Source organism: Lissotriton vulgaris, chromosome 7 (genome assembly GCF_964263255.1).
Source record: "Lissotriton vulgaris chromosome 7, aLisVul1.2, whole genome shotgun sequence".
NCBI lineage: Eukaryota > Metazoa > Chordata > Amphibia > Caudata > Salamandridae > Lissotriton > Lissotriton vulgaris.
Window position 1 is genome coordinate 154,804,765 of NC_141695.1, and position 576,716 is coordinate 155,381,480.

The 576,716-nt window shown below is 45.6% G+C and overlaps 1 protein-coding gene across 1 annotated transcript; it reads right to left on the reverse strand.

The window, feature by feature from the left end:
* Positions 1–150,700: 150,700 nt before the first annotated feature.
* On the reverse strand, positions 150,701–425,928 carry LOC147701040 (ly6/PLAUR domain-containing protein 5-like). The gene is made up of 5 exons (XM_086929842.1): positions 425,753–425,928; positions 373,847–373,978; positions 232,930–233,112; positions 223,019–223,165; positions 150,701–151,148 (listed from the first exon to the last, which is right to left on the reverse strand). Exons 1-5 carry the CDS (start codon positions 425,829–425,831, stop codon positions 150,910–150,912), a joined length of 780 nt encoding a protein of 259 aa, XP_086785968.1. The 5' UTR covers positions 425,832–425,928; the 3' UTR covers positions 150,701–150,909.
* Between the last annotated feature and the right edge of the window lie 150,788 nt (positions 425,929–576,716).

Sequence of the window (576,716 nt, forward strand, 5' to 3'; positions counted from 1 at the left end):
ACAAAAACAAACTTGTAAGTATTAATTAGGAGAAGCACCACCGCCTTTTAAAACCAGCAATTGTGTTTGGGTGTAACAAATGTTCATTGTTTGTACAATACAGCTATTTCAAAAATAACCAGTAATCAGATCAATCAAGCTTTTTCTTTGGCATATGATTTTGTGCATCTTCACCGTAAAAGGTGGACAGTGATATGAACGTGTGAAAAGTAAAGGCCAGCAAAATGTCATATAGTTTGTTTTTAAAAGCAGCCTTGCATCTTGCGGCGTTCATCAATACCAATAGGGTCTTGAATGTAAGGTACAGTTTAATATACTTTGTTTTTTTAACTTAGTGACATGCTGCTTGAAATAAAATGGACTCGAATGACGTATTGACACCGAATTTTATTTAAGTTAAAACACATACTTCACCCCACAGGAATCCAGGACACCATGCAAGACAATATTACAGATATGCAAAAATGAAGTAGTCAGTGAAAACAAGCAACATTGCTATAAGTTTTCAGGTTCAGCATTTTCTGTAGTTCGCCTCTGATAGCAATTTTATGTCAGGCTTTTTATTCGTAGATCTGTTGTTTGGAAATTGCCAGCTGTTGGGCCTTGTACGCAGGTTTCATAAACTCTGAAAATTGATAACAAAAGCATAGATAAGTAACGTTGCTTCAATTAGATGGCCTTCCTAAAAAAGAAAAATCAACAAATATATTTACAGCTAGCATGATAAGATAGTATTGGATTTCGGGTTCATGAGTGAACTATTGGTGCAAAAGGAGCACATGCATAATTAAGTCATTTATAGGATTATAGGTAACAAAAGAAAATATCTCCCTCTGAACTAAACGAGTGATAGGCCATAATGTGGCAGTTGCTACACAAACACTGGCAAAGCCAATAGGTCTCTCCTATGCAAGAGCTATTTACTTTTCCAATATGTTTTAGCAATGTTGAACACCAGGCTTACTGATGTTCGGCATGGCTAAAGGTTAGTAGAGTAAAGGAGAGGGGGTTGGAATGGAGTGTCGTAAAGTGCAGTGGAGTAGAGTGTTATGGAGTGGCGTAGAAAATAGTTAAGTGTCATGGAGAGGAGTGGAGTAGAGTTCAGTGTTGTGGAGTGTCGTAGAGTGGCTGGGCGTATAGTTGAGTTGAGAACAGTGTCAGAGCTCAGTAGAGTTTCATAAAGTGGAGTGAGAGAGTGTCGTGGAGGGATGTAGAGCAGTGTGAAGCGGCATAAAGTGCATTGTATAGAGTGGAGTAGAGTGTTGTAGAGTAAAGTGGCATACAGACGAGTAGAGTGTCATCGAGTGGAGTCGATTGTCATAGAATCGAGTTGAGTAAACTGGCAAAGAGGAAATTGCTTAGAGCGTCATAGAATTACACTGAGAAGAGTGCTGTGGAGTAGCATAGAGTAGAGTGTCAGAGGCGCAGAGTGTAATGAGGTAGAACATCACAGAGTGGAGTGTCTGAGATTGGCATGCAGTGAAGTGGCATAAAATACAGTGGTGCAGAGTAGATTGGCATAGAGTGCATTGATTTTGAATAAAGTTGTGTAAAGTGCATTGCCGTAGAGTAGTGTAGAGTGGAGTGGCATAGAGTAGAGCAGTGCAGAGTAAATTACAGTGGCGTAAAATGCAGAGTGATTCAGAGTTGAGTAGAGTGGTAATGATTGAAGTGGCATAGAGCTGAGTGGTGCACAGTGGAGTGCAGTGGCGTAGAGTGCAGTCATGCAGAGTCAAGTTCTAGAGTACAGGTTCGTACAGTACAAGATCTTAGAGTGGTGCAGAGAGCAGTTACGTAGAGTACAGTAGTGCAGAGTAGAATGGGGGGTATAAGTGCAGTGACAGTAGAATGTTGTAGAATATAGTGGCGTCAAGTGCAGTAGTTCAAAGCAGTTGGCGTAGGCCCAGTGGTGTAAGGAGCACTGACTGAGTAGAATGATGTAGAATGCAGTGGTGTAGAGTGCAGCAGGGTGGTGCAGAATACAGTGGCGTAGAGTGCAGTGATGTAAAGTGCAGTGATGCAACGTAGTTGGCATAGTTACTGGCTTAGGGTGCATTGGTTTTGAGTAAAGTGGTATTGAGTTAATTGGCGTAGAATGCCTTTGTTTAGACTAAAGTGGCATAAGGTTGAGTGCAGTGGAGTTGAGTGCCACAGAGTGCAGTGGCATAGAGTGTATTGCTTTTGAGTAAAGTGGTGTAGAGTACACTGAGATAGAGTGTAGTGGAGTGGCGAACAGTGGAATAGAGTGCAGTAGACAGCATTGGCAAAATAGATTGTTTCAGAGTAGAGTGAAGTGGCGTAGAGTGCGGTGGAGGCTAGAGTGGACTGGAGTAGATTGAAGTGGAGCAGAGTAGCAGAGAGTGCAGTGTTGCAGAACATACTGTTGTTTAGTGCAGTGGTGTATATTATAGTGGCGTGGAGTGCATTGGCACATAGAGCTGTGGCGTAGAATACAGTTGTGCAGAGTAGAACGGAGTGGCTCAAAGTGCAGTGATGCAAAGTGGAACAGAGTGTCGAGGAGTGCAGTGATGCAGAACAGAGTGGCATAGAGTGTAATGACGTAGAGTGATTTGGTGCAGAGTAGATTGGCGGAGAGTGCTTTGGTTTTAAGTAAAGTGGTGTGGAGTGCTTTGGCCTAGAGTGCAGTGGTACAGAGTGCAGTGTTGTAGAGTAGGGTGACAGAATGAAGTGGCGCGGAGTAGGGTGTAGTGCAGTGGCGAAGAGTGCAGTGGTGCATAGTAGAGTAATATGGAGTAGACTGCATTGGCATAGAGTGGAGTAGTATAGAGTAGAGAGGAGAAATGCAGAGAAGAGTGCAATGACGCAGTGTGGAGTGGGTTGGCATAGTGTGAAGTAGTGCAGAGTAGAGTACAGTGGCCTGGAGTGGCGCAGAGTAGACAGGGGTAACGTTGAGAATGCATGGTATGTTAGCATACTGCCATTACAGGCAACGCATTTTCAATTTAAATTACCATTTAATTTGCACTCACATACAGTTTCACTGATAAACATATACAGAACACAAACAATAATGTGTGGAAATGTAATCACCCATTGTGTTGCTTTGATTGTCGGCACAGTTCATTTACAGACCTTTCAATTTTTGTGTATAAAAAAAAGAACGAAAATCATACAGCCTTCCTCGAAGAAACGCCAGTAGCCAGGATGATTGTCGCTGGATTCTGAACGATAGAGCTCATAGCATAAAAGAAAAAAGACGGGCTCAGGTACAGAGGTAGATAAGCGAAACCCAATAAAATGTTTTTCCAGTACCAGCAATTTAGATCAACAGATGGCACCTGTGCATACAGAGGATATGCATCCATCATTCGTTTGCTTTCCTAAGGCTAGGGCGACAGAGGTTTTGTGCTCTCCATCGCGGATCGCTCCAAAAGGTGAGCATTATATGGTACTGAGTGTTGCGAGGGCACTCGGTGCAGCGATTGCTCGGATATTCTCTCTGAGGCCCCATAGTTGAATCACTCCTTCTTGTCTCTGTCGCATCGAATGACCTTGGGACCCAGGGTTATAGCCTCAAAGGATGGCTGTTGGGGTGCTTGTTGACTCATGAACTAACCTCCTAGCCATGGTTTGCTATGGAGGATGGCTGTTGGTTTAGTGTGGGTTCCCGCATTGGGCAACGGTAAGGCAGGCAAGGACTTTTGTTTGTAGGTCATCTCCTTGGGGGGGGGGCTATGGTTAGGTAATAATGTGCAGCAGTTGTTCGTGTTGACCTGGATTGCGAAGCGGGGGGTTTGGTTGCGTGGGAGCTCCCACAGTTTGAGGCCAGTGCAGCCAGCATCATGTGTCTTGCGGTTTTGATGCCCAGTCGCAGTTTCGGCACAGGGTTGGCAACCACACCAAGACATTTATCTGTTGCATGACCAAGGCGTCCTGCCTGAGAAGCTGCCCCAAGGACCTATCGAATAGTAAATTAGCCCCATCCCCCCACCCCCGGTTCTGGGTCGCTAGGGTTGATCGCCGCCAGTTTAATGAAAGTTCCAATCCTATCACGGCAGGAATGCAGCTGAATGCATTCGTTTAGGGGGCATCTCTTTAAGGCTACGGTCCGATTGCGATGCACAGCAGTCGGGGTGGCAATAGGGGAATTTTGGTCAATAGTACAGCCACCCGCAATACTTGGAGGCTTGACTCTAGCTCCTCTGATTGGCCACTTCCTTGTTCCGGTCAATGACAGCAACACATACAAATCGTTGCACCTGCCAATCTCAGCACTGTGATGACCAAGCATGGTCTGAAGCACTAGGTAAAACACGATTGAAGTATTTGAAAACTGGCAATTTAACAGCATCACCGACGTGTGCACACCGCTCCCCCACCACACATACTGAAGTACTTCCTGGGGAGGGGATTACTGGCCTCTCTCTGAGGGCATAAAGCAGGAACCCTCTGTGTTGTTATGATAGATGAACAACCTTATAGTTTAATAATTCAAATACAAGAGAAGTTTTATAAAGTGGATATATCGTGTCTACATGTTAACTGCCTTTGACGATTGTGAGTTGAACAGCACAGCATTCAACAGCATGTGGTGAAAAATATGTTGCATCCCTGGGGCAATTAGCTCAAATAACGGCCTTCACAATATGAACAATTGCGGACAAAGCCAATTGGTTTGGTATTTGCATGGCTGCAGGACCTCATGTCATTATTAGATGCCCCTCTAGAGTCAAGTATCTGCAGAAAACCTCTAACTAGGCTGTGGCCATCCAAACATCTCTGGAGGTCTCCGCAGAGTCAGGGGCAACAGACTGGAATCTTCAGAAAACAACAGGGCACCAAGTTGTTGCTAGGTGTCTTTGAGTGACATACAAGTGCGTCAAGTGAGCTGTTCAAGTACCTAGGTTTACTTACAGTGAGAAAGGGGTCCCGAAAAGACCTACAATTAAGGAGGGCTTAATTAAAAAATATACTGGAACCGTACAGTTTCACTGCATATGGGGACATTTCTTGAAGGAATAACGGTCACATTGCAATTAAATGAGACTTTCATTGCCCAAGACCCCATGTTTCTAACCTCAGCGTAGCCTCCACAGTGATAAAATGCAGAAAAACACTTTTCACTCTGAGCTGTCAACCAACACCGGTTTTACCGGCAGCCTATCTGACCCAACTGCTGGGTCTGATGGCTTAGTGGACTAAAGCTTCCACTTTGGGGGCCTGGGGATTACCTCATGTTCACGGAGCAACCCCATTATGTTTACTCAGCCTTTCATCCTTTTGAGATTGTGAAAATGAGTATCATCGAGTGGGGTATCAATAAACATCTGTTCCCCAACACCAACATGCCTGCAAGTGTATCCACCAGGCTTAGCCTACGGACTAGTTGAGCAAGAAGTATAGATTGTGATTTCAAGGGACATTGGACGGGTGATGGCAATGGTATCTCACGACTGTCTGCTATCCTTAGTAAATATGTTTTGTACCATTAATTAAAACTAGGAATGTCTTTGATTCTGGTGGAGGGCAATAGATTCCGGGGATAAACCAATTGAACCATGTCTATTTCCTGGATTAAACATAAGGGGTAACAACTGGTTAGCACATAGTGTGGGATATCCCTCCATGGGGGTCCAAGTGCCATGCATGTTGAATATTCTTACACAGTCCAGCAACGGCCCTGCTATTGACAACGTCTTTGATTCATGACAAAGTACCATAGTAGTTTAGCAGGTGCAACAGTTAGCGGAGGACTGCCACAAGATGGAACATGCTACACATGATTTGCTGAGGCCTTCATTGACGCATAATAATAGCAGTTCATTTCGCACCACAGAGGGCGAAGAGAAGGCCATGTCCCCTGACAGAATATGTTATAATGTTTTTTATTTACACCGGGATAGGTACTTGCAATCTCCTCTATTTGGCAGTCAGAATTCGATGATGTAATGAACTATCTGCGAATAGCCTGGGCACACACAGCAGTCAAGAAAGCAAAAGATGAAGCAGTTATCGTGTAATGTGTGTGGCATGTCCTGATGGTGAATTACAGCCATTTTCGGTTTTCACTACTTCAAGGCTACCTGTTCCCAATAGGCCATAATGGGCAGTTTGATTATAACATCTTATAGTCCTAACTGACTCAGGGAACTAGGTAGACATTCGAGTTTAGTATGCCTGAACTCAGAATTGTAAAATACATCTTTTAGTGAAGTTGGTTTTAACATTCTGTGTTTTAAAATATCACTTTTAGAAAGTAGGTATTTTCTTGCCAAACTATCTAAGCCTGCCTCTGCTAGGTTGTGTATTCCTTGCCTGGAGTTTGAGTGACACAGGCTGGGGGATTCCAGGAGACAGGATGAGTCAGCACAGGGCTGAATAGAGCTATCTGCATGCAGATGGGTGGGAGGAGTTGCACCGGGGACCTGAATAGGGGTGTGCCTGCCTTCGACAATGCTGGTTCCACCTCCTCTGGTGCGTTTGATGTCCCTGGCCCACACTGTCAAAGGAAAGGAGTCTTGTCAACATAGTGCTCCAGGATTGAACAGAACTGGTTTGGACTAGGCACTGACACTCTCTGCCTTCAGAGATAAAAGATTTTTGGTGTATAAAAGGGGGGACCCAGATCCCAGAAATTTAGATCACTTTGGGAAACAAGAAGAAACCTTTGTTGAGCAGAGGAACTGATGAAGAGACTATCCCTAAGGTGAATGCTGTCTGGGGGATTGGCCTGCAGGGGTTGCCCGACTGCCAAAGAAAGGAGAAAGGACTTTGCGCTTAAGATAGAGCTTGCCTCCTGCTGAAGTCTCAGGGACAACAGACTTCACCCACCAGCTCCCCAAGAGTTATTTTGGAAGGGCCTGCAGTTGTGTGGGGCTGTCTGAGGGACTGCGTGTCGCAAGGAGCTGGTAGCACGACTCACGAAGAAGAAGCCTGTCGCAGCCGCTGTCGTCGCATCACTGAAGAAGGGTGTTGCCACTGTTTCTTCACCTCGCAGAAGCGCCTCGCATTGCTGGAGAAGTGTGTCGCCATCGGAACAGACGCTGTCGCATCATTGGGAAGCGTGTCGCCGCTGCAGCCGCTGTTGTCGCATCACTGCAGCTTTCGCATTGTATCGATCGCCGAAGCGTCTCGCATCAACGGAGAAGAGTGTTGTCGTCGCATCAGACACCGTTGCATCACCGGAGAAGCTTGTCGCAGGGCCTGTTGCGGCTCAGAAGAATTGCTGAGTGGCCCTACGGCAGTCGGGTGTGCACGCATCGTGTTGCATCAAGGAGAAGATGCCATTTTTGTTTCATTGCACCTGATCTTCATCGCATCACGGCTCAGCTGGTCACATCGCCACGGAAGCACAGTAAGAAACCGACGCATCACCTCCCAACGTTGAGAAGAACCGGCGCATCCCCTAAGCTTCAGTAGGAACCCGACGCATCACCGTTCTTGAGTGTAATGAACCAAGGGATCACCTTCCCTGCAACACTTTCGTTGTATAGAATTAAGCATCCTAAGGTACATTGAACTCAAAGCGTCGCATTTTACCTCTAAAGAGAACTAAGCTACTTCTACCATTTTTAAAGTACAGTATTGTGGATTTTTGTTGTTTGTGGTCTTGTGTTAAGTCTATATAAAAATACCTATTTTTATAGTACAACTTGTGTGGTGTCCATCTGTAGTGTTGTCACTGGGTTACTCTATGTGTTCACAAATGCTTAACACACTTCCTCTGAGATAAGCCTGTCTGCTCGTGCCAAGCTACCAAGGGGGTGAGCAGGGTTATTTTAGAAGTGTAACCCCTTACCCTGATTATATGCAAGGGTTCCTATTTGGTCAAAGATACCTACCTCAGCCAACTAGAGACCCCAAATCTAAATCTTTGTCTTGGTTTATGTGAGGAAGCTCACCTGGTGCTCCAGTAAGGGCATCGTACATCTTACATTCAATACATGTCATATGACTCCTATGGATGAGAGGGACATGCCTAAGGTGGTAGCTCTGGTAGGGGGGGTGCCATCAGCACAAGACGCCACCCTGCCCCTGCCCAAAGACCCTCTCATGGGGGTCCATATTTCACTTGCTGGTGCGACACATGGTTATCAGTGTCAAATGTGGGGCCTGCCAAGTAGGGGGGTAAACAAGGGCTTAGTCAACCCCCAAATGTATCTGCACATATTTGTACACAATGCACAATGGATTATATCACATGGAACTATGGTTACAAATACAGCAGTAGTTTTACATTCTCTATGGGGTAATATTTCTTGCCGGCGCTATCCTCCCATAGAATTGGAATTTAGAAGGTAGAGATAAGGGTATTGTATTAGCGGCAAGCAATAGCTTGTTAACAAATATACTGCTGGCCTTGGTGGTTAAATCCACTGTGATAACCAGCGAATCTGGAAATCAGGGTCTGGGCAGTGAGGGGCAAATAAAGGCTCAGCCAACCCCTAATCAAAAGGCATTAGACTTGGAGTGATACATGTGAACACCCTGGGTTATTTGGAGGAGGATGAGGTTCACCGGCCAAAGGTGGGCATGGACTTGTTCTTGTTGGATCTGGGTGAAGCTCTGATAACAGCGGGTTGTAAGTGAAGAAAGTTGCCTGCCTTGGTGGGGGTGGCTCTGGATGTGGGGGCTGCCACATCCAGAGCATTGGCGGAGTTATAGGGTGATCCGGAGGCTGAATGGTACATAGGGGTACCCCCTTCAGGAGTACAATAGAGGTGCCTATGCCAAATCTCAGGAGTCTTTACTGCAGAACCCTTGATGAAAACGATCTGCCCCGCTAGTCCTTCGGGGGGTTGTAAGCCTGAGCAACTAGGGGCTTGCCTTGCAATGCTGCACCCCTAAAAAGGCGTGAGTAATGTGATGGACTGGTGGTCCACAGTATTTAAGGTGCAGTGCATGCTATGTTCAATATACAGGGGGTTGCCTAAATCAGCACTATGAGGCTGCCCGTGGCGCACCCAGTTTGCCCATTCAAAGGGCGGCCACCTTAGGGCTACATTAGGCAAATCCCCACATTCTAGTTGTGGGGACTCCCAGGAGTCCCCAAAGTTTGGTGCCTCGTCACTTCCAGCACCCAGAAGGTCGGGGTGAGGTACTTATACCTGCCCCGCCCATCTGGCCTTCCTTTTTATTCCTCCTGGTCACACTGTCTCCCTCCGGTAAACAATGTTTACCACAAATCTTTCTCCCCGCTGGGACTCACAACGCGGTCGTTACAACGACCGTGTTGTGATTCCGCATACCATTACTCTGCAACTTAGAACAACGACTTTCGTAGGGGGGGTAGGTGTTGGATTTAAAATCCAACACCTTCCCTATTGTCAGCACAGACTGGAGTTGGAATAGTAAATTATACTATTCCAACATCCAGCGCCCTCCTCCGCAAGTCGATGTTCCGACTTGCGGAGTAATGATATGCGGAATCACAACACGTTTGTTGTAACCACCGCGTTGTGATTCCCTGCGGGAAGAAATACAGCGGGATAATGTCATACATTCTCTCCCTCCTTACCGCAATCCCGGCATGTTGGCTGGAGGGTGCGGCCAGGTAGGGAACATGTTAACTTGTAAATTTTATGCTGCAATAGGGGTGCCTGTGCCAAATTCCAGGAGTCTTTACTGCAGGACCCTAGATGAAAACGATGGTGCTCCACTAGTCCTACGAGCAGTTGTAAGCCTGAGCAACCGGGGGCTTGCCTTGCAAAGCTCCGCCACAAAAAAGGTGTGAGTGAAGTGATGGACTGGTGGCCCACGGTATTTAAGGGGAATAATCCCCACATAAATGGTCGCACCAATTGGGTTGGCCATGGTGTAGTTTGGCCTTTTAAGAGGGCAGGGCACCTTGGGTGAGTCACCACTGCCTGCCCTTGGTCACCCACATTGGCATGCTTCGTGTGTGAAATTAACCTGAAGCAGACTGTTTTCCAGCAAACCTGTTTTGTGTGAGTATTTAGTGCAGTGCATACTATGTTCATCATGGAGGGGGAGGTTGCCTATATATCGCCACTAGGGCACTCATAACATTTTCCATTACCCCCAGGTCCCTCTTGTCTTCGTCCCATTCATTACTCATTGAGCTATAACTACCTCACAGACAGAAAAAGAACAAAAGAAATACTGGAACCCAAACCCCACTCCCTCTCACTGGGAGTAATTAAAGTGTACTTACCCATCATTCCTTCTGGTCTTTTCTGCTGACAAAATGAGATGAAGAATACGAGGACGGCTCCTCCATGGCTGGAGTGGTGGCAGCTGCTGCTGTGGGCCAGCTGGCAGTGAATTTGCCTCCCAGGCTGCTGGGCCGGCACGGAGATGTGTGTGCTAGAAGTCAAGGTTTTTGCTGACGGGAAGGACTTCCAGTTCACATCGCAGCTATGATGTGCGTCTCACTGGCTGCCGGACAGACCGGGGGATGCTCACCTAGGCATACTGGGTCCAGGGAGCATGGGGTAGGGAAAACACTACCTGGGTATCCTGGCTTCTACTTGGGACATGTTGTTGGAGCACAGGGGCATCAGGGAAAAGTTTACATCCTGTTATTCATGTTTTTGGTTGGCAGGAGGTGAAGGAAGCCTTCAGATGGTGGTCCAGAGGGTGAGTGCTGCAATTATGAATTTTGTTGAGTTCTTTTTGCTGGCCACTGTTGCGCTTGTGACCATGAGACTCCATCATCCTTGTGGTATGGTAAAGTCCTGATGCGGCACAGAAAGGGTTCGGGTGTGGCACCCAGCGCTGCAGCCTTTGGGACCAAGACCACTGGGCTGGCCCAAGGACAGATGGAGGACTCACTCACCCCAAGCGCAAGCATCTTTGAGACTTCCTCTTTGATGCAAGCCCTTACCCTGTCAGTTACCCTTTAAGACTTGTGCTTCACAGGTAAGCTGTCTCCTGTGTCCACTCCTTGGACGCACCAATCTGTGACACCAGGAACCAGGGAGAACAGATCAGAAAACTGTCCCAGTAACTGGCGGCAGTCATTCTGTTGCTCATGGGTCAAGGTGGAAGAGAGGTTAACACCATCCACTGACCCATCTTGCTCTGAGGCTGACAGGAGGCTCAGACTCCTCCTCCATCCCAGCATCGGTTGCCAAGAGCATGCCCACTTCAGACCTCTCCAAGTGGGGCTTAAGGCGGTTGGCATGTAGGGCGCTCAAGGAGTTGCTAGGAGACCGCAAGTCCACCAAGTAGGTAACTGGACTCTTGAGCTCCACAACCTCAAATGGTCTGGTCCACTTATCTTTTAGCGCTCAGGGCTCCACTGGGGCCATGACCCACACTTTCTGGCCAGGTTGAAGCTCCACCAGAGTGGCATTCTGGTCAAACCAGCGCTTCATCTCCTCGTTGCTGGTTTCCAGATTTGCCTCAGCGAGTTGCCTGAAACGCCTAGTCTGGTTCCTGAAGGCCAGCATGTAGCTATATACATCCTGGGGAGGTTTCTTGGGAGATTGCTCCCAGCCTTCTTTAATCAGACTTAGAGGTCTTCTGATCGGGTGTGCCTAGAGAAGTTCAAAGGGACTGAACCCTAGAGATTTCTGTGGCACCTCCCGGTATGCAAACAAAAGGCACGGTAAGAGGATATCCCACTTACGCCTCATGGGTTTCTCAAGACCCATTATCATGCCCTTCAGGGTTAGGTTGAACCTTTCAACCAGCCCATTACCTTGGGGGTGGTAAGGAGTGGTGAACTTGTAGGTTACACCACACTCCTGCCACAGGGACTTCATATACTTAGAAATGAAGTTGGGTCCCTGGTCAGACACTACCTCGCGAGGGAATCCCACTCGGGAGAAAATTCCCATCAGTGCTCGTCCCACCACGAGGGCCGTCAATGCCCTCAGAGGTATGGCTTCCGAGTACCGGGTGTCATGGTCCACCAAGACCAGGATGAACCTGCTGCCCATGGCTGTCTAGGGGTCCAGTGGCCCCACAATGTCAATCCCCACCCGCTCAAAGAGGGTACTGACCACAGGGAATGGCTGGGGAGGAGCCTTGTGCTTCCTCCTACTCTTTCCACTTGCCTGGCGAGTCTGACAAGTCCTGCAATGAGTATCAGAACTCTTGTGCATTTGGGGCAAATGAAAGTGGGTGACAATCCTCTCAAAGGTCTTGTCCTGCCCCAAATGTCCTGCTAATGGCACATCATGAGCCAGCCCCATTAAGAAGGCTCTGAACTTCTGGGGTACCACCAGCACACGGGCTGACCCAGGTTCAGCAACCTTAGGCTCACTATACTGGAGACCATTCTCCCAGTAAATAAAGTGTGACCCTGACTGATCACCTGCTGCCTGGCTTGTAGCCTGTTGCTGCAAGCCCACAAGAGAAGGGCACTCTCTCTGCTACTTGAAAAATTCCTCCCTGGAAGGGCCTCCTTCTTGCTGCCAATGGGTCAGGCCAGGCTAATAGCTCCCGGGTAGGCTCCAGGGCAGCCCCCTCAGGGTCTACCTCCTCCTGGGCCGTGGGAACTCCGGGGGCTGGTTTCCCGCACCCCTCGACACTTCTCTCTTCGGCAGGGTCCTGGTCCTCCCTCTCAGGCTCCAGGTCCTCTTGAGAACCTCTACTGGCTGACATTGACCGGGTGGTCACGCACGCCCAGTCAGGCAGTCTAACCATCTTCAAGGGAGTTGTTTACTCCACCTTTTCCCAAGGGGAGCTCTCCAAATCATTTCATTCAACAGGCATGGCGGGCCTCACAGCTACCTAAAGAGTACCAGAGACCCCCCACTCAAAGGGAACCTGAGCCATTGGACAATGACTCTCTGTGTTGTCGGCGTTAACAACTCTGCAAAATGCATGAGGGACAATCTGCTCTTGAGACACCAGGGGACACCTGACAGCTGTCACAGGCTCCTCTATCTCTAAGAGAGCCTCCACCTTTTGGCCATTGACGGTCACTCGCTGCCCATACCTCTTAGTGTTCCTGGGCAGCTGAGCCTCTGAGACCATCTCACTCTCTCCTAAAGAGACTAAGGGCATCTGTGCGGGACCCCACCCACCTTGGACAACAATCTCCTCTCCCAAGGCTACACTAGCTATCTGCCGGGGTGGAGAACCAGTGGGTACTTGTTTACCAAACAGGCGGCACCTGGTATCATTCGCCTTATGACCCAGGTCGTCACACTTGTAACACTTCAGGGGCCCCTGGGGAACAGGACTACCTGTTGGGGCCCCTTGCTTTCTCTCAGGGGGAGGCTGGGGACCTTTCACGGGGTTCCCTTGGGGACTACTTTGGCGCCCTCTGCGGAACTCCTTCTGTTTACCCTTGTCCCCCCCACTCTTCTGCTGGGGATCCTGCCCACCTTTGGCTGAGTCTCCCACATGACCCCTGCTCACCCAGCGGTAGGCATGAGCGAATTTTGCGGATCTCGCGTTCGCGAATTTTGCGGATTTGCGGATTCGCAATCCGCAAAATCCGCGAATTCCCGCGAATTTGCGGATTTTTTTTTTTTGTGTTCGCCCGTGTTTCTGCCAGTTCGCGAGGGTTTTGTACACTTTCGCAAATTGCGAACTTACCTGTCGGGTCGCAAGTTTCGCGAACTTGTTGTTTCTACGTGTCCAGCCTGTTTGGGACACTCTTCTTCATCACTGCCACTCTCTGTCACCACTGCCACTCTCTGACTACTCATGCCACCCTCTGGCCCACCCATGCCACCCTCTGTTTCATCACCACACCCTCTGGTTGTCCAGTGTACATTATTTTCGGCAAAGCAAAGCACACCTTCCCTGCCTCAAGTGACCTGAATTAATTTGGGGCTGATTAATGTGTCACAGAATATTTTTTTAGCTGGCACCTGCTTCCTTAGTGCGCCCTGATTAGTGATCTTTTGCACTTGCTAAGTGCTTTCATTGTTGCAAAATTAGTTACAACACCTGCCCTGCCCCAACTGACAATAATGAATTAGGGGCTGATTAATGGATTTTAACTTCCAGCCTGGCTCCTGCTTGTCTCCCTTAGCTGTAATTCAGGACCTTTGTGGCATATGTGTAACTATTCTGAGGTTCAGAGCAGGGTCACATAATAGTTTCAACTGGCAACTGAACTCTGGAGGGGCCCTTCAGGAAGCACTACAGGAAATGGCTACTAATGATGAGCCTGAACTTTTGAACCTGGTAAGTAGTTACTTTCAGTTTTGCTAAGATCGTATTTCTGCAATTTTGCACTTATTCGCGGGGCGCGAACTCACGCGAACTCACGCGAACAGTGCGAGCAGTGCGAGCAAAATCCGCTGCTCGCGGATTTGCGGATTTTGCGGGAGATTCGCAAATCTCGCGGATTGCGGATTTCCCGAAAATCCGCAAAATCCGCGAGCGGAACGGATTTTCCGCCCACCCCTACCCAGCGGTCCGCCTCCTCAGAAATCTTCCTTGGGTTAGTCAGCTTGCTATCTATCAGATGCTGGCGCAGCTCTGCAAAACAGATATCAGAAAAGTGCTCCCATGCAATCAAATCAAAGAGACCTTGAAAATCATTAACCTTGCTGCCCTTTACCCAACCATCCAATGCTCTGCAAAAGAAAGTGACATATTCAACCCAAGTACTGTTGTCTAACTTTTTACATTTCCTGAACCTCAAGCTCAGGTGTCAAACCATATCTAGACATCAATGCATATTTCATGTGGCTGTATGAAGTGTGGACATCAGAAGGCAAGTCTAACAATGTATCCCGCCCCTCACTAAGGAACCTTCCCCACAACTACGCTCCCCAATCTCTCTCAGGGAGCCGGTGGGAAGACATGGCTACCTCATAGGCTCTGAACCACTGACCAATATCTTAATTTTTGTAAAACTCCTTCACCACATCCTTGGGAATATACACTCTACTTTCTGTATGTACTGACGGCGTGCTGCCACCAGAGGGAGTAACTTGTAAACTTTTGGTTTTGAACTCCAACTCCCTCAAAACGTTTTCATGCTCAAGCTGCATTTTCTTTTCCTTAATATCTAATCTTCTATTTTCTAATTCCAGTTGCCTATTCACCTTGTAGTTGGTCATCTCAGTTTCATGCCTACTTGATTTCTCTCTGTCCTCCAAATCCTCTGGAGACAGACTTTTGTTAGAACCAATGCTACCTGCAGGGGAAGTTACTTTCCTTCCTCTTGAGCCCAATGGCTCTTCCTGTTGTACTTCTGCATGGTCAACCCCTTTTTCAATTTCAGGGGTTTTCCTAGCTTCTACCCAGGCCCTCAGCGCCTTGTAGAATTCTTCTTTCTTGGTACACCCAACAGTGGAAACCTTGAATTTCTTGCAAAAATACTTCAGCTACTTTAATTTGTAGCTTTCTAGCCTTTCTTCTTCCCATTCACACTCAATGGAGACTATGGATTCCTTATCTCTCATGACAACTGAATCAGGCATCTTTCAAAATAGAACAAAAATCCAAAAAGAAATCTACCAAAAAGTATGTGGTATCGTTATGGTCTGCACTCACTAAGTAGTGTTCACCAGTCACTGTACATGAGTCAGAAATGCAAATCCAGAATCCTCACTGGACTGCACCGGCGACACCCTGACAATACGACGGCAGCAGCTCAAGCGGCGACACTTTTCTCCCACGATGCGTGAAGCTTCCGCTCGATGCGACAACTACACCAGCGGCATCTACGATGCAACGGTAGCAGTTCCGACGGCGGAACGCTTCTCGGGGATGCGGGGTGCTCTTCCTCGATGCGTTGCAGTGCGACAGTTCCAGCGGCGACACCCTCCTTCGGAGTTGCGATGGCAGGCACAGCAACACACTCCGACCTCGTTGCAAGACTCTTCTCTCGATGCGATGCAGTGTGACTACTACAGCGGCGACACCCTCCTTCATAGTTGCTAAGGCAGCAGCAGCGACGACGACATGCTTCCCCTTCCTTGCGGCACACTTCTCTCCGATGCGGTGCAGTGCAACAATTCCAGCGGTGACATCCTCTTTTGGAGTTGCGACGGCTAGCCCTGCGACGGCGACACGCTTCTTCTTGTTTAGTTGTGCTTCCAGCTGCTTGCGACACGCAGTTCCTCGGAAGCCCAAAAGCAACAGCAGGCACTTCCAAAAGAACTCGGGGGAGCTGGTGGTTGATGTCTGTTGTCCCTGAGACTTCAGCAGGAGGCAAGCTCTTTTCCAAGCCCTTGGTGATCGTTCACAAGGTGAAAGCAAAGTACACAAAGTTCCTTTCTCCTTCCTTTGGCAGTAAGGCAACCACTGCAGGCCAATCCCCCAAGCAGCACTTCAGCTTGGGAATTGTCTGTCCGCAGTTTCTACAGGTTCCTCTTCTCAGTAAAGGTTTCTTCTTGTAGTCCAAAAGTGATCTAATTTCATGGGATCAGGGTAGGTCCCAATATATATACCCCAACATCCTTTGTTCTCTGAGGGGAGAGGGGCCTGTGCCCAGTCCAAACCAGTTCTGAAGCACTCTGTTTACCAGACTTCTCCTTTCTTTTCACAGTGCAGGGCAGGCACATCAGACACCCCACAGGAGGTGGATCAAGTATTGTGGAAGGCAAGTACAATCCAGGAGCACTTTGTTTACAGGACTCCATATCTTTTTTCAGTGTACAAGGCAGAGACATCAGCCGCTTCCCAGGGGGTGGAGCCAGCATAGTGGAAGGCAGGCACAACCCTATTCAAGGTTCAGGTGCAACTCCTTCCTCCCATCTAGATGCAGATCTCTCTCTTCACCACCGGGTGACTCATCTTGTCTCCTGGAATTCCCCAGCCCTGTCACTCACAAAACCAGACATAGGAATACTCAACCTAACACAGGCAGGTTTGAATGGTTAGACAAGCAAATACCTACTTTCTAAAAGTGGTATTTGCAAACACAGAATATTAAAACCAACTTCACTAAAAGATGTATTTTTCAGGCATACTAAACTCGAATTTCTACCATGTTCTCTGAGACAGTTAGGATTATAAAATGTAATAACTTTAACAGCCCATTCTGGCCTATGGAGAACAGGTATGCTTGCAATAGTGATAAACGAAAATGGTTGTAATTCACTACTAGGACATGCCACACATACCAGGGCTTGCCCTACCTTGTACTTACAATGCACCCTGCCCCTGGGCCTACCATAGGGGGGACTGATATGAAGAAAAGGGAAGGTTTAGGGACTGGCAAGTGGGTGCACTTGCCCAATCAGCATGACTGTACCAGACTGCACACAGGCTCTGTAATGGCAGACTTTAGACACGTTTTACATGGCTGCTTCTGTGGGTGGCACAACCAGTGCTGCAAGCCCACCAGCAAACACACAAGATGATGGACGGAATGTTGCACAATGGCAAAACATTCACCTCCAGTCACAGATCGGGGCTTAATCCATCATTATTTTGTCACATCAAGCCACCCCAGTTCAGACATGGCCATATGCAAATCAGTCTTTACCCTGTCCCTCATGGGAACAGTCCAGACCGAACTGCCACGCCATGTCTTCCCTGGACCGTAATCAAGCATCCTAGGACTGGTTTCTGGCTATCAGCGTCTTCAGCCAGGATAGGTTGACTCCAGTGGGGTAGTGAGCACAGGACCCACGTCTGGGCATACCCTTCGCACATAGGGTGAACAGCAAAACACACAAGATGATAGACGGAATGTTGCACAATGGCAAAACATTCACCCCCAGTCACGGATCTAGGTTTAATCCATTGATATTTTGCTCACCAAGCCACCGCAGTTCAGACATGGCCATATCAAATCAGTCTTGGCCCTGTGCCTCATGGGAACAGTCCAGACTGAACTGTCAAGCCTTGTCTTCCCTGGACCGGAATCAAGCATCCTAGGACCGGTTTCTGGCTATCAGCCGTCTTCAGCCAGGAATCGCTTGACTCCAGTCGCGCAGTGAGCACCGGGCCCACGTTTTGGGCACACCCTTCCCACATAGGGTGAACAGCAAAGCACACACGATTATGGACGGAATGTTGCACAATGGCAAAATATTCACCCCCAGTCACAGATCTGGATTTAATGCATCATTATTTTTCTCACCAAGCCACCCCAGTTCAGACATGGCCATATGCAAATCAGTCTTGACCCTGTGCCTCATGGGAACAGTCCAGACCGAACTGCCAAGCCATGTCTTCCCTGGACCCGAATCAAGCATCCTAGGACCGGTTTCTGGCTATCAACCTTCTTCAGCCAGGATAGCTTGACTCCAGTGGGGTAGTGAGCACGGGACCCACGTCTGGGCATACCCTTCCCACATAGGGTTACCAGCAAAACACACAAGATGATGGACGAAATGTTGCACAATGGCAAAACATTCACCCCCAGTCACAGATCTGGGATTAATCCATCGCTATTTTGCTCATCAAGCTACCCCAGTTCAGACCTGGCCATATGCAAATCAGTCTTGACCCTGTGCCTCATGGGAACAGTCCAGACCGAACTGCCAAGCCATATATTCCCTGGACCATAATCAAGCATCGTAGGACCCCGTTCTGGCTATCAGCCATCTTCAGCCAGTATAGCTTGACTCCAGTGGCGTAGTGAGCACGGGACCCACGTCTGGGCATACCCTTCCCACATAGGGTGAACAGCAAAACACACAAGATGATGGACGGAATGTTGCACAATGGCAAAACATTCACCCCCCAGTTACAGATCTGGGTTTAATCCATCATTATTTTGCTCACCAAGCCACCCCAGTTCAGTCATGGCCATATGCAAATCAGTCTTTACCCTGTGCCTCATGGGAACAGTCCAGACTGAACTGCCAAGCCATGTCTTCCCTGGACCGGAATAAAGCATCCTAGGACCGGTTTCTGGCTATCAGCCGTCTTCAGCCAGGAATCGCTTGACTCCAGTCGCGTAGTGATCACGGGACCCACGTCTGGGCATACCCTTACCACATATGGTGAACACAAAACACACAAGATGATGAACAGAATGTTGCACACTGGCAAAACATTCACCCCCAGTCACAGATCTGGGTTTAATCCATCGTTATTTTGCTGACCAAGCCACCCCTGTTCAGACATGGCCATATGCAAATCAGTCTTGACCCTGTGCCTCATGGGAACAGTCCAGACCGAACTGCCAAGTCATGTCTTCCCTGGACCGGAATCAAGCATCCTAGGACCGGTTTCTGGCTATCAGCCATCTTCAGCCAGGATAGCTTGACTCCAGTGGCGTAGTGAGCACGGGACCCACGTCTGGGCATACCCTTCCCACATAGGGTGAAAAGCGAAACACACACGATGATCGACGGTATGTTGCACAAAGGCAAAACATTGACGCCCAGTCACAGATCTGGGTTTAATCCATCGTTATTTTGCTCACCAAGCCACCCCAGTTCAGACATGGCCATATGCAAATTAGTTTTGACCCTGTGCCTCATGGGAACAGTCCAGTCCAGACCGAACTAGCAGCATTTGGATTTACACGCCCTGGGCACACTCAGTGCACTAGACAAGGGTCTGACAAACATGGAACCACTGAATAATATATCAATTTACAATAGGGAGCACTTGCACTGTGGCACTCTATAGCAGTGGCACAGTGCCCAAAGCATATAACACCAGCAAAAATACATGAGGCAACAGCAGAAAATTGTATGATTTCTCCCTGCCTCTGTGTTCCAAGCTGAGCTATTACTGAGCTTCCTTTTTTCCTTTTTACCTGGGTTACACAGTTATCATTAGTATATGTAGTATTACTCTTCACATTCATCAATATCAGGCATTTTTGTCATGTTCATAGATTCATGTTTGAAATTCACACATTATCTATCCTAAGTCTGTCTTCTTTTCTTACTCGCACTTTGTTCACCTGGACTTTTTCAGTCGCACGTCACTTTCTGTTCTTTCCATTTTTTATTGTTAGATAATTTCGTCTACATAGCATTTTCTTTGGTTACTTGTATTTTCTTCGGTTATAAGTAATTCCACATTCTCTATCTTTATTTAGCTCACTGATACACACAGCGCGACACTCCAAGGCGACGCGCGAACCTTCCCCCTTTCCATCATCATGATTCTCAATCTGTAATAATAGCCCGAGTCTTCCGGGCGTTCACTAAGAAAACGCCGATTTCACCTGCACAAAGCTGGTTGTGGTAAATTAAATATTACCCTGTCATAATTTCTATACTTAAACAAAAGGTCATGCATATAATGAGAGGCAGAGTCCGTGGTGTCCGATTCAAAAGGGCTTTATTTCAGTAACTCGAGTAAAGGGAGAATAAGGTTCCATCACCACTAAGGTTCATGAAGGGTCTTCTAAACTTTATTCACAGAGTACAATATTTATACATTGAATTGCATATAGAAGGAGGAGCGCTCCAGGCAGAGCAAGAGAAAGAGAGAGATAAGAGCATGTGGGCATTCACTTGAGGAGTCATAGATGATAGTCATAGGTGGGTGGATACCTGGAGGGGGTCACATGGCAAGCTGGAACCTTTGCCCTACTTGTGTGCGCAACTTGGTCATGACGTGCAATTGACGTGTAACTGGGGGAAGCTGGGGGGAAGCTGACTTTCGGTCTAGTAGAGAGGCCTTCAGTGTCAGGACGACCTGCACGTCTGGTATTATCTGATATCTTATTCCGGGGATGTATTATCTGAAGTAAAGGTCGCTCAAGCAAAGGTTGCTCATCACCAAGAGCCAGTGTGGGCATATATTTCTTCGTGCATTGCGTGAGGGCCGTGGGCTTTCTATGGATGCGAGCTCTGCAAATCACTTAAACGGAGACAAAAAGGCTAGGGCCTATCTCGGCAAACGGGTTCTGTTTACCTTCTTCACCAGGCAGGAATGTGATTCTGTAGAGCAAGCAGATAACTGTGTGCAAAATACTGTCTTGGCACCCCGGGCTGGGCCCCTCTCGGCTTAGCAGAAAGTATGCAAGAGGTCAGGGATACATAGCTGAGCTGCAGCTTTTCAGAGTGTCTGGAGGCCTGAAAACCCTAATTCGGAGACTGGCTCAGGCTGAGCCACAAAACGGGTTCATCTCGATATTAAACGTGCACAATGCAAACACATGGGCAACATAGGCCTCAATGCAGAATTAACGTTTCTTTCATGGAAGACTTGGTAACTGACATTCTAAAGTGGGACGGAAATGCAGAGGCATTATTATTGCAGGTCATAGAGGGAAAATGCATGGGAGACATGCACATACACTAAACGTGGGGTACAAGCAGGGGACACATTGACCATGTAAAATTTCATTTTCCTCATTCCCTCCTTGTCCCCTACTGTACCCTTCAGGACATATCTATATTCATGAGACCGTATATTTGATCATACAGCATCATTTGTTCATCTTTTCGCTTTTGTATACGTGGATGGGGAACACAGGCAGTGGCACACAGGCCGCAAATCGCCGGGCCACACTGCAGACAGAGACAGCAGCCGAATATCATAAGCAGTATCATTCCTAGGAACGACAACACTTTCCATCCCCATGCCAATATTACACCTCAGAGCCAACCGGACCAAGTCCATGTGCCTGGGTCTTGATGTATCTTGTGAGCTATCTTGTGGAGCCTTGTTATTGCTGCGTACACAGATGGCGCGTTATTTGGAATAAACACGCAACAACTGGAGCCGATCACTCTACAAGCCCCGACCCTATCTGCCAGGATGACGTCAAGAACAAGGCGGTTCTGAAGAACAACAAGTCTCATGGCGGACTGCTCCTGGGTCAAGTTAGCCAGGGCAGATGCAGTCTCATTCATTACTGCTTCTAGAGTTCTTGTTAACCTGCGTATGAGTTTACTGTTTTGGACGGGACCTATGAAGAAAAAGAATCCTCTATTGAAATCTGTATATTGCTCCCAAGCTGTCTCAGTCTGATCAATCACGGAGGAATCGGTCTCTCTCCTGTGTCTAACAGGCTCTAGTCGTGAATCTCGATGATAATGGGATGGGGCCAGGAAGACAGGGGGCAGCAGAAACACTATATAACATGTTCCACCCCAGTCTAAGGGCAGATGTGCATAGGCTGTCTGACCGCAAATGAAATAGGAATGGCGAGATGCTTTGAAAGAAGACTTTCCTTTATCATTAAACTCGACTACAGTATTACATTCACTGTGTCCCATACGTACTGATCCTTTCTTTCTAACGCACAAATCACCTTTTACTGGTAGGACTGTAATAAACGGTGGACCTGTATTTTGCTTGGGCTGAACATTCAGAATCATAAAGTTAAGGGAAGCATTTCCTTGCTCGTACTCTTCATTTTCTAGATCGGTTCCCTTCCTTTGGGGGAGTCCGTCTTCGTCTGGATAACATGCCTCATTCATTACTTTATTCAAATCTCCCAATATCCAGTCGCCCTGGACTTTCTGTCTAGTGATGTCATTAAGGCAAACCATGCTCCGCACGAACCATTGTGGGAGAACGGAAAAGGGAAGAAGGGCAGTACTCCCTTCGTCTTTTGAAAAGGTGGAAGTTGGCCACATACCCAGCAATCTGTCGCATTGCTGGTCTGGTGAGAACGGTGCAACATTCGAATAAAAGTATTGTTGCGCAAGGCTAGTCGATATGACAGTTCATGGGGTGGCAGATCACTAAATGTATGCTCTGCGGTGTCATTAATGAAAGAATGTATATGAGAAGAGATAGGAGGAAAGAAAACATGTAGTGTCAAGCTGATACATATTATAGTGATGCACAGAAGAGACATAAAAATCAGAGTTACTATACATCTACTGCGTAATATCTTGCAGTATTTCTCCTTCATTCTACTCTTTTTACTATTCTGGTCCGCGATCCTATACATGTCAGAAACTTGCCTAACCGATTCACCACCTAGTGGACTTAAACAATTAAATGCTGTCTGACTTTCTAGATCGTAACTTGGACATATACTCTTGCTGCAGAGTCTTTTCTAGCGAACGGGGGTCAAAGTCTGTACTGTCTTTTGTCTTTATCAAAGTTCCAGAATCTCCAAAGTACTTCTTACAATGGTGGGCATGAAGCCATCCTTTTCTTCCTTCGACCTTGATGGCTGTCCTCGTGGTGAGCAATACTAATTTCGGTGTCTTCCAGCGCGGCTCAAGGGGGCTTGATCGATCAAAGTTCCGCACGAAAACAAAGTCGCCAGGGACGATGGCGTGCTCCTTGACCTGGGTGTTGTCAGGGAAGGCGGCAGCAACCTGTGAACGACAAGAGAGTAGTGCAGACATCAAGGAAGCCAGGTAATCTGTCAGCATGTTACTGTCAACATCAGTTATTTTCTTAGGCATAGGCGTACCCCACATATTCGGCGGTCTACCGAAAACCACTTCATAAGGAGATAGGCCTGTTCTGGAATGGGCTACCATACGCATGTAAAAGAGGGCAACCGGCAAGGCTACCATCCAATCCACGCCTTTTTCTGCACAGATCTTTGCTAGTTTTGTCTTAATTGTCTGATTATGTCTTTCTACCAGGCCTGCTGCTTCAGGGTGTCGTACACAATGAAACTTCCAATTATATCCTAACAGAAGGGACACTTGTTTCATTAATTCAGAAGAAAAAGGCTGACCATTGTCTGAGTAAACGACACGGGGCAATCCGTATCTGGAGAAAAATTCACGCACCAATTGCCTGGCGGTTGTCACACCAGTGTAATCTGGGACGGGATACGCTTCTGTCCATCTAGATAGTGCACACACAACTACCAAGACATACTTGTAACCTCTACATCTGTCCATTTGGTTATAATCCATCTGGAGAACTTCAAAAGGATGGTCAGGAGGATGACATCCGCCTTGTTCCACCGGAATGCCTTTACCTGGATTGAACTGGCAACAGATCATACAGGTACGTACTTTCTGTTTCGCTGCTGCACGCAGGTGCTTGTTAAACCAGATGTTCTGTAAGCTGTCTAGCATTGCCTTTTCTCCCAAGTGTGCTGGACTATGTGCTGTGTTTATGATCACTTGTACCATGGAATCTGGGAGAAACCATGTAGCTTTGCCTTTAGTCATCCAACCTTGATCAGTCTGGACCCCTCCTTGTTCAGTCCATTTCTTTATTTCATCTGAAGTGGCATGTGTCTGTATGTCGAGTACATCTTGAGAAGGATCCCTGACTGTCATGCTTTTTGTCAGTAATGGTACCTCTGTCTTTGTCGTGTCTGTTGGTGTCTGGGCTGTAAGTTTAGCAGTTCGGTCTGCCAGGTCATTACCCTGGGAAATGGTGTCTGTAACTTTGGTGTGTGCTTTGCATTTCAGGATAGCTATGGATGCAGGTAAATGTATTGCTTCCAGCATGGCCTGAATAAGCGTACCGTGCTGAATTTTAGCACCATGAGAGGTCAAGAAACCTCTCTCCCTCCATAATACTCCGAAGTCATGAACAACGCCGAATGCATACTGTGAATCTGTATAAATGTTCACTTTCAAGTTCTTAGCTCTTATGCAGGCTTGTGTCAGAGCAATGAGCTCTGCTGCTTGTACTGACAATGTATCTATTCTTTGTGTCTCTATGACTTCAGTAGCAGTGGTCACGGCATATGCTGCCACTAACTCTCCTGTGCTTGTTCTCATGCATGATCCATCTACATAAAGTGTCAGGTCAGGGTCTGGCAGTGCAATATCTGTCAGGTCTTGTCTTGGTTTCGTCACTGTATTCATTACTTCCACACAGTCGTGTGGTGCGGTGTCTACTGTACTTGAGGGCAAAAGTGTAGCAGGGTTAAGAATGTTGCATCGTCTGATCTCTATGTGTGGCTGAAATAACGTCAGTTCATATCCTGTCAGTCTCGCTACAGTCAAGTGCTGTGTCTGTGTCCTGTTCAAGAGAACTTCCACTGCGTGCGGTACCTTTACTGTCAGGGGGTGTCCGAACACTATGGAGTCACTTTGTCTTATAGCTAGGGCTGTTGCTGCAACTGATTTCAGGCACGCAGGCAGAGCCTGTGCCACTGGATCCAGTGTACTAGAAAAATAAGCACACAGCTTGTGTTTTCCTGCTTGATCTTGTGTGAGGACAGATAATGCTGTTCCATCTCGTTCAGTTACAAAAAGCATAAAGGGTTTGCTGTAAGAAGGAGTCGCTAAAACTGGCGCTTGACATAAGGCTCTTTTTAATTCTTCAAATGCCAAGGTATGTTCTTGTGTCCAAGGGAAGACAGTCGAAGACGCTGCCTCCTGTGTTGTCAACTGTATGAGTGGTTTGGCTAGATAGGCATACTGGGGAATCCATTGTCTGCAGTATGAAGTGAGGCCAATGAAGGCCCGTACTTCCTTTTGTGTCTTAGGCTGTGAAAGGTTAGCAATTAACTGAATGCATTCTTGTGTCAGTTGTCTACCCCTCTTGGACAGCAAGTGTCCAAGGTACACCACTTGCTGTGCACAGAATTGCAACTTTGAAGGGGACACTTTGTGCCCCTTGTCTGCCAGAAAGTGTAAAACTGTCAGTGATGCATGTTCGCAGTCTGGTTCTGATCGTGCAGTAATTAGGATGTCGTCTACGTACTGGAGCAGCGCAGTGTTGGAAGGCATGTTAGTACTGTCTAGCTGTCTTTTTAATGCTTGACTGTAAATGCTAGGACTCTCTGTAAAACCTTGGGGAGCTCTCGTAAATTTAAAGCTGCGTCCATTTAAACTGAATCCGAAGAGATACTGGCTATCTGGATGAATTGGAACACTAAAGAAAGCATTCTTCAAGTCAATAACAGTAAAGAACGTTGCTTCAGAATCAATAGCAGTCAGTAATGAGGAAATGTCTGGGACCACTGGGTACTGAGGGACCACACATTTATTCAATTCTCGAAGGTCAACAACTAATCTGTAAACTGGTGGTGAATTAGGGTCTGATCGTTTAAGAATAGGAATGACAGGTGAGTTACACACATTCGAGTCAGTCTCCACTACCACCCCATGTGCAATGAGTTCGTCAACAATTTTCAATAAGGCTACTACGGCATCAGGTGGTAACTTGTATTGTCGGATACGTGGTAGTACTACTCCTACTTTGAGAGTGACACGGTGTGGTGTTATGTTCATGTAACCTACGTCAGTCGGACCTTGTGCCCATAGGTGCTGTGGTACATTCCGGAGTCTGTGGTCAAAATCTTTCAACACATAATGTCCCTTAAAATCACGTAAGAACAATCGCACTCCTTCCGGAGAACAACATATAACTGCTCCTAGTTCTTTCAATGTCTTTATACCAAGTAAGTTTTCTGGACATGACTTAGTAAGTAGCAAGTCTGTGGTACGTGACAATGGACCAACCCCTACGGAAACTGGTTTCGATACTTCATTAACAATAGGCTTTCCTGAAAATCCCAGGGAAACATTCTGTGAGCCTGAGAGGGGTGCCCCTGGAACCTCGTCATGGCTGATGGTAGTCCTGCTCGCCCCTGTGTCAATCAGAAATTTTCTGTCTTGTCCCAACACACGACTATGCACATAGGGACCCTCTTGATCTACAGGAACCTCAATAAGGGGCAAGCCAACTTCCCTCTCAAGGCTATTTCATGAGAACTGTTGGTATTCTGGATAGTCTGACTGCGTGTACTGTAACATTTGTTGTGTGGCATGAACAGGCGGTGGTGGGGGTGGAAAATTCGCTACTGTCTGTTGTGTGTTCTGTGGGGTGCTATTCTGCCTAGGAGGATGTGGTCGTTCTTTAGTCTTGCCTGTAGCTATATTGTGTTTCAGGACAGCACAATCCTTTACAAAGTGACCTGGTTGTTTGTAATAATTACAGTTCCCTTTGACAGGTATCATGCCATTTCTGTTCGTATTTGCTGGTACCGTTTGGGCAACCAGCACCTTCATTTTTGTCTCTTTCATGCGTCTCTTTTCATGATCCTGTTCTTCTCTAATCCTGTTCTGGTGATACTGTAGCATTTGCAACATTTGTGAAGGGCTATTTGCTTGCCAAGTACTCTCAACCTTCAGTACTCTATTCTTGATCTGGGGTAACGAATTCTCTACTAATTTGCTCACGAAAAGATGAGGATATGATTCGCTACTGGGCTTAAGGCCACTATTAATAGAAAAGCATTTCTCGAATCTAGAATAAAAATCACTTGTGTCCTCGTCTTGTTTCTGTTTACAGGCTGAAATAGCATCCCAATCTTCCTTTTTCGTAATCAATAGTCTTGGCAAAACCTGTATCAGGAGTTCAGGTAGTTCTTTAGCTTTGTCACCAAGACCAACCCCAGGGAGCCTGGCTTTATCCTCTGTTTCCAATTCTGTCCAACTTAACTTTTTCTCTCCCACCTCCCAGTCTTTTTCTTTAAGCTTTTCATAAATACCAGCAGGCAACAGTACTTTCAATAGTTTCAGAATGTCAGCGTACGTATAATCTCCAATGCGGAGAATGTCTTTTAATTCTCGGTGAAACCCCCCCGGGTCTTTATCATGGCAGGGCAGCATCTTTTTCATTTCCAGTATTTCTAATTTCGTTAAGGGGGTGTAAACATACACTCGTTGAAGCTCACCGGTTGCATTTTTGACGGGATGTACCTCTCGTAGGGGGTTCTGTCTATCTATGTATAGGTGCTTTCTGTCGTGGTGTGGGGCGGGAAGCATGCATGTGGTCAGAGAAGTCAAGTACTTATGTTGTTGATCCAGGATGACATTAATTAAATCAGTACCCAGGCCTGTCCATCTTTCTAGGAGGATGTCGTCCAGTAATTTATACAATGGACCGGGATCAGAATATTGACTCTCATACAACGTTATTAAATGTTGAACCATGTAAATACCAGCCAGACGCTGTTCGTTCGGTGGAAGGCTTAAGAAAGTCTGGGCCACTATATCATTGCTATATATGTTAGAATTGGACACCCACTGGACGGCTGACCGGGCCAATTCCTTTTTGTGTGGGGTGTGGGATCGCTCGCTCTCTATCCGTCGTTTCAGGGCTTTTTCAGTAGCTTGGAATAGATTTTCAAGGGAATATCTTTCTTTTATAGCTTGTCCCTGTTTGCGGTAGTCGAGGCACTTGGGCCTGTCAAACTGTCGTGCTTTGCCTACATAATTCATTTTGTCCTTTGCTTCGTTGTCCACTTCTACCTCTTCCGTTGATGACTCACTCTTCTCGTCAGACCATACTCTGTGTATTTCTAATATTTCTTTTCGTATTTTCTTGTACAAGCTATCTGTCTGTCCCTGTTTATCATGCCGACCGGCATCTATGTTATCGCTCCATTCTATCAAACCATGCTCTACATCCCCCTCTCCTTGGTCTTGTTCCCTGATCAGGCAGTTAATCATAAAACGGAGAATGTAGTTCTTAACCCCTACCTTTCTGTGTTCCATGGCCTGTTCTATACACTCGGGTCCCTCCCCCGTTCTAATGAAACGGTATATTTTATCTAGGTGTTCTTTCATGTCAGGTAGTGTGACCAAATAGTCGACGGCTTGTCTTAATCTTAGTGAAATCACGAGCATTGAACCCTTTCCTGGTACTGGATCGTATATACAACGTGGAATTGCTACATCTACAGAAAACTTAAATGGCGTTCTCGGCGTTTGTGGCGTTCGTGGCGTTGGCGGTGGCCCCCCTCCCCCTACAGCCCCGGGCCCTATGTCGTCTTTCACGACCTGCTGGAACTGAACCTGTTGGAGCTGATCCGCTGATAGGGGCGGAGGGAAATCTGCGTTTACGTAGTCCGGTGCGGACTCTTCTAGATAGGAGGAAATAAAAGCCTCCGATGCTGTCGGCTTTGTTCTACGTATTCTAAAGGGTACAGGTGGTGGCGTACGCGACCTATGGGGTGTTTCTGAGGGGGTCACTCTAGCTAGTTCTTCTGAGAGGACGGGATAAATACCGGCAATGATGGCATTTCTTTCTCTATCAGCCTGTTCTGCCTTGACCCGTTCCCCCTCCTCCCGCAGGTCCTTTTCTTCGGCTTTTTCCGCTGCTTGTTTACTTCTCTCTGCTTGGTGGAATTCTTTCTCTGCTCTCCTATGTGCTTCTTTACGCCATAACTCGATGGCATCTTTCTGTGAGGGTCTTGCTTTCCTTTTCCATAACGCTTCCTCTACTCTCATAATACATTCAGAATCCCATGTTCCTGACGCAGGCCATCTGTACTTTTCCTCTAAATCCTTCGTGTAATCTACCCATAAGTCCAAAAACAATACGGCATCTAGCCCGTGCTTATTATACATGTAATGACCAGGTGTGTCTCTAGGCGGGATGTTAACTGACTCTTCTAGAATGCCTTTCCTAGTCCCTATCTGACGTAATTTCGAAAACAGTGGCATGTTGAAGCTAACTTAACGAAAACACAATACACACAAAAATAGTCTGACTGAAACAATCATTCACACTACAACACTAAAACACTAAAACAGATACAGTTTAACTGATACATGGAGAAAAACATGAACTTGAAAACAGTTAACTCTATGCACTGGAATACAGTACAACCATACCTGTCTCATAAAGAGACACGTCTTTACAGTGCCCACCGAAATGGACCCGTCTTTACCGTGTCTGTGTGAACGGACAAGTCTTTACCGACCTCAAATAAATGAACCCGTCTTGAATCTTTATGCGTTCCCAATAGCGGTACTCACCGGGAAGCAGAACTTGAAGGCCTCGGAAACTTGATAATGCGGGAACTTGATACTGCGCATGTGCCTCGGAACAGGTGGGCCTCTGGAAACCTCAGACCTTGCTCTCTCACAGCTTGGGCTCTGGTTGGGATGATCGGCGGTCCTCACCGCCTCGTGTGGATGCCTGGTCGCAGTCCGTCTCCTCCGTGGGCCTGAGGGAGTAAGCAGGAAGTCCCGCTGGCGTGTACACTTTGAAGTCCGTCACGGCTATAGAAGGGGGCAAGGGCTGGACCTACATCACCGGCGCGTGGGGAAGGGGATTTGTCCCTATTCGGGCGCCAGATTTATGTGGTAAATTACCCTATCATAATTTCTATACTTAAACAAAAGGTCATGCATATAATGAGAGGCAGAGTCCGTGGTGTCCGATTCAAAAGGGCTTTATTTCAGTAACTCGAGTTAAGGGAGAATCAGGTTCCATCACCACTAAGGTTCAGGAAGGGTCTTCTAAACTTTATTCACAGAGTATAATATTTATACATAGAATTGCATATAGAAGGAGGAGGGCTCCAGGCAGAGCAAGAGAAAGAGAGAGATAAGAGCATGTGGGCGTTCACTTGAGGAGTCATAGATGATAGTCATAGGTGAGTGGATACCTGGAGGGGGTCACATGGCAAGCTGGAACCTTTGCCCTACTTGTGTGCGCAACTTGGTCATGACGTGCAATTGACGTGTAACTGGGGGAAGCTGGGGGGAAGCTGACTTTCGGTCTAGTAGAGAGGCCTTCAGTGTCAGGACGACCTGCACGTCTGGTATTATCTGATATCTTATTCCGGGGATGTATTATCTGAAGTAAAGGTCGCTCAAGCAAAGGTTGCTCATCACCAAGAGCCAGTGTGGGCATATATTTCTTCGTGCATTGCGTGGGGGCCGTGGGCTTTCTATGGATGCGAGCTCTGCAAATCACTTAAACGGAGACAGAAAGGCTAGGCCCTATCTCGGCAAACGGGTTCTGTTTACCTTCTTCACCAGGCAGGAATGTGATTCTGTAGAGCAAGCAGATAACTGTGTGCAAAATACTGTCTTGGCACCCCGGGCTGGGCCCCTCTCGGCTTAGCAGAAAGTATGCAAGAGGTCAGGGATACATAGCTGAGCTGCAGCTTTCAGAGTGTCTGGAGGCCTGAAAACCCTAATTCGGAGACTGGCTCAGGCTGAGCCACAAAACGGGTTCATCTCGATATTAAACGTGCACAATGCAAACACATGGGCAACATAGGCCTCAATGCAGAATTAACGTTTCTTTCATGGAAGACTTGGTAACTGACATTCTAAAGTGGGACGGAAATGCAGAGGCATTATTATTGCAGGTCATAGAGGGAAAATGCATGGGAGACATGCACATACACTAAACGTGGGGTACAAGCAGGGGACACATTGACCATGTAAAATTTCATTTTGCTCATGGTCGCACCTTTGTATCACGGCATTTCCTAACTGCTTCACGTTGAAGTAAGCGCCGTATCTTTGGTAGCTTTCACATCACATGCATTTGCTGCTTAGGCATGTTTTGTTACCTACATCGGCACCCGGTCACTTTTAGGCACTACGAGTTATAGATACTAGTAGAGACTTCGCAAAGACCATTTTGAGATTTTAAAATTCGAGCGCCAGCGTCTAGCACTCTCAGCTGACCAGTTTTTGCATGGACGAATTTGGCACGCTTTGCATTTGGCACAACACACGTTGTATCACTCGGTTACTCTCGCACGAGTCTGGCATGTTTCCCCCACTATTTATTAACACGCTTCTCAGCTACTGAGAGCTGCTTAACTTCCATTTTTAGTTCCTTTACATTTCGCATTTCAGGGCAGATTTATGTCGGACTTGCGCCACATTTAAGCCGCCGTTGCGTCACGCAATGGAGGCATTAACGTGGCGCATCCCTTTTGACCCATTTACAACGTGACGCATCTACGCATCTTCTGCAGTTAGTACAGAAGGCAGACGCTAGGATGATGTCAGGTACCCCGAAGTTTAAGCCCATCACCAATGTGGTGTAGCAGGTCCAGTCGCTGCCCGTAACAAGCAGAATGATGTTGAAGGCTCTCTTCACAATACAGGACCAGAATGCTTGAAGAAAACTTTCTTGGCTTACACACCCAGCAGATCTCTTCACTCAGTAGATACCAACCTTCTGATTATCCCCAGAAACAAGAAAAACAACTGGGGAGGACAGATGCTTCATAGTGGCCACATCTAATCTGTGGAACTCTCTCCCCTTGCCATTTAAGGCTAGTCCCACACTGCTATCATTTAGAAAACAAATAAAAACTTGGCTCTTTAAGCAATAGGCTTCCACCAGCGTTCTGCTTATCCTTCCAGTACATAGGGCTGAGACACCTACGGGTATTTGCGTGCTTTACAAGTTGTTAACCACTTGGATGCTATGCTTCTTCTGCAACTTCAATGTAATTTCCATTGAAATCAATGGAAACTCCATGACGAGTTACCCTTGTCATTAGCACTGAAGGGGTTAAAATAAATAAATATTGGAGAGGTTGGGTTGGTGGCCGCATGTCTGGTGTCCTTCCTGGAGCTCTTTTCCTTGTTGTTGTCTGGGCACTGCACTGTTGATGTACTGGTGCCCTCTGCTGCTTTATTTTGTTTAGCATGCAGCTTGGGGTGAGGCCTGGAGTTTTCTCCTCTGGGATCCACTTTAAGCTAGACTTGAGGTTTTATTTTTGGATCCATCTCTGTTTGGACAGGATGGCCTCATCTCCCCTGGACCTCACTTCAGCTGGAGGTTGGTTGGTCTGGGTTGTCCTGTGGATGGTCGATTTGATTAGTTTTCCATGTGTAGGGGTCATCTCTTTCGTCCACTTGTTTGGTCTTTATTTGCAGAGATTACCATTCTGCATAAAGTCCCAAGGTTTCCGGCAAGGGTGTTGTCCTCGATCTATTTTGTTTGTGGACAAGGTCTTCCCGGGAATTCCTGTTTTGTTGTTTGTTCCCCTTGCAACCAAAATGTTCTGGCTCAGCATAGCTCTGACCTTGGTATTCCTTGGTTATGGTTTTTCTTTTTTCCCCTGGTCTATTTGAGTATGATTCAGGCACTGCTGGGGTGTCCGGCCCTCAGGCTGCATTCTGCTTGGTCCTGGTGTTGGGTTCAGTAGGGTGCATCTCCTTTCGATGGACCCCGTCTTTTCCTCCAGCAGGAACATCAGCTACACCCACAACACAAACTCTCTGGGACCATGTATCTCACCTTACACCACCGTCATAATCACCCCATCACAGCTGGATCTAGGCCACCAAAGAACATCTCGTCAACTCCCTCAGCACTACCAGTGCCAACGGGCACCAGCTTCACAGCATGCAACCTCCACCGAGGGGTCTCCAACTGCACCGACACCCTGGCATCCCTCAAAAAAAAGACCAGGCAAGCAACAGGCCAAGAAGTTCAGCAGGTTCACTCCCACCGTCCACGATTTCAGACGCACCTGCAGACAACTAGAGAAGAGATGGAGTAACAACAAAACTCTGCTAACTCAGGCAACCTTCACATTCGCTGTCAACGCAAACCACCTCCTCCTGAAAACCACAAAGAAGAAAGCCCTCCAAGACATAATCAACGCCAATGCACACAACAGCAAACAACTCTTCAAGGAGTTTGCCAGGCCCACAGTTATTCCTCCCTTCCCAAACCTCTGCAACAAACTCGGCACCGTCTTCCACCACAAGATCAGGAAGATCTACGACAGCTTCGACAACCTGGACCCGGCCACCATGCTCGCCACCATCGCGCACAACCAAACCGCACCCCATCAGACCATGCTCTGCTGGATGCTCACAACAAAGGACACACTCAAGACCATGAAGAGCATCCACTCTGGAGCCCCAATGGATCCTTACCCATACCACATCTTCCACCATCGCCCCCCAGCTTCGCATACCATCTACTGCTCCATCGAAACTGCTGCCTTCCCCGATGACTGGAAACACGGTGAGATCAACCCCCTGCTGAAGAATCTGTCCTCGACCAACAGACCTCAAGAACTTCAGACCCATGTCCCTCCTACTTTTCCCAGCTAAGATCATTGAGAAGGCCATCAACACCCTGCTCTTCAAGTTAATCGAGAGGAACCACTCCCAATCCAGTTTCCGAAGCACGGAGACTGCACTCCTCACTGCCACCAGCAATATCCGCTCCCTCCTAGACTGGGTGCGAGACTGCAACCCTGATCCTATTAGACCTCTTTGCTGCCATCTACACCATCTCCCACCATACCCTAATCATGAGACTCCATAACACAGGCTTAATACAGCAGGACCACCATCTGCTGCCAAACGGGGAGATTGTTGTGGAGGACGAATTGAAACAGACTGCAAGAAACCCACTTCCAGCTGCACACTTATCGTCGCTTCTTGGGTGGCGATCTAGTGGTTTTGGGCTCCCACGACCCGGTATTTAACGGGACGGGAATTCCAGCTCCTTCTTAACACAGCAGGAGCATGATCTGCTGCCACGTGGGGAGATTGTAATTTTAACTATTTGGCTGTGACTGTTGTGTGGGAATTATTTGTTTTATCGGGGATTATGTTTTAAATTGTCGGCAATACACTGGGCTACTTACGTGATTTCTCATGCCTGGTTTCAAGCGCCACAGTCCACCGCAGCACAGAGGCTGTTTGTTGTGGAGGGGGAATTGAAACAGACTGCCGGAAACCCACTTTCGGCTGCACACTTATCGTCGCCATCTTGGGTGGCGGTCTAGTGGTTTTGCACTCCCTGTCACCTCTTTAAGTTAGATATGGTGCGCGAGCGCGGCGGACATGCGCAGCGGGCGTAGCGGCTGAAGGCGCGTCAGAGGCAAGCCCATCTGCGCCCGTCGGCGCCAGTACGTCACCTCTCGCCAGAAATGCTGGCCGCGGCATCTCTGAAGTTCATATCTTTTCTCGGGAAGTTCTACTGGCTTTAAATCCCATAGCTAATCAGAGTAAAGGCTCCCCATTTCACCCCCTGACTGGGCCTATCAGTTGCTCATGCTGTAGTGTTCTGCTTCCTACTCCCCGACCCCTTTCGCTACCTTATACCACTACTATTTCTTAGCAACGGCTGAAAATTTTGCAGCTCATTGTATGGTCACTAGTTAAACATCATGCTGAAATCTTTGACCTCATTACTGGTGAAACTCCGGATATATTCTTTTTAACTGAGACGTGGTTTAATGGGGAAACAATGACTGAGCCTAACTTAGCTCTCCCAGCGGAGTATTCCATCTGCATGCTAAATAGGGAGACGACGGGGGCGGTATTGCGTTGCGTTTTAAATCTTGCTACTCCTGTTTCTTTATTAAGGAAGTAGTGGAGGGCTAGGAATGTGCTCATTTTATTATTAGTGTGAGCACTCACTTGACTCTCTCAGGCCACCAGGGTTGCCACTGGTTTTATAAATGATTTTCTGGAACGGGTGGGTTCGCTTGCAGTGGGGACTGCTAATTTTAGTATTTTTGGTGACCTGAATTTGCCTTTTGAGCTTACGCTAGACAACACCATCAGAAGCCTGTTGGCATACCTTACCGCATTTCAACTTAACCAACTGGTCCCTGGTCCCACGCTTGTGGGTGGCCATCTGCTAGGCCCTATTTTTTCTAACTTTGAGTCTGCTACGGTGGCGACCCCTATTCACGTGGGCTAGTCAGACCATTTATTGTTAGAAATGTCCTTCCCTATATCAGAGCAACTTTGCAAGGCCGCTCCTCGACCTGTTTTTAAACGACCTTGGCGGAAATTGAGACTAAAGGATTTTCATGCACTCCTGAGTGCAGACCCTCTGGGTCCTTTTAATATTGCTGAGTTAGGCTATGAGATGTTTTGTTACTGGACCACCCGGGCGTTGGATTCTCTTATTCCGTCACGCTGGTGCCAGGGTCGCACCCATGAGTCTAGTCCTTGGTATAACGACGCCCTGTCCATGTTGAGGAAGGCTTGCAAAAGAACAGAGCATGCATCGAGGAAAGAGTATGACCCTAGAATAAAAGCCCAATACCTGGCCGAACTTAAATCGTATCATAGATCTGTTTGTAAAGCTCGGGCGGCCTATTACACCAATGAGATTAAGCTCAGCTCTAACCCTGCCAAATGTGTCTTCAAGATTTTGAAAGATCTCAGAGTCAGGAAAAATAAGTTGCATGCAATTACTTTGGAATTGCAGTGTGAAGAACTGGCCTCCTTCTTCGTAGAAAAGGTGCATGCTATTTATAGGTCTTTTCCTGCTACGACCTCTCCCGTTAGACTGATTCCCTCAAGATCAGGCCTGAGCTCTAGTCTCATGGTTATCCTTGAGATTTCTCAAGAGGAGCTGATTAGGTTAAGCACGAAAATTAAATCAGGTTCCCCTGCTGACCCTTTAAAGCCTGCTCTTTTTAAAGAGTCTCTTTTGCTTTTCTTAACCCCTCTTTGTCAGATAATTAACTCTTCCTTTTCCTCTGTTATGGTGCCGACACAGTGGAAACAGGCATGGGTGTCCCCTATCCTTACGAAACCAGCGTTGGACCCGGCCAAGCCTGAAAACTTTAGGCCCATATCTCTCCTTCCTTGGGTGGCAAAAGTGCCGGAGTCACATGTCAACACCACACTAACCAACTTTTTGCACTCCAATGACATTCTGGATAGGTCGTAAAATGGCTTCCGTTCCGGCCTCAGTACCGAGACTGCTCTCCTGGCCATGACTGAGCATCTGCGGACCATTCTTGATGTAGGTCAGACGCGGCATTGATCCTGCTGGACCTTAGTGCCGCCTTTGTCAAGGTCTCACATGGCATATTGATATAACGTCTAGAGGAAGCAGGTATTTCGGGCTTGGCTTTGGAATGATTCAGATCCTTTCTGTCCGGAAGATGTTTTTGAGTCACTACTCCCCCTTTTCTATCTCAGGCGCACTCCATCGAACAAAGGGTGCCTCAGGGCTCTGCTCTGAGTCCCACATTATTCAACTTGTATGTCCAGCCACTAGCTGCGGTTGCCAGGCAGTGGGACCTTTCTATTGTCTCATATGCGGACGACACGCAGCTGGTGGTGGCATTGACTAAAGGTTCCACCCTGAATGCCTCTAGGTTCAGAGATGGCCTGACGGCTGTGGTGGAATGGATGACTTCCAACTACCTACTGTTAAATGCAAGTAAGACTGAGGTTTTGTTAGTTGGTAAGAATGCTAACCTGTGGGGTGAACATTGGTGGCCGACAGTGTTAGGCAAGACTCCCGAACCTAAGGAGGAGGTTAAGAACTTGGGGGTGTGGATGCACTCCTCCCTCAGTTTTCAGGTCCATAACAAAAAAGTTGCAAGTACATGTTTCGTTCTCTCTTGCGAGGTCTTAAACCTCTTCTAAATTTTTTTTAACCCTGAATGCATCAGCTGATTTTCCAGTCAACTATTTTATCTCGACTGGACTACGCTAGCTGCCTGCTTTTGGGGGCAAATCAAGCTGAGATTGCTCGACTGCAACGTATCCAAAACTCGGCGGCTAGAACCTTGTTGGGGCGTCCTCGGTTCTGTCCCATTACCAACACCATTCGGAAACTCCACCGGCTCCCTTTAGCGGAGCGAATCAAGGTCAAAACTTTATGTCTTTCTTTTAAGATACTGAAACTTGCTTCGCCCATGCTGCTTTGCAATCTGCTGACCCCGTATGTTCCATCTCGAGCGCTGCGCTCCTTCGGGCAGCACCAGGTCACGGTTCCCCCTGTGAAGCGATGTCAAGCAGGAGGACGTTTTTTCCGTTGTTTGGCGGTCAAACTTTGGAACTCCCTGCCAGTTCAGATTTGTGGCCTGGAGGGTCTTTCGGACTTCAGGAGAGCTATTAAAACCTATCTCTTCCCATCACAGTAGTTTTTTTCACCGTCTGTTCTGTATTGGATGCCCTCTGCTGTGGCATCCAGGATTAGTCTCTGTTGTGGAAAGCGCCGGGACGCCCCTTTGCTGGGGCAGCCATGTGCTATATAAGAACAGTTAACTTAACATAACATCCGTGACAAGGCACTGGACTGGATCCACTCCTTCCTCATCGGCTGCACCCAGCGAGTCAGACTACCACCGTTCCTCTCTGAACCCACATAGATCAGCTGTGGAGTACCCCAGGGTTCTTCCTTGAGCCCCACCCTCTTCAATGTCTACATAACCCCCCTTGCAGCCATCGCCAAAAGCCACGGACTCAACATCGTCTACTATGTCGACGACACCCAACTGATACTATCCCTCACCAAAAAACCCACAACCACCAGGTTACAACTTCCAAAGGGGAATGAAGGCCGTAGCTATCTGGATGAAAGACAGCTGCCTCAAGTTCAACTCAGACAGGAACGCAGTACTCATCCTGGGACCCACCCTTTCAGCTTGGGATGACTCCTGGTGGTCAACCCCTCTGGGATCTCCCCCACACCGAAAGGCCATACATTCATCCTGGGCATCATACTGGACTCATCGCTCGCTATGAACCGCCAAATCAACACAGTTTCCTCAGCCTGCTTCCACACACTCCGCATGCTTCGAAAGACATTCAGATGGATCCCCCCATCATCCAGAAAGACAGTCATCCACGCAGACTCGACTATGGCAGCACACTTCATGCCGGCATCACCCAGAAACAGCTCAAAAAATTACAGAATGTCCAAAATGCCACAACCAGACCGGCCCTCGACTTTGCCGTCACAGCGACATCATGCAACAACTCCAACAACTCCACTGCCTCCCAGTCAACAAGAGAATCACTTTCAAGCTTCTCACTCATGCCTACAAAGCTCTACATAATGAAAGGGAAGCATACCTGAACCACCGCCTCACATTCCACGTACCCGCCAGACAACTTCGATCCTCCCAACTTGACATTGCCACCATCCAAAGGATGCTCAAAACCAAAGCCAAAGGTAGGTCGATCTCCTACCGCGCCACCAAGACATGGAACTCCCTGCCCCTCCACTTCAGGCAAGTTACCTCTCATCTTTTCTGGAGGATCACTCCATCCTGCACCCCACCCAAATGGGATCTAGGAGAGGATGCTGTATAGATACTCGCAGCAACATATGATCTGAGACCAATTCTGGATCGCAGGGGCACCGCAGCCATGATTCTTCTAGACCTGAGTGTGGCATTCAACGCTGTCTCCCACAGAGTACTAAGTCAAAGATTAAAAGAGGTAGGGGCTGTCGATGATGCCCTCTGATGGTGTAGAACCTTTCTAGAGAATAGAAGTATTATGGGAAGGACATGTCAGATTTGCCATATTTCCTTTAAATTGTGGAGTTCCCCAAGGTTCTGCTCTAAACTCAACCTTGTTTAATGTATACGTCTGCCCTTTGGAGGAAATAATGGAAGCCTGTGAATTAACACTAGTTTCCTACACAGATGAGACACAGATCATAATCTCTCTCAATGCAGATACTCTCAGAACCGCTACTCAATTAAAAACCTGTCTTATGCAACTCACCCAATGGATGTAAGCCGACTGTTTAAAGCTTAATGGTGTATAAAAAGAGATCCTGGTGGTAGGAAACAATCCAACACGGTGGCTGGAAGACAATTGGCCGTACAAACTTGCCCACTTCCTACACTCGCCTCAACAGTCAAAAGCCTAGAAGTTTGGATAGGTGCTAGGCTTAAGATAAATGTTCAAGCAAAAATACTGCTGTTTGCTGCTTCGGACTCCTACACACTCTAAGGAGACTGCTTAGTTGTCTTCCCAGCGCTCTTATGAGAATTTGAGTGCAGGGCATCGTCAAATCCCTCTTCGATTATGGGAACTCACTAAACAAAATATTTCATCAATAGATTACAGTTAATAGAGGATGCTGTGGGGCACATTCTTTATAATCTGCCCAGACATGAATCACCCGGGCCAGCATTGGCAGTCTTGCATTGGTTGCCAATAGGTGGCATTGGTGGTGCTAATGGTGGTGGTGGTATTGATGGTGGCGGTATTGGTGGGGGTGGTACTGGTGGTGGTGGTGGTTGTATAGGTTGTGGTGGTTGAATTGGGGGTGGTGGTATTGGTGGTGGCGGTTGTGGTATTGGTGGTGGTATTAGTGGTGGTGGTATTGGTAGTGGTGGTTGTGGTATTGGTGGTGGTTTTAGTGGTGGTGGTATTGGAGGTGGTGGTAGTATTGGTGGTGGTTGTGGTATTGGTGGTGTTTGTGGTATTGGTGGTGGTGCTGGTATTGGTGGTGGTGGTGGTATTGGTGGTGGTGGTCCTGTATTGGTGGTCGTGTTAATGGTGTTGGTGGTGTTGTTGTTAATGAAAAGGCTGTTGATAATAACCATGTCAGGTGGCTTTGTTGCAGATGGCATGTAACACAGATGTGCTGTTGTAAGCTTCAGCCCATTAGCACACGATTATGTGCTACCTAGAATTCACATGACTTAATTAGCTAATCGTTTCTAAATCCATTTTACTTGGGGGTTGAAACAGACCCGAGGTAGTGCTGGGTTAAAGTGCTTGAAAGCGTTGCACGTACTACGAGGGTGGCCGCGCTGCTTAAAAAACCACAAACGGTTTCAGCTGAAGCAGTGGAAGTCGGGCCTGCAGTAAGAGAAACTCAATAAAGTTAATAGTGCTTACAGACTAAATAACAGGTCCCGCCTGTGTAACAACCAAAGTAAAGGTGCCAGTAGCCAGGGGAGGTTACAGATCAAGACAAGGCTGTACTCAGGAGGGACTAACCAGCCTATTACCAAATCCGAAGGCAACATTTACCAAAGACAATGACACAAGCCAATTAAAAATAGGGGCGGAGATTAGGTGCTGGCTTCTCTCCCATTTTCTACTACAGCAGTCTCGCAAAGAAACTAAAATACAAACATAAAACAACATACATGCAAGTTGTTTAGCTCAGTAAAAGAACTCAGAATAATGTGTAGTTTACTTTTTTCTATGTTGTTGCCAAAAGCCAATATACATTTAGTGCACTTGGAATCAGGAATTCTGATGTAAGTAAATGTGCTCTATATACAGGGGCACCATGTTTTGAGGTTGATCTTCAATGTAACAAATCAATGTATGTAAATGTAAATGTATAGGCATTTATATAGCGCACTACTTACCCGGAGGGTCCCAAGGCGCTTCGACCGCTGCGAAACCCTTCCTGGCTTCCCTGAGAGATGGTCCCTTACTGGGTATCTCCAGGGTGAGACCAGGCATCCCCGGCGGTCTGGTGGGGCCGTTAGTGAAGATGAGGCAAGCTAATGCCCAGAGTTGCCGAGTGTGATCGCTGATCAGAGTGGGCACCAAGACGAGAGAATTATCGAGTCCGCTGACACTGGTCCAGAAACCTGCCGCGCCGGGATTCGAACCCTGGTCCCGGGCCGTCCTCTGCTCTCGGGTCTGCCGCCTACAGGTTCTAGGAGAACCTGTAGGGTTCGGGTGCTTCAGTTGAACCAATTTACAGCATAATATTGATTTGTAAACAGAAGTTAAGGCAAAATAATATGATCTTCTGACAAACAGCTTGTTTAGGGTTAATTAATTAATAAGCAAAAATAAATCCACACAAGTAATTGTCCCAGAATCACAGGATGTTTAAGCCACTGCCAGGACTCGAACCCTGTAGCCCGGCTTCATGGTCAGCCGCTTTAACCTTTAGGCCACTAAGAATGCAGAAGTCAATAGTAAAACAAAGCTGTAGACTTTGCACTGGAATGTTGCAGGGCGAGGAAATGCTGGGCAAGGCTGGGAGAGACGCTGGTGCTACGATGCTGGTGCTACTCCAGAGGTGTGATCACAAGCAACGCAGTCTGAGAGGAGGCGTGGAGGGCATATGATAGCTGGGTTCATGAAGGAAGAGCTGGCAGCGCAGCCTTAGCACCGTCATACCAGCAGCGACAGCGCATGCCTCAGGAGCAGCCCAAGCACCTGGCCTGCACCGTGGCCCCAAGACACCTGCATAATCAGCCTGGTAGGTGGCCCGGGGCACCCAAATGTTATGGTGCATATTCCCTGGTAGATGCCCCAGAGGCACGAGAGTGCAACATGGAAGTGCTAGTAGAAGGGTTGTCCAATACAGACTGAAATAAAAAAACAAGCTCTCACCAACTGCACTGCACGTGAGGTCTGCATGCATGTCGCTACTCGCTCCCACAGCAATACTCCATGGGGGTGACTTCCTAGGAAAGGTGGAACATGCACCCATCATTAGCTATTTTCAGGCTACCATTTTAAAATGACGCAAACAAAAGCCAATCCAAAGTGTGGGAGGAGTCAGACCCCACAAAACACTTACAACAGATTGCCTAACAGCGCAAGAGCTGTATAGGCTCAACCTAAAAAGGGTACAAATGTGATTTCGGAAAACATATCCGGTAGACCCTGGAGTTTGGCAGGTCAGATAATCCAAGTTCTTGTTTAGTAACCGGGAATTTAAAGAGTATTACGTATTGAAGTGAGCATTTTGGGTGGGCTGCTTTTATGTTTGAAAGTTGCTAGCTACAATCTCAACATTGAGCTAGATATACTCTGCTCTAGAGAAATATGCCTTGCCCCAGTGAAGATTACCGACATCAGTACACAATCAGCAGTGTACACTTGAGCTTTCCTTTCAGAGAAACAACCTGCATGGGTTGAGGTAAACCTTATTTCAGTACCATTTGCTCTCAACACAAAAGTCTGATGTAAAGGGCTACCACTCCTCTTGTTTAAGTATCAACCTGGCTGGGAGCTAGCTGAAGAATAACACCTGGATGCCAATGCCAGCTAGGAAGCCGTCATTGTGTTTCACTTTACCAGTACTTGAGAGAAACTAAAAGGTCGGTTTTGACCTTACTAGTGAAGTAAGTTAGAGATTTGCATTCACAGTAGAAACCCTGGACCTGACTATGAGGAGCTATATTATTCCCAATAACACAAAACATAATGGACAGAACACTTGTAATTTGTCTAACCACTGACAGTCGCTCAGAGTAGCACTGCGATTCTTTGTTTAGCTCACCATACCAGTGCAAGTTTGACCCAGCAATATGCAAATTAGCATTGGTCCTGCTCCAACAGAATAGTCCAGATCATCATGCCAAACCAGGTCCTTGCTCAACCTGAACACAAGCATACCCAAAATCATTTTCGACTTCACTGGGTCTCGTCAGTCAGGTGCATCTTGGTTTCAGTGGCTTGTGGAGAAGTGTGGCTCACCAGTTATAGGAGGCAGACCCGGACGCAGAGGTCAGACCCGGGACCAGGGTTCAATTCCCGACGCTGCAAGGTCTTGAGCTCAAAATGTCCACGGACTCGATAATTCTCGCCTCGGTGCCTACTCGAATCATGGGATCACACTCTGCAACTCTGGGCAATAGCTTGCTTAATCTCAACGATGGCCCCACCATGATGGGATGCCTGGCTTTCACCTTGGGGATGCTCAGTAGGGGTTATCTCGCAGGGAAAAGTCAGGACGGGTTCCCAAAGCAAGCGCCTTGAGACCTTACGGAGAAGGGCGCTATATAAGAAAGTATGATTTACGATTTACTGTAAGCAAGGGACCCACATCTAGATATACCCTTGGCCACTTGGTGCTTATGTCAAATAACAAAAGGAGATGGTTGGAGTACTTGAGATCTTACCACTGGCAGTCACTCAGGTTACATTCCAATCCACCATACTTGTTGCCACCATGCCTACCCAGCCATGTTTAAAATCAGCCTTTGTACTATTCCAAACGAACAGTCCAGCCCAAAATGCTAAGCCAGGTTTCTCTCTGGAACTGAAAACAAGCAACCCATGAACATTTTTATTGGACTTCCCTGAGGATCAAGTTTAGCTCTTTCCTGCATAAGGCAAGCCTTGGTCTAGGGCTCCGCAGTGGTCAAAATACGATGGTTAGAATGATGTTGCGACCGACTGCCGGTGGTTAGACTATTTGCAAGCATTCCTCCCATCATCTTTTGTGTGACTGAACTACATTAATAATCCTTAATAAGACACTTATATGGAAGTGTTAATTTCTACCCAAACCAAATCTTTTTAGCAGCTTCAGAACAAGGGACGAATTCAAGGAGGTGGATAAGGACACCAGTAAGGTTCTCAACTTACACCTTAGTTTCCATGCAAACTCCTTGATGCCTAATTGAAACTTACAAAGCAATAATACAGGGATCGTAACTTGTGAAATGCCAAGAAAAATATGCAAGGACCCATCGAATCAAATCGCTGAGCTCGAGGTGGCGTCAATTGAAGAAGGGCCTGAAGGGGCCCCGAAGGTGTGCAAGATACAAGCCCCACGAAAAATGATAAAAGGGAGGTGAAGAAATCACTACGAAACCCACCTCAGGGAATAAACCACAAGGTTGTGGGAAAGAAGGTGGCCTAGTGTCCAAATCAATAAAGGACTTTGTGGGGAAGCACTTTAATAGGGCACTTACACCGGGAAAAGGTCAAGCCCAAGAAAGAAATAAGAAGCCACAAAGTGCAGAGGAGGTCACAGAGATTGCTGATTCCTACCTTATTCTGAGCATTTTAAGCCTCATTGACCCTCCCACTGAACAAAGACTTTCATCTTCTCCTCGGATCTTTTCCTCGTTAGGGGTAGAGGATGAGGTATTGGTTGAGAATGGGTCCAAAGATGTGGGAGCCTGCATTAACCTGTCAAACTCTGCCCCAAGAACTACGTTTGATAGAAGTATGGATCATGCAGGAAACCAAAGCCCCAAGCTTATAGACTCATTAAATGAAATACTATGGAATGGTACGCTGGGCTTGGACATTACAACATCATCTTCTGCCTCTATGCTGGACATAATGCTGATGCTACAAAAATGTTGCAAGGGCTGTTAGAAGTCTCAGTGCGAAATAATACCCTGTTAAAAAATCATGAGATACAATTTAAAAGAATAATAGAAGAATTACAGGGGATAAGGGGGCAGATGCCAACAATGGTTAGGCCAGTACAAGATACTACAGTAGAAGGACATGTTGAAAGGAATACCGGAGTATCAGTGAAGGGTAGTACCCAGCATGAGTTATATATCTCCAAATGGCCGATGCTGGAAAGGAGGCGGGGAGAGTTCCCTTGGCCAAAAAATCTACATCTTAGGTATCCTCATAAAAGGCCATCTCGTATTTAAGGAAGAAAGAAGGACTTTATAAAAAAGAAGGGCAAGGATTTGAAGATTACAGTACAAACCCAAGATGATGGAATGCTGCAAAATAATAAAAGGGAACGAAGGCAAATAGAGAGGCAACCCGTCTCTGGAGGAGTGGAAGCCATCGTAGAAGGGAAAATGACATCCGTAAACCACACCCATAAATCTTGTAGGGAGGTGAAGCGTTTAAAAAACAATAGAAATGAGATAAGAGAGAAAGAACCACCCAGAAGTTTAGTAGTTGGAGGAAGTAGAGGGAACACACTACCTAGAAAGAACGAATGGCAGGGTAGAGGTGAGTGGGACGAAAAAAAACAGCTAAGAGCAATAAGAACAAATTGTGGATATTCTTTACACCTATTGTCCAAGAGTCTGGGAGGAAAAAACAAAGGAAGATAGTACCTCTAAATCGTTCCCAACTATTATTTTCCTTTGCAAAATGTCCAAGTTTAAAAGAAATTGGTACAAAGGATTTCAGACAGGTTGGGTTTAGTATCAACAACCAAGGTGCAGAATACACAAAGGTCCAAGTCTACTCAGGACTTGTTAAGGCTGCTATCAGGAAAGCAGAGATACTAAAAGAGGGTATAAGGATAATTTCTGAAGTAGAAATTGAGGAAGGGAAACAGCGAGAATGAGGGTTCCTGAGATTCCATGCAGGTTTGGGGAACCGACAGGTAAAGCTGGTAGCAGGGGATCGTGTGAAGAAGGCAAATATTACCTTAGTAGTATAGGATTTGGAGTCCTATAAAAATTGGGGCAGTTGGGGTCCGCATAATAGTACCCTAAGTTCAAGCTCATGGGGACTGAATGAGTCAGGGTATCTCAGTGAAATCGATTAGGAAACAGAGTTGCCTCATAGCCTAAGATTATTTTCATGGAATATAAACGGGATGGGAGGTCAAACAAAGGTGGATTGTTTAATCCACATGGCAAAGTATGCTGATATCATCTGCTTGCAGGAGACATGGCTATGCGGTAACACTACAGTAGTCAAAGGGTTTGTTTAATTTCACAAACCAGCTAGGAAGGTGAAAAAATGTGGACGCCCTTCGGGTGGGATCATGACTCTTACCTCAACCAGGCTAGTGAAAGAGGTTAAGTTACTTAGCACATTGTGTAAATGGTTATTGGTTTGTAAGGCATCTTACCCATGTATTGAATGAAATGGTGACCACTTGATTCTTATAAATGTATATATCCATTGGGGTTCCCAAAAAGAATATGATACAAAGATGGGGTACTTCAAAAAGGATATCATTAAATTAAATTAAATGTATGGGAAAGACACAATGGTGATAATGGGTGACTGTAATCATAAATTAAACTATGGAAAACTAGATCACTAGTTTAAGGAAATCCTGAGCTCCTATGATATTGGGTCAGCAGAATTTCCCACGTGTGTATCCACTAAGCAGGATGAAGCATTAGGGAAGTTTCTGGGTTCTATGGGATTAATATGCCTTAACGGTAGGATGAACCCAGATCAGCCAGCTACACAGACTTTTAGAGTAGGCAATGAACAGTGCCCTATAGATTATATTTTTATTCAGGCCTGGAACTATGGAATGGTAAAAAAGGTCCGGGTAATTAAACGCAGGGATAGTGATCATAACGCTCTGTACTGTGAATATTTAAGGGGCCAACAAGTCCTTGTGAAAGAGTGATTGTCCAAAATGTGGAATACTCAAAGCGCTTGACCACAAAATTGACAGAAGAATATGATGAAAAATTGGTAAGCTTTCAACAAACTTTAAAGATGGATAGCGTAGAAGGCCACCAGGTAGCTTGGTTCGTGGATAAAATAGCTCAGGCAGTGCAATGTCTTAGAGTGCACCTAAAAGATAAGAAACAGGTTAAGGTAAAGTCTCAGTATAACATTGGAAGGCCCAGGTGGTTTAACCTAGCATGTCAGAATAAAAAAGGGCCATTCAAAAAATAGAGTGACAACAGAGGATATGTTATGATTATGGCAATTTAGAGATCCTGCTTAATCTGAAGAAAGAATATAAATCATTAATAAAGAAGCAAAAATGGATTTTTAAAGAAAAATGTTGGGAAAACCTCCTTGAGACAATAGAAAACAAAAATATAAAAAGGTTCTGGAGGTTGATACAGGCTGCCGCAGGGAAGACCTTGGAAAATATGAGTTGTGTTGTGGAAGAGGTGGCATGGGTAAAATATTTAGGTGAGTTATATAAAGCCAGTAGGTTCCCGGTAATAAGTAAGGAAAAACTAAGTTGGACAACATGTGTAAAAGCACTAAAGCCAGCTTTTAATGTAGAGAAAGTAAAAGAAACAATTAAGAAGCTGAATTTATCGCGTGCAGCAGGCCCCGACAATCTTCCCGCCATCCTAATTAAAACTCAAAAAGATTGGTGGGCTGGTTTCTTATCTCATATGTTTGTTGCCATGTTAGATACAGGTTGTATCCCTAAGTCTTGGAGAGGGGCCATAATTAGACCCTTACATAAAAAGGGGGAAAGGAAGGATCCAATGAATTATAGACTAATCAATGTATTGGACATTGGAGAAAAGGTATTCTCAAGAATAATCCTTGGTAGACTAAAGGAGTGGGTAGAGCAGCAGTCGATAGTCCCAATTGAGCAGGGAGGTTTTAGGGAAGGCCATTCCACCGTCGATCACTACTTTGCTCTGTGGGTTGCGGTGCCGAAGTCCATGGAGCAGCAGGCCAAGTTATGCTGCTGCTTTGTGGACTTTCGCGCAGCTTTGATCTGGTGGATAGGGAGTGTTTGTGGGAGGCCTTAAGAAATTATGAGGTCCCTGCAGATCTTTTGTTTGTAATTCAGGAGTTGCATAGCCAAAATTGGGCGCAGGTGATTAAAGATACTTCTGGTGGCCTAACACCTGCAATAGCGATAAATAATGGATTGAGGCAAGGCTGTGTCCTGGCACCGCTCCTTTTTGAAATATTCCTCACAGATCTACCCCTTATTTTGGGGTCTGCTAGAGGCGCAAGCCCTAAGGTAAATGTAAGGCATTTGTCCTGTTTGCTGGATTGCGGGAACCAAGATCCAGCTGATGCAATATGCAGACGACTTGGTGCTCTTGGATCACACCAAAGTCGGCCTTCAAAAAGCCCTAACAGCACTCTCACATAATAGTGCTAAAAACAAGCTGGTTGCAAATCCAACAAAATCCAAGATAGTAATCTTTGGATGTCACCCGAAAAAAAACTGATGAAATGGAGCTTGGTCCCATTAACACTGCATAGTACACAAACATATAACTATCTTGGAATTTGGTTCAGCGAAACTGGGCGCTCACAGGTCAACCGCCACAAGCTTAAGCAGAAAGGAAAAATGGTCCACTTTGCCATCTGCAAACTTCATGCCGTTTTAGAAAGCCCAACAACTACTGTTATTCAGCGAGTCCTGAGGGCAAAACTATTACTGTCCCTTAATTATGCGATACAGGCGTTTCTGGGCAACTTTGCGCAGGATCTTGAAAAGATCCGCTGCGCAGCTCATAAAAAATTATTTAGTCTACCAGCATGCACTAGGAATACTTCAATTTGGCTGGAATTTAACCTCAATCGACAATCTCTGGAAGAACTGGCAAGCTTGGCAAAGCACTTTTACCTAACAACCGCAGGCCCAGAAAACTCAATGAAGAGTGTTGTAAACAACATTTATTTTATTTTTTTTATTTTTATTTATTGCATTTGTAGAGCTCTCTGTCACCTGACGGCTCTCGTATACTGGACATCGAAGCTCTGTCAGCCAGAGGCTTTCATGAGACCCAAAGCTCCCTTTATACATCACATGGCCTTAACCCCTTCGATGCGGCCGCTTTTTTTCCCGCCGGCCGAACACGGGCGGGCCATGACGAACCCCAGCCGTCATCAGCACACGAGCACCGTAGTGCATGACGGCTGGGGTTCGTCACCAGCATGGAAGGGGTTAAACCACATCTCAACACAGCCGGTGGGGAGGCAAGCCCTATATAGCATCCTAGCAGCCAGACTACACCCGCTCCCCATAAAATATCTGTATCCCTCCGCGAAAGTAAAGTCAGCCATTTCGGAGTATCGCCTCTGCTACTACAAGTGGGAATCGCTGGCCCACATCTTGCTATGCTGCCCCGCCCTGCTGCCAGCCCGATGTTGCTCCCTAAGGCCCATTCTTCTTCAACTAGGTTCACGGACAGCAAATGAGGCCGTTCAACAGTTATTTTTGCAGGACACAGTGAAACATATGGCCAATTTTGCCAAGTTTATATATCACACCCGCCAAGCTCTTATGGACAGGCCAATCTCGGCATTACCCGGGACCCATTCGGCGGAGGGTCTCGCACAGGCTGGATGGCACTGACACTTTGCTTTGCTGCATTAAAAGAAACTATATTAACTGCATTTAAATAAATAAATGGTGCCTTTATGAATCGAAGATATATCATTCTATTTTAAGTAATTCTTTTATACTGATTGTCTTTTTGTATTGGTTTTTATTAATCACACAAATAAAGTCATTGCTCATTGCTCATTGCTGTTTGCTGTATGCAGACGATTTAGTTATATTGGACCAAACCGGTCTACAAAGGAAGTTGAAAAATTCAGTGAATACTGTACAGCAAAACGACTTACAGTAAACAAGGACAAAACAAAAATATTATGTTTCGGGAAGAGAAATCTGAAGTTTAATTGGTACCTGGGCCAAACAAAACTAGACATCGTAAATGAATATAAATACCTCGGGATATGGTTTACAAATTCTTTGAAGTGGGGTATGCACCTGGAGGCGCATAAAGTAAAAACACACTTAGCGGTATGTAGGCTGAACAGATTTAATCACAGTTATGGTGATATGTCCCATAAACCTCTATTGACGGCCTATAAAGCAATGATTCCTCCGCAACTCCAATATGGTTCAGAAATCTTATGTATTGATGGTAAAAGTTCCTGGGATAAAGATGGGATAAAGATGAAGGGAAATGCTTAAAATCTTTACTCTCTCTCCCCAGCTCGGCAATGATCCAGGCAACTAGAACTCTGCCTGACTAAGTTGAACATTCAGGTGCAACTAAGTTTACTTAGGTTTTGGAATCGTTTGGGTCTTGGGGATGTCCCAAAGTTGTTGCAGTGGTGCATGAAAGAGATCCAATCTAGTGAGCGAAAGTGGGCTAAAGCCACAAGATGCAAACTTAAGACCATTTGTGATCACCTAAACATGGAAACAGATCCAAAGACATTGCAAATCAATGTAACAAAGAGTGTACTTAGAATGCAGGGTAAAGAATTGTCACGAGCAGTAGACAGAAACTATTTGAGCATGAAAGACTCTGTAAAATGTATGAGTAACAGCTGGGAGAAAGAGTTAAGCTATCCCTACCTAGACACATTACTGAATCGTTGGTTAAGAATGGATGTACTAAGGATTAGAATCGGTATTAACACAGCCATAATAAATAGTGCAATCAAATCTGGCCTAATTCAGCAAGATGGCAAATGTATGTGTAATATAGAGATGAAATGTAGCATTTTACATATTTTATTGGACTGTCGTAAATGTTTACGTTTACGTAAATTATTACTTCGTCCCATCTTTTTAAAGTATGATGTTAGGGCGCATTTACAAGCATGGCAGCTTCTCGCAGATATGGAACATTTAGATATCGCGATAGCCATTGGGAAATTTATGCAGGGTGTCTAGAGGTTCCCTGGTCCAATAGAGGCTTAAGAGAAGGGAGGTGCCTTGTAATCCTAAATGAAATTAGTGGTTTTAAAATTAGTAGGAATTTAGTTTTAAGGATATTATGGTTATTATTACTTAGGGAAATGGCTTTGTAATGTGTAGACTTTTTTAAATGATAATGTATGTGTTTTGGTTTAAAGACCATATGGTTTAAATAAACTTTATTTTGAAACTTGTGAAATGCAAGTGACATAGATCTCTGCAACTAAAGAATTAACCTACTGATCTATCTATATAAAATAGAAATCTTCAACCTTAATTGTACATGCTGTACATTGCAGTTGGCAGCTTACATCTTATGAGGCATATTAACAAGGGCATTATCTCTTCTTTTTTGGCTTTAAAAGCCAAAAAAGCGGAGATAATCTTTTCGTCCTATTTACAAGTGGGTGCTAACATGCATTAGCCCATGTTAGTACCCTTTTACCCGACACCTCCCTTTGCATCTCTAATGAGATGCAAAGTGAGCGTCACTGGGCAGTACAACCTTGTAAATATCGCTGATGTGCACATCTCGATATTTATAAGGCTGCCCCAGCATTTAAGCAGGCGTTATTTTTCAGAGAAAACCGCTGTTTTCTCCAAAAACTAACATCTGGTAAAATGCAGACTTGCCTATCCCTAACATTAGGGTGAATTATGCTTATACAACCACAGGGTCGTATCAGCAAGGTTATCGCCGTTTTGCAGGGAACATCTCTGGAAAACCAGCAATGTTCCCTCCAAAACGGCGATTTCCCCGTTATCGCTGGAATTTTTATCGCTCTGGAGAAACGCGTTGTTAATAATGCGTTACCAGGTCAATAAATTCCAGACATAGACGGCGATGAATAAAAAAACGCTAAGCGCTCTTTGCGTTATTTATCGCTGTCCCTTGATGATATGCTCCTTAGTGTTTTATTTAGAATAAGTCAAACCCGAAACTTGACTGCATACAGAACTCCCCAGCAAGTGCATTAGTTAAGCCACTAAAGTTATTTGACGGCTGCTATACTCTTAAACCTGCTGGTTGCATGGATCTTTGCAGCAGGTGCCTTAACTCAGAAAGATTTTTGTAAATGCAGACTGTGTACAATTAATAAGAGAACATATTCACTACCACATATGCCCTTGTTGTAAGTTTCTCGGGGGATGATGAGCTTTAAAAAAAAATGTACGAGCTGATCGCCAAACTCTGCTTCTAATCAGGGCCGGTATGGCCATAGCGCGCACCGGGCAATCCCCCGGTGCGCCGCATGGGTGGGGGACCGTTTTGGGCCCCTGGAGGCCGTTTTTGTTACAGGGGTCTGCTAGAGGCGCAAGCCCTAAGGTAAATGGAAGGCATGTGTCCTGTTTGCTGGATTGCGAGAACCAAGATCCAGCTGATGCAATATGCAGACGACTTGGTGCTCTTGGATCACACCAAAGTCGGCCATTTCAAATTTTGACGCTTTAAAGGATATAGCCTTGAGGAAGTCGCGGGATCACGCCCCTATAGCGACGAAACACCTGTTGGCTTTTGAAATTGAAATACTAGACAAAGAAAATAAAAGCTTGAAAATAAGAACCAAATGGAATTTTCCATATTCATGTTGCATGATGAAAAATTAACAATGTGTTTTGAACTACAGTAGGGAAACCGGTTGTACTACTTGACGTGTGCTGGGGAATGAAGTAGATGTGTGCGAAATGGATCGCTCATCTCCACACAACAGACTCAAACTATATGCAAAGGGGCAGATTTACAATAACTGGTGCAACCCTGCATTTCAACCGGGATGCGCCAGTTATTGTGCGCCGCGGCTCCGCCACCATGGATGCGCCGTATTTACAATGCGGCGCACCATGGGGCAAAAATGGACAGATGATGCATCTGTGCCGTAAAGGCGGCGCATTGCTGGAGTTGCGTCGCAAGCGCGACGCAGCTCCAGCAATGCTCTGGGGGGCCCTCTCTGTACAATGATGCGTCAATCCTTATGCCTGCTTCAAGCAGGCGCAGGGTTTTGACACAGTATGGGCTCAAAAGTGACTGAGTGAAATCTTGTAGATTTAACTCAGCCACTTTTGGACGGCGTTCCTGCGCCCAGATGCGTCACGTTGTAAATACCCCGCAGCATGGCGCATCTTTTGTGCCACCGCTTCGTCACAAAAGTGATGCAACGGCAGCGTAAAAGAGGTGCAAGGGGCTTGTAAATCTTCACAAAAGCCCTCTGTTCCCTTCATTACCGGAGCGCTGGGCTAAAGTGCAGGAAGTCAGCGACTGTCAAATTAATCAAAACAAGCATTTGCAATGGAATAGGACTCGCATTTACGCGAAACCTATTGCATTGCAAATGGTAGTCATCACGGACAACGGGAGGGAGGGTGGGGGAGGCAAGGACAACAGGAGTGAGGGGATACAACCAACTAGAGTGCGGGCGGGGGAGGGGGAGAAGGCACGGACAACAGGAGTGCAGGCAAAGGGAGGGGGGACAAGGAGCGAGAAGGCACGGACAAAGGAGTGAGGGCGGGAGAGGAGGTGAGAAGGCACGTACAATGGAGGTAGGTGGGAGAAAAGAAGGCAGTAGGAGAACCTCATTAAAGAAACTAGTGCTCACAGTCTAAATAACACGTACCGTGTAACACTCGAAGTAAAGGGGCCAGTAGCCATAGGAGGAAACAAATGACGACATGGCCGTAATAAGGAGGGACTACCAAGCCTATAAACGAATCCGAAGGCAGCATTTACGAAGGACAAAGACACAAGTCACTGAAAAATATGGGTGGGGGAGTGAGCGGGACTTCCCTCAAGTACTGAACTACAGCAGATCTTCACCTTAGCAGCGCTTGTCTGCTGACTCTAGGCTCGACCTAAAAAATGGCTTAGGTGGCAGGTATTAGTTGTATTTAATGTATACTGAATTATTTAACAATTGATGCTCTCTTCATATCTAAATTTGAAAAACAGCGCCACTATGTAGCAGCGGATATAAATACCGGATTTGACAAGTGCAGGTGCCGAGCACTGGAAACCACTGGCGTGTATCGGCATTCACCTTAAGGGTCAGAGGTTATAAATAAATGGGGTGTGGTTGCTCGTGGCCAAACCTGTGAGCCCAGTAACTGGTCTGTGTGTCCTGTACTCATAGCACAGGCCTGGCAGCGGCGTGTTCACACGGAGGTGAACAGAGCACTTTCCATCCTACTACTGCCCCTCCCACGAGGAGGTTGGGAATGCGATAGAGATAGTTCATATGTTTACCTTGACGCATGAACTTCCATCACTTTCAATGACAACGCTCTCCAAACTATAGGTGGGCCTTTTAATAGAAAGGCTTTCACTGAATGTGGGTGGTATGTTAGAAGGTGAGTGGAGCTGAGTGACTAGATACATGACAAAATGAAAGGGTGAGAGCATGGGTGAGCAAGCAGCAGAGTCAGGATTATAGACCTGCTTCCTGCTACCAACGCCTTTGGTCATTCATGCAACATCACACCATTTCCTCCACACAGAAACACAGTCGCCCATACATTTATCCATACAGTCATCTTTGCATCTACCCACCTGCTACTTTATTTGTTTACCCATTCATACTTCCATATACCTAAGTACTCATCATTCCACCCATTCAGGCAGTCAGTCATCAATCCATTCATCCCGCCTTTGCCTCATTTTCGCATTCACCCCCTCAACAATCGGTGCAGCCCCAGACAAAACATATTGTCAACCAATGAGGAAGAACTTTGGAAAATGCCTGCTGTTTTGGTTTTGACCACAGTGGTTGTCACTGTCGCCCATGAGCCAGTCAACACTGGAAATACACTGCCTCTTCTTTTTAGGCAAAATGAGAGCGTCTCAGTTGATACATGTTTAAGGGTATATTGTGTGGATAAGAGTATAGCTAAAACACGATCATGGCACTACTGATAAAATGTAAGTTCAGAGGACACTTTGAGGTTCACGACTCACGTGGCGAAGGCTGGATCCCCGAAGCACTTGGTGTGAGGCTCATGAAGCCTAGTGGTTTGATGATGTGGACCTCTCAGACGCCTCTCTGGACCTCCAGCTGAACCCTGAAGCTTAAGTACTCTCCAACCATGATGCCACGGTTTTCATTTCATCCGCAACTTAAATTGCAGATATGTATGTTGGAGATTTTCCTGCACTATATTTTTGTGCATCATAATTATCATGCAGAGTGCAATTTTGCATTTGATTTTATTCGTATACATTGAAATTAGGTAGATGCAGTTTAGAACGAATTTCCTATGATACCTAGAAGTGTGTTTTTCCGAATCTTGCCAACTATGAATCAATTTAGGCCTTGTTGCAATCGTTGGTAAAATGGATACGGCTGGCGTCTTCCCCTGCACATTTCCTTGTTCCTTATTTCTGCAGCACACAGTCAATCAGAGCTATATTTGTTTAGTTTTTTAATAAAGTTAATATAGCTATTCTTGAAGAAAAGACTTGTTAACAGTAATATTGCATATTCAAGGTCCCTTACACTAGATCACTGTACCTTATTCATTCACAATAGTTGATTGTTGTTTATGTATCTGGTTTGTCCTACCATCTACAGATGACAATAGCGTAGAGTGGGCAGATTTAATATTCATGAAGTAGGATAGTATTTGGGTGCAAAGGCAGTATGACAATTAATAAAACCGTGTTTTGATTTGCTAAGAATTGATACATTTTCTCACACCGTGATGATCTTGCCCCTTTTGTTCTATTTTATGAGAAGATTTCCTATATCCACACTAGATTTTGGAGGTGAGCCAGATGACTTTCTAATTCTACTAGGTATTCTTTCAGTTTTTACTTTTATTTTGTTGCTCCCTTGAGACTATATATTTTTGGTTTTGTACTTATGGCTTTAACTTTGAACTTCTACCTATCGACTTTTTGTAATAAAAACCTTTTAAATATTCCACTGAGCTAGAACTCTGTATTGAGTGGGCTCTTTTGCTTAACTGGCTATGTTCCCGATTTTTTTATGTTTATTTGAAGGTGTCTTACCACAGCAACACATTGGCCCACAAAATTGAGGTCAACACCATCTCCGATTTGTCAATCTATGGGAGTTTTGTTGATGTAAATGTTTGGGTTGCAAGAATTGTTGTGGTGCGGTGCCCTCATATTTTGGTAGCAGAGGACGGTTGAGGCTTAAGAGTACTTCCTTTCTGCTTAGAATTCATTTTTTGCCTCATCCATAGTGTTAGTGGATTTTTTCAGTTTTTCCTCAGTGGAATTTCTAAAGTGGATTTTCCTGCCAAGTCTCTGATTTGTGGTACTGCTCCTGAGTAAATCGAATGGTAAGTATTAATAGGGCAGAGTGGTACTGATGATTGTGTGTGTTCTAGAGTCTTATTAAAGTACTTTGAATTGTATTGTGGGATGGATAGCCATGCTGTGTGTGAAGCATTTGGTATTGCATTTTTGATTTTGGGCTCAATTGGTGGTTTGGTCACTGTGATTTTGATGTGCAAATCTTATTTGTGATTTCTGTTAAGGACTTATTGTTTTCATTGTCCGTTGGTTTGGTAAACGGATTAGAGAAAATTTAAGATAGATCTCAAGATATTATTGCTGAACTTGCCTGCAATAAAGGTGGTGTGTTTCAGAGGCCTACACACAGATAAGGGAGGAAATGCACTAGCAAGAGTTGAATTGCCACTGGACGGGAGTCTGGTTCAGTCTGATTGAGTTGAATAGTGCCATGAAGGTGATAGTCCTATTCTTGTTCTTGAGCAGACAACGTTTATTCTGCTTTATTGTGTATGCATTGAGAACGGCTGTGCAATTTGTTTTCTTATTCAATGAGAAATTGATTGGTTAGTCAGCCAAAGACTCATGCTGGGCTGGCAAGAAGGCCCCACAGAGTTGCGCTATCATTGGTTGGTTGGTGTCACAGCTGTCCTATGATTGGTTATTTTAAGTGGGAATAATTGGTTTTGTGTTGAAAAAGCCTGAAGCTTCTAGATTAGTTGCTACGGAGGGAAAGAGTATACCTGTAGAAGGTTAGCCTGCATATGAAATGATGACAAGAATTGGAGTTTATACGTATATGTGGATTTGTGACTGGCATGAATACACCTCTTCAGACAAGGATGTGCAGCTTTCTTTAGAGGGAAGTTTTAACATTAGGAAGCTATATTTTTAAAAATAAACAATGAATGAGAGGAAGTAGTTACCTAGACCTACACAGATTAAGGAATTGAACAAATGGGATCAAAATGACCATAGAGAAAAAGAGAAGGAAAATGATTAAGGGTTCATTGAGACAATGGTTTGAGAATAAGTGAGATCATCAAGACAGATGTTGAAGGCAGGATATAGTAAAAAAGAGTTCAAGTTTTTCCTGCAATAGTTGATGAAAAAACAGACAAAAAAACTGATGAGGGAGACAGAGAGAGGCAGCACCAAGGCCAGGATTAAGATGAGGAGAATAACATTTTAATGTTCTTTTGAATCCCTGATCTCCACTATATGTGGGTGGGACTTAGAGACAGATGTAGGTTTCCGTGGTACCTAACATGGGTGTCGTGGGAAAGGTAGCTAGTGTACAGGGAGTGCCTCTTCAGTTAGGACACTACTATTGTCTCTCCAGTTTCAAGTGGCATGTCAACGATTAGTCCAGTCAAGTTTCTGCTTGAAGAAAGAGAGATTAATATTGGACTTTTGAGGACTGAATTTGGAGAAAATATGCAAGGAACAATTGACTTAGGTAGATTATTAACATACAATGTGGATACAATCAGATATTTGATCAGCTGAAGTTATGGCGCAGTTGACGTGAACGCACGCACGTCACCATTGTGCTTCCTGTCTCTCCAAGCCCCGCCCATAGAGACGCCGACGTCGAAGTGGATGCTGCAGAGTCTCCGCCACCGTTTGCTCTAGCCCTCTGAAGTTGAATCGAGGCGAAAGACGGCAGCACCCCCCGCGACACACGGTCTTGGAGTACGAAGCCTGGGCGACTGACGCCCAACGCGGGACTGAGCGGAACCAAGTTTCACACACTCACTGGACATGCCGAGAAATGGCTCCTGCTTAGCTTCTGATCTAGCTGTTGCTGCTGTATATTCCTGGATTCAATTTGATTAGCCAAGCGGCGAGCTGCGAGCCGCTTCGACACCACTCACCTGCACAGCAGAGGCTCTGCTCTCTTGGGTCACAGGAGTTGAGCTATTCTCAGCGCGGAGCTCGCTAATTTCACAGCAGCGGTGGCACCTGGTCCATGAACTGCCAGACGGTGTGGAGCTAAGCTGAGGTGAGGTGAGCACGCAGAAGTTAGAAGCCAGACATCAGAGTATCTTTCTTAAATCTTGGCCCTTGACATTTCCTCCACAGTTCGCTAGCTGTAATATTGTAATTCTACTACTCATTAAGGGCCTCCTTCTGTTTGGTTTAATTCAAGCGGCTGGCACTTAATCTATATACCTGGGCTGCAACCATGGCAGCTAGGGCTAAGGGCAAGCAGAGCAAAACGGACATGGCGAGAGAACTGTTAAAATCACCACTTATATCCATACCTCAACCTGTGGTTAAAGGAGTAGACAAAAAAGAAGAAAGGCAAAACAGAGGAGCGCTTTAAAATGTAAGGCGGTGGAAGCAAGGGAAGCAAAAAAAGTGGCTGAGAATTACAGACAAAATTAAATACAGTGTATTAAAATAAACAAGCTGAGGAAGAGGACTTGGAGGATTTGGAGGAAGAGGAGGGGGACAAGGATGAAGATGAAGAAACTCTATCCGAGCTTTCAGCTGAGTTAAGTCTGTTGGCGGTTGGCGAAAAGAGAGTGGGATCCAGGGAGAATAAAGCAGATAAGGTGGAAAAGGCGGAAAAAGTGGATAAGTTGGGCAATACAGCTAACGCTGTTAATACCGTTAATATTGTCCAAAACGTAGCCAAGACGATTGAGAACCATTAACCCCCAAGCAATATCCTCTCTTCTCTAAACCGCTGCTCCAGCAGGGTCAGCTTACAAGTACACCTATGCGGGAAGAGAAAAGCCAAAGGGGGGCAAATGGAACAGCAGAGCAAGTGGTTCTCAATGAAAAAAGAAATATAACAACTACAACATCGCCAGTGGCAGAGACTCAGTCTGGTTCAGATGCAATTCCAGCGGCACCGCCAAATACCAGCCCACTCCCCTCTATTAATGCATCACAATCTATCCAAAACCGGTCCTCGCCGGCGCCCTCCATCGCCTTGCCACAGACCTCTCCGCAGTCCTCACCTCAGACCCTCACATGCTCCAATTTGTTACCCAAACCCCATCATCATAGCCCTGCTAAAATCGACAAATCAGCCAATTCTGTAGCAAAAGTACCGCCTGTGAATATCGACTCTCTACCATCTCCCACAGTTATTGTAGCTCCAGACCAAACTATATGTCCACACGTGACCCAAGAGACTCAAGAGGACGTTTTGCACATATCCTCCAAAGTCTCCAAAGTGAACTCTGTGGAGGACCAGCTTGCCACGATACTCCGCGAACTCAGGGACTTTAAAAGCTCTCAAGCCCACGAAATATCTCAGCTGCATAATAGGCTGACGAAAATGGAAGAGTGCTTTGGAAACCTCCCCATTAGGGTTTTCGAGGTTGAAGCTTGGATCTCGACCCTAGAAGATACTTTAACAACGATGCAGAAAGATCTTTATGTGGTAAACAGAGAGAAATCCCAATTAGCGGAAAAAATGCAGGATTTTGAAAATTACAACAGGCGGTCCAACCTACGGTTAGTGGGTGTCTCTGAGGGTCTCAAAAGATAAGGATGTGGTAAAATGGTCAGAGTCCCCCCTAAAAAAAAAGCCAGACCTGAGCTGCATGGTGACTTAACGATTACAAGGGCACACAGAGTCCCTGCGCACAAACCCAATAACTTGAAGTACCCTCGCACAATACTGCTTAACTTTGCGGACTTTAGGGTTAAAGAGAGAATCCTAAACATTGCCTTTTCAAAGAGATCATTTAATGTTGATGGAGTGAACAACTTTCAGATTTTCCTTAGATATGTCGGCGGCATCCGCCCATAGACGCAGGAACTTTGTGAAGATGATTGACTCTTTTAAGTCCAAGGGGGCTCAAGCCATGATTGTACAACAATTTAAATTGAAGGTGCTAGCAAAAAGGAGATTCTTTATCTTTACAGATCTACACGAAGCCCAGTTACTTCTTGATGGCCTTGGCGCATAATTATCTGTTGGATATCTAATTATTCGTTCCGTTGGAATAAGAAAGGGGTTGACCAGGAGGGGACGGGAAGCACACAAGGATGCAACAACATGGCATCAACAAAGAAGAAAAAGAAACAGAGAAGGACGGAAGTGGGCCACAGGGGACTACCGTCCACTCTAGGGAGGGGCAGGAAGGGGGGAGGTGAAGGGGGTGTTGCAGAGGGTAAACAAATAGAGTCCATGCACCAAAAATGTTACGTCCAACCTTTGACACTGTTATGGTATGGGAAAAACTTAGTAATATACTAGCAGCAGTAGTTTATGATATACCAACGGATTTTTCTTTCCCTAACATGGGAAGTTACTCTAGATTCAAGCTGTGGTGCCTTATTAAGTTGCTTCAAGGGCGATACCGTTTAAACCATGCTAACTTGTCTCAGAGTGGAAAAGGTTGTAAGGTTTGAGTTCCATTTCAGCTGCACTTTATTTGTTTTTTTGCACAATGGTTAGCTAAAGGAGGTCATAGACCAGTTCGCACTTGCACTTTAAGTATTGAAGTTGTGTATCTGCTTTCTGTGTTCAGAATTTGAGAATTGCGTATTTTGCACAAAAGGGCGTTATGTCCTCTAAATCACAGCTCCCTATTTTGCACTTTAAATGTTGCTCCTGCTCAACTATTCCTCAATTATCTGCTGCTTTTTGGATATTGTTCTGCGCATTTTGCACAAGGAAATGTTTAAATTTTTGCCCTCCAAATCCCAGCTTTCTATTTTGCACTTTAATGTTGTTCCTCCACAACCATTTCTCAATTATTTGCTGCTATTTGGATACTGTTCTGCGTATTTTGCACACGGATATGTTTAAATTCTTTCTTAACATATTTTATATTTACTTCTCTTTTTTTACATATTTTAACCAAGGAGTAATATGTTGAAATTGTTATCCTTTAATGCAAATGGTATGAACAACGTTCGCAAAAAGAATGCTACTGAGTGTTGGCTAAAATGCCTCAGCCCTGATGTTATTTACTTGCAAGAAACCGATCACAGAACCATGGCTGATTCTGATAAATCTTCAATGGTTGGGCGGGCCATAAAATCTCTTCAGTAGAAGGTTGGCACAGAGGGGAGTATGCATTTTAATAGGAAGGCATGTAGACTTTTCATTGGAAGGGGCAATTACAGACCCCAGTGGTAGATGGGCACTTGCACATGGCAAATTAAATCATGTTAATATAATACTAGCCACAATTTACGCACCAGTCTTAGATGACCCCCTTCCAATCCTGCAATTGAAACAGGCTTTAACAGGTTTACCCGGGCAAATAATATGGGGGGGGGGGGATTTTAACTTTTTACAAAATCCCTTAGTCGATTCATCTAAAAAAGAACGGCGCCAGAATAAACCCCAAGTTGCCATTGCCATACAAAGTTGCAAATTAGATCTTGATGTCATAGATCGCTGGCGTTCCTGTAATACTCTTAAACGTGAATACTCCTGTCACTCTGCAAAATATAATTCTGCATCCAGGTTAGATTTTTTTCTTATATCACATGAGTTTGTGGTACACAAATATGCTCATTTACCGAACGTGTTTTCAGATCACGCAGCACTCTTCATGGGGATAGGAATAGGGAGGCAAGCCAAAGGGTCACCTGGGAGATGGTATTTTAACAAATTAAACCTCTCGGATACTCAATGGTGTGCAGACATTGAGGAAGAGATTGACAAGTTTTTTGTACGAAATAGAGGCACAGCCCCATTAAATATAACCTGGGAGGCATTTATGGCCTGTCTACGGGGGATAATCACTTCCAAAGAAATACCAAAGCAGAAGGCAATAAGGGAGGTGAACGGCAAACTACAAACAAATCTTACGCAGGCAACCCGAGAACATTACAGGGTGAGATCCGCACTCTCGGGACAAAGCGTTTCCGAAGCAAAGAGAAAAATGAAGGATTTCTATTACGATTTAGGTGAGACTAACAGCAATCTCTATGCCCAAAACCTATATGAAGAGAGCGAATATACCGGTAAACTCCTGGCGAGGCAAGCAAAAGAAAACCAGGTCTGAAATAGGATAGAGCAACTAATTGACCCTATCACCAACGCCCAGGCAACGACTACTGCTTCCATTGGTGAGATGTTTTTAAAACATTATGAGGGAGTCTACCAAGCTACCGAAGGGGTCGCGCCTGAAATCATCGGGGAATTCTTAGCGACATTAGAAATACCCAAACTGGATTACGAGGATAAGAACTGGTTGATAGAGGACTTTACAAAATCAGCGCTCGATGAGGTAATCCGCTCTCTTCCCAATGGTAAGGCCAATGGCGACGATGGGCTCCCTGTAGAATAAAAAAAAGAATTGATGCTACTTTGCGTGAAGAATTCCTACTTCTAGCCAATTATTTAATTAAAGGGGGATCACCCCCTGACTCTTTTCATTCAGCAGTGGTGGTCAGCATTTTAAAAAAGGGAAAGGATAAGGAAAATACAAACTCATGTAGGCCCATAAGTCTTTTAAATACAGATTATACCATTTTTACGAAACTTTTAACTAACCGGCTGAATAAAATAGTAGGGCCTCTTATAGGCACCGATCAGTGCGGTTTTATAGCAAGAAGGCATCTCCACACAAATACAAAATTTTTATTGGAGGGACTGGATTATTTTAAGACCAACAAGGTGAAAGCGCAAGTCTGGCTTTTAGACACTGAAAAAGGCTTCGATCTGGTGTCTTGGGACTGCTTTTTTGCGATTTTGCACAGCTTCGATTTTCCAATAGTTTTTATCTCCCTAATTGAACTCTACATGAATTTGAGGGCACAGATTATTATCAATAATTTTATTTTAGGGACATGTCAGGTCAGCAGAGGCACGCGTCAAGGCTGCCCCCTGTCGCCAATTTTATTCGCCTTATTTATTGAACCTCTGGCAATTGCAATCAGGGGAATAATGACCGATACAGTACCCGTAGCCGGAATGTCATATATTAAACTATATGCTGAAGACATTGCCCTCTTCTTAGATTCAAAGCTCTCAAGTCAAGCAAAGATTTTAAAAATCTTTTCGGATTTTTAAAAGCTAGGGGGCTACAAGATATATGTTAACAAGTCAGAAATAATCTTAGCTAACTGCACTGTAGGCCCTTCAATGCCGGAATTTAGGCAGACTTATAACATCCGCCCAAAGAGATACCTGGGAATATTTATTTCAGATAATTTGGAAGATCTGTATTCGTTAAACTATATACCTCTGTTAAAAAAGGTTGGTTCATAATTAGATCGTTGGAATCTATTACCATTGTCTATAATGGGACGGGCTGCTCTAATACGTATGTCTATTTTACCTCTTTTTAGTGCAGCCCCATGCGCCATTCAAGTCTCTTTTTTTTAAAAAAGAGGATGCCATGTTTTCCTCTTTTCTTTGGGCAAAAAAAATCCCTAGACTCGCACCTTGCACTTTACACCTCCCATCTCCACAAGGAGGGTTGTCTCTCCCAAACATTAGAGAATATTACTTTGCTACTTTTGCACACCATAATTTTAAGTTTTTTTTCTTAGACGATCGCGAGGCAGACAATTTGTTTATGAGGAAGATGCTGTGAGAAGCTAAAATTACTGATCCCGCCAGAATGACGAAATACCCAAAGAAGGTCCGCTATAAGTCCCTACAGTGGTTAATCAAACAGAAAACCTAGTTCCTGAAATTTTATGGCATTCCTAGAATAAGCAGTTCAACTGATGTAATCAACTTTAGTTTCGGAGAGGGAGGTTGTCTGGATAAAAATATAGTGAGATTATGGAAGGAAAATGGTTTCGAGAAGCTCGAGGATTTCCTATTAGGGAACAGATGGAAATCATGGGAGGAAATCTCTAGACAGATACACCATTTGAATGTAATATTGAAATGGTCTTTTTTATGCTATATGCGGAGTTTAGAGAATTAGATATAGGTAACTCATCAGCGTTAAATAATCCAATGCAAAAGAAGATCAGTACTTGGATTAAAATCCTAAAAGAAGACAACGCAATCAAATCTTTTAATAAGGTTAGAGAACGATGGAAAAAGAGGGAAGATATTGAAATTAGCAAACCAATGTGGGATAAAATCAATAAATTTAACAAAACTATCTTCTGGGGTGCTAATTTTAAACGCATGCAGTTCTATAGTAAATGGCTAATTTACAGAACACCCTCATTTCTCCACAGTATATATCCCCAGGTCCCTGATAAGTGCTTCCGCTGTGAAGAAAAAGGCACATGGAAACACATTGTCTGGGAATGCCCTAAAGTTCAGGAACTCTGGAGGGAAATAGAAAAATATCTCTGTGCCATGATAAAAGTCAGCATTTCATTTAACAAATCAATTTCAGTTCTGGGTTGTTACCCGAGCTCCACTCCATATGATGAGTCCCTGTTTACAGCCTCTCTGATAGCTAAATCGCTTATTTTGCAGTGCTGGAAATCAGAGACAGTGCCAACACTGCAAAGATTGAAAGTAAAATTATTAAGGACTCAGGGTAGGGAAAGAAAATATGCATTGAGGACAGGGGCTCTTAGGAAATATGATAAATTTTGGAGCGTCTTGAATCCTAGATTGAATATGGTGGATATCGATTTCAAACCACTTCCTCGATTATTAGTCTGCTTGATCGATATGTCATTTGCACTATGCACATCGCACTTTATGAGTTGTTTTTTAAACTGTCTAAATTCGAACATGTTTTATTTGAATGAAGCCAGTCTAAGTTGATTTTGATTCTTGGTTATTGTTATGCACTCTACTCTGTACTGTATTTACTATGCTGCTAATGTGTCATGTACGGTTTATTCTGTGTGTATGAACTCTCAATAAAAAAATAATAAAATAAAAATAAAAATTAGATATTTGATCAGACTACTAGCAATGTGCACCATCGAATCACATGCTAACCTTGAAGAATTAGCTGATGAATTGGAGGCTAAAATCAGCAGAATGAGGAAATGTTAAATATGGGATTCCTGGTTAGCTGAGGTATGCACGAGGACCAGGCAGAAGCCACCACTCTAGTTAGAGTAAGGCAAGTACTCACTAAAATATAGCCTGTGTTCACCTTCTGGTAGCTTGGCACAGAGCAGTTAGGCTTATCTAGAGAGGCAATGTGTAAAGTATTTCTGCAAAATCACACAAACAGTAACACAATGAATATACCACAAAAATAGTACACACAGGGTTAAAAACATAGGTTTTATTTTTAGGAATAAAACAAGCCCAAAGTGAAAAAAATTCAAAAAGTAGAACTGGAGTCATGAATGTTTAAAGAATAAACCAAAAACAGTGCTTAGAAATCAATATCTCTAAAATGTTATTTTAAGTTGCGCTAGACAGATCCAAAGTTCAGGCCAACTGCAATGGAGTGCTGGTTGGATACAGTAGCAAAGAGATCCCAATTAAGTTGTACCTTCTCATGCTGAGCCAAGAGCACCAATCAAGGGGCAGACAGTCGCCTTGAGCAAGTAGACCTAACATTAGCCATGATCCAGCATCCGTGGAGAGTAAACCAGGCATCGGGGATAGCAGATACGGACTTGCTGTCACAGGTGGTGCTGGTTACTGTGTGATGAGACAATTCTATGGTGGCTCGCGCTGTCTCCTTTGTGTGAGTGGCACAGTCCTAAAGTGAACGGGCCAATTTGTAGTTACCAAGAGACAAAAAACTTGATTAAAGAGGTTCAAAAAACAACTTCCAAGGGACCAGGACTGCAAAGGTGCCTCTTGGGGCTTAGGACTTGAAAGTGGCCTAGCCCCCAATGGCTGCTAGGGCTCTGACATGCAACAACAAAAAGTGGTATTCCTTTATAACATTTTAATCATGTACAGGAATTCAAGCAATCAAATTCATAAATTATACACTTTCTACATTCCATTTCTCATTATTACAATAATGCAAGTACTTCATATATAACCAAATACATTTCAGATATTGACCCAATGCATTTCGGAACCTATTGTTCCTTCGTCAGGGGTTCTGTTGAAAATAAAATAAAATAAAGGGAACGTATTAAAACGATGCCATTGACTGTTCTTTGTTTACATACAATTGCTGGCTATTCAAACACTCATTTCAAAGATTACATTTTAGTAGTGTATGCATCACGAGACAATCACTCATGTGATGTTCAAGTGCGACTTTTGAATTAAAAAATGCCTAGTGAAGAGATCTTATGTTAACCTAATTTGTTTCTGAGAATTTCAAAAATAGTCGTCTTTCCTAATTATCAATTTAGGTTTTCAAAGACACGCAAAATGCCATATAATGAATCCAACACTATGAAAATCTGCATACGAATGAAAATATACAGCATTTTAGCACAGTGTCCGATATGTATTTATTTAGTAGTTTCCCAATGAACATGGGCGTACCTGTCGAAACAGTTATTTGAAGTGCGGGGATTATGATGGCAACCTGAGGGTTTGAATAGGATATATTCAAATGTCAAGTAATAAGATGTAGTTTTGAGTAAACCACAGTGGTTCACTGTACGTGACTCACCTGCGTAAACTGAAATGCTGTGTGGAATATTCAAATTCAAATAGCGTGGTCCCTTGGACACGACAGCTGAAATTAAAAGGCGATCAATTTAAACTTCTCAGTGTCGGATTCGCGAGCGACCAACTGAGTATGGCAGTTCAAATTCGGCATAACACAACTTACCCGTGGATACGGGAGTGTCAGCAGACAGCGTTGTCTCCTTCGAAATCAAATGAGGAAGTCCCTTGGACACGACAGCTGAAATCACAAGGCGATCGATTTTAACTTCTCAGAGTCGAATTCCTGAGCGAATTACTAAGTATAGCAGTTAAAGTTCGGCTTAACGCAACTTACCCGCGGATACGGGAATTTCGGGAGACAGCGTTGTCTTCTTCGTGTGCAACCACAAAAGGAGAGTCCTTTTTCTATGTTTATTTAACAAAGTATATATCAGTAAACACTGACAGAAGACTTCAATACAGTGTCGGGTTGCTAAAACTGACGATGGACTGAAAACTAGAACTCGAGGGGTAGTCACTGAAAAAGGACTACAGTATAAGTTGATATTATGCTGCTAGTATTGGCAAAAACTTTATTGTAACGAATATTTAGAAGGAGAATTGACGATGTTGATATTGAGACTATATAAGGATGGAAGCCACTGAAAAAGGACTGCAGTGATAGTTTTTTGTTTTGTGTTGACAAAAACTTTATAGTCCACTTATATTTTTGGAAAAGTAATGGCTATTTATAACGTGTGATTATATTGAAGTGTATTTGACCAAAAACCATGGCTGATTCTGATAAATCTTCAATGGTTGGGCGGGCCATAAAATCTCTTCAGTAGCAGGGTTGGCACAGAGGGGAGTATGCATTTTAATAGGAAGGCATGTAGACTTTTCATTGGAAGGGGCAATTACAGACCCCAGTGGTAGATGGGCACTTGCACATGGCAAATTAAATCATGTTAATATAATACTAGCCACAATTTACGCACCAGTCTTAGATGACCCCCTTCCAATCCTGCAATTGAAACAGGCTTTAACAGGTTTACCCGGGCAAATAATATGGGGGGGGGGGATTTTAACTTTTTACAAAATCCCTTAGTCGATTCATCTAAAAAAGAACGGCGCCAGAATAAACCCCAAGTTGCCATTGCCATACAAAGTTGCAAATTAGATCTTGATGTCATAGATCGCTGGCGTTCCTGTAATACTCTTAAACGTGAATACTCCTGTCACTCTGCACAATATAATTCTGCATCCAGGTTAGATTTTTTTCTTATATCACATGAGTTTGTGGTACACAAATATGCTCATTTACCGAACGTGTTTTCAGATCACGCAGCACTCTTCATGGCGATAGGAATAGGGAGGCAAGCCAAAGGGTCACCTGGGAGATGGTATTTTAACAAATTAAACCTCTCGGATACTCAATGGTGTGCAGACATTGAGGAAGAGATTGACAAGTTTTTTGTACGAAATAGAGGCACAGCCCCATTAAATATAACCTGGGAGGCATTTATGGCCTGTCTACGGGGGATAATCACTTCCAAAGAAATACCAAAGCAGAAGGCAAGAAGGGAGGTGAAAGGCAAACTACAAACAAATCTTACGCGGGCAACCCGAGAACATTACAGGGTGAGATCCGCACTCTCGGGACAAAGCGTTTCCGAAGCAAAGAGAAAAATGAAGGATTTCTATTACAATTTAGGTGAGACTAACAGCAATCTCTATGCCCAAAACCTATATGAAGAGAGCGAATATACCGGTAAACTCCTGGCGAGGCAAGCAAAAGAAAACCAGGTCTGAAATAGGATAGAGCAACTAATTGACCCTATCACCAACGCCCAGGCAACGACTACTGCTTCCATTGGTGAGATGTTTTTAAAACATTATGAGGGAGTCTACCAAGCTACCGAAGGGGTCGCGCCTGAAATCATCGGGGAATTCTTAGCGACATTAGAAATACCCAAACTGGATTACGAGGATAAGAACTGGTTGATAGAGGACTTTACAAAATCAGCGCTCGATGAGGTAATCCGCTCTCTTCCCAATGGTAAGGCCAATGGCGACGATGGGCTCCCTGTAGAATTAAAAAAAAAATTGATGGTACTTTGCGTGAAGAATTCCTACTTCTAGCCAATTATTTAATTAAAGGGGGATCACCCCCTGACTCTTTTCATTCAGCAGTGGTGGTCAGCATTTTAAAAAAGGGAAAGGATAAGGAAAATACAAACTCATGTAGGCCCATAAGTCTTTTAAATACAGATTATACCATTTTTACGAAACTTTTAACTAACCGGCTGAATAAAATAGTAGGGCCTCTTAGAGGCACCGATCAGTGCGGTTTTATAGCAGGAAGGCATCTCCACACAAATACAAAATTTTTATTGGAGGGACTGGATTATTTTAAGACCAACAAGGTGAAAGCGCAAGTCTGGCTTTTAGACACTGAAAAAGGCTTCGATCTGGTGTCTTGGGACTGCTTTTTTGCGATTTTGCACAGCTTCGATTTTCCAATAGTTTTTATCTCCCTAATTGAACTCTACATGAATTTGAGGGCACAGATTATTATCAATAATTTTATTTTAGGGACATGTCAGGTCAGCAGAGGCACGCGTCAAGGCTGCCCCCTGTCGCCAATTTTATTCGCCTTATTTATTGAACCCCTGGCAATTGCAATCAGGGGAATAATGACCGATACAGTACCCGTAGCCGGAATGTCATATATTAAACTATATGCTGAAGACATTGCCCTCTTCTTAGATTCAAAGCTCTCAAGTCAAGCAAAGATTTTAAAAATCTTTTCGGATTTTTAAAAGCTAGGGGGCTACAAGATATATGTTAACAAGTCAGAAATAATCTTAGCTAACTGCACTGTAGGCCCTTCAATGCCGGAATTTAGGCAGACTTATAACATCCGCCCAAAGAGATACCTGGGAATATTTATTTCTGATAATTTGGAAGATCTGTATTCGTTAAACTATATACCTCTGTTAAAAAAGGTTGGTTCATAATTAGATCGTTGGAATCTATTACCATTGTCTATAATGGGACGGGCTGCTCTAATACGTATGTCTATTTTACCTCTTTTTAGTGCAGCCCCATGCGCCATTCAAGTCTCTTTTTTTTAAAAAAGAGGATGCCATGTTTTCCTCTTTTCTTTGGGCAAAAAAAATCCCTAGACTCGCACATTGCACTTTACACCTCCCATCTCCACAAGGAGGGTTGTCTCTCCCAAACATTAGAGAATATTACTTTGCTACTTTTGCACACCATAGTTTTAAGTTTTTTTTCTTAGACGATCGCGAGGCAGACAATTTGTTTATGAGGAAGATGCTGTGAGAAGCTAAAATTACTGATCCCGCCAGAATGACGAAATACCCAAAGAAGGTCCGCTATAAGTCCCTACAGTGGTTAATCAAACAGAAAACCTAGTTCCTGAAATTTTATGGCATTCCTAGAATAAGCAGTTCAACTGATGTAATCAACTTTAGTTTCGGAGAGGGAGGTTGTCTGGATAAAAATATAGTGAGATTATGGAAAGAAAATGGTTTCGAGAAGCTCGAGGATTTCCTATTAGGGAACAGATGGAAATCATGGGAGGAAATCTCTAGACAGATACACCATTTGAATGTAATATTGAAATGGTCTTTTTTATGCTATATGCGGAGTTTAGAGAATTAGATATAGGTAACTCATCAGCGTTAAATAATCCAATGCAAAAGAAGATCAGTACTTGGATTAAAATCCTAAAAGAAGACAACGCAATCAAATCTTTTAATAAGGTTAGAGAACGATGGAAAAAGAGGGAAGATATTGAAATTAGCAAACCAATGTGGGATAAAATCAATAAATTTAACAAAACTATCTTCCGGGGTGCTAATTTTAAACGCATGCAGTTCTATAGTAAATGGCTAATTTACAAAACACCCTCATTTCTCCACAGTATATATCCCCAGGTCCCTGATAAGTGCTTCCGCTGTGAAGAAAAAGGCACTTGGAAACACATTGTCTGGGAATGTCCTAAAGTTCAGGAACTCTGGAGGGAAATAGAAAAATATCTCTGTGCCATGATAAAAGTCAGCATTTCATTTAACAAATCAATTTCAGTTCTGGGTTGTTACCCGAGCTCCACTCCATATGATGAGTCCCTGTTTACAGCCTCTCTGATAGCTAAATCGCTTATTTTGCAGTGCTGGAAATCAGAGACAGTGCCAACACTGCAAAGATTGAAAGTAAAATTATTAAGGACTCAGGGTAGGGAAAGAAAATATGCATTGAGGACAGGGGCTCTTAGGAAATATGATAAATTTTGGAGCGTCTTGAATCCTAGATTGAATATGGTGGATATCGATTTCAAACCACTTCCTCGATTATTAGTCTGCTTGATCGATATGTCATTTGCACTATGCACATCGCACTTTATGAGTTGTTTTTTAAACTGTCTAAATTCGAACATGTTTTATTTGAATGAAGCCAGTCTAAGTTGATTTTGATTCTTGGTTATTGTTATGCACTCTACTCTGTACTGTATTTACTATGCTGCTAATGTGTCATGTACGGTTTATTCTGTGTGTATGAACTCTCAATAAAAAAATAATAAAATAAAAAAAAAAATTAGATATTTGATCAGACTACTAGCAATGTGCACCATCGAATCACATGCTAACCTTGAAGAATTAGCTGATGAATTGGAGGCTAAAATCAGCAGAATGAGGAAATGTTAAATATGGGATTCCTGGTTAGCTGAGGTATGCACGAGGACCAGGCAGAAGCCACCACTCTAGTTAGAGTAAGGCAAGTACTCACTAAAATATAGCCTGTGTTCACCTTCTGGTAGCTTGGCACAGAGCAGTTAGGCTTATCTAGAGAGGCAATGTGTAAAGTATTTCTGCAAAATCACACAAACAGTAACACAATGAATATACCACAAAAATACTACACACAGGGTTAAAAACATAGGTTTTATTTTTAGGAATAAAACAAGCCCAAAGTGAAAAAAATTCAAAAAGTAGAACTGGAGTCATGAATGTTTAAAGAATAAACCAAAAACAGTGCTTAGAAATCAATATCTCTAAAATGTTATTTTAAGTTGCGCTAGACAGATCCAAAGTTCAGGCCAACTGCAATGGAGTGCTGGTTGGATACAGTAGCAAAGAGATCCCAATTAAGTTGTACCTTCTCATGCTGAGTCAAGAGCACCAATCAAGGGGCAGACAGTCGCCTTGAGCAAGTAGACCTAACATTAGCCATGATCCAGCATCCGTGGAGAGTCAACCAGGCATCGGGGATAGCAGATACGGACTTGCTGTCACAGGTGGTGCTGGTTACTGTGTGATGAGACAATTCTATGGTGGCTCGCGCTGTCTCCTTTGTGTGAGTGGCACAGTCCTAAAGTGAACGGGCCAATTTGTAGTTACCAAGAGACAAAAAACTTGATTAAAGAGGTTCAAAAAACAACTTCCAAGGGACCAGGACTGCAAAGGTGCCTCTTGGGGCTCAGGACTTGAAAGTGGCCTAGCCCCCAATGGCTGCTAGGGCTCTGACATGCAACAACAAAAAGTGGTATTCCTTTATAACATTTTAATCATGTACAGGAATTCAAGCAATCAAATTCATAAATTATACACTTTCTACATTCCATTTCTCATTATTACAATAATGCAAGTACTTCATATATAACCAAATACATTTCAGATATTGACCCAATGCATTTCGGAACCTATTGTTCCTTCGTCAGGGGTTCTGTTGAAAATAAAATAAAATAAAGGGAACGTATTAAAACGATGCCATTGACTGTTCTTTGTTTACATACAATTGCTGGCTATTCAAACACTCATTTCAAAGATTACATTTTAGTAGTGTATGCATCACGAGACAATCACTCATGTGATGTTCAAGTGCGACTTTTGAATTAAAAAATGCCTAGTGAAGAGATCTTATGTTAACCTAATTTGTTTCTGAGAATTTCAAAAATAGTCGTCTTTCCTAATTATCAATTTAGGTTTTCAAAGACACGCAAAATGCCATATAATGAATCCAACACTATGAAAATCTGCATACGAATGAAAATATACAGCATTTTAGCACAGTGTCCGATATGTATTTATTTAGTAGTTTCCCAATGAACATGGGCGTACCTGTCGAAACAGTTATTTGAAGTACGGGGATTATGATGGCAACCTGAGGGTTTGAATAGGATATATTCAAATGTCAAGTAATAAGATGTAGTTTTGAGTAAACCACAGTGGTTCACTGTACGTGACTCACCTACGTAAACTGAAATGCTGTGTGGAATATTCAAATTCAAATAGCGTGGTCCCTTGGACACGACAGCTGAAATTAAAAGGCGATCAATTTAAACTTCTCAGTGTCGGATTGGCGAGCGACCAACTGAGTATGGCAGTTCAAATTCGGCATAACACAACTTACCCGTGGATACGGGAGTGTCAGCAGATAGCGTTGTCTCCTTCGAAATCAAATGAGGAAGTCCCTTGGACACGACAGCTGAAATCACAAGGCGATCGATTTTAACTTCTCAGAGTCGAATTCCTGAGCGAATTACTAAGTATAGCAGTTAAAGTTCGGCTTAACGCAACTTACCCGCGGATACGGGAATTTCGGGAGACAGCGTTGTCTTCTTCGTGTGCAACCACAAAAGGAGAGTCCTTTTTCTATGTTTATTTAACAAAGTATATATCAGTAAACACTGACAGAAGACTTCAATACAGTGTCGGGTTGCTAAAACTGACGATGGACTGAAAACTAGAACTCGAGGTGTAGTCACTGAAAAAGGACTACAGTATAATTTGATATTATGCTGCTAGTATTGGCAAAAACTTTATTGTAACGAATATTTAGAAGGAGAATTGACGATGTTGATATTGAGACTATATAAGGATGGAAGCCACTGAAAAAGGACTGCAGTGATAGTTTTTTGTTTTGTGTTGACAAAAACTTTATAGTCCACTTATATTTTTGGAAAAGTAATGGCTATTTATAACGTGTGATTATATTGAAGTGTATTTGACCAAAAACCATCTCATAGAATTGATTTATCAGAAATAATTGATGAAGTTAGGTTATTTTATGAACAAATTATCATAACCCTGTCATTCGACAATGTAATTCCAGGTACAGTTGAAAAACATACATTAGAATGATTGCCATATCGCATTGTCTGACATTGTGACAAGTGTCCTGAAAGAATGCAATTTTATATGATGAAACAGTTCATGTGTCGTGTCAGATCTGATTTTAAGGGTTGAACACTTACGTGAAATAATGAACTAAAACTGCTTTTTGTGGTCTTTTGTGTGTCTCAGGCTTAAAGTTGTGTTATTCAGAGAAAACATACCATCTCTAATTTATCATTCTGTCCAAACGGGGCGAGGGTTTGCAATTTCTTTATCCAGAAAACTTCTCGTTGGAGAAGAATTTTAGAGTTGTCTAGCCCAAGTCTTTGTGGTACTTGTCAATTATTTGGAACTTTAGTTGCGCAATTGAATGTCGGTGTTCTATCCAGTGCATTGCTAGTGGTGATGTTGTGCTCTTATTTCGAATCCTACTTTTATGTTTAGAAAGTCTTATTTTCAATTTCCTCTCTGTCTTGCCCACATATAAAAGTCCACAGGGGCATTTTATCATGTAGACTAAATGCTCTGAATCACAGTTTGTTGTGTGTCTCAATTGAATTTTTTCTCCTGTCCTCGGATGTAAGAGGATGTTTTCGATAATGGCATTATTACAATTCTTACAGTTCCAACATTTGGTTGATCCTTTGTGCGCACTTTGTTTTGCAACATCAAGTTGCTTAATCCGTTTGGTAAGTAGTTCTTTAAGATTCTGTGCCTGTTTGGAGGCGAAAAGTGGATTGTCCTTGAATAGAGACCCAAAGTCATTTTTTAAGATGATCTTCTTAATATCTCTTGATGCTGATGAGTATTTCGAAACAAATACCATTCTTTTACTTGGTTCCTTTACTTTTTTTTCAAGGAGTCGAGATCTTGGCATTGCATTAACTTTTGATATTTGAATATCAAGTTGTTCTGGAGGGTACCCTCTTGCTATGTATCTTTGTTTTTGTTCTTCAAATGCTTTATCGCAAGTCATTTGTTCTGAGGAGATCCGTTTAATTCTCATAAATTGGAAAATCGGTAAGTTGTTGATCAAGGTCATAGGATAGAAACTCTCGTGAAGTAGTGCAGTCTTCTTCTCTGTGGGTTTCTTGAATACACTGGTGTGTATTTGATTGTCTTATAGTTCAACCATTACATCCAAAAATGGTATTGCATGTTTATCCATATGGTAAGTGAATTTAATTCTCGGTTCAACTTGATTTAAACTCTGGGGGCCTTATTTATGAAGGACTTGCGCCGCCGGTGCGTCACTTTTAACATGGGAAAAAGTGACGCACCGGCAGCGCAAGTCCTTCATAAATAAGGCCCCGGATATTTTGAATTAGTGATGTTTCTGTGTTCTTCCAAGTTAAAAATATGTCATCAATGTATCTTTTGTAGTATATCAAACCTTCTTGCCATGTTTGATCTGCCATGAAGTAGTTGCTTTCAAATTTGGCCATAAATGTATTTGCATATACACAGGCTTCCGGAAAGCCCATTGCTGTGCCATTGAGTTGAAGATAAAAGTCATCTTGCCACATGAAATAACTATTTGAGGCAGAAATCCAAAAGTTGAATAATAAAGCAATTCAATGTTTCAGGTTTGTTTTCTTGTAACAAGGCCCACTCAATTGCTTCTAGTCCTAGAGCATGAGGGATTGATGTGTATAAAGCTACGACATCTATGGAACATAGAGTGAAGTTATCAGTAGGATTCAAGTTGATAGTCATTAAATTCCTTAAGAAGTCAGATGTATCTTCTATGTAACTTGGCCATCGCTGAATGAATGATTGCAAATGACTGTCGATGAATCTTCCTGGGTTTTCAAAGATTGATTCACATCCTGACAGTATCGGTCTGAAAGGTGGATTTCTGAGATTTTTATGTATTTTAGGAAGAACATACATTTTTGGTCTTCTTGGGAAAGTTTGCCATAGGTAACGTTTGGTATTGGTGTTGATCCAATTGAGTCTCTCTGCTTGATCTAGGATAGTACTCAATGTGTTGGCTATGTCAGTTGTTGGAACTCTGTTGAGTTTAGTGTAGGTATTATGATCCATGACATGTTCTGTGCCTTTTGCTAAGTAGAAATCCGTATCCATCACTACGAGACCTCCACCTTTGTCTGCCTTCTGAATTGTGATTGCATCATTCTTGGCCAATGCTTGTAATACACTGTATTCTGCTCGTGAGATATTTTTAAGATTTCTTTTGTATTGTATCTTGCTCAGATCAGCTTTAACAAGAGTTTCAAAAGTATCCAGGCTTTTGTGTGATGTTGGGGCAATGAATGTACTTTTTGGTTTGAATTGGACAGTGGAATCCTCATTTGATTCCGTGGGATATACCATTGTGAAGAAATTCTTCAAGCGGAGGACTCTCATGAATTTAAAAAACTATATCTCTGTTTCCAATTCTGTGGTATGGTAGGTACTTACAAATGTAGTTCACTTGTTTAACAGATGTTCTTCAAATTGTGTTTAATGTTGTTTAGAGATGTTTACTATGAGATTTTCCCTTGGCTTCGTAAACCTTTCTTCTTGTTTTCTTTTTCCTTTTCCTTTTCCTCGTCTTGTCTTTTTTCGAGTTGTTTTGATCCGGTGGTCTGCTTTGTGCTCCCTCCTCTAAAAAAGAAGATGATGATGAGGATGCTATATTATTGGCTTCATAACCTGATGTTGGTAGATCTGCTGCCTTGTCAGATGGTTTAAGACTCGATGAGTGACTGGCTGGTTGTCTAGAGATATTTGTATCGCTATCCGAGATTACACTTTCTTCTGAAGAAGCTGGTTGTGTTTTTTTACCACTATATCTCCGTTGTGCATACACCTCAGCCCATGTATAATCAATGGTATCCCTTTTGAATTTGCGTAGCTTAGTTTCTTGTAGTTCCTTCCCATATTTATCAAGACGAGTGTTTAAATCTTCTAGAAATCTTTCCCATGGTTTAGCTTCCATTCGGGCAGAAAGTTCTTGCTTTGTATTGTAAATTTCTTCTTCAAGTTCACTTATTGTTTTTGAAAGTTCCTCTATTAAGAGTAGAATTAAATCTATTGAACATTTATTGAGGATACAATACCATTTTTCCATGAATTGTGGATTATTATTGAGTCTGAATAGCATTGGTCCTATTGCTAGCCTGAGACCGCGTGGGATCCTCTTCACGCGGTGATATTGTATTAAAGTAGAGGTATGTAAACGTTGGTTAAGTTTGCGTCTTGTAAGATATTCCAATTGGCGTAATTGCTGAGTGATTGATCCTCTTTGGGCATCGAATGTTTTAGTTTCCTTTATTAGTTTGTAGATTTCTGTGGCTTCATCAGCCGTATATAAAATAGAACAAGATTTACCCTGCCACACGGTTATAGGAGGTCCTATTACAGGATCCAATCAATAAACAAATGGGGTGAACATGAAAACCAGAGCCATAGACTTCACCATTCCTTTTTTTTAGTACATGATATTTTTATTTTTTTCTAAAAAATGATTTGTCTTTTCACAGTGATATTCTTAAATAGAAATACTGTTGATACATAATTTATGTTAAAATGATTACATCTGGGGAGAAGACATAATTCATCCAAGATAAAGGAGAAATTAGATATAATACACAGAAAAAGTTACTCACATTCCCAAGCACTCAAAAGAATTTTATATATATATCATCACTCAAGATACTCATTCACTTCCTCATTCATTCAAATTCACTCACAAACAATTACAACCGTGCCTGCAACAACAATGAAGAATGGTTGCATGGGTTAAAGGTGGAAGGAGCGGACAAAACTAATGGGAAAAGATTATGTAGGGACCCAGAAGTTGCCGTCCAATATATAGCGCCGACGCGCGTTTCGGTGTTGGCCCTATTAGGCAGCACCTTCTTCAGGGCGGGAGTGTACAATCAGGGAGGGGAACACATAGGCTGAGATGGGATCACTGTAATGTCCCTCTCGTCGTTCACGGACTCAATAAATCCCAAGTCATATATAATCTTAGGAAAAGAAGAATCTGAACCTCTAATGGGGTTCTGCGGCTGGGAAGAGCTTTGTTTAACGCTGCGTGGAGTCAATAGGTAACAGCAGACTCAACTTCGGTTTTTTAATCCATAGATGATGAGTTAAGTTTTGTCTGATTCAACGCGGTATGTAAGTCTGTCAGGGAGCCATCTCTACATATCAGATTTCTGAATGAGGTCCAGGGGTCTGGCTTTGGAATAGATGCTCCCTCGTGAAGCTCTAGGGAGTATAGGGTTTCTCAATCTCTGTCTGTATGGTTCCTTCCACGCAGCGGGGCAACGATACCGTCCTCGTACAGCCGGATCACGGGTGGCCGTATAAACTTTTGTAGACGCACGGTTGTCCGTGATATTTGCAATTGATTCAAAAGACATATTTCAATTGGTGGTGCTGATTTTCACTTTGGCAGAGTGAATAGATCAATGTATTTGTGTGGAAATCGCACTCAGATTTTTGTGGGAGTTGATCCGACTATTCTGGTATGTGTGCAATGTCAGATTAATGCCTGCTAACATTCATATGTATTTGAAAGTAGCCTAGCCCCCAAATGGATGCTAATAGTCGTCTTACCTAATTATCAATTTAGGTTTTCAAAGACACGCAAAATGCCGTATAATGAATCCAACACTATGAAAATCTGCATACGAATCAAAATATACAGCGTTTTAGCAGTGTCCGATATGTATTTATTTAGTAGTTTCCCAATGAACATGGGCTTACCTGTACAAACAGTTATTTGAAGTGCGGGGATTATGATGGCAACCTGAGGGTTTGAATAGGATACATTCAAATGTCAAGTATTAAGATGTAGTTTTGAGTAAACCACAGCGGTACACTGTACGTGACTCACCTGCGTAAACTGAAATGCTGTGTGGAATATTCAAATTCAAATAGCGTGGTCCCTTGGACACGACAGCTGAAGTTAAAATGCGATCAATTTAAACTTCTCAGTGTCGGATTCGCGAGCGACCAACTGAGTATGGCAGTTCTGTCAGTGATCCGAATTGAAGGAAGGTGGAAAATGTTTTAAGTGTGAGATTATGCATTTTTGCTTTTTGCCTGTTTGAGGGTCTTCTGCTTTTTTGCGGGTGGGTTGGCGGGTCTTGGGGCATTGCTGGGAAGGTCTAATATCGGAATCAAGTGGTTTGGGCAAAATCCATGGTGAAAATGTGTTTCCGTTTTTGCTACTTGCCTGCTTTTGGGGGGCTGTTTGGGGGGGTTCCAGGTCTTTGGGGGGGTTGGGGTGTCTTTGAGCAATGCTGGGCATGCCTAATTTTGGTTGCAAGTGGTTTGAAGAAAGTCCATGGTTGGAAAGGGGAGTTAGGGCCTAGCTGAAGAGCACGCATGGAGTGATTTGGGAACTAGGCCTAAATTTGTCTTTGTCCCCGTTTTTGCATTTTTGCTTTTTGCCTGTTTGGGCGTGTTCTGCTTTTTTGCGGGTGGCTACAGGGGTCTGGGGGCATAGCTGGGAAGTTCTAATATCGGAATCAAGTGGTTTGGACCAAATCCATGGCAAAAACGTTGTTCAGTTTTCAGACTTTTCGCTCACTTTCGTGTTTTCGGGGGGTCTGTTTGGTGGGTACCTGGCGTTTGGGGGCGGTTGGAGGGTCTTGGAGCAATGCTGGGCATGCCTAATTTTGGTTGCAAGTGGTTTGGAGAAAATCCTTGGTGTAAAAGAGGAGTTAGGGCCTAGCTGCAGAGAGAGCACGGAGTGATCTGGGAACTAGGCCTAAATTTGTCCCAGTTTTTGCATTTTTGCTTTTGCCTGTTTGGGGGTGTTCTGCTTTTTTTGCGGGTGGCTGCAGGGGTCTGGGAGCATAGCTGGGAAGGTCTAATATCGGAATCCAGTGGTTTGGACAAAATCCAAGGTGAAAAAGTTTTTCCGTTTTTGCTCACTTGCCTGTTTTTGGGGTGCTGTTTGGGGGGCTTCTAGGTTATTGGGGGTCGGTTTTGGGGTCAGGGAGCACTGCTGGCACAGTCTAATTTTGATTGCATTTGTTTTTCAGAAAATCCATGGTGGAAAAGGGGAGTTAGGGCCTAGCTGCAGAGCGCGCGTGGAGTGATTTTGGAAAGAGGCCTACATTTTTCTAAGTGTGAGTTTTTCCGGTTTTACTTTTTGGCTGTTTGGGGGTGTTAAACCTTTTTTCACCTGGGGGCATTGCTGGGAAGGTCTAATACCGGATAAAAGTGTTTGAAAAGTGAAAAACTTTTTCACCATGGATTTTCTCAGAGTTTTCGCTCACTTTCGTGTTTTCGGGGGCCTGCTTGGGGGGTCCTGGTGTTTGGGGGGCAGGGGGGGGGTGTTGGAGGGTCTTGGAGCAATGCTGGGCATGCCTAGTTTTGGCTGCGAGTGGTTTGAAGAAAATCCTTGGTGGGAAAGGGGCGATTTGGCCTAGTTGCAGAAAGCATTTGACACTATTTGTAACTTAGGGCTCGTTCGGGTTAGCATGTTTTTGGGGGTGTTCGAGATTTTGGCAACTGGGTTCTGGGGTCTACTCTTGGAGCACTTGTTGAGAAATGTCTAATTTTGGTTGCAAGTGGTTTGAAGAAAATCCATGGTGGAAAAGGGGAGATTTAGGCCTACCTTACTTTCAAAGTATGTTTTGTCACCATTTTCCACTAGGCCTCAGACAGGTAGTAGTATTGCATGTTTTTTGGGGTCTGATTGGGGGTCTTCTACATTTTTGTGACTGGGTTTAAGGGTCTGGGAACACTGCTGGGAAGGTCTAATTTTGTTCTAAAATCGCAGTTTACAGTACACCTAGCTTGAGGGGAAAGATCCGCAAAATTCGCCCATACTTATTTATCCTTCAAAAGGAAACTCAGAGTACGCCCTTTCAAAACTATTGTACTGTCGATTCTGAAACGGAAAGTGTGTTTTTTTGCACCACACAGCGTACGTACCTTATATTTTTTCTCAGTGGTATTTTAAGATCACTTCCTGTTTTTCCATCAACATTTACAGGGGGGCTTTCACCCTGTGCAATGGGAAAAAGGATGAAGTCAGGCTTCACATTAGCGAACCGCAATTCAGCATCCGCCAGGCAGGCAGTGGACATGGTGTCTTCTGGTCACCGACTTTGATCGACGGAGCGTCAGATGGAATGGAGGAGTACCGTAAAAAAGAGGAAAGGCTGGATGCATGCAACTTCCCAAATTCAACAGGACAACTACAACAACATACAGTAACAGTATCCATTCATTTCTACTTATCTTTTAAGTTATGTTATTGCTGTGAACTTCTATGAGTGTGACTCGGCATTTCTTTGCTCTCTGCTTTTAAATTCATCCCTCCAGCCATTATATAGGTTTTACTTTGCTATTTTTCAAACTAATTTAATGTACGAATTGTTTCTCTGAGTGCAGAGATAGGCAAGTGAAAACGCATAATTACTGTAGCCCTGTACTGTTGCATTCTTTCATTCATAGTTAGTACGTTGTAGAAAGTACTACTTATGTTTCAGTAACCTATCCATGTAGCAAACAACTTGATGCATGCAGTAGTGCATGCACTTCCTTTATATTACTTAAAAGATTTATGGATAGCTTTGTATCCAAAGATTTGTTTATCTTCATTTGTTGTTTGTCCATGCTGTGCTTTTTTTTTCTTCTCTCAACAAAACTTTCCCAAAAAACCCCAATCCCACCATCCAATTTCCAAACCCTAACCCTCTTCCCCCGGGCTTTGTGGTTTTCATTGATGTGTGAGTAAACTACAGCAATAATTCCACACACTTTGTGGGGAGGATAAGGTCATAGCAACAGAAAATGAATTACATTTCATGGCTGGTGAAGGAATCTGAGGATATATTCTTACTCAGCTGGACACAGACCCATGACTATTGGCAAATCAAAGCAGATTTTCATGGGCGCCATCAACTAGATTGATCATCAAGAACATCCTCCTCCTACATGTGGCAAATGATTACGCTGCTGTGTCCTTCACCTTCAGTACTATTTCTTGTAGTAGTAGCCAATGTCAAATTCCACGCAAGTAGTGGTTATACTTTAAATTCTTTAGCATTTGTAAGGCTACATTATGGCACTGTTCTAGTGTACTGTCACGTGCTATGGTATCTATTGTGCCATTCTAATGCTCCGCTCAGGCCAATCATATGCTGCAACTGTGTACCACCACTAGTACCACCGCAATAATGCCATTTCATCCGCACAGGATTGCTAACCTTAATCGCCATTTGCCATGCAGCCAGCCCTGTGCCTAGCCCTATTTTCAAACACAAATTACAGGTAAGATAAGCGTTTGTGGTGAGGAAGAATAATGGAATAGTAGGAGAGATGAGAGATTGACGGTAGTACTAGTAAAGTCCTAGGACAATTGAATTCACTAACTCTGTGAGAGGCACTTAGTTTTGTAAACTTTTGGGCAATTACTTACACAATTTGAATCAAGAAGCCACTTAAGTTTCAGGAAAACAAACTTACAGTTAATCCCCCCCCCCAGCCTCAACTGCAGTAAAAACATGTATGCTATGTTTAAGTGGAAAGTAATATTTATTTATATCTCTAACAAAAATAAACTATCCCGCAAGACCCGACCCACCCCCCTCCCTAATCCCAAAGAATGTCCGTGAAATAAAAAGTCCCCAAAGTCCAAAAAACCCAACTCCCAATTCCCACCCCCAAAAGTCTTTAAAAAAGGGGCTAGGGACAGTCTCTCCTCCTCTAATGCCGCCGGCGGTGTACTTTTTTGGCCAGGTGGTCATGCTCCTTGCGGAGGTTCTTGAGCAGGATTTTCATTTTTTTCTGCTCCTGCTCAAGGTAGGACACCCTGAGGGTTAGGCGGTGCATGCGTGCCTTTGAAGTGCTATGGGGGGCAGCTGATTGTTTGGCTGCTTAGCGGTGGCGGGTGGCTGCGGTACCACGGCTCCGTACCGCTGAAGGCTTGCGCTGACTGGCTGACCCAGGGAGTGTGAAGGAGGATGCAGCTGTCGCTGTGGATGTTGTGGAGGTCGACTGCGTGTCCTCCTCCTCCTGAGCTACCAGCCGCCGATATTCGGCGACAGTCGCCTCCAGCTTCCGTTGCTGGGCCCGTCTTGCCAGCTCCTTCTGTGACAGTTTTGAAGGAGCATCTATATGAAGAAAGAAAGACATAGTCTGTAACCACTGCTCTTTAAGATTAACACAAATAATTCAGCAGAAAGTTGTGTCACAGTAGAACTAGCAACTTGCAAGCACAGTACATAACATTTGTGGCCTGTATCTATCTAACCTCCCACTTCTTCAGCCTTGCTCTAACATTAGTTGGAGTTTCAGGAATCAATTCTACGAGCACTGTGGACTCACTGCATTAGAATTGACTATGACAGTACACCAGTCTTATTCGTATTCTTCTCTCTTGTTTAGTGAAATTGGTACGTAAACTTCTGGAAGCCGGCATAATGCCAGCGCAGTCAACTTGCACCCGAGAAAAACAGACGGACGCCATGATGACACAGGCTTGCGTTACTGTACCAGTCCAGTACATGCAGGTGGTGAAGCTCTTACTTTTCTATTACGGGTGGCACTGAGAATACTCTGTTACAAGGGCTACTGCTTAATTAATTTAACGTTCACCCTACAGTGCCAATGACTACTAGAAATGAAGAAGATAAATAATATGATTATCTATCCCTTCACAGGATATGTATTTGCTTACATATGGGATGACTTTAGGTGCTTTGTTTTTTATTGAGTGAACACTGATAGGCCACACATGAATGACAGAGTTGTACTAAAATTATTAACAGAGGTAGTGAGTGGCCCCCGTAATCGCCGGATATATGCTGTACTTGCAATACAAACTACTGCTACTATTCATGGTATTATTCGTAAAAATTACAACTTCTTTTCCTTGCCTTTCTTACACTGGAACGGCGTGCGGGTGCGGTGTTACATGCTCTTCAAAGTAACACTTAGTTCATCCAGTGACCGTCTACTCTCTCTACATACACATATGCTATCTATGAGTCAGATAGTACCATGATCTAGGCATCCATCCATTCAAAGTAAATGTCAATCATTCTTCTTAATGTCTCAACTGGACAAACCTTACTTTTTGTCACGGGAAAACAACATTTTCATTTTATTTTGGAAACCGCAAGCCATGCATCCGTGCTTGACTTGCATTTGAATTTCAACCAAAGGATATATTGCGCACACATACAGTTTCTGTTTCACCCACCCAGGCAGTCCTCCTCTCTTTCTCCTTCCACCCATCCTTGCTTCATCCTTCAACCGGCCATGCATCATATTCCCAGCCACCTCGGGCAGCAATCAAACACGTTTAATTCTTTGCCAGTCATCAACTCGCTCGTCCTTCCACACTTACTTACACCCTTCTTTCCCTTTTCGTTCATCCCATCCATCAAGTTCATCTCTGATTTGACTTGGATTCTCGAAAAAACGTTCACAGCTGAGTTGAAGTCAATTTAGAGGAGGCTACTACCTGGTTGATAAAAACTTAGTTCTAAATTTGTAAGTCTTCTTAACAGTCTTAACAGTATAGTATTCTTGTACTGTACAACATATATACCCGTGCAGAGAGCACACTCTGCAATCTCAATAACTAAGTAATATAATAGCTTACGACTGTCCGCCACTACCGTGGCATCCCCCACAGTAGTTTCCGCTGGCTGTTGCACCGCCTCCGCCTCAGGAGTGCCCACCTCCGCACTGGCCCCAGCACCGGTGGATGGTTGTGCCGATGTTCCACCTAGAAAATACATTTCAGATTCTTAGATGCCATATACTCCACTCCCTAGTATTTTGTCTAGGAATGAAAAAATGTCACTACCACTACACAAACAAATGTAATAATTTGTGACTGTCTAGTCAAAACTAAAAATTGCCCTTTTTTCAGGGAAGGGTGTTTACTTGCTACACTTTTTGGCACAACTGATGAATGCTTGCTTTTTAACACGCACCATTTTTCTCATAACAGACAGAATCTTCCCTTCTAAGAACAAGAGCAAGATCAGATCATCATCACTAGGACGGAGTCAGCAACGATTCAGCACCACAAAGAAGATTTGAAGTTCCAACCAGGTGAGGGCTCGCCCACAATTAATGTGTGAAATCACTAAGCACTAATAAATGTTTTTACTTTTAATAAAGCTTTAAAACTTACATAGACTCTGTGGTTTTTGGTCATGAGTGAGTGAGCGAAAGGGTTTGCAATTTGCAAGCATTAGTCCATAGCTCTTGACAGCTCTGGACTCTGACTCCGTAGTCTTATGTCCTGGGTTGGATAATCATCATTGGGGATCAATCATCGATGAATTAGGGAGATAAATGACTCTGCCACACTAGCTAGTCAGTAAGGAGATTGAGGGTTCAAATTCTGTTATGACTGTGGAAAGTCTAACTGTGCCTATTGTAATTGATAAACAATGCACTATATAGTGTCCATAGTTCTGTTGGTGCAGAATTGTCCCTGCAACAATAGTAGTATGGATTGTCCTCCTATCTAATCAAAAAGTAAACTAGTATCTTATTCTTTCTTGGTGGCCATTGACAAAGCATAAACATTTAGAAGACTTCAAAAGACATTATGGACAACCCAGAGGACTGCACTCAGTGCATAGAGCTATTGCTGAATAGAATGGGGGTTTCGTTTAACACCTTTTGCCAACTGTGCAAGCTTAATTAGCTACACAGACAGACTAATAATAATAATCTAGTAGTACCACAGGGAGTCATAGTAGAGGCAGGAGAAGAATTTAGAAACAGTGTACAAGAAGATCAAAGACAATTTAGGAAAAATCGAATAAGGAACGTTAGTAAAAAATAGGTACTCTAAAAGATAGGGAAGTATAATTATTAATATTAACATGAAAACTTACTGGAGCCAGCAGAGGAGCCCTTGCCGGACCAATCCTGGCCTTCCAGTTCCTGCTCCGCCGGTGCCGCTACCTCCTCCTCTGTCCTCTTGCCCCTGGGGGGAGCTGATGTACAACATGAAAGAAAGACTCAAACATGGATGATTGTTGTCAATCAAATCAAACATTTCAAAAGAACAATAACAAATTATTTAGGGGAAATAGCAAATAGACAACAATTGCCCAGAATTTATTGACCTATCTGATGTGGTCTACTAGAATATTAGTATTGCTGGATTCGCGGACCGTCAACTTGGAAAGTTATGTAACTCACTAAACCAACTACAAAAAGGTTCTACTAGATCTGGCAGGCAGCACTCTGCAGCACGCGAAGTGACAAACAAAGTCCATTGTGATTGCAGACCAGTGTGGACACTAAAAAGTAAGTTTCCTTCTACATAACCAGTCATTAAAATACTCAAACTATCAATCCACCACCACTATCTCTTCTTAGTGGCAGGTGTACAAAGGAAGGACTGGACTTAAGTCTCTAGGGGCATATTTACAAGCCCCTTGCGACTCTTTTGCTCTGTCGTTGCGTGACTTTTGTGACGCAGCAGCAGCGCAAAAGAGGCGCCATGGTGCGGGGTATATTAACAACGTGACGCATCTGGGAGATGCATCACATTGTAAAGCCCTGCGCCATCAGGGGGGTTCCAGCGCAAGGGAGGGCGTTCCTGCGCAGGAAAGCGTCCTAAAAGTGGCTGAGTGAAATCTACAAGATTTCACTCAGTCACTTTTAGGCCAATGCTGCGTCATTCAAAACCCTGCGCCAGCTTGAAGCAGACGTACGGCTTGACGCAGCATTGGGGAGATAGGGCACCCCAGAGCATTGCTGGAGCTGCGTCGTGGTTGCCACGCAACTCCAGCAATGAGCCGCCTTTAGGGCACAAATGCGTGACGCTTCTGTGTTGTTTTTGCCCCATGGTGCGCCGCATTGTAAATGTGGCGCACCATGGGTGGTGGAGGCGTGGCGCACAATTACTGGCGCATCCCTGCTAATTTGCAGGGACGCTCCAGTAATTGTAAATCTGCCCCTTAGTGTCTAGCATTACACAGTTCTGTAAAGTACACTCATACATAATTACTCAGCCCAATGAAATGAGCACAAAATCGAAAACAAACAGGCATAGTAGCACCGCCACTGAGCAGGAGAGCAGTGCACCTGAAATGCAATCACAGAAGATTTTGAAACATAATTTACCTACAATGTAATCGGCAGCATTATTGCTCTTCGGAAAAAACAAAAACTTGCAATATGATAACACATAGAGCAGGAGAAAACAGAGTAGTCATTAAATAGCTACTACTACTCACCAAGCCCGGGGATCTTGACACCTAGCAGGTCGAGCAGGTCGTGTTCACGGTCCAGGAGGTTGGACCCCCGGTGCGTGGCCTGGCTGTAGGTGCGCCGGACCCGAGAGTGTTTATACATGGCCCGGCACACCTTCTCCCACAGCTTCCAATGCTCCTGGAGCCCGTACCCGCTAGCGATCCTGCCGCCTGCCGCAATGGTCTTGGGGAGGCGGTGCTGCACATAATAAACCAGTGTGGCCACCTCCTCTGCGCTGAAGATCGCCCGGGCTGTGACTTGCTTCCCCCTCAATCGCCCGCATGGGAGCCGGGAACGGGGTGCGGGACCCTTCCCCTTGTCAGGCTGCTTCCCGGCTCCCTTTGCCATGGTCTGGACAGGAAGGTAAATAATAAATAGGAAAGAGAATAGGGAAAAAGTAAAGAATAGAAAAGAGTTTAAAAAAGTAGTTTAAAAATATAGAGCTAGAAAAATAGAGGAATAGATAATAAGTAAAATAGATTTAAAAAAACTTCAAACAAGCAAAGGATGGAAAAGATTGAAGCTGGATAGAGAAAGCATACCCAGAACCATAGCAATGAATGAAAAACAAGATGGCTGCACCCGTTGAGGACCGCGTGGGTAAGTTCGCGCGATATTTCCCCCGCGAGCACGCAAAAACACACGAAAACTTGTAATAGCGCGCCGCACACAATGCGAGATTGACAATAGCGCCCGTAAATGGAAATATACAACGCGCACAAGATGGCCGCGCCCATGTACGACTGCATGTGTAACTTCGCGGTTGTTGCGCTGCAAGCGGCCCGCAAAGACACAAAAAACCTTGCGAACACGCAAAAAAAAGGCCGCAAATTCGCAAGGTCGATTTTGCGCGAATTCGCAGAACGCAAATTCACAAATTTCGCTCATACTTACAAAATACGTGAACGCACGCAGGAAGAAGAGGACACCGACTTAGGTGACGGAAGTTCTTCTCTGTTAGCTGACCTACTCCTGTCTCAATTCATAGATTTTGAGGACGAGCTCTACTTCCCTGACACCGAGGCCTGAAAATGACTTTCTTTTATTTCGTCCTTATTCACTTTTATTCCTGTGTGTCTTTCTTTGTTTTGCAACTTTTACCACAACAAAACTCTCACAACAAGTCCATCAGCAGCATGGTCTTCATCTTATTTTCCATATTGATTTGAAGGTGCCGCAGTCTGCATTCCTGAGGTTCACAAGTTCACAACTCAATCATGCTCCTGTATCCTCCTCCTCCAGACACCACCTATCCATTTCCCTCAAGGCAGATGGATGGATTACGAAGAATAAAGAAACTTTGTTTTCATAGATGAGTCCCCTCAAGTGGGACTTAAATTACTGACTGACAACATGCTTGCTGATTGCTGACAGAGTTACTTCTGAAATTGACAGGAGAAGATGCGGACAAAAAGTAGAACAGGTAATGAATAATTGAGAAGATGGCATGCAGTGTAGAGCAATGGCTGTCTGGCTCTGATGAAACCTATTGTTGTTTGTTTTTTGTGCATGAAATGAATCATATGTCTTGTCTTAGTTATTATTTAATCTTTTACACAGTAATTGTAACTCATGTCTACTACTCTGTTTTTTACTTTGTTTAATTTAAATTGTACTTCAAATTCAGGGGCCACTATGTTGCATTTTACAATATGCAAAATGTCCTTGGAGTGGACTCACTTGCCAATATGCCATGATGATTGATTAAATAATATATCTTTTTTCTTTACAGTCACTCACTGGGATGGCTGGATCATCAGCGTCGGTTTACGGAAGAACTATGGTCAATTCATGAGTGTCAATCAGGTAAACCAGTCTACAACAACTACTACAGCAGAACTACATGTCTGTCTATTTGTGGTATGTAGTGGTCGAGGGCGAGGCAGTGTACTGTTGTTGTTATGCCAGGCAGAGTCCACTCCAGACAGCAGTTTATGTAAAATTGGGGCTATGTGGCTTGCTGCATACAATGTGATATGCTTTGTCTGTCTGACAAAGAGCCTAGGTATGTAACATCAGGTTGCTTCACTCAGTGGTGCCTGCCTTGACCGTCTGTATGGCACTGCCTCAAGCTTGGGCCAAACATCCAGTATGTTTGCGAATTTTGCTGTTTTCCGTTTTTTTCACAAATCTCGCGAAATTACCGAAAAGTCGCAAATTCTTGAGCGGAACTGATTTTTGGCCCATATTTGCAGCAGGGCCATGCAGACGGTCAAGGCAGGCACCACTGAGTGAAGCATCCTGATGTAGTATACCTAGGCTATTTGACACAGACAGACAAAGTCTAGGGCTCAGGGCCCCATGCAGGCTCGTTCATAATGATGTTGGCAAGGTTTTAGGGGAGTTTGGCGTTCTTTGGTCCAGAATTGGCAGAATTTTGGCCTTTTTTGGTGTTTTGCGGGCGAGTGTTTGGGTGAAAACTAGTCGTAGACCTTTTTCTTCTTCTCCTTCTTTTTCAAAGAGCGCAGTGGTTCGATTTTAGTTCTGCCTTGCTGAGATTCTTGGGAATCTCTGGAACAAGTGTCCAGATAAGTTTCAAGAGGATCGAAGTAGTGGAAGTGCTGAAAACAGCAATTTTTTGTGAACAGTGCAATTTGCCATCTTTTGAATATACCAGTATTGCATGAGTTTGGGGGGATGTTTGGGGGTGTTCTAGATTAGTGGGGGTGGGTCAGGGGGTCTTGGAGCCATGCTGGGAAGGTCTAATTTTGATTGCAAGTGGTTTCAAGAAAATCCATGGTGGAAAAGGGGGGTTGTGGGCCTAGTTGCAGACAGCGGTTTGGCACAATTTAAACTGAGGCCTAACAGTATTGCGTGTTTTTGGGGGGCTGTTTGGGGGGGTTCTAGGTTTTTGAGGCTGGGTTTGGGGGTCTGGGAACACTGCTGGGATAGTCTAATTTTGATTGCTAATAGTTTGAAGAAAATCCATGGTGAGAAAGGAGAGTTAGGGCCTAGCTGCAGAGCGAATTTGGAGTGATTTAACAGGTAGGCCGCACATTTTCTAAGTGTCACATTTTCCATTTTTGCTTTTGGGCTGTTTGGGAGTGTTCTACTTTTGGAGTCTGGGGGCAATGCTGGGAAGGTCTAATATCGGATGCAAGTGGTTTGGAGAAAATCCATGGTGAAAATGTTTTTCCGTTTTTGCTCACTTGCTTGTTTTTGAGGGGCTGTTTGGGGGGTTCTGGGTTTTTGGGGTTAGGTTTGGGGGTCTGGGAACAGTGCTGGGATAGTCTAATTTTGATTGCAAGTGGTTTGAAGAAAATCCATGGTGGGAAAGGGGAGTTAGGGCCTAGCTGCAGAAGGCATTTGGAGTGATTTAACTGGTAGGCCACACATTTTCTAAATGTCACATTTTCATTTTTGCTTTTGGGCTGTTTGGGGGAGTTCTTTTTTGAGGGTGGGTTGAGGGGTCTGGGGGCAATGCTGGGAAGGTTTAATATCGGATGCAAGTGGTTTGGAGAAAATCCATGGTGAAAAAGTTTTTCCATTTTTGCTCACTTGCTTGTTTTTGAAAGGCTGTTCTGGGTTTTTGGGGTGGGTTTGGGGGTCTGGGAACACTGCTGGGATAGACTAATTTTGATTGCAAGTGGTTTGAAGAAAATTCATGGTGGGAAAGGGGAGTTAGGGCCTAGCTGCAGAGCGCATTTAGAGTGACAGGAAGGCCGCACATTTTCTAAGAGTCACATTTTCCATCTTTGCTTTTGGGCTGTTTGGGGGTGTTCTTCTTTTTTACGGGTGGGTGGTTGGGTCTGGGGGAAATGCTGGGAAGGTCTAATATCAGATGCAAGTGGTTTGGAGAAAATCCATGGTGAAAAAGATTTTCCGTTTTTGCTCACTTGCTTGTTTTTGGGGGGCTATTTTGGGGGTTTGGGGTGGGTTTGGGGGTCTAGAAGCACTCTTGGGTAGTCTAATTTTGTTTGCAAGTGGTTTGAAGAAAATCCATTGTGGGAAAGGGGGGTTTGGGCCTAGCTGCAAACAGCGTTTTGGCACAATTTAAACTGTGGCCTAGCAGTATTGCGTGTTTTGGGGGGCTGTTTGGGGGGGTTCTAGGTTTTCGGGGGGGTCTGGGAGCACTGCTGGGATAGTCTAATTTTGATTGCAAGTCGTTTGAAGGAAATCCATGGTGGGAAAAGGGAGTTAGGGCCTAGCCGCAGAGCGCATTTGGAGTGATTTAACAGGTAGGCCGCAAATTTTCGGTCACATTTTCTATTTTTGCTTTTGGGCTGTTTAGGGGTGTTCTACTTTTTTGCGGGTGGATTGAGGAGTCTGGGGGCAATGCTGGGAAGGTCTAATATCGGATGCAAGTGGTTTGGAGAAAATCCTGGTGGAAAAGTTTTTCCGTTTTTGCTCACTTGCTTGTTTTTGAGGGGCTGTTTGGGGGGTTCTGGGCTTTTGTGGGTGGGTTTGGGGGTCTGGGAACACTGCTGGGATAGTCTAATTTGGATTGCAAGTAATTTGAAGAAAATCCATGGTGGGAAAGGGGAGTTAGGGCCTAGCTGCAGAGCGCATTTGGAGTGATCTAACAGGTAGACCGCAAAATGTTCTAATTGTCACATTTTCCATTTTTGGTTTTGGGCTGTTTGGGGGAGTTCTACTTTTTTGCCGGTGGGTTGAGGGGTCTGGGGGCAATGCTGCGAAGGTCTAATATCGGATGCAAGTGGTTTGGAGAAAATCCATGGTGAAAAAGTTTTTCCGTTTTTGCTCACTTGCTTGTTTTTGGGGAGCTGTTTGGGGGGGTTCTGGGTTTTTGGGAGTGGGTTTGGGGGTCTGGCAGCACTGCTGGGATCGTCTAATTTTGATTGCAAGTGGTTTGAAGAAAATCCATCGTGGGAAAGGGGAGTTAGGGCCCAGCTGCAGAGCACATTTGGAGTGATCTAACAGGTAGGCCGCAAATTTTCTGTCACATTTTCCATTTTTGCTTTTGGGCTGTTTGGGGGTGTTCTACTTTTTTTGCGGGTCGGTTGAGGGGTCTGGGGCACAGCTGGGAAGGTCTAACATCAGATGCAAGTGGTTTGGAGAAAATCCATGCTGAAAAAGTCTTTCCGTTTTTGCTAACTTGCTTGTTTTTGGGGGGCTATTTGAGGGGTTATGGGTTTTTGTGGGTCTGGGAGCACTGCTGGGATAGTCTAATTTTGTTTGCAAGTGGTTTGAAGAAAATCCATGGTTGGAAAGCTAGCTGCAGACAGCGTTTTGGCACAATTTAAACTGAGGCCTAGCAGTATTGCGTGTTTTTGAGGGGCTGTTTGGGGGGGTTCTAGGTTTTTGGGGGTGGGTCGGGGGTCTGGGAGCACTGCTGGGATAGTCTAATTTTGATTGCAAGTGGTTTGAAGAAAATCCATGGTGGGAAAGGGGAGTTAGGGCTCAGCTGCAGAGCGCATTTGGAGTGATTTATCAGATAGGCCTCAAATAATCTTCTAAGTGCCACATTTTGCATTTTTGCTTTTGGCCTGTTTGGGGGTGTTCTAATTTTTTGCGGGTGGGTTGAGGGGCCTGGGGGCAATGTTGGGAGGGTCTAATATCGGATGCAAGTGGTTTGGAGAAAATCCATGGTGGAAAAGGGGGGTTTGGGCCTAGCCCTAGTTGCAGAAAGCGTTTTGGCGTGGTTGAAATTTAGGCCTAGTAGTATCTCATGTTTTTGGGGGGCTGCTTGGGGGGGTTCTAGATGTTAGGGGGCGGGTTGAGGGGTCTGGGAGCACTGCTGGGAAGGTCTAATTTTGTTCTAAAATCGCAGTTTACACTTTACACCTAGGTTGAGGGGAAGATCCGCAAATTTCGCCCACACTTATTTGTCCTTGAAAAGGAGACTCAGAGTACGCACTTTCAAAATGATGCTTGTATGTACTGTAAATTTGTAATACTGTCGAATCTGAAACTGAAAGTGTTATTTTTGCACTACACAGCGTACCTTATATTTTTTTCTCTGTGGTGTTTTAATATCACTTCCTGTTTTTACATCAACAATTACAGGCCGGCTTTTACACTGTGCAATGGCAAAAAGTATGAACTCAGGCTTACAATTAGCGACCCGCAATTCAGCATCCGCCAGGCAGGCAGTGGACAAGGTGTCTTCTGGTCCCCAACATTGATCGACGGAGCGTCAGATGGAATGGAGGAAAAAGAGCAATGGCTGGATGCATGCAACTTCCCAAATTCAACAGGACAACTACAACAACATACAGTTACAGTATCCATCTTCATTTCTACTTATCTTTTAAGCAATTTTATTGCTCTGACCTTCTATAAGTGTGACTCTGCAATTGTTTGCTCTCTGCTTTAATTCATCCCTCCAGCCATTGTATACTTTTGTCTTTGCTATTTTTTAAACTAATTTAATGTACTAAGGTGTTCTTCTCTCTGAGGGCAGATTGGAAAGTCAAATAGCGTAATTACTGCAGCCCTGTACTGCCTGTCACATTGTTTCTTCATAGTTAGTACATTGTAGAAAGTACTACTTACTTTTCAGTAACCTATCCATTTAGCAAACAACTTCATGCATGCAGTAGTGCATACACTTTATTTTATGTCCCTTAAAAGATTTATGGATAGCTTTGTATCCAAAGATGTGTTTATCTTCATTTGTTGTTTATCCATGCTGTGTTTTTTTTCCTCTCTCCACAAAACTTTCCCCACAAACCCCATTCCCATCCAAGTTTCAAACCCTAACCGTCTTCCCCCGGGCTGTGTGGTTTTCATTGAGGTGTGAGTAAATTACAACAATAATTCCACACACTTGCTGGGGAGGATAAGATGCAAGCAACCTCTTCAAATCAATTTTAAGGCAGCTAGATGAATCCTAGGATATTGTAATTCTGGTGAAAAAAACAATGAGTATTTTAAAATAAATTCTGAATTTCATGCCCACCATCGATTGGATCCATCATCAACATCATCCTCCGAAATGTCAAGAAGACTTGTTGTTACGCTGCTGTGTCACCGTTCTTGTTGTAGCCATAATCATCCATGCAATTCTTTTTTCCCCTTACTTATCTTCTGCATTGCTTAGGTTACTGTTCCTTCTAATACTACTCTCAGGCCACTCAATGTCTCATTTTTTTACTTTGTTTTTCATATGCTGCTACTGCTAGTGTGGTACCACTCCTACTAATACCACAACAACGGAATTTCGGTCCGGGATGGCGAAATCACCATTTGCCATGCAGCCAGCGCTGTGCCTAGCTCTATTCTCAAACACGAATCACAGGTAAGTCAAGCATTTTGGGGAGGTAGAATAATGGGCTAGGACTCGGACGAGAGACTGACACTAGTACTAGTAAAGTACTAGTAGGCCAATTGAATTCACTAACTCTGTTAGTGGCACTTTTGAACATTTTTGGACGTTTTAGATAATTCATGCTGGTAAGTTTGAGGAAACCATACGTGCCGTAACCCCCGCCCACCACCCCACAAAATAACATCAACGCGTACACTATGTTGAAGTATGTATAATAAATAATTGTATTAACCCTAACAAAAATAAACTAGTCCCATCCCTCCCTAACCCAAACAATTGTCCATTTCAAATAACAAATAGTCCTCTGAAAAGTCCCAAATCCCCAACTGCCGATTCCCACCCCCCCCAACAGTCTTTAAAAAAGGGGCAAGGGACAGTCACTTCCTCCGGCGGTGTCCTATAGACAGGTGGTCTCACAGCTCTTTGTGGAGGTCCCGAAGCTCTTTGCGGAGGTCCCGCATCTGGCATTGTTGTTTCTCAGCCAAGCGCTCCAGGAAGTCCACTCTTTTTCTGAGACTGCGCACACGTGCCATCCAGGCTCTGGGGGGGAAGCAGTTGTTTTTGCTACTGCGCGGCGTGAAGGCTGTTGGGCCACGGCGCCGTTTAGCTGTAGGATGCTGGCTGGTGGACCCGGGGGCACTGGAGGAAGATGCAGTAGTTGCCGTCTCCTCGTCCTGCTCCGGAGCCCACAGCCGCCGATATTCAGCGCAAATGGCCTCCAGCTTACCGGCCCTGGCCCGGACAGCCATCTCCTTCCGGGTGAGCTTTTGTTGTGGAGCCTCTATATGAAGAAAGAAAGAAAAATACTGTAGCCAATAGTCTATAACATTAACTCAAAATAATTCATCAGAAAGTTGTCTCACAGTCAGTAACACTAGCAACTTGCAAGCACAGTATAACATTTTGGCATGTATCTCTCCGCCGTCTTTGTAGGCCTGTGACATTAGTGGGAGTTTCAGGAATTCTACTAGCAGCACTATGGACTCACTACTACATAGTCGGAGAGTCAGAGACTACACCAGTCTTCTTTTTTCTCTTGTTTTGCAAAATAAATTACTTGCACTTGAACTTGTGGTAGCCGGCATAATGCCAGCTCACTCAGCTTGCACCCAAGAAAAACAGACACAAGCCATGATGACGCAGACTCGCATTACTTTAAGCAGTACATGCAGGTGGTGATAGGGAAGCTCTTACTTTTCTATATGGGTGGCACTGGCCATACCCGGTTACATCAAGGGCTACTGCTCAATGTAATTTATATTTTGCACTGCCCCACGGACCTTGACTACAACAAAAGGAAAATGAAGATTATTCATTTCTGATGCTATATCCTGCCGATCACATGATCTTTGCTTATATGATGGATGGCTTTAGGTGCTTTGTTTTGATAGATTGAGTGAACAACAGCGATAGTCCACCCATGACACAACTGAAAGAAAATTATTAACACAGGGAGTGAGTGTGGTGCCCTTTGCCTGGCACACAGACTGCTTCAAAACAAAGGCCCCCCAAGCTTAAAAAAAATTATCAAACCATACAAAGCCCCCAGATCCCTCCGATCCGATCAGGAACATCTCATCGTCATTCCCAGAGTCAAGAAGGCCCGAACAGGTGGAAGGCGCTTTTCGGTCCACACTGCACGCCTTTGGAACGCCCTACCTCGCGACCTGAGAACTGAACCCAACTATCTACGGTTCAGAAAGCGACTGAAAACCCACCTCTTTCCTTAATCCTGTCCCCCTCCCTGCCCCCGCTGACCCGCAGTTGTACTGATCTCAGCGCTGGGATACTCACGGGTGACTACGCGCTCTATAAAATTAATTAATAATAATAATAATAATTGCCGGAGGAAGGGACTTTACTTGATATGTCAACTATACAAATCATTGACAATATATGCTGTGCTTGCAAAGTAAACTACTGTACTGTTAGTCAAGGGAATATTTCTGAACAATCACTACTTCTAGTATTTGGATTTCCTCAGCTTTGCTACTCTGGCACGGACATGCTGTTCAAAGTAACACTCTTCATCCACTGAGCGTCTGCTCTACTACATACACCTCTGCTATCTATGAGGAAGAAGAAGATACCATCCAGGCTCCCAAAGTAAATATCTATCATTCTTCTTAATGTCTCAACTGTACCAAGTTTACTTTTTCTCAACAACCAACTAACAGCCTTTTCATTTTATTTGGTAAACCACTGTCTTGACTTGCATTTGAGTTTGACCCAAATGATATATTGCAATGCACACCACACATGCATTTTCTCTGATTCACCCACACATGCAGTCATCTTTTCTTTCTCCTCCAACCATCCTTGCTTTAAACAGCCATGCATGTGATTCCTTCCTATCAGCCACCTCTGCCTGCATAACAAAAACACGTATCGTTCTTTACAGTCATAAATGTTACGACTCGCTCCTGCTTCCTTTCACCCTTCTTTCCCTTTTCGTTCTTCACATCCTTCAAGTTCATTTGGCTTCACGATAAAAGTTTCCCAGCTGAGTTGAAGTCATAGAGGGGGCCATTGGTTACCCGAGAACTACCGCCGCTAATGCTATAGCTAAGTCAAGGTTGACTGTCTTCTACGTGATTGGCGAAAATGTACTTCTAAATTAGTAACTGTTCTTAACAGTACAGTGTACTGTCTACTGTGAAGTATATCATATACAATTCCTTGCGAGCCTACTCAAAAATGTCAATAAGTAAGGAGTATAATAACTTACCACCGTCTGCCGCCGCTGAGCCTTCCCCCCAACTCCTCCTGGTGGGACTTGTTGTGGCACCGCCGCATCACCTGGAGTGGACCCCTCCGCACTGCTGGCCCCGGCACTGGTGTTAGGTGCCGCATCCTATGTTGTGACGTCTAGAAAAAACATGTCATATTTTCAGATGCCATACACCACCCCCTATGTCGTCTCGTAATGAAAGAAAATTTTAATACATAATCAATTTTTAATTATTGGGAATGAAAAAAAGTGACGTTTTGGGGAGGGTGATAACCTTTTATATGGTTAGCCATTAAATGCTACACTTTTTGGCACAACTGATGAATGCTTGCTTTTTATCGTGCACCATTTTTAGAATTACAGACAGAAGATTCCATTGCTGTTCTGCCAACAGGACAATTCACCACCTACTCCTCATCACCAGCAGTACTTTAAGTAAGCGTGGGCGTAAAATCTGTTTCGTTCTCGGAATTTGCGGATTTTTGGCAAATTTGTGGTCCGCGAATCGCACGAATTTGCCCCAAAATCTGCAATTTCGTAAGCTGCGGATTTTTTTGCTTGGTCGCGCTTGAAAAATACAATATCGTGCGAGCGGAGTTGGCTTACCGTGATTCTGAGTCCGCCGAGTTGTTTTTCTCCTGGTTTGCGTGTGCTGCGCCATTTTGGATCTTGCTGCGTGATCGCGCGAGAGTTTTTTGAACGCAATTACTTCATCGCGGCTCGCCATCCTGCACAGCGAGAGTTTGACAACGCGACTACGTCATAATGGTCCGCGACTACGCATTGCGGGAGTAAATAATGCCGAACACGTAGATGCGGCGCACAGATGACTTCTGGCGGGAGATTTGAACAGCTCACTTTCCCGAAATTGCAATTCTGCACAAGAAATCCACCGCAGGAAGCATAAACCTTCTGAAAATGATAATTTTGATCAGAATAACTCCTCAGATTGACATTTGGCTGCACTTTTTGGTGCAAGGAGTCCATTTTATTTTGGGGGGGAGGAAGGAAGTGCCTCAGAGTCTCCAACTACCTGTTCCTGTCCAGCAGGCTCCTCCCAGTGCTTTGTCCATGTCCTGGTCACTTTTGGTTTTGATCCGGAGCTGGAAGGATTACTTTTTGTGGCTGCTGCTGGATATTTGTATTTGAGGACTTTTTGGACTTTAGATCACTTTTGGATTTAAGATTTTATAAGTAAGTTGGTGTTGTTTGTTTGGGGCATTGCAATTTGCAGTTGCTGCAACTACAGTTGTAAGACTTTTTTCACAAGTTTAAAACAATATATATTGTGGGTAGCCACAGTATCCAGTAGGCCCAGGGTTAGTCATGGGTGCATGATACAACTGTTTCTGTGGTTTGTTTTTTAACTTAATTCTCATTTATGTCATGGAATTTTAGCTCACTGTTATATGTTGATTTTTTTATTTTATTTTGGGGTGCCTGTAAAGCCTCACTAGCCAGTAGGCCCAGGGGTAGTGAGTGGTGCTTGGACCAAGTCTTTCTGTGGGGTGTCTTGAATTTAAACATCATTGAGGGCATGGATGGCATTGGATTGTGGTAATTTTATGTGTTTTTTGACTTTTTGTGGTTGTGTTGGGGCCTGGCCATGTGGGTGGGGGCCATTTTGAGGCCTGGTCCAGGCAGGGCCTGGCCATGTAGCTGGGGGTCAAGCGGCCATTTTGAAGCCAGGCAGTGTGCTCAGGCCTGTACCCAGTTTGCCTTGATTTCTTCCATTAGGCCCAGGGGTAGTGAGTGGTGCATGGACCAAGTCTTTCTGTGGGGTGTTTTGAATTTAAACATCATTGAGGGCAAGGATGGCATTGGATTGTGGTGATTTTTGTGTGTTTTTCAACTTTTTGGGGTGGTGTTGGGGCCTGGCCATGTGGGTGGGGGCCAGAGCCTGGCCATGTGGGTGGGGGTCAAGGGGCCATTTTGAAGCCAGGCAGTGTGCTCAGGCCTGCACCCAGTTTGCCTTGCTTTCTTCCATTAGGCCCAGGGGTAGTGAGTGGTGCATGGACCAAGTCTTTCTGTGGGGTGTCTTGAATTTAAACAACATTGAGGGCATGGATGGCATTGGATTGTGGGGATTTTTGTGTGTTTTTTTACTTTCTGGGATGGTGTTGGGGCCTGGCCATGTTGGTGGGGGCCATTTTGAGGCCTGGAACAGGCAGGGTTCTGGCCATGTGGTGGGGGTTAAGGGTCCATTTTTGAAGCCAGGCAGTGTGCTCAGTCCTGCACCCAGTTTACCTTGCTTTCACCCATTATGCCCAGGGGTAGTGAGTGGTGCATGGACCTAGTCTTTCTGTGGGGTGTATTGAATTTAAACATCATTGAGGGCATGTATGGCATTGGATTGTGGTAATTTTTGTGTGTTTTTCGACTTTTTGGGGTGGTGTTGGGGCCTGGCCATGTGGGTGGGGGCCATTTTGAGGCCTAGTCCAGGCAGGGCCTGGCCATGTGGCTGGGGGTCAAGGGGCCATTTTGAAGCCAGGTAGTATGCTCAGGCCTGCACCCAGTTTACCTTGCTTTCACTCATTATGCCCAGGGGTAGTCAGTGGTGCATAGACCTAGCCTTTCTGTGTGGTGTCTTGAATTTAAACATCATTGAGGGCATGGATGGCATTGGATTGTGGTGATTTGTGTGTGTTTTTCGACTTTTTGGGGTGGTGTTGGGGCCTGGCCATGTGGATGGGGGCCATTTTCAGGCCTGGTCCAGGCAGGGCCTGGCCATGTGGCTGGGGGTCAAGGGCCAATTTTGAAGCCCGGCAGTGTGCTCAGGCCTGCACCCAGTTTGCCTTGCTTTCACCCATTATGCCCAGGGGTAGTCAGTGGTGCATGGACCTAGTCTTTCTGTGGGGTGTCTTGAATTTAAACATCATTGAGGGCATGGGTGGCATTGGATTGGGGTGATTTGTGTGTGTTTTTCAACTTTTTAGGGGGGTGTTGGGGCCTGGCCATGTGGGTGGGGGCCATTTTGAGGCCTGGTCCAGGCAGGGCCTGGCCATGTGGTGGGGGTCAAGGGGCCATTTTTTGAAGCCAGGCAGTATGCTCAGGCCTGCACCCTGCTTGCCTTGCTTTCACTCATTATGCTCAGGGGTAGTGAGTGGTGCATGTACCTAGTCTTTCTGTGGGGTGTCTTGAATTTAAACATCATTGAGGGCATAGATGGCATTGGATTGTGGTGGTTTTTGTGTGTATTTTGACTTGTTGGGGTGGTGTTGGGGCCTGGCCATGTGGGTGGGGGCCATTTAGAGGCCTGTTACAGGCAGTGCCTGGCCATGTGGTGGTGGTCAAGGGGCCATATTTTGAAGCCAGGCAGTGTGCTCAGGCCTGCACACAGTTTGCCTTGCTTTTACCCATTATGCCCAGGGGTAGTGAGTGGTGCATGGACCTAGTCTTTCTGTGGGGTGTCTTGAATTTAAACACCATTGAGGGCATGGATGGCATCGGATTGTGGTGATTTTTGTGTGTTTTTCGACTTTTTGGGGTGTTCCTCTGGCTTCCATTGCTTTTAGGTGCACAAGAGCACCACCAGTGCCAGGAGGAAGTCCTGCAGCGGTGTGTGCAGCACAACATCACGTGACGTCACGTGTGACCACAGACAAAACAACTCTGCAACTCGTGCAACTGCGGCCTGCTGTTCTGACATCTGAAGAAGATGGGCCCAAAGAAAGGTGGCCATAGCACCTCAGCGTAAAAAGTTGCCAGTGCCACTGCCAGTAAGAAGGAGCAGAAGAAGCAAGTGGCACCACCTACCAAGGAGACTGGTGTGCCCACTGACACCTTTTTTGTGAAATAAAACCTACGCTTGCAGTAGCAGCGGTGTCCGCCGGGGACCAAGCTGGAAGCAGCACCTCCGCTTCATTGGGCTCAGTGCCACCACGCCAAGTTAGGTCCAAGACCATGAGTGCTGCTGCGGCAGCCACTTTGGTTGTTCAATCACCATCGACCAGTGATGTTGGCTCATCACAAGAAAGTACCATCCAATCAACGCCGGGTGTAACTCAGTTGACGAGTGTTCAACAACCACAGCCGCAATGACAACCACAGGTGCAACTAGTACAAGCGCAAGTTCATGGACAAGGAGAGGCGCAAGGAGAGGTGCATGGAGAGGTGCATGGAGAGGTGCAACTAGAGATTCATGGAGCGGCACAACTGCCTACAATGCTTGTTCCTCCAGTAGTAGGGGCACATCAGGAAATTGATATTCGAGCGGAGGTATCATCTGAGGAAGGCACTCCTCCTGAGGATGATCCATTGTCCTCCAGATCCTCAGCAAGAAAAAGGTCAAGGAGGGCTACTACTACTACAAGTTCTTCTTCAAGCCCCCTTCATTCTGATGACCTTGATGCTGATTGGAACCCACAAATGCAGTCTGAGAGTGAGTCACGCCATGAGCCGACAAAGGTAGCTAAGCCTAAAAGGAAGGCTTTGACTGATGTGTGATGACGACGAACAAGAAGTGGTTTCTTCTGCTGCTGATGAACAGTCTGACGACGACCCAGTCATCACAGACGTTACTCCAGCCCCAGAGTGCATGCAGCAGACAGACATTTTCACCCTATCCCGAATGGCTGCTGAGCGGGATGTGGGCGGCGTGGCACTGGTACCACCACCATCGCAGTTAACTACAACACCAACACGACCTACAGCTTCCATCTTTTTTAGTCAGAAGGGCCGGCAGGGACCTCCATCCAGCTCGAGCTCCATTACCTCAAGTAGTGGTGCTGTAAGTGAACAACAGAAATGAATTCAGCCACGCCCATTCTCCACTTCACCTGGCATTGAAAGTCAAAGTAGCACCTCCACCACCAGCAGACATCGCCAGTCCCCAGTTTGGGACTTCTTTACTGTTAGCAAAAAGGTGGAAAACATGGTCGTTTGTTCGATTTGTAAACTGTTAGTTAGTTGGAGTAAGCTTGGTACCAACTATGGTACCGGAGGCCAGAGAGGCCATCTCAAAAAACACCACCCTGTCCAGTGGTATGGGCACCTAAGCAAGATCCAGGAAGTCCAAAGTAGAACTGATCCTAATGCATCCATTCACTTTGCATCTGATGCTGACGAGGGGCTGATTGTGCAGGGGGGAAGTCAAGAACCGACCGACATTTTTTCTGGTACACCCAGTACCTCTGGCAGCAGCACTGCAGTGGTAGCGCCCACGCCCTCTACCCCTGCAACATATATGAGTCACACTAAGAGTCTGGGAGAGACACCAATGCGAAAAACTACATCAATGAGCCTAACTGGTTTGAAGTCTGCATCATCATCATCATCATCACGTAAAACGGCCCAGCCCACCATTAGAAGCACGTTTTGGTCGGATGCTAACGCAACCACCCAAGGGTATGTCTGTATAATGCAAAGCTGGCTAAAATGCTAGCGCTGGACCTTCTACCTTGTTCTTTCGTGGAAGGGGTGGGTTTTCTAGAATTTGTGGCAAGTCTGCCCTAAATGGAAGGTTCCTAGCCGGTCCTATTTTGCCAGAGTTGCGGTTCCAGCACTACATCAAGATGTGCTGGAGGTGATTGGGGCAGCTTTGCAGAAGAGTGCTGTTCACACTATTCACTTGACAACAGAAATGTGGACCAGTTGCCAAGCCCTTGATTACATGTGCATCACTGCACACTGGGTCTCTTTTGCAGGGGTTAGAGACAAGACAAGTGCAGGTGTTGACCCGGACACAGTTTTTATAACTACTCGGAAACATGCAACATTAGCCATGTTTGCCATGGAGAAAACTCATACTGCACCTAACATTTTGGACGAGTTTGATAGGAAGTTCTCTGAATGGCTGCATCCAAGAAATCGCATAGTTGGTTATGTTACCACGGATAATGGCAGTAATATAGTTAAGTCCATGCAGGATGGTGGCTATTTCAGAGTGCCGTGTTTGGCGCACAGTATTAAAATCGTGGTGCAAGATTTCTTGAAAAACGAAAACACAGTCAGCAAGTTACTGACCACCTGCCGAAGAATCTGCACACATTTCAGCCATTCTTTTAAGGCCCGGAAGGCCTTAACATGAACGTAAACTGCCAGTCAAAGGACTAATCCAGAAGGTGGCAACACGTTGGAACTCAACCTTTTACATGCTTGAGCGTCTGTCTGAGCAGTGGGGGCTAATAAATGAGTATGTCTATAAACTGGGTTCTACTATGAATGACATGAGGCTAGAGTTGTAGGAATGGAAGCTAGTTGCAAGCCTGACAGACATGCTTCGTCCTTTTGAGGTCTTCACGCGTGAAGTCAGCAGGGAGGAGTGTTCTTTGGGCAAAGCTATCCCCATTGTTGTGCTTGCTAGAGCACCAACTGAAGGCGGTGTCTTCAACGCTCCGAGATGATGCGAAAAACAAGACGCATATCAGTTGGCGGAGAGGTTATTAAGCCGCCTAGTTGACAATGAAAGGATTAAAAACATACATACAGAACAACATTACATTTGTGCCACTATTCTGTATCCACGGTATAAAAAGGCAGTGGCCAACAAAGCATTCATTCCTTTTGATGAAGCAGATGTTTCAAAGTACAAACATTGGCTAGCTGTGTCAGCCAGTCAGTTCGAAAAAGAGCGGCAGAAAATTTAAGGAGATGGCAGAAGTACAACTGAATCAGCAGGCCATCCGGCATCAAGTTCCACTACTGAATCTGTGGCCGAAGGGAGTCACTTTCCCTCACAGCCGTTAACGACACCAGCAGCAACCGTATCATCGCCCTCACCTGCACCAGGCCGAGACATAATATTGTCGGAAGAGGATTGGCTAACTAATCAAGGGTTTGCTTGTTACAGTGCTGCAAAGGCCACAGATGGTACGCAAAGTGGAGCAACAGTGGAGAACCTTGAGTCGATGATGCAGGCCTATCTTGATGACCCAACAGAGGTCTTTGTTAATAAGAACCCATTGCTGTATTGGTATAGGAAAATGCCTCTATAGCCACTGATCACCAACCTGGCTATACATTATTGGTCTTGCCCACTCGCAAGCGTGTCTTCTGAACGTGTTTTCAGTGCTGCTGGTGCCATTGTAACTTCAAAAAGGACCCGCCTCTCGACCAAAAATGTGGAGATGTTAACACTGATCAAGATGAATCAGCACTTCATACCATCAGATTGCAAAATACGTGAATGCACGCAGGAAGAAGAGGACACCGACTTAGGTGATGGAAGTTCTTCTCAGTTAACTGACCTACTCCCATCTCATTTCAAAGAGTTTGAGGACGAGCTCTACTTCCCTGACACCGAGGCCTGAAAATGACTTCCTTTTGCCGTCCTTATTCACTTTTATTCCTGTGTGACTTTCTTTGTTTTGAAACTTTTACCACAACAAAACTCTAATCACCTAATCACAAGTTCATCAGCAGTACTGTCTTTATCTTATTTTCCTTATTGATTTGAAGGTGCTGCAGTCTGCATTTCTGAGGTTCACAAGTTCACAACTCAATCATGCTCCTCTATCCTCCTCCTCCAGACTCCTCCTATCCATTTCCCTCAAGACAGATGGATGGATTACGAAGAATAAAGAAAGTTTGTGTTCGTAGACGAGTCCCCTCAAGTGGGACTGAAATTACTGACTAAATGCTTGCTGATTAATGACAGAGTTACTTCTGATATTGACAGGAGAGGCTGCCCTGTGGGCCCTCACTTTCCGCAGAAGATGCAGACAAAAAGTAGAACAGGTAATGAATAATTGAGAAGATGGCATGCAGTGGACAGCAATGGCGGTCTGGCTCTGATGAAACCAATTGCTGTTTGTTTTTTGTGCATGAAATGATTAATCATTTGCTTGTTTAGGGTGCTCTACTTTTTTGCGGGTGGGTTGGCGGGTCTGGGGGCATTGCTGGGAAGGTCTAATATCGGGCGCAAGTGGTTTGGAGAAAATCCATGGTGAAAATGTTTTACAGTTTTTGCTCACTTCCTTGTTTTTGGGGGGCTGTTTGGGGGGCTTCTATGTGTTTTGGGGGGCTGGGAGCACTGCTGGGATAGTCTAATTTTGAGTGCATTTGTTTTTAAGGAAATCCATGGTGGAAAAGGGGAGTTATGGTCTAGCTGCAGAGCACTTTTGGACTGAATCGAAGGAAGGCTGAAAATATTCTAAGTGTGAGATTTTGCATTTTTGCTTTTTGCCTGTTTGGGGGTGTTCTACTTTTTTGCGGGTGGGTTGGTGGGTCTGGGGGCATTGTTGGGAAGGTCTAATATCGGGCGCAAGTGGTTTGGAGAAAATCCATGGTGAAAAAGTTCTTCAGTTTTTTGCTCACTTCCTTGTTTTTGGGGGGCTTCTAGGTTTTTGGGGGGTCTGGGAGTACTGCTGGAATAGTATAATTTTGATTGCAATTGATTTGAAGAAAATCCATGGTGGGAAAGTTTTTCCGTTTTTGCTCACTTCCTTGTTTTTGGGGGCTGTTTGGGGGACTTCTAGGTTTTTGGGGGTGGGATTTGGGGTCTGGGAGCACTGCTGGGATAGTATAATTTTGATTGCAAGTGATTTGAAGAAAATCCATGGTGGGAAAGGGGAGTTAGGGCCTAGCTGCAGAGTGCGTTTTGGCACGATTTGGAGTTAGGGTTCAACCTGGTAGCAGTATTGCATGTTTTTAGGGGGCTACTTGGGGGTATTCTAGATTTCTGAGAATGGGTTCAGGGGTCTGGGAGCACTACTGGTAATGTCTAATTTTGAATGCAAGTATTTTTAAGAAAATCCATGGTGGAAAAGGGGGGGTTGGGCCTAGTTGCAGAGTGAGTTTTGGCACGATTTGGAGTTAGGGTTTGCACTTTCGCATTTTTTCTTGGGGCTACTTGGGGGTGTTCTACATTTTTGCGACTGGGTTCAGTGGTCTAGGAGCACTCCTGGGAATGTGTAATTGTGATTGCAAGTGGTTTGAAGAAAATCCGAGGTGATTTTTTTTTTTCCAAAATTGCTTTTCTGCGGAGGGCTACTTGGGGGAGTTCTAGATTTCTGCAACTGGGTTTAGGGGTCTGGGAGCACTCCTGGGAATGTCAAACAATCATTGCAAGTATTTTGAAGAAAATCAATGGTGGAAAAGGGGTCTTTTGGGCCTAATTTCAAAGTGCGCTTTCTGCTTGATTTTCAACTGGCCTCATCCCTGTCGCAGATTTGCATGTTTTTGGGGGGCTACTGGGAGGGGGGTTCTACAGTTTTGCGCCTGGGTTACGGGGTCTAGGGGCACTCCTGGAAATGTCTAATTTTGATTGCAAGTATTTTGAAGAAAATCCACGGTGGAGAAGGGGGGTTTGGGCCTACTTGCAGAGTGCTTTTTGGCACGTTTTGAAGTTAGGGTTCAACCTGGTAGCAGTATCGCATGTTTTTAGGGGGCTACTTGTGGGTGTTCTACATTTTGCCGACTGGGTTCAGGGGTCTGGGAGCACTCCTGGGAATGTCTAATTTTGTTTGCAATTTTCTTAAAGGAAATCCATGGTGGATCAGCAGAATTCAACCATAGTTACTATTAGTATCCTTGTAAAGGTGAAACAGGTTTCGCACGTTTGAAGTGATGATTATATATAATAATAATGTCAGCTCTGAAAACTGAAAGTGTTATTTTTGCACTACACAGCGTACCTTATATTTTTTTAACTGGTTCACTTCCTGTTTTTTCCCATCAAAAATTACAGGACGGCTTTTACCATGTGCCATGGAACAAACGCTAAACTCAGACGCAATCCCCAATTACTCATCAGGCAGCCAGTGGACAGTGTGTCTGGTCACCAATATTGATCGACGGAGCGTAAGATGGAATGGAGGAGTATATCGCGAATAAGAGGAATGGCTGGATGCATGCAACTTCAACAATTCAACAGGACAACTACAACATAAAGTTACAGTATTCTCTCTTAACTTCTCCTTATCTTTTAAATGTTATTTTTGTGAAAAACGTGAACTTCTACGAATGTGACTAGGTGCGTTTCTTCTTTGTTCTCTGCTTCAAAGTCATCTCTCCAGCTATTTCATACGTGTCTTTGCTATTATTATAACTAACCTAATGTACTAATAATAAGTGTTTATTCTCTATGAGGGCAGAAAGGGAAGTGAAATTGCGTAATTAATGCAGCCCTGTAGTAGTGTCAATGTCAAATTGTTTCCTCATACTTACTAATAAGATGTAGTAAGTGCAACTTTTCAGTAACCTAACCATCCGTTTAGCAAACAACTTCATGCATGCAGTAGTGCACTACCTTTATGTCCCTTAAAGAATTATGGATATCTTTGAATCCAAAAATGTGTTTCTCTTCATTTGTTGTTTGTCATGCATTGTTTTTTTTTTTCTTCTCTCCACAAACATTTTCCCAAAAAACCCCATTCCCATCCAATCTTCAAAAACCCTAACCCTCTTCCCCCGGGCTGTGTGGTTTTTCATTGAGGTAGGACTATGACAACAAGAAATTCCACACACTTGCAGGGGAGGATAAGGTCTAAGCACCAGAAAAATGTTGGAAAATGGAATTTCATGTGCAGCATCGTGAATTGAGCATCAAACATCATGCTCGTACACATGACGAATCAAATGGTTATTTATTATGTTTAAGTATCCTTTGCCTTCATAATATTTCTTATAGTAGCCATAGTCCACGAAACTAGTACTTATATTTGAAATACTTTAGCACTGCTTAGGCTACAATTTATGGCACTGTTCTGTTGCGTACTATCTATCGTACTGTTTCTAATGCTACGCTCAGCCACTCAATGTTTCATTTTCTTTTTTTTCATATGCTGCTACTGCCAGTGTGTACCACTACTACTACCAGCACAAGCATGATATTTGATCCGTCGAGGATTCATGTCAACAACCAACCATTTTCCATGCAGGCAGCCCTGTGGCTACCCCTATTCTCAAACATGAATCACAGGTAAGATAAGCATTTTGGAGAGGTAGAATAATGGGCTAGGACTGGGAGGAGAGCAGAGACTGCCAGTACTACTAGTAAAGTACTAGTAGGGCTACTGAATTCACTAACTCGGTTACTGGCACTTTGGTACATTTCAGGACTAGTTGTTTCATTCATGCTGGTAAGTTGGAAGAAACCAAACGTCCAGTAACCACAGCCCACCCCCACACAAAATAATATGAACGCGTATACTATGTTTTGGTATGAAAAATAATTAAGAAATATATTCATGTAGTACAAAAATAAAATAAATTAACCCAACTCACCCCCCTACCTAACCCCAACCAATGTCCAAAAGTCCCCTTTCCCAAACACCCAATTCCCACCCCCCCCCAACAGTCTTTAAAAAAGGCGCAAGGGACAGTCACTTCCTCCGGTGGCGTAGTGTGGACAGCTGTTGCTGCACGCCCGCAGCTCTTTGCGGAGGTCCCGGAGCTGGCGCTGATGTTTTCCGGCCAGCCGCTCCAGGTACTCCATTCTTTTACGGAGGCGGCGCTGACGTACCATCCAGGCTCTGGGGGGGCAGCTGATTGTGTTGCTGCTGTGTGGTGGCGGTGGGAGGCTGTCGGGCCACGGCTCTGTTTGGCTGGAGGCTTCTGGCTGGTGGACACGGGGCCACTGGAGGAGGATGCAGTGGTTGCTGTCTCCTCCTCCTGCTCCCGAGCCCACAGCCGCCGATACTCGGCACAAATAGCCTCCAGCTTACGGGCCCTGGAGCCTGGACAGCCATCTCCTTTCGGGTGAGCTTTTTCGGAGTAGCATCTATATGAAGAAAGAAAGAAAAATACTGTAGCCAATATTCTTTAACATAAAGTCAAAATAATACCGGAAAGTTGACTCTCAGTAACACCAGCAAGTAGCAAACTCAGTATAACATTTTGGCATGTATCTTTCCGCCGTCTTTGTAGGCCTGTGACATTACTGGGAGTTTCAGGAATTCCACTAGCAGGACTAGGGATGGACTCACAAACACATACATAGTCAGAGAGTACTAAAAAAAGTCTTCTGTTTTTTTCTCTTGTTTTGCAAAAGAAATTACTGGTACGTGAACTTGTGGTAGCCGGCATGGCAGCTCACTCAGCTTGCACCCAGGAAAAACAGACACAAGCCATGATGACGCAGTACTTTAAGCAGTACATGCAGGTGGGGATAGGAAGCTCTTACTTTTCTATAGGGGTGGCTCTGCCACTGGCCATACTCGGTTACATCAAGAGCTACTGCTCAATGTAATGATATCTTTCGCACTGCCCCCCGGGCCTTTACTACAACAAAAGAAGAATGAAGATTATTCAATTCTGATCATATATCATTATCCTGCCAATCACATGATCTTTTGGTATGATGGATGCCTTTATTATTATTATTATTATTATTAAATTACACTTGTATAGCGCTATCTACCCGGAGGCCTCGTAGCGCTCATGACTGACACTTTATTAGCGCGGGGGCAGGGCAGATCAGCGTGCTTTTGCATACAAGTGTGTTTTAAGGGTTTTCCTGAAGGAAAGATGGTTAGGTGCTTTGTTTTGATAGATTGAGTGAACTACAGCGATAGTCCACCCATGACACAGCCGAAATAAAATTATTAACATAGGGAGTGAGTGTGGAACCCATAATTGGCGGAGGAAGGGACTTGATATAATGTTGTCAACTATACAATCCATACACAATAGATGCTGCGCTTGCAAAGTAAACAAGTACTGTAAGTCAAGGCAGGGAGTATTTGTGATCAATCACAAATTCTAGTTTTTGGATTTCCTCAGCTTTGCTACTCGGACACGCTGTTCAAAGTAACAATCTTTATCCACTCAGCGTCAGCTCTACTACATCATACACCTCTGCTATCGATGAGGAAAAAGAAGATAACATCCAGGCTTCCATAGTACGTCTATCATTCTTCTTAATGTCTCAAATGTACCAAGTTTTCTTTTTCTCAACAGCTAACACCCTTTTCATTATATTTTGGAAACCACAGTCTTCTTCTCTTGACTTGCATTCAAAAACACCATTCTTTACAGTCATAAATGTTGACTCGCTCGTCCTTCGTTTCACCCTTCTTTCAATTTTTGTTCTTCACATCCCTAAAGTACATCTGATCTGACTTGGCTTCACGATAAAAGTTTGCCAGCTGAGTTGAAGTCAAATAGAGGGGGCCATTACTTACCCCAGAAAAGTACCGCCGCTAATGCTATTACTAGTCAAGGTTGACTGTCTTCTCCGTGATAGCCAAAAAAGTGGTTCTAAATTAGTAACTGTTCTTAACAGTACAGTGTACTTGTACTAGTGTACTGTACAGTACATCATGCACTCCTTTGCAAGCCTACTCAAAAATTTCAGTAAGTAAGGAGTATAATAACTTACCACCGTCCGCCGCTGTTAAGCCTTCCCCCCTTCTCCTCCTGGTGGCGCCGCCGCATCCGCCCCTAGAGTGGAGCCCTCCGCAGTGCTGGCCCCACCACTGGTGGTCATCTGTGACGCATCAGATGTTGTGATGTCTAGAAAAAACATGTCATATTTTCAGATGCCATACACAACCCCCTATTTCGTCTTGTAATGGAAGGAAATGTTACATAACAAATTTTTTATTACAGGGATTGAAAAAAAGTAATGGTTTTGGGTAGGGTGTTAACTTTTTATATGCTTATTCCATTAAATGCTACACTTCTTAGGACAACTGATGAATGCTTGCTTAACGTGCACCATTGTTCTAATTACAGAAAGAAGATTACATTGCCCTTCTGCAAACAGGACGATTCACCAACTACTAGTAAGTCATCACCAGAAGTACTTTGAGTACTTTAAAGAAGGTGGTGGCTCCCGCACAGTTTTTCTAATAATTTCATGTGTCTGTTAACTATTACGTTAAAGTAATTTGATTCATGGGAATGTTGTTAAACTTTAACGTCATCTATCAGCAGTGCTCGCTCCGAATACTACGCTATTAATGGAAAATAAAACTTTACTGCACTTGGCAGTCATGTTTCAGTGACTCAGATAGGCCGGGACTCGGCGGTAGTCTTCTTTTGTTCTTCTGGGTCGTAAAATCATTGCTCAGACACACTACTTAGTCGGTCAGGGGATTGGGGGTTCAACTTCTGTTCTGGATCAGAGTTTTGTTTAACACCGTTTGCCGACTGGGCAAGCTTAGCTACCTACACAGACCGACTCATAATCGTAAATAGTAGTAGCACAGAGAGTGATGATAGAGGCAGGATAAGAATGTAGAAAGTAGTCTATATTAGAAGAAGATCAAAGACTATTTTGTAAAAAATAGAATTAGGAAACAGTTTGTAATGAACAGGAGCTGTAAAAGTTAGGGAAGTATAAGTATTAATATAACAATAGAACAACTTACTGAGGCCAGCACTAGAGCCTGCAAGGGACTGCTGTGACTGTCCACCTTCTTCCACCGGAGTCTCAATGGTGCTGCTAGTCGCCTTGCCCCTGGGAGGTGCCGATGATCATGAAATAAAGAAACACAACATGGATGATTGTTTTTTTTAAATATCTGATTTCTTTGACCACAATCTAAAATTATCTCGGGGAAACAAATTAGCAACAATTGCACTACATGTATTAACCTATCTGATCTGGTCAACTAGGAGGATACTACTAGTACAGTATTGCTGGATTCGCAGATCGTCTAATTGGAAAGTTATGTAAATCACCAACTAAACCAACAACAAAAAGGTTCTACTACGATTGCCAGCACTCAGCAGCACGCAACGTGACAGACACAGTCCGTCATCATGATTGCAGAGCACTAGAAAATGTCCTACTACTAATAATAACAAGTCATAATATACTCAACCTATCAATCCATCACTATCTCTTCTTCTTAGTGGCAGCAGGAGTACAAAGGAAGGACTAGACTTGAGTCTCTAGTCTCTCTAGCATTACGCAGTTCTGCTCAAATGAGCACAAAGTTGCAAACAAGTAAGCATTGGAGCAATGCCACTGAGCAGGCGAGCACCTGCAATCACAGAAGCTATTTAAACACTATTTGACCTGCAATGTAATCGAATAGGCAGCATTCTTGCTCTTCGAGAAAAACATACATTAGCAATATAACACAGAGAAGAAGAATACAAAAGTAGTTATTAAAAAGCTACTCACCAAGGCCAGGGATCTCCACACCTAGCAGGTGAAGCAGGTCCTTCTCCCGGTCGAGGAGGTCGGCTCACCGTTGCGTCGCTTGGTCGTAGGTGCGCCAGACCCCCGACTCCCTCTGCATGGCCGGCACACCTTATCCCACCGCTGCTGGCGCTCCCGGAGGCCATACACTTGACCGGGTCTGCCCCCTGCTACCACAGTCTTAGGGAGGTGGCGATGAACAAAAAATATTAGGGCGGCCACCACCACCGCGGTAAAAACCTCCCTGGCCACTACATCAACTCCCCTCAATCGCCCGCAAGGGAGCCGGCTACGGAGTGCAGGACCGTTCCCCTTTGACTTGCCGGCTCCCTTTGCCATGGTCCTGGCCGAAAGAAGAAAAGAATAGGGGAAAAAAAAAAATTAAAAGAGAGAGCTAAACAAAAAAAATAGTTATTAAAGTAACAAAAAATTGAGAAAAACACAAAATATAGATCTAGACAAATAGAGAGATAGATAATGAGCAAAAAAGAGCAAAGAAAGTTCAAAGAAACAAAGGATTGCAAAGATTAAAAGAGGATAGAAAAGCAAGGCCCAGAACCATAGCAATGAATGAAAAACAAGATGGCCGCGCCCATTGAGGACCGCGTGGGTAAGTCCGCGTAATATTTCACCCGCGAGCACGCAAAAACACGCGCAAACATGTAATAGCGCGCCGCACACAACGCGAGATTGCCAATAGCGCCCGGAAACGGAAATACGCAACGCGCACAAGATGGCCGCGCCCATGTACGACCGCATGGATAACTTCGCGGTCGGTGCGCTGCAAGCGGCCTACGAATACGCAAAAAACCCAGTGAATACACCAAAAAAAATCGCAAATTTGCACGAATTCGCAGATTATGCGGATCGCGAATTCGAATTTGTGCGAATTCGCGGACCGCAAATTCGCAAATTTCACCCATACTTAGTCCATACACTATAGCAAAATAGACCAACTCAACAGTTTTGCATTCTTATCCCTCATTTGCATGAGCAACATGAGGGGTATGTTGTCAGTCTGAAACAGAAAGTGAGTGCCAAACAGATATGGCCTCAACTTCTTCAGTGCCCAGACCACAGCATAAGCTTCTCTTCCTATAGCATTTGCCAACTGTAGGTTGCACCACGCAATCCAAGTATCCACAGAACCAAAATAATTTTATGAATGTCCATCCAGTATCGATAATGTTCAAATGTCTTTATTCTTCATTATATTTGAGACTAAGCACCAGGCAGCCAACGCGTTTTGTTCTTTTGGACAAGAAATTCGTCATGGTGTGTATTTTGTTATTGTCAACTTTGAACCGAAGAAAGAATCATCAGGTTTGCTCAACTAAGAACTCCCCAAACGGCGTCTCTTCCCTTTTTTGTAAGTGCAAGTGAAATATAGTGGCTTCTATGCCTATCATGCTGAGTTGCCAGATGATTATTCAGATCTGAAGGCAATACAATATTAAGCGGCTGTTGTGCCCGCAACGTGGAGTATCAAGCAGCAGGATATGTGTAACTTCAAACGCTCAAAGAAGTTACACATATCCTGCTGCTGGATGGACATTCATAACATTATTTTAGTTCTGTGGAAACTTGGATTGGGAAGTGCAACCTACATTTGGCAAAAGTTTATGTTGGTCGTCTTGATGGCCCCTTGGAAACGGCAGGGGCAGTGGTGTTGCACACCGTGGGAGCATATTGCTCAACAGTTAGTTTGACTATAGGAGGAATCAAAATTGAGGATCTGTGTCCTCGTTATTGAGGGAGGTGCGTCACATACACTATTTAGTGTCTGTATGGTTTTGCTGTTTCCTTTCTGTTTCAAATCTCTTTCTATAGCACTTCACATTCCATGGGGAGTAACCTGCTGGAGATGAAGGCTACAGTTTGTTCTAGGCCCTCACTTACAACAGTTCTGCCCCTACACCATGCGCTGAATCATTTGTTTACATGATAACACCCTCTCTGCACTTTTCTATGCTGGACTGTCTGACAAACAGGTCCTAATCAACCCTTACTGTGGCATTGGAACACTTAGCCCGTAGTGAGACAGTGCTATTGAACCATGACCCATGGAGGCTGACCATAACACCCTTAAATCCCCTCCCTTCCCATTACACCAAGAAACTGATCATAACCTGTTTGTTATCTTGGAAGGTGGCTGGGGTTAGATCTAAGCTCAACGACCATGCATGGGGATCCTTTATCAATCAATTCGACCTATGTCTGCTACAGGAAACCTGGTGCATTGACCCTGTCTGGTTTCATTACCTTTTTCATCCCTGCATGTCACACTGGGAAGGGACGTCCATTGGGCAGTCTTTTAATCTCCGTTTACATCTCCCTTAATGAGAAACTTTGCCCTCTTGATACTGCATCCCAGGCACATTCCAGGTATCATGGTCAAAGTAGAGGACTTTCATATATATTTTATCTATACTTTCTATAATCAAGGGTTTTTGGGGGTTGGAGAATCACAGACTATACACCAGCTTGCCACACAAAGAAAACATTTTGCCATAAACAATTCATTAATTATTGCAGGGACTTCAATACTAAATACGAGCATATAGACAGCAGTGGCTTTCCCGTCTATGAATCTGAGCATGAGGTATGCCTCTAGATGCTGCTCCCCTACAGTGCAGGACACACGCAGCATACCAGCTTCTATCCTTTACAGTCATGTTTGTGCTGAGGGCATGTAATGGCCATACTGCATCTGATCATAATGCAATTCACACTCCCCAGCTCCACTAGCAGGATAGATTATACATTGATCAACCTCTCTCTCTGGTCCGCTATAGTAGAAATTAGGTTACAGACTAGACTAGACAGTGACCACAATGCCCTGCAATGCTCCTTCAGTAATCTTTTTAGCCAGCCAGCAAATATTCCCCTCTCTCTCGCTGCAGACCTAACACGTTTCGATAATGGAAGCAAGGAAAAATGGACCAGAGTTGCAGTTCACCCCCTTCACGCTATCTTTGAGCTTAACAGCTCTTTTTCTACACAAGATAGGCTGATGGCAACCCCATTGATACATTAAACACTATTTACCAACTTGTGAGAGTGCTTCACATGGCACCTTACTCACACACGCAATATCTCTAAACCAGGTCGTACCTCGTTTATTAAAGATTGCAGTTGGGATAAATCTGAGCTGCAAGAGGAGCTCATAATAGGGAATTTCTCAGCTGTTAACGATGGAATGAAGAAGTACAAAGTGTTCCAAGCCCAAAGTGAATGTTGCACCCAACTCTGGCAAGACCTATATGAGGCATCAGCCAATCAAGACACTAGGCAATTCTGGCATTTGGTAGCAAATAAGAGGCAGAGATCTGTCAGCTGCTTGGCAGACTCCATTCACTCGGAGACCTGGAACAAACATTTCTCAGATCTCTACGGCCCCCCCCAGATAAGAGTGTGGATGAGAGATCCTGCTAAATTATCTTTCATAGTATCTCTCCCTCTACTATATAAACTATAGGAAAAAACCCGACCATGACCAGTCTGTAGCGGCCGGAAAGGCTGTGGGCTGAATGGAGTGCCGAGGAAATCTTTTCTTAACCAAAAAATAGAACTGGTCCCAATTTATAAATACTTTAGCCACCCTTCCTCTGGAGGAGATGGAAATTCCGTCTAGCCGGAGAGCTGCTGACATTGTTCCTGTTAACAAAAAAAGCCGAAGACAACCCTCCCTCCCAAAACTGCAGGCAAATTAGCCTTATTGATGTAACACAAAAAGTTTTCATTAGGCAGATACTGTTTCACCTTGACCATTCGATACAGGAGCTTGGAGCAGTCATATCTGCAAGCAGGCTTCAGAAGTCAGACCAGTACCATTGAGCAGGTCCTTAGGTTCATGATTATGTATTGGAAGACAGTCATAATTGAAAAATCGTGTTTATACCTTGAAGGTCCGCCTAAAAAAATGCTGTTTTGCAACTACTCTGTGTGCCTCATTAAGCAGCCCACCTAGAAGTTATATGGCGGCATGGACCTTCCTGCACATAAACAATCTTCCCCTGAACACAGACACCCTTGCACTATGGTCAAGGGTGCCTGCGTTGGCGCTAGGCTGCTAAACTTATCACCAGTGAAGCTGAAACGCAGGGCTGCACAATATTCTTGTAAATATGGTGCAGCGCTAAGTTTCAGAAGTGGAGGAGCGTGTCGTTAAGCCAAGATGGATAATGACAAACTCTGACACTTCTTTGTAAATATGCCCATTTATCGGATCTTAGGTTTGAGTGAATTCTGGTCTGAAAATTCCCCACCTCTTTCCGGAGAGGCACTTAATGAATTATTCTGGGGTTGGAAGTCAAAACAAAACATGAGGAAAGTGAATCATGGATCTCTCTCTAGTGCCTTACTGCAGATTAAACCCCACACCGAATTTGAGCCCTTTCTTGATTAACTGCTAACTCCGGTAGCCAGAAAATTGTTTCTTAAATTTTGATACAGTACCCTACCTCTCCTATTCTTTAGTACAAAGTGGAAATCAAATGTCGACAAAAATCCTGTGGGCCCAGTATGCTTGCAGATGGAGGAATCCTTATCACACATCTTTTTGTGTCTCAGCTACGGCCGGTCCCGGAAAAGCTGGATTATCCCGATCTGCAGGCAGCTGGGGTATAGATAGTATCTTCTGATGCTTAGGCTATTACTCACGGAAACAAGGGAGTCCGTTGTCTGAGCGGTGACTAAATACCTTCATTGGAGCTTTTTAACAGGGCAAAAGCAATGCAATAGCACCCGTTGGCTACTAGTCTCCGTTGGGCTCCCTTCTGCTCCATCTATACTTTCCTCTTGTTGGTGAACTTGCCACCCCATTACAGGACTACTGAGCAGGTCTAGCCCTTATTTACCATACGCGTGCTCTTCTTATAGGTTGATACTGAGGCTTCTATACTTTTAATACTGACATTTTAATATTCGTTTTAAGGTCTTTACACAACTGTAATAATCACAGTGTTGCAGGGATTCTGCTCAGAACAAAACTATGCTTGGGACCAAAAAACATTAGTAGATAGGAACTGGGTTATATACCATCTCAGCACCATGGGCCCCAGTCAAACTAGCTTTAGTGTCTCACTTGCCCTCCTCCCAATAGCCAGAGAGACAACTGAATGGACACCCCAGAACACAGGGATTGCGGTAACATGATACACCTTTTTGTGCACACACTCATACTCGTCCACAATAAGATATGTTTGAGATACGAAGGAAGTTTGAAACGTTTATTTAAACGATCATGCTTTAGGGTGCAGTCTACATGCCACAATCGAAAAACAACTACCTAGCAAAAATACCATCAGACTAGGCAGCAAACTGTATGTTATAAAAAACCCTGTCATTAAATAAAACATATTAGCCAAACCCCATCCCCTTCTACAGAGAAAAATTGATTATACAGCAACCGTCTCTGGGATTATTGAAGGACCCGTGCCTTAGCCTACACAGGTAAACATTCTACATCAGAGATACAGCTGTGACCTTCTCTCAGAAATCTCTTTCTCTCTCTCTGTCTGTTAGATTGCTGTGCGTACCTATATGACATGGTTTTCATAAAGAACAGCTACATTTCTGTGTTGTATCTAAGGATGAGTGCCTGACCAGAACAAAATAACTAGAGACATTGCTGTTTGACCTTGTTTGCTGTGTTCATACTAAACCCCAGGAAAGAACAGAACAAGAAAAGAACTGTGGGTTTCTGAGTGACAGTACAATGTGGCACAAAAGCAAATGTGTTTATATAGTAACATGTACCGACAGAACACATGACACCCTCCTCTTGGTCAGGAAGGTAGCACGTCCTAGGATAAGAAAGAAAAATAGAAGCAAACTCAAAGCCATTGTTCAATTTGGTTACGATGAAGGGTGTAGAAAAAACAATTTTCCAATAAAAAATATTTAATTTAATTTATGTTGGAGGAATCAAGTATAAAACTAGCCATTGTAAAGGCAAAGGACTCCACAGTGGGGTCCGACTTCAAGCGGATGGACAAGTCTATGGCCCAGTTCATAAGTTCCAAAGAACAGACATGATACGTAAATGACAGGGACCATACCTAATGGATGTAGCTGCTCCAAACAGGTGCATATCCACCTACTGGAAAATGTGTAATGAAAGCTGTAAACTCAAATGTTGATATGAGAAATGAGATAGCCCCATGTTTTAACCATACCGCTGAAGGCGTGCTGGCAATAGCAAATGGAATTTTTTTCAGTTTCTCTAAATGTAGCATGGTGTAAATTGCATCTTTCATAGCCATTATTTGCAGTATGTGTGTTGGATTGAAAGGCAGATACAATGCAGTAAAGTTCAGATAATTTTAAGGAGCGCGTGTTTGAAACGCCCGGCTAAATTGCATAATAGATTAGAGCTGATTGACCATGATCAACATATCATTATGTACACTGTCAATAACAGATGACACAATGCTATTTAAATTATAAGTACGGGATGATAACTGTTGTCCAGCAAGTACTTTATTCAAATTATCTTGATTAATTTGTCTCAAAAGCATAACAGCTTCAATATGTGAATATTTCCAAATTACATTGTAAGGCGCATTTAGGACTCTTTTAGAACGAGTGGACTTGACATAAACATAAGATAGATTCATGTCCTCTGACAGAAGAGATATATGCTGTTTTACTGCAGTCAGGGTAGAATTTTCCAACCATTGTTGGCATAGGTTTCCTACTGAATAGGTGGTTATAATATTAGAATGGGTAGACTGTGAGTACCGTGGATCTAGTCTACTTGATTTGAAACTGGGGGTGGAGTTACAATAACAAGCATGACAGCCATTTGTGTCCACAGGCCACACCAACTACCCACCTGGATTTGTAAATGACAAGGTATATGTGTCATTTTATATTATACTATTTAATTGGTCTTGTGTATAATTTGTGTAAGATTGCCAACCATTAAAGCGGGCAATTGAAGGAATGGTCAGGACATTTAGGTTTTGAACTTTTGCCAAACCCAGACAAGTAGTCTGTTGGATCATTTCGTTTAGGAAAATAACTTATGTGGGAATCAGACAAGCTGGAAATAAAGTTTCTCTTTCCTGGACCTGCCAGGCTTTTGTACCTCAATTTAATTTCAGGTCAATATTGCCTCTCCAATAATCATAACCCTAAAGGGCCAAGTGGTCAGCAAATGAAGTTGCATATACCAGCTTAGTCTGAGTAAGCATATATGTTTTGGACTGTGTTGGAATCAATTTACAATAGTATGATGTTGGGTCCGAAAGGTCATAACTTGTAAAATAGATGTTATTGTCTGTCTGTGTTTTTGAACTTCCCTGTGGTCCAGTTTGCCAATGTTCCCATTGCATGTAAGTTATAATGGGGATGCTGTCTACTTGCTTTATGCACACAAAGATGTCCATAATGATGGTAACAGAACATCTCAGCGAAATTAGCATAATTCAGATGTAAATCTTCAAATTCAAACACAGTATAATATTCTAATTCAGAATGCATTGAATTCACAGTGTCAACAGCCCAATCATCTGATTGTAATCAAAGTACTATTACATCACCCATGGAAATTATGAACACATATGGAATCTGCAGGGTTTCCATAGAACAAAGTATCAAAAGTAACTTTATCCCAAACATCATTCAGTCACTGGAACAGCCAAAATGTTTACTAGGGACACGTCTCTCTTCATTTATGTGAGGGGGAATGTGGAGCCACCACCCAGTCAACCAGTTTTGAAGCAGTACGTTCTGGAAGGTATTGGCCATTGATCAGAATGAAAAAAAACATAAATCCATCCATATGAATAACAGAACCAAAGAAAATAAGATCCAAATATATATCCAAGGAGGGACTAGAAAAGTGAACTTAAACCAGGAAATAAAAAATCAAATCTGTGCTTGAGGTGAATGACATCCACTGTAGAAGGTGGAGGAGTAGTGATAGGAACCAAGTCAACAAAGATTTAACCCCCCCCTTCCCCTCCCATCCCGGCCGCTAGGGAGAAGCAGCAAAGGTGAAGTTCGCCGGCTGCAAAGGACATTCTTGTGAAAGACCACTTCTGGGCATATTATGGAGAATTGGTCAAATGGTGTAGCTTGCCATGTTCAATGGAAACATAGTTATTTTCTTTATGTCCTGGAAGTGGTGGCAAAATCACAGTTTGTGTACCCTGGAAACCAAGGTCTGAAACAGGAGCACGGTATGTTGGGTTGAATTCTTTCTTGAGGGCCATTTTTTCACAAACAAGGTAACATCACTTTTGTACATCCTAAAAAACAGCACAGTGGTTATCTACATCAAAGTGTGGCTGCCACCGCAACGTAGGGACCCTAATTGTCTGGAACATAGATCTTGATGCCAAAAAGCATTTTGTACAGGGTCCACCCACCCAGAGATTCTTTTGGTAGAATACTTAATGATTGTTGAACCCCGTAGAGATGATTCAACTAACCCCACCCTGTACTTAATTCTCTAGCGGTTAAAGATTGCTTTAAGTCACGGTTCATTCTCTCCACAAAATAATAACCCTCATGCATATACAGAGAAGAAAAATGCACTTGTACACATATGGACTTTGAATACCGGTAAGCCTTAGAGGCAAAAGAAGGGCTTCTAAGGCATAAGTCTTGACAAAGACTTGTAAATCTTTAATAAATGTTTGTGGCCAAACCCAGAGGAACCTGGAGCATGAATCAATTGCAACCAAAATACATTTGAACGCAGTATCAGAAATGAATGTACCTATGAGCAATGATCTAGATAAACACAGCGGAAAGGATGATCAGAAATAAACACATGTGTCTGTGGTGGCCTAGACACAGTGACACTTTTAATCTGTTGGCATATATCACAATCAAATACATATTTTCTGGTTTGCTGCTACAATCCCTGCCACCAATACTGCTGTTGTAAAAGTGAAATAGTGGCAGCCATTTCCGCATGTGCAGAAGTGACACCCTCATATGCGGCAACTATTAAAGAATATCTGAGGTCAAGGTTTGGTATCACGTGGTCTCCAACTCCTGGTATAGTCACAAATGGTAACATGAATATTTAGAAGGAAAATCTTTAGGTAAAGTGGTGCCTGCTTGAAAAGCAGGGGTGGCAATCATGGTGTTATTATCAACATGAGTTTTAGAACACATATTTGCTGCTATCTTACATGGGGCTGCTGAAGATTTGGCTGCCTCACCAGCCAGAGAACTTCCTACTGTGTGTGTTCCTACATGCTGATGACCCAGTGCATGAATAGCATGAACTAGTGGTAACTTATCTTTAAAATCCACATCTTAACCCAAAGCATTGTATGCATGATTTTGCTACCTTTGGAAAACTTAGTCATTTTGACTCCGAAATATTATTGTCATTAAATGATTGTACACAATAGAACAAATCACACATTCTAAGTCTGGGTAAATCAGGATCCCTATGTTCAAGTGCGAGAAGCAAAGCCTTTAGTTCAGCCGACTGAGCTCAACAATCTCCTAGAGACCGAGTGTGATTAATGGTGGTTTGGAAAATGCCATCTGACATAGTGCCAAAAACGATGGCGCATGCTGCAGAGTATTGCTGTTTAGAACCTATAGCCGGTTGTCCTGTACCATCGGTGTATATAATAATTTTGCTTTCATCAAACGGAAGAACTGAAGAAAGCACAGGATAAGCATTTTCATATTGCAAAAATTCTTCCTTCTATAAAGAAGGGTCAAAGACAAAGTCAAAGTCAAAGGACTTTTGAATTAGGAACGCTAGCCTTAGTGAAAGCCTCTAAGGCAGGCACAGGAGAAACAAGAACAATGCGTTTACCGCGAGCCAAAGGCCATTCCTGGACGGCGGCTATCAGGACTGCTGTCAGTATTTTTTTCAACGGATGTAAAATGCATTTCCGCCAGGGAACATAAGTGCGACTTTTATACAATAGGAACTGTATCACCTTCATTAAATGTGATATAGGTAAAACCAATAGAACCAGTCTCTACCATGACAAAAGTTTCAGTTGGTCTTGACTCCAAAAGCTGGTGGAGTGCCCTGTGCACTATGGTGATTTTGCATAGCTTTTGAGGAGAGTCACCTCCCAAGCCTTGTCCGGGAGAAGGATTCTCACCATCTGGGTCATATTTAGGGGTTAAAATTGCAATTTTTTCTGAAAAGGGAGCTTATAAGGAGGCAGTTGATGCTCCTTCTTGATCTTAACGTCAAAAAAGCATTGTGTGACCTGTTCCAGCTGCATGTACTCTCCTTTTCTATGATCAGATTCCTTTCCTCTCTCATACTATTGATCAGTCCTGAAAGGAATAAGTAGAACATGGATCAGGTACCTCAAATCAATCCGGAGGTTTAATCTTAGATCAGTCATGAAAATCGTAACACCATTCAAAGTATTTCGGGGCCGGGGTACCACCACGAGGTCCACCTTTTTACTGTTGGAGTTTAGCTTTACCCCATGTTTTCTTCGGAAAATTACAGGCAGGGCAAGCATCCCTGTCAGGAGCTGGCTCTGTAAGTGTCTGGTCCCCAAATGATTACGTCCTGAGAAATGATAATAGGCAAACTCACGTTCACAGTCCACAATAGTCACTGAGCAAGTTGCTGGCATATAGTCAAAGAAGCGGTGTCACCTTTAACATCAGAAAGAATCATTTGGGAGACAACTTGAACATTTCCAACATGTTTCATTCCCAGAAAGAGGACAAGACCTACCCCATGTTCATTCGGTATCTGTTTGAGGACATTCGGCAAAACGTCCATCGAGGGAGTGCCGTAACAGAGAGTTTACAGCATGGTCAACACGGCCCCCTAGGTGTTGCAGTCAGCTAAAGCTGGAACAAGACCATTAGGCAAACACATGGTTAACACTCTATGTTTTTCTCGTTGTCCCATAAGGGGAAACACAACATTAAGTCAATCAATTTTCTGGACAATCAACAGGGTGTTTGCCCATAACTGAGTGCACAATAACCGGAACAATAACCAGTCCTACACCATGTTCTGTCTGAGCAGGTAGACCCGCCCCAGAAAGGCATGGGAAACAAATTGTGTTAAGTGTACGTATAATTGAACAATATAGGTATATAATACAAGTGTCTGTGGCCTGCAAGAGTATGCTAGGTGGCCCGTTAATACTTAATGGGCCCATACAAACAATGCCCGGGACATGGGGAAGGGCCCATTAAACCACGTCCGGTGTTCTAGATCATAAGAGGAATTTCAAGAAGTGCATATGAATGATAAGCGTTCGGTGCCGCAGCCAGAGTATAAGCAGAAAATAGATTGTCATTAGCGTCAAAAGCCAGGAAGGTGAACCAGTAACAAAAAGCCTCGAAGAGGTAGGCAGCCTTCACTTCACGAATAAATAAAAACTACAGGAGACCGGCATTAGGGACTCCATACAGAAGTGAGTGTTGAGTAACCACTGGGCGGCAATTTCTGGCAATGGCAACAGCTATTATCTATAAGCAATGGATTAAAAAAATGCAGAACAAAAAAGGGTATAAACCTTTATTATTCAAGCTTGAAAACCTGACAGAATTAGGTGGCCCCTAACAACTTTGGAGGATAGGCCCCATTCACCACAGATGTTTCCGCAAAATGGTCTGATGGTATTGTGGACAAGCACATACGCTACTCAGGGTTCTCACAAATAAGTACCTGACCAAATGTTGGTGGCGCCATGTTGCAGGGATTCTGCTCAGAAACAGAACTAGAATTAGGACCATAGAACATTAGTAGATAGGGATTGAGTAACCTTACCACCTCAGCACCATAAGCCCAAGTCCAACTAGTTATAGTGTCTCACTTGCCCATCTACCCATATCCAGAGATACAAGTGAATCGACACTCCCGACCTTCTCAGGGATCGCAGTCATAAGATACACCTTTTTGCTGGCATACTCATACTCATCCACAATAAGATATGACAGAGACACGAAGGGAGTTTGAAAGATGCATTTAAACTATCATGCTCTAGAGTGCAGTATACACACCACAGCAAGAAAAAAAACTGCCTAACAAAAATACCAAAAGCACAGTCAGTAAACCGTATACAATGAGAATCCCTGTCATGACAGACGATCTCATAATAAACACCTAGTTGAAAAGATAAAATAATGGATGGATATGAAGAAGTATGCAGGAAAGTGGAAGAAGAAGGTTGCTACTAAAAAGAATGCTATAGAGACTGAAAGGAAGGCAACGGGGTCAGCTACAGATTCAACGTTAAAAGCAATTTTATGTGCAAGTGCCCTGGATAAGAGGTAATACTTTTGCCCTTACAACACATTTTCCAAATGTTATATGTTATGTTATATTGGTATTTATAGCGCGCACAACTACTCTTGAGTATCCTGGCGCGAAGCAATAATACACACTTATGTCCTGAGTGTGACGCAGCACTATAGGTAAGGCATTCCAAAGAATGGCTGCTTTCACATAGAGAGATTGGCCGCCCAACCTAGCTCGGGAGAAGTAAGGAATTACCATCAGAAGCTGGGCAGCCGACCTTAAAGATAGTCGAGGGATGTAGAAGGCCACTCTCTTCTTAATGTAGGAGGGACCAGAGTCGTGTAAGGCTCTGTGTACTAAAACAAGGGCCTTAAATTGTACCCTCTGTACCACTGGCAGCCAGTGGAGTGAGGCCATTTTCGATCTTATACTAGTTGGCTTAGAGATGCCCAGGAGTCTCGCCGCAGCATTCTGGATAAGTTGAAGCTTATTGACCAGGAATGCTGGGATGCCAAGATAAAGTGCATTGGCATAGTCCAGGCGAGACAAGATGAGTGCTCGGGCAACCATCTCCTTGGCCTGTTGGGGAAGCAGAGGAAGAATCTGCCTAAGGACTTAAGGGTCCCAATGCAGACGCCCGTGAGTCTTTTTATGTGCTCTGTAAGCCTCAGATCTTCTCCAAACCAAATACCTAAGTTCTTGGCTAGGCCACCCTCGGAAAGAGGATGGGGAAAATCGGGGGGCCACAATGCTTCTGTAAACTGAGCGGGAAATTGCCCATATAGAATGATTTCCGATTTCACTCCTTACATTTTAATTTGGCCTGGGCAAGCCAAGTGAATACGGCGGCCAGACAACTTTGCGCCGTATCTACGTCTACGTTTGAGTTGTCCCAGTTAAACAGAACCTGGGTGTCGTCAGCGTAGGCCATAATCTTGGCGCCCAGTTCTTCAGCCAGGAAGATCAGAGGGGTCATGTAGATGTTAAAGAGAAGCGGGCTCAGCGTCGAGCCCTGAGGGACCCCTGTCTGAATTTCTCTGGCCGAGGACGAGTAGGGGGGCATCCAGACTTGCTGGGAGCGGGAACTCAAAAAGGATTCCAGCCATGACCACACTGCCCCGGAGAGGCCAATAGATGATAGGCGCGCAAGGAGAAGTTGGTGAGGTACCGTGTCAAAGGCGGCAGAGAGGTCCAATAAAATCAAGGCCGCTCTGCCGCCCTTATCCAAACATTCCCTGATTGCCTCCGTCACCTCAACCAGGGCCGTCTCCGTACTAAAAGATGATCTGAAGCCTGACTGCGCTGGGTGGAGAGCCCCCGAGTCTTCTACAAAAGCATTCAATTGGCGAAAGGCGACCTTCTCGCAGACTTTGGCCAGTGCTGGTAGCAGGGAGATGGGCCGATAGTTAGCTGTTATGAGTGGATCGGCCGAAGGTTTCTTTAGCAGTGGAAGGAGCTTGGCCTGCTTCCATTGTCTTGGCACCATGGCTGATTGCAACAACCTATTAACAATGACTGTGACTTCCATGCCTATAGTATCCACCACTCCGGACAGAACCCTGGCAGGGCAGGGATCTGAGGGAGATCCAGATTTTAGAGATTTGAGGATGGTAAGAATATCTGGCAGTTCTGCCATGTCAAACTGGGAGAGATGCCTACTGTGGGGGGGCAGATTGTACAGTCAGGAGGAGGGTGTGGGGGGACAGCAAACAGGGCTAGACCCTCTTCAATACATTTAATCTTATTGATGAAGAAAGACGAAAGCTCCCCACACCAGCCTGCCGAGACGAGGATGGCCTTTTGCTCAGCTCTAGGGGACATAAAGCTTTGGACAATGGCAAAGATCTCTTTGCCATTGTTATCGGCCTTCATAATTCTGGACGTATAGTACTCGCTTTTTGCATTCTTCACCGCAGTGTAGCTTTGGTTAGCCGGCAGTAGGCCGCCCCCCTAAGCCGTTCTAACTTATTACAATTCCGCTTCAGATCTTTTAACATGGGCGAGTACCATGGTTGTGAGGGCAGCTCACGCTGGTGGGCCATGGACACGGGCTTGCAGATGGATTTGACCCCATTGCTGACCCGGGCGTTAAACTGGTTAACTTGCCCTTCCAGATCATCTGCAGGAGCTACCTACGAATGAGACAAGGCCTCAACTAGTCCTGGAATGCTAATTTTACAGGCTAGAGACCCCGAAGAGAGAGGAGGTTGGCAAAACGGCTTGCCCATGGCCCAGGAAAAAATTATCACGGCATGGTCGGACCAAGATATCGGCAGAGGATCTTTCATATCTAGTGCAAAGTTACAACACACCAGATCTAACACGTGACCCTGTAGGTGGGTGGGTTTGACGACCCACTGGGTCAGGTGAGTTACATACAAGAGGTCCAGAAGGGCCAATGTGTCAGGTGCCCTAGGGGAGTCTAAATGGATATTGAAGTCTCCTAGAAGGAGAAATTTAGGGAAGCGAAGAACAAATGTGCATGAAGAAGTGGAAAAATGGTACGAGGAAGTTCTTAGATTAATGACAATTTCAAAAATGCTTTGGACAGATTCAAATATGCTATTCGAGACTCTGGTACCAAGTGCTTTCTAGGCAGGGTGCAAGGTTGCTATTGCTTGACCGACTGAGGAACCAGCTAGAGTTGTAGGTACTAATGTCCCAGCCGAAACCGTTGCTGGAAAATTTAGAACAATACTTAAGCATTAGAAAAAGCAGATGTCGGAAAATGTAATGGACAAACATTTTGAGAACTACATAAGACAAGAAGGCCAATGCATGCTAATTATGAGGGACTTATGCAGATTTTTAGGAAACTCTAGGACATGCACAAGGAAACGGAGGGAGCGTAGCGTGAAAGCAAGCTAGCGCAAGGTTGCACCCTGCATCTTCCCTAGCACTGGCACTAAATGTAGCTGCTTAGTGCCAATGCAGGTACCCTTTCATCATAATTCAAGGGTGCCTGTGTTGAGGTGTCTCATCCTGCACATGAACAATTAGTAATGGTGATTAGTAACTTCTATGTGTTGTTCTTTTTTCTGCAGCACACATAGAAGTTGCAATTAGTAATTTTTCGATGATTGTTGCTATGTAGGAAGGGACACCTTCCTGCACATGAACAATCATTAATGGTGATTTGCGGTTTCTATTAGTGCTGCAGAATGCAGCACACATGGAAAGAGCAAAAACGAGGAGAAATGTATAATTTCCCCTCGTTTTGCCAGGTTAAAACCAAGGGGCATTTTTACTAGGAAGTGGAGGAGCACGGCTCGTGTCATTTGTTTTTTTCTTTCTACAGCGTTCTGGCCCTGAGGAGAACCCCGTATTTGGAGGGGATCGAAAAGCTTCAACCTTTGTTTCGTGGCCAATTGTTTTGTGCATATTATCTAAGGAATCAAAAAATTTAGAATTTTTTGTAATGTGTTTGGTCTTAGGCCTGGGTTTTTTATCTGATATACGAAACTTGATTGAAAAAATTGTTCTGGGAAAGTGGGCTGGGTGTGGGTGTCTTGAATGTCTGGGAAATGTGATTTTGAGTATTGTTTGTAAAGTGTGGCGAAAAAGCAGGTGTGGATGGGTGCTGGAAGTGATATTAATGTAGTAAATATCGTGATGTAAGAAGAAGAGTTGTTTGTTGGTGATTTGAGGATGATGAATACATGCAAACGGTTTTTAATGATATGATATTGTATTTTTTTAATCTAAGTTTGTCTATGGCTAAAAAAAATGTTTTTTTAATTCAGATGGGAATTGATTTTCTGTGGTGACATTGTGTTTCGATTTTCCAGTTTTGAAAGGTGAATAACGGATCAGTACTGGCACTTGTTTGTTCATTTGTAAATTGGGGATCAGCCTTACTGATTAGGGTCCAAACCCTCTACAGTTATACACCCTTATAAATGGGGACAGGGTAAAAAAGCAATGGCGTTGCGGCGGACCTTCCACTACAACACCCATTGCTCGCCCCTTCAATGCCAAGTGGTGAGTGAAAGGGGTCCTTATTTACTAGGCAGCGTTAGGCCACATCAAGTGGCTTAACACCGCCTTGTAAATAAGGTGAGGGGTTTATCGCCACAGGAACCTCACTAAAAGTGACATTCCAGTGGCAATAAGCCCTTGTAAATATGCTCCTCAGTGTAGTTAAGGATCTTTAGAAAAATGATGTCAGTGGATTTGTGTCTGCTTTTGCTATGGGTTTTCATTTTAAGATTAGCATGCATATTCAACAGAGTGCAATCTTCAGACTAAAGGTATCAATGATATTTTGAAATACTCTTAGTACAATATTGATCGGTTTGTTGTGAAAAAGAAGAAGATTAAGGAAAAACTGATGGCTGCTCATACAATGCTGATTCAGATATCGAATTGCTTGAAGTTTTTGTAGGAAAATCGGCCATTGGAAGCAGGAGTGTAAACTGAAATTAGATAAAATCCAGAATGATTTTTTTTCCCAAGATGCAGCGGAATATGAAGTCCAAACACAGTCAGTAGCACAGCCTAACCATCTTCTGTGCAGCATGTGTTAAATCTGTAGCAATTTAGTATGAAAATGCCTGTAGCTCCTGTAATGCAACAAAATATGAAAAATAATATGCCATAAAAGCCTAGGTTGTCAACTGAAATATTTATTTCTTGAGATAATTACTTTTCAGAGAATAATTCCCAATCACGGTGCCTAATGGGGAGTAAGGATTGCTTACTTAGTGCAGTCCTTGAGGTAGACCCCTTTGTAGATGGTGAGGTGAATGGCCACCCTGTGTCTTTCTTGATGAGTGATTGATTGATTGATTGACACAGTAGCTACTGGATCTACAGTTCATTCAATGGAGATTCTAAGCCTATCCTTCTGGGCAATGGAAGATCATGTTGTAGGCATCAGCAATAAACAAATTGTTTATCAGGTTACAGCAGATGTTCCTGGTAAAAGAGGATCAATGGAAAAAACAACTCCAATTCATTTTGGGCCAGATGTAGGTAGCCAAATACCGGTCGGTAACGGCCGATTTCGGCCGTTACCAACCGGTATTTGGCTTTTGAGATGTAGGTGGGTCAGAATTTACAGAATCGGTATGTTTACCGATTCGGTAAATTTACCACTTCGGTATTTTACCGAATCGGTAAATATACCGATTCTGTAAATCCATATGTAGGTGGCACAGTTTCCAGTGCCACAGGCCCTTAGGATTTCTCATTTTACCACCCAATCCTATTGGATGGTAAAATACCGAATTCCAGTGTACAAGCACATCTGTGCATGTACACCTATGCCATGTGACACACAGTCATGCCCTTAGGCCATGTCTGTGTGCCACATTGCACACAAGCCTGCATTTGGGGTGCTACAGGGTGTCAAAGTGACACCCCGTTTCCCCTGCCAGGATTCAGTATTTACCGATTCTGTAAATACCGAATCTGTATTTCACATTGATTCTTATGGGCTTCAAGGCCCATTGGAATCAATGGGAAATACAGATTTGGTATTTACAGAATCTGTAATTTTTTTACCTACATCTGCCTCCTTCCAATTTACTGACTCTTAAATACTGATTCGGTATGAGTCGGTATTTAAGAGTCGGTAAATCGGAATTACCTACATCTGGCCCCTAGTGTGGTTCAAGTGCTATTAATTTGTGGGCTGTGATTTTCTTTGCCAGATGAATTGCGTGATTTAGTGCACACCAGAGGGTGTTCCAATTGAAACCCAATATGAAGATTCATTGATTAGGATTAAATCAAATGATTCAATAGTTCAGTTGTTCCCACATCTTACCAAACTGAACTCTCAATTCAAGACCCTCTCAAAGAAGAGGTATTGTATTTTACAATAAAAAAGAAAGCTTTGATCCAAAGCCCACCATTGTCATTGAGAAAATGATTGAACAATGTATTTTGCATCATGTGCTTGGTAGTCCTTGCTATTCTCACGTGATGGGCATTAAAAAAATTAGTGATAGATAATTACCAATTGGACACGTTTTCTGAGTGCGGGGCACATTTTACGAGCATCGTTGCCCTGAATACCTTTGCGGGAGTTTTTTTAAAGATCAGGGCGATGCAGTTCTGATGGCTTGTTACAGCAGGTCCTGTTAACTCTTGTCTCCAAGTTCACCAGCCTTGCCAAGACTCACCGTGGTGGGACTTCCAGTCCCAGGGGGGAGCACAATGCACTCCTGCCTTCTCCATCGCGTCACCACTGCCACAGGTGAGGGAGATGCGGTATGAGCGCGCTACAAAGCGCAGACTCACCCCCCGTGGCGTGGGACGCGTGCGGGCCACGCCCAGGCAAAGCCGGGGCCAAGGGGCGAAGCCCGGGGCAAGGGCTGGCCCGTCATCACCAGGAAGAGGCAGGGCATGGCCACCCCTTTTTCGACCTGGATCCTATTCCATTTCCTGTACTAAGAGTTGGAGTTGGCTGACAGGTACTGTGAGCCCCTTTCTCTATAGTCCCCATCATTTGCTTCTGCCTCTAGAAACTTTATTTTAATTTCAGAAGCAAAAATAATACGTATTACGATCTAACTGACTGGGTGAGATTAAACGTTCTAATTTGTACTGGGACTTACGGAAGTTCCCAGGTCCAGCTTTTCACTAACTAGGGTATTGTACTGTGTGATGCACTTTAGTGATACTATTTAATCAAATGTCTTTTTGCTAAAAATTGCATATGCCCGTTGTGTTTTTGCAGGCAAGGTTTTAAAAAAAATGATGTTTAGTAATATTGTTTTGTACTGTTCTTTTTAGCATATTTGTATTTTCGATTGGAAACTATAAGAATAATACGCTACGCTCTGCCTGTGGGACCAGTCAATTAATACCTGAAAGCACATTGCACTTTACTCGGAAAGAGGAATCTAGCGAACTAGATAACGAAATAAAAAATCCCCCAGTATAGAAGTATAAAACTAAGTAGTTGATTATTAAATATGGGAAAAAGGTTGTTAACATCAAGCCAGGTAGCAAAATCACTGAGAAAGCACAGAAAAGTCAACATGACTCTACTTAACTATCTAAAAGGGGCGATGAGAGATATAGAACTCCAGATAATTTCTGTTGAAGAAACATTAAATATGGAACCCACTAATTCATCAGGGCATAAACCAATGGATAAAACTAGTATGCCAGCATCAGGGACTGAGGTGACCGGAACAATGGAAAAAACACACTTGAGCAAACAAAAAACGGATGTATCCTGATACCGAACACTCACCCCCTTCAAAAATCCTGTAAATTGATAAGTATAGAAATATCGGATTTTCAGCCAGATGGTACATGCCTGTGGCAAACCACTTCTAGTCCAAGTAAGACCACATAAAGAAATCACAGGGAAAAATACAGTGTGCTAAAAATATAACCCAGACTAAAACGGGAAACCCAAATATAACACGGGCAAAAAACAGAGGCAATGTAACTTCCACAGAGATTGCAAACTTGTCTACGATGCTAAAAGAATTAACTGAGCTTGTCACCAAGTCCGTGAATAGTCTTAGTAGAGGGCTAGATAAAATAGAAGCAGGACTAGAGAAAGTTTTTGTATCCCAGAACATAGAAGTCGAAGAGAGGAAAACACAATTAGAGAAGCCACTAAGCACCACCACACTATGTGAGAGTGAAAACATGAAAGCTATTCCCTTAGGGAAAAAGGGACAGGAAACAGAAAGATGAAAGGGTGTGGGGCCCGGTATTTATCCAAGTGTAACAATAAACTCAAAAAACTCTATCCCAAGAGAGATCGATGCACAAAGGAAAAACAATATAGGAGATACGGATAACTCGGGGGGTGATAGATGGGATGGCCTGAATAACTTAAGAACAAATCTGGCAAATAGCAACTTTCCAGAGGACATACGCAGCCTGCAGACCTTAAATTTACCACCCGTAGCTAATCCATATACTGTAATCTTAGCCAATATTTCTTCCTGCTCACCAGTTGAAAAGGAAAACTGGGTGGCCTTAAGAAACAAAACCTTACATTGGCTTGGAAATAAAACAAGCCTGGCCAGTGCACTTTTCATAGAATTTAAAATGGTGAGGAGGATTAGCTGGGTGGGTAACAGCAAGAAACTTTATCATCGTGACTGTGTTGTTCTCTCATTGGGGTCACCCTCACTAGTAAAGGAAGTTTTACTGAGAATACAGGATCCTAATCTTAGTTATACAAATATACACGTCTTCCAATTAGCCTTTTTTTTTACCAACAAAAGTACCCACTAGGACAAAACAACCACCCTGCATCTAGACAGTTGAAATACACTTCCCTTTTTAACATACAGACAATAAATTGTTTTGGGCCCTTATCGACCCTGGTCACTAATGATTGACTATTTATAAATCAGAGCTTAGCAGAGATTCACAATAATAATTGTGTTGGGACCAAATGTGATTCAGCCCTAAATAGGTCAATTAGAACTGAACTAGTGGATTGGGGCGATAGTAAGTGCAAAGGTGAAGACCCATATGGGACTGATAACATTACCAGAGCGCCCACTGAAATGGATAACTAGGGGGTATCCAATCATGTCATGCAAAATGAGCACGGACCAATTGAGTCGCATATATCTATCCCTGTAACAACCCAGCCCAAAACAAAAAATATGAGAGTCTTGTTCTGGAATGTTGCAGGTCTAAAGAATAAAGTGAAAGACACACCTTGGAACGATTTTATGAATAACTTTGACCTTTTGTGTATTCAAGAAACCTGGGTGACTAACAAAGTACACATTAATGTCTTCCAGACATATACCAGCAACACATTCATCGAGTGGAAGACCTAAGGGCGGAATCTTTGTTTATGTTTCATATATGGTCGGGCCCAAAAGATTAAAACTGTTAATACTGAAATTTACTATCAGACTGTATTGATCCATATAGATGCAAAATTTATATTGGGCACTATTACGAAGAAACTAAGCCAGGTCATTAGTAATTTAACATCGAAAGGCAAGACTGATATAATCCCTATATGTGGTGGGGACTTTAATGTCCATTTATGCTTGATAGCGGGGCTAGGAAAATGTGAACTGATAACTGATGAGGCTTACCCAGTGATGCACTTCTCCCACTCAGATAGAGGAGAGATGTTTAATGAGATCTTGTACAAGCATGATTTTGGTTTTGCAAATCGTATCTGTTCACCGAAGGGGGACTTTGGACATACCTTTATAGGTAGAAGAGCTGAGTCCACAATAGACTTCATACTTATGCCAAACTGTTACGCAAGTTACGTTACCGATTACAATATCCATCAAAATGTAATGAGTGACCATTTGCCGCTAATCGTAAATATAACCATTCCAACTATTGCAGTAAGGAAAGACTGCAAACAAATAGAGGGGGCACAAAACGTAACACTAGGTAGACACAATGGCTATACATTACGATGGTCCAGCTTGGCCCTTCAGAGTAAAGTTAACAACTTGTTAGCAAGGCTTAAAATTCAATCTAAACTTGTCTAGATGATAGCCCATCGCACAATAACATCCTGAAAGCATTTACCAACATAACCAATACAGTTAAAAATCTGTTGTCAGTGGAGAACAAAGCTAACCCAGCGGCCAGAAAGGGATGGTTTGATAAAAACTGCATCAAAACATATAGGACTAGATGTAGGTAGCCCAATACCGGTCAGTAACGGCCAAAATTACCGTATTCTGGCCGTTATGACTGGTATTTAGGGTTTGAGATGTAGGAGGCAGGATTAAGGATTCAGTAATTTATCGAACGGTAATTTAAATACCGATTCGGTAAATTACCGAATCCTTAATGTAGGGAGCACTCAAGTGAGTGCATTTTACATTTAAGGATTCGTTATTTACCACCAACTAAAAGTTGGTGGTAAATATCGAAAACCTTTAAAAAAGCAATTTTGTTTTTTTTTAAAAGTGCCATGTGGCAGACATACAGGGCATGTATGTGTGCCACATGTACACCCATTGCACCAATCTGGTGGTGCAACCCGGTGTCAATGTTTTACCCTGCCACGCTTGTAAGTCTTACCCCTATTACCGATTTGGTATTTACCGAATCGGTAATTCCCATTAATTCCAATGGGCCTCCAGGCCCATAGGAATGAATGGGAAATACCGATTTGGTAAATACCGAATCGGTAAATACCGAATATTACCGATTCGGTAACATTTACAGTATCATTACCTACAGCACATTTACCGATTCCTAAATACCAAATCGGTAAAATTCGGTATTTAGAAATCGGTAATATGTGATTACCTTCACCTGGCCCATAATAAGCTAAAAGAAGCCCTGCACAGTCAAGTATGAGACAAGGAGGAAATTAGGAGTTGCAGGAAGCTTTTGTAATGAAGCCAGGAAAAGTAGAAAAAACTGTTTGAAAGAGAAGGCCTGGGAAAATCTTAAAAATGCCTCGGGTGTAAAGATAGCTCCCTATTCTGGCAGGCTGTAAATGAACCCTTCTTTTCCATTGATAACCGAGATGCACCTTCTATTGAAGTAGGAATACTTGGGTGGACTTCTTTGCAAATGTTTACTCCCTACAAAATGGTGCGGAGAGGGAAACAGACTGGGGAAAGAGCCTGTGAGGGACCACCAGGACCCTCAAGAATGTTGGACTCTTAATTTTCATATCACTCTTGAACAGGTAACCAGGGCAGTAAATGCCAGTAAGAGTGGTTAGGACCCACGCCCGATGGGGTGCCAATTGACCTTTTAAGTCATTCCCGCAGTTATGGTCCCCAATATTAATGCGGGTACTACAAGCATGTTGTGCAAAAGTGTTTATAGCTACATGGTCTGAATCCATAATTTTTCCAATCTTCAAGAAGGGAGATCAGGACAATCCGGCATTCTACTGTCCAATATTTTTATTACTTTCTTTTATGAAGGTGACGGGAAGGATTCTTTCAGACAGATTACAAACATGGGAAGAAGAAAAAAACATTTTAAGTGATGTACAGTGCTGTTTTAGATCTGGGTTAGGTGTCAACGAGCAGGCTCTTCATCTTAGTATTTTAATTGGAAAGTGCACGCAGGCCAAATCAGCGAAATTTTATTCGGCATTCGTCGATTTAACAGCCGCTTTTGACTGTGGTATACACAGTAAACTGTGGGACATTTTAAGCGACCTTAATGTTGACCCTATTATAATCCAGTTTTTGAGACAAGTATATTCTGGGGCTACAGCCAAAGTCCGACATGGGTCAAACGGAGAATGCACAGCTTCATTCAATGTGGAGAGGGGAGTGAGGCAAGGGTGAGTTTCGGCACCATTCCTGTTCACTCTTTACACTAATGCGTTGGAACAGGAGTTGATGTCTAATGCTAGGGACCCGCCATACGTACATAAGCATCCAATAGCCTCCCTTCTCTATGCTGATGAAGCTGTGCTTATGGCATGTACCCAGATTGGTTTACAGCGGGCTCTTACTTTTTATACTAGTTTTATGGACTTCCAGGGTCTAAAAATTAATACAAAGAAACGTTTTATAATGACCTGCGGGAGAGGTAAACAAAAATGGAGATGTTTCCAAGCTGGGGGCAGCAGGGTAGAATTTATAAAATCATTTACATAACTGGGTGTTTTATTTAATTATACCGGGACCTGGACACAAGCAATTAAAACCAGGAGTCTCCTGTTCATGCAGTCCATCGCAGCATTGACAAATTTTTCTAAAAAATTGGGAAAAAGGACCCCAGAAATCCTCTTGAAGATTTACAATGCCAAATGCGTGAGTATAGCGTGAGTATAGCTATCTTTGGGGCAGATATATGGGGACCCCACGATTGTACACCAAGCTGAAATCGCTTTTTTTAAGATTCATATAGGCAGTTCCTGTGAGTGTCTCAGTATTTAATTGCCATAGCACGTTAGGTCAGATCTAATTAAGGCACAACCTGTGCTGCTTTGGCAAAGAATTTGGACCTCTACGAGCGCAGGGTTAAATAAGGAAATCCTAACCGATGCGATAAGATTAGACCATGCAAACATGAATACATTGTTAAGATACATGAAAAACTTTATGCAAGACATAGGGAACCCAGAGTATTTCTCCCAACCAGAAACGATGAATTCAATAAACCGGAGGGAGTTCAAAAAAGTTTGCATGAATGTCTTGGAGGACAATAGGCAAGGCCTGGAAATGAACACGGTGGTCCAGCACTTAATAATCACAATAACATGTACTATTCAACCGTATCTTAACACGTTTTAGATTTGGGTCTTTTCATCGTTTGGTTATTTACCCTGACATGAACAACTGGTCAATGGATTTAGGCCTGTGTCCATGTGACAATGTTTCTTCGCAAACTACGATTCATGTAATCCTATTCTGCAAATTCTACGCAAATGAAATTTGTAGATGGACTGAACCCTTATTAAAAGAGGGAGGCTGGAGACAATGTCGTCTAGCTCTACTGTATCTACAGATGCTGGATAGTTACTAATGCATTGCAACGATAACAGGTTTCCTGAATAATGCTTTGAGAGTGAGGAAAACTATAAATGTCTAGAAGCTGTGGGGACACATACGAGCAGTTTATATATTGTGATGTACTGTCTCGGCACCGAGGCCATCTGCCAAAACTGTTTACAAAGTAGGAAAAACTGTAGCAAATCGAATGCATTTATGAATTTGTATATATTTTTTATGTTTTTTAGAATTGTAATGTGATGATTGCATTGTCTGCTTTTATGATTTGATATGCCTAAAATCGAATAAAGCTCGATTTTACTTTGAGTGGTAAATGGAGACTAGCACAGAACCTACAGAAAATTAACAAATAGTGATTCCATGTTGTCCGGTGGTACTGAAAGAACCTCAACAAATCTACTCGCCTACTCGCTATGGCAAGTCAGATTTTATAAGGGCATTTAGGGTCTACTAACCCCTGCTGGCTAGCTTACAAGCAACAGGTGTTCTGTTCATTCACACAGTGTAAGAGCAGGCAAGTTAAACAAATAATACTGCCTCAAAACTGCACCACTCAATCTCGCCTCCCCCAGAGACCACTGTTATTGCCAATTTAGGAATAAACTCTCCACCCAAGCAAGGGAAAACGATAGACACACTATCCTAACAGACGACGGGTCACGGGAAAAGACACAGAACCAGATGGAACTCATAATCCAGCTGTTTGAAGCACTACAAGCATCAACAGATAGTCTGATTTTCTAGTCAGATAAACTAGACATTCAAATTGACCTAACAACTTAACTAAGCTCATAACAAGAGTACAATCCACATACTCCTTGCAGACCTCTTCATGTGCATGCAGCCCAATACTAGATAAGTTAAGCTTTTTCCAAACTTTATTCTAACAGATTCTTTGTCTAAACAATTGAATGGTTATCTCTAACTTTCAGCCTGTGAGCATGGTCACAGATTATACTGGTTCAACCTCAAACAAGCAGCTTCCTCCGGGAGTGCCAGTCCCCGAGCTTGGAATCAATTACATTACCAGTCTACAGCTGTAGAATTGACTGATTATGCAAATGCTGAGCAAATAATGAAACCAGGTTTCTCTAGGTCAACCAGATACACTTGTGCAATCCTGAAGGCAAAAAAAGAGAGAAAGGAAAGCAAGGAATAGAACTAAGGAACACACCATAAAAAGCTTCACCAAAGTATATCTGATTTTTACTACATCATGCCAAACAAAAAACTTAAATAGAGCCCGTCGTCATCAACAAATGCCATTCCCCCGCTAATCCAATCCGACTTAAACAAAGGGTCTGCAGGAAAGAACACCGAAGCATCAGAGTTTCTTAAAAAACAACCCAGTGACTCCACTTTCTTTGTTTACGCTAATCTCCAAGAAAAATCAGAATCACACAAGCCGGTTGATAGAGTGGGTTTTCACGCACAAGAACTCAAGATGTGAACAGACAGACAAGGACCTAACAAAAGGGAAAATCAAGCTCCTTCAAGTTCACATCTCTCATCAGCATCACAATCACTGCTTCCAGCTCAGAAAAATTTATCTGGAATAACCGAAAGTCCTAAATCTGGCAACAATTTAATCACGTTCTCAGACATAACAGAATATTTATCCAGCCCTGATAAAACACCGGGCTCTCAGCAGCAGAAAATAAAAGAGATAAATTGATCAGATCCACCAGAGGTTTCCAGAAACAATTCCGCAAGACAGAAAATGGAGGTGGGAAACCAGCTATCACAAACACAACTACGAAATCACATTTTAAACCAGATAAACTCCATATCAAAGGAGCGCACACTTAAGGAAAGCTTAAGGGAAACAACTAAGCCAACTGCACACCACAGCAGATAATATGGACTCCGGAATACGAATCACAAGGCAGCCAAGATATATTGAACAAAAGTAATATATTAAGACTCATGGCGGTCATTCCGGATCTCAACCAGATACATACGGCCAACCTCCCAATTCCTCACAGTAGGCCAAAAAGACTCAACAAACATTAACCACATGGCAATCGGCAAAGGTTGCACAGCTAATTCTAAACAGCTTCCAACAATTTGCAGACTGGGGTATAAAACTATCTACAACAACAAGCCCTCTCCTCTGATTGATTATCACTCACATCAATCTAAACAAGACTTCAATAATCTTCTGGCTACTAAACAAGTATATTCCATTCTATAGAATGCTAGGGGAAGCAGCGGTTCACACACAACAGTGGATAGAAAAACAATAGACCGGCAAGTAGTAACTAACATAAGCTTAAATAAATGGAACTGGCTTCCGGGTACACTCGCCAACAGGAAGAGAGAATAACAAAGAACATCCAAAACTAGCAATTCTTTTGAAGATGAGATTCACATTCTATCCTGGAACATAGCTTGAGCAAAGAAAATTCTCGAAGAAGGTCTTCCACTTCAACATAATTGCCTTACAAGAGACATGGGCACTGGAAGATCTCCCCCAAGTTGGTTGTATCCACTACACAGTGGTGGCAGAAAAATGTAAACATTACAGGTGTGCAAAGGGTGGCCTGGAGTTTATGATGAATTAGCTCTAAACATCACTTCAGAACAGCTGAACTCTCCAGATCCTAGTATTCAACTTATTAAACTTACATATCATCATTTGGGAAAAAAGACATCAGTAATATTGGCTAACTATTACACGCAATTGACAATAAAAAAAAAGGACAACAACGCACTTTTATTCAAAACCATTTTGGACTTACACTGTGCTGAACCAGCTTGGAATATCGTTCTGACCGGAGATTTTAATATGAATTTGTTCCACACACCTGATGAAGATGAAATTTTGGCAGCTGACAATATTTTCTGGAGCTTTCAAATAGGCAGACTCAACAGGACCAAATTGACCAGCAGCCGGTAACAGCCTTAGAATATCTGGATATGCGTGTGATTAATGGAGATTGGAAGAAGATACTCGGCCCAAATAAACGTACCACGGCTGGAGGTCCCAATCAACACTTGATTACACAATAGTAATGCTACCAGTAATGCCATTCCATGCTCATTTCTAAATTGAATACACACACCGAGCCACCATTCTTTTCAACACTTTGGGGCTCATTTCATTTATATAGCGGGCGGATAGCCACCAACCGTATGGCGGTGGCGATCCACCTGCTAAAAACCACCGCCGGCTCCCAAATTCCTCCCGCCAGAGTACCATGGCGGGGGGACCCCGGGGGACGTAAAGACCGTCCGCCAGTTTTCCGCCCGGTCGCAGAGTCGACCGCGCAGAAAAGCAGCTAACATGGTGGCACAAATTAGCACGTGTGCGGGATGTGCCTTTCCGTGGCGGCAACACCACCACAGACAGGCAGGCCGTTTCTGCCATTGGGGGCCCGTTGCGGGCCCCCAGGGACTCTGGGGGGTGGGGGTGCACATGGGGGATGCCTATGGGCTAAGTGCACCGCCTGCCACAATGTCACTGACACTGTGGCGGGTGCATCCTAATGGCCCCCTCGGTACCCCCGCTCTTATGGCGGGCGGTCCCATTTCATTACAGGATATTAGGCGGACAGAATCCGCCCACCATTCTAATGGGGCCCCTTGTCTTTAAGTTGAACTTTTCAAGATTTCAAGCCACTACATCACAGGATGGCAACCTAAAATGACTCACCTGGTCAAGCAGAATCAATCAGCAGCACTTTACAACAATGAAAATGCAACTCGCTGAGTCTGTACTAGTGAACACCAACCGATACAAACATGGTCTCAATTTCAGATTGATCTACCAACCGTAAGGATAAAGCCTTGGCAGAAGGTATCATGCTCCAACCCATATAAATGATTGAAAAGTGACGTACAAAACTTGGGAAGAGACCTAAATAAAACATTGAGGAAATTACAAACAAATAATAATAAAGATGCTACACGGAAAGCATTTTGGCAGCAGAGAAAACTTTATAAAAAAGAAGCTATGGGAGAAAAAAAGAACATGTGCGTACAATTTCTGCGTCAAACTATTACACAACACAAGACTTCACAACTCAAATACAGTATGCCAAACAATAAATCAATTGAATTGACCAAAGACATCTTACCATCAAACATGCAGGAACAGGAATGGGCCAACTACATAAACCAGAAATTTAGAATACAGTATCATACTTCTCAACAGATACATCACAGGTACACCTAACTCTTCCCCAGCAAGCAGGTGTTGGTGCCCCTTCCACCCATGCCAAAGCCACAGATGAGATCTTTGGCCTAATAGGGGAATCCAACATAAACAACTCCTCTTGCACAGGGGATGCAATAAAAAGCATAATAAACCAAAGCAAAAGAGATGGTGCTCCAGCTCCCAACAGTGTCCAACAAGCCTTTTATAAACATGACCCAGCTTTCTGGAGGACTCCACTAGAGAACCTTTTTGCTGAAGTTGAGTTCCTAAGCAAAATTCCTGAGAGTTGGCAAGGATCTATTATAACACCAATATACAAAGGGGGAGAAAGAAAAAATCTCTCCAACTACAGACTGATAGCATCCCTGGATGTTGAATCGAAATACCTTGCATCCTTGATCCTGGAAGATCTGTTCAACTGGTCTAATGAACACAACCTGATTACTACAAACCAGACAGGCTTTAGAAAGGGAATAGGAACCCTATCTAATATCCGTCTCCCTAAATGCAGACAAAATATAAGGAAAACAGAGTTTGCATCTCTGTTTTATTGATCTAAAAGATACTTTCAATAGTGTGGACCAGAAAGGTTTGTGGTATAAATTGCGAGCATGGAACATTCCAGAAAGAATTCTAAAAGGATTCTTGTTATTTTACACCGATACATAGGTAAGAGTGAAACTTGGGGACTGCTCAGGAGTCTCAAGAAAATTATACACAAACAAGGGCCTGAAGCAGGGCGTGTTTTGGCCCCACATTTAATTAATCTTTTCATATCTGATCTGCAAGTAAATCTTAATACAAACAATTCCCATTTCGAACATCTTGGCACCTCAGTGCTATTGCACCTTGCCTATGCCGATGACATTGTTTTACTCAATTTAACCAACTTTGGTCTAACTAGATTAATAGCTGAACTTGTAGAATTTCTAACAGCAAACAAGTTAGAAATCAAAACAACAAAAACAAAAACAATGCTTATTAGTAATAGGGCAGCCCACCTGCATAACATCTGGCTAGAAGGAAAGTCTCTGGAAAATGTGTTTGGTAATGCATAAAACAGCATCTGGAGAACTCTAGCCTTAACGAAGCATTGCAGTTAGAGCTCGAGAAAGGGAAGAAATCAACATACACTGACATTTTGCACAACACACTTAAATCCACTTGCACTCTGGACTTTTGGAACGAAACCTGCCCTTTTAAACATTTAAGTTAGCACTAAACAAAGCCGGAAAACTCCTTTCTCTATTACTGGACTAAAGTATTTTTCAGCCAAAGATCTTATTCCTGGAAAGTACTCAACAACTATAAAGTCCTCAAACCGGCGGTCTACTTAGATCTAACTTTTTCGGTCCACTTAAAAAAACAGCTAATAGCACTGCACTTTGGAATGTATCCCTCAATTTGAGACGCTCCAAGGCTGAAAAACACTGGCTCAAAAATGTGTTTCCTGTGTGGTAGTCAAAAGGAAGATCTTATCCACCTGATATGTATCTGTCAGAAACTTTATCCAGCATGTGTCACTTTATTAAGGGAAGCCTTTAAGAATAGAGGAATACGGTCCTGCAGGTCCGGTCTTATTAAAGGGCTTGATCCATCTGACCCGCAGATGAACTGCAAACTGGTTAAGTTCCTTCACATACACGATCAGGCTGTGAAGTCTAACCCCTAAGGGAGGGTCTACTTTCTGAAGGAACCACGCCTGCCGTAACTTGATGACAGAATTGTGCTCAGCCTATTGCTTCACACTCCAGGCAGGAAACAAATATGACCCGCACAGGGTCTGTGATTGTGTAAATCTAGTTACATGAGACACTTTGGACTCCAATATTTAATTTACAATCTATTCCTACCGGAATCTAAACTAATAACTTTGCCACCTGTTATCTGATTGTTTTACGCATGTCTGTCCCAAAAGTATCAATCGTCTTGCATATTTTAGACACTATTTTACAGGATTTTAGAGAGTACTGACGATTGAAGATTTTTTATAACTGTGTGATATATCCGGTTGATGAATTAATTTTAAACGTCTGTTTTAAATCAAAGTTGACATACGCAGAAATATTGTTATGGTTTTAATTAACTAAACAATAAAGATTACTTACTCACACGTGTAAGACTGGTCAAGATTTATTTAAATCTTTTTTATCTTGTCACATTCATTCTATCTTCAGAGACAGATGTCAAAAGTCAGTTTACATCTACAATTACTTTTCTTTCTCTGACTGCAAAGTTCAAGGATTTTGTAAAGTGAACTGTCTGACAAACCATGCCTTACAGAACAAGTGACATGAAAGGATGTCATGTTTTAGTCACACACAATTAAATAGCTAAAAAGTGAACTGTACAAACATTTCAAAATACATTTCAGAAGATATTAAAGCCCTCGGTTTGTAATTGCGTGTTGAAAAAAAATATTTTAATAGGATGAAAACATATAAGAACACTTTACTTGGTGGTGTACAAATGATAAATCTGGTTGCTGAAAATCAATTTCCACATATTATTGTGTTTACCCTATATAGTTTTATAAGTAAACTGCATGTTCGTGGTAATATTTTTGACCACTTCAGTGGGAAAATGGGTTATGTAAATGACAGTGCACTACCACCTCGTATTTCAGTGATATATTTATTAAAAGTGACTTTTTAAAGAAGTGAGAAACATTCCTGCCCTTGCCCTGATGGCAATGCTATTAGTGAAATAAGAGGCAAATAAGAGGGTTAATGTGAACCCATGTGGGCTATATTCTTATTTTGCATGCAGCAAACAGTTAATTTATTAAATCAAAACAAATAGTTTATTTGTATAAAATGAAAGTTGAGTTTACATACTGGTACTGGTGCTCTGATATGTGATAAATGAAACGTTGGCTCTGCAGAACAAATGATTTGCTTGCAATGACATAATGAGTAAACTGTGGGTAGTGGGATGTGCACAGCCTGTTTCTTTGTGAGTTTAATCCGTGCTCCAGGGTATCTCCCTCCTCCTGGTGAGTGTCAGACAATTCCAAGTGTAGCAGGACTATTAATCCATAATCCTCTCACCCCGGGCACAAGTGGGCGCTGAACCTTCAGCAAACAATGTTCAAACGTATATTGTAGTACATAAATTTCTGTTTAAATGATTTCAACTTTGGTTCCAAATTTGGTTTTATTGCGCTTTTCCAAATAAATTTCTTATGTTTTTTTCACATGTTTATGTGCGAACATTTTCACCAAACTTAAAACTTTCCAATGCATTTCGGTGCCCCATGCACCTTCATCAGGGAAACCTGAAACCATACAAATAAAGCATCTTTCATACTGTTCAATTCATATTAACTGTTGCTGCATATCTATAATGTGTGAGTTAGTATCTTACACAACGTGATATCTAGCACGACCTTATCATGTGAGTTAAGTTTCACCTATTCCACACACTGTCTGCTCGTGATTTAAAATTGCTACAATTGAACATTTAAAGGTGGTTTCAAGCGGACTATAGAAAGAGGGTTGTTACGCGCTTAAAATCACAGTGCGGCTTTTCACGAGCTCTGTTTATGCTTGTAATGACGTAATTAATCAATGCCGCTGTTCGGCTTGCAATACATTCGGCTCCCATCGCGGTTCAGTTGTTTAAATGCGGTCATAAGCGCATAAAGCAACAAGCGTTTCCCGGACCTGCCGGTCCTTACCTTCTGTTCGGATGTCTTTCGCCTACGCATTTTTCACGGGAATTTCAGATACGGAAGCCTGAACTGGCCCTGTTTTTACGTAATGCCATTATCTGCGCATGCGCGCTACCTCTCATGTCGATTGTGCTTTTTTATCGAGTGTGGTGTAACTTTATGGATACAAAACGTACACAATGTTACAAAGCAACGTATACAAAACAACACAGCGCATAATTACTCACCAGCGTCACGGAAGGCGCTATATTAGCTTCAACCTAAGTTGATGCAAACACGGATTCTCATGTGAATGATCAAATACATAGATAATTCTCAAAACCAAGTTCGTTAAATTCTGGATACAAAATTCAGTCATAGACAGTTCTCAAGTTCAAAGGTAGCAAAGAAATTCAGTCCGATCATTTAACCCATGCGGTTTCAAACTGTTTAAATAGTAAATCCAATAATTCTCACGCTTAAGCAAGTTCTTTTTGTTGATGGGACCTTCTTTATGAGTCACTGTTTCAAGTATGCATGCTCGCAACTGACTTATATGATGATGCTTCTCTTTGAAGTGAGTCCCTACAGTAGATTTCACGGATTCCCTCCTAATATTACTTTTATGTTCTGTTAATCGCGTTTTCAATTTTCTCTCAGTGTGGCCAACATACACTGACCCACACGGGAATTTTAACAGATATACCATGTTCATTGTATCACATGTTCCATTGACTTTTAATGGGATCGTATGACCTTTCATAGGATGGGTTATTGAATTCCCCTTCATTATGCTATGACATCTACTGCAATTCATGCATGGAGCTGTTCCTCGATATTTTATCATTGGCTTACTTTCAGTGCGGTGTGTCAGCATTTCTCCCAAGTTTTTCCCTCTGGTGAAGGCGAATAACGGGTCTTGTGCGAAAATTCCTTTGAAATCCACTTCTGATTTGAGCATCTGCCAGTGTCGTCTTATTATTGCTTTAAATTGGCAACTTACATTTGAAAACTTGCTAACGCATGTAATCCTTTCAGTAGTCTTTTTGTCTTTGCTAGTCAGTAGATCTTCTCATGCTTGATTTAGTTTTCTTTTTAATGCTGCATCAATGGTGTTTTTAGGGTATCCTCTATCACGAAACCTTTGAACCATATCCTTTAGCTTTTCTTGAATGACATAATGAGACCAGTTTATGGGTCAAGTACATTACAGTTAGGTTGAGTAAATTATTCAGGTTGCGAGACCCGCAGGTCTAGTGAAATATGTATGTTTTTATAGGCCTGCAAATCCTGCAGTAATTCTGTATCCAATTCCAACAGATGTATAATGGTATACAGTCATCGACTTATGCCACACATTCTTCTCCATTCCTCTGCATGCGGAAAGCAAATATATCTTTGTGTTTCAATTCCAAAATAACATCCTGGTGTAGTGTCGAATTCCACAGGGTTATACTGAAAGTCCTTCGATTTTTAGTTCAATGCTAAAGAAAGATCTAGAAAGTTTGCCGTTGTCATGTACTTCATTCCATGTACAGTATGACCTATTGGTAGCATCTTAGGCAAAAGAAGATTGAATACTTTATAATATTGCACTTCTGAATCATTTAGCTGTCAATGGTCTTGCAGTTTCCCCTACAATGATGCAGCATTGAAGAAAGAAATTATTTATCTTGGTCATTACCTGGTTTGGAACGTAACTTCGGTGGAAGACGGTGTTTGTAATTCAAGTTGGAACTTATCATGGCGCCACATTGAAAACGAGGACAACTACAACCTCTTTTAGAGTGGTACTAGAATTGGATATTGGTGATTGGGCGGATGCCCTTCAAAGGAAGCATACTATACTCTAGTATTAGAAGACAAAGTATCGTAAAAATCGAAGATTTGCCTTGAGAAAGTCCATAGGGGCGAAACGTGCGTCGGCTGTCAAGAACTGTGTCTTAAAAAGAAATAAAGCTTGGATTTTGGATAAACACTACGTGATTCCTTTGGACAAAGAAATCGGGTTTATACGTGCTTACAGCAAATGACTGAAAGAGACTTTTTGTGATGTGCAATTGATGTGTTTGTATCGTATATGGATGTAACAACCTGCAACACAGCTGTGGGGCAGTTTGTACATGGGTAGTGCTTGAAGAGGAAAAGCACTTTACATCAAGGTTGCACTCAAAAACAAATGTACATCGATTATTACATGTTCTAGAATTACAAAGAGGCAAATGTTGATGTGCATATCGAATATAGCAAATTCCTCTTTCTTCTTGTGAAACATTAACAAAAGAGCAAGGAAAAATCCCAAAAGAACACATTTCTGCAATTCTGAAGATGTATCCACCAACCACGTAAAAGGAGATATGGATGTTACTGGGAATTGTTGGCTACTGTCGCCAGTCGATTCCAACCTTTTCTTTGATTGTGAAGCCTTGAATAAGGCTTACACACAGAAATATCAGTGACCAGTACAATTTGATGACAAATATTTAGAGGCCTTCCGAAAATCAAGAGAAAAAGTTTGCAATACAACTGCCCTCAGAATGCCAGGTTATGATACAGAGTTCTACCTTTATTATCATAATATAGGTGGTGTGCACTTTCCATACTTTCCCAGAATTATAGTGGAATTGAGGCCAATATCCTACTTGTCAGCTGTTTTGGATCGAGTAGCTGTTGCCCTTCCTGATTGTTTGAAATTGGTAGCAGCTGTTTGCACTCTAATAGAAAAAAGTGAAGGAGCTGTGATGGGACATGTTAATTGTGTTTGTTCCACATTCAGTTACGATTTTGCTGACCCATTAGCATATATTAAACAGTTGCCTGACTAGCTACGGACAAGTCAAATAGATAGCTGAAATATTTTCTGTGAGGAGATGTAATTTTTGGAGCCCTGCAATACTGCTGCCTGAACTCAAAGAGGACAAGGAAGAGAGTGCTTAAGATAAGCACGACTATGTGGTAGTCAGACTTATGTCCCAAATCAAGACCAGACATAAGAGAAGTTCCTTTTGATGAGCTGATCTGATTTTGATTGTGGATGGTTCTTGTTTGAGAAACCATCATGGAGCATTGAAGGCTGCCTATTAAGCATGCTCCAGTTCATAACCATCATGGAGTTGCTAGTTGCTTAAAGACCAGCAAGAGAAGAGGATTTTTAACTGAAAGGGCATACCACCTGAATTGGTGTATTTTGCATCTGTGTCTTGAAGACGAAGATAGAGAGACCTGGACTTCAGTAAATTGTTAACAATCTTCTATTAGGAGTGATCGTGAAGTAGAGAAAAACACCCTAAACTGTAAACTAAATGATTTGAAATTTTTTAGAATAATGTTTTGGACTTGATGGAAATAAAAAAGATAGGAAGACTTGATATTACTTAAAAAGAAAAAGGTTTTTCTTGAAGACTAATCCTTTTGAATCCAGATTTAGGTTTTCATTTGTGTTTTTTTATCCTAATGGAAGATGGCATACAGCAGGTGCTGTAAAATTACCAGTATGATTACACTAGCATGATTATATCTGTAGTGTTATTAGTATTCTGAGTAGGTTTAGTGTTGTGTCTCATTTCTCCAGTGAGATATGACTCATAAAAGTATGTCATTCTGTTGGATTTAATACATCGATACATAGGGAGAGGATCGTTAATGGATTTAGTGGCAATATTTATACAAATATCTATGTGGATATAATAGGTGTTAAGAATTGCTCTGTATGTATTATTCTACCTTGTTCTGCCGGTGAAGTAATGAGAAAATCACAGCTATCGTTGTAAGAAATTGGGTTACTGGCTGAGGGGGGTGAAAGCCTTCTGAGGCAACAACCACAGTTCTTGTCCAGGTGAAGCCACACACAAACCCTAAGTTAACCTGCACTCAACCCTCAAGCCAGGCCAGTCAGGCTTAACGTAGAGGTGATATGTAAAATATTTATGCAACACTTCAAACAGCAAGACAGTGATAGCACACCTCAAAATTAGCCCACAACAGAGTTAGAAGATAGGGTAATTTTTTTGTGTTAAATAAGCTTTATTAGCAATACATATTGCAAAGAATAAAAAACAATTGGTGAGAATAGTAAGAATGCAGCAGAAAAGACATTTTTTATTAGAATTATGGGAAGGAAAGAATAGAAAGAAAAATAAAATATACATCAAACAACTGAGGATCAAATGACATTGCATAATAATAGAAACTTACTTCAATGGTTGAAATACCTAGAAAACAAATATGCTGGCAAAAACTAATAAAAAAAGAGAGCAGTGATAGAACAATTCATGAAGATTTACAATTTTTGGAACGATTACGAAGCTCTGGTCATTTTACAACCTTATTCAAATAAGAAGTTAACAGCAGCCGTTTACAAGAAGAAGCAATTGCAGCATTTAATTTATGATAAAGACAATGTAATTTGTTGAAAGGCTAACATAAGGTAAAATAAACCATGTTTGCAAGAAATGAATACCAAAGTATTAAATAAACTACAGAGAAAAAGTAATACTTTGGACAAGGGGCATTGTAAACTGAAAATAAGCAAAATATGGGACCAAACAGTTTTCCAAAAGAAGGCCACAGGGGGCAAATAAAAAGAAGATGCAACAAATCTGCAAAAGAATGGCCACAAGACCAACACATTTATTTATTTGTGCTTGAAAAAGTGGCAATAGAAACCGACGTGTAATATAATCTGTGATATAAAAAGAACAAGGTTTGAGTAGTGGATGCAGATCTAGAGATTAATAATGATCTCGTCCAAATCCCGTCTTAGAGACCACTGCTCCAAACACTTCCCAAATCAGCCTCCCAAGCAAGTTCCAATTTATTTATAAGGTGCTCAGGATTTGGGGCTGACCGATATTTATAAATCAAAGTTGCTTTTGGGAAGAGAGTAGGTATATTGAGAAGGGAGAAAATAATCTTTAATAAATAAAACAAAACCAAAACAACAGAAATCCAATCAGTAGAACTGGAGATATCCAGTTTTAAAGATTTTAATAAAAGAAATGCCAAACGGCATAAAGAGACAACTGTTGATATCTGGTCATGCTAGACCAGGACAAAATCACGAGGTCAGTCTGAACCAGATGGAGCGGGGGCAGGCTACAGGGACTCAGTTAGACTGGCTGAAGGAGCATTGCGAGGATCTGAGTTGAAGATATGTCACCCAGCCGATGCGATGCATTGTTTCTGAGATGTGGCAAGGCTGTGGTGCGAGGTCTAGCTGCTTCGGCATTGAAGATGCTGCCTACAAGGGGTTGTGATGCAAAGACTGGAGTTGGGGATGCATAAAGTTCCAAGGAGCTGCGAAGCTGCGGTGCAGACTCCGACATCATCACATAGGCTGCCATTGATGAGGGATGCGAGGGCCTGCACCAAGGATGCATTGTGCAGTAGCTGTTCAAAGAAAGTGATCAGCTGCAATCCGATGTGGGTCTTTATTGCAGTTTCGATCCACACAGCAGCAGCGGTGTGTCAGTTCTGCTCATGGTTGCAAAATGCAGCAGAAGAGATGCGTCTGTTCTGCTTAATCATCAGAGTATGGTAGAGCACCACTGGCCCACTTCCAAGGACTAGGGTGGTACAACTTGGCTTGCTAGACACACAGATGGCTGAGCTCATGCGTAGGTACAAGGTTGCTGAAGCTTTCTGTCCCAGGGACTCAAGTCAGGAGGCCAGTCAACAAGCACTTGGAGTCACTCTGGGATTCGGGGTTCAAGAGATGTACGTTCAGTCCTTCTCACCCAGGCAGAGGGGCAGGAGGCAGTAGGTCAACACATCAAGGCAACAGCACCGCAAGGCAGTAGTCCAGCAAAGTGCAGTCCAGATGAGTGCCAGTCTTTCAGAAGCACAGCAGTCCTGCTCCCTAACAGACTATCCACAGGCCTGGAAATGTACAGAAAAGTTGACATCTGAGGTACAGTATTTATAGCTTCTAGTGGTTTCCCCTTGAAGTCCCAAGGCATACTGGCTCTCCTGGTTCCATGCTAACTATAAGGGATGTACAGCCCTTTGTTTGGAAGCAGGATGTTATTTTAAAAGGACAACAACATGTAACAGGTAATTATCAACGTTGTAGAAATGCTATGATTTCATAACAATTATTAAACATGAAATGATTAACTACAATGATTCAATACCACAAATATATTCATGCAAGCTTGAAAGTAATATTTGCAAGAACAGAACAATATGAAAAGTATGTGCAATTGATTTTACCATATGTATTCGCTTTTGACTCATCTATTAGTCCAAGTCATTCATGGAAGGTATGGCAGGTCATAAAGGGGAAGAAAAATCAAGATAATTATGGCAGGTCTACTAATCACAGACATGATCTGCTGCTTGAGTGTACCCCAACAGCTGCAAAAAACGTAGGGGCATATTAGCAAGAACCTCGTTAAAATGATCGCACCTTTAGCGTCAGGAAATTGCCTCTAAAACAGTGATAATGGGCTTGCTAATATGCGTTATAGAATTCTAATAGAAGCCCAGGTTAGATGTCCTGCACATCTAACCTGGGCTTCTAGTGGAATTCTAGAACACATATTAGCAAGCCAATTATCACCGTTTTAGCAGCAGTTTCCTGCCGCTAAAACAGCGATAATTTTAACGAGTTTCTTGCTCATATGCCACTAAATGCCTTACAGGCTTCCTCCTCTCAATCTTCTTTCTGCTAACTCTCAAAAACTAACTGCTTCTTGCAGGATACTCTCAATTGATAGACTTCAGACACGCCCACCCATCTACTTGATCAGTCACACACTCACTCATTTCAGATATGACAGCCATGTCATGCCCATGCGGTCCACCAGCCTTCCCTCCATTGCTAGTGGAAGCCTGCACTTTACCCACTAATGATTCTTATGGGAACTGTTCTGTAGGTTCATAGGTACAAATCATGAGTCAAAATTAAAGGGCTTTAAAACCTAGGGAACAATGGGAAATTACGTATTAGGTATCTGAATCATCTTTTGTAGGTGCAAATGCACTGCTCTGCTTTTCAGATAAGCCATCATGATCAAATCAAAAAACCAGATGAACTTAGATACACGCTTGATTTCAATGTTTATGGATAGGGAGACCCATACTATGCCAAAGCTGTGCCTCTGTATTAGGTAAAGTTACAGTACAAACCAATTTAATTACAACGGTATATATAAAACGTATAAATGCGGCTTACAGTAAAAATGGCTCATCTTCTTTAAGAGAATGATAATGCAATTTTTGGGTTAAGTACTTAATGCTTTCAGCTGCCCTTTATAAACTTATAATGGCCACCAGGGCAGCCACTATAAGTGAGGAAACATATGTGGCGCGCAGGCCACCATTTTTCTTTCCTTTTATTGTTGGCACCAAACCATTGCAGAGATTCTTACTACAGCAAGAGCCGCTTTCGCTGACATTCTCATAATCGCTGGCCCCCATGAACCGCGTAGTGCAGCTCCAGAAGGCGCATTTCTTCATAAAGTAGGGTAAGATGACTCTGTTTTCTTTACCTGTTAAAATGGAGCAGAAAGGAAACCAGTTTCAATATTCATTTAGGTCAGAAACATATATATTTGACATACAGTAAAGCACCCTTGGGTTTGGGCAGGGTAGCCCTCCCTTTTCCAGAGGGAGACTAGCAGCCTAAAATATACTGACTAATAGCACCCTGAGGTGTACCAGCTATTAGCACCTTGAGATGTACAGACTACAAGCAACCTGAGATGTACTGACTACTAGCACCCTAAGATGTACCGGCTACTAGCCCCCTGAGATGTACCAGCTACGAGCACCCTGAGATATACCAGCTACTAGCACTCTGAGATGGACCAGCTACAAGCACTCTGATATGTACAGGCTACTATCCCTCTGAGACGTACCGGCTACTAGCACCTTGAGATGAACCAGCTGCTAGCACCTTCAGGTGTACCAACTGCTGTCATTCTCAAATGTACCGACTACTATCATCCTGAGATGTACCGACTGCTAGCATCCTGAGATACACCAGTGTTGTGCCTTGTCTTATCTCCTTGCCTGCTGCTCAGCCAGTATGAATGTGATGTCTGTGTGGAATGTTGAATGCTGGATGACAGAGTGAGTAGAATGTTAGTGTGCCTGGTGTGGATGTGGAATGACAGTTGAAGAGAGAGGGCTGAGCAGTGACCATCCTGTTCCTGGTGGGGTTTCCTCCTGTTCATCTTACTTGAAATAAAGAGCTTCAAGAAACTACCTGACCATTCATCATTTCATTCACTACATTTTGGCGACGTTTGGAGAACTGACAGCGTGCAACATACTATTTACAAGCGAATTAAGGTACCTTCAAGCAATACAAATCTAAGGAGAAGAATTTAATTAAGGTAAAGGACTTTTACATTTCTAAACTTTTGTTATGCTACCTGGCACTCCGAAACCCCACCAGTGACCCCGAAATCGGTCGCCCTAAACTCTCATAAGTGCCAGATCTAGCTCAAGGTCACAAACCCAATAAGACTTGTTTGACCTTTAAATTTAAAGTACTGTTTACAAAATTCCTAACGAGCAAACTTGAAAAGACTATTTAAAATCAACTATTGTTATGACACTCGCTTTCTTGTTACCAAGAAGAGGGGAAAAACGAGTGGTTTTCATTTAAAATTCAGATTTCAAGAAGTTTCAGAGGAAGAAATTTTAAAAGTGTCCAAAATACAGTTTGCTGCAAAGAGGAAAAACGAGTCATTCCTATTGAAAAAACGGGTGATTTCCATTAATAATTCAATCGTGTGGAAGTCTGAAGTTAATTTGGTAACAATAGATGAGTGATCTTACTTTACTCCAACTGCCAACTGCCTTGCTCTTTGCACACTGACATCTCCGTGTGTTAAAACATACTTTTTAGACATCAGACTAAGTTGCTATTCATTGGTAAAAGTGGTTATTTCCAGCATTACCACGTACCAGCTGTGAATTAAAAAGGCTCGTTCACCTAACCTGGCTCGTCTGAGTGTTCAACTGATCTCTATTTATCCTTGGGAAAGTCCGTTACTTTGGAGCTATTTACTGTGCAGTCTCCAATTGATTCTGATGACGCTGTAGAACTTTCTTTGGGAGTCAGCGTTTGTGCTCCATGCGTCATCAGGGATACGAGCCAGTGATTCTTCTTGGACATGTCAGCACGTCATCTCAACGTGCGTGAGGAAGAGGTCTAGTTCAGAGGTCAGAGGTCCTCGGCAAGCCGTGACACAGCGTGCCGCTATATTAATATTGGCAGTGCATGCTGTTATTAATAAAGTTTCCTTTCTAAAAAAACGGAAGGGACTCACAAGCACTTTTATTCTTTTTGCATGACAACATGTGCGCTGTTGGGAGTTTCTTTGTGCTTCATCATTTGACGTTTGTTCACTGTTACAGTGCAGCTGCAATTCGGATTCAGTAAAGTAAGCTTGTCTTCAATCCTCATTGGAATCCTGTCGATCCAACATCAAGTTATGGGCCAATTTTACTTGCAAGAATTTTCGGAGCCCTTTTCCTCACGAGTGTGTAATCTTACTTTCACTGTGCTGTGCAATGCTGCCATTTTCTGGATTAAGTTGGTACTCAACTTGTATTCATTCCTTGAATGTCCATGTTTCATGGAGCTCACATTTATACATGGAGCTCATATTTATAACTACTTATATGTAATGTTTTAAAGTTTTCAGCAATTTAAATAAGTCTGTGAGGCTTTAGTAATTTGATACAGCTATATATCTAATACTGTAATGTTTTAATTATTTATACGGCAATTCATATAAGTCTGCTTTACGTGAAGTTATCCATTCAGCAATTTATGTAAGTAAGATTGCAGTGATGTTTAAATAATTCATACAGCAATCTAGTAAGTCTGCTGTTCTACATTTATGATTATTTATACTGATATTTAAGTTAGACTGTCTTGTTTTCATGATTTATACAGCTACTCAAATTAATCTGTATTACGTTTATGCTTCATACAGTAATTTAAATAAGTCCGTATTACGTTTAATGCTTCATACAGTAATTCTAGTATGTATTACTTTCAATGCCTTATACAGCAATTCAAATAAGTCTGTTTTACGTTTAATGCTTCATACAGCAATTTAAGTAAGTCTGTGTTACTTTCAATGCTTTATACAGCAGTAAGTCTGTTTTACCTTTATGATTTAATTAATTGTTGTTACTTACATGGTACATATTTAGTGGTGCAGATTTAGGTTCATGATTGGGTGCTTCTTGTATTTGCTGGTACTTTAAGATTAGAGATTATTTTCCTTAGGGTTGTTCAGAGCTGGTCTCTATACATATTCAGTGCGGGGTGTGTGCGCGCCCTTTCTACTGTTTTTACCCTACGTAATCTTTGTACTGTTAGCATCAGCTTTACTTTTTTTTATCCGTACTCACTTTTATTGTGCTGTGCCTACTCTGCAGTGGTTGTTCTATACATTTTGGTATTATTGCATTTTACAATTTTAATGTTCCCAACGGAAGGGGATGTGTTTAGCTATATTTGCTTAGTCTATTTTCTCAGTTTCTCTTTTGCACTCTTTCCTTGCTGCTTATCTTTTACTCAGTCTTCCTTTCTCTTATCTGTGATTTTCTGGTCTTATTTTGTAAATACATATATATTGCAAGTTTTATCTTTTGCTTCCTTTTAAATTGCTATGTATTATATTATTGTGTTATTTCCATTGAAGAAAAGGGGATATGTTGTGCCTTGTCTTATCTCCTTGCCTGCTGCTCAGCCAGTATGAATGTGATGTCTGTGTGGAATGTTGAATGCTGGATGACAGAGTGAGTAGAATGTTAGTGTGCCTGGTGTGGATGTGGAATGACAGTTGAAGAGAGAGGGCTGAGCAGTGACCATCCTGTTCCTGGTGGGGTTTCCTCCTGTTCATCTTACTTGAAATAAAGAGCTTCAAGAAACTACCTGACCATTCATCATTTCATTCACTACAACCAGCTACTATCATCCTGAGATGTAACGACTACTAGCACCCTGAGATGTACCGACTACTAGCACCCTGAGATGTACCGGCTACTAGCACCCTGAGATGTACCGGCAAATAGCACTCTAAGATGTACCAGCTATTAGAACCCTGAGATGTGTTGTCTACTAGCACTCTGAGCTGTACTGGCTGCTAGCACTTTCAGATGTACCAACTAATAGCACCCAGTGATGTACAAGCTACTAGCTCCCTGAAATGTACTGACAACTACCACCCTGAGATGTACCAGCTACTAGCACCCTGAGATGTGTTGGCTACTAGCACCCTGAGACGGACCAGCTACTAGCACTCTGAGATGTACCGACTGCTAGCACCCTAAAATGTACCGGCTGCTAGCACCCTGAGATATACTGGCTATTAGAAAATGGGATGTACCGGCTACAAGCACCCTGAGATGTATTGGCTACTAGCAGCCTGAGATGTACTGGCTACTAGCACCCTTAGATGTACCGGCTACTAACACCCTTAGATGTATCGGCAACTAGCACCCTGATCTGGGCTTGCTACACCCACCCTGAGATGGACCATCTACTAGCCCCCTGCGATGTACCGGCTATGAGCACCCTGAGATGTACCAGCTACTAGCACCCTGAGATGGACCAGATACAAGCACTCTGATTTTTACAGGCTACTATCACTCTGAGACGTATCGGCTACTAGCATCCTGAGATGTACCAGCTGCTAGCACCCTCTAGTTTAAGAACTGCTGTCATCCCAAGATATACTGACTACTAGCACCTGAGATGTACCGACTGCTAGCACCCTGAGATGTACCGACTGCTAGCACCCTGAGATGTACCAGCTACTATCACCCTGAGGTGTATCGAATACTAGTACCCTGAGATGGACTGTCTACTAGCACCCTGAGATGTACTGGCAAATAGCACCCTGATATGTACCAGCTACTAGCACTCTGAGATGTACCAACTACTAGCACCCAGAGATGTACTATCTACTAGCACCCTGAAATGTACTGACAACTAGCACCCTGAGATGTACCAGCTACTAGCACCTTGAGATGTACCAGCTACTAGCACCTTGAGATGTGTTGGCTACTAGCACCCTGAGATGGACCATCTACTGGCACTCTGAGATGGACCAGCTACTAGCACCCTGAGATGTACGGACAACTATCACCCTGCTATTAGCACAATGAGATGTACTGGCTACTAGCACCCTGAGATGCACAGGCTGCTAGCACCCTGAGATGTACTGGGTATTAGCACCCTGAGATGTACCGACCACAAGCACCCTTAGATGTATCGGCTACTAGCACCCTGGGATGAACTGGCTTCTTGCACCCTTAGATGTATCGGCTACTAGCACTCTGATATGGACTAGCTACACCCCTCATGAGATGGACCATCTACTAGCCCCCTGAGATGTACTGGCTACGAGCACCCTGAGATTTACTAGCTACTAGCACCTTTAGATGGAACAGATACTAGCTCTCTGAGATTGACCAGCTACAAGCACTCTGATATGTACTGGCTACTATCATCCTAAGATGAACTGATGACTAGCACCAAGAAATGTGCCCACTGCTATCACCCTGAGATGTCCTGACTGCTAGCACCCTGAGATGTACCAGCAACAAGCACCCTGAGATGTAGCCGCTGCTAGCACCCTGAGATGTACCGGCAAATAGCACCCTGAGATGTAGCAGCTACTAGCACTCTCAGATGTACTGGCTGCTAGCACTCTCAGATGTACCAACTACTAGCACCCAGAGATGTACCAGCTACTAGCTCTCTGAAAGGAACTGACACCTAGCACCCTGAGATGTACCGGCTGCCAGCACACTGAGATCTACCCGCTACCAGACGGACCAGCTACTAGCACCCTGAGATGGACTGTCTACTATCACTCTGAGATGGAACTACAACGAGTACCACGAGATGGACCAGATACTAGCACTCTAATATGTACCAACTACTAGCACCCTGAGATGTACTAGCTTCAAGCACCCTGAGATAGAGCATCTACTAGCACTCTGAGATGTACAAGCTACTTGCACTCTGGGATGTACCGGCTGCTAGTGCACTGAGATGGACTGGCTACTAGCACTCTGAGATTTACTGGCTTCAAGCACTCTCAGATGTACCACCTACTAGCACCCACAGATGTATTAGCTACTAGCACCCTGAAATGTACTGACAACTAGCACCCTGAGATGTACCAGCTACTTGCACCCTGAGATGGGCCCTCTACTGGCTCTCTGAGACAGATCAGCTTCTAGCACCCTGAGATGTACTGGCTTCTAGCACCTTGTGATGGACCGGCTGCTAGCACCCTGAGATGTTCTTGCTATTAGCACCCTGAGATGTTCTTGCTATTAGCACCCTGAGATGTACCGGCCGCTAGCACCCTCAGATGTACCAACTACTAGCACAACTAGATGTACCAGCTACTTGAACCCTGCGATGTACCAGCTACAAGCACCGTGAGATGTATCGGCTACTAGCACCCTGAGATGTATCGCCTACTAGCACCCTCATATGGACTGGCTACACCCACCCTGAGATAGACCATCTACTTGCCTCCTGAGATGTACCGGCTACAAGCATCCCAAGATAAACCAGCTACTAGCACCTTGAGATGGAACAGCTACTAGCTCTCTGAGATGGACCAGCTACAAGCACTGTGATATGTAATTATACAAGAAAATTTGAGAGGTGCACTCAATGAAGTCAATAGTACAAAAAGTTCATAGATTTCGTGACTCTTCCGTTCTTTCTTTAATGTGTTCTTTATTTTCCTTATTTTTTTAAATACACTGGCACAGCCAACGCGTTTCATTCCCTTTCGTGCCTTGGGAATTTCGTCAGGGCATACAAAGAATGATCATTGAACTTCAATGGTCCAGAGCGTGATTGCACTTGCACGGAGGGTGCTGAGGAATTGGTGTAGACGATGTGGCCCCCAAGTGCCTGACAGAATCTGTGGGCTGGAGGGCGAGTAGCCGCTAGTTGAAAGGTGACATTTAGACGGGCTGTAAGGTTGCTCTTAGAGTGCGAGACCTGTGATATGGTCTCAAGTGTCTCCTGCTCCTCCCCGTGGATAGCTACAAGCACTCTGATATGTACCTGCTACTACCACTCTGAGACGTACTGGCTACTAGCAACCTGAGATGTACCAGCTGCTAGCACCCTCAGGTGTACCAACTGATTTCATCCTAAGATGTACCGATTACTAGCACCCTGAGATGTACAGACTGCTAGCACCCTGAGTGTACCAACTGCTAGCACCCTGAGATGTACCAGTTACTATCATCCTGAGATGTATCGACTACTAGCACCCTGAGATGTACCGGCTACAAGCACCCTGAGATGTAGCCGCTGGTAGCACCCTGAGATGGACAGACTACTAGCACTCTGAGATGTACCGGCAACTAGCACCCTGAGATGCACCAGCTACTAGCACTCTGAGATGTACTGGCTGCTAGCACTCTCAGATGTACCAACTATAGCACCCAGAGATGCACCACCTACCAGCTCTCTGAGATGTACCCGCTACCAGCAACCTGAGACAGACCAGCTACTAGCTCTCAGAGATTGACCATCTACTAGCACTCTGAGATGGACCATCTACTAGCACTCTGAGATGGACCTACAACTAGTATCATGAGATGGACCGTCTAATAGCACTCTGAGTTAGACCTACAGCTAGTATCATGAGAGGGACCAGATACTAGCACTGTGATATGTACCGACTACTAGCACCCTGAGATGTACCAGCTACTGGCACTCTGAGATGTATCGGCTACTAGCATCCTGAGATATACCGGCTGCTAGTGCACTGAGATGGACCAGCTACTAGCATCCTGAGATGTACCACTACTAGCACTCTGAGATGTTCTGGCTACTAGCACCCTGAGATGTATTGACTTCTAGCATCCCTGAGATGTACTGGATACTAGAACGCTGAGATAGACTAGCTCCTAGCACCCTGATATGAACTGGCTCTTAGCACACTGACATGTACTGCTGCCAGTACCCAGAGATTTACAGACTACTAATACCCTGATAAGTACTGGCTACTAGCACCCTGAGGTGGAAAAGCTACTAGCACTCTCAGTTATACTGGTTACTAGCCCTCACAGAGGTTCCGGCTACTAGCACTCTGAGATGTACCTTCTACTAACACTCCGGGATGTTTCGGTTACCAGCAGTCTGAGATTGACTGACCCCTAGCACCCTAAGAAGTACCGCCTACTAGCACCCTGAGATACACTGGTTACTAGTAATGTAAGATCAAACCTCAAGACCAATTAAATAAGGACACTGTATAAAACGGAACACTTCCTATTGGTAGTACTGTTTATGTCCATCATTTTTGGTATATATGCAATTTATATCTTTATTTATAAAGTACCAGATTGGCATCAAGTTGTACATACCAGGAAAGGGAGAAAATAGAGGCATAAAAAGAGAATATCTGGAACTGATGACTAAGTATTCGGGTCTAGGGGCTCATTAGGCAACTGCATTCTCTACAGGTATCTGTGCTTGACTCCATGGTCGGATATTCAAATCCTAGCGGGTCCACTAAGTCGTTCAGGTTGATAAAAATAGCACTAGTGAGTTGGGAAACAATAAATATTTGTTGTGAGGATTGTGGTGTATTATATGTTGAGACTGTGAAACTTCATCTTGTAATACATTCTCAGAACCCTCTTGAGACCAATCAGGCTTCTTTGTACAACCTCTAGCTCAACTTTGGGTGGCCTTGGCTTCGAGCAGCGAGGCTTAACAAAGGAACTAGAGCAAAGCATTTAGATGCAACAAACAATGAAATAAGGAAGTCATACAACATGAAAGAAATCTGGCATAAAATGTGCTAATATTTTTATGAATTTGTAGACATCAAGGTGAGTAAAATGCACAAGAGGTTTCTAGAGTTACAGTTTTTTAAGTAAAATTCAAATCAAAGCTTTTTAGTTCAAAGAGCAAACAAGCACTAACAATCACAATGTTTGAAAGCTTTTGAAAATTTGGAACGGTTGTCTTTGACTACTAAGGCCTGGCTTGGGCAACCGCCTCAGACAGGAAGAAGGTCTGAGGGACCAGAGAATAGGTTTTGGACAGTTACCTGGTCACAACAGCATTCTGGAGTTTAGTTCCACTTGTTATGCAAGAATTGGCATAGACTTCACTGAAGTGGTAGTGATGATGGAGATGCAAGGTGCTGAAAGATGCTCTGGGTGCTGTGCGATCAATGGGGTTCTTCTTGCAGGGATTCATCAGTCCACGTGTAAGGTGAGGCACTTTGGCCACAGGAGTTGGGCCCCTCGAATTCCTCTTTGCGTCAATAGAAGGCTACCAATCTCTGGTCTCAGAGGTCCAGCTGCTACCTTTGGTGAGAGCTAGTGTCCATCTTTGGTGATCATTCCACACTCTGACAACTCTCCCGGATCCACCAGACACAGGTGCAACTACAGCATGTTGAGGGAAGGTCTTCTTGGCTGCAGATCAGCGGCCCCCAGCGATCCCTTGTAGATGGCTACTAACTAGCTAGAATGGGCTACTTCAGCTTTCATGGCACTGGTGCTGGAACAGGGGGGTCTGTCTACTGGCCCTTGAAGTTCTCTGTTTTTGTCTGGGGCTCTGAGCCTGGTACCACAGGCACATTTGTCTTTTCACTAGCCCAAGGAGCAGTAGGTGTGATCCACTAATTGGTTAAGTCTGTCTTGCTAGGTCTAGGGGTCAGCAGGGCAGTCTTCCGTCCTTTCTCCTGTCCAGATGTGATCCGAGGTTCAGGATGCCATATTTAAGCTCACAAATTTCGCCGGGGTGATGATGCGTCACTAGTTAATGATCTACCAGGATCCCTCCGATCCTGTGATGACGTTCAGCTGTTTGTGACATCTAGCATTCACAGAGTGCAGTATTCTGCCCACTCTCAAGATGTCGGAACTCTTCCTTGGCTGTTAGGAGCTTGGAATACCACACTAGAGGTGAGGCTACCTGTGGGCTACACACCCACGAAAAAAAACAGTTTTGCAACTGGGTTCCTCTCTCTATTTCAGCCTGTCTACCTGACCAAAGGGGTAGCCCTTCTCAAGTGGGATCGCCATTTGCCTACCAAATATGGCTCCTTCTTTGAAGCTCGCCTTTTGGGCCAACACTTTGTGTGACTCCCTGCCAGAGTGAGGTAACATTAATCTTCACTTACTCATCAAGTTGGGTTTAATGCTACAAATTATTTCATACCTTTAAGTACCCATTTTGGTAGCTTCATTCAGAAGTTAGCAGGGCTGAGATGTCAGCCTGTAACTCCGTACTAGCAAATGGGGCTACAAGCTTTTCCACAGTGAGATGGCAATTCAGACGTTTTACTATTAGGACATATAACAGTACATGAAGCATTTACTAATGTATAGCCCCCTGCCTTAAGGATCTACAGGTCTTCTTTAGGGTAGACATATATATTGTCAAACTAGCAGTTTAAAACTGCCCTTTTATGCTGAAGTGGCAGGCTGGGCATCATTTTGTATTTTTTACATATTTATCATTATCCACTGTACAAGTCCTTGTTGGGCCAAAGATACAATGAACAAGATAGTTGACAGTTTAGCCTGCAATGGGTCAGTGTGGTGGATGCTGCATCAAGTCACAAACTTATCCTAGCACCCAGCTTATAGTGATTTCATGGAAGGCCACCTAGTTGACAAGATCACATCAATGACTCTGGAAGAGAAATCAAAATACATCAACTGCCAGCGCTCAATCTCCATGCAAGTATTCACAGGCTTGGGTGCAAGGCCCTGCCATGCTGTTGCAACAATAGTTCCTCCTGTAGCAGCAGCTTGTTTGGAAGACAGATCCTCAGACTCAGAAGATCCGAGTACCACACTCCCCTGGCCCAATTCTTAACCACTAAGATGACTTGGACGTGGTAGCAAAAAGATACATCCCAGTCTTTCCCCATTGCTTGAGGACTTCCTGTGTCACCTTTGAGTGTAGCTACCATTACTTATCTGCTAGGTGTCGTTGGCTGAGCTTAGCCACACTGGCACTCAGAGATCCCTTCAAAATCTGGGTGATGCCCTGATGACTCAGCGACTTCCAGAGTCATACATCTTCCACACACAAAGCCCTGGACCCCCACCCCACCCTTCTTGTTGCAGCACCACAAAGCAGTCATGTTGTCAATGAGAACTTTCACAATTCTTCCCTTGAAGATTAATGGAAAGACCTTCAACACCAAGTAAACTGTGCAAGACTCCAGCAACCTGATGTGGAGGTGGGTCTACACTGGAGACCAGAGTCCTCTGATCTCTGAAACCTGCAAGGGGCAGCCACAAGCCTCACCTCAGCTCTCCAGTTCCAGACATCGCTGGGGCCCTAACGCTGTCAGTTTCCCCCGCCCCCGTGCTGGTTCCATCGCTCGGCCGCCGAGGGGGGAGACTACAGCTCCCAGCCTGCCACGGGAACACCACCGCCCACTTCCGCCAGAGCACGCCCGGAGGCGCTTAAACACTGGTAGCTCCCACAGAGGAGCGGGGGCATCTCTGAAACCTGCAAGGGGCAGCCACAAGCCTCACCTCAGCTCTCCAGTTCCAGACATCGCTGGGGCCCTAACGCTGTCAGTTTCACCGCCGCCGTGCTGGTTCCATCGCTCGGCCGTCGAGGGGGGAAGACTATAGCTCCCAGCCTGCCACGGGAACACCACCGCCCACTTCCGCCAGAGCGCGCCCGGAGGCGCTTAAACACCGGTAGCTTCCTCCGCCTCGCGGCCGCGCGCCAGCGGCGCCGGGCGGAGCCTGGGCAGAGGGCGGGCCGTCTGTGGCCATCCGGGGATGGAAGAGGACGGGACGGGCCTGGTCTCTAACCCCCGTGGTTCAGGAAGTGCCTGGGAACACTATTGGACAAGACTCGGGTCAGTACGTAAAATACCCTTTGTCATTTTATTAATGGGTGATTGTGTGAGTCACCATTGGAACTAGAGACGCTTGGGAGTAATAGCGGGCAAGGGTTACTGACTGGATATTTAGTGCGCAGAGCGTTGTGAACCTGGGTAACCCCTTGCTGTCCCACTTACCAAAACTGATTTGGACATGGACATGGCAAGCTCAGTGCAAACAAGGTCGTCAAAACTACCTAAATGTACCCCTCTGGTCCCCCTAAATGGTAGTAAATCTAAAGGTATGCCTATATTGATCTGCCATTGATAGAATGCTATGACAAGTACTAGGGAAAGTAGCATCTGAGATCGAGCGGACAAGGAGACGTCTCTCATTAACCCCCCAACCTGCCTTACTAACTCTGGAGCAGGATTCTGAAGTCCAAACATCCCTACTGGCTTCCCCTGACCTCGGGATATTTGATATCCCTTGCGCTCAAGATGGGACCTTAGTGGTACAGGAGACAACTTTAAGGAGGAAACCCCACAAAGGGGTGAGGTCAGGAAAACTAATAAGAAAACTAACAGGAAAAAGTCCAGGTGTAAGACAGTCACCCCGAATAAGGCCTCGTTAGATAGCTCCACAATAGAAATAAGGTCTCCTGGGGGGGCCGACTTAAACATACAAGTGCCCCCAGTGTAGGTAGCCCAAATAATATCCAATCTACAGAACCATTTAGAACAACTTATCGCCAACCAGACCAAATTGATCCTTAGTAGGCTGGATAAAGTAATAACCTTGGTTAAAACAAAAGGGCCATCCGGTGGCAGCAATCCTGCCCCCTCAGGCAATAAGCTAATGGGGGAGGACACTAGTAATAGCTCAGAAATATCACCTATAAACGGGCCCCGAAATGACCAAAGTAACACCATCACACAGTCCTTGACACCCCTGAATACACAACCAGTAGGCTTGATACAGGCTCCCACCAGCTTGCCCGCCACCAGTAGGGAAGTCCCCTAGGAGGTGCCAAAAGGCACACATCGAGTAATGGTTCAGAGACAAGCCCCGACCCCCCCGTAAACCAGAGCCTACCAGAGAATACCGCTACTAAGGGGCACTCCAATACGTCAGTAACCCTCAATCTACCTCCTGACGCAGCACCCTATGTAATTATCCTTACAGAAGTCCCAGTGTTGAGACCAGAACAGGTGGAGTCTTATGGCGAACTTAAAAACAAAACCATGTTCAGGCTAAATAAGTGTAGGCCATTGGTAGGCACAGAACAGGGGGAAATAATCATGGTTCGGCGGATGAACTGGGTGGGAACCAGGCCCAAGGATGACACCGGGGATTGTGTGGTGGTGAAACTTTATAAACACGCAGGTGGTGGACCAGATATTAAGTTGAGGCCCAATTACGGAGGCTAGCAACATCAGGTCTATGCCCCTTAGTTTCTTTTATCCTAAGGGGATCTATAACCAGGGGAGTGCCATGGCTGGCTCGAAGGGCAGGGAGTGGAACTTAGTTGGGAATAGCCGCAGATCTCACTATGTAGCCATGAGGAATCAGGGTGGGATTGACCTCCAGAATAGATTTGACCCTCTGTCGACCCTAGAAGGAGTGGACTGACTAGGGATAGATATAAACCCTAGACATATACAAGTGAGGGATAAGAACCACGAACAGATTAAGACACCCCTGATTGAAATACCTCAATGTGATCTAATACAGGGAGGGGACGACAAGGGGGTAAATAGGATTGAGAGTTCCCAACCATGTACTGTAGTGGAGATCGAGCTAACGGGGCCAGACATCACTGATTTAGGTACCCAATTAACACACATAGATAATGTAACTGACCCCAACGAAATCACCATACTTGAGGGAAATGTGTTTACCCACCTCCCCATAGTCAGGATAGGAAGAACAGATGGGCGGGATGGATTAAAAATATTATCCTGGAATGTAGCAGGACTTGCCGCCAAATACGAGGAACAGGAATGGAGGGAATACATTACTGGGTTCATTGGTATATGTCTTCAGGAGACCTGGATGATTGTTTGTAACCATTTCTCACTGGAAGGGTTTAAGTGTTTCTCAGTCCCCGCCCAAAGGTCAGCCTCAGGAAGAGCTATGGGAGGGCTGATCTTCGTATACAAGGGGCCTGGTTCAACTTCAACTGGGCATCACAGAACATGCAGGCGGTGGGTTTCCGCTCAAAAGGGTTAAACATCACCTTGGTCAATTGGTACAAGGCGGTGGGAGCAAATGGTAAGGGGAATACGATAAAAGAACTGGACTCCCGCCTAAACGTCCAATTAACGATGGGGCCAATGACAAAGTCGGCAGTAGCTCCATCTGTAGTCCTGGTAGGGGACTTTAATTGTCACCTGTGTGCAAATCTAAGACCATTTAACAAGGATTGGTCACGGTGCACTGTGGAGAAAGGGCCACACTTTTTGCATTCTTCGGAAGGGTTGGAGCTAGATAAGGTGCTGAAAGGCCACAATTTGGTCCACAAAATGGACCTGGTAGAAATGGGCAGCGGCAGGGAGCTCAATCCACCTTCAAGGGGAGAGGATGTCGGTCGTATATTGACTATATTATGTTCTCATCTATACTCAAAGCCTGGGTTAGTAGGGGGGACATAGAAATAAGCATATTTAGCGACCACAACCCCCTGGTGATAAAGCTAAAAGGCACAATTATCAAAAATGTATTTGTGGGGTAGGAATGGTGGAGATGATATCAGACCAAGGGAGAAGACTGAGATGGTCTAAAATAGAAGGGGATAGTTTTTACAAAAGTGTAATAATCAAAGGGGCAGACGCACTAAACGTTTGTCTCAACCCCAATATTGAGGGGGCTGCTGTAGTAGCGGCATTTGAAAAGATGGCGCACCTCATTGATGGACTATTAAAGACCAATAAGACCAGGATATCACCGGCCTCCACACCTAGATGGTTCCACAAAGAATGCTCAAAGGCACATAAGGACCTTAAATCTAGTTTAAAATCACTGCCAAGAAATAATATTTACGTAGCCCAATGTGGGCTTACATATAAGAAGGCATTAAAAGCCCGTAAAACTAGCCTACAAATGCAAGCCTGGGCGGACCTAAGGGAGGCGGCAGAAGGAAGAGACCTGACAGAGTTCTGGAAAATTATAAATAAACCTTGTTTCCAGGACTCAAATGCCCCACAAATTTTAAATACCATTTTACCGGAGCAGTGGCACTTCCACTTTAAAAATCTATATAACCACACGGGTGAAATGAACAACAATGAAGATCAGAGGTTAAAATTGACCGTATGGCCAGAGATTACCCTGGCCGAAGTGGAAGGGGCAATCCTGGGGTAACCAAAAACAAGGCGCCTGGCCCGGATGGATTCCCCCCGACCTATACCTTAGTAAAGTGGAGCTGTGGGCACCTATACTCACGAGGGTCCTGAACGCGGCAGTGGAGGCGGGTCTGCAGCGCTCTTGGTCCTCGGCCACCATTGTTCCAATATTTAAAAAAGGAAATCGGGATGACCCTAATTGTTACCGCCCGATATCCTTGATTGATGTTACGGCGAAGGTCCAGGGTCGGGTGGTTTCAAATCGCCTGACTGAATGGGCAGACACCCATCAGGTAATAACGGACACGCAATATGGGTTTAGGGAGGGAAGGTCTACCACGGAGCAATGCCTGAACCTCTACCTGTTTGTCGCCAAGTATACCATAGCAAGCAAGGGGGCAGTCTACCTGGGGTTCATGGATCTCTCCGCGGCATTTGATCACGTGAATAGGGAGAAGTTATGGGCCTTGATGATAGGCCTAGGAGTGAACCAGGATTTAGTTAATATCCTTAAGGCCCTGTACTGGAACACAACTGCGTCTGTCCGTTTTACCCAAGATGGAAGCAAGACTTCATCATTCCCATGTACTAGTGGAGTGCGGCAGCGCTGTATTGTAGCTCCTTTTTTGTTTTCACTTTATATTAATAATTTAGACAGGGAATTATGTAAACTTGGAGTGGATTCCCCTCAAGTAGGTACCCGCCCAGTCCCCGTCCTGCTTTATGCGGACGACGCGGTGTTGTTAGCCCGGACACCATGGGGGTTACAAAGGCTTATTGATGGATTTGTGAGTTTTATGTCCACTCTCAATTTGTCAGCAAATCTGGACAAATCATATGTCATGCTCGCGGGGGCCAGACCAGTTAAGAAATGTTCTTATAAGATAGGAACCTACAAAATTAGTCTGGTCCAGTCTTTTTCCTATCTAGGTGTACTATTTGACGGGCTCTTAAAGTTCAGATCTTTTGTGGAGAAACACTGCAAAACTGGTGGCCTCATCCGGGGCTATAATGGGTTATGGGAGAAGGCTGGGAAGATGGTCTCCCGAGCAGGTGCTGAATTTGTACAGATCAATATGCTGCGCTAAGGCAGCTTATGGGCCGGAAGTCTGGGGTTTTGTGAACATACACCAGGTCCAGGTGGAGGAAAACAAATTCTTCAGAAGGATATTAAAAGTTCCACATAGTACATCTGCCTACATTTTACATGAGGAACTGGGAGAACCTTATATTGAAGATCAGATTAAGATCAGGCCATTTTTGGCCTGGGTAAAAATCTGGTCCAACCCCGAGGCAGGCCTCAATAGACAAATTATCTTAGACTGTTTGAAACGAGACAAAGGGAGCTCTATCCCCTGGCTACAGTATGTAAAGTGCACTCTAGAGGCCATTGGTTGTAAGAAGTTTTTTACTGAGCCTGAAGCACTTACTGCCCAGAATAAAATGATTGTTAAAAAAATGTTTGGGGAATGGACAACTGCAAGTAGGGCGGCCACTGAGGAGTGTAAACCCACAGTCGCGGCTTATGGATTATTGGAAACAGAGAGTGGAAGGGAACCTTATCTTTTACTGATCCACAATGCACAGGATAGATTTTGTTGCGTGCTTATCTAGGTTCCTGATCGATACTGTGACCTTATGCCCCTATTCGGCTATAAATCCATTTATTCCCTATATTGGCATAACCGTTCAAGTGCGATTTTCTGAAAAGTCATCTCTGGCCTCACACGAACAGAGCCACATTCCAGCATGACTCTCTGCTACTTCCTTTGCGACCAATTAGTGCAATGACAGAGCAGCAGTCACTATCTGATATTCCTAGATAACACTCCGAGTTCTTCAACAAGATAAAAACTTAGCAAACCTGGAAATCCCCGCTTGCTATGTTTTGATTAGTAATGGAACTCTAATGAGCAACTGATAACTGTCACTTCCTAGTGACATCTTTAATTGACGTCTTATGTCCAGCAAACTTGCGTCAAACCCGGCACCTGTCAGGTATAAATATTACCCACGTTGCCTTAAGCAGAGAGAAAGATACGAGCTGTGAGTTCGTTCCCTGTTGCTGATGCCAGCTGCCTGCATGACCCTGTGTTGGTAAAAACTAGCACTCTGTCGCTGCAGCCTGCTATCCTGTGGTGGTGAAGCTGCTGATTACCATTATCAATGCTACAGCGCGAACTATGGTACAGTACGCTTGAGGAGCCGAGCAGCCGTCCTCTGCGAAGACATCCAGCCCAGCTGCCCGCGGACGCTGTCACCCCTCCTTCCTCGACGCGCTGAGAGAAGCCGCTGCCTTTCTCGTGCAGAGAAATCCAGTCCCGGCGCTTCCGGTTTACCCTCGCGGGTGACTGGGATATCGAGAGAGACCCCTGAAGGAGATACCAATCCTCCATCATTCTATTCAGAGGTATGGTGTTGACTAAACCCTTAGACGAGAATTCTTGAAACAAACCTTGGCAAAACCAACTTAACTTAAGCTACTTACTTGCTCCCCTTCTCACGTGTTAGGCTTAGGTCAGGCACACTGGGGTAGGCTTAGTTAGAAGCACCAGTTGAGTATGTTAGCCTAATGTATATATGACTGTATATATGTTTTATTACTTTTAAACCATTGTATGGCTAAGAAACCATATCAATGCTTTTACAGTTCTATTTCGCAATACTTATCTTACTGTACGTACTTTTTATAATAACAATTATTGCAATTGTGGCAATACATTTCTCTTGTACGAGAAGAAAGACTGTTCAATAAATGTTAACCCTTTATTGATAAACGCCCGTCTCTCTATTCTCTACATACTGTGAAAGTAAACTGCACTAGACTGACTGAGTGAAATCTATGTCTATTGTTTCACACGACCCTAGAGATCGACTCTTGATCTGAGGAGCAAAGTTGTCATGTTGCACGGTTGTTGGAAAGCTGAATCCCTTCTTGTCTGTGCCAAGGAAGCTGATCACTTCCTATGCAGAGAAGAAAGTTTCCAGTGACCTCTGAGCTAGTTGGTAACACAACCCAATTAAGTTTAGCATAGTCAGTGGAGGCCTGGAATATCCGCAGTTCCACGTCGATACTACTGTTTATGTTATTCCAATGCGCAGGGCCTAGTGGGAAACTAGGAACTACACTACATGGCGCCCTAACGTTTGGTAAGGCGATAAACTAACGCAAGACTTGTAGAGTAACTCAGTCGTGCATATTTCACACCCCTTTCTCCCGTAAATACTCCAATAGACGTCTGGAGTGGGTGAAAGGTTAAAATCCGCCCGACCTTAGTAGGAAGAGATTCCTATGTAAAGCTCTGGTTTATTCAACGTTGAAGGATACAGTGTTCCAAAATATTGTGCATCTAATCTTTGTCTCCTTGGAGACCTACTCTGCAAAGCCTGCATTTCTAAAAAATGACAGACAGTGAAGAAGAAAGGGAAGCAGTTAGACTGGCTTCCATACTAATAGAGGAGGACTCGAGTCTCCTACAGGCAGACCCGAGTGCTATTATCATCCCGGTCCAGTTAAGAAGATCTATAACTTTAAAACTTATAGAAAACGGACTGACACCTCAAGGTGGTACAGTAATTTTCGTGATAGAGGCTCACGAATATCGGCAGACAGAGGTATTCTATTCATGGATAAACTTTCCAGCGGTAAACGCTATAACACAAGAGTTTCACTATTACAAAATAGAGGAACCTCCGGGAGAGTACGCTCCTTTCGAGGAGATTGAAATCCCACTTAAATTTCAAGAGCACCTGCTCTGGTTTAATGGCGCCCTAAAACACAATGATCACATTACTAGGCTCGGTCCACTAGGTAGACCAGGAGCCACGTGGCCGGTTCTAGCCAGCTACACACCACATCCTGACATTGCAAAAATGTCTAAGGAAGAGCTGTTAGCACAGCTCAAAACACTAATTAAAATACATAGGCAATTAGTCCAATATGTAATGCGGACTGCAACAGTCCAGCCAGCTGTTAATGTACCACAGCTGACCCCTCATCAGGGGAACAAAAATAAAATTACACCACAGAACATACAGTCATGTCTTGGTAAAACACCCGTAAAACGGGAACAAATTCCTTTCTGGTTAGCCCAGAAAATCACTCAAATAGAGGCAGTATTTCCTGATACTACCCCTATTGAGAAACACAGAATCTTGACCATCTGCCTTCCTATGGGAATCGCACCACATGTGGAGGACTGTGACACTTGGGGTACAGTCTTTGCTTCCATTTACACAAAAACACACGGTGTTCCGTCTATGGCGGTAATACCAGAAGTGCTAAAACAGATTCAAAATGAATTCGGTCCAGAGCCCGCTTTAAATCTAGGTATGAAATTACTGAAAGATTTCAAGCAGGTCACGGCTATATTATTAGCCAACGTAAAGGGAGAAGCAGCATCTGTGGCGATTCGCCAGAAGTTGAGGGAAACAGATATAAAAGATCCTGTTGAGCTTGCAAAAATCATAGAAAATGCTATGAAGAATTAGGTAGAGACAGCTTGGGTGGGAAACCAGTTAAGCCCCAACTGCTCGAAAATCCTGAAAAATTATTTATTAAAAATAATTTAAACACTCCTAAAAAGAGCTGGGATGGAAATAAACAATCCACTCCCAAGGGAAAAGTTTTCCAGTCCAGAGGAAGGTCTCCTCGACGGAGGGAAAGAACTCCGACTCGAGAACGCCAGTCTCCCCAGCGGGAGCCCTCTGAGAAAAGATATAACCTTAGAAATAGGGATAATATAAAAAAACCTGATAGATATCAAAGTATTGATACACGTCCCTCTCGATCTTCTCCACCGAATTCGGAAAGAAGAGGACGGTCAGACCCAGGAGAGCACACCAAGTCCAAAGACAAGGAACCTGCTCAAAATAAGAAATCTCAATTTCAGAAAAAGAAGGTAGCCAGTATTAGAGTAATCAACCATGCCGAGAATACTGAGGACACAGTTGAAAAACGGGGAGTGGGCATTGACAATGTTGGACAGTGCAGCAGAAATCAGTATAGCGCGCAAGATCTTGATGAGTCATCTGGAGACAGTGGACACGAATGAATACATTCAGGTTGAAACTGCCGACGCCAGACTTAGCGAGCCCCATAAAATATACGAAATAACATTGCGTATAGAGGGTGATAAGACTAGGAAAATTAAGGGTCTATTTTGGGATAAGCTCTCAAAAGGCTATGATATTCTGTTAGCTGAAAAAGATTGGCCCCCGGAGTTTGTCAGGGAGTGCCCTCGTGGCAAAGAAGTGATTATGCCTGCCTTCTCGAATCACATACCGATTCACAAAAAATACACATATGCAAGGAAATGGGCAGTAGCCCAGGCACCTGCATTGTATAAAAATCATGTAGGATGGGATGAGGATTCACCGCCTCACAAAATCCAATTAAAAAGTGAACCAACTGCCCAACGGCAGTATCCCATAAAGCAAGAAGCTAAAAAACAGGTCAGGGAGATCTTAGATCAACTTGAGTACCAGGGGGTGATTGAAACATGCACCTCTCAAATGAACAATCCTTTGTTTCCTGTCTCCAAGCCAGACAATTCATATCGTCTAGTTTTGGACTACAGACACCTTAATACATGTTGCAAAACTTTTGCAGTACAAAACTCGCATAGTGCAGCCCTAATGAATAACATAGTTAGGAAAAAATACAAAACGACATTAGACATTTCTAATGGTTTCTTTTGTCAAAACATTGCACCAGAAAGCAGATATTTGACCGCTTTCTCCGCATTTGGGTCACAGAAAAAATTCTGTCGACTCCCACAGGGGTTCAAGAACAGCCCAGGACTATTCTCAGCTAGGGTAACAGAGTTACTACAAATCTATGATGATGAAGCATTATCTTACGTAGATGATATTTATCTCACAGACGACGACTTGGATACTCACTTGAAGAGAGTGAACACCATCATACTTGGGTTCGCAGCAGAGGGTTACAAATTCAACTTTAAAAAGTCCCGAATTGCCCATCTGACAGTACTATTCTTAGGGTACGAATTATCAAGTGAAGGGAAAAGCCTAGCGGACAACTTCTTAGAGAAGTGCGCTGTACTCCAAGCTCCAAAAACGCTGAAGAATTTACAATCAATACTAGGTTTTCTGAATTTCGGAAGAACTTACATCCTAAATTACGCAGAGAGGGTTAAACCTCTCTACGAACTAATAAAACCTGATTTAAAACAAATCAATTGGACTCAAAAACACACAGAAATTTTGAGATCACTGCAAACAGACATGTTAGCAAAAACAAAATTAGATACGCGTGACAACACGATCGATCTTGTAATCCGAGTCATCCCAGGAAGATGCGGATTCACGTACCTAACCTCTAATGAGGGAGAAAAGGTACCAATTTCAATTAAATCTCACTTGTACACACAAGCAGAAAAAGCATTCAGTCGCACAGAAAGAACTGTGAACGCAGTGCAAATCGCATTAGCAAATGAACGAGAACTAGCACACGGCAAACGGATTAATATCCTTACAGCGGAATCCGCCTTCGAGGCGCTATTCAGCCCGGTAAACCTGCCTACAGTGTCACTGGATCCGAAATGGATACAGTACATAGATTCTCTAGGAGCGGAAGACGTGAAATACTATTTCGCCCCGCAATTTGAAGAACTGAATGATTTAGAGTATGAAGAAGAATATCCTCTGCCAATCGAAATCCTGCCTCTCCCACAATACGCCTGTATAATCTATACAGATAGCTTTGTACAGCATTTTAATGTAGAGAGTAAATCCTACAATGCAGCACGTGCGATCATTAAAGGTCGTTGGCTGTGCGGTAAATTCAGACCGAAAGTAACAAAAACTGAATCTGTAAGAAACTGTTCGGTTCAAAGAACTGAAATCAGATCTTTAAAGATGGCGCTCGAAAATGCAGAACGCGAATTCCCCACACTTATCGTGTGCGATTCTCATTTTTGCGTCAACTCTTACAACAATAAACTGCAGAGTTGGATCGAAAACGACTACAAAGATGACACAGGTGCCACAATAAAGCATAAATTGCTCTGGAACGAGGTAGTTCTTTTACACAAAGAACTACAAAAGACTCACGTGATTCACGCACAGAGTCTTCAACGTGATGGCGTTCACGTTGCAGGGAATTCATTGGCTAATACAGCCACAGCGGAAGCAACTAACCCGGCTTCCGTAGCCACAAAAAAGCGTACAGATAAGTACATAGACGGGGAAACCATGCTAGCAGTAAAAACGACCGTAAAAGGCGACTGTGCAGCACTACCCGTAAACTATCCACTCAATTATGCATACATAATCGATGCAAACTCCGTTCCTTTTGCTCGAATCCCTGGAGTGGGGGACAGAGTAATTCCAAACAGGAGCAGGAGGGGCTTCCTCCTACTGGAAGCACACATGGGGTTGGGTCTGAAACACCAAACAATCAAAGCCTCTCTGAAAGAATTACAATCAGAGTACTGGTGGCCAGGAATGAGTATAGATATTCAATGTTTTGCTCAAAATTGTGAAAACTGCAACCGAGATCGCAGAAATGAACAGGCCAGTGTAGTTTCAGGATCCCTTCTAGACAGCATAAGGCGGTCTATCTGCGCAATCAAAGAAGAGAAGCGCGTCCCAGTGTACACCATTAAGACGAAAAGCACTTAAAAAATGAGGTCTCCAGCGCACGGCTGACGCTAGAACGGTTATAAAAGATTTGCGAGTCTATATCGACACATACGCAATTACCACGTTCCATTCTGACCAGGGTCCTGCTTTCAGCTCTCGAGCCTATAAGGAGGCCATGGCCAGCATGGGAATTGGGTTGCGGTATTCTTGTCCGTCATACCCCGGAAGGGAATAGTGTGATAGAAAGAAAAAACCGGGACATAAAGCAATCTATAACAGCGAAGGTATTAGGTTCAGGCGCTGGGTGGGTCAAACATTTAATAAGTGTCCAAACTAGTCTTAACAACATGCCAAGAAATTCTCTAAAAGGTTTCAGCCCATACGAACTATTGTTCGGAATTAGAATGAACGTTCAGGACCTCGATAGTCAGATGTCAGTGGTACAAGAAGAAAAAACGCAGTTTGATGTAAAAGACCGTTTGGCTGTTTTACAGGAACTGAATGAAACAAGAAAATCATTAAGCAACATAAAGTTAAAGCAACAGCCAAGTACCACTGACGAGGCACCACCCGCAACAGCCCCAGCAAGGCCTGTCTGGATTCCAAAGATTGGGGATCTAGTCAGAGAAAAGATCGCGGTTAAGAAGGAATTTGGGCCTTCTTACAGAAAAGCAGTACCTGTCTTAGCAGTCACCGGAACAAGATCAGTTGTGCTACCGCCCCTTGCTGGTAAAAAGGAGAACAGAGTTGTGTCCATCGATCTAGTAAAACCACAAGCATGTGGCCTATAATCAACAGTAGGCCCAGTGGACTCCCAAGAAACAACAGAATACCCAAACTTGCAACAATCCAAGAGGTTCAAACTGAAAGACTAATCACATTCGATCAGCCTGCAGTGCACAATGAAGGACTATGCAATACAGCCATAGAACTCGTGCCTCTTGAAACACAGATTGAAACAGTTCGTCAAGAAACAACACCAGTCTACAATGATGTGGCATCAGAAAGTGCTACCGATAGACAGATTGAAAGAACAATCCCATCAATTGACAGAACTGCCTCTGGTTATTTCATCAACTTCGACAACTTCTCTGAAGATCAAAACGACCCCGAAGTGATGCCAGAAACAAAAAAGTCTTTTAAAGAAAAAGCAACGGAACTCTTTCATCAACTGAAGGAAATCTACTTAATTTCCCCTTGGCTAGAGTTCTGGTTTGGTCTAGGTGTATTTTTCCTCCTGCTTTGGCTCATCATGGTACTTTGTTTGGGAAAATTCATTGAAGGAAAATATATTACAATGGACACAGCAAGTCAGAACATCAACCTAGTCCTGAAACCACACAGATCATCCCACGTGAAGAAAAGAGAACTGTCAACAGTAAATGTCACAGCAATTCCAATACCTGGTGGGGTAGTATGGGAGAAAACAGACTATGAGATCTATGGTCCGGTCGAAATCCTGAAGTATCCTCATCAACTAAAGGTTTCCTTAAGTGACTTTGTGACACCAAGTACATTCTCTGATGATTGGGACTTTAACAGTATTAATGACATGATGTCTGATTTAGTAATGTCAGCTAGATTCACAGATCATGATTATTTACAAGGTTCATCTAGTTATGAGCAGTTATTCTGTTATACCCACTATGGGAATCATTACTTGCATAAATCTGCACAGCCTAGAAATGTTTTTATGTATAATCAATGGGAACATTGTGCTACACCACCTAAAAGCAGTTCTAAAGCATTTTTTGAGAAATTCAAATACTTCTCAGGGTTTAACACCAGTGATGCAGAAACGTTTTATTACAAACTGTTAGATAAAACAGGCATGAAAACAATGCTGACAAATTCTAAATTGATATATTCAGAAGCATTTTATGACAAAATGATGACATTTGGTTTTGATTATTGGAAAAATAATATTGAAACGAAAACAATTTGGGGTACAAAAGATTGGCAGGTGCAAGGCATAGAAGCACTATTTAGAACCTGCATGATACCAGAACAAATTTTGTTTTTAAATGACACTGTACACCAAACATCTTGTCTTGGCCTAGCTAAGATCAAAGACCTTAAAACACCGTCTATACCAAAGCCAATACCAGAAAATATAACTGCAGATATTGAGTTAGACGTGTCACAAATTTTGCATTTCAACAGAACACATCCTGATTGGAAAAAGTGGTTAATCTGGCCTACAGACACAAATAGCTGTCAAGATAGATTCCTGAATAAAACACAGGGTTTAAAAATGACCAGATTAGACTCAAGATACTCCCAGAGACAACATCCAGGGATTATAACAACATACAGTGTAGGGAAACTCTGCCTAGAATGGCTAACTACATCCACACTAGCTGAAATTAAGCAACACTTGTCTTTATTAAAAGATGGTGCTGATTTGCGCGATTTCATTCTTGGACCACGCAAACAGCGTCAAAAGCGTTTCATAGCGACCAGTATCTATGCTGCTTACAACGAGGCTTGGAAAGTAAAGCAAATTGAAACTGCTGAAAAAATACGAGAAATTGATCGTATTAATTTGGAGAAATCACTTTCTGTGGTAGACAATGGGTTAATGACTCTGTCTTCCAGAATATATTCTTTGGACAATATTGTATCCTCTGCCTTTGATGTGATAGACAGAGATTTGCTTATGTTACAACATGGCCAGTCTCAATTACGCTCTATTATAGAATTAGGCTGGACGCTGCAAAATCTTCGTTCAGGCTACGTGCCTTGGCGTTTAATCAACACAACGTCATTATTTTCCAGTTTTAACCTTACTGATAAACAGATCAGTTTGGCACAGAAAGGAGCAGACTATACAATCCTGAGCATCGAAAAACTCGAGAGATTACCATTGACAATGTCAGAGAGTCCTGTCATTGAATGGATAATACACGGAATCATCACAATTCCGATAACAACTTTCCGATTTCATAAATGCCTTGAGTACATACCTGCTGGCCAATATGAACAATTGGGTAAGGGATATGTAAAATCCGAATGGAAATTACCATACACTCATTCTTGCTATAGTGACAGCGACAAAAATGTATTTCTTAGTGGTGACAACTGTAAACACTCACTAAGCGGTATACTTTTGTGTCAGGGTATTAATTTACACGGAGCATGTGATGGAAATTCAAACAACCTCTCATGCCACCAGCTAGTCACACCTGCAACTCAGATAGAGCCCTTCTTTATGCAACTTTCGAACGGGAGTTACATTCTTAGAACGGATCACAGGTGCTGTGGCCTCGCGCCAGGGAAAAGTTATCTAGTACAAGTAACGTCCATGGTCAAATGTTGTATGCAAGCATTGTTCCCGAGCGGGCCTCCAGACATAGTGACTCCCCTCTGGCCTCGTCTGAATCTCTATTCTATACGAATTGATACATTAAGCAAAATTAAATCTGTGCTTTTACAGACAACAGTGCCTATAACGTCATCTAAAGAGACGTATGATCTTCTAGTCGCAAGGACGGCTACTGAAGTCCATGACCTTTTATCAACAAATTGCCCCGTGCATTTCGTAGAAATGTTCAGCCAACTCCTTAACATGTCTAGTGCAACAAGCATCCCAGGCATATTTAAGACAGTCTTTACGGGACTGCTAACACCCTTCGAGGCAATTTTGGGAATCTTTCCTAATTTTGTGCACTCCATCTTTGGCGGCATTCCACTATTTTTGGGACTCATCGCAGGGATTCTATTTTTGACCATCCTGCTACGTTATGGCAAGCCTCGGCCCAGACACAGCTCCCATGGGAATGGAAGAGACAATCCTAGCAATGCGCTACAGGGACAGGATAACTAACGTCCTCGGATTGGCCAGGCTGAGAGATCTAAACATGACCTGTTTCCTTTCATTCAGACCGATATGGCAAAATTGCATTTTACCTGTGCTACGGTGTATGCTTTGCGGCGATGAATGCGTGTTGGACATCTGTCTTTCACTTCCATCAGCAGTACCAATGGACGTCGATACTTTGCTCAGTCCAATAACGGCTCACGCATTGTGTTGTCCCCAGCGGCTACCAATCCTGATGACGCATTCGTGGAGACTCCTGTACTACAGCCAAGTGGTAACAGTGGAGCGAGTGACAAAAGCAACATCATCCAGGTACAACGTTCTGTGAGCATTGCTGGTCCTGCCTTCGATGACAGCAATCATTCTCACACCTGCCAAGTTACAGCGCTATCTAATTTGGTTGAACTATCACCTGATTTTGTAGACCAATTCTTTGCGAGCCTGTCTGATACGATGTTCTCACCCATAGAGAAACAATAACTTTTGAGAAGCTTTCCGACACACAGCGTTCCCATGAACTCTGAATTCGGCCTTCAGTTTTGATCAACAAAAACTGCCAGGAGCTTTGGAAATCTATTTTCTTTGAATTGGACAATTTTTCTAATATTGACCTTTTTTGGCACGAACAATTCTTTGCTTAACGTAAAAACTATTCTTAGAGAACAGAAGCTTCACACTTCTATTTTTAAACACATCTAGAGACATAACATTACACCAGCCTCTAGCACACATGTTATTACAATGCATTTTTATGTGATGATTTATCTCGCATTTCTTCTGTCAGAGATACTTCATGTGTAATTCTTTACGCATAATCGTTCATTGATTTCATATGCAATAATTTTTTGAATGATTACTATGCTTTAAAAAAAACGTACAGTACCTAAATTCCATGTATTACAAGTACGCCTATTTCGAATGCATTTATGTATTTTGGGGTGGGCAATGTTACACATACATCTAATTGCTTTAGTTTTAGTGATTTTGAAGGACATGAAAACGTGGAGTGGGTGTTGCGTGCTTATCTAGGTTCCTGATCGATACTGTGACCTTATGCCCCTATTCGGCTATAAATCCATTTATTCCCTATATTGGCATAACCGTTCAAGTGCGATTTTCTGAAAAGTCATCTCTGGCCTCACACGAACAGAGCCACATTCCAGCATGACTCTCTGCTACTTCCTTTGCGACCAATTAGTGCAATGACAGAGCAGCAGTCACTATCTGATATTCCTAGATAACACTCCGAGTTCTTCAACAAGATAAAAACTTAGCAAACCTGGAAATCCCCGCTTGCTATGTTTTGATTAGTAATGGAACTCTAATGAGCAACTGATAACTGTCACTTCCTAGTGACATCTTTAATTGACGTCTTATGTCCAGCAAACTTGCGTCAAACCCGGCACCTGTCAGGTATAAATATTACCCACGTTGCCTTAAGCAGAGAGAAAGATACGAGCTGTGAGCTCGTTCCCTGTTGCTGATGCCAGCTGCCTGCATGACCCTGTGTTGGTAAAAACTAGCACTCTGTCGCTGCAGCCTGCTATCCTGTGGTGGTGAAGCTGCTGATTACCATTATCGCCGCTACAGCGCGAACTATGGTACAGTACGCTTGAGGAGCCGAGCAGCCGTCCTCTGCGAAGACATCCAGCCCAGCTGCCCGCGGACGCTGTCACCCCTCCTTCCTCGACGCGCTGAGAGAAGCCGCTGCCTTTCTCGTGCAGAGAAATCCAGTCCCGGCGCTTCCGGTTTACCCTCGCGGGTGACTGGGATATCGAGAGAGACCCCTGAAGGAGATACCAATCCTCCATCATTCTATTCAGAGGTATGGTGTTGACTAAACCCTTAGACGAGAATTCTTGAAACAAACCTTGGCAAAACCAACTTAACTTAAGCTACTTACTTGCTCCCCTTCTCACGTGTTAGGCTTAGGTCAGGCACACTGGGGTAGGCTTAGTTAGAAGCACCAGTTGAGTATGTTAGCCTAATGTATATATGACTGTATATATGTTTTATTACTTTTAAACCATTGTATGGCTAAGAAACCATATCAATGCTTTTACAGTTCTATTTCGCAATACTTATCTTACTGTACGTACTTTTTATAATAACAATTATTGCAATTGTGGCAATACATTTCTCTTGTACGAGAAGAAAGACTGTTCAATAAATGTTAACCCTTTATTGATAAACGCCCGTCTCTCTATTCTCTACATACTGTGAAAGTAAACTGCACTAGACTGACTGAGTGAAATCTATATCTATTGTTTCACACGACCCTAGAGATCGACTCTTGATCTGAGGAGCAAAGTTGTCATGTTGCACGGTTGTTGGAAAGCTGAATCCCTTCTTGACTGTGCCAAGGAAGCTGATCACTTCCTATGCAGAGAAGAAAGTTTCCAGTGACCTCTGAGCTAGTTGGTAACACAACCCAATTAAGTTTAGCATAGTCAGTGGAGGCCTGGAATATCCGCAGTTCCACGTCGATACTACTGTTTATGTTATTCCAATGCGCAGGGCCTAGTGGGAAACTAGGAACTACACTACAATTTTATATGACACAATTTAGATTTAACCTGTTGCACCACCTGTTGTCCGATCCCCCTGGTTTTACCTTAACGGTTGAGCAGAAGGGTACTTGCGGCTGCGACAATAGGTCTCTGCAGGATACCCTTCATTTTGTTTTGTTATGCTCATTTTATTTACTGCCTAGGCAAACGTTCCTGGTGGGATTACTGAAACAACTAAAGTTTAAACATGCCAAGGTAGCACCAATGTTTTTGCAGAAGGCTAATGATGCATATACTCTGACCTGTATTTTGAGCTTTATTAAGATGGTAGTGAGGCTAAGGAATTCAAGAGAGATGAGCGGAATATAATACCTGTATATAGAGACTCTGGACAAAATGAATTGGAATGTTAGGATTAAATGAATTGTTTATTTTTTAATGTATTTTTAACTGTACTTTTAACTGATTTTATGTGCTTTTATGGTATCTTTTCAAGTGCCGAATAAAGATATATTTGATTTGATTTGAGTCCTCTGATCTCCACCTCTACCAGATGGCAATACACAACCCAGTAGTGATAAATCCATCACCATCGTCAACTTTTGGTTGGGAAAGAAGAGAAGTCTGACACTGGTCCAGTTGCGATCGATCACAGACCGCTGCAGATCTTTTGCAGTATCTTCAAACATCTGGATGGAATCTAACATGTTTCTATGATGCTAGGCCCACTGACATGTCATATCCCACTGTACAGCTTGCATGTGCCTTCTGGCATGGTACTTTCTTCCAGAAAGTTTGTCCAGTCATTGATATGGACCTTATCAGGCTGCCTAGCCCAATCCCTAACCACTCAATTCCTTGCCTTCCTATATCTGAGTATTGGTTTCACCGCAGTTACCATACCTTTTCATTCAACCAGTACACATCAAAGTTCCTTCTTTCATTCTCAAACCAACGCCCTTTGCCTCTTTCTCAATGTGGAAAGTATCATCCAACCATTTTTTCATACCTGCAGTGTATTCACCAGTTGCTCTCTGCCCTCAAAAGACTGGCCATCCTTTTCATCACCAGTTCACTTTGTGCCTTCTCTATGATACTGTAGGCCTACTTCTGCCAGGTTATGGGGAGAAATGCCCCAGGTATGATGTAAGGTATGGTGAGTGTCCATAGTTCACAAACATAAAGTATATAATACAAAGGCAAATGGTGTGCAGGCTAGCCTGCCAGATCCCAGGTTCGAATGAAAGAAGGCAATTTGAGAACAGAACAATGGGAAAAGGAGTTTTAAGCAAAATTGCATCTATCCTGTATATTGCCTCGTTCTTTATGGTGCAACGGATCTAAAAAACATCCAAAGATTCTGCTACTGAATGATTTTCCATCTTTTGATTTATGAACTGTGACTACTATTGTACAGATTTTCAAAATATTAATTTGTGTGCTGGATCATTTTTGCAAAAAATCAAATGAAAGAAGGGAGAACATCTGGTGGAATGCAGTAACAAACTGTGTTTTTCAAACCCAAAATCAAACAGGCAACTGGGCTTCAAAAGAGACTTTGTTGAAGATCAAGGTTCAGCAAAGCTTAGACCCGGACATGCCAATATTCATGACCAACATGTTTGCACTTTGACAGATGATATCTTGCTTCACTTAGTCTTCAGACACTTGTGAAGCAGCTTTTTGAAAATCAGAAGAAAAAATATCTGTGATGATGTCAGGAGTCACAGTTGTCTAGGAGGAACAATTGTATGAATCTTCCTACAGTTGGCGCAGGACTACCACAGTCTAACGAGCAGCATGCTGGTTAACCGATATTCAGCAAATATGTCAGCAGCTTCCTCTGACCCTGGGCATTAAAAGTCATCCGGGACTTTATGCTCTCCAGAGTCAAGGAACTCTTTAATCCAAAATCTCCCTGGAGACCATGGCAGTACAGTGGCTTTTAATATTTTTAGAATATGGCACTGGAAGACTGGTATGAGCACTGGTGTAGAAACAACAACCTCACTGGAGTTCTAGTAGACAGCAGGGGTTTTTCTCAGCACATCAGCCACGTTTCTGAAAACACTACGGATGGCGGTGGAGCTGTTCTTGCAGTGTGTGAGCAAAGCAGGCCCAGGGCAGTCCCTGAATCATCTCCTGTTTTTGCATGTGTGTAAACCATTTGAAGCTCCAAGCTGGCAAATAGCTCACATTAAAAGAACTGCAGTGACACTGCTTTCTCCATGGATGGTTTACTCCCTACCATAGCTGTGTCAGTCTATGGGTTCATATTTTGTAACTACCAAAAGTAAAATAGGCATCTAATCTTACTACAGATTTAAAGCAGTATCATGAGTGGGTACACTGGCACACAAGAGAGGACTTGTTAGTGTACGAGCTGCAAGCATTGAAGCTTGAAAACAAGGAAAGGCAACAAAAGATTGCTACTGCTTCCTTGGCCACAGTAAGTAATCATTGATAATGTGGGTTCTGCTAAGTGTCTGACACGGCAACCTTGTCCACTGGTAGTAATATGTAGTTCGGCATCCATGCTTACTGTCAGTAAAACCCAGTACCCAGCTACAAATGTTTAAAGGTTGCTGATTTATCTGGACAACATGATATTCCTAGGTCAAAAAAGGGCCTTTTGCAGATGCAGGACCAATAAATCTAACCCAGAGGCTAGGGATTATTACTTAATAACATCTAAGAGAATAGATGGCAACTGGAGACCGCAATACCAGCCGCGTTTCCAGAATGCACCACATCAGGAGTACAACCAATTCCCGGAAAATCCACCGATGACGTACAACCAGTACTTGGAAACACGCAACAACCAGTACTGTAGAAATTAGACACCTTACCCATATTTAACCTCAGCAAATCGAATTTATCGGAGGATACTATTTCTGTCTTATCAAAAGGTTTGACGTTTGCTCCGCATTCTGATCCAAATAAATTTGACTTATTTAGAGATCTGCAGTACTTCTTCAGTAAAATTAGGTTAAAAATCTTTTTTCAGTGCCAGGAAGAAATAACACAAGAAGCTAATTTATCTGGCTTACAACCTAAATCACTATTTACTCCTATGGCAGATCAACTTCAACCTCAGGTGGCTATATTTGAACAAGTGCTGGTTGACAAACTGACAAATATTACATCCCATGTACTCAAGACTCCATTTAACTTAAATCAAATGGAATACAAAACCTTAAACCAAATTAAAGCTGATAAAGATCTAGTGGTAAAGGCATGTGATAAAGGTGGAGGAATTGTACTATATGACACTGCGAACTACATAACAAAAATGGAAGAAATGCTAGATGACACAAGGTTTTACTTACCCATTATCAGAGATACTACATCTCAAACGTTGACTAAAGTCAAGAAATTGACAGACAAGGTATTAAGAGATGGTGAAATTTGTAAAAAAAGAACATGAGTATCTAAATGTAAAAAATCCCAAGTTAGCGAGTACCTATGGGATACCCAAAGTTCATAAAAATGCCCAAAATCCACCTTTGAGGCCTATAGTCACAACAATAGGCTCTGTAACTGACCCTTTGGCAAAATATATAGATGCTATTCTTTGTCCACACATCTCACGCACACCAGGACATGTCAAAGATACCAGGCATATTATAAATCTAGTAGAAAATGTCAGTTTCTGTGCTACCTCACAGTTATTAGTGACAATGGACATAGAGGCCTTATATAGTAATATTCCAATCATGGGGGCCCTAGAGGCGGTCCATGAATACAACATAACATGTCCCTCAGTATTTATTCTTGAATGCCTAAAAATTGTTCTGTGTGATAATATATTTGAGTTCAACTGTAAATTATTTAAACAGCAACAGGGAGTAAGTATGGGAGCATCATGTGCACCTACCATTGCAAATATTTATATGTCCCAGTTTGAGAACTGTTTTGTTTTCAATGAAGTTGCACCGTTCTATGAATCAGTGACCAAATGGTCACGATACATAGACGATGTATTATTCATTTGGAATGACAACATGGACAACCTCCACCAATTTATTGAATGGATAAACTTATGTGATGTAAATATCAAATTTACTAATCACATTGATGACAAGCAAGTGGAGTATCTAGATGTCATTATCAAACATCAGAATGGTATCCTCGTAGTGGACTTATTAGTTAAGCCCACAGCGAGGAACACGTTGCTGCACTATGACAGCTTTCACCCCACAGTCCAGAAAAATAGTGTCCCATTCGGGGAGTTCTTGCGTCTCCAACGCAATTGCACGAGCATTTGTGACTATGATGAAAAATCAATGATGATGAAAGCAAAATTCCCTACACGAGGATATCCGAAAATTGTGCGCGACTCATACAAGCGGGCCCGCTTCTATGATCGGCAGCACCTTCTGCAACCCAATAATGACAAGAAAGATCCAGGTTTGGTTTTCATTACGAAACATTCAGTCCAAAATGAAAGAATTAGACAGACCGTATGCGCAAATTGGCACATACTTAATGTAAATACGCCCAGAGAAACCCGGTTGCCTAAGCCCATGTTTGCGTATCGGAGGAATAAATCTTTCAAAGATCATAATGTTAAATCTAAAATGACTCAAAAAATGATGTCTGTCCAACAAACGCTGACTAGTGCACACCCAGTGTTAGGCACATATAAATGTCTGAACTGTAAATCATGTGATACAGCAATACAAGGCCGGTCACTGGAATTTAATAATCAGACAAGTAAACCCAAGGACTTGAACAAGTACTAATGTTATATATTTGATCATTTGCCCTCGTCACAAAGGTTATGTAGGTCAAACAGGAAGGGCAATGAATGTCAGACTGACTGAACATCGTTCAGCCATTAGGACACGTAAAATGACAGCTCCCTTGGTCTGCCACTTTACAGAACTAAACCACGCACCAGAAGATATGACTTGGTATATTTTAGAACGGATACATCATAAAACAGGACTAGACCAAGAATAAATTAGAAAGATGCGTGAAGTTTACTGAATATTTGTTCTGGGTACAGCAGTCAGTGGCCTGAATATGGAAATTCCATGGAACCAGGCAATAATTTAACCAATAGATGCTTCCCCCTTTAGTCCGAGGGTATTTTAAATAAATATATGGTAAAATAGTAACCATGTAACACATTACAGCTATGTCCCTCCTTCATAGTAAAGCATTGTATAACTAATAATAGAACATAACAGGTAGTCAACAGTTGCCTTAATACATTATTTAACACAAGCAATGAGGCTCCAAGATACATGATATGACCCATTTGGGCTCCTGACACTTATTTTTCATATAACCATACCATTTTTAGATACGTAGCGCTAGTGAACGAGAGGAGATAACAATAGTCTTATTTTCCCAGAAATATGAATGATCCCCTTGAGATATGTTCTCCATGGAACAATCGAGGATACGAGGAAACAAAATAATCTGCACCAAATGTCTTAATTTAGACGTAAAGAATACACTAGATAAGAAATAAATAGGGAAACTATGGTTTAGTCTACTATGTATGCCCCTTCTTAAAATGGCGGAGCCATTAGTCTCATCCGCATTAAATCTTTAATAGGTATCATGGCTCCAGAAGATATCGCGAGATTTCAATGTAGTGGCGCGAAAATGATAGTCTTTAAAAAGATCGACCAGATAAGAACGCGATATTTGAGGCGGGATCACGCTGGGAAATAACGGGACGCATTTTGCTGAGAATGAAGTGAGTAGGTAAGATTTTCTCTGGAACTGAAGTGGTTAGAATTGCCAGGGCTTTTTACCGTCGGGGGTGGACGTGCATTTAAACTGTCGATCATGCATGCAATCAGTTCAGGTACTGCATTAGTTTACACACAAGTGTCTCCATGGGTCAATTAAATCAAGGACATTGGATTAAAGCGGCATTTCCAGCACTATTAGAGCCACCCTTATAGGAGTGTGGTACCTTATCTAGCGCACATTTAAGTAGCAGGCTACGCCGTAATCTGATACAATACAGTACGTAATCAGACATATATAGTAATAAACTACAAGAACGCATTGTGGCGTAGTGTTTTAGATAGGTAATAGGGAGCCAATAACGGGCGGGATCTCCTGTACTATTATAATTGTCCATGCAGGAGTCCGGGGCCTCTGATAAATAGATGTCAATAAGGGGTATACCTATGGGTACCATCGGGAGGATATACGCAGCTTTTCCCCTCCAAATAAAGAGTGTAGAGAAGATGAGCATGCGTTTAAGACATCGCCATTACAAAGAATTGGACAGAGGCTCTACAGCATGTGCATATTATATATTTTACAGGTGAAGGGCACAACTTTAAAGTGCCACGCTTTGACCTTAGGACAGCAACACCCTTTGGATTGCTGGCCCTTGCGCAAGATACTAACAGGTATGATGCAAAATCAACATGGGGGTGCAGGAAAGAGCTTAAATTATTAGGATGCCCCTGATAAATATTGCAATCTCCCTCGTCTCGTAGATAAAATAATGGATCAAAAGCAACAGGAGATTTGAGATATCTGTTCCTACACGACATTTCTTACGTCACGTAGATGCATCCACATTATCAAATAATAGGTATGTACAGAGGAGGTTATGGAAAGAACTCAATCTTTATGGCATTTTAAATTGTCACATTTAAATAGGACCTTTTGTACCTTACTTATTAGATCTTGGTATGGTTTTACCTTGTTTGTGGACCTAGATGGAAGAAGATTGAGCATTGCACAAAGACATATCACGTCTTTATATCAGCCAATTTTTGGGTCCGGTGTTCCGTAATCTCAAACAGGTAATCTAATGTGAAGTAATAAATAGGTTAAGCGATAATGATTTTACCAACAAACAACTCTAGTCTCACACAGTAATGGGCTCACCAATTGCAGTACCCTAGATCCATGAATATAAAGTCTAGGAATTTATATTAATTTATAGAAGAGCCAAGTATTGTGTTAAATAATAGGCAAAGATGAGAGAAGGACATACATAGCTCTCTAACCTGCAGGATCGATTATAAAAGGAAATAATTTCTCTATACTATATGTCTAGAAATTGGAAAACTCACAATAGGGAATACATGACAAGATCTAGGACATGGACAAAGGAAACAATAGTGGTTTAAAAACCCATATGAGTATATTACATACTAGCTAGCAACGATGTTGTATAAGCTTGTTTAGCGGTAACAATAGGCTCTCCGGAAGAATGTACAATGCCAATTCAGATGTTCAATTGTAAATATATACAGTGTTAGAAATGTTTGTATATAGTGTACAAAAGAAGGAAATAGAATGAATAGGAAAATGATTTGTGTGGGAATATATACTGTAAAATATTAAAAAATATGGTACTCTATCGCAAATATGAAAGGAAATGTAAATATAATGTGTAAATGTTTAGAATGTTGTTGTATAGTAATGAATGAGAAATACGGGTGCATTACCAATCAAGAAAAAGTGACCATTCCCAGCCCTAATAGTGTGGTTATTGGATAATGAAGTACAAATAGTATAGATATAAATGATAGCAATCTATTAGACGCTGATAACTTGTAAAAAGCAACAAAAAAAAAGCAATGAACTAATTGACACAATTTCTCATTTTATAGTCATCACTTATGAGAAATATACAGAATTCCTGAGGAAGGCATTGCCAAAACGCGTTGAATGGAATTTTTTCTGTATAAGATCATGGACAACAGTATTATATCCTATGAATTTTGTATTATCAATGAACCTGTATACGTAATTTAAAAATTTGTATATAAACCAATTCATTGTATATATATATGTTATAAAAGGAAGGAAGTGATTCCCTATTTAATGAAGAAAAAATAATATAAGTGAAAAAGAAAAAAATAATTTAATAAAAAGAAAGTTGAATCAGAAGTAAAAGTGTCATTTGAATTAAAGATATGCATCTATATGATGTCTAAAAATATGCACAAGGGGGTGGCCAAGATGGCGGAGTAGGTGGACGCAGCTTCGGCGACCTCCTCCGGCCCGGGCCCTTAAGCTGCTTTTTCGTCGCCAATCTCCCCCCACCGCTGCTAGCAATCGGCGGCGGAGGAGGTGGGAGGCCTGCGGACCTCGTTTGGCGAGATTTCTGAGAGCCGGGGGGCATTTGTGGCAAACCCTGGTAGCTGGACCGGGAGCCGCGTGAGCCGTGGCTCCGACCGGAAGTGCTGCTCGGCCCGCCCAGTGCCATCACTTGAGCCAGGGGCGCGGTGCGAGGCCGCTGGAGCTGCGGAGGAGGGACGAGGCCCTGACTGGACCCGGCCGCTGCTGTGGCGAAACGCAGCGGACTGCAACGCGGCACTGGGGTGCACGGAGCAGCGAGGGTGCCGGGACCTCGCCGCGGAGAGAGGCTGGAGTGGCGCGGGAGGGTCCCGGGGGTCTGCCTGGACTGAAGCGGAGTGCGGGGCCGCCCCACCCCCTCCAACCCTGGTAGCTGGACCGGGAGCAGCATGAGCCGCGGCTCCGACCGGAAGTGCTGCTCGGCCTGCCCAGTGCCATCACTTGAGCCCGGGGCTCAAGTGATGGTGGGTACTGAATGTGATCTTGTTCTCTTCATTCTATGGCCCTTGTGAGGACTCCACCTATATGCAGCATTCACCGGATAATATGCTTCACTGATACATACTTATAAAGATTCAAAGGCGAGACCTATTGGTTATGCCAATGCTTCTTTTTAGAAATGAATTCGTTGTCACTTAAGGCTGGGGCAGTATCTCAGCATTCAGCCCTGGCCTGAAACCTCCAGGCCACGGTGCCATTCATCTTACTGACAGGGGAAGAATGAGCGGTCGAGTGAGCCAATCACTATTACGGCCTGACTTGCAGTTCGCACACAGGTCTTATTAGCAGATGCCTAAACGACTAAGCTAGCAAACTTCTTAATCAATCGAAAAGTCATTAAGAGGGCATTACTAGAACGTTCTTCAGAGAACTTAACAAAATCTTTTTACACTGCATCCAGCACATATTGACAAGTAAATTCACATTCTTGTACGTCTCTAAAACATGCTAGCCAATCTGCGTACTTCTAAAACACAATCTAGCAGCTCACAGGTTGGCAAAACTCTGAAAACTTCTATGAGACAACAGAGTAACACAACCTTGCAAAACCTGCCTCGGATGCTTACTGCTTAACTCTGGTCCGACCTGCACACCCTGGGAAGGGATGTTAATGTTAATGTTATAAGATTTCTAAAGCGCATGGCTGCCCGTAAGCGTCCCAGCGCTGGCAGAAGAAACAGGCGAAAACCGATGAGGTAAGTTTCGGGTACAGCCACTTCTTTAAAAGTTTCCGGAATGGCAGGAGGTTGGGTTAGGCTCGTAGGTCAAGAGGGAGTGAGTTCCATAGTTTAGAAGCGTTATATGAAAAACGCCGGCCTCCAGAGCGCGACCTCTTGATCCTGGGTGGCAAGGTCAGATGGAGATTTGAGGATCTGAGGGTTCTGGAGGTAGTATAAGGGACAATGAGGTTTAAGGATGGGTGGAGCTTTTCCATGGAGAATTTTGTGGGTTAGGCAAAGGGCCTAGAAATGCACTCTTTCCAAGACGGGTAGCCAATGAAGTGCTCTGATGGCCGGTTTGGCCGAGCAGCGATTCTTGGTGTCAGTAAGAGTCCGGGTGGCAGCGTTTTGCACAACCTGGAGCTTGGTGGTCACTTTCTTCGGTGCGCCAAGATACAGGGCATTTCCGTAGTCCAGTCTGGACAGAATAAGGCCTTGGATAAGGAGCTTCCTTGACTGAAAGGGGAGCAACGGAAGGATCTTACGAGAAGTGCGCAGGAGGCCGTAGAAAGCTCCAGCCATTTTCCTAGCTTGGGTGTTCAAGGTGAGGTTTTGGTCTAGCCAAATCCCAAGGCTTTTGATGTCGGATTTGGGGGTTGGGGGCAGGCCCATACACGGGGGCCACAAGGATTCCGGACGGAAATGAGACTGGTTGCCCATCATCAGTATCTCTGTTTTTTCACTGTTGAGTTTCAAGTGGGACCTGTCCATCCAACTGGCTATATCTCTCAGACAGGAGTACAGATCGATGGTAGGATTTTCCTGATGACTGAGAGAAACCACCAGCTGGGTGTCATCCGCATATGTCAGAAGTTTAATCCCATATGGGGTGACAATTTTTTAGAGAGGAGACATGTACACGTGGAAGAGCGTAGGGCTCAACGAAGAGCCCTGTGGCACTCCGCAGCGTACAGAGGTCTCTTTGGAGAAGTAGTTGCCCTCCGCCGCCTGGAAGGAACGGCAGTGAAGAAAGGATTTTAACGAAGACAGGGCGAGCCCTGAAATACCAAGGTCCTTCAACCGCTGAGCCAATATATGGTGGTTGACGGTGTCGAAGGCCGCACTTAGATCCAGGAGGATCACTGCCACTGATCCTCCTGCATCGATGATCTTCCTGGCCTCTTCGACAACCGCCACCATCGCTGTTTCAGTGCCCTGGCCCGGGCGAAAACCTGTATGTGAAGGTTTAAGCAGTTCATTGGATTCCAGGTAATTGGACAACTGGCCGTTAATACATTTTTCAGCCATCTTACTGATGCATGGAAGGAGAGAGATCGGCCTGAAATTAGTCAGGTTTAGGGGGTCAAGGTTAGGTTTTTTAAGTAAGGCCTTGACCACCACCTTCTTCCAACTAGGGGGTACCGTTCCGTCTGTTAGCGAGGCATTGATCAAATTCACCATCGGAGCAAGGATGGTAGGTGCTACCTGTTTTAAGGTCTTAACTGGGGCTGGGTCAAGCGGGGAGCCACTCTTGAGTGATTGGAGGATGGGAGACAGGGTGTCCTCACTGATAGGGGTGAACATGTCTAGTCCTGTATTAAGGTTCTGGACCTGAATCGGGCCCAGATGTGGGGGGTCCGCGGAGGTGAGAGGGGGGAGTTGGTGGAGGATGTTTTGAATCTTTTGGTCAAAGTATGTCGCTAGCTCGTTGCTCGGATCCGAGTGATCGCCAGCTACAGACTGCTGATGGGGTGGGAGAGGGTAGAAAGATGGCTTGAATCACTGCTTTCAGCGGTGGTCAATGGCAGCTATGCAGGCAGAGAGGGGGAGGGAGTTCTGCATGTGACCCTCCCATGTGTCACCTGCTCCTTAATTGCAGCAAAAGAACCAGTTTGCAGGGAAAGCTGTCATGAAGCTCCTTTGTTGCTGGAGCTTCTTCAATGAGCTACCATCTTGAACTGGGGTGTAGCTCATTCCCCTCCAATTCTGATTCCTTACAGAGCTGGGGCTTACACAGTACGTCCTTACCACGTGAGAGATAAGCTTGGACGTCATTGGAATGATATATGAAGAATTGATATCACACTGTAAAGACACATACGTTTGCCTCTACAGTATCTTTGTCTCTCTATATCATGCCCAATTGGTGGCTCCGACATGATCCTAGGCTGATGTGGCCCCTTTCTGAACAACTGTGTAGTATTCTTCATTTTTTATGTAAGGAATATGCTACTTACCAGTATGTATCTGTTCTTGGCATGTAGGGCTGCTGACATTCATATCTGTGCATAGATCGCCGCCTAGTGTTGGGTCCGGATGATTGCACATTGTTGTCCTGGAAGAGTCTTCGAAGTATCACGAGATAGGTGGCTCCTCCCCTGGACTACAGTACGCAATGGGCATACTCTCCATCTTCAGATTGTTTTTCGCCATTTTGGCAGAGATGGAGCGTAATACAGTAAGTGATGACCATGCCTGAGAATGATTCTGAGTGCTGCAGCTGCGACATGCACCGGGGAGGAGGGCGGGCGATATGAATGTCAGCCCTACATGCCAAGAACAGATGCATACTGGTAAGTAGCATATTCCGTTCGAGGCATGTGAGCTGCTGAATTCATATCTGTGCATAGAATAAATAGCAGTTACCTCCTTAGCGGTGGTTGCCCGTGCCAGCTGCAGCAGTCTGAAAAAGGGTTTTGAGAACAGCCTGTCCTACAGCAGCTTGCTGTTTGGAGTGCACATCTACACAGTAGTGTTTGGTAAATGTATGTATGGTGGTCCATGTGGCTGCTCGACATATATCCTGTAGGGGAATGTTACCTAGGAAAGCCATGGATGCCCCAAACTTGCGTGTGGAATGCGCTCTTGGGGGAACGGTTAATGTGCGTTTAGCTTTTTGATAACAGATTTGTATGCACTTAACAATCTATCTGGCTATACCTGATTTGGAAATGGGGTTGCCTTTGTGTTGTGGAGAGAAGGCAACAAACAGTTGTTTAGTCTTTCTAAAATCTTTTGTCCTGTCGATGTAATACAGGAGAGATCTTTTAACATCTAAGGTGTGCAGTGCTCGGTCTGCCACAGAATCTGGATTTGGGAAGAAAACTGGCAGTTCTATGGTTTGATTAATGTGGAACTGCGACACCACCTTAGGCATGAATTTAGGGTTGGCACGTAGCACTACCCTATTAGCATGAATCTGTATGAATAGTTAGGGCTTGAAGCTCACTAACTCTTCTTAGCGATGTGATGGCTACCAGAAAAGCCACTTTCCATGTAAGAAACTGTAATTCACAAGAGTGAAGAGGTTCAAAGGGTGGTCCCATTAGTCTGGTGAGAACTATGTTTAGATTCCAGACAGGTGAAGGAGGGTGCCTGGAAGGGATCACTCTTTTGAGTCCTTCCAGAAAAGCTTTAATGGCAGGCATCCTGAAAAGGGAAAGATGTTGCCTGTTTTGAAGATATGCTGCAATGGCGGCCAGATGTATCCTGATGGAACTATATGCCAGATTACATCTGTATAGATGCAACAAATAACATATGATGTTTTGCGTGGACGCATCCAGCGGATTAATGTCATTATTGGAACAGTAAATGACAAATCGCTTCCATTTGGCTGCATAGCATGCCCTAGTTGTAGGTCTGAGGTTCCTTGACGATTTGAACCCGTGTTTTCAATATTGTCGGAAATACATAATATTGGTATCAGCGAACCGCAAATGATCCATTTAGCATATCCTGGTGTTTTCACTACGCTACGAGCAAGAGTACTCCTGTAACAAACACATTTGTGATCTACCCATGGCATCCATCTTAGATCATGGCAGCCATTTTGTGTTTCTTGCCCTCACATACGCAATAACCTCTGATCACTTCATTTCAATTAAGGACACGTAGCCTTAGCCGGAGATTCACCTCTCTAGTGACACGTGCACCGTAGACCAGAACACGCTGTAGCTGCATGACTCGACAAAGGCTGCCTCCTCTGCCCGAGGCCAGTCCTGCTAAACTGGTTCTTGTGGTCGTTGGCCTGATCACGATTAGGCGGCCGAAGCTGGTAGCCTTGCCCATTTACAACCCACAAACATCTCTTATCCTACTTTCCTATCTTCCACACCTGGCTCCGTTCCTTTCTTTCTGAATCTTTATTAGGGGGAGGTAACGAAATTTACAATGAGGCGGTCCGGCTCTTGAATGCAATATTGACAAGGGATTGTGATGAACTAGTGGGAACCCCTCTTCGTAATGTTTGGCATCAGATATTATCGACGGTTCCTGTGTAACGCCAAAATATTTATTGTTTAGGACACAAAGGTTCTGGGAATGTATTACATGTAAAGAATTTGCCCCAAGCTCAAATTTTAGTATATAAGGAGCAACCCTCTTTGTACAAATCGAACAGGCTCCTAGACACTGCCCATGCGTAGTTTCTGTGACTTCTGTGTCCCTGCAGTAATAAACCTTTGGTCTTTGACGCCACCATCGAGAAGCCCGTGTTTCTGTTTATTTGTGCACCAAGACAGGTGGAACTCCGGGGTCTTCGGGTGTTGTTCCCTGACACCTCTGGACGGAACCAAAAAGTCCAGAACTCCAATTGGTGCCCAACGTGGGGCGACGTCATTCGGTACCGGTCCAAAAGCCTGAAGAGTTCGAGAAGCTTCGTGTGAAGATTCCTGAGGGAGGCGCCCCACTTCATCGATCCCGGCATATCGCAAAAGTGGCCCGACGTTCTCTTCCACGAGGGTTCCCGTTCAAGACGGCTGCAGTGGGCCGTTGCCTTGACCGACGCCCTGTCTTGGACCCGAGGTGCAGTCCTTAGTACGGCGAAACGTGACGGGTTTCTCCTTGGTGACGTCTTCAGTACCTCAGTTAAGTATTTAGTGGTTGCTAGCTGGTTACTTCGTGAGGGTTGTTAAAATCCTTTTTGGTTCTTGGTTTGGTTTGGTTTCGTAAGATTATCACTGGTTGTTCTGGTTACGATAATCTATTTGGTTTAGTTTGGGTATCGATACATTTGTTCTCTTTTGGTAGGCCTAAGTTCTTGGTTCAGGTGCACATATCTGTTTCTTGTTTTGTTCGTTCTGTGTTCCGGATTGCAAAATGGTAAGTCGGAGAAATTGTATGTTGTCTTGTTTTGGTTGCAACAGTGATTCACGATTGGAGGACTCATGTCTGGTTCCTCCGATTGGGACTCCCTTATATGATCTTTACTGTAAGCATGGTGTGGGTCCTATATCTTATAATGAGGTGTGGGTCCGATACACTGAAAAGGACGGTGTCCTTAGTTGGCCACTGCATGGTAGTTTTGAACCCGAAATCCTTGACAATTTAGAAGCGAAACTGTTTAAGAAGAAAGCCCGGCCGGCAATGTTTGATTCTTTCCGTTACTGGCGAAAAGAATCTAAACAGAGAGAGATTAAAAGGTTGAAGAAAGAACAGAAAGAGCAAGAGTTGACTTTAGAACAAGCGGCTAAGCAGCTGCAAGTCAACGAGTCTGAGAAGGCCATAGAGGTGGCCATTAGAGAGCATAATTTAGCGATCGACAAGTGCTATCCTGCCTTCCCATCGAAAACAACTAAGATACTAGAGGATCCCGAAAACGATCCTCTGTTGTCTTACTTGTTACGGTCACCTCCACCGTATGCACAAGGTGCTACGGCTCCACCTGTACCAAATGTTCAATTGCCGGTTGCTGGACAACCTGGTATTCCTGCTCCTGCCCCTCAGAATCAAGCTCCTGTACATCCTATAGTTAATGTAAATGTTCCTACGGCACCTCCTCTTCCTGGGTTGCCGACTTCTCTACCTATACCTGTATCGCTTACACCTACTGTTCCACAAGCCATCTTCCTCGATACTCCTACTGTCCCGCTATCTGTTCCAACTGCTACTGTGTTCTCTGCATCTGGCAGTATGTTGACTCCGCTTTCTGTTCGTCGAAAAATCACTGATTCTGTCTCTAACATTCTGTCTCCTTTATATAAATCTTTAATTAAGACTCCTACTTCTGACTCTGTACAGAGACGTAGTCAGCTCCCAAGTACTGAGGAACGGGGAATATTAGATTCCACGGCTCTCAGATGGATTTCGAAAAGTAGAAGATATAGCACGAGAGATGTACTAGATACATTTATGCAGTGGAATGAACCAACGCAGCGATATGTCTTTGACGAGATGTGCTCTCTTTTACGTGAGGAACTAGAAGAAGATGACTCTGAATTGAATTTAGAAGAATTAATTAAGGTTCAGAAAGAGTTTGGTGCAGGAATGATAGTAGGTCAAAATATAAAAGAAGCGATGGAACTGATTTTAAGTTATAGGAATGATCCATCACTTCGTTCACCGAGAGACTTGGAGAAAGGTAGTACGAAGCAGACTCGCCAATATCCAATGAGGGAGGTTCCTCCGATTTGGCGTGATGCTGTGCAAGCTGATGCAGTCCGTGTTATTGCAGCCGCTCCGGCGCAATTCCAGAGAGTGTGGATACACATTCCATGGAAGCGAGCCGAAGTGTTAGCAGTGAAACAGGCCTTGCCAGATCTGCGTAAGAATCCTGCTGGATATTATAAGGAGTTAGCACAGACAGTTGAGGCCTGTGTAATGAATCTGGCGGACATTGACATGTTATTTGGCAATGTAGTACCACAACCAATTTGGGCTAAGATACGTAAAGAGAATCATCCAGTTGCCCTAGGTGGTGATTGGGCAGCTATCATTGCAGCAGATGGTCAGCAAATAGGTGGTTCCAAACCTGAACCTCTAATTGCTAATCTTCCAGGTAGGATAATCGACTTGATGAAGACTTGCGTGTTAATTGGGACAGTTGTCCGCATGCAGGCAAAAGAAAGACGAAAGTGTCTCCGACTTTTTCACGAGGTTCGAAGAGACTTTTGTAGATCATAGTGGTCAGGATATGAGCACAGAAGGAGGACAGAGACTGTTTGTCGATAAATTCGTACACAATTTGTTACCTGAGCTATGCAATAAATTAAAAGATTCCGAGAGTGCGTGGGCTGTTTCTACAACTGCGCAAATACTTGCAACTGCACAGTATTATGAAAATAGGGATAAAGAGGAGAAAGAGAAATCAGATAAGAAAACGAAAGATTTAAAAACTAAAGTTCTCTTGCAACAGGCGTATCCGCCTCGTATGAATCAGACTAATACGCAGCAAGGTTCGTATCAAAGGACAGATTATAGTTCACCAAGACCTCAATATCAGTGGAATCAGTGTGCCTATTGTAAGAAAGAAGGTCATTATAAAAATGAGTGTCCAGTCTTAGCGCAAAATAACGCAGCAGCAGCTCAGAGAGGTCGTGGTGGTTTTGTGCAGAATTCTAGAGGTCGAGGACGAGGTGCTATGCCTCCACAGACGAATGATCGCCCTTCCAATCACTTTGATCAACGAAATGGACAGTCTGCCCAGCAAAATAGATCTCAACAGTATCATGTTGAAGACTATTGTGAAAATGATGAGGGATTTCAGCAAAATGGGTACTAGGACAGCCATGGACAGAGAGAGGGAGTAGTATCAGTTCCAGTGGATCAGAGTGGGCCTTATGTCGCAGTAGCAACATCAGGTGTAGTCGAACCGTTTCTGTTGGATACTGGTGCAGCAAAAAGTTCTATCATTCATGCGAAACTCCCTGGCGCACCTTTGTCCGGTTTAACAAATGTTTCTGTAGGTTTTTCAGGCGCCCCTGGTTACAACCCCATATCTGGTCCTTTGTCTATTTCTGTTGGACCGTGTCAATTGAAAGCACCCCTGATTTTGACGACAGGTTGTAATGAAAATCTGCTTGGTTTAGACTTGTTAAAACGCCTATATGCGACATTGTACTGTTCTCCGGAAGGAGTACAGCTTACATTGGGTAAAAGAATCACCTCTCCGATGTACTTGTCTATGGATGCACTCCCGCCAGAGCTGCGTTCACTCCCTGATACTCTTTGGGCGACTGGTCCTAACAATGTAGGCCTTTTGGAAATACCACCCTATGTAGTCACTTTGAAAGCAAATGTCAAATTTCCACGAATTCCTCAATATAAGATCTCTAGTGAAGGTGAACGTGCACTTTTATTGATTGTACAGGATTTGATTAAGAAAGGTGTGGTTGAAGAAACTAGAGGAAATGTCTGTAACAGTCCTGTATTACCGATTTTGAAACGTACTGATCCGACAAAGTCTCCAGTATATAGGTTTGTCATGCTACAGCCACATGGTTTTCAGTCATTGACTTGAAAAATGCCTTTTTCAGCATTCCAATAGCCGAGGAAAGCAGAGATATCTTCGGCTTCTGTCTAGGACGTCGAAGCTTCAGGTTTAAACGCGCTCCACAAGGCTATTGTGAGAGCCCATCCATTTACAGTCAGGCATTGAAAAGTCAGTTAGATTCCTTTGTACTTCCTCAAGGTTCTGCTTTAGTGCAGTATGTAGATGACCTTCTAGTGACTGCCGATGACAAGGAAACTTGCAAAGCAGCTACAATTTCGTTATTGCATCATTTGTCCAATTTGAATCACAAGGTGTCACCTTCGAAAATGCAATATTGCTGCCAAGAAGTGACCTACCTAGGTCATCTCTTGTCAAAGGAGGGAAGGAAGTTGACCCCAGAAAGAATAAAAGCAATTACGCAAATGAGTGTTCCCCGCACGCAGAGAGAAGTACGTGCCTTTTTAGGTATTACCTCTTACTGTAGGCAGTGGATCCCAAATTTTTCTCTTTTAGCAAAACCGTTGGTAGCTTTGACTGGGAAAAATGTTCCGAGTCCGGTACCATGGTCTGCTGAATGTCAGGAGAGTTTTTCTGAGTTACGAAATGCACTTTGTTCAGCTCCTGTATTGGGTACACCCGATTACAGCAAACCATTCACGCTCTATGTTCACGAGAGAGAAGGTTGCGCGTTGAGTGTTCTGACACAGAAATTTGGTGATAAACAACGCCCTTGTGCGTATTTTTCATCAACATTAGATCCGGTAGCTAGAGCGCTACCTAGTTGTTTGAGAGCTACAGCGGCAGCTGCGGCTTCCATTCGACAATCTGCTGGCTTGGTGATGAATAACATGCTAGTGGTTATGGTTCCTCATGCTGTGGATACACTCATGAACAGAACCAAGACACAACACCTTACCAGTGCTAGATTATCTGGCTACGAGCTGACATTGCTAGCAAGTCATATTCAGATCAAAAGATGCAATGTATTGAATCCAGCAACATTGTTGCCGACTAATCAAGAGTCGAGTGATTCCGAGCCCCATGATTGCTGTTTTAGAACTGAGGAAGAGACAAAAGGACGAATTGATTTAAAAGACACTCCGTTGTCAGATCCAGGTGGCACGTTGTATGTTGATGGGTCATGCTTTAAATTGGAGAATGGTGATGTGACTGCTGCCTATGCGGTAACGACTTTGAGTACGATTGTGGAGACTGCAAGAGTGAGTCAGAATTCTGCCCAAGCTGCAGAATTAATAGCTCTAACAAGAGCGTGTGTTTTAGCTAAGGGAAAGAGAGTGAATGTGTTCACAGATAGTCAGTACGCGTTTGGCGTGGCCCATAATTTTGGCCGTTTGTGGAAAGAAAGAGGTTTCATTACGTCCCATGGGACTAAGATTCAACATGGTCAGCTAGTTAACGACTTGTTGGAATTTCTAACCTTGCCGACTGAAGTTGCGATTGTGAAATGCAGTGCGCATAAAGCAATCACGGATGATGTTGGTCGTGGGAATGCTTTTGCTGATGAGACCGCTAAACAGACAGCTAGAAATATGATGAGTAGAATGTATGTTGCAACATCTGCAAGATGGATTTCCGAGTCTGGAATGTGTGAGGATACAGTGGAAAGTGTGAAGGAGATTCAGAAAGAGGCAACTGAGGAGGAAAAACGTGCATGGAAAGAAAGTACGGGCAAGTTGGATTCGAGTGGGTGTTGGATTGACTTGACGGAACAACAGCGTTGGATGTTGCCTGATGCGTATGTGCTTGCAGTGGTGACAATGGCGCATGGAGTAGCGCATACAAGTTCGAAAGGAATCTGTAAAATGTTGGCTCCAGTCTGGAAGAATGATGGGATCAGTAAATGTGCAGAGAGAGTGGTGAAAAATTGTATGGTATGCCTGATCCATAATCCTGGCAAGGGAACTCCTACTCCTGCTGGTCACTTCGCTCCTCCTTCCTGCCCCTTTGAAGTGATTCAGCTAGATTTCATACACATGGATCGTTGTAATAATCTAAAATACGTCCTGGTGGTAGTTTGTGCTTTCTCCAGATGGATCGAAGCATATCCACTAAAGGACAATACTGCCTTATCTACTGCCAAAATTCTTCTCAAAGAATATTTCCCTAGGTTTGGAATGCCACGGATTGTATGGTCAGATAACGGAAGTGAGTTTATAGGGAAAGTTATGCAGAGTGTGTGTGCCGGTTTAGGTATTAAACAGAAGTTTCACAGTGCAAACCATCCCCAGTCTGCTGGTTTAGTTGAGGGTTACAATGGCACCCTCAAACTAAAACTTGCTAAAATACAGGCATCCACGGGTTTATCCTGGCCAGACGCACTACCCTTGGCTTTGTTATCGATGAGAGCGACTGTGCATTCTAGAGTAGGGCTTAGTTCATACGAAATTGTCTTCGGCCGTCCTGCTAATGTTTGGGGAGTGCCTAGGCCAAAGGAGTTTTGTTCTCTAGAATATCCTATGTTGATCGATTACCTTTACGACTTGACTGCTAAATTGAGTCTTATTCACCAACAGGTTTTCGATGCATTGCCAAAGCCTCCGGAGAGTCCAGGTCATCGGCTGAAACCCGGCGACCACGTTGTGGTACGAAATTTTGCGAGGACGAAGAACCTTCAACCCAAGTTTGTCGGCCCCTTCCAGGTGCTGCTTACAACGAGAACTGCTGTTCGTGTGGCTGGACGCAAGCACTGGATACACGCAACTCATGTCAAACGTGTACCTTTGCCACTTCCTTACGACGACTGGGTGAAGAAGGGAATTGGTGCCTCTGAATGCGAGCAAACACCCAAGTTTATCCCTTTCAGCGATGCCGAATTGATAATTGACACTCCGAACTCTGACTCTCCTCCTGAAAAGACTCCTTTGATCTCTGAAAATTTGTCCTCTGCATCAGAAAAAACTCTGTCATCTACGAACCTGAACTCTGCAACAGCTACTAATGATACGTTATTTTCCGATCAAACAGTTCCTGCAAAACTAAGATACAACTTACGATCTCGTAATATGGACAAATAAAGCAGGAAACTGCCTATTGTGATATTTGAAATTTTGAACTTTTGCCTTCAGCCAGGAAGTTTGCTATTGTTTTCTTGTTTTAAAATTGCCTTGCCGTCTGGGTAGCCGTAGGGTCGTGGCTGTGTGCCTAGTTGAATCTGCGGGGGTCTGACACAAGGTCGATCTTTCTGTTGGTTCTGGGAACTCCCAGGGCCGATAGAGGCATTTTCATCTACGTACACATCATCAGTGGTCGCGAGCGGATTGTAGAAGATGGAGCTTCCTGCGCTGCAACGAGAAAATGTGATTTATGTTCGCAGAAACAGACTGTACAGAATTCTTCACAGCAAATGCTTTCTGATACAATGTGCCATTACGTTTTTGATTATTTTGATAACGTTGGTGGGTGGAACCGTCTTTGGTATGAGTTTGATTTTTATGCCAGTAACTACAGTACCTCCCCTTGATCCTGCTACTTCTACTGTTTCTTCTATTCACTCTTTTCACTCGTTTCCTGAACATGAGCAAGCTCGACGCTCAGAGTTCATTAATAACACTTTTGTACAGCTCTTGCACCAACACCAACTGGTAGTTAACACTACAGACTGCTGGGTGTGTGGCTTGATACCCCACACTATGGATAAAGGCATTCCCTACCTGGTTTTGCCTTTTAGCTATAATGGATCATTTCAGGCCCTTCAAACCATCTTTGCTTATGCCCTTGAAACCTATCCTCCGTGTCCACCACGTTCCACTAAATATAACTCTGCCAACAAAGCTCTAGTCCAGGGTATTATTGACATGATTAAGGACGTCAATAATACTCCATCTTACCCTAGAGATGAATTACGAGTATATTTGAGTTGGAATTCTTCAGAGTATCGCCTTAGTTTGGGAGAAAGCAAGCGTAAAAGCTCAACTACAATCTGGGTCGTACCTCACCGAGGTCAGGTCTATTTGCAAGGTAATGGGAGAAATCCGAGAGCTCAGCTAGGGAGGAGTGAGTGCGTAGAGACTTACGTGTTTCCGTCTAACTCTTCCCCTGCTTTTCTTACTGCTAGGGGTACCTACTTCATCTGTCGAGACAGAGCGTATACATGGTTGCCTGCTGACTTTTCAGGATCATGTTATATTGCTCGATTATTGCCTCCAACATACACTGCTTCATCTGATTATCACAAGACCAGAGTAGCAAGAGGTGTTTTCAGCAAGGAAGATACCGCTAGTCAGGAAGCTGGAGACTTCTTCAAAGGTTTCCTTCCGTTCTGGGGGCCTATGGCCAATAGTAGAAACATACGTCAGCTAACACGGGTAGTTGAATCTACTATTACCGAAACTGCTGGTGCCCTTAGCAATTTGACAGCTGAGCTTCAGGCGGATAGACTCATGACGTTGCAGAACCGTATGGTTCTAGACGTAATACTTGCAGATCGAGGTGGGGTATGCAGAATGATCCAATCGAGCTGCTGTGTCTTTATTCCCAATAATGCTCCAACAGTCTATGAGGCGATCTCTAAGCTACACAAGATTTCCGACTCTATACACGTAGACAAGGGAAACTGGTCCTTCATGGAGTGGTTTTGGACTCTGATATCAGCGTGGGGATGGAAGGTTCTGATGGTCATTGGTGTCATCTTAGTATTCCTATTCTCATGCTGCCTGATTATCCAGTGTGGTCCGGCTCTGTGTAGTCTTTGTGCTGCAACCTGTTTTAGGAAACCACCTGCGTTTGGAGAAAAGGCGCGAGAAAGGATGATGATACAACAACATGTCACTGACCTGATGAGCATAGAATTAGACTCTGGCATAGACTGAGTAATTGCCTATGTAAGGGCAAAAGGAGGGTCTGAGGTTCCGTGACGATTCGAACCCGTGTTTTTAATATTGTCGGAAATACATAATATTGGTATCAGCGAACCGCAAATGATCCATTTAGCATATCCTGGTGTTTTCACTACGCTACGAGCAAGACTACTCCTGTAACAAACACATTTGTGATCTACCCATGGCATCCATCTTAGATCATGGCAGCCATTTTGTGTTTCTTGCCCACACATACGCAATAACCTCTGATCACTTCATTTCAATTAAGGACACGTAGCCTTAGCCGGAGATTCACCTCTCTAGTGACACGTGCACCGTAGACCAGAACACGCTGTAGCTGCATGACTTGACAAAGGCTGCCTCCTCTGCCCGAGGCCAGTCCTGCTAAACTGGTTCTTGTGGTCGTTGGCCTGATCACGATTAGGCGGCCGAAGCTGGTAGCCTTGCCCATTTACAACCCACAAACATCTCTTATCCTACTTTCCTATCTTCCACACCTGGCTCCGTTCCTTTCTTTCTGAATCTTTATTAGGGGGAGGTAACGAAATTTACGATGAGGCGGTCCGGCTCTTGAATGCAATATTGACAAGGGATTGTGATGAACTAGTGGGAACCCCTCTTCGTAATGTTTGGCATCAGATATTATCGACGGTTCCTGTGTAACGCCAAAATATTTATTGTTTAGGACACAAAGGTTCTGGGAATGTATTACATGTAAAGAATTTGCCCCAAGCTCAAATTTTAGTATATAAGGAGCAACCCTCTTTGTACAAATCGAACAGGCTCCTAGACACTGCCCATGCGTAGTTTCTGTGACTTCTGTGTCCCTGCAGTAATAAACCTTTGGTCTTTGACGCCACCATCGAGAAGCCCGTGTTTCTGTTTATTTGTGCACCAAGACAGGTGGAACTCCGGGGTCTTCGGGTGTTGTTCCCTGACACCTCTGGACGGAACCAAAAAGTCCAGAACTCCAGGTCGCCTTGCCTCCTTGATGATGTTCATACAGTCAGGGGGTAGGTAGAGGTAGCCAAACTCTATGACCTCAGGAGCCATATCGCAAGGCTCAACTGTTGTGGATCTGGGTGCTGAATGTCTCCATGGCTCTGAGTGAGGAGACTGGGCGTGAGGCGCAGCCGTTGGGGAGGCACCACTGAAAGTTCCAGGAACGTGGTGTACCAGGCCTGCCTTGCCCACATTGGAGCAACCAAGATGAGCGTCATGGAGTGCTGTCGCAGTTTGCGTGCCACTAGCGGTATGAGCGGTGCTGGAGAAAAAGCGTACGCAAATCTGCCTGACCAGTTCATCCATATCGCATTGCCCTGAGACTGCGGGTGTGGGACCCTGGCGGCGAAGGTTTGGCATTTTGCGTTTTCCTGTGTGGCGAATAGGTCGATCTCTGGATGACCCCACTGCTGGAAATATGGTTGGAGCACCGAGGGGTGTATTTCCCACTCGTGCATCTGATGGCTGTGCCTGCTGAGCAGGTCCGCCATCTGGTTGCCCTTGCCTGGGAGATGTTCCGCCATGAGGAACATGTTTCTCTGAATGGCCCACTTCCACATGCTCTGGGCTAGATGAGACAATTGTGGAGAGTGTGTGTCTCCCTGCTTCTGGATGTAATACATGGCAGTCATGTCAGGGGCGGCTCCTGGCTCATGGTGGCCCTAGGCAGGGAGCGTAGGTAGGGGGCCCTGGAAGAGGGGGGGTCAGGGTGTTTGGAAGTCGAACAGAGCCGGAGGCCGCCAAATCCCTGCCAAGGGCCACCACGCAAATATGTATCCATCCTCAGAGGATTATTATATTAAGGGTATATATTGGCGTGGTGGCCCCTGGGGTTTGGTGGCCCTGTGCAGGTGCACAGCTTGCACATGCCTAGGGCCACTCCTGGTCATGTTGTCCGTCCGGATGAGCACAACTTTGTTGCACAAATGCAATTTGAACGCCTTCATCGCCATGAAGATTGCCATCAGTTCCAGCAGGTTGATGTGCATCTTCTGCTGCTGCGTCGTCCATAGTCCCTGCACTGTATAATGGAGGACATGCGCTCCCCAGCCCTGGAGAGATGCGTCCGTTGTCAGCACTACTTGTGGTACAGGCTCTTGGAACGGTTGTCCCCTGCAAAGGTTTTGTGTGTTCCACCAATGCAGAGAGTTGTATGCACGACCGGTCACCAACACTAGGTCTTTTAGATGTCCACAAGCCTGGTTCCACTGTCGTGCTAAGCACTCTTGGAGGGGACTCATGTGCAGCCTTGCATGTGGGACTATGAAGATGCAGGAGGCCAACATATCTATCAGCTGCATGAACACCTGCGCTGGGAGTGATTGTTGGGGTCTGAATTTCTGAATTAGCAATTGCATTATGTTGACTCTGGATGAGTTTGGCTGCGCTGTTGCGGTCATAGTGTTTATCGACGCACCTAGGTACTGCTGTACATGTGCGGGCTGAAGGTGTGATTTTGGGTAATTTAGTGAAAATCCTAGACTGTGTAGGAGGTGAATTGTGCGGGACATGTGGCTGGCACATTGCTGGGCTGACTTTGCTTGGACAAGCCAGTCGTCCAGGTAAGTATAGACATGGATGTGTTGTCTCCGAAGGTGCGCAGCCACTGTTGCTAAGCACTTGGTGAACACCCTGGGGGCCGCAGTGACCCCGAAAGGCAGGACCTTGAACTGGTAATGCTGGTTGTTGACGGTGAACCTGAGATACTTCCTGTGACCTGGGTGAATGGGAATGTGGAAATATGCATCCTTCAGGTCTAGGGTTGCCAGGAAGTCCCCCTGACTGAGCAATGGTAGAACTTGTTGTAAAGTTAACATGTGAAAATGTTCTGACAAGATGCCCTGGTTTAGGGGTCTGAGGTCTAGAATGGGCCGTAGGGAACCGTCCTTTTTTGGGATCAAGAAGTACAGTGAGTACACCCCTGTACCTTGCTGTTCTAAAGGCACGAGTTCTATGGCCCCTTTTTGCAGCATGCAGATTACTTCTTGCTGCAATAAGTGCATGTGCTCTGCGGACATAGGACGGTGCCTTGGGGGTATGTTGGGAGGAGTGGGGGTTAGTTCCAGACAATGGCTGTATTGGATAAGTTGTCTCACCCACCTGTCTGTGGTAATGCCTTCCCAGACTGGCAGGAACTGATGGAGTCTTCCCCCGACCGGTGTTATATGATCCGGGGGCAGTGACAAGGCGTCACTGTTTATTGGTGGCGGAGGATCTGGCATTGTTATTTCCACGTCCTCTGCCTTTGGTGCTGTTCCCACGATATCCACCCCTGTTATTTCTGTTATAGGTGGTCTGCGTGCTCCCCTTGCTGTATTGGGCTTGCTGCAATGCTTGACCTCTAGAGGATCCCCTGTTACCGGAGCGACTAAAGGAACTGCCCCTGAACTGCTGTGACTGCAGAGCCCCCATGGATTTTGCTGTCTCAGTGTCTTTTTTAATCTTTTCAAGGGTCGTGTATACATCAGGACCAAAAAGAAAGTCAGGGTTAACTGGCTGACTAAGCAAAGTTGTCTGGATCTCTGGTTTGAAACCAGAGATGCGGAGCAAAGCATAACGTCTCAGCATTACACTAGTGTTGTTGGCCCTAGCTGCCGTGTCTGCTGCATCGAGTGCACACTTGATGGATGCATTTGAAATCAACTTTCCTTCCTGTATCAGCATTTCTGCTCCCTCCTTATAAACATCAGGCAGGTGTTGCATTAGCTGCTGTAACGTGCCGTAGTGAGCCCTATCATATCTGGCTAATAGGGCCTGTGTATTTGAGATCCTCCAAATATTAGCCGCCTGAGCTGCTACACGTTTGCCAGAAGCTTCCAAGATTTTGGATTCTTTGTCCGGAGGAGGAGCATCACCACTTGTTTGACAGTTTGCGAGCATTAGCCACTACTAAGGAGTCCAATGGGAGCTGGCCCTTGATGTACGTAGGGTCCACAGGCGCAGGCCGATATTTCCTTTCAATCCTTGGGTTTACAACACTTGCCCTTGTGGTCTCCTTGAAAATGTCAGAAGCATGTTTAAGGACACCCTTTAGCATAGGCAATGTCTTTACTGATCCTTCTGAGGTAGAGAAAGTATTGAACAGAAAGTCCTCCTCCACTGGGTCAGCATGCATTTCCACGTCATGGTTCATGGCCACCCTTTCAATTAAAGCGTTAACCACCACCTTGTCTTCAGTAGGCGAGGTTTTGACATTATAGGACTGAGTATCAGGCGTAGTGTGTGGCTCATCAGGGTCAGTCCAGGGTTGAGGTTCCTCCTGATCCATGTCAGCAGGATAAGTAAATTCATCCTCATTGTAACCCTCCCCCACATCCTCATTGGTGCGTGTGGGAGAATTGGTATAGTGTTGTGTATATGACTCCACAGGTTCAAAGAGAACAGGTGAGGTGGCAGAATCCCTTTTCCTTTTGTAAGGGATTTTGTATGACTCCAAAGGATGTTCTGGAGTGATTTTTCGTTTGTGAATGGTGAGCCTGCCAGAATCCGAGTCGATGAAGAGCTTCGACTGATTGTCATACGAGGGTGCCTGGAACACCACCTCCTCTGGAATGGACTGAGACCTGGAAAGTCCTGACACCTTCTTGGATGTTTTGGTGCTCTTTTGTGGCTCGAACGCTTTGGGTCGAGCGGTTGAAGGCAGTCCGTATTTAATTGGTGGAGGAAGCACCGGAGACGAACCGACCTTCTTTGAGATTGACGTCGTCTTCGATCCGATCGGCTTCGTTGGATCACCAGCTTGCTTGCGGCCTTGCGTCGACTCGAGCTCATGGTGCGCAGCAGGCACGGCCTTGGGCTTCGACGCGATATGCTCTTTCGGGTTGGGTTTGGTCTTCGACTCGAGGGCCTTGCTCAACATTGACTTGGAGGCTGTAAGCTTCAGTTCGACAGTCTTTTTAGCCTGGAGTCCTTTGCCAGTGTCGCCATGTTTGGACGTCGACGTCGTCAGAGTGACGTGCCTGACCGTAGAGACTGGCTTTGGCGCCCCGCTCTTCGGGCCGACGCCCCCTTGTGACCCCGAAGAGTCGATGACACTTTTGGACTTGATTGGAGCCGAGGAGTCCAAAGGCGTCGATCCGAGGACTGTTTTAATCAGTTTCGGTTTCGCCTCTGTTGGTTTCGGTTTCGATTTTGGTGGATCGACCAATGGCTCCTTAGAAGTATTCTTAGCCGGGCCTTGACGTGGGGCTATAGAATGTGGAGTAAGATCTCGGCTAAGGCCTTCCGGCGATGCCTCGACCTGAGCCTTAGAGAGCACAGTGTCAATATTAGGCCAAGGAGGAGAAGGCCCTACCACCCCATTTCGCTCTCCTGAAACGTGGGATAGATAGGAGGAGTCTGCCAGAGGAACGCAGATCCCTAGAAGGGGTGTAGCGGGACAGGATGGATCCTTCACCGGTGGAGCTGTTTTTGGCTAAGGCCCTATAGGTCATACATAGGGTCTTGAAATGAATGCGGTCTTCAACCGGAAGCCAATGCAACAGCTTTCTAGCTGCTGTGGCTGAGGTGCACCTAGGAAGATCTAGGACAAATCTGGCGGCGGCATTCTGGACTACCTGCAAGCGCTGCATACAGCGCATTGCAGTAGTCCAGCCTGGAGCAAATGAGGGCGACAGCAAGCTGTTTCCTTGCCTGCAGGGATAGATAATGCCTGATCCTCCTCAGAACGTGAATAATGCCCCAGCAGGTGGAGATGGTTCTGCTGACCTGTTTACCCATGCTGAGGGCAGGATCAATCATGACCCCGAGATTTTTTTGCAGATGAGGTAGGGGTGGGGCAGGCTCCTAAAGAGTCTGGCCACCAACAAGATGACCATACGTCATCTTTCCCTCCAAACACCATTACCTCCGTCTTCTCTCCATTTAGTTTTAGCGAATTGAGGATCATCCATTGACCGACTGCCTCCATACAAGATCTAAAATTAGAGGCAGTCGGGACGCTAGACTGGGAGAGAGAGACGAGTATCTGGGTGTCATCCGCATAGGAAACTATCTCCATCCCAAAAGATCTAATAAGCCTGGCAAGTGGGGTCACATAGATGTTGAATAGGGTCGGGCTAAGAGCCGACCCCTGGGGGACCCCACATTGCACAGGAAGGGATGGAGATAGATACTCCCCCAACTAAACTCTTTGCACTCGGTGGTTGAGGAAAGAAGTGAGTAGATCTAGAGCTGCACCTTGCACCCCAATCTCCCTCAGCCGAGATGTTAATACTGAGGGAGAGAGGGTATCAAAGGCCGCCGTCAGATCCAAAAGGATCAGAAGGGTGGTCTGGCCCTCATCAGCGCGAGTGCGGATGTTATCCAACACTATGGTGAGGGCCGACTCAGTGCTGTGTTCCCTCCTGAAGCCATGTTGAGAGGAGTCAAGACAGGCCGAGCTCTCTACAAAAGCAGCAAGATGCGTGTTAAGGTGCGCTTCTAACATCTTTGCTGGAGCAGGTAGTAATGAAATAGGCCAGAAGTTCTTTAAAACCGACGGATCTAGGGAGGCCTTTTTTAAAAGAGGTTTTACCACCGCGCTTTTCCACTGGGTGAGGAAGAGGCCAACTCTCATGGCTCTGTTCATGATATCGACCAGAGGGGGCAGGAGAGTTTCCCTGCACTGTTTGAGGATCCTGAGAGGGCACACATCCAGAGGAGAGCCCGATTTAGTTTTATTTAGAAGGCTATCCAAATCCTCTAATGAAAGTGGGGGAAAGGAGTCCAAAATTCCCAAGGGAGGTTTTCCAGCCGGGGCGTGGTCCAAAGCCCCTAACGCAGGGGGTCCACTCATAAGAGATTTTTGCAGCTCCAAGGCAGTGTAAATATACAGTATTTTTGCCTGAAAGAATGAGGCAATATTATTACAGAGCTCCTGGGATGCTACTACAGGATCAGGGGTTTGGAGGGTTATAAGTGAGTCTACAACCCTAAATAGCTCTCTAGGGGAGGAGAGTGAGGTTGTCAAGGCCGTAAAATGCTCTTGTTTGGCCTTTATAATTTCAGCCTTATACTTCCTCAGCAGGGTCTTATGAGCTTCCTTATCTTTTAAGTCCCAACCAGAGTCCTGTCTCAGGAGTCTGAGATGTTCAGAAAACCAGGGGGCTGAGGGCCTTTTTCTGGCACGGCGGCCGGGTTGAAGCGGGGCTAATTCATCTAGTGCCTCAGTCATGGTTCTTTCAAACTGCATGACAGCTGTAGAAACACTTTCTTCTTGAGGTAAACACAAGTTAGGTGCCCACGGGGAAAAGGAGCGGTTTGAAATTTTTTTGAGGTTCCTACGAAGTTCTTGTACGCTGGGTGTATTTATGGGTGCATAGGTGAGCGGGCAGATTAGCTCAAATAGAAAGGCCAGGTGATCAGACCATGACAGAGGAATAGAGTCCTTAATCGACAACCTCTCGTCATTTGAAAAAAATTCCATCGAGCGTGTGCCCAGCTCGGTGGGTAGCCCCTTTAACCAGCTGGTCAAAGCCGCAGGCTGAAAAGGCATCCAACAAGGAGAGGGTATCCCTGTTGTCGTGCCTCTCTAAATGAAAGTTAAAATCTCCTAGAATTGTGAAGTCTTTTTGACCAAAATAGGGTTCTAGGACGTGGAGCATCTGCTGCCCGAAATCGGTTTGTGGGCCTGGGGGGCGGTATGCCAGAATTCCATTAGGGAGGACTGTATGGCCACTTTTTATAGAAAAGGAAAGTGCTTGAAAGCTGTCCTTAGGGTCAGTGATAGCAACAATGTGGCAGTGAAAGTGATCTCTGTAGAGAATTGCAAGCCCTCCTCCCACCCGGCCCAGTCTATCCAGCCGAGCCAAGCAATATCCTTCCGGGATTGCTTCAGTGAGATCTGGGCCGGAAGAGTCCTTTGCCCAGGTTTCTGTAATAAAGACCAGGGAAGGCTTCCTATCTGATATAAATTCCCTAAACACAACGTTATTTTTAATGAGCGAACGGGCATTAAGAAGAATACAGTCTTCCTTCCCTGTCCTAACTTCAGGAGAGGTGAGTTGTTTGGGCCTGTGCCTGGATGGTAGGGGAGTAGACCTTACCGTGTCTGAATTCCAGCAACCACATGATGGAGGACATAAAAGGTCGTCGGTGAACAGGTATAGAAGCATGCACGCCTAGGGGGTTTAAACTTGAGCAGAGTCTGAAAGGTATATCTGAGATATGAAGAGTCGGTGTTGAAAAGCTCTTTGCTGTTGTGTGCGTTGTTATCTAGGCTGTCTTTGAAAGAGGCCCTTTTGGCGGATCTGATGAGGTGATGGTGTCTGCGGGTGGCATTATTGTGGGCTGCATAGCTGTTTGTTATTTGTTCACAGTGCCAATTCTTCTATAGTTTTCGGCAGGTTTGCTTGGAGTCCTGGAAGTCCCCGGTGAACCAGCTGGCTTTCTTGTTGGTGTGTCTGTTGGAGGGTTTCTTGGTCGGGGCGAGGGTGTTGGCGCAGTCGTCGATCCACTGTCTGAGGTTGCGGGTGGCGATGTCGGGGTCAGAGGGGTCGACCGGTTTGCTTCGGGCAAGGGTGGTGTTTAGCTGGTCTTCGGTGACTTTACTCCAGCAGCGGCAAGGGATCTGTTGGGTGCAGTGGTGTGTGGTGGGTTTTTAAAGGTGCAATGGATGCAGCGGTGATCGGTCCAGTGGAGTTTGGTGGTGTAGCTGAAGGAGACGTGGGAGCTTGTGGAGAAGATGGGGTCAAGCGTGTGGCCGGCATAGTGGTGTTGTCCAAGGTTGGCAATGTTGTCAATCAAGGTGGTGGAGTTGGTGGTGTTCTGGAGGTGGAAGTTTAGGTCCCCGAGTAGGACGTATACAAAGCCAAGCTCTCGCAACTACATTTAAGTACATATAAGCAAGGTACAATGACCCAAAGTTCAAAGGAAACGCGGAAGCAGGTTCTTTGATGTTATTCTTCTTGTCTCTGCAAGATGTTTAATTTTCTCCAGACTTGAAACAATACAAACGCCGACACGTGTTTCGTCGTGTACGGTTGAGTCACACGACTCTTCAGGGCTGGTGATACAAAATAGTGTATACACTTAATTGACTAAACATGTTCAATTGTGTACTGCATATGGTGACATTTGTGCAGCCAACATGCAGTTTGTGACGTGCGTGGATGTCGCACACGGTTGGTGAGAAAAGTGGTAATGACACTTGCATGGTCGTGCAAGTCTTTGGACTATTGTGCTAGTGTGTACGTCGTGAGTGAAGGAATTTAAGAAGACCCATGTGTGGTCATGTGTCACTCGTACACAGTGGTCCTAAAATTTCTGAGGGCATCTATAGTGATGGTGAGTTTAAAAGTGAGATGTCAGAAAGATTCAGTTTTAAATAAACACAACGTGAAGAGGTATGTGTGTTGCCTCATAACATGCTTGTGATAAGTGTGCCTATATGCGATAAAGATCCAGAGAGCATACATCATGCAATAGCTTTTGTAAAATGGATAATAGCTATTACCTTCCACTTTAATTTCAAAAAATGGAGGGAGTAAGTCTGGACCTCTAAAAACTCAGTATCAAGCTAGAGTAAAGTAAGGATTAAAAGGGGAAAAACAAAAAGGGAATTTAAGGAAGGCTTCTAGAAGACGGAATTGTAGGTACAAAAGAAACTGACAAGTTCAGGGCAACGGAGACAGCACAGCAGACTATCTCTTACCAATGGGTTTTCTGTAAGTCTAAACAACAGCCGGTGCTGTGTGCTGTAATGTTCTGTTGAAGTTAAGGTTAGTAATTGTCTTTGTCCACTGGTAATTTCCAAAAAACGGAATAGCACTATGTATGCACAAAAAGGAGGAAATAAGGGACTCATGAGTCATCTTAACAAAGTGCTATTAGATTACAATAAGCAGGTTCCCTATTTTCAATAGGTTAAGGTTATACGTTAGCCCAAAACTATGCGAGAGTAAAAACTATTCACAGGAATGTGAGAGGTTACCTGTTAATCGCTATGGTTTGAACTTCAAAGCCGGGAGGGGATTTCTGTATGGCGCCAGGTGAAGAAACGGGTGCGTTTCTTTCGCGGTGGTATTCTAGCAAAAAACGGGAATTCCATAATGAGAGACGTTCTTTTAAATATGCGTGTAAAGCAACGCGCGCCCAATTCCAAAGTGTTTAGACGCGGGTGCGCGGTATGTTGAGAAGCGGTAAGGAAAGTCAAACCTACCCGCTCACGGCAATCCCTCCTCTGTCAGTTCCCGGCGGTCGTCTCTCGTGTACGGACACGTGACCCCGGGAGAGGAGGGATTATAAAAGAAAATAGAGAGTGGAAATAGAAGACGTACCTCTAAACCTAAGTAAATCTCCGCGCCATTTTAGAAAGGGGAAGGTTCTTTGCGAAGAAGGCGATTTTTGGAGTTTATTTGTTAGGAATAGACGTCATGGTGTATTTTTGATTGCTAAAATAGGAACCAGTTCGAAGGGGTATGGTATCCTACTGGAATGCAAGTACTAAAGATATCCAGTATAATCCTATTCGCTGCTTCTTTAAAAATGATTAGTTTTGGATTATACAAAAATATATTTTATTGTTTTAAGGCGATTAGAACACCCTAATCTAGTTAATGTTTCAAAGTAGAAATAATCCTAAAATATAGGGCTACGGGCAAAAGGTGACGTTAGGGCATGCGGGGCAAGGCCTAAGTGTGGCCAGATTAGTTAGGTGTATAGTGCATGTGAGTAAAAGGGTGCACAGACTAGTTGATTGTGCATAGAGGTGAACGTGAAGTTGAAATACATCCTATCCATGTATATTCAGACATAAATACACTCTTTCACTTAAAAATGATTTTTTAAAAAAAATACGTATCCTGGACTATGTACATGTATGCGAACAGTAGATTAATGGCATAGTAGACAATGTCTGAACTGACACTCTTGATGTTCAGTGAATACCTAGCATAATACATAGGAACATTTGCCATTATTGGGCGTTACATTTTCTAAAATTACTTAATAAGTACATACATTGAAGTAGAATACCTTTGGCCCTTAAGGAGAGGGAAATCTTTGATGTTGTCATTAGCCAACCTCACCTAAGGGCTCAAAGTGTTTGTACAGTATATCTTCTTGTGTACACCAAGGATCCCCCCGGTAACTATATTAATCTCCAAGAAAATATTGCAGCTCAGAATCATAGTTCAGCCCATGTTCTACGCTGCGTAAGCGCATGATCCAAGTGGCCTCCCTACGCCTGAGCATCAATTCGCGGTTGCCCCCCCTGATATTGAGGGGAATTAGGTCAATCCCAAAGACACGTATCTTGATGTCATCCTCATTGGGTTGGCATTCTGCCACGTGAAGGGCCACTGGGTATCTTTGGTCCCTCTTTTGTATAGCTCTCATGTGTTCAGCTATTCTCTCTTTGAGAGCTCTTATGGTGCTCCCCACATATTTCTTGCCGCATTGGCATTCGATGACATATACTACAAATTTGCTAAGGCAAGTAATATTGTATTTGATCTGATGGACCATACCATCATGCCCTGTAAAGTTTTTTGTACCGTGTTTACCCCACATGCACATAGAACAGAATCCACATCTGTAGAAACCAATGCCACGTGTAGAGAGCCAGTTCTGAGCTGAGGCATTGGAGGGAACAGTAGGACTGAGTTTATTCCTCAAGGTAAAACCTTTTTTGTAGGTGATAGACGGTCTTTCTGGGATAAAGTCTTTTAATGTGGGGTCATCTAGTAACAATTTCCAATGCTTGTTGAGACTCTTTCTCGTAAGTTGGTTTAGTGCGTTGTACTCGGTGATGAATCTGACATGTTTGTCAGTGGATTTCATCTCAGTACGTGTCTTCAGACAATCAGGTCTGGTAGTGACTCTTGTTTTCGACTCTGCTTTTTTAAGGCAAGTTTTGGTATAGCCTCTGGTCTGAAATCTTTTCTTCATATTTGTAATGCAGTTATCTAGTTCACAGGCTTCACTACAATTACGTTTGGCCCTGAGAAATTCTCCATAGGGAATTGATCGTATCTGGTGTACAGGATGAAAACTTGAAGCATGCAAAATAGCATTACATGCAGTGGGTTTTCTGTAAAGTCTCGAGTGTAGTTGCTCATTTTTAACATAAAATTCCAAGTCTAAAAATTCTATGTGAGTCAAACTGTGTTTCATGGTAAAGCTGATCTCCCAAGTGTTGGTGTTCAGATAATCAGAAAAGGATTTGAGGAGTTCCTCAGACCCAGACCACAGGAGAAAGCAGTCGTCTATGTATCGACCCCAATACACTATGGAGTCAGTGTATTGTGTTCCTTTGGTGCCCCATAAGAGATCAGCTTCCAATGCTCCCATAAAGAGATTTGCAAAGGAGGGTGAAAACTTAGAGCCCATCGCTACTCCTTTCTTCTGTCTGTACCATTTTCGATCAAACATGAAGAAGTTGTTCTCCAATATGATCTTCATCAATTGTATTAGCATGTTTGTGTGTGCCCATAGTGAAGCCGGTCGATTGGAGAGGACTTTAGTAATTGCTTCAATTCCTAGATCTAAGTTTATACTGGTGTAAAGAGACACCACGTCCATAGTGACCAGTATGGTGTCTTTCTGCCAGTCTACGTCAGCCATGATATTGAGTATATGTTTAGAATCCTGTATGTATGAAGGAAGGTTTTTCACTAAAGGTCCCAAGAAGAGATCTACGTATTCTGCGACCCTTTCAGTGGGACCACCAATCCCTGACACTATAGGTCTGCCAGGTGGGAACGGTTGGTCCTTATGAATCTTGGGTAGGGTATACAGCCAAGGATGTGTTGGTTTATGTACCTTAAGATATAGGTATTCATTTTCATCTAAAAGACCTGATTGTTTCCAAAGTAACAATTGATCATTAATTAGCTTGGTGAGTGGACCAGTAGGGTTGTAGTTGAGTGACTCATAGCAAGAAAGGTCACTCAGTTGGCCATGGATCTCGTTGTTGTAGTCAACTAAATCCATGACCACTACATTCCCCCCTTTATCAGCCTCCCTGATGACAATGTCGGTATTCTTACTGAGAGTAGAGAGGGCCGATCGTTCTCCTCGATTCAGATTGTCTTTATACTTGAATTTGTTGTCTAAGTTTTTGGTATTAGTTCTATCTAGATCTTCTAAAACACGTTTGTAAAAACTGTCTATAGAATTGCAACCTGATAGTGTTGGTATCCATTTAGATTTACATTTCAGACCACTGGTTATATTGTAATCTGTTTCTATGTCTAGTTCCTCTAATAACTGCTCCATTTCCAAAGGACTGTCTTCCCTGTCCGTCAAAGAAAGAAGCAGATGTGTTGCTTGTATATCTTTAATCGTTATAGGTACATCGTCAAATACAGTTGGAACAAGGTTAGGTTGTCTTTGTGAATGTTGTGATCCCGCAAAATGTTTTTTAAGTTTAAGGTTACGAGTGAACTTAAACAGATCAATTTTAGTCTGACACAAATCACCTGTGGCATAAGGGTTAAAGTTAAGGCCTTTGCTTAGTAGGGAAATCATGTCTGGTGTCAATGGTAATGAAGACAGATTGATAACTTGGACAGTATCAAGTGATGTTGTTAGTTCCTCTGTGTACCTGACCTCAGTTTTCTGCGATATTCCTCGCTTGTTCCCCCGTTTGCCCCTGTGGGGTTTTGGTCTGCTGCGGCCTGTTGAGGTTGAGTCCTGTTGCCCTTCCGTACCCGCTCCACTTCTAAAAAAAAGGTTGGAATTGGTGGATTGTGCGTTGGCAAGGATTTCGTTCTCAATATCACTGAGTCCAGTAGAACTCAGGGAAGTGGTGCTTGAGTGGGCGGAATTAGAAGTGGTGGGTCTCGCAAGTTGTGAGCTGTTCTTAGGTTTGGGGATCAGTGAGTCGTATTTCCGATCAAAGGTATAAACCCTCCCATTCTTGTAATCTGCCTCGTCCCTCTTTATTTGACGTGCCTTTCTATTTTTAATTTCAGTCTGGTGTTTAAGCAGAATTTCATCCAGTAGGGTGTAATTCTTTACAGTAGCCTCAGGTTTGTTGAGATCTTTGATCTCTTGTTCAATATTAGAGATTTCAGACTGTAGTTTCACGGTCTTTCGGTCCGCACTCTCAATAAGAATGTCCATAAGTGTGGTAGAATTAAGGTTGAGTGAATCCTCCCATTTGACCATGAGATCTCGGTCGAGGTCATCATAGGTGGGGAAGATGTGGGACCGTAAACCCCTAGGAACTATTTTGAGTCTTAAATAGTGTTTGAGGGTGGCCCCATCCCACCATCTGGAATTTTCTTGTTTCTTCAGCTTTTCAAGTTTCATGAATTTGTCTCTAAGACCCTCTATTCGAGCAGGACCAGCTGCGGCCGATGCCTGGTGTGTGGGCATGCCTTTGGCAAGGTTCTCAAAAAGGTCTGCTGCCGCTTTGTCTCTGTCCATTCTGTAGTGGACAATAGCTTGCTTGTTATTGGTTATCGTGGTAGATATAGTAACGTGGAGGCACCCAGTCCTAAACCAGATCAGAATTTTGTAAGATGTGGGGTTTTTTAGAAGATAGGACTAGAGGGGCGCACTGCCTGGGTTGAGACGTTACAAAGTGTTTGAGAGGCAAGATGGTATTTGTATGTAGTGCGTGAAGAGCAGACGGAAAAACACCCTTAACCGTCTAGGTAAGTCAACAAGACCAAACAGTGATACAAAGCCAAGCTCTCGCAACTACATTTAAGTACATATAAGCAAGGTACAATGACCCAAAGTTCAAAGGAAACGCGGAAGCAGGTTCTTTGATGTTATTCTTCTTGTCTCTGCAAGATGTTTAATTTTCTCCAGACTTGAAACAATACAAACGCCGACACGTGTTTCGTCGTGTACGGTTGAGTCACACGACTCTTCAGGGCTGGTGATACAAAATAGTGTATACACTTAATTGACTAAACATGTTCAACACATCTGCTTCTTTCTTTGACGGACAGGGAAGACAGTCCTTTGGAAATGGAGCAGTTATTAGAGGAACTAGACATAGAAACAGATTACAATATAACCAGTGGTCTGAAATGTAAATCTAAATGGATACCAACACTATCAGGTTGCAATTCTATAGACAGTTTTTACAAACGTGTTTTAGAAGATCTAGATAGAACTAATACCAAAAACTTAGACAACAAATTCAAGTATAAAGACAATCTGAATCGAGGAGAACGATCGGCCCTCTCTACTCTCAGTAAGAATACCGACATTGTCATCAGGGAGGCTGATAAAGGGGGGAATGTAGTGGTCATGGATTTAGTTGACTACAACAACGAGATCCATGGCCAACTGAGTGACCTTTCTTGCTATGAGTCACTCAACTACAACCCTACTGGTCCACTCACCAAGCTAATTAATGATCAATTGTTACTTTGGAAACAATCAGGTCTTTTAGATGAAAATGAATACCTATATCTTAAGGTACATAAACCAACACATCCTTGGCTGTATACCCTACCCAAGATTCATAAGGACCAACCGTTCCCACCTGGCAGACCTATAGTGTCAGGGATTGGTGGTCCCACTGAAAGGGTCGCAGAATACGTAGATCTCTTCTTGGGACCTTTAGTGAAAAACCTTCCTTCATACATACAGGATTCTAAACATATACTCAATATCATGGCTGACGTAGACTGGCAGAAAGACACCATACTGGTCACTATGGACGTGGTGTCTCTTTACACCAGTATAAACTTAGATCTAGGAATTGAAGCAATTACTAAAGTCCTCTCCAATCGACCGGCTTCACTATGGGCACACACAAACATGCTAATACAATTGATGAAGATCATATTGGAGAACAACTTCTTCATGTTTGATCGAAAATGGTACAGACAGAAGAAAGGAGTAGCGATGGGCTCTAAGTTTTCACCCTCCTTTGCAAATCTCTTTATGGGAGCATTGGAAGCTGATCTCTTATGGGGCACCAAAGGAACACAATACACTGACTCCATAGTGTATTGGGGTCGATACATAGACGACTGCTTTCTCCTGTGGTCTGGGTCTGAGGAACTCCTCAAATCCTTTTCTGATTATCTGAACACCAACACTTGGGAGATCAGCTTTACCATGAAACACAGTTTGACTCACATAGAATTTTTAGACTTGGAATTTTATGTTAAAAATGAGCAACTACACTCGAGACTTTACAGAAAACCCACTGCATGTAATGCTATTTTGCATGCTTCAAGTTTTCATCCTGTACACCAGATACGATCAATTCCCTATGGAGAATTTCTCAGGGCCAAACGTAATTGTAGTGAAGCCTGTGAACTAGATAACTGCATTACAAATATGAAGAAAAGATTTCAGACCAGAGGCTATACCAAAACTTGCCTTAAAAAAGCAGAGTCGAAAACAAGAGTCACTACCAGACCTGATTGTCTGAAGACACGTACTGAGATGAAATCCACTGACAAACATGTCAGATTCATCACCGAGTACAACGCACTAAACCAACTTACGAGAAAGAGTCTCAACAAGCATTGGAAATTGTTACTAGATGACCCCACATTAAAAGACTTTATCCCAGAAAGACCGTCTATCACCTACAAAAAAGGTTTTACCTTGAGGAATAAACTCAGTCCTACTGTTCCCTCCAATGCCTCAGCTCAGAACTGGCTCTCTACACGTGGCATTGGTTTCTACAGATGTGGATTCTGTTCTATGTGCATGTGGGGTAAACACGGTACAAAAAACTTTACAGGGCATGATGGTATGGTCCATCAGATCAAATACAATATTACTTGCCTTAGCAAATTTGTAGTATATGTCATCGAATGCCAATGCGGCAAGAAATATGTGGGGAGCACCATAAGAGCTCTCAAAGAGAGAATAGCTGAACACATGAGAGCTATACAAAAGAGGGACCAAAGATACCCAGTGGCCCTTCACGTGGCAGAATGCCAACCCAATGAGGATGACATCAAGATACGTGTCTTTGGGATTGACCTAATTCCCCTCAATATCAGGGGGGGCAACCGCGAATTGATGCTCAGGCGTAGGGAGGCCACTTGGATCATGCGCTTACGCAGCGTAGAACATGGGCTGAACTATGATTCTGAGCTGCAATATTTTCTTGGAGATTAATATAGTTACCGGGGGGATCCTTGGTGTACACAAGAAGATATACTGTACAAACACTTTGAGCCCTTAGGTGAGGTTGGCTAATGACAACATCAAAGATTTCCCTCTCCTTAAGGGCCAAAGGTATTCTACTTCAATGTATGTACTTATTAAGTAATTTTAGAAAATGTAACGCCCAATAATGGCAAATGTTCCTATGTATTATGCTAGGTATTCACTGAACATCAAGAGTGTCAGTTCAGACATTGTCTACTATGCCATTAATCTACTGTTCGCATACATGTACATAGTCCAGGATACGTATTTTTTTTAAAAAATCATTTTTAAGTGAAAGAGTGTATTTATGTCTGAATATACATGGATAGGATGTATTTCAACTTCACGTTCACCTCTATGCACAATCAACTAGTCTGTGCACCCTTTTACTCACATGCACTATACACCTAACTAATCTGGCCACACTTAGGCCTTGCCCCGCATGCCCTAACGTCACCTTTTGCCCGTAGCCCTATATTTTAGGATTATTTCTACTTTGAAACATTAACTAGATTAGGGTGTTCTAATCGCCTTAAAACAATAAAATATATTTTTGTATAATCCAAAACTAATCATTTTTAAAGAAGCAGCGAATAGGATTATACTGGATATCTTTAGTACTTGCATTCCAGTAGGATACCATACCCCTTCGAACTGGTTCCTATTTTAGCAATCAAAAATACACCATGACGTCTATTCCTAACAAATAAACTCCAAAAATCGCCTTCTTCGCAAAGAACCTTCCCCTTTCTAAAATGGCGCGGAGATTTACTTAGGTTTAGAGGTACGTCTTCTATTTCCACTCTCTATTTTCTTTTATAATCCCTCCTCTCCCGGGGTCACGTGTCCGTACACGAGAGACGACCGCCGGGAACTGACAGAGGAGGGATTGCCGTGAGCGGGTAGGTTTGACTTTCCTTACCGCTTCTCAACATACCGCGCACCCGCGTCTAAACACTTTGGAATTGGGCGCGCGTTGCTTTACACGCATATTTAAAAGAACGTCTCTCATTATGGAATTCCCGTTTTTTGCTAGAATACCACCGCGAAAGAAACGCACCCGTTTCTTCACCTGGCGCCATACAGAAATCCCCTCCCGGCTTTGAAGTTCAAACCATAGCGATTAACAGGTAACCTCTCACATTCCTGTGAATAGTTTTTACTCTCGCATAGTTTTGGGCTAACGTATAACCTTAACCTATTGAAAATAGGGAACCTGCTTATTGTAATCTAATAGCACTTTGTTAAGATGACTCATGAGTCCCTTATTTCCTCCTTTTTGTGCATACATAGTGCTATTCCGTTTTTTGGAAATTACCAGTGGACAAAGACAATTACTAACCTTAACTTCAACAGAACATTACAGCACACAGCACCGGCTGTTGTTTAGACTTACAGAAAACCCATTGGTAAGAGATAGTCTGCTGTGCTGTCTCCGTTGCCCTGAACTTGTCAGTTTCTTTTGTACCTACAATTCCGTCTTCTAGAAGCCTTCCTTAAATTCCCTTTTTGTTTTTCCCCTTTTAATCCTTACTTTACTCTAGCTTGATACTGAGTTTTTAGAGGTCCAGACTTACTCCCTCCATTTTTTGAAATTAAAGTGGAAGGTAATAGCTATTATCCATTTTACAAAAGCTATTGCATGATGTATGCTCTCTGGATCTTTATCGCATATAGGCACACTTATCACAAGCATGTTATGAGGCAACACACATACCTCTTCACGTTGTGTTTATTTAAAACTGAATCTTTCTGACATCTCACTTTTAAACTCACCATCACTATAGATGCCCTCAGAAATTTTAGGACCACTGTGTACGAGTGACACATGACCACACATGGGTCTTCTTAAATTCCTTCACTCACGACGTACACACTAGCACAATAGTCCAAAGACTTGCACGACCATGCAAGTGTCATTACCACTTTTCTCACCAACCGTGTGCGACATCCACGCACGTCACAAACTGCATGTTGGCTGCACAAATGTCACCATATGCAGTACACAATTGAACATGTTTAGTCAATTAAGTGTATACACTATTTTGTATCACCAGCCCTGAAGAGTCGTGTGACTCAACCGTACACGACGAAACACGTGTCGGCGTTTGTATTGTTTCAAGTCTGGAGAAAATTAAACATCTTGCAGAGACAAGAAGAATAACATCAAAGAACCTGCTTCCGCGTTTCCTTTGAACTTTGGGTCATTGTACCTTGCTTATATGTACTTAAATGTAGTTGCGAGAGCTTGGCTTTGTATCACTGTTTGGTCTTGTTGACTTACCTAGACGGTTAAGGGTGTTTTTCCGTCTGCTCTTCACGCACTACATACAAATACCATCTTGCCTCTCAAACACTTTGTAACGTCTCAACCCAGGCAGTGCGCCCCTCTAGTCCTATCTTCTAAAAAACCCCACATCTTACAAAATCCCGAGTAGGACGTAGTCTGTGGAGGCGAGTGTGTGTGTACTGATGAAGTCAGCGATGGAGTCGCTGAACTGTGGCCGGGGTCTGGGGGGTCTGTAGATGAGGGTTCCTCTGAGGGTGGTGTTGGGATAGGTGAGGATCTGGATTGGGAAGGTGTTTGGTGGTGCTGAGGGTGTTGTCGGTGTTGGTCGACACTCTGAGAGTGTTCTTGTGGACAATGGCGATTCCTCCTCCTGTTCCGTTGGTGCAGTCCCTGCGGGTGATCTTGTAGCCATCAGGGATTGCTATGGCAATGTCGGGTGCCGAGGAGGGGTTCATCCAGGTCTCTGTCAGGAAGACGACATCTGGGGAGGTGGCGTCGAGTAGGTCCCAGAGTTTGACAGCGTGTTTGCGGGTGGAGAAGGTGTTGAGTAGAATGCATCTGAGGTGGTTGCGTTCTTTCTTGGTGGGTGGATTGGCGGCACGTATGCTGGTGAAGTTGTAGTCCTGCCAGGAGAAGGGTCCTTGGGTGTGCTTCGGGGTGGCCAGGAAACAGGTGTGTGATCGTCCGGTGTTAAGTACGTGGAGGGTGCTGGCATCGTAGCAGTGATGGGTGTTGTGGCGTTCGTTGGCGCCAGGGTGTTTGGCGCTGGCCGCGGTCCAGGCGCAGACGGGCTTGCCTTAGGAGCGGCCATGCAGCGGCCGCCATATAAAGGGAGGTGGGAGGAGGAGCAGCTGAGAGGCGGGAGCGGGGCAGCAAATAGGCGAGCAGGGGGGGGTCAGGCCGCAGGGGACGCAGCGGCGGGAACGGGAGGAAGAGCAGGGTACATACGGCAAAAGGGGACACAATCAGCAAAAAACAGTTCAAAAAAGATACGGGCAACAGAACAAAGGCGAATACAATAATATACAATACCAAGCACAGATAGAGACAGGCAGAACGAGCGCAAAAAGCAGTAAGCCTCGAACTACCAGCAGCCCCAGCAGTGGGGCTTGGGGGCACGACACACAGGTGGTGCTGTGCGGCATGGGGAGAGGCCAAACCTGAAAACAGGGTTCTGCCTTACTTTCAAAGCCCTGCACGATGAAGGCCCTTGCTATATAAAAATAATTATTTCCTGGTATGTTCATAATAGAGAACTTTGCTCTAAAAATGCCATGACGATGCCCTGCTCCAGGTACGAGAGACAAAAATGGGGAGGCAGTTGTTTTACCACCGAAACCCCTGCCCTGTCGAACAGTTTACCTATAAACATCAAGGCAGCTCCAACTCTATTGGGTTTCAGGAAGCTAATAAAAACCTGGCTTTTCAATTCTTAGGTGCATATTTACTCTCAGCACCAATTACCCTCACCTGACTGCCACTCAAACAGTGCCAAGACACCTATGGGTATTCAAGCGCTTTAGAAACATTTTAACATAACATAACATATACTAATGGACTGTAAAGCTAATCTCTGGGGCTCGGTAAGGATTCGGAGTACGAGCGAAGGAATTTACCTAGAATTATGGTGCCATTCCCTTCAAAGCAGCTTGGAGATTCATCTAGGCATCTCACAACAGCAGCGTTCTGTGGGGAGCACTGGTCCTTCGAGGTACTGAGGCAGGAATAACATTCAAGATTACTGAGGACTTGAGTTCTGTTTTCTGAAAGGAAAGAAATAGAAACATGTTGCTTATCATCCCAAGACAACATAGCATGTTTATATCAGCACTGTCCGAACACACAAGGCACTAGTAAGGACAACGCTGGGCAAACCAGTAGCTCCAGTGTTAGGAATTCATATAGCAATATATTACATCGGAGCAATGAGACTTATGCTCTCTTTGCTATAGGGTTTTACACCCCAATTAACCTTTGGAAAGACCTGAGCCACAAAACATTCTTTCACGATAGAGGTGACTTACCAAAGCTTTGTGAATCAGGTCCCAGGCAGGAAAATCTGGGTCACATTTAAGAAACATCAATTTATACTGCGGACCAATTTGATGCTTTTACATACATCTCGAGTAATTATGTCATTGCACCCCAATCATTATGCATTCTACCCTATTCAATCCCAATGCAACAGGTAGACATACTATCCTAGAATATGTGGTCCATATAGACAACTAGGCTAAAATATCTTGGTTCAAAGTTCTGATTGACTACCCTTTCTCATTAAGGCCTGATTACATGTTTGAGGGATCGGATACTCCGTTACAATCTGAATTTAAAAATATTTATATAGCGCGCTTTTACCACACGGTTTCATGGCGCTTTTCAGATTGCGAGGAGGCAGCAGGAGCAAGGGAAAATTAGACTGCGAAAGCTCGAGAGAAGAGTAGGGTTTTGAGGTTCTTTCGAAACACTGTGTACGAAGGTGTCATGCGGACAAACGTGACAGATATCCTGTCTGCCATATTTCGAGTTCCATAGGATATAATGGAATTGTAATACAGCTGACGGGATATCTATCATGTTTATGGAGTATCCCATCCATCAAACTCGTAATCAGGCCCAAAGTATTTTATCATAGGTTTTCTATCATCTTATTCTTTATCAACAAGAGCTCAAGATGTCTGAAGGACATGTTTCACCGCAGGGATTTGTTTGAAATACTTAGAATGTCAGGTCCATCTAAACATGTACAAAATGTTTCTCTGCGCTCCAAACAGTATCTGCTGATGATTCAAACTTTAAACATGAAGTGCTAACAAACTTTTGCATTGAGACACATCCGCTAGCAAGAAGTTGAATAGGTAGTCATCAATCAATCAGAGGAATTGTAAGCGCGCTACTCACCTGTGAGGGTCTCAAAGTGCTGAAAAAGGAGGGGGGGGGGGAATACAAATCCATCTAGAAGAAGAGCCAGGTCTTAAGGGTCTTCCTGGAGGTGTTCAGGGAGGGAGCGCGTCTGATGTCTGCCGGTAGCTCGTTCCAGGTTTTGGCTGCAATGTGAGAGAAGAGAAGGATCTTCTGCCTGCTCTGGCTCTGTGGATGCACGGGGCTTTGGCCAGTGTGGGTTTGGCAGATCAGAGGTTTCTTTTGGGTACGTGGAAGCTGATTCGGACGTAGAGATATTTGGTTCCGTTGTTGTGTAGGCATTTGTAGGCGTGAATGAGGATTTCAAAGGTGACTCTTTTCTCCACGTAGAGTCAGTGGCATACGGTGTGTTTCTGTAGTCCAGTCTTCTGGTGATGAGTGCGTGGGTGAATGTCTAGGTTGACTCAGGTGGGATCCATTTGAAGGTCTTTCGAAGTATGTGGAGGGTGTTGAAGCAGCTGGAAATAACAGTGTTGATCTGTCGGTTCATGGTGAGTGATGAGTCGAGTACTATGCAGAGGTTGTTGGCGTGATCTACGGGGGTAGGTGGGCTTCCGAGGGCGGTCGGTGACCAGGTGTTGTCCCAAGCTGAAGGGGTGGTTCCAAGGAGAAGGACTTCTGTCTGCTCAGTTTTGAGCTTCAGGCAGCTGTTGGTCATCCAGACTGCGATGTCTTGCATTCCTTTCTGAAAGTTGAGTTTGGCGGTGGTGGGGTCTCTAGTGAGGGAGAGGATGAGTTGGGTGTCGTCGGCGTAGGATACGATGTTGAGACCATGTTGTCGGACGATGGCTACGAGGGGGGCCATGTAGATGTTGAAGAGGGTCGGGCTCAGTTCGGGCTGGACTGTTCTCATGAGGCACAGGATCAGACTGATTTCCATATGGCCATGTCTGAACTGGGGTGGCAGAGTGGGCTAAACAACGGTGATGGATCAAACCCAGATCTGTTGACTGGGTGTGAGTGTTTCATTGGTTCAGATGCTCCGTCCATCACCACCCCCTTTTGTACCGCTTTGTTCGCCATAAGTTTACAGGGTATGCTCAGACGTGAGTCCCTTGCTCACTTTGCCACTGGATTCAAGCAAGCCTGGCTGAAGACTGCTGAAATGCCAGAAACCGGTCCTAGGAAGCTTGTTTCTGGTCCAGGGAAGGCATGGCTTGGCAGTTTGGGCTGGACTGGTCCCATGAGACTCAGGGTCAGACTGATTTGCATATGGCCATGTCTGAACTGGGGTGGCAGAGTGGGATAAACAACGGTGATGGATTAAACCCAGATCTGTTGACTGGGTGTGAGTGTTTGATTGGCTCAGATGCTGCGTCCATCACCACCCCCTTTTGTACCGCTTTGTTCGCCATAAGTTGGCAGGGTATGCTCAGACGTGAGCCCCTTGCTCACTTTGCCACTGGATTCAAGCAAGCCTGGCTGAAGACGGCTGTAATGCCAGAAACCGGTCCTAGGAAGCTTGTTTCCGGTCCAGGGAAGGCATGGCTTGGCAGTTTGGGCTGGACTGTTCCCATGAGGCACAGGGTCAGACTGATTTGCATTGGCCATGTCCGAACTCGGGTGGCAGAGTGGGCTAAACAACGGTGATGGATTAGACCCAGATCCGTTGACTGGGTGTGAGTGTTTGATTGGTTCAGATGCTCCGTCCAACACCACCCCCTTTTGTGCCAGTCTGGAGGAAAGACCTTTTCAGTGGCAGCAGCCAAATTCTTGAACTCACTCCCTCTCAGTCTACCAGTGGGTGCTGAAAGTAGGGATGATGGTGGTGCTTCAGTTGCGCCAAAATTACCATCATCATCATAATCTTTATTTTGGTTGTAAAACCATCAAAAACACACACATATTCTTCCTTAGCAGTGTAGCCCATGAAACCGCAAACACACGTAAAGTAGATATTTAATACACCAGGTTCAAATGGTCAAGTATCACGTAATGAGAATTGTAAACACCAAGGAAATCGCTAAGATGCAACATTTCTATGTGTGTACTCAATTAAAAATCAAGTAAAAAGGATATAACAGGAATAAAACAATAATGAATAACAATATCCACAATTTAAAAAGATTTTGATCAAAACTTTGATAAGGAAGTTGAAAACAGGATCCTGGGGATTAAAGCACCCTCGAGTCGGAAGATTTTTACTACAGCTGGTCCCTGCACAAGGAAAAGTGGAAAGGAGCCTTCGCCTAATAGCCCGGAACCGGAGAAGAAATGTTGCGATGGCACATACAAAGGATGGTCTTGTATCCGATCTTAAGATCCGTACTGCATCAAGATGGCTATGGGGCCCCAACTGTCTGCATAGTGGGACCAACCAATTCCTTCTTGGACTGTCATAGGCTGGACATGCAAAGAAAACATGGCCCACTGTTTAATTTATGTTCGGACAGGATTGGCATCCCTTGGGCTGGCTGGTGTTGTTTAGCCAAAGGTTGGTAAAGGCATTGATAGGTAAGCAGCCAAACCTAAACTGGGTATTCAATTTCCTGGTCCCAGGCACTTTGATGATATCAAGATATTTCTCAAGGTATTTTGAGGACTTTATGTCTAAAAAAATATCGGGTAAACAACTATGTTGTATCCCCAAATAGGTGGTCTGTTCTACCCATAGCCCATATTGACCCTTTAGCTGGTTCTTTGAGTACCGCGGTGGAGAGCTAGCAGGCTCATTAGGGAGGCCAATTTCTGCCCGAACGCTGTTAACATATTTTATCCACCCAATTTTTTTGTTCTTGTCTAGGGCGGACACTTCGTTAAAAGCAGCAACATAAGGGGACAGGTCAGGGGTAGTGACCAACCTATACCAAAAAAGCAAGGGGGCAGACTTACTTGATCATGTATAGAAAGTGTCGGCTGGTGACATTTAAGTAGATACAATAATAGAATTGGATAAATGCACAGCAACTTGTTAAATCTCAAAGTTCAACAATTAGTCGTTTTTATGGTGCACCGTAAGGTGGCGTCGAGGGTCCTGCGACGTCAAGATACATAACACAGACGTGGCACTAGAGGATCTCTAGTGTCATCCTTTCACGGGCACACAGGTGTTTATCTTCCCACACAAAGAAGACTTTCAATCCAATGTTTCAAATGTTCATAAAGTTTATTTTATATTTGTAGGAGAATTTATCATCATTATTTCATGTTGTTCATTCGATATCATTCATGTGTTTGTAGATCAGACATTGTCATAATAGGGCATCCAATGCATTTCGGGCATTATATAGCATGCCCTTCATCAGGGAAATAGACACTGTAAAGCAAGGGATAATAAAATCATATCATCAAAAATTGTATGAGTCTTATTAACATCAATCATAACATTAACTGTACAGGATCTGCATGATATGTACATGTAACTATATGTGAACTCCAGGGGTTCAGTGATTCACATGCTGTGGTTAGTAATAGTGAAAAAACAGAAAGAATTTCGCAAAGAAAAAGCTATCACTCATCATGTACTATCATGTACATATCATGCAGATCCTGTACAGTTAATGTTATGATTGATGTTAATAAGACTCATACAATTTTTGATGATATGATTTTATTATCCCTTGCTTTACAGTGTCTATTTCCCTGATGAAGGGCATGCTATATAATGCCCGAAATGCATTGGATGCCCTATTATGACAATGTCTGATCTACAAACACATGAATGATATCGAATGAACAACATGAAATAATGATGATAAATTCTCCTACAAATATAAAATAAACTTTATGAACATTTGAAACATTGGATTGAAAGTCTTCTTTGTGTGGGAAGATAAACACCTGTGTGCCCGTGAAGGGATGACACTAGAGATCCTCTAGTGCCACGTCTGTGGCTGGTGACATTTGACAGCAGTGGCTGCCTGAGGCTGCCCAAACAGACAGTATTAACAACAGTGGGCAGGCCACTCCCCCCTGCCTTCGAGTAACACCGCCCACTCTCAACCAGGAACTTCTGCTTTCTCGCTGTGCGAGAAGGCAGAAACAAATAGTTATTACGGTAATAACTACCATTTGTTTCTGCCTTCTCGCACGGTGAGAAAACATTGGGCCGGCGCCCAAACGCCCCCATAGAGGAGCCGCCACCATATATAGACCTAACTTCCAGGTCCAGTTTCAAAGGAAAGAGCGGGGGTGCTGTGGGGCAGGGCTACAAGACTCATAAGAAACTTGTTTTCAAATGTTGTTAATTTCCTTGCGTCCACCAGACCCCACAGTTCTGCTCTATAGAGTACACTACTCACAACCTTTGAGCTATAGAGTTTAAGAGCTGGGGCTACGGGCATCGTATATGATAAGCAAATCTCGCGCTGCAATGCCCCTGCTAGCTGAGAGAATCTTAGGGATGCCTTGTTCAACTGATTATTCCAGGTCATGCTATCAGAGACCACTATGCCCAAATATTCAATGGAGCTAACCCTTTCCAAATGAAACATTATCTAGGACCATGTTCCAATTAAAGGATTTACTGGGGTTCATTATCATCAACTTGGTTTTGAGGGTATTAATAACCAAGCCCCTCGCATCACAGAAAGCCTTAAATTTATCCAGGAGCTTCTGGAGACGCATAGGAGTTTTAGATACCAAAAGGGTATCATCAGCGAACAGCAAATTAGCTATCATCTGGTTCGCCAATGAAGGGGCATCAGCTGGAGATGATCCTAAAAAGTCGACAATCTGGTTAACGAAAAGGGAAAAAAGGGTAGGGGCAAAAACCCACCCTTGGCGTACCCCTCGCCGGATCTTAATTCGGTAGGTAAGTTGCCCCTGGTTGCCCCACCTCACACGTGCAAAGTTATCATCATGCAACCTGACCAAAGGTTCTAAAATTTCGAGGGGAATTTCCATATTCATGAGGGTTTGCCAGAGTTGGTCTCTGGGGACAAGGTCAAAGGCGGCTTTGAGGTCTATAAAGGCAAGATATATATAAGCTATCTTTGCCCAACACAACCACCTTCCAATATAGCAATAGAAGGCAAACAGACTTAAAATAACCATGATGGATTTCGTAAAGTGAATGAGCAATAAAATTGCCTTTAAATTTTGTTTTGATCTTGTCACATTTGCTGTCACCAAAATCAAGGGGAAAAGGTAGATCTCCGCCCCCCTGGTTTTTAGTCTGTAAGGGTTCCAGAGGCAATGCTGTAAGCAACAACACAAGTGGAGATTGTCCAGAAGAAAAGGACAAACACAAAAGGCAATTCTAAAATATAAGTATGACATTACAGAGGCAAAATCTGCATATTTCTCTCTCAAAATTAGATCTTCAATTAATGTACAGAAGGTATTGTTTAAGGAGGTTCGAGATCTTACAACACTGCTAGCTCAACAAGAGCTAGAAAATTCTTTAGATTTTACCACTATAATGGCCTTATTTTAAGGACATGATTTTGAACATTCTGTCTGAATAATCAGGTTGGTGAGGTTGGTCTGGTGCCCACATCTTCGGAAGTTGGCATCTCAGGATGGTCCTCTACTGCAGATGATTGACCACCTTCTCTAGTCTGCCTCCAGCAAAAATCTAAACTATTTTAGGACAAATTACTTCAGGTTCCCCTGATGATCCCTGTCCAACCATGGTGATGCAACCAGATCCAATTGCCACTTTTTTGGAGCAGGTTTTGTAATCTGGAGTGTATCCCCAGTTCTGGAAAGAAGCAATTGTTATACCTCTAAGAAAAGAAACCAAACACGGGCACAGGAGATTCGTAAAATCTTTGTCCTATCTCCCTGTTACCCATGCCTAAAATCCTCGAGAGGCATATAAATCAGGGACCAGCGCAGTTTTTTAAAGACGCAGAGCTCTTAGATTCCTCACAGAATGGTTTTAGTAGGAACCATAGCACAGAATCTTCAATGATTTCAGCAGTGGACTCTACACGCTGCCAAGTAGATCAGGGAGGTAAGGTTATTCTAGTCTTGTCGGATTTATCCTCAGCCTATGACTCAATCTCTCTCAGTGGATTGGTGCAAAGACTGTGCCAGGGAGGATTGAGGGGTTCTGTCCTCCATCTTCTTGAATCCTTCCTGACAAATAAGACACAAAAAGTGAGCTGTGGTGACTTCAGAGCGAAGGCTTTACAGCTCCCTTCTGGGATCCCGGAAGGGTGCTCCCTTAACCCCCATTGTTTAACCTCTTTATGGCCACTTTGGCTAAACTTGTCCATTCTTTCAGATTTCAGGTACTGTCCTACGCAGATGATACGCAGATCATTGCCGCCTTATCAGGTGAATAGGAAGGCATATCGGATTCATTCAGGTTGTGCATGGGGCAAGTCAGCACCTGGATGCCAGATAATTGGCTCAAGTTGAATGCCGATGAGAACTCGGTCTGGTCCAATCGCTGGTTGCCAGAGGCCTGTGGCTCTCTACCAATTCCTAGAATCTCTGCTAAAAACCTGGGTGTGCTTTTTGATAACACGGACATGCGAACCCCAGCTCAATATGATGGTGAGCTCTACAAGCCCCATGCCCCATGTGGGGCATGGGGCTTGTAAATCTGCCCCTATGTTTTTATCAGGCTCAGTTGCACGATCACAGATTTTACAATTGTGGAAATCGACAAAGTGCTCCTTGATTCTTCAATAGCAAACTAAGATGTGTAGAGTAAGACAACTTGAATATTCATGTGCTAAAAGGAATAATCACTCAGGAGATTCCAACACCCGTGGTGCCTTTTTACCATTGAACGAGGTTATGGGAGGTTGTCGTCTAAAGGGGATTGGTACACGCAGTGGCACTTTAGGATGTTTGTTTGCACAAGTCGATCATTATTACGCTTTATTTGCATGCTTGGCTGCACATGGCCAGAGTGTTTTGCTGCCCATCATTGGTTGGGGAGACAATAGGCATGATAAACTGTGGACGAATAGGTATAAATACGACTTTATTTGTTTGTGTTTCTCCACTAAGTATGTTTGCCTTCTTTTTTGAGTGTAAGTACTTTCTCTACTTGTATGGTGGTATTTGAAATGTTTTTTTTTCTCTTTTCAACATTATTGGAGTGAAGAACCGATTTGCCTGAGAGGAGCATCTGTATGCTGGTGACTATAGGGCCTCATTTATGAGGCCTTGGGTCAGTTTTGCGCTTCCGATGCGTCACTTTTTGTGATGCATCAGCGGTGTAAAACATGCCTCCTGTTACGCTCTATTTACAAAGTGACGCATTTAAGCAGATGCGTCACTTTGTAAACCCCTTCGCTACATTATAACTGCGTCCGGTATAATGTATGCAGAGGGGGGCGTTCCTCCGCATAAAGCCTCATAGAAGTGACGCTGTGATTTCACTGCGTCACTTCTAGGATGCCGTTGCGTCAAAATCTTGTGCCTGCCTCACAGCAGGAGTAAGACTGACGCAGGCCCTTTCACATGAGGCTTGCCCCATGTGAATGGACGCATTGCTGGAGTTGCGTCACTTTTGTGACACACTCCAGCAATGCATCACTTTTACGCTTAAAGATACGCCAGAAATACTGACGTATCTTTAACTCCTTGTGACATGATGTGTCATACATTAAATATGACGCATCAGGTATGTCGCAAGGGGTGTGCACTGAGAAGTGACGCATCGCTGCTTTCACGCAGCGATGTGTAATTTCTCCTAAATCAGGCCCTATAGTATTTTAATGTTTTGTGGTTCTTGTTTGTACTGTCTAGAAATGCTTTGTCCCCCATGCTTTACTTATGATCATATTTGTAACATCTATATCTCTGGCATGGGATTAGAGAGACCTGAGGTAGATTCAGGACAAGGGTGAATGTGCCTTAAATCTAGCCTTGATCTATTTTTCAAATATGCAAAATGTAAAGAACCTTGGGGCATATTAGCAAGAACCTTGTTAAAATTATCGCCGTTTTAGCAGAAGGAAACTGACACTAAAACAGCGATAATGGTCTTGCTGATATGAGTTATAGAATTCCAATAGAAGCATAGGTTAGATGTGCAGGACATCATTTCCTGCCGCTAAAACAGCGTTAATTTTAACGAGGTTCATGCTTATATGCCCCATCAAAAGATACTTGGTGTAGGCTACCAACGCCATGTTTTACAGTGACATTTTAGTTATTGTAATAATTTTTTTTTATTTTTATTGAGAATGTGTGGGGATTCTTCTAACAAACTAGAAGCAGTGGCTAGTTCTGTCGGACCTTTGAGTTGGAGTGAAATTCTCTCTGAGCTAGATCTCCGTGTGGATGAGAAACCAGGATGTGGTTCCTTAACTCAATTTTCTTCACCAACATAATTCCTATTAAGAGCCACGGTTAATGACCTTGTCACAAATGTTACCTTGTATTACAAACTTATTGGGATTGGGGGAGGTATGGTGCAGCGGCCAGAAAGGCTCCCTCCAGATCGCGTGCTCGCCGTTTGATTCCCGGCGCCGACAGCACAGCTCTACGTCATGTGACTCTGGGCAATAGCTCACGTAATCTCCCCGACAGCCCCCAGCTCCATGAAACCCCTTAATGGGTGAGACGTTCGCGCTTTACAACTGGGAAACTTTATATTATTATTGTATTTGTTTTTCAACCTACAGGGACACTGTTGTGAAATGTACCTTATATTTATCTTCTCAAAGAGAATATGTAGGAATTTAAACAGAATTACCATGTTGGACGGACGGAGTCTTGTTCACGAAGGCTTCAGTCACCAACGTGTTACAGAGGTCTTCAGAGCAGGCGTGAACTTTCTGTTTATTGTACGAGTACTCGGAGCTGAAGGCTGCGTTGTTCTGATTCTGGTGGACGCCAATGTCACACCCCTTTATTCCTGCTGACACTTTTTGTTTATCTGATAGAGAGAGATGGGGAGAAAAAACAAACCTAAAGGGAGTGGACAACAAAAACAGAGGCTGACATATTTATTAGCGAATAAGAAGATCAGATAGACATTTTTTTAAATGCAAAAACCAATGAGTAGGTGGTGCGATACGCTTTTACATACTGACAATAACACAGAAAGTAACATTACATAAGGGTTAAGGGTAAAAGACCCATAAAACTGATTTTTGCACACACACGCATGTGCGAGCACACACGCACACATGCACGCACCCACATACACACGCATGCATGTGCGCACGTGCACACATACACACACACGCATGCATGTGCGGTCACACACAGACACGCACCCACATACACATACATGCATGCGCGCATGTACGCGCACACAAATAAACACAAAGACACACGCGTGCACACACCCACACCCCAATGAAAGACCTCACAGTGAAACTAGGAACTCGTTCTTTTTTGAAAGGTATGTAAATTAGTATATCTAATATGCCAGCTACTCTAGAGGCAAGAGCACAAATTAAGAGAGGTCTGTTAGACGGAACCCTTGAGAGGACACACCGCCTTGACTAGCAGAACCTTCGCATGATTGAATCGCAGGGCGGTGTTTTGAGTTTCTCCCCTCTTCCTTGTCTCTCATTCCGTTCCATCAAGCGGAGTTATATCGGAAATTATTTTCCCTTGTGAGACTTCTTACTTAAGTCCATATATGAACCTTGAGACATAAATTTGGAATACTGTGGCACACCATTGAGGGATTGCCCAATTCATTGCTGGGGGCGTGTTTCTTTTCCCTGCAACCTAGGTCCCCGTCCTTCCTACCCCGTCCTGAAGAAGACCCATAGCTGAGGTGTTAATCCTCCCTTAACTGCGCCAGGGTTGAAACGTCGACGATCTCCCCCCATTCTGCGGCCTGCACTCTCGCTTCCCCCTCTTTGATCGTCTGCGCAGATGCAGTGACACTGTGACAGACAGCTGCAACACTTGATGATAAAAACTGTTTGGGGCAGGCCTCTTATTTTATTCCGCTAAGAGAATTGGACCTTAGCTGAATTTACGTAATTGGATTTTCTTTCTTGAATCTTTTCTGAATTCCGTTCCCTCTTCATGTGAGCACTTACCTTTGCACTTTCTTCCTACTGCATCTAGCAGTATCCCCCAGCTCTCATTGTTTCTATTTTTATATAATGTAAATAAATTGCTAATTGATTTGCCTAAGACTAGTTTGTGTCTTTAAAATCATTTGAGGTGCTGTGAGAAATGTACATGCACCTGGCTGTTGTTTTTTGTCTCCTCTTTCTTTGCAGGATTGAATCCTAAAAAAAAAATATTGACTCATGTATTGTTTTTGATCAAGTTATGTCTAGGACTACTCTGTTTTTCTATACCAGATACTTGAGAGGCAGCAAACCTAACAAGCATTGGCATAGCCAATAGGTCTCGCCTTTGGGACCTTATACGTGTTTAGCCATGCAACAGTTGATGTTGTTGCACCAAGGATATTGTACTGCATAGATAAATACGTATAAGGTTCAAAAGGCAAGACCTATTGGCTATGGCAATGCTTGTTTTTTAAGTGCCTATATTACATGCCATTAGTTAACACACTTATTAACCTTTTAACGGCCTCGCGCAAGAGAGTGCACGGTCCTTTAAACAAAAGGGCATCCATTTTCACTAATTACCAAACTTGCTGGGCTGTTCCTTAAGCTAGAGGAATGTACGTGTCCCTGTGGCGTGAAGGATGTTGTAGGGTCCCAAGGGATCCTACAGTTGGGCATCCATTATGTTGGATGTAATGCCCTCACACACCCTTTCAGGTGTCATGCTTCATCATCTGAGCTTGCTCCTCGTTGGGTCGGCGGTGAAATACCCAACGGGCGACACCTCAAAGAGGGGCTCTTTGGCGGATATCTTTTATCCAACTGCCGTTTAGATGAAGTGCGGGTGTGGGGTCAGATGTGCGTAGACGTGTGAGTTAAAATAAAGCTCGGGGTACCAAGAATGACCTTATTCTGGGGGACCCCTGCTCTAATTAAAATGAAAACTGTCCGGTACTTGCTGGAATATTATGCTTCCTGTTTACGAGTCACGGTTTAGTATGTGCTGTGGTCGGTCGACATGTTTCATCGCTCTAAAGCAAATGACTAGTGATTCTTCAGGACCTATCAGTAGAAAGTATATCTATGGTGTTAACTGTCTACGTCAGTGTGGTTAATGTCTAATATTCAGACAAACATTCAAGTGTGTGTAGCTCACAGAAAAATAGGTGTTTTCTGCGTGTTATCTCTGTCGGACTGCATGGTGTCGATTTGCTTAACTTGCCCCGAAGGTTTGGAACACTCTTCCTTTGACAATCAGGAGTTGTACAAACCTTATGGAGTTTCGGAGAGCCTTGAAGACCTGGCTATTTAAGCAAGCATCCGGATAGGTTATCTGTCATCAATTTTCCTCACTATCAGCGCCATGAAACCCTTGGGTGCCCGTGCGCTTAAAAATGTTTGATTAACATAACATAACATAACATAACTACATCTACCTGGATTGGGAGAAAAGGAGCAAATCACAACAGGTACAGATATAAACCAGAGGATGAAAAATGTACATTCCTGGTGCCATGCTAGATCAAGTGCTGCTAGCATGTGAGTTCAACTGAGATGAACTTGTGTTCGTGCAACTCCTTAGTGAGCACTGTGGTGGGCATGCTCATGTGGACAATTGTAAACAAACTGTAAAAACGTATTGGTTAAAATTAATACCAGTTACAGGCCTTAAATTATGGTTTCCTCCTATGACCCGCCAGATACTTGAAGGTACAACACGCTATATAACCCGCCGGATACTGTTGGGGTCTGTACACTTAACCAATTAGGTGAGTTAGAAGCCATACCACCCCAAATTGTTGGCGCTACACATGTGTGTCTTGTATTGTATTATTAATTTTAACCAATACGTTTTTCCAGTTTGTTTACAATTGTCCACATGAGCATACCTACCACAGTTGCACAAACACAAGTTCTTCTCAGTTGAACTCACATGCTAGCAGCACTTGATCTAGCATGGCACTAGGAATTTACATTTTTCACCCTCTAGTTTATATCTGTACCTGTTGCGATTTGCTCCTTTTCTCCCAATCCAGGTAGAAGCAGTCTGACAGAGATAACACGCAGGAAACACCTATTTTTCTGTGAGCTACACACACTTGAATGTTTGTCTGAATATTAGACATTAACCACACTGACGTAGACAGTTAACACCATAGATATACTTTCTACTGATAGGTCCTAAAGAATCGCTAGCCAGTTGCTTTAGAGCGAGAAACCTGTCGACCGACCACAGCACATACTAAACCGTGACTCGAAACAGGAAGCATAATATTCCAGCGAGTACCGGACAGTTTAATTAGAGCAGGCGACCCCCAGAATAAAGTCATTCTTGGTACCCCGAGCTTCATTTTAACTCACACTCACACGTCTACGCACTTCTGGTGCCACACCCACACTTCATATAAACGGCAGTTGGATAAAAGATCTCCCCTAAAGAGCCCTTCTTTGAGGTGTCGCCCATTGGGTATTGCACTGCCGACCCAACGAGGAGCAAGCCCAGACGATGAAGCATGACACCTGAAAGGGTGTGTGAGGGCATTACATCCAACATAATGGATGCCCAACTCTAGGATCCCTTGGGAGCCTACAACATCCTTCACACCACAGGGACACGTACATTCCTCTAGCTTAAGGAACAGCCCAGCAATTTTGGTAATTACTCATTAATTGAGGGCACGACTGAGGCTGGACCTACCACTTACTAGGAGTAATGAATGCCCTTCTTCAAACAGACTTCTCCCTCTTTTTGAAAATAATCATCCATTTTCACTAACAGAACCTGCAAAAGGTGAGAGAGGTGTTCCAGCAAGCGACAACTGCACGTCAATTTTTAAAAAATGTTTTTGATAGAACAAAAATCTACCACTCAGTAGTCCGAAAAAAAACTAAGCAGGCCGAAAATTGGAGTAAATGCATGCTTCTAGATAGTTACAAATTAAAGTGTCCTTCACTCAGTCCGTGTAAACAGCCAGTGAAAAAGAGAAAGAGAGTGTTTGTAAGATAGGTAAAGAGAGCAGAACAGGGGCGAACACTGGTAAGTAACAGAGTAAACATCTGTTTTTGGAAGTCACCCAAGCCAATCAGGGAAAATCAGTTTTTTTTTTTTTAACTGGACCAGGGAGACCAAAGAGGGCTTCAAAGAATAGCAGAAGATGATCTTGGAAGCTACGCTAGGCGCACATGCTTGCAATGCACACCTCTCCTGCAAATCATATGTTGATTACATAAATCTTACACCTTGCCATATTCACTGTCCAGATCGGCTACCCCAGTGTAACAGGCGGGAAGGAACATCTGCCTGTGGTAATGAGATTTCCCAGTTTTGGAGGAAGAAAAAAGATCAAACGATTAAGAAATGACACCAAATACAGAGTATAACCTGATTAGGGTCAGGGTAGGTTATACATCGAGCATTTCACAGTGCGTCAAAGCGGAGCTGGGACTTGCGCCCTAATGTTCCAGACACAAGAGAGTTTTTGAATGTTGGATACGCTGTGGGGCAGACTTGGGGGGGTGGGCGGCCTCTTGCTTCCGGGGCCTTTATATGTCGGGGCCCCAATCTTCCATGCTATCAAATCTAGCTTCTAGGTCCTCGGATCCCGACGCTAACCCCCAGAGCACAAGTCCTAAAAAAACAAGCATTTACAATGCAATGGTTTCGCCTTTGGAAAAGTTAGAGTTATTGGCATTGTAAATGACAAAATTTGTATTTAGGTGTTGGTTTTGAAAACAGATAAATAAATGGCATTGTCATTTACATTGCCATTAGCTTAATCTCTGCAGTCACTCTGCACTCTCTCGCACTCCCTAGCACTCCCTACTCACTCTGCACTCTCTAGCACTCCCTAGCACTCCCTAATCACTCTGCACTCTCTAGCACTCCCTAGCACTCCCTACTCACTCTGAACTATCTAGCACTCCCTAGCACTCCCTACTCACTCTGAACTCCCTAGCACTCCCTACTCACTCTGCACTCTCTAGCACTCCCTATGCACTCTGCACTCCCTATGCACTCTGCACTCCCTATGCACTCTGCACTCCCTATGCACTCTGCACTCCCTATGCACTCTGCACTCCCTATGCACTCTCCACTCCCTATGCACACTCCACTCCCTATGCACTCTCCACTCCCTATGCACTCTCCACTCCCTATGCACTCTGCACTCCCTATGCACTCCCTATGCACTCTGCACTCCCTATGCACTCTGCACTCTCCACTCCCTATGCACTCTCCACTCCCTATGCACGCTGCACTGCCTATGCACTCTCCACTCTGCACTTCCTATGCACTCTGCACTCCCTATGCACTCTCCACTCCCTATGCACTCTCCACTCCCTATGCACTCTCCACTCCCTATGCACTTCCTATGCACTCTCCACTCCCTATGCACTCTCCACTCCCTATGCACTCTCCACTCCCTATGCACTCTTCACTCTGCACTCCCTATGCACTCCCTATGCACTCTCCACTCCCTATGCACTCTCCACTCTCCACTCCCTATGCACTCTGCACTCCCTATGCACTCTCCACTCCCTATGCACTCTGCACTCCCTATGCACTCTACACTCCCTTTGCACTCCCTATCCAATCCCAGAGAGCAAACCTGATACAAATTCAGCTGGAGCCAAAAGGCAGAATTTACCAACATTGATTTCATTAGCAAAGTGTAAAGATTGCATGCAACCTTCCACACAAACAAAAAATACAAACTTTACGAAGGTTGCCAAGTTTTTTGCTTTGCCACACTCACATCAATATAGAAACTTTGACAATTAATGTTGCTTACATTCTTCTTTAAAACAAATTGTTCTGCAGAAGTCACAGAAACAGTGTTAATTTCCTGTGCAATGCCACGCTGCACATAAAAGCACTGCAAGAGGAAACCCTTAAGAGAAAACGTCTGCAATCTTCCAGCTCAGCGGAGTTCGATATGAGTAAAAATTGTCAAACAGTGAAAGCGCCTTGCAAAATGAAGACTTTTTTTGTACGAGCTTAGGAGAGTGTACCATGGGAAGTGTTGCTGACTCCCTGAAGGGCAATCGTGAGAAAGTTTGGAAAATGTGCTGGCGGGCCGGGTGGGGGGGTTGGCAAAGCTTTCAACGCCTCTTGCGTTTATGTACATTGTATAGAGAAAGGGGAGCAAGGAAGTGCCAGGAGTCCAGCCCCTGAAGGAAATCGGAGATAGACAGTCAAAGCATAGCTTTTAGAGAACTGCTCAATGCAGGCAGACACCTGAACTTCAGAAGGACAATGGACTATTCCGCCAAGGAAGTGAAACATCCACTACCTGAGCAGGACTAGTTTTATACCTAGCGAAAGGCTGCACGTGATCTTTCCTGGTCAGGTTAATTTCTGCAAAGATTATCAGTCGAGCAACTGGGTGCAATACATCCTGCCAACTGCAAGAATGGCATAGGAGAAAGGCTGCACCCAGAACAGCAAGATGGTCCTTGCACACACTGGGGTCTTTTCAGCATGCCGATGGTGGCCAGGTCAGGCCACCACCAGGAAGAAGACAGAAAAAGATGCTGAGGGAGTGAGGAATGGGAGCACACCTGAAGAGAGGATTAACTAGCAAGGGAATTGGAAGGCAGGTTCCAGTGAAGCCACAAGCAGGCTGCCAGGAGATTTACTCTGCAGTACTAACCATTACAAGATTATTCACCTTCCAATAATCTTGGGTCCCATTTTTTAGGTTTATTAATATATACAACTTTATATCGTTAATTCATTTTTTATCTCGATTTTTTTTCCCATTTTTTTTAAACATATTTCTTTATTTTTATTTAAAGAGGGGTTCTCCTGTCACCCATTTTATTATTTTGGACCTACTGGTGCCCTTCGCTTTTTCTAGTTAAGTGCGAACCCCTAACCTTCCTTTATTTTAGCCAATTCAGATTCTCTTTTTAAGTCAACCCTTCTCTTACGCTATGTTTCCCATTTATAACTCTAATCATTATCTTTTTTTAACCCACCTTGTTCTTTGCTGCAACGTTTTCATCAATTATTTATTGCTATTTCGATTTAATTACACTGCGATTTTTTAAACCCAGAGATCATTACATGGACCATAACTCGAGAGGCTTCCCTCTCTTAGAGAACTTGTCATGAGAGCAGTTAAAAAGGAGAGACGGCGGGTACTGTTACTGCACCCTTGGCCCTCAGGCCTGCAGTAACTCTTTCACGTGGACAGGCAGTGCCACGCCATCGCGTCTTCACCCTGCGCCTTTAAGGGCCTCACACTGCCTGGCTCCTTTAATAAGTGCCTCATTTGCATTGGTCAGGTGGGACACGCAGTTAAAAGCCGCCTTGTACGAAGAGGCGCTTCCCGAGGCTGGCAATACAAAGAGACAGTGTTCACCTTCCCCGTGGCCGGGCACTGAATGAACAGTAACCGAAGCCCCGCGGGCCCAGGCGCGGCCCACGCAGTCCACCGGGGGGGCACACCCCAGCTTGGAAGTTACTAGCTCCCCCGACTCTCAATAGACCATCGGGGGCGAGGCTGGTCGGTATTTCCGAGAGGGAGGGAAAGGCTGCGCATTTATACTCACTTGTAAATCCATTCCACAGAGGCTGCTGCTCTGTTCAAATGCAGAGATTCTTCCAGAAAGAGATAAGTTAAGTTTCACCCTTTACTCAAGATGGAAGAGGCTTTGAGAGAAAGCACGGGCCTAGCTATCAGTAGTACAGTAGGTACGGTGGCATCAAGGCCCAGAGTTGTGAGGGACCGGCTGCACGCAAAATGCAGCTACCGGACAAGTCGGAGTAGATTAGAAAACAGGCCCGGGCATCCTAATTAAAGTAGCTCCATTACCGAATCAGATAGATAAAAAAGCATTGCCTTATTTGCAAATCGGAGTAGTTACAGCATGTAGAGACGAATTAAAAAAAAAAAAAAAAAACTCCGCCCACCGCCGCGATGACGACATCGCAGAGGCGGAGAGCGAAAAAATCACGGGAACGCCCCCGAATCTGGTCCGGCCTTGACGGACAGATCCGGCTCCCAATGTGAAGTAGTGTGGTTCACTGGTTAGAGGCGGCAGACCCGAGAGCAGAGGACGGCCCGGGACCAGGGTTCGATTCCCGACGCGGCAGGTTTCTGGACCAGGGTCAGCGGACTCGATAATTCTCTCGCCTCGGTGCCCACTCTGATCAGCGATCACACTCGGCAACTCTGGGCACTAGCTTGCCTCATCTTCACTAACGGCCCCACCAGACTGCCGGGGATGCCTGGTCTCACCCTGGAGATACCCATTAAGGGACCATCTCTCAGGGAAGCCAGGAAGGGTTTCGCAGCGGTCAAAGCGCGGAGGTACCCCTTCGGGAGTGATTCCAGCGCTATATAAGCACACAATTAATTAATTAATTAAATGGCTAGCCTCCATTTATGGAGCTAGCCAATGGGAGCTGGGGGACGTTCTTGAAGCCCATATTGTAAACAAAAGATTTCACCTGCGCCAAAAAGCTGCGCACAAGTGCGCAGCCTTCGGCCAGACGAAACCTAAAAAAGAAGTGGGGGGACGCAGTCACCGGAAGTGACGTCACGACATTGAGTGACGTCACGAAAGGTGCCGAGCTCCTCGTCCCAGAAGGCCAAAGAGTGAAGTCCAGCTGTTTGGCAGGAGGGATGCCGTCCCCCGATAAAATAAGTGGTGGGACGCTGTCCACCCGCGTGGTACCCCGACTTGAGCCCTGCAGTAACCCCCTAGACCTGTGTACCCTTGGGCCTCTAACGCTGGTGGTCTAACAAGGCTCCATAATCCGACAGGCCATGCCGGGGCTTAGTGTGGCAGGCTCCAGACAGCACTGCCGGCGAGGTGCCAGCTCGGTCTCGAGACAGATACAGAGAAAAGAGAGAGAGGAGAAGAGAAGAGAGAAGAAGAGGAGAAAGAAGGGAAGGGAGAGAGAGAGATTAAAGAAGGAAGTGAAGAGAGAAGGAAGAGAAAGGAGAGAAGGGAGAAGGAAGAGAGGAAAGAGCTGAACCTGCTTCCTTTAACCCAAACCTCAGATGGTATGCTTAGCGCTTGGACGCCTCAGGGCAGCTACGTGCGCTCTACAAATCGGAATTCATTCAAAGAGAAGGAAGAGAGGAGAGAAGGAAGAAAAGAGAAGAAGGAAGAGAGGAGAGAAGGGGAGAAGGAAGAGAAGGGAGAAGGAAGAGAAGGGAAAGAAGTAAGAGGGGAAAGAAGTAAGAGGGGAGAGAAGTAAGAGAGGAGAGAAGGAAGAAAAGAGAGAAGGGAGAAGGAAGAAAGAAGGAAGATAAGTAAGAAACAAGGGAGAAGGGTTAGTGGAGAGAAGGGAGCGAATAGAGAAGGAAGAGAGAGGATAGAAAAGAGAAGGAAGAGAGAAGAGACAGGGGAGAGTGGAGAGAAGGAAGACGGAAGAGAAGGGAGAGAAAAGAGAAGGAAGAGAGAAGGGAGAGAAGCGAGAGAGAGAGAGAAGGAAGACAGGAGAGAAGAAGTGAAGAGAGAAGGAATAGAAGAGACAAGGAAGAGAGAACCTGGAGAACTAGAGATCTATGTACGGCAAAGTGCATTCTGGAACATGTAGTCTCGCTTTTCTCCTTTCAGCCATGGGCAACAAGTCCAAGCGTGCAGAGGGACAGTAGTTATAAGCCCCAACATGAAATCGTACTGGAAGCTCAGGGTGCGACATATGGCACGTGGTCGCATATCATCATGCCTGATATTTCACCCCTGACACCTGCGCCCGCTGTACCAGCCACCACCCCTTTTTGTACCGTACCAGCCAATGGGGCGGAGGTGTCAGGTCTGCGGCAAATCTGTCCTGTGCATTACTTAACAATAAGGGGCACAACAGTGACATGTTTCTATATAGTGTCTGTTATGTAAGCCTGTGTCTTTGCAGCGATGCGACTAAGGTGTGTGACAAACTCTATACCCGAGGATGCTCAAGCGGACACAATGAGGCATGCTATAGCGTCAATGAAGGCCGTAAGGAGCGGGGCACATCACCCAAGATCTGCTCTAGCTAGGGTGACCAACCGTCCGTAAATTTCACGGACAGTCCGTAATTTCGGCCGTCTGTCCGTTGTTCGTGAAGGAATCTCTAACGGACGCCATTTGTCCGTCATTTTAACAGGGCACTGGTTGCCTCACCCTAAAGCCGGCACAGCTTGCACCCACCTCCCTTCTTCACTCCGATGCTGCACCAAAGCTCCTCAGATACCCATCAGCATTGGAGAGGCACAGCGGGATGGCAACCCTCACACCTCCAGCCTTTGATGACCTGTTAAGAGGTGCTTCGAAGGTGACTGAGAGGGAGGGGCTGCAGCTTCAGGAGCAGGGCAGGGCATCCATTCAGATGCAAACAGCCCTGAATGTGTCATGTCTCTGCTATTTAGAAGGGGGCTCACACGTTCCATTTCTACCCAGGGCCCCAAACATCCGAGACTCGGCCCTGATTACACCCCTGATTACACCGAAGCAGCACGAGGTTCTCTTCACAGAGCTTAATTACTGTCACTAAATTGTAAGCAAACCTCGGTTCTTCAAACATGCACTCTATAATGTAAGAAAATAAAGAAATGGCACAATCGCACCCACACTGATTAACAAAGTATGGAGGACAATCAGTTCAATCAGTTCTCTTAGAGTATCTCCTGTAAGTACGGTACATCACAGTGGGGATGGCATTTTGGATAGAGAGCCTGTCTTCTCGTTGTCTTGTGCAGGAGGGGGCGAGGAGCCCAAGATGATACTAGAATACTGCATGCCCACCACTGTGCCCACCCTGGTGGATCCTGTTCCCCCTCTTGTGATGGCTCCTGTTCCCCCCTGTGGTAACCCCTGTCCCCCTCCCCCCACCCCCCCACCCAACCCCGCCTGTGATGGCTCCTCTCCCCCTACTCCCTCTCCCTCCCCACCGTCGTGCTGAGTGGTCGCTCCCCAGTCTCCCTGGCGAGACCTGGTATCGTTGCACTGCCTTTCATCTGCATTGTGCTGCCCTGCTCGCTGCTCCATTCTGATTAATTATTGTGATTTGCCTATTAGCATTGTGCTGCCCTGCTCGCTGCTCCGCTCTGATTAATTATTGTGATTTGCCTATTATCATTGTGCTGCCCTGCTCGCTGCTCCGCTCTGATTAATTATTGTGATTTGCCTATTATCATTGTGCTGCCCTGCTCGCTGCTCCGCTCTGATTAATTATTGTGATTTGCCTATTATCCTTGTGCTACCCTGCTCGCTGCTCCTCTCTACCTGCGCAAAACGTTACACATTTAGCGCGATAACTCCCGGCGCTGTTCTCCGCCCTCCCCTTCGCTGCCATTTTGGGTGTTGTTGTTGTGCTCGTGAGCCCGCCCCGCCTCCCAGCTGAGCCGCCCGCGCCCCTCCCCCTCCCCACCATCCATATATGACAGTAGCCCATGCGTGCAGCGTCCACGCGCAGCGACCGCGCCCAACCCGCGCCGAAGGTGCGCCAAAGGTAAGCCCGTCTACGCCCGTCCGCGCCCAGCGCCAGAGCCCCTGGTCCCCGTCATGCCCACCCCTCCCGCATTACTTACGATGCCGCCACCCTCCTAGCACTTAACCCCGGTCGCGCCCCCAACTGCGTCCAAGCCGCTCCTGGACACACCCATGGACCTTTCTCTTGCTACTCCTGCAAATTCATCGGCACCGACAACATCTCCGCTACAACCACACCACAGAGTCCCGACCCCAACCACCTACAATGCATCCTTCTCAACACCCGATCGGTCCACAGACACGCCATTGACCTATGGAATCTACTAGACACCATCTCCCCGGACGTCGCCTTCCTAACAGAAACATGGATGAACACCTCCTCAGCCCCAGACATCACCATTGCCATCCCTGAAGACTATAAGATCACACGCAAGGACCGTACCGGCCACACAGGAGGAGGAATCGCTATCGTCCATAAGAAATCCATCCACATCTCAACCAGCTCTGACGTCAACCTCGCCAACTCTGAACACCTTCACTTCCAGATCCACATCGACCCCAAGACCACACTCAGAGGCACCCTCCTTTACAGACCACCAGGACCCCGCTCAAAATTCTGTGAAGACATCACGGACTTCATCACTCCACACGCGCTCCCCTCCAAAGATTACATCCTTCTGGGAGACCTCAACTTTCACCTTGAAAAGAACAAGGACCGCAACACCACCACCCTCTTGGACAACCTCGCCAACCTCGGACTTAAACAACTGGTCACTTCCCCCACCCGCATCGCAGGTCACACACTCGACCCCATCTTCACCTCCAGCAATCATGTCTCCTTCAGCCACACTACGGATCTCCTCTGGACTGACCACAGCTGCGTTCACTTCACCTACAACAAGCCGAAACCCACCAACCAGCTCCAACCAACTCTGCAAAGAAACTGGAACAAAATCACCATCGACCAGATCTCCTCATCGCTCCTTCTAAACACCCCAGACCACTCTTCTAACCCAGACCAAGCCGCCGCCAACTTCACCCTATGGTTATCCAACACCGCCGACATCTTAGCACCACTGAAACAACGTCAAAACAAACCTGGCAGCAAGAAGGCCTCATGGTACAACGATGATCTTAAGAAGTCCAAGAAACTCTGCCGCTCCCTTGAAAAGGCCTGGAAAAAAGACCCAACCACTAGCACCAAGGACGCCTTCAAAAACGCCACCCGCACACACCACCAACTAATCCATAAGGCCAAAAAAACAGCATTCAAGGATCGACTAGACAACAACGCCCACAACAGCAAGGAACTTTTCAACATCGTCAAGAAATTTACCAACCCCTCGGCCAACTCCAACGACATCACCCCTTCTCAAGCCCTCTGCGACTCCCTGGCTTTATTCTTCCACAACAAAATTGCTGACATCCACAACAGCTTCGATAACCAACCCGGAGACCAACCCACCCGACCATATGCCGAACACTATCCCCCCTTGAACACCCTTAACGACTGGAACCCAATCTCCACTGAGGACACCATCCGCCTGATGAACTCCATTCACTCAGGATCCACCACAGACCCATGTCCTCACCACATCTTCAACAAAGCAGACTCTGTCATAGCACTGCACCTCCGAGAAGTCATCAACTGCTCCTTCAACTCCGCCACCTTCCCGGAAAGCTGGAAACACGCTGAACTCACCGCCCTTCTGAAAAAACCCACAGCGGACCCCACCGAACTCAAAAATTATCGCCCCATATCGCTCCTTCCTTTCCCAGCCAAAGTCATCGAGAAAGCTGTCAACAACCAACTCTCCGCTTTCCTCGAAGCCAACAAATCCCTCGACTCCTCACAATCTGGCTTCCGAGCAAAACACAGCACTGAGACCGCCCTCATCGCTGCAACAGACGACATTCGAACTCTACTGGACAATGGAGACACAGTCGCCCTCATCCTCCTCGACCTCTCTGCAGCCTTCGACACAGTCTGTCACAGCACCCTTTTACAACGCCTCAGAAACATCGGAATACAAGGAAAAGCACTTGAATGGATCACCTCGTTCCTCACCGGAAGAACCCAGAGAGTCCGCCTTCCACCATTCAAGTCCGAGGCCACTGAAGTCATCTGTGGCGTACCACAAGGATCCTCACTCAGTCCCACCCTCTTCAACGTATACATGAGCCCCCTTGCGACCATCGCTCGCCAACACAACCTCAACATCATCTCCTACGCGGATGACACTCAACTGATCCTTTCCCTCACCAATGACCCCAGCACCGCCAAAACCAACCTCCACGAAGGAATGAAAGAAGTTGCCGAATGGATGAAACAAAGCCGTCTGAAACTGAACTCAGATAAAACAGAAGTCCTCATCTTAGGTACATCCCCTTCTGCATGGGACGACTCCTGGTGGCCGGAAGCCCTTGGAAAAGCACCCATCCCGACAGACCACGCACGGAACCTAGGCGTTATCCTGGATTCTTCACTCTCAATGAACAGACAAGTCAACGCCGTATCCTCATCCTGCTTCAACATTCTTCGCATGCTCAAAAAAACATTTCGTTGGATCCCCACCGAAACTAGGAAAACGGTCACCCACGCTCTGGTCACGGGCCGACTGGACTACGGAAATACCCTCTACGCAGGCACTACCGCTAAACTCCAGAGGAAACTCCAGCGAATCCAAAACGCCTCAGCCAGGATCATATTAGACATCCCGCGTAACGAACACATCTCTGGCCACCTGAAAGACCTCCACCGGCTACCCGTCAATAAGAGGATCACTTTCCGACTGCTAACCCACGCACACAAATCACTCTACGACATCGGACCAGAATGCCTCAACTCACGACTGTCCTTCTACACCCCCTCCCGCCAACTACGCTCTTCCAGCCAAGCCCTCGCCACTGTACCCCGCATCAACAAGACCACCATGGGAGGCAAATCCTTCTCATACCTGGCAGCTAAATCATGGAACTCACTCCCCACCTACCTTCGCCTTACCCAGAACCACCTAGCATTTAGAAAGCAACTTAAAACGTGGATATTTGACAAGTAATCCTCCTCCCCTCCCTAAGCGCCTTGAGACCCTCTGGGTATGTAGTGCGCTATATAAATTCTTTGACTTGACTTGACTTGACTACGGTAGATCATGTCTCTGCCCTGTCCAAGTCCTGGAATGGCTCCTGCAGCGAGGGTGAAGTACTTGATGGGCATCTTCTTAAAAGGGCTCAGCTCAAAATTAATATGGAAAGGTGTGCAAGTAAGTAAGTGAAGGGATGGCTGGATGGCTGGATGAATTAGTGAAAGGGTGAATGGATGAATGAAAGATTGAATAAATGGATAATGAGAGAGGATTGATGAGTGAGGGGAAGGATGGATGAGAGAAAATGTAAATAGCGTGATGTATGGGTGGAAGGGTAGCTGGATGATGGATGAGGGGAAAGATGGATGAGGGGAAGGATGATGGATGAGGAGATGGATGGATGGATGGATGGATGGAGGGGAAGGATGGATGGATGAGGGGAATGATGGATGAATGGAGGGGAAGGATGGATGGATGGAGGGGAAGGATGGATGGATGGAGGGGAAGGATGGATGGAGGGGAAGGATGGATGGATGGATGGATGGATGGATGGATGGATGAGTAGAAGGATGGATGGATGGATGGATGGATGATGAGTGGGTGGGTGAAAGGATGGATGGATGATGAGTGGGTGGGTGAAAGGATGGATGGATGATGAGTGGGTGGGTGAAAGGATGGATGGATGATAAGTGGGTGGGTGAAAGGATGGATGGATGATGAGTGGGTGGGTGAAAGGATGGATGGATGGATGAGTGGGTGGGTGGATAGTGGGTGGGTGAAAAGATGGATCAGTGGATTGGATGGTGGGTGGGTGAAAGGATGGATGAGTGGCTGGGTGGATGGTGGGTGGGTGGATGGTTGGGTGGATGATGGGTGGGTAGGTGGATGAGTGAAATGACGGATGGATTGATGGATTGATAAGTGCAAGGGTGAATGAATGGACGTATGAGTGAAAGGGTGGATGTAAGGATGGATGAGTGAGTGAAAGGGAGGATAGATGGACAAAAGGATGAATAGATCTTTGGAGGAGTGAAATGAAGATGGGTGAGTGATAGGATCAATGGATGGATTCATGAGTGGATGAGTAGATGGATGGATGGGTGGGTGGGTGGATGGATGGAAGATTGGCTAAGTGAAAGGGTCGATGGAGAGAGAAAGGGAGGATGGATGGATGACTAAAATAGTGGATGGGTGGAAGGATTAGTAAGTGAAAGGATGGCTGGATTGGTGAAAGGGTAAATGGCTGAATGGATGAGTGAATGGATGGATGGGATGAAGAGTGGATGGATAAGTATACAGATGGATAGGGTGAAAGGATGGATGGATGGATGGATGGATAATGGAGGATGAGTGAAAGGATGGATGAGGGGATGGATGAAGGGATGGATGAGTGAAATGATAGATGGAAGGATACATGATGGATAGGTTTGCAAATGGTTGAATATGTTTGGAAATGGCTGGGCTTACTTATATACTATTGCGCGACCTCTGATGTGTCTGTAAAACGTACCTATTGTCCTGAATTTTGACCTCCTGTCCTGAATTTGTGTCCTGAATTTTGACCCTATGTCCTGAATTTTTACACTCGCCGTCCTGAATTTGCACCAATGCCAGTGGGTCACCCTAGCTCTAGCGCCTTGACACAACTTAGCCCTCCAGACCTAGCGCGCCCGATCAGGGGTGGCTCTAGGCTCATGGTGGCCCTGGGCAGGGAGGGTAGGTAGGGGGCCCTGAAAGAGGGGGTCGGAGCGGGGCGGAACGCGGAGGCCATTGAAGAGGGGGGGGTCAGGGTGTTTGGAAGTCGAACAGAGCCGGAGGCCGCCAAATCCCTGCCATGGGCCACCACGCAAATATGTATCCATCCTCAGAGGATTATTATATTAAGGGTATATATTGGCGTGGTGGCCCTAGGGTTCGGTGGCCCTGTGCAGGTGCACAGCTTGCACATGCCTAAGACCGCCCCTGGCCCGATACACCTCTGAGTTACACATGGCATCCGTTGCCACGTGCCCCCTCCCCCCCCCCCCCCCACTCCCCTAACTACTCTCGCAGGGCTCCGTGGCCACTCGAAACGCACATAAAAGTGACACCGACCAAGATACGGGTAAAGGAATGCCCCCGAGCCGTACTGCTTTTAAAAGCACGAGAAACAGCATGTGCCGTGTACTGCACTCTCTTACTTAACACTGCGATTGAGTAATCCCTCCTGATTGCGAATATATCCAGTTTTGTGCAATAAAGCGCTCAATACTGACTCTAAGCGCTCTGTGTGGGCAGATAAAGGAAGCGAGCCACAATGGATGAAGAGATTTGCCCACGATCACTCAATGTGGCCAAGTGAAAATGCTGGTCGAGCCTCCTGGGTCCACAGTAGACATTTAAGTCACTGTGCACCGTATTAGTACAATAAGGTTTTTCTTTTTAATTTAGCGCTTTTTGCCACCCGATGTCGCCTTGTAACGCGGTACATTACAAATAGACTCATGCCTCACCTCAGAAGTATCCCATACAAGTATCTGGATTGTAAGTCTCATATCCTATAATCAATGCTGCGAGAATATTATCCCCCTCCCCACCTACTCCGTATTTATATGGTAATGACCCAAAGCCACCCTGCTGCATCCATGCAGTGGGATGGACCAGGTATACCATCATGTTAGACCCCCACTACCTTGAGCCACAAACTAATTCAACAAGAGCAAAGTGTACCTGACAACAAGCACCTTTTTCACCTGGGAGTTGATAAATATGAAATTTCTTTGTGCGCAGTCATTTATTGATCGTTTCATTTGTCATTTGCATTTAGCTAGGGCTTTAAGTGGGCCGGCTCCTGCGTTTTTTTCTAAAAAGCAGCTGCGCAGACGGGTTTATCGGGCTCTCCATTTTTGCCTTCACCCTCGGTAAAATATATATATCTTAGCTCAGCAGCAGTGCCACTCTTCACGGTCTTTGATGTAAGGTCAAATAGACTCGTACTAGTGCTTTCACAATCTCATCATTTCAGAAATCAAGCATTTTCCAATATTATACATACCGAAGAAATAGTTGTTGCTTATTTATCTTATGCAACTAACAACCATTGACAAAGCCAATAGCCATCACGGACTTGTTACACTATATATCTGGATGAAATGACAGAAGCAAAATACCAATCGGACGGCACACTGTGCTAAACACAGATTTTCAGCTTTAGTGTTTTTAAGCCACGCCCTTAATCACATCGGCCACACCCCTTTGAGAGACTCCCAGTTTTTTTATCCCATTTGAAGTCCTGCATTTAGCCCGTGTCTAGTGTCCCAGCTTTTGCTGAAGCAGCAACTGAGGTCCAGGCAGGTAAAGCATGTTGTCCAGGATCACACAATGTCTACACGCGGGGAATATGTGACTAACACCGAGGATTCCGTAATTAAAAGCCCATATCTCCTCCCCTAGCCCCTCGCCTCCGCTCCACTCCCATGGCCCACCAGGCTCCCAGCCACTCCAGACAGACCCCACTCTCAAGCCCGTTGCCTAGGTTACCAGCCTGGTGCTAAAAAGAAGGTTCAACATACGGGTCACTTGGCCAGGGGCTGGGGACCCAAGTGCTTGGGATACGGACAGATCTGGTCCTAGCCCTGTGGAATATTTGATCACGGTGCACGTAGGTTCTCCGCCGCGGAATGTTGCTGGACAACTCTACAGGTTTGGAGATGCAACAAAGAGGGCGCTGACAAGTTTTAGCGTGCTGGAGATTGAATATAAGCCCCTGTTTGGAGCGGTCTGTGTTCGTCTCGTGTATTCGTCTGGGCACGAGGATCATTTTGTGACTGCGCAAGGATTTATCAAGCTCTGCTCTTGCACGCGGAGGTCAGGAGGGCTTTGGAGGCGCGGCATCCGCATGTTGAATGTCGTCGTTTGGGGCGCGGAAGCGGGATTTGTGTAGAATAATCACCACATCAGTTCAGGTCGAGGAAGCCTCACCTGCGCCAGGAATGAAAGGTGAACGGGAGGTTCTGTGTGATGTGGGATTCAAAGGCATCCGTCTTACATAAGAATCCACAATATGTTAGACACCTTGGGGCAGTGGTCGAAGTGGGAAATAAAAAGTAGGGGAACTGTGGGTGGAGAATCAGGGGGCAGGAATAACCAAAGATTGAAACAGTGGGCGGAGTCAGGGGTGTGGCTAGGAATAGCAAAACATACCAATTTTTAGTACGTTTAGCATTCCACTGACCAATTACAGCTTATAACGTTATTTAATTAAAACAATGGATAAACATGTTTAATTCAGGAAAAAGCAAACACTTATAGGGAATACAGGTTTATGTAATGCGTGTGAAATATAAGCAGGAACAACAGGTTATCTTAACCCTTTCGTTGTTGCCGTTGGCACACAAGGTGCCCCATTCATAGCCCGGTTCAAACCAGTTACTGGGGTACTCCAGCCCCAGCTCTGGCGCGAAACTGGATAAAGGGAAAGGGGTGTAACCAGGGCCGGTTCTAGGATTTGTGAGGCCCTGGGCTAAAATGGAATGTGCAAGGCCCCTCTAATGTAGATAAGTGGCCCCTTTAGGAAACCATTCACAGACACTGTGAGAGGCCCATTGTCCAGCATTTTGCCCCCCCCCACAGTCATTTCTAACACCTTCAGTCCGACAGGTGTGAGAATTGGTTGTGGGCTAAAAGTTAAAACTATGGGGGTGCCAAAATGCTGGACAATGGGCCTCCCATGGTGTCTTTGAATGGGTCTCCATGCAATTGAAGGGAGCGTCTCCCTTCCCTATGCCTCAAGACACCATCCCTGGGGGGCCCCTCTGAAGGACCTTAACTGCAAGGCGACACCTTTCTCTGAAATGGATCGCCAAGGAAACAACAGGACACACCACCAGTGCGTGGCCCCAATCTGGTGGTCTGAGTGCGAGGCCCTGGGCAGCTGCCCACGTTGCCCATGCCTAGCGCCGGCCCTGGGTGTAACCACCCCCTTTCTCAGGTTCCACCCATAGGAGGGACCTAGCAGGTAATCCAGCCCCTTAGTTTAGTATAAAATTAGGAGTTGTGTATAGAGACTTTAGACTTATCCTGGAAAGAAACTCTGAAACTAAACTCTTGGACCTTTGACGTTCCATATCGACTGGAAGACTGAAGACATCTCCCTCTGTGGTCAAGGAGTGACCACCCTGTGCAAACAGGCACCAACACTAACTTGCCGGTTTGCTTTGTCGACGCTCCCGCGGGAACCCGAAGGCTTAGCGACGCAGGAACTGGACTTCCAGACTTCTAACTCTGACCCACATCCACAGCAAAGCTGAGACCCATGGCGGACACGAGAGACGTGGGACCGGACATCCTGGACTACCTGATTTTTGCTACCTGTGCAGCTTCTGAGGTACCCTTGAAGTTGTGCATTGAGGGTTGAGAGGCCCCAGACCTGAGCAGCATTTGCACCGAAGCTTAGCCCTCCACACTCTACGAGTGCCCCGTGGGGCCTGCACCTGCATTTCCGCTCAATACGTCTTTGCAGTTGCTAGCCCATTGGCTAATAGGCCCTCTGAAGACATCTTTGTAAAACTACACCGCTTTCCTGGTTGCTCCGGGCTTGCTCCAGCTTCTCTGTGAAGGAGAAGCTCCCCATACTCGCTGGTCTGAACTAAAGCCAATCTTCCCATCCTGCGTGGATTGCATTTGCCAAGGTTTGTTGGGTCCAATCCGGATACCGACACCGTCAACAGCCAGATCCGTCATGGGACAGCTTGACTCCAGCACCTGGTCGTCGTCGACGCCTCCTGGTCCTCGTGGCTGCAGAGACAAGCTTCACCTGATTGCATTTCGACATTGCCTGGTTCCTTCCTGTCCCTGGCTTGTGACCCAGACTCTGTCCCCTCTGCTTTCATGTTCTTCTCGACTGCGATCTGGCCTTGGATCCACCCGGACACTTTTCTCCTGGTCGCCTGCAGCACTTTCTTGCAGCTGTCCATAGGAGACAGCGACGAAACCCGACACAAAAGAACACCTATGCACCCGGCTTCCCTGGGTGAGGTAACTCGAGTACTTCAGTTCTCCCGTGGGTATTAACTATCCAAGTGTCCTAGTTTAACATGGTTTTTCCATAGTCCTTCCGGAATTGTCCAAAATCTACTACTTCGTAACTTTTACGTTCCCGATGAAACTCTATGGTAACCTGCGTGTGTGTTTAGACACTGCACACGCTTCCTGTGGGCCTCCTACTTCCAATCCCATGGTTGCTCAGTGTAGCCCCAGCAATTTCCTAGGCCCTAGGCCTACTCACCTTTCCTGAAGTGGTTCTTATACCACTTATTTAGTATATGGTTCGTGAGGCCCCTAGGGCAGAATTGTATTTGTGCAACTTATAGTATGCTTATTGACCAACTTGTGCTGCATCTCGAACTGTGACCTCATAAAGAGTGCAGAGGGGTTGTGTTAGTAATACATACATATATAGTTGATATATACCTTGTGTGGTGTCCTTTCATTTGATATTATATATGGTAAAACAGCTGGCTTCACATGCTCTCTGAAGTTTAAGCCTAAGACTGCTTTGTCCATGCTACCACTAGGATAGCTGGTTTAGAAGGTTGACTTTTCAACCATCACCATAAGGGTTGTTTGGACTGGTGCAAGGTGCCCACTAGAATAGTTGACATCATATACCAGGCCAACTTCTCTCACTGCCCTGTTCACTACTCCTGCCCCGTTCACTACACCTGCCCCATCCACTGCTCCTGCCCCGTCCACTGCTCCTGCCCCGTCCACTGCTCCTGCCCCGTCCACTGCTCCTGCCTCGTACACTACTCCTGCCCCGTCCACTGCTCCTGCCCCGACCACTGCTCCTGCCCCGTCTACTGCTCCTGCCCCGTCCACTGCTCCTGCCCCGTTCACTGCTCCTGTCCTTTCACCGCTCCTGCCCTGTCACCTCTCCTGCTGATCAACTCTCCTGCCCCTTCACCTCTCCTGCCCTGTCACCTCTCCTGCCCTGTCACCTCTCATGCCCAGTCACCTCTCCTGCCCAGTCACCTCTCCTGCCCAGTCATCTCTCCTGCCCAGTCACCTCTCCTGCCCAGTCACCTCTCCTGCACAGTCACCTCTCCTGCCCAGTCACCTCTCCTTTCCTGTTGCCTCTTGTGCCCCGTCACTGCTCCTGGCCCATCACTTTTCCTGGCTCATCACATTTCCTGCCCCGTCACCGCTCCTGCCCGTTCACTGCTCCTGCCTGATCACCGCTCCTGCCCCATCACTTCTCTTGTCCCATCACTTCTCCTGCCCCGTTCACTGCTCTTGTCCGTTCACTGCCCCTATCTGTTCACTGCTCCTGCCCATTCCTAATCACCGCTCCTGCCCCTTCACTTCTCCTGCCCCATCATTTCTCCTGCCCCGTCACCTCTCCTTTCCTGTCACCTCTCCTGTCCCATCACTGCTCCTGACACGTCACCTCTCCTGCCCCGCTACTTCTCCTATCCGTTACTTCTCCTGCCCGTCACTTCTCCTGCCGGTCACTTCTCCTGCCCTGTCATTTCTCCTGCCCGTTACTTCTCCTGCCTGTTACTTCTCCTGCCTGTTACTTCTCCTGCCCAGTCACCTCTCCTGCCCTATTACCTCTCCTTTCCTGTCGTCTCTTCTGTCCCGTCACTGCTCCTGCCCAGTTCGCTCTGTATACAACATTGACAAGATACACAAGGTGGCAAATTCCCCACAGTACTCTGTTTGGGGAAAGCTCCTCTGTAATCACTAACTCCAATCTCACTGGCACATGACATGCTAAAGGCAGACGGCAGGTGCATTGTCATTCCAAAGGGGGTAATCAGCCTCAATAGGAGACTAAAGCATTTTCAATCGGAAAATAAAGCATTTTCAATATTATATAGAACAAAGGCATAGTTGTATGAATGTAGTATATTTGGGCCATATGTATCAAGCAAATTCGCATTCGCAAAGGCCGAAATTCGCAGAATTTCGGCCTTTGCGAATGCAAATTTGCTAAATGGTATGTATTAAGCAAAATCTGGTGCAAAATAAGGATTCGCAAAATTTGTGATTCCTTATTTTGCAATTGCATTTAAAGAATCGCAAATTTAGCGATTCCTTAAATGCAATGTATGAAGCCAAAAAAATAGCAAAATGTCCTTAAGGAATCGCAAATTACCATCAACTTCTAGTTGGTAGTAAGTTGCGAATTCCTTGAAAAATGCACATTTATGCATTTTTCAAAGTGCCATGTGACGCACATACATGCCCTGTATGTGCGCCACATGTGCACCCATGCATATTTCTGGGGTGAAACAGGGTGTCCTTTCGACATCCTTGTACCCTTGAAATTATTCTCAATTTGCGATTAGCAAATTGCGAATCGCAAATTGAGAATAACTTCCAATTCATTCCTATGGGCCTCCTGGCCCATAGAAATGAATGGGAAAGTATTCCTTAATTGCGATTCGCAATTTGCTAATCGCAATTAAGGAATTTTAAGAAATCACAAAAAGAAATTGATTTTGTACATATACCTATTTGCGATACTCAAATAGCGATTTCTTAAAAATCGCTATTTGAGAATCGCAAATGGGTATCTTGATACATATGGCCCCTTATCTTTTCCAACCAACAACCTTTGACAAAGCCAATAGTCCTGGCTTCTTGTAGGTGTAATGTTACTTGTATTATATATGTGGAGGCAATAACAGAAGCAGCAAAATACAAGTCGGGCAGCACATTACGCTGGGCATACATTTTTAGCATAAATGTTTTCAGCCACATCCTTAAGTATATCAGCCACGTCCCTTTGAGAGCCCCTCAGTTTTTTCATCCCACTTAAAGCCCTGCCGCAATTGTGCTGTGAGTGATGGAAGGTCATGAAAAGTTGGTCGTATGGGTGTCAAGGGGGATCATATTGTCAGAGCCACTGTAGCGTCACAACGAGAGATTCCCCAGCACACAGGCTCTTTACGAGGAGATTCAAAGCTATACTGATCTGCGCTGCTTAACGATTTCAATCAGATCTGCAGCCATTGCAGTCTCGGACAAACAAAGTCAGCATAGAGGGAATTGAGACAAATAGTTTTTCTCAGTCTCTTTTGATTGTACTGGGTTGCCTTCCTGAGGAACAGTGCAAAAAAATTCAGTGCATCAGTTGAAAAAAAAGTGATTAACCCTATACACAGAAAAGGCATTTCTTTCAGGTCTTCTCACATAACATGACACAATCATTGTATTGTATTGTATTGTAATTGCATTTATATGGGGCTTACTACCCCCAACGAGGTGTCGAAGCACTCTTTCAGGGAAAACTCCTCTGTAATCATTAACTCCAATCTCAGTGGCACATGACATGCTAATGGCAGACGGCGGGCGCATTGTCATTCGAAAGGGAGCCATCAGCGTTAATCGGAATGACAATGGGCCTGCCCTCAGCCTTTGCGAGCTCAGGGAGGGGCTGCTGCTGCCTCTGGAGTTTAACAGAGAAGGCGATCGAAGCAAGAAAGCTGGCCTTTATCCACACTATAGGCGCCCTACGCGCCTTTTCAAACAGAGTGGGTGGTAAACCAGCCAAAGAACTGGTTCAAATATATCAGGCGAAGTGTGTGTCCACAGCCACCTACGGGGCGGGACTTTGGGGCATCGAGAAGGACCAATCCTTGCAGAGCTGTGAGAACCAGTTCATCAGCTACCTTCTGGGTGTCCCAAAGACTACATCCTCATTTATGACACACATAGAGGCGGGAGTCAAGCACCTGGGCGACACAATTAAGATGGCCCCAGTTCTTTTATGGCACAAGGTATGGACAACTAGAGAGGCCAGTTTTAATAGGGACCTCCTGGAGGACTGCTTGGCCCTAGATGGGGTCGCAAACTTCCGTTGGTTGTCGTACGTAAGATCTGTACTTAGTGACATAGGTCTCCTGGACTATTATGTAAATCCCAGGAGCATGGAGGGCGTACCTAGATCATGTCTCAAGAAAACACTGACCACCCATCTGGAAATTTTGAGATGGAACACTGGAAAAAACAAACAAACCATCCTAAATTTCCAAGATATCACCCCCACTGAAGGCATGCAAAAGTATTTAAAAGTGGACCCCAGCCCTTATTATAGAATGCTTTTGACCCGTTTACGTCTTGGTATTTTCTTTCGTATTGTTTCCATCCCGGAGATGAACAACTGGTCTACATTGACTTTGATATGTCCGTGTGATAACATCGCACTTCAATCTAACCTGCATTTAATGTTCTTTTGTTCCTTTTATTCCACCCCCAGAAAACTTTATTTGAAACCTTTGTTAAAACGCTGGGGAGTAAGAAATTGCAGGCCTGCTTTCTTAAGACTGTTAAAATTGGAAGACGAGCATGTGATCTTTGTGGTATCTCGTTTTTTAAGATCTGTTATGCTGTTGCGGAAAACCATGCTGTAAAACACTTCTGTCTGGGTCTTTCCATGTACTTTGTGCCGATTAGTATTAACTGCAATTCAAATTGTATGGTATTGGATGATTTTTAAGATTTGATTATGACTGCAGCTCTTTTAACTGTTAAATTTAATATGTAAGCTCCTATTAAGTGTGATGCTTTTACATGTATTTGCTGTGCTTTTATGATTTTACGCAAATCGAATAAAGCTTATTCTTACTTACTTTACTTAACAGAGAAGTGCAAGCAGCCCCTGAAAGCTGAAAGAAAAAAGTTATAGTTTTTTATTGAGTAGAACTATTCTTGCTGTCCCGGGATGCGTTTTTGAAAGTAAGAAGTAGGGGAACGGATTGGAATAATTTCTAGAAGTAGGGGTACGCCGTGCCCTTCCGTCCCCCCCCACTTCTACCATTGCCTTGGGGGCATCTTTTGTTTCTCGAAGGTTCACTGTTGTTCCGAGCTGCTCTCGTTTGTCCCTCATTGAGAAGCTTCCTCTGTCTCATTCAACCAAATAAAAGCAGAAATCAAACTCCCCAGGTCCCCGGTGAACCACCTGATCTGTGAGTCCGACACGAAAGCCTCATACTGCTGGAGTGCAATGCTAGACAGGAAAAAAATTAGGGCCGGCTGGCGGAAAAGGAGCACTGTTCTCGTAAAGAGATAAAGCAGCACTAGCTGTGTGAGGATGTCTTCTTTTTCAACAAGCATTGGCCGCGCGGCAGTGAAGCAGCGTGGCCGTGAAAAGAGATCTGCAATTAAAAAAAAAAAATGGCACCGCTCGCGCAGCGGGAGGGGAGCCTGCGAGATTCCCTCGTGGGAGCATGACCATATGGCGCCATCATAAGGTGCCGCGCGCTCCCGAGAGATAATCGCCAAGATGTGCATGTGCTGCATTGCTTACAATGCAACACGTGCACGTTTTTGCCCCCAAAGATATGGCGATGGCTACAGGTCTGCGTAGGTCGAGACCTAAAAACTCAGAATCATATGACTCAAAGGCTTGGGGGTCTATTCATAACTGCACTTTGTATTATGTACTACACAATGCTATTCACATACTCATGTGAAGATTACTATGCCTCTGACTCTTATGTTTTCTGTGTGGAGATTGTGAGAAGTTGGCCCGATATGCAACGTTCGCTATTCTAGCGACCGCTATGTATCGTTCCAACGACCCTTATGGTGTTTGGTTGTAAGTCAACCTATAGACCAGCTATCCTAGTAGCGTGGATACGAGCAGCCTAAGGCTAAAGACTCGAGAGGGCGCGTTAAGCCAGCTGTTTACCACACATGTACCCCTTGAACACCCAGTGAAAGGACACCACACAAGTGTTATGAAAATAAACAGTATATTTATTAAGAATCACAACAGCCCTGTACTCTTTATGAGGACAGGGTACTAAGCACAAACCAAATCTCTTTAGCAAATACTTCAAGTGCACAGTTTAAAACAAGTGTCCGGGGACACGGAAAGGTTAAGGCAAGTCGGAAGCGAGGGACTCGGGACCCTAGAGTAAGGAGGCTATGCAGGCACCGAAATGCCGAGTTACCTAGCCACGAGGGCTGCGGCTGCAAGTCTTACAGGCGTCGGGGTCTTCGCTGACGAGCCAGGAGCCGGAAGAAAAGGAGTTGCTGGCCGGCGACCAGTGATGAATAGTTCGTAGAGATCCAAGCCTGGATCGGAGATTGATGAAACCTGAAAGCAGAGGGGACCAAGTTCGTACTACTAGCCAGTAGTCAGAGGGTACCAGGAAGGCACCGGTTGGCCGTCACCTCGACCAGGTGAGTGGGCGACGCTAGGCTCTGCAGTCTCACGGACCAGGAGGCGTTGTCGGCGACCACGGTGGAGGTGCGAGCTGTCCCACGACGGATGTCGCTGTCGGCGTCTTGAGTGGACCAGGAGGGTCCGGGGTGCTTCTCGAAAAGATGGAAGCAAGGGTCAGTCTGGAGCAACCAGACCGGCAGTGTTGATTTTCGGATGTCGTCACAGAAGGACACAAGCCAGCGGCTAGTGACCAGACAACGTGCTGAGCAGCGAGCAGAAGGGCCCCACGCAGATCGTGGAGATGCTGGGAGACTGCACTTCGGTGCTGGAGCGGCTCAGGGTCGGGCTTCTCGGACCCCAGAGCACTCACCAGAGAGTTACCTCGATGGTCGTGCTGGTTTTTAAGAGCGTGCAGGTTCTGATGATGGCCGGTCCCTTGAGGTCTCGTCGCACCCACAGATCACAGCTGAGCTGATGACGTGGGTAGAGGTCAGAGGTGCCAGGGAAGCCGGTTCTCGTCGAGCTGGGCCGTCGGATTCCTTGAGGAAGGACTTACAGCAAACCGCAGAGTTCTTAGATGGTGCCCGCTGATGCAGGGTGACTACTCCTTAGCCACAAGGGAGAAATCTTGAGAAGAGTCTTGAAGTCCTTTCGTAGAAAGTATTCTTGATTCAAAGATGATCTAATTTGGAAGGGTCCCCGCTCCGGCCTTTATCCTAAAGAAAGGGGTGGGTACATGACTAGGTCCTGCCCTAAGGGTGGGACCAGGAAGGGGGGTAGTTACACCCCTCTCCCCTGCCGGACTTTCCCCAGGCCAGGGCTGTCGCCCCTGGAACTGGTTCTAACCGGCAGATGCGTAGTGAGCACCGGGGTGCCACTCCGCAGTCACCTTCTCGCAAAAGCCCTACCTACCCAGAATACACAAACCCTGTCTGGGACGGTGCGAACACCGCCCTCGACAGGAAACCCTTTGTCCAAGTGCTCCTCGCTGGAAGGACTCCCAGCAGCAGGAGGTCAGACTCGTGTCTGTGGTGGCAGCATCCATTTTGTGGAGCTGAGGCTTTAGTTAACTTTAACCGGGGTTCACAGTTACGTACATGTCGTGTCCCTCTAGAAGGGCGGAATGCTAACCTCGTCGCCAGAGTTGGTGAGAGGGCAGCATCCCGATTCGTATGACACCTTACTCGACATGTCTTGATAACGCGACACCGAAGTTACCGATATGGTACGCGTTATCATGGAACAGCCATTGGGTCTTGATTCCGCAAGCTGCAACCGGGCTCGGCTCGGGCCAGAGCTTAGTTCACACGAGCCCATGCACTCTGCCTTCAGGATTGTCAAGGCCTGCCATAGGAGTGACTGATAGGAACTCGGGTGTCCATTGGAGGGTTAGATATAGGGCTACTATATCTAAAGCAAAGGGTGATTACACGACTTCGCCCCAGCTGTCATGCAGCCAGTTGTGTCAAATTTAGGAGGCCAGCCAGGGGTGGCATAATACATGCTGCAGCCCCTGGCGGCCCTGGGTACACCTATGCCCTGTGTTACAGGGTCTGATAAGGTGGCCCAGTACCAATTGGTAAATGCACCTAGGGTACATCTCGTAATTTAGAAAGAGAACAGCCAGGCTGTGGGTCTGATTGGCAGGCCCGCAGCCAGAGAAAGTCGTAAACCAGTGAAACAAAAGCAAAAAATCTGGGTGATCATAGGATTGCAGACCCTACTCTCCTACATGACCCCCCCCCAAACGTCGGAACAACTAGCTAACCTTGACCAGGTGAGTCTTCTTGTTCTAAGTGGAAATATCTGGAGAGCCCATTGGCATTGCCATGATCAGTACCAGGTCTATGTTCCACTGTGAAGTCCATCCCCTGTAGGGAAATGGACCACCTAAGCAGTTTGGGGTTTTCACCCTTCATCTGATTTAGCCACAAGAGGGGCTTATGGTCGGTCTGAATCTTGAAGTGAGTGCCAAACAAGTATGGCCTCAGCTTCTTCAGGGCCCAAACCACAGCAAAGGCCTCCCTCTCAATAGCTGACCAATTCTTCTCTCTAGGGGTCAGCCGTCTGCTTATAAAAGCAATGGGCTGGTCTTGACCATCAAAATTCAGTTGAGAAAGAACAGCTCCCACACCCAACTCAGAAGCATCTGTTTGGACAATGAATGGTTTGGAGTAGTCCGGACTCTTGAGGATAGGCGCCGTGCACATGGCCTGCTTTAGGTCATCGAATGCTTTTTGACAGCTCGCTGTCCACTGAACCTTTTTTGGCATTTTCTTACTTGTCAGTTCATTTAATGGTGTCACGATGGAACCATAGTTCCTGACAAACTTCCTGTAGTAACCAGTCAGGCCCAAGAAAGCTCGAACCTGAGTCTGGGTGGTTGGAGGAGCCCAGTCCCTGATTGACTGTATCTTGCTCTCCAGTGGCTGAACCTGACCTCCACCGACAAGGTGGCCCAGGTATACAACCTGTGTCTGCCCTATCTGGCACTTGGTGGCCTTGATAGTGAGACCTGCTGCTTGCAGTGCCTCCAACGTCTTCCGCAGGTGGACCAGGTGATCCTCCCAGGTGGAGCTAAAGACAGCAATATCGTCAAGATACGCCGCACAGAAGTCATCCAGCCCAGTAAGGACGTGATTCACCAACCGTTGGAAGGTGGCAGGTGCATTTTTCAGACCAAAGGGCATCACCACGAACTGATAATGCCCACCAGGGGTTGAAAATGCGGTTTTAGGCTTGGCGTCCTCAGCTAACCTGATTTGCCAATACCCAGCTGTCAGGTCAAACGTACTTAAGTAGTTGGCCGAAGCCAATCTATCGATAAGCTTGTCTGCCCTTGGTATTGGGTGGGCGTCAGTCTTAGTGACTGCATTGAGACCCCTGTAGTCTACGCAAAACCTCATCTCTCTCTTACCACCCTGGGTGTGAGGTTTCGGCACTAGAACTACGGGACTAGCCCAAGGGCTATCCGAGGGTTCAATGACTCCCAGCTCCAACATTTTCTGCACTTCACTTTTGATGCAGTCTCTAACGTGATCAGGCTGCCTGTAGATTTTACTCTTTACGGGCAAGCTGTCACCCGTGTCGACCTCATGGGTGCACCAATCGGTCTGACTGGGTGTCAGAGAAAACAGATGTCGGAACGACTGAAGAACCTGTTTACAGTCGCTCTGTTGATGTTCGGAGAGGCTGCCACAAAAGACAACACCATCTACCGAGCCATCGTCAGGATTCTGAGAGAGCAGGTCGGGGAGAGGGTCACTCTCCTCTTCCTGTCCCTCATCTAGGGCCATGAGCAAACTCATGTCCTTCCTGTCGACATATGCTTTTAGCCTGTTGACATGAAGCACCCTGTGGGGGCTCCGGGGAGTTCCCAGGTCGACCAGGTAGGTGACCTCTCCCTTTTTCTCCAGGATGGTGTGGGGCCCGGACCATTTGTCCTTGAGTGCTGCTGGGGCCACTGGCTCCAACACCCACACCTTCTGTCCGGGCTGGTAAACAGTCAAGACAGCCTTTTGGTCATGCCAAGCTTTTTGGAGTTCTTGGCTGGCCTTAAGGTTTTCGGATGCCTTCTCCATGTATTCAGCCATCCGCGAGCGGAGGCCGAGCACATAGTCCACTATGTTGGTTGCAGGCTTTTTGAGAGGCCTCTCCCATCCTTCCTTCACCAAACACAGGGGTCCTCTTACAGGATGCCCGTACAAAAGTTCAAAAGGGCTGTAGCCAACCCCCTTCTGTGGGACTTCTCTGTAGGCGAACAAGAGGCAGGGGATCAGGACGTCCCATCTACGCCGAAGCTTTTCCGGTAGTCCATGAATCATCCCTTTTAGGGTCCTGTTGAATCTCTCAACAAGCCCATTGCATTGTGGATGATAGGGTGTAGTGAACTTGTAGTTGACACCACATTCCTTCCACATAGCAGTTAAGTAGCTCGACATAAAGTTTGCACCTCTGTCGGAGACGACCTCCGTAGGGAAGCCCACTCTGGAGAATACTCCAACTAGGGCTCTTGCCACAACAGGTGCTGTAGTGGTCCTAAGGGGAATAGCTTCAGGATACCTGGTGGCATGATCCACTACCACCAGTATAAACTTGTGCCCTGATGCTGTCGGTGGTTCCATGGGACCGACGATGTCGATCCCCACCCGTTCAAAGGGCACCCCCACCACAGGCATTGGTATAAGGGGGGCCTTTGTCGTGCCACCTGACTTACCACTGGCTTGGCAAGTGACACAGGAGCAGCAAAACTCCTTGGTATCTTCGTTCATGTGAGGCCAGTGAAAGTGCGAGACAAGCCTGTCCCACGTTTTCGTCTGGCCTAAGTGACCTGCTAAGGGAATCTCGTGGGCCAAGGTAAGTAGGAAACCACGCTGAGACAAGGGGACGACCAGCCTCCTGGTCATGCCAGGCTTGGGGTCTCTTGACTCAGTGTACAGGAGTCCATCTTCCCAGTATACCTTGTGGGTACCTGTGGCGTTCCCAGCAGCCTCAGCAGCAGCCTGCTGTCTGAGGGGTTCAAGAGAAGGGCAGTCTAACTGGTCCTTCCCCAGGTCTTCCCTTGAGGGTCCCCCTGAACCCAAGAATTCAACTTGATCAAGTTCGAACTCTCTCGGCTCAGTTTCCCTCAATTCCTGTAGGTCAGCCTCCTCTGAGACTTGATCCTCGACCTGGGGCAAGGGGGAAGGCGCAGCCTTAACCCTACTGCTCTTTTTCTTGGGAGGTGTCTGGTCCGTTGTTCCAGGATCCAGCACCTGTTCAGTGGGGCATTTCCTGACCTGTGACCTAGTCACAGCGAACACATGTGCTGGCAAACCTAACATTTCCATGTGAGTCCGGTGCTCCACTTCTGACCATTGTGATGACTCCAAATCATTGCCCAACAAACAATCCACTGGGAGGTCTGAACTAACTACAACCTTCTTTTGGCCAGTTACCCCTCCCCAGGAGAAAGCTACAATTGCCATACTGTGATTGGTAGTGACATTGCTTGCATTGGTCACCAGGAATTCTGTACCTGGCATGATCTGTCCAGGGTCCACAAAGTTAGGCGTCACCATGGTGACGCTGGCACAAGTGTCCCTATAGGCCTGAGCCATCTTTCCATTTATGAAAGGCGTCTGTCTGTATTTGCCCAAAGTATTGGGGCTTACGTCAGGGGACACGTCCGCGTCCCCTGTACTGACAAGGACAGCCTGAGTGAGTGTGCCAACTAAGTTGTCACGCCCCTCAGAACCCAGGGTTAACCCTACTAAACCCTTGGGAGGCGCACTACCACTGCTGACTGTACTAGGGGGCACAGGTGCCTTAGGGGCTGCAGTGGCAGGAGTCTGCCCTCCTCCTTTCTTGGTGCACTCACTAAACCAGTGAGATTTACTTTTACAGTACTGGCACCATCGTTTGGATTGGCCTTCTTTCTTCTTTTGGGGAGCCTGACCCCCACCCTCTTTGGGTTGTTGGGGACCTGTCGAAGACTTCTGGTCATTTTGTTCCCCCTTAGAATCTTTACCCTTCTGGTCTGCTTTCTTCTGACCACCTTGATTCTGGCCCTGGTTCTGTTTAACTCTCGTACGAACCCATTTGTCTGCCTTCTGTCCCAATTCTTGGGGAGAGGTCAGATCCGAGTCGACAAGATGCTGATGCAACAACTGGTTCTGACAATTGTTTAAAATTTGTTCTCTCATCATCAAATTGTACAATCCTTTGTAATCAGTAACCTTACTGCCCAGCAACCAGCCCTCAAAAGCCTTAGTGGCACAATCGACAAAATCAGACCAGTCTTGAGCCTGCGTTTTCTGGGTATCCCTGAACAGCACCCTGTACTGCTCAGTGGTTAGGCCGAACCCTTCAACGAGTGTATTCTTCAAGACTTGGTAATTGTTAGCGTCCTCTACCCTTGTGGTGAGGAGCTTGTCTCTTCCTTTACCTTCAAAGGAGAGCCACAAGATAGCTGCCCACTGACTCTGGGGAACACCTTGCACAGTGCAGGCCCTCTCCAAAGCAGTAATCCATTTGTGGATGTCGTCCCCTTGTTTAAAGGGGGGCACTATCTTCCCAAGGTGTTTCGTATCGAAACTCTTTTCCCTATTACTAGGTACATTGCTGCCACCAGTGGGGACTGCCCCACTTAACTGTTGCTCTCTAGCAAAAGCAAGCTTTTCGTTGGCCAGGGCAAGTTCTTCCCTTTCGATCCTCAGATTAGCTGCCCTTTCCTTAGCTTCGTACACTCTCCTCTGAGGGGACGTCATCCCTCTTTGAGAAGAGTTGCGAGAGCCATTGGTTCGAACGGATCTGTTAGAGCCTCTTGATAGAGACCTAACTCGTCCATTCCCAATGTTAAGCGCACCTGACAGTAGCGCCGGGGGTCCCCCAGTACCACTATCATGTCTGCTTAAGTTGGACCGTGTCAGTCTGACGACTTCTACCTGTCCCTTATCTGCCTCGTCCCCAGAGAGATCCTCATCCTCATCCTCCTCGCCATCTTCGTTCTCAGTTGCGAGGTGAATGAGGTCAGGATCGTCCCGGGTTCCCTCGAGGGGAGGCATGCCTCCTTCTGGATTAGAAGGGCTAAGAAGCTTCTCAGCCTTTCTGGCATCATAAGTCTCTAGGAGACCAATCAGAAAGGAGGTGGTGGGGTTAGCCCCTTGCTTAATCTTCCTAGAGGTACATACTTGTCGTAACTCATGGAAGTTAAGCGCAGTATATCTTGACGTGATGACCTGTGGAGGGTCAACTGACACAAGGGGAGACTCAGAGTTTCCTCCTTTGTCCGACATACTGTTTCTAGTGTGGTGTAAGTGATGCACCTACCTACACTATGTGTTTACCTACTTTTCCCTTGCTAAGAGTTGTAGCCAAGGTGTGCTAAGCCTTGAGGAGCTACAACAGCTGGTTCAGTAGAACTCAGAGTATTCTAAGCTTTAGTTATATGTACTAACAGTACATGTGTGATCTTTCAACAAGATATTCTTAGGATACGTGTGGTAAAACAACAGCAAGCTCAAATCCCAACCGCTGCTCACCAATGTGAGAAGTTGGCCCGATATGCAACGTTCGCTATTCTAGCGACCGCTATGTATCGTTCCAACGACCCTTATGGTGTTTGGTTGTAAGTCAACCTATAGACCAGCTATCCTAGTAGCGTGGATACGAGCAGTCTAAGGCTAAAGACTCGAGAGGGCGCGTTAAGCCAGCTGTTTACCACACATGTACCCCTTGAACACCCAGTGAAAGGACACCACACACGTGTTATGAAAATAAACAGTATATTTATTAAGAATCACAACAGCCCTGTACTCTTTATGAGGACAGGGTACTAAGCACAAACCAAATCTCTTTAGCAAATACTTCAAGTGCACAGTTTAAAACAAGTGTCCGGGGACACGGAAAGGTTAAGGCAAGTCGGAAGCGAGGGACTCGGGACCCTAGAGTAAGGAGGCTATGCAGGCACCGAAATGCCGAGTTACCTAGCCACGAGGGCTGCGGCTGCAAGTCTTACAGGCGTCGGGGTCTTCGCTGACGAGCCAGGAGCCGGAAGAAAAGGAGTTGCTGGCGGCGACCAGTGATGAATAGTTCGTAGAGATCCAAGCCTGGATCGGAGATTGATGAAACCTGAAAGCAGAGGGGACCAAGTTCGTACTACTAGCCAGTAGTCAGAGGGTACCAGGAAGGCACCGGTTGGCCGTCACCTCGACCAGGTGAGTGGGCGACGCTAGGCTCTGCAGTCTCACGGACCATGAGGCGTTGTCGGCGACCACGGTGGAGGTGCGAGCTGTCCCACGACGGATGTCGCTGTCGGCGTCTTGAGTGGACCAGGAGGGTCCGGGGTGCTTCTCGAAAAGATGGAAGCAAGGGTCAGTCTGGAGCAACCAGACCGGCAGTGTTGATTTTCGGATGTCGTCACAGAAGGACACAAGCCAGCGGCTAGTGACCAGACAACGTGCTGAGCAGCGAGCAGAAGGGCCCCACGCAGATCGTGGAGATGCTGGGAGACTGCACTTCGGTGCTGGAGCGGCTCAGGGTCGGGGCTTCTCGGACCCCAGAGCACTCACCAGAGAGTTACCTCGATGGTCGTGCTGGTTTTTAAGAGCGTGCAGGTTCTGATGATGGCCGGTCCCTTGAGGTCTCGTCGCACCCACAGATCACAGCTGAGCTGATGACGTGGGTAGAGGTCAGAGGTGCCAGGGAAGCCGGTTCTCGTCGAGCTGGGCCGTCGGATTCCTTGAGGAAGGACTTACAGCAAACCGCAGAGTTCTTAGATGGTGCCCGCTGATGCAGGGTGACTAGTCAAGTCAAGTCAAGTCAGAAACACTTTATTCGATTGTTTTAAAATCATAAAAGTATGCTACAGAACCATATTCAATCATACAGACAAACAAGTTTAAAAACAAGTAAAAAAGTTAAAAGTTACTATACACATAAAAATTCATGTAAAAAAATCATCTTTGCAGAGCATATTTACAGTATCTTGTAGGCCATTAACAGTGATCGAATTACAATTACAGGACAAAAACCAGAAGTGATATTTACAATTTTAGATACAGGAGATACTAGCCGCCTGGGGTAAAGTGCAAAACGTGCTGTTCGTGATCTAAATTTTGGTACAAACTAAGGGTTAAAATACCATAATGCAGTTTAATGTATACAAGTAGTTTAGGGTACGTTAATGATTTAATTTTAATCTTGCTTGCTTTGACCGGATAGACATAGTCAAAAAATTTGCCACCCCGTACATTACAACTGAACTTTCCATAAGTTGTAAGTACAATAGGGCTGGTTTAACCTGCACGAAACCTTTCAGAATTGGTTTTATATATCTTTCTCTTCCATTTTTATAAAAGGGACAAAAGAACAAGAAATGCAATATGTCCTGATCTGAAAAGTAATCGCATTTGCAGGGAGCGTTTTCGTGGGGCTTGCACCATTTTTCAAAGTCACCTAACAGAAAATGTGCTTGATTAAAACGAAATTTAGTAAGGACCCACCTATGAAAAGGTTTACTTACAATCATTAAATAGGATTGCATAGATAGCGAAGCTACCGTCAAATAGTGGGCCCTAACAGTTGGTTTTACAATTTCGATAGCCTCTCGCTCTGAAACCTTTTTCTCTATATAGCTTTTCTTAACCCAGTCAATATCCTCTCTCACAATGTTCTCTGGGTATGTGTATAACTCCAAACGGCCTAAATATTCTGTTGTAATTTTAATATATTGTAGCCACCCGATCTTACCCACGTTTTCTCTCCCCATGCAATCCCTAATAATCATGTGATTTAAAATTAAAGCTGGATTAAGCCAAATCCTAATCCATGACAGCAAGGGGGCCAGGGTCAAAGAGTCCTCAATGTACCCTAACCCCAATTCCATATGTACGGGGAAGGCTGGGGTGGATTTAGGGAGTCCTAATAGCGATCGCAAAAAAATGTTTTCTTCTCTTTGTATGGGGTCCAGATTTTTATAACCCCATATCATGGCACCATACCTTGCAATTGACAGTGTTTTAGCTTTATAAATTGCTAATATAGCCTCAGGTGGCTTACCACCCAACCTTTTAGCAAAGCCTAGGATGGCGGCAGCCGATCTTTTTACTGCCGCAGCCTTATTTTTAATTTGTGGAGCCCATGTCCCATTTTCATCGAACACCACACCTAGGTAGGTAAAAACTTTTACTTTGGATAACACTGAACCATTACAGGTAAGGGTTTTCATACCATTTTTGCGATTGCCAACAGCCATAACGTGGGATTTCTCAATATTAACTGCTAGATCCAAACCTTGCATGAAAGCCCCAAAGGAATTTAAAAGGCGTTGTAAACCATTTGGGGTTCTAGCCAGCAATACCGTGTCGTCGGCATAAAGTAAGACCGGCATTAAGGAGTCACCCATACGTGGTACATCAATAGATGCTCTTTCCAGGGTCTTCCCCAGGGAATTAATATAGAGTGAGAAGAGCATCGGTGCCAAAATGCACCCTTGGCGCACCCCCCTTCCTGATTTAAAAAAGGCGGTGCAATTTCCCTCTTGTGTCATGCGTACCGTTGCTCTCAGATCACTATGCAGTTGTGCCAAGAAGTTCACCAAGGCTCGATCCAAGCCCAGTTCCAGGAGTATTGTCCACAGCTTTGACCTATTTACTAGGTCAAAAGCTGTGGACAAATCCATAAAAGCCAGATACATCATACCCTTTGACGCTACAGTGTATTTGCCCAGGGTGAGAAGTAAATTAAGGCACTGGTCCTCTGTGCCTCTCCCGGCGCGAAAGCCATACTGAGCTTCACACAGGATGTTATTGTTAGTCGCCCAGGATGAAATTCTTTCCAAAATAACTTTACCCAAAATTTTAAAGGAAGAGTCTAACAAAGAAATGGGTCTGTAGCATCTGGGGTCTCCCCTTTGACCCTTCTTAAAGATGGGAATAATAACAGACTGTGACCAAGTAACTGGTGCTTTTGTACCTTCTAGGCTAATAACATTGAAGACATTAGTGAGTACCACGGCCCACATGCCCGAATTTGATTTAAACATATCGGCAGGTACGCCGTCAGGGCCAGGAGCCTTCTTTCCTGCCGTGTCCTCTATTGCCTTCTGCACCTCTTTAATGGTGAAACTGGCCAGAACCTCTTCTGTATTTGGCAGTATTGACTCTGAGGGATCTGTAGTGATGTTACTACCATAGATATTTTGGAAGTGTTCCAGCCAATCTCGTTCCGCAATGTTCACCTCTAACGGTGCATTTTCAATCCCGCTAAATAAGGGGGTATTTACAATTTTCCAGAATTTGGCACTGTCCTTCAGGGTGGCTTTATCATATAGGTTTTCCCATGCCATTTTTTTAATTTCATTTTTTCGTCTTTGGATATTAGCCTTATACTCTTGCCTTTTGCTGGTCACTTCCTGTTTATCACGTGGGGTCTTATTTAGGGCTTTATGTAATTCCCTATGGGATTTGGAACACTCTCTATCAAACCATCCCATAACCCTTTTCTCCTTCTTTTGTGTGGTACTTTTGAGATCGTCCGCTACTTGGCAACAAATTTTTTCAAAGGACTGAATTATATTCCCCTCATGCCTGGTAGGATCTATACAAATATTGATTTCTTTACCCATTTTAAGATTTAAAGAGTGGAGAAAGTCCTCGGGGATGATATCACTCCATTTGACCCTTCTCCCCTGATCCTTAGCAATCAAATCAGTGGTTCCTACTGTGATCACATCAGAATTGTTTACATTTGAAAATAAAAACAAATTACTGTCATCTACTTCTAGTATGACCGGGTTATGGTCACTGAAGGTCGTCTGTACAGCGTTATAAAACATAACATTTTGTAACATGCCCGGTGAAATGAAGATGTAATCAATTATTGTGTTACTATCCCTAGCACTATAAGTAGGGACCCTTTCCTTTCTGTCACAGAACTCTGGTTCATGTAGATCATTTTCTAGAAGAAGTTCTTCTAGGGCCAGCCCCTTTTCTGAGTGCTCAAAATGAGGTAGTTGCGGCATGTCAGTGTTAATTGCATCAATGACTTGACAGTTCTGTTGGCATAAATGAGTATTAAAATCTCCCATCAGGAAAAAATATACAAAAGTGGTCTGACTCTCCCTATATCTTTTTAAAAACTCCATCAGTGAGTTAGTATTTGCATTTAGTGCTATACCTTGTATGCTGTTATAAAAATTAATGTAAACACATTTGTGTCTATTTGGCATTGTAACTTCAAGAACTAAATAGTTATGGGATGGGGAATCCAAAACCTTTACAGTGCCTTTTACATTTACGGATATCAAAAACAACAGGCCCCCTTTATTTCGACCTGAACTTGATGTCTGGGCTGTTACAAAGTAGGAGGTATATCCATCTAGCCAGAAATCACAGTCCATATCCCACGTCTCTTGCATGGCCACCACATCACATTTTTTTAGTTGATCCAACCATCTTATGTCGCTCCTCTTCGAGCGTAGACCAGCGATATTCCAACTCATCAATTTCACTATACGATCTTTTCCCATAATGTTTGGGCAGGTATGTGGTGATGAGGGGGGGGGATCTAATGGTGTAGTTGATGCATTGCCATTGTCGGTAACAATTTGAGAGGGGAATTGTGGTGGGATTGTGATACAGGCCAGGGAGGTTAGTCAGTCATTTTCCTCTAAGTTGGAAAGTGCGGCAAACCTATTTGTTAACATGAGGTCATTTCTTCGTTCACCTCCCTGTTTATCCCTATTTCTTGGCATCATGCTTGTTTTCTGTGTAGCCCATGTGCTCAAGGGCGGAGTATGTCTATCTTGTGCTCGATGTAGATCTCTTCCCGGTTGGGGCTTATGCCTTGTGGGAGGAGGGTAAAAGTATCCTAACGGTAGTGCTCTGATCCTATCTTCCGTCACTTCCGTGGCATCCCAAAATAACCGTTGGGCCTCATGTGGACTATTAAAATTTACAATCATACAGTCCCCTGCAAATTTTTTGGGCGTGTACCCCACCCATTTAACCCTTCTACCTGTTTGGATATACTCTGATATATTATTGGGGCCCGTACAGTTTGCATCACACCACGTCTTAATATTATTTAATTGAGCTATGTCCGTCTCACTTTCTCCACTTTTTAGTGCTGGTATGTTCACTAGGATAGCAACAAAGGGTGTTGCTTCCGGGGGGAGGTGTACGGGTGGTGTTATGCGTTGGGTTTTGGGCCCTGGAGGGTTAGAGGTGTCTATTGCAGGGGCTCTAGATGTAGCTACAGCGGTACGGGGATTACTAGGCTGTTGTACCCTGGTTATGCCGGTGGTCGATTGGGAGTTTGTATTACCCGCAGGTACTTGGGGCGGGGGAGATGGCCTTGAGGGGTTTGGCTCTCCTGTTTCTTTCGTCACAGATTTTATTTGTGTGTTTGGATTACAGGGTAACTGTGGTGCAGTATTTGGGGTGCATGAGCAGGGCCTGCTCGGACCAGAGGACAGAAAAGTGTTAATCCTATCACATTTCCCCATTATATCTGCTACACAATCCCTTAGAGTTTCAATTATATCATTTGAGATCTGCACTAGTATCCCCTCAACTTTTTCCACAAGTATTCCCTCAACCATTTCTTTCAGAGAGGATTCAATGTCAGTTAATGGATGTCGGGCCTTTCTCCGTGGGTGTAATCCTTGTGTGTTTGTTCTTTGGATAACACGTTTAGTGCGTTTTGGTGCATGAGGGGTTTGTACAAGTGTGCTGCTATCTTCTTGTCGTAGAGTATCTTGATTGTCATTGTCTTGGCCCTCGTGTAGATTGGTGTTTTCTCCTTAGCCACAAGGGAGAAATCTTGAGAAGAGTCTTGAAGTCCTTTCGTAGAAAGTATTCTTGATTCAAAGATGATCTAATTTGGAAGGGTCCCCGCTCCGGCCTTTATCCTAAAGAAAGGGGTGGGTACATGACTAGGTCCTGCCCTAAGGGTGGGACCAGGAAGGGGGGTAGTTACACCCCTCTCCCCTGCCGGACTTTCCCCAGGCCAGGGCTGTCGCCCCTGGAACTGGTTCTAACCGGCAGATGCGTAGTGAGCACCGGGGTGCCACTCCGCAGTCACCTTCTCGCAAAAGCCCTACCTACCCAGAATACACAAACCCTGTCTGGGACGGTGCGAACACCGCCCTCGACAGGAAACCCTTTGTCCAAGTGCTCCTCGCTGGAAGGACTCCCAGCAGCAGGAGGTCAGACTCGTGTCTGTGGTGGCAGCATCCATTTTGTGGAGCTGAGGCTTTAGTTAACTTTAACCGGGGTTCACAGTTACGTACATGTCGTGTCCCTCTAGAAGGGCGGAATGCTAACCTCGTCGCCAGAGTTGGTGAGAGGGCAGCATCCCGATTCGTATGACACCTTACTCGACATGTCTTGATAACGCGACACCGAAGTTACCGATATGGTACGCGTTATCATGGAACAGCCATTGGGTCTTGATTCCGCAAGCTGCAACCGGGCTCGGCTCGGGCCAGAGCTTAGTTCACACGAGCCCATGCACTCTGCCTTCAGGATTGTCAAGGCCTGCCATAGGAGTGACTGATAGGAACTCGGGTGTCCATTGGAGGGTTAGATATAGGGCTACTATATCTAAAGCAAAGGGTGATTACACGACTTCGCCCCAGCTGTCATGCAGCCAGTTGTGTCAAATTTAGGAGGCCAGCCAGGGGTGGCATAATACATGCTGCAGCCCCTGGCGGCCCTGGGTACACCTATGCCCTGTGTTACAGGGTCTGATAAGGTGGCCCAGTACCAATTGGTAAATGCACCTAGGGTACATCTCGTAATTTAGAAAGAGAACAGCCAGGCTGTGGGTCTGATTGGCAGGCCCGCAGCCAGAGAAAGTCGTAAACCAGTGAAACAAAAGCAAAAAATCTGGGTGATCATAGGATTGCAGACCCTACTCTCCTACAGAGATCACCATCCTGACTGCATAGATCTCCCCACATGTAAGTATACGTTTTAGTAGCATATGTGGGATGGCCAGAGGAGAGTTGCTGGAAACAGGGAATACCTATTACCAAATGGGATGGGTTAAGGAAGGACTAAGGAGGGGTCTGTACGGTCAAAAACCCACCCACAAAATTTGTTATTCACAAATTGTCATTCTATAGATACTGCACCCAAAGAAATCCAACACAGTAGTAAATGTACTCCAATTTAGAGCTGGAGTAAGTCCTGCACCATCCATGGCCAACACCCTCCCATACGAAATAATGAAGGTAAGGACTAAAAATTAAAACCCAATGGCTACTAATGTTAAAACAAATAACATTATTTAAACTATTTAAATATAAAAATACATTGTATTTAATATTAAACATTGTTTACAAATAAAATATGTTTTATATCATTTTAAAATATTCTATTAAACTTTTGCAAATTTTAAAATTAATGCAACAATCTCTATCAAAAAGAACTACATTATTTTTTATTAATTTTATCTGTTACTTTAATAATTATTACTATATATAATTTTTTCCTTCAAGTAACATTTATCAATCTAATTAGACTTCAGAAAAATCATTTTATTTTCATTTAACATATTCAAAATAATTACATTTTTTATTTAAAATTAAGTTATTCATGCTCTAAATTATTTATATTGCTTTACATAAAACAAAGTATATTTAAAAAATACAAGAAGTATTTAACACAAATATTTAATATAAAAAATACTATTTATTTTTTAAGTTTAATATACCTTTATGATTTTTCCTATATTTCACCTTATCAAGTGCGCAGAACATTGTATATGGTTGTAAAGTCACTACTAGTGGTAACTCATCAGTCATTGTTGCATTACTACTGGCTGCATCCCCAATTTGAAGGGGTTGGTAATGTAAGTATACACTTTTGAGTAGCTTTACGGTCATAAATGGAAAATAACAAAAAGTAGTAAAGTTACTCAAAAGTGTAAATTTACTCTGTTTTTTCCTTTGCGAATAGGCTCCTTGCAGTAGAAACCACAGAGTTCATATATACAAATTCGTCTGACCACCAAATGACATTAATGACATATTTTCAGACTGGATCATTTAACAATGCCTCTTTTGGTTCCATGAATAATTATTGGAATTAGACTAAACTAGACTGGCAAACCAGAACAATTGTGGTGTGGTTGTTTCCCCACATGTCATGATGTCATCAATTATGTCATAGAACATGTCTTGAATTATGTAATATCTGAGGTCATAAAGTGTGCTGCCCGGGGTGCAGGTTATACTGAGCTCTGCTAACTATAAGGGCAATTTATAGTTAGGTCTACTAACTATAACAGGTGACTTTCTGGAGTTGTTTTTGAGGGGGATCAATAAATTCTGCTTCTCCGGCAGAGTTGGTGGAGTTTTGGCCACTCAAGCGGACTTCGGAGCACATTCCGCCAACCGCAGCATGATGGAGTTTTTTCTCGCCATGGGTGGAATTCATGGAGTTCCGCTACGCCAAATTCAGCAAACTGAAATAAAAACCTCTGTGAACTCCGCCTATCTCCGAACGGAATTGTGCTCGGCCAACCGTTCCCGCTGATTGGTGCAAGTAGCGCGCTCTGCATTGCAACTTGAGGATGAACTGCACCAAGCGGTTGCCCAAACTTGTGGCCATTTTGTTTTTTCCTATTCTGTACATGGTGCTGGACCTACTTTTTAATAGTTACTATTTCTTTGTCATTCTAACTTTACCCAACGTATCCTCCCCTGTTTTACATTTATTTCCTTAGTGTGTGTATTTGTGTTGGTGTATTTTATGTTTTTTGCCTCTTTATTTTTTATTTTCGGTGACTTTTTTATCCCTTTAGTAGTTTTTCCTTAACTTCCCTTAATTTCCTAATTTCTCTATTTTTACTCTTTCTCTTCCTCTTCTCTTTTTCATATTCCACTCCGCGCAATGGCAGATCGTGGGTGAGGTGGCACCTGTGCAGGGGGTGCAGCGAGCCATACACCATGTGGGCTCACTAGGAGGTGCAGCCTCGCACCACTTTTACGAGGAGGAGGTGGCTGCACTTGCTTTTACTTGTGCAGCACCACCTCCCCTCCATGCTGGCAGGAGACTGCAGTCCCAGGTGTGGGTATGGCACGCAGGACCATCAGCTGCTGTGGAGGGTGCCCTGTTGTATTTGGTGACATACTGGGGTTCGGCGCACCCAGCAGAAGCTGATACACAGCTGGGCCGATATCTGGACCGGGAGAGGGACCAGCTTGACCTGCTGGGTGTCCAGGTCGTGGGGCTTGGTGAGTACTAGTAATTCATTATGACTCATTTTGTTGTGCCCTAACCTATAATGCTAATTATTTTTTCAAATAACATGCTGCTCACACTATAAGGTAAGTTAAGTTCACGTAACGTATTGTTCCAAATATTACGTGATCCAATTTGAGGGAGTCAGGTGCACTTTGCTACCCAGTTCTACTCATTGCTGTAGGCATTCACTTGGGATGCTTATTTAAGAAGTGATGCTGACTCCTCTGTCGTCCTGTCACTAAGATATTGGTACAGTGGTAGCAGTAGCAATATAATACCAGTGAGTTAGCTATCTCTGTACCTTTCTTTTTATGTAGCTTTTACAGTCCCAAGCTATCTTCCAGAGATGTAGTATGAAAAATATGTATCTTTGCATTGAAAAGAGAAACTGACTGAGATGGTTCTTTAAAGGGGAGCAGCAAAGATCATTCATTGCAATGCATTAGTATTTCCAAAAGTAGTTTAGGAAATTCGGAATGAGGCTTCGGTAAAGTTTCGGAAATTGCGAATAGTTCAACTTGATAATATAGACAATCTGATTTAGAAAAGTATAATGTCAATTTGTTACTATGTTTGACTTTGTTTGTCAAAATATTTTCTAGGAGAGATTACATGTATCACCTATCTATTTTCAGGAGCAGTTTCTTTATTTGGATGTGGGTGTTGCTTCCATGTTTGTTTTGTTGCCCTAAATGTTAATGACCTACATTGGATCCCTATTTTTTTTAGCACGGCATGACCCAGGTGAAATTATTTTATTTATTTATGTTCTTATATAGCGCAGGATTCGACCCCCGAAGGGGTATCTCCGTGCTTGCGCATTAGTACAGATGTTGGACTGATAACTGAATAATTAAACTACCAGCAGATTATGAGGTCGAGTATAGACAAGTTTTAAGGAGCTTCCTGAAGGATTGGAAATTTGAGTTAATCTTTAGGGCAAGTGGAAGTGAGTTCCAGAGAATAGGACCTTCATAGGAGAGGGCACGCCCTCCCTGTCTTACCCTCTTAATCCTAGGGACCTGAAGCAGTTGCTGGTTACTTGAACGCAAGGAACGTCCAGGACTATAGGGGATGAACTTGTCCGTTAAGTACTTAGGGCCTGCCCCGAAAAAACATTTGTGTATGGTGCAGCAGATTTTATATTTAACCCGCTGCCGAACAGGTAGCCAATGAAGGCTGTCCAAAAGTGGGCGGGAGGGAGTCCTAGGCAAAGCATTAATCACCAGTCTTGCCGCAGTATTCTGGACCACTTGCAAATGATTTAATTGTTCCTCATTGGCCGAGATGAGCAGGCCATTGCAGTAGTCCAGTCTGCTGACCACCAAAGTCTGGACCAGAGTCTTACGATGGTAATCAGGCAGAAATGGAAAAACGCATCGCAGGAGTCCGATGGTGTGGAAGCATAAACCAGCAACTTGATTGGCATGTTCTTTGAGCACCAGTGGCTGATCCAGACGCACACCAAGATTTTTAACGGTCTGTTTAGGACTCAGCACTGGCCCAAGATCTAGAGGCCACCATTCTGGGGACCACAAAAGCGGGGCCTCTCCGAATAACATCACCTCTGTTTTGCCTACATTGCATTGAAGGCAATTTGTAGCCATCCAGTTTAGGACCGCCCTCATACCATCCGCAAAAGATTATCTTATTGCTGGAGTGAGGGACTGGAAAGGGAACAAGAGCTGGGTGTCGTCAGCATAGGACACCGGAGTGAACCCATATTCTCTCACAATGCCAGCCAAGGGGGCCACATACACATTAAATAGTGTAGGGCTTAGACATGAGCCTTGTGGCACTCCCTTGGTGAGCTCCCTAGAGATGGATTGAAGGGAGCCCAATCTGACACCTTGTGAGCGGCCTGTGAGAAAACCCTCTACCCAGGACAGAGCCACACCCCCTATGCCCACCTCCCGCAAGCAGCCGAGAAGAATCTCATGTGACACCGTGTCGAAGGCAGCGGACAAATCTAACAGCACCAGAATAATCGAGCCCCCTCTATCTAGTGTCATCCGGATCGTATCGGTCACTGAGAGGAGGGCAGATTCAGTGCTGTGATTGGGTCTAAACCCCGATTAAGAGTAGTCCAGACCCCCGCTGCCTCGATGTATTTTGATAAACAGGTGTTCACATGCTTCTCGGCCATCTTGCTAAAGTATGGCAGGATGGAGATGGGTCGGAGGTTGGAAAGATCCGTCCATGGGTGTGCCGTGTTCTTACGAATAGGGTTCACCAACGCTTTCTTCCACTCCATCGGTACCCGCCCTTCCTTGAGAGAGAGGTTTAATACAAATTTGACCTCAGGTCCAATCAGAGTACTCAAGGGAACAATCATTTTGGCGGGTAGAAAATCATCCGGAGACCCAGATTTTATATGACTGATAAGATTGGAAAAATCAGTATCATTGATTGATGGAAAGGTGGTAAATGAATGGTCCCCAAATATGATGATTTGAGTGGGTCAGGAGAGCTGTTCGTGTAACTGGAGGCTGTCTTGATTTTATCATAGATCGTGTTTATTTTGTTCTAAAAAAACAGAGAGATGTAGTCACAGAGAGACTGAGAGAACTCATCCGAACTTTCACAGGCCGTCGGTTTTACAAAGGTCTGTAGTATTTTATAAAGTTCTTTAGAAGAATTGCCTGCTTCATCAAGTTGCTGGATAACACTGTTTCTCCTTGCCAGCCTAATATTTTTATAATAATTCGATTGGGCCTCTTGATGTGCCTTTTTATTCTCCTCAGTTCGAGTTTTCCTCCATTTCTTCTCAATCTTTCTACATCCCTGTTTTTCGACTCTAAGTGCTTATAAAGATCCAAGGAAACTTAAGGTTGGATTTCATGAGGAATTTAATGCATAAATAGGAGTTGAAGCACAGCACATCATCACAGGTTCAGGTACAGATATTGTAATACAGTTGGTCTGGAATCTGGAACCCAGGATGTAAGATGCAGGCACGCATCATACATTCCAGGCAGCAGATCCAGACAGGGAAAGGCATAGGGAACAGAACAAGACAGTATGAAAGTACAACAGAATGCAACACATCTTACCCCTAAAAAAAAACAGGGAGCGCATTCATCTAGATATCTGCTGGGAACACTCTTTTGTCTATTGGAAGCCTTAACTCTAGAAGCAACAAAGGAATCTAGATGAACAGCATTGGGAGAAGGCATAGCGGGAAAAACATCAGGTCTCCTCTGGCAATAATCCAGAGTAGAGGAAGGAGAGCAACGTACATTTTCAACATTGCAATACTTAGCCACTCTGCGGACATTCCAGACTCTACCATCTTGCGTGACAACGCTATTTTTAAAGACTTTAACAATTTTGATAGGAGGGTAAAATTTAGAAAGACCCTTGACTAGAAAACCAGGTTTTCTAATTCGTACCCATTCCCCCACCACAAAGTCACTAACTTTGGTTTTCATTTTGGAATCAAACAGGGTTTTCATTTGTAGTTGTTTGTTTTCAACCCGTTTGGCCACAGCAGCAAGGTCAAAAACAGAATTATTTACATCAAGTTTTTTTATCCACCAGGGACATATATCAGAAGGAGGCTCCCTACCCTTAAGGAATCTGAAGGGACTAACACCAGTAACAGAGTGAGGGGTGATGCGATATGTCCACAATCTTTTCCTCACAACATCCACCCAACCATCATCCGAAGTCTGCACAACATTCAAACAATCCTTAAGGACACGGTTAAAGCGTTCAACTTGGCCGTTTTCCCTAGGCTCATAGAGAGAGGTGGTGTAATGCTTGATTCCACATGTACTGAGGAATTTCTCAAAATCATCTGACACCAGCTGAACCCCATTATCAGTGACACAGGTTTCAGGAAATCCCTCCCTAGCAAAGACTTCCTTAAGAAAAAGAATGACCGATTGAGAAGAAACAGAGCTGACAAACTTTACTTCGGGCCACTTGGAGTGGTAGTCTACCAGAACTAAAGCATACCGAGCATTGTAAGGCAACTGTTTAAATGGGCCAGATATATCAAATCCCACTTTCTGCCAGGGAAAGGTGGGCCAAGACACAGGCTTGAGGGGAGCTGAGGTCACATGAAGCATTTTATCACTGTTAACACAATGCGAACAATCTCTCACCAGTCTATCCACCATTTTGTCCACTCCCGGCCACCAAAAGCTCTCTCTAATCAGACGTTTCATTGACGACATGCCAATGTGACTCTGGAGAGCGAGAAGCAGAATCTTCTCTTGTAAGGAGACTGTCACCAAACATTTATTTAACGCTCTCAGGTCTACACACAACCTAATTGTTTTGTCGGGTTTAATCGCCAAAACAATAGGCGAAACCCATTCAGAGGATTCCACCTCCTCCTTGACACCATCTTTAACCATGTTGTCAAGCATGACTCTGAGCTCCTCCCTGACACTAATGGGAACACCTCTCAACTTCTGCTTCAGAGGCACAGTATTTGGTTTGACTTTGATTTTATGCGTAAAACCATTCAATCTCCCAAGTTTCTCAGAAAAAACATTAGGAAAGGAGATAGATATCTCTTTAGATATAGATGCCAGGTCATAGTCCCCATCAGATATAGCAAGGACACACACAGGATCTTTCAACCTAGGATTCAACGAGATCCCCAACTTAGCTTGGTCCCGCCAACCTAGAACATTCACACCTTTAGATGCTACATACGTCTTAATGGTTGCGGAATTGTTTTTCACAATAATAGGGACTTCTTTAAAACCTATAAAACTGATCTTGGAAGTATCAAAATTGTAGGCATCAATATCTGGTTCACACAATGAATTTACATCAACTAAATTACCAAATGACTCTACACAGTAATCACGAGTAATTATGGTCCACGGAGAACAGGAGTCCACCATGAGTTCAAGAGTTTTACCTAGTATGTTCACTAAACTCTTTGGAGAAGGTAAAGTATCTGCTAGTGTCATATCGAACGAAGTTTGTATAGAAATTACAATACCAGATTCTCTAACCGAAGGATCATTACCCTCTCTCTCCGCAACGTAAGATACATTACTATTAGTACGTCTGGGAGTATTAGAAGAAGGCTTCTTGTAATCGTTAACTGACTTAACAGAAGTTTTACAATATTTAGAAAAATGTCCAGTGCGGTTACATTTATTACATTGTCTATTCAGAGCAGGACACTGTGGAAAAGAAGCTATGTGATCTGGGCTTCCACACCTAAAGCAGTAAAACTGTTTACCTTTGCCCTCGTATTTATTAGAACTTTGAGTTTTCACATTCACTGTGCTAACCTCACCAGTGGATGTGGAAGGAGTGGTATGAACAGAGGCTTTGTCTAAAGATTTGATCCACTTGTCGGACTGTTCTAAAGCTTTAGCTGTACTAATAGCAGTCTCTAAGCTAGGATCCCCTAAAATCCATAACTGCTCTTGTACTTTCTTGCTTTTCACATGCACAACAATTTGATCCCTAATCATTTCGTCAGTTATTAGACCAAAATTGCAATGGAGGGAAAGCGCACGTAAAGCAGTTAAGAAGTCATCAAAGCACTCATTCTCATTTTGTACTCTGGTATAAAACTTAAACCTGTTTAAGGCTACACTGGTTACCGGTTTAAATCTTCCCTCTATTCTGTGTACAGCCTCATCATAAACATTTGAATCACCTCCAGATCTCACAGGAGGTAAAGTTCTAAAGACAAGTTGTCCTTCTGACCCAAGACAATGTAAGAAAATGTTCTTTTTCCTTTCCGCTGACATCCTTTCACCATCCATAGCTTTAAGGTAAGTAAAAAATTCTTCCTTCCATCTAGTCCAAGGGATGGGCGGGTCTCCTTTGGTTTGCAAAAATTTTGAAGGTGGGTCAAACTGCATAATGGCTAGAGTAAGGTAGAGGTACTTTCTCCTTTTTTTTAATAAAAAAAATAGTATCTCAAAAGTAATAATATACACAAAATGAATGAAGTAAAGTGGGTTCTAACGCTTTCCTTTCAAGTAGTAAAATAGTAGCCAAAAGTTTGAAGAAGAGAGTGAAATCCCTTAATATCTTTTCCTTTAAAACGAATGCAATTACGGTAAAAGTACTTGAAAATAGAAGAAAAGCGATAATGTAGTTTATTCTGTCTTTATCTTGTCATCCGGCGTGTACATAAAGTTTATTTTACCTTCCGGCGTGTGAATTTTGTTCAGGAATGCATCGACATCGATTCCTTAGCGTCTCCGGTGACTGTGTATCCTGTTGCTATGGATACCAAGATGGCGCTGAGGCGTGCAGCGTGATGACAGCAGGAACGTGTCATGTGATCACGCAGCGCGTAATGATGACGCAGCGCGTGTTGACAGGGGAAGCCTCGAGCTTGATGATAGCCTCGCGCACAGTAGAGAAATGTCGGAAAAGCTTTAAAATTGAACAAAAACAGTTTTATACATCACCGATCCGCCGGAGTAGAAGCGCTGGAAACGCCAGGAGATGCGCCGAATATGAAGGTAGAAGCGGTGCTTTTGATGTATCGCTTGTAGTTTTCTTTTTTCAGTTGATAACACGAAAAGCTTTAAAAATAAGCAGGAAAACACTGGTAGGTCGTAAATTTTCGCAATTACGACGTAGGAGTATTAATCAGTGTTGTCAAGAAGAAAGAGCTGATTAAAATGTATTTCAGGTTTCTTCCTTTGTAACGCAGTCTCAAAAATAAAATTTTCTGCTCCTGTGCTTCAAGGATGGTGGCAGAAATAGTAGGGTTTACCTCGTCGCCAATATAAAGATCCAAGGAAACTTAAGGTTGGATTTCATGAGGAATTTAATGCATAAATAGGAGTTGAAGCACAGCACATCATCACAGGTTCAGGTACAGATATTGTAATACAGTTGGTCTGGAATCTGGAACCCAGGATGTAAGATGCAGGCACGCATCATACATTCCAGGCAGCAGATCCAGACAGGGAAAGGCATAGGGAACAGAACAAGACAGTATGAAAGTACAACAGAATGCAACAGTGCTTCGTGTACCATATTTCTTGCTTAGAGGTGGGATGTTGTTTATGCAGTTTTAACGGTGCTAGTATATCTGCTGCCTTTATGAGGGAGTCCGTAAGTTTGGAGAGAGCCGAATCCACACTATCTATCTCAGTGAAGATAGGTCTCTTCCATACCCTCTGTAGCTCTTCTACAGTTATTTTGTGCCACTGTCGCTGCCAAATTGGCGGTAGCGGTAGCTTATGGGAGGGTTTAGGTATACCCAATATGGAGAATTCCACTAAATAGTGGTCAGACCAACTCATTTGGGTAGCAGGATAGCATCGTATATTAGAGCAGTTGGAGAAGAGTATGTCCAGTGTGTGACCTCCTATATGAGTAGGGCCCTTATTCAGCATTTCAAGGCCCAAGGTGGAAAGGTTGGCTAAAAATGTTAAGGTTTCTGGGTGTGAAGGGATATCCACATGAATATTAAAATCACCCGAAAGAATTAAATGTTCTTTCACTTTAAAATGCGGTGCCAATACTTCCACAAGGGATAGGGTGAAGCCCAATATAGGTCCTGGTGGGCGATATACTAGGGCTCCTTTCCAAAAGGTTTTAGCATCAGAGCTTATTTTAAAAATCATAATTTCCATTGATAGACAATGGATTTGCTCCAGTATGACGACCTTCAAATCTTCCTTATGTAAAATGGCTAATCCACCCCCGGTTTTATTAGGGCGGTCAAAGTTTAAAAACTTGTAGCCTGACGGAACCCCTAACGTTATAGAGGGAACAGTATGGGGTTTCATCCAGGACTCAGTTAAAAAACATATGTCAGGCTGTAGTGAAAACACAAGGTCCCATACTTCCAGATGGTGCTTAGGCAGAGAGCGCACGTTCAATAAAAAGCTCTTCAGGCCGCATTCTAGCAAAGGTTTTAATTGCTTTTCCCTAACAGTTGGTACAATATGGGATGCCGGAAACTGACAATTTATGCAAGAGAACGGACCCTCTGGACATGGCCAAGAATCTCTATTACAACCTATAAGAGGGGCAGTGCATAATTGTTTAAGAAAATAACTAGAATACCTTATTCTGGGCATCCTTATAGTGGTGAGGGATCTCCGAGGAGCAGAGCCCATAGCCCCTAGCCACGACCTGGCGCGGACGGGCGCAGATGGGCTATTCTTTGGCTCCTCTTAGGCGATCCCTTAGGCGTTCCCCTGCGCGTGACCGCTGCGCGCTCAGGGTGGTGGGAGGGCTTTATGTCCCTCGCACTTGGGGAAGATAGAGCGCTAACCGCTCGTGAGGCGGAAGTGTGTCTGGCACTTGCCTGTCCACCCTCCACTCTACGGTACTAATCATCGAGTCGGAACGAGGCGTGCAGGCTAGCAATTGAGCCCAAACTCACTGAAAAGCTAAGTGCGTGTAGTTAGATGTAAATAAAATGTAGCAAGAATGTTTAAAGTTTAAAAAGCGTCCGTTTTAAAAATCACACAGCTATTCAATTAGTTCATACAGTCTTCCTTGCAGCAGCGCTGGCTAGTATCTGAAGCGGATCAGGGGAGACTCTGCCACCGGCTGCACCTTACCGCTATACCAATATGAGTGATTGAGGGGGGGAGGGGGAGGGAGCCTTTGAGCCTGCTTGACGACTTACAGCAGCCAGGCCTACTTGGGCTCAAGTGCGCATGTTGGGTTGAATGGGTGCCTTGCCCTGACCAGCCCGACATGTGCACTTGAACCCTTGCCTACCTCTGCAATGTAGGAGCCGGGAGGATTGCTGCCACAGCCTGCAAGGCTCCAAATGAGCATTGGCAGAGCCTATCCGAGCCAATCCTCACACTGCTCTCTTGCTGTTTCCCGACATAAACAGCAAGGCAGGTACATCTACATTGGCTCAGGAATCATGGGGTGGGACAGGAATTGTAGGGAGCTCAGGTCAGGTCACAACTTCCAAGCTCTCAGCATGCCTGGAGGCATTGGTGGCTGGTGATATTATCATATGTCTTATACATTTGGAGCAACAAAACAAACATAGGGCGGCGCCCCCATGGCCAAATAAAGAAACTGCCACTGATATTCACTGAAGCAATCACAAAAGACCACTCTCCTTGGGGGAATGTGCTTCAAAAGCGTCTTTGTGGTGGATGCCAACTTGTGTCAGTTGTGTGTTGTAGTCTTTGGGTGTTTCACATTCTAACATGACAGTGATACTTGTGGGTCAAGCCTTTTTTCATGAGATGAGAGCTATGTGCAACAAAGCTTTTAAAGGTCAAACTAAAGTGATCATGGCACACAATGCACCTATCAGCTAGCACCCAATCTAGCATATACCATGCATAAAGAATGTAATGCACTACTTTTAAAATAAATGAAGATTGAGCAATTAATCTCCTCTTGACAGTTGTCACAGGAGCTAAAAAATGTAGACCCAATGAGGGTTGAGAATGCATGAAAGACAAACATGGAAGTGCACTGGGATCTAAGACAAATGTACATCGTTGAGCAGAAAGCAATGCTAAAAGAGGATACATTGATACAAATTGTACAGATTGCGTTGCTTACAACCGTGAAGATAAATATTCCTCTGAACATTAACTCCTTCCATTTGCAGGACAGCCGGGAGCCGTCCTATGCCACGGTGCTTGTGTGCTCAGGATGGCTCCTGGCCGTCTTCGCACATGGCACTGGAAATCCCTCTGGTGCGAGCAGGAAGAGCTTCCCCAGCTCTCAAGGCTGTAGCTTTGGTTTCTGTGAAATGACAATCAGCATGCACATGTGCTAATGTCATTTCATAGAAACCGAAACTGAAATGAGCCGATCGGCTCATTTCAGTTTTACTTTCTACGTCTCACGGGCTATCTCAGCCTCCTGAGCACGTAGAAAATTAGGAGAGGTATTGTTGAAAAGGGGAGAATCTCTCCTTTCCAATGGAACCCCGCCCTAGTGGAGGTGACAGATGGAGGCAATAGCCCCTGATCTGCCCCCCGGGGGGAGCAGAAAGCCCACTAGGCACCAGGGATTCTTTTTTGATACGTAGAGGTTGGGGCTGCCCAAAATGAGCATGCCAATGCCCAAACCTCTCCAAAAAAATGCCCCGCTTTTCTTCCTCCCCTGGGAGGCAGATGGCGACAAAGCCCCCAATCTGCCCCCCCGGGGGAAAGAAAGTACACTAGGTAACAGATTTTTTTAATGTATATAGGGGTGGGGGCTGCCCAGAATGGGCATGCCAATTCCCCCACATCCCCAAAAAAATCACACAGTCTTTATGCCCCCACTTGAGGAAGAAGGGGGGCAGAAAGCCCACTAGGCACCAGGTACTGTTTTTTTATCCAGAGGTGAGGGCTCCCCAAAATGGGCACGCCAATGCCCCAACAGCCCCACAAAATTCCACAGCCTTTCTGCCTCCCCTGGGAAGCAGATGGGGACAAAGCCCCTAATCTGCTGCCAGGGGTGGCAGAAAGCACACTAGGCACCAGGGATTTTTTTTATGAATATAGGGGTAGGGGCTGACCAAAATGGGCATGTAAGTGCCCTTGCCCCCCCAAAAAATCCCACTGCCTTTCTGCCCCTTCAGGAGGCAGATGGGACAATAGCCCCTAATCTGCCGCCCGGAAGGGTGGAAATCCCACTAGGCACCAGGGAATTTCTTTTATACGTAGAGGTGGGAGCTGTCCAAAATGGGCATGCCGATGCCCCCGCACCCCAACAAAATATTCCACAGCATTTCTGCCCCCAATCTGCCCCCCAGGGTGGCAGAAAGCACACTATGCACTAGGGATTTTTTTCTGCCTATAGTGGTGGGAGCGGCCCAAAATAGGCATGTCAATGGGTTGTGGGTCTGTGACCTGGCCAGATTTTTCACAGATAAGATTAAGTCTATTCAGGACTCCTTCGCAGTGGGCTCAGCCGTGGCACATGTGAACGTGGTTATGGAACCGGTGCGGCGGAATTCCCAGGCAGTGGTCCTTTCGGAGTTTCCACGCATTTCCACCGATGCTTCCTTGGCGCTCCTGGCCAATCTGAAGTCGGGTTCGCCATTAGATCCCTGCCCGGCTAAATTTTTGGCTAAGATGGCGCCTGTGGTCAACCCTGTGGTCAACCCACTTGTGAATCTGTCTCTGAGGGAGGGGAAGGTTCCATCGCCCTCGAAAAAGGCGATGGTGATCCCCCTCCTCAAGAAGCCTTGCTGGACCCGGAGGTTTTGTCCAATTACAGGCCGATTTCCCTCCTTCCGGCGCTGGCCAAGATCACGGAGAAGCATGTACACGGCGTGCTTTCCAGCTTTCTTGAGTCCAGTGATCTGCTACACCCTTCACAGTCCGGTTTCCGTCCTAATTTAAGTACGGAGACCGCTCTGTTGGAGGTGTCTGAGATCATTATGGAGACGCTGGACTCTGGAGGTCGCGCTATGCTTGTCATGCTCGACCTCTCGGCGGCCTTTGACACCGTCCCCCACGAGTTGCTTCTCGCCAGACTTTATGACATCGGTCTGAGGGGGACGGTGATGGACTGGTTTTCATCCTTCCTGGAGGGCCGCCGACAAACGGTCTGGGTCTCTCCGTGCTCCGCAGAGATGCTGTCATTGGGAGTCGGTGTTCCGCAGGGATCTGTGTTGAGCCCGACTCTCTTCAACATCTTTATGACACCTTTGGCGGCACTGGTGGAGTCTTTTTGGGGCCCAGATCATTTCCTACGCCGATGACACGCAGTTGCTTTTCACATGTGGGAAGGATCAGGCTTTCAATGGGAAGAACATCCGGGGCTGCTTGGAGTCGGTCTTCAGCTGGTTCCAGTCGAATGGCCTTAAGGCCAACTCTGATAAATCGGAGGTGTTGTTTTTTGGCTGCTCCCTCGACCCTGATTGGCGGGCCTGGTGGCCGGCGGATATGTGTCCCCCTGCCCTGGCATCGCTGGTGGCAAAGAATCTGGGTGTGAAGATGGATAACAGCTTGACACTGGTGCAACATGTTCGTGGTCTTACGGGCATTTGCTTTGGGCTACTCAAGATGCTCCAGAAGTTTCTGCCATTGCTCTCGGAGGAGCATAGAAAGATCACTGTACAGGCCTTGGTTGGTTCCAGATTGGATTACGCTAATGTCCTGTACAGTGGTCTCCCGGACTATCTTGTTCAGCGGCTGCAGGCTGTGCAGAACGCTGCAGCGTGCGCTATTTTTGGCCTCCGTAGGCGAGTTGGAGCTTCTGGTTTGTTGCAGTCGTTACATTGGCTGCCCATCTGGAAGCGGATCATGTTTAAAGTTCTGACGCTGGCGCATAAAGCGCTTTTTGGCGTGGGCGCGAAATACCTTCAACGCAGGCTTGCCTTCTACCGCCCTGCCAGATCTTTACGATCCGAATCTTTGTTCTTGGCTGTGGTTCCCCGAATTAGGAAGGCACGCACCGGAGGGCGCTCCTTCAGTCTGAAGGCCCCTCAGTTGTGGAACACCCTTCCTCTGGCCCTACGGTCCTCTGCTAATCTGTTCCACTTCAGGAAAAGCCTGAAGACTTGGCTTTTTAATCTTTAGTACCTCTGTTGTTCTTTCTCAGTTGTTCGCTGTATGGTGTTATGTTTTTTATTCTGAGCTGCCTCGATAAAGCGCCGGGACACTCCTCTGGAGTAGCCGTGCGCTATAAAAATAAATGTATAACATAACATAACAATGCCCACCCCCCCAACCCCCCCAAAAAAATTCCACAGTCTTTCTGCCCCCCTGGAGGCAGATGGGTCAATAGTTCTGATCTGCCCCAGGGGGCAGAAAGCCCACTATGCATTTTTTTTTTATATGTAGATGTGGGGGCTGCCCACAATGGGGATGTCAATGCCTCCACCCTCCAGAAGAAATTTCCACAGCCTTTCTGCCTCCTCCTGGAGGCAGATGGGGGTAATAGTCCCTCATCTGCCCTCTGAGGGGGGCAGAAAGCCCATTAGGCGTCAGGTATTTTGTTTTGTTTTTTATACATAGGGCTGGGGACTGCAGAGAATGGGCATGCTAATGCCCCCACCACCAACAAAGGCTTTCTGCCTCCCCGGAAGTCAGATCGGGGAAATGGCCCTTATTTGCCCCAGAAGGGTGGCAGAACGCCCACTATACACCAGGGATATATTTTCTAGGCATGCCAATGAAAAGCCTCATTGTCAAGGATCTCCACCTTTTTTTAGGCACACATTTTGGCTGTTTCAGTGATATTTTTATTATCATCTGCACGCAAGCGGGGGCAGAAAACCACTAGAAACCAGGAAGAGTTTGTGTTCGTGTAAACTGAAGTTTGGCTGATGGTCTGCGTCTGCTGACATTTGGCTGGCATTTTGCTGGCAGTGTGTGTGGACCTGAACTTGGCTAATGGTGTGGGTGGACTCGCGCTTGATGAAGGTGTGTGTTGATTGGCCCTTGCCTGGTGGTGTGCATGGAGTTGGGCTTGGCTGGTGGTGTACTTGGACTCCAGGCTTGGCTGGCTGTGTGCATGGATGGTGCTAGACTGAGGATCGGGATTGGCCGTAGCGGGCACCCGACATTTACTCAGTGAGCCAGAGGGGTGGGGGCCGGTTTTCTGGCCCTGGGGGTGGTTTTGTCACTGGGGGCCGGTTTTGCAACACAAGTAAGGTATCATTTTTACTGGTAGAGTGAGGGCAATGGCGAGTGGTAGGAAATGTGTGCCATGCAGTGATCTCACAACTTTCCCACTCAGATATTAGAGGAAAATGTGGCTTTTTAGCAACATTTGAGGTTTGCAGTGAATTCTTGGAAGGAAAATGTTGGGGGATCATCGTAAGCCTCAAATTTATCTGTAAAGGTATCATTTTACTCGGGAAGCCAAGGGGAACACTGAGTGGTAGGACATTTGTGCTGGCACAGTGATCCCACACAATAATGTGTGGAAAGAGTGTTTTTTCTGGTAAATGTCCCAGCCACACAAGTGAGGTACCACTTTTATCAGGAGTCCTGGGGAAACGCTGGGGGGTAGGAAATTTGTGTCAGCCTGGTGATCCCATAACTTTCCAACCCTGAAAGTTGAGAAAAATTTGAAATCCTTGGGAGGCCCACACATGGATTCCCCAGGGTGTCTAGTTTTAAAAAATGTGTGGGTTTGGTAGGTTTCCCTGGATGGCCGCAGAGCCTGGGGCCAAATACTTAGGTGCCCCCCTTGCAAAACCACGTTATTTTGTGATAGGTAATTTTGATAACATCACAATACGTTTTGGGCCCTTGCCTGTTGCAAGTACTTGTCCCACCCACACGACTGCAGTACCATTTTTATTGGGAGACTTTGGAAAATGCGGATGGGTGGAAGTTTGTGGATCCACACAGATTCCTTATTAAAAAAGAAACAAGAGCTCACGGTGGCTGTAACTTGCTCTTTCACGGAGAGTTTCTGGTCTAAATGCCCACCTAGATTTTTCATCACTGCTTTTGGAGTAGGGGCGGGATGTAAATTGTTAGGCCACCAATCTGGGGACCAGAGTAAGGGCACCTCTCCGAAGAGCATACTTTCCGTTTTACTGGCATTTAACTGGAGAAAGTGGTTTCTCATCCATTCCGAAATTGCATTCATACCTTCAGAGAAGGCCAACTGAGTATTAGCAGAGCTGGGTGTCATCCGCATAAAATATATAAAAAATATAGGGATGAAACCCAGGTTCCTAAGAAGATCTGAAAGATGGGCCACATGAACATTAAACAATGTGGCACTTGAGCAAGATCCCTGTGTTACGCCTTTGGTCAGCTTTGATGTGGGGGAGTGGAAAGTTCACAGATGAACAGTTTGAGTGCGGTTATTCAGAAAATTAGACAACCACTGGTAAGCTCGATTTTGGATACCAACATTTCTTAATCTGGATAGAAGAATGGTATATCGTGTGAACCGGTGCTAACAGATGCAGCAGCACTAACAGTACTGCCTGTCCATTATCTAGTAAATGTTGGGGTTTTCGGTGACTGCAATTAATGCTGTCTCCGTGCTGAATCTGGGGCGGAACCCAGACTGGGAAGGATCAAATCCTCCTATTGCTTCCATAAAGTATGAAAGATGTTTGTTCACATGTTTCTACAGGAGTTTACTCAAGTAGGGTAGCAGGGAAATAGGAAGGTAATTGGATAGATCTTCTGGAGGAGCATTGGGCTTTTTCCTGATTGGAATTATTTGTGCGGCTTTCTATTCAGGAGGTAATGTGCCCGTAGCCAGGGAGGAATTAAGGATTGTGAAAATCAAGGGAGCCAATTGCTCATGAAGCAGCAAGGATACCTTAGCGGGTAGAACATCCTGAGGTGAACCAGATTTGATTGTTTTCATAAGGGACTCCACTGTGTCTATTGTAAGAGGGGGAAAGCAATCCAAAGGGTTTACAGAGTAAGGATGTGGTAGGTAAGAAGCAATATTAGTTTGTTGGGTGTCCTTATCTTTAGTAATACTGGCATATATGGAATCTGGGTAACAGAACCTGGTGAAAGGCACACAAGTCACCCCATCCTGGATTTCACTGGGTGTCTAGTTTTCCAAAATTAATAGGTTTGCTAGGTTTCCCCAAGTGGTGGCAGAGTTAGGCTTCAAAACCCACAGCAAGGCACTATGCAAAAAGGGGTCAGTTTTCACTGTAAAAATGTGGTATGTCCCTGTTGCATTTTGGCCAGTTTCCTTTCACATGCACTAGACCTACCCACACAACTGAGGTACTATTTGCATCGGTAGACTTTGGGAAATACGGGGCATATGAAAGTTTGTGGATCCACGCAAACTCCAGAACTTTCCATCACAGAAATATGAGGAAAAGGTGTTGTTTTTTTACAAAACCTAGTGAGAGCCACATAGGTCACCCCATCCAGGATTCCCCTGGGTGTCTAGTTTTAAAAAATATACAGGTTTGCTAGGTTTCCCCAGGTGCCGGCTGAACTAGGGTTCCAAATACACAGTTAGGAACACTGCGTCAAAGCATCAGTTTTCACTTGAAAAATGTGATATGTCCATTTTTCATTTCGGACCGTTTCCTGTTGCAGGCACTAGGCCAACCCACTCAAGGGTACCATGTTTATCTGGAGACTCAGGGAAACACAGAATTGTAGAGCAACTGTTATTACCTATTGACTTACTATGCATTTCTGCCTTCCAAATGTAAAACAATGTGTAAAAAAGAGGTAACTTTGAAAAATGTCCCATAATTCACATGTTATTATGGGTACCCACAATTTAGGAGATGTGCAAATAGCTCCTGTTTCTAAACTTTATATGTTTTTCAAATTTCGGAAAGACATGGGTGTCCTTGATACCTATTTTCCACTCTTTATATTTTAGCAAGTGATTTACTATATACTGGCTACACAATGGAAAATCATTGCAAGACGCAGCTCAGTTATTAACTCAGGGTTCCTCAGGTTCATGGTGAACCTACATGTCCTATATATCCCCACAACCAGAGGGGTCCAGCAGATGTAATGGTATATTGCTTTAAAACTAATGTCATACTTAAAAGAAGTTACAGGTGAAAACATTGGCCCAAATAGCTGTTTTTTTCCAACTCATTTTCATGTTTTCTTATTTTCAACTGTTAGTTTCTAAAACAAAAAGCATGAAAGAGCTAGACAAATGACCCCTTGATGAATTCAGAATGTTGTCTAATTTTCAGAAATGTATAGCTTTCTGGGATCCATTATTACTTTCACATCCATTTCTACCACTAACTGGAAGGAAGCTGTAGGCACAACAAGTAGCAAAAAAAGGCTATGTACCAGTAAAATGGCAAAACTGTGAAAAACATTTTGTTTTTTATTACAAAAGTCTGCCTGTCCCTGAAAGCTGGGAAGATAGCTATTTCGGAACCACAAACCCTTTGTTGATACCTTTTGCAGGAAACAAATCCAGTCGCTTTCATCTGCAGCACTTTTTCCCCATTTTTCAAAAAGAACCCCAAACGTTTGCTGTATTTTGGCTAACTCCTGGGTCCCCTCCAGAGGAATCCACAAACCCTGGGTACCTTTAAAATCCCCATGATGTTGGAAGAAAAGGACACAAGTTTGACCAGGAAACCTTATGTGGACAAAAAGTTACAGGGGCCTAAATGCAAACTAACTCAAATAGCCAGAAAAAAGGTTTAGCACAGGAGGGAAATGCCTTGCAGTGAAAGGGTTAAAAGGTGGATTTGACTTTGCACATAGATAGCTCTCACAGAGGGTGCTGAAAAAGCTGCTGGATGCCATTCACACTGTTTTAGCCAATGTCAGGGGGATGAGGGGGCAGAAAAGTGAAATAGCATTGCATCCCATGAAGGCTGCTCCCTTAGCACTGCAGTAAACAAACAACAAGCATTCAACTCCACATAATTCAACGCAACACCACACTGTTGTGTAGTTTCTCGGTTTGCGAACAACATAAACTTAGGATGTGCCAGACTGATTCCATGCACACACGCAGGATATATTGTCCCTTGGACCATATAAGTCACAGTGTCACTGTTACCCCCAACATCTAGGCAGGGGACAAACAATTCTGGCAACTACTGAACATGTCAACCCTGTTTCCTCAGGAACCGTCGTGACAAACCAAGAATGTTTTGCTCCGTCACTCATGATCTCTTTCGCTCAGAGAAACATACAAAGAATACACAAGGCGACTTTTTCAATATTTATTAACCGTAGTGATTCCTGTATAGAAAATATGTGCTGCTATGATGCACAGATAGAATCTGACAAAAGTTATAATGAGCGTCAAAACAGTGAATAAAACGAAAAGTTCCACCATCTTGTTGATACAACTTATATATGCATACATATACAATAATATAGCAATCTAGCGTACTCCTACAATGCAAACCCTAACCTACGTGTCTAGGGTGTGAATGTATAATCTGCCAAGAACCCCCCTTCAGGAAAATCTTACCCCTTTACCTGGTGGGTATGAGTATAGGACCCTATCTTGGTCATGAATTAGGCACCCCTCACGGAGACATCAGGTAGCTGCTATGGACTCCTTGATGTCAACAGGAGTGTCTCCTCTGATTGTATTAGGAAACAAAAGAATATATATGGAAAGGGGAATTCTTGCCCCCGGTCAAGATTGTGATCAGGCTGCCATTGTTTATATTCTATTTAATGCTGTGTCGCCATATGGACATAATAATAAACGCATAATTCTGTATCATGTATACGAGGACCGTGCACACTATGCCATGGCAGTGTAAAAGTGTTCTCATGAAGTACTCCATGTCAGCAAGGTCGGTGTTTCTTTGAAACCAACCCAAGTGTCATGAATGCAAATTTGTTTTAAAAGTCAATGTGACAAATTGAAGGCAACTTTAAGAAAAGAGCAGTTTCATCTAAAATGGCACTATTTCTTACCAGACTTAACTAAGGCACATGACAACACACAAATCCACGCAACATAATTCCACTACACACAATACATTTAAACATCTCATAAGACCACACCACAAAACTCAACTACACTCAATTCCACTCTACATCATTCCACTCCATGCCAAAGAATTGCAATCCACTAAATTCAACTCCACATATTCTCAATCTGCCCCATGCCACATAATTTCGCTTAACAAAAACCACCCCATGCAACATAATTCCACTACATTCCAATCCATATAATTACACTCCACACAATTCAACTCTAGAAAATGCCACTACACATAATTTCACTCCAACCTACAGAATTACACTTCTCGCCACATATTTACACTCAACATATATCAGCTCAACTGCAAAACACATAATTACACTAAACTAAATTCAACTTTGCAACATGCCAATTAATTCCACACCACATAATACTACTCCACACTATGCCACATAATGCAGCTTCACATAATTACAGCACACAACATGCCACACAATTCTACTCCACATAATTCAACGTCACACCATACCACATAATTCCAAACAATGCCACACAATTCCACACCACACAATTCCTCACCACACAATTCCACACCACACAACTCCACACCACACAACTCCACACCACACAACTCCACACCACATACAGAATTACACTCCACATATTACCACTCAACAACACAATTCAAATCCATATAATTACACAATATCACATAAATACAACTTATATAAATCCACTCCATGCCACAAAGCAACAATCCACATAACACTCCACACCATGCCACATAATTCCACTCAACATTATTTCACTCAGCACCACACAGTTCTGCACCACACAATTCCATTCCTCACCACATAATTCCAAACCACATAATTCCACTCCACAAAACAATTCCACTGCACACCACATACATCCAATCCACACTTCAGAATTCCACAACATGCCACTAAAATTGAACACCCTTCAACATGATTCCACTACAGTACATGCCACTTCAGGGCACACAATACCACTCCACCCAATTATACTCTAAGACACAACCTCCCATTCCATATAATTCCAGTACACTCAATAACACATACTTTCTATCCACATCATTCCACTGCACACCATGCTGCATAATTCCACTACACATAACTCCACTCAACACCACACAATTTCACAACAAACAATTCCAATCCAACCCATATAATTCCACTTCACACCACAAACATCCACTACACTCCGTAACACAGGACTAAAAGACATTGACAACACCAATAGCTCTCGGATCGCTGAGACCTATTTGCTTTGCCAATGCTCATTTCCTCTGAGTTTGCTTTACTTAAACAATCTCACTGGTTACCCTTTCAGAAAATAGTTTTCTCAAAACTCTGTTGAGCTAATAAATGCCTTTAGGGAGAATATTATATCCTCCAGCACACGCTAATAATATACAGAATCGTATTCCTGCCATATGAATAAATAACAATCTCTAATTTCTTATTTTTCCTGTATTCTTTAATTTGTTGTTAGGATTCTGGTCCTTAGCCAACATGTGTTTCATCACCAAAGGAAAGTACCAGTGACTTCCTCAGGGCTAAAAGACATAGAAATATACATCCATATAGTACATATTGGCATACTTGTGTCACTTTGAACCCAAATAAAGTGACTTTCGTGCCTGCATTGTCACAATTTTAATATATCTGTAACATCATGGTGCCAACCCATATATAATTTCTGTGAAGTATTACCAAGGTTATCCGTAGCACAGCAATTAAATTCAATTTCATTCATTTTGCTAGAGCCTTCACTCAATTTGCTTCAATATATTTGTTTTTGGTTCATCATGTAACATAGTTACATACATTATAAAGAAAAAATGTGTATGTAAGTTTGAAGGATTTCCTACATTTGTTACTTTTTTCCAAAAATCCATCATATCGTGTTAAAAACGTGCATGCCGACCATGTTTTCTTTCATGTATCTTGTGCATGTGTGATGCCCCCTTTGAGAAGTGACTAAGCTACATACTATCCTCTCGTGATGTTTTGAAAGGTAATTCTACCGGTTTCTACAGTTGAATTTAACTTTTCTGAAATTTATAGAAAGTCATTTTATAAGAGGATGTGGTCTTGCGGCTAAACTGCTGACTTTGGTGCTGAGAAACCAAGGTTCAAGCCTCGAGGTCGACTCCACATCTTGTGATTCTGGGCAAATCATTAAATCTGCCAGTGCCTACCAAAACAAGCATTTGCAATGCAATAGGTCTCGCTATTGGCATTGCTAAATATTGCAACACCAATTGTAACAAAAGTCTATAAATTGTAAGACAAAAAAAATGTGCATTTATTTTTGTAGCAATGGTGGCATGCTGCGCTTTAGATTAATATATTTAAAAGTAAAGTGCGCCATACTGCAATTGCTACAATAGTTAATTGTGGATGCGTTAACAATTGATGTGTGCACTGATGGCTGGTGGTGTGTATGCCTCTAGAAATTGTGCACTGATCGCTGGTGGTGTGTGTGCCTGGAGGAAGAGTGCACTGCCGGCTGGTGGTGTGTGCCCCTGGTGGAAGCGTGCACTGACGGCTGGTGGTATGTGTGCCTGGTGGAAGCATGCACTGACGGCTGGTGGTGAGTGTGTGCCTGGTGAAAGCGTGCACTGATGGCTGGTGGTAAGTGTGTGCATGGTGAAAGCGTGCACGGATGGCTGGTGGTGAGTGTATGCTTGGTGAACGCGTGCACTGACACCTGGTGGTGTGTGCCGGTGGAAGCGTGCACTGACGACTGGTGGGGTTTGTGCCCAGTGAAAGCGAGCACTGACATCTGGTGGTGTCTGTGCCTGGTGAAAGTGTGCACTGACGGTGTGGTTGTGTGTGTGTGGTTGTATGTGTGGTTGTGGTTGGGTGTGTGGTTGTGTGTGTGTGTGGTTGTGTGTATGGATGTGGTTAGGTCTGTGTGGTTGTGTGTGTGTGGTTGTGAGTATGGGTGTTGTTAGGTGTGTGTGGTTGTGTGTATGGGTATGGTTGTGTGTGGTTGTGTGTAGTTGTGTGTGTGGTTGTGTGGAGTGTATGTTGCATTCAGTAGAGTGTAATTATGGGGCACTGAGTGGTATTTGGAGTGTCGGTTGCATTGAGTGCAGTGTAATTATGTAGCATATAAGTATGTGGCACTGTGTGGTAATATGTGGAGTGTATTTATGTTGCATTAAGTAGAGTGTAAGTATGAGGTTTGTAATTATATGGCACAGTGGTATTATGTGGCGTGTATTTACATTGCATTGAGAAGAGTGTAATTATGTGGCGTATGATTATGTGGCACAGTGGTATTTGGAGTGTATGCTGCATTGAGTGCAGTGTAATTATGTAGCATATAATTATGTGGCACTGAGTGGTATTGTTTGGAGTGTATGTTGCATTGAGTGCAGTGTAATTATGTAGCATATAATTATGTGGAACTGAGTGGTGTGGAGTGTATTTACATTGCATTGAGAAGAGTGTAATTATGTGGCGTAGAATTATGCAGCACAGAGTGGAGTAGGGAGTGTATGTTGCATTGAGTGCAGTGTAATTATGTAGCATATAATTATATGGCACTGAGTGGTATTATTTAGAGTATGTTGCATTGAGTGCAGTGTAATTATGTAACATAATTATGTGGAACTGAGTGGTATTGTGTGGAGTGTGTCTTGCATTCAGTAGAGTGTAATTATGTTGTGTGTAATTATCTGGCACTGAGTGGTATTATGGGGAGGTTATGATTTATTCAGTAGGGTGTAATTGTGTGGCTTGTAATTATGTTGCACTGAGTGGTATTATTTGGAGTGTATGTTGCGTTGAGCGCAGTGTAATTATGTAGCATATATTTATGTGGCACTGTGTGGTATTATGTGGAGTGTATTTATGTTGCATTGAGTAGAGTGTAATTATGTGGCAATGAGTTGTATTATGAGGAGTGTATGTTGCATTCAGTAGAGTGTAATTGTGTGGCGTGTAAATATGTGGCACTAAGTGGCATTGTGTGGAGTGTATGTTGCATTGAGTGCGATGTAATTATGTAGCATATCATTATGTGGCACTGAGTGGTATTGTGTGGAGTGTGTGTTGCAGTCAGTAGAGTATAATTATGTGGTGTGTAATTATGTGGCACTGAGTGGTATTTGGAGAGTATGTTGCATTGATTGCAGTGTAATTATGTTGCATATAACTATGCGGCACTGAGTGGTCTTTGGAGTGTATGTTGCATTGAGTGCAGTGTAATTATGTGGCACTGAGTGGTAGTTGGAGTGTATGTTGTATTGAGTGCAGTGTAATTATGTGGCATGTAATTATGTGGCAATGAGTGGTATTTGGAGTGTATGTTACATTGAGTGCAGTGTTATTATGTGGTGTGTAATTATGTGGCACTGAGTGGCATTTGGAGGTTGGTTATCCCAGTACTCCTCGTACTGCTAGGATCTCCAAAAAAAAAAAAAACACTTTTTAGACCCTTCCCTCTTCTATGCTTCCACTATCCTTTTTAATCCAACTAACAGACTCACATGTCCAATGTTCAAATTAATTTCATATTTCCCTTCACTAATTCACAACTAATACTTATTGGGTTCCGGAGTAGCATGCAACTTGACGAAAAGCACTTTGACGACTCATCAGGAGTAGTAAGTGTTATATAAATTCAATTACAATGTGCATAGTTAGAGGCCAAGCTAGTGCACCTGACTATCTGCACGGTGTCAAAGTGTTGGAAGAATTTGTAGAGTGTAAAATGTAGTTTTTGATAAACTATCAAGGCCTCCTCTTTCTTGGACTCCCAGAGCATAGTGCCACTAGAATGAAGTGAAATAGCAGACTACCTTTGGGATACGTGCTAATACAAACAACCTCTTGAAATAATCAGAGCAGGCTGTCTCACAAAAGAAATATCACGGTAGAAGTTCCTTGGAAGGTCGCTTGAAGCAGGCATAACTTTCAGAAGAAGGTACAGTGTGTATTACTCGCTAGGCTATGTGCACTGATGAAATCATCTTGTTGGAGAATATTCCCAAAAGTGCTACGCTGATGTGTGAACCTGAATGATCAGACTACTGATGTGTCTACCTTTCCTCTATGTTTGAAAAAGAATAAAGAAATATTGCAAAAAAGTGTCTTAAAATAACTTCTGTCTCTGAAAAATGCATTTTTAAAACAGATCGCTACAGGCCTTGGCCCATGGAGTGGGACATTTCACAGCAGAACATCAGCGAAACCTCTGGAGAAGGCGGTTGCATGACACAGTTGACCAACCTATCCTCATGTGTCAAATTCCTTCCTCACACTGTCCAAAGTGCCTTCCTTTCTACTGCCAGATATCGAGTTGTCCATGTAATGTAGCACTACCGACAACCCCTGGTTCACATTACACAACACAACCACATGAAGTCTGCAGCCAACACCAACTCAAGAATGCTGGTAAAAGGAGCACAATTAATGCATAAGTGTCAGTAACAATACAACCTGCGTGATGAAAAGACCTGGCTTTTAGGGTGAAGCTGTGCCAATAATCATAACGTAACACCCACTCCTTATTGGCACCAGTATACTTCTCCCTAAGGCATCTGTGCTTTCAAAAGGTTCCCAGGAGGCATGATTACACAGCTAAAAATATTCATAAGACGGTAGCCCAGTGGCGTAACATAACTTGAGGGGGCCCCCTGTAAACTACATGGAAGGGGTCCCCCTCCCATCCTCCGTGCCATTCTAGAGCTCTCAGGCCAGCGACCCGCCATACTGCAGGTGATGCGGGCTATTGTTACGCCACTGTCACCAATCCAGCCGTTATAAGGAGTAGTTTCTGTCCTGTAACTCCAGTTCTGTAGTAGGGGTATCTCTGTTATAGTCATAATCTAGTGAATAGTCCCGCCCATGTGCGTGGACCCCGGCAATCAAAAATAATCTCTTAAGTTGTCAAAATAATGCAGAAACTGCAAAGACACTTAAGAGAGAATTTAAAGACAAATAATGCAGCCTATATCCACAGGCTACACTGTCCAGTACTTCAACTAGAAATTCCACCAAAAAAACACCACACATAAAACAGCCTGCAGTTTCTACCATAGAGAAACTTGCCTCCCCCAGTCAAAGACTCTGGAATGATAGAGAGGAAGGTAGGGACAGACAAGCCCCATAGGCTGCCATTATGTGGCTTAAATAGGATACTGTGCCTTTAAGAGAACTTTCCAGAACTTCTCCCAGTATCCCAGAATGCATAGCAGGTCCCTCTACTTTCAGTTCTTTTTGAAGGCGAAGCACGCCAGACCTGTCGCATTCTTGTATGATGAAAAAATCTCCACCGGGGAGGAGGGGGGGCGCTTATGACTATAACAGAGATACCCCTACTACAGAACTGGAGTTACAGGACAGAAACTACTCCTTCTGTAGTAGGGGATCTCTGTGTATAGTCATAATCTAGTGAATAGAATGGCAAGCCCATCCCCACACCAAAGCGGCGGTGGAGAATAAATACATAACGCCACTACTGTGCGAACAAATTCCGCAGCGAAGCCTGGCCAACCTGAGCGTCTGCCCTGGCGTCAGTGTCCAGGCAGTAATGCTTAGCAAAGGTATGAACCGACTTCCAAGTGGCTGCCTTGCAGATTTCAGCAATCGGCACGTTACGGAGCAGAGCCGTCGTGGCAGCTTTGCCCCTGGTGGAATGAGCCTTAGGCTTACCTCCTAAGGTCTTATTAGCCTTCTGATAACACAATTGTATGCAGGACACAATCCACCTAGAGATGGACTGCTTAGAGGTCGCAAGACCCGTCCTGACTGATCCATAATTGACAAACAACTGGTCAGACCTACGAATATCTTTGGTTTTATCCAGATAAAATTTCAACACCCTCCTCACATCCAGGGAATGGAGAGACCTCTCCGCTGGGGATGAAGCGTTCTGAAAAAACGTAGGCAAAGTTATAGTCTGGTTGACATGAAAATCAGAAATAACCTTGGGAAGAAATTTAGGGTGAGTACGCATAACAACCTTAGCAGCATGAAATACAGTATAAGGTTCATTACAACATAACGCCTGAATTTCTCTCACCCTGCGGGCCGATGTAATGGCCACGAGGAACGCCGCCTTCCAGGACAGGTGCTGCAACGAAGCCTTATGAATAGGTTCAAAAGGCTCCTTCATCAATCTGGACAGCACCACATTCAATTCCCATGAAGGCGAGGGAAGCCTGACAGGAGGGAATACTTTCTTCAAACCTTCCAGAAAATCTTTGATCACAGGGATCTGGAAAAAGGAAGTCTGTGAAGGGCATTTCCTGTAGGCAGTCAATGCAGCAAAATGTACCTTAATGGAATGGACATTAAGGCCAGACTGCGCCAAATGTAAAAGGTAAGGAAGGATGACATCTTCCTTGCAGGTCGTAGGATCATGGTTCTTAGACTGGCACCAGATACAAAACCTCTTCCACTTGTAAGCATATGAAGTCCGAGTGGAAGGTCTCTTAGACTCCTTCAGTATGTCCATGCAATCATCGGGCAGATTCAGATGGCCATATTGCACTATCTCAGGAGCCATGCCGCCAAACTCAAAGACGAGAGGTTGGGGTGTAACATCCGACCCCCGAACTTCGTGAGAAGGTCCGGCCTGCACGGCAACCGAATGTGAGGAAGGAGAGACCGGTGAAGTAGGTCCGTGAACCACCACTGCCTGGGCCACTCCAGGGCGATGAGTATCATCCGAGCTCTGGACCGGGCCAGCTTGATGAGCACCGCCGGAATCAGGGGAATGGGAGGAAAGGCGTACAGAAAGCTGTTCGTCCAGTTGATCCATAACGCATTCCCCAGAGTCCCTTGTTGGAAGTATCTGGAGGCGAAGTCTCTGCACTTGCTGTTTTCGGCGGTGGCGAACAAATCTACGTCTGGAGTTCCCCACCTTGCGAAGACTTCTCCTAGTACTTCGTCGTTTATGACCCATTCGTGGTTTTCCTGGAGCGGTCTGCTCAGTGCGTCTGCCTGAACATTCTGCACACCTGGTAGATGGGTGGCCGTTATCGTCAGTCCTCTCGCCAGGAGCCAGTGCCAGATCGTCTGCGCCTCCTGCGACAGAGTGCGCGATCTCGAGCCCCCCTGCTTGTTGAGGTAATACATCGTGGTGGTATTGTCCGTCTGTACAAGCAGAGAGTTGGTCTGGAAGGACGGAAGAAAGGCCTTCAGCGCCAAGTGAACAGCCCTGAGTTCCAGGAAATTGATGTGATACGTGGCCTCCATCGGTGACCACGTGCCTTGAATCTGTAGAGTCCCGGAGTGCGCTCCCCATCCCAGAAGAGACGCATCCGTCACGACAGTCTGCGCGGGAATGTCCTTGTGAAAGGGAACTCCTCTGAGGAGATTCTCCACCGAACACCACCACTTCAGAGACTGAAGAGCATGCAGTGACAGGCGAATCTTGTCGTCCCAAGATCCTTTCCTCTGATCCCACTGGTCCTCCAAGCACTCCTGCAGCGGTCTCATGTGCAGCCGTGCGTGTGGCGTCAGGAAGATACAAGAGGCCATCGATCCCAGTAGAGAAGACACCGTCCTCACTGTTGTAGATGGAGTCGTCATAAGAGCCTGAGCCTTCCGAAGGAGTGATAATCGTCGCTCTTCCGAAGGAGACACGCTTGCTGACAGCGTATTGATGGAGGCTCCCAAGTACTGTATGCATTGGACCGGAGTCGGGACAGACTTGGCCATGTTGATGTGCAGCCCCAGCTTGTTCAAGAGAACGCACGTCTTCTGGAAGTGTGCTCGCGCTTCCGAGAAGGAGGATGCCTTGATCAACCAATCGTCCAAGTACGGGTAGACGAACACCTTGTTCTTCCTCAGGTGTGCCGCTACCACTGCCATGCACTTCGAGAACGTCCTCGGTGCAGACTTCAGTCCGAACGGGAGTACTGTGTATTGATAGTGATTGGTGCCGACTTGAACCGCAGGAACTTCCTGTGTTTGTGTGCAATGGGCACATGGAAGTAAGCATCCTGTAGGTCTATGGCGCATAGCCAGTCTCCCTGTTGCAACTGAGGGTAAATCTGATGCAACGACAGCATGCAAAACTTTTCTCTGCGAATCCATTTGGTTGCCTGTCGCAAATCCAGAATGGGCCTGAACTCGTTCTTGTCCTTCTTGCGAACCAGAAAGAACCGGGAGTACAGACCTCTTCCTCTCTGAGACAGAGGTACGTCCTCTATCGCCCTTTTCCTCAACAGGATATCCGCTTCCGCCTGAAGCTCGCGCAGCTGAAACCGCGAGCTGACCGGGGGAATAGCTGGAGGAGGGCTGGTGAACCGAAGACTGTATCCATTGCAAACAATATTCAGCACCCACTTGTCCTGAGTAATTTTTCTCCACTCTGCCAGAAAAAATTTAATGCTTCCCCCTACCGGAGTGGGTAACAGATCCTGGGGAAGTAGGTTCCTAGGGCCTAGACCCAGCCTGGCCCTTGGGCGCCGGAGCCGACTGCTGGCCTCCCCTGCCCTTCTGGCACTTCTGGAACGGCTTACGGAACTGGTGTTGCTGTTGCGATTGTCCCGAAGCCTATCCCCGTCCACGGCCTTGTCCGCCGAACCGCCGTTGGAAAGGGCGGTACTGCTTCTTGGTCTCCTTGGGCTTTTCCAGGCCCACAGCCGTCAGCGTCTCGGCCTCTGCCTTCATGCGGGCCATTTCATCGTCCGCATGCTTCCCGAAGAGGGTCTCACCGGAGAACGGCAGATTGGCCACCCTCTGCTGTGCGTCCGGTTTCAGGGACGTAAGCCGGAGCCATGCGTGGCGCCGTTGGTTGACTCCGTGGCAAAATCCGTGCGCCGCCAACAGGGAAGAGTCCGCTGCCGCGCTGATTATCTGGTTGGCCACCAGCATCCCCTCACTTAGTACTTCCATGAAGTCTTCGCGCTGCTCCCGAGGTAGATGCTCCGCAAAGCGCTCGAGGGAGTCCCAAAGGGCGCGGTCGTATCGGCCCAACAGAGCCGTGGCACTCGCCGCTTTCATGGAGGTAGCGGAAGTTCCACAGACTTTTCTCCCCGCCGAATCAATCCACCTTGACTCCTTATCCGGGGGAACCGTGGAGGAAGGAGTGGTGGCATGCTGCTTGCGAGCCGCCGTGACGATGACAGAGTCAGGCAGAGGCTCCGCTCTCAAAAAGGCCGGATCCGAGTCGGGAGCCCGGTACTTCTTTAGTAATCTTGACGGAGCCGCCTTCGTCACCGCAGGGGTGAGAAACAGAGCCATAGCCGGTTCTTCCAGGCCCGGCACCAGAGGCAGGAGAGGACGAGACAGGTGCTTTTGATGTAGAGTCTCGAAAATGACCGACGTCTTCGGAGTGGGCACCGTCAGAGATATGCCCAACTTCGCAGCGCCTCTCAACAGGACGTCCACCAGGTCATCTATCGGGGACACTCTCGTGTCCGGTGACCCCGATAGGGTAGGGGAATAATCCCTGGTCCCAGAGGACCTCGTGTGTGAGCGAGATTCACGCCTCCTACGGCGGTGTCTTGATCTCGTGGATGATCTGCCTCGCGATCTCTCCTTCCTCCTGGAGCGAGAGCGAGACCTGCCTGCCCGTGGGCGCTCCTTCGGTTTACGTGGAGGGGTCTTCCTTGGTTCCTCACGGGGTTTCGTCGGTTCCTCTCGGGGTTTCGGTTTTGGAGTCCCCTTGAGAGGAACAGGCAGGGACGGCAGGGAAGTGGACCTCGGCGGAGGAACCTTCGGCTGCGGGGTGGGCCCATGCGGAGGGACCGGAGGTGGAAGAGGGTCTCCTGAAGGCAGTGGCGGTTTGGGTGGAGGGTCCTCCTTAGGAACAGGAGGAGGAGGCGGAGTCCTGGGCCGAGATGGCGTGTAGACTTCCGAGTACACCGAGCCCGGTGACCCTTTAGGCGAAGGATGCGGAGAGCCAGTCCCATCAGCGGGTGACCGCTTCCTCTTGCGCCCTCCACTGGAAGCAGCGTGACTTCTGGGACTAGAATCCCTCCTGCGCCGTTTAGGAGAGGGTGACCGACTCCTAGACGCTGACCGCTGTCTGCTGGACGCAGAGCGACGCTTCTCTGGCGTAGAACGACGCCTCCTGGGCTCCGGCGTCGATCGCCGCCTCCTCGACGTCGACCCTCTGCTCCTCGGCGTCGACCGTCGACTCCTCGACGTCGACCTCCTCTTCCGCGACGTCGCACGGTGCCGTCTCGACGTCGAGCGTTCCTTCGACGACGAACGTCGCCGTCGTCTTGATGTTCTCGACGTCGAGGAGCCCCTCGACGTCGATCGGCGGTGTCGCCTCGACGGCGATCGACTGTCGCCTCGACGGCGAGCGTCGGTGCTGCTTCGACGGCGAGCGCCGATGCACGTCACTCCGCCTTCGGCGTCGATAAGAAGATCTCGACGTCGACGATGACGTCGACTTCTCCTTCGACGTCGAGCCGCCACGCCGTCTCGACCCGGAGCCCCGGGGAGAAGGGGAGCACGCCGCCGTCATCCCTCTCCACGTCGTCGTCGATGCAATCGACGTCGACGGAGAATGGGACCGTTTGCTGGACTTCCTGCCCCCGGGGAGCCCCCCAGGGGCCTCAGCAGAGGCAGAGGGAACCTTCCCAGCCTGCCCAGACCCACCTGCAGCCCGCAGACGCCTATCCTCCAGGCCAGCCAGCCTGATCTTCAATCTGTCCCTCAGAGTCCGAGCAGAAAGCTGCTGGCAGATGACGCAATCCTCAGGGACATGATCTTCTGGAAGGCACACGATGCAGACATCATGGGGGTCACTCTTGGCCTTCTTCCTCTCACATGCTGGGCACTTAACAAAAAGGCCAGGCATTTTAGAGCCCTAAAACGCCAAAAACAGCACAAAACAGGAGAAGAGAACACCAACAAGTAAAACTGCAACACTTTTAAAAGTCAAAAGTGTCAAAAAATTCCAATAAACCCTTGAAAAAGGGAGAGCTCAATGCCAGGGTCCTGTAAGCAGGAGCCGGAAAAAAGAACTGAAAGTAGAGGGACCTGCTATGCATTCTGGGATACTGGGAGAAGTTCTGGAAAGTTCTCTTAAAGGCACAGTATCCTATTTAAGCCACATAATGGCAGCTATGTGGCTTGTCTGTCCCTACCTTCCTCTCTATCATTCCAGAGTCTTTGACTGGGGGAGGCAAGTTTCTCTATGGTAGAAACTGCAGGCTGTTTTATGTGTGGTGTTTTTTTGGTGGAATTTCTAGTTGAAGTACTGGACAGTGTAGCCTGTGGATATAGGCTGCATTATTTGTCTTTAAATTCTCTCTTAAGTGTCTTTGCAGTTTCTGCATTATTTTGACAACTTAAGAGATTATTTTTGATTGCCGGGGTCCACGCACATGGGCGGGACTATTCACTAGATTATGACTATACACAGAGATCCCCTACTACAGAAGTAACACTAGATGGTGGAGTTAAAGTTTGGGCTTAGTCTGCCAGCAGGCTATCATAGGTGGTGGTCCATTCATTACAGGGTCCCTGCCATCAGTACGCCTTGGAAGTTTGCCCAATTTTAGGTGGGTTTCCTGATGCAGACTCATGTCACGATATACAACATTGGGCCCACTCATCGTTCAGTTTGACAAAGTGCATCCACTGCTCCTTCTCGTTTCCGTTTTAAAACATTAGACAATGCGAGAATGCAGTATTTCAAAAGCAGATGTAACTACAAAGAGCACATTTTGCTAATACATTTTTATTAGTAGACAATAGCAATCTTAAGAGGCATTGCATAGCTTCATACACACTGTGACCCCAATTCCATCACAGTCTCTCTCTCAGTGAGTCAGTCAGTCTCTCTCTCTCTGTCATTCAGTCTCTCTGTCAGTCAGTCTCTCTCAGTCAGATTCCAGCTTCTGTTAATTTCTTGTTAAAAAATGTATTTTTTAAATATGAGAGATGGCCTTTTGTCATAGACTAAGCTAGTCTTTTTCAAATCAAGTAACAGTAATACTACCCCCCCCCCCCAAAAAAAAAGGATAAAGATAAGTTTTCTTTAGGCGTGCTTCCCCCTCCTTTCTGTCCAAACCTTTTTTTCTGATTTCCTGGATGTATGAGTGAGTGTTTCTGGTATGAATATAACTATCACAGAATGATTGAATGATATGGAGCTTTTTCTACAGTATCAATAATTTCTAGTTCTTTTATCAAACATTTATCGTTTTTTCTTATATCCTTTGAGATAGCTCCCATTAGTATCTCATAAATAGGGGCTCCCCTTGTGAATAAACTTTAATATTTAGTATTTAATTTTTTTGTGTAAAAAAAACCTTAAATAATCCAAATCTTTTGTCAAATGAAAATAAAAGCAATTTGATTTGATGATTCAATCGAGACTGAAATAGTGGTCTTCACAGTTCAATTGTTTGAGTCATTGTTCTGATGAATTCATGAATTTACTGAGTAGTACTGGCACATTGTTTTGTTGATTACTAGAGTGGCGCGGCCTTACTGCGCTTTTTGCAAAACCCTTGTTTCTTCGTATTGTAAATACGGTGCATCTATGGTGACAAGGGTTTTTCACCCAGGCGCAGGGAAACTGACGCATCAATACAGATGTGTCAGTTTCTTGTACACCTTCCCCATTCCCTTGGGGGAGTGGACACACATACACCCCACCCCCATCCCTCACAGGCATCACTAGTGAAGTGGGCATGTTAATAAAAGGCCCAGGTGCACGTGCTCGCGGCCAATTTCAGTACCCAACTGCTGCGTGTCTGTGTCATCATAAGTAGCATGTGGGCTTTGGGCCTACAACACCACAGGACTAAGGGCTAGATGTAGGTAATTTAAATTTACAGATTCTAAAATACCAAATTTTACCGATTCAGTATTTTAAAAATCGGTAAATGGGATGTACGGAGAAAAAAAAAAAAAAAAAGAAAAAGTGGGTATTTATTACCGATTCTGTAAAATTCGGTATATGCCATTCGGAATTTACCGAATAGGTAAATAATTAATCAGAAATGAAATAAAAGTGAAACTTAGGAGTTAGCTAATCAGGTGCTAACACCCACCCCCTCCCAACCAGGAAGTGGCTACACCCAGGCAGCTGGAAGTAATTAGAAGCTTCTGGAAAACTTTTGTATGTATGTATTTGAAATCTTTTATAGCGCGTGTCTGTCAGCCCACGGGTATCCTGGCGCTTTGACTGAAAAAATCCTGCTGCGCACCCTACTGAATATAGGAACTAGGAAGATACAGTCCTACGAAAGAGATGTGTTTTTAAATTTTTCTTGAAAGAGACAAGGTCATGCATACTTCTCAATCCTAAGGGAAGAGTGTTCCATAATCTGGCTGCCGTAAAGCTGAAAGATCGGCCGCCCAGCCGTGATCTCAGAACTTTAGGCACCACAGCAAGATAAGCGGAAGCCGAGCGAAGGGATCTGGACGGAGTGTACCAATGAAACATGTTATGAAGTGGTGAAGGGCCCTGAATACGATACATAAAGATTTAAAATTGATCCGTTGAAGGATCGGTAACCAATGAAGATCTCTTAATGCCTGGGATGAGGAGTCGTGGCGGCGGCGAGCAAGCGCTAATTTGGCTGCAAGATTTTGCACCCGTTGCAGTTTTCCTATCAAGGTGGCTGGTGCTCCAAGAAATAGAGCATTGCAGTAATCCAGGCGGCTTACGATTATGCTCCTCACAACCTCTGGCCTACTATCCTTAGGAAGCATCGGGAGAACCTTTCTCAACATGCGACACAATCCCATGCAGGTACTCACTGTTTTATTAACAGCTGCATCCAGTTGGAGATTGGATCCAAACATCACTCCCAAGTTGCGGACCGAGGTGGTAGGCACAGTCGTGCTTTGGAAGGAGGGTGGCCAGAAATCCGGCGGAAGAGGTCCAGGGACGCGGTCAGTGGTGCAGTGTAAGACTTCTGTCTTGGAGCTGTTAAACTGCAGCAAGTTCTGATTCAGCCAGTCCGCAGTTGCGAGCATACAGCGGTGGAAGATGTCACGTGTCACTGCTTCCTTGCCCTCAAGTGAGAAGACAAGTTGAGTGTCGTCTGCGTAGTTCGTCACCGCTATGCAAAAGGATCTGATCAGCGCAACTAGGGGCCGCAGGTACAGGTTGAAGAGGATAGGGCTGATGTCCGACCTCTGTGGAACACCTTGCGCCACTCTTCTGGTGTTGGATTTAAACGGTGGCAATGCCACTACCTGGTGACGGTTTCCAAGGTAAGATGTCAGCCACTGTAGGGCAAGGCCAGTTACCCCTACTTCCTCTAGTCTGTTAATCAGAGTTGCGTGACTGACAGTATCGAACGCGGCAGACATGTCGAGCAGCACTAGAAAGGCTGCTCTTCCATGGTCGGCTCGCGTTGTGAGGTCGTCAAGTACAGTCACCAGCGCTGATTCTGTCCCATGGGCCGGTCTAAACCCGAATTGGACTTCATCCAGACAGGACCCAATCTCCAGGTATTTAGACAGATGTTTTGTGACCCATTTTACCAGAATCTTTATTGGAAACGGGAGCAGGGGGGTGGGTCGATAGTTTGCAGGATTAGCCGGGTCCAAGGTGGGCTTTTTAAGTAGAGGGGATACCACGGCAAGTTTCCAGCAGTCTGGTACCCGTGCTGTAACCAGGGACTGATCGCAGATGGCAAACAATGGAGGGAAGAGTTCATCCCGGAAGAGCTTCCAATGTTTATGCGGTAGTGGGTCTAAAGGTGATCCCGACGACACACTGTTGGCCAGGGAGCAGAATTCCTCAAAAGTTGGAGAAGGAAAACAGTCCAACTTGGCAGTGCTGGAGGTGAAGTCTATGGTAGACCCGGAGTGCGTTTCCGTACGACTGAGGATTATCGCCAGATGTTACGCCAAGATTGTTCAGAATGGCTGCGATTTTATCCTCAAAAGCCAGTGTGTCGCACAGGGACTGAGATGCGGTGATGGTATTAATTACACTAACAGGGCATGACAGATCCTTCACGATCTTAAATAAGGTCTGTGATTTATTAACTGCCGCCCGCTGAGACTCTTCCAGAAACCTGGCCTTCGTACATTTGATCTGTGCTTTAGAGAAGGACAGGGCCTGTTTGTAAAGGTCCCGATCTGAGTCCAGGTATTTCTTTCTCCATGTGCGCTCAGCCCGCTTGCATTGGAGTTTTAAGTTGAAACAACTCCTCGGAAAACCATGGCATCGCTGGTGTGGGCCTGTTTCTTATTTTCCGTAAAGGGGCCAGAGAGTCAAGGGAGGACACAATCCTTTGACTAAGTCTTTCATAGCTCAGATCTACGTTTTCCTCTAAAGTGAAACCCTCCGAGAGTAAAGAGGGTAAAGGGGGACTGGCTCAAGAGTTTAGACCATTGTCTGGTACTTTTAACTCCACCTGAATTCCTATTTCTCCCCTGCCCCGCCTTGGGCGTGAGAGAGAAAAGGACTAACGCATGGTCCGTCCAGCACTGGGGCAGGATATTTCTAACAGTTACAAGCTCTGGGTCAGCAAAGATAAGGTCTAATATATGGCCCTTTTGGTGGGTATGAGTAAGGACCAACTGCTGCAGTTGAATACTCAGACAGGTCTGGGTCAGGTCTGTAAGTGCAGTATCTCCAGAGCCACCCAGCCAGAGATTAAGATCGCCTAATACCATTAGCCTTGAATGCGAGGCGGATAGATCGAGGATTAACTCAATCAGCCCCGTCACAGCTGATAAAGGGCTAGATGGGGGTCTGTAACAGAGTAGACCAGTGAATAGAGCGCCCCCCTGTCCATTTAGAGAGAAGGCAAGTAATTCATGACCAGGAATGGTCCTGATGTCGATCAGGGAAAGATCAATAGACTCTCTGAATAGAAGTCCTAGTCCACCCCCTCTAGCACCGATTCGGGGGGTGTGCCTGATTTTGTATCCCGAAGGGCAGGCCAAGCCCAGCTCTACGGCACAGTCCGTGCTAGTCCATGTCTCCGTCATGAGTAGGATATCTAACTCATGTTGTTCAATCATGAGGGCGATCTCTTGATGATGTGAGCACAGCGACCTAACGTTCAAAAGGCCACAACTAAAGGAATCTGTCTGTGTTCCTGGAGATGCAGCAGGTCCCCTAGACGGGGGGCTAGTGTTAAGGCCTAACAGTTCATCACGAGTATAGATAAGAGTATCTCGCGGAAAAGATCCAGAGGTACCGGCCCCCGGCACGTCCGTTGCGCGAACGGGTGCAAACAGGTTTACCTCTGGCGCCCCTACGGCGCACCCGCTGCACACCGTTGCTGCACACCTGTTTAGCGGCCATCTTAAATGGCCGGCGGGGATATCACGTGGGTCCTGGCAGGGCGAGTGGCTCTCCCTCACCCAAGATGGCGCTCCGTGAGGAAAAACCTTCTCCCCACTCCAAAATGGCGCTCGAAACCGGCGCGATGCTTGTGCAGTGCCCCCGAGTCCCTTCTATCCCACAAAATGTGGGAGTGCAACAATTTAAATGAGGGTAAGAGCTCCCTAAAATTCCCCCTAAGCGGCGAAGGCAAAATAAAGTACAAAACGCGATCGCTCGGTGCAAAGCAAGATTAAGCTAATATTTTAAAAGTTAAAATGCAGGAGGAGCGTGTTACACGCAGCGCTAATGCAAGAGATTCAGAGTCAGCCTAAGCGAGGTAGGAGGTCCTACTTTTATTACCTCCTCCTCCAATGCATGGGTCCTGGCAGGGCGAGTGGCTCTCCCTCACCCAAGATGGCGCTACGTGAGGAAAAACCTTCTCCCCACTCCAAAATGGATTGGGGAGAAGGTTTTTGTGCTTTTAAAGTTTGAAAATGCTACTTACCAGTATGCATCTGTTCTTGGCATGTAGAGCTGCAGAGTCGTACACTTTTGCATTAGATCGCCACCTGGTGTTGGGCTCGGATGATTGCAGGTTGTTGTCTTCTTGGAAGAAGTTGTTGCAGTCATGAGATAGGTGACTCCTCCCTTGGACAATACTGCGCATGGTCATAGACTCCATCCTCAGATTGTTTTTCGCCATGATGGGAAATGATGGAGTTAGCAGAAGTAAAGAGAAAGGATGTCCATGCATGTGTATCCAAGTAAGATGAGAACTGGAACGGATACAAGTCCCAGGGAGGCGGGAGGACGTGTACGACTCTGCAGCTCTATATGCCAAGAACAGATGCATACTGGTAAGTAGCATTTTCCATTCGAGGCATATGAGCTGCAGGTCATACACTTTTGCATCAATTTTGCAGCAGTGTCTCCCCTAGCGGTGGTCGCTTGTATCCGTTGCAGTATTCTGAAACAGTGTTTTAAGGACAGCTTGGCCTACTGCAGCTTGCTGCTTGGCTTGCCCATCAACACAATAGTGTTTAGTGAAAGTGTGTATTGTAGACCATGTTGCTGCCTTACATATGTCCTCTAGTTGTATATTTCCTAAGAAAGCCATAGAGGCTCCTAGTTTGCAAGTGGAGTGCGCTCTAGGAGGAACTGTCAGTGTACGTTTAGCTTTTTGACAGCATATTTGTATACACTTTACAATCCACCTGGCCTTAGAGATGGGGTTGCCTTTGTGTGGGGGAGAGAAAGATACAAATAATTGATTTGTCTTTCTGAAGGATTTAGTCCTGTCTGTGTAGTATAACAGGGCTCTTCTAACATCTAAGGTGTGTAAAGCCCTTTCTGTAACAGAGTCCGGGTTTTGGAAAAAGACAGGTAGCTTACTGATTGGTTAAGGTGAAAAGGAGTGATGACTTTTGGCAGGAATTTTGGATTAGGCCTAAGAACCACTTTGTTAGGATGAGTTTGAAAAAATGGTTCTTGTATTGTGAATGCTTGAATTTCACCAACTCTTCTGAGAGAGGTGATGGCAACGATTAAAGCACTTTTACATGGCAGGAATTGCAATTCACATTTGTGTAAAGGCTCGAAAGGGGGTCCCATAAGTCTTGTAATGACAACATTTAGGTTCCATACCGTAGCAGGTGGTAACCTAGGTGGGATTATTCGTTTTAATCCTTCCATAAATGCTTTGATTGCAGGTACTCTAAAGAGAGATAGATGTCTATTTTGTAAATAGGCTGCAATTGCTGCCAGAAGCAGGCATATAGAAGATTAAGCTAAATTAGACCTTCGTAGGTATAGAAGGTAGCAAATGATATTTTGGATGGAAACATCCAGTGGATCAATGTGATTATTGTTACAATATATTGCACATCTTTTCCACTTAGCGGCATAACATGCTCTGGTAGTGGGTTTTCTAGCCTCTTTAATTATGTTCATACAGTCTGGTGGTAGGGTCAAGTAACCAAACTCTAAGACTTCAGGAGCCAGATCGCCAAATTCAGTTGGCTTGGTTCTGGGTGTCTTATTTCTCCATGGTTCTGTGTTAACAGGGAGGGCGTGAGCTGTAATTTTTGATGTGGAACCAGTGAGAGATATCTAGTAGTGTGGTGAACCACTGCTGACGAGCCCATGTGGGAGCTACTAGTATTAGTTTGAGAGACTGTTGTCTTAGTTTGCCCACTACTAGTGGAATGAGTGGGAGAGGCGGAAAAGCGTACGCAAATCTGCCTGACCAGTTCATCCACATCGCATTCCCTTCCGACCGTGGGTGTGGAAACCTGGCGGCGAAGGTTGGGCATTTTGCGTTTTCGTGGGTGGCAAACAGATCTATCTTTGGATGACCCCACATTTGGAAGAATGGCTGAAGAACTTGTGGATGCATCTCCCATTCGTGAATTTGTTGTGACTGTCGACTCAACAGATCTGCTATCTGATTGTGAATTACTGGAAGGTGTTCTACTGTCAGATGTATGTTTTGAGGAATGGCCCATCTCCAAACGTTATGTGCGAGCTGGGACAGTTGCAGAGAGTGTGTCCCCCCGGTTTTTGTACATAATACATGGCTGTCATATTGTCCGTCCGGATTAAGACAGCTTTGTTTTGTACTTGCACTTGAATCGTATTGAGTGCTAGGAAAATTGCTAGCAGCTCTAGATGGTTGATATGTGTAGGAACTGGGGTCGCCAGTTCCCCGGGGGTAGCCTGGTAAGAGCAGGTAGGTGTCATGTTTCGTCCTGACCCGCGGACAACAGCTGGAGGAAGGGGGTCTTGTGGAGCGGCGCCGCGGGAACTACAATGACCAGCATGCCTAGAAAGGAGGCAGCGCAAAATGACACGCCTACTTAAGCAAGCCGACTCGAGGACGCAGCGTCAGTTATTCGAACAGTTGTTGGCGTTGTCAGAGAACATTCCCTTGTGGTCCGTGGAGGATACTTTCCAGAGAAAGCCGAAGTCAGATAGAGCGGACGCTCTCTGGCTCATTAGGGTATCGGCATCGAGTCTGTGTCTGTGACGCGCACCGAGGAGGTGTTTGCAGCGTCTGCGACACGGAAACGGAGAAGCACGGCTGTGCAGTAATTGACCGCCGTACGCGGGTGCAGGAAAGGGCGTTCGTTGCTCCCACGGGAGACCTTAAAATGCACCGCCGCTGAGACGCACACCACGAAGGTGTTTGCCGCGTCTCAGCGTATTGGAATTTACAGCCTATATAGATACAGGGAGTGAAGAGGGCTGCTCTCTCTCTCCGTGCCCGAACTGTTTGGTTCCTGAGTAGGATTGAAAGAGGACAAAAGGCAGTGCAGGTCGAGCGGCTGTTCCCTGCCTAACACACAAACGGAAGGTAGAGCGCCCGGATGGGCATTCCCTAGTTTGGTATTGCTACCATGCCCCAATCAAGATCAGGACCAGGGCCCAGCGTATTACACCCGTCACAGCTGTCAAGCGGCATTGTCGGCCGCTATTTAGCACGGTGTCCTGCGTTGGAAGAACACTGGGACCGGTGTTCATGCGAAGGACGGGGAGACCATCAAGGAGCTGTGATTGGGCATCATTGACATTATTTGATACTAATTGTACCGTGTGTAACTGGTCTTTACCTTTGATCAATTCACTTGTTGTCTGTTGTCTAGAGTATTTGCGGGCTGCCCCCGATCCCGGGAACATCAGGGCGTTACAATAGGCACCCGAAAGCTTAGGTGTTAAGTGACTACACAGCACACGCATCCACTGAGACAATAAACGCACACACAATGACTGGGACCACACAAGTGTGTTTCATTTAAAACAATATGCTTTTATATAAGATCAAGGTTCAGGTATATCAAAAATGCAGTATCACTTACTCATCAAAGCATTTCAGAGGGGATTAAAGGGAGCAGTTCAATATCCAATATAACATATTGCAATAACCATTTCATAAAGAGATTAGCATTTCATTAGGGTATTTCATCAAAGTTAGATCTGTAACAATAACCATTACATCAGGGGAATAAAGGCTTTATCACTCAGCAGTAAACATTTCATCATATACCTGTGGGCGTTCCAGAAGACACTGCTTTAAACAGGATTAGAACATTTCATTGAGCCTCAGTAAAATCTTCCATTGCACCTGAAAACCATTTCCTTAGGGATGGATCAACTTCTCATCAGGCAAGAATAACCTTTCATTAGATCAGTAAGGGAGACAGCTCATTATATCAGCAATTCCGGAGTTAACTGTAGGCTTTCAAACCCCAGGTCAGTAGGTCAGAATCATCATTTCAGTACCTACCCTAAGCAGGCATATAAACATTTCATTCAGCAGGAATGACATTTCAGCACTAGAGAGTAACCCTTTTGGTAGGTTGAAGTAAGAACACTGGGCAGGAAGAAACAGTTCATTTCCCCAGCAATAAGCCTTTCTTATGGACTAACCAATTCATCAAGCAAGGATACACATCTCATTAGGTCAGCCTTAACCTTTCCCTAGTCGGGGATAAAACCTCTCCAGAATCCCTCCCCGTAGGAATAAGCATTTCCTGGATCAGGTCTACACATTTCATTAGGCAAGAGGAATAACGTTGCATTGCTCAGCAGTAAACATTTCACTGAGCAACTAAAGGCCTCCAGGAAACACTGCATTAGGCAGGAGTATAGAACCCTTCTTTACGCAGGAGTAAAACCTTTTATGGAAGATCAGGCAACTTCCCCAATATGCGGGACTAAACATTTCATTAGCCGGGAGTAAACCTTTCAGTAATCCCTTTTTAGCCGGAATAAACATTTCCTTATGCAAAGATAAACATCTCATCAGGGGTAAAACAACATTCCATCCCCCAAGAATAAACAGGCCATTAAAGAGAAAATCAGGCAGGAATAAGCACATTTCCTAAATCAGGAGTAGACATAGCCATAAGCTGGCTTATTCAGCGGGGGTAACCATTCCATTAGCCACATTAAGCATGTAAAACTTTGGGCCAGGGGACCAATAAACCAGCACAACAGCGGTACTCTGAGGACCTGCCTACGGGCAGGTTAGCACAACCAGTCCCTCAATGTGGGGTTAACTTTATTAGAATTCGGGCCCTCAAATGGCTTACAGGGCTCTCGCCCAGTTCAGAGGTACTTCAGCTTCATTCCAGGCCAACGGGGCCCAACCACAGTTCTCCCCAACACGGGGTTAACTTTAACAAATTCAGACCCCAAAGATGTCTGGCAGGACTTTGGCCCAATTCCGGTTCCTCAAAAGGGCCAATTAGGGCCAACGGGGCCCAGCAACAGTTTGCCCCGAGGAGGGGCGAACTCGGGGCCTTCTCCGGCCTTCCACCCACCCCCCGGAGATTACCTTCTTCAGCTCCTCAGGGAGCCCTTGCGGAGGATTCCAGGGTGGGAGGAGGGCTCCGACTCTCCACGGAGCCCTCCGGCAGTGTGTCTTGTGGTTCCTGGGCCTCCAGAGCCTCACGGGGCCCAGGACCGTTCAGGGGTGGCAGAGGGGAGGCGCGCCCGCCTGCGGGGGCGTGTAGGCCTCCCTCTCAGCCGGCAGCCATTCGGTAAATTCCGATTCTGTAAATTACCGACTCGTATTTACCGAATCGGTCTTTTTTGAGCCCCTACATCTCAAAAGCCAAATACCGGTTGGTAACGGCCGAAATTCGGTATTTTCGTCTGCTACCGACCGGTATTTGGCTACCTATATCTGGCCCTTAGACCGTTATTCTGACTCTAGATGCCAAATCAAGATATCAATGCTTAGTTCCAGGCTGACGTTAGGGAGAATTGTTTTAATTCTTTTGCGAATTCTAGAATTGTTAGACGGTAACGATCTATACAAATGAGTAAGGGATAAAAATATTTAAGTGTATAGACTTTTGAGCGCCACACACCTTCAAAAAACTTCACCCTCCATAGTTTTACTTTTAAGAAGAATCCCACTCAGATTCTGGTTACACAATCTGGAAATATGTTCCTTCTCGCTCTTTGGGTTTTCAATGTCTATTCTTATAGCTCAAAATGTATGTAGAAAATCTGCTTACAGCTGCAAAGTTTTATCTTCCAGTGCTTTCGCCGATCCTGACCCCAGAACTCTCTTCCTCTACATCCAGAGTACACTTCTTCCCTCAGTACGTTCCAGAAAAAAGCATAACACTTTATTTTCCCCTGATTTGTTTGTATGACAGGTCACATTTACGGTTTAGTGGCAATAGATATGCTTTGGAAATTCACAAAATCATCACATTAAATTCCCAGTCAACAGGCAGTCACACTACCCCACTCTCAAAACCTTTAGTCCACGTCATAAGCAGTGTATGATGAGGGCACCCTAAAAAAGGTCCTTCCCTGAAAGATTTGGGGGCGATTCCTAAAGAGGAGGTGAGAAAAAGTGAATGGGAATAACTGAATAGAAAGGTTCTTTATGCATCTTATTTGCATTCCCTATGCTGTGCTTGTAAAACCTAATTACCCAGCTGTCTATGCAACATTGAAATAGGGATGTAACTCACCTTATCCTCAGCTCTCTCCTGTAAAAGTGTTCCAGGAAACACAAACTGGTCCTGAGAGCAGAGGGTCTACTCAGAAAGCAAAGGGTCATCCTGGTATTCCTCCTCAGTGATATCAACCAAAGAACAAGAGCCATTAAAGCCTCCTTTTATTGAAGAAGCCAGCAGGATAAGATCCAGATTAACTTCCTATACACTCAGGAAGTGACGTTCAGGTTGGATATCCCATCTGATGAGATGTAATGAGAAAATATGTAATACTACAACTCCAGTGCAGAGTGCAAGACTCCAGAGAAGCTGCTTTCTGAACACTACCACCTACTACTGATACACTACTTGTAAGTAAAAGGCACCTTAGCTCCACCGATTCGTGTAGAGCAAGAACTAGTCACATAGAGGCCAAGGGCAAACTGAGGCCCTGGTAAAAGGTTTATTTAGCAGCAGCCCAGCAGAGGGACAGAGATAAACATGTAATGTGTTCGTCACCCTCAAAAAAGGAGTATTACAGAATATAGACAGAGTATTAGCGTATACATTTTACAGAAAAGCATATGGAACATGTTAGAATTGGGGGTATCTAGTTAGCACAGGTTACCTGTGACAAATAGGGACCCTCTCCTCTAGTCAAGATAAGGGGATTACACTACTAAAATAACTCCTGCTCATCCCCTTGGTAGCTTGGCACAAGCAGCAAGGCTTTATCTCAGAGGCGTTGTAAGTTAAGCATTTGTGACCACATACAGTAATCTAGTGACAACATTACAAATGGACACCACACAAGGTTTTATATTAAAAAAATAAGTATATTTTATATAGAGTTACCACAAGACCTATAACGACAAAAATAATCCACAGTACTATTAGATTTTAAGAGTTAGAGAGATAGATGTTGTCCGTTTTGCAGATATGCTGCTATTGCAGGAAGATGTAGTCTAATAGACGTATAGGCTAAGTTACATCTTTGGAGATGCAGTAAGTATCATACGATGTGTTAAATAGACACATCTAGGAAATTAAAATTGTTGTTATGACAATATATTACAAAACGTTTCCACTTGGCTGCATAATTTGCCCTAGTGGTTGAACTTCTAGTTTCTTTTATGACATTCATTGCGTCTGGAGGAAGGTTCAAATATCCAAATTCTAGGATTTCAGGAGCCAGATCGCAAGGTTGAGTTGAGCTGAGCTGGGTCCGGGTGTCTGATCTCTCCACAGTTCTGTGTTAATAGGTGTCGAGACAGCTGTAATTTTTGGTGCAGTACAACCGACAGTTGCAGCAGTGAGGTGTACCACGGCTGTCTGGTCCACGTTGGAGCAACTAGGATGAGTGTCAGAGAATGCTGCTGTAGTTTGCGTACTACTAGCAGCATGAGTGGTAGAGGTGGAGGTGGAAAAGCATACGCAAATCTGTTTGACCAGTTCATCCATATCGCATTGCTTTTGGACAGTGGGTGTGGATATCTGCCGGCGAAGCTTGGGCATTTGGCGTTTTCGTGGGTGGCAAATAGGTCTATGTGAGGTTATCCTCACTATCTGAGGTTGTCCCCACATCTAAAAGAATGGCTGAAGAACTTGCATATGAAGTACCCCATTGTGGGTCTGTTGTGTTTGACGACTCAACAGATCCACTATGGTGTTTTTTACTCCTGGAACATGTTGGGCTAGAAGGAATATGTTTTGAGGTATAGCCCACCGCCATATGTCCTGTGCTAGTTGAGATAGTTGCAGGGAGTGTGTGCCTCCCTGCTTCAGTATGTATGTAATACATGGCTGTCATATTGTCTGTGTGGACTAGTACAGCTTTGTTTGATACTTGCTTTTGGAAAGCCTCTAGTGCTGGGAATATTGCTAGTAACTCCAGATGAATGATATGGAGTAACTTTTGCTGCGGTGTCCACCAGCCGGAGAGCGATGCGTCCGCTGTTAAGACTATCTGTGGAACTGGCTCTAGGAACGGTTGTCCCTTGGAAAGGTTTTTGGTGTTCCACCACTGCAGAGAGCGACGAGTCCGACCGCCTACCAACACTAGGTCTGTTAATTGACCTTGAACCTGGTTCCACTGACGTGATAATCATTCTTGTAGCGGACGCATTTGAAGTCTTGCATCTGGCACTATGAAAATGAAAGAGGCCATCATCCCTATGAGTTGCATGAACTTTCTTGCTGGAAGGGAGAGTTGTAGCTGAAACCTTGTTAGAAGAGTTTGCATGCTGGCTATCCTTGCTGGAGTGGGATAAGCTAGCGCTTTTGAGGTGTTTATTGTGGCACCGAGATACTGTTGTACTTTGGATGGTTCTAGAAGGGACTTGGCAAGGTTTATTGCGAACCCCAAGTTGTGGAGCAGTTGTATTGTGGCATGAGTGTGTTCCACACACTGGTTGTATGAGCTGGCTTTTATGAGCCAGTCGTCGAGGTACGGGAAGATATGGATGTGTTGTCTTCATAAGTGCGCTACCACTACTGGCAAGCACTTGTTGAATACCCTTGGTGCTGTTGTGACTCTGAATCAAATGGGAGTACTTTGAATTGATAGTGCTGCCCGTCTATTACAAATTTGAGATACTTCCTGTGAGCTTTGTGAATGGGAATGTGGGAGTATGTGTGCTTGAGATCTAGAGTAGCAAGGAAGTTGTTTTGCGACAGAAGCGGAAGGACTTGTTGGAGTGTGACCATGTGAAAATAGTCTGACTGTATGTATTTGTTTAGCGGTCTGAGGTCTAGAATAGGCCTTAGAGAGCCATCCTTTTTTGGAATCAGAAAATATAGAGAGTAAACCCCTTTGTTTTGTTGGTGCAGGGGAACTGGTTCTATTGCACTTTTTTGTAGCAGGGATTTCACTTCTTGCTTTAACAGTGCTAGATGTTCTTGTGACATTGGACGCAGTTTGGGTGGTACATTTGGGGGTTAGATGTTAGTTAAACAGTAACCTGATTGAATAATTTGTCGCACCCACCTGTCTGATGTGATGTTGGTCCAGGCAAGAAGGAATTGTTGCAGTTTTCTCCCCACACAAGTGGAATGTTGGGGGGGGGAAGGGGTGGAAAGTCATTGGATAGGGGTAGAGGCAGAGCGGAAGTTGTTGGTTTTGCCTCTGCCTTTGTTGTTACCCCTGTAACCCCCTCTTTGATAGCCCTTAGTAAATGTGGATTGGCTAGGGGTTTTGTAGAGGTGGAGGGACTTTCGGAGGAATAGCTTCTAGTGTTGCCTCTGTATGATGAGCGACGAAAAGAACGTCTGGGAGCTTGCAGCTGCTAGGCTCCCATAGATTTTGCTGTATCAGTGTCTTTCTTCATCTTTTCTAAAGACACGTCAACATTTGGGCCAAATAAGTGTGTCTCATCAAATGGCTGATTACGGATGGAGTTTTGTACCTCAGGTTTAAAACCTGATCTATGTAGCCAAGTGTAATGACCGACTTTTTCGGCCCTCTTTAGAGGGAGGATGATGGAAGATGACTCCAGCCCATTACCCTTATAGTATAGGGATTAGGACTAAATGTAGGACCTATCCATGAGGCACAGTAGTGCATTTTCGTACCCTTTTCTTTAGATCAGGGCTTATAAACTTAAGCTAGGGGATAGATATATAAGTATTAGTGATGATCCATCCTTTTGCAAGAGTGTTAGTATATTTTCTATGGAGTTATGCTTATTTCGGGCCTTGTAGGCCTCAAACGGGACAGACTCCATCTTGCCCTCTGCCTGGTAGCTTGAGAGGCTTTCTAGGTCAAGTGGAATGTTTTAGTTTCGAGGTGTTGTTCGCTTGGAGAGAACCGGCTCAGGCTGGCCCTTATCGAAAGACTGTATTTTTCTCCACTCCGAAGACACAACTCCAGGCCGGCCGGCTGGGAACGTGTCCTTGGTACGGGGAGGAACAAGAATTTGGTGGGCGGCAGGTTACTGGCCGTAACTTTCCATGAAGGGACAGGCTTTGATATTAGCGAAAGTGTTAGGCAATGAGTCAGTCAGTCTGTAGGCGGCAGCTAGCCGTTAGCATCTATGCTATTAATTATTTCCAGGCGGACAGTCGCCATTTTGAAGTCCGAGAAAGCTGAGACTCTCTGAGAAAGATTGAAGGAGAAGGAGAAGCAGTGCAGAGCGATCAGAGACAGCGAGAGATAGCAGCTAATAACGAGAGAGGTTCCAGTGCCTTGGAGGGAAGCAGAGGAGATGGAGCATAGCGGTGCAGACGTGTACCCGTGACTGCTAAGGTGTGATTCCGAGACGAGACGAGCCAAGACACAGACGAGAAGGGAACCTAGATGGCTGCCGAACCCCGACTTCATAATAACCAGGTGACCTCCGCCCTTTCCCTTACAAAGCGCGCATTCTAACCTTTCACTTTTCTTTGCAGAATATATATATATATATATATATATTTTTGATACCAAATGCCCTGAGCATTGAGAAGGCACACGTCACCTCCCGCCTTCCAGGCTTGTTGTGCTGCTTACATCTTGCTTCCCCTGCAATCTGTTCACCTTCGCCGACGCGTTTCGGGGCTCACGGCCCCTTCTTCCTGGGCGTGAACAAACGAGCTCTGAGCCTGCATACAGTGAATGCTTTTTTATTTCACCTCAGCCCCGCCTCCATTGTCACATGTTTAGGTGGTAACACGGGGTGTTGTGGGGCACGTAGTTTCCCATGCAGGATTAGGTTCGAGTTTTCAAGTTCAATTAAAGGTCCATTAATAACTCTGAGTGAGTTGCGGGGAGGTATGTTGTAAGCCCATTATGCACCAAGGGGGATGACGCTGTCAAAAGTTCGGATAAGTTCCAAGCTGCAGCTCCGTGCAGTAGATGGGGGGCGTTTCCTTCAGCTGCCGGTGGTGCTCTTCTCCACGGCCGGGCCGCCGTGCGTTAATCTTGATACCAAATGCCCTGAGCATTGAGAAGGCACACGTCACCTCCCGCCTTCCAGGCTTGTTGTGCTGCTTACATCTTGCTTCCCCTGCAATCTGTTCACCTTCGCCGACGCGTTTCGGGGCTCACGGCCCCTTCTTCCTGGGCGTGAACAAACGAGCTCTGAGCCTGCATACAGTGAATGCTTTTTTATTTCACCTCAGCCCCGCCTCCATTGTCACATGTTTAGGTGGTAACACGGGGTGTTGTGGGGCACGTAGTTTCCCATGCAGGATTAGGTTCGAGTTTTCAAGTTCAATTAAAGGTCCATTAATAACTCTGAGTGAGTTGCGGGGAGGTATGTTGTAAGCCCATTATGCACCAAGGGGGATGACGCTGTCAAAAGTTCGGATAAGTTCCAAGCTGCAGCTCCGTGCAGTAGATGGGGGGCGTTTCCTTCAGCTGCCGGTGGTGCTCTTCTCCACGGCCGGGCCGCCGTGCGTTAATCTTGATACCAAATGCCCTGAGCATTGAGAAGGCACACGTCACCTCCCGCCTTCCAGGCTTGTTGTGCTGCTTACATCTTGCTTCCCCTGCAATCTGTTCACCTTCGCCGACGCGTTTCGGGGCTCACGGCCCCTTCTTCCTGGGCGTGAACAAACGAGCTCTGAGCCTGCATACAGTGAATGCTTTTTTATTTCACCTCAGCCCCGCCTCCATTGTCACATGTTTAGGTGGTAACACGGGGTGTTGTGGGGCACGTAGTTTCCCATGCAGGATTAGGTTCGAGTTTTCAAATTCAATTAAAGGTCCATTAATAACTGTGAGTGAGTTGCGGGGAGGTATGTTGTAAGCCCATTATGCACCAAGGGGGATGACGCTGTCAAAAGTTCGGATAAGTTCCAAGCTGCAGCTCCGTGCAGTAGATGGGGGGCGTTTCCTTCAGCTGCCGGTGGTGCTCTTCTCCACGGCCGGGCCGCCGTGCGTTAATCTTGATACCAAATGCCCTGAGCATTGAGAAGGCACACGTCACCTCCCGCCTTCCAGGCTTGTTGTGCTGCTTACATCTTGCTTCCCCTGCAATCTGTTCACCTTCGCCGACGCGTTTCGGGGCTCACGGCCCCTTCTTCCTGGGCGTGAACAAACGAGCTCTGAGCCTGCATACAGTGAATGCTTTTTTATTTCACCTCAGCCCCGCCTCCATTGTCACATGTTTAGGTGGTAACACGGGGTGTTGTGGGGCACGTAGTTTCCCATGCAGGATTAGGTTCGAGTTTTCAAGTTCAATTAAAGGTCCATTAATAACTCTGAGTGAGTTGCGGGGAGGTATGTTGTAAGCCCATTATGCACCAAGGGGGATGACGCTGTCAAAAGTTCGGATAAGTTCCAAGCTGCAGCTCCGTGCAATAGATGGGGGGCGTTTCCTTCAGCTGCCGGTGGTGCTCTTCTCCACGGCCGGGCCGCCGTGCGTTATTCTTGATACCAAATGCCCTGAGCATTGAGAAGGCACACGTCACCTCCCGCCTTCCAGGCTTGTTGTGCTGCTTACATCTTGCTTCCCCTGCAATCTGTTCACCTTCGCCGACGCGTTTCGGGGCTCACGGCCCCTTCTTCCTGGGCGTGAACAAACGAGCTCTGAGCCTGCATACAGTGAATGCTTTTTTATTTCACCTCAGCCCCGCCTCCATTGTCACATGTTTAGGTGGTAACACGGGGTGTTGTGGGGCACGTAGTTTCCCATGCAGGATTAGGTTCGAGTTTTCAAGTTCAATTAAAGGTCCATTAATAACTCTGAACGCCCCCCATCACTCACACACAAGGCGGGAGGTGACGTGTGCCTTCTCAATGCTCAGGGCATTTGGTATCAAGATTAACGCACGGCGGCCCGGCCGTGGAGAAGAGCACCACCGGCAGCTGAAGGAAACGCCCCCCATCTACTGCACGGAGCTGCAGCTTGGAACTTATCCGAACTTTTGACAGCGTCATCCCCCTTGGTGCATAATGGGCTTACAACATACCTCCCCGCAACTCACTCACAGTTATTAATGGACCTTTAATTGAATTTGAAAACTCGAACCTAATCCTGCATGGGAAACTACGTGCCCCACAACACCCCGTGTTACCACCTAAACATGTGACAATGGAGGCGGGGCTGAGGTGAAATAAAAAAGCATTCACTGTATGCAGGCTCAGAGCTCGTTTGTTCACGCCCAGGAAGAAGGGGCCGTGAGCCCCGAAACGCGTCGGCGAAGGTGAACAGATTGCAGGGGAAGCAAGATGTAAGCAGCACAACAAGCCTGGAAGGCGGGAGGTGACGTGTGCCTTCTCAATGCTCAGGGCATTTGGTATCAAGATTAACGCACGGCGGCCCGGCCGTGGAGAAGAGCACCACCGGCAGCTGAAGGAAACGCCCCCCATCTACTGCACGGAGCTGCAGCTTGGAACTTATCCGAACTTTTGACAGCGTCATCCCCCTTGGTGCATAATGGGCTTACAACATACCTCCCCGCAACTCACTCAGAGTTATTAATGGACCTTTAATTGAACTTGAAAACTCGAACCTAATCCTGCATGGGAAACTACGTGCCCCACAACACCCCGTGTTACCACCTAAACATGTGACAATGGAGGCGGGGCTGAGGTGAAATAAAAAAGCATTCACTGTATGCAGGCTCAGAGCTCGTTTGTTCACGCCCAGGAAGAAGGGGCCGTGAGCCCCGAAACGCGTCGGCGAAGGTGAACAGATTGCAGGGGAAGCAAGATGTAAGCAGCACAACAAGCCTGGAAGGCGGGAGGTGACGTGTGCCTTCTCAATGCTCAGGGCATTTGGTATCAAGATTAACGCACGGCGGCCCGGCCGTGGAGAAGAGCACCACCGGCAGCTGAAGGAAACGCCCCCCATCTACTGCACGGAGCTGCAGCTTGGAACTTATCCGAACTTTTGACAGCGTCATCCCCCTTGGTGCATAATGGGCTTACAACATACCTCCCCGCAACTCACTCAGAGTTATTAATGGACCTTTAATTGAACTTGAAAACTCGAACCTAATCCTGCATGGGAAACTACGTGCCCCACAACACCCCGTGTTACCACCTAAACATGTGACAATGGAGGCGGGGCTGAGGTGAAATAAAAAAGCATTCACTGTATGCAGGCTCAGAGCTCGTTTGTTCACGCCCAGGAAGAAGGGGCCGTGAGCCCCGAAACGCGTCGGCGAAGGTGAACAGATTGCAGGGGAAGCAAGATGTAAGCAGCACAACAAGCCTGGAAGGCGGGAGGTGACGTGTGCCTTCTCAATGCTCAGGGCATTTGGTATCAAAAATATATATATATATCTATGATATCGTGTAGGATTGTGTTTATAATTATTGTAATAAAAAATACCCCAGTTCTTAGTGAACCGACATGTGCCTTGTATTCTTGTTCAATCAGGGTAACCTGGTCTTCTAGTCAGACATTGTTTGCATGAACGGATGCGACTCCCGATGAGGTAAGAAATGACTGAGCAATGAGGGAGAAAGGGGACGTTTGATGCCAAAAGCAGAAGGTACATATTTCAATTTGGAAAGCCATACTGATTTCTATTATCGTAGTTTTATCCTGAGTAGAAAATTAGAGATTTCTTCCATAAGTGTTCATAGGAAAGTGATCGTCGTTGGTACACAGCGTTAATGAGAGCACCGAAGATAGACGGTGTGTAGATCCGCCGGATTGTGGATCGTCTGTGAATGAGAGCACCTGAAGGACACGGTGCGTAGATCTGCCGGATTGTAGATCGTGTGTAAATGAGAGCACTGGGACTGCAGGCCCGTGTGTAGACACGCCGGATTGCGTGTCGAGTGAGACATAATCAGACCTGCCCTGGGGTAGATTAGTCTGGGCCTAAGTGGCCGCGAGACTAGTTGGTATGAATAGGATATTGTAGAAAACCTACACATGTTTATTGCTATCTTCCCCATCCTTGGGTACAAGATGTACATACATATATCCATACCCATTGTAAATACGTTCTGAGGAGGGAGGTGATTACGTTTCGGCTGGGTTAGAGGGGCTCCTAGGAGCGGATTCCATCTGGTCCGAAAATCCGGTCGTTACATCTGGCGTCACGAACTGTTTACGAAGCCTGTGTGCGCTGTATTGTTTTGATCTTGTTGGTTTGCGCTCGGCTCATACATATTTTCTTTGTTGATAATTGTGTATATATTTGTGTGTTAAAATGTTTTCGTAAAAATCAAAATCTACTTTCAAATTGCCTGTTAAAATTCCCGGCTGGGAATCAACGCCTTATGAGGCCTTGGCCCGTGAGTGGGCCGATTCTACTGGTTTGAGTGAGAATTGGACTTCTTGTTTGGAGCAGGCGGAGCCTGCTGATGTGGTTTCTTGCTTGCAAAAAGCTCCGGTTGCGAAGGGTGATGAGCTTCCTATTTTGAGTCGCAGAGGTTGGATTGTGCTGACCGCTTACAGAATTCTTCATGAGAAGTTTGTTAAGTTGCAGAAGCGGTCTGTGGATGTGGAAGAAAAGTTTGTTGAAGTGCAAAATGCGCATACTCTTTTGCGGTGTCGGAATAAATTGCTTGCCGACAAACTTGAGACTTATCAAACTATAGCCGAAAGGGCTGCAGTTCGCATTGCGAAATACAAATACAAACACCGTCGTGGTCGTGTGTCTACACGGAAAGTGCGTCTGGTCGTGGCAAAAGCCGGACTGGATTGGAACCCGGACGAGTGGGATGGTAATATCTGGGATTCGAATGCTTCTGACTCCTGGGCTGAGGGTGACAAACGCGAGTCTTCTCGCTCCGGGCGTGATTGTAAATCTGCTTCTTGTGACAATGGTGGTGTTTCTGGTGACCGTGGTCGCTCTTCTCATTCTGATGACGTGTCTCGCCCTGATTATTCCTCTAAATCTAAGGACCGGGCTTCTTCGGAGGCTCTTCCGGAGGTTTCTGCTCATCCTGTATTTTGTCGCAAATTGCAACAGGCTCCTGGTAATCCTGCTGGTCTTGCTATGGATAGTATTGAAGATTTTACTCAACAGGAGGTTAGTGATATTTTACAACGATTTTGTCAACGGCCCGGTGAAGCTTTGCTTACCTGGATGGTGCGCCTTTATGAACTGGGTGCTGCCGGTATCATGCTTGATACTGGTGATTGTTTAAGTTTTTGCTCTTTGAGTTCCGATTCTACTGTACAAGATCATTTTCGGAATTATAATGGTGCTGGACAAATTAGTTTGCTCCAGCTTGCGACTGAAGGCTGTAATCATAAATAGCCTACTGAATCTGATTGGCCTGTCTGTGACAAGCCGTGGTACACTTTACGCGATGCGTCGCAGCGTTTGAAAGAGGAAGTGATGAAGACTACGATTTTTCTCGGTACTTCTGACAGATTGTTGGACGGTCTTTTAACATCTTCTGTACGCAATCGCATTATCCGTTCTTCCCCTTGTAAGAGGGCGGGTCTGATAAACAGGCGTGGAGGCGGTAGTGGTGGTTTAAAGGAAACAGGTTTATTGAATACAACGGATGAGGTAACGGGTGTAGGTAGGGAATCTTCGAACTTGTCGTCTTCTTCTTCCTCTGAGGTCTCCGGGGAGGTCTCCGGCGATGAAAGGGCTCAGGAGGTTTTCGTCAGGTCTTCAGGACGTGGCGGTTTGCCCCGGTGGCTCATAAGAGAAGGGAGATAAAGGAGGGTATCGTGAGAACTCTAAAGAAAGTTTATGAGACAGCAGTAATACCGTCACCACACCTTTCGTGACTAGGGACAAAAAAGAAAACTGACAGGGTAACGTGTGGGGAAAGGGAATGTGGGAGAAAATGGTGATAAGGGAAATTCCGGATATTTGCGGAAGCTATATTGTTCCTAGGAAGGTACTGAGTGCTTATAAATACGGTCAGTCGCAGAGCTTAGGGCGAGACTCGACAAAGGTGTACCGTGTCAAAAGAAGTAGGGCTGTCAAGATGAACCGTAACACCAAGCACTTTAAACTACCCCGTACGGATACTCGTGATTTGGCTTTACCCAATTGAACAGTGCCCTTAACTAGCAACGGTCACACACACTCAATTTCCCTCCCCGTGTCTTCTTCCTCCCACTTCCCAATACAATTTCCCTCGAGTCGGTATTACTCACCAACCGTGCCGTAACTCTTCCTAGAGTCACGGCCGCTCTCCAGCATCCAACGGACACCACCAGTCCTCGCACCAGCTGTCGTCTTCGACGTCCTGTTCGGGGCTGAACTGGGTCTCCTCGGGACCCGCGTCTTCAGTCTCCTTCTCTGTACTCCTTTCTCAGTCTTCAACGTGGACCCCAATAGTCTCCGCCCTTGCCTCTTTATGGCGTTCTGTCATTCGTTCTGCCGTATCACATCCGGGTTGTTGCTCCTCCCCTTCCGGGTTACGGTACTCGGCGTTCCTGTTTTCCTGAGAAGAAACAGTAAAGGATCGTGGGTGTTGCAGTCCATTGTTAGTACACGGTAAGGTACGATTGTCCTCACAACCGCCTACTTCCTCACATCCCCTTTCCCTTGCTGTCCTTCTACTAGAGTCTGTACATTGGGGATACCGAGATAAGTAGTCAGCATTGCCTTGTTCCTTTCCTGTGTTTGGTTTGGAATCGGTATGGTTGCAGAGAGAGAAACCATCTAAGTACACGTTCGTTATGGCCTTTATTTCTGGCGAGCCACTCTAAAGGGGCATAATCAGTAAAGAGCGTAAACTCCCTCCCTTCCAGATAATACCTCAAGGATTCAATGGCCCATTTGATGGCTAGAGCCTCTTTTTCAATAGTCGCATAGTTTTTCTCGCGTGGGAATAATTTGCGGCTGATATACAAAATCGGTTTCTCCCCCGGTTGTGTTTCCTGTGAAAGAACTGCTCCCAGGCCTTGGTCAGACGCATCTGTCTGCAGAATAAAAGGTCTAGAATAATCAGGACTGATCAGCACGGTATCTGAGGTTAGTGAGTGTTTCAAAGTGTTAAAAGCCCTTACTACCTCAACCGGGGGAATTTCCAGGATTTTTTCAGTTTGACTGTTTTTCTGCAGCAGATCCGTTAGAGGAGCAGCCAGCTGAGAGAAATTAGGGATGAATCTTCTATAATACCCTAACAGCCCTAAAAAGGCTCTCAAATCTTTTTTTGTTCTGGGGAGCGGTATTAGTGAAATGGCTGTCAGTTTTGATTTCTGTGGTCTTATCACTCCCTCTCCTAGTAAATAACCCAGATATTTTACCGTCTGGGCAGCCAAATGGCTTTTGGCAGGATTTATTCTCAATCCATATGACCCCAGGGTTTGGACCACTTGAGATAGATGTGAAAGATGTTGTTCCCAGCTATCACTGTATATCACAATGTCATCTATATAGGCCCCAGCATAGTTGGTATGAGGCCTCAACACAATATTCATGGCTCTCTGAAAAGTTGCTGGTGCCCCGTGTAATCCAAAAGGCATTACCTTGAACTGATATAATCCATCTGGGGTGGAAAATGCAGTTTTTTCTCTGTCCTCCTTTCTGAGAGGTATTTGCCAGTAGCCCTTACATAAATCTAAGGTGCTAATATACTTGGCTCTCCCTATCCTCTCTACCATTTCGTCCACCCGAGGGAGGGGGGTAGGTATCAAAGTCAGAAATTTTGTTCACTTCACGGAAGTCGATGCAAAATCTGACTGACCCATCGGGTTTTGGCACCAGTACTATCAGCGAATTCCATTCGCTCCTAGATGGTTCAATAATGTCCATTTGTAGCATGTTTTGTATTTCTTCTCGTATTACCTGCCGACGTGCTTCAGGTATACGATAGGGTCTCAACTTAACTCTTTTCCCCGGTGGAGTTTTTATGACATGTTCGATCAAAGTAACCCTCCCTGGTTGAGTGGAAAAGACATGGAACAGAGTTTGCAATTTTTTTGTCAACTCTTCCTTCTGAGTGTTTGATAATTCAGCATCAATACTTTGTTGAAACAAGGGAGTAGAGGATTCTATCATATGCACTGTTGTTGGGGCGGGTCCTTCCCATTTTTTAAGCAAATTAATGTGATAGATCTGGGTTACATGTTTGTTGGCATCTGTTTCAATGCGATAAGTAACAGGAGTAACCTGTGAAATGACTTTATAAGGACCCTGCCATTGTCATAACAACTTTTGATCTGATGTAGCCATCATGAGTAATAAAAGATCCCCTACCTGAAAGGACCTAGTCTTAGCCCCTTTATCGTATTGCCCCTTTTGGTCACTTTGGGCGTTCTCCAAATTGGTACGGACAATATCTCGGATCTGTCTCAAATGTGTTTTTAAGTTTGAGACATACTCCGGAAGAGGCTTGGTATTGTCAGGCTCCTTTTCCCATTGTTCTTGAGCCATATCAAGCAAAGTGCGGGGTTTGTGTCCGTACAACAGCTCAAAGGGAGAGTATCCTGTACTTCTCTGTTCCTTACATCTAATGGCAAAGAGTGCTAATGGAAGCATGTTCTCCCACTTTCGGGCTTCTAGTGCCAATAATTTTTTAAGCGTGGCCTTAATGGTGGAGTTGTATCTTTCCACCAAGCCATCGGTTTGTGGTTGGTAGGCTGCTGTTTTAATTTGTTTCACACCCAACTGAGCACAAATTTCTCTCATCATTTTAGACACAAAAGGAGTTCCCTGGTCTGTTAGGATTTCTTTTGGAAATCCTACCCTTGCAAAAATACCAATCATAGCTTTTGAAATATTAGTCGTATCTGGTCGTCTAAGGGGTACTGCTTCTGGAAATCGAGTAGCATAATCCACCAGTACTAATACATAACGACAACCGCTACGTGAAGGCAACAGGGGTCCTATTATGTCCATGCCTACTCGACTAAATGGCTCATCAATAACAGGAAGAGGACGCAACGGAACTCTGGGAGGGTGGTATCGACTAGGTTTTTGACAAATTGGGCACTCCCTACAATATCGTTTGACCTGTTGATATATCCCTGGCCAAAAAAACAGTTCTAGAATAGTTTTCTCCGTTTTCTCTGCACCAAAATGTCCCCCCAACAAATGGCTATGTGCTAGATACAACACTTTATCTTGAAACAGTTTGGGGACTAACAACTGTGCTTTTTGACTGGGACCCCCTTTTCTGTACAGCAAGCCCCCTTTAACAAAGAAGTATGGACATACGTGTTGTGGCTCTTCACTGTCATGGGTTTTACTCCATGCTTCTTGTAGTATAGGATCCTCTCTTTGAGCCGCATGAAAATTCCTGTCTGACTCCCAGGGATTCTCTTCAGGGATTACAGGCATGACTATGTGACCCTTCCCTTTCTCTGCCCGTCTTTGCCTTTTACTTTTCCGTTCTTTAGACAGGGGCCACTCCTTCCCTGTGTCGGTGGAGAAGGGTGCAGTGGACAACCAATTGTCTTCGGACCTAGGAGAGCTTTGTAGTAATTCAGTCAACTTGGGGTAATCATTCCCTAGGATTATTTGTTGCGGCAAACGGGGTATAAGCCCCACAGTCATGGGAGTACCCTCATCCTGAGAATGTTGAATTTGTACTTGAGCAGTAGGGTAGGGTTTTGTGTCACCGTGAACAAATTTAATAGCCACCATTCCCTCTATGGGTCCTAACGTATTTCCCAAATCCTGAGGTCTAACTACGCTTTGTAAACACCCCGTATCAGCTAAAGCAGTTAAAGGTTGTCCATTTACTGACACAGTACATCTATACGGGGGTGTTGTTCTTTCTTTAGGGGAACAGTAGTAATTGCGAACCATTCCTATCTCCATAGGTTCTTCCTTCTGGGGACAAAATCTTGCTATATGGCCCATTCCTCAGCACTGAAAACATTGTGGACCTGTAGGTGGGGGTCTTATAGGGAATGGAGCACTCAAAGGGGAAGGACTTGGAATGAAAGTCAGGGTTTCAGGTTTCTTGGGCGTAGTAGGCCGGGGATGTCTGATTCCAGTATGGTTTCCGGTTTTTTCTGTAGTCTCGTCTCTTCCTTTTTGGAAGTCTAATGCTCTATGGTAAGCGCTTGCTATTTCAACAGCGGTTTCTAGGGTAAGGTTAGCCTGTTGTCGCACCCATCTTTGAATTGGGGGTGGAGCGATGTCAGATATTGTTCTAGATAGATCTTGGCCATGATTCCGTCCTTGTTTGTAGTAGCAGGTTTAAGCCAACGATCCGTCATATCTTTCACTCGGCAATAAAGCACGTGGGGTTTCCTGAGGGCCTTCTTTCATTTGTCTCAACTTCACCCTGTATGTCTCTTCATCTATACCTAATCTTTCCAGGATACACTTTTTAATATCAGCATAAGGGACCGCACCTTGTAATGTTGCTGCCTGATACGCAGCTTGTAAGTCACCTGATAACAAAGGTCCCAAATATTGGCCACACTTGTCTGCCGGCCACGAGGCAGCAGTGACCATTCTCTCAAAATTATTAAAGAAAAAATCAGGGTCTTCTGCTGCTACATATCTCTGTAGTACAACTGAAGGTAGAGTGGTAGGGCCTTTTTGTTGTCCTAGTACTTCAGTAAGTTTACCCATAGCAGCTTCATGGGTTGGTCCTTGACCCGAAATAACTTTTTGAATTTTTTCCCGGTCTTCTTCAACAACATTTAAAAATCGTTCCATGATTTTTCCCAGGTGTTCCTGATTTTCTGCCATCTTTGCCATGGCAGCCTCCATCTTGCCTTCAGATCCCACTTCTGACACCACTTGTAAGAGGGCGGGTCTGATAAACAGGTGTGGAGGCGGTAGTGGTGGTTTAAAGGAAACAGGTTTATTGAATACAACGGATGAGGTAACGGGTGTAGGTAGGGAATCTTCGAACTTGTCGTCTTCTTCGTCCTCTGAGGTCTCCGGGGAGGTCTCTGGCGATGAAAGGGCTCGGGAGGTTTTCGTCAGGTCTTCAGGACGTGGCGGTTTTCCCCGGTGGCTCATAAGAGAAGGGAGATAAAGGAGGGTATTGTGAGAACTCTAAAGAAAGTTTATGAGACAGCAGTAATACCGTCACCACACCTTTCGTGACTAGGGACAAAAAAGAAAACTGACAGGGTACCGTGTGGGGAAAGGGAAAGTGGGAGAAAATGGTGATAAGGGAAGTTCAGGATATTTGCGGAAGCTATATTGTGCCTAAGAAGGTACTGGGTGCTCATAAATACGGTCAGTCGCAGGGCTTAGGGCGAGACTCGACAAAGGTGTACCGTGTCAAAAGAAGTAGGGCTGTCAAGATGAACCGTAACACCAAGCACTTTAAACTACCCCGTACGGATACTCTTGATTTGGCTTTACCCAATTGAACAGTGCCCTTAACTAGCAACGGTCACACACACTCAATTTCCCTCCCCGTGTCTTCTTCCTCCCACTTCCCAATACAATTTCCCTTGAGTCGGTATTACTCACCAACCCTGCCGTAACTCTTCCTAGAGTCACGGCCGCTCTCCAGCATCCACCGGACACCACCAGTCCTCGCACCAGCTGTCGTCTTCGACGTCCTGTTCGGGGCTGAACTGGGTCTCCTCGGGTCCCGCGTCTTCGGTCTCCTTCTCTGTACTCCTTTCTCCGTCTTCAACGTGGACCCCGATTGTCTCCGCCCTTGCCTCTTTATGGCGTTCTGTCATTCGTTCTCCCGTATCACATCCGGGTTGTTGCTCCTCCCCTTCCGGGTTACGGTACTCGGCGTTCCTGTTTTCCTGAGAAGAAACAGTAAAGGATCGTGGGTGTTGCAGTCCATTGTTAGTCCACGGTAAGGTACGATTGTCCTCACAACCGCCTACTTCCTCACACCCCTGTTGCTTATAAGCAGGTTATGATGGCTTTGTTAATTAATCAGACTGGCAATCCTTTGTCTATGGTGCTTGAATCTGTTCGTCACCTTGGTGAGTTGGGTGAATGGTTTAAACCTGAGAGACAATCTCGACCTGAGGGTCGTACTGCTGGGGATTATAGATTCTCTAGACGTGATATGTTTCTTGCACTTTTAGCTGATGGTGTGAAGAGGGAGGACATTGACGGTGAACCTAATAATCGCTTATGGGAGATCTTTCGTAAGCGTGGTTTGGATCGGAAGGAGGGTGCCCGTCGTGTGCGAAAGAATGATTGTGACCGTGGTTCTGATAACAGTGGTGATGAGAGGCGGTGTGTGGATTCTAATCGCCGTGATGACCGGCACTATGACCGTGATGTGTCCCCTCGTCGTGACAGAGTGAGTGAGAGAGGGGGAAAATGAAAGGGGGAGAGATGATCGTGTTTCCAACAGATATAGAGAAGAAAAGGATTATTCCCCTGAGTTGAGGAGAAGGGAGGATCGTCATAGGCTTTCTGATCGTAATTCACAGTACTATGAAAATGACAAAATCCATTTTGTAATGGAGATGGATATGAACAGGACATTTTTATACCCAAGAAAACAGAGCATTTATCCTGATTTGTCTTGGTTGACAGAACGCAGTAAAAATGACTATGAAATAGGTCAAGCTCCAGTACACAGGTGGGCTCACAGAGACAACAGACCCTATGTAAATATTGAGATTTTTTGGAAACATCGTAATATCCAAAGGGCCCGAGCATTGGTAGATACAGGAGCGGAGGCCACTTTAATTCATGGTAAATCAAAGAAATTTAAAGGACAATTCTTCACAATTACTGGTTTAGGTGGAAAAGAGACCCCCGCAGTGCAAACTACACTTGAGATGAAAATCGGTAGGATTCCCCGTAAAGAATATTCTGTGTTAGTTGTACCACTTTTGGAGTATATAATTGGAATTGATATTCTGAAGGGAGTAACTTTGCATTTAGATGATGGTTGTTATCAATTTGGAACCAAGCATTACATTTCGTCCAGACCCGTACGGGTTGGCCGTTTACGGATGCCCCCCATTAAAATTCCTCAAGCCACGAAAGTAGTTTCTCAGAAACAATACCGTATTCCAGGTGGTCATGAAGAAATTAGTGCCACAATTCAGGATTTGGTTGATGCTGGAGTTAAAACTCCGGTCACTTCTGCTTGGAATAATCCCGTTTGGCCTGTGCGCAAGAGTGATGATACTTGGCGCATGACTGTTGATTATCGAGAGTTGAACAAGCATACACCTCGTTTGACTGTTGCAGTGCCAGACATTGTTACTTTGATTCAGAGAATTCAAAAGCATCCAGGTACATGGTATGCGTCCATTGATATTGCTAATGCTTTCTTTTCGATTCCAATTGCTCCCCGAGTGTCAGGAACAATTCAGTTTTACATGGAATGGACGTCAAATGACGTTTAGGAGTCTTCCTCAAGGTTATGTACATAGTCCTACGATCTGTCACCGGCTGGTGGCGGAACATTTGTCTGAGGTGCCCGTACATCCACAAATTCAGGTGTGTCATTATATTGATGACATTTTGATTCAAGGTGAGACGCAAGATCAGGTCCAGTCCCATTTAGATCAGATCCTTGACTGTTTACGTGCAAAAGGTTGGGAAATTAATCCTGATAAGTTACAAGGTCCATCCCAAAATGTTAAATTTTTAGGCATTAATTGGCATGATGGTCACAGAGAAGTGATCCCACAGGTAAAGCGGAAAATTTTAGATTTTGCCGTTCCGAGGAATAGAAAAGAGGCTCAGAGTTTCATTGGCTTGTTTGGTTTTTGGCGTCAGCATATTCCCCATTTGAGTCAAATTTTGGCTCCTTTATATCGAGTCACTCGTAAAAAGAATGCGTTTGAATGGGGTGAACCACAACAAAAGGCATTTAATTTGGCAAAAGAAGCGATTCAGTACGCCTTGGATTTGTGGCCTGTGGGCAAGGGTGATGTGGATCTGAATGTGTCTGTGGAAGGTCTGTATGCCAATTGGAGTCTATGGCAAAAGCAGGGCAGACAAAAAGTGCCATTAGGTTTTTGGACTAAAAAGTTACCTGAGGCTGGTGAGCGTTATACACCTTTTGAAAAACAGTTGCTTGCATGTTACTGGGCTCTGGTTGATACCGAGCAATTGACTCTAGGTCATGCTGTGATTTTGAGACCTGAAATTCCTATCATGCAGTGGGTTTTGAGTTCGCCGAAATCCCATCGAATTGGACATGCTCAAGAGGTGAGTGTGATTAAATGGAAATGGTACATTCAGAACAGGGCACGAGTGGGTCCGAAAGGTGTGGCTGTGCTGAATGAGCGAGTGGCGCAGGCGCCATCGAATGAGACTGGAAGTTATTGTTCTGTACCTGTAGTGCAGGAATCTCCCGTCAAGTGGGGTAAGCCATTTGATGATTTGTCCGCGGAGGACAGAAAACATGTGTGGTTTACGGATGGTTCAGCGAGGTTCATTGGTGAGAAACGGCATTGGAAAGCAGTGTCCTATAACCCGATCACGCAGAAATTATTGAGTACAACTGGTGATGGAAAGAGTAGTCAATATGCTGAATTATATGCAGTTTACCAAGTTTTGAAACAGGAACTACCTAGCACATGTCATATTTTCACTGATTCCTGGTCTACTGCTAATGGACTGGCGGTATGGTTACCGACCTGGCATTCTCATAACTGGGAATTGCATTCGAAAGAACTGTGGGGAAAAGAACTATGGCAAGAAATTTGGGAGTTGCTCCCGCAGAGTACTGTAACAATCTTTCATGTGGATGCTCACACCCCGATAGACTCCCTTGACAAATTCTTTCATAACATTGCAGATGAAAAGTCTAAAATTTCTGAGGCAGTGGTGGACATGCAAGATTCTGATTTGGCGGGATTGGCGAAATGGGCCCACCAGAAAGCGGGACATTTTGGAGAAAGAGCCACTAACAGGTGGGCTGCCGATCGAGGAATTCATATTCCTTTAAATTTGATTAAAGATGTCATTCTGCATTGTCCCATCTGTCAGCATGCTAGAAAGAGAACAGTGCCTTATATTGTTAAAGGCCATTTACATCGTGGAAAATTGCCCGCTCAAATTTGGCAAATTGATTATATTGGCCCGCTCCCTATGAGCAAAAATTGTCAGTATATTTGTACCGCTGTTGATACTTCTAGTGGCCTTTTGGTCGCTTTCCCTTGCAAACATGCTACCCAAATCAATACCATTAAAACATTGGAACTACTAATTTTATATTACGGTGTTCCATTTCAAATTCAATCTGATAATGCATCCCATTTTCGTGGAAGATTGGTGCAGGAATTCTGTGTGGAAAATAACATTGAATGGGTGTTTCACATTCCATATTATCCGCAGGCCTCTGGCCTCATTGAGAGGATGAATGGTTTGCTAAAAGAACAACTACGAAAGTTAACTGACGAACACTAGAAGAACTGGAGGGACTTTTTACTCCAGGCATTGCTAATTTTAAATAATCGTCCCTTGTTGCATGCTGAATCTCCTTTAATGCGTTTGGTTCCTCCAACTGTTGATGCAAAGCCCAATACCATGGCTAATACTGTTATGTACTGGGAAATTACCCCCGGAGCTTTGGCTCCATGCAGAGCAACCCCAGGTTCCGCAGGCTTGGACCAGCATGCTATGAATGACGCTGTCCTGAAAGGTAGAGACCGAATATTTGTTGAAACTGGAGTTGGTGTCTGTATACCAGCCGGTAGCTTTGGACTGATTGCCCCTAGATCGGGCCTTGCCTTGAAAGGTATTCAAGTTCTCGGAGGAGTGATTGACAGCGATTATCAGGGAGAGATTAAGGTTCTCCTGCTTAATAGCAGTGAGATTGATTTGTCAATTCAAAAATCTGACCGTGTTGCTCAGTTGCTAATTATGCCTGTTTTCAGTGGCGAGATTAAGAAAGGCGTTGCCCCGACTTTACTAACAATACGAGGCCAAAAAGGCTTTGGGTCTTCCGATAATCCGGGAGCAAAAATAGGGGTGCAATCGCCTAAACATCCCCCTGAACAAGCTGAAGTCATTGCGACCGGTCATGATAATACCATTTTGGTGATGAGACCAGGGAAAGATAGCTGGGAAGCTGTCCCGGCTGACAAATGTTATTTACGAGAATGAGTAAGGCCTGTATTTGATTTCTTTCAGATCATTCTCTGGACTGCTGCTGCAGGATGTGCCGGCATTGGACTCCTTTTGGTCTGCTACGCCGGGAGAGGAGAGAACCCACAGACTTCGGTTGATTGGAGAACCCGAGTTCCGCGTTCCTTCGCTGCGTGGGATTCCTCGTCAAACTTTTGGATCACCCTTGCTAAGAGAGTTACTAACTCTCCGCATTTTTGCCTCACTCCCATGAGGTCTGTGACTGACATTCTGGTGACCTGCTTGGTTGCTGTCCCTGCTTCCACTGAAACGTTGCGGCATATTTTCAATATTTCGAGTGCCCGACCCAATATTATTCTGGGCGATTTTGCGGCCCATGAATTTTGCCCTTTGTGTACTATTCTTTCAGATTCCGTTCCCCCGGTTCATTCCCAAATTACTACCTACAACATCTCGCAGGGTGATTTATGCTTCATTTTCACCTGTGATCCTAAGGCTATTACTGAATGTGTTAAACTTAAGTTACAAGCTGTCACTTCTTTTTCAGCTCATCAACGATTGCTGTGCTTACAAAGACTTCCAAATTCATGTGTTTCTGTTAAAAATAATATGACATGTAAACGTATATTAGTTGCTCCTAGTTATTACCGTGCTATGTTGCTGCCCTCGGGCTGGTTGTTTTCCTGCGGGAATTCTTCCTGGCCCTATATTCCTGCAAATATTTCTGGAGGTCCATGTGCTATCATTAGATTAAGCTTGTTAATGTTTTCTTCGCACCCTAGTTCCCATTCCCGTGTGGTCCGCAACTCTATGACGTTACATGAGGACTGTGACTCTTCCATTCATCTTTATTCTAAATCCGAATATCTTAGTTTTGCTTTTTCTATTATTGGTGTCCCGGCGTTGGCCGTTTACAATGCTAAAACAATTGGCATGATGGCCTGCTGGATGGTTAAATCCATTAATCAGACTTCTACCGTGTTATCTGACCTGTTATTAGATGCCCAGGGTGAACGCAGGGCAATTTTGCAAAATCGTGCAGCAATTGACTATCTCTTGTTAAAACATGGACATGACTGTTCTGATTTTGAAGGTCTTTGCTGCTTTAATTTATCTGACCACTCTAAATCGATCCAAGCCCATATTGACAAACTTCACGACTTGACAGCAGAAGTTAGAAAACATATTGATCAGGGCTGGTTTGACTGGCTCTTTAATTGGTTACCTGACTTACATTCTTTACGACAGATTATAGGGGGTATTATGATTTCTATTTGTATTTTAGTGGCCATTTGCTGCTTTATTCAGTGCATTCCTTCTCTACTCCAATATTGTAGATTTAGCAAGAGAAATAGATCAGTTAATTTTGTTTCTTATTATTCTTCCACTGATGTTAGTTCCATATAGAACATGGTTAATAGACTGGAGTCAAGGGTGAAGTGTAATGACCGACTTTTTCGGCCCTCTTTAGAGGGAGGATGATGGATGACTCCAGCCTATTACCCTTATAGTGTAGGGATTAGGACTATATGTAGGACCTATCCATGAGGCACAGTAGTGCATTTTCGTACCCTTTTCTTTAGATCAGGACTTATAAACTTAAGCTAGGGGATAGATATACAAGCATTAGTGATGATCCATCCTTTTGCAAGAGTGTTAGTATATTTTCTATGGAGTTATGCTTATTTCGGGCCTTGTAGGCCTCAAACGGGACAGACTCCATCTTGCCCTCTGCCTGGTAGCTTGAGAGGCTTTCTAGGTCAAGTGTAATGTTTTAGTTTGGAGGTGTTGTTCGCTTGGAGAGAACCGGCTCAGGCTGGCCCTTCTCGAAAGACTGTATTTTTCTCCACTCCGAAGACACAACTCCAGGCCGGCCGGCTGGGAACGTGTCCTTGGTACGGGGAGGTACAAGAATTTGGTGGGCGGCAGGTTACTGGCCGTAACTTTCCATGAAGGGACAGGCTGTGATATTAGCGAAAGTGTTAGGCAATGAGTCAGTCAGTCTGTAGGCGGCAGCTAGCCGTTAGCATCTATGCTATTAATTATTTCCAGGCGGACAGTCGCCATTTTGAAGTCCGAGAAAGCTGAGACTCTCTGAAAGATTGAAGGAGAAGGAGAAGCAGTGCAGAGCGATCAGAGACAGAGAGAGATAGCAGCTAATAACGAGAGAGGTTCCAGTGCCTTGGAGGGAAGCAGAGGAGATTGAGCATAGCGGTGCAGACGTGTACCCCGTGACTGCTAAGGTGTGATTCCGAGACGAGTCAAGACACAGACGAGAAGGGAACCTAAATGACTGCCGAACCCCGACTTCATAATAACCAGGTGACCTCCGCCCTTTCCCTTACAAAGCGCGCATTCTAACCTTTCACTTTTCTTTGCAGAATATATATATATATATATATATATATATATATATATATATATATATCTAGGATATCGTGTAGGATTGTGTTTATAATTATTGTAATAAAAAATACCCCAGTTCTTAGTGAACCAACATGTGCCTTGTATTCTTGTTCAATCAGGGTAACCTGGTCTTCTAGTCAGACATTGTTTGTATGAACGGATGCGACTCCCGATCAGGTAAGAAATGACTGAGCAATGAGGGAGAAAGGGAACGTTTGATGCCAAGAGCAGAAGGTACATATTTCAATTTGGAAAGCCATACTGATTTCTATTATCGTAGTTTTATCCTGAGTAGAAAATGAGAGATTTCTTCCGTAAGTGTTCATAGGAAAGTGATCGTCGTTGGTACACGGCGTTAATGAGAGCACCGAAGATAGACGGTGTGTAGATCCGCCGGATTGTGGATCGTGTGTGAATGAGAGCACCGGAAGGACACTGTGCGTAGATCTGCCGGATTGTAGATAGTGTGTGAATGAGAGCACCGGAAGAATGAGAGCACCGGAAATACACGGTGCGTAGATCTGCCGGATTGTAGATCGTGTGTAAATGAGAGCACTGGGACTGCATGCCCGTGTGTAGACACCCCGGATTGCGTGTCGAGTGAGACATAATCAGACCTGCCCTGGGGTAGATTAGTCTGGGCCTAAGTGGCCGCGAGACTAGTTGGTATGAATAGGATATTGTAGAAAACCTATGCATGTTTATTGCTATCTTCCCCATCCTTAGGTACGAGATGTACATACATATATCCATACCCATTGTAAATACGTTCTGAGGAGGGAGGTGATTACGTTTCGGCTGGGTTAGAGGGGCTCCTAGGAGCGGATTCCATCTGGTCCGAAAATCCGGTCGTTACACCAAGCATGTTTACGTAGGAGGGGGCTGGTATTGATTGCCCTTGAGGCGGAATCTGCAGCATCTAGGGCACAGCGAATGGAAGTGTTAGTAATAATTTTACCTTCCTGAATAAGTTCATTGGCCCTATTTTTGTATTTATCAGATAGATGCTGCATTATGGACTCTAATTTATGATAAGGAGCCCTGTCATATCTGGCCAGCAACGCTTGGGTGTTGGCGATGCGCCAGATATTAGCTGCTTGTGACGCTGTTCTTTTACCTGAGGCGTCAAGTAGCTTGGATTCTTTGTCTGGTGGTGAGGCCTCACCTAATGTCTGAGAATAAGCACTTTTGCGTGCATTAGACACTACTAAAAAGTCTAATGGTGCTGGAACTTTAATATAGACTGGATCTGTAGGGGCAGCTTTATATTTTTTCTCAATGCGAGGATTGAGGACCCTAGCCCTGACGGGATCTTTAAAAACTTCAGTTGCATGTTTGATTGCACCCTTAAGCATAGGCAAAATGGCAGTAGACCTTTGTGAGTTATCAAAAGTGTCTAGTAGGAAATCTTCCTCCACTGCATCTGTGTGTAAGTCCACCCCGTGATATTGGGCAGCTCTTTGGACATGTAGGTTACCACCTATAGTGTCCTCTGGTGGGGAGGGTCTAGAAGGGTATATGTCGTCTTGTGGGACAAAAGGCACATCAGGGGTGTTGCAATCATCCCAGGAATTAAGTGACTGAGGGGGACTATTGGTCCCTGCTGGGTCATGTGCACCTCCATCTGTGTCATCAGAGTCTGTGTCTACATCATCAGGATTAGGGGATGGTGTAGGTGAATGGTGAGGTGGAGTAGGTGTAGGAGGAGGAACAGTATGGATAGGTGGAGGAGAAGGCACCCTTAATGGAGAAGTTGCAATGTCTCTCTTCTTTGGAGGAGGAGGAGGAGGTGCTGGCGCATCAAGTGGTCTCTTTTTGGAACCGAGAGTCAATTGGCCAGACTTAGGTCCTTGGCAAGAGTTTCTTGTTTAGGATCATGTGTGAAAAGTTCCTCTGAACAGGGCAAATACTTCGGTGTTGAGGTTTTCGGCTCCGTAGGTTTTTTCGGCACCGAGTCGGTAGCCGATTTTGGTTTAGAAGTATGCCCTTTTGAACTGTCCTTCACCGGAACCTGTTTCTTCAGTTCCGGGTGTTTTTTCAGTTCCGAAGCGTGTTCTTGAGCTTTAGGCGTTTTTTGGTTGGCTCTGAATGCGGTTTCGGCATCGATGATCCGCTGCCAGTCTTCAGCGACGTGTGCTTAGGTGTCGGAGCATCTGCCGTTGTGGTTGAAGTAGATGGCTTTTTCTTCGGTGTCGGTGTAGGTTCGGCACCGTGGATAGGCTGGCTGGAGACCGAGCTTCCTAAAGGCTTAGTGGTCTTCTTTGCCGGGCCTGAAGGTGGGGCGTGAGAGGCAGTCTCTCGGTGTGCACCCGGGCCCGAAGGTGAGGGTGTGCCAAAGCCTTTTTTGAGGGTGTAGAGGAAGGGTTGGGGTCGACGATCTTACTTATGACCCGTTGAGCTGGAGTGTCTTCCTCGACATCGGAGTCTTCTCTGTCTGAGGAGCTGGTACTCTTCGGCGTGCTGGTGTTCTGGCACGTCAACACCCTCATCGAAGATGTCGTCGGGGATCAAAGCTGAGGAGCAAGTCATTGGTCTTCGAGCTCGTCGGTGCCGGATCAGTTTTTTGGAGCGGAAGGAGGAACAAGCGGAACAGTCTTTGGCCTCCTGCTCCGGTGAGAGGCAAAGGTTTTACACCTCATGTAGGTCGGTGTGGGGAAATTTCGACCCATATCGAGGACACTTCTTGAATGGCGTCCTTTCCATGAGCCAGAAAGTCAATCAATCAAAGACATTTATAGAGCGCACTAATTACCCGGAGGTTCTCAAGGCGCTTTGGGGGGGGGTTGGGGGGGGGGGGGGGGAGGGTGTTGCTACTGCTCGAACAGCCAGGTCTTGAGCTTCTTCCTGAAGGAGAGGTGGTCTTGCGTCAGGCGCAGGTCGGTCGGGAGGGAGTTCCAGGTAGGAGAAGGACCTTCCTCCTGTTGTCGTTCTTCGGATGCGGGGGACGGCGGCGAGGGCGTGACTGGCCGATCGGAGGTGGAGTTTGGGAGCGTAGAAGTTGATGCCGTTGTTGAGGTAGCTCGGGCCTTGATCGTGTAGGGCTTTGTGTGCGTGGGTGAGCAGACGGAAGGTGATTCTTTTGTTGACGGGGAGCCAATGCAGGTCTCTCAGCTGTCCGGAGATGTGGCTGTTTCGTGGGATGTCGAGGATGAGTCTGGCTGAGGCGTTCTGGATCCGCTGGAGTCTCTTCTGGAGCTTGGCGGTGGTTCCGGCGTAGAGGGCGTTGCCGTAGTCCAGTCGGCTGGTGACGAGGGCCTGGGTGACCGTCTTCCTGGTCTCGGTGGGGATCCACCGGAAGATCTTCCGTAGCATGCGCAGGATGTTGAAGCACGACGAGGAGACAGCGTTGACTTGTCTGGTCATGGAGAGGGAGGAGTCCAGGATGAAGCCCAGGTTGCGGACATGGTCTGTCGGTTTGGGTGCGGTGCCCAGGGCGGGGGGCCACCAGGAGTCGTCCCAGGCGGAGGGCGAGGAGCCCAGGATGAGGACTTCCGTCTTGTCTGAGTTCAGTTTCAGGCAGCTGGTCGTCATCCACTCTGCTACATCTTTCATCCCTTCGTGAAGGTTGGCTCTGGCGGCAGCGGGGTCGTTGGTCAGGAAGAGGATCAGCTGGGTGTCGTCGGCGTAGGAGATGATGTTGAGGTTGTGTTGGCGTGCGATGGCCGCGAGGGGGCTCATGTAGACGTTTGAAGAGGGTGGGGCTCAGCGAGGATCCTTGAGGGACGCCGCAGATGACTTCGGTGGCCTCCGACTTGTACAGTGGTAGACTGACTCTGTGTTCTTCCGTCGAGGAAGGAGACGATCCATTCCAGTGCCTTCTCCTGGATTCCGACGTTGCTGAGGCGCTGCACTAGGGTGCGGTGGCAGACCGTGTCGAATGCCGCGGAGAGGTCTAGGAGGATGAGGGCCGCTGTTTCTCCGTTGTCCATCAGGGCTCGGATGTCATCGGTGGCAGCGATGAGGGCGGTCTCGGTGCTGTGGTTGGCTCGGAAGCCAGACTGTGAGGGGTCGAGGGATCCATTCGTCTCGAGGAAGGCGGCCAGCTGTTTGTTGACGGTCTTCTCGATGACTTTGGCTGGAAACGGGAGGAGCGAGATGGGGCGGTAATTCTTGAGTTCGGTGGGGTCCGCTGTTGGTTTCTTTAGTAGAGCTCTGAGTTCGGCGTGCTTCCAGCTCTCCGGGAAGGTGGCGGTGTCGAAGGAGGTGTTGATGATGTCCCGCAGGTGGGGTGCGATGACAGCGTCGGCCTTGTTGAAGACGTGGTGAGGGCAGGGGTCAGTCGGAGATCCGGAGTGGATGGAGTTCATCATGCGGACGATGTCTTCGGTGCTGATCGGAGTCCAGGCGCGGAGGGTGTTGGTGGGCGGCGTTGCTGCGGTCGTGGCGTGCGTCGGTTGAATGCTGAAGCTGTTGTGTATGTCCGCTATCTTGTTGTGGAAGTAGGAGGCGAGGGAGTTGCAGAGGTCTTGCGATGGGGTGATGTCGTTGTTTCCGGCGTTGGGGTTGGAGAGCTCTTTCACGATGTTGAAAAGTTCCTTGCAGTTGTGTGCGTTGTTGTCCAGCCGGTCCTTGAATGCAGTTTTCTTGGTGGCGCGGATCAGTTGGTGGTGCTTCCGGGTGGCAAGCTTGAGGGTGGTCATGTTGTCCGGTGTTGGTTCCCTTCTCCAGACTTTCGAGGGCTCGGCAGTTCTTCTTGGAGCTCTTGAGTTAGTCGGTGAACCATGGGGCTTTCTTGCTGCCGGGTCTGCTGGGCGGGGTCCTCAGAGGGGCGAGTTCGTCCGCGCAGTTGCTGATCCACTTCATGAGGTTGTCGGCGGCCTGGCTGGGGTTCGCTGAGCTGGCGGGTGCTGGCTCAGGGAAGCGGCGAGCTGGTCGGCTGTGATCTTGTTCCAGCTTCTTCGGGCAACCTGTTGCTGGTGGTGGTGGATCGTCGTTCTTCTGAAGGTGAAGTGGACGCAGCTGTGGTCCGTCCAGTGGAGTCCTGTGGCGTGGCTGAAGGCGATGTCTTTGCTGGATGAGAAGACGGCGTAGAGTGTGTGTCCGGCGAGGTGGGTGGGGGTGGACACCAGCTGCTTGAGTCCGAGGTTGGCGAGGTTGTCGAGCAGGGTGATGGTGTTGCGGTCGCTGTTGTTCTCCAGGTGGAAGTTGAGGTCCCCCAGGAGGATGTAGTCAGCGGAGGGGAGGGCATGTGGGCTGACGAAGTCGGCGATGTCCTCGCTGAATTGTGTGCGTAGTCCCGGGGGTCGGTAGATCAGGGTGCCTCTGAGGGTGGTCTTCGGGTCGGTGTGGATCTGGAAGTGCAGGTGTTCGGCGGTGGTCAGGGTGTCGTTGGTGTTGGTCGTGATGCGGATGGTGTCCCTGTGGATGATGGCGATGCCTCCTCCCATCTGGTTGGCAGTGCGGTCCATCCGGGTGATCTTGTAGCCCTCTGGGATGGCGATGTCGGGCGCTGAAGAGTCGTTCATCCAGGTTTCCGTGAGGAAGGCAACGTCAGGGGCTGTGGTGTCGAGGAGGTTCCAGAGTTCGATGGCGTGTCTGTGGACGGAGCGGGTGTTGAGCAGGATGCACTTGAGGTGGTTGGTGCTGGTGTTCGGCTTGGCGGGTGCTGGTGCGAGGCAGGTCCGGATGCAGGTGAACTTGCAGGCGTGGCAGCTGAAGGGTCCGTGGGTGCGTCTCGGGGTGGCTCGGTAGCATCCCGGGATTCGGCCGGTGTTGAGCGCGTTGAGGGTGGCGACGGTGTACGTCCGGCGGGTGGGCTGGGGTCCTCGAGGGCCAGGGGTCCTGGCACTGGGCGCGGTCCAGGCGCAGACGGGCTTACCTTTGGCGCACCTTCGGCGCTCCCGCTGCGCGCGGTCTCTCTGGGGGCGTCATAAGAAGGGAGCCGGTAGGGAGGGTCTGCGGGGAGGCGGGAGCGGGCCGACCAATCGGCTGGTGGGGGGGCGGGGCCGCGGGCTGGCAGCGGCAGGAAAAAGAAGTCTGGCTTGGTGGGCGGCCCTGCGGCGGCTGGGGCAGCGGCGGGAAGCGCCGAAATGCGGAGGCAAGGAGAGCGGTCCTGCGGCGGCTGGGGCAGCGGCGGGAAGTGCCGAAATGCGGAGGCAAAGAGAGCGGTCCTGCGGCGGCTGGGGCAGCGGCGGGAAGCGCCGAAATGCGGAGGCTAGGAGAGCGGCCCTGCGGCGGCTGGGGCAGCGGCACAGAAAACAGGTAAGCAGCGGGCAGCAGGGAGGCAGAGGGGGCGACCAGGCCAAAGTGCGGCCTAGGTAGGCCCAAAGGCCTTCGTCGACGACCGGAATCGAAGACTTCGAAGTGGTGAAGAATCGCGTCAATGTGGAGCGCGATTGAAACAATACCGTTGAACTTGTGAGGATTGCGCGCCGAAGGAAATTCGGTTCCTAACCGGAGCGCATGAAACACATCCAAGCCCGATGGTGGAAAAAACCATCTGGGGATGGAGCCGATGCCCATGCGCAATGTGATCCTAAGGAGGAGTCGCCTATCCTGTGACTTCCAAAGAACTTTTCAGGACAACAACAAACTGCAAACATCCGGGCCCAACACTAGGTGGCGATCTATGCCAGTGTGCAATCTGCAGCTCATATGTCTCGAACATTCAATTTTGCTGCCACCATCTGAGCTGGACTCCACCTCCAACTCAGCGAAGCTCAATCTCTGATCTACACACATTTCTTGTTGCTGGGCTGAGACACTCATGGCCTCAAGCCACTAGAGCTCCAAATCAAGCTTCCTCATTATCAAGTCATGCTCAAACTGCATTTTCTTTTCTTCCAGGAATAACTTCCTAGTTTACAGCTCCAGTTGTCCACTCAACTCTAGCTTGGCCAGCTCCATTTCATGCATCCCGTTTTCTTTCCTGTCTGCAAACTCTTCTGGGGACAGACCTCGGGCAGAAACACTGCTAACCACTGGGGAGGATGCACCCCCGCTTCCAAGGCCCAGTGGTCCTCCCAGCTGCTGCTCTGCTCCCTCATACTACACCAGATCTCCAGAGGCATTCCTTGCCTCAATCCAGGCCCTTAGCGCCCTGTGGTACTGCTCCTTCCTTGAGATTCTGGTCAGGGGATTTTTAAACTTTTTGCAGAAGCTCCTGAGCTGCTTGTTTGTGTAGCTTTCTGTTTTCTCTTCCTCCCAATCACAGTCAACAGATGCAACGGATGTTGCCTTTTCCACGATGACTGAGTCAGGCATTTTTCTTTGCAAAAATGGAGATCCTGGGCAAAAACAAGTATCAGAATTATGTGGTTGCGTTATGGTCAGCACTTACTAAGTAGTGTTCAGCAATCACAGTATATGAGTCACAAATGCAAAATCAAGAATCCCTTCCGCTGACCACCAATGTTAGAATTGGGGGTCTCTAGTTGGCACAGGTAGGTACTTGTGACAAATAAGGACCCTCTCCTCTAGTCTGGATAAGGGGATTACACTCCTCAAATAACCCCTGCTCACCCCCTTGGAAGCTTGGCACGAGCAGCAAGGCTTTATCTCAGAGACGTTGTAAATTAAGCATTTGTGCCCACATACAGTAACCCAGTAACAACACTACAAATGGACACCACACAAGACTTTATATTTAGTCAGTAGCCCGGCCTGGCTACAGCGTTGTTGAAATAACACAGAGTCTAAGAAATCCAGCGGACAGCGTCAGTACAGGCCCACTCAAATGTCGACAGACTCCGGCACAGTTCCTTTTAGATGAGGTGGCCGGCACGGATGTGCGAGCCAGTTCCGGTGTTCGTCGCGGTGCAGAAAAGGAAGCGTTGCAGGACGCATTGTCCCTCGATGCGGTGCAGGCAGCAGCCCGTTGACAGAGTCGGCGGATCCAAGGCGTGCGTTGCAGGGCAAGAAGGTGCTTCGATGCGGGGCTTGCAGCTTGCGTTGACAGAGCCGGAGTTCAGGAGCTGGCGTCGATTAGTCCGGACAGCGGTGCGAGCCGGGCGATGTGTCGCAAGGTGTGCGACTGGAAGTCAGCAGCAGTGACCGCCTCAGTCAGATCAGTACGAGTTGGTGTAGCGAGGCGTTGCACGACGCAGTGTCCACCAGTCGCGGTGCAGCCAACGGCTCGGTGACGGCGACAGGACGAAGTCGGTGAGCTTGCGTTGTTAGAGGCGGACGTTGCTTGATGCGGTGCCTACTGGACACCGGTCCGGTCGTGAGAGTCGGTCACAGCTCCCTGCCTCTGTAGCCACTGAAACAGTGTTTCCAGCAGCAATCCACAGAGGCTTGGGAAGTCTGTGCCCAGTCCAAACCAGTTCTGAAGCACTCTGTTTACCAGACTTCTCCTTTCCTATCACAGTGCAGGGCAGGAACATCAGACGCCCCACAGGAGGTGGATCCAGCATTGTGGAAGGCAAGTACAGCCCGGGAGCACTTTGTTGACAGTCTTCTTTCTCTTCTTTCAGTGTGCAGGGAAGAGACAGACGCACCACAGGGGGTGGAGCCGGCATTGTAGAGGGAAGGCACAGCCCTATTCAGGTTCCAGGTGCAACTCCTCCCTCCCATCTAGATGGGGATCTCTCTTTTCACCACTGGGCTGACTCACCCTGCCTCTTGGAATCCCCCAGCCCTGTCACTCACAAATCCCAGACAAAGGAATACACCTCGCAAAGGCAGGCATGAAAGGTTAGGCAGGCAAATACCTACTTTCTAAAAGTGGTATTTGCAAACACAGAATTTTAAAACCCACTTCACTAAAATATGTCCAGGCATACTATACTCTAATTTCTACCATATTCTCTGAGTCAGTTAGGATTAGAAGATGTAATAATTCTAACAGCCCATTCTGGCCTATGGAGAACAGGTAGCCTTGCAATAGGGAAAAATAAAAATGGCTGTAATTCACTATTAGGACATGCCACACAGAACAGGGCGTGTCCTACCTTATACTTACAATGCACCCTGCCCTTGGGCCTACCATTGGGGTGACTAATATGAAAAAAGGGAAAATCTATGGACTGGCAAGTGGGTGCACTTGCCCAATCAACATAACAGTGCCAGACTGCACGCAGGCTCTACAATGGCAGACATTAGACAAGTTTTACAAGGCCGCTTCTGTGGGTGGCACAACCAGTGCTGAAAGCCTACTAGGGTTTGTAAACACGCCCTGGGCACAGTCAGTGCACTGTACTAGGGTCTGATAAGTAAACTAAATAGTCAATCATGGAATCACTAATTAATACATTTCTTTACAGTAGGTAGCGCAAATGCACTTTAGCGCTGATCAGCAATGGTAAAGTGCACAGAGTTATAAAATATCCAACAACAGGTCAGAAAAAATATAGGAGTAGGGCAAAAAGCTCAGGGATGGCCCTGCAAAAAGGGCCAGGTCCAACAGAACAGATCTGAAAATAGTAGGAGGAATGTCTAGGGTTGATGCAATGGCTACATTGTCTACCATTATTGGTGAACACTAGTCTCTGACCTTGATCTGCATCTCTTTCTTCAGGGACACTGTTCTGCGAAAGAAGTGGACTAATGAACTACTGTTCATCTGCACCTCAGAGACTGGTCACAGGTCAAATACTGCAAGGGAATCTGGAGATTTTAATTAAATGTGAACAATTAATCTGGATATCTCCAGCGCGATGCAAGCTCCTACAGACAGTTCATTCTGTGATGACAGTGTAAATAAGTACAAGACTGTCTCATACTATTGAGATAAAGATGCAAAATACCTGCATCAATTTCTTCATTCCATGACCAGGCTTTGTAGGCTCACCTCAGATTATCACTCCGTTCCACTGAGCAACTCACTCATGTTAGAAGTGTTCAGTCACCCCTTTCGGAGGTATGGTTGCTTGGTAAATGTCAAAGGTCTGCAAAGAATTGGGAGTAAAAGCAGGGCCTTCTTTTTTTGAAGGGAGGATCCCTTCATTCCAAAAGCTTGAAAGTTACAGAATTAATCACACTGAAGCACGTTTAAAATCCATAGTTGAAATATGAAAAAACATTAATTTGTTATTTATATTGTTATTGTTTTTAATACCCTAAGGTCTCATGATATAGTTGAGTAAATATTTACCTTAAAAGAGGTGCATTACCATTTTTTCACTTTCTGGTGTTTGTTAAACAAAACTAATTTCTTGGGTTTTGTGGGAGTGAATTCCAGAAATTAGGTCCATGACCTGAGAGTGATTTGCCCATTCCTGATTCAAGTTTGGATGGTGAACTACTGACCTAGCGTGACCAAAGTTTGACCGGTTGATATACTTTATACCTTGATCTGGTCAACCAAGGACTGGGGTACTTGGTTGTGAATGCATCTGAACACACAGATGATGCTATTTTTGATGGGTGACCAGTAGAGAGCTTTTCTTAGTAACATTGTGGGATCTCTGTTAAAGGCTTATTCAAGAGTCCCGGAGTCTAGCATACCAGAATTCAAGCCCTGAGTTGACTGCTATTTCCAGTGCTCAGGTTAGAAGACCAGCTAAGAGCTGGGGTAAGAGCAATCTTCACTTGGTGAAATGGTTTCCTACAACAGTGCCTGTGAGTGTGCTCGAACAGCAGAGTGACCCGTAGAGGCTTGATTTTAAGAGAAGCAGCCATCTCATGCCCAAATGTTCTTAGTTCAGACATGGAAGGGAACCCGGTCAACAGCGGCTGCTATGGAATAAGTGCTGAGGCAGTGCGGGGGCGGCACAGAGGGCAGTGCAGGGGAGAAAAATAAGAAATGAAATATATCACTTACCTACCAGCTGGCGCTTTGGTGTTCTTCTGCTCCTCTCCATTCCCAGCAGACCATACACAAGCCCCCAGACACCCATATTACGTCTTGTTGGTAATACCCCGCATGAGAGAAGTGCTGCAATTGCTCTGAGTGGCCTGGTTTGATGCTCAGTCAAGCCCTTGGAGCCTGTGTCTGTTTTCCAACCGGCTGTGCAGCACATCTCTGGTGGGGAGATCTAAGTGTGGATGTTGGTTGGCTGGCCGACATACACACTTACAGCAGTGCCCACCACTCTTCCCTGCAGCAGCTGCTGTCATTAGGATGGCAAGATTTCACCCTGCTCTAGGTTCAACTCGGCAATTAAAAATAAAATGATAATAATCTGTTATATTATCATTTTATTTTTCCTGGTTGCACTGCTGCTGGGAGCAGTGGGGTGATGCTCCTTCGTCTTAACAGAGGAGCCACCGCTGAACCCTGCACTTTCTGTAGTGCCAAATGTAGAGCTCTTAATGGAATATTTACTAACATTTGACGTACGCAGCAAGACAACTTGTAGCAATGCATCAAATGGAGAGAGCAGGAATGCACCTTATTTACCAAGATTTATCAGATTCCTCTTCTCTCTCTGCCCTGGCGCACTGTGTGTAGCCTAGTTCCAAGACAGGTGCGCCTGACTTGGTTCAAGGCCGCCTGCGTTACAAGCACTAATGTTTTTGTTTCCTGCACAAAAGCATTCTTCAGAGGCATATTCTTGGTCGATAGAGGCAATAACAAGGAGAAATTAACATATTTCGCCCTTTAAACTTCTTTTGGGATGGCAATATTTTGACCAGTTCCAGGTTTACTATCCCTAGTAAATCTAGGAATGTGCCACAATCTGTTGGTGGATTCAGGGGGATGCTCAAACTACATCCATGGACTGCCTTCCTAATGCAGACTAAAGCAAGGCAGCAATTTGCACTGCCTTTCGTTACTCTGGATGTACTGAGTCACGCAGAGCCACTCAAGGTGGCTATGTGTGGCTCAGTAAACATCACTGAAGCCCTTGCGTGGCTTGCATGACACAATGGCAATGCAAGGGCTTGGTAAACCTGGGATTCAGTTTATAAACTACAGAGCTAGATAGGTTTTCTTATCATCTACATTTTGACTTCCCTCAGAACGTCTTCCGGTCTCCTATCGAGGAAGCTCGATAAAGGGAATTTTTATAATGATGCTAAATAGTAGAACCAAGTATATGTTTAACGGTACATGTGAGAGTGGAAACCCCTTTGTAATAAAATGTGGCCCAGTTGACCCTTTTTGACCAACCAAAAAAGGAAGTACTTAAACCATTTCCTGTTGGTCATTGGGAGACCTCATGGACAACCTTTTAAGGAAGATGCAATTGTATATGGTATTAAATGCCACAGGCAAGTCCATCTTTATTTGGAGACCTCTTACTTCCTCATCTATTAACCAGAGGATCATTGCCCTAAAGACCCTGGGGGAACTTCCTTTTCCATTTTTCCGATTGAAGACCGGTGTTAACGTGTTTTTAAATTGCTTTTAATCACGTTTAACCAACGCAGGGATTTTTAGTATTTATACTCGGTGCTTACCTAGTGTTGTGTATTCTCCTGCCTGTTCTCCGGTCCACCGCAGCAGATCTTCTGCTGGTTGAGTGGAGGGAGTAACTTTGTCTAGGGGAAGGATCACTCACTTTCCCTCTGTCAGAATCTGTACCTGTTCAGAAATGCTCCACAGGAACCGAACGGCCGAAGGTGAAGTTCGCTGATTAACTTCCCAACTCCCCAATGCCCCTGAACCAGATTCTCTCCGATATTAGAAAACGGGGAGAAAGGGGAATGGGAGAGAAAGAGAGACTGCCACACCAGTGTCTTCACGAATGTTCTGCTTGGAGATACTCTGCACCTGCAACAGTAAACACAATTACTACAGCCCTGCAATCTCTCTCTGGGGAACCCCTTTTTATAATGTAACACTCAATTGTGGGATTACACTAACATGTGTGGAACCTTGCTTCGCTCTTATTAAACAATAATAAATAACAAGTGTTTTCTTCAACTGAAAATATCCTTAGCATCAGTAATGTTGACCTTTTCTTCTTTATTTGTATTTCTCCAGGTACCAAACTCCACTGGAAATGCTGAGACGGCTGGAAGTTGGTAAGAACGATTTATATATACATATATATTCAATGAAAAAACCATAGGTTTCACACACGTTATAGTTAGGAATTAGCTTTTTAAAAACCATGCAAATTAATTGAAAAAACCATAGGTTTCACACGTTATAGTTAGCTGAACATTTCTCTCATACAAAACCTTTGAAATTCCTCCGTTATTGTTAGCTCAGCTAACTATAACTTGTGCGCCCGCAATGCACTGCTGATGACGTCACATATTACATCACTCATGACATGGTCAGTGACATCACTCAGGACATCACTGATGACATCTCAAATGACATTTACTTAATAACTAGCGGAGAAAAAAGGGTCTGAGGGAAAATATTTAAAGACCTGCCCAGGGTGAAGTCCCCTGCTCAATTAATCAAATACCCAAAAACACACTGGGGATCTATATAAGAGCCTGTTAGACTCCCAAAAGATACGCACACTCCTACAAAAGTCAGTAAGCGTTACTGAGGCTAGGTACCACTAGCTCACTCATAAAGTGCCAAATAAACAACCTAAATCGTTGGATTCACTGTAATTGTTGAATAGACCCATACAGAGAAATACTGGATTCCCATCAACGTCAAATGTAGATCAAATATACTCATTTGGTCATCCAAACAGGGATGGTGTGTCTCATGATCATTGAGACTAGTCCATTGCCCATACTCATCTGGGTCACATCCCCAATTGCTGTGAAGACCATGAGTGTAACGATCGTGATGGAGTTAAGTGCAGTGCAAAAATAATAGTGTAGTGAGTTTAAAAAAGGATAGAGGATCAATACAACCAACTTTAATATAACTTGATCTCTCTCTTAGTAAAAACAAGAACAGTGCAAAAAGTGCAGTCTAACCATATAACTGCATTTATCGGGCCAACATGTTTCTGCCTATAGGGAACCTAGGGCCAGATGTAGGTCGGTCGGTAACGGACGAAAATCGGTATTTTTGGCCGTTACCGATCGGTAAATAGGTGATAGGTATGTAGGGGGCATCAATTACCGATTCGGTAAAAAAAAAATTTTTTTAATTTTAAAAAAAGGGTAAATTTCCCGAATGTGATCCACCCAGATGTAGGTGGGACTCTTCAGAGTCCCAGAGGCCTTACCGAATTTGATGGTAAAATACCGATGTGCATGCACACCTATGCCATGTGACAGGCAGACCTGCCCGTAGGGCATGTATGCCTGCCACATGGCACCCGAGCCTGTTTTGGGGGTGCCAGAGGGTGTCACAGTGACACCCCCTGCACCCTTGTGAAAATCGGTATTTACCGAATCGGTAAATACCGATTTTCACAAGGGTGCAGGGGGTGTCCCATTCATTCCTATGGGCTTCAAATCCCATAGGAATGAATGGGCATTACCGATTCGGTATTTACCGAATCGGTAAATACCGAAATCATCCGATTCGGTATTCCAGCACATCTGGAATACCTACATGTCCACCCCATAGATTTACCGATTTTTAATAACCGAATCGGTAAAATTCGGTAATTAAAAATCGGTAAATCTATTTCACCTACATCTGGCCCCAAATCCCACAGCTTTCTTCTGGGCCACAGTCCTTAACGTTTGCTACTGCATATCAAAAAGTGAAAAATAACTAAAACCACTTAAAGGATACATATATGTCATCTGAATTTCACATTCCTCTGTAACAACCAGTATCGTTTGTATCTGTATTGTACAGGGAGTATACCTCACCTCTCCTGGAACCTTGCTCAGGATAAAAGAGGCCCCGCTCTGTCCGTCGTTGCCGGGACATGAGCTCAGGGGGGAGGCCTACCCCTGAGCTCATTTGCCGGCTACGAGGCAAGGTTCCAGGAGGGGTGAGGTATACTCCCTGTACAATACAGATACAAACGGATCTGGTTGTTACAGAGGAATGTGAAATTCAGATGACACATGTATCCTTTAAGTGGTTTAGTTATTTTTCACTTTTTGATGGGTGGGGAGTATTACTTAGCGCACAGATGCATGAATGACTGACTCACTGTTTGTATATGTTTTGAAGACAGCATGTGTGCAGGACTGTATGGGTGGATGAGTGTGTGTATGGGTGTGTTACTGAGTGAATGACTGCCTCAATAGTATCTTCATGAGTAACTACATAGGTTTTAAACTAGTATATGTGAGTATATCTGAGAGCGAGAGATTCTAAGACTTCCTGTATAATTAAGTATGTGTTTCTATAAGTGATTGTTTAAGAATGTCTATGATTCTGTAGAAGTTAGTGTAGTGGTGGGTGTATAGCTGTATATGCAAGTAAATGGATATTTGATCGTTTATTTGCATGTGTGAGTATGTGTGTGAGTAACTCTATAGATGAGTGTCGGTGTATAACAGGATATATAGGTGTACGAGTACATATGATGAGTGAGTACATGTATAACTGAATATATAGAACGGTTGGTGGATGTGTATGTAGATTTTGGGATTACTCAATAGGTTGTTCTAACTAAAATTAGTATCTCCATTTTTTTGAAAATGTTTGTTTCTATTTTTGATTGTGTGTATCAAAGGTTATATTACAGTAAGAGGAGGTCTGCCACAAGGATGATGTCATCAGGGATGTCATTTGAGATGACATCAGGGATGTCATTTGAGATGTCATCAGTGATGTCATGAGTGATGTCATTGACCATGTCATGAGTGATGTAGCATGCGACATCATCAGCAGTGCATTGCGGGCGCGGAAGTTATAGTTAGCTGAGCTAACTATAACGGAGGAATTTCAAAGGTTTTGTATGAGAGAAATGTTCAGCCAACTATAACGTGTGAAACCTCTGGTTTTTTCAATGAATTTGCATGTTTTTTTAAATGCTAATTCCTAACTATAAGGTGTGTGAAACCTATGGTTTTTTCTGTGAATTTTAAAGGTTTTGTAAATGACAATGTATAAATGTATTAATTATTATGTCTTTTTTATACTAATTTCCTATATTTTTAATATAAATATTTATATTTTTTATTTTTTAGATTATATTTCATATTCTTATTATAAAATAATAACAAAACTAAATTGCAAAGTAATTTTTGGATGAATTATTGCTGGACGTCGGTTGCAAGTATAAAACAGCTCCAGCAATTCTCTTGGGGCCCTATCCTCACAATGCTGTATCAATCCTAACACCTGCTTCAAGCATGTGCAAGGTTTTGACGCAGCATAAGCTCAAAAGTCACTGAATAAAATGTTATACATTTCACTCAGTCACTTTTAGGAGGCCTTGCTGCACCCCCTTCTGCACAAGTAACCCTCTTCTGGCGCAGCGCTTTACAATGTAATACACCCTCCAGATGCATCACATTGTTAATACCACACACCATGGCACATCTTTTGCACCACCGCTGTGTCACAAAAGTGACGCAACGGCTGTGTAAAAGAGACAAGGGGATTGTAAATCCACCCCTAACACATACAAATTCACCCAGGCACTTTCACCAGCAGCGCAAAGTGAAACAGACTTGTAACATATTTATGTACATATGATAGATTCAAGTGCTTCGGACATACTACAGTATACTATAGATAAACACCTTATAGATTTATGCTGTAGCAGTTCCTTATAGTTCTGCACTTTCACATTCTCCATACACTAGTAACATATTAATTCATTCATTTATGAACTACACATTCATTCTAACAAACTTTTACACACTAACATAGAAATATAGTTCTTTCTTTGACCAGTGAAGGTAGTTCTAAAAAGAACAGTTTTTTTGTTTTGTATTTGTTTTGTGTTTTCTCAACAAATTCCAAGCGGAACAAAAGAATAAAAAAAAAGAACAACCAATGTCGAGGACAGCAATGATCCTGCATCCTGCGTTTCATCAAGTCTAGAGACTGTTCCCCATAACACAAAAGTTCATCGCAATAAATGCATAGAATTTTAACTTTAGCAAAGTCTGAATCAATATGTGGGTATGGACTGCTTGCTGAAAATGCTGTTGCCGCAGTTGATGTGCTTGGTGTAGCAGCAGGTGGGTTCTCGTGCAAACTCAGTCTTGCAGCTCGAGCAAAGTTCTTGGGGTGCAAGTTTTTCACGTGTCGCACAATATTTGCTGTGCCAAAGGAGTATTTTTTACATGGATCACCCTTTGAAAGAGTTGTTTCGCAAATTTTACAGGTTACTTTTGGAGCATTAACCTTTTTTTGACCTTCTGCAAAAGTGACAACTTCCAAATTAGAGCTTCTTTCCTCTTCTTTGGACGTTCTTCAGGAATGAAATCTCCCTCTAAAGAACTGCTGGAAGATGACTCCATTGCTCTTATTATTGTAATCTTTCTTCTATTTGAGAAGATTCTCAGAACAAATGCTTCTTCTTAGGAAGTCAAAGTCGAATAATTATAATGGGACGGAACTTTCAACTGTCGCAATAGGAAAAGTTATGAACCAATCAAATCTCTACTTTTAAAGTCACATGGCTTTGCGTACGCTTATGATGCGCTTGCGCAGCTCTTTCAATACGAGTTTGCATGATGTTCTACCGCGATTTGAGTGATTCTTTTTAAAAGTAATATATGATTATTACAAGTATTTAAAAAAAATCATTGTTATCCCAAATGTCTGCCCTTAGTATGTTCATTAAATACTTACATGTAGAGAAACATCGCCCCCTTTCGCGTACAGAACGCCATACATGACGTCACACCGAAGCTTTAATGCGACGCGTAACGTCAAAGCATATTCGTACCGTATGCGCGGGTACACGCTGAGTATGATAAGCAGTACAAACTATGGTGCAATCACCTTTCAGTGACAGCTCAGGGCGCGCTAAGGAGAATGATTAGAAGTGCTGACTCATTGCAGATCCGATTCTGGATCTGCCTCTGCGTACATTATAACACTGCCTCCATCTCTCTCTATTGTTAATGGATAGTGCACACACTCATACTTGCACATGCGCGGTGCACGCCCGCCAACACTACCCACATGCCACCACCAAGCATGCTTGCTATCATTTAGCCTGGAAACCAATACATTACCCAATGGCATGTCCCCCAGGGCCATCATTCTTGCAGACCGCGAAAACGCTACCAATGGCGGCCCTGGTTTGGTTTGGTCAGCCCCCGCGGTTCCCATATAATGTGGGCACTGACGTGGGCACGCTCTCTTTCGCCTGCCTCTGCTACGGTGACAGACAGACTGTCAAAAAAAAAACAGACTCAGCGAAACCACAGCCTTTCAAGACACGACAAAAGACGACAGAAACAAAGGTAAGAGAAGACGTCACAACATCAGCCTCCACTGTAAATTGTATATGCATAATGCTATTTTTTTATCCTTCATATGGCTTTCCTACCCCTCAATGGTTTTAAAAATTGTACTTACATAATTGAAATATTTCTTTATAAGTCACGAGGTCCTATACATCTCTAATCTTAAAAATTGTGCGTGCATACATTTCTGTGTCGTATTTCTGTACTACGCCACGTGCTTAGGCCTCTATTATTATTAATTGTGCGTCCATGATAGTATTTTTTTTTCTGAGTCACGAGGCCGTCCCAGGCCTCTATTAACTTATTGTTCTTCCTTTGTGTGCTGGAGCTGCAACAGTCTTAACTACGGAATATTAAGAACCCACATTAAAATTCACTTTTGATAGTAGCTACACAACTCAGTTTAAGATGACTAATCAAAATGTCCTTTTGTTTCCTTCACCAAACAAAGTTCAGAAGCAACCACGGCCTATCGAGCAACAGCAATGGAATTCTCTGCAAATTATTGAATATACTTTGACGTATAGAACCAAAGTTCAAGTCGAATGGTGAACTCCGGTGGCCGCACTCTTTATACAAGGTAAGCACAGCAGCCTAGATCTACAAAGTCTTCATAGCAATACATTAGAAATAAGTCGCCATAACGGGCGTCAGTAACGCAGTAGGCACTTCCATTTAGACACCACTTGAACGAGGCACTATAACAGAACTGGAATGCACGAGTCACACTGCACACGTAAAACCGTAGAGTTACCAAAACTTGTAGGGGCATAGTATCAAGAACGGCGATAAAATTATCGCCGTTTCAGCAGCAAGAAACTGCTGATAAAGCGGCGATAATGGGCTTGATAATATGCTCTTGTGAATAACCATAGCAGCCCATGTTAACACCAGAACCTGGGCTGCTATTGGAAGTTACAAGGGCCTATTATCAAGCACATTATCGCCACTTTATCGGCAGTGTCCTGTCGATAAAAGCGGCGATAATGTATCGCCTTTTGTTGATAATATGCTCCTTCATTTCTATGATAGTATGTAAAGCTTTCCTTTGTTTTGTGTAGCAGTTGTACTCTCTACGCATGCGCAGCGTCGTTTCGAAGCCCAAGTTTTCTTTGTCTTCAAGTTCAACAAGCAAACCTTTCTTTATTTCAGGTTGTAAATCTGTCACTTTTTTTTCCCGGTTCGTGTGTGTCATCCGCTGCTGAACCTTTGTACAGTATTAATGATCATATTTTTTCTATATTTATTTGAAAGGTAGTGCAGAGGCGCCAAACGTTGATTACGTACTCCGTCCACCGCCATTTTAGTAGTTTTTCACCGTTGTTTTTATTATATCTGTTAGTTAGAACTCAGTAGTTTTCAATTCTTGTCTTGAATATCTTACTATAGGATTTCAACATTTTTATTGTGGACCATCATACCCCTCCCCCACAAAATAAAAGTATCTAGGTTTCTTTATTAACTTTCATTAAACAATAAATATAACAACTCAATTATAACTATATTAAAACTAGAAAAATAACTTTAACAAACAATGTTATAAACAAATTGTGAAATGGATTCCAAAAGGTGTCCGATTGGTAATCTGCAAAAGAAAATTAGAAATAATAATTATGTAGATGTGAGTAAATGAGCTGAAGCATTACGGGGCATATTATCAAGAACTCGCCGTTTGAGCGGTAGGAAACTGCAGCTAAAGCGGCGATAATGGACTTGATAATATGCTCTTGTGAATTCCCATAGCAGCCCAGGTTCTGGTGTTAACCTGGGCGACTATGGGAATTCACAAGGGCATATTATCAAGTCCATTATCAACGCTTTAGCGGCCGTTCTTGATAATATGCCCCTACAAGTTTTGGTAACTCTGTGGTTTTACGTGAGCAGTGTGACTTATACATTCCAGTTCTGTTATAGTGCCGTGTTCAAGTGGTGTCTATATGGAAGTGCCTATTGCGTTACTGACTCCAGTTATGCCGCCTTATTTCTAATGCATTGCTATGAAGGCTTTGTAGATCTAGACCTCTGTGCTTACCGCTGTATAAACCTTGTGGCTAAACATTTCAGGCAGTTGGTGTCACAACTTGTTTTCAACAATTCTTATACACGTCCAAGCAGACAGCAGTGTCCAAGTTTAAGAGAGAAAGAGAAATGAGGTCACAGAGAGTGAGAGAGATAAAGAGAAAGAAAAAAACATTAAAACTGTCGCAGAGTCTGGAGTTGAGATTTTTTCTTTAAGTCAGACGTAGATTTACTAGCTCCTTGCATCACTTTACCCATGTTAAAAGTGACTCAAAAGTGGCGTAATAAGGTTGTGGATCTGTTTGTCAGACTGTTGTAACCTATCTGTTGTCACTGCTCGGAGGTAATTAAAGATTTTACAGAGAATCTGCTGTACACTACGCACTCTGGGCAATAATATCAATCCTGGGCGACTTTATCGGAAGGAAAATGTCGCTAAAGTGGCGATAATGGGTTTGATAAAATGCTCTATAGAATTCCAATCGAAGCTCATGTTAGATGTCCTTCACATCTAACATGAGCTTGGATTGGAATTCCTTGGAGCATATTATCAAACCCTTGATCGCCACTTTAGCAGCACTTTGCTGCCAATAAAGTGGCGATAATTTTGTTCCAAGGCTTGATAATATGGCCCTCTCTCCTTTCAAAAATAAAGGTTACACTACAGTTTTACGTGTGCAGTGTACTTGGTACATTTCACTTGTTATAGTGCCGCGTTCAAGTGGTGTCTATATGGAAGTGCCTACTGCGTTACTTACGCCGTTATGCAGACTTATTTCTAATGCATTGCTATGAAGGCTTTGTAGATCTAGGCTGCTGTGCTTACCTTGCATGAACAGTGCGTTCACCACTCGACTTGAACTCTGCTTCTATACGTCAAAGTATATTCAAAACGTTGGAGACAATTCAGTTGCTGTTGCTCGATAGGCCGTGGTTGCTTCTGAACGATGTTTGGTGAAGGAAACAAAAGGATATTTTGATTAGTCTAACACTAAAAAAAGGAAAGGTAGAGGGGGGTCTGGGGGTTGGTTTACCGACCCATATACCACCTCCACTCCCACTTGGAAGCAGGCGAGAGGTACCGACGGAGAGAGCGGGGCCTCATTTTCCCCGAGCGGATGCCGGGTGAGGTGAGGTGACTTCCCACAAAAAGCTGGGAAAGGATAATCTATTCATTTTTCCTCCAGACTACATTGGGGATCCAAGTTTCTGGTAGGATTATTTATGACTTGATATTTTGCTTGTTTCATATATCACAATAGTTGTTCACTGATATTTGCAGTGTTTACTTACATCACGGTCCTGAAGTAAGCTGGACATAATCTGTCCGTCAAGCTGAAACATGTCGACCACTCTGCACTTCGCCTTTACATAGTCATATTTTCACACTATGGGGCGTTATTTTAGTCTTAACACTGTAACAGTGCCTATTAAACATATTTTCTGCTAAAGTAGTTAATTTTAGTACACACTTTTTTCACTTAGCACACCATCACCACCGACTGGCTAGAGGGTCACTTATAATCCATCTCTACACCATCACCTGATGGGCTGGGTGAGACTTGGATTCTCTATCCGTATCCCACGTGACGATACTCCGCCATAATGGTGGTCTGATGGGAGTTTTTCAGCCACATGTAATCTTTGGTGTTTTCCATGCCTCAGTTTAGCTCTTAGATTAAGTACAACACACATCTTGACTTTATATCTCCTATATGTTTTTTGATATTTTGATTAGTCATCATAAACTGAGTTGCGTAACTACTATCAAAAGTGAATTTTAATGTGGGTTCTTAATATTCCGTAGTTAGACTGTTGCAGCTTCAGCAAACAAAGGAAGATCAATAACTTAATACAGGCCTGGGACGGCCTCGCGACGCAGAAAAAAAATACTATAATGGACGCACAATTAATAATAATAGAGGCCTAAGCTCGTGGCGTAGTACAGAAATATGACACAAATGTATGCACGCACAATTTTTAAAATTAGAGGTGTATAGGACATTGTGACTTATACAGAAATATTTCAATTATGTAAGCACAATTTAAAACCATTGAGGGGTAGGAAAGCCATATGAAGGAGAAAAAAATAGCATTATGCATATACAATTTACAGTGGAGGCTGATGTTGTGAAGTCTTCTCTTACCTTTGCTTCTTTCGTCTTTTGTTGTGTCTTCAAAGGCTGCGGTTTCGCTGAGTCTGGAGGGTTTTCGACAGTCTGTCTGTCATCGCAAGACAGGCAAGCATAGGAGCGTGCTCACGTCAGTGCCTGCATTATATGGGAACCGCGGGGGCTGACCAAGCCCAGGGCCGTCATTGGTAACGTTTTTGCGGTCTGCAAGAATGACGGCCCTGGGGGACATCCCATTGGGTAATGTATTGGTTTCCAGGCTTAGTGATAGCAAGCATGCTAGGTGGTGGCATGTGGGTAGTGTGAGCGGGCGTGCACAGCGCATGTGCAAGTATGAGTGTGTGCACTAACAATTAACAACAGAGAGATGGGGCGGTGTTATAATGTACGCAGAGGCAGGCCCAGAATCGGATCTGCAATGAGTGAACAATTCCAATCTTTCTCCTTAGCGCGCCCTGAGCTCTGATTTGTCACTGAGAGGGGGATCGCACCATAGTTTGTACTGCTTATCATACTCAGTGTGTACCGGCGCATACGGTACGAATATGCTTTGACGTTACGCGTCGCATTAAAGCTTCCGTGTGAAGTCATGTACGGCGTTCTGTACGCGAAAGGGGGCAATGTTTCTACTTGGTTTAAAACATTTATCTATGTATTTAATGTACATACTAATTGCAGACATTTGGGATAATTGATTTTTTTTAATACTTGTAATAATCATATAATACTTTTAAAAACAATTACACAAATCGCGGTAGAACATCATGCGTTCTAGTATCGAAATAGCTGCGTAAGCGCATAATAAGCGTACGCAGAGGCATGTGATTTTAAAAGTAGAGATTTGATTGGTTTATAACTTTTCCTATTGAGACTGTTGAAAGTTCCGTCCCATTATAATTATTCGACTGTTGAAAGTTCCATCCCATTATAATTATTCGACTTTGGGTTTCTAAGAAGAAGCATTTCTTCTGAGAATCTTCTCAAACAGAAGGAAGATCACAATAATAAGAGCAATGGAGTCAGCTTCCAGCAGTTCTTCAGAGGCAGATTTCATTCCTGAAGAACGTCCAAAGAAGAGGAAAGAAGCTCTAATTTGGAAGTTTTTTTACTTTTCCAGAAGGACAAAAAAAGGTTAATGCTCCAAAAGTAACCTGTAAAAGTTACCAAACAACTCTTTCAAGGGGTGATCCATCTAAAAAAATACTCCTTTGGCACAGCAAATATGGTGCAACACGTGAAGAACTTGCACCCCAAGAACTTTGCTCGAGCTGCAAGAAGGAGGTTGCACGAGAACCCACCTGCTGCTACACCAAGCACATCAACTGCGGCAACAGCATTTTCAGCAAGCAGTCAAGACCCCCATATTGATTCGGACTTTGCTAAAGTTAAAATACTATGCATTTATTGCGATAAACTTTTGTGTTGTGGGGAACAGTCTCTAGACCTGACGAAACGCAGGATCATTGCTGTCCTCGACATTAGTTGTTATTTTTAACCGACAGGGCGAGGGTTATCGATCTTTAATAAAGATATCTGGGAGTTCTCTACTACCAATTTTGGGCAGATACACAGTATTGAAGAACTCCGTTTCTGCCCTAAATTATCCGCCTCTGCCTCTTGTTCGGGGCTCCTTCTCTATAGATCCCCTGACTGCTGCCATAGTTCCTCTCTTACCCTGGTTGACTACATCGCTCTGGCTAGTACCAGCTATTCTAATTTCACTATTCTGGGCGACCCTCATCTTCATGTTGACAATCCCTCATGTTCTCATAGTGTGAATTTTATCTCTGCGCTTTCTGAATGCAACTTGACCCAACTTGTTTCTTCAGCTAAACAAAGCTGGCCAAATACTGGACCCTTTATGCTCTAACCAACCGGATGTCACCGTACATACTCCTGCTCTGGTGATTTGGTCGGATCATGTCTTGGTCCCTTTTAAGATATACCTGAAGGTTGGGGTGAGGGACACTTCTTTGCTGAAGGATTTAAGAAGGAATTGGAGTAGGTTTTTCCCTGAGTCCCTTACCCATCTCCTGAAGGACTCCGGGCCCCCCCTCTCAAATAACCTTGATAACCGCATTACAAACCTGAATACTTGGTTCAGTGAGGCTCTGGAAAAAAAATCACGCCACGAAGGCCTATTAACTCCTCGAGAACTTCACTCTCCGTCCCTTGGTTCTCTGCAGATTTTAGAGCCAAAAAAAGTGACTGCAAAATACTGGAGCGCAAATGGAGACCATCATATTCTCAGGAGGACAAAACTGGTTATCGAGCGGCTCTGAAAGAGTACCACAAACTCTTCATTGTAAAGAAAGATTACACGGCCGATCATATTGCCAGTGCCAAGAATTCCTCCAGGGAATTTTTTAAGCTTGTGAAATCTTTCACTAATCCATCAGCACTCATGCACTTGACTACTCCTTCACTAAAGATGTGTAATAGGCTTTCAAATGCTCGAGGAGAAAATGTCCCAGATATATGCTTCAATCCAGATGGAACCCCAACCCATCGGGGTGGACACATCTGGTACCCTCTATTATAACTAGCCAGTGTTCTCGGAATTTGTAACGGATCTCCATGGAGGCATCCCTGGCTGAACTCCAGAAATGTAAATCCGGGTCACCTGGTGATCACTGGCCAGCAGAACAATACAGTTTACTGGCTGAGTAGCTTAATCCATGCCTTAATGCCATCTGGAATTCTTCATTCAGACAGGGGCATTTCCCATTGGCCTGGAAACATGAGTTTCTGCTCCCGATATTGAAACAACCTAATGCTGACCCTGAAGTCACCAGCAACTTTAGGCCCATTTCTCTGGTCCTGGACCCAGCAAAAGTCTTAGAAAAATTAGCCCATCAGCAGCTTGCAGCTTTTGTGAGCCCAATGGGCTACTGCATGACTCCCAGTCCGGCTTTCGCCCTGGCTTCAGTACTGAAACCACGTTGATTGAGATGGCTGACTCCATTAGCTGGGCGGTGGGTGGAGGGTCCGCGGCCATGTTGGTGCTCCTCGACCTGTCAGTAGCTTTTGACACGGTGTCCTACCCCATCTTACTGGAACGCCTGAAATGGGTTGGCATCCAGGGGACAGCGCTGAAATGGGTCGCGACCTACCTTCATGGCCGAGAAAAACAGGTCTCTCTCCACCCCTTTACTTTCTCCGCTAAACTATTAAGATGGGGGGTGCCTCAGGGCCCGGCCCTGAGCCAGCTACTCTTTAATATTTATTTGACATCACTGGTGGAGCTCATTGCTAAGACTGGGATCAAGGTGACACCATATGCGGATGATACCCAACTGATGTTTACTTTCAGTGGGATATCTGCATCTATCTTTGACTCATTCAAAGACTGCCTTGAAAGCAGTTCTGCCTGGATGAGCAGCTCAACGATGATAAGACAGATGTCTTGTTTTTCAACCAAGCTGGACCACCCCCGACGGCCCTGTAGTGGCCAGCAGAACTGGGATCTGCCCCTACTCCTAAGGACTCAGTCGAGAATTTGGGAGTCACGTGGGACAATGACTTGCCCCTTGCTACCCATGTTCAATTTGTATCTGCAGCCTGCTTTGGCAGGATGAAAACTATCAGGAAATATATTGATTTCTTGCCAGAGACAGCACGCAAAACCGCAGTCCATGCGTTAATCGCGTCCCATCTTGATTACGCTAATGGTCTCTACATGTGTCTGCCGATTGGCCTGACCCGTAGGCTCCAGATAATACCAAATGCAGCAGCTAGACTGGTCTGCAAGGTCCCTCTTTGACAGCATATTTGTCCTAATCTCAGACAACTCCATTGGCTCCCGTTAGCCAAGTATATCGAATTCAAGGTCCTTACGTTTTTCTTTTGGGCATATCAGGGCAGAGGGCCCAACTACCTGAGGAAGAGGCTTCGCCCCTACCAGCAAGACAGATCACTAAGGTCCAATCATAAATGCTACCTTGCCATCCCCCGTTTTTGGAAGGCAAGAATTGGGGGTAGGACATTTGAGGTGGGTACCACTAAATGCTGGAACAACTTGCACATTCAATTACGTATGATGCATTATGAACAGGAATTTAGAAAGGCCTTAAACACCTGACAATTTAGTCGTAATGACTAGATTTGCACCTCTCACTGCTCTGTTGTTGTCAGTGCTAGCGCCGGGACACCCCATTCGGGGTAGCTGTGGGCTCTTAATATCTTTTATTATTATATAATTATTATGGATCCATTAAGTTAGTTGAATTGGAATGGGCCCACTGGATCAACTGATGTAACTATCGGTACACAAGTGGACAAATGCAGAAAGAAAGGCTTCTAATGGAATACACTTAAAACTTCCACAACTATGGACCGGAGTTTCAGTTTGGCAGGTGGATTACTCCTATGCAATAGTGGCGTATATCCTGTCCGCTATATTACAAGCACCTTACATCCTAATGCACTTGTAATCATGTGGACAAACTATCTTTCACATTGTGGTGCAGAAACCCCTCCTCCAAACTGTGAGTCAGGACCTAAATTATAAAGCTATCTTAAATAAAGTTATTGAATACCAACACCCAAACCATGGTGTAGTGGAATATTATATATGCAGGCTTTTGTTCTTCTGAAGACTTCACTCATTGTAAAGAAAATAAAGTTTCAAGGGGATACACTAAGTGAAACAGTGTTGAATAGTCCATACTTTGTTTTTTTATCTTTCAGCACTGTATTCATCAAGGTTATAGCTGCATGCATTAGAGGTCAAAGTCAGAGTCCCTCTCCTGTTTCACCAAACACCAAAAGGTCTAAAACTCCTGCATAATGCCAGGATGCCCATCTCCCTGTTAGTGTGGTGGATGATGAGGGAACAGCCAGTGAAGGCTTCTTATTTGGCTATTGTATTCAGTCAGGTATGCATAATGCAGAGAGACTAAAATGAATTGGCTGCCACAGAGGGAGCCAGTAGAGCTCCTCGAGCATGAGGGCTCTGTAGTTAAACTTGTTCTGGTATACAATAAGAGTTTAGGATGGTGTCCAAGAAGCCAGGGAGCTGTACAGAGCTCCTGCTGATGTATGATAGTGGAGCAGCATTCATGCTTTACCTATCTTTGTATGTATAGGAGGGAAGGACACCCAACGGATAATCCTGAAGTGATATGTAATCATGATGTTGCAAGATCACAGGTATCTTGAAAAACCTGGTATAGTAGGAGAGTTGGGACTGGCATGTTTGTAAGAGAGGCTATTTGCATCTCCAAGCTTTTATCATTGTCAGTCCTGGCAGCCTGTCGCATTCTGAGCACACTTTCACACCCGGGCCATTTCAGCAGCTCATTCATCCATCTCGCCAGTGGTTCCATCGCCAGTGCGAACAGGGGGGACAGCGAGCACCCCTGCCTCGTCCCTCTACGCACTGGATAATCTGAGGATATAATCGATCCTAGCCGTACCCTCGCTGTGGCCGATGAATACAGCACTCTTGTCCATCACCCAAATCCCTCTCCTATACCGAATTTCACCAACACCTCATACAGGTATGTCCACTCAAGGCTATCAAAAGCTTTCTCAATATCAACCGACAAAACTGCAGGTTTTTGATCTGTGTCCCCAGCACTGTCTAATATCCGGATCAATCGGCGTATGTTCATTGACGTGTTCCTAGTAGGAATAAACCCCGCCTGGTCCCCATGCACTAGTCTAGTCATATGTGGTAGCAGTCTGGTGGCTAGAATATGGCTCAAGATCTTATAGACCACCGTTAGCATAGACAAGGGCCGATAAGACGTCACATCGGATGCCTCTCTGCCGGGTTTCAGTAGTGGCACCACTAGCGCCTCCCTCATTGACTTGGGCAAGTACCCCAGCATTCTGGCTTCAGAGTACACCACCAATAGTCTGAGCGCTAAAATATCAATATATTTCAGGTAGAATTCAATCGGCAGGCCATCTACCCCAGGCGTTTTATTTCTTGCCATCTGTTTAATGGCCACTCTAATCTCAGATAGCGTTACAGGCCCTCCCAGGTCCTTCGCTTCCTCGTCATCCAGCACTGGCAGTGGGACAGAGTCCAAGTATTCACTTATTTCAGAAACCTCCACCCCCAGTTGGCATGCATACAACTTCGTGTAGTAAGACTGGAAGCGCGCCAGCACCGCCGCCTGCGAGTAGACTATTTCCCCTGTCTCTGTTCTTATGCTCATGACCGGGCAACCTCTAGAGTCTGGGTTGGCAAGCCTAGCAAGGGGCGTACCCACTTTATCTCCCTCTGCATGTGTCTTGATGGTGTATTGCTTATAATCATAGCACCGCAGCCGTTCCATTGCAGTCACCACTACTTCCTTAGCCTCAAGTAACCGCTCCTGTAAATCCGGTCGCTCAGGCCTACGCTGTTCCAGTTCCCTCAACGCATCCTCTGCTTTCGCTAGAGCAGTCAAGACTGATGTCCTTGCATTAGAGAACCTGCCCATGCATACACCTCTCACCACCACCTTCATCGCATCCCATTCTACCGACCTCGCGGTAGCTGAACCCGTATTCTCCTCAAAATAGCGTTCAATGCACTGTTGGACCGTGTCACTAAACACCAGATCCTCCAATGTATCGAGCCGCAGCCTCCATGTTGGAACTGCTGATCTCGCCCGCTTCCACTGTACCAACACCAACAAGGGATTGTGATCCGAGATAGTCCTAGTCAAGTACTCCGTGTGAGTTACCACGGCAGCCAGGGGATCACTGCACAAGACAGAGTCTATTCTGACGTGTAGTGCATGCAGGGCTGAAAAAAAGGAATAGTCCCTAGTGTCTGGATGTTGCTCCCTCCACACATCTATCAATCTCCAACTCTCCTGCCATTCCTTCCTGTGTGTGGCCAACCTACGCACTGGGGAGTCGGCCAACGGTGATTGAATTGAAGTCACCTCCTAGGATGATGGGGCCCGCCAGGAAATAGGCCAGCGAACTCGTTAGACCATCGAATAAATGGGCCTGATCAACATTAGAGGTGTATACACTATATAAAACCACATCCCTACCATATAACCTCCCCTCCACCACCACATATCTGCCCTCAGGGTCCACAAGCCGGTTCGTAGCCTGGAACGGTATCCCCGCCCTTATCCATATCAGCACCCCTCTAGCAAACGCCGAATACGTGGTGCCAAACACCTGACCACGCCATCTGTTCTGCAGTGCAGTGCATTCTTGCTTGGTTAAATGAGTTTCTTGTAACATTGCAATGTGGACGCCACGCCTCACCAGAGAAGCATGTACCTTGTTGCGTCTCACCATTGTTCGAAGTCCTCGGACATTCCATGTTAGGCATTTCAAATTAGGTAACGTCCCCATAGTAGTCATCTCCGTACCGTTTCAATAGCAACCAGTTGTTTCCCACATCATTGCAGTTGTATCCCCCCATCAGAACTACCGAAAAAACTCCCCAAACCCCACTCCCCAGGACAGGACCTAATAACACAGCTTCAGCCCGGTTCCAAACCTGTAACACAGCACACATTAGACTAATCTGTGGTCGCCACCACAGAAGGCCTTAAGGGCCGCAAGAGGGTGAGTTAGCGCCGACCCAGGGCAGGCAGAGCCCCCACCCAGCGCCCTCGATCCCATACTGCATTTGCAGCACCATACCTGCCAGCCTGCCAAACACCAGGAGAGCCTGCCCCAGTAGAAGTAACGGAATTGTTCAGCCCTCTCATTTGTCACTCATTAAAGAGTCCATCTGATGTCTGCCGGGTGACCGCTGGTCCCTTCGAGCTCTCAGCTTCTGATACTTCTTTGCAGATTTTCCTCCATCTTCATCAGAGTCCGACCCCACCGATGCCTTCTCTTGTTGCGACCTCGTAATACTCTCAGTTGCAGCTAACGTTCCTTTCCTGTCCGCCGCCATCTGAACATCCCGCATCGCTCTTTTGAGTTTATTTCGTTTGCAGATACGCTGTGATTTTCGGATCTGGATCGGTTTATGTCTCTCCCTCTGACTTTTGCCATTGCAGTCCGTTCCGGCGCGATATAACTCGAGCCACGACCATGCTTCATCCGGGGTCTGAAAGAATTGAGTGTTCCCATCTAGGATCACTCGTAGCTTGGCCGGAAAAACAAGGAGTATTGGATCCCTTCCTCCCTCAGTTCTTTTTTCACGGTCAGGAAGGACGCTCTGTTCTTCTGGACCTCCTGTGTGTAGTCCGGGAAGACCGTGACCCGGCTATTGTCCACTTGAAAGGGGCCCAGTGAGCGCGCCCTCTGTATCAGCAGGTCCCGATCCTTGTAATGTAAGAGTTTCACCACCATCGGCCTAGGCGGCTGGCCCTACATAGGTGGGCGAGCTGGGACCCTGTGTGCTCGCTCCAGGGAAAAGAAAGGAGAGAGACCCTCTGGTGCCACCACAGTTTTGAACCAGTTCTCCATATAGGCCACAGCATCGCCCCCCTTCAATTTTTTCCGGGAGGCCTACCACCCTCACGTTGTTCCTCCGATTACGACTTTCGGCATCTTCTGCTTGTCTCTCCAGTGTGGCTAGGCGGCTAAGAATATCTGTCAATTTGTGTTCCACGGTCACTACCGCCGGTTTCAGCTCCTGAAGTAGTTGTTCATTCTCCTTTACTCTATCCGAGAGCTTAGCATGGTCCGCCCTCAAGAGACCCAGCCCCATGGCGACCTGTGCTATGTCCTGGTGCAATGACTCCTTAGTCGCGGTTATTGCTTTCAATATGTTGTCCAGTCGCTGATGCAGCCTCCGCTCCTGCTCCGTTACTTCCGGGGGGGTGTGGGCCCTACCATCTCGCGCTAGCGCGGTCGCGTCTTCTCGACCGTGTTCCATGGTGGGATCTCCACCAGCAGCGGCCATCTTGGCTGCCTCGTGCGTCGCCATATGGTCGCCTTAGGTGCTTCACCAGGCCTCGCGCAGTCCGTCATGGGAGCTTCGCCCTCTGCTCTCTGACCTCGTTCAAGCGTCTCAACATTTCCACCCAGCAGCAAGCCCCTCACACGGCAAACATGCCAGGGAGCAGGGGGGGGGTAGAAGGGGTGCTGCGTCTGCCGTGTACCAGGCCGATGGGAGCCCCTCACGCCTCTAGTCCCTCTCTGAGGTCCCGTTCAGTTGGACCCACGCTCCTCGCACCTTGTTGGCAATTGTTTGCTATCCGGTTCAGTTCTGACCAGCCTCGCCCCGCAAGCAGTCTCTATCGCTCCCGTGCGCCGCCATTTTCTTCATTCTCGGCTCGGCACCTCTGGCCTCTGGGATCGGGTCTCAGCACTATGTTTGGTCTCCTGTTGGCCCCCAGCTGCTCTCCACTGCTTCTCCAATACTTCGTACGGGGAAACCGCCCCTCAGGGAGCGCCGATGGTGTAGTTTTCAGGAGAATTAGCGGGATCAGGCGCGGAGCTGCAAGCTCACGCCGCCATCCCGATCGGCGTCCAAGCCACGCCCCCGTTAAATATATATTCAGGCATTTTCTTTGTGTGGATATATTTATATATATGCATATCTTTGAGGTACTCATATGGGAGTAAAGATAGTAAATCTATACTTACCTTAATACACTTACCCTCTCAATATTTTGCCCTTCAATATTTTTAACACAATAATTTGTTCCCAAGATACGTTTCACGTTGATATTCTTGTCATACTGTCATACAAACACTTTACAACTGGATGGCACTTAAGTGACATTTGAAGAACTGCGGTCATACTGAGTTCCCAGCATTACGTGCGTTATTGCGCAGTTATGAGAAGACAGTTGAAATCTTGTCCGTCATGACGGCATATGAGAGTCACTACTGGTAATGTGAACTTGAAAATTGTTGCCGTTATCCTACCTATGATTCGAACACCGATGGCCTCCAGACAGACGTTCTGTGGCGGGGTACATTCCTCTATCTTGATGCGGTCCACTGCACATCCCCCATCATTAAAATCCTTACAGGAGTAACAACGTAGGCTGGCAACTCCTGAAAGAAAAGGAAAATGTGAGTAAAAGAAATTGAGATGAGGGGGATGTCTCTCTTTCTCAAGCAACAACACACAGGCCTTGTCATGGTGAACCCCCAAAAGTCACTAAATTAACCTGTGCCTAAACTTCTGGTAGGTTGGCGCAATATTTGTCAGGACTAATTTAGAGGCACTGTGTTAAGCATAAAATGCAGCACTAAAACCGTAATAAAGTGAAGTTGAAACAAAAGAAAAATCCCACACCAATTTACAAAAATAGTGTACAATTTAATGAATAAACTGATACCAAAACAAATTAAATCCAATCATTGGAACTTGGATTATAAATTATGAAGTTAAAAATAGTGCCTAAAAAATTAAAGCACCAACTGTGGATATCTTTTTCCACAAGAAGTGAAACATTAAGGCTAACCGCGATAAAGAACAGTCCATATAGAAGGCTGTGACCAAAGAGTCATTGTCACTGGGGAGCGCTGGGTGAAGCCTAGGTGAAAATGTTGAAAAAGCTCTGAGCAGGAGAAGCTGGATTTCCAGGCGGAGGAGGCGGTTGCCATCGAACCGGTGAAGCTTTTTATCTTTTAAAGTTAGACAATTTTTTAAAAGTTGTAAACCCCAGTAGGATGAAGCTGCAGGGTGTAGCCAAAGAGGTCTCCACAAAGCTGGCTACCATCACCGAGAGGGCCTGCTGAACAGGATTTTCTGATACAGAGATGAATGTAGCTGGAGCTACTATGAAGCAAGGCCAACTCGTGATTCTCCTTGGGCGGTTTTGGATGGCAGGTAGGTCCTGGTCTTCCGTTTGTTCTTCTTCCACTTGTTGATGAAAATCTTTCTAAATTCCTACTTTTAGGGTTAGGCAGGAGGAACACCTTTAGTACCATTTCTTAGGGTTCAAGGCCTGAATAGGTCCAGGACTTGGGGGGGCTGGGGTTCACTGCAGTAGAGGCCAGGTGCAGGTGCACGATCTCTGGAACTTGTAATATTACTATAGCTCACACAGGAGGCTGGCCAACTAACCCATGGAGTCAATCTAGTAGTCCTGGGTTCAAGCAGAAGGGCAGTCATCTGGGGAGCAAGGTGGGCTTCAAGTAGCAGAGCAGAACTTTGGTAACAGCAGGGTTGTCCTCTGGGTACAAAGCAGGCCTCAAGCAGCAGGACAGTTCTCTGGAGTTCAAGGTTGTCATTCTGATGTCTTCTACAGGTCTGGGATTTTACTGAAGAGTTGGTCTGAGGGTCTAATATTTATACCTGGTGCCAGCCTTTGAAGTAAGGAAAATGTCTAGACTACCCCCACACTTGGTTATGAAATGTTCCTTCCTTTCCCGGATAAGCCACCAAGAAGTCCAGGGTCACACACAACTAGTGTTAGATTTCTTTGGGTGTGCTGGACGTGGCCCCTATTGAAGTGCAAGAGGTCCAGGGAACAGCCCCTCCCCTTATCTTGTCAGGATGGCCCATCCTGCCCACATTTAAGTCCTATTGTCTCACTGTCTGGCAGCAGGCAACAAATGGTTGAGCTGAGTAAATGTACATTTTCTGAAAGTGTAATTTTCAGACCTGAGGGTTTTAAATTACAAGTCACTTGAGACCAAACATGACATTTCTATCTGCCCCCAATCAAATGTTAGCAGTTATTACATGTAATAAGGTAACTCAATGTTAAACTATAGAAGAGATAGGCCTCACAATAGTGAAAAACGCATTTAGGTGTATGTTGCTACAATGGCATGTAAAAATTTAAATACAATGCCCCCTACCCTGTTGGGTGTGCTGGAGACTACCTTAGGGCTGGGTTATTTGTATTAAAAAGGAGGTTAAAGCTTTGCAAGTTTATTTTGCCAGGTCAAAATGCCAGTTTAAAACTGTGCTACAGGCTGCAATGGCCGGCCTGAGACATGTTTTAACGAGCTTAGTTAGTGGGTGGTACAAGGAGTGCTGCAGGCCCACTAGTAGCATTTAATTTACTTGCCCTGGGTACATGTAGTACCACTTTACTATGGACTTATATCTTAGAAGTATGTATGTCAATTTTGCCAGGTTTCAGGAAGACTTACTCGTTGTGTTCAGTGCTCCGATGGTCATAATATAGAGAACTGCCTGCAAATTCTGCCTATTAATGACAACCTCCTCTGCAGAGTGCATCCCTCTCTGGAGACACACATCATGTGAAAAGTGCTTGTGTTAACATGAGTAGAAGTACTCTCTATGATCTGTGTGTCCCTATTGGTAACTTGCACAACTAGCTCCTGTAGATAGGGCTTGACTAGTAGGATAAGCGCCCTCATAATGTTTATCTGAAGAGTCAACAGTGGGCTCCTAGTATTAATATAGTAGCGCAACTGCTTCTTACCTGTGTTCTCCACAGGTTAAAGCTGACCACCTTTTGAAGAGTGTTCACCTAAGGTACAGGTGCATATTGCCTGTCAGGAGGGCACCTTAGTGTTATCACTGGGGAACCACTGCCTCTAATCAGTTAGCATTAATATGGAAACAAACTGTCTATTAAATGGTTGTCACTAGTGCGAATAGCGAAGCAGAGCTCAGAAGCTGCCTGGTGTGCCTATGGAAGTACTCCTGTGAACTGTGCACTAGAAGTTCAGCTCATTAAGGTACCAGGAGTATTTCCAGAGGGCCCACTTGGAATCATTAAGATGTAAGTTTGAGTGGATGTTTGTCTTGGTAGAGAGGAAATACGGGTTTCAAAGACAACACTGCTCAGGGACTCCAAACATTAAAAGCTAACGAGTCAAAAAGCGCAAGTGCCTATTAAGAGTTGCACAAAAACCAATGGGAAACACCATTACCTCCTCATCCACTCCTCATTCTATTACTTACTCCTTGCACTAATGAGTCGATTCCTCAATTCAGTCACTCCTCTCAAGCAAAATCAAATAATTAAATCACCCGGCTCCCTTTAACTATTAAAGGAGAATGATACCATCTCTGCTGGGGCCTGTCTTTAGATCTGGTGTTAGCCAAGCCCTTTTGATTTCTAAAATAATATATATGAGTAATATACCTATTTGAAGAGGTTTTCAGCCAGTTGTCTTCATTCATTGGTCTGTGTAATTCCCATTTGCTTCTACTCATTACAACACATAGCATGGGGTACGGGGTCAACCCACTTCAGCCACTGGATAAATTCACTTTGAGTGACTGCATTTTGCTCTTTCCCAATGAGCACAAGGATGTTCTCTTCAGTGCCAGTGTTTTTATTATCCCTTTTTTTTTGGTGTTGCATTAGTGTGTAGACCAGAAAGCTTTCTACCAGCTATTCCATGTTAATCGCCGGGCATATTTCAGCTTTATCAGTTCATATCTCCTTCTAATGGTGTTGTAAATCCCTTTTGGAGTGGCCTTTGTTTATCGGACTATGAATTCACAGCAGACCATATTGTATCCATTTGAAACGGTGTTTAATGAGTTGGCTTTGTTAGGTTTCGCCTGCAATCTCTTCCAAATAAAAAGAAATCTTCAAAGTGACTCAGAGCCTGCCTATTATTTACCTTTATTTAACATTGGTTGGCTCGTACACCACTCTTGTTTCATTGCTTACTATTGTTCAGAGCTTTTCCTAGATTTGAAGTCTGGACCAAGTACTGTTTCTTGTGGCTAGTGTCCTTCCACTGTGCACATACTTCCCAAGGAACTTTTTGTTTACTTTTATAAATGCACTCTCTAAGAGTACTCCATTTCTGTGTAAACAAGCCTGTTTGACAGCTCCTGGCACTGAGGTTATGCCAGTGCTCTAAAAAGTAATCAAAGCAAGCCCAGAAAATGGAGCAACAGGGCTCTGTCACAAGAACTGAGTGAAAGGGACTATCTTGCTTTATATAGCACTTTTACCGCACTTATACCATTTTTAATCTCTTTTATTTTTTTAACATTTTTGTTGAGAGTTCCTGGTACAAAAATATAAAATGTATTTCTCCGTAAAGCATTGTCATTAGAGAATGGTAAAACATGATGTATAAAACCCGGATCGAGGGATAAACAGGTACATAGCATAAAAACTGGTTTGTGACAGGGGGGTAAAAAACATGACATATATATACATAATGCATTAACATTTTTTAGCATAGCAGCAAATATATAGGCCACGCCAATTCCTAGGTTAATACAAGAGCAACAACACCATTTACATTTTATAATCTGGAATCCCTCCAAATTTTTAGCGGTGCCCAGATACTCATACCCATTTCCCTAGTTTCTTTGCCCTTATAATTATGTAAACAAGATTCTATATTATGCATTCCCAACAGTCTGGCAAGCCACATTTGAAAGGAAGGAGCTTTAGTGTCCTTCCAGCCAGCAGAGATAAGAATCCGGAGCACCGCTACCGATATAAAAACAAGAGCTTCCTCTTCTTTTGCCAGCCCCAGCTCGCAATCAATGCCTAACAACATCAGGGTAGGGGGATCGATTGATCTGAACATCTAGCAGCCCCTCCCAGAATTTCATAATTTACCTGCAAATTGAATTTAGTTTCTCGCAATGATAAAACATGTGCAGGAGATCCGCGGGACCATCGTTACACCATGGGCATCTATCATCTCTTACGCCCCACTCAAACAACTTTGCTGAGGTATAATATAGATTAAACAGTGTTTTATGATACTGTGCCCGCAATTTTGAGGAGCAACATTTTTTTTATTTAGAAGTAGGGCTTTATCAAGGTCGACATCTGGGTCCCCCAATTTCGCTGCCCAGGAAGTCTGTTTTCTCCAGATCATCCTGGGTGCCTAACAGCAGACATTTATATACTAATTTGATCCTTTTGCCCCCTTTTAATAGGTATTCCATCATCGTATTGCCCGTTTCCAGAGAGATACGGCGTCTAATGGCCAGCAGTGTTTGAGAAATCTGACCATATTAAAAACATTGATTAGAGGGAATACCATATTTCTGCTGAATAGCTTCGAACCCCAAGATAGAATCCCCTTCCATAACGTCCCCTAAAGTCTTAACTCCCAGCACCTCCCAAATCCGACAATTCCTATCATTGCTAAGCTGAGGGAAAAGGCTAGAATCCCATAAAGGGAGGTAGGGGTTCATTTTTGGGATAACCAAAGTCTTTTGCACCAGTTTCCAGACCCCCCAAACCCCTTCCAGAACCTTATAACACATCTTCCTGTAGTACTGGCGCTCAACTTCCCACAACAGTAGTCCCATTGCTTCCCAATAACAGCTCATATATAGAGGGTGGGCACAGGTTACCCCCAGGTAAATTGACAGAGTTAGTAACAGGTTGAAAGAGTATGGCCATTTGGGTCATCAGGCACATCCAATGATGGAACCTAAGATTCGGCATTGCCAGCCCTCCCCTTTCCCAGGGAAGTGACATAATTTATTGAGCGCCTGACTTTGCCATATTGCCAGATAAACCTGATTCTAGAGTTTTAATCACGCCCTCATCTAAAAAAAAGTGGTATTGCACGAAACAGGTACAGAAACTTGGGAAGCATCGTCATTTTTAAAACATTCACCCTGCCTATCAGGGAGGGGTGCAGCACATCCATTCTTTTCTATTCTGCCTCTATTGTTTTCATAAGTGCAGTATAATTATCTTCGATGATCTGATCTACTGAAGCATTCACTGTAACCCCAAGAAATACTGCAGAGTCCACGTATCTTAGATCTGCCTTAATAATGTTTTTAGTGCAAATTATCTGGGTTTTACCCTTATTCAATAAATATCCTTACCGGTGGCCGTACTCTTTTACTATTTTCGGCCAGAATTGGCATCGCGAGCTCAGGTCAGGAGTGATTACCACCAGATCATCCACATACAGTTTATTTTCAAAGCCAATGAGCACTACTGGTCTAATCTGCGCACAGCCGAGAATCCTCTGAATCAAAGGATCGATATACAATGAGAAAAGAATCGGCGAGCAAGGGCACCCTTGATGAGTCCCCCTCTTAATTAAGATCTTATCGGAGCTTTCCCCAATTACTTGGACTCGAGCAACGGGATCCTGATACATAGCCATAAGAGCTCTCATAACTTTAGGGCCAAAGCCTCTGCCTACCAGTATACCCCATAGATATTTCCATACCACACAGTCAAAGGCTTTTTCCGCATCAAGAGGATCTTGGCCATCCGCCCCGAGGCAGCCAGGGCGTCGAACAGCGCGATAGCACGCCTGATGTGTTCAGTCGTGCCACGCCCCGGAACAAACCCATGCTGCCACGGAGAGACTAGACCGCCAATGACCCCCCCCCCCCCCAAATCTCTTAGCCCAGATCTTTCGATACAGCTTTGTATCCGCGTTGATAAGTGATATCGGGCGGTACGACCCAGGGCTCTCCTTTGGTTTCCCCTTATTATGAAAAACAATTATGCTGGTTTCTTTCCAGGAATCTGGTATTATACCTGAACACAATATCTCGTTGAATAGGTCCAACAGTAGTGGGGCGATCTCTTTTTCAATGCATTTGTACACCTCCAGAGGAATTGGCTTTACCCGTGGCTAGCTCCTGTAATGCAGCACTGATCTCACTCATTGTCAGGTCCTTATCTAACTCTTCTCTACCTAACTCGTCCAAAAATGGGCCTCCATCCCCGAACTCGCCACTAACTATCCTGGTGTCGCCCTCCTCATTATATAAGGTTTGATAGAAATTTTATAAACCACGCAAAATATCTTTACGTTCAGTATAATTACGACCACTCTCCTGTATACTGGCAATTGCATTCCTAACCTTGTCTTGTTTTAATCTGTAGAGCCAATGCTCTACCTGCTTGCTTCCCTGATTCATAGAACTTAGCCCTTGAAGCTTGATAGTCACTGATTGCTTTCTGGGTTACCAATTTCTGGAGTTCTGCTTTCATAGTCATCAACTTTTGCTGGCTCTCAACACCTTCCTTTCCTTGTCCTATATCTCTAGCATATTGTTCTTCTGCTTCAGCTAGCTGCCCTGTCAGTCTCTCACCCTCAGCTCTATCCTCTTTCCTAATCCTTGCGGAAAAGCTCATTGTCTCCCCTCTCAGGGCAGCTTTGAATGCATCCCATACGCCATTCCTGGATGCACTATAACGGTTAGCATTAAAATACTTCCCAGTCCATTTCTTAAGATGTTCCACATATCTGTTATCGGCTAACAGCCTGCTTTCAAATGTCCATCTAGACTTTTTCCTAACTGCTGTATACAGCTCATAAAGTAAACAAACAGTATCCCAACAGGTATCAATCGATCAGACAATTAAACAGGATATGCAAAAACATCATCAAGAACATAAACAAGAGACTCAATATATCCTTTAGTATGTGCCATTGGCATCAAATTTATGCAAACAAATTAGAAGAAGCAGTACTATCAGCACTGGAAGTTAAAATATTACAACCCAAGTTGTCATTGGTGCAGACAAGGTGCAAGTGATGTGCACAGCAGCGACGCAAGTGACAAATGTGCTCAGCGTGAACGGCGCAAAAAAATGAAGTTAGGGGAGGGGAAGGTAAGTGCCCGGTTGTCAATTAGTAAGTCTAGAGGGAACCATAATCGGAGATTCATTGGGTAGATCAAAATGTCACTGAGCGGTGTGGAAAACAGAGTGAAACTATTTGCCAGCTCAAAGTCTGCGTCAAACATGGTAAGTGCACATCCCCGATTGTCTAAGCCACCGTCTCCAATTATGTGTGAGACGGAATGAAAAAATTTGTGGGTCACAGCGTGAAACAGGAGGCTATGGGAGTAGGGAGTGAAACCCCAATCCCAACGCGGTTGATGGGTTGTACTCCTGTCTTTTCACAAAAGTATCCAGCTCATAGCACAATATCAACGGATTATGATACGATATTACTTTCAGGAGTTTTCTAATGCCAACTTTTTTAGTTCTGAAGAGGATAATAAAAAGTAATCTAGTTTAGTATATTTCCGGAAGGGATTTGAGAAATATATAAAATCTGGATTATTGGGCTTCTTATCCCCCCCAGATATCAACCAACCCATGTGAGCTTATGAGAGAGCTAAGTGCCCGAAATACTCTAGGCTTTCGCCCTACATATGGAGACTTGCTGTGCAGATCGGCAGATATATTTAGGTCACCACACACTAGAATTGGGGTGGGCCAGCTAGCTAGATCTCTTTCCGAGACATCAAACACCTCCGGGTCGTCCTGGTTAGACCCATAGATCACACACAGTGTGCAACCCATAGATAGCTCAGCTACCGCCCATCTCCCTAAGCAATCGGCTTTAAACCGCTTGGCTCCCCCCAAAGATGACTTTGTTAGAATTGCAACACCCCTGAGCTCGTCATGAGCACCGGGGCGCTGTGTATGCCCCCCGCAGCACAGCGGGGGAAACAGCCCCGCAGTAAAGGGGTTAAGGAACTTGGATTTATATAGGAACCAGAAGACTTTTTTTTTGCTGTTGTTTTTTACTTCACCTCTCACAAAAGTGAGAAAGAAAGGAGAGACCAAATCAAAGCGCCCTTACCGTCTGGTGAGACAAGTTGGGTTTAACCAAGTGTACATTGTTGTTTAACTCCTTAAGAGCGTCGTACATTCAGCGCCCAGTGCTGAACGTTCGAATAACGGGTGCTGACCCGTCGGCCAACGGTGTGCGCAGCACTGGCAAGGTAGTGTTCGCGACGACCGTTGGCCGACGGCAGCACTTAAAGGGTTAAGGAATAAAGGCATACTGGAAACACACAATTCAATATTCTGCAAACTTCTATTGTATCTATAAAACATTATTATGAGTCTCTCCTCCCCCTCCCTCGGATGCTGCATATGGAGGTTCTCCTCCCTTTTCCCCTGGACGCCAGATCGTCGGACCGACTGTCCTTGCGGAGCCCGCCTCCAATCAAAAGCTCACTTGTACCGCTCGCTCGCCGAGGCGAACTCGTTGGGACCCGGCCACTACCCCGTCCCTCCACTGTTTATCCTAAATCAACATAGCGCCCAGGACAGAGGAGATGGGTTCCCCAACTCGCCCACTGCAACTCCTCAGCTGCATACAGAGGCTCTCCTCCCTGCCCCGGGCTCTCAAAAGGTAAGGATGTGCCCCCACCCTCGCCCGCAGCTACGTTAGTTGTACTGCCGCGCTTGAAATAACTTGACCGCAGCAGCGGTAGTATGCCAACTCGCTAAAGATGTCTTGACCTGCCTTTATTCCACGACCTCCACCCCTCCTGAACCCGCCCGTAACAGCGGTAGTTGTACCGCCACGTTTGAAACAACCTGACCCCACCATCAGCAGTATGTTTCCTAGCCAAAAGAGGCCCCAACCTTCCTTTCTTCTACAACCTACACACCTGTGACTTTTTCCCCCACACTAGAACACTGTAGGCTGCATCCAGAGGCCCTCCTCCAGTCCCCCAAGACTCTCTCAGCTTCTGGAAATCACTCCTAACACCTGGCAATTCACGGCACCAGCAGCCCCCAGCAGAGGTAGTAGTGCCCCTCGCAAAGAGGCCCGACCGTCCAGAGGCCCATTGACAATCCCCGACCTCCACTCCCCCCGTATCCCCCCACCCTCTGAGACACCGCAGGCTGCCACTGGAGGCTTTCCTCCCAGCCCCCAGACTTTCCCTGCATCCTGTTACAGCCGATCGGTCCCTCTAATACACACATGCCAATCACATCAGAATACCAAGCCCGCCTGCCTCCCTACTCGATGTCTACAGGACCACACTTCACCGGCAGAAAACACTCAGAAACAGACAAGAAGCACTCAAAGATACTACAATTTACCCCTAACGATTTGCCTCTGCCATTAGTGAAGGATCTATGATGGAATTGGGGGGAATCAGTGAAGTTGGGCCTCCCATATCCCCTCAATGAAAGAGCACTAGCAAATCCCACACCCCAAACTAACACGCCCCCTGTTGACCAGCATCCATTTTTAACTAAACTTCTCCGCAGATTCTCACAACCCTAGTCCTCTTCCTTTTTCCTCCACCTCCCCTCTCAAAACCCCTTCCCCACAGATCACTTGTAACTGAAAGAGATCCTAGTGCCAACTTGGACTAGCCTCCCGCAAACCTCTAACCCCTCTACCCCCTCCTTTAATACTGCCCCATCTCCAACCTCAACATCTCTGTCCACCCGCAAGTGAACCAAGCCCTCCCTCCACCCAAACAAAGGTGACCTCCCTGTAAAGCTATTGTAAGGACTAGGCTACTTTTCCCACCATAACTATACTAAGACCGAACCTCCTCCTAACCCATTCTAGGGACAACTATCCTGAAATGGTCTATATGACTACACTCCTACACTCAACCCCCCCAAACGAGCTTAGTCCCAGACCTGGCAAAGCCCTCTGCCACTCTCCCTACCAAAACCCAAGACCCACCTGATCCGCTCACCTTCCCCCCCATAACGACCCTCTGCCCTAGGATTGTCCCATACCCAACCCCCCTGTGGCCCCCTCTTTCACCCACCTGTCCACCTAGAATTAGGAGTGGGCGCAAAATCCGTTCCGCTCATGGATTTTCGGCCATTCCGCAATCCGCGAATCTCGCAAAATTGCTAAAAAATCCGCTCGCGGGCGGATTTTTTTTTTTTGCAGTAGAGGATTCAACACGGTGGCACCGTCGTGGATAAATATGCAGGCAGGATTCCTTCTGGCACGATGCTCCTGTCACAAAAATTAAACCTCAACAGGAAGCACTTACAGATATAAATAAAGCAGATGCCCGAGTTGAAGCTCAAATAGTCAAATTCAGTAACGCATTATAATCAGCCCAAACAACTAGTGAGCATGGTCGAGGCTAGGCAGGTGTGCTTCCTCCCCATATCTACCGCCTACAATTAGATGTAATCCTTGATGGAGGTTTTTGCATCCACGAGTTTCCCTAGCGCAATCCGCGTGTACTTCCTGTGACCAGGAGGCTGCTTCCTTCTCATCTGCTGCTCTGATCGGTCTCTGACCCTTACAAGAGGCATGTGAACTCGCAGGAAGCCCCACCCATTTGACCTCGGCGCAGTGGCAAAGTTAGACACACGTGGTCACTGGAGACAACTTTTCTGGGCCTTTACGCAGCTGTAGTGTAGCAAAATCACTATACATTCACCAAATCCACAAACATCCCCCACGGGCGAATTCTAACTATCTCCAAACCTTCTCCCTTCAGAATCAATGCCACCATAACCGTATATAACAAGAATTGGCATAGCCAATAGGTCTCGCCTTTGGGACCTTATAAGTGTTTAGTTATCCAGCACAGTATCCTTGGTGCTACAACATCAACTGTTGCACGGCTGAACACTTATAAGGTCGCAAAAGGCACAACCTATTGCATGGCAAATGCTTGTTGCATTTGGGGCCAATTCAGATCATAGATTATTCAAACATGATTTGGAGCATGATGGCTCCTCTTTGAATAAAATATGGCATCATACATGTTTTTTATTTTAAAGAAGGCATGCTTGCCATCAAGGACTGGATGTCTGAGAACTGCTTGCGCCTCAACTCGGAGAAAACCGAGGTAATGATCTTTGGAAAACTATCGCCGCAATGGTCCACTCTTTGGTGGCCGACCCCTCTTGGAGCCCCCCCAGAACCTGTGCAAAAGGTCAGGAATTTAGGAATCATATTTGACGACAACCTTAATTTTTCCAACCATGCCAACCAGGTTGCGTTGTCTGCCTTCCACAAGCTTAAGATCATTAGAAAAATCCTGCCCTATCTTCCGGAGAGTACTGGGAAAACAGTGGTGAGTTCCTTGGTACTCTCAACACTTGATTACTGTAATGGATTGTTTGTAAATGCCCAGGCACGGGTGGTGGCCAAACTGCAGCTTATACAAAATGCTGCCGCAAGGCTACTAGCTGGCATTCCTAAGTTTCAGTCCACCAGGCAAGCGATAAGGAACTACCACTGGTTAACAGTGAGAAATCGCATTAGATTCAAAACCTTGTGTCTCACCTATAAAGCCCTCAAGGGTCTTGGACCAGCATTTCTCAAACAGAAACTTTGCTACTATTTACCAAAAAGATCCTTACGCTCCGAACAGAGACATCTACTGGCAGTGCCACGCACTAGGACGGTGACATGGGGCGACAGAAGCTTTACCAACGCTGCTGCCAAACTGTGGAACACGCTTCCAAAGGAAATAAAATTGGCACCATCGCTACTGCAATTTAGGAAATTGATAAAAACCTGGTTATTTGACCAATAAACTGCTCAGGACAACACTTTTTATGGTAGATATATGTCCAATCTGGGATCTTCAGTAAAGTTATAGCGCCAAGACACCCACGGGTATAAGCTGCGCTTTATAAATTTTTAAAATAAATAAATAAAAAATAAAATCATGAATTCCCCATGTCTGCTTTATCTCAGTATTGTGAATGGGGGGGGGGGGACATGGTTAAATAGTTATACTGTGTACTCAGAACCCGAATGAGGAAAAAGGATTCAAACGAAGAGGATTGCCTAATCTTTATGTGTTTGTGTGGATTAGCTAGGAATGAGTGAATCGTTGCACAAACGTTAGAAAAGTGCACTGCACTACATTTACAGAGTCACCCACAGATGTCACTTATGGTGCTTGCATTAAGAAATGTCCGATTTGTGTGGCATTCAGCCTTACTCTATGGCGCAAAGGCCTACCAGCGTTGTATAGTGTAAGATTTGTCCGTCATCTACATCGTCTAGTAGTCAAATTTCAATGTGAACACGAACACACACAGGGGGAACTTAGTAGGATGTGTGCCTCCTCTTAAATCCCACATTTGCGTGCAGGAAGGAGAATCAGGCGATTTACTGCTTGTCCGTTTGCCTGCCTCTGGTTTCACCTGTAGTAAGAATGTGGGGCAAAGCCATGGCCTCCTTTATTTTGCCGAAACCCAACGGTGTTTGAGGTGTTCCGCTCCAGATATGCCCACTTTGCATGATTTACGAGGGAACTGGCACCTCACAACACAAGGCGGGTTTTGAGCTGCAAGAGGGTCAACAAATGGAACACAAAAAAATGGACCAGAGGTACAACCAGAGTCAAATTTCAGGGGGAGGGGGGACTCTGGAAGCGGTGAAAGAACAACAAAGCCTCATTTACATATAAATGGTCTTTTAAAGACCTCTGAAATATTTGGGTGGGGCTATGTGTGTGCCCGGGAAGCATCACAGCCCGGGCTGTCACACACCACGGCAGTTGGGGGCGGGGGGTGGCTGCTGCTGAAGCTCTTTGAGTCTTATGGGCGTTGCGTGCCTGATTGCCCCCATGATTTGCAACTTTTAGACTTGCGTCTGTTTGTAAACTGTCGGTTCATCATGTCTTAGGAGTTACGTAAACTCAAAATATTGAGCATTTCCTGAACCCAAGTCTTAGTATTAACATACATGCAAAATTATACAGCAAGAAAACCAACCAGCATTCTGTCCTGTACATCAAAATCAGTTCTTGTTTAGAACTTACAATGTCCCTGGGAGCAGGGTAGTTTATTTACAAAAAGAGACAGGTGCATCGGAGCCAGTCAACAGATCAGAGCCCTAAACAGAGCACAACGGCAGGGGCGGTCAGGTGTGGGATGTGCACAGTGAAACACTGATGAGGGTTGAGACGAGGGCCTGGCCGGAAGCTGCAGGTACCTAAAGTCCGACTGGTAGCAGGACACGGCGCATGACTTGATGCTGGGTGAGCTTCTGTTGTTAGTCAGAGTGTGCACCCTGCGCACAAACTGATTGTTAAACACCACAAACTGTGCAACAGCTGCCCGTGAAACATCTCCGAGTTAGAACTTTTGTGCCATATTTCCCCCTTAGCAGAAGGCCGGTGATGTCATCTGAGCTGCCCCTGCAGATATATAGTCTTCGTGCGAGAGGAAGGGCCCGTCCAGATGTACACCTGTGTCCACGTGACACAGAGGCTGCTAAAAACGTCCAACAGTACAATTTGGTATTCTTTTTAAAACAAGACAAGCAGTGGCCGCGTGGCCGTGAAAGTGACACAGCTGCGAGCCCGCGAAAGTGAAAGTAATGGCCAGCGATGCGGAGAGAGAGATAAGAAAGGCAGATGGCGGCTGCGCGCATGCACGCAAGCTTGAGGCCAGGAAAAGCTTGTGGGTAGCACTTCGAAAACCCCTTTAATAAAAGTGAAGCAAGCAGCGCATGGGCTCGACCTAAGAATGGCAAAGTCATGGTCCAAGCCAACGACCCCAACATGCACCAATTTGAACGCGCATTCACCACGCTGCGAAACTCCATCTTGACCCCGTCTGACTGCCCCACTCCTTCCCTTCTCGTGCCCCAAAACCTGACAAGTAAGAACGGCCATGAACACTGTAGCAAGCCCCAACTACTGAACTCCTCAGACCTTCACCCCACCCCACACCAGATCCCTCTCTGCCCCCCACTCCCTTCCCCCAAACCACACCCCCACCTCGAGACCTCGCGACTCACCCCACCCCACCCCACCCTACACATCCACCCCAATCCCCCTACCCAGGCTTACACAAACACCCACCTCACTAACGCCCAACCTTCAGACAAATCAATGCCAATACACACAAGAAACATTGTCCACAACACCTCCTCCCCTGCCTATCAGAGGTCGTATATCTCGCCATCTCCCCAAATCTGACCAACCCCTGACCATCCTGTCCCAACCTACTCCCTCAGCCGAATCATCCCCCCCAACAACTCCCTTTTCCCCTATTCCTATCAACCCTCAACCCCTCTGTCACAACCCACACCATCGGTCGGATCTGCCACTCCACCCCTCCTCTCCCCCCACCCCAAACCCAGAGTCAATGGCAGAACTAACTGAGCGCCTCACAAGTATAGAAACTCAACTCACTCTTACAAATTACCCCTACGCACCTCTCAACCATAAATATAAACCTTTCCCTCCTACCCACCCAAATCAATACTATCATGCAGGGCATAAACAAAATTCTTCTTAACACCAATATGCCCCCCTTCCCGCCCAACACTCAATAAGCCCCTCCCTCATAAGCATTAGTGAGCCACCTCAACTGCCCAATCACCAGATGACCAGCTGGCGCCCCTCCGCTCATTAGACCAACAAGAGCAAAACCCGAGAAGTCTCTGAGAGAGGCAACAACACTGGCCAAATCCTACAACCCCAGAACAACCCAATCCCCCCTCCAACATACAGGTAATCACCGGAATAGGTAGAGCCGATAACCATCCTAGGTCCACAAGACTGCCCTCCTAACGCACAACTATTTCCCAGGCCCCCTTCCCCCAAAAACCATTTAAACAGCGACAATGTAAACTTCATGCTTATAAACTGCAGATCCGCAGTCAAGCACATAATAGAGCTAGCTGATTCCATACTGAATCAAGATATTGACATCGCATTCTTAACCGAATCTTAGCTCAATGAAACATCCTATCCCCCTCCTCGATCTTCTGGTCCCCCCAGGTTTCTCCATCATCAAAAAAGACAGAATAGACCAACGAGGTGGCGGCATTGCCCTCAACCACAAGAACACCATCAATATAGTTGAAATCAAAACACACTCCTTCTCTACCTTCGAATATCTCAAGATCTACATAACACGTCAAAACAACAAAGTAACAAAATGCCATCTCATTTACCACCCTCCAGGAAATTCACCTGCATTCGGAGAACAAATATCAGACCTACTTAATCAATGCTAGCCAACACCAACAACATCATCCTAGGTGATTTCAACCTCCCGTGGAATAACGAAAAGGACACGGTTATACAGTCACTAAATGAACTCCTTCTCACAAATGAACTCACCCAACACTGCAAGGGTCAAACCCACAACAAGGGCTCTACCCTAGATGCAATCAGAGCCAATCAACTAGTCAGACCACCACATCATTAGATTCAACATCAATCAAACAGCAGCCCCACCAATCAAAACACAAACTACCCATCAAAGGAGCAGAAACATCAAGGCCATCCCCCTCCCCGTCCTAGAAGAAACCTTCACATCACTTCTCCCACCCTCCACAGACAACCTCAACACGGTCCAGCTCACTACTCTGTACAACAGGACAATGACAACTGCTCTCGACCAACTAGCCCCCTTGAAACTGAAAAGAATCAGAGAGATACCCTCCCGAGCCTGGTTCAACAAAGACCTCCACTCAGAAAGGAGAAAAGTGAGAGCCATAGAGAGACTCTGGAGAGGAAACCCATCCTAAACCACCCTCTCCCAGCTCAGAAAAGAACACAGTAACTACAAAAAGCACATCATCAAGGAAAACCCCTCTTTCTTCTGGAGTGCACTAGACAAAGCCAAAAACAGCACCCAAGAACTTTGACATCATCCAGAAACAGACCTCCAAACCTACCAAAGCTAACCCCCCCCCTCCGCCTTGAAACTTCAGTGCAACAACCTGGCCAAATTCTTTAATGACAAAATCCCCAATATCAATCTCTCCCTAGACCTCCACCCTCAATCCGAACACAGCAAATCCTCAGCCATAACAAGACCTAGCCCAAGCCTAGTTCACAGCATTCTCCCCGGAGCCAAGACCCCCCTTCTTTCAACCACCAAATTAGGCGCTCACCTGACACGCCAATTCCTCGTGCATACGCTGCTGGTCCGTACTCGGCCCAAGTTGATATATGGAAGCAATACAACTCCATTAATTGGTCAAACTCCTTAAAGAAATTAATACAACTGTAAACTAGCTATATCCCTGAAGAAGTCTGTGGCGAGAACCACAACAGACGAAACACGTGTTGGCGGCTAGACTGTGTCATGGAAGATTACACATTGTGAATAAAAGAAGAAACAAAGAATTTCGAAAATCTTGTATATGACTGTATTTATTACTCAAGTTCTAGCTCAGGATATATTGTAAATTTAAGCGCTCACCTAAGATGACCATCTTCCCCCAAGCGTTGGAAGGACTTCAAACCTCTCTCCGAAGAGGACAATTTCCAAGGGGATTGCCAACTCCAAACCCTCCAACAACTATGCAGACCCTCTCCCCGCCTCCCTGGCGAGGAACCTCAACCCCAACCTAAACCCACTGCGGACAAAGATCATTAACAGCTCCCTAAACAATGGTCTGATGCCAGACTGCCCCAAACAAGGCCAAGTCACCCCCCTTCTAAAAAAAATGATGCTGACCCAAATGACCTCAAAAACTTTAGGCCCATCACCAACCTCCCTTTCCCAGCAAACATCCTGGAGAGATGCGTTCTCGCCCAACTGAACCAACACCTGGAATCTAAAACTCTACTTGACTCACACCAATCCGGGTTCAGAAAGGGATGCAGCACAGAAACTTATCATACCCATTCATCGGTGGTATATTGACCCAAGCTATCCTGTGTCACCTGTGGATGGAAAAGCACACTTTTTGCCAAAGTCGCAACACATTGAGGTGTGGCTGATGTGGATGCATTGAAAAAGGTTTAGTGGGAGTCTTTCTGCAGTATCTTGAATGCTTTGGAGACTGTTCAGGAGCAGTTTAGTGATTCCTGCAAGAGTGTGTTACTTTAATCAAGTCTGCCGATTAACAGGGTCTGTGTAGGAAAGTATGTTGATGTCTTGTGATCTGATGAGGAGAATGAGAAATGGTCCTTGGGGGACTCCGCAGATAAGGTTCTTGGCTTCCGACTTGTAAAGTGGCATGCTGACTTTTTGTGTTCTTCGTGTGAAGAAGAAGCAGATTCAGTTGAGGGCAGGCTTGTTTTGTGCAGTCTTCTGATCAAGGATGAGTGGGAGAACAGGTCAAAGGCGTTGGGAGGTCGAGCAGTATGAGAACGACTGTTTCTCCACAGTCAGAGCTTCAACCTCAGAAACCAAAGGATCGGCCAGGAACTCACCTGCCTGCTCAACACCTCTATCACCACCACAACATTTCCAGATGCCTGGAAAAACACCACGGTCAGACTGTTACTCAAAAATCCCTTTGCAGACCCCAGGAAACTCAAAAACTACCAGCCAATCACTCTATTCACATTTCCAGTGAAGGTACTAAAAAAAAATAAAAAAAATAAAAAAACAAACATCAACAATCAAGCCATGACACACCTGGAGCAGAACCAGCTACTCAACACCTCAAAATCTGGCTTTTGCAGCAATCACAGCATCGAAACCACCCTGATCCTAGCCAGTAATGGCATCTAAACCCTCCTCGGCAGAGGCAAAATTGCAGCTCTGATCCTCCTTGACCTCTTAGCAGCCTTTGACACAGCTACCCACCACATACTGATTGAAAGACTTCACCACTTCAGCATACAAGGGGACACGCTCAGGTGGATCACCTCCTTCCTCACTGGAAGAACCAAGACCATCCACTTCCCACTTTTCACCGCCGGACCAAATGACAGCACCTTTGGTGTCCCCCAGGGCACATCCTTCTCCCCCAAGCTCATCAATGCAGTTATTTCCTAAGGAAACAGCAGCACACCAAGAGCAAGATTTTTCAAGTGTTTGCCTTTTCCTTACAACACGCAGGGTGACGCAAGCACAACACAAGCCCTTAAGTGAGATTTACTATGTCACACAGAGCTGGAGTGTAGTTCCTATATCCCTGATAGGCTCTGCGCATTGGAATGATATATACACTATAGTTTTGACATAGGACTGAGGTCAGTATGTCTATCGAGTACATTAAACTTAATTACTTGTGTGTGCCAGCTAATTCAGAAGTCATTAGAAACTTCTCGAATGAACATGAAGGGATTAGTTTGACAACTGCATACACATGACAACTTTGTTTCCCTTAGAGTTGGAACAAGATCTTCAGAGTCGTGGAAACAATAGATTACAGTTTCACTCAGTCACTAGTGCATGCTTCGTTTCTACTGAGTTGCACAGAAATAGAGAGACAGGCGTTTCAATAAAAGGGTTTATTGAACAGTCTTATTTCTCAAGCAAGAGATATGAACTGGTACAATCGCAAGACAGAATGCAAAGTATAATACGTACAGCGTTAGCAGTACTATTATACTGCAATAGCATGGTCTGTAGCTATGACATATGAAAATACATACATATATAACACAGGCTAAAATACTCAACTGGTGCTTCTAAAATAATCCCACCCCAGTGTACCTAACCTAAGTGTAGTACGAGAGAAGAAGTAGGTGCTTTTTAGCTATAGTTTAGTTTAGTGTGCCAAGAGTTGCCAAAAGTTTCTCTAGGTTCTAATCGGCTCCATACCTTAGAATGAGAGAGGTGGGTATCTCTTTCCCGGGACTCGATCTCCAACTCCCCGCAAGGTGAGTCAGAAACACTGGAGCTGGATTCTCGGCGAGGAGGATGACAGTGTCTGGTCAGTGTGTCAGTTTGGGAGGGACTTCCTTTGGGACATGCTGTGGCGAGTCGCGTCGTGCAAGTAGGTAGCCGGACCACACCGTACCATGCCATAGCAAGTGAAGGTACATTTATACCTTGAAGGTGTTTAGGAATGGCAGTATTACCGTACAAATCGGGCACATGATCCTCATGAATGAACCCTTAAGGAATTGATGTTCATGCATAATAAATGAGTTCTTGGAGAAATCAATATCCAAGCAAGGGAAAGTCCTAAAGCCTTAAGAGTCTGGTTTTCCAAGAACTCGTGACGAATAGGATGGGATGTAGTTGATCATGCCTGTATTTGGTTAGCACGAGCAATGCCTAAATAAGGGCTGAATATCTATGCCTAAATAAGGGCAATGTGAATTGTACTTATAGAAGGGCATGAATCGGGAAATCTATATACGGTATCTAAATCGACACAACAGAGCCACCTTGTTTGGCTCTGTATTGCACAATAAATTTGGAGTAATGCAAGGCAGCGCCTTGCATTACTCTGCCCTTCTAAAGCATTCCATGGGTAGAACATGGGTGTTCTCACACATCCACCCAGGGTTTTTGGAGCATTCCCAGATTTCCTAAAACGACTAAACCTGGTCATGGGTCAGAACGTTAAGCTTTCCCTGGGGAGGCTCAGCAAGGAGAAATATGGGTACTGCATTCTGCAGCATTCATAGAAAGAAAAAAAGGCAAAAGGCTCAGAGAATTGTTTTTAGGTCGAGCCTGGGATGTACATGCACTGCTCTGCGAGGCATTCTGTAGTCAGGTAGGGACTTGAAACTCTGCCCACACTTCACCCAAATTCTTCATTGGCTTGTGTGATTGTAAACTGTAAACTGTGGCTGTTCATTAGTGTTGGACTTGGCCCTTTATGCAGGGTGATCCCCAAACTTTTTGCCTTCCTTCTGTATTTTGCCTGACCTGTTTTTGTTGGCTTTATGACTCTGTGCCCTTTACCACTGCTGATCAGTGAGTGCTAAAGTGCATATGCTTTCCCTATTGTAAATTGATGAATGGGTTAGTGATTCCATGATTGTCTGATTTGATTTATTTGTAAGACCCTAGTACAGTGCACGGAGTGTGCCGAGGGCTTGTAAACCAAATGCTGCTAGTGGGCTTGCAGCACTGGTTATGCCACCCACAGAAGCAGCCTGTAAAAGTATGTCTCGGGCCTGCATTGCATAGCCTGTGTGCAGTCTGGTACTGCCATGTTGAATGGGCAAGTGCACCCACTTGCCAGTCCCTAAACCTTCCCTTTTCTGCATATTAGTCACTCCTATGGTAGGCCCAAGGGCAGGGTGTATTGTAGGTAAAAGGTAGGACAAGCCCTGATGTGTGTGGCATGTCCTATTAGTGAATTACAGTCATTTTCGTTGTTCACTATTGCAAGGCTTCCTATTCCCCATAGGCCAGAATGGGCAGGTAGAGTATTACATCTTATAATCCTAACTGACTCAGGGAACTAGGTAGAAATTCGAGTTTAGTATGCCTCAACTCAGAATGATTAAATACATCTTTTAGTGAAGTCGGTTTTAACATTCTGTGTTTGAAAATACCACTTTTAGTAGGTAGATATTTTCTTGTCTAACTATCCAAGCCTGCCTCTGCTAGGTTATGTATTCCTGGTCTAGAGTATGAGTGACAGGGGCGGGGGGATTCCAGGAAACAGGGTGAGTCAGCCCAGTGGTGAATAGAGAGATCTGCATCTAGATAGGAGGGAGTTTCACCTGGGACCTGAATAGGACGGTGCCTGCCCTCCACAATGCTGGCTCCACCTCCTGTGGAGAGTCTGATGTCTCTGCCCTGCACTGTGAAAGGAAAGAAGGTGTCATGTAAACAGAGTGCTTCATGACTGACCAGAACTGGTTTGGACTGCAAAGGCTTCTATGCCTTCAGAGAACAAAGAGAAACTGTGTATAAAAGAGGGGACTCTAACCCCAGAGAATTAGATCACTTTTGGGAAACAAGAAGAAACCTTTGCTGAGGAGCGGAACCAGAGAGACTGAGGAGAGACTATCCCTAAGCTGAAGTACTGCTTGGGGGATTGGCCTGCAGTGGTTGCCGGACTGCCAAAGAACGGAGAGAGGAACTTTGTGTGTATTTTCATCAACTTGTAAGGATCTCCAAGGGCTCGAGAAAAGAGCTTGCCTCCTGCTGAAGTCTCAGGCACAATAGACTTTACCCACCAGCTCCCCAAGAGTTCTTGGAAGTGCCTGCAGTTGTGCGGGACTTTTTGAGGAACTGCGCATCGCAAGGAGCTGGAAGTACGACTCACAAGCAAGAAGCGTGACGCCGAACTGCCACTGCCGCTTAACAACACGAGAGCGCCTCGCATCGCTGGAGAAGAGGATCGACGACGCAGCTGCATCACCAGGAAGCATGTCGCAATGCCTGTCACGGCCCATAAGAATCGTTAAGTCATCGCAGGGTCCATGAAGCACCTCGTATCACCGGATAAGAGGATCGACGTGGCAGCAGACGTCTCCGCATCACCAGGAAGTGTGTCGCGCTCACATAGTTGTTGAAGCACCACGCATCGCCGGAGAAAAGGATAGACGTCACAGCAGATGCCGCCACATCACCGGGAACAATGTCGCCGGGTCTGTCGTGGCTCGCATCGTTGTTGAAGAACAGCGTATCGCCGGAGAAGAGGATCAACGTAGCAGCAGACACCGCCGCATCACCAGGAAACGTGTCGCAGCGCCTGTCGCAGCTCGCATCGTATTGCGCCAAGAAGAAGACAACATCTTTATTTCTTTGACACCAAAACTTCATTGCATCACAGAGTTTCTCACCGCATCATCTCAGAAGCGCTGTAGGGAACCGATGCATCACCTTTCCTGCAACACTTTCGTTCTATTGCATTCCGCATCTTAAGGTACATTCACTCAAAGTGTCGCAATTTAAGATCTAAAGAGAACTTAGCTAATCCTACCATTTTAAGTATAGTATTGTGGATTTTTGTCATTTGTGGTCTTGTGTTAAATCTATATCAAAGATACTTATTTTTAATATACAACTTGTGTGGTGCCCATCTGTAGTGTTGTCACTGAGTTACTGTCTGTGTTCACAAATGCTCTACATACTGCCTCTGAGATAAGCCTGTCTGCTCGAGCCAAGCTACCCAGGGGGTGAGCAGTGGTTATTTCAGGAGTGTACCCCCTTACCCTGACTAGAGGCAAGAATCCAAGTACATACCTGTGCCAATTAGAGACCCCCAGATCTAACATTGGTGATCAGCGGTGAGGATTCTGGACTTGCATTTGTGACTTGTATACAGTGATTGGTGAACACTACTACTGAGTGCAGACCAAAACATGACCACATACTTTTGGTAGATTGTAAAAAATAAAAAAGCCCAGGGAAAACAAACTGGCAAGTTAAACTACCATGGAGAAAGCAGCATCCATAGCATCTGTTGATTTTGATTGGGAAGAGGAGAAACTAGTATGCTACGACGTAAAACAGCTTAAGCATTTCTGCAGGAGATTTAAAGATGTAATGACCGGTCTCTCCAAGAAGGATAAGTACTAAAAGGCGCTGAGGGCCTGGGTTGAAGCAAGGAATACCCCCAAGGAAGGGGCGGAGAATGCAGATGAGCAGCTGGATGGGCCATTGGGTCCAGGGGGGAGGAGAGCCATCTCCCCATTAGGTAGCAGTGTTTCTGCCAAAGGTCTGTCCCCAGAAGAGCTGGAGGACAGGAAAACGTGTAGGATGCATGAGATGGAGCTGACGACGCTCAAATTAAATGGGCAGTTGGAATTTGTGTTCAAACTAGGAAATTGGCCCTAGATGAAAAGAAGATGCTGTTTGAGCATGGGTTGAGAATGAGGGAGCTTGATTTGAAGCTCAAGAGACTTGAGCCCATGAGTGTCTCAACCCAGAAAAAAGAAATGTGTGTAGCTCAGGAAGTGAACTTTGCTGAGTTGGAAGTGGAATCCAGCCCAAATGGTGACAGCAAAATTGAATTTTCTAGTGCTGAGGGAGTAGTACACACACCCAGAGATGTGGCACCTTACTTGGAGGGGGTTAACATACACCAGGAGGTTCAAGGACATGAGGCAGCTCAGGTAGTGCACAGTGTACCTGAGGAGAATGGGGCAACTGACACAGGGGTTCATGGTCCTAGTGGTAGGAGGGACACTCTACTGACTCTAGATGAGAGGTGCAGTGAGAAGGGTTCCCCCAAGGATGAAGTCTTGGTATGTGAGTGTGAAGACCACCCAGAAGAGTATCGGTTGAGTGACAGAGACAGTCAGATACTGTCTTGCCAATCTCAAGAGAGAGGAGTGGAGTATGTGCGCAAGGCACTGGATGGTGAGGTGAAGGATAGTTTGACTAACCCCTGTAGGGGGCTGTGTGATCCTGTTGTGGGAGAGCATACTGTAAGCCCCCGTTTTCCAAATCTATGCCAACACCTGTTGGAGAGTGAGTTCTCTGACCACAGGGAGCTCACATTGGAGGCAGACCTTTTGGTGGGTTTCAGAAGGTCTGGAGAGGCTTTGGGGAGTGACCTTCAGAGGAGTGGCTCAGGTATCTTCCAGCCCAGAGTGCTGGGAAGAAGTTCAGTGTAGCCCAGCTAAGTCGTGTTGTAGTGGGAGGGGTGTAGGGGCTCACGTCATGTCTCAGTGGAGACGGAGTGAGTGTGGGGCTGCATGTCCCAAGGTGCCCGAAACCCAGTCTATGAGCATGGATGGTTCTTTAAGGGAACACCAGGTGGGGAGCCTCTCCGGATGGGCCGCTTTTTGAGGGGGATCCCCTTGTGTCTGGTGAACTGGGAGTGTCTGTAAGCAGGCCTCCATCAGTTCTGGTGTCTGGCAGTGCCTCTCCTAAGTGGAGTGTGCAGAAGTCCAGATTGAGGGGTGAAAGGGGGAAAGAGTTCCCAGTGGAAGAACCAGAGGGTCAGGGGCCAGCCAGAGGGCTGAGTCACAGTTGAAAGACCATGGTGACATCACTTCTGTCCTAGGGGATCTTTACGCGCTGTCAGATGGACAGGGGTCGGGAGATCTGTGCCAGGCAGACTGTCGCAGGACGCATGAGTTATGTGTCACCCTCAGGGGGGGCAGATGTGCTCCTAAAGAAGTCGTGGTGTACCAGGCAAGTGTTCACCCGCAGGGGATGGTCCCTTGGTTGGGATACCAGGCTTAGGTTCAGGTGTTGTCTGTCCTGGAGGAAGGGGCAACTGTAATCAGTGTCCTGACTGATGTAGCTTCTAGGGGTACCATTCTAGTTGGGAGGGTACAGTGCTCTGGAAAGGCGTGCAGAGGGAGCAAGCCCTTGCCTTTGACCCCACTGCAGCCTGAGGGTGTAGACCCTAGGCTGGAGGTCCAGGTTCAGGGTATCCCCCCTGACCTGGAAGCCCAGTTGCAGGATAGAACCCCTGAGCTGGTGGGCGAATTCTGCAGTAGACCTGCTACAGGCACTCTGATTATTCTGGAATGGGGTACCCCTCCAGGTGGGAGGGTACAGAGCCCCAAGGAGGAGGACCAGATGTGGGAAAGCCATCCCCCGTCTCTTGTCCAGCCACCGGGTACAGGCCTGGGGCAGTGTCTGGATGTCATACAAGGCCAAACAGGAGGGAGAGTGGACAAAGGGTGCCAAACACCTGGGGCTACTGCCCCACAATCTCTGACGCCACAGAGGTTTGAGAGCCCTGAGAGGCATAAGGGCTGGGTCTCATCACCGACTACTGTCAGTGGTCACTGTGGATTGCGGTCTGTCTGTCGGGACACACCTGTGAGCAAGCTACGGTTAGGTGCTGCACAGATGGTGTCCTGATGTGAGGAGAAGGGTTTCCCATTTGGACAGAGGAAGTGAAGTGAGTTTACATTGGGGTAGAACTGGAATATGCCTCTACTGTAACGGACCAGTTCCATGTTCTATCGCCCAAAGCAGAGAAGCCCATCAAGGTAGTGATTGGTCTCCCCTGCGTTTTGGCTGGGAGGGGTTTGTGTTGGTCTTGGCCCTTTTTGCAGGGTCATCCCCAAACTCTTTGCCTTCTTCCTGTATTTTGTCTGACCCGTTTTGGGCACTTTACCACTGCTGATCAGTGCTAAAGTGCATATGCTTTCTCTATTGTAAATTGATTTGTGGATTAGTGATTCCATGATTGGCTGATTTGGTTTACTTGTCAGACCTCAGTACAGTGCACTGAGTGTGCCCAGGGCTTGTAAACCAAATGCTGCTAGTGGGCTTGCAGCACTGGTTGTGCCGCCCACAAAAGCAACCTGTAAAAGTGTGTCTCTGGTCTGCCATTGCAGAGCCTGTGTGCGGTCTTGTACTGCTATGTTGACTGGGCAAGTGCCCCCACTTGCCAGACCCTAAATCTTCCCTTTTCTGCATATTAGTCACCCCTATGGCAGGACCAAGGGCAGGGTGCATTGTAGGTAAAAGGTAGGAAAAGCATGTGGCATGTCCCAATTGTGAATTACGGTAATTTTCGTTTGTCACTATTGCAAGGCTACCTATTCCTCATAGGCCAGAATGGGCAGTTAGATTATTACATCTTATAATCCTACCTGACTCAGGGAACTAGGTAGAAATTCTAGAAATGTTTAGTATGCCTGAACTCAGAAAGATAAAATACATCTTTTAGTGAAGTTGGTTCTAACATTCTGTGTTTGAAAATACCACTTTTTGAAAGTAGGTATTTTCTTGTCTAACTATCCAAGCCTGCCTCTGCTAGGTTGTGTATTCCTTGTCTGGAGTTTGAGTGACAGGGGCTGGGGGATTCCTGGAGACAGGATGAGTCAGCCAAGTGGTGAATAGAGATCTGCATCTAGATGGGAGGGAGGAGTTGCACCTGGGACCTGAATCGGACTGTGCCTGCCCTCCACAATGCTGGCTCCACCTCCTGTGGTGCGTCTGATGTCTCAGCCCTGCACTGTGAAAGGAAAGAAGGAGTTTTGTCAACAAAGTTCTCCAGGACTGCACAGAACTGGATTGGACTAGGCACAGACACCCTCTGCCTCCAGAGACAAAGGCTTTGCTAATGTAAATATGAGGCCCCAGACCCCAGAACTTTAGATCACTTTAGGGAAAGAAGAACCCTTGCTGAGGAGAGGAACCAGAGAAACTGAGGAGACTATCCCCAAGCTGAGTGCTGTTTGGGGGATTGGCCTGCAGTGGTTGCCTGACTGCCAAAAAAAGGAGAAAGGACTTTGTGCTACTTTAATAACAACTTGTAACGATCTCCAAGGGCTTGAGATAGAGCTTGCCTCCTGCTGAAGTCTCAGGGACAACAGACTTCACCAACCAGCTCCCCTGCCTTTCCTTGCTGGGAATTGAAGTGCCTGCTGTTGAGCAGGGCCTTCTGGGAGGCTGCATGTCACTGGGAGCTGGAAGCGCGACTCAAGACAAAGAAGCATGTCGCCACCGCAGCCATTGTCATCCTATCATCAGAGAAGAGTGTCGCCGTTGCAGCAGATGCCGTCGCATCACCGGAGAAGCATGCATGCATCGTTGTCGCATCAAGAAGACGCCATTTTGTTTAATTGCACCGGATCTTCATTGCATTATGGAGCTGCTGGTCGCATCGCCACGGAAGCACGTAAGAAACCGACGCATGACTTCCCCACGAGGAGAAGAAATGATGCATCCCCTATGCAGCAGCGGGACCCAACGCATCACTGTTCTTGCGTGTAAGGAACCAACACATCACCTTCCCAGCAACACTTTCGTTGTATGGCGGTACGCATCCAAAGGTACATTGAACTTAACGTGTTGCATTTTACATCTAAAGAGAACTAAGTTATTTCTACCATTTTTGAAGTACAGTATTGTGCATTTTTGTCGTTTGTGGTCTTGTTTCAAGTCTACTCAAAAATACTTATTTGTATACCACAACTTGTGTGGTGTCTATCTGGGTTACTGTATGTGTTCACAAATGCCTTACACACTGACTGAGATAAGCCTGTCTGCTCGCGGAAGCTACCAAGAGGGTGAGCAGGGGTTATTTTAGAAGTGTACTCCCTTATCCTGACTAGACGCAAGGGTCCCTATTTAGACAAAGGTACCTACCTCTGCCAATTGAAGCCGCCCAAATCTAGCAGGTGTTGCATCAGTACAGTTTAGGGAAAGAGCACAGGCCCTGGATACCTGGTTGGCAGGAACCCAAGGCACACTCAGTCAAAGTACATCAACATTAGGCAAAAATTGGGAGGGCAACCATGCAAAAAAGGGGCACTTTTCTACAGTCATCACAAATCAAAAAACCTTAAAGGTGCAAGCCTCAAAAACCACATCTATTCTCAAGGTGATTCAGAACTCTCAAGCTCTGGACTTACAAAGCAGACTGTTACTAAAGTGATAAAGAACTTGCATGTTCAATATTCACACAGCAGAGCTATCCCTCAGGTAACATTGAAGGGATATACTTTGGCTTTTTTGGTTGGAGGGATCTTACTCATGTTTCCTTTAAGCAACAGCACACACCCTAGCTTTGACAGTTGAGGTTCACTGCTCAGAAGTTACAACTTGAGGCCACTGACTGCAGAACAAGTGTTGCCTCAGACAGCAGTGCTATATATCTGTTTGATCAACTCCCATAACAAGAAGTTTTAGACACCATAGCCATGCCTTCGGGAATGTATGTAGTGTATTTTGTAAAGCGCACAGCTGCCCCAACGGGGCGTCCCAGCGCTGTATAACGCTGTGGAACCCTTTCTGGCTCTCCCTGTGAGATGCCTCTCCTGGGCACCCCCAAGGTGAAGCCAGGCATCCCAGTGTTGTAGGGGCCGTTGTGGAGATTAAGCAAGCTATTGCCCAGAATTGCAGAGTGGGACCCATGATTAAAGTAGGCGCTAATGCGAGAATTATCGAGTCCGCGGACATTGAGCCCCAGACCCAGCCGCGTCGGGACTTGAACCCTGGTCCCGGGCCTGATCTCTGCTTCAGTCTCTGCCGGTCTAACCAGTGAATCACACTTCTCTTGCATGTATGACTAAACATACCACTTTTCAACCCACTGAATATCTCAGGACCTTGTGTCAGCAAGCAGCTCAGGAGGGGATTATTTAACAGTCCTCCAAATCCTGACAGCATTCTTCTGCACCTAGCTTCAGGAAGGTTTTAAAAATGGTTGCATCTTGCTGCCAATGGAGCTGCATGTAGTAGCATTCCTGTGCATGGGTGCAGGACTTTACCAGCACTTCTTAGGAAGGATATAATAATTCAGGGCAGCTTATCAGGGGCTTCAATATATATTATTACCAGTGTTTATTTGGCATACTATCCACTGTTATCTTCAACCTCTATAAGGAGCCATTTGGTGCTATACTGAACAAATAAGTATATAGATTGTATTATTATTAGTCACAGCCATTGTCAATCGCGTGTGCCACATTACTGTCCATAATTATTCACCCACCCTGCCACTCTAGACAAAACCCTACTTTATGCAAATCAGTACTGAGCCTGCTCATCATGGGAAATGAAGCAAAATAAGCTGCCCCACTTAATCCCCTTGAATGTTTTCACTTTATGACTATCCAATGTCTGACTTTTACTGCGAGTGAGACTCACATCCAAGGGTCACTTGAGGTAAATTATGAAAATTGACTACTAGGCTACTAGAGTGCCAACCAACAGTATCCGCTTTTTATGGCCAGCTAGAGTAATAGCCTCTGCCATGGTTACACCCGAGCATGTGAGTAGGAGCATGTGAGTAGATGCATATGCATACACATGCGGGCTGATCGTGAGACTACCGTCTAGCTCAGCCTGGTATCTTCACACAGGCAGCCTTTCACAGAAGAGACCCTTCAGGGATTGGTGCCAACCTGGTGTAGGCCTCACCTTAGTGGGCATATATGTGTAGGTTTGTAGTGCTTACTGAAATACTGTGTGCTTACTGCAATATTTCTAATGAACAGAAACTGTGCATGGCAGTATTGCCATACTTATGCTTCTAGATACACCTCAAAAGTACAATGAGTGTAGATCAACTGTCACTATTTTAATAACTGGATTCCATCGGGTACTTTAACAACAGTCATATTTCCTTGGCTCAGTCATTATCAGACTTTATCCCTCCCCACCCCATTCCACTGGGCCACTTCAGTTATCCTGTTGGCCAGCAGGAGGACCAAAGACCTCACAGACCATAAATACACTATCAGTGCCTGGCCCAGTTCCTGGTAAAGGAAGAGATGGGAAGGAAATATGCTTCTGTTAATTAACTGTTCACACTGTACTTGGCCTAGGCAAACCCACAGAAACCAAGGAGGAAGGCCAGACCTCTGGAACCGAACACAGGAGGATCTCCACTTTGGCATGTTGATGGTAAGGGATCAGGCAGCTCTGGCTGTTAGGGGGGGGGGGGAGCTGGGGCTCCCACTGAAGGTATTTTCATAGACATCTTGAAGTAACCAAGTTACATGTCCCAGAATGCTGGCAGGAGAGTTAAGGCAGGAATGGAGTTCTGATGTGGCACTCCAGGATTGGGCAGAGGTACCTTCCTTAATTAACCCTCCACTCTCACTTAAAAACTCCTCCACAATGAAGAGACGATTGAGAAGGCACTGGGACTGGGAGAGACAATGGTTATTGAATGCCTAACTGGAAAGGAAAACAACCTGACCCCACTAAGAAGAAGAACCGAATTACTTTGGCTCTAGCTGGCACCCAGGACTAGTATAGATCTCTAAAGAGTCAGTGGCGCAGCACCTCAGAAATAGTAGAGGCAATAAGCATGCTATGGAACTCCAGATTGTTTCCCTGAGACTCCTGTGGATGGTTCCTTGACTATGCTGACACACATGAGCCCTGCACATCGCCAAGAGGCCATGGGATCTTGGCAATGTGGCATGGAGGATGGTCTACCTACTAGCTGTGGAGGGGCTGGGGGAAGGTCCTCCACAAATAGGCGAGAGCATCAGGAGCCTAGGCAGAGGGCTGGTCTGGAAGGAAGTAGAAACAATAAAGCTCCTGAAGGAAAATCCAACCTTCAGGCCATGAGGCCCAAAGAGAATGCTTCTAGTATCTAGAGCTGGCCACCAGGAGCAAATGATTGCAAAATTATGAAAAAGCCTATGGGGCGAGACAAACCTGTATCTAAGCCGGTTTCTTAGTTGGGACAATGGAGGGATAAGAGTGAATAATGCTCCACAACATTTTCTTTACCCCCTGGGTGGCCATCCCATGCCTTAGGGCCCAATGCAAAGAAGACTGTTTGGGTAGATCACAACTCAGTGAAACTCCACCTGGTGGCCAACAGAGCTAGGACAGACCCTCACCCTCAACACCCATGCCAAGAACCTTGGGATCGTCATCAACAGAAAACTTAACTTAACTGCCCAAGTCAACATGGTCAATGTTACCCTGAAAATGCTAAGTAAGATTTTCAAATTGCTCCCAATGACCACTAGGAGAGTGTCACGCATGCCCTTGTGACGAGCAAGCTGGACTACAGGAACACCCTTAATGCCAGGATCAACAAAAAACTCTGAACTTGTTGGCCAAAATCATTCCCAATCTCCCATGCCTCACTAACATCACACCATACCTGAAGGAGCTCCGGTAGTTCCCCATACACAAATGAGCACATTTCAAACTCCTCACTCACATTTTGATGGTACTGCAAAACACTGGGCAAACAAACCTCAACAATCGCATCTGCTTTCACAAACCGTCCAGACACCTCCGCTCATGGGTACTCCTACTTGCACACATCCCACTCACATGTAAAACCAGATCCAGCAGACAAGCCTTCTCCTACATTGCTCCTAACGTGTGGAACAACCTGTCACTATGCATAAAAGCCTCTTTCTCCCTTCTTAAATTCCAAGAGAAGCTGAAGACCTATCTTTTTGAGTAGTTTCATTAGGTCTTGGGTTTGGCTAGTCCCACACATGCTCAGCACCAGGGTGCTCTCCCGGCTGATAGAGCACTCTATAAAGCTACATAAGGTAACATAACATGGGACAGGAAGGACTGATGAGCCAGCAAGGAGCTGCACCCAACTCTGATGTACAAGTCTTTGAGAGGAGGCGCACTCTGCACTGAGCCTCTCAAGGTCAATGCGGACAGGAAGAACATAGAAAAAGCCTGCTCATGTGCAGCAACCATGGGAGTGGTGCCGCAGCATGGGAAACCAGTAGGTGCCGTGGAGTTCATGGTGCCCCCCCCCCCCCTTGTGGCCCCAACCATTGTTGCACTAAGTGTCTGAGTGAGTGGGCAAAGCCACTAATTTAATATTCATGTCATCAGGGCTAGGAGTATCCCATAAGCCCCTATGTGGGCTATGCAATTTGCATACTCCTCTCTTTGTAGTGCCCCGAAGAGGCAGAGGCACAGGAGCCCCCCCTCCATTATTGTCCATAAAATGTCTTGTAGGGGGTAGCATATGTTGTATAATTCTAAATACTCCTTGGTATTGTATTTTTGAACAAACAATCTGGACTGCAGTGACTCTTATTGGTTGGTTCTAAAGTTGCAACAGCAGCAGCATATTAGAGGTAGACTGAAGACTCTGGAAAGTATGTATGTTCTTTACCACAACGCTTTATTGACAATGTTGATGCTTGGCAATGCAAGGCTTTTTTTGAATGTTGGTATAATTTCCATTGATTTCTATGGTAATGAAAAGGTGGATTATAACGTTTCAGGTTGTAATAATGTGTGGACACCCGAATACAGACAGTAAATCTGCCATACTGATAATTACCACACTTATATTTTGACACTGCATTTTGTATAGGTGGGGAAGGTTGTGTTGATGGGTTCAATGCTTGCTGGGGATAAGAACTGTCCTGAAGATATTACCAAAAGTATTTACAACTGCTGTTTGTATTGTATTGCCTCATATATGTAGTGCTTACTACCCCTAAGGGCGGTGTTGAATGCGGCCCACATAGGGGTAGTTAGCACTATAAAATGTGGTTTGAAGTGTGTTGTCTTTGTTTTAACCCTACATGGGAAGTGTTTCCATGTCCTGTGTTGACTACAGAGGTGCGGTTATCGTGGTATGGCATGCAGCCCTTAGCAGTGGGATGGATGAAGAAGTATGAGAGGCATGCACACAGTTTTTGTTTTTCAGTAAGCAGGCAGCTTGGAGAAACACTGCAGGGGACTTTATAGCCCACATAACTGGTTACTGCACGGGGTTGTCCATCCTGAGATATCATGTTTTGTGGTCCAGGGTAGGCATAGTTTGGAGGAAGACATGGATCAAAGATTTGCTGGGACAGACTTTGTAACTATTATCCCATATCCGATTTCCATTGTGAGATGTCAAGAAGCGGTCATAGTACGTAGCTAGCTGAGACATGCAGTGGTGGACTAAATTAAAGGATGGGTGTTTTAGTTCTGTGGACTGGTAACCTATACGAGTTTTGTCTTATGTTCAAGTTCAATACATTATTGTTTAAGTTAAGAAAAACTATTACAATATCCTGATAGAAAAGGAGGTTCGGCACTTTACAAACATTAAAAATGGTTAAAAGACATGCAACTATTTTATCCTAAAAGCAACATAAACACTTAAAAATGAAGCATGATCCTGTATCTTAAAATTGGCAACAGAATTGGTATTTCATGGACTGTTAACATTAAAAAACATTTTGCATTTAGAATTTCAATAGGGTTTTCGATCGCTGGACATTTCTGGACTAGCAGTATTTAATTCCATTGGCCATTTGATCTTTTCATAAAGTAATTAAAATGTCATCAGCTTACAAGTTAATTGCACCTTGAGACCCTCGCGGGTATGTAGTGCGCTTTACAACTGATTGATTGATTGAATTGAGGATCTGTTGTTCCAAGTCCTTGGATGATGGCCAATCTGCAAGTTCAAATGCCCCCATCGTTAAAAGCTTTTTTTAGTAGCAACACTCAGATAGATTTTAAAAAGGGGCAGACACTGATGAGGTGAGGTGAATGAAATCTTGCCGTGATGCGCCACATAAGCTACATATTTTGGAACCTTTATACTTCCATGCAAGTTGATTGGCCAAACCCGGTAATACTCCAAATCTAATGGCCATTAGCTTTCGTTCCAAATTAGGCAAATATGTTGTACTTAGGTATTCCGCCAGGCGAGATGATGTATAGCCGTGGTTCCCAAACTGCGCCGGGGCGCTGTGGTGCACTGTGAAGGGAAGGCAGGGGCACCGCGCACGATGTGGGAAAGGGAGTGTTTAAGTTGCACTAAATGTGTCACTTTCGCCCCCCCCCCCCCCCCCGCCTCCGTGATGAATAGGTTGCTCTGCCCCTAGTCTCGGCCTTTCTGAAGCAGAGCATCACAGCGGCAGGGGATGCACAAACAGCGCACACAGGACTCGGCTACAGACATAGCTGTGAGGCCCACCTGCCAATGAAGATCCAGGCACTTCTTACTCAAAGGCAAAAGATGATGCCCATAATCCCGCATTTTGGCGCCTGGCAGTTCTAACCATTAAAAAAGACAATCAACTCTTTCAGCTGCTGATGAGCTGTGAAAGAGATGCTGTTAAGTAGCAGAAGGCAAGGAGTTGCAGCACAGGAGGGGGGTCATGCTCTTTGTGAAGTCATGAGCACCTTCGGTTATTTAGATGCAAATAGCATTGAAAGAGTAAATGAAACTATTTTTTTCATTTTCCCCCTCAATTTATATATAGAGCAAACCCAACCCAAACATATTGGAGTGCTTTACATGAGCACCAATGACATTTCATAAGGACATGTTCCTTTTTTAGATACGGAGAGATTAAGTTATTTGCCCAGGATCACAGGATGTTGAGCCAAAACCAGAATCAAACCCGATTCCTCAGTTCCAAAGTCGGTAGCTCTGACCTCAAGCTCCATCTTCTCCCCTCCTCTACCCATGCTCAGGACCTGTCCAGGGAGTACACGCTTAATATCTATGTCATACATCTGTGGTTCCCAAAGTGTGCGCCGCAGCACCCTGGTGCACCGTGAAGGGAAGCCAGGGGCGCCGCGCCGCTGTGCAGGATGTGGGTCTGAAAAAAATATATAATTATCCTCAAAATGTAGTGAAACTGCGAGCTGCCAATTTTGGAGCTGGGGAACCGGGTTCGACCCTCTGTGTCAGCTCAGAATCCTGTGTCATTCTGGGCAAATCACTTAATCTCCCAGCGCCTACAAAAACAGAATACATGAATGCATCCTTTTGTAACGTGACTGGTGCTCTTTGAGTCGAATTTGCGCTATATAAATCAACACCAAAAAAAAATAAAAAAAAAATAAATCCAGCCAACCAAAACACAGAAAAAGGGTAAAACTTTTCAAATGTCAAATGACATTCACGAACGTTCCTATTATGACGGCTTTTTCAAATTTATGTGCAACGTTGTACCAAGTCCATTATCAGGCAGAGAAATCACATTATTGATGAGATATATTTTGGATTCTTTAAATGATTGGGAGAGAGAGAGGGTGTTTGTGCGCGGCTTAATAAACCTGTGGCGGTATCCCAGTGTTCTCTCTGGGAGCACAGATACGCATAAAATGACTAGCTTTAACCTCCATTGGGTGGGTGGGTGCAGGGTCACGGTCCTGGTGGAAAGCATTGGGTGGGTGGGTGCAGGGTCAGGGTCCTGGTGGAGAGCATTGGGTGGGTGGGTGGGTGCAGGGCCAGGTCATTGCGGAGAGCATTGGGTGGGTGGGTCAGTGGCCTGGTGGAGAGCGTTGGGTGGGTGGGTGCAGGGTGAGAGGCCTGGTGGGGAGCGTTGGGTGGGTGGGTGGGTGCAGGGTCAGGGTCCTGGTGGAGAGCATTGGGTGGGTGGGTGCAGGGCCAGGTCATTGCGGAGAGCATTGGGTGGGTGGGTCAGTGGCCTGGTGGAGAGCGTTGGGTGGGTGGGTGGGTGCAGGGTGAGAGGCCTGGTGGGGAGCGTTGGGTGGGTGGGTGCAGGGTCAGGGGCCTGGTGGAGAGCGTTGGGTGGGTGGGTGCAGGGTCAGGGGCCTGGTGGAGAGCGTTGGGTGGGTGGGTGCGGAGTCAGGGGCCTGGTGGAGAGCGTTGGGTGGGTGCAGGCTCAAGGGCCTGGTGGAGAGCATTGGGTGAGTGCAGGATCAGGGGCCTGGTGGAGAGCGTTGGGAGGGTGGGTGGGTGCGGGGTCAGGAGAAAGGTGGAGAGTGTTGGGTGGGTGGGTGCAGGGTGGGGGGCCTGGTGGAGAGCGTAGTGTGGGTGCAGGGTCAGGGGCCTGGTGGAGAGCGTTGGGTGGGTGCAGGGTGCGGGGTCAGGGGCCTGGTGGAGAGCGTAGGGTGAAAATTTATTTATTTTATATAAATAGTAGGGTGGGCGCCTTATGCCCTGATGCAGCCGCACTCTGCCAGCTTCTGTCTCTCACTCCTCGTTGAGGGGTCGTCACTCGTGACTGCTGCATGTTGTAGAGTGTGAGGGAAGAAGGGTGCAAGGCAGAGGGGAGAAGGGTGCACAGAGGGGAGAAGGGTGCACGGCAGAGGGGAGAAGGGTGCACGGCAGAGGGGAGAAGGGTGCACGGCAGAGGGGAGAAGGGTGCACGGCAGAGGGGAGAAGGGTGCACGGCAGAGGGGAGAAGGGTGCAAGGCAGAGGGGAGAAGGGTGCAAGGCAGAGGGGAGAAGGGTGCAAGGCAGAGGGGAGAAGGGTGCACGGCAGAGGGGAGAAGGGTGCACGGCAGAGGGGAGAAGGGTGCACGGCAGAGGGGAGAAGGGTGCACGGCAGAGGGGAGAAGGGTGCCAGCCAGAGAGGAGAAGGGTGCCAGCCAGAGAGGAGAAGGGTGCCAGCCAGAGAGGAGGAGGGTGCAAGGCAGAGAGGAGGAGGGTACAAGGCAGAGGGGAGAAGGGTGCAAGGCAGAGGGGAGAAGGGTGCAAGGCAGAGGGGAGAAGGGTGCAAGGCAGAGGGGAGAAGGGTGCAAGGCAGAGGGGAGAAGGGTGCAAGGCAGAAAAGGGTGCAAGGCAGAAAAGGGTGCAAGGCAGAGGTGAAGTAGGGTACAAGGGGGAAGGGGGAGAAGGGTGCAAGGTGGAGGGGGAGAAGGGTGTAAGGCGGAGGGGGAAAGGGTCCAAGGAGGATGGTGATGAAGTTAAAAATGTGCCCCCCCCCCCACCGAAAACATTTCTGAAGATACCCATGATCAGAGCCCACCTCACGTAAACTTCTTATAACGCCACAGAGCTCCTTGAGCCTTTCTCTAGCCTGGTTACTTTTAGTGGAAGTGCTTTATACTACTCTATGTATGCATTGAAATATACTTTATAAGATCTTTGCGATTGCAAATAAAGATTTATGACAGTGATGGCGACTCTCTGAATCCTTCATCACGTCTAGGCTTGTTTCTTCATGTAGACCAGTGGCTCCCAAAGGGTGCGCCGCGGTGCGCGGGTAAAAAAATGGTGGGGAGCCAAGGCCAACTGCCAATTAGGTCAAGGGAGCCACGGGTCAAAAAAGTTTGGGAACCACTGATGTATAGGATTGAAGAACCATCCAAGCATGGGACCTTTTGGCCAAAGTAAGTTTATCTTCTATTAATGCTTGAAATTTGGCCACTTTGTTTGTCATTCTGCGGAAGACTTGGATGGAGGGATTCTGAGCTCAAAGTTCTGTTGTGTTGGTTTCCTTCAAAACAGGATTTTGCCGTAACTTGAACTTGGATCGTCTTCCTGGCCTCGCTACAAGGCATCATGTAAAATATCGGATCGGATCTGCCAAAGATTGTACCAGGTTTTAATTGTGGCACATTTTCTCCCTATCTCCTGTTGGATGAGGCCGAATTCCAATCGTACCTGAGCCGGGGATGCATTCTGAGGTACACTACAGACTTTATCTATCTTCATTTGAGTCTAGGAGTTTTGGATCCTTACCATTTAATGCTATGCTTGCATAAGTTACTGTTGGTAATCATTTCGCTGCAGTTACTGCTATTAGTGTCCTAAAGGATGGGCCCTGAAGTTTTTTTGCAAGGGCACAGAATGCGTATATAAGGCCATTTCTTTTTTTTCCAAGTATTGTTTCTGAAATTGGAAATTCAGTTGATTGTCTATATATACCCCCAAGCATTTATATGAACTAACTATTCCTACGCTCGTTTCTCCCTAGTCGAGTGGAAATCGAGGTCACGGGTGATTCGTATGGACATCGTTTTAGGTCTCGCATGGCGTACTGCGCACATGCGCAGTCAAGCTCGCGAGATTTTATGTTTTAGAGTGACTTCACTAGCGACGGTTAAGCCCCGCCCCTCTTCTCCATTGGCTGGCCTCTTTAACGGTGGCCAGCCATTGGCGAAGAGATCCTAGTGACGTTCTTCTTTCTCTCCAAGCCCCGTCCTTTTCAGACTGGGTTCCTTGCCTTACGTTTGTGGAAAAAGCTTTCTTATCTTCTTTATGGGTCCAGATGGCCCCACAAAGAAGAAACCTTTTAAGTCAGCAGGAAGTCCAGGAGCCCAGTCTGAAAAGGACGGGGCTAAAAGAGAAATGTGTACGTCCTCCGATCGGGGTTCTCATCCATAGAGAATAGGGCTGGTGAGCTCTGCTCCTTGATTACGGACTAGTTCTATTTTGTTCTTTTTAGCCCTGTCTGTCTGCATCGCGAACTCTACGGACCAATGTGCTCGGGAAAAGTTGCCTTACTTTTTAATTGTACTTCTTCAACAGCTAGAACACGCATTTACTACAAGGAGAAAGGGTCACAAATATATTCAAAACTGACGATTCTAATCATGAATGGTATTCCACAAACTTTAGGTTTTAATTTCACAATACAGAAAGTTACAGACATATATTGCCCGGCATACCTAATATAAGCAGGAACATAAGGTAAAAGGAGTAGCATTGCATCTGCTAGAGCACGCGCTGTATTATAGTGGACTGATCTCCATACCCGTCTGCCCGTGCCAGCCTGCATTCGATTAACATTAATCCGCAGTGACCGTAAATGCGGAACCCACAGTCATTGGCCAGGAGGACCTTGGCGGGTATGGTCTTCTTAGCCTGTGAGCACACATGTATGGAGGCCCACTGTGGGAGTTGGAGCCAAACCACGAGTCTCCTTTAGAAGGTACACGCCGCTAGCATAGTGAGGCCTGGGAGACCAGGCCCGCTACGCCGTTGGGTTGCCACTCATCTTGGCACTTAGGCTGCATGTTGGGAGACCACAGATGAGCCGTGAAACGTTGGCGCGAGGTACTCAGTGCAGGCAACGCATGTTAGGAAAATGAGGTCAGGTGACATGAAACAAACGTTGCTGGCCCCACAAGATGGAAAATGGCCAACAAATCGCGGCTCCCCAAGGCTCAGCAACAGCCCGAACCCTTTCAATAACCAGCCTCGCAGAAGCTGCTGAATGTGCGCACTCGGGATGTTGCCCATTTTAGTAGCCCGTTTAATGTAACATTGTTCGCAACTGACTGTGCCCCAGCCCTCAGGCCTCAGGCCTCCAGGGGCTCCAAGCTGGTACCTGGTGGTGAAGTCTGGCAGTTCGCATGGAGCCACGTAGCGGACCTGTGTGAGAAGACCGACTTGCGACCCTTGGAGCGGTTAATGGAAGAGGCACTCCTGCGCACCAACGTAGTAAAATCTGCATCATATATTACAATCCATCACCACAACAGTGTGCACAGAGGGGATCATCAACGGTGTGTGCTGTCTCCCTGCATCACAAGCCGGATGATGGCCTGGCCATACGCTGTGAAGGCTGCGGCTGCGGCCCCTGTGCTACAGTGAATTGTGTGGCGTGAGCGCTGCGCCTTCACGGCTAAGGGGACCCTGCTGCATCAACTACATCAGGAGGTCCACCAGCGTAGTAGGCGGTGACTGCTGTACCCAGTCATGTAAAATCACACCTGGCTGAGGCTCCTACTGGCTGATTCACAGATTTGGAGAGAGTGCAGTGGATTGCGCCACAGTATCAATGTCCAGGTAAGGAGAAGGTGGGACGAGTAGTGCAAGAGGGCCAGGGGGTGAGTCGCTCATGCCTAACACACATTGATGATAGACCTCCAGTGGCGGTTCCTCCGCTATGGCGGAAGAGTGTTGCTTCACCACCTCAAGCAGTGCAGAAGAAGAACAATCATCACATTATCATAACTCAATCAATGAATCAATCAGGGGAATTGTAGGCTTGCTACTCATCCGTGAGGGTATCAAGGTGCTGGGGATTAAGGGGTGTCCAGAACTGTTAGCCAAAGAGCCAGGTCTTTCAGGGTCCTCCTGAAGGTGTTCAGGGAGGGGGCACATCTGATATCTGCCGGCAGCTCATTCCAAGTCTTGGATGCAATGTGGGAGAAGGATTTGCCACCTGCTCTTGTTCTATGGATGCGCAGGGTTTTGGCCAGTGCAAGTTTGGAAGATTGGATGTCTCTTTTGGTATGTGGACGTTGTAGGAGAGTAGGATCTGCTTCTTATGGTTACCTCCACTTTTTGCTGGTGTTTCACTGTTTTTCCGACTTTAGTCTGGCTGGGGCCCGGCTATCCAGGACCCCAGCCTAGCTGCTTCCTCTCTAAAATGATTCCAAGTACTTTAGGTGCATTCCAGTTTGTTTACTGGGGTAACCTTATGAATCCCAAGTATATGGTAACTTAGGTACCAAGGGCATAGGTACCCCAGAGGCCTACCAGATGCAGAAGCATGTATTATGCCACTCCTGGGAAGCCTTCCAAAATAACACCACAGGTCTGCTACTGCAGCCTGTGTAAGGTGGTGTATGCACCACTTAATTAGATACAGGATCCCTATATCTATCTTAAATCACTACACATATAAACCTATCAGTCACCCCTATGGCAGGCCTTATCATTCCTGAAGGTAGGGTGCAGGGTTTTGTGTGAGAGGGTGCCCATGCATGAGCAGGGCCCCTCTGCAGCCTTCGGAATCTATTCTCCAGGGTTGTTCTGTGATGCGGCCAGACCATATAGTCTTAAGTGCATTATAACCTCGCTGTAAATGCTAACTTTGGAATGGCTCCAATGAAACATGTTGTGTTAGGTGTCAAACACTTTGGAATCATACCCCCCACCAGTCCTGGCGGCGAGGGTTTGATTCCATCCCTCACAAAATGGATGCCACAGACACAAGTCTGGCCTCCTGCTGCTGGACAAAACTCCGGCAGGGGAGGCCTGGACAATAAGTTTCCTGTCACAGGGAGGTGTCACCACCTCCCAGACAGGCTTTAGTGTTTTGGGGCTGGGTGGGTGCACTCCAAGAGTGCTTTGAAGTCAGCACTGGGTGCACATGTGGTGTCCCTGTGCATAGCGCAGTTCAAACCGGTTGCAGGGGTTACCAGCTCCTGCTCGGGCGCGAAACGGGACAAAGAAAATGGGTTTAGACACTCTTCTTTCCAGACCTTCCCATGGGTGGGTTCCCAGAGTTTGTCCAATCCCTTCCTTGGGTAGAAGATAGGAACCCCTAGCAACAGGACTTTAGGTTCCACCTGGACGAAACTGATACTGAATCCTGGAACCTCAACAATCTGCACGACGATGGATGGCTGAAGAATCTCCCTTGGAGTAAAGGAGTTACTCTCCTGCTTGGCAGGCACGAAAGACGCATCTCACCGGTTTGCATCTCCGAAGCTCCCACTGGCCTTCAAAGTATTTGCAACACAGGAGGGGGATTTCCAGATTTCCCCAAAGCTGACCAGAGTCCCCAGCAAAACTGCGACCCGAAGCTCTCGTGGGTACCATGGAACCGGAACCCTGGACACCGTGCACATTTGAAAGTGCATTAGCTTCTCGACGTTCCTGGAGGCTGTGCATTAAATTACTTGTAGCCAGACCTAGAGCATCTTTTCCACTGAACATTGCTGGCTTACACTCCACAAGTGTTCCGTGAGCCGGCCCTTTTTGTTTTCGCTTGACGTACCTTCGCGATCCCTGGTCCATCGACTGCTGGGTCCCTGAGAAGGCAACTTTGACTTCCCTGGGCTTACATGGTTGCTCCGGGTGTGCCCTGACTCTCCACCACTTGGTGAGTCCCCCGGACCTTGCTGGTCCTAACCAAAGCATCTTTTCTCTTCCTGTGTGGTTTGCTGTCGCCAAGCCTTGTTGAGTCCAACAAGGGTACCGACACCGCAGAACTCGACATCCTTCGTGGAACAGCTCAAATCCAGCTCCTTGTCATCGTCAACACCTCCTGTTCCTCGTGGCTGCAGAGTCAAGCTTAACCTCTTCACACCTGAATCACCCGACATTGGTGGGCATTCGTCTATCGTGCCCCTGGTCACTGGCAAGTGACCCAGACTCTGTTCCCTCTGCTTTCAGGTTCCTCACATCTTCAATCCAGGCTTGGATCCCACCGGACACTTTTCTTCTCCATGGCAGCAGCACTTTGCACCAGATCGCAATGACGATTCTAGACACCAAAAGACACCTATGCACTCTGCTTCCCTGGGTGAGGTAACTCGAGTACTACGGTGCTCCCGTGGGTGTCGGGCCTAGAACCCCTTAAGTCTAAAGGGGTTTGTTGAAAGTCCTCTCTTAAGTGTGACTTAACTTAACTCTAACTGAGACTTTCCCCATAGAAGTTAGCGGCAATTCGCTGCTACGTTCTCACACTGCACGCGTCCCCCGTGGGACACCTGTGTCACTACATTCGGTGGTTCCCTGTGGTCCCAGTGATTCTACAGGCTCTAGGCCTTGTGTCCAGTCAAGTTGTGGTCCTTATACCACTTTCTTAATATATGGTTTGGTCCCCCCGAGGCCCAGTGTATAATGTGCTCTTTACTGAAGTTCTATTGCATTAAAAGTGTGTACTTTGCTCTGTAATCTCATAAAGTGAGTACTAGAGAGTGTGTAGAAATAAATACATATATTTTTTCTATATACCTTGTGTAAATCTCTTTTCATTTAGACATTCAAGAGGTTATATTCTGGTAAACCAAGCTGCTTTACACTCCTTCAAGACTTAGCCTGAAGGCTGCTCTCCATAGTCACCACTAGGATAGCTTTCAATAAAGGTGGTCTTAAACCTATCATCAATAAGGGTTGTTTGGACTGGTGCAAGTTGCCCACTAGAATAGTGAACAGCATATGCCAGGCCATCTTCTCACAGAAGTTGATTCTGTCATTTAGGTATTTGGGTCCATTGTTGTGTAGGCCTTTGTCGGCGTGAGTGATGATTTTGAAGGTGACTCTTTTGTCCACAGGGAGCCAGTGGAGTCTCTGTAGGTGTTGGCTGATATGTTTGTGCCAGAGGATTCCGAGGATGAGTCGGGCAGTGGTGTTCTGTAATGTCTGGAGTTTACAGAGTAGGGGATTGTAAATGCCGGCGTAGTATGCGTTTAATTCGTCCAGTCTGCTGGTGATGAGTGCAGGTGTGACTGTCTCCTTGACTCTGGGGGGCTCGATTTGAAGGTCTTGCGGAGGATGTGGAGGGTATTGAAGCAGCTGGAGGTGACGGTGTAGACCCGTCAGTTCATGGTGAGCGATGAGTCTAGTACGATGCCAAGGTTTTTGTCATGGTCCGAGGGGGTAGGTGGGCTTCTGAGGGCAGCAGACACCAGTTGTTGTCCGATGCTGAAGGTATGGTTCCAAAGACGAGGACAGCTGTCTTCTCTGCGTTGAGCTACAGGTAGCTGTTGGTCATCCAGACTTCAACGTCATGTATTCCTTTCTGGAAGTTGAGTCTGGCGGTGGTGGGGACTTTGGTGAGGGAGAGGATGAGCTGGGTGTCATCAGTGTAGGATACGATGTTGAGGCTGTGTTGTCGGACGATGGCAGTGAGGGGAGCCATGTAGATGTTGAAGAGGGTCGGGCTCAGAGATGACCCCTGTGGGACTCCGCAGGTGATTTACGTGGAATCGGAAAGGAAGGGTGGCAGTCTAATCCTTTGGCTTCTTCCGGTGAGAAATTATCGGATCCAGTCTAGGGCTGTTCCTTGTATGCCGGCATTTTGTAGTCTGACGACTAGTGTGTGGTGGGAGACTGTGTTGAAGGCCGCTAAAAGGTTGAGTAGGATGAGGGCTGCGGAGTGGGCTTAGTCCAGGAGGTTGCGGATGTCGTCTGTGGTGGCGAGAAGAGTGATCTCGGTGCTCTGGTAGATGTGAGGAGGGCAGGGGTCAGTGGGGGCCCCCCCCGAGTGGATGGCTTTCATAGCCGAGGCGGTGTATTCGGTTGTGACAGGCATCCAGGTGGAGATTATGGGCCGGCTGGTATGTCGGATGGCAGGTGGCCAGCTGTGACGTCTGGTGGATGGTTGGCGAAGTTGTTGTAGAGTTTTTTGATCTTGAAATGTAAGTAGGTTCCACGCTTATCGCAGAGGTCTTGGGATGGGGTGATGTTTGTGGCTTTGCTGCCTGGGTTGGTGAATTCATGAATGACCTTGAAGAGTTGCTTGTAGTTGGTGGAGTTGTTGAGGATTTGGTTGTGGTAGTCTGTCATGGCGTCCTTATAGGTGGTGTATATTTCGGGTGTCTTGGTGTTTCTCCAGTTCTTCTCCAGGCATCTCCAGGTGAGTCTTGCTTCTTGGAGATTGGTGGTGAACCAGGCGGCTTTCCTGGGCTGTTATTTGTCAGAGTTGCGTTGTGGGTCGAGCTTGTATGCGCAGTTGGAGATCCATGTGTGGAGTTCTCTGGCTGCGACACTGGCGTCGGATGTGTTGGAGGACGGTGTGGTGTTAAAGTTCTGGTGGCAGTGTAGGCAGGAGAACTGGTCATGGGACGTGTTTGGCGGGGCCTATTGTCAGTCTCTGAGTTTCCCGTCGTTGAGTGCATGGAGAGTGGCTGAGCTGTAGCAGTGGCGGGTTCGAGATCCAGGGTTCCTGGCACTGGTCGCAGTCATGTCACAGACGAACGCAGACGGGCTTGGCTTAGGCGCACCACCTATGTGCCAGCAGTGCACATCCACTGCACAACCGCACAGAGTCCGCCATTTAGGAGGGGGGCGGAATGATCAGCTGGGAGGCGGCGAGGACAGGGGTGCGGGCCACAGGGGCAGCAGCGGGGGGGAAGTGCGGGCTCAGATAACATGTTAAAAACATGGGATAACTAGCTGATGTAATAATGCTATGTATCCTAAGGAGGTGGGTAGGACAGCTCCAAACAGAGCAGGGCATGGGCGGATTGGCATGCCCACTCAAGTGCCCTATGACTGTCTGGTTGGCTCACTCAGGCCATCTAAAGCAGTCATGCACACTTCCCTGTTCGCAATGCAGGCTGCGTTACAGTCTGCATGGAGAACATGGCCACCCCTCTGGCCCCTGGCTGCATGACTTGTCATGTTGCCGATTACCAATCCCACCGCTGCATTGCAGCGTTGTGATTGACTCAGGGAAGGTAGCCTGGCTTCCTACTTCCTTTTCCTGGAAGCAGACGCAGGAGAGCAGGAGCTACAAAGACACGGAACACAGCTTTGAGGTAAAACTTCCCTCTATACATTTTTAACGACACACGCTTCCCACACACATCCCCACGTCTACGCGCCATCCAGTGTTATTTCTGGTGATTACCACCTCACAGCTGTCCAGCACACCCCGCACTTCTCAATGGTAGCCGCTGTGCGCCCATGCACAGCAGGCATAACACTAGTGTGCCAAAGGCACATACGTAGTTGTGACGCATGCCATCACCTCGCATTCCATTCCAATGCATATTAATACTAGGCACATTGCAACAGTAGAGTGGGTGTTCCATAGCAGAGACATAAAGATCACTGTCCCCACTTCAGTGAGTGCAACCCAAAACTAGCCTTTGCACCACAAACCCAACCGTGAACCCTGTAATTCCTTTTATGAGCCCCCAATACACACACAAAAATCACATTTGAGACAAGTGCACACCCCATTTTTCATATTTTACCCCAACAAACACCCAATTTTTCATATTTTACCCCAAAACACCCCATTTTTTAAATATATGCCAAAAATACCCAATTTTTGATATTTTACCCAAAAAACCTGTTTTCATAGTTTGTCCTGGAAAATACACAATTTGTTATATTTTACCCCAACAAACACCCCGTTTTTCCTATTTTACCCCAACAAACACCCCATTTTTCCCATTTTCCCCAAAACACCCCATTTTCATATTGTGCCCCAACACCCCACTATTCATATTTTACCCCCAAAACACCAAATTTTTCAAATTTTACCCCAAAAACACCCCCTTTTCATATTTTAACCCAAGAAAAACATACATTTTCACATTTTACCCCAAAACCGAAACACACCTGAGAAACTTTAAATGACCCCATTACTGACCTCACAACGCGTTGTGATCAAATGCGATGTTAAAGCACCTGCGTTGTCAGACTTGCGTTGTTAATGATGTACTGCCTGCGTTGTAATAGTCTTCTCCCGTGTCAAAGGTAACCCATATTGAGTTCGTTTTCTGCACACTCTACAGTCTCTAGCTCCCCTCTCACCCCTTTTAATCAGGGAATCAGCCACGTCAATAAAATCCATTGTGGACTGCTTACCCTGTTTTAACATTCACTCACTTTTCACCGACTACACTTCTTATTCTCACTCTCACACACACAGTTTCATCTGGACAACATCTGTGACCAGGACACCATCCCTTCCTGGGGAGGGTCACCAACATCCAACTCCAGCAGCAAGTCACCTCGACAGGTCACATAGCAGGACACACGGTCGAGCACGTCACCTCCGACAGCGGGTACTTCAACTACAGCCACAACACTGGACTCTCCTGGACTGACCATCATTGGTAACATCACGTCTTCACCTGGCCCACCGGACGCCACCGCCATCATCGCACCCCCTTGCAGCTGGATCAAGGGAGCAGAGAACATCTCAACTCCCTCGGCATCAACACTCCACCAATGCTTCCAAAACGATGACACCGCAGCACGCAACCACCACTGATGGATCTCCAACAGCGCCGACATTCGGGCACCCCTCATGAACAGCACTGGGTCAGTACCTTCCGCCTGCCTGATGGCAGGCATGAGGGTGAGGCAGTGCCACAGGGATAGGCTGGCCCCTTGCATTGCTGGAGTTGCGTCATGGTTGTGACACGACTGCAGCAATACGCAACTTTAGCTCAGGCAGATACATCAGGATTCCTGATGTACCTTTCATTGCTTGCGCCATGGAGCGCTGTCCAGTGATTACAGCGCATCCATGCGGTTGCAAGAAGGGCGTAGTGAGAAGTGTTGCAACGCTTTCTTGTCGCAGCGCAGCAACACTTTTCATGACTGTGGCACAGGAATGCGCACTACCTTATGGATTGTGTGCTTTCCTACACAGTAGTTTTGTTGCAGAGCAGCGCTGCAGCATTGATTGCAGTGCTGGCCAGCGCCAAAACCTGCAGAGATATGGGCCCAAGTTTTATCACCATTTTTAAGACCAGCCATTTTCTTGTCTTAAGTAACTGGCTCTAACTTCAGTTGGAGCCAGTTTTTTAGGTCTTCAGAATTTCAAGAAGCCCCTCAATAATATGGAGTAGTGGTGTTTGCATGCCTTTTTTGAACGAGAAGGCCTACTTTGCAAGTCATTAGCAATAAATATCACTAACATGCTTTGAGATAAAAGAACGGGCCGCTATCACCCAAAAACTAGCGCTAAGGCACAATGCGGGGATGGTTTTATAATCATGGCTCTGTGGGAAAAAACAGTATCATATAATGGACTCTTCATGAAACTGGAAACCAGTGCAGCTTATGGAGAACCCCGAAGAACCTATGAAATTTCATGACAAATCACACTGCCATATTCTGGGTGCCTTGAAGCTTGTTAATAGTCGACTGAGGAAGGCCGAGGTAATAATCATTGGCATACTTAAATCTAGAACTGATGGTAGCATTAACAATCCACGCTTTCAAGTGGCACAGAATGAAAAGGTTTCTCTTCAAAATTCTAATTTCGAGGTGACAGGATGACAAAACTTCAATAGCAGGATGAGGCAGGTTGTAATGCTATCATTCTAATCTTGTCTGACATCATTATGTAAAGCCACTGGGGCAGTCTTGGTGGCCAAAATAGGTATTAAGCTCATTTGTCTAAAATCCAGAAATTTGCCTTACCTCCACCCCCCCCCCCCCTCACCCCCGTGTAGAAAGGCGGTGAAACAGAAGATCTCCCAATTTTAGTAACTGCTGGAAAAAGAAAGATGAGCCTGTGTTTACCCTATGCCCTGGACTCCAAGTTTGACTCCTTTAAAAATGGGTTTGATGATCCATTTCCATCCATACAGGGACAGTGCCAAATAAAAAGGGGGGTTAAGAATCAAGGTACAAGCAGGTGTAACAAATGAAAGTAAAGAATTTGGGGCATATTATAAAGAAATGGAGTTAAAGTTATTGCTGCTTTAGCGGCAGAAAACTGCTGCTAAAGCGCCAATAATGGCTTGATAATATTCCCTTGAGAATTCCAATAGAAGCCCATGTTCTGGTGTCAACATGGGCTTCTACTGGAATTCTCAAGGGCATATTATCAAGCCCATTATCGCTGCTTTAACTCTGTGCTTGATCATATGCCCCTTTGAGTCCAAACTGCACATACTGTATCTGGGGAGTCTTCATTTTAGGAGATAATCATGGAAAGAACAGTTAGTGACAAAAACAGGCTGAGCCTTGTGATCATGCTGCATGAATCAGCATGATAGCTTGTGATGGGCAATGTAATAATGAATACATTTGTTCTAATGGAAAAAAGACGCCAAATTGTCACAAACAACTTAGGAGGGGGAATTATCATTTTGAGACAGGGAAGACCGGTGCGATTGAAGATTGCCTGGAAAGAGGTCTTAGTACCAGTAGCAAACAGGTCGTAATGCCCGAGGTGCTGACATTTATGTGGTGATTTCAAGGTCTGATATGTGCACGCATGTGTGTGCTTTCGTATTTGTGCACATAAAAGTTTGTGTTTTGCTAAATGCAATATTGTATATTTTTCACATGCAAAGTTATATAGGTTTCAGTCCTGTTTCTCCTCTGCGGACCTCAACCAGATATGCCTAAACTACCTCTAGTCTGTCCTTTCCTCTGAAGAATGATGTTTTGCTTTTTACGAGATCACTTTTGTTTTCTTTAGCCACATTACCTACATGCTGGTCCCTTCAAAGCACCAAGATCGAAGACAAAGTTTAACAGAAGAGGAGCTTCCACCCCACCAAACTAGAATTCCCTCGCTCTATTTAGAGTTGGCCAAAGGGCCAGGTTTATACTTGTCTGCTGGTATAAACATCCGACCTGGTGGGCCATCTTCCAAGGAGCTACAAAGTCCTAATGATGGTCAGCCACAATATTGCTCTGTTTACCTTCCTGAGGCCTGGGAGATACCGGCTGAAAAATGCAGACTGGTTGTACTTGCAGGGAGAAGGATCAGGTATTTTGTATTGAGAAATCAAATTCCTGCTTGGATGAGTTTATTTTCTCAAAACAAAGAAGTTTACTGAGTGGGTGCTTAGAAAATGGTAGCCGCCCACCAAGCCTGCAGTGCTCTGAATGGGGTACCACTGCCGCTGATGCCATCACTGCACGGAAATGCAGCCATGCATATGGGGATCTAAACATAGGGTGGACATTCTTCTGGCTGAGTGGCAGAGACCATGGGCTTATCCACCTGGGTGATCTGCCCACTGTCCACCAAGTTATAAAACGTCCCCCTAAGCATCCTCTACAAGGTTATAGCAGGCAAGGCATTTGACACATCAGTTGAGTCTGGTGGTCTTTGTGTATCATCAATATCTATGCATCATCTTGATTATCCATGTAGTTATACTCTGTGCATAGTGCAAGAGCAAGAACTGAGCTGGTGACTACATGCAAGTGGACAGAATTGCTAGGTTGCATTATTCCCATGTCCTCTTGCCTTCCCCCACACACACACACACACACACCCTTCTCTGTACCTGTGCTGCGTGTGAACAAACCCCCTTGTCACTGCACTGCATAGGAAGACTGAGTTGGATGAAGCCATCTTCACAGTGAAAGGTGGTGGGGAGGATGTCACCACGGGCTGAGGCCAAAGAAAAAGTAGCACCTAAATCTACACAAATGGCCAGAAAGGAACGGATACATGTAACATGCTCAGGCTCAGTGCTTAATTTGAGCAGGTGCTTTCAGGTGCTCAGCACCTGCACTTCTTTCTCTACTTCTTTCACACTTCTTGCTCTGCAGTTTCTGAACCTGCAGGTGGTGGTCTCAATGTTAATTGTTCAATTCAAAATAACATAAATTGCATGGTGACTGGCTGGTAAATGTTCATAGGCAGGCCGGCATACGCCTGCCAAGTCAGGCATGATTGTGTATTACCATGTTACTGATAATGTCATCATGCTGATCACAAATCCAATAAGTCATCGACAAACTATGGCTTGCATTCTATTCCCCTAGTCTGCTGCACCCTGCCACTGCCTGAGCCTAAACCTCCGATTGAATATTTGTAGCTGGGGGCTGGCTCATGATGGAGTTAAGGCAAGGAAGCTGCAAGAGCGCATTTGGAACTTGGGAGTGAGGGCTCTTGAGGAAGAATAAATTAAAGTAAGTGTGGACTTTCCACTTGTTGCGTAGCCAGAGTAACATATCCGGCATCCCTGCATTGCTGCTATCCTCAATGTGCTCGATGAGGCTGTGGCCCAGCACAACTTTTGTGCGCCATGGTGTCATCAGTAGAATCTGTGCGCTGCACCCCAGCATGGTAATTTCTGAGCATTGGCAGCATTACTGTTAGGGACAATGCCTGTGCTGTAGCAGGCAGGATCACAGCAAGCTGAGCAATGGATGCAGATGCCGTCGCCATCCCTGGACCTACTAATTGCAGGCAGCACTAGCAGTGAGATGCCCTGCTGTGCTCAAGCAGCCGCCTGTTCCGCGATAAACACAGTCATACCACACTGATAAATATATGCAAAAAAGCATTTTAATTTGGTGTGCATTTTGTTTTTGCACTCAGTGTAGGTAGGAAAGTAAAACATATTTTGCTTCTTTAGGAATGACAACGGGAAAACGCAGAGTTCAAAATATCAGGGACATGTACAGTCTGACGAGAGATGAGACAGCGAGAGTAAAGAGGAGAAGAAACAACAAGATAGGAGATAAAACGGAGCAAAGTAGAAGAAAAGCAGGAGAGCAAATCAGATACAAAGAGAAAGCAGCCATGATGTGAAGAAGACAGCATTAAGAAAAGAGAAGATAGAATGAAAGAATCTGGAGGAGAGAACAGGAAAAAAAAGCAGACAAATGATGGAATGGAGACACAGCTAATCACTTCTAGAGAGTGATAGTAAAGAGCCAAGATAGAGGGGAGAGAGAGCAGAGCATGGATAAAAGTGAAGAGAAAAAAAAGGGCAGGGCTAAAACGAATAGAGGGCAAATCAGAAATACAGGGTGTGACAAAGGTGACAGAAAACAATTAGAGAGGTGTGAGGAAAGATTCTTAGAGCAAAGACTTAGGGGACAGACAACAGATCAAGGGTAGAAGATAAAGACTGAGGCAGTGAGAGTGTTGGAAGTGGGGCTAACCGGAGGAAGACATGTGCAGTGGCCTCCTTGGCAAAATTTTCAGCACTTGCACTTCTTTTTTTTTTTTTACAAATTAAGCACTGCTCAGGCTCCAGGTCAGAACAAAACAGTCAAAAGACGTGACAAATGTGAACGATTCACCAAAGGAACAGAAGCAATTTTGAAAGGCAGACATAGGTACCAATGAAAACGTGTGGACGTGGTGAAAGCCCACAGAGCAGATAACCACATGTACGACCTACAAATGCATTTGTGTGCATTTTTTTTAATTTGCACATGGTTACCATCGACTTTGAGTCAATGGTAATAGCATTTCCCTAAATGCACAATTTGAATTTAAAAAATGTGTGGTACTTGTGCTAAGGTAAATCGCAAACTGAGATTCTCTATTAGTAGTATCAATTTTAGGTAATCTGTATTTTTACGATTACATAAAATTGCAACTACAAAGCCTTTCATACAACTTGTCAGGCTATTTTGCATTCACAAACAGCCGAATATTCTGATTCGCACTATTTACTTATATAAAATTGTTTCATATGTGCGATCCAGGGATTGGGTTCCACCTTAGGCATAGATGGTTGCCTTAAGGGGTCAGAGAACGCCATATCTGTAATTACATTTAAATAAACTTTCTTGCTTTTAACTGCAGCCTGTTTTTTCTTAAAGGAAATGGGGCTACATTGAAACAAGAAAAGTTTATTTTTTAGGTTTGTTTGTGAGTTGCACTGGGCCCACTGCCTACTCCCCAACAAACTTGTTTTATTACATTCGCAATTACAATTCTGTTCCCACCCAACTCAGGAATCTGTAACTTTTCAATGATGTGCGGCTGGATTTCGGCTAAAAACATTGATATAACTAACGATAAGCACTACAGTACTTTCGGTCTCAAGGGGGACCGGGCAGCGCTATAAATAGACACCACTATTCCTCGCTGCACCAACCAGGATTCAGTTGTTTGACTGTCTCGTTATACATACAGACATCTGCAGTGACAGCATTAACCAGAAGATTTCTCGTGACATAAAATCACGCATTTCCCACAGTTAAGCAGTGAATACTTTGTAAGGGCCCCCTGGTCACTGCTGCCCGAGCATACAACAGCTGGGGAGCTGTGTGCGTCGTCGAAGCTGCAGCTGCCCGGGCCAGGGATGCGAGGGTTGGCGGGACTAGAGTCCTTTTGTCCCAGTGGGCGTTGGGCACACCTGGGAACTCAATCTCCCCACAACATACCTTGAGCCAGGAGGACGGCAACCAGCATTCCCGCCAAGGCCACTTTCCGCAAAACCTGCGCGTGCTTTCCCTCCTCCATCCCCGCGCTTCACTTCTGTTCGTCTGCCTAAGAAAAGAGATGGTGTCAAGGTCGAGCCAGGACCTGGAGCTAACTGGTTACGTCCCACCCCTTCTCTGCCTGCGCCAGAAACAAGGGATGAGTTCGGGCGTGGTTCCCCCTCCCCCTCTCTCCCCACACACACGCGCGCGCCAATGTTTCTACGGGGAGTGCCGGTTGTTGTGTAATATGTGGTATCCCCTTGGGATTGTGTACCCCTGGCTTCGGCAGACTCCGTAGGTTCTGCCTATTGGACACCTGGACGAGCCCCCAAGCAGGCCCGCCCTCCTCAGGAGAAGGCAGCCTCGGCTCTAGCAGGCAGGAGCAGCAGTGCACCGAGCCGAGCAGCTGTCAGTAATATCAGCTTTCAGGCTTACTGGGGCACTCGAAAAGGGTGTCAATATATAACATAACTCTTTCATGTCTTTACTCGCCATGACCTCTGTCTGACTACTTGAACGGACACCCTCGAGATATTAACTACTTGTAAAACAAAGGAGAAAAATAACAGGACAGCTCGAATGCAAAACGAAACGAAAACATTACTTTAAGCCTTGAAATGGAATGAAATCAATATGAGTTAAACATAATTAAAAGGGAGATGACAGTTTCACAGTAATGGGAAATCACGGAAATAATGCAAACATTAAACAGGGAACAAGGAATAATTTCAGGATTGGAAAAGAACAGAGAGAATGGATGACAGGAAAATGGAGAAAAAAAACATTTTGGCTTTTTAATAAACAACATACTCAAAGCCTTAAAGATAATATATGGAAAGAAGAGCCTGTGCATGAGCTGGACCGTGAAAATATTTGAATTTACATTTGTACGCTTTGACATCAATAGGTCACATGACAGCGCTGCACTGAGAGGTACTTCCTAAAAGTGATAGGGGCAGATTTACAAGCCCCTTGAGCCTCTTTTACGTCGCTGTTGCGTCACTTTTGTGACCCAGCGACGGCGCAAAAGATGCGCCATGCTGTGGGGTATTTACAATGTGACATATCTGCCAATTTTCTGCAATTTTTATATAACGCAAATGATGAGCAGAAGGGTAGAGCATTTGGGGCCTGCTGCCTGTGCCCTGGGTCAAGCATAGCCGTCACGGTTTCAGATTGCGTATGTGTGACATTATCATAATTTCAGTGTAATTATGAGTGACATTCAACAACCATGAGTGACACTTTCTCACAAGCAAAATCAAGCAATGAAAATGAGGGAAACATATATATAAATATCAGGAAAGACACCAATGGGGGCGTGGCTTGGCCTGCTGCCAGATGGCCGCACTCTAAGTGGGCTCTGCTGGCCAAGCCCAAGATCTGTTAAAATCCTGCAGACAACGGCCTTCTCAATAGTTGCAGCTGTTGCACCCTGTTAGATCCTCACCAGCGGCATCGCTTAGAGCTGTTTTCGCCTCCCGAGATCGTTCACGGACTGGGAGCTGCCGCCCGTCTAAGGTGCTGGATTTACACCTCATGGGCCTGCGGGGGCCCGATCACTTCGCTTCTGCTATCAGCGGGGCTGCCTGGGGCTCCGTGCAGCCGTAGGGTCGATGGTGGGTTTTCGCTGCCATCCGGTGAGTGTTGCCGCGACCGGGCTCTCTGTGGCGGGGCTGGGGGCGCACGCGCTGAACTGCCTTGCCCGGGCCTAGGGAGCTCCGGCACCATATTCCACCCTCGCTCCTGCATGGCGCCACCCCTGCTCGTTCTCAGTGCCCGGGCCTGGTAACGCGAGTGTTGTGCCCCGCGCCTCCCTGTCGCGCTTGCCCCGGGTTGTGTGCGCTCCTTGCCCCACTGCTGCGGTGCTGTGCAGGGATCTCTGGTCCGCTCTCACCTCTGCGGCCTCTCTCGGCGGATTGTAACGCCGCTGCCCCCACCACAGATGACATCAGGGGCCTAGCCTCACAGAGGCCTATTCTGTCTCCCCACGCCCAACCTGTGCCCTGATGCTGCACGCTGGATCTGTGCCGGCCGGGTACATCCTGTGGCTGGGCCTTCCCACTCCGCCACATCTGCTGCTGCTGATATTGGAGGCGGGGTGTGCCCGCTCCCCTAGGCCTCTGCCCTGGGCGATTGGTGCTGCTCCCGCCGTTGGCCGTGCTAGGCTCCGCGCCTAAGCTGCTGCTGGGGGCCTGCCTTTTAGCTGGGTTTTGTATCACCACAGTAACGCTGCAGAGCTGCTTTCTGGTGCCTCTTGAGACTGGTCCATCACACCCCTGCTGAGGTGCCGCATTTGAACTCCTGGCATTGAGGTGGCCTCTTTCCTCTTGGGCCCATCTTGGCGGAGGCTTCATCAGCAGGGCCTGGGCGCAGTGTGGCGCACGTCTTGATCTCTGGGCCCCCATCGAGCTGGGTGACTGTGCTTCCTTCTTGGGGACCTATGGATCCTTCAAATCTTCCATCTGCTCTCTGTCTGCCCATTTGTCTTTCTCCAAGGCTTTTGTTCGCTGAAGAGTCGCAACGGTGGAGCCCTTCCTGGCTGGGCTGCCACCCTGAGGTCCACCCTGCAGGCCGTTCTCCTCTATCCGGGTGCCCTCTGTTCCAGTCACTGTGTGTGCTCGGAGTTGGGTTAGCGGTTCCTCCTGGCGCCAACACTGCTCATCTTGGGCGCTTTGTTGCTCCCTCATCTCTTGGTGGCACCTGCTGTGAGACTCCTCTGCCATGGGGAAGGTCGACCCCAAAAAGCCCAAAATTGCATTCGAAAATCGAAGGTCGACCCGCCAGGATGGCACTGGCTTGGACGGTGGTGACCCCGCAGCAACTATGGACTTGCTCCCCTCCCGCGATGATGACCTAAAAGCTATCATGTTGAATGTCAAATCGACAGTCACAGGAATAGCGACTCAACAGGACCAGCTTTCTGCCCGGCTGGACTCTGTGAAGGCCTGTGTTGACTCCCACGACAATCGTCTCCTCCACATCGAATCCAGAGTCTCGGACTCTAAGTATGCAGCCACGCAGGATCATCAGAAGCTGCTACAGATGGACAAAATTCTTGCTCTTATCCAGGAGAAAAACGAGGACTTGGAGGCACGCTCCCGTCGGAGTAACCTACGCATAACTGGCTTTCCAGAGTCCACCAACATAGCCCGTATGGAGGACTTCGTGGAGCAACTGATCAAGGAACTCTTCAGTGATGTGCTCTCCTCAGTTTTTACTGTTGAATGCCCACACCGCTCCCTTGGTCCACGCCCTGGTCCCGGACTACCTTTTCGCCCTATCATCGCATAAAATACTACATTTCCGAGACTGTGATGCCATTCTCGATGCGGTGCGGGTATATGGGCAAAACAAATTATCAAGGCAATACTCTCTTTCTTTCCAGACTACACTCTCACTGTTCAGGCTGCCAGATGCGGGCTGCCAGATGTGAATTCCTTCATGCAAAGCGGATTTTGAAAAATCACGAGGTCTCCTACTCATTGGCATACCCAGCAAAGTTGAGAGTTCGGCAGGGCGCAAAAACGCTTATTTTCCCAGATCCCAGAGATGCCCTTGCCTATGCAAAGAAATTTGACAACTCAACACGCCCCTCTCCATCCAGCTCCCAGCCCGCTGGGAATGATTGCCTTAGCAACAATGACTGACTGTTTGTACTTTCTAGGTTTACTAATCACTGATTGTTGTCTGATGCTCTGGTAGCTTGGCCACCCTGCTTAACTGCAGGGGTGTACCCCGAGCTCTGGCATGCCCTCACAGGAGATTTCCCTTTCTCCTTATGGTTTCCCCTCTGCCAAGTTGTGGGTTCCTGTGGGGTGGGAAGGGGTGGTATCTAAGCCTGATTGGGGGGTTGGAGTGGGTGTGGTGGGTCTTCTGGGGTCTGATTTGGGGGCGGGTGTGGGTGTGGGGCTTGGGGTCCTTTTGATGCTGCTGTTTAGTCTGTTAGGGTGGGATTGTGGGGTGGTGGTTGAGACATTTGAAAAGCATCTGGGATTGTTTTTTGAGTTGCTGTCATGGGAGGATTAGCTGGGTGGGAGTTTTTGGTATGTTACCTTTTGTTTAATTTTTATTGGTTCAGTGTGGTCGGATCGCTTCACTGTACGGTATCCGATTTGCCTTGCCTCTGGCTGTGGGCGCCTTCCTTGCTCCCTTGTCGGTGGGTGATCCCGCGCGGCTGCACACTATTTAGTTCTGTAGATGTCACTCCTACTTGTACTGCGCAGCTTTTCATTCAGATATAGTATGACATTACTGACACCATGTTTTGTACCTGGAACGTCCGCGGTCTGAACGATCAACGAAAAGCCAGGCTCATTCACTCTCACTTGCAACGACACAGGGTAGACATAGGTTTCCTACAGGAGACGCACCTCTTGCCTGAGTCTTCCTCCAGACTCCGGTCGCGTTACTGGGAAGAATCACATTCCTTGTTTTATACTTCTTACGCAAGGGGGGTCTCCATTTGGTATGCAGGGGTCTCCCCAGGCAAATACAAACCCTGATGGTAGATACGTAATTCTACATGGCTCAACCCATGACGATCGCTGCTGTGTACAGCCCTAACTCAGACGATCCCGGTTTCTTTACTCACATTTGGCATCTTATCTCTTCCTTTGGCCTGGCGGTTATACTCTGGGGGGGCTGGGGGGATTTTAATGTTATTCTTTCAGTGGAAATGGACTGTTCTGGTCCCCATTTATCCCATCCGCGTGCTACCACTTTACTTCAGTCCATACTTACTGACAACTCGCTTTATGATGCCTGGCGTCATATGTGCGTCAGGTGGTGAGTGGGCTGTGGCAGGGACGCTTACTGCTGATGTGCTTATCTGATTGAGCCTATGTGAAAATGAACGCAGATGTTTTAATTTGTTATGGGAGCCCGATAATTTGTATTTTAAAACGAAACTTGCCTACAGTTAACCTACCTGCTCTGAGGGCTCGTCAGGTGGTTCTTGAAGCCTGGTCTCAATTTCTTCCTTCCCGCCCTGGTCCGACGCGGTGACAACACTGTTGCGCGGAGGGCGCGGAAGGGTAGAGACAGGCACTTCCGGTGGGGACGGTTAGTGCTCTAGTCGCCATCCCCTGAGCACTCATTAGGCATATAAGGCGGTGGCTCAAACGTTCGCGCAGGGGACGCGCCGATGGCGCGCCAAAGGCAAGCCCGTCTGCGCCCGTCCGCGGCCGTACGGGGGCCGGGGCCAGAACCCCTGGCCAATTTGAGGTGATAATTCAATATGATAGGGCGGAATTGGTGAATCTCTGCTCCCCCTTGAGGGATGCCTGCAGACACAGCATGTTGGCCACTCAAGTAAGCTCGTGTCATCACTGCTATTTTATTTGGAGCTTGGACCACACTCTTCAGGCGGGAAGAGGGTTTCTCTTTGGCGGCTTATTAAATTGTAGATCCCTTAGTAAACATAATATTGAAATCTCGGAGCTGCTCGTAGATGCCAAGCTCGACCTCTTGTTCCTCCCTGAGACCTGGCTGGGGGCTAACTCTAATCCAGATATCATAGAGGCACTTCCCCCTGGTTACACCAGATTTAGAATTGACAGAGCAGTTGGTAGAGGTGGAGGGATAGCAGTGATCATGAGGTCTCCCCTCGAATGCACCATAGAACCCATATCAGTGTGTGATAGTGAGGCTGGCCGTTTCACTTTGAAGTTAGGCCCGAAATTCTCGGTGACTGGTATCCTGATCTATAGACCTCCAGGACCCTTAGGACATTTTCGACTGAGTCTGCTTGAGGGCATTGCCCATTTAGCTATAAGACGCGACAAACTCCTGGTTTTAGGCGACTTAAATCTCCATTTTGAGGAACCCATGCATAAGGAGGCAGCTGAGCTGCGCCAGGATTTGCAGACATGGCATCTGGACTTGAAATCCTGCTCCCCCACACACCAGCAAGGACACCTACCTGATCCGGTGTTTGCTAGCTGGGAGGAAGTAGACGTACTGACTCCGCTCCCTGTGCTATGGTCGGACCATTTTTGGGTGCCTTTTGTAATAGATATGCCTGCGAGTGAGAGTCAGAAGGGGGTAATGAGTAGCTATCCGTGTAGGAAGTGGAAAAACTTTGTACAGGATAACTTTAATAGAGAACTGAGGGTGGGTGGACCCCCAGGAGGCTCTGAAAGTGAAACTGCTTGTGAGAATCTGGAGAGGCGCATTTCTAACGCCCTCAACAAGGTGGCACCGTTGCTCCTGAATAAAACTAGGGACAGAGGGCACAAATCTGCTCCTTGGTTTACTTCCGCCTTACAACAGGTTAAAGCAGACTGCAAACGTTTGGAGAGGCAGTGGAGAAAGGGATTTCGGGCCCAGGATAGACTGCTATATAGGGAGGAACAGAGGAAGTATCAAAGCTCGTTAAGACGGGCTAAAGCTACGCATTATAAGGCCAGAATTGGGAGGGCTGAGAATTCCACAAAATAACTTTTTAAAATGTATAAGGAAATATCCTCCCTTGCTAGTACGACAGTACCAAACAAGAGCTCTGAGGAAGAGTGCAATCGGGTGGCAAATTACTTCTTGCAGAGGGTGAGGAATATCTACTCATCCTTCTCGGGAAATCTAACTAGGGGTGCTGATTTTGAAGAACAGCTGGGAGGTAGTAAGACACGGTTGCGATTGAACAATTTCACGGTCCCTCCTCCTGAGTCCTTAAGGAGTATTCGCCTTAATGTAAAATCTGGCTCTCCCAGAGACCCTGCGCCACCTAAGGTGATGGGGAAAGCCTGGATATTCTTGAGCCGTTTATCAGACATGTGTTAGTTACCTCGTTCACCCTACACACGCTGCCAGCTAATTCGAAACAAGCTATTGTTCTGCCTATTATGAAGAAACCGAATGTCAGTCATGATACACTAGAAAATCTGCACCCCATCTCGCTCATGCCATTTTTGGCTAAGGCAGTAGAGAAGGTGGCTAATCAACAACTTATGACTCATTTGGAAGCTGCCAGTCTCCTACATCCCTCACAATTGGGCAGGCCACTCTACGGAAACAGCCCTACTATGGGCCACAAAAATCATCAGACAGGGAGCCGATGCGGGACACACCATGGCACTGATTATGTTAGATCTCAGTGAGCCTTCAACACTGTGGCACATTACACCTTGCTACAGTGTCTGAACAGAGGCGGTGTCTTAGGTCCGGCCCTGAGGTGGCTAAAATCTTTTTTAGTAGAGCGCAGTTTCCAGGTCAGACAAGGTGCCCACTACTCCGATTATATTAAACTGGAACAAGGAGTACCTCAGGGCTCTGCCCTTAGTCCCACCCTGTTCAATCTATACATGTCTCCTTTGGCGGAGATAGCACAGGCTTTTGGAGTAGATGTAGTTTCTTATGCTGACGATACCCAGCTGCTGATTTCCCTATCCCAGGCACCAAAGGTTGCGGCATCCAATTTCAAAGCATGCATGCAGGAGCTTGCCTCCTGGATGGATAAGAACTGCCTAAAATTGAATGGCAGTAAGAGCGAGGTGCTGGTGGTGGGTGGTGACATCTCGAGCTGGACCTCGGAATGGTGACCTCCGAGTCTGGGCCCTACCCCTACCCCCTGTACCGAGGCAAATCATTTGGGGATTTGGGTGGACTCCACTCTCTTCTATGACCGACATATCCGACGCGTAGTTGGGAAATGTTTTGGAGTATTAAAAAAATTGCTGAAAACGTTGGATCTCCTCCCACTAGGGGCTAGGAAGACTATGATACATGCTCTCATAACATCTCGTGTTGACTACGGGAACATACTCTATCTGAGAGCCACGGCTAAGGGCCTGGGCAGGCTACAGGTTCTTCAGAATGCGGCCGCACGGCTGGCTCTTATGCAGCCTAGGAGGGCAGCATCAAAACAAGCCCTTGACTCATTGCACTGGCTCCCAGTTAAGAAAAGAGTTATGTTTAAGACGTTACTTACTTGTAATCGTATTTCCCAGAATGTGGGCCCGGCATATCTGAGTGACTTGGTCACCAGGTATGTTCCAAGAAGGTCCCTCAGTTCCAGCGGGACTGGTCAGCTGGAAATCCCAAAGGTAAAAAATGCAAAAATGGGAAGTTGCTCCTTCCGGGTCCTTGCAGCTGAGAACTGGAATAGACTCCCTTTATCACTTAGGGTAGAAAGCTCGGAAGCTAATTTCAGAAAGCTGCTTAAAACATATTTGTTCACTGTCTAATACGATATGGCCAGCTGCTGCGTGTCTGCCCTCCCTCTCACTTAGGGCGGGGACACGCCGAGATGGCGTAACCATGCGCTTTATAAATTTCTTTATTATTATTATGTGGCCCAACACCTGCGAGGGAACTTGCGTCTCGGTGGTTTCGGGGCTGCTGGTCACGCATTGATTTTTGGCTCGCCTCCCCGGATGTCCTTACCTGGCTTAACTCTGCCACTCAAATGGCGCGTACCATCTCGGATCATGCACCAGTTCAAATCGGTCTTCGTGTCCCTCACTCCCCACAGCGAGCATTCACATGGTGACTCCCTCCGAATGCGCTCCGCGACACAGTCTTCTGTGATGAGATCCAAACACCCATCACCAATTATTTCGATCTAAATGTGGGTTCGGTAGACTCTCCTTCCGTAGTTTGGGTAGGCTTCAAAACAGTAATACCGGGCAAGTGTATTTCTAAACAGGCCGGTGTCCTCCGTTCAATCCGTACCACTCTGTGAAAGTTGAAAACTGAAATTAGGACTCTGGATGCCGCTCAGGCTGCACACCCCAGGCCTGAGACCCTCGCACTTCTAAGACAAAAACACACTGAATTTACGGAAGAGGCTGATAGAGAACTTTCCTTCCTGGGCAGAGAGGCTCGAGCCCGTTGCTTCGGGGAGGGTGATTGGCCTGGAAAGACCTTGGCCAACCTCCTACGCCCTTCCCGTGCTGCGTCGTATATTACGGCTCTTAGTGATGGGGGTCCCACTAGAACCACCTTTCCTGAAGAAATTAAGGCCTGTTTCAAGGATTTTTACTCGCAGCTCTATACTGCTGCCCCCCACCCCGTGCGAGGCCTTCAAACAATATTTTGAGACTATTGCGCTTGTATGGCTGGAGGATTATCATCGGAAATTCTTGAATGAGCCTTTCACTAAGGAGGAGATACTTGCTGCCATAAATAGCTTGCCTGGCGACAAGGCTACCGGTCTGGATGGTCTTCCAGCTTCTTTTTCTAAAACGTATGCATCGCTTTTAGAACCACATTTGGCATCTATGTACAGCGATTCTTCTGATAATGGACTCTTTCCTCAGTCCCTACTTGAGGCCATGATAACGCTGTTATTCAAGCCAGACAAGCCAGCCGACTGTCGCGACTTCTATTGCCCCCTCTCTCTTATTAATACTGACAATAACATTTTCTCTAAATTAATTACCTCTCACCTTCTACTACATATGCCTCTCATTGCTCTCCCTGACCAGTTCGGTTTAATTCCTGGCTGGGCCACCTCGCACAACCTCCGGACCATTTTCTCAGTGCTTCACCAGATCAACCATAGTCTCCTCGCAGTTGCCGCTCTTCTAGATGCCACTAAGGTGTTCAACACGCTTGAATGGCCCTTTTTATTTTTTCTCCTACCTCGCATCGGTTGTAGCAATATGTTTATATCAAAGATATCTCTTCTTTATACTTGCCCCTCGGCTCGTCTCCGAATTAATGGGCAGATATCGGATCCCATCTGCATTGAACACGGCACCTGGCAGGGATGTCCTCTATCACCTAATCTCTTCGCCATCGTGATGGAGCCTCTGGCGGGCAGACTCCGGCAGCATCACACTCAAAGGGGCGTAGGTTTCTCGGCCCGCTCCCTCCTGGTCTCTATGTATGCGGACTACATCACTCTGTATGTTAACCACCCCAAGACAATATTAGCCCTCTTGTACGTGAAATAATACTCTTTGGTGGATTGTCAGGCATACAGGTGAATTGGAGCAAGTCTGTGCTGTTTCCCCTTACGGATGCCACCAGACCATTAATGCCAGACTTTTCCTTTATTTGGGCCTCCGGCCCCACCCACTACCTGGGTATCTGGCTGAGTAGGGACTTGGACGACCTCTGGAGGTCTAACTTCTGGCGTGCGGTGGACTGGTTGAAATCCAAAATTCCGCATTGGAGACGGCTACCATTGTCTCTTGCCGGTTGCATAGCCATTGCTAAGATGGTCGTTCTGCAGAAATTCCTTTACCTTTTTTTGAATATCCCTATCCTCCTCGCTGCTCATTTCTTTAGCAAACTACGTCCTTTGATCATCTCTCTCGTCTGGGCCGGTAAACAACCTAGAGTCGCGAATGATATTCTCACTCTTCCTATGTCGGTAGGGGGTATGGATGCTCCTAATTTTAAGCTATACGCCCCTATGCGGTCAGGCCAGTTTTCTGCATTTCTGGATCCATCCCTCTCCTTATCAACCGCACGTGACTGTGGAGACTGACATTGCGTCCCTCTGGCCGTTGGCCACGGCCTTATTTTCTCTGGCGAGTCGCCCACATGCGGATGTAGACACGGTTGAGACATTGTGTTGGGCCTGGTCCGGACTACGCCGACTCTCCAACTTCCTGTTACTATCGGCTAATGCCATGCCGATCGTGCGTCATCCTGCCTTTCCCCCTCTTCAGCCCTCTGGCATGTCTACGGCAGATTTATATCTCGGATACACCTTCTATTCTCTTCCCGCCGCTTCTGGTCCACTGGACACTCTATTTTTCTATCATTTGTGCGCTATATGGCGGGAGTTACATCCTACGTTCCCCCAGCCTCCACCCACGATGCCTGCCCTTGATTTCATATACACATCCCCAACTCCTCACAAAATAGTCACTAAATTATATGCCTTCATGTAGTCGTCCACTTCCATTTCCACAGAACGGGCGTGTGTGGCGTGGGGCGAGGACTTGGGCATGGACATCTTCCAGGCTGACTGGCTGTACTGCTGCAAACAGACGAAGAAACCTTCACCCAACTACCGGCTTCATCTTGTTCATTTCAAGTATTTACAAAGGTTATATCGCACTCCTGCCCAGCTTCACAAATTAGGACTCATACCCAGTGATAGTAGCATGCGCTGCGCTGCCCCAGCTGCAGACTTTGCTCATCTAGCATGGCTGTGCCCCAAGGTGTCGGAGTTCTGGCAGGCGGTATGCACCACTATCTTCGAGATTACCTCCGTGCCGGTGCAGCCTGACCCTAAGTTGTGTCTGCTGGCTTTGTAAAATTCTGCCCGGATGCTGCTCACCGCCTGATTGCAATGCTGCTTGTCTAGGCTAGGCGTAGGGTGGCCTTGTGCTGGGGTCACAGACAAGCGCCCAGGTTTGCTCACTGGCTTGAGGACGCCTCAAGATGCCAAACCTTGCTATCAGAATTCTGGGACTTATACCCTGCGAGCTCTCGCCCAATTAACATATGGGGACCTTTGGTGAAATACCTTCATTCCCAAAATCCTTTGAGCTGTGATGCCTCTCCTGTGCTCCCCGCCAGCACCCGGCCCGCGGCGGCTGCCGGTGCTGGTCAGTAACTGCATCCCTCTATCCCTCTGTCTCCCCTGTTCGCTGCACTCCTCACCATCACTGCGGCTGTGCCACGCCTCCTTTAGGGTGGGAATTATCATGTTAATTTTGCTACCATGGCAGTGCCTCATGGCATTTGTCTCTTGCAGGTTGGGAATATCTTTACATTTTCGTTATTCGACTCAAAATGTGCTGTGTTCGTCGTTCCGATCTGATGCAAACTGTATTTTGACTGCATTGAACTTGTCAATAAATGTTTTGAAAAGAAAAAAAGAAAAAAAAGAAATGACACCCATTTGAGCAACAAGAAACTCTAAAAAGATCTGTAAACTGCTGGAAGGCACCAGAAATGGAAGAGTGTTAGTGACCATGCAACTTGATTGTAGTTAAACAAATTTGTAATCAGGATATTAACAGACTGCAGGATTGGTGATGTGAACAGATCAGTAGGATCAAATAATTTCTGGAAAATGCAAATATGAACTACAGCATAAAGTACAAACAAAAGCTGCAACGCTGATTTCGATTACCTTCGGGAGCTTGATGCACAAATGTGAAGGTCAGGGAGTTAGACCTGAGCTGATGGCGATAGAGCAACATTAAGTTGTGCCAAGGCAGGTGAACTGCTTTGCAAAAGTAGCCTTATATTGTGTTTCATTTTCAGCCACTTATGACATTTCTTATCCAATATAAAATTGCATTCTGGGACATGTAGTATAACTTTTCTTTGTACTGTTGACTAAAAAGCCAGACCTTCCTGAATATGTTTGATACGACAGATTATGCAATGATAAATACAAGTTGTTTTGAAGGCATGGAATGTATTCCGTTATTGAAACATGATGCTCCGCATATTGTGTACTCATGAGAGAGCCCATTTGTACATGTTGCTGACACCACAGCTTTGAGGACACATCTCTGGTTCTTTAAAGCATGCATATGCTTTATTCTGAGAAAGAATTAACTCAGCATGTTCTTATTGCCTGTGCATGGCCCCTTATTACCTAATTATCTCCACTAGGTCATACAGCAAGGAGATTTTTACATTTACCAGGGAGGTTGGGCGCACACCTGTATATCCGCAAAGTAGAGAGCACTGTGAAGTGGTTGGTACAGGCAAAAGGGCGAGCGGTAATCTCACACAACCGCTCAAGGTTGGACCAAAAAGATCCACACAAATAACAATAGAACAACAATGCCCTTGCACTATACAAATTTAGAACATTTAAGTAATGATATTGTTGAAAGAGATGATCAGTTAGTATACATCCACACTATCGGAGTGACTTTAAGAGAATCAATTATCCAAGTTCAGGTACAAGAGTTCAAAAAAGAAATGTTCTGTTCCTGGTGTTAAGTAAATGTTTTATTGTTCCTTTGATAATGCCAACACGTGTTTCATCGCAGGGAACCCACTGCGAATCTTCAGGGCTGAACAGAAAACACAAAAAGGTGCATTTGCAAAAGGTTCTTGTTCTGTATGCAAAAAGCTAGTGACTTGTTGTGAATGCCACTGTGAAAACGTGGGCATGCCAATGGTGACTCTGTGTATTTGTGACTCACGTTCAATAGTTGAGTGAATTGGTGAACTATAGAGTGTACGTGTGGTTGAGTGAATCTATTGTGACATGTATTAATATCTTTTATTTCTTTTTAGTGCACTTGTCCATCTGAACAAGGAATTAGTGAAATAGTAAGTCTATACACTGGCCGTAGAGAAAGTGGTGTGGAATTGTGAAAAGAGTGTAGCTGTGTTTGAAAAGGCGGTATTCCCATGTGACATAAGTGATAACGCGAGATAGCTAGATAGCATAATATTGATAAACAAAAGTTCATCTGTATACACACATAGTCAAATCAAGAATACTTGTTGCCGCTAATCATTTTCTTCCCTTTTTAAGCGTATCATTGCAGTTACTTCACTACGTAATACCTTCAGGTTTAGAAATTAAATAAAAGTTTCCGGTTGGCTTATTAGAGTGGTTCACGAAATGCAGTTATTTCTCTACATGATACATTCAGATTTTCAAAATAATCAACGTTGTGTGTTTGCTGGTATGTGTGGTTCAGTGATCAGGCCTACGTAGTGTGTGGAAAGAGACAGTCAGTGACTAGACTTGATGAGGTAATTACCTATGTCAGCTAGGTAAGTATGCACGATAAGACAAAAGAGGAACTAGTTGCATCGGGTGGTCTCGAGGAATAAGAGGGGCTGTGTAATTATATGTCCTTGGTATCATACATGAGATTGAAGTTGTAGTGGGAGAGTAACTCGCTAAAAATGGCTCCAAGAATTAGCTGTTTTAAAGAAGATCCCTAAAAACTATGTCACACTCACCTTCTTGAAGAAAGTATGACAAAAATCTCCACTAGGTCTCCCGGTTATTAATTAGCGTACGCCGTTCTCCCTTCCTGCACATATAACATCACAGACAGGTCACTGCCCTTATCTATAGGTGCTACTGCTTGCAACCCTTGCTACATCTGTGGCATCTCTCAACTTTCTGGGGTTTGCAGTGGGATCCTGTTGTTGGGGGCATATACATGCGTACGGACTGGCCCAGAGTTCTGCTGACAGCTTTGGCCAGGTGGAGCCAGCCGCGGGGGATCGATTGCTCCACAGTGGCAGTTCTCTCCCCTCAGAGGCGAGCAAGTGTTCCTCGATCATCCAATGGCGCCAGACTAGGCTGAAGGATCATGCACTCTGCCCCCACAGTACCTACTCCAACAGAATGAGGAGGGGCTACATTACACCGGGGATTCAGAATTAGAGGTCGAACGCACTGCTCCCCCTCCCAAGGATCTCCTGTCACTGGCTCCTTCTTCTTCTGGGCTCACCCGAGGCCTCCGCAGTGTATTGTATCAACATAGTGACCAAAATTACATCAGGGAGCATTCCCCAAAGGAATTGGTAGTTTTTGAAAGACACAGGACATTGTTCCTTGATATCAGAGGAGGAGATATGAATTACAAAAGAAATGACATTACAGAAAGCTGCCAGGTTCTGAAGCTTTGAAAATCACAAACCTGGGGTCTAGGTTGCAGTGATAAGGCACCAGACCACCACTCCAGCAGTGGCCGCAAGTACGCTGGGAGGCAATCCGGGTGATCATTACGCTGCTGGGTCTCGTACGGCCCAAAAAATACAATGCAGTAGGAATTACAGCACTGGCAGCAGGCTCCCAGTTGCGCTGTCAGGCGTCCAAAGTTAAACTATGCTGCACCTGCGGCATCCAAGTCTGGGTATCACAAAGTGTACCCTGCAAGGCTTTCTCAGCAGTAGCGATTGTTCAATGGCACTCATGACATTCTGAGTTAATCGGAAGTGCTGCGCCGGAGTGTCCGTTGAATATCATGTTATACTTTGTAGGCAGCGGAGCGAGTTGTTGACTCAGACCCCAAGCCTGCCAAAAGCAGTGCAGACATGCTGCTGCCAGCTAACAGGCTTTACTCTGTCAGTGTGGTTTAATTAGCAGCGCTCAGCTCCAGCGCTGGAGACCTACTATAAACAAGTCCTTGAGGAGAAAAACAGTTTTTTCTCCTCAAGGACTTGTTTATAGACCTAGCAAAGAACAAAAATAAGGACATTTTCAGAATTGTCATTGAATTCTCCTCTCCTATAGCGGTGGCCAAGTCATTCATCCCAATTGAGGCATGGATGGACAGTTTGGCCACCTATTTCCATGACAATATTAAAAATATTCAGGAGACCTTCCCGCTGAGAGTGGAGAGTCAGACTTCTCCTTAACTCATGTGAGAGAACCATCTTTGAATCAGTTTCTATTGGTTCCCTTGGAGAAATCATTAGAAATCATGAAAGGCCTTAAATCCATCTCTCCCTCTGACCCATGCCCGGCCAGCATTATAGCATCAATAGTGGAGATTATCAATCCTGCAGTTAACCAGATCCTTAACCTGTCTTTGCAGTCGGGCCTGGTCCCCGATAGGAGGTAAAGGGTGAAAATTATTCCCCTATTAAAAAACACAACTTTGGACCCAGAATTGGCCTCTAATTACAGGCCAAAATCTTTGCTTCTTTTTTTTTATAATGCCTTAGAAAAAGTCGAGATCCAGGTCACTACCACTTTTGTTGAAACAAATTCAATTCTCCACCAGAGGCAGTCTGGTTTCAGGGTGAACTGCAGCACTGAAACAGCACTGCTGGTAGTGTCGGAAGCCATAAAGAAAGTTTTGGATAAAGGCGGTAAGGCTGCATTGATATTATTGGACTTATCTGCGGCCTTTGATACCTTCCCCCATGACCAACTCCTAGCGAGACTTATAGGAATGCGGTTTTGGGGGTAAGGTACTCAACTGGATTGACTCCTTTCTAAAAGACCGCAATCAAATAGTTTGGCTATTCCAGCAATAACCATGGTTGTCACACTACATAGCAAACTGTTTATTCTCACGCCTCAGAGCTGTGACACTTTATTGAGTAGCTGTGCGCTTATAAGTACCCATTTAACATAACATAACATAAGGAGGCACTATAAATGCATGACAATGCATTTTGGTGCGGAGATGTGGACCACCACACTGAAATGCTTTAATCTACTGCATTATGAGTGATACTTGGCTGGGCTGGTCACATGACTGTGATTTACTTGCTGTTGGTCTGTGTGTATTCCTCTCAGTGAGAAAAAAGGGGATTAGGTGTTGGCAGACTTGGCCAGCCTGCCAGGATGGCTGGGGGCAGAGCTGTCCCCTGCCCACCTACAGTTCAAAGGGCTGTCTCCAGCACACACACACTAAGGAACCTGGTACTGGCCTTCTTTCACCCCAGACTTCTGGGAGCCTTGGTAGGTTAAGCGAAGAACTTTCCAGAACCAAATGTGGGGATAGCTTGGAAAATTCCCCCACTTCAAAGGCTGGCACGAAGTATAAATATTGCACCCCCAGAATAGCTCTTCAGGGCATTTCTGACCTTGTGGAAGACTTCAGAAGGACTTCCTGTACACCTAGTGAACCACCCTGTTACTATAGGCCTGCCTTGGTTCCGGAGGTCTGCACTGCTGCTACTAGAGGACTGCTCTGCTGCTTGAGGACCTTGCTTCCCCGAGGACTTCCCTGCTGCTAGAGGCCTACCTTGATGCTTGAAGAGGAACTGGACCATCTCCATGAATACAGGACCACCAAACATGAGTGCAAGGGATAGTTGGCTAGCCTTCTGTGTGAGCTACAGGTGCATAACAAGCTCCAGAGCCCTTGAAATCTATACCCCATCTCTGCTGGACTGAGTGTTAATCCCCATCCCACCAAATGGTGTCTTCAGGTCTTGCACTCTTGGAAGTGGCATTAGAGGTGCTGCTCCTACCTAGCCCTAAACGTGGGACTTCTAAGAAGTTTCACTGAAAGTACTAGAAGAACTGATAGAAGACTAGGTGCTACCTGACAGTGGATCCACCCATGGTGAATTGCCAGTTGGTCTGACTGTGTGTTAGACGGACCGGGAGGGTCGGCCGAGGATAAGGGGAGAGGTCTCCGGGGAGAGCCGTCTCCGACGATCGTACAGACAAGTAACTTCCCCCCCACAGACGGACACCACACTAGGGCAAAGTTCAACGATACTTTATAGGCAATTCTTTAGGTACGATAAATGGTACAAGGAGGTCTGGACTCAGGGGTCCCCTCGATTCTGGTCTCTGGTTTGGGAGAAGGGTAGCGGGACAGTCTTGTTATCAAAAGATGGAAATAGCTCTCAATCCTCGAGCTCGGCGTTCTAGATGATCGGGCCGCGGCGGAGCCAGCAGGTCCCGAGATGGACGAAGGAAGCGACGGTCCGCGGCGGAGCCAGCAGGTCCCGATGAAGATGGTAGTTACAAACGGTCCGCGGCCACGCCAGCAGGTCCCGACGACGATGAGGGTTCACGAAGGTTACGAAGGTTGCGGCAGCGCCAGCAGGCAGGACGATGATGCGCAAGGCAGAGCTACGGCAGCGCCAGTAGTCCGTCAAGGATGAGTTCTTCTCTGCGTCTCTCGACTCCAGGATACAACTGCCTTCCTGCTCTGGAGCTGCCCCAGTTATAGGGCTGGTGCCCTTTGATGTCCGGACCCTCGCACTTGGAGGTCGGGAGGTCCGGGATGAGAGAGTCCAGACACCCAGCAGGGGGGTGGAGCCAGCGCCCGGGGAGGCGATGGGCGAGCGGCACTTGGCGGGGGAGAGCCATCGACACCTCTTTCTCCCATTGACTTGCCAAGTAGCCCGCTCACCTCCTGGGTGGATGGTGGTGCCGGGATGTCTGAGGCCTGGCTAGGCCCAGGGTTGAGGTCGATCGGGGGCCAGGCAGCCTCGTGGTGGAGTGTCCAAGATGGCGCCCAGGCTGGGCGCGCGGGCCAGTAGTGGGTCGGGCCCACGAGGTCGATATGTTCAGGTGCAGGGGTCCCGGATGGGACGGAAGACGGGCAGTGGTGGTGTGTGGCACTTGTGTGACCGGGCTCGGGCCTGGTCGGGCCGAGGGGGGAGCGGCCCTTCATGTGGCCTGTCCAACACTGTGCATTAGCTCCTGCTACGTTATTCTATGCAGCAGCAAATCCTGCTCACCAGGACCTCTCAGTGATAGTGTCTGGCCTCATGGAGCCCTCTTCTGCTACAGATTGTAGCTCTGTCACACTGCATGTTTCGGTCTTCCAAAATGTTGTCTAAGTCTGAAGGTAAACATTTTCACTGGGCTCGATGGTGACCAGCTCCCAATTGATGACGACTGTAGGAAGCTGGCTCTGTATACATTATACCAAAGTGAGGTATAGTGTGCACAGATTCCAGTGGATCCCTGTCAGGAATCCGGTTGTTGCCTCTATATTGGGTCAAGGTAAACATCAGGTCACGAAGAGGTTTCGAACCATTGTCAAGCCTAGCTTGGTAAATATTTGGGAAAACCTTTGCGTGAGGAATTGCACACAGTAAGATGGCCACCGTGTTGTTTGCAGTCTAGTTTTCATTTCTAACACACCTGTGCAATTACTAATGGTTAAAACAGGTGCGCGCGCTTTTCACGGCGCACTTCAACTGAATTCCGTGGAGAGTAGTTAAGTTAGCGTTTACTCCGCACTTATTTCAAGTGCGTAGGTTTGAGTTAGTAGTTTTCATAGAATCTAATAGAGAGTAATTCCGACGATTCCAGAATCCAGACGGATATCCATGGAAGTGTTCAGAGAGGTATCTGACGTTTTCGTGAAATACGTATCGAAGCAGTTTCGCGACCCAGAACTGGCAGTGAAGCTCTTATCCTCTTTGCAAGAGAGGTTAGCAGCGAGAGTGCAGCGGAGAGTGGAGCAACTTTCAAGTAAGACGCATTTGCAGTTCCTGCTATCTCCGCCCAGTTTGCTGCAGCATTAAAACCCCAGCACGGTCTTGACTGAGACCTTCCCTTGCGTTCTTTCCCTTTTTCCTTTCCTTCCCACTTTCCCCTTCCTTGTTCCTTTTTGCGTGTTGCTTATCAGCGTTTGGAACCAACGTAGGATATTCCGAAACTGTGCAAGTTACTGTACTATTCAATTATACAGTTAGGTTGAGCGGAACTCCCCGTCAGGCATACAGGTACAACAAATCTAGTATTGCTAGTCACTAATGTTTTCCTTTCCTTGCATAGCCAAACACTAAATTTCGTATGTTCATTTACAGTTGCAGGGAGTCAGTTGCAACACAAAAGACAACCTTAGAAGAGGGGCCATAACTCTTTCTTAGACTGGTAGGAAACTCTCTGTTAAGTTATATGATATTTAGTGTGTTAGGTGAGAAGTTGTTTATCATTTGCCCCTGTGTGCATTAGGTATCTTCTCCTTCCTGAGAACTACACGAAGACTGTCAGGGAGCTGAGAGTGAGGAACAGTGTCAGAAGGAGTTGTCTCTTCTTTCTCTTCCACTTCCCCTTTCCCCTCTGCTGGTGTACTTGCTCTGTACCTTAGGGCGAGGATACTGGTAGAGGTCAATGTTTCTGCAAATTTGTTTCAGTTTTTATAATGTACTCATGAGCAAATATTTAGTTTTCTGAAAGCAGAACTGGGGTTTACGGGTCCATGGGTAAGAGTAGGTTCACAGTGTGGCAGCAAGTTGCCCCACCAGCGGCACCGAGGCGACCAGGTGCAGAGTGCCCGGTCCGTATCTTAGCCAATGGGCTAGCATGGCTGTGGGAGTGGTGGACTGCGGCAAGCAGGCCACCAAGTTGGATAAACGAGGACTCCTGGGGTTAGGGACAACACGGAAGCAAAATTGCTACACCACCAGTGGCACAGAGGCGGCTGGGTGTAGGATGCAGTCCCGGCTGTGGTTGCAGACATCGGTCAAGGATTCCTCTGAATCAGTCAGTGGCTGTAGGCGAATGAGATCTTTAGGAGTTGCTGCTTTTGGGCCTGCTTCGTTCGATGACGGAATCAGTCGGAGAGTTGTGGCTGGTTCCTCTGGACTGCTTCGACTCAGAGTCGTTTGGAGTGTTTACCTTCGGTTGAGGGGAGATCTTCAGTTGACGACTGCATGTTGGTTTTTAGGAGCTCGATTGTCGGGCGTCACTATGATCAAGGCTTGGATCACTGGTAGGACCTCCTTGAGAGTTTGATTCACTCCTGCTCGGGTTGTCAGGTGCAGAGTGGAGGTGACCCACGGAGTTGGCCAGAGTCAATGTTGGCTTGGCTTGAGCAAGTCCGATGCTCACAGTTGACAAAAGTTCTTTTAGGATTTGAAGGCAGGGTGAGTTCTCTGGGTTTTTGAGGACTGCCGCTGCAGGACACACCAAAGTTCTTTTGGAGGAGTCTGAGGTTGATAAAGGCCAGTAGGGTTGGGGCCAAGTCGGTAGCTGTCCTCCTCGTTGCATGGTTATTCGGTCCTTCTTCTTCTTTTCTCCTATTCGGCTCTGCTCTGAGGAGGCAAAGTTTGGGGTGTTACTGGTAGGGACAGGTCGGTCCAAATGGCCCATTCCTTGGGGTGGGTACAACTTCTATTGTGCCACCCTCCATTGAGAGTGGGATCCAGGCCTTTTTCTGGTTGGTGGGGTCCCCCCCATCTGCAAGATGGCGGGGACTTAAAGTTCTGCTTCACCTCGCCTTCCCCCGAGGGGTGGCATTGGCAAAGGTGGTCACACCTCTGTTCCTGTCTTGGTTTCCCCACAGAGTGGGGGGTCAGAACTGATGGGACCCATTTGCTGAAAGCAGCAAATGGCTGGGGTAGCCCACCAAAGGTGGCAGGCCTTTGAAGATTCCCCTTCATTGACCCAGCCGTTCTTTGGGGTAGGAGGCTTGGACCTTGCCCCAGGATGGCTTTGTTTCAGGACCCAGAGAGTTGTACGCTCTTGAACCAGGGGTCCAGAAACATGTCTGGTGGTGGCAGCTGGCAAACAGCCACTCAGCCAGGACACTAGAGTTAGGTTGTTTTTAGGGGCCACCTCTAAGATGCCTTCTGAGTGCATTTCTCATTAAATCCTACAGTGGCATCAGTATGGGTTTAATGTGCTGAGAAGTTTGATACCCAACTTCCCAATTTTCGGTAAGGCCATGATGGCGCTGTGGAGTTCGTAATGACGACCTCCCATACCATATACACTTAATGGCATTACTGCACTTACAATGCCCAAGAATGGACTTGGACACTGTAGGGGTACAGGGCTCATGAACACGTCCCTTACCACTGGCACAGTGCACCTAGCTAGAGGGGTGGCTTGCCTGGGCCGTGGGTTGTAGGCATGGCTCACAGGGATGTGTGCCATTCCAACTCTTCACTTTTGCTCTGCACCAAAACATGCAGCCTGCAATGGCTGTGTCAGAGTTTAAAGGCAGAGGGCCTCTAAATATGGCACAATAAGTGCTGCAGCCCTCAGATGCTTTCCCTGATCACAGTGCCCTTGGTACCTTGAGTGCCTTTTACAAGGGACCCACATGTGGCCAGAGAGCTGTCAATTGGGTTTGGTGACATTATATTTTAGGGAAAGAACATAGGCCCTGGTTATAAGTATCAATGGAGGAACAGGTGAAGACGTAGTCAGGCACCTGTTTCGGAACAATGCGGATGCTTAGAAAGCTCTTCCCTTGAATTCCACTTTCGGCAAGAAAAACCCTCTTTCAGTCGCTCTTGGTTAGTTGACTGGATTATTGCAACTCTCTGCTCGTTGGAATAAGGGAAGACTTATTATTAAAACTACAGGTGGTGCAAAACAGAGCAGCCCGCCTTGCCCTCAACAAACCGACGCGCACCCCTTCTTTACCTCTCCTACGCCAAGTACATTGCCTTCCTATTCAGAAATGAACCATTTTCAAGCTGCTATGTATGGTCTTCAAGTCTCTGTAGGGGAATGGCCCAGCCTATTTCAAAAGAAACTGGCCCTGTATCGACCTGTGCATCAGTTATGATCCAGTAATCGCAATCTGCTTTGCACGTGGAGAATAAACAAGGTTAAAATGGGTGATCAAGCTTTTTCTCATCTAGCCCCAAGCCACTGGAACAGTCTCCCTGAGGAGATCCGGGCCTGTTCCGATCTGTCTCAATTTAGGAAATTGCTCAAGAAATGGATGTTTTAGGATTATACTGCTCATTAGTGTTCTCTTCTCTGGCGCTGAGAGATCCCCCTGGAGATGATTCCCTGCGCCCTACAAATGAGTATAATAATAATAATAATAATCAGGTGGCAGGAACCCAGAGCGCACTCGGTCAAAGCACATCAAAATTGGCAAAAAAAGGGGGAGGGGCAACCATGCAAAATGAGGGCACTTTCCTATAACGACAAACATCTTGCTACTTCTGCTCAGAGCTATTTCCTGCCATTGTCAATGGCTTTATCGAGACTTTGTCCAGTGCTCCCTGGTGTTGATAACTCCTCTTTGGATGCAGCCGGCTGCCTTGCCCCGGTGAACTCTACCTTCTCCTGGACTTTTACTTCAGAATGTAATCTCAGTCTGAAGTTCAGCCAAACCCAGGCCTAATCCACCTTGAGTATCTGACTTGTGCTCCATTGTGGTCAACCTTAACTTTTGACTTTGTCCCGGTCTCAGGCAACAAGAGACGCGTGGTTGGCATGTTGGTCTTTTAGGTGCTAGATTTCACTGAAATCTTAAAAAGAATCTGGTTGTATTGATAGGGTTTTTTAGATTTTAAACAGTTTTTATTTGTCAAAATAGCACAGGTAATGCAGGTACAGGTAATGCAGACCTCTGAATCCCAGAGACAGCTGCCACATGTAAAATACAAAAAATTGACTTTGACCTTTTTGCATATTTAATGGCAGGAGAACATGAAATACAAATAACATCAATTCCTGCAAACAACCAACTTCCCCACACCCCAGCGCACCGTCTCTATATTCCGGAACAACATATTACTGACCCAGGCTGCCATCAATTTACACAAGAGCTCAACAATCACAATACCATTTTCTACTGAGGAATCGCGAGCCACACATAAGGAAGTACAAGGAACGGAAGAGGCCAATGGTCTCGACTCTGGCCCCCCCGTGGCGGCTCCAGCTCCATCCCTCGATAATGTGCCCAGTGCCTCCAGATCTTATAGTGCTTCCTAGGGCACCCTCTAGCCTCAAAAATGGGGAGCTCAAGGCCCACACAAAAGTCCAAACCATTTTTCCAAATCGAGACTGAGGGGGCAGCAACCGCCTTCCTCTAGCTATATCTCTCTTCGCTAAGGTAAAGCCCAGGAGCACGAGATGTCACTTTTAGATGTGCCCCGATCCCTTCCATCACATGAAGGAGAACAAGCTTCGGTGAGTGAGGAAGCTCCACAACAGAACTTCAGAGAGGCAGGCCAGTACCCCCTCCAGAAGCGTGCTTGCGCTGTGCAGAGTCATATAGTATGTATCAAGGTCCACTCTTCATGCCCGCTGCGAAGACACATTGGGGAAGCCACCAAGCGTGCCCTCCAGATCCTAATTCTGTTAAAATAAACCCGGTGGAGGTATTTAAATTGAATAAGCCGCAGGCGCACTGCAATAGCCTCCCCACAGGGAAGCCAAAGCTTCTGTCCAGTCCTCTTCTTCCATCTGGCCCACATCACCCTCCCATGCCTCCCACAGACGCTGCAAAGAGGGGGAACTGTGCGTAACCAGGGACTGATAGATTTTGGAGATCTTATGGTCTATGAGGTCCCCCATAAAAACCTTAGCCGGGCTAAACTCCAGCAGCAAGTCGAGACCCTCCAAGCTGGGAGCAAAAGCATGCCGAAATTGTAAATATGCAAAGAACTGAAAGCCGTCTGGATGTCTTGAAAGGATTTCAACTCCATGCCTTCAATAACATCCCCCAGAGTAGATATCTCGATGTTATCCCAATCACGAACTCCGGAGAGACGGCTGTTGTGCCATAATGGGGTCTCCCTATTCAATCTATTCCACCAGCCCATCTTCCGCAATGCCTGCCTCCAGATCTGAAAAACAATCTACGTGACAGGCAGAAGGAGATGCTTCAACGGAGCAGAGTAAAGAATAGCGTGTAGGGACTGGTCCCCCATGCAGCGCCGCTCCACGGTGTATGCTGCGTCTGCCCATATCCATACCACCACTCATTTAAGACAAGTAGGTGCAATGCAACATTTATTGGACCAAATTTTGGAGGTTGCCAGTCCCCCGCTATATGTAGATAGGAAGCACGTCTGGACCGCCACCTTCACCGCCTCACCCTCCCAAAGGAACAGTCCCAGAATGTAATTCACCTGGCGGAACCACCGTGGGGGAATCGGCTAGGGATGATTTTGTAATTGATGCAGTACTCGCGGGAGTGACACCATCTTAAAGATGGCTGACCGGCCGTAGATGGACAGGGGTATGTGGGGTCTTAATGTCCTCAAGCACCCGCTCCCATACAGGTGCAAGATTATGTTCCCAGGCCGTGATGGGAGAATCGGACAAATACACCACCAAATATTTCATGCCTCCTCGTACCACCTGTACAGACGATGCCCAAGAGCCAAGCTCGCCCGGCCTCCCAACACCCACTGGGTGGACTTCCGAGGGTTCATATATAAACCAGATGTTTCCCCGAAGATCTGCATAATGCGCAACAGCCGAGGGCCCGTTCGTTCCAGGTTGGTAAGAAAGAACAAAACATCGTCAGCATAAAAGGCGATCGGACAGTCCATGCGCCCATTCAAGCGCGGACACCTGAACGTCCATCCAAACTCAAGCAGCCAAGGGCTCCATTGCTAAAGCGAAAAGATATGGGGCCAATGGACACCCCTGCCTGGTGCCCCGCCAATAGAGAATGCAGAAGAAGCTAAGCCTGAGATAGGGCGATACGAGGCGTGTTGTTCCGGCAGACTACCAGGCTCATGAAAAACTACTATCTCTGCATATTTCCAGTCGCTGGGCAGACACCCCAGTCCCTGGCCTCCTCCACCACCCTGCGGTAGTGGGGTCCCAGCTGCAAAAAATATATGTTTTTTTAATTCGCAGGGAAAGCCTTTAGCCTTTAGGGCCTGGGGCCTTGCCAGAATTAAGATCACCCTAGGCCGTCCCAGTTGTTCTTCAGTAAGCGGGCCTTCCAATTTTTCCCTAACCGCATCCGAGAGTGACTTCGGTGGGAGATCATCCAAGAAACGATCAATGACTTCCGTTGGGAGGCATTTCGTAGGGGGCATATAACTGTGCATAATACTCTGCAAAACTGCATGCAATAGCCGACGTGCCTGACACAGGTAGCCCATCCGACCCCACGATACCCGGAAGGGCCTGGGGGCGAATCGAACCCTGACACAATCGGTGCAGCATTTTACTTGAATTGTCACCCAATTGGTAGATCCTACTACGGGTAGTAAGCCAGGCCTGTCGAGCCTCATATAAGCGAATATGAGTATATTCCTGCTGCGCTAGCAGTAACCGATGTCGAGCCAGCCGCCCACCCTCCTCCCTGCCGTGCGCCTCCAACTCAAGAACAGTTGAGGTATGGGAAGGGGTCCCAGTAAACATGAACAATAGTAACAAAGAAAATATAAACAATCAAAGAAACCAATCATAAAGACACATTGTTTTATTCACAATGTGCTAGTATCATATATATACGTCACTTTAAACATACATTGATCAGTGACTATTTTGTAGTGCCCCAAAGGTTGGGAAAGGGGGGAGGGTTTGTGATACGTGTGGGTAATAGGTGAAGGAAAAGAGGGTTTGCAGTGACAGTAAAATCGGCGAATTAGAGTATTTCTATGTAGTTACATATCAATGTACCCAGAAAAAAGACCAATAGGTTCATATAAATTCTTTGACAAAAATCATACTCCAAATGCACAACTAATGAAAGCAGTAGGGCGTGGAGTTGACTGCATAAAGCAAAGTGATGTCGACGTTTCGACCCTCGTTCGCAGATGTGGGTTTAAATCTTGCCGTGGGGTCTTCCTCAGGACTGGGGAGATGGGGGCATGTGACCACCGTGGTGGTGTGCAAAAGGACCCGTTAGGTGGATGGTAAGTATCAGCAGTAGATCAAGGTACCACAAGGAACTGCCTATGGTCGGGGGTCCGTAGAAGCATCAAAGGGGAAAGTAACTCCGACAGCCGTATTCCTTCGACTTTCGGCGTGGGGTAGTAGGCACTCGCGCTGTGGCGTCGAGTCCGTGGCAGGACGGTGTGAAGAATTAATCCGGAGCCGTTCACTGCTCGCCGAGGAAAAACCTTGATCTACTGCTGATACTTACCATCCACCTAACGGGTCCTTTTGCACACCACCACGGTGGTCACATGCCCCCATCTCCCCAGTCCTGAGGAAGACCCCACGGCAAGATTTAAACCCACATCTGCGAACGAGGGTCGAAACGTCGACATCACTTTGCTTTATGCAGTCAACTCCACGCCCTACTGCTTTCATTAGTTGTGCATTTGGAGTATGATTTTTGTCAAAGAATTTATATGAACCTATTGGTCTTTTTTCTGGGTACATTGATATGTAACTACATAGAAATACTCTAATTCGCCGATTTTACTGTCACTGCAAACCCTCTTTTCCTTCACCTATTACCCACACGTATCACAAACCCTCCCCCCTTTCCCAACCTTTGGGGCACTACAAAATAGTCACTGATCAATGTATGTTTAAAGTGACGTATATATATGATACTAGCACATTGTGAATAAAACAATGTGTCTTTATGATTGGTTTCTTTGATTGTTTATATTTTCTTTGTTACTATTGTTCATGTTTACTGGGACCCCTTCCCATACCTCAACTGATAACCCAGGTCCCTGTAAATTCTATCTGGGTAAAACCCCCCTCTTTATAGTCCAACTCAAGAACAGTAGCTTCCGCTCGAACCAGGGCCTCTTTATGCTGTCTTTGGGCCGCTGCACAAAATGAGATATCTACCCGCCGAATGGTGGGCTTCAAGGCCTCCCAAAGAGTCCCAGCCCCCAAGACTGAGCCCAAGTTAATGGCCATATATTGATCAAGGGCATCTTCCATTCGTTCCTTGTAGTCCTCCTTCTGAAGTTTCCAGACTGATAGGCACCATCGGAATGGCCCACAGACTCCCCCGGCTCGTATAGTAAGTGCCACTGGAGAGTGGTCAGAAAGTCCCTGTGGCAGAAGGTCCGCCACCGCCACTCTGCTGTCAAAGACCCATGGGATGAACAGATAATCTAGGCGAGAAAAGGGACCACGGACTGCCGAAAGATATATATAGCACTGCGTATTACCATGCATCCTGCGCCAGGGGTCGACACAATCAAGACTCATCACTAAGGAGTACTGTTTAGTAAGATGGGGAGCCTCAGATAAACATCAACCTCCATCTATCTCTGGCCACATCCATCACACTATTCCATTCCCCTCCCACCACCGCAAGGCCCTCGGGTATATCTGTCCACAGGGTCAGAATCTTTTCCGCCAACCCCCAGGAAAGAGGTGGGGGCCTAAACGCTCCCCAGTACAAAAATCTCACCCCCTACCATGCCCTGTACAAACAAGTATCTGCCCTGCAGATCTCGCCAAGTCTTAACATGTGTGTATGCAGTCCTACGGTGTATCAAAATAGCAACCCCTCTGGAACTCCTCACAAACCTGGAATGAAAGACCTGTGTAAATCCGAAGCACTGAAAGCATACTGCCTTGGTCCCCATGAGTTGGGTCTCCTGCAACAATAGTACATCTGCGTAGGCTCGCTTGGCTGATTTCAGAATAGCCCCCGTTTGATCTTGCCTGGTGCCCCTCTGACATTCCAGCTAAGAACATGAAGAAGACTAGGGGTCTCCTGTATACTAACAGACATTCCTACTCCGTGCAGATCCAATACAGTACAATGGCAGCAGCAATAATCTTCCACAAGACGTAACAGAGTCCAGAGCACAAGTAGACAGTGCAGCAACCCCACCAACCCCCCCCCCAAACACACCACACAACTCCCCCCACCATGTACCTCCAAAACAATAAAGTACCTGTTGCGGCAGGCAGAGCAGCCTGACCCCAACAGGAGGTCACACCGCTCACCCACCAACTGATCCCCACGTCACAGCCCATTGTCTAGTGGCCTTCTCTCCTTCTGTGGAGCCCCATTGGGAGACTGGCCAACCTACATGCCCCTTCGGCCTATAAACAATACTCGAATTTGGAAATTAGCATGGTATCAGTCCGATGACACGTGGCCGATAAACGGATTCCTCCCGGGCCGTGGGACCTGCAGACTGTGAAAGTCGCCTGGATTTGGAGTGTCTACCCCTTCTTCCCGTCAGCCCGTACTGATTTGGGGCAGGCCCACCTGAAGAGGAGTCGGATTCTCTTCCCAGGGGAGAGTGAGGACGCTCCTGCACAGTTTCCTCTGTCCAGTGAAATACCTCCTACGGTGTGTCAAAGAAGTGGGTGCGGGACCGGTATACTACACACAGCCTGGCCGGATAAAGTAGAGCATAAGGGAGCTTGAGTTCATGGATGCGGGCGTTGGCGGCTAGAAACGACTGCCGCCACTGCTGCACCAATTTAGTACAGTCTGGAAAAATTAAGATGCGTGAGTTATTGAACAGCAATAGCTCCTTAGCCCGGGCCTGTTTCAGGATGGTGTCCCTGTCGTAGTAATTGAGGAGCCTGGCGATGACAGCCCGCGGGCACCCTGAGTGTGGGGCTTCTGCCTCAGAGTCCTGTGTGCACGGTCCACCACAAAGCAAGTCCAGAGTTCCCCAGAAGGGAGCCAGCCCACGAGCCAGTCTCTAAGAAACCGCTCCATATTCCCCTTTTCGCAGTCCTGCAGAAAACCAACAAAGCGCAGGTTGTTGAGTTGCGCCCTCCCCTCCATGTCTTCCACTCTCAGTGCTAGGCCCCGTTGGTTAGTCTCTCGTGATGATACTTTGTGCTGCAGAGTGGCGACCACATCTTCCATACCCGAGATTCTTGTCTCTGTCTCTGAAATGCGGGCTACCGCATTCCTCAGGTCCTGGCATAGGAGCATTACATCAGAGCCGACCACCCCGATCTTGGCTTCCAATGCGTCTCTGGATTGCACAATGGGGGCCATGAGGGCTGCATTATCTGGTATAGCATTTTGAGACCCTCCTGGCAGCGCCGCCGGACCCCCTGGCCCGTGAATTTATCCATGGTACTCTATTTAGTTGAGCCACCGCCGGGCTTGTCTCTGGTCATAGTGCCCAATCACTGCCACCAACCCTTGCCAGAAAACCTCCAGGAGGTGACTATGTAGCCATTCCGATGGAGGTCGGGGTCCCACTCCCGGTGTCGTCTAGGTGGAGGCAGGCCAACCCCCAATCCCCTGGTGGTGCTACCCCCGAAGAGATCACAAATGGGGGGAATGAGAGGAGGGGGGAGATGAAGGAGCGGGAGGCACCCGCCGCAGCCGGGCCGCCCTCCCAGGCAGTGCGGCGGTACTCATGTGCTGGGTGCCTGATTAGTAGAAACGCCGGCTGTCCCAGGAGGGCCCCTCTCTACCAGGAGCTGACCAGGCCGGAGCTGAGGCACCAAGATGGCAGTCAGCTGGCCGCATCCCGCACTCCCAATGTCTCCACCACTCAGCACTGCGACCGGAGCAGGCCGCCGACAGAATCCGCTCCCCCGGCTGGGAACCGAAGAAACACCATTGTTGCAGGGTTAGCCCCGCATCGCAAGCCCTGCACCCCTACTGTGGCCTAGGCTGCGGCCGGGCAATGTGGCAAGGAAATGCGAGCGACGCCGCGGCTGAGGATACTGCTGCGTCGCACGCAGGCCGCCGCCGATCACCACACCTCCGCCTGCGAACCTCCACCGGCTCCAAAAATCAGCTCTGGGCTAGTCCTCAGCGGGAGATGTTAGTGGGGCAGCCTAGGGACCAAGTTAAAAGCTGAAGAGGCAGGATATAGTAAAGATTAATGTGAGGGTGGACGGAGCGCACTCAGCTCACATCCGCCATGCTGGCCTGCCAAGCCACGCCCCAATAGGATTTAATTTTGTTTTGGTGTTATTTTATTTATTAAAATGTATCTTATTTTTCAAAATTGGGTTGGGATTTTTCTTGTGTTGTGTTTTCACTTTATTAGTGTTTGCTGCATAAAAACTTTATACGGTGACTCTAAGTTTTAAAGCTTTTGCACCAAGCTACCAGATGGCTAAGCACAGGTTAATTCAGTGACTTTTGTGGTTCATGCTGTCAATGATTCTGGTTGTTGCTTGAGTAGCATTTCATACAACTCAAACAATAACCCTATTTCTTACAGTATTGTAACTCAGTATTTTAAACAGACATTCTACTCTCCTTCTAGAGAAGCAGGGTGATGACCTGTTCACATTCTTACTCAAAAATATTTTCTTCATTACAGCTTGAATCCAATATCATTCCTCCACACTGTTAGAAATTGGGTTTCCGGTTGGCAGAGGTACGCACCCTGTCCAAGCAGGAACCACAGTCCCAGTCAGGGTAAGGGTTTTCAAGATTAACTCAAAATGCAGTGCTTAGAAGCCATTACCTCCTCGTAAGTCTTCCTCACCACCTGAGTTACACAATGATCTTCAGCTCCGCAACAGAACCCTCAAAGTAATTTTACGCACCACTCCTCCCATTCCTCCTCAACACGGCCGGCCACGTGTACCCTTGACCCAGTACAAGAGGAAGCACAACCCACCCCACTTCCTGTTTTTTGTTCTGGCCTGGAGACTCTCTGAGCACGATTTTCAGGCAATTGGGGTGAGGTTATGTCTTAGCTGGCCCTAACGCCCAGGGTGGAGGCCCTGCAAAGCTGGCTCTTGTTGTACCCCACTTTTTTTACCTTATTCTACTGGGCTTTTTGGTGAAGGCTTGGCAGAGCAAGCTCATCGTGGAGGTTGGAAGCCCTGCTACAGCAGGCTAATTCTGAGGTGTGTGGGCCATGCATCATGGCCGGTGGTTGTGGCACTGCCCCAAAACCCGCCCCTTTTTTTCATAGAAAAGTCCAGACTATCCGAGGGATTGTTGACTTTCGTGGAGACTTGGGAAAGGTCTGTCTCCAACCACTGGATCCTGCGTATTGTCAGGGAGGGTTACTCGATTGTCTTCAACTCTCCACCCCCAGGATTCTTTGTCCACACTCTCTCACCATCACCTCCGCCAAAGCGGGAGGCACTTTTCGTGGGTTTTGGGGATCTTCTCTAGAAAGGGGCTATTCGTCCTGCTCTGGCCTGTAAAAGGGGTCAAGGGGTCTACTCCATTCTTTTTCTGGTAAGGAAGGTTTCCGGGGACTTCCGTCCTGTGCTGGATTTCAAAAAGGTGAACTTGTTTATCCTTCATGTTAAGTTTAAGATACTGTCTATGCAGGAGATCCTTCCCTTACAGGTTCAGGGGGATGTGGTTGTAGTGTAGGTCCTATAATAGGCTCTGCGCATTGGAATAATATACACTAGAGATTTGACATAGGACTAGGGTCAGTGTGTCTCTATCGAGTACATTCAACTAAATTGTGTGTGCCAGCTAACTCAGAGGTCACTAGAAACTTTCTCGAATGAACAACAAGAGATTAGTCTCTGACAACCGCATAAACATGACAACTTTGTTTCCCTTAGAGCCGGATCAATATCTTCAGAGTCGTGGAAACAATAGATAACTATTTCACTAAGTCTGTCGTGCATGCTTCGTTTCTAAAGAGTTGCATAGAAATAGAGAGACGGGCGTTCCAATAAAAGGGGTTTATTGAACAGTCTTATTTCTCATGCAGGAGATATGAACTGCTACAATCGTTAGACAATGTGCGAAGTATAATGCGTACAGCATAAACAGTAATATAAAATAATACTGTAATAGCATTGTCTGTTGCTATGACATATATAAAAATACATACATAAATAACACAGGCTAAAATACTCAACTGGTGCTTCTAAAATACGCCTACAACAGTGTACCTAACCTAGGTCTTCTACGGGGGAAGAAGTAAGTGCTGGTTTAGCCTAGGTTTAGTTTTGCCAAGAATTGTCAAAGGTTTCATCAAGGTTCTAATCAGCTCCATACCTTAGAATGAGCGAGGTTGGTATCTCTTTCCCTGGACTCGATTTCCCAACACCTTGCAAGGGGAGTCAGAAACACTGGAGCTGGATTCTCCGCAGGAGGATGACAGCGTCTGGTCAGTCTAGTCAGCTGGGGAGTTGGCTTCCTTCGATACTTGCTGTTGCGAGCTTCGTCGTGCAAGTAGGTAGTCGAACTGCACCGAACCACACTGTGCTTTGCCATAGCAAGAGAAGGTATATTTATACCTTGAAGGTGTTTAGAAATGCTGGTATTGACGTAAAAGTCGAGCATATGAACGTCATGAATGAACCCCTAAGGAATAGATGTTCATGCATAATAAATGAGTTTTTGGAGAAATCAATATCCAGGCAAGGGGAAGTCCCTAAAGCTTAAGAGTCTGGTTTTCCAAGAAATCGTTGTGACATAGATGAACGGATGTAAGTAGCCATGTCTATATTTGGGTAGCATAGACTATGCCTAAATATTGACTAGATTCATATGCCTATATAAGGGCAATGTGAAATGTACCTATATAAGGGCATGAATCGGGAAATTCATACGGAATCTAAATCGATACACAACATGGTATCTTCTTTGGATCTGCTTGATGCCTACCTCCAAGTGCCCATTCACCCTGCATTCCAGCAGTTCCTCCGGTTTTGTGTGGGCCCAGAGCATTTCCGATTGCAGGCACTGCCATTTGGTTTGTCCTCTGCCCTGATGGTCTTCATTAAAGTCCTGGCTCCCTTGGTTGGGCTCCTCCATAGGGAGGGAATTTGGGTATTCCCGTACCTTGATGACTGGCTAATATCTGCCTCTTCTTTTTCCAATCGACTCTTCAAGTCTAGAGTGTCTGTGAGATTCTGGAAAGGCACAGCTTTCTGATCAACCACAAAGATTTGCATCTGGTTCCCACCCAGGAGTTAGTGTTTATTAGGGGTCACCTGGATATGGTCAAGGGGCTGGTGTTTTTGCCAGCCGTGAGGAGGGCAACCTTGAGGAGGGGCCTGGGTTGTCTGCTGGCCTTGGATTCTGCCCCGGTGCATGAGTGGTTGAGGTTGCAGGGTTTGATGTCAGCAGCAATAAGTGTACTGCTGTGGGCTCATTTGCATCTGTACCCGTTGGTAAACCATCTCCTGTCCCATTGGTCCTCTTGTTCCGCTGCTTACGATCAGCCAGTGGTAGTGTCCCCTCAGATTCAGATCGCCCTGGGTTGGTGGATGGGGGAATCCAATCTGACCCGGGGTCTTCCTTTTTAGATGTCTTCCTCATGGGTGGTGATGACAGATGCCAGCCAGTTGGGCTGGGGGTTGACGTTGGATTCCTGGTCTGTGCAGGGTCTCTAGGATCGCCTGCATGCTGGTTGCTAACCCAACTTCAAGGAGGAGCTGAAGGCAGTTCAGATGACTTATCTGGAGTTTGCATCAGCCATTCAGGGGCATCATGTTCTAGTCCGGATGGACAGTCAGGTGGTGATGGGTTACCTCAATCACCAGGGGGGCTGCAGGGTTTTGTCCCTGTGGCTCCGGGTTCAGGAAATTCTCACCTGAGCAGAAAGCTCTGTGTTGTCTCTGATGGCAGTATATCTCCCAGGGAGAGAAAATTGTGTGGCAAATCACCTGAGCAGGGTTTTTCCCCCTATGTCTTCGATTTCACTGTCTGGGGAGGTGTTCCTTGTATTGCAAATGCAGTTTGGGTGTCCGACAGTGGACTTGCTTGCGGCCAAGGGCAATGCTCAGCTGCCCCACTTCTGCACGATTATTTCCTGTCCAGAGGCATGGCGGGTGGATGCGATGTCATTCAAGTGGCCAGACATCCTGCTTTACGCATTTCCGATGATCCATTTGATTGCCCAGGTTCTGTGCAAGGTATTTGTTCTGTTGATTGTGCTGGGCTGAGCTCACCGCTCGTTGTATAATCTTCTGAGGGAGCTGGCCATTCAGGAGTGTTGGATGATTCCTAATCTTCCTTATACGCTGAGGGGTTTGTGTCTTCCTGCGGGGTTTGTGGGTTGGCTCCATCTTCAGGCCTTGATCTTGAGAGGGTGAGCCTCTTGTTCTGTGGCTAGATGAGGAAATGGTTGATTTTCTTTAGGGTTCCAGATATCTGGCAACTCTTCAATCTTATTCCCGACATTCGGGGTCCTTTTCTAGGTGGTGTGTTTCTAAAGGCCTAGAGTCTGGTTCAGTGGACCCGTCCTGGGTGCTGAATTTTCTGTTGGATAGCTTTACGTTGGGCCTAGCTCTTTCTATATTTCGGGCTCAGTAGACGGCTTTGCGGGCGTTCTGCAGTCCTCATTTGGATTGGCTGGATCCATTGGTGGCCCGGTTGATACGAAGTTGTTTTCTTCAACGTCCTAGAATGATTTGTCCTGCCCCAGCCTGGGGTCTCCTGTTGGTGTTACAGGCCCTTCAGGTGGATCCTTTTAAGCCGTTGGGTTCTGTGGACAATAAATTCTTGACCATGAAGGTGGTGATTCTGATGGCCATTGTGTCAGCTGCTCAGATTGGAGAGTTGGGGTCATTTTTGTGGTCTCCTCCTTTCTTGCGTGTCTTGCCGGATTGTGCTGTCCTTTGCCCGACCCTAAGTTCTTGCCCAAGGTCCCCTCAGTTGCCAACTATTCCAGGGAGGTCATTCTGCTGACTTTCTCCCCGGTGCCTGAGTCTGGGGTAGAAGCTGATCTCTCCCTTATGGAAGTCCGGCCGGCAGTGTTGGTTTATCTGGAGCGGACTTTGGCTTTTTGCAAGTGTGATAGTCTGTCACATTTGGCCCAGTTAGATCGGGTCATAAGCCTTCTCTTTCTACCCTGTGTAGATGGATTAAGCAGACAATCCTTCTGGCCTATGGTTCTCAGTGGTCGGAGGTGCCGGCCTGGATCCAGGGTCTGTCTACCTGGGGTATTTCTGTCTCCTGGGTCTCTTTTAAGGGGGTATTTATTGTGAATATCTGTAGGGACTCTACGTGGACCTCTCCACACATGTTCATGTACCACGATTGTGTGGTGTTGGGTGGTTCCTGCTTCTGGGGGTTTTGCTGAGGCTGTTCTACACGCTAGCCCTGCCTGCACTTGACTGCCACTCCTTCTGTTGGGTGTCTGTTTATTTTTTTCCTCAGGTTTGCTGTTTGGATTAAATCGTGGTATTTGCCTCAGCCTTTGGCATATAGTTTCTTGTTGGTAACCATGAAGCTGCTTGGCTTTGGGATATGCTCACTGTGTGACTCAGGCAGTGAGGAAGACTTACAAGGAGGTAATGCCCCAGTTACTTACCAGTAATATTTATTACTCTGAGTATAGTCTTCCTCGCCATATGAGTTCCCATCCCTCCCTCCCTGTTTGACTATCGATTTCATGTGGTTGCTTGCTGCATTGGTAGTTGTACAGTAAGTGGGGTTGGTCATGCCTCCTCTTATACTGGGGCAAGGGTGAAATGGTTGGCCATGTTGGGGAGGGATGGGAGGACTGGAGCGTAAAACTGCTTGGAGGGTTCTGTTATGAAGCTGAAGCTCACTGCGTAACCCATGTGGTTAGGAAGACTATAGGCAGAGTAATGAAGATTACCAGCAAGTAACCGGGTCAAGAACTCCAACTGGGGCCATCTAGTAGTGCTTGACTGGGGCAACCCCAAAAGTTCAGTCCGAACGTGATGGCGAATGGGCCAGAGACAGGAGTCATGCAGACCCTCTGACAGTACCTTGGATACGTCAATGCTTGGGACAATGCAATGCTCAATAGAGAGGATGCATTCCAGGTGCAGGTGATGTGTCGGTTCTGCAGGAAGTGCAAGGTCGTTGAGGCATCGGCACTCGGGAGTGATGCACTGTGCAAAGTAGGTGATGCCCCAGTTGCGGGTTCGAGGCTTTGGTTAGCAAAGACAGTGCAGTGCCAGGGATGTATCAATGTTAAGAGTGCAGTGAGTCGAATTTGTGGTGTTGTAGTTAAACTACTGGGCTGAGGGCGATGCGCCTGTCGACAGCCACACAGAGCCAGTAATGCATCTGAGCCGGAATGGTGCACCACAGATTCTGGTGATGTGATGTCTGAGACTCACGCAAAAGCAGTTCTTCAGAGGTGCTGCGGCAAAGTCAGGGCTTTGTTGAAAGGCAAGGTCAAGGTCATTACGTTGCAGGCTCGGTGAGCATTGTCCATGGATTCAGTGCAGGCAGCGTCAGTTTTGCCTGGATGTACAGGATCCAAAATGACGTTTCATAGTCATAGCCACGGATTGGATTACGAGCAGGGCCCAGCCAGACCATGATGTGCTCTGGCCCCCCAACTGAAAACCCACACCTTTCTGTATCTGTTATTTGATAATACTATGGTTATGCTTGATATTTGTGACAGTGCACATGATCTGCCGCCTCAACTCTGCCTGCATTACTAATACTGAAACTGAAAGAACCGTTGCTGTCTCTAGAGTAAGAGTGAGGTAAGGAGACAGACAGAGGGAAGGGGGGCTGGGCACAGGCTGTCATGCACACCCTGGTGCACTGAATGATGCTAATATGATTTATGAATCATAAGAAATGCCTCTCCTGAAGCATCACAACCATCAGTGAGGGCACTGTATGCAGGCAACAGGTTGACATCCAGCATGATCACACTGCTTCTGGGCGGCCTCCCTTATCCATCCAGCAAAGATGGTAGAGGAGGCATCATGTTTTAAAGCATGGTCAAAATTGCCCAGAGCCCACACAGGGGGCCACCTGATCTGTGGTCGGGACAGTCCCAGTGCATTAATTTTCTATGTAACAGCTGTGTTTTTTTAACCGCACATCTAAAACAAAACAGATCAAATAAAATACTGTCACTTGACCCTCTGTTGTAAAGCCATTATAAGGGTTAACATGTTGGGCTGCTTATGTGCACTATGTATCTATTAAAGGTGCAAGACATGTGCACATTGTGTTTCAGTCTGTAGACAGGCTCATTAAAGAGCCAGAACTACAAGACTGCAGTGGAAGAACAGTGTACATGTACACTTGCCTTATGAAACCCTCACTCACTCTGCTGATCTCACATAAATAGAATACTTCAACCAACTCTGCCATAAAACAGTTAGGCACACAACTTTGACAGCAGTAGGATCCCAGTCAGGCTGGTGGGTTGGGGTCTTAGCCTGAGCTCAATTTGTTATACCAGCTTGAGCAAGAGCCACACTTGATATCTTTTAAATTGACTTCCCTATCTCACACAGAACTTCAGTACAGCTTTCTCTAGAGACATCAGATATAGACACTTACACAGAAAAATATGGACAGCCATACACACATACATAAAGCCATCTGTGTAGAGAGAAGAGAACCACAAACATAAAGGTATCCGATCACACAGATCAACATGCAGCATATGCATGTTCGGGACTACTTCTCCTGTAGAACCAACGACGCTCATATCCTGGACTCTGAAAGCCTGCACTTCACAATCCAGTTAGCGCCGACTAGCTCATTGTCAGGCCTCCTAGTTTATCGTCCCCTGGCCATTCTGGCCCTTTTGCTAGCGCTCTCCTATAGTACATAGCGTCTCAGGCCCACTCCACACCTAACTTCTCGATACTAGGAGACCTCAACATCCATTTCGATGACCCCCTAGATACAGGGGCAGTCGACTTGATCTCAGAACTGGCTGCCTACGGTCTCCACCTTACCAACCCCGGAGCCACACACATTAAAGGCCACCTGCTTGACCCGGTGTTTACCAACTTCCCCACCCTTCAAGCCAAAGAGCCCCTCCCCCTTCTGTGGACGGACCACTTCATGGTCCCTCTTTGCCTGCCAGGAGCCTTCAAGAAACCCCACAAACCCACGACCTATACCAGGGACAGGGCATGGTCCAGACTTTCCGCAGAGGAATGGGCCATAACCCTGAACTCTACTACCCCTACCTCTTCGGAAGATCCGGTCATCGCAGATAGGAAATTCAGGGAGTGGATCTCCACGTCACTTGACTCCATCCTCCTCATAAAAACCTGTGAGGACAAAAACGGGAAACTAGGATCAGCCCCATGGTACACCCCGGAACTTCGGACTCTTCGCAAAGACTGCAAAAAAGCAGAGCGACTATGGAGGAAAGACTGGCTGCACGCCAGCAAGGAAGCCTATCAGAGGTCGGTGAGAATCTACAAGTCAACTCTGAAGATCACTAAAGCCTCTAACTACGACACTAGAATAAAAAACTCCACCAACTCGGCGAGAGAATCCTTTCTCATCGCCAAAGAGCTCTTGAAAATACCAGCTCCCCCCACCTCCAACTCACCCCCTGCGGACAGAAGTGACGAACTGGCAACCTACTTCAACTCCAAAATCGCCCGTATCCTAGTCTCCCTCCCCCCTCCCTGCCTGCCGAACCTCATGGACAATGATGCATCTACCAACCTCACAGGAAACAACATGCATCCTCAGCTTACCGCTTTCAGGGCAGTAACACGGGACGAAGTAGGCACAACCATGGCCAAAATGAAAAGCGGCTCCCCGCTGGATCCCGCCCCCATTAGATTCCTGAAAACAGTAGCCCCTGTCATCGTGCACACGAACACGGAGCTGATAAACATCTCGCTCTCCCAAGGCTCTGTCCCCCCTAGCTGGAAGAGTGCAGTAGTCAAGGCACTTCTAAAAAAACCTCATCTGGACCCCGGCGACATGGCGAACTACCGACCAATCTCACTCCTCCCGTGCGTCAGCAAAATGGCCGAGAAACTGGTCAATGGGCAACTGTCACAGTTTCTAGAATCGAACAACCTTCTGCGGCAGTCCCAAACTGGGTTCCGCCCGGGCCACGGCACAGATACCGCCCTTCTCGCTGTCATCGAGGAGGCTAGGTGCATTTTGGATTCAGGAGGGTCAGTGGCAGTGATCCTCCTGGACCTCAGCGCAGCCTTTGACACGGTTAACCACCGTCTCCTTCTACATCGGCTGGCCGTGGCATGGATCGCAGGCTCCGCGCTCTCATGGATAGAATCCTTCCTTTTAGGGCGCTCGTTCCAGGTATGGGATGGCAACTCCCACTCTGCCTCCCTCCCCCTCTTGAGCGGAGTCCCCCAGGGGTCCTCATTAAGCCCCACTTTGTTTAATGCCTACATGGCCCCCCTCGAGGATGTCGTCGCCCCCTTCGGGATCAAGATAGTGAGTTATGCGTATAACACACAATTGGTCGTTTCACTCTCACATCTTGCCAACCACCCAGACAATCTACCGAACTGCCTCCAGGAAATTCACCACTGGATGTGCGAGTCATCGCTCAAGCTAAACGGATCAAAGACAGAGGTCATGCTTTTGGGCAAGCAATGGACTTCCATCCCCCCATCGGTCTGGCCAGTTTTTTTCTGGGAAGTACCCACCCCGAAACAAGAAATTAAGACCTTAGGAGTCTGGCTGGAACCCGAGCTGTCTTTGAAAACTCAAGCAGCCAAAACAGCAGGCATCTGTTTTGGTCTCATGCGCTCCATCCGCAGGATCCTCCCACTACTTCTACCCCTATCTAGGAAACTCCTGGTCCAAGGTCTGATCCTTGCGCGGCTAGACTACAGTAACATGGTCTATCTGGGAGCTCCTGAAGCCACCATGGCGAAACTTCAGCGTACGCAAAACGCAGCTGCCCGGCTCCTTATGAATCTCCCCTCCAGAGTCTCAGCCAGACCAGCGATTAAGGCCCTTCACTGGCTCCCAATACGACAAAGGGTAGAATTTAAGGCCATGTGCACCGCACACAAACTTCTCAATGGTCTTGGCCCTGCTATCCTGAGAGACCTGGTTACCCCTTACAAGGCCCCCAGGTCCCTACGCTCGGACAATGAGTGTCTGGCCAACGTCCCTAGATTTAGGAAGGCACGCTTTGGCGGCCAACACTTTTCTGTAAAAGCGTCCTCAGGATGGAACTCACTTCCTCGCCCCCTGCGACTTGAACCCAGCCATCTCCTTTTCCGAAAAAAATTGAAAACGCTGCTGTTCCCAAAATAAGGTCCCCTGTCCCCTCTGGTCTCAACAATTGCTATAGCGCGGGGATGCCTCCGGTTCACCAGGCGCTCTATAAATCGCTAAATAAATAAATAAAATATATAGTCACAAATACCATCCATGCAGACGGACTAACAGATACAGGTCCTATGCACACCTGCCAACAGTCTGATCAATGTGTAAGCATGTGGCTATGTTGAATGCCTCTGGTAGCAATTTCTTGTGGAACTGGAAGTGGTATTTAAAAACCTTCATTAGTTATTGTTTCTAAAGGATGGAGCCATTGTTTTGAAAGAATGCACTACTGATAAAGGGGAGTGCTGGTTTAAAGTTAGAGGTCTGTTTGTCTGTCTATACATTTCGATCTTAAAAACACCTAGAGATGAAATCTCTTCTCTGTTAAAATCTAATAAATGTCATGGATGGGGGGGTGCAGTGTTTCCTGTCAATGAGATAAGGTATTTATGCTTGCTGCTGATCAACAAATATATAGACACTCATGCTCACAAGCATGCAGACACACAGGCTCCATGTGCACAGGCCAATCAATCAATCAATCAATGACACTTGTAAAGCGCGCTACATACCCGTAGGGTCTCAAGGCGCTGGGGGGGGAGGGGGGGGGCCGCTACTGCTCGAACAGCCAGGTCTTCAGCTTCTTCCTGAAGGAGAGGTGGTCTTGGGTCAGGCGCAGGTCGGTCGGGAGGGAGTTCCAGGCCATTACCCATATATACTATTTTGTTCTGCAGAAGGCTCTGATATCACCATGTGCACATCTACCAATGGACATTAAGCATGTACACATCAGCCTGTGCTCACTTCTTCACATCACGCTATGTCTGCAATGTATACCAGTCTGTGCCCCTTACTGTCAATCACCCTGTCCTCCTAAATGCAGACCATTCCTTGCTCCCATTGTACATCAGCTTTCACTTTCCTGGGTTGAAGCACGCTATCCTTCACTTCCATCTTGCAGAATACCGGTTAGTCTTTTGCTGCATATTATCATTTTAAAAACAATTATTTTTATTAACCATTAATGAGTTCGACAAGGAGTATTACATATATGAGAGTTGTACGACAACAAAGAGCTGACAACAGTTTGTTACAGAGCACCTTTCAAAGACACAAGGCAAGTTACAGTATTTACGGTGATGTTGGTTCATCATGGGGGGCCAAGCAGGTGCAACACAAATATTTCCCCGATAGGCACTCCATTTGCCCCATTTGGCAGACTGTTGGACTTGGCCCTTTTTGCAGGGTCATCCCTTAACTTGTTGCCTTCCTCCTGTATTTTGTCTGACCTGTGTTTGTTGGATTTATGACTCTGGGCACTTTACCACTGCTGATCAGTGCTAAAGTGGTTATGATCTCCCTATTGTAAATTGTTGTATGGATTAGTGATTACATGATTGGTTGGCTTGGTTTACTTATCAGACCCTAGTATAGTGCACTGAGTGTGCCCAGGGCTTGTGGACCAAATGCTGCTAGTGAGCTTGCAGTACTGGTTTTGCCACCCACAGAAGCAGCCTGTAAAAGTGTGTCTAAGGCCTGTCATTGCAGAGCCTGTGTGCAGTCTGGTACTGTCATGCTGACTGGGCAAGTGCACCCACTTGCCAGTCCATAAACCTTCCCTTTTCTTCATATCGGACACCCCTATGGTAGGCCCAAGGGCAGGGTGCATTGTAAGTATAAGGTAGGACATGCCCTGGTGTGTGTCCTAGTAGTGAATTACAGCCATTTTCGTTTCTCACTATTGCAAGGTTACCTGTTCTCCATAGGCCAGAATGGGCAGTTATATTATTACATTTTATAATCCTAACTGACTCAGGAAATATGGTGAAAATTCGAGTTTAGTATGCCTGAACTCAGAATGATAAAATAATTTTTTTAGTGAATTTGGTTTTAACATTCTGTGTTTGAAAATACCACTTTTAGAAAGTAGGTATTTTCTTGTCTAACTATCCAAACCTGCCACTGCTAGGTTGTGTATTCCTAGTCTGGAGTTTGAGTGACAGGGCTGGGGGATTCCAAGAGACAGGATGAGTCAGCCCAGTGGTGAATAGAGAGATCTGCATCTAGGTGGGAGGTAGGAGTTGCACCTGGGACCTGAATAGGACTGTGCCTGCCCCCCAGAGTACTGGCTCCACCCCCTGTGGTGCGTCTGATGTTTCTGCCCTGCACTGTGAAAGGAAAGAAAGAGTCATGTAAACAGAGTGCTCCAGAACTGGTTTGAACTAGGCAAAGGCCCCTCTGCCTTCAGAGGATAGAGGATTTTGGGGTATAAATATTGGGACCCTGATCCCAAGAAATTAGATTACTTTTGGACAACAAGAAGAAAACTTTGCTAAGGAGTGGAACAAGAAGACACTGAGGAGAGACTATCCCTAAGCTCAAGTGCTGCTTGGGGGATTGGCCTGCAGTGGTTGCCGGACTGCCAAAGAAAGGAGAAAGAACGTTGTGTGCTTTACTTTCAACTTGTGAAGGATCTCCAAGGGCTTGGAACAGAGCTTGCCTCCTGCTGAAGTCTCAGGGACAACAGACTTCAAACCCCAGCTCCACAGAGTTCTTTGGAATGCCTGCTGCTGTGTTTGGGCCTTCTGAGGGACTGCGTGTCGCAAGGAGCTGGAAGCGCGACTCAAGAGTAAGAAGCGTGTCGCCGTCGCAGCCGCTGCCGTTGCAACTCCGAAGGAGGGTGTCGCCGCTGTAGCTGACGCATTGCACCGCATCGAGAGAAGCATCTCACAATGAAGAGGAAGCGTGTCGCCATCGCAGCCGCTGCTGTCGCAACTCCAAAGGAGGGTGTCGCCGCTGTAGCTGACGCATTGCACCACGTCGAGAGAAGTGTCACGCAACGGGGAAGAAGCATGTCGCCATCTCTGATGTTGCCACCGCTTCATGAATGTCGCCGCTGTAGCTATCGTATTGCACCGCATCAAGAAAAGTGTCTTGCATCCATGGAGAAGTGCACCGCTGTTGGAGCTGCTGCCATCACATCTTGGATGTCGCTGCTGTAGTTGTCGCATTGTGCGAAAGCCCCTTGCAATGTCGGAGAAGAGTGTCACAGCCAAGGCTGTTGCTGTCGCATCGCTGAACAAGGGTGTCGCCGCTGCAGTTGGCGCATCGAGCCGAGACTTGTTGCATCATCGGAGAAGCGAGCCACATCTGGAAGATCTTCATGTCTTTTATTTCTTTGCACCTGAACTTTGCCGCATTTCCATCGATGCCACACTGTTTGTTGTGGAAGCACCCGCATCGAAAGGTACATTGACTTAAAGTATTGCATCCTAAGAACTGAACTGAACTAAGCTAAAACTACCATTTTAAGTATAGTACTGTGGATTTTTGTCGTTTGTGGTCTTGTGTTAAGTCTATATAAAGAATAATTATTTTTAATATACAACTGTGTAGTGTCCATCTGTAGTGTTGTCACTGGGTTACTGTTTGTGGTCACAAATGCTTTACACACTGCCTCTGAGATAAGCCTGTCTGCTCGTGCCAAGCTCCCAAGGGGGTGAATAGGGGTTATTTTAGGAGTGTACCCCCTTAACCTGACTAGAGACAAGGGTCCCTATTTGTAACAAGTACCAATCTGTGCCAATTAGAGACCCCCAAATCTAACACAGACCATTTATGGGGGCAGTCACATGCAAAATACACTGTTTTGACCATTCACCAGTCCATATCCGCTTTCCAAGCCTCAAGTTTTGGCGACACTGCTGCCCCCCACAACTGCACTATATTTTTGTTGGTCACCATTAGACCCAGAGTGACCCATAATTTGTCTTTACTGTTGAGGTCCATGGGTTCCAACACATTTAAGAGGCATCTTTTTGCTTCGGGCCTAATTACGGTTTCTAACACCTCACCCATACAGTTATGTATCTTCTTCCAGTATTTCTGAACACCCCCACATTCCATATTATGTGCATAAAGGTGCCCACTGGGCAACACTGTCTTTGCATTGTCCCTCAGTCACCCTTCCCATTTGCGCTAGTCTGGGTCCAGATACGTATACTCTATGTAAAATTTTGAGTTGGACGAGATATAACCTAGACCAGATCGCAACTTCCTGTGGGGAAGCCACCACCTCCTGCCACTCCTCGTCATCCAGCTCCAGCCCATATCCCTCCCAGTGCTCTCGTATCGTTCCTAGGGGATCGGCAGTGTTATTAATTAACTTTTTGTAAGTCAGGGCTATTGCTTTTTTTGGAAGGTAGCCATCTTATAGTCTGTCCTCAAATGGAGAGGATTCCGGACGGGAGGTCACCTCTGGAATATTTGGCTGGAGGGCATGCCAGACCTGTAGGTATCTAAAATACTTGGTGTCGGCTAGCTCATGTATGTGCTGGAGTGATGTTAATGACACCACCTCACACTTTTCCCTTAGGTCCCCAAACTTCGAAATCACAATGAGATTCCATTTGTCAAACCCCCTTGAGGTCAACAGGGTGCCCAGCTGTTCTGAGTCCCATAGGGGAGTTGCTAGAGTGAGTTTCTGGTCCCACCCCAGGCTTCGGTTCGCTGCATGCCAAACCTGAACTGAGTGCTTTGTTGGTCCTGTTAGGGGATTCCGTCGGGGTCTAGAATAAATCACCTTGTAGTGGTTTCTGCCAGGGAGTAGCCATTTATCCATTCTGTGGGTCGTCCATGAGGCAATAGGTACAATGATTGATGGCGGCCAGGTGGGCAGCCCCATAGTACTTTTTGATGTCCAGAAGCCTAAGTCCCCCGCCATACCAACCAAGTACAAGTTTGTGCTAAGCTGTTGGGGTCTACCATCCCACAGCAGTTCTCTCTGCAGGCTCTCTATCTCCTTGAAATATTTCACTGGGACCAGATCTGGGGAGTTCTGCAAGACATAGAGGAAGCACGGTAACAACATCATTTTAAAAACTGCTACTCTTCCCAGCAATGAAACTGGCAGTGCCTTCAAGTTCACGACATCTTGATTCAGTCTCTGCAATGGGGGAAGTAGATTGCATCCGTATCGATGTTTGGGGTCTGAGGTAATGAAGACTCCCAGATACTTGAAGCCCACTTTTGTTATTTGAATAGGACAACCCCTGAGTGGAGAGGGAGGGTCCACATGAAGAACATACAGCTGGGACTTGCTCCAGTTAATCGTGTACCATGAGTTTTACCCAAAGTTTGTGAAGATATGGAGCACTATAAGAAACAATTTTTCTGGGGAGGCTAGGTACAGAAGAGGTATGAGATGAGGTTTTCCCATCCCTCCATCCACCTGAGTCCCCTAATCATTGGATCCCTACAGATCCATGCCGCTAACAGCTCTAGGGAGGGAGTGAAGAGTAAGGGCGAAAGCGGACAGTCCTGATGGGTCCCACTAACCAGAGCAAATACCCCTGATTTACTATTGTTGACCACAACCTGATGCATATCATCTCTGAGGCTTTGTTACACACCACACTATGCTCACCTGATATACATAGCTTTTGCCCCTTGCTCTTGAGTGTACTCATGTTCTTCCATATCATTATGTGAGAAATTGCACCAGTCTGATCTTTCTTGGATTTCTGGTGCTTGTTGCAGGGTAATTTTAAGGCATGGGCAAATTGGCTGATTGCACCACAAGACCTCCAGCATCCAAAGGGCCCCTGGTAAAGTGATCAAGATAGCCAGAAGGACAGATTTGAGTTTGTCTGATGGGCATGCACGCTTCAGAGAATCTTAAACCACATACCTTACTGCCCCATCTAACCCTCATGCTCCAGGTAATTTGTGGTAATTAAGTTAAAGAATAAACTTTCTGTCCTATGTCTCTCTTTCAATCATCATATCACCTCTTCTGTCTCATCACTCTCTCTTTACTCCTCTACCAAACCCTAAATTATGAACCTCTGTACAAAGTCACTGTGTCAATGAATCAAAGAGCACCCTTTGACGTGTATAGGTGGGGCCTAGCTCCGCTCTCCCAAGTGTGTCCCACCTAGCTCACACAAATGCAGCAATACACAAATCTGTCTGGGAAGATTCCTCTACCACCTCATGTCTTTACCATACATTCCCGGGTCTTCCAAAAGAGAACCTAAGGTCCTCAATTACAGACAAACCTGTACTCACTGTCCAGCACAGTTACCTATATGTATCGTGCCTCCACAGGGACGCATACACCCAGCACACACATTCACCATGTATACACTGCACAACACTATTTCCTTCATGTACTGTACTTCTTGTGGGTACACATACACCCAGTACATGCACTCCATCCTCATGTACTGTTCTCCTCGCAGGTACACACACACACCCAGCACATACACTCACCATGCATGCATTTCTCAGGGTTGCCCAATCCCTTCATTGTACCCTTCCCCGGCACACATACACCCAGAGCCGAGTGACAACTCATGTGCTGCATAGCACTTCCACATCTACCTGAGGGGTGAGTTAAGCACACAACTGCGGAACTTTTAAAAAGGTGAATGAACCTGTCGGCCTCATTCCAGTGACAGGGTAAAAGGTACCTGTTCACTACTGCTGATCACTACACAGTAAACTGCCACCATTGCATTGGGCTGCTTAACTCCTGGTGAAGGTGGTATCCTTCCACCACTATGAGGGTAGCGCTGTGGAAACCCCAAGTCCAACAAGACCCCCATCCGTGAGATAGGCTTATTTCATGGCATGCATGTGTGATCTGTGTTTGCCTATGACAGCAAAAATCAGCAGTTGGGATTCGGACAACAGTACAGTTGGGCACTCCGAGTAGGGGTACAAGTCTATTACCATGCAGAGGACTTTTCTGTCCCAACCATTTGCTTTTCAGAAATGATGCAAAATGTTTTTCCGGCATTTTGTGTTAATTTTAGCATGAAATGCTTCCTTACATTAATTTTTAGGGCCCATTTGACACTAAAAAAGTTAATAATTTCATGTCACATGAACAGCCACTGATATTCTATTATTTTACATTGTTACCGTGCTCCCACAATCACATTTTGGAATAAATGAAAACTGAATATGCAGCATGGTGCAATACTGCAATCATGGCATTTTGTGCATAGGAAATGCAGGAAAATGTGTGCGATTATGCCACTTCAAACTAAATTATACCCATGCCTACCTTTTACCCAAAATGATAAAATGAGGACCCCTGAGTTACTTAACAGCATACATTGCCATCAGTATCAAGAGATACCTCTGGGAGTCGTTGTGTACTTTCCAAAACATATTTTCTATACTGACCTTGTTGAGATACTCCAGCTACAAGCTCTGAAACAGAGACGGCTCACATCTTAGGGGTTCATGAAGTGAATCATTTAGACTTGCTCCAATTTTACATAATAGTCCAAAGTTGTGCAGAACTGCTTTAGCACCACAGTACCAGACACACATAGTGACATGAAAAAACCAAACCGCCTGTTTGAATGATCGGCAGGCTATGCTCAGTCTATCAAACATGCACTATTTGTGTTGTATAGATTGCTGACACACTTGCAATCTGTTAGTGATCTGTGGTCTGAAAACATAGCCTACAGCTTTCTGTATGCCATTGATTGAAAGCAAATTACAGGCCCTACATCACACTTACAATGTGATTACACAATCAAGCACCATGCAGTTCAAGCCACTAGGTGGTTTAGTGTTTTATACACCTTGGCACTGTCAATCACTTTGCAGGGATTTAGGGCCTCCCACACGGTGGCAAGAGAAACCCAGGGGCCTATTTACAACAGGATCACCTCCAGAATGTCCCTATTAGCGACGTTCTGTTGGTGATATGTCCGTCTCCATATTTATAACTCAGCGTTAAGCCACTTTTTTGTGACTTACAGCTGCTTTGAAAATAAGGTCTGTCGGAAATGGGGGTCTCTAGTTGGCAGAGATTTGCACCTTTGTCCAAGTAAGGACCCTTCGTCCTAGTCAGGGTAAGGGGGATACACTTCTAAAATAACTCCTGCTTACCCTTTTGGTATCTTGGCAGGAGCAGATAGGCTTATCTCAGAGGCAGTGTGTAAAGCATTTGTCCATGCATACAGTAACAAAGTGAAAACACTACAAATGGACACCACACCAGTTTGGTAAAATAAGCAAACTTTATCTAAACCAACAAGACCAAAACTGACAAAAATTCAATATACAATACTTTTAAAAAATAGTTACTGTGTAAAATAACCTTTAAATTGCAGGAAAAACTGACTCTGTAGCTCCGTCCGGGGCTACCACCATACTGAATATGACAGTCTAACAATTCCGGCCAACGGCGTCGATACGGGTTACCTAAAGCGTCGACAGACTCGGAGACAGTACCTTTTGTTTTTCCGGCTGACACAATGGTACAAGCCGATCTGGGGTAACTGTTGCGGGTGCAAGGTGAGATGGAAGCGTTGCAGTGTGCAGTGTCCTCACGGCTCGGTACAGGCAGCGGCTAGTTGACAGAGTCGGTGAGACCAAGGCTTGCGTTTCAGCGTGAGACTGTGCTCGATGTGGTGCTGGCAGGTCATGATGCGGCGACGGAGCCGGTCGATGTTCGAGTCGGGCAGCAACATCAGTGCATCGTGTAGTGAAGCGGTGCAGAGTGCGTTGTATTGCAAAACGAGGAGGTGCTCTCTACAGTGCCTTCAGGACATGGAATCCTGCGACAGACTCAATGACAGAGTCGGTTACCCTTTTCTTCTCCAGGTAATTGAAACCAGCGGTTCCAGAGACTGTGCCTAGAAGCTTGGTGAGACCTATGATACAGCTGGCAAGCTCAACTTCAAGCCCTTGAAGATCTTCCTCAAACAGGAGACACAAGTCAAGTCAAGTCAATAAATTTATATAGCGCGCTACATACCCAGAGGGTCTCAAGGCGCTTGAAGAAGGGTGGGGAATTACTTGTCAAATATCCACGTTTTAAGTTGCTTTCTGAATGCTAGGTGGTTCTGAGTAAGGCGAAGGTGAGTGGGAAGTGAGTTCCAGGTTCTAGCTGCTAGGTAGTAGAAGGATCTACCTCCCATGGTGGTTTGTTGATGCGAGGTACAGTGGCAAGGGCTTGGTTGGAGGATCGTAGCTGGCGGGAGGGGGTGTAGAAGGACAGTCGTGTGTTGAGGCATTCGGGTCCGATTTCGTAGAGTGCTTTGTGTGCGTGGGTTAGGAGCCGGAAAGTAATTCTCTTATTGACGGGGAGCCAGTGGAGGTTTTTCAGGTGACCAGAGATGTGTTCTTTACGCGGGATGTCTAATATGAGCCTAGCTGAAGCGTTCTGGATGCGTTGGAGTTTTTTCTGGAGTTTTGCGGTGGTACCGGCGTAGAGGGTGTTTCCGTAGTCCAGTCGGCTAGTGACCAGAGCGTGGGTGACCGTTTTTCTAGATTCGGTGGGGATCCAACGAAATGTTTTTTTGAGCATGCGAAGAATGTTGAAGCAAGATGAAGAAACGGCATTGACTTGTCTGTTCATCGAGAGTGAGGAATCCAGGATGACGCCTAGGTTCCGTGCGTGGTCCGTCGGGATGGGTGCTTTTCCAAGGGCCTCTGGCCACCAAGAGTCATCCCAGGCGGAGGGGGAAGTGCCTAGGATGAGGACTTCTGTTTTGTCTGAGTTCAGTTTCAGACGGCTGTGTTTCATCCAGTCAGCAACTTCTTTCATTCCTTCATGCAGGTTGGTTTTGGCAGTGTTAGGGTCTCTGGTGAGAGATAGGATCAGTTGAGTGTCATCGGCGTAGGAGATGATGTTGAGGTTGTGTTGGCGTGCGATGACCGTGAGGGGGCTCATGTATACGTTGAAGAGGGTGGGGCTGAGTGAAGAACCTTGTGGTACGCCGCAGATGACTTCAGTGGCCTCAGACTTGAATGGTGGGAGGCGGACCCTCTGAGTTCTTCCGGTGAGGAACGAGGTGATCCATTCCAGTGCTTTTCCTTTGATTCCGACGTTTCTGAGGCGTTGTAAAAGGGTGCTATGACAGACCGTGTCGAAGGCTGCGGAGAGGTCGAGGAGGATGAGGGCGACTGTGTCTCCATTGTCCAGTAGAGTTCGAATGTCGTCATTGCTGCTATGAGGGCGGTTTCAGTGCTGTGCTTGGCTCGGAAGCCGGATTGTGAGGAGTCAAGGGATTTGTTGGTTTCGAGGAATGCGGCGAGCTGGTTGTTGACCGCTTTCTCGATGACTTTGGCCGGGAATGGAAGGAGTGAGATAGGGCGGTAGTTTTTGAGTTCGGTGGGGTCCGCTGTGGGTTTCTTCAGGAGGGCGCTGAGTTCTGCGTGTTTCCAGCTTTCTGGGAAGGTTGCGGAGTTGAGGGAGCAGTTGATGACGTCTCGGCGGTGCGGTGCTATAATGGAGTCTGCTTTGTTGAAGATGTGGTGAGGGCATGGGTCTGTGGGGGATCCTGAGTGGATAGAGTTCATCAGACGGATGGTGTACTCAGTGGAGATTGGCTTCCAGTCATTGAGGATGTTCAGGGGGGGTGGGGGTCCTGCAGGGGGTTGGGTGGGTTGGTCTTCGGGTTGGTTGTCGAAGCTGTTGTGGATGTCTGCAATTTTGTTGTGGAAGAATGAGGCTAGGGAGTCGCAGAGGGCTTGAGAGGGGGTGATGTCATTGGAGTTGGCTGAGGGGTTGGTAAATTCCTTGACGATGTTGAATAGTTCCTTGCTGTTGTGGGCGTTGTTATCTAGTCGGTTCTTGAAAGCGGCTTTCTTGGCATTCCGGATCAGTTGGTGGTGTATGCGGGTGGCGTTTTTGAAGGCATCCTTGGTGCTGGTGGTTGGGTCTTTTTTCCAGGCCTTCTCAAGAGAGCGACAGAGTTTCTTGGATTTCTTAAGATCATCGTTGAACCAGGAGGCCTTCTTGCTGCCTAGTTTGAATTGCCGTTTTTTCAGTGGTGCTAGGATGTTGGCGCTGTTGGATAACCATTGGGTGAGGTTGGTGGCTGCTTGGTCGGGGTTTGAGGAGTGGGCTGGGGGGTTTAGAAGAAGCGATGAGGAGATCTGGTCGATGGTGATTTTGTTCCAGTTTCTTTGCAGAGTGGGTTGGGGGTGGTTGTTGGATGTGGGCTTGTTGTAGGTAAAGTGAACGCAGCTGTGGTCAGTCCAAAGGAGAGCTGTGGTGTGGCTGAAGGAGACATGTTTGCTGGAGGTGAAGATAGGGTCGAGTGTGTGACCTGCGATGTGGGTGGGGGTAGTGACAAGTTGTTTAAGTCCTAGGTTGGCGAGGTTGTCTAGAAGGGTGGTGGTGTTGCGGTCGTTGTTCTTTTCAAGGTGAAAGTTGAGGACTCCCAGAAGGATGTAATCCTTGGAGGGGAGCGCGTGTGGAGTGATGAAGTCCGTGATGTCTTCACTAAATTGTGCGCGGGGTCCTGGTGGCCTGTAAAGGAGGGTGCCTCTGAGTGTGGTCTTGGGGTCGATGTGGATCTGGAAGTGAAGATGTTCAGAGTTGGCGAGATTGACATCTGAGCTGGTTGAGATACGGAGGGATTTTTTATGGACGATAGCGATGCCTCCTCCTGTGTGGCCTGTACGGTCCTTGCGAATGATCTTATAGTCTTCCGGAATGGCAATGGTGATGTCTGGGGCTGATGCGGAGAGATGGTGTCTAGTAGATTCCAGAGGTCAATGGCGTGCCTGTGGACCGAGCGGGTGTTGAGCAGGATGCATTGTAGGTGGTTAGGGTCGGATATCTGTTGTGTGATCGTAGATGAGGAGTTGTTCTTGGTGCCGTCGAACTTGCAGGAGTTGCAAGAGAAGGGTCCATGGGTGTGTCCAGGAGCGGCTTGGACGCAGTTGGGGGAACGGCCGGGGTTAAGGGCTAGGAGGGTGGTGGCATCGTAAGTAATGCGGGAGGGGTTGGCATTACGAGGACCAGGGGGAATGGCGCTGGGCGCGGTCCAGGCGCGGACGGGCGTAGACGGGCTTACCTTTGGCGCACCTTCGGCGCGGCCGCAGCGCGTGGACACTGCGCGTTGGAGCATCTGGCATTTAAAGGATAGTGGAGGGGGCGGAGCGTGGGAGGGGGAGCAGGGAGGCGTGGGCATAGGGGGAGGGACCGGCTGCAGGCACAACAAAATGGTGTCCAAACAACAACAAGAAGGAAGGACAGCACTACACTATGGGCGCAATCAGGCAATCAGGGGGCAGTGCGGGAAGAGCGGACTAGCGGTGGAATACAGGAAAAATATTAAAACTTTCAATCACCACACAAAGCGATGCGGAGCACTACGCCACCGATCGGGAGAGGAGAGGAGCAGCGCTACGCAGGCAGCCACAATCTAGATTAAATATGCAAAGCAAGCAGGGCGGAATGCTAAAGCAATTCAAAAGAGAAATAATGCAATGAGAAGCAGCGTTACGAGGGCGGAATGCTAAAGCAATTCAAAAGAGAAATAATGCAATGAGAAGCAGCGTTACGATACCACAGCTGGAGCGACCGCTTTCAAAGGAGTCAAGCAAGTCACAGAGAATCCCCAGCTTGGCCGTTCCTAGTGACTCGTGGGTGGGAGGGGGAGCAGGGAGGCGTGGGCGTAGGGGGAGGGACGGGCTGCAGGCACAACAAAATGGTGTCCAAACAACAACAAGAAGGAAGGACAGCACTACGCTATGGGCGCAATCAGGCAATCAGGGGGCAGTGCGGGAAGAGCGGACTAGCGGTGGAATACAGGAAAAATATTAAAACTTTCAATCACCACACAAAGCGATGCGGAGCACTACGCCACCGATCGGGAGAGGAGAGGAGCAGCGCTACGCACGCAGCCACAATCTAGATTAAATATGCAAAGCAAGCAGGGCGGAATGCTAAAGCAATTCAAAAGAGAAATAATGCAATGAGAAGCAGCGTTACGAGGGCGGAATGCTAAAGCAATTCAAAAGAGAAATAATGCAATGAGAAGCAGCGTTACGATACCACAGCTGGAGCGACCGCTTTCAAAGGCACACAGCAAAGTCCATCTCCTTTCCTTTGCAGAAGCAGCCACACAGCAGCACACAGCAAAGTCCATCTCCTTTCCTTTGCAGAAGCAGCCACAGCAGGCCAATCCCAGAAAGGACACAGGAAAGGGGCAGTACTCCTCCTCTAGTTTCTCCAGCTCTTCTTATTGGCAAAGGTTCTTCTTGATTTCCCGAAGTGATCTAAATGCCTGGGGTCTCGGCCCCTCTTTTTATAAAGCAAAATCCTTTGTTCTTTGGTGGCAGAGAATCCCTGTGCTCAGTCAGAGCCAGTTATGTCCTCCCTGGTGCAGCTTCCTGGTAGGAGGTTGAGACAGCAGACCAGGCCCATTCAGCTGAAAGACAATCTACTCCCCCTACTCTAAATGCAGCCCGGGTCTATTCAGCCCAGCCCTGACCAATCAGATTCTCTGGAGCCACAGCTTATCCCCAGCCTCTGTCACTCCAAGGCCAGCCAGTCAATACACATCCTAGCAAAGGAACACACTGGATGGCTAAGTAAGAAAATACCTTCTTTCTAAAAGTGGTATTTTCAAAAACAGAATGTAAAAACCACCTTCACTAAAAGATGCATTTCAACATTCCGAGTTCAGGCATACTAAACTTTATTTTCCTACATTGTTCGCAGGGGTAGTTATGTTTATTATGTGTTATAAGCAAAGTCCCAAATTCTATCCTATGGGAACAGGTAGGCTTGCAATAGTGAAAACGAGATTGGCAGTACTTCACTATCAGCACATGCCACACACACCAGGGCATGTTCTACCTTGTACATACACTGCACCCAGCCCACAGCGGTACCTTGGGCCTAACTTAGGGGTGACTGACAGGTAAGAAAAGGGAAGGGTGGGGCCTGGCAAGTGAGCATACTTCCCAAGTCGACATGGTCTTACTAGACTGCACACAGGCTCTGCAATGGCAGGCCTGAGTTACATTTACAGGCTGCCTCTGTGGGTGGAACAATCAGTGCTGCATGTCCACTAGAAGCATTTGATTGACAGGCCCTGGGCACACACAGTGCACTGTACTAGGGACTGACTCGTAAATCAAATATGCCAAACAGGGAATCACAAATCCATAACAATACAAAGGGAGCACTTGGTATTTGGCACTATACAGCAGTGGCAAAGTGCCCAAAGCATCTAGACCAGCAAAAACAGATTCCAACACACAGCAAAAACACAGGAAGCAAAGGCAAAAAGGCAAAATTACAAGGGAAACCCACGCCAATGGTGCCAGGTCTAACAAGGCCGCTTTACACTCATCACTTAGTGTGAAAGGGTTGTGCAATAGGAGTTGCTGTGGGCGGTGTACATCTGAGGCAGCGGCAAAAACCAATGCCATCCAAGAGCAGGCATTAGAATGGCAATACAAGGAAAAATACTTTTATTTCTCCTTGCTTTTCTCTTTCTATGGGTGCTGCATTCTGTAGCACATGTACAGATGTGTACATCGGCTCCCATAGCAAAAAGGAGTGGTTGGGGGAAGCCTACACCATGTGGCGGGCACCATGGCCACTGTGCTTGCCTGGATCAGGGGGGACACATGGGCACATCCCTGTGACAGATTCGGAGGACCCGGGGTGAAGTGGGGCCTGCTACGGCTCCCGAAGTACGATTCTGAAAGCCTTTTCATCTTGCTGAGAGCAATGACAAGCAGCTGTCTGAATCGTCCATCATGTTTGCTCGGTCGGAATTTGGCTCCATAGCGCTGCATGATTCAGATAAGAACGAGTCATACGAACAGGTTTGGGTCCCAGAAACGATTCGGCCAATGCGTACGTGATCTTCGCATTGTACTTTGCCGTTCAGACCTGTGTACGATTCTGTCATAAACAAGGGCTACAAATCAGATCTGGGAAAGCCAACCAAATAAGACTAGGAAGCCTTCCGAATAACATAGGAATCGGGCCCTATATTTTGTACATCGATATTCTGTCAGTGAACCTTAAATATTATAGCCTGTATGAGCCATTATTTTTGGTATCCCCAAAGGAACCTTATGTGAATGTTTGTGGAAGGAAATCAAAAATACGGAAAGATACAGTAATTGGCTATTAATTACAAGGCAATTTCAGTTGGTCAATAGCTAAAGGGTAACCCATTAAAAGTAGGGGATACAAGATTTTATAGCCTTGAATAATCGGTAATATTTGGTATCCTCATAGTAAGAGATGTTAGAAAACTCAAGGAAGGATGCCAGTGGGCAGAAAAATACTGTGCTCACCCAGCCAAAATAAGAACGTGTCAAATTGAATCCTGATAAGCTCTAACCAGAGAAACATAGAAGATACCAAATCTTATAGGCGGTAGAGTCCATTATATATGGTATCCCCTAAAGTAAACAGATCTGAAGTATTGGGGAATTACATGAAAAATGTGACAAGATACTGTAGTCTGCTAACAATAACATGACAACTTCAACTGGGAAATGGCTAATAGGTAACTCAAGAAATGTAAGGTATACGATATATTACAGCAATGCGTAAGCCATAATATTTGGTATCCCCAAAGTAAACAATGTTGTAAAGCAAAAGGGAGGGTGCTATTTGGCACAAAAATACTGTGCTCACCAATCCAACACAAGCCCATGTCAAATTAAATCCTGGCCAGTTCTAACTTCAGAAATAATAGGGGATACCAAAATTACTGACGGTATAGGCCATTATGTTTGGTATCCATATGGGAACCGGAAGTTAAATCTTGTGGAATGATATACAAAGTATGAAAAAATACTGTAGTCTGCAATCAAATAAATGACAACTTCAAATGGTCAATGGCTAACGGGTAACCATGGAACGTAGGGGATACGAGATGATACAGAAATGCATGAGTCATCATTTTTGGTATCCCCATAGTAAATGATGTTGAAAATGAAAAAGAAGGGTGCTTTTTTTGGCATAGGAATACAATGCTCACCCATCCAACATTAGACCATGTCAAATTGAATCCTGGTAAATTCTTACCTAAGAAACACAGAGGATACCAAATATTATAGATGGTTCGTTATATATGGTATTCCCTAAAGGAAGCTAATGTGAAATCTTGGAAAAACTGTGAAAAGATACTGTAGTCTGCTATCAAATACATGGCAACTTCAACTGTTGAATGATTAAAGGGTAACTCGAGAAACATAAGGGATATGAGATATTAAAGCAACGTGTGAGCCATAATATTTGGTATCCCCATAGTAAACGATGTTGGAAAGCAAAAGGAAGGGTGCTATTTTTCATAGTTATACTGTGCTCACCCATTCAACATAAGGCGATATAAAATTGAATCCTGGTAACTTCTAACCCGAGAAACTCTGAAGATATCAAACACTATAGGCTCTATCGGTTATTAAGGGTACCGCAGGCAAAATCTTGTGGAATGATGTACAAAATGTGAAAATATACTGTAGTTAGCTATCAAATTATGGTCAATGGCTAAAGGGTGACCCATGAAACATAGGGGATACAAGATATTACGGCAATGGGTGAGACACAATTTTTGGTATCCCCAATGTAAATGACGTTTGAAAGCAAAAGGAATGATGCCATTTGGGAATGAAATACTGTGCTCCCGCATCCAACATAGGGTGAAGTCAAATTGAATCCTGGTAACTTCCAACCGGAGAAATTCTGTTGATACCGAATAATATAGGCCGTATACGCTATTATAGTTGATTTCCCCTAAGAGTACAGATGCAAAATCTTGTGGAATGATGTACAAAATATGAAAAGATACTGTAGTCTGCTATCAAACAAAAGGCAATTTCAACTGGTCAATAGGTAAAGGGTAACAAATGAAACATAGGGGATACGAGATATCACAGCAATACATGAGCCATAATATTTGGTATCCCCATAGTAAATGATGTTGGAAAGCAAAATAAAGTGTGCTATTTAGTTTAGGAATACTGAGCTACTGCATATAACATAAGGCAAAGTCAAATTGAATCCTGGTAACTTCTAACCAGATAAACACTGGGGATACAAAATATTTTAGGCCATATAGGCTATTATAGGTGGTATCCCCCAAGGGTACGGATGGAAAATGTTGTGGAATGATGGACAAAATGTGAAAAGATACTGTAGTCTGCTATCAAACAAAAGGCAATTTCAACTATTCAATGGCTCCTGGGTAACCCATGAAACATAGCGGATAACAGATATTACAGCAATGTGTGAGCCGTAATATTTGGTATCCCCTTAGTAAATGATATTGGAAGGCAAAATGAAGGGTGGTCTTTAGTATAGGACTACTGTGCTCCCCCATCCAACATAATGCAAAGTCCAATTGAATCCTGGTAACTTCTAAACCGAGAAACACTGGGATACAAAATATTATAGGCCATATAGGCTACTTTATTTGGTATCCCCTGAGGGGACGGATGCAAAATCTTGTGGAATGATATAGAAAATGTGGAAACATACTGTAGTCCGCCATCAAACAAAAGTTAATTTCAAATATTCAATGGCTCAAAACGTAACACATGAAACATCGGGGATACAAGAAATTACAACAAAGGATGAGCCATGATATTTGGTATCCCTACAGTAAATAATGTTGGAAAGCATAAGGAAGGGTGCTATTAGGTATAGAAATACTGTGCTGCTCCAGCCAACATACGTCAATGTCAAATTGAATCCTGGTAACTTTTAACCAGAGAAACGCTGGGAATACCAAATATTATAGACCCTATAGGCTATTATATTTTGTATCCCTTAAGGGTATTGGATGCAAAATAGTGTGGAATGATGTACAAAATTTGAAAAGATACTGTAGTCTGCTATCAAACAAAAGACACTTCCAACTATTCAATGGCTCAAGTGTAACCCATGAAACAAATGGGATACTAGATATTACAGCAATGCGTGAGCCATAATATTTGGTATCCCTATAGTAATTGATGTTCGAAAGCATAAGGAAGGGTGATATTAGGGATAGAAATACTGTGCTCCTCCAGCCAACATAAGGCAATGTCAAATTGAATCCTGGTAACTTCTAACCAGAGAAACGCTGGGGATACCAAATGTTATAGGCCATATAGGCTATTATATTGTGTATCCCCTAAGGGTATGGGATGCAAAATATTGTGGATTGATGTACAAAATTTGAAAAGATACTGTAGTCTGCTATCAAAGAAAAGACACTTTCAACTATTCAATGGCTCAAGTGTAACCCATGAAACAAATGGGATACTAGATATTACAGCAATATATGAGCCACATTATGTGGTATCCCCATAGTAAATGGTGTTGGAAAGCAAAAGGAAGGGTGCTCCTTGGTATCAGTACACCGTACTCCCCCATCCAACAAAAGGCGAAGTCAAATTGAAGCCTGGTAACTTACAACCCGGGAAACACTGGGGATACCAAATATTATAGGCTGTATATGCTATCAAATTTGGTATCACCTAAGGGTACCGATGCAAAATCTTGTGGAATAATGTACAAATGTGAAAAGATACCGTAGTCTGCTATCAAATAAAAGGCTAATTCAATTGGTCAATGGCTTAAGGGTAACCCATGGCACATAGGGGGTACAAGATATTATGGCAATGTTGGACCCATATTATTTGGTATCCCCTTAGTAAATGATGTTAGAAAGCAAAAGGAAGGGTGCTATTTGGTATAGGAATACTGTACTTTCCATCCAACATACGGCAAAGTCAAATTGAATCCTGGTAAGTTCTAACCTGAGAAACACTGGGGATACCAAATATTATAGGCCGTATAGGCTATCATAGTTGGTTTGCCCCAAGGTTACGGATGCAAATTCTTGTGGAATGATGTACAAATTGTGAAAACATACTGTAGTCTGCTATCAAACAAAAGACACTTTCAACTATTCAATGGCTCAAGGGTAACCCATGAAACAAATGGGATACTAGATATTACAGCAATGAGTGAGCCGTAATATTTGGTATTCCCATAGTAAATGGTGTTGGAAAGCAAAAGGAAGGGTAGTCCTTGGTATCAGTACACTGTGCTCCCCCATCCAACAAAAGGCGAAATCAAATTGAATCCTGGTAACTTCCAAGCTGAGTAACACTGGGGATACCAAATATTATAGGCTGGTTATGCTATAAAATTTGGTATCACCTAAAGGTTGGATGGAAAATCTTGTGGAATGATGTACAAATATCAAAAGTTACTGTAGTCTGCTATCAAAGAAAAGGCTAATTCAATTGGTCAATGGCTAAAGGGTAACCAATGAAACATATGGGATACAATATATTACACAATGGGTGAGCCGTAATATTTGGTATCCCCATAGAAAATAATTTTGGAAAGCAAAAGGAAGGGTGCTATTTGGTATGAGAATACTGTGCTCCTCCATCCAACATAAGGCGAGGTCAAATTGAATCCTGGTAACTTCTAACCCGAGAAATGCTGGGGATACTAAATATTATAGGTCGTATAGGCTATTATAGTAGGTATCCCCTAAGGGTACGGATGCAAAATCTTGTGGAATGATGTACAAAATGTGAAAACATACTGTAGTCTGCTTTAAAAAAAAAGGTAATTTCAAATATTCAATGGCTCAAAAGGTAACACATGAAACATAGGGGATACGAGATATTAAAGCAATGAGTGAGCCATAATATTTGGTATCCTCATAGTAAACGATGTTGGAAAGCATAAGGAAGGGTGCCATTTGCTACAGAAATTCTGTGCTCCTGCACCCAACATAAGGCGACGTGAAATTGAATCCTGGTAACTTCTAACCCAAGAAACGCTGGGGATACCAAATATTATAGGCTATTATAAGTGGTATCCCCTAAGGGCACCAGAGGCAAAATCTTGTGGAATGATGTACAAAACGTGAAAAGATACTATATTCTGCTATCAAATAAAGGGCACAATCAATTGGTCAATGGCTAAAGGGTAACCCATGAAACATAGGGGATACAAGATATTATGACAATGCATGAGCTATAATATTTGTTATACCCTTAATAAATGATGTTGGAAAGCAAAAGGAAGGTTATTATTTGGTATAGAAATGCTGTGCTCGCCCAGCCAACATAAGGCAATGTCAAACGGAATCCTGGTAAATTGTAACCTGAGAAACACTGGGGATACCAAATATTATAGGCCATATAGGCTATTATATTTGGTATCCCCTAAGCGTACTGGATGTCAATTCCTATCGAATGATGTACAAAATGGGAATAGATACTGTAATCTGCTATCTAATAAAAGGCAACTTCAAGTGGTAAATGGCTAAAGGGTAACCCATGGAACGTAGGGGATGCAAGACATTACAGCATGCCTTGAGCCCAAATATTTGGTATTCCCTTAGTAAATGATGTTGTGAAGAAAAAGGATGGGTGCTTATTGGCAAACGAATACTGTGCTAAGCCATCCAACATTAGACCACATAAAATTGAACTTTTGTAAGTTCTTACCCGAGAAACACAAGGGATACCAAATTTTAGAGGCGGTAGAGTCCATTATATATGGTACCAGATATTACAGCAATGCCAACGCTGTAATATGTGGCATCCCCATAGTACAATTATATGGAAAACGGAGGGAAGGATGACATTTGGCAGGAAAATACTTTGTTCACCCAGACAACAGAATGTCATGTCCAATTGAATTCTGGTAAGGTCTATCCCGAGAAACATAGGGGATACCAAATATTATAGCCCTTATGAGACATTATATTTGGTATCCTCCAAAGGAACCAGATGTAAAAGCTTGCACAATGAAATCAAAAATGTGAAAAGATGTAGCAGTCTGCTAGCAAATAAAGAGCAACTTAAGTTAATATGTGGCTAACAGGTAATGGTTGAAAAGTTGGGGATTATAGATATTACAGCACTACAGAAGGTGTAATATGCGGTATCCCCACAGTAAAATATTATGGAAAACACAGGGAAGGGTGCTATTTGGCAGGAAAATACTTTGTCCACAGAATGCCATGTCAAATTGAATCCTGGTAAGCTCTACCCCAAGAAATATAAGGGATACCAAATATTATAGCCCAAACAAGGCATTATATTTGGTATTCCCGAAAGGAACCAGATGTGAAAGCTTGTGGAATCAAATGAAAAATGCAAAGAATTAGCATAATCTACTATCATATAAAAAGTAACTTGAATTGGTCAGTGGCTAAAAGCTAACCTGTTGAAAAGTAGGGGGTATCAGAAATGACAGCAATGCAGGAGCAGTAATATGTGATATCCACACAGTAAAAGATGTTGGAAAACACAGTAAAGGGTGCTATTTGGCAGGAATATACTGTGTTCTTCTAGCCCAAAGTATGCCATGTCAAATTGATACCTGGTAAGCTCTGACCCGAGAAACAGAGGGAACACCAAATATTACAGCCCTTGTAAAGCATTATATTTAATATCTCCAGACGACCCTGATGTGAAAGCTTGCGGTATGAAATCACAAATTATGAAAAGGTACTGCAGTCTGCTATCAAATAAAAGGCAACTTGAGTTGAAAAGTAGGGGAAATACATTTTACAGAAATGCATGAGCTGTAATATGTCGTATCACTTCCGGAAAAGATATTGGAAAACTCAAGCAAAGATTCTATCTAGTAGAAGAAGTACTGTGTTTGTGGAGCCTACATAAGGCCATGTCAAATTATATCCTGGCAAGTTCATAAAAATAGGGGCTACCAAATATTTTAGGCCGTACAGGCCATTATATTTGGTATACTCCAAATGAACCAGATGTGAAAGCTGTGAAATTATATCAAGACTGTAGGCGTCTAACAAATAAAAGGTCACTGGTCAGTGTCTAAACGGAAACCTTTGAAAAGTGGGGACGAAGATATACTAATGCATGATCAATTTTGTTTGCTACCCCCATAAAAAACGATATTGGAAAACACAAAGATTGGTACGCATTGTTAGAAAAAAATATTGTTTTCACTTAACCAATATGGAAATGTCTAGCTACTTACCCATTTCAAATGTTTTCTAAATGTGAAATACAAAATGCTACAGAGCAAAGGGAGAGTGTGCTGTAAACAGTAGCACCCAAAATTGGCTGCTAGTCACTAATCCAGACTAATTATAAAATATTTCCCCTTGAAATTGGCATGCCCTTCCCTTTGCACCTGAAGCAACACACCTATAAACTCTGACTGTAACTTTTATGTGTTAAAGTGAAGCTTGCGCTGCAGGTATTTGAACGTCTGGATTCTCTTTGGGTTGTTGACCATAACACCATTCATTGCCACACAGCACTTTTAGTGTTCCCAAGCCAGTCAGTCTTCTCTTTTTAACTACAAAAGCACTTTGTATGCTGCAATTTTTCAGCCATACTGTCAATCTTAAAAGAGAAACTAAAAGTCCCAGAATGTCTATGGAGATTAAAAAGAGAAAATGTACATCTCTCATAATAAAGAGAGACTTGACACTGGGGCTGCACCTGAAACAAATATCATTTGGTTATGTTTACTATTCCGAAACAGTGTTTGCACATGAATAGGTATTTGTGTAAAATGCCCTATATTCATTTGTAACAATTACGCTTCCTTTTAATAATCACTGTAGAAAATGACCATATTTTGTGTGGCGTCCCTCCAGATTGTTCCTATATCTGCTTTGCTGGCTTTACAACTCTGTGGAATTTACCCCTGCTAGTAAAGTGCATGTGTCCCCTCTTAGATATGGTTAATTTGGCTTATTCATCATTGGCTGTCCCTACCATATGATGTAGAAAGTGAACAAAGTATCCAGAAATGTAATGGCATTAGAGGACTGCGGTGCCTATGGTGCCATCAACTACAACGGCAGGGCAAACATGGCTTCAGGCCAACCCTGCTTCACTGTAAAAATCTACTGTGCATTCATTCAACAAAACGTTTTTTGTTAGGTAAAATCATTTTGTTTAAATAACAAAAAGTCACTCCTGTGTAGGCCGTATAGCCCACAAGGCACTGTGAATGGTCTACGAAAGTAGAACAGTAGAAATATACCTCCTAAATACAGTTTCTTTCTGCTTGCATTCTTCATATGTTGTTGGGGAGAACTATTCTTTCTTATTCTTGAAGCGCGGCATGCCATGCTTTATCACTGTGCAACAAATGTAAAGCCCAGCTCGTATGTACTGCCGCCCACCCCTGCATTTCTCTCATTCCCAGCCCATAACCCCCCATTTCTCTCAACAGTCAGTGGTGAGAATAAAATAGTGGAGGCTCACCTGGATGCTTTGAACTTAAATGCATTAAGTCTGCCCTCCGTGTGAAAGTGCCTCTGCTAAGAGCTGTCTCGCTTCTTTCACAGTACTTGTTTTGTGTTGCTGCCACTGCATTAGATCTGCAACCCCTCAACCATGATTACGCAGTTTGTGATCCCTTAACAAAGATGCTGCATCCTAACCTGATTATCTTCAGCTTTGATTGTACCTTAACTAATATGGCGCCCTTAGGGGGACAATGTTCGGGTGCTGCGCTGGTCAAAATAAGCCATTTTGCCTTCCTTCTGCCTCCGGTGCTGGCTGAGCTGCTGAAGGCCCCTGAAGGCAGCAATGAGCCCATGGGGTCCCCGCTGCTGCAGCAGCAGCAGGTGAATCTGGGCCTGGCGAAGCTGGGGCAGGCAACGCGCATGGCCTAGGAGCTTCATTTGTTCAGGTATGGCAGGGGTGGTGGGCTGTCCGGGCAGGTACAGCATCACAAGTTTGGCAGGAGTGTTTTTTAATACAATACATGCTGAACACCTGAAACTGTTATCTGCATCTTTGCAAGGCATACAAAATGTTTCTGGAGCGTGCTTTGGGTATAGTTATACTTCTGATTTAAGAGGCTACACTATTGTTTATTCAGAGTGCAGTGCAGCCTTATTTCTTCTTCGTAGTGCTTCAGTGAATGTATGGGTCAGGCTTTTGGTGAGAGAATAAGCCCATCAACTAAAGCAGTACATTAAACACTCTGGGACTGTACTACAGATGAGTGTTCCAGCGCTAATTGTCGCTGTGCGCCAGAGTATGTCTGTGCATTTGCGTCTGTGCGCTAATACAATATGCGCACAGACGCAAACACTTATAAACACAGAGTTCAAAGTCTTCAACAACATCATGGTGCATTATAGACTGATCCTCTGTTTTTTTTAAACACACTTCATTGGCATTTATTATCAGTCTGTTCATCCACATATCCTGATAAAAAAATATTATGGTCATAGTTGTTGGCAATATATCCCCCAACCCATCCTGCATTCCTCTGCAGTTTGTAATGGATATGTCCTTGTCTACTCTAATTTTCTGAGGGAATAATGTTGCGCTGGCCTCGTGCCCCCCCACACCTAACCAATCAGAAACAGTGAACTAGATGCCCCGCACTGCTGTCTTCCCATTGTATCCCTAGAGCTCTGAAGGTTACCTCTCTCGTGTCTGACCATCTGTGGAAGCCCTTCGCGGGTGCCCCCTGTTCTGTATGTACCCTCCCCTGTGATGGTAAATTATATATCCCTCCATGTCCGAGATCCCCCTGTGCCCTCTCATCCTGCCTTGGTCGCTAGGGATGCTCCTATTGTGGTGGTCTCTAAGGGGTAGATGCATCAGACACCCGTCCGTCTCACTACATGTCGCCCATCATCGTCTCCCAAGCCCTGGCTCTCTCCTCCTTGCCTATCCCTTGCCTTGCATTTCTCAAGAGGACCCTGCTCTCGCATCATGCCCACGTTACTAGATCCCGTTTCCACCCTTGCACACTGGGGCCTCTCGGGTCTTTCCAGTTACAAGCGATTTCCCCCTGCGCCAGGACAAAGACGAGGTCTAGGAACCACCGCTGTGGTCCTAGTTTTGGCTGTGTGTGAAAACAAACTCAACAGTACATGTGTAGGTGTGCATGGGATTACCCTCTTCGTGATCCTAGCCGTATCCTGTGTCACTTCCTGCCAATAATGTGTTAAAGAAGTACAGCTCCACATCATGTGGATGTAGGTCACTCCCACTGTAGTACATCTCGGGCATCCGGCGTCCTCCCTTGCAAAATATCTGTTAATACGTTCTGGGGGTTAGATATTTATTTCGTTATTAATTTATGAGACTTATAAAGCGTGCAAATACCCGTGGGAGTCTAGGTGCTGAGGACAGCAGCATCTACCAAAGCGGAGGGGATTATTCATTAAACAGCCAGGTTTTTGTCACGTTCCTGAATGCTAGTAAAGACTGTCAGGATCTGATATTTAATGGAGGGAAATGAGAGTGCACAAGGATCCATGTGCCAAAACCAGCCATGTGGGAAACTAGCTTTAGAGTGTGCTGTGCAGCGTGAGGCATGAGCGTGCATCAGGATCTGTGCACGAAAACCAGCTGTGTGGGAAACCAGCATTAGAGTGTGCTGTGCAGCGTGAGGCATGAGCATGCGCCAGTCTCCGTATGCGAAACCCAGCCATGTGGGAAACTATTATTAGAGTTTGCTGTGCAGCACGAGACATGAGCGTTCACCAGGACCCTTGCATTAAAATCGGCCCTGTGAAAAACCAGCATTAGTGTGTGCTGTGCAACGTGAGATACGAGTGTGCACCAGGATCTGTGCGCAAAAGCCAGCCATGTGAGAAACCTGCATTAGAATGTGCTGTGATGCGTGAGACACAAGCGTGCACCAGGATCCGTGTATGAAAACCAGCATCAAAATGTGTGCAGTGCTACATGAGACACAAGCGTGCATCATGATAAGTGCATGAAAAATACCCCCGTAGAAAACCAGCATTAGTGTGTACTGTGCAGCATGAGACATGAGCGTGTACCAGAATCTTTGCATAAAAAACAGACATGTGGAAAAGTAGTATTAGAGTGTGCTGTGCAGCATACAACACAAGCGCGCACATGGATTTGTGTATGAAAACCTGCAGTGCTATTGGAAAACCAGCATTAGAATGTGCTGTGCAGTGAGTGACATGAGCGTGAACCAGAATTCCTGTACAAAAACCTGCCACGTAGGTAGCTGGCACCAGAATGTATGCCGTGAGCCACCAGCCTGCACCAGGATCCGTGTACGAACAAAGACAGTAGGGGAACTAGTCCCAGAATGTGTGCTGTGTAGCCTGAGACATGAGCGTACGCCAGTATCTGGGTTAGAAAACCAGCAAGGTCAGAAACGAACATCAGAATGTGTGCCACCAGTGGGCACCAGGAACCATGTATGACAAGCATTTGCAATGCAGTAGGTGTCGCATTTGCCAGAGTTTAAGCTGTTGGCATTGTAAATGACAAAAACTTTTATCTATCTGTTTTGCTAATTAACACATAAATAAAAGGCATCGTCATTTACAATGCCAATAGTTCAAACTCTTATAAATGCGAGACCTATTCAAAGAAGCGGTCGCCATTATCCCTAGCTGCTCGGAAAGTGAAAACATGCATGGCGCTCTGAATGTAGAAGGAAAGCGTGTTGTGCCTGACGTAGGAGAAACTCATTAAAGAAAATAGAGCTTCAAGACTAAAAAAGACGTAGCGTGTAACAACTGAAGTAAAAGAGCCAGTCCTCATGGGAGTTTACAAATGAAGATAAGGCGGTACTAAGGAGGGACTTACAAGCCTAATAACGAATCAGAAGCCACCATTTACGAAGGACAATGACACAAGCTAATGGCAAATATGAGAGGAGAGTGGGCGGGGCGTCTATTCCATGCTCCAATACATCACAGAGTAGCGCATCCTCTGCCCAGGCTCATCCTAAAAAATAAGTTAAAAACATTACCATTTACAACGCCATTAGCTCTAACTTTCACAAAAGTATGGGACCGATTGTGTTGCCAATGCTTGTTTAATTACCATGGACACAAAAAGATAGAGCAGCTGGTAAAATGCCAAGTATGTTGTACGAGTCAAACTAAACATGAACTGTCAAACTTATTGTGCACGTTATATGTTTGTCATTAACACCTTCTGACATATTCATTATATGAAAATCAAAACACTTTCTTTCCGTATAGTAATACTTTGCTTTTTTCATTGCCTTTTTTTTACCTTTACCCTTTAATCTTTCGCTCGTTTTGATATTATTTTTCCCCTTATTTGAACCTCTGCCAGTTTTTATTCTCTTCCCCTCATGTTATTTCGTTACAATTCTATGTGCTTCAGCAATAGTTTCTGTGCTTTCACGTTTATTAATTTAATTGCCATTTCCATTACGGTTCATTCTATTTATTTCTGTCTGTCTCTCTTCGTGTAAAAGTTTCTGGTGATTTATTGCCAGAGCAGAGTTTGGCTTCCTGTTGAATCGTGTATCCCTGCACTCAGCCCGAGCAGTGATCAGCTGCTTCTGTCTGAACCTGCCCGGGCTGAGTTTCATTTCCGATAAGTGTCGAAGAGCAGGGGATTCAGGATATCGTGGGATACCACATATTACACAACACCTGGCACAGCGTTGCAAGTCCCTAGCCAGCCCCTCTGACAACAATGCTTCTTGTGAATTTCCGTACTGGACAATTGATCTACATACAGCTTCTTAAAAATAATTCCTCGGGCAAGAACCTCCTTAAAAATCAACTAATGACAAAGCAAGCTTTCCTCAGACTCCAGCCAATACATGAATCAGGGTGAATTGTTTACAAAGTTCCTCCCACCACCGCCAGCGAAAATGAATAAAAAATTTAAAAACAGCCACATTTGTCCTCTCCTTGAACTTCGCTTTTTTTCACTCGGCAAAAAAGACAACCCCAACCGAGCTTTTGGTTTTATGTTGACAGCGTTCTAATTTTGCTTAGACTAAGAAGCGGGTGCCCTTGCTGTTGTTAAACTAATACCAGGCCCACTGGAATTATGTGGCCAGGGAGCACCATATTATGCGACAGGGATGACTAAATCATGCGTCGAGAAACAGCGCATTATGCAGTTTAATATAGCACATTTTTGATGCTCTTTATTTTGTCACTTGTACACATTTTAACATTGCCTGGAGAAAGTTTTCACCTCACGAGTACCAGTTTAATACAAATGCAGCAATAGGCAACTGAAAGATGACCAGCCATCCTTTGCGAAGGGCTAGCACTACATGGCAACACATATTGCTGTATTTTTAGTAACTTCCCCCTGAGCTACAGACAATTTTTGTTGTTAAATTATGCAGGAAGGGATGAATTATGTGGCAAATGTGGCTAAATCATAATTAGGTAAAAACCCCAAGGCTGCAGAACGCATAATTCCAGCGATCCTGACTAATTCATTTTTTTTTTTTTAACATCATTTTTATTGCATCACCAATATAATTGTACAGACAGAACAATCAGCAATGTAAATACACCATGTACAAGATTATTATGATCTAGTTCGTTCTTCTCTGGGAGGTCCGCCCTCCTTCTGGTGCGGGCGGCCGTATCCATGAATGCTTCCCGTATCATCTTACAGTGTCTGACAGTATCAGTCGGCAAATAATGCTGGGTTGCTTTTGTGGTTTTCACCCCTCCCCCTCCCCCAATTTTGGTTCCCCAACAGCCCGCCAATTCCAGCTTCCTACCCACCCTCCCCCGTGGTCGCTCTGCGTCGAACATCAGTGTAAAAGTGTCTGGTGTGTGTTGTAGGAGGAATCGACTTTCGCTAAGGTGTGCTCTCCTGCATAGTGACAGGGCCTGCCCCATCCAGCTCACTCCCGCCCTCCAGCTCCTCAGCGTCCATATCCCGGAGCGCCTGCACCATCACTTCCCATGCAGTAGCCCTCTCCAGAGCCTTCTCATCGTTCATCCTCCAGGCCATCTGGTACCTCAGGGTACTTTCACATGCAGCCCACCTCAGGCATTCCCCATACCATCTTTTATATGTGGGCCCCACTCTCGACTTCCAGTTCCTCGTAATCTCTCGCTTGGCCAGAATAAGTCCCAAGTCTATAAATTTGCTAGTGTTCTTATTCCTAGGCGTGTGTGGGAACCAATGGAGGATACTAACCGCCTTAGTGTACTGGACTTCCCTGTCTGTCGCGCTGTTAAGGGCCCGCCCAACGTCCTGCCAGTATTCTCCTAGAGAAGGACAGTCCCACAGCATGTGACCCAGGTCCGCCCCTACAGTATTACATCTGGGGCAAGCAGCGTTGTCTACCCCAAAATACTGTTGTATCTTCCCAGGTGTAAGGTATGCCCTGTGAATCACATAAAAGTGGATTAATTGAAACCTGGCGTTTCTCGAGCTCTTCCGTGCTCGCCTTAGCAACTGGCCCCAGGTCGTGTCAGGTATCTCCACTTGAAGGTCCAGCTCCCACTTGGTCTTCAGGGCCGTCAATGGCTGCAAGGCCTCCCGCTGCATTCTAGAGTACAAGCAAGTGACCGCCTTAAAGGTCCCCGCTGCCATCATCGCGTATTGACAGGCCATAGAGGTGCCCGGCTCCTGCAACCCTTCCCCCCAGTGGGCCTGCATAGCGCCTGTGACCGCTGCATGTAACAAATAGTCGCCCCTCGGCAAGTCGAAACGCTCCTGCAAATCTTGGAACGGCAGCAACACCCCATCCTCATAAAGATCACCCAACATTTGCATCCCCGCCTCCTCCCAACCTAGCAAGCGAGACCAGTCCCCTCCATGTGGGAGGGCCGTGACCATCCCTAACGGGATTTCAGGGGCATACATAAGGCGGACTCCCGCCCGTTTACGGGCCCGGTCCCAGCAAAGCCGGAACGTCTGCTCCTCGACCGTCAGGTCTCCTACCCGGAGCTTCTGGTGTAGCGCGATGTATGCCAAAACATGCCGCGGGGTGCCTTCTCCTCTGGCGTCCTCAGGGCCTCTATACACTCTCGCCACCTCCTGGGTAAAAATCTGCAACTGCGCAGCCAGGTAGTACCCTTCAAAATCCGGCACCGCCATTCCTCCCTCGTCCTTGGGGCGCAGCAGGGTGTCGAGCGCTATGCGCCTCCTTCCCGTGCCCCATAAGAACGCTATGACCAAGGACCTCAGGCGCTTAAAGATAGAGCTCGGGATCCACACCGGGAGTGTCCTAAAATAATACAAAAGCCTGGGTAGGGCCACCATTTTGAGCAGGGAAATCCTACCAGCCAGGGATAACGGCAGAGTCGACCAAAAGTCCATGGACCCCCGCAGGGCGTTAATACAACGGGTGATGTTACCTTCCAACAAATCAGCTGGGGTATGATAAACATAGACCCCCAGATAATGCAGACATCGCGGCTCCCATCTAAGTTCTTGCGCGGTGAGTGGGCACGGTTCTCCGGATCTCAGGGGGAACAGGCAGGATTTAGGCCAGTTAACCCTCAGGCCCGACAACCGGCCGAATCGCCCTAGTAGCCGCCGCGCTCCTTCGAGCTCAGGGCCCGCATTGGCCAGAAACATCAGCAGGTCATCTGCGTACAAAGAAATGAAATGCGGCCTGCCCCTAAATGATAATCCAGCATAGTGGCGGCCTAGCCTGGCCTCCGCAGCGAAGGGTTCCATCGCCAAGGCGAACAAGAGTGGAGATAGGGAACATCCCTGCCTGGTGCCACGCCTGACCGGGTATTGCTTCGAGATCAGAGTACCCACTCGAACTCTTGCTACCGCGTCAGTGTACAGGACCTTGGTCCAGTTTATGTATCCGTCCCCCAGTCCGAAGCGTCGCATCACCTCATACAGGTATCCCCACTCGAGGCTGTCAAAGGCCTTCTCGATGTCTATGGAAAGGACAAATGGGGAATCGGCAATCGGCCAGTCCGCCCCCATCAGTCTCGTCAGTCTACGAATATTATGGGTAGTGTTGCGTGTCGGAATAAAACCACACTGGTCCTTATGAACAAGGCTCGTCATATGCACCAGCAGTCTGTTAGCAAGGATTTTACTAAGGATCTTGTAGTCCGTCGTCAACATGGACAACGGACGGTACGAGGACAAAGCCGCACCCTCTCTGCCCGGTTTTAAAAGCGGGATCATGAGGGCCTCACTCATAGAGCTCGGGAGCCGGCCCTTCGTTTGTGCTTCATTGTATACCTCGCGCAGCCGAGGGGCAAGGCGCTCTTTATATTTGCTGTAGAATTCGATCGGGAGCCCGTCAAGGCCCGGGGTCTTGTTTCTGGCCATTTGCTTTACTGCACCCCCTATCTCTCCGAGTGTGATGGGCCGACCCAACTCTTCTGCCTCTGAGTCCTCCACCTTTGGCAGTTGCAAGCCGTCTAAGAACTCTCCTAGCTCATCTGCCCCTCCTGTGTCACCACTCTCATAGAGCCCCTCGTAATAAGTACGAAACTTATTCAGGATCCCGGGTTGAGTATGGCAGGGCTCCTCCCCTATCTCCTGAATCAGCATGATCGGCATGCCCCTCCTGACTGGGTTGGCGAGCCATGCCAGCATAGACCCCGCCTTGTCGCCCTCCGCATGCGCCCTCGTCAAGTATGCCTTATGGTCAAAGCTGCGCAGCCGTTCCAACTCTACAGCCAGCCCCTCCCGCGCCCCACTAAGCCCCTCCTGCAATTCTGGGTGATTCGGGCGACTCTTCTCCAGTTCCCTCAGCCGTGTTTCAGCCTTATCCAAATCGTCTATCAATGTCTTGCGAGCCCCAGCCGTGTGTCCAATACAATGCCCCCGTACCACCACCTTAAACGCATCCCATTCTACCGCCCTCGTGGAGGCCGAACCACTGTTCTCCTCAAAGTAACTCTCAATGCGGTCCCCCAGAGCCTCCCTGAACAACAGATCATCCAGGGTGTCAGGTTGCAGGCGCCATGTTGGCACGCAGTTAGTTGTTACCATCCAGTTCAGAGAGATCAACAAGGGGTTGTGGTCCGATATCGTCCTGGCCAAGTATTCCGCCCCACCCACCGCAGGGAGCACGCATGACGAACAAAGAAACGCGTCTAGCCTTACATGCAAATCATGCAGGTGTGAGTGAAAAGAGTAGTCCCTAGTAGTGGGGTGCAACGCCCTCCATGCATCTGTAAGGGCCCAGCTCTCCTGCCATTCCAACCTATGCTTGGCGACTCTATGCACTGGGGACGCGCGCAGTGGGGGATGGGATCCATCCAATAACACATCCGCGACCGAGTTGAAATCTCCCCCCAAGAGAACAGGCCCTGCCAAATAACCCGCCAGTTTGCCCGAGATCGTAGACAAGAATGCGGGCAAATCCACATTAGGGGCGTATACATTGCAGAAAGATATCACCCTGCCTCTCAGCCTCCCTTCCACCGCCACATACCTGCCTTCCGGGTCCACCAATGTTTTTGTCACCTGGAAGGGGACCCCCGCCCGTACCCAGATCAATGTCCCCCTTGCAAAGGCTGAGAATGTCGTGTAAAACAGCTGCCCCCTCCAGCGTCTCTGCAGAGCAGCCCCTTCTTGCTTATTGAGATGTGTCTCTTGTAGAAACGCTACATGAACCCCTCTACGTTTGAGGTACGCCTGAACTTTATGTCTTCGCGTCGTGGATTTCATGCCCCTCACATTCCAGGACACACATTTCAATGCCCCATTACTAGCCATCCCCTCCCACACAACCGGACCATACAACAAAGAACAATGTCCTCACGTGTCCCGCGACCACGGGCCAACCCACCCACCCTCTCCAAACAGGAAGCCAAACCCCTCCAACAACAACTACCCCCCGAGCAACCCCAACCGCTCGCAACGCCCACCCCCCCAGGACAGGCCCCCCCGCAACTGGAAGTACCCCCATCCAAACCAACACTCCCAACCACCTCTCAAAGAAAGGCAGTAATGGCCGCAGTCTCCACTGCGGTGACCTTAGGGGCCAGTAAGGCGCGGCTCGGTGCGATAGATCCTCAAAGCAAATCAACCCCGCGCACTCCACCCCACAATCCCCACATCAATACGCCCCAAAACCTCAAGTAACAGCATTCCACTGCCATGGGCCCAGTGCCCCGGTGTCCAACCAGCGAGTCCACGCCACTAGTTCAGTTCAACACGCCTCAAGTATCTCTTCCGAAGTCTGTGGCGTCACAATAGGGCCCCGGGCTCCACCAAATTCCGATTGTCCCGTCTCCGAGCCCATGCCCGGGTCCTCTGTGTCCGTGCCTTTCCCGGATTGACTTCTGGTGGTCCTGGATAAGTCCACCACCGCCTGTAGGGCCGCCTGCCTCTCCGCCTCCGTCTGCGACACCGAAGGCCTGCCGGTCCTCCTGCGGTTCTTCCTGATCCGTTGGGATTTCCTGACCGGTTGGGCCACCTTAGCCTCCTCCTCCCTGGCCTTAGCACCATCCGTTCCCGCTTTATATGTGTCCCACCAGGTCCAAGCGTCCGCAGAGGACGTGAAGAAGAGCGATTGTTCATCCACCACCACTCTCAGCTTGGCGGGGAACAACAGAGAGTATTTGATGCCTTCATCGCGGAGCTCCCGCTTAAGGGACAGAAAGTTCGCCCTAAGCCGCTGCGTCTCATATGTATAGTCCGGGAACATAGTGACCCTGCTGTTGTCCACTTGAAAGGGTCCTGTCTCTCTCGCCCTTTGCAAAAGCCAGTCTCTGTCTCGGTAATGGAGCAATTTGAACACCACTGGGCGAGGTGGGAGGCCCGAGGCCGGCGGGCGCGCCGGAACTCTATGCGCCCGTTCCAGGGAGAAGAAGGGGGACAGCCCCTCCGGTGCCACCTCCGTCCGTAACCAGTTATCAAGGTAGCCCACCATATCATCGCCTTCAATTTTTTCCGGCAGGCCCACAAGGCGTATGTTGTTGCGCCTGTTCCGGTTTTCCGCATCTTCGGCCCTCCGTTCCAGCACCTTCAAGCGGTCCATCACCTCCGTCATCTGCGCCTTCACCGCTGCGTGGCCCGGGGCTAATTCCTTAATTGTGATCTCCACGGATTTCACTCTGTCCTTAAGTTTATCATGGTCGGCCTTCAGGAGGCCCAGGCCCGTTGCCACCTGAGCTATATCTTGGTGCAGAGCGTCCTTGGTGGTGGCGATGGCCTCCAGGATACGGTCCTGCATCCGCTGTAACGCCGACTGGTCTCGATCCGCTCCCTCCGCAGCCTCCGTATCAGTCGCACCATCTCCCTTCCCTTTCGTCTTCCCCATCTGTGCCGGCCCGGGTGGGTCCGTCCTCGCTCTGCCACCGTACTTCGCCGGGCTTTGCCCTCAGGAAGATTCCCCGCGGCCACAGCGGAGAAACCTGCTCCTTTCGTGTCCAGGGCGCCGCTCAGGTCCCCGGATCCAAGGCCATCTCTAGGGATCAGAGTCTGCAATAGGCCGTTAGCCCGGATGGCGCCAGTCGTGCTCAGAGGCCCGGGGCTTTCGTCACTGGGTCACAGCCACGCTATCGTCGCCACCACCATGGGGCGGCACCCGACCATCGCCCGAGGTGTGCCCAGGGTCCACTCCAATATCCAGGGATGGGTGCTATGCAGCCACTAACACCTCCGCACTGTAGAGGTAGCAGCTCTTAGTGTGGCTCCGGGCCGGCGACTCCGTCGTCTCTGTGTCTCATGCCACCGCCGCCATCTTAGGTCGAGGACTTCGTGCCTGAGTCCGACTATCAAAGCCGAAAAACTGGCTTGGAGTGGCCCGGCGTCGTCCTCCGTGGGCACCGGACCCTCCGTGGCGCCTTCCCTTGTCGGATGATATTAATTACGTCGAGGTCCGATCAGATTTTCAGGATAATTTCCGGGATCGGGCGCGGAGCTCCGAGCTCACGCTGCCTACCTCCTCGGCATCCAAGCCACGCCCCCCATCCTGACTAATTCATGTCTATAATTAAAGATAAAAAGCCACAGACTGCTGATTTGTCAGTCACCAAAGTGCTCACTTTTCATGCGTGCAGGTGCCGAGATTTTTAGGTCTGCCGGTAGAATAGATTTTTCTAAACTTATATGAATAATATACTTACTTTAAGGAGCTTTCTGCCAGCTCTCTTTATCACTGGTCTGTTGGTGTGTCATTCACATTTTGCTTCCACCCACTACAGCATGCAGCAAGGGGCAATTGGTCTGCATTTTGCTCTTTCACAGAAAGCACATCTGTACAGAAGGTACTTACATTCAGTGGCAGCATTGTTTTTAAACTTAATATTACTTTAGAGGTGATTTTGTGTTTAGAGCTTTCTAGCCGCTCTTCATGTTGTTTATGATGTGAGAAGGGCACATTATATCTTTATCAGTTCCTGTCTACTGCTGTTGTAAATTCCTTTAAATTGGCCTTTGTAAGGGACAGGAGCATTTGCCTGAAGCGCGCCTTCGGGCGGATAGCGAGAAGCAGAGCAGCCGTGGGTGGGCCTGTGCCCCTGCCCCCCTGACTGGGCCTAGCGGACCTTGGGGGCCTGAGAGTGACTGGGCCTTGTGGAGCACGGAAGCCCCGAGGGAGCTGCAAGAGGCAAAGAACAGGAGCCTGTAGTGTAGTTCCTATTTTCCCTATAGGCCCTGCGCATTGGAATAACATAAACAGCAGTGTAGACGTAGGACTGAGGTCATCTAGGTCTCTACTGACTATGTTAGACTTAATTTAGGTTTGCGCCAGCTAGCTCAGAGGTCACTGTAGACTTTCTTGACTGAATAGGAAGGGATCAGCTTCCCTGGCTCAGACAAGAAGGGATTCAGCTTCCGACAACCGCATAAACATGACAACTCTGCTCCCTCAGAATAAGAGTCAATCTCTAGAGTCGTATGAAACAATAAACAGCTATTTCACTCAGTCAGATGTGCATTCTTAGTTTCACCAGAGTGCAGAGAATAGGGAGACGGGCGTTTTCAATAAAAGATATTATTTATTGAGCAGTCTTCCTTCTCATGCAAGAGAAATGAATTGCCACAATTGCTATACTTAATATAAAGTAAAGTACGTACAGTAAAAGGAGTATTATAAAATAATACTGTAAAGCATTGATATGGTTTCTTAGCCATAAGACACTTTAAAATGGCTAAAATATATATACATATATACATAGGCTAACGTGCTCAACTTGTGCTTCTAAAATAGGCCTACCCCGGTGTACCTGACCTAAGCCTAATACGTGGGAAGGAGTAAGTAAGTAGCAGTTTACGTTAAGTAGGTTTTTCCCAAGAATCTGACTCAAGAATTCTCTCTAAGGGTTTCGTCAGCACTGTACCTTGGGAATAGAATGTAGGAGGTCTGGTATCTCTCTCTCTCAGGACTCGATATCCCAGTCACCCGCAAGGGTAGGCTGGAAACGCTGGAGCTGGATTTTCTCGGCAGGAGAAAAGACAGCGTCTTTCTCAGCGCTTCAAAGAGGAGGGGCAGCGTCCGTGGGCTCTCGCATCTGCTGGGCTCTCGGCAAGTAGATTAGCTGCTCTGCTCCAAAACCACCACTGTGTGTTTGTTTAAGGCAACGTTGGTATATTTATACCTGAAAGGTGCCAAGTTTGACGTAAGGTTTGGACATAAGACGTCAATAAAGATGTCACTAAGAACTGGCCGTTCTTACAGTGCTCGCAGGAGTTCTATTACAAATCAAAACAAAGCAAGCAGGGATTTCCCAGGTTGCTGGAGGTTTGGTGTGTTGAAAGAACTCATTGTGCTTTCTAGGAATCTAAGGAAGTAGCTTTTGCCATGCCTTGGGCTGCAAGGGCGATTTACTGAAATATGGATCTGTTTCTTATGCCATTATAGGGATATTTATTGATTATAGCCGTGTAAGGGCATAAAATGGTAATATTGATTCAGGTTCCTAGATAAATACACTACACCCACTCCACGATTTAATGTCCATCAATTACTAAAAACTAAGCAATAAAGATGCATGTGTATTCCAACCCACCCCAAAATACATTTTGCATTTGAAATGGTGTATGCGAAATACACGGAAGGTTATAGGTACTGTACGTTTTTAAGCAGTGTAATCATTAAAAAAATGCATATATTTTTAGCTGAACGATTTGCGAAAATTACACATGAAATGTCTTTTAATTACAGAAAAGAAGGTCGAGACTATTTCATCACATATAAATGAAATCAATTGTAAGTGTGCTAGAGGCTGAGGTAATATATATTGTCTCTAGAATTACTAAAAATAGAAGCTCTGTTCTTTATGAATAGTTCTACTGTAAGCAGAGTACATGTGCCAAAAAAAGGTAAATATTTTGGAATTTTGGAAAAAAATAATTTTGTTTCAGAGGAAAAAAATAGTTTCAAATGTTTTCAGTAGCTTTTGTTTTTCAAAGCTGAAGGCCAAATTCAGAGTTCAGGGGAACGCTGTGTGCCGGTTTACTTAAAAGTTATTCTTTTGGTTCAGGGGAGAACATTACTTCAGATAGATGCACAAAAAAACAGTCTACAGCTTCAGGTGAAAGTTCGACCAAGGATGATAATGCTGTAACTGGGCAGTCGTGAGAATGATTGCTGTCATCGGTGTCGGGATCAGCAATGCTCACAGAAGGTCGTACCTGGTTGATGTTGCTCTCATTTCTTGCTTCACTGCCACCACCTATCGTAGTGGAGAAGTCTCAACGAATGCAGTCATCAGGATTGGTAACTGCTGGGGACAACACGATGCATGAGCCGTTACTGGACTTAGCATAGTATCGATATCCATTGGTACTGCTGATTGTAGTGTAAGGCAGGTGTCCAACACGCATTCTTCTCTGCATAGCATACATCGAAGCACAGATAAGATGCAGTTCTGCCATATAGGTCTGAACGAAAGAAACCAGGTCATATTCAGATCTCTTAGCCGGGCTAATTCAAAGACTTTAGTTATGCGGTCCCGGTAGCGTATTGCTAGGATCGTTTCTTCCATTGTTGCTGGAGTCATGTCTGCGTTTTGGCTTGCCATATCTGAGCAGAAGGGTCAAAAATAAGAATCCTGCTACTAGTCCCAAAAGTAGCGGTAGGCCGCCAAAGACCGAATGGACAAAATTGGGAAAGATGCCCAGGACTGCTTCGAAGGGTGTTAACAGTCCTGAATAAAATTGTCTTAAATACATGAGCGTTACCACTGGCATCTGACATATTTAGGATTTGGCTTAGCATTTCTACGAAATGCACGGGGCAATTAGTTGATAAAAGTGTATGTATCTCTGCCGTTGTCCTTGCAACTTGAAGATCATACATTTCTTTTGATGACGAAATAGGCACTGTTGTCTGTAAAAGCACAGACTTCATTCTGCTTAAAGCATCAATCCGTATAGAAGAGATATTCAACGGAGGCCAAATCGTCGCCTCGTTATCAGTAGGGACGGTTGAATACAATGCTTGCATACATCAAGTGACCATGGAACTAACGCTTACGAGATGTGCTTTCCCTGGCACCATGCCACAACAGCTGTGGTCCGTTATTAGAACGTAAGTCCCGTTAGAAAGTTGTCTAAAGAATGGCTCTATTTGTGTTGCAGGTGTGCCGTGCTGGTGGCATGAAAGGTTATTTTAAGTCCCCTCACAGGCCCCATGTAAATTAATACCTTGGCACAGAAGTATACCGCTTAGTGATCGTTTACAATAATTACCACTAAGAAATACATTCTGGTTTTTGTCACTATAACATGTATGTGTATATGGTAATTTCCATGATGACTTAATGTACCCTTTACCCAACCTTTCATACTGGCCTGCTGGTATATACTCTTGGCATTTTTTAAATTGGAAAGTTGTTATCGGAATTGTGATAATTCTGTGTATTATCCATTCAATGACAGGTCTTTCTGACATTGTCAATGGTAATCTCTCAAGTTTTTCAATGCTCAGAATCGTATAGTCTGCTCCTTCTTGTGCCAAACTGATTTGTTTATCAGTAAGGTTAAAGATAGAGAACAATGACGTTGTGTTGATTAAACGCCAAGGCACATAGCCTGAACGCAGATTTTGCAACGTCCAGCCTAGCTGTACAGTAGAACGTAATTGGGACTGACCATGTTGTAACATTAGCAAGTCCTGATCTATTATATCTATAGCAGATGATACAATACTGTCCAGTGAATATATTCTGGAGGACAGAGTCATTAACCCATTGTCCACAACAGAAAGTGATTTTTCCAAATGAATACGATCAATTTTTTGTATTTTTTCTGCTGTCTCAATTTGAGTCAATTTCCATGCTTCGTTGTATGCAGCGTATATACTGGCCGCTATGAAACGTTTTTGACGCTGTTTGAGTGGTTCCATTATGAAATCGCGCAAGTCAGCACCGTCTTTAAGTAAAGTCAAGTGTTGCTTAATTTTTGCCAGTGTGGATGTTTGTAGCCATTCAAGGCAGAGTTTCCCTACACTGTATGTTGTTACTATCCCTGGATGTTGTCTCTGGGAGTATCTAGGGTCTGGTCTGGTCATTTTTAACCCCTGTATTTTGTTCAGGAATCTATCTTGACATTTATTTGTGTCTGTTGGCCAGATTAACCACTTTTTCCAATCAGGATGTGTTCTGTTTTGGTGTAAAATTTTGGATACGTCTATCTCAATATCTGTGGTAGTATTGGATTTGGAATAGACGGTTTGTTTATGTCTTTGATCTTGGCTAGGCCAAGACAGGTAGTTTGTTGAATGGTGTCATTCAAGAACATTATTTGTTCTGGGATCATGCAGGCTCAAAATAATGCTTCTAGGCCTTGTACCTGCCACTCTTTTGTACCCCAGATGGTTTTTGTTTCAATGTTAGTTTTCCAGAAATCAAAACCAAATGTAATCATTTTGTCATAAAATGTTTCCGAATAAATCAATTTAGTATTTGTCAGCATGTTTTTTGTCCCTGTTTTATCTAACAGTTTGTAATAAAATGTTTCTGCGTCACTTGTGTTAAACCCTGAGAAGTATGGGAATTTCTCATAGAATGTTTTTGAACTGCTTTTAGGTGGAGATGCACAATGTTCCCATTGATTATATTTAAAAACATTTCTAGGTTGAGCAGATTTATGCAAGTAGTGGTGTGCATAGTGGTTATAGCAATACATCTGTTCATAGTTCGATGAACCCTGTAAATAATCATGTTCTGTAAATTTTGCTGACATTAATAAATCTGACACATATTATGTATGCTTTCAAAGTCCCAATCATCAGAGAATGTACTTGGTTTCACAAAGTCACTTAATGAAACCTTAAACTGGTGAGGATATTTCAAGAGTTCGACCGGACCATAGATTTCGTAATCCGTTTTGTCCCAAACTACCCCCCCCCCGGTATTGGAATGGCTGTGACATTCACTGATGACAGTTCTCTTTTCTCGATGTGAGATGACTTGCGTGGCTTTAGGACCAAGTTGATGTTCTGATTTGCTGTGTCCATTGTACTTTATTTTCCCTCAATGAATTTTCCCTAACAAAGTACCATGATGAGCCAAAGCAGGAGGAAAAGTACACCTAACACAATCCAAAATTCTATCCACGGAGAAATAAGATAGGTTTCTTTAAGTTGATGAATGAGTTCTGTTGCTTTGTCTTTAAAACTTTTTGTTGCTGGCGTTACTTCAGGGTCGCTTTGATCTTCAGAAAAGTTATTGAAATTGATGATGTAGCCAGATGCAGTTCTGTCAATTGTTGGGATTGCTTTTTCAATTTGTCTTTCATTAGCACAGTCTGAGGCTACATCGTTGTAGACTGGTGTTTCTTGACAAACTGTTTCAATTTGGGTTTCAAGAGGCACAAGTTCCATGGCATTGTTGCATAGTCCTTTTGTATTCACTGCAGGTTTATCAAATGTGATTAGTATCTCAGTTTGAACCTCTTGGATAGTAGCAAATTTTGGTATTCTGCTATTTCTTGGGAGTCCACTGGGCCTACTACTTATTATTGGCTACATGATTGTGGTTTTACCAGGTCGATGGATACAACTCGGTTCTCCTTTTTACCAGCAAGGGGCGGTAGTACAACTGATCTCGTTCCGTTGACTGCTAAGACAAGTACTGCTTTTCGGTAAGAAGGCCCAAATTCCTTCTTCACCGCTATTTTCTCTCTGACCAGATCCCCAATCTTTAGAATCCAGCCAGTTCTTGCTGGGACAGGTGGTGTGTCTTCAGTGGTTGTTGGCTGCTGTTTTAACTTTATGTTGCTCAGGGCTTTTCTTGTTTCATTTAAGTCCTGTAAAACAGCCAAACGATCTTTGATGTCAAAGCATTTTTTCTTATCTTCTAACACTGAAGTTAGACTATCTAAATCCTGAATATACATTCTAGTTCTGAACAATAGTTCGTACGGGCTGAAACCTTTTAGAGAATTTCTTGGCAGATTATTAAGACTACGTTGGTCACTTGTTAAATGCTGGACCCACCCATCACCCGAACCTAGTACCTTTGCCGTTATAGATTGCTTTATGTCTCAGTTTTTTCTTTCCACAATCCCGTTTCCCTCAGGATGGAAGGGACAAGAGTACCGCAACCCAATGCCCATGCTGGTCATGGCCTCCTTATAAGCTCGAGAGCTAAAAGCAGGACCCTGGTCAGAATGAAGCATGGCAATTGCGTATGTGCCGATAAAGACTCGCAAATCTTTTATAACTGTTCTGGCGTCAGCCGAGCGCTGGGGCCACAATTTTAACTGGATCTAGTCTTAAGAGAGATTAATGTGACGCTGGATTTTACGTATAGATAGCCTTATGCTAACTACAGAAATGGCCATGGCAATACTCCGGTAGGCTCGTTACTGCGATCTCTGTTGCAGTCTGGGCAGCTTTTTGCAAATTTATAATGTTGCAGGCTCATCCCCGGCCACCAGTATTCTGATTGTAATTCTGTTTGTGCCTCGGACCTTCACCCATGTGTGCGTCTGCTATTAATAAGATTCTCCTGTTCATGTTTGGAATTACCCTATCCCCCACTCCAGGGATTTGAGCAAAAGGAACAGAGTTTGCCTCTATTACGTATGTATAATTGAGTGGATAATTCACGGGTAGTGCTGCACAGTTGTCTTTTGAAGACGTTTTTACCGCCAGCATGGTTTCACCGTCTATGTATTTTTCTGAACACTTTTTTTGTGGCTACGGAAGCCGGTTGAGTTGCTTCCGCTGTGGCTGTATTAGCCAATGAATTCCCTGCAACGTGACCGCCATCACATTGATGACTCAGAGTGTGTATCACGTGAGTCTTTTGTAGTTCCTTCTGTAAAAGAACTACCTGTTTCCAAAGCATTTTATGCTTGATTGTGGCACTTGTGTCATCTTTGTAATCGTTTTGAACCCAGTTCTGCAAATCATTATTGTAAGATTTGACACAGAAATGCGAATTGCACACTATTAGTGTTGGGAATTCACGATCAGCATTTTCAAGCGCCATCTTTAAAGATCTGATTTCAGCTTGCTGAGCCGAACAGTTTCTCAGTGATTCAGTTTTTGTTATTTTCGGTCTGAATTTACCGCAGAGCAAGCGACCTTTAAGAATCGCGCAGGCTACATTGTAGGATTTATCATCTACATTGTAATGCTGTACAAATCTGTCCGTATAGATTATACAATAGTATTGTTGGAGAGGCAGAATTTCGATTGGCAGAGGATATTCTTCTTCATATTTCAAATCATTCATTTTTTTCATGTTCGGGACAAAATAGTATGTCACGTCTTCTGCAGCAAGATAATTTTCCCACTGTATCCATTTCGGATCCAGTGCCACAGTTTTTAGATTAACTGGGCTGAATAATGCCTCAAAGGCTGATTCTGCTGTAAAAACAGTTATTCTTTTGCCTTGGGCTAGGGCTCTTTCTTTTGCTACAGCCGTCTGGACCGCCTTCACAGTATTTTCTGTAAGACTCAATGTTTTTTCTGCTTTCGTGTACAAATGTGATTTGTAAGCTATTGGTACCATTTCTCCCTCATTAGAGGTCAGGTATGTGAATCCGCATCTTCCTGGGATGACTCGGATTACAAGGTAGCGTGTAATGTCGCGTGTTTCTAATTTTGTTTTAGCTAACATGTCTGATTGCAGTGATCTCCAAATTTCTGTGTGTTTTTGAGTCCAATTGATTGGTTTGAAATCAGGTTTAATTAATTCGTAGAGAGGTTTAACCCTCTCCGCATAATTTAGAATGTAAGTTCTTCCGAAATTCAGGAAGCCTAGTATCGATTGTAAGTTCTTCAGCGTTTTTGGTGCTTGGAGTACAGCGCACTTCTCTAAGAAGTTGTCTGCTAGGCTTTTGCCTTCACTTGATAATTCGTATTCTAAAAATAGGACAGTTAGATGGGCAATTTGTGACTTTTTAAAGTTGAATTTGTAACCCTCTGCTGCAAACCCAAGTATTATGGTGTTCACTCTTTTTAAGTGAGTATCCAAGTCGTCGTCTGTGAGATAGATGTCATCGACATAGGATAATGCCTCATCATCATACATTTGTAGTAACTCTGTTACTCTTGCTGAGAATAATCCTGGGCTATTCTTGAATCCCTGTGGGAGTCGACAGAAATTTCTGTTACCCCATTATTGAGAAAGCTGTTAAATACCTGCTTTCCGGTGCGATATTTTGACAAAAGAATCCATTAGAGATGTCTAATGTTGTTTTGTATTTTTTGCGAACTATGTTATTCATTAGTGCCGCACTGTGCGAATTTTGTACCGCAAATGTTTTGCAACATGAGTTAAGGTGCCTATAGTCCAAGATTAGACGATATGAATCGTCTGGTTTGGAGACAGGAAACAAAGGATTGTTCATTTGAGAGGTGCATGTTTCAATCACCCCTTGGTATTCAAGTTGATCTAAGATCTCCCTGACCTGTTTTTTAGCTTCTTGCTTAATTGGGTAATGCCTTTCTGCAGTTGGTTGACTTTTTAACTGGATTTTGTGAGGAGGAGAGTCCTGATCCCATCCTACATGATTCTTATATAATGCAGGTGCTTGAGCTACTGCCCATTTTCTGGCATATATGTATTTTCTATGTATTGGAATATGATTTGAGAAGGCAGGCATAATCATTTCTTCGCCATGAGGGCACTCCCTGACAAACTCTGGTGGCCAGTCTTTCTCGGCTAACAGGATATCATAGCCTTTTGAGAGGTTATCCCAAAACAGACCCCTTTCCTTCCTAGTCTTATCTCCCTCTATACGCAATGTTATTTCGTATATTTTATGAGGTTCGCTAACTCTGGTATCTGCAGTTTCCACCTGAATGTATTCATTCGTGCCCACTGTCTCCAGATGATTCATCAGGATCTTGCGAGCTATGGTGATTTCTGCTGCGCTGTTTAGCATTGTCTGTGCCCACTCTCCGTTTTTCAGCTGTGTCCTAAGTATCCTCGGCATGTTCGATTATTTTACTGGCTACCTTCTTTTGTGGAAATTGTAATTTTTTACTTTGAGCAGGTTCCTTGTCTTTGGACTTGACGTGCTCTTCCCTGTGTTCTGACCGTCCTCTTCTTTCCGATTTCTGCGAAAAAGATTGAGAGGGACGTGTATCAATATCTTGATATCTATCAGGTTTTTTCAAATGATCCCTATTTCTAAGGTTGTATCTTCTCTCAGAGGGCTCCCTTTGGGGAGACTGGTGTTCTCGGTTCGGAGCTCTTTCCCTCCGCTGAGGAGACCTTCCTCTGGACTGAATTGTTTATTTCCATCCCAGCTCTTTTTTGGAGTGTTCAGATTATTCTTAATGAATATCTTTTCAGGATTTTCAAGTAGTTGGGGTTTTACCGGTTTCCCACCCAAACTATCTCCACCTAGTTCTTCATAGGATTTTTCTATGATTCTGGCAAGTTCAATTGGTTGGTCTGTTATATCTGATTCTTTCAATTTTTGGCGGATCGCCACAGATGCTGCTTCTCCTTTTATGTTGGCTAATAATATAGCCGAGACCTGCTTGAAGTCTTTCAGTAATTTCATACCAAGAGTTAAAGCAGGTTCTGGACCGTATTCATTTTGAATCTGTCTTAGCACATCTGGTATTACCGCCAGAGACGGAACACCATGTGTTTTTGTGTAAATGGAAGCAAAGACTGTGCCCCAAGTGTCACAGTCCTCCACATGTGGCGCGACCCCCATTGGAAGGCAGATAGTCAGAATTCTGTGTTTCTCACTAGGGGTAGTATTCAGGAATACTGCCTTTATTTGAGTTATTTTCTGTGCTAGCCAGAATGGAATTTGTTCCCGTTTTGCGGGTGTTTTACCAAGACATGATTGTATGTTCTGTGGTGTAATTTTATTTGTGTTCCCCTGATGAGGGGTCAGCTGTGGAATGTTAACAGCTGGTTGGATTGTTGCAGTCCGCATTACATATTGGACTAACTGTCTGTGAATTTTAATTAGTAATTTTAGCTGGGCTAAAAGTTCCTTGTCTGACATTTTATCAATGTCAGGATGTGGTGTGTAGCTGGCTAGAACCGGCCACGTTTCTCCTGGTCTACCTAGTGGACCGAGCCTGGTGATGTGATAATTATGCGGACATCCACGAGGTAAGGTGCCAGCCTGACAGCTTGTATTCTTGCCATTAGGAACGTGTTGATTCAGCAGACAGCGGGTCCTTGGATGCAAATTTCATGCAGGTTCATTGATGAGGATTAGGTGTGAGGCTGTGTCAAATGTGTCTGACACGTCATCATAAGAGTCTGTGGCAAATGCTGGTGATAGGTCCAAAAGAAAGAGAGCTGCCTTGTCATCTCTGTCAAGGATCATGCAGGAGTCACCTATGGAAGCGATGAGTACTGTGTTGAGGGCTTTATCCAGGCTAGTTGCTGCTGAGGTGGTCTGTGATGTGTTGAATGATTAGTTTCTCTAGGCATTCAGGATGTGTGTTAGTTCTTTTCTGATCGGTAGGGGTCCTTTTGTGAAGGCGTGGTGAGGTAAGGGTCAGATGGAGCCTCTCAATGGATGGTCTTCGGTGACGGCAAACCTTGAGGTTAGGGTTTGTTTACTGGATGTGATGGGAAGTTGAGCAGCAAAGGTAACGGGGTACGGTTGAGTCTGAAACTGCTGTACATGGATGGGATTTTGTTGCAGAAGAAGTTCAAGAACTTGTTGCAAAGGTCTTGTGAGGGGCGATGCTGCTGAAGGTGGCGCTAGGCACAGTGAATTTTTCAATGATGGCAAAGATTTCCTTGGTGCTGTTAGTGTTGGTGTCAATGTGATTTGCAAGAGCTGTGTGCCTGGTATTCTGCATCTGTATCTGCTGGTGGTAGTGTCTTACTGCTGATTTGTAGATGGTTTTATCTACGGTGTCTTGGCCAAGACATGAAACACCCTCCCCACCTACCTGCGTCAGACCCAGGACCTGCTCACATTCAGGAGACTTCTCAAGACCTAGCTGTTCGACCAGTAGCTGCCTCCTCCAGCCCCTTAGCGCCTTGAGACCCTCACGGGTGAGTAGCACGCTTTACAAATGATTGATTGATTAATTGATTCAAGAGTACTCTTATGAAAAGGAAAATTGGTGAACTGGGATTCCTTGTAAATAACAAGCTAAATTCGGTGCTGAAAATTTACAGGCACCATGGATCTTAATTTGTTTCCAAATAAGTGAATGTCTGACGGTAAAGTTCTTCTCCTGTTATAAAAACTTCCTTAGTGGTGCGTACACAATGATAAGTAAATGGAAGTGTAATATAGTACTTAATCCATGTTTCTCTATGCTCAATCTATATTTCCCAATTGCCTGTATGTTTCTCTTTGATTAGCACCATGGAGATGGAATGTTACTGATCTGTGAACAGTCAGTTACATCTGACTCTAACTTGCTGATGGATGGGACTTTATATTCTCTGGATTAAACTTACATTTAACTGCATTGGATTTCTCCATGGATTTATTTACTTAATTTTATACTGGCAATGCCCAATGAGGATGATGAATCTAAACCTGTGCTTCCAGATGAAAGAAGATTAGTCCCAACATCACTTTTAAACCAGGATCGTTGCTTCAATCTATAAGCAACTGTTCATGTGAGTGTCTTTCAAATTCACTATTGAGAAGTGAGCATTCGCCACATGCCTCACCTGTTCCTTGTAGTTGTTTTGGAAGGGTTGGGAGGTTAGATTTGGCTCTTTTCAGCTTACTTTTCCTAACCTGGTAATCTTTTTTGCTCTGCCAAGGGAAGAGTTGCACATTATTGCAAGGAAGCAACTTACTTTGTTATATCAGGGTTTGTACATTAGGGCAACCGCCACGCATCTCAACTCTTCATTTTAAACTCTGGGAGGTTGGGAGATTTCGGTGCGGGCCCTACACCCTAGTGATGATATTTCATGAACTTCTTATTTTTAAATTAGTAGCTTCTCATCAGTATTTTCTCACAGCGGTTGCTAACTATTGCACTCTGCAGTCTGGTATTGCGCTATCCTCGTTTTTATTAAGCAGCGCTATGAATAGACTCTTGTGCATTGTGACATACTGAGAGACTCTTCAAATTACCAAGCTGTGTCTTTTGGTGGTAAAGCGATGGAGATGTGAGTGCCTAAGTTACTAGCACTTGTTGTTGGCTGAGAATTTTGTTTCATTCTGCACATCACCAGAGTTTGGACTTTTACAGCCTAAATTGTTGGCTTCTCTAAGAAATTGCAAAGAAATTGCAGTTCTTGTCAGCATTGTTTTTTTAATATATCTATGACTCGCATAGGTTGAATGGAGAACTTAGTATCTTTCAAATTACACCATCGCATGCAAAATACATGCAACTGCCTTTGTTAAAAATCAACCGCTTAATTGCATCTAGGATACTTGAAGATTCCACTCTTCGTTTGTTCCTTTCGTCATTTCGTCCATCAGACTTTTCCACGCACTTCTACATCACCTTGTCACATAACGTTTTCTGATGCGTAACGCTTTGGGAGGGAGGGCGAGGGGTGAGAGAAAAGTAGACCAAAAATTGTTTGTGTGTGTGTAAAAGGCCGCTTTATTAGGAAACAGGTGCACATTACAAAATACAACCTCGGCAAACGCCTTACAAAACTAAACCTCACTAAATAAATAAATAACTAACCAAACGGGCCCCCAACCCCCAACCCCTACATATTTGGGCCCTCCCCACAATACATCAATAACATTATAACATCAATAAACATTACGTCATGATAAAACATTACATCATCAATAAACATTACGTCATGACTATAAAACATACGTCATCAATAAACTTTATTCATCAAACCAAAATTGAATTAACATTTGTCATGGCCTCCGTAATCATCGATCCTGCCTGACCCTGCACTCCTGCAGAATACCCCTTTTCAAAACTGAACGGTCAAACCATGACCAACCTGCCCCGGCCCCAGTCCAAGAAAATTCTAACGAACTTATAACCAACAATCAACCTAAAACCGAACTGATACACCACGACCCCGCACTGCACCTGCTCCTAGCGACAAACAAATACAAGAAACAACCCCTGCACACCGGTAACCCATAAAACAGCCTTTTGAAAAAGAAAATTATCAAAAAGATGAGAAAAAACGAGGGAGCGAGGGGAAAAATACTACAGAAAACAGGGAGGGCGGGTGGGACAAAAAGTTAAAGCACCTAGCCACCAGGTCACCAAACCTAAAATGGTGGCGGATAGCGGGAAAGGTGGAATTTATACTTGGGCTGGCTGGTCCTACTAGACCAGCCCAAAACTAGAACATTCTGGCAACTTCTGGAAATAACCCCTCGCAGCCCTCCCAAACCGCCCGGGGGAGGAGACCTCCCTTCGGTCGGCTCCCTCCCCCAAGCCCCCCTTGGGAGGGAGGGCGAGGGGTGAGAGAAAAGTAGACCAAAAATTGTTTGTGTGTGTGTAAAAGGCCGCTTTATTAGGAAACAGGTGCACATTACAAAATACAACCTCGGCAAACGCCTTACAAAACTAAACCTCACTAAATAAATAAATAACTAACCAAACGGGCCCCCAACCCCCAACCCCTACATATTTGGGCCCTCCCCACAATACATCAATAACATTATAACATCAATAAACATTACGTCATGATAAAACATTACATCATCAATAAACATTACGTCATGACTATAAAACATACGTCATCAATAAACTTTATTCATCAAACCAAAATTGAATTAACATTTGTCATGGCCTCCGTAATCATCGATCCTGCCTGACCCTGCACTCCTGCAGAATACCCCTTTTCAAAACTGAACGGTCAAACCATGACCAACCTGCCCCGGCCCCAGTCCAAGAAAATTCTAACGAACTTATAACCAACAATCAACCTAAAACCGAACTGATACACCACGACCCTGCCACCCAGAAAGGTAGGCAAGTGGGGGGGGTGAACACACGGAGCCTTCCTTTCTGCCCCCCAACCGCGTAGCAAACGGAAAGATAATGGGAATCAACGCTGCATGGCCAAAGCCCGTGCTAACACCTCACGAAGCTCTAAAAGATAAAGGTCCATACCCACACGTGACAAATGTACTCCGTCATCCCGGAAAAACTCTACCGATTCAAATTTTATTTCCCTGTGCGATATCCTACTGAAACCGAGGCCCCTGCAGCAACGAGACACCTCCGAATTCACCTTCTTCCTCGCCCGATCCACAGCCCTGGGGTTCACAGCCCCTCTCCATGACCTACGCGGTATCAACTCTGTCCAAAACACATGGCACCCAGACCAGAGTTCCTTAATGAGGCTTAAATCCCGTTTCATAGCCCGCAGTAATACAACCCCTTTCGTGGCACAAAGATCATTTTCACCCAAATGAATGACTAAAATATCCGGGCATAAACCGCCCACCATGTTATTGTTTAAACAAGGGATTAACTCTCTCCAGAGCATCCCACCTTTACCCTTCCATACAATATTAAACATCCGATCATTAAAGCCGAGTTGTTCTCCAAAGTAGCTCCGTGCCGCCTGGACTCTGGCCCATTTAACGAAGGAATGCCCCACTATCCAGACCGTGACCACTGGCGATCGAGGTCCAGCAACGGATCCTGAAAGAGAAAACACAATTAGAACACATGTCTAGGCTGAGAACGCCTGCGCGTCTTCTGCCGGGCTCCGCACATAGCGCCTGAAACAATTAGAAGACCAGCGCCCCAACCTCATAATATCCGTCTCCGTCCAACCTCTGTGAAAGGCCTCCGTGGCTGCACCTATACGAAAAGAATGAGTACCATATAAACTACTATCCAGCCCAATGTGTTGCAGGGCTTTACGGAGAACCATCCGTAACTGATAAGATGTGACAGGTAAACCATTAATGTGTTGAAATACGAGGGCCTCATCCCCACCCCCGCACAATGAACGCCAGCGCCGCGCCAGCACTAAAGGGCAAGTGAGCTTTGGGACGCGCGCTTGTAACCAAACCCCTTTACCTTTACCCGTTTGATCAGTTTTGGAGCTGGATAGCCAAACATGAACACCTTCGTCATAACAAAAAACATCCCTCCAGTGTAAACCACCCTTCTGCTTGGTCCCCAACAACTCAGAGACCCTAAAAGCTCCAAAAAACATAAACGCCATGAGCATGGAAAAAACACACGCCTCAAAATCATCTGAACATACCAAAGGTAAGGCTGTAATTAACCTAGCCAGTATTTGCCAGGATAGTGGAGCCCGAGATCGAACGACATGACCCTGTTCCCTGGCCCATCCCTCAAGCATTCTCCTGCCTATTTCCCCGGCTGACGGGGTGTAACCCCATAATAACTGTCCCATAAAAGCAATACCCGCTAGTTTCCCCGCTATAGTCACTTTAGTGAGGCCCTTATCCATGAGGTCTAGTATAAAATTAACAACATCCTCTGACCGCTGCGACAGATCCTCCCGTCTGACAGCTCCAGAAGCCAAGAAGTCCCTCCAGGCCAAGGAATAGGCCGTACGTGTGGACACCGATAAAGAACCTACCACCAATTGTACGACCCTACTTCTCCTACACGCCACAGATGAGTCGGCATCCGAGTCGGGGATCTGTCTGCCTCCCTCGCCAGTCCACGGAATCTCCCCCACTGTGAACGAGACAAAGCATCCGCAATGTCATTGTCCACGCCAGGAATGTGTAAAGCACGAAAATGAATGTCGTGTTTCAAACAACCCAGAATGAAAACTCTCATTAATTTCAAAACCTGTTCGTCTCTGGCAGACTGTCGGTTCACAATCTCCACAACAGCCATGTTATCCACACGAAACAAAACCTTCTTGTGTGCCAATTCCTCCCCCCACAGTGTCAAGGCCACCAAAAGAGGGAACAATTCCAAGAAGGTGATGCTGCGACCACCATTCAACCATTCATCCGGCCAACGTTCCGCACACCATCTGCCGTTCCAGAAAAGGCCAAAACCATCACTACCAGCCGCGTCAGAGAACATCTGTACGTCCCACTGGAAATCCACCTCCCTGACCAAGGGAACACCATTGAAAGAGGTCAAAAAGAACTTCCACATTCTCAAATCTTCCTTTACACCGGCAGACAGGCGCACACGATGATGAGGCAAGTGGTGTCCTGCTAAAGCCCTACCTAGTCTCCTACAAAAAGTCCTACCTGCTCTCACCACCCTACAAGCGAAATTCAAATGACCCAATAGCACTTGGATTTCTTTTACCAAAACTTTCCTTTTGGCCAACATTGTCTCTAGAAGTTGCACCATGTTGCTCCTTTTATCCTCAGGCAAGCGAGCAGACATGAGTATAGAATCAATTTCTATACCCAAGAAGGAAAGGACCGTACTGGGGCCCACTGTCTTTTCCGGAGCTAAAGGAACTCCTAGATCCTCCATGAGCCCATGGAATGTGTCCAGAGCTGCCTGGCACTCCGCGGAGCCCGGGGATCCAACAAAGAAAAAGTCGTCAAGGTAATGTGTCACCAGGGAATGACCAGTCTGATTCGAAAAATACCACTGTAAGAAAGTGCTAAAACATTCAAACAGCGCACATGAGATTGAACAGCCCATAGGTAGAGCCTTGTCCACATACCATTGACCACCGAATTGTATACCAAGGAGGCACCAATCGTCAGGGTGTACCGGCAACAGTCGGAAAGCAGATTTTATGTCACACTTGGCCATTTCAGCGGCTGCCCCCGCTGTCACAACTAGTGACATGGCCACATTCACAGAAGAGTATGACACCGACACATCCTCCGGGGCAATAAAATCGTTAACTGAGGATCCCTCCGGCCATGAGAGATGTTGAATGAGTCTGAACTGACCTGCCTCTTTCTTAGGAACGACTCCGACTGGAGAGACAATCAAATTGAGTAATGGCCACTCTGTGAACGGGCCAGCCATCCTACCCTCCTGAACTTCCTTAGTAAGTTTGTTCTGTACAACTGCGGGATGTTCCAAAGCCGATTTTAAATTGGCAGACCACCTCCGCTCCCTGGACCCTAGGTAACCCAGTCGGAAACCAAACTGAAAACCATCTAATAACTTGATTTTCGCAGACTCGTCGTCATAACCCTGTAAGGCAATCCGTAGCTTGTCCAGTTTAACCGGAGTACGAGCCTTTGGCCCCAGAACCCTTATTACCTCTGGATCCCCGACCCCTTGAATTGGAAGGACCTGAACCTGACTGTTTCCCCTGGTGGCTGCCCGAAGGCTCGTTGTCCCAACATTTAGATAACGGGTGTTTCCTCCCGCAGCCTGAACACTCATGCCTGAATTTACAGTATTCCCTAATACAGGAACCCCTATTGAATTCCCAACAGAAACCTGACTCTGAGTGGGTGTTAGAGCTGGACCCCACCCCTCCCCGGGTGGGCTTCCCCTGAAAGGGCCGGTACACTAGAGGTAAACCACTGGCCGTGAACACAGTCTTCCCCCCAGCTGATGACCCCATTGTGTGTTGCCATAAATCATTATCAAGTTCACCCCATTTTGCCTCAGGGTCCCACGCCATCCTGGCCCTAAATTCCTCGTCATATTGAGACCAGGCAAAACCACCCCCGGTAATCTGAGCTTTACGAATCACATCCATGTACTTAAACATGGAAACGCTGCGCTCAGGGAACTTTTCACAGTACACACTGGCATAAATCAAAAACGCAGCCGTCCAATTTTCAATATTTAAAGGGACCTTCGGGCGTTTAGCCAACTCAAATTCTTCCTCTTTAGAGCCCTCTTTAGACCGGACTTCTAGATGGAGAAGCTTCAGGAGCTCCACATACTCACCATTCCAAATTCTTTCTTTAGTACTAAGCATCAAGTGGGCACCCAGAGGCTTCGTCACCCCCATATATGGTAATTTTTTGATTTTTAGCTCTTTACTAGCCACAGGCTCTTTAACAGTGCTGGAAGCACCAGCTATAACACCACTGTCCGATTTGTCTGAAATCTTGCTGGAAGCACCAGCCATAACACCACTGTCCATCGTTACTGTAACTTTGCTGGAAGCACCAGCCATAACTCCACTGTCTACTTTGTCTGTAACGTTGCTGGAAGCACCAGCTATGACACCACTGTCCCCTTGATAAGGAACTTTGCTGGAAGCACCAGCTATAACGCCACTGTCCCCTTGATGAGTAACTTTGCTGGAAGCACCAGCTATAACACCACTGTCCCCTTGTTGTGTAACTTTGCTGGAAGCACCAGCTATACCACAGTCCCCTTTACTTTGTAAAAACATATCGTCAGTACCCACTGCAGTGTCTTTGACATAACGACCTTTAACCAACCGGCCATCCGTAATGACCACATCAAGATCACCACCGGTACCCACTGACACCATCATAGGTTTGGCCTGTGGGACCGTTTTCTCACCTTGTAACAGAGAGACAGCTCTCGATGGCTCCGCCCGTGGCGCCGAAGACAATGCATCCGGTCTCCGAGGTGCCCTACCCGATGGGCCGCGCTCTCTTCTCCCTTGCAGTTGCCTCTGGACCACTGGAGCCTGTAAAACACTATGAGAGGAATGAGAGGGCACCCCCCCCTCAAGATCCCGCAGTTCACCTTCTTCGGGACTCTCTTCGTCATAGTCCAACACCACTGAGTCCGCACTAGTATGCATCATATCACCACGGGTCTTACCTAACCCGGTATCAACCACAGTACATTTTAAAGATTTCGAAACTCCAGGAGGGGGAGCAGACTGTACACGCCTGTACCTCCCTGGGCGCTGACTCTGTTGCTCCATAGCCGCCGGCAAGGCCTGCCACCTATACCTGCTACTCGTTGGGGCCAGCGGGATCACGCCAGACCCTCGTGTGCTGGCCGCGTCGGGTTCCCTCGGTGGAACAGAGAGGGCCGCGCTAGACACTCTCCTCACTTCCCCTTGGCGAAAATGGACTGGACTGCGCCCTGCCAAGTCTGGAACGCCGCGCCTAACCTCATCCTGAAAAGAAAAAGTTTGGACTGGTGTGCTAGGGTTCCTACCATCCACAGACCAACCATACACCATCTCCCTACGAGTCGAATCGACAACCCCCTTCTGACCTCTCTCCAAAGAACGGCCTCGCGCGTCATGCCTCAATGGAACCACCGGAATCGGAGAACCGCCTACCACCTCGTCGTCGTCACTATGATCCAAATTATCAAGTGCCGAAAAGGAAGCGCGACTAACAGCTCTAGGGGCTGAGTCCTGGCCTGCTAAATCCCTCTGAAAAGTACGATGTGCCAGGCCCGCCGCGCCAAAATGTTCCCAGCCTGGAGAACCACACATGAAAAACGGACCCCCAGAGGCCCCAGATAAGTGCGGAGCTGTACTCCTGGGTCCTTGTATAGGCCCGCCACTCACCTGACCAAAACCTCTATCGGGGCCCAACAAAGTGCCCTGGAAGCTAAACCCCGCCGCATTCATGGCCCGAGGAGCCGGAAAACCACCCATACCCATTCCGGACGTACCAACAACCGCAGGACCCCCAACAAAAGCCATCTGACGATTCTGTAATCCCGATTGAAATGGGCCACCCCTCAAACATGGAACACCCCCACCTTCAGCTCTTAAACCTTCACCCTGGTCCAAACCATACCTAGATATTTTATCAAGGAATAGGAGGTCATCAACACCCCTACCTATCTACATTTGGGAACCTAGAATTACCAATATACAAGGTATTATCAGGGGAATATCTTCCCCCCACTATATAACGTTTCAAAAAAATGAACCCTTGAATTAGGTGTATCAAGCTGGACTATGTGTATGACTTTAGCCTCATCATTCCCTGTTTGTATAGGTTCATCCTTAACCATATCCAAGTGCGACCCTTTATCACGGCCGACTGCAGAAGCAATATCATCTTTGATAGATTGCGACACATATCACGGTCAGTATCTATTAAGGTATTAACCACAAAATATAAGGTAACATCAAAGATCCAACACCACTAGTCGCATAACCTAACACTAGCTTATCATTCTCTGCAGTTCAGTCCACTTATTAACAACACCATCAGCAGATCTACACTTCGAAAATTATGATTCAAGTAATACAAAGAAACGAATCATAGACTTGGATTGCCATTTTTTAAGGTAATTATAAACATAATGCATTCCCCCATAAAATAGTACATATACTCTTCAGTCTGAATATTGTAACTCTACTTTCTTTTCTTTGTCTATTTTCAATCATAGGACACGACACTACCCCTCATTACCCTTATACAAAGATAGGATTTAGATCCAGCTTTATCCGCAAGTACATTCAATCGGGGTAAGATCCTCATGAAAAGTATTGTGAAATTGTGAATCTGTAGCTTTATCTAATTGTATCTTCCTAGGGTCTTGAACCATATATGCTAGGACTCTACAGAGACCAAGTAAAAACCTTTTGGTTTCTAGATATACCTATCAGTTAGGAAAGTAATAATCAAACTACTATGTCTATAAACTGAACAAAATCTGTACCGTTGAGTCTAGCAGCCAGCTTTTTAAACAATACACTGTATAGCCTCATGATGTTCACAAAACTGTAGCTTGAAGTCTGTAAATGTAGTGCACATAAAGTGTAATCATGTGTTCCATACACAGATGTAAATATATTTTATTCTTTTTTAGAAACATCAAGTGGTTCTCCAGAAGAAGGCGTGAATACGCCGAAACGCGCGTAGAGAAAAATTAATAACTCCACTTGTTTGGTCTTTTTTACCAATTTTTTAAAAAATATATGTATAAATTGATATTGTTGCGATTGATAATATTGTTATGTGTAATACTGTTATTTGTAATATCTCGGAGAAAGCAATTATATGTGTTTTTAACTGTGTCAAGGACTTGATTAAATATTGTTTATATTTTTTAATAAATTACCCATGAATAATATTCTTTCTTATTGTCAATAATTGTATGTGCACTACTTTAGGTGATTTACTATTAGGCTACAACAAACTAATGTTTTCTAGTACCTGTCATCCTCTCAGGACCCTTTAGTTGCCTAGGATAAGTTATTTACATAAAATGTGTGCCCTGACCTAGGAACTATCTAGCAGTATCAGGGGGTCCCTTTTGCTATAAATTACACCAAACCATACCTCGCACCACTAAAGGAAACATTGACGCCCATTTGGGCCCATTCACCCTCACCTCGAGAGCCACCGCCCCCAGAAACCACCTCACCAACCGCCGATCCCGGGGTAGAAAACAATAACGGACTCCCCACATTGCCTCCAAAATCAACCGCTCCCGCGCCAGCCTCTGGAGCCACCACCTGTACACCAGACGATAAAACAGTACTGGATCCCACCAAACCCCCCTCATGGCCCTCCCCAACTCGAACATTGAGCGGAAAACGCCCTAAAGGAGTTAACAATCGCTGACCATCGTCAGGGGCGAACTGAGTTTCACCAACAACCAAACTGTCCTCCTGGGCCCCAAGGGCAACCTGGTCCCGGGCGGAGTCCTGCAACACAAATTGCACCGAGCTCCTACGACCTCCGCGCACGGGAACACCGTCCTCAGACTGTCCCCGCCGCTCAAAAAGCGGATCCGAGGCGGAGCGTTTCTTGCTACCTCCCCGTCCACTCTTGCCCCCTTTCTTCGACCCCTGACCCCGTCCCGCCTTTAACGGAAAGTCTCCAGTACCAGAAGGAACACCCGTCCCCCCACTTAACATGCCCGGGGCCACCGGAGCCTCCGAAACACCTGGCTCCCCCCGGGACGACCTTTGCGGGACCGGCTTCCGGGACCGGGAGCGGCCCCTCTCGCTTACCTGACTCGGCCGTCTCCTCTTCGGCGACGAACACGCCATTACTGCGGCCACTACGCCGGCAGAGGCCTGGCGGTGCGGCCTATCCTGTCCACCTCCCGCGAGCAAGTCCAATCGACCGGCATCAGCCAATAAGCGCATCGCCTCCAGAACTCGTGCGTCTTCCATTACTAAGCTCAAAGTATATCTCTACAGGCAAAGAATGAAAAAGAAACGCACACACACAAGATACTCTCACAAAAAGTTAAAGCACCTAGCCACCAGGTCACCAAACCTAAAATGGTGGCGGATAGCGGGAAAGGTGGAATTTATACTTGGGCTGGCTGGTCCTACTAGACCAGCCCAAAACTAGAACATTCTGGCAACTTCTGGAAATAACCCCTCGCAGCCCTCCCAAACCGCCCGGGGGAGGAGACCTCCCTTCGGTCGGCTCCCTCCCCCAAGCCCCCCGTGTGGACGCCATTTTAAATTCTTTACGTTTTTTTTGTTTTCCTTCTATTGTCGCTTGGAAATGAAAGGACTCATCTGATGTTTTCTTCATCAACATTGAACAAAGTTGATCGAGTGAACAACGGAGCAAGAGACAAACAAGTAACCAAGCGTGGTAGCTTATATCACATTGCCACCTAGTGGTATTTAATATTATTTCATTTCGTTTCTTTTGTCATATTCAACCAAATTGTGTACAATCATTGTGTATTTTCTCTCTTCTCTTTCGTATATTTTATTGTAAAAAAGAGAGAAAAGGAACAGAAAAGGATTCTCTAACAGTTATTTATTTCAGGGAAAAGTTGTTTTATTTCAGAGACTGTAAAAGGGTCATAATTGCTCTGATAGATTACCTGTACTCAATTTCAAAACAAGTCTTGTTATACATATTTGCATTTCAAGGACTGTTAAAGGGTCATAATTGCTCTGATAGATTACTTGTACTCAGTTTCAAACTGAGTCTTATAATATACATTTGCATAATGCAAAACGTTGCCACACTACCTTTTTTTTTGTCTTCACCGGGTGATCCACCCATCAAGTTGCAAAAATGGAAGAAGGTGTTCAAAAGGTACGCAAAGGTATGTGGTACTAACCTGAGTGCAGAAAGAAGAACTGAGTTATTGTTACATTGCATAGGATCGGAAGGTCAAGAAGTTTTTGACCATCTTCCAGATATTGATGATGCAACTTTAAATTAATATGAGATATGAATTGCAAGGTTAGATAAACACTACTTACCTAAGGTGAGCACTGTCCTAGAAAGATAACATTTTGGCAGAAGAAATCACAATGATGGTAAAACAGTGGAAAATTATATCACTGCATTGAGGAAATTAGGTTCTTCATGTAAATTTGATGCCTTAATTGAAGAAAGAATTAGAGACCAATTCTTGCTAGGCTGTAACATACAAAAAGTTAGGGATGACATTTGGCAAAAGGATGAACCTTCACTAGACGAGGTTATTACTATTCCCAAACAAATAGAACATTCTCAAAAATGTGTGGAGATTATTACAAATTATGAAAAGAATGGTGAAGTGGTGCATGAAGTTAAGTTGGCCTCTAAAAGAAATGTTACAAAGAAAAATGTTAAGCATAACTCTGAAGGTAGTAGTTTTCGTTCCTCTTAGAGCAACACCTTCCAACCTAAATGTTCTCGTGGGAATCTTGGTCATTTAGCCACTGACAAAAAGTGTCCCGCATTAAAAAGCACTTGTGCAAAATGTAAAAAAAACTGGTAATTTCAAGAGTGCTTGTCGGACAAAGAAGACCAGAGCAAAGGTAAATTTAGTTTCCCAAAGTGGGTGCACAGAAGATGATTCTGTCTCTGACTTTGATTGTGGACAAATAGTCTCACAAGTTTCTGAGAAGAGTAAAAAAGGCCCCTTTGATATAGTTATGGTTGAAGGTAAAGGGACTCGCATGCTGTTTGATTCTGGTGCCAAAAGCTCTAGTTTATGGTGGCAAGTCCATAAAACTTATAGGTTATTTTAAAGAATTGATATAATACAAAGGGAGATTGACTGCTGGTAAGGTCTATGTTTCTCACAAAGGTGATAGCATATTAAGTTGGCTCACCAAGAAGACCTTGGTGTCATGTTAGACCCAAATAGTAATCCCCCAATTTTGTTAAAAGAACATTTCAAAGTGAATTTAGTTGATACTATTGATGATAATGAGGACTACATCTGCAACCTCAGGACATCGTTTCCCAGTGTGTTCAGCAGCGAACGGGGTTGTCTTCGAGGTGCCTGTTTCAAGTAAAGTTTGCAGTGTACCTTTTTCAGTGAAGGATAAAATGAAAAAGCAGCTAGATAAGTTGAAGTCTGATGGCATCATAGAAGAAGTTGAAGGGATCTATGGTTGGCGCCAGTAGTCGCAGCACACAAATCCGATGGAAGTTTGCGTTTGTGCATAGAATTGAGGGCTTTAAAGAAGCAAGTTATTGTTGATAGGTACTCACTTTCCAAAGTTTCTGAAATGCTCATATTCACTGAAAGACGCAAACGTTTTATCTACTGTAGACCTTATATCTGCATACCAAAAGATTATGTTAGATAGTGATTTCAAAGATTACACCGCCTTTATCACTCCATTTGGTACTTTCAGATTTATTAGGTTACCTTTTGGTTCCCATGAGGCATAGGGTCTAGACTGATTTGCATATAACTGGGTCTGAACTGAGGTGGCGAAGTGAGCTAAAGAATAATGATGGATTCAACCCAGATCTGTGTCTGGAGGTGAGTGTCTGAAAAGTTTCAGCGCTCCGTCCATCATCTCCTTGTGTTTCCACAATTTAAACAATGCCATGGAACAATGGTATTTAAGTTTGAAGCATCCAGCTAAACCGCATTATAGATCTAAGTTGTCTTTATCCATGATATTATGTTGATATGTCACTCTGCATAATAGCAATAACAGATGACACATTGTTGTTCAAATTGTAAACACAAAATGACAATGCATTAATACTATTATCAACTACAGCGACCATTTTTATCCCTGCGTGGAGTTACCTTGGAGAAACATGGCGGCAGCTGGTTAGGCTACTGCGGTGCTCCGTTCCTGAGCTCCTGCTAGCGGCTGTTCCTTCGCAGCGAAAAATGCTTTAGAATCAGCTTTTTTTTATCCGGGGAAGAGAAAGGAGGAAAGTAACCTAAGGCTTGAAGAATCGTGTAACTTTTTCGATTTTTAAGTTGCAATCCGGCTTCGCGTCCCGCTGACCCTCTCACCTGGAAGGACGTCTGTCTTCTCTCTTCATGTGCTTCATCCCAGAGGAGGCGCAACGCTCATGGACTGCAGCCTCAAACACCCGACGTCGCCATCGGCCCCGCTGGGTCTGTGGCTGTGGTCCCTGGCCGCCCTGGAGCTCAGGCGAGACAGGAAGCTCCAGAGTTTTCTGCGGGATTCCTGTGCTGGCTCTCCTGTTTGCCGGGATGGTGCGAGTGAGTCAGGAGCGACGGAGGCGGCTGTGGTGGCGGTGAAGGGAGGCCAGATAGCTGTGACTGCTGGCGTTGCTTGGTGGGCTCGGGGGGCTTGCGGAGAGGGAGAGAGCGCGGATAGTGCGGCCCCAGTGTTGTCGGCCTTATCTACATCTCACCAGGCATCTCAGCGCAAAGGTAAGCGCGCATATAAAAAAAAAAGAGGTGAGAGGTGTATTGAAACTGATCAATTTGGGTATAGCCTCAGCCGGGATCACTGCCCCAATCTCTGCAGTAGTAGAACCTGCAATAGTCCCTCAAAATAGTATTGGGACCACGGAGGCTTGCTTAATTAAAAAAGAAAACCTTGTCATATTTATCAACAGAGGTTAAAGCAAAATGGGCAAAGGGGAGCAACAAGGCTGTTAAGAATTTGAAATCGGTGCTCAACCCCGGCTCCAAAATTACGCCTTCGCTGCACTCATATTTTAAGGTTGTGCCACATATATTGGACCTTACTGAGGATCGCGCCCCTTCTATGCTTGGCCCTATAAATTCTCCCACTGCACCTTTACAGCTAGATATATCCCTTCCGCTAACACCTAGCTTCTCATTAAGCTACTCCATGGAAGTAGCGCAGTGGACATCGATGCGGAGGTAGGAAGTGAAGTGTCCTCAGCTCCCCCCTTGGATGATGCCCACCTGCAGCTAGACCCACAGGCAACCCCACTATCCCCACTACCTCCACTACCCCCTTCTCCATCTGGCGAACCCAGTGGTACAGAGGGGGATGCTACTGCTGCTTCTACTAGGAGCTATGTTGAGGTAGAGTTACAAGACCAGCAGGAAGAGGTGCAAGGGGCGCAGGAGGTGCTAGGGGATATTCAACAAGGGGTTATGAATATTTCCCCTGTTTCTGTTATAGAAGGCAGCAATTTTGCCATCACCGGTATTACGGTAGCTTCCCTGCAACTAATGTTCGCCACTCTATCTTCGGACATAAAAAAAGCTTTTGATGAGTCCACGGCCAATCAGAGGAAAATCAGAAACGTTTGTGAATCACTGGATAATAAGATTGACGGTCTAACCTAGAGAACAGAAGCCCTGGAGGTAACAGTGTCTGAGCTATCTCTACATCTGGATCAGGCAAAAGAAGATATTATAAAGCTTAAAAAGGAGGACCTTGCTCTGGCTGAGAGGATGGAAACGCTGGAAAATAACCCCAGACGCAGTAATATATGCATCCTAAATGTCCCGAAGGGGAGTGAGGGTTCAGATATTGAATATTTTGTAATTTTGCTCTTAAAGGAGGCACTGTGTCTGGACCAATCTACCGAAGAGTTGGCCATTGATATCCAGCGGATCCATAGAGATCCTTTCAGGCGGAACACTCAAAGGTCTAAACCGAGAAAGATTCTCGTAAACTTCCATACATAGTCTCTTAAGGAACATATCCTCAACCTAGCCTTAAAGCAAAAGTCTTTGGTTGGGAAAGGGTTTAATTGTCAGATAAGGTCTGAATTATCTAGGGTCACTCTGGAGAAGCAGTGGGAGTTTGGTAGGAGGATGGAAGCATTCAGGAAGCTGGGTGCGACAGTTTAAATAGGCCTCCCTGCCGCGCTGAAAATAATGAAAAATAATAAAATGTTTAATATTCGTACAGTACAGGCGGCAGGTGAGCTATTGTTGACTGGGGAAAGATAAGGGGCGTTCTGGATGAAATAGACATAAGCTTATAAGCTCCCTTTCTTCTGCATCTTATGAAAGTGGATAGAAAAGTTGGTCATAAAATAAAATGAGAAAGTATAAAAAAAAAAAGAGAGAAGGGGGATAATATTAGTCGAATATCGTTTATCCACTTAGGAGGTTAGTAGGTGTAGGTAGAGTATAGTTCGAGTAGAAGGCGCAATTTTTAGATCATTATGGGGGAGTCTCTTGCTCTTTCTTCTTTACCCTCTGCTTCCTCTACAGTAGTCTTCTCTTATCACTGTTTTAATATTTGTTATTTAGATACAGTCACCTAGTAGGAGCTCGGGTAGGGGTACTATCTACTGGACTTGTTCCGGTTAGATAGCTCAAGGGTTTCTCATGGGGGGGTAGCTTAGGGCACTGGGGCACCAGGTAAGGGGGTGTGGGCAGAAAAATTTAAACTTTCCTCATTTTCCGATTGGTTTCGTTTAGTTTTAGTAGTAAGGTAGAATTGTCAAAAGAGTTAGCCTCGCAGGTATGGCAGATTATTGTTAGCCTTCTTTCTTTAAATCAGTGGAAATTTGGTGGTAGGGTTTGTACCTCATGAGTAGTCTCAAAATTCTCTCCTGTGTTATGGCCTGCGCACCAGACCCAGAGCAGATAAGATTATGCAATATTTGCACGATTCGGATGCGCAGGTCATTATACTCCAGGAGACTCATCTAATCGAGACAGAGATACTCACTCTGATTAAGAAAAATAGGTGGATTGATGTGTCAGTATCAACCTCACAAGCAATGAATATTAGGGGTGTGACTATCATTTTTAAAAAATCAATAAGAGATAGAGTAGTTTCTCAGATGGTTGACTCAGGTGGCAGATGGGTCATCACTACAGTAGTTATTACAGGGACTCACATTACGTTTGACTTCAACATAGTATTGGACCCCTCGTTAGACAAGACCCCTAGCAGTAGACCTCTGGTTCTTTCTAAATCTAGAGCTTTCCTGCTTAATTGCATGAAGCAATACGGTTATGTAGATATTTGGAGGATCAGGTCAGGACAACAACAAAGAGCCTCTTTTCGTAATTACAAGTATCACCACCAATCGAGAATAGATTTTTTATTAATTAGTCACAAGCTGGTGGACTCCGTTAAGAGTGCCTGTTATTCTCCTTCTCATCTCTCTGACCATTCATCAGTATCTTTGGAACTTACCGGGGTTACTAAAACCTCTTCTAGATCTTGGTCTCTTGACTGTTCTTTACTCTCGTCACCTGATGGTGTTGCCTTCATTAAAAACGAAGCCCAGAATTATATGCAAGAAAATATTGGGTCAGCTTCCTCCGGCATAATATTGGATGCCTTTAGGCTTGTTTGAGAGGTCTTATTACAAACAAGGTCGCATTCCGGAGGAAACAGTATAAACAGGTAGTTGCTTCCATAGAAGCTGATATACTTAAAACTCAAGCTGATATCGATGCTAACACCGCCTCCTCTGAGTCTATATCATCATCGTTACATAATAAGCTACTCTCTTTAAAAGGACAACTGGGTAGAATTTTACAGAAATGGGAGGCTAGTAAAATAGCCCATTTCAAGTACGGGGAAGGGGCTGGTAAATTATTGGCCTGGAAGTCTAAAACTGATCAGGTCCGTAACAATATTGAGTCTGTTACAACATGTTCTGGGACTTTCTCTTCTGATGTAGATATCAGAAGAATATTTAGAGAATTCTTGCAGTCCATATATATTGAGGATAAAAAGATCGCTCCAGAGCTTACTGAGAGTTGGTTGGGTGGAATCTCTTTACCTTTACTCTTCTCTGAACAACATACCTTTCTTGATAGTGTTATAGCCGAGGAAGAGGTCAGGGCTGCAATTCAGGGCAGTAAGGGGGGTAAGGCGGCAGGTCCAGATGGCCTACCAGCTGAAATCTACAAAGCCTTGGAAAAAGAAATAACTCCCTTTCTCACTATCTTATTTAATCAAATACTACAGGAAGGGTTATCACCTCCGGCAACTTGGGATAACGCATCAATCACCCTTATCTTAAAGCCTGGGAAGCCAGCTTCAAATTGTGGCTCATACAGGCCAATCTCAATATTAAACACAGACTATAAAATAAAGCTAGCTGCGCGGAGAGCTGAGCGAGCTTGGAGGAGAGCTTATTGCCCTACACTGAAAATCACATACCTCTCTGTCCTCCAGACCTACAAAAAAGCCATTCTCGAGGCCAAGACAGTTTTTTACTCTAATAGGATATTAGCGGCTGAGTCCCAGTCCAAAGAAATCTTTGCCATGGTACATGAATTAGCTTCATCCGACAGAGCCACGGCCACGATTCCCTCTTTCCAACATCTATGCAACTCGCTCAATGATTTCTTCCTTGAGAAGGTTGCAAAAATCAAAATCAACATACCCCTCATCCCTCATACCCCTCATCCCTCATCCCCTTCCAATTACCGTCCCATTTCCCAGCTGCCCTATTTGGGAAAGGTTTTGGAAACCCATGTCACCACCACCCTGAGCGCTCATGTGGAAGCAAATCACTGCCTCTCCCCCCGCCAGGCGGGCTTCCGACCTCTACACTCCACGGAGAAGGTAGTGATTTCGGTAATGGATGGACTTCGCGAGGGCATTGACACCAATCTCTCGCAGGCCCTTATCCTCCTGGACCTGTCCTCCGCCTTTGACACGGTAGACCACTCCACCCTACTCACCCGTGTCAAGGCGGCGGGCATAGAGGGCTTAGCCCTCTCATGGCTTGAATCCTTCCTATGCGACAGGGCTCAAGCGGTCCACCTTGCTGGCTTCACTGCCGCCTCCCGTAAGGTGGAGTGTGGCATCCCCCAGGGCTCATCACTTTCCCCCCTTTTGTTTAATCTGTACATCTACCCCATCATTTTTATGTTGCAGCAGCTGGAGGTCACGGTGTTCAACTACGCCGACGACCTCCAGCTAATCTTCAATCTTTCCCATTCCCCCTCGTCTGCTCAGAATGTTCAAACTGTTATGCTATTCATTCAGGACTGGATGAACTGCAACCACCTCAAACTCAATCCAGACAAGACTGAGCTAGTCTTGACTGGAGGTGGTTGCAGTCCATGGTCCCCGTCATTTTGGCCCCCATCACTTGGTGTTCCCCCACTCCCGGTCCCTAAAGTCAAGACCCTTGGGATTCTGCTTAACTCACAACTCTCTGTGCACTCCCAAGTTAGTTCAGTGGTATCCTCCTGCTTCTTTTCTCTCAGGATAATTAGGAAAATATCTCGCTTTTTCTCCCTCCCGGCGCTAAAGGTCATCGTAATGGCTATGGTGCTTTCGCGCCTTGATTATGGAAACATAATCTATAACGGCGCGCCGGCCTACGCCATACATCGCTTGCAGTTAGTGCAGAATCAGGCTGCCCGCCTGATTCATGGATTGCCCAAATCCCATCGAGCCACTCCATTGCTGAAGGCACTACACTGGCTGCCTGTGAGAGAACGATCCCTATTCAAACTAGGCTGCCTCACTTTCCAGGCCAGGATGGGCACTGCCCCCGAGTTCATCAGCTCAGTCATCAGTCCCTACTTAACGGGCTGAGAACTCCGTTCAACCCACAGGGCACTTCTGACTATACCCCGCTTCAAGAAAAAGAAAGCCGGCGGGGCGAAATTTGCGGCCCTTGCACCAGTGTTCTGGAACTCCCTCCCACTGGCGCTACGTACCTCACTCTCCTATTTAGAGTTCCGGAAAAACCTGAAAACTTTTCTCTTTTCTAGCGCCTTTGCCACTTAGTATGCCCTCTCCTGCTGCTGCTTGCTGGTCGTAATCCTTAAAGCGCCATGAAACCGCTCGGTGTAAGTGCGCTCTACAAATGTTTTTAAATTCAAATTCAAATTATAAAATCTTTGCTGCCGTTCTTGCGAAGAGGTTGGGTCTGGTTGCACCCGATATTCTACATCCGGACCAGAAGGGGTTCGTCAAGGGCCGTTGCTTCCGCACCTCTAGCTGTCCTTGCGTTGGGTGCCACCAAAGCCTTCGACAGGGTAAATTGGTTATACCTGTCGGGGTCTTTGGCAAAATGTAATATTGGGGATGGCTTTTGCAGAGCAGTCAGTCTTCTATACCAGAGCCCTATAGCTTGTGTTCTGGTGAATGGAGATCTATCGGACCATTTATCAATCACAAGGGGGACACGGCAGAGCTGCCCTCTTTCCCCTCTTCTATTTGATCTCTATATAGAACCCTTTGCCCAAAGATTGAGAGAGGATATTAACATCAAGTCCTCTATTTATAGGGGATGAGAAAAGAGGGTGGCCCTGTATGCGGACGATATTTAGATTTTTTCATCGGAGATCCGCACTGCGTTTCCAGCAGCTATTAAGTTGGCTTTAGAGTTCTGTGAAATTTCAGGATACGAGGTTAATGCCTCTAAGACTGAAATGATGGACTGGGATGATGATGCTAGCGAGATAAATATGCAACCCAGTTTAAGTTTTCGATTCTTAGGTCTCAGTATTGTTAAAGACATAAATCAGATTGTTACAACTAACCTTGCTGCTGTTGCAAAAGATTGCCGTAAACTAATGAGATCCTGGTCACACCTCCCATTATCTTTTCTAGGTAGAGTCAATTTGGTGAAAATTACTATCTTACCAAAGATCTCTTTTTTATTTAATACAATTCCTCTTCATTTTGATGCATCTTTATTAGTTAAAATACAGGGAGATATTTCTTCTTTTATTTGGGATAAACATATCCCAAGGATCGCATGGAAGAAACTTAGGCGTCGCAGGGAAAAAGGCGGCCTAGCAGCTCCAGATCTGCAAATTTATGCATGTGCGTTCCAAATTTCCCATGGACGAATGCTATTAAAGATGCCCACAGATGTGGGCATTGGGAGCATGTTTTCAGCTTTGTTAAAAGGGGAAGGAGTAGGTCAGTCAGGCTTTCCGTTTAAATTTGGAGACCCTAAGTTCTTTAAAAATATCAAACTGAAGGTGCTGCAGGAAATGGCAAAAACTTGGGCTAGACTGAGGGTCTTCAATAAAGTTGGGGTATTTCTCTAGTAAGTCTCCTCTTTGGGGTCTTCCCGAGAGTCCGGGTTGTCTGGGAGACAGGGTATGCAACGTTTAGCACGCATTTTTTACCACGCACTACCATTACAACGCAGGCATTACCACGCATACCATTACAACGCATTGCGCTGGGGGGCGCTCTAGGATAGGGAATAAGTTTAATTTTATATCCAACACCTTCCCTAGTGTCCACGGGGACTGGAGTTGGAATATAAAATTATACTTACCACTATCCAGCACCTCAAAAGGCTATGCATTGTAACGGTATTCGTTGTAAATACCGTGTTGTAAAGGTATGCGTGGTAATAGTATGCGTGCTAACGTCATACATCCGGGAGACAGTCTAGCAGTTCCGTTGAGGGATGCAGGAGTAGAGGTTTGGGGAGATCTCTTTGTGGAAGGGTATTTGCTCCCATGGGAATGTTTAAAAAACAAAGTTGGGCCTAATTTCTCGAAATTTAAGTACATGCAGATAGCTAGTTGGACGCACTCGTCCAACTCCCAGCCCTCTCGGGGGAGCAGTTTACCATTAGGGGGGGCTGTCAACTTGAGCCCCGTCTGATAGATAAACCCCCGGCCAGGAAGGAGATCTCTCTATGGTACAATCTAATTCAGGAGAAATTGATGGGGAATTTCAACTACCAGAGTCCCTGCGGGCCCCTTAATTCTCGGCCAAAATGTGCAGGATCTGTGGCTGACATCTTGTAAGGTTCTGTGGGACATTGTTAAGCCAGCTTGGCTTTGCAGAAATCATCTTTTCACCATACTTAGGGCCTACTATTCCCCACAGAGGCTGGCAAAATTCTCTTCGGGAGGTCCAGTGGCATGTGCCCGGTGTGGCTTAGAAGCAGCCCCAGATGTGCATATGTTTTTTGACTGTCCCCACTTGGCTCCATTCTGGGACTCAATAAGCAACACACTTACGTCCTCACTGGGCTTTCAATTGTCAGTTGACCTCCCTCTTGTAATGTTCGGAGTTATAGACTTGGCTCGGAGTCCAGCCAAGAACCTTTTGTTCTATTCAATCCTATTGGCAAGAAGAGAAATCTGCAGAAGATGGAGAGATCCTACCCCTCCTTCTCTTAATGGTTGGTATGCCTCAGTTCTGAAAGTATCAAACCTAGACCTGGCTATGGTCGGAAATCAAGATAAGAGAGCTTTTTGGCATCTGCTCGACTAGGTCCATTAATTGCGCCAGGGTTTTTTTTCCCCCCCATGGTCCTGTGATTACGCAGCTATGGTTTAATCTTCCTGCTCTGCCTTTTTCTGGTTGGAATTTCGGTATAAAATGGCGGTAACTGGTACCTCAGTTTTACTCCTTTTCCAGGTTTCCTTGGTGTTTGACCTCAACAGAAAGTGTCATTGCTGTTGGGAGTTGGAACCACTCGCAAACAGAATCCCTGCCAGTTTCGTAACTGAGGCAGCATGACGTCTTTTCTATTTCTGTTGTCGACACTTGAAACCATGGTGGTTAATGTGGACCAAAAAAAAAAAACAGCGATCACTTTATCAAACTTATCCTGATAAATTTGTCTTAAATGTACAGCAGCTTTCATTTGTGCTAGTTTCCTAATTTCATTATAGGTGGCATAAATAAATCTTTTAGAATGTGGGGATTTATGACCTAAAAGCAAACCCGATACATTCATGTCCTCAGCCATGAGAGAAAGATGTTGTTTCATTGCAGACACTGTGAAATGTTCCAACCATTGTTGACATAACTTACCAACCGAATAGGTGGTAACAATACCAGAATGTATTGACTGCGGATATCGGGGATCAGGTTTGCCTGTGTGGAATTAGGAAAACCAGCATGACAACCATTCCTACCACTGGCCACAACAATCATCTGCCAGAGCATGAAAACAAGGAATTATATATACCATTTTGCACCATGCTATTTAATTATTCTTCAGTGTAATTTGTTTAACGCTGCCAAATATCAAAGCAAGCCACTGAAGGAATGGTTGGGGATTTCATTTCTTTAATTTTTGCTAATCCCAGACAAGTAGTCTGCTGTATGTTTTCACTCAAACAGACCATTTGTGTGGGGATTAAACATACTCAGAATAAGGTCTCTCTGTTCCCTGAACCTGCCAGGACTTCGTACCCCACATGGATTTCGAATTGGTGGTGTCTTTCCAGTACTCATAAACTTTTAGTGCTAATTCATTGACAAACCTAGCAGTATACATAAGCTTAGTTTGAGTGTGCATATATGTTTTTGGTGCAGTGGGAACCAATTCAAAGTAATAGTAATTGGGGTTTGAAGTGTCATATCCTGTTAAATATGTAAGTTTTTCTTTTTTGAGCTCACTTAAGGGGGAGGAATGGATAATATTTCCATTGTGTATGATTAAAATGGGGAAGCTGTCCACTAGCTCTATTCAGAAAATGATGTCCATAATGATGGTAGCAGAACATTTCAGCGTAATTAGCAGAATTAGGATATAGATCCTCAGATTTATAGACAGTATAGTATGTTAATTCAGAAAGCATAGAATTTACAGTATCAACATCTCAATCATCCGAATGCAACCCCAGTACTATTACATCACCCACAGAAACTTTGAACACAGTATCTGCAGGATCTCCGTAGGATTCCATTAGTCACTGTACCGGCTGAAATGTCGACAATGGACAAGTCTCATTTCATCTTATGTGATGAAGGATGGGGGGCCAACACACTGTTTACCGGTTCTGTCTCAGAACGTTCCGGGAGGTAATGGTCATTTATTAGGAGGAAAAAACTGTCACTAATCAAATTTACATGAACAGAAAAATCAAGGGAAGTATATTCAAGGAGGAATTAGATAAGTGTATTTTAACAAAGAAATAAAAACACAAATCTGTGCTGGAGGCGAGTACAAAACAGAAGAACTGTCTGAAGAAAAATCATCTTGATCCATATAGTACCGGAGTACAGCTGTAAAAGAGGTGGCTGTGACTCAGCAGTAGGGCTAGAAAAATCTGCATCAGAAGGATTCGCCAATGGTGGATCATTATAAATAAAATCATTATAAATGAAATACCATGGAGAATTGGCCACATGGTGTAGCGTTTATCTTTATATGTTGGAAGTGGTGGCAAAATCACAGTTTTTATTCCTTCAATGCCTAGGGGACCAGTAGCACAGTACGTTGGGATGAATTCCATTTTGATTGCCATCTTTTCTCAAATCAGAACACCAATCTTTGAAAGCCAGCCAGGAACCGGAATTTAATCCACCGGATTGGACGAGCGAGTGTTTGCGAGATTGTGTCACAAAACATTGGTAGGTACTGTAAGCCAGCACAATGGTCATCTACGTCAAAGTTCGTGGCAGCTGTCGCAACATCTGGAAGATCACGGCCAGGAAGATACATCTTGAGGCCAAAAAGCACTTCGTACAAGGTCCACTCAGCTAGAGATCTTTGAGGGAGGTTATTTAATGGCTGATGAGCCCCATACAGATGGTTCAACTAATACCCCAGTCAGTAAGGACTGATTTAGGTCACAGTTAATTTTCTCCCTAACAGATTTACCCTCGGGTCCATATGGAGAAGAAAAAAGCTCTTGTCCACCCATGGACTTCATCGAATCAAATGCTGATTTAGAAGCGAAAGCAAGGCCTTGGTTCAAGTGGAATGCGCAACAGCCAAATGTACAGACAGAGACTTGCAAGTCTTCAATAACAGTTCAAGTGTCAGCTGTGCTCAGTGGCCAAACCCAGAGAAAACTAGAGCAGGAATCAACTGCAACCAACATATATTTGAATGCAGAAATCAGTGGCCCACAATGATCTTAGTATATGCAGCCAAAAGGCTAATTGGAAATTAAAAGATGTGCTGTGGATGGCCGAAACACAGTGAAACTTCTGATTTGTTGACACAAAACAGCTGCATCCTCATGTTATGTCTAGGTGCTAGTCCCTAACCAGAGAAAATAACAAGGGGCATTGCTGTTTGACCATGTCTGTGGTGTGCAGACTAATAGAACAAGAAAACATATGCAGGTTCAGTGTGAAAATACAATGTGGCACAAAAGCAAGTGTGTTTATAAAGTAACATGTGCAAACTAAAATGCTGCCTACAAAGTGCACAATTAGTCAAACATAGGGAAAACTGCAATAAGCTGTGCAGGAAACACACAACACAATGTGTGTATGAGGAGTTTGAATTATGCACGTTGGTATCGGGAGCCAGTGTAGTTCCCTGAGGTGTGGTGTGAAGTGAAGTCTCTGTGGGAGGTTAAGATTAAGTTTGGCTTCCACGTTCTGGAGGATTTGTTGTCTAGTTAGGTTGTTTGGTGACCTTGGCATGGAGGCTCTCGTACAGTCCAACTTGCTGCTGACAACTAGTTCTTTATAGTGTTACTTAAGAGCCATTTGAAGATATTCATCAGCGTCTTCAGGGTGTCGAAGCAGGATGCAGTGACAGTGTGTCCCGCTTGCTTTTGATGATAAGTCTGAGGTTCCTGGTGTGGGTCCACGTTTTAGGGTCTACCAGTTGGAGTCCCATGCTGAGGTTTTCTTCTTGAAGATCACTACTGCTGATTTGCCTGTGTTGAGTTTGAAACTTTGGCTTTCAAACAGTTAGCAGATTCGGCCATGCAGACAAAGAACTTGTGTCTTGTGTCAAGGGTTTTGTCTGAGAGGGAGAGTATGACTTGCTTGTCATCTGTGTAGGAGAGGATGTAATGTGTGCAAGGATGACTCAGTGAGAGGGATTATGTATGTGTTGAAGAGGGTGGAGAAGAACAAAGAACCTTAAGGCATTCTGCAGATGTGTTTGCGGACATCCATGAGGTAAGGTGCCAGGCAGACAGCTTGTGTTCTTGCCATTAGGAACGTGTTGATTCAGCAGACAGCGGGTCCTTGGATGCAAATTTCATGCAGGTACCTGATGAGGATTAGGTGTGAGGCTGTGTCAAATGTGTCTGACACGTCATCATGAGAGTCTGTGGCAAATGCTGGTGATAGGTCCAAAAGAAAGAGAGCTGCCTTGTCATCTCTGTCAAGGATCATGCAGGAGTCACCTATGGAAGCGATGAGTACTGTGTTGAGGGCTTTATCCAGGCTAGTTGTTGCTGAGGTGGTCTGTGATGTGTTGAATGATTAGTTTCTCTAGGCATTCAGGATGTGTGTTAGTTCTTTTCTGATCGGTAGGGGTCCTTTTGTGAAGGCGTGGTGAGGTAAGGGTCAGATGGAGCCTCTCAATGGATGGTCTTCGGTGACGGCAAACCTTGAGGTTAGGGTTTGTTTACTGGATGTAATGGGAAGTTGAGCAGCAAAGGTAACGGGGTACGGTTGAGTCTGAAACTGCTGTACATGGATGGGATTTTGTTGCAGAAGAAGTTCAAGAACTTGTTGCAAAGATTTTGTGAGGGGCGATGTTGCTGAAGGTGGTGCTAGGCACAGTGAATTATTTAATGATGGCAAAGATTTCCTTGGTGCTGTTAGTGTTGGGGTCAATGTGATTTGCAAGAGCTGTGTGCCTGGTATTCTGTATCTGCTGGTGGTAGTGTCTTACTGCTGATTTGAAGATGGTTTTATCTACGGTGTCTTGGCTTGTTCTCCATATGCTTTCCAGTTGCTTGCAGTGGTGTTTTATCATCCTGAGTTCATCTGTCTACTGCAGGCCTGTGGTAATTGTTTTGCTTTTAGGTTGCGTTTGGATGGAGCCACGGTGGTGGTGCATGCAGTGGTTCATCTGTTGAGGTTTTTGATGACTTTGAATAAGTCACCTGTGTGCTCTGGCCAGTGCTCGGAGAGGGTGGAAGCGTAATCCTCAACTGATTAGTTTTCGAGCTTTTGCCGGTGGTCCCTTTGGTGGTAGGTCTGTGATGGTGCAGGATGGATATACTGAAACTGACAAGGGCATTGTCAGTCCAGGTCATTGTTGCTGGCTTCTTGAACGCGAGGTTGCTGATTGAGGAGAAAATTGGGTACAGTAGGTATGGGTGGGTTCAGTAATGTGTTAGTTTAAGGCAAGGTTTCCTAGGTTATCTAGATGTGCCGCAGAGTTTGGGTCCTGCAGTCTTTTAGATGAAACTAAATATCTCCAAAGAGGATGAAGGTTCTGGCTTTGATGATGAGGGATGAGATGAAGTTTGTGATTTTGCTGGTGAACAGTCTGTATACAAGGCGCCCACCCAGGGAGATGTCAGTTGTGATGTGGTATGGAACTTGAGGTGCTACATGTAGCAGGTGAGGGTGTCCATGTAGGTGGTGCAGCTATTGGTATATTTGAATATGATGGCGATTCCACCTCCTTGTGCTGGTTCTCTTGCCTAATGATCATGTAACCGTCAGGGATAGCTTAGCAATGTCCAGTGCAGAAGTTGAGTTTAGTGGGAAACAACAGTTCCCTAGTGTGGTCGTGCAGTAGGTCCTATATCTCCATGGCATGTTTGGTAGGTGTGGAGGAGCATGCATGCAAGTCCACTTTGTTATTTGTGTGGTGTTTGGCCTTTGGGAGCGTCAGTGGGTGGCTGGTTTTGCAAGTGTGAGTGGCATGCTGGGTGAGGTTGGTGTTGGAGTGGAGGGTGTTGGAGTTGGAGAGCATTAAAAGGGAGGTGCATGTGAATACTCCTTCTGTGTTGTGTTGTGTGGCAGCAATTCAGAGAGCGGAGACCGAGGCTAAGAACATCAAGGAGTGTAAGAGGGTATCAGTGGGTATGGGGAGACCCAGGCTTGCTGGCACTGGGTGCAGTCCTGGTGTTCATGGACATACTTTCGGCACACCAGCAGCGCAACCGATTTGTGTCCGTGTTGCAGCCAGAAATCAATTGTCAAGGGAAGAGCGGGGGGCACTGTGGGTGGGAGACCAGTTGCGTCCCTTCCTGTGCAGATGGGAAACAGGAAAGTCCTCTTTCTTGGCTTCTTCTTTTAAAGACGGTTTTGGTGTGAAACCCGTGATGTCACTTCCTGTGCAGATGGGAAATCCAGTGATGTCGCTTCCAGTGAAGGTGAATGATAGAACATTTAATGATGTAATTTCCTGAGCAGAAGGGAAGTGGGAAATTAAGTCCTCTTTCTCGGCTTCTTCTTTTAAAGACAGTTTTGGTAGGAAACCAGTGATGTCGCTTCCCATGCATGACGCTGGGAAATCTAGTACTGACTACCTGTCAAAAAGGCAATGGGAAATAAAGTCCTCTTGCTTGCATTATTCATTTATGTCACTTCCTGTAACTCTATATACCATTCTGCACATATATCCTGTGGGTGCCTATTCAGACTCCCAAGGGCAAAGTTCCTTCACTTTCCTGGGGGTTCTGTAGAATTTTCTAGAGTTGCTGGGTTCAGTTTCTGACTACCTGGCACCAAGGATCCAGTTGATGTGCCAACCCAACACAGAAAAGCAGGGAGATAACAACCCATACACAACATACTAAGTAATATTTACATAAGATGAATTTCAGACAACATTCGGGACACATTACAAGGACAACTAGCTGGAAGTCCAGATCCTCTTTTATAAATGATTACACTCTCAAGGATCACTAGAAAATGGAATATATATTTCAAAATATTTATTTTAAAACGAAAACTCTAATCTAGTGCACACAATATGAGTTGTTACCACAAGAATGGAAAATTAAGGCAGCCAAGCAGCTTATGAGTAGTGTGACCAGTAAAAATACGGTAGGATTTTTGCTAAGTATTCTATAGCGCCAGCAAACTAGAAGCACTTAAGAAAATAAATGCCAATTTGGCGTTTCGAAGACATTTACAACCACATACCTGATTCCAGAATAATGAATTATATCATATGCTGACGACACTCAGCTAGTGGTGACACTGAACCACCCTCTGACCCAGCCAAGCAACTTAAGGGGCTGCTTGGAAGCAGTCTTCTCTTGGATGACTCTGTCTTGTCTCAAACTCAATGGAGACAAGACAGAGCTGATGGTGTTAGGCAACTCCCCCAAAAAATCTATTGACCCAATATGAGCAACCTCGCTGGGGCCTGCCCCCAGAGCCAAAGACACTATCAAGAGCCTAGGAATCTGGATAGACAAGGCACTCACCTTTAACTTCCAAGCAGTCAAACTCTAGCTACCTGCTTTGGTATACTTAGGCTCATTCGCAAAATCCTCCCCCTCCTCCCATTTAAGGCGAGACAGATTATGATTCAGGGCCTGATTCTCTCCCGGCTAGACCATGGGAATGCCCTCTACTTGGGAGCCCCCCAATCGATCCTTAATAAGCTCCAAGTGATCCAGAATTGCGCAGCCTGCACCCTTCTACAGATCCCCCGTCGTCTCCCCGTAAAAACTGAACTCAGAGACCTCCATTGGCTACCCATCAGGAAAAGAATCGAATTTAAGAGCATGTGCATTGCCCACCGCACCTTTAGGAGAAAGGGAGCGACCATTAATCACCTTTTGATCTCCCCCTATCACCCGAACAGACAGCTTAGATCTGCACTTCCTTTCCGAGTCATAAGTCCTAGGATTCGGAAAGCCAGGTGCGGGGGCTGAACATTCTCCTTCAATGCAGCGGGACTCTGGAACTCCCTTCCCCTCCCCCTCCGTTCAGAACCCAACCTCCTATCCTTTCGGAAAAAGCTAAAAACCTTACTATTCAATAAATAATTTCATTTCCCCCCTTCATTCACACACGCAAATACTCAGCGCTAGGAGGCCTCAGGGTAGCTATCGCGCTCTACATAAACTACTCCTTTCCATTCCATGAATTCCTTTTTCAGTTCACAAAGGCAACAGTGTGTAAATATTAAGAACAGACAGCAGTGCGACCAGTGGAGACAACCAGTGAAAGACCTAGTCCCTCCAAGCTTCAGTAGAGAAGGGTGTGCGACTGTGTCTGTCCTTCTGTCACCTGTTCTAGCTTCTCTCTTACTTTCAGAAATCCATGTTCCTAAAAATGTATTCAGGTGCTTTTTGATACCTTTCTTGATAAACATTCATCAATAAATGGCGTAAAGCCCTTGGACCTATTTTTGGTCCGTTAGGCAGTATTCTTTTGAAAGGACAACGAAATTTAACAGGTAATTATCAACCTTCTAGAAACTCAATAATTTTATAACAATGATTACACTTGAAATGATCAATTTCTGTGATGAAATAAAACAAATGTATTCACGTAAACTTGACAGTTATATTTGTAGGAACAGAACAATATGTAAAGAATCTGGACTTGATTTGATCATTCATATTCACTTTTGATTATTCAATAAGTACAGGTAATTTATGGAAGAGGATGTCACGACCTTAAGGTGAAGAAAAACATAATGGGATACAGTTAACATCGTATGCAGATGATACCCAGCTGGTGCTGGGTATCCATAAGGATGGCCTTACTGTAGCAGCCAACTTCCAGAAAGCTATGCTCGAGGTCAGTACCTGGATGGCCTTGAATTGCCTCAGGCTTAACTCGGACAAGACCGAGATCATGACCTTCGGAAAACTCTCCCCTGAATGGTCCCTCGGCTGGTGGCCAGATAAGCTCGGCCATCCACCTGTCCCAGTGGAAAAAGCCAGAAACCTGGGAGTGATTTTCGACAACAAGCTGGTCTTTGACCTCCATGTTAATAAGGTTGTGTCATCTTCATTTTACATCTTGAAAAAGATCAAGAAGCTGCTACCTTATCTCCCTCCGTCAGCTGGGAAGACTCTGGTCTCTACCTTAGTCTTCTCAAAAATAGACTATGGGAACGCTCTCTTCCTCCACACTCAGAAGCGTGTCATCATGAAGCTGCAATCTATTCAGAACGCGGCTGCTAGGATTCTCCTCAACATCCCTCGCCGCAAATCCACCACCTCTGGTATCCGCCAGCTTCACTGGCTGAGAGTTGAGAGCCGCGTTAAATTCAAGGCCCTCTGTATTGCCTATAAGGCCATACATGGCACAGGACCCAGATTCTTGATCGAAGCTTTTCAGCTCTATACGCCCAGAAGGCACCTTAGATCGGCCAATACCAGTCTTTTGCCGGTGCCACGTACTAGATCAGTCACCTGGGGTGATAGGCGCTTTCTCGTGGCCACTCCAAAACTTTGGAACCTTCTGCCAACTGCCATAAAAGCCGCTCCGAATCTGATTAGCTTCCGTAGGCTTCTGAAAACATGGTTGTTTAACCAGTGAGATGACGGTAGGATGCTGAACCTTTGCTGCTCCACAGCGCCGAGACACCTTCGGGTATTTGTCGCGCTATAAAAGTTGCGTAAATAAATAAAATAAATAAATAAATAAATAATAATTATGACAGGCTGGCTCCCCCCAGACATGGGCTGCTGCTGGAGTGCGCCCCACGGGCTGCAAAAAATCTATGGGCAAAATGTAAGTAGTTTAGTCTTGGTTTGTGACCCGTAGGGATTCGTAAAGATAACAGGGATGGTGGACTGCTGGGTTCAGCAGACCACCATGTTTGTGATTGCTTTAAAATAAAGCAACGCTTTTTTTCTAATATAGCCCGTTTTCTTTAAAGAAAAACAAGAGGCATTTCAAAAAGAAAAATGAAAAGTTTTCACGGACGACTGCCTACTCTTGGAAAATGTTTCTTACTAACATTCACAAAACATGTGTGAATGGGTTACCACCTTGAAGTAGATGCTAAAATGAAAATGTTTCACGACCACATGTCAGTCGCAAAACATTCACACATACCCTGCAATTCGCCATTAGGAAGGGATGAACTAAACACGCTCCTTCCTTATACTGAATCACAAAGCCAATTTGCGATTTGGTAACAGGTAACCAAATCACAAAATGGGCCTTTTCTACTGTGAAAAGGGCATTTTTTGTCAACAAACGGCCTGATTCTGTGAATCGGGACGTTTGCAAACAAAAAAAACCTTTGTACTTCTGGCTCAAAATGCCTAAGAAGCTTCCTCCTCTTGACCTTCTCTCTACCAACTCTCAAAACCTAAATTATTTTTGAGGGATGCTTTTAGTTGGTAGACTTCAGGCACACCCACTCATCTACCTAATCAGTAATACACTCACTCTATTCAGATAAGACAGCCATATCCTACTCATGCAGTCCACAAATCTTCCCTCCATTGCTAGGGGAATCTTGCACTTTACTCACTAATGGCCTTTTCCAGTGTTATGTTATGTTATGTTATGTTATTTATTTATTTCTATAGCGCGCGGCTACTCAAAAAGAGTGTCCCGGCACTTTAAAGGAGAAAGAGACAATACTGCAACATAAAAAACATAACACCAGATAAAAAACTAACAGAAGAGTGGACCAGAGATTCACGGAAGACCGGCTACTGAATAAACAGCCAAGTTTTAAGGCCTTTCCTAAAAGCCAGTAGGCTGGTGGCTCCCCGCAGGGCCAGTGGTAAAGAGTTCCACAGCTGAGAAGCCAGCAGTCCAAAAGAGCGGCCTCCGAGGCGCGCTTTCTTGACCCGGGGGACAACAGCAAGGTGCAGGGCTTCCGACCTCAGAGACCTGGTCGGGTGGTAAAAGACCAGTCTCTTTTGGAGGTACTTGGCTCCCTCCTTGTGAAGAGCTTTGTAGGTCAAGGTCAGCGCCTTAAAGGCGATCCTCTTGCGGATAGGAAGCCAGTGTAAAGTTGCCAGCAAGCCCGAGGTCCTGGAGCGCCTGCTGAGGCCAAAGATTGCCCTTGCAGCGGCATTCTGTACCACTTGAAGCCGCTGCAACAAGTACTCTGGGAGGCCCAGGTAGAGAACGTTGGAATAATCCAACCTGGACCCAATCAGAGCCTGGACAGTCAGCGTCCTGTGTTCCACGGATAACAGAGGAAGAAACCTCCGCAGCATCCTGAGGATGCCAAAGCAAATGCCCGACACCCCCAGGATCTGGGATTTCAAGGTAAGCCTGTTATCCATCTTCACCCCCAGATTCTTAGCAACCTGAGAGGAGCAGGACGGAGGGAACATATCCCGTGGCCACCAGGTCTGCCAGTCTGGTTCTATGTCGCACCCAAAGAAAAGAACTTCGGACTTGTCGGAATTGCACTTAAGGCTGTTTAGATGGAACCAGTGAAAGACAGCCCCAAGGCAATCCCGAATGCTCTCCCCATCAAAGTTGCCTCCTCTCTTACAAGAGAAGAGGAGCTGGGTGTCGTCCGCATAGGATACGATCTGGGCACCATGCGACTCCACCAACGCCGCCAATGGGGTCATAATGATGTTAAAGAGGGTCGGGCTCAAAATAGAGCCCTGAGGGACCCCAACTCCCAGAGGCGGCATCACGGCGGAGTCCGGCGGGGCCCAGATCGACTGCCGGCGGCCGGCAAGAAAAGAGGAAAACCAGTCGAACACCGTCCCCCGTAGGCCTATCTCGGAAAGTCTAGCGAGAAGACCATCATGGGGAACGGTGTCGAACGCTGCCGACAGATCTAGCATCACCAGCATGACTTTGCCCCCAGAGTCCAGAACCCCTTTAATGGTTTCCGAGACCTCCAGGAGCGCAGTCTCAGTACTGAGATGGGGACGAAAGCCCGATTGGGTGGCGTGCAGGATCTCATTAGATTCAAGAAAATTGGAGAGCACGCCTTGGACGTGCTTTTCCAGAATCTTCGTGAGGGCCGGCAACAGAGAGATGGGTCTATAATTAACCGGGGCCTTCGGATCTAGACCAGATTTTTTGAGCAATGGAATCACCATCGCCTGCTTCCAGGCCTGCGGGACCACACCGAGCCTCAGCGAAAGATTTAAGAGCGGATTAGCCAACGGGTTGATCACCTCCGCAACTTTCGCCAGAAATTTAGCAGGGCATGGGTCGAGGGGAGAACCCGATTTTAAGTTGCCCATAAGAGCCAGGGAGTCCGGAGCAGAGATAGAGGGAAACACACTCAACGTCGCCCCTGGCCCGGCCTGTGGCAGTATGGAGGTGTCAGGTTCAGTCTGGCCCGCAGACACTGGTGCCAGGAATGACTCCTGAATGCGTTGGATCTTGCTCGTAAAGAAGTCAGCAAGGTCCGTGGCCCAGGTACCAGATGGTTTTTGGTCCGAGGTGTTAGACCAAGGTGAGGTGAATTCTCTCACAATGGAGAAAATCTCCTTGCAGGAGTTGGAAGCCGCATCAATTCTCCTGGCTAGATAGGCTTTTTTTTCCAAACGGATGTCCCGGTGATAAGCCTTAACCACCGTTTTGTATGTCAACTTGGCAACAGTGTCATATTGTGCCCGCCAGGCTCTTTCGGCTACCTTGCACTGCTGCCGCGTAGCCGACAGTGCAGCGGTAAACCAAGGCGCAGAGACCCGTTTCGGTGTCGGGCGAGATGTTACTTCCGGGGCAAGATCGTTAAGCCTATCCAGTAGCCAGTCATGCATGGTCTGCAGATCCCTGTCTAGATCACCTGAGAGAAGGCAGGGATGGGCCTCAGCTGCCTGGGCCAGCATCTCCGGGGTAACACGATGGAAAGCCCTGTGGACACGACCCTGTTGATGTGCCGGGATAGGCACAGATTTAACTATGCCCTTGATCACAAATTTTGCGAGAAAGTGGTCCGACCATAAGACAGGAGTGATCTCTATACCCTCGAGAGGGACAGACGAAAAGACCTGGTCAAGGGTATGCCCCTTCTCATGCGTAGGCTCCTGAAAGTAGGGGAAGAGCCCCAACGGGGTCAGCGCCTCCGAAAGTTTGGCGGCCGCCGGATCGGATGAATCATCCATCCGGAAGTTGAAATCGCCAGCCACGATGAAATGTTCGGCTTTCAGGGCCAGCTCCACCAGCACCATATCCAGATCTTCAAAGAAGGTGCCGGGGGAACCAGGTGGTCTGTATACAAGCAGTCCCTTACAGGATTGGTGGGGCGACAGAGTGATAGAGAAGGCTAGGGTTTCCGAGCCACGGATGTCAATAGCTGGCAGGATCTCACAAGGAGTTCCTTTCCGGACCACTAGCGCAACTCCACCTCCCCTTCCGTTGGCTCTATCCTTTCTGAAGATGTTGTAGTCGGGCGGGATAGCCAGAGCGACGTCAGGGTTAGAAGAGTCGCCCCACCATGTCTCAGTAAGCATGAGGCATAGTGGTTTATCTACATCGAGAAGCTCATAGATGTCCTGCGCATGTTTGCAAGCTGACCTGGTGTTCAATAGCATGCACCCGAAGCCCATACTAGAGATGTTGATGCTCGGCCGTAAAAAGAGCGAGCGGGTCGGGCGCCAGCCACAACCCGGGCACCGGGATTTCCCATGGTAGCGGGCAGGGAATACAGTACGACAGCCAAAGCCATGAGGAAAGAATGAGCGAAGTTCGCTAGGGGAATAGCGCAAGACGAGGGTCCCAGGAGGACACATACCTGGTGGTAGAGTCCCACCCGCCGCTCCGCCCGCCTCCGGGACGCTGACGGGCGCAGACGGGCAGGACTCTGGCTTGACTCCGGCGAGAGTCCGGCGCTCCCGCTGCGCGTCACCGCTGCGCGCAGGAGGCGAGCTTTAAGTAGGGCTCACCTGTGATGCAAATGAGCGCTAGAGCGCTCCCACAAGTGGCACACTCGCTCCACACCACCCCCAAGATGGCGCCCTGCGCCAAACACGAAGGCTAAGAAGAAAATGACATAGCTCCGCGAAAAGCGCGGTGGGGGGCCCAATTTAGGGTGCAAGTGAGAGGGCACACAAAGAACGTTCTAATAACGAAGTAAATGCAATTTAAAAAGCAAAATGCAAAAAGCGATATTTTAAAAGTTACAGCAGCGCTGAGATTGAAAATTTCAGCAGAATAGCGCGCGTGCGTGCTACTCCCTTTCTCCAGGTCGAGCTACTGCCTAGCTCGCCTTAAGTAGGGCTCACCTGTGATGCAAATGAGCGCTAGAGCGCTCCCACAAGTGGCACACTCGCTCCACACCACCCCCAAGATGGCGCCCGGCGCCAAACACGAAGGCTAAGAAGAAAATGACATAGCTCCGCGAAAAGCGCGGTGGGGGGCCCAATTTAGGGTGCAAGTGAGAGGGCACACAAAGAACGTTCTAATAACGAAGTAAATGCAATTTAAAAAGCAAAATGCAAAAAGCAATATTTTAAAAGTTACAGCAGCGCTGAGATTGAAAATTTCAGCAGAATAGCGCGCGTGCGTGCTACTCCCTTTCTCCAGGTCGAGCTACTGCCTAGCTCGCCTTAAGTAGGGCTCACCTGTGATGCAAATGAGCGCTAGAGCGCTCCCACAAGTGGCACACTCGCTCCACACCACCCCCAAGATGGCGCCCGGCGCCAAACACGAAGGCTAAGAAGAAAATGACATAGCTCCGCGAAAAGCGCGGTGGGGGGCCCAATTTAGGGTGCAAGTGAGAGGGGACACAAAGAACGTTCTAATAACGAAGTAAATGCAATTTAAAAAGCAAAATGCAAAAAGCGATATTTTAAAAGTTACAGCAGCGCTGAGATTGAAAATTTCAGCAGAATAGCGCGCGTGCGTGCTACTCCCTTTCTCCAGTGAGGTTGTAACAGTAAAGGTACATATGGGAATTGTTCTGTTGGTTGATAGGTACAAATCATGAATCAGATAACAGAGAAACCAGAGGACTTCCTAGAACACCGAATTTTGGGGCAGAGGGGAATCTCACTTGTGAAAGAACAACATTAAAAGACTTAAAAAACGGGGAAATTATGGAAAAGGGAGTATTAGATATCTGAATCATCTTTTGTAGGTTCAAATGAATTACTCTTCTTTTCAGTTAAGCCTTCATGATCACATCACAAAATCAGATCACGTTAGATATATGCTTGATTTCAATTTTTATAGACAATCAGCCTGATTCATCAATCTCCCGTTTTGCGAGGCCCTAATAGCGAATCATAGCGATTCGCTATTAAGGACTCGCAAAACGGGATTCATGTAGGATTAGCAAAATTTATTGCGATTCCTACTGATTCCTTTTTTGCGATTAGCAAATTGCTAATCGCAAATAAGGAAAAACCCCCCATTCATTCCTATGGGCCAAAAGGCCCATAGGAATGAGTGGGGAGTATTCCTTATTTGCGATTAGCAATTTGCTAATCGCAAATAAGATTGCGATTTGAAGGGTGCCAGGGGTGTCCAAAGGACACCCTGTAGCACCCCTCAAATGACATTTGACACAGGTGTTGCACACACACATGTCCAAAGGACATGTGTGTGTTTAACATGCAACTCAGAAAAATGCATTTTAATGCATTTTTCTGAGTTTTCGCAATTTACCACGAGGTCTGACCTCGCGTTAAATTGCGGCCAGAAATTGCGAATTCGCAAATTAAAATTGCATGATGAATTGCATTTAAGGAATCTCAAATTGAGATTCCTTAAATGTAAATCCTCGCAAAATTGCGAGATCGCAATTAGCGATTTTTGCATTTGGGATGATGAATCCCAAATGCAAAAATCGCACTCGCAAAGGGCCAGATTCTCAGAATCTGGCCCTTTGTGAGCGCAATTCAGGTTGATGAATCGGGCGGAATGTTCCCTCTACTGTTGTGCCTCCATGTGTGGCAATCAATTATCTCTGTGCACAACAGCCAAAATTATGTGTGCGAGACATATGCATAAAATCACTCTACAAGCAAGTGTCACGCATAAGTCATCCAATGCTAAAATGAACGCTTTTGATTCACACTGCTATCTCGGGGACTGATTCACATAGGTAAACTCACATGCTTGTGTAAGTTTACGCTTTTTCAGTATTCAAGAAACTGCATTTGCATAATAAGTTTACAAGTGCAGCGACTCTGCAGTTGGGGTAGAGAACTCCGCATATAAAAATTTAGGTCTGTCCTATCGTTTAAAAAACACGTATGTAGCTTTTGTCGATCTGTGAGCTGCTTTCAACCTTGTGTCCCAAGTATTGCCCTGGAAAGTTGTGCTAGGGATGGGAGCCCCTTTAAATTTGGTAAACCTGGTTGCAAGATTGAATGAGGGAAACTATGCGCAAGTTAGGTGGGGAAAAAAGGGCGAACTAACTGCTAAGATTCCTATCCAGCACGGTGTGCGCCAAGTATGTGTACTCGCACCCACATTATTTTCCCTGTATGCTAACAAAGTAGTTAATGAACTGAGGGAAAGTGCAAACGATTCTTTGGTTCTGAAAGGTAAGATAATACTAACCTTGCAGTTCCCACACAAGTCTCTACTTATTTCTAGGAACCCAATTTGTCTTAAGAAACTATTAGATACATTTTTATCTTTTTGTGTATCTAGCTGCTTGGAATTAAATGCGTAGAAAACCAAGTATAAGGTATTCAGAAAGAGTAAGGGCAGAACAAGAGCAGTGAGAGTAGCCCAAAAAACGCTAGAGAGGGTGTCAACCTTTCATTACCCTGGGGTTAGGTTGACTGACAAGCTTGATTGGTAACCACACCTAGACGAAAGTTACTTTAACCTATGTCACAAATCCAAACCCATAATACGATTCCATAGACAGACCCAGACTCGGTTAATAACTCCCACTCTGGAGGTCTATTGGGCGAAAGTTCAAAATGCAGCACTATACGGAGCAAAGATATGGGGCCATGTTCACACGCACAAGTTGGCGGTGTGTGAGAATATATACTTCAAATCCCTTGTCTCTGTCCTGGTTAGCTCCCCACTGACCCTATTTTCTTTAATTCTTGAGATGAAGACAATTGGGGATGTGGGGCCTCACTAAAACCCTTGATGTACCAGCTGCATTTGTGGACCACGCTAGACTTAAGCAATTATTGCGATTCTCTGAGGGAAGTCCTAAAAAGGAGTGGTACTAAACAGATGCCATGGCTACTCAATGTTGCAACTTGGTGTAGATCCCAGGGACCGATTCTGATTAGTCTATGGGATTGTCTAGAGAGGTAACAAACACACAGATGTCTACGGGTCTATAATCAAAAAAGACAAACCTTTTAACTCATATGATTCAGCTGAGCAACTACATTTAGTCAAGATCAGAAAACATTTCAAAAAACATTTTTTGTAGATAAAAATAACCTGATCCTGACATGTCCCTATAAAGATGAGGATACCCATCAGTCACCACGCGAAACTGCCCTTCATCATTTGGGACTTCTCATGGACCTCGCTCCATGATATCTGTATGATCGGTAAGGACTACGTGGAATGTCCGCCATACACAGAAAAGTCAATGGGGGGTCCTCGTGATGTTAACTTAGCATCTCAACTAATGAGTGACTGAATTGCAGTCCATGTGAAAGAAAGTGTGTTAAAATTGGGTGAGTGAGCAATAGCACTTTTATTATTTTGCTCAATCCTCCAATATTAAAAGCAAAGCAACAAGGAGCAGTTTACAACAAATACCCTCTCAGATGGTATATTGGTCGACATGTTTCAGCAATATAAGTGGACCAAGTAGTCCTTGCCTTCATCAGGACCAATGTATAAGTGCTACTGAAAACATTGTGAGAAAAGTAAAATAGTGAATAATGAACAATAGAAAAAGAATGTGAGCACCTGATATCCTAGGTGTCTGTTTCTTTCCTGCGAGTGGACAGTTTCCGTCACTAGTAAAATGAAAACAGAGGTTAAGAGAAAGGTACTCAGCATCATGGAGGTCAAAAGGAATGAATCAGGTATCGAAAAAGTGTCAACATCCTGATGTCAACCCAACGGTTTGAACATAATAGATTAACTGTCAGATAGAATTTAAACAAAACATCACGTGTAGAATTATCAATTAGATGTCGAAGAACACCTGCTTTCCTATTATGCAGGAGAAATGAGCCTCATCTCACCTGGCAGTGGCTCAGGGAGAGGAAGCACCGCTCTAAAAAACAAAGGAGAAGGGCCAAAAACAGCAGTAAATGTACCTTATGTAATCTGAAATGTTTAATGTCTTCATGTCTAGAGAGGATCAGTAAATATTATATAGCTAATGTAAAAGCTTAATACTGGGTTTATGTGGTTGATTGGTATGCAACAAGTAGGACTGAAGGGCGTCTAACCACGAGTTCCTAAATTTTGAGCCATACCATAAGTTCAAGCCCTTTCTTAATTTGATCTCACCACCTTTAGCTAAAAGTCCCTATGTGAGATTCTGCCTGGGTGGCCCAACTACCATTAAGGGTCCTATCAAGACTGATACATCAAACCCTAAAGGAAACAGGGTTTTACTCAATGTTTATGATAGGTGGCATACATTTGCGATCTAGACTGTCAATTAGGTTTTTTTTGTACTACTCGAGTGGTAATCATGCTCAGGGCAACATGGATGTTTGCTATAAGTGATATTTTCACTAAGTAATATTTATATAAGATGAATTTCAGACAACATTCGGGACACATTACAAGGACAACTAGCTGGAAGTCCAGATCCTCTTTTATAAATGATTACACTCTCAAGGATCATTAGAAAATGGAATATATATTTCAAAATATTTATTTTAAAACAAAAACTCTAATCTAGTGCACACAATATGAGTTGCTACCACAAGAATGAAAAATTAAGGCAGCCAAGCAGCTTATGAGTAGTGTGACCAGTAAAAATACGGTAGGATTTTTGCTAAGTATTCTATAGCGCCAGCAAACTAGAAGCACTTAAGAAATTAAATGCCAATTTGGAGTTTCGAAGACATTTACAACCACATATTTTCATTTTTTAAATAATTGATTACATCAGGCACTTTCCGTGCTTGCGTCGGCAATAGCCGACACGAGCACTCCCTCCCTTGTGCTGCGCAAGACCGTTGGCTGATGCAGCCCCGCCCACCCTTTAGAACGGCCGTACCGCGGCAAAATGTTTGCCGCAGTAAACGGGTTAAATACACAAGAGGGTGTTATTGTTTGTAGTTTGATAACTGTTTCATGAAGGTTTTTAATTTATGCCATTTTTATTTGGAAATTGATTAAGATTATTAATTTAGTAAATGATTGTTATTTATTATTATGTATACTTTGATGGTTTGGATTAAACCAAATAAAGTTAATGATGATGATGAGGTCTGTCCAATTTTTTTTTGTGCAGAGTTTCCCGCCCAACTATGGATTCTCCGCACCAGTAAACTATTAAAATGCAGTTTTGTGAATACAGAAAAACTGTAAACATAAAAAACAAACATGTTAGTTTACCTTTGTAATTCAGGCCTTCGGGCCCTTAAGAAGGCCAACATCTTTACATGCGCTTGGCAGTTACTCTGTTACCCCTAATTGTCGCTAGACTGGTACAGTGGAATGTTTAGGATCCAGCAGGGTAGAAACCATGTGTGAAAGGCTTTAACCACATTACTTCTGTAATTTCAGAAAGTCCACATTGTGGGAGATTTCTCTGTCCAGAAATCGAAGCTGTGGTACACCATCCCCCCCCTCCCCTTGACATGAATGAGCTACTATAGCTATAGAGTCCATTCCTGGGAATGGCTGCGATATCCCCCTGCAGTACTATATAAGGAGAACGGAGATGTTGAAAGTAGTATGTTAGGACTGCTGACAAACCAACCTAGTCTCTATCATAAAAAAGATAATCAAAAACCATATGTGATCCATTAGGAGCAGATTATAAGATGTAAAAGGACATATACGAAAATTGAGATCGTATGTATTTTGCATTCACGTTCCTGAATACGCGCTACTACAAGGTAACTGCAACATGATTGGAGCACACCTTCAAATCCTGTGCACAACACTTAACATACTAGATATAGGCTAAAATATAAACTAACATCTTACAAATTATACATCTCCACTAAGTTATCACTCAACCACCACTAAATCACTTTGGGGGCCACAATAATAGGTATGATGCAGTATACAAATACTACACCAGATAATACAGCTCCTATGCACTATTCTGTTAAAGTCAAACTCTTTGCTTTACTGGAGGCATTGGTGTGGGCCATTCAATTCTTCCAGTTTAAGGAAATCACTTGAAATTAAGGTACATTTCTGAGGACAAAATGAAGGTAGGGTACTCAACATTCATAACTGCCTAGCAAATGGAGACTCAGCTTCAAGCAATAAATGTGAGTGTTATCCTTAACTAGGAGACAATGAATGGCTCCACCTACTTTTGAGACATGGATCAACTTTGTCAGCTATTGAGTGATGTCCATTTTGCATTATGATCCAAATGAATTCATAAGTGTAAAAAACAGAATAAGCCTGTTACTTAGAATAAAATAGTGTCTTACACTGTCAGACATCAATGGTAAACAACATTACACTCAATTACAACAAAGGTACTGTAGCTCCAGAAGGAGAAAAGATAGACATTTCCAAATTTTGAGTATACAAGTCAGATTCCAAAGTATAGAGATCACATAATTCCTGTCAGAACGATTTTTATGGAAGAGGAAGCCACACATACACATACTTGTAACATGCATCATCATCAGCAACCCCTCCTAATCCTGGTAGAATAGTACCACCAGGGCACAGTCAACCTCCTAAAGGATCCTGATAGGTGGGAGTTCTTAGATAAAAACTACTGGACAAAGACTGGATGAAGATTGATTAAAAATACCTCAAATTTCTACGGTATATCACGTTTGATAGTGGGGACCTCGGGCATTTATAACACTGAATTAAGACCATAAGTTTGAGGAAAATGGCTCAAACAGTCTTTTTTAGCCAAACATGTTTCTTTCCTAATTGGTAGCCTTAACATGTCAGGAGCATTCTTCAGGGCTGTGGATCCCTAACTTGCTCAGGAAGACTAATCATTGAGAGACATAAACTAACAAACAAATAAACCAGGTGAGTCTTATCTTGGTGCTGAAATTAATATTAGTGCTAGATTTTAGGTGATACCAACATCCTGGTCTGGGAGGGGAGCAATGTCCTTTATGGTCATACATACATCAAGAGGCCCATTTTGTGATTACACCAAAGTGGGGCTGCTCCGAGCCACTTGTACAACAATATTAACAGCAGATTTGTCTAGTAACCACTGACTTTTCCGAACCACTTGTTTTCCACTTCGATTGTGGTTTTGTGGACATGTTAGAATGTGCGGCGTTCGTTTGTTTCTGACCATGCTATCAGATTCATCCACACTCTGATTGCCGTCTTACGGTCAAGTTTGAACGTGTGACATGGTTTTAATCAATTCAGGTCATGCCATGAGGTTTACCCACACTCTGATTGTGGTTTTGAGGGCAACTTTGAGTATGTGGCATGGTTTAATCCTGACCACCCTTTTGTCCATGTGCTCAATGGCAATCATGATTTGTACTTAATTATTTTCTCCAATTTACATCTTTGTTAGGAGTACTTAGAATCAGACTAAACGCTTAGAGTAAGTGAATGATGAATACTGAACCAAACACAAATTGAATATTACCCTAAGGAGCTAACAGTAGTCTTCTGCAGCCTCAGTTCTCTTACTTTATCCAACTGTCTGACTTTGGTCAAATCCTAATCTCTGTGTGCGGAGAATAATCACTACTGATTTGTATTTGCTGTGTTGTCTTTTCAGAAACCTATGGCGATGGGTGTCTGCATCCTCAACCTGTGCTTCCAAAAATGACTCTGTAAACAGATAATAAAATTGCTGCTAGAAAGTAGACTTTAGCTTCTCTTGAATTTGGACATTGTAATGGTGTGTGGTCTGAAATCTCTGTAAGTTACATTTTCCAGACAGTGCATTTCTGAACACGTGATATCTGAATACTCTTTTAGAACAAGGGTAAGGTGTGGTTTTCAAAGCAATAAGGTTGCCTCATCACGTTTAATTATTATACAGCGTACCATAGCCTGAAGTGGCACCATAAATGCCAAACAAAAAAAAAACGTTACTAAATAAACAAGTAAACAAAATAGAGTGATATCCCAAAAGAAAAGATTTAATTAGGAGCTCACAATACCCATGTACAGAAAGTATATTTTAAGTAGAAAATGTATTTCTTGGATATAAATATATGGAAACAGTAATAATTGGCGCTCATAACGTTACACAAACAATAGCAACAAGTATAAACAATATCATGTGTAATCAAACAAGGAGTGGCTGAGGAAACAATTGTATATACACAAAGGTACGGTTCAAAACAAAACATAAAACACAAAGACAAAAGAGATATGTCCTCATTATTTATAGGCACATCTTTGCGTCGACGGCGTTTCAACACATTAAGACTTGGAGGGTCATCATCAGGACAGACAGATGTACGAGCGTCCAATAGGCTTCAATACAATCTCTGTATCATAGCGACACAGTCTTCTACATTAAAAGATAAAAGAAGCTCAACAATTTCAAGGATAGGTGCCCCAGCCAAAGGTCACTCAATGACAATATATTCAGGGGATAATGCAGAGAAATGAAAAAAAAAATGTGAAGAGAATTTTGCTCAAAATTACACACACTTAATAGTTAATCCAGTTAAGGTAGGGGGGTGGTGGTCATGCTGAATCAAGAAAACTTAGGCGGTGCGCTTATTTTAAATGCTCATTTTCAACGTATGGCTCTGTCAGCATGCTGTCCAGGTACGGGTCCCGTCTGGTTACCAGCTATTTGGATGTAGTTTTACTTGAACCACTGTTTAGATTCCAGTTCCTATAACCTAAACATTGCATGCTATTAATGTCTGACAATCTGTATTTTTATCTTGCAGTCTGCACTACATCAATGTGCCTTAAAGCTGTTGCTTGGCACCAATCACTGCTATAAAATACCTTAAACAAAAATATTCAAATTCAGCATTTCTTCATCCCGGAGGAGATGAAAGACGTACTAACCTTAGTTCAGTAACACCCCCTATCATTGATCGAGAAAGAGACAATCTTACTTGTCACTGTTATACAAACTGTGAAACATTTTTATTATACTTGCTTATTGTCATTAAGGATATTTATGACAGGATGATGCATCTGAAAGGCCAATAGTCATCTGCGCACAAAGTTATGTGTCGTAGGCTCTAATTTTGAGTGGCTTGTTAAATTGTGTGCTATATGCCGTTTAAGCACTGGACAAAATGACGACTTTGGTTTTATTTAACTCTTTTCTTTATTATTGGTTGTGTTACATAACCCACCATTAATTACATTTCATCAGGTCAAGCTGACGAAATATAACATGGGAAAACATATGGTATGTACTGTGTATCATGCGGGTTTTGGTGATTTGAACACCAAAATCAGCATGTTGTTCCCAAAATACTCATAATAGGAGTTATTTTTTTCACCCAATAAATTATGTACCCCGTGGTATTGCTATTTATTAGGGGTGATGAATAACACCTGAACTCATGATCAGGCCCATAGCGTGTTTGACCTGTGAATGATGTAATCCATCCATAACTTCTGGCCTTGTGAAAAGCGCTAGCCTATCACTAGGTCCAACAAACTTCCCAACAGCAGGGAGTTTGGGCATAGACACCTCTTGGTCGTTTAATCACTGAATTAATTCATTCCCTGCTGGCTTATACATTCTCTCGACCTAGGCTGAACCTCATGTTGACACAGCCAGACTCCCCTCAGCAAAGTGTGGTAGGCTAGCACTACCCAATCAGATGTAGAGGTGGATGAGCCACTGAAAGCTTTTGTCAACCTCATGTAAGTACCTGCTAGACAGACAAGCCCAAAATGAGCTGAGTTTTCATGGTGGCTTTGGACTGTCAATACACTCTATACCCATGCACCAAGAATTAAAAACATAACAGTATCATTTTTTGTTGAATGGGTAAGATAACGAGTCATTCAATATATGTGCGGATCCAAAAAAGATGGTCCGACCCCAGCTTCCCAGTTTCACTGAGTCATTTTTTGGTCTCTCCTGAGGCAGCGCATACACTGTTGCTTGTGAGACATTTTGTTTATTTACTTACAGGGGGCATGGAGCCTGCCTATTGCTTACCATTGGTTGGCTTCATCATTACTCCTTGTTTCTCTTTGGGGAGTGTGTGTAAACTTCACTTTCACTTTGTATGTTTGTCCCTTTTCTGGTGCATGACCAAAGTACTGCTTCCTTTCCCAGAATCGTATCATTACTCATGCTTTCGCAGCTAATTTTTCTTTCAGGTTGAAGAACTCCATCAGAGTGCTTCTGTTTGCAGGCCGTCTCCCTCAAGTACTTCGATCTCTGTTCCCGCTCCCTGTTGAGCCTTGCTTATTCTTGTCTATCTCCATTTTATTGCTTGCCCAATCCCAGCCTCTTGTGTTGTTGCTTTCCCTCACTGTATTGTTGTATCATCCTGTTCCTGTCTGAGTTGTTGCTTGACCCCCTCCCACCTGCTGGCATAGTGTTACTTACTCTTCCACTTCACTCCATCACGCTGATTGCCCTCTCCAGAGGCTGCTGTGAACCATGGGAGAAAGTTTACAAAACACATCGTTATGACACAGCCAGTGTTTGCTGCATCTTAGTGCTTTTTTTATAGCTTGCGGGAGTACAAGGCATCTGCACCCTCTGTGTTGCATGCCCTACCTCCCTTTGACGTGCCTCAAAACCTCCCATTGGCTAATTAAAAAAGTGCTCTGATGCAGCCAGCGATGGCTGGGCCATAGTGTACTTTGTTTTGTTTGGGAAACTTTGTGCCATATAGCACAGCAGCACAGAGCACCTTCAAATACTGAGTTCAAGATGTGTGCTGTACAAAATGTCAATAGACTCGAAAATATCGGAATCAAAAACAAAGCCAACCAATGGGTGACCTCGTTTTTGAGTGACAGGTTCTTTCAGTGCATGGAGGCCGGCATCCCGTCAGACACGCTCTCAGCTCCATGGGGAGTACCTCAGGGCTCCTCCCTGAGTCAGACTCCCTTTAATGTATATTTGAGCCTGTTAGCCAACATAGTCCAGGAGTATGGACTCTGCATTGTGTCATATGCCGATGACACGCAATTAGTTGTTTTGATAGCCGACTCCCTGAATTCCGACCATAAACAGCTTACCCTGTGTCTGGAGAGGATAGGAACTTGGATTTTGGACTGCAGCCTTTAAGCTGAATGGGGACAAAACTGAGCTTATGATCCTTGTGGCAATTCTAACACTCGGTTAGAGATACCTTGGCCAGCCACCTGGGGTCGTCCCCCAACCTCTAAATGCGCCATAAAAAAACTGGGCATGTGGCTCAAACAGAATTTAACGATGAATAAGCAAACCAATAAACTGGCGGGTACATGTTTTGGTATCCTTCGAATGCTTAGGAAAATCCTTGGCCTACTCCCATAGAAATCGAGAAGGACAGTGGTACAAGCCTTGGTTGTATCAAGACTCGATTATGGAAACTCATTATTCCTCGGATCAACCAAATATGTCACCAATAGACTACAGGATGTACAGAATGCCGCAGCTAGACTGCTTCGTAATATACCTAGAAATCAGTCAGCTAGAACATCCCTAGGAGAACTACACTGGCTTCCTGTCCACTCCAGGATCAAGTGTAAGTCTCTTTGCCTTGCACATAGAGCCATGTATGGGAGAGGTTTGATCATGTTGCGAACCCTGATCTCCCACTACTTGCCTCGTCGCTGTCTATGATCAGGATTGAACTTTTTGATGAACACCACCAGATCTAAGAGGTCAAGGTGGGTGGAAGATCATTTTCACATCTAGCACCCACACTCTGGAACAGATTGGACCCAGAGCTACGATTGATCGAAAACTAACAGCCCTTAAAAAATAAACGTAAAACTTGGCTGTTCCCTTAACTCTAATTCCAGATAGCTCCCCCTACCTGTTATAGCGCTGGGATGCCTGAGGGTAGACATGCACTCTATAAATCCCTAAACCTAAACCTAAAATCCACTTATGTTTGATTTAATAGAATCTAATGTAGCTCCAAGTTTAAAAAGAATCAAGAATGCATATGGGGTGCACAAGACATCTGACTTGCCTCTTGATTTGCTGTTCAAAAAAAATATGGGGCATATTTACAAAAAAGTAAAGGAGCGCTACGTTAGCCTTCTTGTCCTAATGACGTGCTCCGCCACTTTTGAAACGCAGGGCAGCACTATATTTACAACATACTGCATTTCCCCAGCTGGCACTAATTTCAGCTGCCTAGAGCCAACACAGGCACCCTTGTACCATAATGCAAGTGTGCCTGTTTTGGGGGAATGATTGCTTATGTGAAGGAAGGTGTACATTTGTGCAAAACTCATAGAAGTAGCCAGTAGTTCCCAGGACACCCCGCGCCGCACGGCCACCAGCTGTGTGTGTGCCCCCGCTGCTGCTCGCAGCCTCGTTGTGACGTCTGCCCTGCCTAGCTGCCTGCCTCACTGTTCCTTGCCCCAGTAGTATTTTGTAGTTACTGTATTGTATTTCCTGCCTGTTGTATTGTATTGCATTGCTGTATTGCTGTATAATTCTGCCGCATTACCCTGGTGTTGTCCCCCTGTGCCTTGCCCGCCCCGTTCCCCGCTTCCCGCCGCCGTTGACGCAGCCACGCCCCCTTTTTTTGTTCTGTACCCTCCCTGCTCCCGCCTCCCAGCTGCTCCTGCCTCCCATTTGGCCTTAAATGACGACCGCGCGGCGCAGGTGAGTGTGACCTGTTCCCAGGACAGCCCCGCGCCGCACGGCCACCAGCTGTGTGTGTGCCCCCGCTGCTGCTCGCAGCCTCGTTGTGACGTCTGCCCTGCCTAGCTGCCTGCCTCACTGTTCCTTGCCCCAGTAGTATTTTGTAGTTACTGTATTGTATTTCCTGCCTGTTGTATTGTATTTCATTGCTGTATAATTCTGCCGCATTACCCTGGTGTTGTCCCCCTGTGCCTTGCCCCCGCCCGCTCCCTGCCGCCGTTGACGCGTCCACGCCCCCTTTTTTCGTTCTGTACCCTCCCTGCTCCCGCCTCCCAGCTGCTCCTCCCTCCCACTCCGCCTTAAATGGCGACCGCGCAGACGCACAGCGGGTGCGCGCCTGGACTGCGCCCAGCGCCGGTACCCCTGGCCCCCGCCGATGCCAGACAACCCGACGGACCTACAACGCCGCCACCCTCTACGCACTCAACGCCGGCCGGAACCCTGCCTGCTGCCAAGCCACCCCGAGACGCACCCACGGACCCTTCGCCTGCCAATTCACCTGCCTCCGGACCTGCCCCACCCCACCAAGTCGAGCACCAGCAGCAACCACCTGAAGTGCATCCTGCTGAACACCCGCTCCGTCCACAGGCACGCCGTGGAACTCTGGGACCAGCTCGACACGACAGCACCGGACGTCGCCTTCCTCACGGAAACCTGGATGAACGCCTCCTCAGCGCCCGACATCGCCGTAGCCATCCCGGACGGATACAAGATCACCCGGAGGGACCGCATCAACCAGACGGGAGGAGGCATCGCCATCATACAGAAGAACACCATCCGCATCTCGACTAACGCCAACAAAACCTTCACCGCCGCCGAACACCTACACTTCCAAATACACACTGACCCCAAGACAACCCTCAGAGGCACCCTGGTCTACAGACTCCCGGGACCACGCACACAATTCAGCGAAGACTTTGCAGACTTCATCAGCCCGCACGCCCTGCCCTCCGCCGACTACATCCTCCATGGGGACCTCAACTTCCACCTGGAAAACAACAACAACAGAAACACCACCGCCCTGCTGGACAACCTCGCCAACCTCGGACTCAAGCAACTGGTGAACACTCCAACCCACCACGCCGGCCACACGCTTGACCCCGTTTTCTCATCCAGCAAGCACATCTCCTTCAGCCACGCCACCGGATTCCACTGGACCGACCACAGCTGCATCCACTTCAACTTCAGGAAAACTGCGACCCACAACCACCCGCAACAGGTTCCCCGCCGGAGCTGGAGCAAGATCACCGCCGAGCAGCTCACCGCCTCCCTCAGCCAGAACACACCCACCAACACAGCGGACCCAAACGAAGCAGCCTGCAACCTCGCCAAGTGGCTGACCGCCTGCGCCGACGACCTGGCACCACTAAAGAACCCTCCCAGCAGAACCGGCAGCAAGAAAACCCCCTGGTTCACCAACGAACTCAAGGAATCCAAGAAGAACTGCCGCACCCTCGAGAAAGCCTGGCGGCTCGACCAGACCACAGACAACAGGACCGGCCTCAAGCACGCCACCCGCAAACACCACCAGCTGATACGCGCCACCAAGAAATCGGCACTCAAAGAACGACTGGACAACAACACCCACGACAGCAAGGAACTCTTCAGCGTCGTCAAAGAGTTCTCCAACCCCAGTGCCGGAAACAACGACATCACTCCCTCGCAAGATCTCTGCGACTCACTCGCCTCGTTCTTCCACAGCAAGATCGCAGACATACACAACAGCTTTGACGCACAGACCACGCACCCTACCGCCAAACCAACGCCCGCCACCACCACCCTCTGCAACTGGACCACGATCAACACCGACGACACCACCCGCACAATGAACTCCATCCACTCCGGATCACCAACTGACCCCTGCCCGCACCACGTCTTCAACAAAGCCGACGCCATCATCGCACCCCATCTCCGGGACATCATCAACTCCTCCTTCCACACCGCCACCTTCCCGGAGAGCTGGAAACACGCCGAGCTTACCGCCCTCCTGAAGAAACCAACGGCGGACCCCACCGACCTCAAGAACTACCGTCCCATCCCGCTCCTTCCCTTTCCGGCAAAAGTCATCGAGAAGACCGTCAACAGACAGCTGGCCGCCTTCCTCGAGACTAATGGATCCCTCGACCCCTCGCAGTCCGGTTTTCGGGCCAACCACAGCACCGAAACCGCCCTAATCGCAGCCACCGACGACATCAGAACCCTGATCGACAACAGGGAAACAGCGGCCCTCATCCTCCTGGACCTCTCCGCGGCGTTCGACACTGTTTGCCACCGCACCCTAGTGAAGCGCCTGAGCAACATCGGAATCCGAGAGAAAGCACTGGAGTGGATCATCTCGTTCCTAGCCGGAAGAACCCAGAGAGTCTGCCTCCCCCAGTTCAGATCCGAGGCCACCGAAGTCATCTGCGGCGGACCACAAGGATCCTCACTCAGCCCAACCCTCTTCAACGTCTACATGAGCCCCCTCGCAGCCATCGCACGCCAACATGACCTCAACATCATCTTCTACGCCAACGACACCCAGCTGATCCTCACCAACGACCCCACCACCGCTAGAGCCAACCTACACGAAGGAATGAAAGACGTCGCCAACTGGATAAGGAGCAGCCGCCTAAAACTGAACTCAGACAAGACGGAAGTCCTCATCCTGGGATCATCACCCTCTGCCTGGGATGACTCCTCGTGGCCCCCGGCCCTGGGCACCGCTCCCAAGCCAACGGACCACGCACGCAACATGGGCTTCATTCTGGACTCCTCCCTGTCGATGACCAGACAAGTCAACGCCGTCTCATCTTCGTGCTTCAACACCCTGCGCATGCTCCGCAAGATCTTCAGATGGATCCCCACCGAAACCAGGAAGACCGTCACCCAGGCACTGGTCACCAGCCGACTGGACTACGGGAACACCCTCTACGCCGGAACCACTGCCAAACTTCAAAAAAGACTCCAACGCATCCAGAACGCCTCCGCACGACTAATCCTGGACATCCCCCGACACAGCCACATCACGGGGAGATGACCTGCTCTGGCTCCCCGTCAGCAAGAGAATCACATTCAGACTCCTGACCCACGCACACAAGGCTCTCCACGACCTGGGCCCCAAGTACCTCAACGACCGCATGACCTTCTACACGCCCACCCGCCAGCTACGATCAACCAGCCACGCCCTCGCCACCGTACCACGAATCCGCAGAGCCACCGCCGGAGGAAGATCCTTCTCCTACCTGGCCGCCAAGACCTGGAACTCCCTCCCCATCCACCTTCGGCGAACCTAGGATCACCTCTCCTTCAGGAAACAGCTCAAGACCTGGCTGTTCGAGCAGTAGCATACCCCCCAGCACCTTGAGACCCTCCCGGGTGAGTAGCGCGCTTTATAAATGCAGTGATTGATTGATTGATTGAATGCAAGGGTGCCTTTTTTGGGGGGAATGATTGCTTATGTGCAGGAAGGTGTACCTTTGTGCAACACACATAGAAGTTGCAACTTGTCATCTTTAAAATGATAGTTTATGTGCAGGAAGGCACACCTACCTGCACATAAACATTTATGCATGGCAGTTTGCTGTTTTAATGTGTGCTGCACAATGCAACACACATAGAAACAGCAAAAACAAGGAGAAATAAAGCATTTCGCTTCGTTTCGCTGTTGTTAAGACCAGGTTTTTTTTCTCTTAATTTTGGCGCTGCCTCCTATTTACGCCACCATTGTAAATAGGGGGCAATGTAAAAATCAATGGGTGCTGTGGAGGAACGCCCAACGCAGCACCCATTGCCCATCCTTTTTACGCTAAGGAGCATCTTTAAAACTGACGCTCTTGTGGCTATATGGGCTTGTACATATATCCCTGTGACTTTTAATATATGTCCTTTAGTACAGTGATGTAGATTGTATGCAATCTGATGTACTAAGGTAATACGTTCTAGAGGGTTAAAGAAGTAAAGTTTTTAAATTTTGAAATGGTGTTCTCATGTGTGTACGTGACAATTGTTTTTAAGGCTCGGTGCCTGCACAGACTCTTACAAAGCAGTAAGGTCCTTGGTTTGTTTCGACTCTACTTGCTGATTTATTTGCTAGTGGACCTCTATTCTGATCCCATACCTTGCTCCTGCTCGAAGGCCTTCTGTTATTGAGGTGCCTCAAGCAGCAGGAGAAGGCATCCGCATGTTAGGTTTGGTGTTTACATCAACCATCCACTATTCCCGTTCCATGCTTTGTTCCCGGTAACAAGATATTTAGCATCCCACACCACATTCATAGTAGGGAGTGGGTGAGAGAAGTCAGACTCAAGATCAAGCAGTTGCAAAGCAATCGGTATTGCATTTAGGTCCTTATATATATTTATCCATCTAGCACATTATCCTGGGTGCTGCAAACAGCGGCAAATTAAGCAGAGGGAGAGGGGAGCAATGACAACCTGTGATGGAGAAAAAGCTGACATGCAGGAATAAGTCGGTTTTTCATCCTTCCAAGATTGGTCACCAACACATCACCAGCTCCACAAGACTAATCTACTAATATTGAGGTTAGGGAAGACAAATAGGTCTAACTTGGTCTTTTATCCTTGCAAAGTCAATTTAAATTGTCAGATAATCAGTGCATGCATTATAATTACTGAACACGTAAGGGGTTATGGGTGGTAAGGTGTGAGAATAAAACCATTCATTTTAGAAGAAAGGAAGGAGAGTGGGTATAATTTTTAAAACGCATGCACAGACATCCCTGAGGATGCACTTAGGTGCTTGGATAGGAAAACAGTTTGAAAAAATCATAGCGGTTTGCCAAGCACTTCCAATAGACAGGATTGCTCCTTGCTAATGACCGACGAATCGCATGAAAGTTGAGTCGAAAGATAACTGTTTTTTACTGTTTTACCCCTGGCATACAATAGCCATTCTCCACTCCCTTTCTCAGTGTAGTTCCAAACTACCACTGATCCTTCAACCTATGGACCGCACCCTCAGGCTGACCAGAGGTCACGGGCAAGAATGCCCCACCCTACCTCTACTTCTGGGGTTGCGCACTCTCCCAGGAGAAGCACCCTCCAGAACACAACTCTCCCACCAGTTTAGGACCTCTCTCCCTTCACTGGTCTACCACCTGGGATCCAAATTCACCGGATGCACAGGGGTCAGACTCCCTCTGACCCCCTTCCAGAGTTCTGCACCCTCCCAACTAGAGTGGTACCCCTAGAAGACAAACCATCCAGGACACTGGCTACAGTCGCCCTGCCGTCCAGGACAGGTAAACACCTGAACCTGCCTCCCCAACCTAGAGACCCTACCCTTTGGTTAGATGCCTTGCGCACCAGGACTTCTACAAGTTGAAAATAAAGTCTAAGGCTTTCTCTTCTCCTTCAGCAGCAAGGCAACTACTGCAGGCCAATCCCCCAGATCAGGGACAGTACTCCTCCATACAGCTTACCTGGTTCCTTCTCTTCAGGCAGAAATTTCTTCTTGTAACTTCAGGACACTACTTACAGTTGCCCTTACGTCCAGATCCGGAACCGCCGGCTACTGGCTCCCCAACAGAGGGACGTACCCTTTGGTCAGATGCCTGGTGCACCAGGACTTCCCTGAGGGTGACACATAACTAATGTGTTGTGTCACAAGTCTGCCTTTTATCCAGGACAGAAGTGGCACCACCATGGTCACTCCCCGGCGACACAGCCCTTCCAGCTGGCCCCTGACCCGCTGGTTCTTCCACTGGGGAGCCGATCCCCCACGCACCCCTCCATCTGGACTTCTGCACCCTCCCAACTGGAGCGGTACTGCCAGACACCAGAACTACTGGAACCCTGCTTACAGATGTTCCACATTCTCCAGACACCTGGAGATCCTCCTCAAATGACCTATTAGTACAGCCTAGGCCCCTGACCTGATGTTCCCTTAAGAAACAATCCAGGCCTTAAGACTGGGTTACGGGCGACTGGAGACACGCAATCCCACCCACTCCTTCTCCTCTGAGACAGGACGTGAGCCCCTACACCGGGGCCTAGCTGGGCTACTCTGAACCTCTTCCACCACGCTGGGCTGGAAGACACCTCAGCCAATCCTTTTGGAATCACTCCCACCACTATGTCTCTCTCTTCACAGAACCTTACCAGCTCCAACATACTGTATCTAAACAGACCACAGAAATCAAAAGCAGGGCTCCATTTTGGCGGATGTTCTCGAGAAAAGTTTAACACAAGGAACCTATGTGTGTGAGCAAAAACAAGAGTACAGACCAAAGTATTCAGCAAGCTCCCTATCTCAGAGAACTCACACCCAATTATTCAGCAAGCTCCTTATTTCAGAGAACTCACACCATTTGTCCAGTGCAACACAACATTCATCCACACACACACCCCCAGACTGGTAAGGCAGTTTCTACCGCCCCTGATTTCTCAACCTGACCACCACGTGACACAGGTACCATTACTCTGGGAACGGGACGGGGAACACATGCACTGGACACATTTTCGCTGCCACCACTGGATCCCACCCTTACTGGTGAATCCAGAAAACTCATACTGCACTTAGGGGATGACCTACCCTCCCGAGCTAGGGACACCTAACTCACAGTGCACAAGAAACACATTTCCAAAGAAATTACATTTAGAACAAACTTAGAAACAATAATCCCTTTCCATGTCACTATCTAAATTGCAGAGTATTGAAGTGAAGCCCGTTGTAGCTGTGGTACTGCGCAAACACAAGTCCTTTTGTCACCGCTGATCACCAATGTTAGAAATGAGATTTCTGGTTGGCTAAGGCTTGTGCCAAAGCCAGGCAGAAACCATCACTCTAGTCAGGGCAAGGAAGTCACCCGCCAAGATAACCCCTGCACACCCCTTTGGTAGCTTGGCACCAGCAGTCAGGCTTATCTCGGAGTTCAATGCAAAAAGTTCAGGGGTGAACCTGCCAGAAGGGCCAAGTCAAACAGGCATTGTTAAATGCATTTTTTTCCGGGCCTTTATTTTTATTCCCGACATGGGTCAGCTAATAAAAGTTCACAAACTGAAACCAAGTCATCTAGAGCTTACTACAGCAGGAATTGCTGTCTATGTTCCGTTTTGGATGTAACAGGCAGAAATAACTGGATAGTGAAAAAATTAACACACATTCATCATCACTAATGAATACAATAAAGTTTGTGATGTGACTAGGCAACGAATCTCCAAAAAGCTAAAGACAATTAAATTGGGAAATCCACTCATAGCTTTGAAACTGAACGCTGATATTAGCCTCACAGTTACACTGTGAATAGTTTTTTAACTAAAACAAGATACTTAAAAAAAAAAATATTTAAAAGCCTCACTGAGAGCATGAATGCCTTAGCTCTGTAGTCCAGATCTATTTAACGGTAAACAGTCAAAATATCGAGTTTTTAATTTCGACCTACACTTATATCGAGTTGCTAATATCGATGGGACAGAATATCGATGTCCAGAATATCGATGGCCAGAATATCGACCCTAAGGTAAGTAATATCGAAATTACTAATATCGATAGCATATATATCGATGTAAGTAATTTCGATTTACTAATATGTGTTAGAAATATAAGTTAAGTATTTAAATTAATTGTTATAATATGTGTTTAATATGTTTTTATAATTTAAAAATATATAAGAGTAAATAATATGTTTTACTACCACAGCGGGTTGTGGGTTTATAGGGGAATAGGGTGGGAAGTAATTTATTTGTAATTAAATAATTAATTTTTCAATGATTAATTTATTTTGCAATTAAATATTAATTGGCAATTATTTATTTAAATTGATTAATTGATTAATTAATTGATAATTTATGTATATTTTTAACTAAATTATGTTTTACTACCACAGCGGGTTGTGGGTTTATAGGGGAATAGGGTGGGAAGTAATTTATTTGTAATTAAATAATTATTTTTCAATTATTAATTTATTTTGCAATTAAATATTAATTGGCAATGATTTATTTTAATTGATTAATTGATTAATTAATTGATAATTTATGTGTATTTTTAACTAAATTATATGTTTTACTACTGGAGCGGGTTGTGGGTTTATAGGGGAATAGGGTGGGAAGTAATTTATTTGTAATATTAATTAATTTTGGGTAAAGGGGTATTTTTAGGGTTCAGGGTCAGTTTTCAGTTTATGGGTAAAGGGGTATTTTTAGGGTTCAGGGTCAGTTTTCAGTTTTTGGGTAAAGGGGTATTTTTAGGGTTCAGGGTCAGTTTTCAGTTTTTGGGTAAAGGGGTATTTTTAGGGTTCAGGGTCAGTTTTCAGTTTTTGGGTAAAGGGGTATTTTTAGGGTTCAGGGTCAGTTTTCAGTTTTTGGGTAAAGGGGTATTTTTAGGGTTCAGGGTCAGTTTTCAGTTTTTGGGTAAAGGGGTATTTTTAGGGTTCAGGGTCAGTTTTCAGTTTTTGGGTAAAGGGGTATTTTTAGGGTTCAGGGTCAGTTTTCAGTTTTTGGGTAAAGGGGTATTTTTAGGGTTCAGGGTCAGTTTTCAGTTTTTGGGTAAAGGGGTATTTTTAGGGTTCAGGGTCAGTTTTCAGTTTATGGGTAAAGGGGTATTTTTAGGGTTCAGGGTCAGTTTTAGGTTTTTGGGTAAAGGGGTATTTTTAGGGTTCAGGGTCAGTTTTCAGTTTTTGGGTAAAGGGGTATTTTTAGGGTTCATGGTCAGTTTTCAGTTTTTGGGTAAAGGGGTATTTTTAGGGTTCAGGGTCAGTTTTCAGTTTTTGGGTAAAGGGGTATTTTTAGGGTTCAGGGTCAGTTTTCAGTTTTTGGGTAAAGGGGTATTTTTAGGGTTCAGGGTCAGTTTTCAGTTTATGGGTAAAGGGGTATTTTTAGGGTTCAGGGTCAGTTTTAGGTTTTTGGGTAAAGGGGTATTTTTAGTGTTCAGGGTCAGTTTTCGCTACTGTTGCACCCACTGGAGTGGGAATAGTAATTATTGTTAAGTAATTATATATTATATATGATTTTTTTTTTTTATTAAATATGTATTATTATTTTTTTTAACAATTATTACATATATTTAAATATGTTTAAGTAATTATTATGTATTATTTACAGTTTTTTTTATGTTATTTTAAATTAAAAAAAAATCGATATATTTAACAACGATATTTTTTACATCGATATTAAATTTTCGATATTTTGGTACTTACCATGTTGTACATAGGGCGTCGATATTTTTGCTATCGATATAATTACGCCGATATTTGTGTAGGTCGAAATTCTGTCTGTCGAAATTCTGTCATAGATCCCTATTTAACACAGTGTTTCTGAGCTCACAAACATCGCACTTCGCTCATTATTGGGAACAGTTGAAGTATTTAAATGGCAGTGAGATAAGCAGTGTCCGGGGGATTTAATGACCTGGGATGAAAGCTACGGTGTACACACAAAGTTATTACAATTCGCAAAGGAACGAGAACGTGGAGAACAGAGCATAGCTGAAGAAGGCATTGTCATAAAGCTGGACTATTACTTATGGAGTATGTGGCGTTATGGCCAGAGCTGCCAACTTTGGACATGGGGAATCAGGTTTGAGTCTCCGCCTAGGCTCAACACCTTGTGATTCTGGGCAAATTACTCAATCAGCCCATGCCTAGAAACAAATATTGTGTCCTTCTGTAATGTAACTAACTGGTGCTTGTGTAAAGCGTTCCAATACTTCCAGGTCGAGTTTCAGTTATATAAAACTACAAAACATAAAAACGTAATGGAAAGGAAGCTCCCTGGACAACTCTGAAACACTGAACACAGACGTTTCTACCTTGCAATATTTAGCCTCTAATCACGTCTCTACTAACCCCTTCATGATCGATCACCCTCATAACTGAAAGGCAAGGGAGTTCCACTTCTCAGACTCTGGGAGCTGCTGGCCTACTCCACGGAAAAGACTGATAGCCTGCCCCTCCCTACCAACCCCAGTGTAAGACTCTCGCAACCTACTGGGGAAGCTGGGATTTTAATCTAGATTTTCTTACTCATCTCTAGAATCCCAAACCTGGTCGACTGAACTTTTTTCCCTGTTTTAGAAGTATAAAGGAAGATCTTGCATTGATAACTTTAAACCACTTCCAAATAAATCCAAATGAATTCAAAGGACCACTGACTACCACTGAAAATGTTAAAGATTTATTACAAAGCCATAAATAGTTGAACATACAAACAACTCAATAAAAGGTTAAGAAAATAAACTGGCACTAATACAAACATAATTCTACCCATGATCCTTAAACGACTCAGGATAAAAAGCAAAGTTAATTCGAGTAACATCAAGCAACCGAGAAGAGTCCCAGCTTGAAGTCGGGACTGCACTTACAAAAGGAAAGGAAATGGTTAGTCTGTCCCTATTTTACCCTTAAGTGGCATCCCTACATAACATTCCCATCAGACAAGAGTAAGGTGTCAGCAGTGAAGACTTCCAAAGAAGTACTGTCACTTTTGGCTAAGCAGATAATCTACAATTGAGTTGTTTTAAGATGCTCTTTCTACACCTCACCCTATCTAAGTTCCCAAGACGCTCACTCGACAGCATACTACATCCTGCTCTGTCAACCCCCTCTCAGAATCTGCTCTCCACCCTTGGGTGCTGTCCCTAATACAGAATCCCAATATCAGTTGACACGCCCAGAGGTAGGCCCCTCCGCCAGGTGAAGATCTTCGGAGTTTTTCAGCATGGCACCTTTCCATCCAACGTCCGTTGGTGTGTCCTTGGGTCTCAGGCACCTTCTCGCTAAGTGTTGCACTCCCAAATTCCTTGGCAGCTTTTCCTCTATCCACGCCTACTATCCTAGCTCCTAAACAATGTACTATTCTACCTAACAAGCTTTGTGGCCTTGCACCTGCAAGCTGAAATACATGGGAACATTTCTGCAACCATTCGAAGCTACAATGTCATATCTTACTGAGGACAGCTTTCCCCAAGAAAAAAATCCTTTCTTCTTGAGTAAGGCTAACAAAAGAAAATACAGTTAGGCCTATAAGCCTTCAGCATGTCTCAGGCCTCTGCCCTTTTAAATGCATTTCTAACACAGCACAACATTGCATTCCACTATTATAACATGTTAATTCTACTTTCAATGTGAGCACTAGCTTCCATTTTAAAAGCCTGTATTAAATCATTTAGTATTAAACACATATTTTAAAGCATTTCATTAGCAATACGACATTTCTCATGCGGTTACATTTCTGCATTAGGCAACACTGCATTTCGATTAAGCCCATTAGTCTCTGATTAATAAACACATATTTCATGCTGTTTCACAGCCTAATGTTACACCTCTATACTACATTAATAGGTCCTCTAAATATGCGGGTGCTGACTACTTGGGACTATAATGCACCCCTAAAAATTTCGAAATAACATGGTGCTCTCTCAGTTCCCCCCATTGATGACCCGTGTGATCACACAATACACCATCCTTTGGGAAGAACCGACTTAGACAGAGCTTGTTGCCATTTTCCCCCTCTTGAGCATTTCCATATTCTTCAGACTTTGATACTGAGTCCTGCAGTCTCTCCATACGTCTCTCTTGCACTCGCATTGATGTCTCCAATCGACTAGACCTGTATCACTTTTACGCTCTAATCAATCCCCAAAATCCAATCACACAACACACCACTATGATTATGGGTTTCAAGATGTAACCAAGAATCCCCTTCCCAAGATTGGCAAACCAACTACCAATCTTTCCAAATCCCTTTCCAATCTTTTCCCAAACATTTTCTTCAGTCAAGTCCTCAATCTCATAATGAATCGCAGTAATGTTGCTTATATATTTCTGCAGATCCTTGCTATTATCTGGTATATAAGTAGACAATTCTTGAACTTTCAAAAGTTCAGACTCCTCCCTCTTTCGCTAGAAGGATGTCTAATGCAAGACGATTTTGTAAAACCATAGTCCTTATCGACAACATCTCACCCTCAACCAAAACTAAGGATGGATAATTTGTCTACAACCGTTGCCAGCCTTCGGATCTTCACATCATTTAGAATCACTCCCACCATAGGTATCATTGCTGCAAAAACATCTCCAACTATGGCTCCTGCACTTTGACCTCACTTCACTCTTACAGGTTGTCCTCCTTCTATTAGCTCAAAACCTTAGGGAAAATGATCGCTAAATAGCACGTTCCATACCACTTCTCAGGTAATCGAACATAAGCATTCCTCCCACAGACGAAATACACCGTCGGAATCACTTGTACCACACCTTGGAAAAAGTCCTTTGCATAGTACTCTAGACTGAATGTATGCTCACACGTGGTGTGACATACATTGACATTTTCATAATTTCTCTGTGGTCGGTGAATGCACAACTTCCCTTTCTGTACTTCATCTAAAGCTATTGGACCATAGCTCCCCTTAGTCTTGTGCAACCTTTCCTCATCTGTCCAATCCACTTTACCTTGTCCTGAATATCTCAACTGTTTTTGTTTTCTGTACCTATCTTCCACTTGATCAATACATTTCTTCTCGGTGTCTGTCAACAGGCACGTCAAATTTTGACGGTGCGCATAAGCTGTATCCAACTCCTGGGTCGGATTGAAATACGTTTCAAGACTGTCCTCTGACTTTCAATAATCATACTTATTCAAATGCCTATATGCCGGTACTTCAGGAAGCACTGCATCATAATTTGAAAAGAAATATTCAAAATGATTGCGACCATAAAATATGCTAAGCAACAAACTACATGAAATTCCATAAGTCAAAGGGAGATGATGGTATCTAATACCCTCGTCTACAGAAGCAGGCAATTGCATGCACACATAGCAATCTTTCGCATCCATAGCATCAATGTACTCATACAACAATTTTGCATAAGCATCAAGGTTGAAATAACCCTTGGACAGATCTACATGTAATCTACGACTTTCTTCTAGCAGCAAAACTCTGTCACGTCCTACCTTTACCTCTTCTTTGCTAGGAGTAGTAGGTGTAGGTGAACCTCGACCTCTACTGCCTGCTCATGTGGTGCCAAGTATAAGACTACAACTATTAAAACAATGAAGAGTATTACTCCTCCTACAAGTGTGCCTACAATGCACCTAGCTCTACGATTCGGGTTCCCAACCTCCATGGTCTCAGGACTTATTTCTCGAAAACCAGTCGTTCTGCAACAATATTCAAAAGTCTCTTTCTTCCTTCTTTACAATTGAAGCACTCGATCCACACCTCAGAGGCTGAAAGTCCCCTTCGATTTCAGTTCCTTATTTACAGCAACAACAGACAACCCTACCCTTCTCCGTCCTCTATGGAAAGTCCCTAAATTTCTTCTTCTTCCACTCGGACCTAGGTTATTTACAGCAAATATTTACAACAGTCTCATTCATCAATGATAAGGCTTGTTCCAACCGCTTCTAGCACATATTCCAAAAGTTCAAGATGAATAACAATGGATTCTTGAGCTATAATTTCAGGGCCAAATGTAGGAAAAAGCAATCTACTCAAAATGACGAATTCGGCTTAAAATCAGAGGATCCCGAACAGTGATGGTACCCCTTAGATCTCGAATCCTGGTACCAGCAACAACACGTCCAACTTGATGTTAGGACTGTTACTGATCACCGTCACTGCCCTCACCCTTCCCGATCTCAGTTTCCCTGTATCAGTCACAGGGTAGGTCCACTCAGGGGTCGCGTACCTCCGGCAAGGCACTCTCTTTTGCATTGATCTTCTTAATCCCTCGTGAGTTTGCTCTTCCCCTCCTCCGTCTGATTCAGACTCTTTAGACACCGAGGCAAGATCTCTTTCGGAAACCAGCCTCAGGTTCAGTCCCTTTGTCGTTCCGGTCACTGTTCCCCTGCTCTGCTGGTTCTCCTGCTCTCGACCTGCTTACTTTGCAAACTGTTCTCTTCAGCTGAGTTTGGCTTTGGGTCACTTTCACAGTCACTTCCCCTTTCAGAGACTGTTTCCAATTCACTTTCGCTATGACTCTCCTCAACTTGATCCAGTAAGTCACCAACTTCTTCAGACACCCTCACAGCTTGGCTTGTCCCCTCCTGTGGCCTTGCCACTGCAGCTGGATTTTCATCAGGGAGAGGAGCTGTCTCTTCTAAGGGTGCTGGAACTCGACGGGTGTGTGAAGCATGCACCTAATTCGGTAGCCCACCACACTTCACAGCAGTGTTCGTGATAAAGATGACTTGGTAGGGTCCCTTCCAATGAGCATCCAAACAGCTTTTACTCACGTGCTTCCGAACCAACACCCAGTCCCCCGGACTCAGGTCGTGGCAGAGATCACTAGAAGCCGGAACCACAGCAGCCTGCACCTGATGGGACACAGAACGGATGACATCAGCGAGTCCCTTGCAATATTCAAGGATCAGGAGCAAAGCTGTTGATTGCACCGCTGGTAACCTGATTGCCCTCCCCATCAGTACTTTATGAGGTGAGAGACCTGTTCTCTTGTCTGGGGTATTGCGCATACTCATCAGCACCAAAGGCAAGGCATCTGGCCACTTAAGGTACGTGGAGGAACACACTTTCGCCATCCGAGCTTTCAAAGTTCCGTTGATCTGCTCCACTATCCCAGAAGCCTCTGGTCGATAACTACGATGGAGTCTTTGATCCATGTTCAATGCTGAACAAATCATCTTCATGACCTCACTATGGAAGTGAGTTCCTCTGTCCGATTCGAAAGAGGTTGGGACCCCGAACCTTGGCACTAGTTCCCTTAACAATAGCTTAGCTACTGTAAGTGAATTGCACCTGCGCATCGGGTATGCCTCCACCCACCGTGAGAACACACACATCACCACCAAAATGTACCTCAAGTGATTGCATCTGGGCATCTCGATAAAATCCAATTGCATCCTGTTGAACGGTCCCCCTGACCTCCCAATGTGACTCATAGTGACTGCCGTTCTTTTCCCAACATTCATTTGTTGACACGTAACATACCTTTGACATACAACTTGGGCCACTGCACGAAACTTTGGATTGTACCATGTTTATCTGAACACTCTGATCATCGCATCTCTTCCCAAGTGAACTGCCCCATGAATTTGCCTCACCATCGGACTCAACAGCTCATCTGGCAACACCGCTCTTCCATCAGACGAGACCCAAATATCCACATCTCCTTTCACACAGGCTGAATTGACCAACACATTTTTCTCATGTTCGGACACTTGTTCTTGCATACATCAGAGCTCATCCCAAGTATCGGCCATGGCAAGCATCATGTCTAATTCAGTTCTTTCCCCGCATCCTTCTATCCCCTGTTCAGTAAATGACTAACCTTGCTCAGCGCAGAATCGTGCAACTTCGTCCCCATAGCGATTTCCAAGTGATACGAAATCTGTTCCTTTACCATGAGCCATGCACTTTACAACAGCAATTACCAAAGGTTCATGTAAAGCTTCTAAAAGCAGCCTAACAAATTCTCCATTCTGGATTGGTGTTCCTGATAAAGTCATGTACCCTCTCTGAGACCATAGATGTCCATAGTCACTTTGCCAACGGTTCTCTTCAGCTGAGTTTGGCTTTGGGTCATTTTCACAGTCACTTCCCCTTTCAGAGACTGTTTCCAATTCACTTACGCAATGACTCTCCTCAACTTGATCCAGTAAGTCACCAACTTCTTCAGACACCCTCACAGCTTGGCTTGTCCCCTCCTGTGGCCTTGCCACTGCAGCTGGATTTTCATCAGGGAGAGGAGCTGTCTCTTCCAAGGGTGCTGGAACTCAATGGGTGTGTGAAGCATGCACCCAATTCGGTAGCCCACCACACTTCACAGCAGTGTTTGTGATAAAGATGACTTGGTAGGGTCCCTTCCAATGAGCATCCAAACAGCTTTTCCTCACGTGCTTCCGAACCAACACCCAGTCCCCCGGACTCAGGTCGTGGCAGAGATCACTAGAAGCCGGAACCACAGCAGCCTGCACCTGATGGGACACAGAAAGGATGACATCAGCGAGTCCCTTGCAATAATCAAGCATCAGATCATCTGTGATACTCAGCAAAGCTGTTGATGGCACCGCTGGTAACCTCATTGCCCTCCCCATCAGTACTTCATGAGGCGAGAGATCTGTTCTCTTGTCTGGGGTATTGCGCATACTCATCAGCACCAAAGGCAAGGCATCTGGCCACTTAAGGGACGTGGAGGAACACACTTTCGCCATCTGAGCTTTTAAAGTTCCGTTGATCTGCTCCACTATCCCAGAAGCCTCTGGTCGATAACTACGATGGAGTCTTTGATCCATGTTCAATGCTGTACAAATCATCTTCATGACCTCACTATGGAAGTGAGTTCCTCTGTCCGATTCGAAAGAGGTTGGGACCCCAAACCTAGGCACTAGTTCCCTCAACAATAGCTTAGCTACTGTAAGTGAATGGCACCTGTGCATCGGGTATGCCTCCACCCACCGTGAAAACACACACACCACCACCAAAATGTACCTCAAGTGTTTGCATCTGGGCATCTCGATAAAATCCAATTGCATCCTGTTGAACAGTCCCCCTGACCTCCCAATGTGACTCATGGTGACTGCCGTTCTTTTCCCAACATTCATTTGTTGACACGTAACACACCTTTGACATACAGCTTGGGCCACTGCACGAAACTTTGGATTGTACCATGTTTATCTGGACACTCGGATCATCGCATCTCTTCCCAAGTGAACTGCCCCATGAACTTGCCTCGCCATCGGACTCAACAGCTCATCTGGACACACTGCTCTTCCATCAGACAATACCCAAATATCCACATCTCCTTTCACACAGCCTGAATTGACCAACACATTTTTCTCATGTTCGGACACTTGTTCTTGCATACATCTGAGCTCATCCCAAGTATCGGCCATGGCAAGCATCATGTCTAATTCAGTTCTTTCCTCGCATCCTTCTATCTCCTGTTCAGGAATAACCTTGCTCAGCGGAGAATCGTGCAACTTCGTGCAACTTCGTCCCCATAGCGATTTCCAAGTGATACGAAATCTCTTCCTTTACCATGAGCCGTGCACTTTACAACAGCAATTTCCAAAGGTTCCTGTAAAGCTTCTAAAAGC

Bases quoted from the DNA above. Each gene is read 5' to 3' on its own strand.
- LOC147701040 (XM_086929842.1), bottom strand. From the start codon at position 425,831: ATGGAGGAGGGAAAGCACGCGCAGGTTTTGCGGAAAGTGGCCTTGGCG. The intron at 373,979-425,752 runs GTATGTTGTGGG...CTTTTCTTTCAG, and splicing joins TGCCGTCCTCCTGGCTCAAG to GAGTTGCCAGCCTACGTTGT. The intron at 233,113-373,846 runs GTAGGATAACGG...TCTCTCTATCAG, and splicing joins CATCGGTGTTCGAATCATAG to ATAAACAAAAAGTGTCAGCA.